This window comes from Prionailurus bengalensis, chromosome D3, assembly GCF_016509475.1.
Source record: "Prionailurus bengalensis isolate Pbe53 chromosome D3, Fcat_Pben_1.1_paternal_pri, whole genome shotgun sequence".
NCBI lineage: Eukaryota > Metazoa > Chordata > Mammalia > Carnivora > Felidae > Prionailurus > Prionailurus bengalensis.
In genome coordinates, this window is record NC_057356.1 from 79,825,568 (window position 1) to 80,402,283 (window position 576,716).

The following is a 576,716-nucleotide window of genomic DNA, read 5'->3' on the forward strand; positions in this document are numbered from 1 at the left end:
AGAAATGGGGGGATGAAGGGATGGAAGCTGTCTCTAGGTGCCAGAAGATAAAGGGGGGAAGGAAGGCCCCCAAAAGGGGTGTACGATTAGAAGAGAGTGAGTTAAGGGCAGCCCAGACAGATTTCATCTTGCTTCACAATTTTGCCAAGGGCAAAACTGAATCTGAATGCGGCAGCCTCCAGAGGACATGGCGATCTGTAACCCATGTTCAGGGCTCCTCTGCGCTTTCCCCTGGTTGGGTGAATGATATCACTGACAAGTCGTCTTCAATTACGTCAAGAGTTTCAGGGACGGGGAGAGACGTCAGCAGAATGTAGAAGAGACTAAGAGGCAATGTTCCTTGGGATCCATTCTCAGTTCTATCACTGACTCACAGGGAGACTTTATTATCTCCATTGTTATTAGGGCTATTTTTATTGAGGATTGACACAATACTCAAGATCTGGAGGTCAGCCCAGGACCTCTCCTTGCTTAATATCTAAATTAAATGTGAAACTTTCTTTGAGATACCATTAAAGTGATGTGGTTATAAAAATCTAAAAGTGGAGTTGGAAATTTTGACAAATTGCCCTCTTTTGAAAACATCTGAAGTTTAGAGGGGCGCCTGGGTGGCTCAGTCAGTTAAGCCTCAGACTTCGGCTCAGGTCATGATCTCCTGGTTTGTGAGCTCAAGGCCCACACCGGGCTCTCTGCTGTCAGCCCAGAGCCTGCTTCGGATCCTCTGTTCCCCTCTCTCTCTCTCTCTCTGTGTGTCCCTCCCCTACTCTCTTTCTCTCTCTCATAAATAAATAAAAACAGGGGTGCCAGGGTGGCTCAGTTGGTTAAGCCTCCGACTTCAGCTCAGGTCATGATCTCACAGTTTGTGGGTTTGAGCCCTACATCAGACTCTATGCTGACAGCTCAGAGCCCGAAGCCTGCTTTGGATTCTGTGTCTTCCTCTCTCTCTGCCCCTCCCCTGTTCATGCTCTGTCTCTCTTTGTCTCAAACATAAACGTTAAAAAAATTAAAAAATAAATAAATAAAAACATAAAAAAATTAAGTTTATTGGGATGAAATTTATGTAACATAAAATTAATCCTTTAAAGTGAACAATTTGGGGCCCGTGGGTGGCTCAGTCAATTAAGCGGCAACCCACTCTTAATCTCAGCTCAGGTCATGAGCTCAAGGTTGTGAGTTCAAGCTCCACACTGGGCATGGAGCTTACATACAAAAATAAATAGATAAAGTGAACAATTCACTCACACTTAGTACATTCACAGTGCTATACAACCATCACCTCTGTCTTGTCCCAAAACATTTCTAAGCCCCCAAAGTCAAACCCCTCCCCCAGTTAGTAGTTTTCTCTAGTCCCCAGCAACCACCCATCTTTGTTCTGTCCCTATGGATTTATCTATTCTAGATATTCTGCATAAATGGCATTATAAAATACATGACCTTTTGTGCCTGGCTTCTTTTACCCAGCATAAAATGTTTGAGGTTCATCTATGTTGTAGCATGCACTAGTATGTCATTCCTTTTTACGGCTGAGTAATATTCCATTGTATGTATAGACCACATTTTGGGTTTTTGCTTGTTTTTGAAAGAGAGAGAGAGAGACACAGACAGACAGACTGTGAGCAGGGGAGGGGCAGAGAGAGAGGGAGACACAGAATCTGAAACAGGCTCCAGGCTCTGAGCTGTCAGCACAGAGCCCAACGCGGGGCTTGAACTCATGATCTGTGAGATTGTGACTGGAGCCAAAGTCAAACGCTTAACCAACTGAGCTACCCAGGTGTCCTGACCACATTTTGTTAATCCATTTATCTGATGGCGGAAATTTGGGCTGTTTCCACCTTTGGGCTACTGTGTACCATCCCCCCTTTTTAAGTTCTATCCCTCACTCCCAACCCTCCCTCCCACCCTTCACTCCATACTTTCTCCTTTCCTTATTGTATATCCTTCCCTTTGGAAAACACGCATTATTGGGAGCTTATCTCCAGGGGCGTTCTGGAGGGCTCAGAGCAGAAGAGAGGGTTGTAGTCAGAAAATAAGGAAGGAGAAGAGCTTGGGAAAGGAGAATGAAGGTAGGAGGGTCGGACCAAGAACAACCAGCAGACATACCCAGGTGAAGCAGGAAGCACAGGAAACGGATTGAGGGAATAGATTTTCTGGTGAGTATCTGTCGCTGTCTAGAGGGCTCAGCAGAAGCTTCTTCAAAGACACTTGACGTCTGGTTGAAAGTTCACTTATGCTTTTTCTCCTACTGTCCTCAGGAGAGCATCATCCAAAACGATGGTGTTTTAACAGATGTCAAGAAGGCTTCCTACATACCAGCACCACCCCCCGCCCCCGCCCAAGGTTTCTCTAAGTATTATTAGTCTAGATAGGTTCATAAAATAGTATCAGTTTAAATCCTTTTAAATCCTAAGACAGTCTTTTGGAGAGAGAACTGCACATCAGAAAAGGATTTCAGTAATAACTAACTGAAGAAAATACTGGCTTCTATTTTCCTTGAGGATTCCCCATTAAAGGAAGCATTCAGTTAGCGTCAGACTAATGACTAGTTATTTTTGTCACTGAGATGATGGCTCTAGATCATCTTAAAAAATGAAAGGAAAGAAAAGGGGGAGAAACAACTTTAAAATAAGCCAAACCAGACTCCGCTCATAAAGAAGAAAGAGGTCCATCTGTGAATGTGACTATGCCCTGCATGTTTTCTTTTAAAATTAATACAGAAGGAGAGAAGTTAAAAAGTGGGGGAAGAGTATGTGTTTTTCTTCCTTTTTGCTAACATGTGTATTACTGAATCTAATCCTGTTTCTTCAAATTGTTTAAAATATTTGTAGAAATACTGTCTCAGTGGTATAATCATGCCCTACATGATTAAGCAACTCAGTCTGTCAGTCTGTCAGCCGGTCTCAAAAAGAAGATTAAAGTACAATGCTTTCTGAAGCCCGTAAAGCAGCGTTCTTCTCCAATGTCAGAGTGTGTGTATAACTTCTACCTAATTTAAAAATTACCTCTGGCATATGTCTCAACGAGAAGCCCAGATTCTCTACTGCTGATCAGAAAACAGATACAGTGGCGATCTTTGCTTTAAAAAGACATAGTGACAATCTTTGCCATAAAGACACAGTAGCAATTTTGGGTGCTAGAAAGATACAGTAGTAGGGGTGCCTGGCTGGCTCAGTCATAGAGCATGTGACTCTTGATCGTAGGGTTTAAGTTCAAGCCCCACTTTGGGTGTAGAGATTACTTATAAATAAAATCTTTTTAGAAAATTAAAAAATTAAATAAAAAGATACAGTAGCAATTTTTGACGCTTTCACCGGTAACCCTATAACTCAACAATCTGACATCAGAATCCTCTCAACTCTTCTCTCAACGTCCAGTGGGAAGGAAGCAAGTGATACAAGGATTCCATTTGGACAGTATTACACTTTTTTCATGGGACACAACCTGGGTAGCAGACAACAGAACCCATTGGTTCCGAAGCCTAAAATCAACATTTAAATTCCAAGGGGATGAAATCAAGGAGGTCATTAAAAAAAGACATCTCAACCATAGCTACAATGCCTGAAGGCCAGCAAGATCGAGATCGGAAACAGTGACTTTCGAAGGGTGGTCCCCAGACCTGCCACACCAGCAGAGTCACGTGGGAACTTGTTTAAAATGCAAATTCTTATAATAAGTCATGAGGACATAATGTACAGCATGGTGACTGTAGTTACTAATACTCTATTGCATATTTGAAAGTTGTTAAGAAAGTAGATCTTGGGGAGCCTGGGTGGCTGAGTCAGTTGAGCATCTGACTCTTGATTTCAGCTCAGGCCATGATCTCATGATTCATGGGATCAAGCCCCACGTCAGGCTCTGAGCACTGACAGTGCGGATCCTTCCTGGGATTCTCTCTCTCCTCTCTCTCTGTCTCAAAATAAAAACAAAACTTAAAAAAAAAAAAAGTAGATCTTTAAAGTTCTCATCACAAGAAAAAAAATAACTAGGTAAGGTGATGGATGTCAGCTAGAGTTATTATGGCAATTATTTTGCAATGATTGTATCAAATCATTATGTTGTACGCCTGACATTAATACAATGTGATATGCCAATTATACCTCAATTGACGATTTTAAAAATTTAGAAATTAAAACATGCAAATTCTCAGCCCCACCCCAACCGACTGAATCAGAAACTCTAGGGGTGGCCCAGTCAAAACTATGTTGTAGCAAGCCTTCCGGTGATTCTGATCCATGCTAAACTAGTTTGAGAACCACTGATACAGAAATTAGTGGCTTGCTCTTCATTTGATACCTGCGTTCTTTTTTTTTTTTTTTTTAACATTTATTTTTAATTTTGAGAGATGGAGAGAGAGACAGAGTGTGAGCATGGGAGGGTCAGAGACAGAAGGAGACAGAATCCGAAGCAGGCTCCAGGCTCTGAACTGTCAGCACAGAGCCCTCGTGGGGCTTGAACTCATCATGAACCATGAGATCATGACCTGAGCCAAAGTCAGACACTTAATCGACTGAGTCGCACAGGTGCCCCATGATACCTGGGTTCTCAGAGCAGTACCTGCTCTAAGTTTTGCTCTAATGATTTGTGTCCTTCTTCAACTGAAGGGTGCTCTTTTCATCAGGAGTATTTGAACATCAAAAGCAGGCCTAGAGAACCTGCCCAAATCATCGGTTGTGTTGACTTGTTACCTCAGATTAAGAGTGTTTTCCTAAGGGTTTTTGGAAGCATAAAAGTAATCTACACGTTGTGAGAAGGAAAGAAGCCACACAATTTAACGGAGCTAGAAAGGTTTTTCTCCTGGGACAGCTGCCACTGGAGGGGTGACCTGTAGCATTTGCATATTAATTATGACCATTTTGTCTCTGGCCCAGAAGTTGTGGGAAAAAAAGAGAAGTTCAGAGGGATGTGCCGTGGGCCAGAGATAAGGGGGTTACAGCGCCAAGTGGGAAAGTTTCTACAGCAGTATTTCTGTTTGGCTCTTGTTTGGGAGATGCACTGATTTTTAAATATATTTTTATAAGTGACATTTTGGAGAGATTTAGGGAGATCTTAAAAATAAAACAAAGCAAATAACTTATTTTTTTATAATCTCACTACCCAGACTGTTAACAACTGCTCAGCTTTCTACGAGTTTCTTTCTAGTCTTCTTCCTACGTGCTTTTATAAGATTTAGGACATTTTTTAAAAATTTACAACACATTTTTCCATCTGGATCGAGATGCCATTGACGTATGACACTGTGTAGGCTTAAGGTACGCAACGGGATAATGTAATACACACGTCTATTGTGAAATTACTACCACAAGAAGCACAGTAAAGTTAGCCAACACATTCGTCGCTTTGCATAGTTATTTGTGTGTGCATGAAAACTTCCTTAGAGGTGAATCATAGGCTGGGCTCATCCTCGGCTTTACTAATTATTCCCAAATTGCTCTCGAAAGTGGTTTTAAGAATTTACTCTCTTGGGGCACCTGGGTGGCTCAGTCGGTTAATCGTCTCCGGCTTCAGCTCAAGTCATGATCTCGCAGTCTGTGAGTTTGAGCCCCACGTCGGGCTCTGTGCTGACCGCTCGGAGCCTGGAGCCTGCTTCGGCTTCTGTGTCTCCCTCTCTCTCTGCCCCTCCCCTGCTCATGCTCTCTGTCTCAAAAATAAATAAAAAACATTAAAAAAAAAAAGAATTTACTCTCTTACCAGTAACATGGGAGGGCTCTTACTGTTTCACACCCTCACCACAGTGCTTGGCATAGTCAGACTTTTTAGATTTTGCCTTTCTGATATGTGTGATGTCCCCATGTTGCTTCCATTTCCACGTTCCTGGTAGCATGTTGGGGAAAGCATCTTTTCGTGTTTTTCAGCCATCTCAATTTCCTTTTTACTGTAGTGTCAGTCTGTAGCCTTTACCCAGATTTCTACTGAGTGGCCTTTTTCCTACTGGTTTTTAGGGTCTCTCTATAAATTCTAGTTACTAATCCTTTACAAATATCTTCCCCTAGTGACTAGGTGGCTCAGTCGGTTAAGCATCCAACTCTTGATTTTGGCTCAGGCATGCTCTCGTTGTTCTTGGGATCGAGCCCTGCATCAGGCTCTGCACTGACAGCGAGGAGCCTGCTTAGGATTCTCTCTCCCCGTCTCTGTCTGCCCCTCCCCACTCCCACTCCCACTCGCTCTCTCACCCTCACTCTCAAAAATAAACAGTTAAAAACAAACTTGAGAATAAAAAAATTAAAATAATAAAAATAAATACAAACAAACAAAAAACCAAATATCTTTATCGGGGCGCCTAGGTGGCTCTGTCGGTTGAGCGTCCAACTTCGGCTCAGGTCATGATCTCATGGTTCCTGGGTTTGAGCCCCGCGTCGGGCTCTGTGCTGACAGCTCGGAGCCTGGAGCCTGCTTCGGATTCTGTGTGTCCCTCTCTCTCTGCCCCTCCCCAGCTTGTACTCTGTCTCTCTCTTCCAAAAATAAATTTCAAAAAAAATGAAAAGAAAAAAAACCCACAAATATCTTCCCCTAATCTGGACTTGTTCTTTAACTTTGCTACAATGTGGTTTTTGTTTTGTTTTGTTTTGTTTTGTTTTGTTTTAGCAGGGGTGGGGGTGGGCAGAGGGAGAGACAGAGAGAGAATCTCAAGCAGTCTCCACACCCAGGGCAGAGCCCGAAACAGGGCTCAATCCATGAACCATGAGATCACAACCTAAGCCAAAATCAAGAGTCTGGATGCTTAAATGACTGAGCCACCCAGGCACCCAGCTATGATGTCTTTTGTTGAACATTTTTAGTTTTAACATTGTAAATCTCATTAATCTTTTAAGTTTGTGCTTTCTATGTCTTTACTAAGAAATTTCCATATTGATATCATAAAGATACTCTCCTATATTTTCTTCTGGAAATTTTATTTTCAAATATATGGCATTAATCCTCCTAGGATTTATTTTTCTGAATGGTATAGATGGGGATCTAATTTTTATACACAAGGACATTTATCACCTTTCGAAATGAGCATGAGCCTGTGCCAGGGTGCTCCCGATCTTGCACTCTCTCTCAAGACTTTATCAGGTTAAAGAATTTTCCTTCTTTTCCTAATTTGCCAAGATTTTCTGCCATGAATGGATGTTTTCTCAAGTATCATTTCTGCATCTATGTAGATGATTATATGCTTTTTCTCCTTTATTCTTTTAACAGGCAAATTACACTGTTAGTTTTGCTTGATAAATGGTGTGTTACTTTTACACATTGCCAGTTTGGTTTGCTAATAATTTATTTATGATGTTTGTATTTATGTTCATGAGTAAAATTGGTCGGTAACTTTCCTTTCTCATTAAGTGTTTGTGAAATTTTGATATCAAGGTTACATTTGCCTCATAAAATACATTGGGGGATTTCCCCCTTTTTTTCCATTCTCTAAAAGAGCTTAAGATCGTTCATTTCTCCCTTAATTGTTGGTAGAACTCACAAGTAAATCCAACTTTTCTTTCTGGCAAGATTTTAAATTACTGATTTAACTCCCTTAATATTTAGACATATTCAGGTTTTCTATATGATCTTGCCAGTTTGGGTGAGTTGTATATTTTTAGGAATTTGTCTTTGTCTAAATTTTCAAACTCAACATATATACAAAATGGCTCATGATATTCTCTTAACATTTGGATAGTTATCATTTACATATTAGATCTGTAATGATGACCCTTTTTTCATTCCATACACATCGGTTGTATGTGTCGTCTTTCTTTTTTTAATGGATTCAGATCACCAGGAGATTCCCATGTTAGGAGTCTTTTTAAAGAATCAGCTCTTGGCTTTGTTGATCTCCTTTACTATACATTTGTTTTCTATTTCATTGATTTCTATTGTTACTGCTTTTATTTTTATTAATTTCTATTTTATACTTTCTTTGGGTCTGTCATTCTTTTCGTAACTTCTTGAGATGCACAGTTAACCCTTCAATTCAGCCTTCCTTTTGTTCTCACACATCCTTTTTTTTTTTTTAAAGTTTTTATGTATTTATTTGGGGGAAGGGAAGGGGCAAATAAAGAGGGGGAGAGAGAATCCCAAGCAGGCTCCACATTGAGCAGGGCTCAATCCCACGACTGTGACATCATGACCTGAGCTGAAACCAAGAGTTGGCCACTCACCTACTGAGCCACCCAGGTGCCCACACATGCTTCTAATGTCATGAATTTCTCACTAAATATTTACATATTTAGTTACATCTTGCAAATTTTGATGTGTCATATTTAATTATCATTCTGATTGAAATATTTCTTCTTTGATCTATGGGTATTTAGAAGTGCATTACTTAATTTCTAAACATATGAGGATTTACTAGTAATTTTTTGATTTCTAAATTCCACTGTGGTTAGAAAACATACTCTATATGATTTAATCCTTTGACAGTTCTTAAGCCCTGCTTGATGGTCAAATACACATTAGTTTTTACAAATGTCCTTTGAGATTCTCTTCTCTTTTCACTTAATACCTATTTTAATAGTTATTTTCACTGAAGAATTATAGAAGGGAAATTGTCATAAACTTTTTATGTTAGAAATTTTCTTTATATAACCCTTAATCTTTTTTACTGAAGTATAGCTAGCATGCAATATTATATTAGTTTCAGGTGTACAACATAATGATTCAACATTTATGTACATTATGAAATGATCACAGTAAGTCTAGTTATCATCTGTTGCCATAGAAAGTTATTACAATATTTTTTCGAAAGATTCTTTTTTTAAGTTCATTTTATGTACTTATTTTGAGAGAAAGAGAGAGAACAAGCGGAGGAAGGGCAGAGAGAGAGGGAGAGAATCCCAAGCAAACTCCGTGCTTTTAGCATACAGCCTGATGTGAGGCTTGATCCCACAAACTGTGAGATCATGACCTGAGCCGAAATCAAGGATCAGACACTTACCTGACTGAGCCGTCCAGGCAAAGTTATTGCAGTATTAGTGAGCATATTTCCTACCTTTACTTCCCATCCCCACGACTTACTTATTTTATAACTGGAAGTTTGTACCTCTTAATCCTCTTAACCTATTTTGCCCACCTTCCTACTACCCTTCCCCTCTGGAAACTACCAGTTCTCTGTATTTATGAGTCTGTTCCTGCTTTGTTGTGTTTGTTCATTTGTTTCATTTTTCAGATTCCACATATAAGTGAAATCATATGGTATTTGTCTTTCTCTGACTGGCTTATTTCACTTAGTATTATACTCTCTAAGTCCATGTTGTCTCAAATGGCAAGATCTATAATTCTTTATGCCTGATTACACACACACACACACACACACACACCACCCCACATCGTCTTTATCCATTTATCTATTGATGGACACTTAATTTGCTTCCATATCTTGGCTATTGTAAATAATGCTGCAATGAGCAGAGAAGTGGACGTATATTTTTTAATTGGTGTTTTTGTTTTCTTTAGATGAATTTCCAGAAGTGGAATTGCCAGATCACATGGCAGTTCTATTTGTAGTTTTCTGAGGAATGTCCATACTGTTTTCCACAGTGGTGGCACCAACTTACATTCCGACCAATAGTGCACAAGGGTTCTCTTTATTCCACATCCCAGCCAACGCTTGTTATTTCTTGTCTTTTTAGTAACAGCCATTCTGACAGGTGTGAGGTGGTATCTCATTGTGGTTTTGATTTGCATTTCCCTGATGATGAGTGATGTTGAGCATCTTTTCATGTGTCTGTTGGCCATCTGTATGCTTTTGGAAAAATGTCTATCCAGTAAGTCCTCTGCCTATTTTCTAAAAAAATCTTTTAACGTTTATTTCTTTTTGAGAGAGAAAGAGAAACAGAGTGCAAGTGGGGAAGGGGCACAGAGAGAGGGACACACAAAATCTGAAGGAGACTCCAGGCTCTGAGTTGTCAGCACAGAGCCTGACACGGGGCTCAGACTCACACACTGTGAGATGGTGGCCTGAGCCGAAGTCAGATGCTTAACCAAGTGAGCCACCGAGGTGCTACTCTGCCCATTTTTTAATCAGACTGTGTGTGTGTGTGTGTGTGTGTGTGTGTGTGCGCGCGTGTGTGCGTGTTGAGTTGCAGGAGTTCCTTTGTATTTTGGATATTAACCCCTTATTGGATATACCATTTGTAAATATCTTCTCCCATTCAGTAGGTTGTCTTTTCATTTTGTTGATGGTTTCCTTCACCGTGCAAAAGCTTGTTATTTTGATGTAGTCCCATTTGTTTATTTTTGCTTTGATTCAGGCACAGATCCGAAGAAAATATTGCTGAGACCAATGATTTGACCCTCAATCTTGGAAGATAACTTAGCTGGCATAAAATTCCAGGTTAAAGCATTTTTTCTAATACTTTGTTTCTGTTCTATCTTGGCTAATGAGAAGCTGGCTGTCAGTCTGACAGTCACTTCTTAGTAACTCCACCTTCTTTCACTGAGAACTTTTAAGGCTTATCCTTGTTCTTGATCCTTTGTAGTAACACTAGGTGAAGATACATCCTTATCTTCTGGCTCAGTACTTAGAGTGCACTTTGGGTTATTCTTACTTTCGTTCAGAGTCCTCACAATTACTTGCTCCTTGTTCCCCTAGAATAAAGGGTTCTGCACACTTTTTCTGCAAAGGACTAGATAGTTAATATTTTAGGCTTTGCTGGACACATATGGCTTCTGTCACATTTTCTTCTTCTTTCTGTAACAATTTTTTCAAAGTGTAAAAACCATTTTTAGCTCATAAGTAGCACAAAAAACTTGTCAACTCCCACCTGGGAATCCCAGTCATAACTTCCCACTCCACCAGCATACATCACTCCTACTCTTCCTCTCCTTCCCAGGGACCCCAGCTTCTCATTCAAGAGCTACACACACACATCTCCTCACTGCTACAAACCATCACCTGCTTAATAGGACTTAGTTTAAGTCACTTGAAATCCAAGGTTTCTGCAGAAATGTAAGCCTGACACCCAGAACTGTGATTCTGAACAAGTCTTAAGGGAGGCATGGCTTACTGCAATGCTATTCGAATTTTCTTTGAACTTATACCATAGTAAAATATACATTTGCATTGTTATCCAGTATACATATGCATACGACACACATATTTGAAACCAGAGTTCCATGAAACAATACGATACCTAATCTTATCTCCTGCAGTGTACTCTGATATTTTCCCTTTTCATTCTATTCTATTTCATTTTTATTTTTTTAATTGGTTTAAATATTTACTTATTTTTGAGAGAGAGAGAGAGAGAGAGAGAGAGAGAGAGAGAGAGAGAGAGAAAGTGTGAGTTGGGGAGGAGCAGAGGCTGAGACACAGAATCGGAAGCAGGCTCCAGGCTCTGAGCTGTCAGCACAGAGCCTGATGTGGGGCTCAAACCCACGACTTTGAGATCATGACCTGAGCTGAAAGTGGATGCTTAACCAACTGAGACACCCAGACACCCCTCTATTTCATTATTTTTAAAAGGATGTCACCACTCACTAAATTGCTTTTATGACCACTAATAAGTTGAGGCTTCCAATTTGAAAAACGCCAGTCGATAATATTCTTTTTAGAACATTGGGAGTTAAATGGAGCTTTGTGGGCTAGCCTGGGACTCTAACTATCATGTACAACATTGTTTCACTGCAAAATGTATTCTTATTTCCTAACAACTGGGTTAGAATCCAATTTGGGGAACTCAATCCATCTGTAAGCAGGGGACTGCCAAGGTCTAACTCAGGAACATTTTTATATTAGGAGTTCATTTAGACCCAAACAAGTAGAAGCTGACAACCTTCCTAAAGTAATTCCAATACACTTGTCTGCTCGGGAATAGAGCTTATCGAGAAGTGGTCAACCTTAGCATTTTTGCAACTTCTTTTCCCTTTGAAAAATGACTTCATTTGAATTTCTGAAGACAGCACAGAAGTGATTCATTTTCCCCATAACACATGGATTGGAAGTTATTTTAATGTGTTTGCTACAAAATTTAAGTCTGCAGTCGCCCAAAGGGTTTTTGAAATCTACCAGTTTTTGTTCCTACAGTTCTAGCTGTTTCTCAGACAAGACCGTTCCTGTCCTAACTGGTCCTAATGGAAAGAAAGAGTCAGGTAATCTGGCAGTACGGAGGCTCCTCAAAAGATTAAAAATAGAACTACCGTATGACCCAGTAATTCCACTACTGGGGACTTACCCAAAAGAAATGAAAACTAATTCAAAAAGATATATGAACCCCTATGTTTATTGCAGCATTATTTACAATAACCAAGACATGGAAGTAACTCAAGTGTCCATCGACAGTTGAATGGATAAAGAAGATACGACACATCTATACAACAGAGTATTACTCAGACATAAAAATAAGAGTGAAATCTTGCCATCTGCAACAACGTGAATGGACCTAGAGGGTGTAATGCTAAGTGAAATAAGCTACCATATGATTTCGCTCATATGTGGAATTCAAGAAACAAACAAATACACAAAAAAAGAGACAGACAAAAAAAAACCCAGACTGTTAAACACGGAGGACAAACGGGTGGTTGCCAGAGGGGAGGTGGGGGGGGGGGGGCAGGTAAAATAAAGGGGATTAAGAGTACACTTACCTTGCTGAGCACTGAAAAACATACAGAATTATTGAATCATTATATTGTACACCTGAAACTAGCATAACACTGTATGTTAGTTATACTCGAACACAAAAACAAATAAATAAAAAAATTTTTTTTTTCAACGTTTATTTATTTTTGGGACAGAGAGAGGCAGAGCATGAACGGGGGAGGGGCAGAGAGAGAGGGAGACGCAGAATCGCAAACAGGCTCCAGGCTCCGAGCCATCAGCCCAGAGCCCGACGCGGGGCTCGAACTCACGGACCGCGAGATCGTGACCTGTGCTGAAGTCGGACGCTTAACTGACTGCGCCACCCAGGCGCCCCTAAAATTTTTTTTTAAAAGTCAGGCAGTTTGGGAAATATTTCCCCATGCACCCAAAATTCATCAAAGGTATATTTAGGAATTTTCAGAATATCGTTAGGAATGGTAGAGGCTGGCTTTATTTTTAGGGGTTTGCAAGTCCTTTTACTCTATTTTATATAAATTAGACAATAGTCTAATCCAATGAACTCTCAACTGTGTGCGCATCATCAGGCTTCTTTTAAAGACGTATAATCTTTTTATATAACTAGTTCAGAAAATACAGGGGTTTGGAAGTACATGGGTGTATTCTGCCAATTTTCATCACTTTTAAAATATACCCGCATTTGCTTTTTTCTACCCCTCAAAAATAAAAGCTAAATATCCCTCCCTGGTAGCAAACACAAGCCATATAGCTTCTGTCCAGGGTGACAACGCAGACAGAAGCACGAACTGCTTGCCCACGAGCCGACGGGCACTCCTGGAGGCTGTAAGCAAAAGCCTAGGTTTCTCCTCCAGGAGACCAGACGCCTGACAGTCGCCAGACTCTATTTATCCCGGGGCTTCTGATCTGAATCTCCCTTGTGAGAGGGCACTGAAGGCCCCAAACGTCACATGAGTGGCATGAAGAGAAGATTTCAAGCCTCTAAAATTCTCCTCTCATCCCATCGTAAGATCCTTTAGCCTCTCGGACTGTCATCTCGGGCCAGTTCCTTAACTTTCTAAGTAAGCTTCAGTGTCCTCATCTACAAAAAAGAAATCAAGGTAGCCATCTACTTTGGGGACAGAGACGATTCGGTTCACTGATATGAGAGAAATAACTTCTTTCAGCGTCTGGCACATGGTGAGCCATTCAATAAATTCTAGTTCTCCCCCTAACTTTTTTGTTCCAGATTCTCATTGTATTTTTCTTTATTTATATTTTTGAGAGAGAGAGAGACAGAGGGTGCAGTGAGCTAGAGGTAGAGAGGGAGGGAGAATCACATGAGGGGCAGAGAGAGAGAGAGAGAGGGAGAGGGAGAGAGGGAGAGGGAGAGAGGGAGAGGGAGAGGGAGAGGGAGAGGGGGAGGGAGAGGTAGAGGGAGAGGGAGAGGGAGAGAAAGAGAGTCAAGCCCCCTAGTGTGGGACTCGAACTCACCAACCGTGAGATCATGACCTAAACCTAGGTCAGATGCTTAACCGACTGAGCCACCCAGGCACCCCAGGTTCTCATCTTAAAATAAAATTTCAAAAGCTCTATCTGCTGGGGCTTCCAGCTCAAGGTGAGTCACTGAACACTGGCATCTGCTTTCCCTCCCTCGTTCTGCTTCTTCTGCCATGCCTTCCACTACACTTGAGATGTCAACCAAATGGAAATAAAGGAATAAATCCATAACAGCAAAGAGAATAAGAGAGGGACCACCGTTGGCCATTTCAGTGAAGGGAACACCACCTCCGACTGATGACAGCCTCACCAGCCTCCAGCATCAGAGAGGGAAATAAAGTTGGGCACAAAGGAAGGAAGTGGCTGGGAGCAGTCTCCTCCGAGTGGCAACAAAGTCATGACTCGGGAGCTGCAAAGAAGGACAACAATCCTAATATGCAGTGTAAAAACAGACTATTAGTTTTCAAACTTTAAAATCCACTCATGGAAGATTTCGATGTAAGCACAGAACAGAATGCAGTATTGTCGACCTTGACTTGAGGATGTGTGTAGTGCGTTAGGAGCAAGGGCTCTGGAGCTAGGGTCTGGATTTCAAGCCCAGCTCTGTCTTCTTGAAATGGCTCTCAAGTAAAGACCAGAGGGAGTGGGGTGTGTGCATACTGGGAAGAAATGCATTCCAGACATTAGGAACAGCAAGGACGAGGAAACTGAGGCAGAAGGAAACCTGGTGCGTTTGAGCAGCAGGCACGTCCCTCAATGCGGGAACGTAGTAAGTTATGAGATCAAACGGAATGCAGTTGCAGCCACTAGAGAAAACAGAATACTATCAAGATTCAATAGGGATGAATGAATACGCAGTCAAGAAGTAGCATATTGTCTAAGGATGTTAGCTAAGCATTATTTGAGGTGGCCACCGGAAGAACTGGAACTGAAAACTACTAACAGCGGATGTGACTCTAGGAAGTTGTCCTGGGGATGCGAGAGGAGGCAACAGCTCACTTTATTATTAGATCTTCTGCACAACATCAACAATAAAAACCCGTGTGCATATCATTTTACTTTTATAAAAGGGAAATGGAATTAAAAACTCTCCAAGTGGAAAAAAACTTATTTGTCTGCAATGAAAGTGATCGTAACAGAATTTGCATGATTTATACGCCCCTGAAGTAACTCAACAGCAAGGATGTCCCAGGTGGACTCTTTGCCTTTGAGGTTTTGCCTATTCCCGAAAAAGCTTTTCCATGCTTCTGCGATTTTCTTGGAAAACAGATTATGCAAATTACTTCACACCCTTCTGTTGGTACAGCCCCATGGCTGCCACATTGTCTGCTCTGAAACTCTTTAGTCTCTCCAGTCTTCTAGAAGCTACAGATGCGAGTTGGAGAACAGCTGAGCTACACGCCCAAGGAGAAGATGAAAAAGACATGCAACTGAAGAGTAGAACACGAAAGAAGGTCTTTGAAAGTGTCCTGGGCCCACAGTGCCTGCAGAAGACCAGAGGAAGGAAGCTGCTACATCTGGTTAATTGTGAGGCATTATCACAATCCCAGCAGCGCGCATGGTATCACCACCACTTCTAGAGGCTGCTCATCATAGAGGTGTCGCTGCCACGCTTTTGCAGGATACGCAAAATACAGATGAGTTAACACGCTAATAACCAGAAAATCGTTTTCGAGTTAACGAGGAGCCAAGCTAGATTTCCCCCCTTTTAATTAGAACCTGAAGATCTAGTTGCCTAATAGCCAAGGCCATGATAAATACAAGATTCAGAATTGTGGTTAAAGATCAGATGGAGACTATCCAGATGGAAAAGGGGAAGAAGTCTGATGCCACGATATTGTCGATGCTCCAGTTCCTAAGTTGGGGGGTGGCTTCACAGCGTATATTATTATTTCCCTGTGGAATACGTGTATTCTTTTGTGTGTGTCAGATATTAGCAATGCATTTTTAAGGAAAAAAGTATGTTGCCTGAGAAAGAGACATCTATCGCATTACTCCACAATATCATTCCGTTTCTTAATGACATTAAGTTATAGCTTCTTTGGGTTTTTGTGTTTGTTTGGTTTTGGTTTTTTATCATTTTTTAGGTTCCTGCACAGACGTTTCAGTACTTCAAGAAAATACCGTGAAGAGTGTGGTGGAAGGTACAGGGATTTAGAATCAAACCAACTCAAGTTCAATACTTGTGGTCTCTAAAACTCTCAAGTTTTCAGCTGCTGATTTTTATTCTTACAGCTACTTCTCCTTTTTCGCCTGTTCACACGCATTGCCCTGACTGTCAACATTTACAATCTTTCCCAGAAAGGCACCTTCTTCCTATAAACTCTAGTCCGGAGAGTGGCACGTATCGTGGTCACAACTGACTTCAGAAACAGTCACTTCTGCCACAGGCAATGCCACAGTATCTTTCCCATGGGCAACTGCACCCACCCCCACGCTGAATCCTAGATCCTAGAGCCTCAGCGTGGGCTGCCCGAACCCTGGACTTCTGCTTGCCCTGCTGGGAGAGGCCAACACACAGGCTTAGGTTGGCAGACATTCAAAGACACGACTTGAACATTTAGAAGACTGTCAGTCTAAGAATTCTTGTTAAGCCGGGTGCCTGGGTGGCTCAGTCAGTTGAGCATCCGAGTTCAGCTCAAGTCATAATCTTACAGTTTGTGAGTTTGAGCCCCACATGAGGCTCGCTGTTGTCAGCATAGAGCCCACTTCAGATCCTCTGTGCCCTTCTCTCTCTGCCCCTCTGGCCCTTGTGCTTTCTCTAAAATAATTTTTTTTTGAATTTTTTTTTTCAACGTTTATTTATTTTGGGGACAGAGAGAGACAGAGCATGAACGGGGGAGGGGCAGAGAGAGAGGGAGACACAGAATCGGAAACAGGCTCCAGGCTCTGAGCCATCAGCCCAGAGCCCGACGCGGGGCTCGAACTCACGGACCGCAAGATCGTGACCTGGCTGAAGTCGGATGCTTAACCGACTGTGCCACCCAGGCGCCCCTAAAATAATTTTTTTTTAACTAAAGAAAAAAGAAGTCTTGTGAAGCCTATATCATAACTTGTACTAAGAGGTCATGTCGTAAAATACTCACTCAAACTCAGGTGGACACAATCCTTGTTTGAGACTGTTTCCAAAGATGGACACCAAGTCTTTCCATGCCTTCCAGGCCTCTATCACTCCTCCATCAACACGTGGAGTCTGTTTCCTCCTCCCGAATCTGAGCAGGCTCTGCAATTTGCCTTAACCAACAGAACATGGCAGAGGTAAGCTGGTGATAGCTCTGGGCCTGATCCATAAGATGTCTAGTAGCTTCTACTTTCACTCTTGCAACATGGAGCCTCCACATAAAGGGGCCCAGCTACTGTGGTGGAGAGACCACATGGTTGGAGAGACCCTGAGAGATGGGAGGGGGAAGGGGTGGAGGGAGGCGGACTGGTCAGTCCCCAGCTGTTCCAGCCATCCCAGCCAAGGCAAGTAAATCTGTCCTTGTTTCCTAGGGCTGCTATAACAAACTATTACAAACTGGGTGGCTTAAAATAACAGAAAATTTATTCACTCACACTTCTGGAGGCTGCAAGTCCAAAATCAAGGTGTGTAGGCAGGGCTGGTTCCTTCTGCAGGTTCTGAGGGAGAGTGTGTTCCTTGCTTCTTCCAGCTTCTGGTGGTTCCCAACAATTCTCGGTGTTTCTGGGCTTGCGGTGACGTCACTCTAGTATCTGTCTCTTGTTACATGGTGTTCTTCCTTTTTTCTCCCTGTCAGGACGCCGGTCATGTTGAATTAGGGCCCCTTCTACCCCAGCATGATTTCATCTTAGCTAATTCCATCTGCAAAGACCCCTTTCCAAATAACATCACATTCTGAGGTTCTGGGTAAATGTGAAATTTGGGAGATACTTTTCAGCTTTGCACAGAAACCGTCTTGAACATTCCTGCCCCACTTAAGCCTCCAGACCACTGCAGCTGCATGACAGACTCTGAGAGAGATGAGTAGAATCACCCAAATTACTTCTTTGGCCTCCCCAAATTGCAAAATCATAAGCAAATGGACAAATGTTACAAGTCAAGTCAATTTGGGGATGGTCTATTATAGAGATAACCAAACCAGTCCTTTTGAAACCGTAGAAGAGGTGATTTTAACAACCATTGACATAATTACTAATCAAATGCTGTTAATGTGTGACTAGAACTACTAGTAAAAGGATGAGAACACGGGGGGTTTTACAAAAAGCTATTGTAACTTTCATGAGATGTCTTACATAGGATTTCATTCCATTGTTTTTCTTCACCCAAGAATTTCTCAGAGGCAATTTCCTGTTTCAAATGAGGCGGGGGGGGGGGGGGGGGCAGGGGTGGGGGTGTTTTATGCCTCCAAATGCCTGTAAAATGCTGAGTAACATGGAAGGAATGTGAAAGTCTCTGAGCCAGAGAAGAGAGTTTCTTCTTGTGAAGGACAGTGGATTTTACTATATTTGACCCCAGAAAGAAAAAGGAAGGGAATCCATTGTGTTACAGTTGATGTCCTATTCAGAAAAGATTAGAAGGTGAACAGACTTAAGGTATGAAAAGATAAATGAAGTCTTACTCTGACCAGGTGTTCAGTAATTCAACCCTCACCTCACTTACACAGATAAGTTCAAGTCTCCAATCTTCTGAAAGCCTGGGATCAAACCGGAAGAAGGAAATGATAGGCTGCCAATTTTCCATAACATCCTCCCAAAACTATGCAGGATGAAACAGCGAATGTTAGTCTCTTGTGACCCTCAAAGCGGCAAGGACTGACATAAAACTGTTGCGTAAGAAAATATAATTACTATGGGAGGAAATTCTCCAAAAAGGGGACGGATCATGACTATCGTTGCCTTATGAGAAAATAATGGAAATCTTCACATAAAGATAAGGACAAAGGAGATGCAAATTTAAGTCGCAAGGGAGTCTTTTTCACTTACTAACCATGAACATTAGGTAGGTTCCCTGTGCCATTTACCATTTTAGATTCCTCATACGGAAAAGGGGGATAATAATGCCGCACTTTCCTCAAAAGGTCATTGTGAAAAACATGGAATTGTAAATGTGAAAGCACTTTGAACACTCCACAAATACATGACGAAGATAAGGGTTAATTATTACTGTTCAGTATATATTTAAGCACATTTGTGGGGAAAAATATTTTCTGCAGTGCCAATTTCAGACATGGCTGATTAAAAGGAATTTCTAAAGAAACTTGTGGAACGGAGGTGGTGATGGCAGCCATGGTCTCATCAACAGGATGTATTCCGTCAACATTATTTCCCACTTCACTTCAACCCTGTCCAGGGATTCCAGAATTTTCTTCTGTAAAATCCTGTATCCTCTGCTCTCGTGTATTTGCACTGATAATTATTTGCAATAGGTGAGCTTCCCGTTAACGTCCTCCAAGAAAATCACCCTTCTGGAATCTCCACACCAGATTCAGCTGTCACCTCCTATTTACTGTCAAGTTAAATGCAGACCATTGCCAAGATGAAGCTGGTGTCTGGAGCATATGTTTTCTCCTTAGGGTTTTGATTACCAGCCAGTTTGGCATCTTAGGAGATGATGGGAAGAGAGAAGATTGAATTTATTGCTCTATGCCATCACCCAGTCTTTTGACATTTGGATTTCCAAGCAAGTTCTAAAAGAAACTAATTGTTAAGTCTTGCTAACTATGCATCAGACGACTGACAACAATTATGTCATTTTTACAAATAGCTTCTAATATTGATAACATCATTGTCTCCACTTATAAATAAGAAAACTGAAGGTCAAAGGTCTTCAGTAACTTACCTAAGGCCACACAGTGGAATTGGAACATGCACCTAGGTGGTTTAACTCCAGAAGTTAAACTCTTACTATTATGCAATACTCTGCTTGGAATCCTCACATCAGAAACAGAGAACTGATGGCGGAGCTTACACACTCCTACACTTAGTGGCAGCTGCCGTGCTATAGGTGAACACACAGGCTGTGGCATGTCTGTGTCCTTTTGGTAGCAATTTAGGCATCCGGGATCTACTTCTTGTGCTTATGATATAGATGAGTTCTTCTTCTTCTTCTTTTTTTGGTAACCAAATTCAAACTATACGTCCTTTCGTATTCAAGCGAATGATTTTTTTCAGTGATAGCTACAATAAAAGTCTAAATTCCTAAGGATGACGTTCAAGACTCTGCGAGCTGGACCTCTCTTGCTTCCTGTCTCACCTCTTCTACTCTCCTCTTTTGCACAAAGCACTAGGCAAACCATATTAAGGATCACAACCTGTGGGTCCCATGTCTATTTGTTTTCTTATGATGCATTTTTCACGTAGAATGGCATTCCCATCTAGGATGAATGCTTGTCAATATTTCAAAAACCCTAGTACAAACTAAAATATTAAATTTCTTGGCTTTTGGCCAAAAATGCTAACTCAGTAGGAGAGTACGGAGTATCTCATCTCATTAGAAATTCTGATTGCAGTAATGTATGGCTTTTGCTATCAAGTTGAGAAGTGAAGTGTCTCTTGATAAGTGTAAATTTATTTATAATGACAAAATCGTTGTAAAAACAACATGGGACAGGGAAAGAGACAGGCAATAAAAGTACCCCTCGGTGATAGAAAGTTTAGGAACCAATTGACCTACAGTGGTCTTTATTCTAGCACTTTTTCTTGTTGAAATCCATCTTCTATAAATGTTTCTTCCTCTATGAAGTCTCTCTCCGGGTTATCTGGGAGAAGCAATCCCTCCTTGCTTTTTGATCCTATGACATAGTATATATGCTGTTCTCATAGTAACTTACTTCTGTATTTTCGTGGCTCTAAGAGGGTTATCAAGTATAATCTGCATCATTATCCTCTATACCACAAAGAATGAAAAACCACTATCAACTAAACTATGACACGCCATCTTGATTTCCAAAGTACAAAAAAAGCGTGTTACAGAATTAATAGATACAGTATCATGAGTAATTTGCATTTCCTTTCCCTTACTGGATCATTAAGAGGGAGCTACTATGTCTTGTTCATTTCTATTTCCCTAGGACCTTACACTATGCCTCACGTGTGGTATACACTCAATATGCGTGTGTTACATTGAATTGTTAGCTCATCATATAGGTGTCCTAAAAGACTCCCAAATGTAGTGGCACACTAAGGCTCTTAGTGAAATTTCAGGCCCTGTCTCCACCTTTTGCATATACTTGTAGATCAGTCTTGTTTATAAATCAGACAATAAACAAGAGAGCATGTGATCCTAAGAGATTCCTCATCGACATACCAGTTAGAAGTAAACATTTTCACGAAAACATTATTTGTTAGATCTCTACTGAGCCTTCTATTCAGTCTATTTGGAGTGCTATGTGGAAAATCTCATATTTGCAACTCTTGAACAATGTACTTTTGAAATTAGGTAAAGAGAAGGAAAAGAAGAAAAGAGAAGGGAGAGAAGGAAAAATCTACTCAAAACTGAAGTCTCTGGTCTTTTTCCCTTGAAGATACCTTAGTCTTAGTGAACCAAAGGATGTTTAAGGAGCTGGATAGGTGGATGGTTGATGGGTGACAGATCAGCCAGTTAGGACTACAATAATGCTACACTCAAAATGACACCAAAACGTCAGGGCTACATAACAATACACATTGATTTAATTCACATGGTTCGCCTGGGTGTTCTGCCGACCTGGGCTGGACTTACCCACGTATCTGCAGGTCAGCTGGGAGTCAGCTGGTGTAGGCCGGGCTGAGCTGGGATAGCTAGACTGGAGTGGCTTTGTTCCACACGCCTCTCATCTTCTTGGGACCAGAGATGTGTTCTTCTCATGGAACTTGGCACAGCACACAAAAACAAGCAGAGACATATTTGGCTTCTTTAGACCTCGGCTCAGAGCCGCATCCTGTCACTTTTACCATATTCTGTGGGCCAAAGCAAGTGATACATCCAAACTAAAGTCAAGAGGCAGGGAGATATACCCTCCCTCTTCAGAAAGGGACTTGCAAATTCACACGTCCAAGGGCTTACTTACAGGACGGGGTGAAGAATTAGGGGTCAGTGATGCGATTCTACCATGTGTAGTAAGAATGCATCCTACACATAAATACTGAGTTTACAAAGAATAATCACAAATACTTTCTCATTTAATTTCACAACTAGACCAAAAGGGCAAAGCAGATGTAACTATCGCTACTTTACTAAAGATAAAAGGGAAACTCAGAGAATTTAAGTAACTTGTCCAAGATATATACTGTTAAATGATTGATACAGAATTAAATCAGAATTATCAAGTACATTAAACGGATACGGCAAGTGGTTCAGATAGAATTCAAACCATGCTCAATAGCTGCTTGTGGATTACCACATACAATTCCATCGTAGGCCAAGGCTGGTATGTTTCAGGAAAGGGCTAGGTCAATTTAGAAGAATAACAATATTGAGCTTTATCTTCAGGAACAATCAACCACACCCGAAGTTTCTAGCGAGTACGCTCTGGCTGATTTCCAGACTACGTTTATAAACAAGAATTGCTGCTTGTTTTCACACAAATACATTAATTTGTGAAGGGATTGGGCTAAGAGTACAAAGAATGATGAAAATCCAAATTGGGAGCAGCACTGAAATGCAAACAGCATCACACACTGATAAACTGCTTATGGATTTTCTGTCTTCGACTGATTGGAAAAAAAAAAAAACTATTTTGAGGTGATGAACTGTAACATGTTGGAAGTAATTGGTTTAGTAAGGAAAAGGGTGTTAATTTAGAAATATCAATACCACTACCCTCCTGGTGGATTATATATAGACAGAACAAAATCAGAGCTGCCCAATGATCTGATAGTTTATTGTTTCATTTACCACCGTGTATGTCCCAGAGTTGGCACTCAGAATAAATGGGCTTTTGCATTTTCCAGAAACACAAGCACTTTGCTACCTACTCCCTGCCATTTATATACAGAGGGAGAAAGCATGAAAGTCAAGGTCACCTAACGAAACAGGGATTGGGAGTAGAAGATACAAGGCGAATTGAAATTTCCAATAATCATATCAATAACACTTAGTCAACCTAACATTCAGAAGAAAACTTCCCTGAGGTTCTCCAGTTAGTTCTACCCAAGGAGAGGACCACTGTCATTTGATCTCAGAGACTCCTATGTTGTTCTTTTGTTACATTATGTAAATTGAAAGTATTTATTAATGGACTATCTTTATCTCGCATGTTGCATCCTAGACTGCAAGCCTTATGAGAGGAGATCAGTAAGTTTCTGGTTCACTTTTTTTTTTTTTTTTTACCCCTTGTACCTCCCTACAGCACATTGTCTGTGACCCAAAACGGAGGCGTATAAGAGAGAGCTCGGCTGGGGAGGGGGGCATAAGAGAAAGGTTAGGGGGAGGGCTATAGAGAGAGCTTGGGGGGGGGGGGGGGCTGTGTTCTTGATTAGCTGCCCCAACCCCCTTCCCAATGGCTTCTTGAGAATGAAATCAAAATCCTTAACATAACCCACAAGGCACTGGGTAGTCATGCCCCTTCCTACCTCTTTTTTTCTGTCTCTTGACTTCTTACTTTCAAGCTCCAGATTCATGGTCCTTCATTGTACTTGTTATAGCTCCTTGAATACATTGCAACCCCACCTGTCCCAGGGCAACTGTGCACATCTCCCTTTCTGCCCTGAATTCTGAGCACACCCCTGTCCCCTCTTAAATAACCTGTCTCTCAGCTGTAAGTCAACCATCATTATTGACTTCTCAGACCAGGTCAGGCTTCCCATCAGAGTCTCTCATAGAACCCATACTGTTGTTCTCCTTGGTAACCCAAACCACAGTTGTTATTTTTCATTTGTTTGTGCGATTATTTGATTACTATGTTCCCTCTGGACTGTAAGCTTCATGAAGGCAGGAACTGTGATGATTTTTGCTTACCGTACAATACCCAGGATCTTTGCTCTTCACCAAATATCTAGGGCTTAACCCTGTGCCTGGCTTTTGGTCCGAACTCAAAAATATTTATTAAAGTGAATCAATCAATAAAAGAAACACATACACATCTTTTACGTCTCTTTTCTCTCTTCCTTAGGGATGAGCACCTAGAGGCAACAGACCTGGTTCTCAAAATAACTTCTGTTGGTATATCGATAAATTTGAATTCAAGTGACCTTGGTTTTAGCCAAGTCCTAACCAATTGTCCATGGCTTCTCTGCTAATACATGGCAAGAATTTTAACTCACTACAGGCCACCTCTTTGCAATCTTTCAATATATAAAAAGGCACAGAAATATCTATCTCCTTAGAGAGAGAGAGAGAGAGAGAGAGAGAGACTTCTTTCAAGGTATCACTTCTTACTATCAAACCAATCATTAATGAGCTTTCTAACTCAGACACTTATCACAGTTTATCACTTGTATTTTAAAACTCAGTCTATACCCACCCTGCCACATATGGTCACAGCTTGTTTGCAAAGAATGCTGATCATGCTTTCAAACAAAACTGTTCCCATATGCTGTGATTCATCCCCCCTTCCTGCCTTTGCTTCATTTGTTTTAGAATTGGAGTTTAATTTTGAAAGGGTTGCTGTGACAGGAAGTGACTGGGGGAGGGAGAATTGGAAGAGGCGGATAGATGCGCTGAATGGTGCTTATTAAACCCACAGCCGGGATCAGACTGTTGGATTGGGAAAACCCCTTAAAGGAATACCAAATTCCCACTGAAGCCCTTCCTTCCAGTTTAAACCAGGGGAATGAGGAGGACACAGAAATGGGGGGAAGGCCTTCCTTTCTACAATGCGTGATAGTCCCATTTACATTATGACTGAATCCAACATATGGTTCAGCTGCTGACCAGAGTGACATTTGGAAAAGTGGAAGCATTACCATCTCCAGAGAATATTAATGAAACCAAGGAATGAGGTGGGTGATTGCTTATTACAACTCAGTGCAAGAACTTTTAATGAAGTAAAATGTAATGTAAAACTAACTAAGCATTCTTGGATAATTCATTCCTTCAGTAAATACTATTCGGTATCCATTATGCATCATAGCCCTTTCTAGGTATCGGGGATACAATGCTGGTTAAAAAAAAAAAAAAAATCCAGATAGATACCCCTGCCCTCACAGAGCTCACATTTTAACGGGGGAGGGTGAAGAATTAAACAACTAAACAAGAATAGGGATGTCAGACTTTGATATGGTTGTGGATGAAGTAAGAAAGGAAGAGCATTACAATGTGAGAGTGAGGTTGGATGGCTGGTATTTTTAAAAGAGTGGACAGAGAAGGTCTCATCTATCAAGTGAAGAAGTAAGCCAGGTGGCTGTGGGAGGCAGGAGGTCAATCTAAGTAGATGGAAGAGCAAGTGCAAGAGTCCTGAGGCAGGGACACACTTTGTATGCTCAAGGAACATCAAGGAAGCTAATGGTATGAAAGTGGAATGTCAGAGAGAAAGTCAGACAGGTAAAAAGGGACCAAGTTAAATAGAGCTCTGTAAGTTGATTATGAAAACAGTATATTGTACTCTGAGAAGGGAAACAATGGAAGGGTTTCGAAAGATGAGTGACGTGATGTGAATTACATTTTTTTTTTATTTTTTTTTTCAACGTTTATTTATTTTTGGGACAGAGAGAGACAGAGCATGAACGGGGGAGGGGCAGAGAGAGAGGGAGACACAGAATCGGAAACAGGCTCCAGGCTCTGAGCCATCAGCCCAGAGCCCGACGCGGGGCTCGAACTCACGGACCGCGAGATCGTGACCTGGCTGAAGTCGGACGCCTAACTGACTGCGCCACCCAGGCGCCCCGAGTGAATTACATTTTTAAAGGTACACTGTGGCTGCTGTGCGGAGACTAGACCACAGTGAGTGGGACAATGGTAGAAGCAGAGTGGTCAGTGAGACAGGAGGCTACTGGAATAATCCAGAAACACTGTGGCACTCTGCAACATGGCTGTCAGAGAGGAAGTGGTAAACTGGTTTTGGTGGCTGCTGTAACCAATTATCACACACTTGGGTGTTCGAGACAACAGAAACTTCCTCTGTCGCAGTTCTGGAGTCCAGAAGACCAAAGTCAGTATCACTGGACCACAAGCCAGGTGTTAGCAAGGCTGTGTGTTCTCTAGACTCCACTTCTTGCCTCTGAGCGCTTCTGGTAGCTGTGTCATTCCTTGACTTGTGGCCACATCTTTCCAATCTTCCAGGCTGACATCTTCTCACCTCTCTCTTCTCCATCTTCATATCCCCCTTCTCCTCTGGGGGAGATCCCAAATCTCCCTCTGTCTCCTCCTTAAGGATACATGTGATCGTATTTAGGTCTCATGTGGATGATCTCCCCATTTCAAGATCATTAATTTTATCAATGCTCCAGACCCCCTTTTTAAAGCCATTTCGGGTAATATTCACAGAGTCTAGGGGTTCGGGTATGAATCTTTTGGAAGGGGGGGCTTCTACAGTAGAAGTAGTAAGTCATGGATATTTCTTGAAGGAAGAGCCAATGGGATTTTCTGATCTATCACTTGTTGGGTGGGACAGAGAGGAGTAAAGTACAATCCTGAGATTTTTAGCCAGAGCACCTGGACACTTCCTCAGAGGAAGATTCTGGAAAGAACAGGTTCAGGAAAGCAGATTAGGAGCTAATTTTTCTTATATGTTAGGTTTGAAACATCTATTAAATATCTAAGTGGTGACTTGAGGAGGGGGTCAGACATGAATCTGGATTCCAGGGAAGGCCAGACAGGGATTAGAAATTTGTGAATCATCAGAGTACGTGTGGAATTAAAGCCACAAGACAAAGTGAGATTACCTTGCATGTGCTTTTGAACTGTGTCCACTTGGCCAAACAGAAGTATATTCCAGAATCTTTTTTCTTGTATGGTTCCATATTAAGACTGACCAAAAAAGAGATGTGCATGAATCTGGGAGGCGGGAGTGAAGCAGCCATCATGACTCTCTGACGGTGTTTGATTAGCTGCGGACAGAGACAGACACTTAGGCACTGGTGGCTCCAGCTCTTCTCTCCCCTCTCATCCAGCTCCTCTTCCCAACTGGTGGCCCTCTTGGCCAACAGTGGCCCCGAGCCCACCACCAGACTCAGAGGCAACGGCCTTCCCTAGACTTCTCCATCTCTCTGCTGTAGTCCCACAGTAGCAGGTGGATGTGCCTCTGGGAGTCCCAACTCTGTCCGTCACCCCAGTGCTTCCTACTCAGGAATTCTGCTCAGATCTCTTCCTGCCCCATGTCAGACCTTCCTTCCCAATGGTATAAGGTCTTATCCCAACAATAAATCCCAATTCCATTGTGGTTCTGCTTCTCTGGTTAAACCCTGACTACCCATATACCTGGGGAGTTAATCCAGACAAGGAAAAGTCTAAGAACTGAGCCCTGGGGCTCTCCAAAGTTTGGAAATCAGAGAGAAAAGGAGGCATCAGTGAAGGAAACTAAGCAGGACTGGCCACTGTAGCACCTGACATTTATACAATGGGGAGGGGAACGGAGGGGGTTCTTAAAGAGAAGGAATATAATATTATAAATAAAAATTAAATATAAAAATAAATATACATTTAGAATGGGAAAAGAGGTTACATCAAATTACAATTTTTAAAGGCTGGAAAATACAATAAACCACATTTTAAATTATTTCACTGTTAATATACCCCTATAATACTTCTACCTGTACATTTTTTGGCTGCTTACTTTTTGATCAGCCTTTCATATTACAATTATTTTATACTGTTACTTTCTACAGAGAAAATAGAAAAATAATCATTCTTCCTTCTAGGATGACCGATCTCAGTTTTTAAATTTTTAGCCTGTATGCATAAAATGCATAAAATCTGTGTATTCACAAACAGGCTTCTTTGTAATCCTGTTAGAAGTCTGGGCTCCACAAAAAGAGAACCTTCTAAATCTGGGCTGTAGTCATGCTGAGTTTACGTCTCCCTGCTGGTGCCACCTGGATGGCTTCCCAGAACTGAGACCCAGCCACTGCCAGTGTCGCCACCACCCACAACTTTGCTGAGCCCAGTGGGGTCACCACCCGGGGCCCCGTGGGCAAGACGCTATAGCAGGAGCTGATGACCCTCATGACGTCGGGTGACAAAGGGATTTCTGCCCTCCCTGAATCAGACAACCTTTTCAAATGGTTGGGGACCATTCATGGGGCAGTTGACACAGTACATGAAGACCTGAGGTATAAGCTCTGCCTGGAGTCTGCCGGTGGCTATCCTTACGATGCACCCATGGTCAAGTTCCTCACGCCCTGCTACCACCCAGTGCGGACACCCGGGGTAGCATCTGCCTGGACATCCTGATGGATCATCCTGCTGTCCATCGAGAGCCTGCTGGGAAAAGCCAACACTGAGAGCCCTTTGAACACCCGTGCTGCCAAGCTCTGGAAAGACCCCACAGCCTTTAAGAAATTCCTGCAAGAGTGGCACCCGGGTGGCTCAGCTGGTTAAGCAGCAGGCTCCTGACTTTGGTTCAGGTCACAATCTCATCACTCAAGTTCGAGCCCCATGTTGGGCTCTGTGCTGACAGCATGGAGTCTGCTTGGGATTCTCTCTCTCTTCCCCTCCCTTGCTCATGTGCTCTGTTTCTCTCTCTCAAAATAAATAAACTTCAAAAAAAATTTTTTTAAAGAAATACCTGCAAGAAACCTACTCAAAGCAGGTCTCTAGCCAAGAACCTGACTCTCTAGCCTCTCTCCTTGTATTGTCTTTTTATTTCTTCTGTAGATAGTCTGTCCTTTCCTTCATTTCTGTCTAGGACTCTGTGTCTTAAGCTGTGCTGTCATTTTTGAAATTAAGTCTCTGGTTGAGTCCTTGTGTTGAATATATTAAACAAATAGGTGTTTTTTTTTTTTTTAATAAAAAAACAATCTTCTAAATTTGATTTCAAACAATCCTTATGTTTAAAAAGATTTAAAATATACAGTACATGTATAATTGCGTTCTCTTATATTCCCGATAAGAGAGAACTTCCAGGGGCGCCTGGGTGGCGCAGTCGGTTAAGCGTCCGACTTCAGCCAGGTCACGATCTCGCGGTCCGTGAGTTCGAGCCCCACGTCGGGCTCTGGGCTGATGGCTCAGAGCCTGGAGCCTGTTTCCGATTCTGTGTCTCCCTCTCTCTCTGCCCCTCGCCCGTTCATGCTCTGTCTCTCTCTGTCCCAAAAAAATAAATAAACGTTGAAAAAAAAAATTTTTTTTAAAAAAAAGAGAGAACTTCCAATTTTAATAAGGTATCGAAGAATAAAATATTACAAAAAGAAAATATGATTTTACCCATCTGATGAAAAGGAGGATTTTGCACCGACTGCTTTTCAAACCTTCTCTTTGACTCTCACGTACTGGTGTTCTGTGCCAGGGGACAGACACATTAATATCATGATTTGACTTCTGAACAACACCTGTGCATCTTGATGCCCGTTAAGTCAGCACATTAGGCAGCGGGAGTATTTTTCAAAGCCATGCCTGCCCCAGAGGGATAGAGAGAACTCTACTAGACACAAAAGAAACTACAAAAGAACACAAATGTATCCCACTAAACCCCAACTAAAGCTATCTCCAACTCGACTTGCCCTAAGCCCCATCTCCAAAGGGCTTGCGGCCATTCTGCAAGGGAAAATTCGAACTTTCTAACCTGCAAACTTTCAAACATACACACAAGTAGACAGAATAGTGCAATCAATTCCCTATAGTCTCGGCAGGTCAGCCAAAGCAGACCTTCTGGGATGCCCCGTGAGCTAATTTGCTCAGTCAACTTAAATGGCACACTGTGGCGGGGCACCAAGGCCCAGCGCCTGTCAATCTTTGTTCGGTAGATCACCCATTTCGGACACGAATGCCTGACTCCGAGAGAGGGAAAATACCCAGGTTCCGAATCAGGCCATATAAATCTCAGTTTTGTCATTTATTTCCTGAAACATTGTCACCTGCAATACTGAGAAATTTCACTGTGTGTGAGTGGAGGTGAGTAAGAAAGTCATTCACTGTATGAAAAGTTCTGTAGAGAACTTCTCTCTACCAAATGCCCAGACTCTTGTCAACCACCAGCAGGTGGGCCCAGAGGCCAGACCCTGCAGCTATGGATGAACCAGTGTGTGCCCCTAAGGTGAGAACAGAAAGAAGCAAGGCCTCAGATGACCATATGGCTACCTAAGGCCCCAGCTACTCATCTAACAGAAAAACCTCCAGGTCATCTTAACTCACGTCTCTCCCCAAGTCCTGGCTTTTGCCAAATTCTGACCGTTTTTCCTTCACGTTTCTCAATCTGCCCTACTCCTCTCCCTGTTCTTTTGCAGAGGCAGGGTTGTTCGAAGAAAATGTGTAATATGGTTAAAACAAATAGCCAGACATGTTGGGATGAGCATTGGGTGTTGTATGGAAACCAATTTGACAATAAATTTCACATTAAAAAAAAAAACAACAACACAAAACAAATAGCCAGACAGGCTCAGAAAAGCCTCAGAACAGTCAGAGCCTGGAGAGGGAGGAGAGAGGAAGAGGAAGACAGTGTGAATCTTGCCTTGGATTGTGGTAGCAGCAGGTGCTAAGCATGGGGAGAACTGAGCTGGTGGATGGATGGCTATGATCTCCGTTGGCTTGTCTGCACCGGGACCATGTGACTGCCAGGGAAAGGGAATGTCTCAGAGACTCAAATTCCCTTCTCTGTCCATAACCACAGTTCACATCTGTTACAGCCAAGACAGTGTCTTCGCCTCTTCCCTGCCGGGCCTTATGCTGGGTTTCCCGGGGGTATGACCAGGAGCCTACCAAACACTTCCAGGTCCTTTATGGAGCACCCCGGATAACCTTGCTACTCTGGAGTCTACCCAGACCTGTCTCTTTCCCTCACAAACCTAGCTCCCCGCATCACTCTCCCATCTCAGAACATTTCTCCAAATTAACCTTTTATTTTTTTGAGAGAGAGAGAGAGAGAGAGAGAGAGCACGTGCATGTGCACACGTGAGCAAAGCCTACAGGCAGAGGGAGAGAGACAGAATACTAAGCAGGCTCCACACCCAGTGAGGAGGCCGACTTGGGGCTCGATCCCTTGACCCTGGGATCATGAATGGAGCCAAAACCAAGACTCTGAAGCTTATCCAGCTAAACCACCCAGGCACCCCCAAAGTTTCCCTTCCTGACCAAAACTTGACTGCCCAGCCCAACTCCCCACATCTCCTGCCATCCGTCATCAATCTCAAATTCACGCAGGAAGTCTTTTGCCCACAGATTGAACCAGGACATTCTGTTGCTCTGACATTGTCACTTGCCCAAAGAAAGTGCCTTCCCCTAGCCTTGTATGACACCTCCCACACACGGGCCATTAGCATTCTCAAAGAGCAACACAAAGAAGTGGCTTTGCCGTTTCACAGCAGAAAGTGGAAGATCAGATCCATGAAGTCTGTTCCAATATGAGATTAAATGTGGAAATAACCTTGACATTCGGAAACAGAGTTTTTGCCCAAAACTTGGCTTTGAAAGACAGCTGAGCCACTGAGGGGGTCACAAAGACTCAGCAGGACTGAAGACAGGTATTTGTTAGTTTTCAATCAGCATTTGGAAATTGTGGCACTATACAATTTTCTCTAGTATTTTTTCTTATAACAGTAATACTGCAGTAAAATTATGATAGAAAATGGAAAAATGTGAAATAGCTTATAAAAGAAAACGAAACCAGCTCTGATCCCACGAAATGGAAATAGCTGCTATTACTGTTTTAGTGTATTGCCTGCATGTGTTTTTCTACTCATACGTAATACATTATTACAGCTTATTTACATACATATAGCACGAATTCCTTATTAACACAGTTTGAATTATATCTTATGAGTATATTCTGCATCCCTGAGAATGCTAAAGAACAGCGTTACATGTCATTATGTAAATACTTAACTTTTTAAATGCGTTCATTGATACCTGACTACTCCTATAGAAAGTTTATGGCATTCTCAGACCAACAGAGCAGTGATCTACAGAGTATGGCTAAGCAGCTGTATGACCTTGGGCAAGTTTCTTAAATCTTGTGTGCCTCAGTTTCCTCCATTTAAAATGAGGATAATAGGGGCGCCTGGGTGGCTCAGTCGGCTAAGCATCCGACTCTTGATTTTGGCTCAGGCCATGATCTCACGGTTCGTGAGACTGAGCCCCGCCCTGGACTCTACGTGGACAGCACAGAGCCTGCTCAGGATTTTCTCTTACTCCCTCTCAATCTCCCTCTCTCTCTGCCCCTCCCCCACCTGCGCTCGCTCTCTCAAAATAAATAAATAAACTTAAAAAATATAAAACAAAATGAGGATAATAATAGTTTCTACTTTGAAAACCTCATGCAGCCATTAAAGGGGAAATAGTGTGTTAAGTGCTTAGACTAGTGTCTGACATGCAGTATTAAATACAGCTGAATTCTCCATCATCTCTTTATTACTCCAATACTTCTTAATGAGCGAGTACATTTATAAGAAATCACATAACTATTCAAAGTTTGGTAAGAGTTATGGTTGACCAGCGCCTTATTCAAGGTTTGAGTGACTTGGAAGCTGAACAGCAAACATTTCCCAAAGGCCAGATAGTGTAAGTGGTGAGAGATGAGTTTTGGATGAAGACAAATAAAGGTTTAATCCGTGATAATTGTGATCAGGATTGCTGCAATTAGTACAAAGGGCCAGTAATGGTTCTCAGAGCTTTGTTTATATTAGCTCATTTAAGCCTCACAACAGCCTGAAGATACGGGTATTATTATTAGCAGGACACTGAAGCACGTGAGGTTATGAAATTTACAGCCAGGCCACAGGCTAATAAAAGGCACAGGGAGGATTTGAGCTCAGATGACCTTAGTCTAGAGCCTCTGCTTTGAAACACCGCTATAGTAGTCCCTCCTTAGCCATAAGGGGTCGTTTCCAAGGTCCCCAGGATGCCTGAAACCACGGACGGTACTGAACCCTCTATGTACCACATTTTTTCCCCTAAACATAACAACCTGGGATAAAGTCTAATTTCTAAATTAGGCGCAGTAAGAGATTAACAACAGTAACTAATAATAAAATAAAACAATTATAATATACTGTAATAAAAGGTACCTGAATGTGGTCTCTCTCTCTCTCTCCCTCTCTCAAAATCTTATTGTACAGTTGACCCTTGAAAAACATAGATTTAAGGGCGCCTGGATGGCTCAGTCGGTAAAGCGATTGACTTCAGGTCATGATTTCAAGTTTGTGAGTTCAAGCCCCAGTTCCGGCTCAGTGCTGACAGCTTGGAGCCTGGAGCCTGCTTCGGATTCTTTGTTTCCCTCTGTCTCTGCCCCTGCCCTGCTCGCACTCTGTGTATATGTGTCTGTCTCAAGAAGAAATAAACAGGAGAGAGGAAGGAAGGAAGGAAAGAAGGGAGGAAGGGAGGAAGGGAGGGAGGAAGGAAAACACAGGTTTGAACTTGCAGGGTCAAACTTCTACGCGGGTTTTATTTTTTTATTATTACAGTATAATACTGTCCATGTACTCTCTCTTCCTTACGACTTAACATTTCCTTTCTCTAGCTTGCTTGCTTATACAAATACAGTATGTAATACATATACAAAACATGTGTTAACCGACTGTGTTCTCCGTAAGGCTTCCGGTCAACAGCAGTCTATTAGGAGTTATATTGGGGGAGGTCAAAAGTTACAGGTGGATTTTTTACTGCGCTGTTCGGCACCTCTGACCCCCGTGTTGCTCAAGGTCGTCTGGACTCACCTTTCTTCTTGAGACAACGCGAGATGATAAAGCGCCGGCCAGAGGGATGAGTGAGGAGAATGACGTCACAGCGTGACTTAGCGCCGGACTATCATCTACGTTATGACGCTGCGTCAGAGGCGTCAGAGGCGTCTGAGGCCGATCACCGGCTTCCGGCTGCGGTCGTCCAGGTAACCGAGACCACCGAAAGCGCGGAACTGAAGGTCAAGGGCGACTACTGTATATTGTTCCGCCTTTGAAGAAGTTATTTAGCATCAGCGAGTCTCTTGTTAACTAGCTTGTGCCCTTTTCCTCGTGGATTTGAAGAAACGGTATGTTCTTGACATAAGCCCTCGGCCAATTACATGTATTGCAAGTGTCTTTTCCGACTCTTTAAAAGCTTCCCTTTTGACTAACATAATGGAGTCTTTGTATGAACAGAAGTTCTTAATTTTTTTAAAAAAAGATTGTATGTTTTTATTCCTTTTTGAGTAAACTCTACACCCAAGGTGGGGCTCGAACTAACGACTTGGCAATCAAGAGTCACATGTTCTACCCGCTGAGCCAGACAGGTGCCCCTAGAAGTTCTTAATTTTAATGTAAATCCAAAACGTCAATATTTTCCCATATACTTAGTGACTTTTGTGCCTGTCTTTTCTTCTAGCATTGTGGCTTTCCTTTCCCTACAATGTCCTTGGAACTGCCTTTTTAAATATGGTGTGAGGTATGAATCAAGACACATTTTATTCCCATATGGATATCCAATTGATACAACACCATTTGTATTGAAAAATTGCCTTTCTTTCACTGCTCTCAGGGTCCTTATGTATGTGAGTTTACTCCTGAATATTCTATTCTTTTCTACTACTCTATTGATTCACCTTGTACCAACATTATAGTAATTGTGATTTTAGAATAAATTTGCCCGTTTCTACACTACTGCTGACCCTTTGCATTTCCATGTAAGTTTAGAATCAGCTTGACAATTTCCACAACATGGCCTGCTGGGATTTTGATTGGAATTGCACTGAACCTATAAATTAATTTGGGAAGAATTACAATTTTACAAAATTGTCTCTTTATTCTCTCTTCCCAGCCACAAACATGGTAATTCCTTCCATTTAGTTCAATATTCTTAGTTTCTTTTAATGATATTATATAGTTTTTACAAAGCAATTAAAAAAAAACACATCTAACAGGTTTGTTCCTAGGCATCTGTGGTTTTGAGTTATTATTGTAAATGGTATTATTTTAAGTTTCATTGTACCTCCAATACAATGTTGAAAAGGAGTAGAAAAATCAGTATCAGGCATTCTTGTCTCCTTCCCAACCATAGGCAGGAAGCCTATATTTCACCATTAAGTATGTTAGCTCTAGGTTGCAGGCACTAATTTTTATGTTCTTCTCCTCCACTAATTTCCCTTCTTGTCCATCCCTTCTCCATCTTCTGTAAAAACTTCTCAACTTCTCTTGCCTGCCTCTCTCACCTCTTATCCTCTTTGTCTTTGTGGGTTTCTGTATTTTTATTTCTTTAATTTTAGTGAGGTTCCAAGAAGGAATCAAGATAAACATGTGTTGAACTTGTCATGACTAATTAGAAGTCCCCTAAGAGTAGACATGAAACAATCCATCTTTTTAAGTTTATTTGTTTTGAGAAAGAGAGAGAGCAAGCACACGTGTGAGCAGGGGAGGGGCAAAGACAGAGGGGGCAAGAGAATCCCAAGCAGGCTCCATGCTGCCAGCACAGAGCCCAACGTGGGGTTCTATCCCATTAACCCTGAGATCACGACCTGAACCAAAATCAAGAGTCAGACGCTTAACTGACTGAGCCACCCAGGTGCCCTGAAACAACCCCCCCTTTTTTTTTTAAATTTTTTTTTTTAACATTTTATTTATTCTTGAGACAGGGAGAGACAGAGCATGAACAGGGGAGGGGCAGAGAGAGAGGGAGACACAGAATCTGAAACAGACTCCAGGCTCTGAGCTGTCAGACCAGAGCCCGACGCGGGGCTCAAACTCACGGACCGCGAGATCATGACCTGAGCCGAAGTCGGCCGCTTAACCGACTGAGCCACCCAGGCACCCCCGAAACAACCCCTTTTTTAATTAAGGTGTACTTAATACACTGTATGACAATTCTGTTTCCTAAATTGGCAGATTTTTTTTTAACAAGTTTCTTTTTAAATCTTCATGGATTTGAAAAAATGTGGGAAGCAGAAATGTATCACATACATCAATTGTAGCTTCCTTAAGTGATAAAATAATAAAGAAATTTTATTTCACCGTAATTAGAATCTCACTTTGAGGTGTCAGAAGCCACCTTTATCTCCAATGATTTTTTTTAGTTGTGATTTATTTTTTAAGTACTCTCTACACCCAATATGGGGCTTGAACTCACAATCCCAAGATCAAGAGTTGAATGCTCTATGAACTAAGCCAGCCAGGCACCCCTCAAATGATTTTCTTTATAGGCTAATGTGCTGCTTTTCTGACAAATTCAACTCCCCACTTCCTGGAGGACTCCCTTAGGCATCCCTGAGTAATGACCATTGAGCCTTTGCTTACGTACCTCCTATGCCAAAGAGTTTATCCATGTATAGACACAAATATTTACCTCAATTTCACACTTAAAGGAGGTTCACTTAGGCTTGCATACTGAAAATAATGGAAAAACCAACTAAACAGTGGCTTAAATAAAGCAGGGGTTTTATTATTGTCCTAGAAGAAGGAGTCCAGGAGTGGTCATCCAGGGCTGGTCTGGCAGCTCCCTGGGGCTACCAGTAACCTGCCCTATTTCTTGCTGTCTGTTCCTTCCTTTTCAGGCCAAGCATGGCCTTTAGCACCACGTTTATAAGAAGTGTCCTCCACCTCCAGAAAAGGTGAAAGGAAAGTGCAAAAGGCGTGGCCTGTTGAGTCAACCCCTTTATAAGGAGCATCCCCAAAAGCCTCCCCAGGCAGCCTGCTCTTACATCTCATTGGACAGACCGTTTGACCTTAACCACAAAGACTGAGGTCTATATTTTAGCAGGCCACCCTGAACCAAGGTGAGGTTGAGTTAGTAAAACAGGGAAGGATAATCGATACTGGGTCAGCAGCAAACAACGGAGTCTGTTACAAGACTTTACCTGTTTTCCCCTATTGATTCCTTTCCCCCATGAGAGAAGAGCAGTCAGAGCCTGTGACAATAGCTCGAAACTCCAGGGAGCAGCTCTGAGCCATCTGGGAAGTGATGGCCATTAAGACGTGAAGTCAAGAACAGAGGAATCTCTGAGAATCTACAGAGAAAGCACAGTGGGTTCCTACTTCCCTGAGGAAAAGAAGCTTAACAAAGTCCCCCTGGATGACCTCCAGCCAATCTGGTGGAGCTAGGAGGCTGGCAGAGGGAGAGAGCAAGTTGAAGACCAAAATAGAAACAGCTGTTGGCTGCGTTTTCCGGCCCTAAGGGAATCGCTTGTGTACATGTTCCGTGAAACAATTCCGTTTGATCCATACACATGTAAAAATCATTGCCTCCTTCACTTTTTAAGTGCTTGGAGTTACTCCTTTCTTATTTAAGCCTTACATTCACCAAGGCTACACACGGCCATCAGCCTGAACTTGTAGAACCACCAACCGGGTACCCACAGGCCATATAATGCTTACTTACCACTCATTACTCTAGAAGTTTCATTTTTTTGTGGCCTACCACAGACTTCGATGTCGTGCCAGGCCCCAGGCTTAAGTTCACTGCTTGCTATCATTTGTCCTCCTAATAACCTTAACGTTAATGCAGTTTTTAAGATGAGAAAACCGGGGCTCCAGAGGGAGCAGTTCCAAGGTTCAGATCCACATCTGACAGACTGATTCTAAAACCAGGTACATGGAACAAAAGCCTTCTCCTCGTTTCCTTGAAGCCAGAAAGAAGCTAGTCTAACGCCTTGGCTTATAGAGGGAAAAATACACACACAGCCCAGAGGAGTCAAGGACCTGGCCCAGAGTGGCAACTGTAGCGGGCACAGCGAATATCTGAACCCAGTCAACTCACCTCTTGACACAAAATGAGAGTCTGACTCTACCTGGTGCTGTAAATGTTTGGAGGGCTTAATTCTCCTTTTTGCCAGAGAAGGACATCGTTTTCAAAGCTGAATGTTCCTTCAAGACACTTCATTAACCACATTAGGGTTTTTACTTTATAGAGTAACAGAACACATAGTGTAAAAAAATATCACAACCTGAATGTAAACAGCTAGGGGACCCTACCGGGAACCAGCTCTAAACACATTTAACTTTATGATTTTGCTGAAAACCAAAAACAAAGCAAATTGTCTTTAAATTTATTGAAATAACCCTTTTTTCCCTTCATCTCAGAGGAACCGGTTAGGAGCTCCACAGCTTGATACCCTAGTCATCATCTGTTCCTTGGAGAGGTCCTCCCTGACCTGCCTTTCTAAAGGAAATTCCTCATTACAGCACATTTGGGATTCTGCTTCTGGCCACAGCAGATTAACTGCTACTAGACTAGCTCTCCTACAGTGAACAACTATAACACTAGACAAAAGCACATGGAATTATGGTTTCCAGAAGTTGGGCAAAAGGCAGCACAAGTCTGTGATCCCTAAGAGAGGTGTCCCATGATACCCTTTCTGCAGGCACTTTTTAGACTATGTCACAAGGAGGAAGCCAAACGGAGAACAGTGGTCTTGCTGAGCTGAGGAGAAAGAAATTGGAAGTTTGGACTAGTAAGACAGTTGGAAAGTGCAGGGCAAGGTACCTAGAGAAGGGAGTTATGCAGGGAGAGTTCCAGATATCTGTGGGCGGTGGGGTGGGGTGGGGGGATGCCCTTGAGTCTTTGGCTAAATATCAGGCTACTCATCTTAGGACAAGACACCATGAGGCGGATCCAGGACTGAGCAAGTACTGGAGCCTACATAGGACTGGGGCATGTTCAGAGACTGGCCAGTCAGAGTGGAGAAATGTCATTGGCCCTGGGTACTCAATAGAGACCCCAGAGAGGCTATTCTAGACCTACACTGATACAGCTCTAAAACAGCCCTTGAACATATCAAGATGATCTACAAATTCACCACGAGCCAGAGCAAAATTCCACACTGTATTAAAGAAGCAACAGAGTCTAAACACTCAACTATGTAGCACCCATAGCTAGCTTACGATCAGTAATTTCCAGACATGTGAAGAAGCTGTAAGATATGATCCACAACCAGGAGAAAACAGCTGATTGAAAGACCTAGAAATGACAGAGATGATGCAATTAGCAGAGAAAGACTTACATATAGATCTTTTAAACAGCTCTATTTTGTAATGGGCAAAATATTTGAATGGACACCTCACCAAAGAAGATATACTGACATTAGCATATTAACACAGTAGTCATTAGAGAAATGCAAACACAAACCACAGCGAGATTCCACTACACGCCTATTAGAATGGTTAAAATTTAAAAAGACCATGTCAAGTGCTGTCAAGGAACCGGGACTCTTACACTCTTTTGGTGGGAGTAAAGACTGGTACAAACACTTTGGAATACAGTTTGAAAACATATTGAAAAAATAAACATACACCTACCATATGATCCAGCCATTCTACTCCTAGGTAATTATCCAAGAGAAAAGGAAGTATGCGTTCACATGTTCAAAGACTTACATACAGATGTCGATAGCAGCTTTATTTATAACAATTCCAAACTGGAAACAACACAAATGTCCATTAAAAGATGGGTAAATAAGCAAAGTGTGGCATAGGTCATGTCAAGATCCCTGTAAGGTTTTAAGATGTTACTCTGATTGCAAGCTAACCAGGTATCTTCATAGACCCAGACAGAAGACTTCTGAGCCACAGGCAAAAGACAGTTGAATATGCGCGGCAATAATGTAGCTACGGTGACATAACCACCTCCTTTCTCTGAGCTGCAGTCCCACTGGGTGATATGAAGAGTGTCAGGTGTTGCCGTCACACTCAGTGTGTGTGTGTGTGTGTGTGTGGAGGGGGTGTTGTAGCAGAAGAAACATTGAGATTTGGAAGCCCTGACTTTATACAGGAGCTACAGGTAAACCAGTCCATTTTCTCCTCTGGAAAGAAGTCCTCTGCCAGAATTTCTGTGAATCAAATGAAGACAACTTTTACTGGCAACTGCCATGAAGTGTTTAAGTCTTCTTTTGCTGCATAATCACCACAAACTTAGCATCTTGTTTTAAAAAAAGCAGGGGAGCTCGGTCCCATGAACCGTGAGATCCTGACCGGAGCTGAAATCAAGAGTCGGATGCTTAACCAGCTGAGCCACCCAGGCACTTTATAACCCATTTATGTTTGATTCAGATTTCGTTTACAGTGCTGTCACTTTTGGTTTCTTTGTCACAATTTCATCTTTATTGGTCAATTCCCTCTTATGATTATCCAGTTTTGTAAGAGGTCATGTGGTTTTATCACTGGGAGACAAAGAGGCAACAGAATGACACACATTGCTGTCTGCGTACGAACTGAATAACTGACGTGCGTTGACCACCTGACCCACTGACAGACTTTGAAAGGAGTAACATGACTGGTCAGTGCTCATGATGTGCATCTTGTATTTACATAGTCACCTGGGGACTGAGGAACTACCTGTGAAGTTCGTCCTTCATGAAATTACTGTCGATTCAACAGCCTGCAAAAGATTTGTCTGAATTCAGGCTCAGTCAGTCTTTTACCTAGACGATTGCCATCCATGCGTCTCAAACCCGTCCGGGTTAATGATAACTGTCCCCAAAAGGCTTACTTCAAGTATTACGACTGTGAAATCTCCCCCAATTTCTTTCCACCTTGTCAGAAGTTGTCAGTTTCCCTCTGGGCTCCCACAGAGCTTGGGATATATATTAGTTATATCACATATATCATGAGAGCTCAGTGATCTGTCTATATCTCTGTCATTTGCTGCAATGTCGGTAGCACGTGGTAAGAACCCAGTAAATCTTTGTTAAAGGGACAAACAGAAGAATTACACAGAATACTTAGGTAATAAGAAATAGTATTCTCAGTTCCAGAAATGTGAATGTGGAGATCTAAATGACAGAATATAGTTTAATGCTATTTTATGCCTTTTCAAGAGATCACTTAAAAGTAGGAAGAAAATCAGCACCCAACTCTTGGTTTCAGCTCAGGTCATGACCTCACAGTTCGTGAGTTCGAGCCCTGCATCGGACTCTGCACTGATAAGTGTGGAGCCTGCTTGGGATTCTCTCTCTGTCTCCCCCTCTTTCTCCACCCCTCCCCCATTCACTCTATTTCTCTCAATAAATAAATAAATAAATAAATTAGAAGTAGGAAGACAATCAAAGGGTCTGGGAAGCTAAAGGATTATAAACTCTAAAGAATGGCATCCTCCTGAATTTCAAAAGCAAGTGAAAAGTCTCATTCTGTGTCTGATTAGTACAGACTCCACCGCCCCAAGAACTAACCAAAGACAAATTATCCCAATACAGGCAGAAGAGCCAAGATAAATAGCAGCCTGCAGGCCCCCTTAAAAAGCCAAACCTTTCAAACTGGAGAGTAGTCTACTTTAAAAATGTCTTGGGTAATAACCATAACATAAAGTTTGATGTCTGTTATTACTTCACAATGTATGCAATATGCTTTCCTCCGCTGCCATCCTGTCAAAAGACATTCCAGAATGGATCTGCTTTGGGGACTTGACAGACACATCACAAGTTGCCAGAGAAGGAAGGAGATGACACTTTTATCATCACAGACCAAGTGTGAAACCAGAACAACTGCCAGTGTGCAAATCAGGGTGGTTTGGGAAGGATTCTTCCCCTGAGGGACAAGCTTTTAAAAAGACACCAAGATGATAAATACTTATTTTTATTTAAATGCACTCCCCCTTGCCCCCCAACAGCACATATTAAATTCCAATATCCTTGCTTAAACTGCGCCCTCCTGCAGCCAGGCTGTTGCCAGCACTGGATTCTGTGATCCACAGATAGGTCCTGGCAAATGCACTTCCAACTCCCTCCCCCACTGCCCCTGGTGACAGTGAGGATGAGGATAAGAATGCCTGACCCTTGTGAGGTGTTTCAGGCCTTTGTATACCTGGCCCTCCTGGGGGAGTCTTTCTTGGACGCTGGTTATGGCAGAAACCTACAAGAGCAGCAACATAACAGGGGGATCCACCGACTTTATCGTGAGCCGTTTATCTATCTGTCCTTCCAAGGTGTCAGCGACCCTGAAACAATGAGTCAAACCATCTTGACAGGCTTAGGCCATTTAGACCATCTACTCTAAAAAGAAACAGAAGAAATTAAAAGCCTTTGAAAACATGTTAGTTGAAGGAAATGCCATTGTTTACGTGGCAGTAGCTGGCAAAAATAGTCTTCTTGGCAAATTTTCAGGAATTTTCTGCTTAAGCTTTTAGAAGCAAGTTTCTACTCCTTCTTATCCATACTGCGATTCTAATTATTCAAACTGAAAAGCACTGTGCGATAAAGGATGACAACTCTGAACAAAGTGCCATTTTGAAAATGATCTAAGTTTTCAGGCAGTTCAAAGTCTCTGGAGTTTTCCAAGTAAGACGTGTTACTGTTTCTTGCATAGCAACCACCCAATTCTGTTTTCTTAGTCCTTAGAATATGGATCTAACAAAGCCGAGGTTTGGGGTTTGCCTCCCAAGTAAGGAAGCTGCCATCAGAAGGAAAAAGAAAAAAGGTCTTCATAGATAGCAACCTCACCCTGATTCCCCCAAAGCAATTCAACATGTTTGTCCTTTGGATAAGTAGATGAGCACCATCATGTCTCCATGTGAAATGCAGCACAGACATGGTAAGGCTATAAAATGGCGGCCACAAGCAAAGACTATGGAAAATTCAAGCACGACACAGACTCGGGCAAGCCACTGATGGGGCGTTGTGGAGGCTGCTGGTGACTTTGGTGAGTCACTACCATGACCCTTCTACGTCATTCTCCCCAGAGCTCTCCCAAGCAGTAACATGATTCTGATTGGGACAGGAAGCAGGCAGTAAGAAGCATTGGTGCAAGATCTCTTCCATGTCTCTTCTTTCTTTCTTTCTTTCTTTCTTTCTTTCTTTCTTTTTTTTCTTTTTTTTAAGTTTATTTATTTTGAGAGACAGAGAGCACACGCATACAGATGGGGGAGGGGCAGAAAGAAGGGGAGAGAGAGAATCCCAATCAGGCTCTGAGCTGTCAGTGCAGAGCCCAACACGGGGCCCAATCTCACGAACTCTGAGATCATGACTTGAACTGAAATTAAGAGTTGGAAGCTTAACCACCCAGGCACCCCAGATTTGTTCCATGCTGATGGCTTTATACCGCTTTTCATTTTTGCTGCCTTCCTGGGTAAACCAATCCAGAGAACACCTTCGATCCTTCCCTCTTTTTTTCTTTTTTTAAAATCTTACTCCTGCTAGTTTTTCTGTCCACCTGCAAAGCCTGAGAACGGGATTGTAAAGTCAGTATTGGATTTTAACCAACTTGGGTTCCTTCACCCAACCTCAGAGCTGACACACAAGGACTCAAGGAAAGCTTTTTGTAGGGAGATCCAGGGGTGCTGGGGTGAACGGAAGAATGGTTGGGCAGACAGATGCATGAAAGGAAGAAAAACTTTTCTTTCTTGAAGGAAAGAGTTTTTGCTCTGTTGACAGGTGAACTGGCTCAATCTGAAAAAGCTGAATTTGCTGAATAAGAGGATAGGGTATTCAGTACTGGTGACTGCTACAGCCCAGGATCTATTCAGGAGCAAGGCCAGAACCTCAAATTGCCAATCCGAAAAGCAACAGTAACAGCTGGGGGCTGGGGTCACCAGGAATGAGGAGAGCAGACAGTTCTCTGCAGGAGGCACTGACTAGCCATTGACAGCACCGCATCTAACGCAGCGACAGGGGTCACGCGCACCTTCAGTTCTCATCAAAGCTTCATCTCACTAGGCCAAACTGGTAACGCCATCCAGGCCCCACCAGCTCTGTCCGCCTCGTGGAGGAGCAGGTCCCCCAGGTAAAACAAGGAAACCGGTAAAACTCTGGCCACACAAGTTCTCCAATCCAGGGGATGGCTAACAGGCCCTCACCTCATGATACTCCCATCTTAGACCCCGGTGAGTTTGGTCAGGCTCTGAGGCCCCGGAAGCATTAAGAACAGCAGCTCCAACCATCGGACTGACATGAGATAGGATCTTATAAACCTGAGTGTCAGTTAACATTACACAAAATTCGTGGCTTAACAAAGGAAACATCACTTGAAGGCTTCACTCTAAGTTTCAAGGAATGTTCTTGTGATGGTGCCAGGCCCTGTCACGGGGCCTGTGGTGGCATGTCTAGTTCACGCCAAATCTGGATCAAGACTGAGAGGATTTGTGTGCAGGGCTCCTGTGGGAAAATTCCCTCCTGCATTCTGGATTAGGTCATGGATGCCGTGGTGTTAAGGAGGGTGAAGGCTCTTCTCAAATAAGCCCAAGGGCAAGGGTTTGAAAGACAACCAGATTTATGACAAGCTTTCAACTTTCTGGTTTCAACTGAATCCAGATGCATAAACACCAAAAATATTGAAGGGAAATGGAAAGTCTAAGGAGCTCTTTACTTCCAGAAAAATATGGCTGAAATATTCCAGAAAAAAATCATCAGCAATCTTGACATTAAAGAGTGTTTAACTCCACCCCTAAGTTTACGCGCTGATATCTTTATATCCACAATTTAGGGTGAACTATGGTACTCAAACTCGTGATCCAGAAAACTTTATGAATTAGCCATGCAAGTGTTGTGATTCAGTCTGATTCTGTAAAGCTAAATTCCCCATATATATTCATTTCCTAGGGGTGCCATAACAAATTATCACCAACTGGGTGGCTTAAAACAATGAAAATTTATTCTCTCAGAGTTCTGGAGCCCAGAAGTTGTAAATCGAGGTTGCTGGGGGAAACCCTCCTTCTGAAGGCCTGAAGGGAAGATCCTTCCTGGCGTCTCCCAGCTTCTGGTGGCCCCTGGCCTTTCTTGCCTTGTGGCTGCATCACTGCCTCTGTCTTCACGTCATTTCTTCTCTCACAAGGACATTTGCTATTGGATTTATGCCCCCCCCCCCCCCCCGTCCCAGGATAATCCAGAGTGATTTCATCTCAAAACCCTTAAATTATATCTGCAATGACCATCTTCCTAAATAAGGTCACATTCACAGGGTTAGGGTGTGGACATATCTTTCCAGCGGCCACAATTTGACCCACTACACTAAGCACACTCTGGACTTTCAGGTCTTTACAAAACTTCAAGTGCTTGAAAACAGCAAATAGTCCCTTTCTTATTTTAATGCTAATGAAATAAAAGTGAGGAAACTTTGCTCCTTTTGCTTTATATACCACTTGGAAGACAGCTGGCATTTGCCTCAAATGTGAAGGATCCGGTGTCAGCGTGTCACATGCCTATTACAGACGTGTAGGCAACTTCAAAAGTATGTTTTCTTAATCGTGCTGTTTACCCTGGATTATGCACACACAACTGCAGAGTCTAGTTTTCATGTCACCTGCTTGGGTACAGTGACTGTGCTTCCGGAAGCAAAAATCTACAAATGCTCGTATGCAGATTCTGGGATATAATGTTTCGGCAGCAACCATCTGTTGAAAATGTAAAAGCAAAGCCAGCCTGCCAGTCTTATACTAGTTGTGGGATCTTTATAAATCACCCTGGGCTTCAGTTTTCCCATCTGTAAAATGGTATAATAATACCTACTTCGCAGGGTTGTTACGAGGATTAAATAGTTCAGTATTTGTAAACCATTTAAACAGGGCCTGGCACTTTGTAAGTTTTACCATAATTTTTTAAAAAGCCATAAATAGAAATTGCACTAAACATTGAAGAGATACTTGTACAAACACATTCAAGGCATGCACGTCAATTAACGCTCTTGGATGCAAGTCACAGGAGATTGAGACAAAATTGTGTTGGAAGTGAATGGGAAGGGTTCCAAGATGGTTGGAACAAAGGGAACTTGGGCAGCAGAGGGCAGAGCCACAGAGATCTGTGAAGAACATCACTGAACTATTCTGTCCCATTGATTTCCAATCTAGAAAGCATAAGGTTAAAAGAATATACAAAAATCAGCATTTTAAGTGGAGTTTTGGAATGGTTCTTATCTGCTGTCCTTAGAAATCACAGCAAAAATAAGCCTTCTTTTTGTCAGATAAGCATGTGATGGAAGGTTACCTATTAGAAGGTATCTAGAGTATCTCAATCCAACCTAACCATCAATAGCTCCTGAACTTGGCATCTTAGAAATTTTCTCTCCTTTCTAGCTTGAAAATCTTGCAAAGAACTCAGATTGGCCCAGATTGGGTCAGATGTGCACCTCTAAATTTGTCAACTATGGTGAAGGAAAAGTCATAAGAAACCACTTGGCTCCTGCCAGAGATACACGGTTAACAATGGAGGCAGACTTAGTCCCGAGGAGAGAGTGCCAAGCAGACATTGGCACAGCTGAGCACTGTGTACTCACACCATGTCTACACTGAACATCAGAACCGATGGGAACCAATTCGTGAAGAAAACCCATTATTTGTATACACACCGGGTTCGAACGTGGTTGAGAGAGAGGAGTGACATGAAAAGAGAGAAAACAGGGCAAGAGAGAAATAATAAAACAGAAAAACCAAGGAAGGCATAAAACTTTAGTAATCGCCTTCTGTAGGCAAGTCGCAAGAGAGTAGGCCAATATTTGCTGTGATTTTTATTTTTCTGGTAAAGGCTATACATTTATGGCATAAAGACTTAGTCCAGATTCTACCAGGGCTGTCTGATGATCTGTGATGGACTGGATGCCATCCATATGGTACTACTGAAGAGTCCCATGTGAAAGACTAAATCATCATAGGCATAATTTATACAGAGGCAAGTAAAGTTGCTAGTACACTTTTTAAGTGTATTTATTGAGAGAGAGAGAGAGAGAGAGAGAGCACGAGCAGAGGAGGGGAAGAAACAGAGAGAGAGAGAGAGAGAGAGAGAGAGAGAGAGAGAGAATCCTAAGCAGGCTCTGCACTGCCAGCACAGAGCCCGACACGGGGCTCAAACTCATGAACCTGTGAAATCATGACCTGAGCTGAAATCTGAGTCAGATGCTTAACCGATTGAGCCACCCAGGCACCCCAAATTGCTAGTACATTTTAAAGTTTTCCCACATTAGGGGTTAAAATATTTTCAGGAAAACAGATTCAATTAAACATGCAACACCCCAAAACAGTGTGACAAACTAAGGTTTTAAGCGTCAAAGTATATGACAACATTTCTAAAGTATGCTCGCCAGTTGGAGGGGAGACTTTAAGATAGGTCTGCAGCCAAGCAAGTAGAAGCTGCTGGTATACTGCAATCTTTCTCCCTCCATAATGCGTAAATCAAGTTAAATTCCCTAAGTACTACAATAAATACACCTATTAACTTTGTTTGACCAAGTGCTTCTCAAATATATTTTTCAGGGAACCCTTTTTATTATGACATCTGTATCCTAAGTAACCGATGTTCTAAGGGACATACTTTGAGAAATGCTACGTGGCAAATAAATACTGCAGTTCGAGTTGAAAATAGTTGTGATCTGTTTGTGTCTCTAAAGAAATTAGTAAGTGATACATTACTTCTCAAATGCCCTTGTTATAGAATGAGTTATTCTGTACTGTATTAAGTACAGAAATCTCATCTACCTTTTTTACATACTATGCTGATGCAGAAATGTGAAAATGCTACAACATGTTACCATAGTACTGAAAACACGTACCATAACAATCCCATTTCAAAGCATCTTACAGAGGATGAGAAAATGTCAATATATAAAGAACGACTCTGGAAAGGTGAGAAATTACCAGGTTCTCTCTGGTCTCTTAGAGGAGGAGTCCTTGGAACTGCCTGAAGGATGGGCGGGGGGGGGAGGGTCCTCCCCAAATGACTGAGTCAATTTAGCTCACTCTCTTCAGGCCCCTTGACCAGCCGGTGTCTAGGGTAGATATAGGAGCTCACCAGGCTCTCCCCTGCAGAGTTGATGCCCCCCACTCCGGAGACAGTCCCTCCCCCACCCAACACAGCTGCCACCTTCCTCCCCCTGGGCCAGCTCCACCAAAAATTACATTTTTCATGGCACAGGTATGTGTCAAAGGTGGAGGAGCAAAGGAGTCCCTAGTCTACTACAAGAAGTGTATAAAAGTTGGGGGTGAGGATGGTGGACATACAGGTTCCTAATATCTGAGTTGGCTGAAATTTGGAATGAGTTTTTCATGAGAAGCAATACTGTGAGTGATAAATAGGTTATCTAGGTATGCAGTCAAGCTCTATCATTGTTAGGTCATTTTGAGGGAAATACTATGAAAATATATTACCATTTATAACATTTTCCCAAAAAACAAAAAGCATTTTTTAAAAAACTTACATCCAAGTTAGCATATAGTGCACCAATGATTTCAGGAGTAGATTCCTTAATGCCCCTGACCCATTTGGCCCAGCCCCCTCCCACGACCCCTCCAGTAACCCTCTGTTTGTTCTCCATATTCGAAAGTCTCTTATGTTTTGTCCCTCTCCCTGTTTTTATATTATTTTTGCTTCCTTTCCTTCATGTTCCTCTGTTTTGTATCTTAAATTCCTCATATGAGTGAAGTCATATGATATTTGTCTTTCTCTAATTTCACTTACCATAATACCCTCTAGTTCCATCCACATAATTGCAAATGGCAAGATTTCATTCTTTTTGATTGCTAATACTCCACTGTGTGTGTGTGTGTGTGTGTGTGTATATATCTACCACATCTTCTTTATCCATTCATCCATCAATGGACATTTGGGCTCTTGCCATACTTCAGCTATTGTTGCTAGTGCTGCTATAAATATTGGGGTGCATGTGCCCCTTCGAAACAGCATGACTGTATCCCTTTTTTAACGTTTTTAATTTTTTGAGGAACCTCCATACTATTTTCTAGAGTGGCTGCCCCAGCTTGCATTCCCACCAACAATGCAAAAGAGATCCTCTTTCTCCGCATCCTCACCAACATCTGTCATTGCCTGAGTTGTTAATGTTAGCCATTCTGACAGGTGTGAGGTGGTATCTCATGGTTTTGATTTGTATTTCCCCGATGGTGAGTGATGTGGAGCATTTTTTCATGTGTCGGTTGGCCATCTGGATGTCTTCTTTGGAGAAGTGTCTCTTCATGTCTTTTGCCCATTTCTTCACTGGATTATTTGTTTTTTGGGTGTTGAGTTTGATAAGTTCTTTATAGATTTTGGATACTAACCCTTTATCTGGTATGTCGTTTGCAAATATCTTCTCCCATTCTGTTGGTTGCCTTTCAGTTTTGCTGATTGTTTCCTTCGGTGTGCAGAAGCTTTGAATATCGATGAGGTCCCAATAGTTCATTTTTGCTTTTGTTTCCCTTGCCTCCGGAGACGTGTTAAGAAGTTGCTGTGGCCAAGGCCAGAGAGGTTTTTGCCTGCTTTCTCCTCGAGGGTTTTGATGGCTTCCTGTCGTACATTGAGGTCTTTCATCCATTTTGAGTTTATTTTTGTGTGTGTTGTAAGAAGGTGGTCCAGGTTCATTTTTCTGCGTGTCGCCGTCCAGTTTTCCCAGCACCACTTGCTGAAGAGACTGTCTTGATTCCATTGGCTATTCTTTCCTGCTTTGTCAAAGATTAGTTGGCCATATGTTTGTGGGTCCATTTCTGGGTTCTCTATTCTGTTCCATTGATCTGAGTGTCTGTTTTTGTGCCAAGACATTTGTGTTCTAAATAGTGCATACTAAATATAATAATACAGAGAATTAAAACATTGGTTAATTATGAATGGACTGCAGGTAGCTTCCTAAATCCTTAGAGTATCCTCCAAGGTTTATCCACGGTCCATGTGACATACCATGGCTTTTTTGTTCAGTATTTTCTCAACCTGATATGCTGCCTTTAATTCCTATAGCAATTCCTAATTTAAGCAAATGCTAACTAGCAAATGTCTTAAGTTTGATTTGGAAATCTGGTGTTAATAGTTAGAATGAAAAAGTAAATGACTTAAACAGAAATACATTTAAATAATATTTATTTTTTCTGTTATTCAATGTAAAAATATGCATTTCAAAACGCTAAGATATTTGATAAGATGCACAACAGAAAAGGCCTGTCTAGATCTCTGTTCCCCAAAGTCTGAGGGGTCCAGGTAACAGTGCGGCAAGGCGAGCCCACGGCTGCAAGTACACATCACTCTTTTGTCAGCTCACATGGACTCAGGACAACATGAAGACGTGCTTCAAGCAAAATAAAGGCAAATCGCTGAGCACCTTTTACAATGTCATAATAAAATATTCATTAATTCCTCTGTGTGGAAATCTGGGAAAAGATGGAAGGTAAAACTAGGCATAAAAGGAGTTAAATGGTGTTTATATAAAGTCGGTTTTCGCTGACTTGTGAAAAAACCGATTAAAAATCCTGAGGCAACGTGAAAGTTCACGGGTTCCGTACCTGCCAATACCATCATCCGTTACAGCAGCTGCTTAGTTGTCCAGCAAGATTTTATATCAGACACGGATGCAGGTGGCCTTACACTGAAATCTACGTCTCTTTCTTTCCTTGTACCATAGTTCTGTCATTGGTACATGAAGTACTATCACGACTTATTACCGCACTTCATTGTAAGCAGAAAGTAAGAAAGTGCGTTTTGCCAAACTGCGTTCTGAATCTTCTAAATTGTATTTGTTCACTCACCGGCCAATTTAAAAAATATAGTATTTTGTAGGGGGCTTCCTGGTCATTAATGTGAACTAGTAATGCAGTAATTTAATTCAAAAGGAATTTTTTAAAAAGTGGGACTCAGACTAGCAAAGCTTAGCATCAGCCAAAATCTACTGGCACGCCATGGGCTAAAGGCCAAGTCTACAGTGATACATAAAGGTCACTTTGTGAAAAACCCAAATAAAAATTACTCTCAAACTATTCTGTCCGTTAGAATTAGTTTACAAATGGAAATTTAAATTTAGTGAGAGGACTCTAAGCCTTTGGGCTAGAATCTTCCAACCAGAAAGATAAGCAATTTTAACACTGATTCCTATGATATGGTCAGAAAGTTTAACCACTGACTTAAAGAATTCTGTTGAAACAATATGTGATAAAAGCTATGCGGGTAACAGATACTGAGTCTACAAGTAAAAATTAATCCTTTAAAAATTTTTCCCTGAATCAGACACAAACACCAAGTATTTTCTACCTTTCTATCTACAGAAATTCCAATGGGAATCCAGAAATGAAAAAAAAAAAAAAAAAAAAAAAGGAAAAAAAAAAGGGACGGTCAACCTGCACCTGGCTGGGACACTATGAAAACCCTGAAGAGCACTAAGAAGACAGTGTCGCTGCACTCCGAGGGAAAATGGCAAACGCCTGCCAACACTGTTTCTACTGAAGCTTCGGTAAGGAACAGATCCTGATTCTCTTTCTAGCGTTATCATTCCTTGCAAAACCAGGGCTGAGCGCTGATAAATATTTGTGGTGCAGCCGGGTGACCTGCTCCAAGCTCAGCCAGTGCTGGCTGTGGACGTGAGCAGCACCGCCCCCACGGGAGCACATTCTCGGCCGCATCTAGGGGACGCTGCGCGGTTGCTGAGCCGACTGTTCCAGGTGCTCTAAAAGCTCAGTGAGAGGGGCCGACAGCTAAAGGAAGAAACTGAAAATGGAGAAAGTCTACGATGCCCTTGCACAGACAGAACCACTATTTCACACACACAGAAACCCAAGAAAATGGAAGCTCCTTTATTGCAGATAACCTGTAAACTCAGAATTCCGCATGTCTTTTTCTCTGTAGGAGCAGAATATGCTGTACATCAATGTCCATTTTCTTACTGAATCCTCGATAAGAGTTTAGTGTAAAAGGAGAATGGGAGGCAGGATCCAGACGTTGAATGATGGCCTGGGCAACATCATATGAGGTGGCTTTTGCGTTTGCCACAGAATCTGAGTTTCTTTGTCGTGAGCAGGTGGGCCAGGCCATTGAGAAACACCAGAACGATGGTCATGGACATGACAATCACGTAGTGGCTGATGCTACAGAAAGAGAAAAAGAAACATGTTACAGGAAGACACAACACACATGGGAAAGAGCAGGAGAGCTCTCTAAATAATGTTTCTAAATGTATACATGAAATACACAGAATTACAAAAGATACCAGTGATGGTTCTTAAGTTTATCTATATATTTATTTCTAGTACTCTCTACACCCAGCTCATAACCCCGAGAGCAAGAGTCACATGCTCTTTGAACTGAGCCAGTCAGGTACCCCGATGATCTGGAAATAGGTATCAAAACGTTAAAAAACAAATTTGTCACAGAAGCAGTGATGAGCACAAATATTTTGAGGTATGTCCAATAACTGCAACGTGTTATGAAAATGTCTGATTGGTATTGGCACTGCCTGTGTCTTTGTCACCAATAGAAACTGAATTTCAAAATCCAGCTTTTAGAAACAAAGACGATTTTCCGCCTCTAATTCTTGCTCCCTCTGAATAACATCCACAGACTCCCCAAGATATCCCCAGGTTTAGTAGTTTGGCATTTTAGAGCACACCATTCTGTGCTTTGATGGAAGTTAGAAGTACTTCAACAAAACTACCAGCTACCCTCCCCCCCCCCCCCCCCAAACGTTACCCAAATTCAAATTCAGGGAAGTAAATGTTTCAGTCAAGGAATCTAAACAAAGGAAAAAGGATACATTTCTTTATGAATCTCTAAGTCAAAGCTACTATCTCCCAGATTCTGCTTTTTTTAGACCTTTTATCACTTTTAACACTTTAAATTATTTTAAATACTTTTAATATTTTAAATTTTTTAAAAAGCTTATTTATTTATTTTGAGAAAGAGGGAGAAGAGAGCACGCACGTGAGCGGGCTAAGAGCGTGGAGCCCCACTTGGGGCTCGATCCCACAAACCGTGAGATCATGACCTGAGCCAAAAGCAAGAGTTGGACCCTTAGCTGACTGAGCCACCCAGGTGCTCCTAAATTACTTTAAAACAAATACGTATTAAATATGACTTGGTTTCTTAACAAGGTAAGTTTCATGACACCAGTAGATAGGTGACTATCCCTAAATTTAATGGAAGTCTATTTATAAGAGGTATTTTATAGATCACTTATCTCCTTCGAGTGGCCTGAAATCACAAACTTTGGGCCCATTTAAGCTAACATTATTGGCAGGAAACAGTCGTGAAGCTCATCACCTTCATGCAATTGAGCCATAAGGCATTCAGCTTGTGATATTTTCCATCAATCAGGTCTTGGTATCATCTCAGCACACCAGAGTTAAAGCAGCATTCAATTTCAACTGTAAATGAGTTTGGCTGTTCCCACTCTCTCGCCTTGACTATTCTGACATCATTTAAATCAGCAATTCTCAAGGTGTACATGTGTGATTGGTAGAGGGACAGGGTGTCTGTGTGGAGGGGCATATAGAATCACCAGGAAGGCCTATTCAGCCTGTACAAGGGGTGATAGATAAAAGGTTGATTGTACTTTTCAATCAGGGTAAGGGGCAACGGAAGCAGGTCAAATCTGTCGGATGTACTGGAGAAGACAAGTTTGAGAATCACTGATTTTTAATAAAGCTTAGTATTCATTATAAGAGTAAAGATATTTTATCGCACTTATTAGTGATATTTCAGAGGATATTAAAATAGATTGAACACAATGAGAAGTTATCATTATATCTAAAGAGAAATGACACTTGAGTTGCCATCTGTATTTTTGTTCAATTTTTTAATGTTTTTATTTATTTTTGAGAGAGAGAGAGACACACACAGAGTTCAAGCTGGGGAGGGGCAGAGAGAGGGGGAGACACAGAATCAGAAGCAGCCTCCAGGCTCTGCGCTGTCAGCACAGAGCCTGATGTGGGGCTTGAACTCACGAACCGCGAGATCATGACCTGAGCTGAAGTCGGACGCTCAACCGACTGAGCCACCCAGGCGCCCGTCATCATCTGTATTTTAATAAAGTACAACAACAGTGCATGTAGGAAACAACTCCAAATGAACACCACTATCAAATCAAACCAATCAAACCGATGATCCTGCCTCTATTCACTTCACACCAAACACATTTAGAACATAAATTTAAATATGTTTTTATAGTTATGAAGATGACCTCAAAGGACTTTTTCTCCAGTTTTAAGAAATGCACTTCTTTCAGCACACCATATAAAAGGCAGTACTCTGTTCAGTTTATGACCTGCTGTGAATGCAGATACAGTATAAAAGATCAAAAGAAGAAAATGCTACATTGTAGCTCTGTCAGCCCAGCTCAGTTTTATGGCCTGGGCAGAATATTTTTCACATGGCTGTTAAAAGAACACCTGATGCCACAAGGTCCTCCAGAGAACCACAGGCTCAGCTGACTACACTGGCTAGAGTAGATTCCTGTAAGATTCTCAATTTAACTCTGATAAAATCTGCTCAGAAGATGCATTTTGAAACATATTGGCCTATACGCATAAACGCAAATACCGTCTCAGGCCCTGATAATACAATCTTTACTTTTTTTTAAGTTTATTTGAGAGACAGACAGACAGAGAATCGCAAGCAGGTTCCACACTGTAGGTACCGAGCTTAATATGGGGCTCGAACTCATGAACTGCGAGATCACAACCTGAGCCGACATCAAGAGTCAGGCACTTAAACTGAGTGAGCCACTCAGGCATCCCAACACAATCTTTATTTATTTATTTTTATTTGTTTTTAAAAGTTTTAAAAAATTTTATTTATTTTGAGAGAGAGGGAGAGAGAGAGACAGAGAAGGAGAGAGAGAATCCCAAGCAGGCTCCACACCATAGGTGCGGAGCCTGATGCAGGACTCAAACTCACGAACTAAGAGATCATGACTTGAGCCGAAATCAAGAGTTCAGACACTTAACCAACTGAGACACCCAGGCGCCCCTACAATCTTTATTTTTAAAGAAACTATTACTTATTTGTTAACCTGAAACTAATTGCTGAAGAATGTCGCAAACCTATTTTGAAAACCCACCGCAATCGCCACACTGACACTATGACCGTCGTAGCCACACGCAGGCCACATTCGCAGGGCTGGTGAGCTCCCAGTCCCCTCAAGAATCCTGGGACACAGTCTCACCTTTTCTGTGTTCATAAAGCAATCACTTAGTAAGGACAAAAGGACAACATTCCATCCCTGTGTATAACAGGCATATTAGAGCTGGAGTTATTAACTGTATTACTAATAAAAAGGAGTTTAGAAGTAAAATTAGTCACAAAGGAAAACTACAGCAGGAACATAATTCAAATAACTCGGGCCTGGTAAGGAAACACTGCCAATAAGTTTAGTAACATCTGCAACGTGATAAGAAACAACTCAGCTTTTCATATATACGTTCACACAGGAATAATGAGAAACCCAAAACTTAAAAAGCAACTTTCTCACCAACAGAATGCAGGAAAAAGTACAACAATGAGCTTTTGATATGTGAACCTGATTGTATGGTGCTTTAGCTCGGTCTCTTGAAGCCTCTTTTCCAGCCATTATCCAAGCCTCTTCCTCGCAATAAATTAGGTGCCGGGGCGCCTGGGTGGCTCAGTCGGTTAGGCGTCCGACTTCAGCTCAGCTCCTGATCTCACGGCTTGTGGGTTCGAGCCCCGCGTCAGGCTCCGTGCTGACAGCTCAGAGCCTGGAGCCTGCTTTGGATTCTGTGTCTCCCTCGCTCTCTGCCCCTCCCCACTCTCTCTCTCTCTCTCAAAAATAAATAAACATTAAAAAAAATTTAAAAAGAAATTGGATGCCGACAAAGATGCATGAAGCAACTCCTGCCCACCAGAGCCTGAACCACACGGCTCTCACTGAGGCGGTGCATGCTGTTACCGCTACATAGGACACCAAGAGAAGATGACAGAATTCTAACTTGTCAACAGGAGAAGCGGCAAAACAAAATCGTCCCACTACAGCCCCAGTCCGGGTGATTCCATTAGAAAGCCTAATTTCTCTAACTCAGATTTCAGTTTGTTTCTCCATCCCAACCCCTGCCACCCCCCACGCCCCTCTGCAACCATCTTCCTTCCTTACGAGGGCATGTTTTGGACATTATAATATGGGACAAAGAAGACGAGCAGAGCAGAGCAAGGGGTGACCAGGAGAGTGTGTGGGGACTTATGAGGCACTGCCTTCAGCCTGATGAAGAGAACCGAGCTCTGAAGTCTCCTATTTCACCCGCCTTCGAGAAGTCTCTCAGGGCAAGCACCCCATTTCACCGAAGGGAGTTAGATCTGTGAGGGCAAAGCCCTGAGACGGAGCTGAAGTGCAGTTTAACCTAACTTAACTAACTGCCTATGCTTTTATCACCTTTCCATCCCCTCTGGATTTTAACGCTCTATCGATGAGGGTGTAATGATTATACCAGGACACCAGACATAAACCAGGACCCTTCCAGATAAACCTGTACATGTGGTCACCATATGTGAAGGGCAGCTCCCATTACAAAAAAATACTATTAGCACAAAATATTTCTACAGCGTAGTTTTTAACCCTCTATAGCATTAACCAATTATATAATATTTTCATAAATATCATAAGTAAATTATAGCATGAAACATGGAGTTAACATCCTTTTCTCCCGGCTAGCCCTGCAGAGTGGGTGGGGGTCATCAAAGCGTTCCTGACCTGTGGGTGCTAATGCACCATTCTGTTTCCTTTGGTGTGAATGATGCTCAGTGCTTGTCTTATGCGTCTGTAGTCTCTCTTTCTGCAATTATCTTGTGCTCTGATGAACACTTTATTCCCATGATGGTTGTGTAAAGGAATGCGGGAAATAGGCCTGGAGGTACCATGCAAGTGCCAGGGAGAACGTCATGCTAGATGTTAAGTACAAGTTTTGCAATGGCTCAAAGACTCTGAAAAAAGATCACGCAAGCACAGGTAACAAAAATAGGCAAATTGGACTGCGTAAAAATTGAAAACTTTTGTGCCTCAAAGGGCAGACTCAACTACTTTTGGCTCCTTCCCTCCTCATCGATATTTCTTCCTCCTTTAAATCCTAAATGTACAGTGCTCAAAACTCTGCAGTGAATGGTTCCTTTGCAACAATCACAAACAGGATCAGACACAAAGCCACTTTTAAAAAAGGGCTTAGCAGAGGTACAAAACAAAGGCTTTGGGAAATTCACCGCAAGTAGAGGCAGCGACCGGCAGGGGGATACTACAGACCACGGCGGCTCGTCCAGTGCTGTCCTGCGGACCTGTGCAGCCTTCTCTACAAGTCACAGAAGCAAGTCACAGTCTCCGTAGGGCCACAGTGTCCTCATCTCTAAAATGAAGATAGTAAATACAGCTCCCGTGGAAAATAGCTACTTGACGGCATTGTGGTAAAGATCACATGAAATACCGTGTTAGCAGACACCATAAACACTGCAGCGCAGCACCAATGCAGGTTATTTGTGGCCGAGGTATGACTGGGCAATCCTCTGACTGGCATCCTGGACCTCCTACTTAAGTTCCAGCTTCTGTCCTATTTTGCCTTTTACCCACGTAAACCGATTCCCTCCGAACTGCCTTCCTCATGTCTTTCAGGACCCCGATCTCAAATAACCAACTACTGGGCGTGCGGTCACTGTGTTGCAGTCCAGGGCCATGCTCTGACCTTGTGGGTAAGTCTCGGCCTCTACTCTACTCTGTAAACAAGCTTACTCCATTTGGACCCCAATACGGGCTCCAGAACCCCAGCTTTGACAACGGGTAATTAGCATTGATGTATCTAGAGACATTCATCCCTTCCGACTATGATATTCCTCATGCTCATGAGTTAAATGAAATGACAATAAAATCTTAGAGAGAAGTGAGGGTATTCCATGTGGTTTCTGCTCCACGTTTCTCCTTTTCTTTCTTTTCAATTTTCTTGGTGTTTATTTTTGAGAGAGAGAGAGAGACAAAGTGCAAGTCGGGGCGGAGAGAGGGACAGTGAGACATAGAATCCAAAGCAGGCTCCAGGCTCCAAGCTGTCAGCACAGAGCCTGACGCAGGGCCCGGACCCCCGAACCGTGAGATCATGACCCGAGCCCAAGTCGGACGCTTATCCAATTGAGCCACCCAGGAGCCCCTCTCCTTTCCTTTCTAACTGAGCTAGAAAGAGCTCTACACTTATGACTCTATTTCCTGATCTCCCATCTCATTTATCCATTTTCCTTTCATTTTTATCAGTTATACATGCAGTGCTAAAAACACAAAATAGTGGAGAAAGATTTATAATGAAAACCAACAGCCCTCCTTCCTCCTTACCCGCTTCTCAGGGTGGCTGCTTTAGTCACTTCCCTTTTTAGGTCTTCTGGTGCTTTACCTCCTGAACATAAATGTCTTTATGGTGCTGTTAGCTGATACATCGATTTAAAACATTATATATTCAGTCCCTGCTAGGAAAGAGGAGAACTGAGCCTGCTTATACTATAACCCACTCGCTTCAATTTTAGATCTGTTTGCTATTAGCCAGTTTTTCTTCTATTTTTCCTTCTGAGTCAATTTTGACGTATAATTTATATGTAGGAAAATGGAACTAATTTTTAAGTGTCCAGTTAGATGAGCATTGACAAATGGTGCACCCAGGTGACCATCATCACTGTTAAGGTGCAGAACATTTCCATTACCCCAAAAGTGCCCGCGTTCTCTTCTACAGTCAGGCTCCCCCTAACTCTCGGTGCTAGAAATGGGTGACGGTGATAATCACATTCCTACACAGTAGGAATGAAGCTAATGCTGCTGGACTGCACACTTAAAAAACATTAAGATGGTGGGGCGCCTGGGTGGCGCAGTCGGTTAAGCGTCCGACTTCAGCCAGGTCACGATCTCGCGGTCCGTGAGTTCGAGCCCCACGTCGGGCTCTGGGCTGATGGCTCAGAGCCTGGAGCCTGTTTCCGATTCTGTGTCTCCCTCTCTCTCTGCCCCTCCCCCGTTCATGCTCTGTCTCTCTCTGTCCCAAAAATAAAAATAAACGTTGAAAAAAAAATTAAAAAAAAAAAAAACATTAAGATGGTAAACTTTATTATCTATATTTTACCACAATTAAAAATAAGATGAAAAGGGGTGCCTGGGTGGCTCAGTTGGTTGAGTGTCCGACCCTTGATTTCGACTCAGGTCATATTCCCAGGATTGTAGGATCGAGCTCTGCGTCGGGCTCTGCGCTGAGCACGGTCTGCTTAAAATGCTCTCTTTCCCTCTGCCCCTCTCTCCCTGATCACACACACACTCTCTTTATAAAAAAAACAAAAACAAAAAACCCCAGAAGTCTCACACAAAAATACTATATTTAACAAGAATATGTTCCAAACAAAATTCTGGCCTATGTCTAAGATGAAAACAAATCAAACTTTGGAGAGTAAAGGGAAGTATGTCAAACACAAGAAGCAGTGTGAAGGATAAAGACTAGAATAACATCAATACTAATAGTTGCCTTTACTGAAGCTTATTAGATGCTGGACACTGTGCTAAATACTCTACATGGAGTAATTCATTCGGACGACTACACAAGACAGGGGAGAGGTGAGAGGGATTAGATCTCTTGCAGATGGTCTCTCAGCTAAAATGTGGCAGAAACTGTTCAACCCTAGCTGCCCTGGTCTAAAGCTCATGCTCTGACCCGTTATCTTGTCTGGACACTTTGGGATCAGAGGAGGAGACACCAAAACTCTCCCTAAGCATTCAAGCTTAAGAGCAGTTAAACAAAATGGCCTAGGGAGGACCTTTACATGCCTGGCACACATTGAATGAAAGAGATTCAAATCAGATGAGGCAGGGAGGCAAACACGTCTATGAATAACGAGGCAGTACCGGGAGTGAGCTGCCTAAGAGGTAGGAAGAAAGGAGAGAAGATCTAACAGTCTCACCCAGGCCTACACAATTCCCAGCAACGCAAGTGCTGAATGAATGTTGACTGAATGAAACAATCAGTCTAGGGGTGCTTGGGTAGCTCAGTCAGTTAAGCATCTGACTCTTGATCTCAGCTCAGCTCATGATCTCACAGTTCATGGGTTTAAGCCCCATGTCAGGCTCTGTGCTGACAGTGTGGAGCCTGCTTGGGATCCTCTCTCTCCTCCCTTCTCTGTCCCTCCCCCACTCATGCTCCCACTCTCTTTCTTTCAAAGAGAAGAAATGTAACAGATTAGAGCAATCATTCACAGTCAAATCACAACAAAGAAAAAATAGACTTTTGGTTCAGATTATACTTTAAGTAACACTGGTGTATGTTTCCCACATTAAATGTTCTCATATTAAAGATTCTAAGGGGCAGATAATGATTACATGCAATTGAAACTGCCACATAAACTTCATACTGCAACTGAGTAGCATCATTTCTCTAAAGAGATTGACAGATATGGAGAACACGCAGATTCTGGAAGTGACCTTCTCTGAAAATCCCGGTTGGATTCAAGCAGTGTCTCTTGCACCTTCCCTGCTCTCCAGGGTTCCCATCGATCCCTACACCATCCCAAGAAAATGCTTGCTAACGTGCTAATGCCGAGAATTGGAGAGATGGGTCTCACTTCCAGAGGTTTAAAATAATTGCCACTTGCTATGCTTACCTCAAAACTCAAACTGGCACCTTCTACTAAGGTATCAAGTTACTTTTTTTTTTTTTTTTACTGTACTGTTAAGAATTTCTACATGAATATATACTGCACCTTGTTCCAATATCAAGCCAGCTGCCATAATCCTTGACCAAGAAGAAAAAATGCTGTAAAATAAAACAAAATAGGGCTCCATCAAAAACAAAGGTATTTGGATTCAGCTGAAAAACAATGTTTTAGGATTATGGGTTTCAGATTTCTGACCTCTTATAACCAATTATCTAACTAGACGCTAGAAGAATATGCCCTTTCCAGGAATTTTTCCTTGGACTAAAGCTAGGTATAGCATTACCATTCAAATGAACACAAAAGTGACATTTATGAATAACTAGAAATAAAGATAACTAACTTAATTCTTTTTTCAGTAAGCTCTATGCCCAATGTGGGGCTTGAACTCATGACCCCGAGATCAAGAGTCACAGGCTGTACCAACTAAGTCAGCCAGGTGCCCCAAAGATAACCAATTTTAATAAAAGATACTATGTAATACCAAAGACCTATGTGGAAAAAAGCCATAACATCCATTTATCAACAAATATTTATTGGCAGTGTACTATGTGCTAATCACTGTGTTAGGTCCTACAAATAAACTCTCTTGCAGGAGTTGTATAATCTAGTGAATAATTCAATAAAATTATTAGGTGTGTGTGTGTGTGTGTGTGTGTGTGAGAGAGAGAGAGAGAGAGAGAGAGAGAGAAGAGTGTTATCACTGGAAAACACAGGCAATTATGGGAGCATAGAAGAAGGGGTACATACCCCAGATGGAGTAGAAGGGAAGGCTGTCCCAATGAAAAGTCTACAAATCTAAGTAAAAAGTAATAGTCAGTTGAAAGAGGAGTCTGAGGACATCAGAGAAGTATGTTCCTGCGAGAGGGAATAACCTATATAAATGCCAAGAGTCCAGGCATAGCGTGGCAAGGCCAATGTGAGGCTGGTGTGGAGAAAACACGGTGAGAGGCGATGCAGGTCAAGTAAGCAGAAGTTAGGCCACAAATGGCTTTGTAAGCTAAATTAAGCAATATGACTCTTTATAAAATTAATCAGAATTTAAATTCCCTTCTGTTAACATGTCTTGTTTATTGGCCCCTTTTGAGCAAAATTGAAAGCTGATTTGTCCTGACATTATTATGTGTAATCAATTTCATAAATATACTGGATATCCAGTTCAATAGAACACAAAAATGCTCTCATCTAAATCAAGTGACTAGGAATCTGATTTGGGAAGTTACGCTAATTGGTGTCTCTAATCAGTTCTAGCATAGGATGTTGTATAGTGAAGAATTAGTTTTGCCCAAAGAGAAGTCTGGCCTTTGCCTTCAGTTACTTGGGGTGACATCTAGGCCCATGGGATGTCATGCCTGATGGGTGTATTTGCCTGGAGCCTTAGCCACTGGACAATCTTGTATTGGGGGCTTTGGGCCATGTGGTATCAGTTCCACCTCTAGAAGGGCTGGACGTTAAAGGTCAGCCAGGGGAACAAAATGTGACTGATCCCCATTAAAAGGTTGACACGGGGGCTCTGGTGAGCCTGGTTGGCAGGACTCTCTGTGTACGTCACACATGGATGCTGTCATGACTCCATAAGGACAAGAGGACCAGAGGACCCTCTGCCTTCTGAGTTTTTTCCCTTGGCTAACTTCAATCTGTATCCTTTCCTATAATAAACCATAACTGTGAATATAACAATTTTCAGTGAGTTTCGTCCTTCTAGCGAATTATCAAACCTGAGAGCAGTTTTGAGAACCCCCTGAACTTGCAGGTGTAAAGTATGTTCTTTTTGTGAATATACTCCATATGAGAGGCTCGCCTACCTGCTCTTTACTCAGAACTCACTTATTAGAGCCATCAACTTGGTAACATCTTCCAACTTAAAAAGCTCTATTTCCTCTTTCCTTCCTTCCTTTCCTCCCTTCTCTCAATCTGAGAGAAGGGTTAAAATAATCAACATTTCAAGCAGGGAAATGATGTATTACCTATATCTAAAGTTAGCTTTTCCTGTTAACTTCCTATGGAAGGTTCATTTCAGACATAATGCACCATGGAAGACTAGGTATAAAATGACAGATTGAAATAAATCAAGTAGGAAGGCTTCTGATACCTTCAGAAGAACACCCTTTCTGCACAAGTCATATAAAAAGAAAGTAATTTATATGTGTAAATTATGCCAGGACTTTTAACTTAATATCTAAGGATTTCATGTACAGAAATGCATTCAGATTTCTCTTGATTAAATTAAATCAGCACTTAACTTCTCAATCTTATTTATACTGAATATCCAATAATGCCTTACCAAAGCCATAATGTCTGATATGACGAGAACCATGAGAAAAAGGCTGGAAAAAAATAAAGATAGATTACACATAATAGAACAGGCACATTTTAAAAGCACCGCAAAATAAAAATTACAACAACCAAATAACCCAATATTCTGTTAGCACTTTTTCTTCTGAGAATACTACTTTTTTGGAAAGGAGCTCTTTTCATGTTATCATTGGCAATTGACCTGCAGTGACGGGCCGGAACCCAAAAATGTTATTTAACATTTTGAATATTTATTTCAACAGTAGGAAAGGGACACGAATTATGATTTTTTAATTAAACTTTTTACCTTGAGATAATCACAGGCAATTACAAGAAATAATATAGAGGGATCTCATGTACCCCTTGCCTAGTTCCCCCCGAGGTAATATCTTACAAAACTATCGTACAGTATCGCATCCAGGATATTGACAGTGATACTGTCAAGACACAGAACATTTCCATCATTACTAGGATCCCTCATGATGCTCTTTTAGAGCCGCATGTATCCTCCCTGCACCAACCCTCTGCCTTATCCCATGAGAACCACTAACTCTTCTCCATTTCTATAATTTCGTCATTTCAAGACTGTTGTGTAAGTCGAATCATTTATGTAATACTTTGTGACCTTTTGGGAATCTATTTTTTTTCATTCAGCCTAATGGTCTTGAATTCATCTGAGGTACTGTATGTACCAATGGTTTCATCCTTTTTATTGCTGTGTAGTAATCCACTTGTGGATGTACCACAGCCTGCTTAACCATGTTAAGCACTGAAGGACATTGCAGATAAAGCTGCTATAAACGCCTGGGTGCAGGAGATTTCTCTGGGAAAAATACTACAGCGTGCAATTGTTGGATCTCATGGCAGTTGTGTGTTTAGTTTCATACGAAACTAAAACTCTTTTCAGAGTGGTTATACCATATATGTTCTCATTTGTAATATCTGAGAGCAATTTCTTGGCATCTTCACTAGTTTTTGGTGTCGCTGCTTTTTATCTTAGCTATTTTGATTGTCGTGTAACGATACCTCACTGTGGTTTTAATACGCATTTCCTTAATCATTAACAACGCTGAACATCTTTTCTTCAGCTTCTCTGCCATCTGTATATGCTCTCAGGTCTTCTGTTCATTTTGTCATTAAATTGTCTGGTGTGTACTGTTGAGTTTTGAGAGTTCTTTACATATTCCAGATAGTAGTCCTTGGTCAGATACATAGTTTGTAACTATGCTCTGCCAGTATGGGCTTGTCTCTTCATTCTGTTAACAGGGTCTTCTCTTTCGCAGAGCAAAAGCTTTTAATTTTCATCAAGTCCTATTTATCAATTATTCCTTCTATGGACCATGGTTTTGGTGTCAAGCCTAACTCTTTTCCTAGCCCAAATCTCAAAGATTTTTCTTTGATGCTTTTCCTAAAAGTCTGAATCTGTGGTCCATTTTGAGTTAATTTTTATGTAAGATGTAAGATTTTGGTCAAGGCTTAAAAAAAAAAAATCACAGCATGCCTGCTTGATTTCCTTAACAAGGCAATGAAAAATTTAATGCTCACAGGTAATACAGAATCTTAGCTTTTTTAGTTGAAGAAATGGACAAATCTCCCTCCGCATTAAGGTATCACAGCAATTAGATAATAAAAGGGAGAAAATGCAAATCCTAAAATCAACTGGTGCTTTTCTCATAAGTCCAAATAGAAAACAACAATGGAAAGTGTTCATAGAATTTTAAATTTCTATATACACTACAGAGGTGCAAGAAAGCTGCAGATTTCTCTCATCTCATTTATGAATTTAATGTTCTAAAAAAGTCTTTCCTCCCAGGCAAACTCATGTGATCAATTATTGAATTTCATTACACAATTCCATTTCAACTAGTCTAAAATCAGTGCTCCTAGTCTAAAATAATCCTTGACTTCTTTTTAAGACATAATTGTTTTTCTAACTATAGGTCTGAAATATAGAAATGTAACTCAATAGTTCACATACATAGATATATAGCACAAGTCAGACTTATGCTAAGTGAAGTGTTGTTACCATTCAAAGCAAGTCTGATGTAACAGACATGTAAGAAGGGTGTTAAACTAAGAGTTTGTGGAGAGCGCAAAGGTCATTCAGTACAACGTTCTGTCTAAAGTATCAATTCTCAAAGTAACAATCTCGATGAAAGCATGGGCTTTAATGGTTCCAGTTACAGAATCTACCCCAATTTACACAGCCCCAATTTACACAGCCCCAATTATTTCAAACTGCTTTCCTTCTTTGAATCAAAATCTGTGAAACAAAAATTCTACCCTATGGCTGTAGTTCTTCGGGAACAAGAATTAAAAAATAAAGGCAATTTAAATGCAACAGACTTGGGGCGCCTGGGTGGCTCAGTCAGTTGAACGGTCGACTCTTGATTTTAGCTCAGGTCATGATCCCGAGGTTGAAGGATCGTGCCCCGCGTTAGGCTCCCACTCAGAGTATGGAGCCTGCTTATGATTCTCGTTCTCTTCCTCTGCCCCTCTCCCCCACTTGCACTCTCTCTCTCTAAAGTGAAAAAAATGTAAAAAAAAAATGCAACAGACTTTAAATATGTTTTTTGAAGTTTTGTTTGATATTTTTAAATGTTTTTCTAAAACCATGTTTTACTGTGGGACACAGATGATGTTCTGCAACCCTTTTAAAGTAAAACACACCTGATGGTAAGAAGAGTTACTATCTTCTTAGCCTCGGTTTCCCTATCTATAGAATGGGCAGGGTAACTGCTACTTCATAGTACTGTTGGGAAAATTAAGTCAAGTAATACATGTCAAGTATCTAATACAGTGCCTGCCTGCCTACTACTACTGCTTTCTTTCTTACTCCTTGTAACAAAACTTTAGATACAATTAAGGACACGGTGAAAGATATGACCTCTGCCCTTACAGAGTTCATAGGGTGTGCATTAGTTTGCTGAAGCTGTCATAACAAAGTACCACAGACGGGCGGCTTCAACACCAGCGATGTGTTCTCTTCTAGTTCTGGAGGCTAAGTTTGAGATCAAGGTGTCAACATGGTTGCCCTCCTTCTGAGGCCTCTTTCCTTGGCCTGGGGATGGCCATGTTCTCCCTCTGTGTTCACATAGTCTCTCCTCTGTTTGTGTCTGTGTCCTGATCTCTTCTTCTCATAAGGACGCCGGTTGTATTGGATTAGGGCCCACTCAGATGACCTCATTTTACCTTAATTATTTCTTTAAAGGTCCTTCTTCAAATATAGTCCCATTCAACGTATGTATCTGGTGGGCTGGGGGTGGTGGTGGTGTACAACTGAGCCCACAACAGGGTGTGAGACAGAAAAATAAGAAACAGTTCATCACCGTATGAGTTACCTAACTTACCTAGGAATTTGAGGGGAGGGCAGCTGACTAAGAAAAGTACATCGGACAGTATGATGTTTGGTCTAAGACTTAATTAACAACAAGGAAAAAGCTTTTCCAGGGCAAATTTTGAACTATTCTGTGGAGACTGAGGAACAGAGAAGTTGCCCAAGTCACACAGCTAGTGAGAGGGCCGACTTTCAACACAGCACGTCTGACCTCAGGGCCTCTGCTCCCCAGCCATGATGCACAATGTCTCCCCAAGGCACTATCTCCTCTCAGAAAACTTGAGCATGCTTACCATTTTCCCGTGAGTGTGTCCTTTGTTTACCTTGCTTTATTCATGTAGTGTTCAGAGAAGGAGGCATAAAAGTAACAGAGTGTTCAATACCTATGGTGATCAAATCACTGTGACAGGAGGATGGGATTATTATTTTCCTGTCCTGGACGTAACATTTCCATGATAAGCAGATGAGTTTGGGTGTTTTATCTCTAAGATGTTTTCCCACTACTCAGCACCTAGATCCTATGAGTCTGTCCCATGAACACCCCCTGATTCAGGAAATAAATACATGCTACTGGGTTTTTATACAAATGATAATGAATGTTCCCTCTTACCACCTCCACCGACACACTATGATCGCTCATCTCTAATGGTCTCTTAACTGATCTCCCTGCTGTGACTCTTGTCCTCAAGTTATTATCCACACAACAGACAAAGGAGCCTTTGAGCCCTTCCGGTGGCTTCTTGCCACAACTAGGAAAATTTTGGAAGTCCAAACTTTGGCCTAAATGGCCTCATGTGATCTGGTCCCTGCCTGCCTCTCCAGCTTTACTTCCTCCAGTTCTCCTGCTAGCACCCTCCACTTACGCCTGGCCCTGGTGCTGTCCTTCCAATACACGGTCTCACCTCAGGCCCTCTGCGTGCTCCACACCCTCTCTACCTGAAAGTGCTCTTTCTTCATACGGTTTCATGGTTCATTCTGTGTTTATTCCTGTCTCTGCTTAAATGTCTCTCCAATCTATTTTTCTTCCTGACATTTAACACAACCTGACATTTTATGGCAAACGTTTTATTTATTATTTGTCTCACTGAGTAGATGGTAAGCCCTATTCACCAGTGTATTACCAGCAGCTAGAACAGTGGCTGGAACGTAACGGAAATTGAAAACATCACGTGCTAAATGAATGGTAGAAGCAATCGGCATAAAATAAAATTGAAAATGGCTACTACTACACATTGTGACATCTCTTTTAGATACAAGACTGACTTAACTTCTTCCTTTTGGGTCCAGAGAACACTACAAAATTTGACCCAGAAAAAATCAGATGCGGTGGAAACAACACCAGATAACACTGTAGAAAGCTAAAACCACTCAGGGTAAAATCTGTAACTGACAAAGCAATGATGGAGGAAGCAAACCTTCTTGACAAAAACCAGGTCTATAATCTGACCTAGGTACATTAGACCTGCTGGAGATAATAACCATTACAAAAAAAAAAAAAAAAAAAATCACACCAGCATGAGCTAAAAATTCATAAACTTTACGATAGATAAAAATTAGATAAAGGAACCAAAATTTTAAAAATTGACCTCAATAAAATAATTTCAACAAATTAAAAATCAAAATGAAAACATTTGGAAGTAACTTAAAATTACCTCATATAAAATTAATTAAAAAATTAAGCTGGCTTAATAGAATTTCCCCTGGAAAGTGCTCTTCCAATAAAAGTGATTCGATATTGGTGTAATTCTGATTCAAATTTGGATTCCTAAATATGGGAGCATACATCCTGAAGATCAAAACATCTAACAGAACAAAACAGAATATTCAAAGTGATAGTTTCAAAACATCTTACATTCATTTCAATTAGTGCAGGGCATGAGAAACTAGCTTTTTGGCTGCTGGATCACAATTTGGCCACCCCCCCCCCCCCCCACACACACATTCTTTTTCAATCACTACTGTTTAGCCATGGCTCTCTTGTATAGTTGAGTATGTACTCAAATATAGAACTGAAAATTATCCCTTTTAGGTCTCATTATTTGGTTGGTTGTTGAATCCTTCTGTAATTCTAAAACTCTTCTCATTCTCCGCTGCTGTCCAGTACTCTCTTATGCTTTGATGCATGATGAAGGTGAGGAAGGTCTTCAAATTCCACGTCACCTCATGCTGTGAAATAGACTGGGCTGAAAATATCCTTATCAGCTGTGAAAGACACTTTGGGTTGTCTGTTTCCAACACTCACTCTAAGCCACAACTTCTTTCTCTCTAACCACCTTCCAGGTTAGAAGGAACATGTGCCCCTTAGAGTTCTGCTCATTCAGACATACTCTGAAATACGTTGGATGGGTCATTTGGGAAAGACAATGCTTCCCTGATGGGAGGGGAGAACCAGCTGACACATCTCTTTGCCTTTTCCCCTAATGGTCCTTCTTCCTACCTGGATGGTAGATATGATGCATGGAGGTATGAGGAGAAAGGCCAAACTCTAAGAATGGAAAAGCAAAAAGGCAGGGTTGCTGATGATATCACACCAGCTCTGGACTGCCAACCTCTGCACCCCATGTTATGTGAGACACATAATTCCCTATTTCAGCTACTATTGCTTAGATTTTCATTGTTTAAAACCAAAAACATCTTTTTTTGTTGTTTTCAAAAGCATCCTTAATGGATCAACCATTAAGTAATCTTCATGCCTGGATACTTCCTTTTAATGACCTCTACCCAAAATACACAAGTCTTCTGAGATGAAGCCAGTTATTAAGGCTGAGAAAATAGATAAGTTAAATTTTTTTTAATTTTTTATGTTTTATTTTTGAGAGGGGGGAGGGGCAGAGAGAGAGAGAGAGAGAGAGAGAGAGAGAGACAGAATGCGAAGCAGGCTCCAGGCTCCGAGCTGTCAGCACAGAGCCGACGCGGGGCTCGAACTGATGAACACCGAGATCATGACCTGAGTCGAAGTCGGAGGCCCAACCGACTGAGCCACCTAGGTGCCCCGATAAATTAATTTTAAAGTCATGAAAAATAAAATAATATGAACACAGCTTTTCTACTTCACCTTTGTTTAATACTAACTTAAGCAATGAGTTAAAAGAAAAGCAGTTAGAATCATCTCACGGGTTTGTTATACTGAACCCGTCCCTGGCATTATGGATCTAACAAGCCAGTCATTAGTATAAATTCTGCCTCCACCTTAACCCCTAGGCTTTCAAAAATTGTGTTGTAAGAAGATGCTTAGCCACATAAACACTGAGATTGAAAATGAGGATAAAAAGGAGAGATGCTATCAGTGATATTTATCAAGTGGCTACTTTAGCAAGTGGCAGGCAGGGAGCGATGGACTTGGGCTTGTGTGATGAATCAGATAAAGAAGACAAGGTGAGGAGCTGGTTCTCACCGGGCAGAAAAGGAATTGCCGGGCTCAGCCTGGAGCATATTAAATCTGAGGGGTCACTGTGACATTGAGGGGGAAATGCAAGTGACTTGTAAAGCTTTAGAATTCAACAGAGAAGACATTTCTGAAGTCTTGACTTTGTCTCCTTGGCCTCTGTTCTCTACCTTGACATTTAGTCTTTTGTCGTGCCAGTCTCAGGACAGTTACTACACACGTACACACCCTCCACTGCTCATTCCACACGACACCAGCTCTTCCTTGTTCCACATTAAAATCCCTGCCAACAAACATGTATCCGCTCACAGAGATGCAAGAAGTGCATGCCATTTGCCAGGTTTTTTTAATTGCATCTAACTATTTTTATGTGATATTGACAAGGTATGTTTTCAATGTTAAATTCACGTAAATATGCTGTAAAAATACTAAATTAAACCGGAAAGAAATTGCTACTATTTTTAAACGGTGGAAGAAAATCTTGTAAAATTATTACTATTACAGCAGATGCATAAGAATATGCTAAACTCAGTTCTAGCTTAAACTCATCAAAAAGAGTATGCAAATTTATGCTAATATTAGTTATTTCTTTCAGCATTGAATATGCCAGTTTGATTCAAGAATAACTGCTAAGAAGCTTCATATTTATCTCAAGTGTCTTTCAAAGAGCCTGATCAGTCCCATGCTGATGAGGCAATTTTATTGGTTAAAAAAAGCAAATAGTTGAGTTGACAGCTTCTCTTCCAGAGTCTTGATTGCGTAAGACTGACTGCTCAGAAATTTCTCAAAACTTAGAAGGAATAATTCCCATTCCACTTGTCAAATGTGTAGAAAACAAGACTAAGAAACTATGCAAATTATTGACATGCAGAACAGTTCATTTAAAGCCATGTAAAATGAAATAATGTTACACATTTGTCTCATACATATTTAAGAAATAACCCAAAAGAAGAGAATGATATCCCTTGTGTTTTGTAAGCACAGTTATATCTATGATAAACAAGTCATTAACTATAATTTAACATTTATGTTTTACTGTTTTCTTGGGAAGCTCTTTGCTAGCTTGAATAATATTCTAATAACATTTTATTGTTGAGAAAGCATATTTGTCTGCTAGAGGCTCTAATCAACTAATTTTCTCTAATGACAGCTGAACTCTGGCTACAAGGGTACAACATTTTTTCCCCATTTTTATAATAAACAACCATTTTACAGCATCTTAGTAATCACGTTTACTCTCACTGCCTCAACATGGACAAATCCAATGCTTCTTAAATATCCACCTTACCTTTTTGATGATAACTGCGTAGTTAACTGAACTGCTTCAAAAGCACACATCACAAGAACGAAGGGGATTAAAATCTGTTTAAAAGGACAACAGACCATGCCATGGGTAGTTGAAGAATTTGAAAAACTTAAAAATAAATGCTTTTTCTGCTTATAGCAGTAATTTAACCTCTCAAACCAATTTTATCTACGTTAGTAAAGAGCAAACTCTGAAAACCATGAGATCAATGATATATAGAATAGTGATGAAATGGATTTAAAAATCAACATCAATAGCATATGTAGTATAAAAAGATAACAAATATCAACACTCATTCCAAATAAAACCTAATATAAATTTTTGATTTACGTCATTATAGTAATTAATGACCTGTTCAAATGATTCCAAGAGAGTATGAGAGGCACAGAATGCCCCAAATCAAATAAATTCGAGAGCCTGATAATTTGATTCACAGATCCCTGAACCCATCTGGTCACTTGATACTTTAACTCTATATACATGATTTAGCTGTTCTGCCATTGCTTTTTATTCATTTATCTTAATACAGCTTTATTTCTGATTAAACAACTTAGACTCACTGTAAAATATTTATTAAAACATTGAGAAAGTTATAATACAATTTATACTGATTGAAAATCCATAATCCAGAGCTAACACCGTTAATATTGAGATACTGCTTTCCAGTAACCAATTAAGTATGTGTATACACACACACACACACACACACACACACACACACACACACATGTGCGCGCACTTGATACATAATAAAAAGAAAGGAGAGAGAAGCTAATGAAAAGAAATGATGTTCAAGACTGGATAAGACTGTTGCAAGTGAAATAAAACACAGTTTGGGAGGACCTTCCCTTCTGGCCACATCAGTCAAAAAAGCCATCCAGTGCATTATGTCAGTACAGCTCTGAATGTGGCTGGAGAGTAAAGATCTAGTATTTTAATTTAAACTTTTGTTTTTCTTTGTTTTTTTTTTTTTTTTAAAAAAAATTTTTTTTTCAACGTTTATTTATTTTTGGGACAGAGAGAGACAGGGCATGAACGGGGGAGGGGCAGAGAGAGAGGGAGACACAGAATCGGAAACTGGCTCCAGGCTCTGAGCCATCAGCCCAGAGCCTGACGCGGGGCTCGAACTCCCGACCGGGAGATCGTGACCTGGCTGAAGTCGCACGCTTAACCGACTGCGCCACCCAGGCGCCCCTGTTTTTTTTTTTTTTTTAAAGGAAGTTCTTTTTTTTTTTTTTTTGAGAGAGAGAGAGAGAGCGAGCACTCAGGAGATTGGGGGAGGGGTGAGGGAGGGGAGAGAGAGAGAGAGAGAGAGAGAGAGAATCTTCAGCAGGTTCCATACTCAGCATGGAGCCTGACATGGAGCTCGATCCCACGACCCTGGGATCATTACCTGGGCCGAACTCAAGAGTCAGAAGCTCAACTGACAAAGCCCCTTCTTTACTTTTTTATTTTTTAATTATTATTATTTTTTTTTGAGAGAGAGTTTCAGCAGGGGAGGGGCAGAGAGAGGGAAAGAGAGAATCCCAAACAGGCTCCACACTGTCAGCACAGAGCCTGATGCAGGGCTCCATCCCATGACGCTGGAATCATAACCTGAGCTGAGATCAATAGTCAGCCACTTAACCAACTGAGCCACCCAGGTGCCCCACTTTTTTCTTATTTTTAATGAAAGGCCAATACTCTTCAATAGACTAAGAAAAGAGCAACTACCATTAAAAAATGTAATTGAGGGTGCCTACGTGGCTCAGTCAGTTGAGCGTCCAACTTCCGCTCAAGTCATGATCTCACGGTTGGTGGGTTCGAGTCCCGTATCGGGCTCTGTGCTGACAGCTCGGAGCCTGGAGCCTGCTTCAGATTCTGTGTCTCCCTCTCTCTCTGCCCCTCCTCCATTCATACTCTGTCTCTTTCTCTCTCTCAAAAATAAATAAAAATGTTTTTAAAAAATTGAAAAAAACTAATTGAAAGTTAAAGAAATAACATGGTTTACAATAGCTCAGTAGAAAATGGGACATGAGAAAAACATCTTTTTGATATTTCTTAGGATCACATTTGTATCAATGCAATAACAAAAAAAAGGGGATATTAATCTAATTAAGAGACACATACTTTTAACAATGGTTACTTTTGTGATCTGAACAGAAGGTAATCAGATTTTAGGCAGATATATACTAACTACGTAAAATGTGCCAGGCACTGTGGTAGAGGGAATAAGACAAGCAGAGTGACCCTGCAGAAGAAAGGAAAGAACACGAATTACATTCCACGGGAGTCTGAACCTCCAGAGCTGAGGAGTCTGTCATGATCTTGGTGCCATGTCATCCAGCTGGTGCCCACTGCATTACTGCAAATGTAAGCACTCAGTGACGTACCTGGTGAGTGAATCAATCAATTCTAGATACATGGATTATGAGAACAGATTATAACATGTTGGCAGTCTTGTGGGGAACATAGAGAATCTTTGGGAGCACTGCAGCTTTGATCTGCACTGTACTTCCCCACAGGCTTTAATCATCTGTGCTGGGACTTCCCAGGATTTACACAGAATCTGTACTTTGTGGAAGTTAAATGGGCTTAAGCATAAGGCAAAAAGGTTAGCTATATTTTGGAGTAAAAGCTAAAGGGCCCTACCTCCCATACAGCATTGTCTGGGAAGGTATCTTCTTTCTATGCGATCTCACTCTGTCAGAATGACTTCATAATCTTAAGGTCATGTAATGTGTTACATAATCTATCTTAATGTCACAATGAATTGATAATCTTAATCAGTATCTTAATATAATAAGAAAATAAGAAAACTAACCTTCCACATCATCAGGGCTCCCATCATAAAAGGACTAAACACGGTCAGAAAGCAATAGACAGAGGCAAGATCAAAGCTAAGGAACCAACATAAAGAAAAAAGATTTTAGAATTCACATCGTAACTTTAAAAGAATGTTCTACTAAAAAGGATGTTTCAACTACCTTTCTGAAAGCTACTCCTACTAAAACACAAGCTTACATCGTATCAAGAATATTAGGAAGCCACTCAGATGAAGTAGATATGCATGTGCCGATGCACACCAATCTCCAAAATATATCCTTCGGGATAAAAAGTATGGTACAGAACAGAAATCTAACTTGTATTATTTTTTATTATAAATATGCTGTTTTCATTTAAAATTACCTGTTAACAGGGCGCCTGGGTGGCTCAGGCGGTTAAGTGTCTGACCTCGGCTCAGGTCATGATCTCACGGTGCGTGCGTTTGAGCCCCGCATTGGGCTCTGTGCTGATAGCTCAGGGCCAGGAGCCTGCTTCGGATTCTGTCTCTCCCTCTCTCTCTGCCCCTCCCCCGCTCACACTCTGTCTCTCTTTCAAAAATAAATAAACATCAAAAAAAATTTCTTTTTAATTACCTGTTAACAGAAGCTATGTTCCCAGTTCCAAAAAATGCTGTCACTAAGAAGAAAACCTAAACAGAGTTAAGGAAATGGCCAAAACAAGTCGGAATTCATACAAATTTCTCCTTCATTTAGAAAAGACATGCTTATTCTACCAGGAAGGTAACTTGATTTTTAACCTGTACACTTGGTCATAAATTGTCATAAGTGAATGTTCCATTACATGTCCTCGCAAATGAATTTTGAAGGAACCAGGCTGAAGAGGCAATGTGCTAAAAACACGAGGCATGTGAGGTTATCCTCACTTGTCACTAGCACCTTTGGGAGGGCATTTTCCAATTCTCTAACAGAAGCAAGTTGGAGTGTTGTATCTGTAGTTGGCCACTGATGGTTTTTTCAAAAGGAGAACATGGACCCAGTGCATGTGACAGGCATCTTTAGGTGAAATCCTGTTTTAGTTCATATACTCTCACCGTGTGCCCACCACATGTGAAACGTGCCAGGTTCTTTGGAAGGCTCAGAAGGAAATAAGATACCATGTTCTATAATAACTCAACAGAGAATGAGACATGAGAAAATGCTAGACATCTTTTTGACACTTCTTAAACGTAACATCTGTTTTAATGCAGTAATAAAAAGTATTAATCCTATTGGTATCTAAGAACTAACTGCTAGAAAAGTACTTACATACTGCCTGGTCCACTGAAAGGACTCCATAAATGTTAGCTACTATATTATTACAGACACATACACAAAAGTGGTAAAGAAACACTGAAGAGGATGTATGAATTATGACAACTTTCAGTGAAAAAGTGGCATTCGAGTTGGTGACTTGAGATTCAAATGTATTCATGGATCTATTCACTCAGCCAATCAACTGACCAACCAATATTTATTGTCTAGAATGAGTCAGAAGCAGAGCTAGGCACTAAGCATATAAATACGAATAAAATAGTCTCAAAGTGCTCACATGGTAACTAAGATTATGACAATATATAGAAGTACATGAGAAGCGTTTTAAGGTAAACGGTGGGGAAATAAAAGACATAGTCAAGAAATATTAACAGGTATGACAGAAGCTTAGAGTTTATTGAAGGATACAGTGAAAGAGAAAGTAAGATTAGTGGCATACTAATTAACTAATAGATTAGTGGCATATTAATAAAAAGCCTTCAACTTTACTGTGGAGACAATGACAAGCCCACAAACATTTTAGGTGAGCGATACAAATAAGAAACACCAGTGACAGTGAGATATTCAAATCAGGGAGACAAATAAATATAGGCAGGAAATACAATTGGGAAGTTATTTTAGTAGCTCATGTTAGGGGCAAGGAAGGTCCGAGCTGGTGCACTGGGAGTGGAAATGGAGAATGAGGACAGACAGTGGGACTTCAGAACTGGACAAGGAATAGTTAAATATGACAACAAGTTTGATGGCCCGGGTGGTTGGGAGTATGGTGATGCCATTCAGTGAGATGAGGCCCGCCAGAGAGAGACTTTGGAGAAGGGTGGGCCGTTGTTAGTTTCAGACATATATTTGATGATGCCCCGCAGAATACTGGACATATGGCTCATGAGGTCAGGAGAGGTCAAGGCCAGAGAAGTAAACCTCAGAGTTGTCTGCGTGGAGGCGTCAGTCAAAGCTATAGTAGAGGGTGACATTATCCAGGCACAGGAAGAGGAGAAAGTTAAGCGCAGAGCTTGGAGAAGAACATCACTCAAAATCAGACAAAGGAAGAGTAAGTTTTAGTGCAGGAGAAGAGAGCTGATGTAAAAGCTACGAAGAAAACCTGGATCGTGTCCTGAAAGTCAAGGAAAAAGAAAAAGAGAAGTGAACAGAGTTGAATGTTACAGAGTGGTCAAGTAAAACTCAAGACCAGACTGTGCGGTCAGGGAGCCCCTGCAGACCCAGTGAGGATACAGTCTTAGCAGGGACATCCGACAGATCTTCACACAGCTACTACGTGCCAGGCACCGCTCTAAGCGTTCTAGGCTTAAGGCTATAGTACATAAATGGGGAGGAAATGGTAGCAGCAACTATGGATTTTTCTTCCAAGAAGCTTGGGAGTAAACAGAAAAGACAAGATAAAATTATACTTTAGGGAGACGAAGCGTTCAGGGGAAGGAGTGTTCATTCATATAGGGTGAGTGGAAGGAGCCTGCAAAGACAGAGCAAAACGGAGGGCAGAAGCAAGAGGCAGAGAGAGGGAGAACACCACGGTAAGTTCAAAGGAAACACCTCCCTGCGAATTTATTGAAGCTGATCAGCCAGCCTTCCCAAAGTGAGATTTTATTCCCCCATATTGTCCTTTAGACTTCTACCACTAATAACTTTCACACAATGTTGCCTCGGATGTGATCCGAAAACTTTGGGAGGAAGATATTACATAACATGAGTATAGTACAAAATACACACATAAAAAGATACAAACCAAACTCATAATAGTGGATTCTTCCGGACGAGGGAAATTAGAGTGGAGTTGGGAATTAAAAAAAAACAAAAATAAAAACTTAAGCTTTAGCTGTAATGTTTTAGTTTTCTTTTTTTAAATGTGTGACATATGTGACAAAATATTACTTGTTGATATCTTGGATGGAGGGAATACACACATATACATTTGTTTTTAGTATCATTCTGTGTGCTTTTCTACAGTTGCACCATTTTTTAAAAACACGAACCATATGAAGAAAATTACGGTTGATGGGGCTAACCCCTCCCAGGTGATACCACTATTAAGTGAAAAGGGGAAAACACCTTCTGACCCCACTAAATGGGAGGTGGCAGCGCCTTAAAGCCAAAGCCCAAACAAAGGATACAAGGAAAAAGGCCCTCCGGACGTCATCCAGATAGAGCTGTCGGAACTGGGTTATATCAGTACTGCAGGTGAACCGGACACTGGTGACCTGGGAGACAATTGGAAATATACGAACACACAAGAACGGTTCGCTTACTTCCACCCTCAAAGGCAACCTTCCAGTCTAAGTTACAAGAGCTAGAAAGTTATCCTGTACTGACCAAAGCAAACAAAATAAAGCTGTTCCTATAGCTTAATTACACCTTAATAAAATCTGCCAAAAGGCAGACTACGTTGCTAACAATATGCTGAATGGAGCTGTAGTACTGCTGAATGTATAATAAACGGGAGCTTTTCCTTAATCCCATGTAAATGGTTTACTTTCAATCCCTATGTAATTCTTCCCTTTTTGAAGTCCTGATTCTTCAGGGTCCTGACCTTCTAAAACCCAAATATGGCATGATATGAAAAAGCATGATGAAATCAAATATTTCTCTGTTTCTTCGTTATTCTGTTAATTCTATTTGTAGAAAAATTATTTTCTCTCTATAAAATATAAAAGATTTCTACTTTTGGTAAAATAGAAAGTCACTCAAGTCCAACAATGTGGATGCACTCTTGCTTAATCCCCCTCTCTCTATAAAAATAAAAACTCATGGGGGAGTTTAAAGGGAGATCTTCCCCTTCCTCCACTTTCCATGTCATTTTCTAGTAAATTTACTAGAAATTTAATACTTTATACTTTAATACTCCTTTATATAAAAAAATCTCTTCCAATAAAAAACAGAACTTAAAAAATGACACAAAAATGTTACTTTTAAATTTAATATCCACTTAATATTAAAATATTTAATATTTACTATTAAGGACAGTCTGACCATTTATTTGAATCTGATCAAAACTGCTTTTCATGTACTGTTTTAATATTCCAGGGCTGAAAGTTAAAAAACAGTAATTATTTAATATACTTCAATAAAGTTCCTTCATTATTGAAATTCATTATTCTAAATTATCAATTACTTTCTGTAAACTCAACTGGAACCAGTTATGGATGGATCAATGGATCAACTACGAAGGTGTTTTTCTGCAATATTCTTTTTATCTGACCTCAGTGAAAGTGTAAATATTCTGTCACCAATTTCTTATAAATTACCTTCAGTTCTAAAATAAAGGCAAGAGACATCAATTTCACTGTATAGCTCAGCATGATAAATGTGTCCTTAAAATTTAGCTGGCTTTTAGCCAATTCAAAGTATACCGTGGTGAATAAACAGCTTAAGATTTGGACTGAGGCCACGATCACTAAGGCAGCAGAATAAACAATTTGGGATAGGACCACTAGAAAGAGAAAAACAACACAGAAAACACAAATGGCACCTTCTGATCAAATTCATGAACTGACTTGTGACAATGTTGAATATTCTTGTGACTAAAATAAATTGAGGGAGAGAAAAATTAGATATGAAAACAGAAGAAAATAAGATCAAGAACATTCTTTCCCCTCTACTCCTTCATCTACATTGATGTTTTTGTACATCAGTGATTCACAAATAATCCCTAAGCCCAACCTGTTTAATGCCTATAAAACAATGAAATCATGCTTTTCTGTTATAAGTGAACATTTTTCTGACAAACGAATTGTTTCATTTTTATTACTAAATTCATTATGACTGCCTTAAATGGCAGTCATTAAAATTTTTGATGGACTAACACTGCAACTTCCTTCTAAAACAGAAAATATTTATTCTCAAATAAATGCAACAATGGTTCTGCCCAGCTACCTTCTGTTTGCAGGAAATACCACGTTGCTGCAGGGTTTCTTGCTCCGCCTGTATCCAGACAAACATTAAGCATGACAATACTAATGGAAAGAGAGCTTCGTACCTAAGCAGTAAAGGCATGGGGGAAGAAGTGGGAGGGGAGGGGGGAAAAAAAAGAAAAAAAAAATTAAACAAGTAAATATGCACATTTATGCTGAGAGGTCTTTCTCAAAATTAAAACATCCTTGATAACATTTCTAAGTCAGAATATCACAAAATTTAAATTTTCTAGGCTTTCCAGAAGAAGAAAGTGGGAAGGGAAAATTTAAATATCAACTCTAGCATCATCTTTTTTAAAATTTATTAAATCTTGAGATCACTACAATTTTAAAATAGTAGGGATATTTAGAAATCAGTGTAAGGTAAAACAACAAATACACAAAAAAGGAGAGAAAACATTAAGACAAAGGTAAAAAGTCAATTCCTGAGTTAAAATCATTAATATACATAGAAGAACAAGCAAACATCCCAAATTTAAAAAAAGGGGGGGAGTGTAATACAGGCATAAATCTCTCAGAAAGGAAAAAAAAAGAGCTAATAAATACATGAAATATGTCTGACCTTACTGATAATTGATATGGAAACTAAAAGAACAGGAAGATACCATATTCGCTTATCACATTTATCCATTAAAAAATATAATAATGTCAACAAGAGTGTAATGAAAACTAACTCTCGTATACTCTATATAGAAATAAACATGTTCTGGAAGACCATTCAATGCTATGTATCTATAATTCCCCAAATAGTCATATACCATAATCCAATGATGTCACTTTTAGGAACGTACCCTGAGAAAATAACCCCACATGTGCACTACAATTCTCATATGAAGATGTTTGTTGTAATACTGTTTACAGAAGGGAAAAAACAAAAACAAAAACAGGAAGCGAGCTAGGAAGTGATTCCATAATGTACGGTACATCTCTGGGGTGGTCTAATGTGGACATTATCAGGGGGACAAGGGAAAGGCTCAGGAGATAAGACAGCGGCAGAAGTCTTTTCTCATCCTCGTCCAGCTAAGTGTGCCACCCTGGCCGTCCCCCAAATATTCTCTTACAGTTCTTCTCACACCGTTGGAATCCCATGTTCATTGACATGTCTTTCCCGCTAGTTTGTAAGACCTCTGCCTGTGCCACCACTGCAGGTCCAGCTAACAGTAAGTATTTGCTGGGTGAGTTACTTATCCAAGTGGAAGTTTCAAAACAAAATCAAACTAACCAAAACAAAACAAAAAAACCTTTATTTCTCTCAAATTTTTCACTTAGTGAACTCTATTCCAATTGGCGCTATTTCCTAAACATGAGAAAGCAAAAGAAGCAAAATGCTTTAAACTCTATTACTGATCATAAAAATAAAACACTGAAGACCAGGCAGAAGGAACTATTGATATTTAAGACAGCATACACAAATCACTTGGTATATAAGATGTAGAATGCCCAACTCCCTCTCTCTGCCCTTCCCCCACTCATGCTCGCTCGCTCGCTCACTCGCTCTCTCAAAAAATAAGTATATAAACAAACAAATAAATAAATAAAAATAAACATTAAAAAAATAAAAAAGGGGCTCCTGGGTGGCTCAGTCGGTTAAGTATCGACTTCAGCTCAGGTCATGATCTGGTGGTTCACAAGTTCAAGCCCCACATCTGACTCTGTGCTGACAGCTCTGAGCCTGGAGTCTGCCTTGGATTCTGTGTCTCCCTCTCTCTGCCCTTCCCCCACTCACACTCTGTCTCTGTCTCTCTCTGGAAAGAAAAAAATGATAAAAATGAACATTTAAAATGATGTAGAATGCCCAAGCATATGAACAGAGAATATATACACGAGAAAATATCATTAGTAAAACAGGTACAGAAAATTACACAAAGCTGTGCCATTTTTGACCTATTAAAATCACATTTGAAGTTCTTATTTAAAAATGAAAATACCAAATACTGTGGAGGATATGATGAAATAGACCTGTCATAGGTTGTTGGTGATATTATAAACTGGTACTGTTCTGAAGACAAAAGTCAAAAAAATTCACGGCCCACCTATACTACGTGTGAGAAGTGAAAAAGGGATCTAATCTAAACTATGTAGAAAGCTTGTATACAAAAACGCAAATCAAAATATTATTTATGATAATATAAAATGGAAATAAATGATCAAAAATAGAGGAACAGCTAAATAAATCAAGGTTCATTCACATCATAGAATATTAAGTATCTATTAAAATGATAGTTAGGAAGCCTATGAGCCACCAGGGAAAATGCTTCTAAAATAAAGTTAGGTAGGAAAAAAAAGATATAAAATAGTACATGGACTAGAATCAACACCATGTTAAAAGACAAATACAGAGGTTAAGACTGGAAGAAATATACCAGAATATCAGGAGGAGGAGTAGGGTTAATAGATTGATTTTCCTCTTTATCCCTATTTTTCAAACTGTGATTAATACTATTTTTACAATGATATTTTAACAAATAATTGAAAAACAAATGTTGACTTAGAATGCCTACGTCCCAGCTATTCTTTGCAATTTAGTTCAACTTCTACATGAGTCCTTGATGGCACCAATTCAGCCCCCCTCCTCAAATTCTTTCACTAGGCATTCCTTTATATATTTATTTTATTTTTTAAAATGTTTGTTTATTTTGAGAGAGAGAGAGAGAGAATGTGAAGGGGGTGGGGAGATGCAGAGAGAGGGAGGGAGGGAGAGAAGAAGAGAGACAGAGAGAGAGAGAGACAGAATACCAAGGAGGTTCTGTGCTATCAGCACATGACCCCATGAACCGTGAGATCATGACCTAAGCCGAAATCAAGAGTGGGACAGTTGACTGACCGAGCCCCCAAGGCACCCCTCTCTAGGCATTTCTTTATATCTTATAATTTTCAATCAAATTAAGTCACAATACCTTAATTGTTGCATTTTGTAATTGCCTAACACCGTAAAATAAAGTCCTTACTTTACAGCAGCTTACGACTCTATGATGCATCTGGGGTAAGCTAACTGTTGTGCCCATTTGTCTGTCTAGTGGTCAGGACACTGGAGGCAGGAAAGGAAAAACAACTGTTGTTGAATTGAATCAAGAAGGTGTATGCTCTAAATAAAAGAGGACCACGATTTCCTAAAATATTTGCAGTTATATAGGAAAGCATTCTTTCCTAATATATGGAAACATAAATCTCATAGTTCTACAAATAGCGCTACAGATTTATTTCCTTTCAGAAACTATAAACTATAATCATTTTCATTTGTAAAAGGTAGATGAGTAAATCTGATAAAGACAATCTTCCTATGGGACTTTACTTCTTTAGACAATCAATATCTTGTATAAAGTCTGCATATCTGAATTAATGAACTGAAATACCAATAAAATGTCATCACAGGCTCACAGTGTACATAATAAAACCTTACAAAATTAGGATCTGCCACTTTGGTCTCTGCAAATTCAACAGGGCAGAAAAGGCATTTAGCTTTGTTTTATAGTTAGCTAAGCAAAGGGATAATATAAATAAAATTTTAGTGGGAAATGTTTAACAAACTTAGAACTACTTTCAAGCATTACAATAGCTTCCATTTGCATAAAAATAATCAAATGCTGATTAAAATGACTCTTCTTTATTCATTAAATCAAGGATACATTGTTAGAACTTAGGATTACTATTACTGTATTTCTGTAAAGTAATAAAACTGCATTTCTTTTAAATATCCTATAATTGTGACCATTCATTTCTTTACATAGAGAATCCTCCAGATTGTCCAAAATAGTTAATGTGGAACAATGACAGGTGGACTATTAGTTTTGCAAAACTGATTTGACATTGAAAAATGAACTAACGGAAATTGTTAGACTGTGCTGTTTTAGGCTATTCCTGTTGCATTTTTCTGCAAAGGTAAATGTGCTTTCTGATGTTGAATAATATATTTCTTAATACATTCATTAACAAGGTCATACTCATTACAACTGTTCTGATTTTATGCCTGAATTTTTTTTCTTTTGAGATTTTCTTAAAATAAATCACAGTAATATGTTTTGGTATCTTTGTGACTGTGAAATTGATGATTTAAAACATCATGAAATATTTTTTTACTAAAAATTCAACTTTAATCGTCCTTTCTTCTTTCCTTCCTTTCTAAAGAGCAAACAAGATCTATTTTTAGATTTGTTTGTATTTCTTAAATCTTCTACACATTCGTTTACGTTTGTTTATTGCTTTAGAATGTGAAGTTTCAAAACAGAAGAGGGATTACTGATTATTAAGTGACTACGAAGAAGCTGGCACATATCTCTGGACCCTCTCAAACACGTACTTTCTTTTTTTTTAATTATTTTTTTAATGTTTATTTATTTTTGAGAGAGAGAGAAATATAAATGTTTATTTATATTTTGAGAGAGAGAAAAAGCATGAGTGAGGGAGGGGCAGAGAGAGAGAGGGAGACACAGATTCCGAAGCAGGCTCCAGGCTCCGAGCTGTCACTACAGAGCCTGACGTGGGGCTCGAACTCATGAACCGCGAGATCATGACTGGAGCCTAAGTCGGATGCTTAACCAATGGAGCCACCCAGATGCTCCTCAAACACATACTTTCTTAAGGCGACCTCTAGGTATGATCTCTTAATGAAACTCATGGTCACCCCAAAATGCTGGGTTAGAATAGAAATGATTTTACCTTTTGTCTTCTTATCCAGGCTAAAAACTAATTCATAGAAACTTTGATGGATTCTTATTGTAACTAAATTATTTATCCTGAAATTTCACCAATGAAGGGGAAAAGAATGAACAGTTTTAAGGTCACCTTATGTTTATCACTTTTGAGTAAGAACATGCTGACAGACTTCAAGCTTAATTTGAAAATCCAAAGTTCTAAGTCTCAAAGCAAGCCCCTCTTAAGATCTTATGAGGTAACTGGTGAAAATTTCCATGTTGCTTATATTACATCTTCACAGCTGTGCTCCAGATCTGGGTATGCAGGGAGAAAGGAAGGCAGGAGGTGTGAGGAGCTCTGGTAAGGGAAGGTTTTGCACCCTTCTGGATCATCTCTTATCCGAGGACTACAAGAACTCCCAGGGCCTAGGCCACTAATAATGTTAGGGTCTACTATGAAAAGATTTTTGAGAACATCCCTCTAATTCTGAATTAGGACAACCAAGTTTCCCAAAGAATAAACCTACGTCTTGAACCCAAAATAGCTTTACAAAAGCATCTACACTGGGAATAACCTGTTGATAGCACAGGGAATCCCTAGGTTTAGTCTACTTGAGATCAAGATCCTATATTTGGACCAAATTTAGCCCAAGTGAGTAGTGGTGATTTGAGCTGTCTGTTGTATCCAGTGTTGTTATAATGTACATATTTCTCACCCTCATCAGCATTTAAGTAAGGATGAAATAAAATTCAAAGGCAAGTAAAGAATCCTTTTCTTCAAAAGCAGGCGGGACGATTATATCACTGTTTCACGGACTTCTAGAGAACACTTCAAGCTGCTAGTTTTTGTGTTTGTTTTACAAGAAAATGTAAATCTTAAATAAAAATGGGCTCTTTAATTTCTGGGAAAATATTCTGAAAGTTTCTGAATCGAAAGAAATATTTGGACTATGGTATACATAAGACTAAAGATTACAAGAAAAGATATATTCAACTAAGAACAGACAAATCAAGGCATCATTTGAAGTGCACATAAGTAATGTCACAGAGCTACAGTTCTTCCAAGTCCTTGTTTGAGACTTTAAGTTTCTCCATAATCAACCAGAACTTTCTAACACTGTAGTAAAATGACATTTTAGCAACTCCAGGAAATAAAAAGACAACGACAACAGGCAATACTATGAAAATAAGAAAACAACAGATTTAAGATCAAGTCATATACAGTTCTTATGAAGCAGAAAATATTTCTAATTTTCTCAAGATTTACACATACTTCATTTCCAGAGGTAAAATAGTCAAAGAGAAATGTCCATATCATTTAAAACTTGCTACTAAAAATTAAGCTTTAAAACCAGTGCATACCCTGTGCTTAGCAGTATGTAGGTTGACATCAAGGAAAGAAGAATGCTAAACAACCGCTCGAAGAGACTTGTGGGACTCAGCAGTGGCAGGACGAGGGAAAAGGCTGCAATAAACAAAGGAGGGTAGTGTCAGTACAGCCAGCACAATGGACATGAGTTCAGACGCACTGATCCTAGGATCATTTATAGCAGCTATTGTTTCTGTGACCTCTCAATTGGGCTACACTTGTCCTAATCATTTTTGTAAGAAATTTGAAACTTGAACATTTTTTTGAAGTTTATTTATTTATTTCAAGAGAGAGACAGAGGGAGCAAGTGGGGAAGAGGCAGAGAGAGAGAGAGAGTGAGAGAGAGAAAGAGAGAGACAGAGAGAGAATCCCAAGCAGGCTCTGTGCTGTCAGTGTGGAACCAGACGCGGGACTTGAACTCAACAAACTGTGAGGTCATGACCTGAGTCAAAACCAAGAGTCAGATGCTTAAACAACTGAGCCACCCAGGCACCCCTGAAAATTCTCGGACAGAGAAAACAGAGCGTGAGTGGGGGAGAGGAAGAGAGAGAGGGAGACAGAATCCAAAGCAGGCTCCAGCCACAGAGCCTGACTCGGGGCTCGTGCTCACTGACCACGAGGTCATGACCTGAGCCAAAGTTGGATACTCAACCGACTGAGCCACCCAGGCACCCCAAGAAGGAGAGATTCTTAAAGGAGAATGCTGAGAACCTCTGGTAAGTGCAGTGTGAGTACTGGAGCTAGAAAATCATCAATTTTATAGCCATCGTGACAAAAACTGGATCAGGAAAGACTTATGAATGGATGCTACATCTAGGGAAAATTTTGATGAGCATATTTGATGGCCTTAGAGTGTGTCCCCACAGACAGCTTATTAGTTGCAGGGAGAGGGAGAAACAGTAAATATACAGTGAAAAAACTGGGCAACACCTTGATGGGGTGATGGAAATTGACATCAACAATGAGGGACAGATAGAGACCATGAGCCTATAAATGTGACCTAAGAAGGGCACAGCATCGCTTATGCAGCATGCTTGCCGACAATGCATAACTCCAATTTAATTACAAAGAAACATCAGACAAATTCAAACTGAGTAACAGGCCATTGTAGGGTAGGGCCTGTGGTTGGTTATATTCTTCAAAATGTCAATGTCATAAAAGACAAAGAAAGAAAAAAATGCCACGACCGTTGCTGGGTCAACTGAAAAATTACTATAAGGATGGTAGAATAGATAAAAGTACTGAATATGGTCTTCAAAAAATTGTGCACATACACACATTCATAAACACAGATGAGGGACAAGCATTTGACGTGGAGGATGGCTTTCTGTAATTCTGGTAAGTGCACTAGTTTTTAAACCTTTTTAGAAGTTTTAGAGATTTCAAAATGAGATATAATGCCATGCGCACAAATTGCGTTTTCTTTGCTTCTCTTCTGCCCTGTGGTTTACCCTTCGGTGGGTAAGAAAACCGAGGAAGTGAGCCAGGCTGCGCTGTAAAGGAATGAGGAAAAGCTGGGTTGCTACTACGTCTATCGGACCCCCAACTTGCCATATATGGTTTCCGCTGGTGTGTGCTAACTGTGTATTTGTGAAGTTATACACTATGACACAGAGACTTCCCTTTAATGTTATAGTTCTCGCTCAGAGTTTTTGTTTTTTCTGGGGATTTAAAAACTAACATGTCCTATGAGAGAGATCATCACTTATAAGTCACCACACTAGAATATTACCACTCCTTCCTTGCAGAATATAAGCTCCAGGAGGGCAGGGATTTGGTCCACCTTTATTATTCTCAGGGAAAAAAATAGTGCCAGAACATAGTACAAACTGAACACATTTTTTTTTTCTAATGAAGGAGCAGTCATTAATATTGTTTAGGCAGAATGAACATAAATAGTAACTTCATTAAATCAAGATAACTGACGGCCTGCCCTTCATCAATTTTACAGTAAGTTCCATCCAAAGATGGAACAACAAAAATCATTAAAAAAAAAAAAAAAAAAAAAAAAGGAGGTTACACTGCATGCCACATTATTCACAAGTATCACAAAGTGTCTTTTTTTTTTTTTTTTTTTTTTTTTTTTTTTTTTTTAAATGAAAAACCTGGACTTCAAGCTTGTCCTGGTCCTCTAGCTGGAAGAAAAACCCTACATCCTTAAATTACACTTGTTTTCTCCACATGCACATTTCGGGATCCTTAAGCAAAGGTACTACAGAGGAATGTGTTTTGAAAATTTTAACTGGCTTTATAAAATGTGTAATGTGTTGGGAAGTGACTAATCAATGTTATTTTCAGCAAGGGAAATACAGATAAAATTGAACTGTTTCTTAGTCCCTGTGTAAGAATGGAGAATTTATGAACTGACATGAAATTTCAGGATAAGAATCTCTTCTCTTCTGGAATCACTTAGACTTTGATCAGATGTGAATAAATGCATAGCCTTAGTATCAGGCCAATCATATTCTATCAAGTAATTCTTATTAACACATCAGTGGAGACAAACGTTCTAATTTTCTTTGTCAAATTCTACCATGAGGTAAAAATAATCACTGGTTATTATTATTTTCATTCAACAAAATTATTTCTTTCAATAACAAGAATATAGATGTAAATGGATAACTTTATGTAACGTTAACTCATTTAATTTGACCTCTTACCTAATATTAGCCAGCTAATGATCTGATTTAGAAGAGGCAGTCCTTGTTTCTTGCGTAGACTGCTGTGGGTGCTATAGGTAACACACATAGAAAGCACTATGCTCAGCATCTGAAAACAAATACAAACACACAAAGAAAAGAGAAGGTGGTGAGAGACTAATTTATATACAAAAAGAATACTTAGGAAAGTGCTTCAACAACTGGAATCTAGCCCCAAGGCTATTGACATTGGACCGGCTCACCCTCTTGCAGCAAGGCTACAAGTTAGAACTTTGTACTAGGCAGACGCCCTCCTTTACAAGCATGAAATGAGGCATTTTACACTTTCAACAACAGTTTGGTATACGTGATCACACTGTATCTATTTAGAAATATTCATTATTGGGGCGCCTGGGTGGCTCAGTTGGTTAAGCGGCCGACTTCAGCTCAGGTCATGATCTCACGCTCCGTGAGTTCGAGCCCCGCGTCGGGCTCTGTGCTGACAGCTCAGAGCCTGGAGCCCGCTTCAGATTCTGTGTCTCCCTCTCTCTCTGTCCCTCCGCTGCTCATGCTCTGTCTCTCTCTGTCTCAAAAATAAATAAAAACATTAAAAAAAACTTAAAAAAAAAAAAGGAAATATTCATTATTAACTCTGAAGATTTCCTAAATCATGGAAACGCAAATGGTGCGACGTGGTTAAGTGTCTTCCACCTCTGGCCCTTGCCCAGTCATATCCATTGATTCAACACATATTTGTGGCCTGAATGTTCACCTGGTACTGGGAACACAAGGAGGTACAGTACTCTTCAGGGAATATATACAAACTAGTGGAGAACTGGGAAACTCTGGCTTGGAGGCTGTTTTCAGAAATACTGTTTGGTGAGAACATGGTCACTCCCGTTCATTTATGTGTCGCCCACAGCTCCCTTTGCACTACAGTAGCAGGGTGGAGAATTCACAACAGACTCCATACAACCCACAAGCTTAAAATACTTAGTTATGGCTCTTTAGAAAATTGTTCGCTAATCTCTGAACTAGAAGATTAACTGCCATTTTAAGAAATGACATAAGCTACGGCTGTAAATAAACTCTTAGAGATCAGATTAGCAACCTCCTCACCAATCCTTGAGATACATTAATTTCTCTTATATTTTCAGTGAATTTAGAAAAAATGCTGTTGAGTAAGTTATGACACAATCCTAGTATCCTTTCAATTGTAAGATGCATTCTGTCAGAGATGTTAAAATGTTAAAAGATATCTGTCTTGGAACCACCAAAAATATGCTATACAATAGAGCAATTAATGCAAATTAATAAAGTTAACATAAAAAAGAAATTTCATAACAGATTTACCTTATATTCAGGGCTACTTATAAAAAGCCCGTAAGAATTTTAACATATTTGCTCCTATAGAGTGGGATCCAGAAACATTCACTTCTGTCAAAGTATTCATAATTATATGTGAATTCTGTCAAAGTTACCTATGGGCTTTAGTGTAAAGCCAGTGAGTGTACCGTTTTTTTAAAAAATTTTTTTAACATTTATTTATTATTGAGAGACAGAGAGACACAGAGCATGAGCAGGGGAGGGGTAGAGAGAGGGGGAGACACAGAATCTGAAGTAGGCTCCAGGCTCTGAGCTGTCAGCACAGAGCCCGACGCGGGGCTCGAACTCACAAACTGTGAAATCATGACCTGAGACGAAGTCGGTCGCCTAACCAACTGAGCCACCCAGGTGCCCCAATACCATTTAAAATGAAATATGTGTTCCAATGTCTCAACAGGACATTTGACAAAATACTTCTTCTCTTTTTATGTTTTCTGTTGTTCTCCAAGAATAAATTAACATCTTTTAAGTGTTGTATATTTTTATTTTGGAGTATTCTTGGCTTTATTTTCTATTATCCTAAGCTTTGTTCTGAGGAAATTTTTTGAGAAAACTCCTGTAAGTTTTCTTTTGTCAGTGGTCTGGATGTGGTTTTTAATTTTTTTTTTTTTTTTTTTTTTTTTTAGTGTTAAAAGAACAAACAAGTGGTTTCCATGCTTATGTAGAAAACAGCTATCATTTTACAGAATATGACATTATATATTCTCCAATTCTCACAACCCTATATTAGAGAGTATCTCTACAGATTGAAAACAGACTGAAGCTAAACAGACTGAAAATCACACATCTAGTATACAGTATAACTAACTGGGAATTGACTCGATTTTGAAACATCAAGTTCAAAGTTCTTTTTGTCACAGCAAAGCCAACAACCAAGGTGAAGTCAACTTTCTCCTGGCACGTCATCTGAAGTCTTAAACAGACTATTCTTCATGTAAACATACTCAGAGGTTGCTCTCACTTCAAAGATTACCTTTGTCCTGACTCAAATGAGAGCAACACAGAATCTCAGTCCAGAGGAGGCCATTTCGAGTTCAACTTTTTTGGTCAATACGGATGCTTCTCAGGTCTCCTTAATCTCTGTTCGCTTGGCATCTCTGGGCTATCTCCTGCTGAACTTTTTGCTATTTCATACCTTTTAGAGAATGTATTTCCATATGATATCTTACACAGAAAATTTTCTTCCCAACTGGCAGATACTGAGTAATGTAAACATGATGGCATCTTAAGAACATCATTAAATACAACCATAAGATATATTTTGGTATGTCATTAGCATGACATGGTGTTGAAATGTGTAACTGACCTGAAATAGATGTAACAATAGCTCTTCATTTATAAAACTGTCTTTTCTTTTTATGAGAGATGTTAAAACACACAGGGATAGCAGAAGAACCAGCAAGCCTGCGCCCATCCTGTTTTAAAACACAATTCACAATTTCAAATTTTCTTGATATATTTACTGAACACATATCATATAAAAATATTAGACATTTTACTCTAACGTAGACCCTCCGTATCAGTCATTTGGTTTTATCAAGATGAAACAGGTATAACAGGAATGAAAATCTGAGGATGAAGATACACGAGGGATGGGGTTATTTTTAACTTCTCACAATTTTTTAGGTATCTTTACCTTATTTCTTGACTTCGATTTTTTTTTTGATGTTTATGCATACCAGCCACCACAATTCTTAGGCTGACTTGGACAAGTTTACAGAAAACAATATAAAAAATAGTTAAACGTATCATCACTATCTACAATATAAACTTTCTGACTATACTATGAGCACTTACTCATACCAAAAAGGATCAACATTTCTAATCCTTAGTGTTGCCGGGAGGAAAAAATGGTTCCTTCTATTATTAACCTTTAGCCAGCGGCTCCTGGGTAAAGGAAGGGTAGGGAAGAGGTCACAAAGGCAGCAATGCAAGTGAGGCATTTGTACAGTACGGAGACCACAAATTATAGTTTTTCAAGAGCACTAGGTATAGTATGGTTCCTGAAGCTGCAGGAAACTGGTATCAAGGAAATGGTGTACTGATGTCGAGTTCTATTTCTCACCTCCCAAAAATCTGAGTAACATAGGACAACTGAAATTAGATTGAGTGCAGAATCTGGAGGCAGGCAACATGACAACAAAGAGAAAAGGAGTTGGTTAAAAAGAAGTAAGAAAGAGCAAAAAGCAGGGCTAAAAATAAATGCAAAGCAGGAATTCCTAGGAAAATGCTTATTTGTTTTTGTTTGAAGTCTTTGAGAATTCTAAGGGGACAAAGTAGTTATACATTCAGCATGGATTACCATTAAAACTTATGAAAACAGCCATCTATGGTCAAGATACTTTGCTTTTTCTTTTTCTAAAAAATAATTTGGTATTTTAATTCATTGGCAAATATGATTTTATTTTATTTTACTTATTTAAAAAAAATTTTTAATGTTTATTTATTTTTGAGAGAGAGAGACAGAGACAGGGTGTGAGTGGAGGAGGGGCAGAGAGAGAGGGAGACAAAGAATCCGAAGCAGGCTCCAGGCTCCGAGCTGCCAGCACAGAGTCTGACGTGGGACTCGAACCCACGAACTGTGAGATTATGACCCAAGCCGAAGTCAGACGCTTAACCGACTAAGCTACCCAGATGCCCCTATGATTTTACTTTAGAGAACTTAAGAGGAATATTATAGCCATGTGATTTTTTTGCTTTTTCTTTTAATTTTATCCTTAAATGTTTCACATATCTATCTTTGCAAGTGTCTAAAGAAGGGAGGTGAGGTGAGAGATCAAATGGAGGGTAGAAATTTCTCCATGAACCAGGAGTCAAAATAAAGAAGTTGCAAAAATAGCTACCAGAACACCAACACAAAGTTAAATCACTGAAGAATTTAAATTAAGATGCATAGAGGGAGAAAACATAATTTTTAAAAATACAAATTAGATTTCTCATGTTTTAACAAGTTTGCCTCCTGAATTCAACTTTAGTAAAATATGCAAGTAGCAAATTTCTATGGAGACCATTTCTATAATCTCTTATTTTAGCATATAAAAACTGCTCAACTGTGTCAACACTGCTTGAGCAGGACAGAAAGGCAGAGACTGACCAAAGCAGAGAAAGGGACTTTGTAAAGACAAGAGGAGAGCTCACAAGAAACATGAAGCAAAAAATAAATGAAAATATTGGAACTCATCTTCTCACAGGCTATTATAGTTTATGACAGATGCAAAATATTTTTACTTCGTAACACTTATTAATAAAGTATGGCTTAGAAGTATGGTCTTAGAGTTCAATGCAATTTATTTTGGGCTCTGCTAATAAATAAACTTTATGGAATAATTCCACTTATTCCATACTGGTATTTCACAGAAATGAGATAAAAATGTGTTCATTGACAAATAACACACACTCAAAAATTAACACCTACTTTTAAAAAGTATCAATCGTTTAGTTAATCTTCCTTCAGTCAAAAAAAAGATACATTCATCTATTAAAGATCATGTTAAGACGCTAAAAAGAATTGTTTATACAGAGTTCAAAAGAAAGTAACAGATGGGCGCCTGGGTGGCTCAGTCGGTTGAGCATCTGACTTCAGCTCAGATCATGATCCTGCAGTTCGTGAGTTCCAGCTCTGTGTCAGGCTCTGTGCTGGCAGCTCAGAGCCTGAAGCCTGCTTTGGATTTGTGTCTCCATCTCTCTCTGCCCCTCCCCTGCTCTCTCTTTCTCTCTCTCTCAAAAATAAACATTAAAAAAAGTAACAGAGATGATTATATGATTAGAAAATGAGAGGGACTCTTACATGAAGCAAAGATCATTTAGCCTGCCGAGCACAGACATGCGTATGTGAGAACACACTCACACACACACACACACACACACACACACAGAGCCAGTTGAAGTGACTAAACATGGTAAAGCCATCAAAGTACAGAGCTCCCTCCCCTAGAGATCATTACATGCAGATTAGGAGAGACTTTCATTTTTCTAAGACATTTAAAGCTTAGACATGCTCAAAGGCAAAGACAGAGGTTAGTCTATCAGTGGCTTTTCGATCTTTACATTTTTGGCAACCGAACATTTTTCATATGAAACCTTTTACTGATTCCTTAATATACAAAAGCCTCTAGACTTCTTTTTTTTGGAATTTTAAATTATCACTGTTTGGCCCAATTTCGCTTTTTTGAAGGCCCAGAAGTATCTCCAGGGAGCTTTAATGCTTCTCAGAGTCTGAGCCAAAATTATCACCAATGGTCTGATATTAGTATTTTAAGTTCTGGTTTATTCACTAGTTTGTTTTGAAACTCATGACCAAGATTAGGCTCATATTTCATAGTGCTTGAGAAAAACAATTATATTGAAAAGAAAAGAAAATATTGTTCATACACTAGAAAGATATCTGGCTTTCGTCCTACAACGGGCATCAGTGGGAACACTGCCAGGAGCAAAGAGAAGAAAATCCAACTCAGTGAGATGCTCTAAAATAAATAAAAAAGTTATCTTTAGACAAATATGGTAAAGAAAATAGTCTTTAGTGTTTCATAGACTGCACTCCTGTAAAGATTAGATGCGAAGCCTTATAGCTGTTTAAAAAATAATACAGTTACTACTGGTGAGAGATCTGTTAATAGTAGGTACTGCATTAAATAAAGTCTCACAATAACCTCAAGAGGTAGGGTATATTACTCACAATATTTCAGATGAGGAAACTGAGATCAGAGATGTGAAAGTACATGTACCAGGTCTATGACTAGTAAATGAAACAGCCAGGATTGAAACGTGGGTCATATTTCCTAGCAAGTACTTCCATCAATTTATGTTATACCATACACTGATAATATCTATAAGAAAGCTGGCCTGCAACCATAATCAAGGGATTGAGCTCAGGGGGGAAAGAAGTAAAAGTATGTTTGTAATTAGATCAAGACAAAAAACTATTAATAACGCCATTCGATGGAGAATCCTATAAGTTCTCTCATAGGGTGGAAAGAAGATTATTTCTATCCTCCTGCTACCTCCCTCAAAAAATATCAAAGTGGAAACATGAGGCTATTCTCAGGGCTAGGCGAAAGGTGACTCCTTTGACTTCAGTTCAGAGCACTGCCTCTGAAGCCATTGCATTGCTCTGGACGATACCATCATTTAGATATTTGGTACCAGTTCTGCATCTAGAGTGTTTCAATCACCACACGACCAATTCACTTTGATGTGAAAGTCTATGTGAATCACTGAAACATTAGAGGCAACCGCAGTCCTCCTGTCAAAAGGACCAGGCTCTTCATGTAAGGACACATTCTACTCTTTTCTTTAAAAATGAACAATTCCCTGAGTTAAACACATATCAAAACAAAGTAGCTACTAATCCGTCTAATGTCAAAACAAGTACTTATACCTTTGCTCGAGTCCATAGCTGGGTGATAAATGGCCAACCTGCAAATGCTAGAAGTCCAGCTGTAAGCATGTAGCGGTAGAAAAAACTGAGAACCTAGTAATGCATTCCAAAGAAGAAATGAAAAATGAGGTCATTTAAAAGGAGTTACATATGTATGAAAGAGATCTGAAAATGCTGTAACGTGGTAAATTACTCACTAATATTTCAATTCCCAGGATAAAGACTAACAGGTATCCAACAAAATAACTTGGAGGAACAGTCAACAGTAATGTGACGAAGTCTTGAATAACTTGAAACCTGTTTAACAAGATCATTTATAAAAATATTATTTATACTATATATTGAGCAAAAAAATGAGGTCATATATGATAAAAAATAAAAACTGCGTAAACCTAGAAATCAGGGAATTTTCAATTCATAGGCTATTCAAAAACTAATATAATCTCTAACAGATTTCTTTCAACGGCTTCACTTAACTAAATCTCTTTTTTTGAAACCTAGAAGTATTTCAGAAAAAGTATAATTTCTGAATTAATTTGATAATGATCACAAAAATCTGTTTTTAAAACATAAACATTAATGATAAATCTTTGATTTTAGCTTAAACGTGAGTACATGCAATTACGGATACATTATCAGAAATAAAATACGATGAACTCAAAATGGATTAAAACTGGGAAAAGATTTAAATCCACCAAAGTTAATTTTATATTGAAATCTCAACTGTCTTGATAAAATAAACATATGTTTTCCTAATCTAGGTAGCGAAAAATATTTATTTTTTATTTTTTTAATGTTTATTTATTTTTGAGAGAGACAGAGTCCAAGTGGGGGAGGGGCAGAGAGAGAGGGAGACACAGAATCTGAAGCAGGATCCAGGCTCTGAGCTGTCAGCACAGAGCCCAATGTGGAGCCCAAACCCATGAACCATGAGATCATGACCCGAGCTGAAGTCTGACACTTAACTGACTGAGCCACCCAGGAGCCCCAAGAAGAAAAATTTTTAATGTTTATCTATTTTTGAGAGAAAGAGAGAGAGAGAGAGACAGAGCACGAGTGGGGGAGGGAGAGAGAGAGAGGGAGACACAGAATCTGAAGCAGCCTCCAGGCCCTAAGCTGTCAGCACAGATACCCAACACAGGGCTCGAACCCAAGAACTGTAAGATCATGACCTGAGCTGAAGTCAGAGGCTTAACTGACTCGGCCACCCAGGTGCTCCAGTAGAGAAAATTTTAATTGCACTTTTTCACTGAGCTAAATAACCTTTTCCAAACCCAATTTAAAATGTCACTAATTGTACACTCATTGTAATTAAATGTGAACCCATAACCATTAAACATGTATTACATACTTGAGTACTTTCTGCATTTCATCACTAGAAAAAAAATTTTTTTAGCATTTGTAGTGATTAAGTAGGTAATTATAAAAGCTCAGTATCATTTGGTTTATGATCTTTTTCTGCTTGAAAACAATGGCTACATAATATTATCAAAACTACTAAGGTGCCATGTAGAAAAGAAATGTTAACACCAGTCAAGAGGAGAATGCTTCTTTTGTTCTCAACAGCCGAATAAGCACAGAAAAATAAGAGATGACTTTGTAAAATCATTTAGAAGATTTTACAACAAGATTTTAGAAGAAAGGTGAATTTTTATGTTTTATTTTCTATGTATTTTCAAAAAGATAAAGATAGAACACAACATACATTCAAAAATCACATTTCCTCTTAAAGTTTAAATAGATAAGTCACCTTCATAATTAGGACATTTGATAATTCAGGAGGATTCTGTAGTAGAATAGAAGTTTCTGCAGGGATAAAACTTCCCATTCTAAAAACTTTTAAACCAGAGTGAATGACATTAGAAAAAATCTGATTTAAGTATGTCTATCCAGCAATCCTATTCCTTTCAAACGGAGAAGCAACACTATGGCCTTCTGATAATGTCTTTTTGCCTTATCCTTCTAAATGTTATATTTTAATTTTAAATTTTGGTACTTTTAGTATTTCTATGTTTTTATACTTAAGGATGAAAGATGTGGTCAAATCCGGAGTTAAAAAAAATTAGAATAAAAATACTTATCGTGTCATGACAAACATACTGGCCAACCCTGAATATACCCTTAATTCTGAGCTCTCATTCCCTGGTCTGCTTTCCGGGTCTGGTTTTGCTCAGGGGATGCTTGGACGCCCAAGACTTAAGTTCAAATTCTAGATTACTGGAGCAAATATAGAACAAGATGGGCAATGTGTCCCTCGCTGTCTATGAATGTGAACCAGCCCAATGTTTGAGTGGTTTTATATTTAAGTGCTTGAAGCTCGCCTGGGAGCTCTGCCTCTGATGTTTTCTACAGCAGTAAGAACGCATTTTACTTCCAGCCTGTGAGGAGGCACTTCAAGGAGGACCTGTGGCACCCGTGAACAATATCCACCATTCTGTGTGTTCACATTACTAGTGTGGATTTAATTACCAGCTCCGTTTATCTAGGTTTACATGATAGCTAGGAAAGGAAGGGCAAAAAAATGTGTGGAAAGAAAACATGTAAATTTCCTTGTGAAACCCGAAGATACACTGGAATCTGAGATGATAAGACAAATTCAAGATATAAGTTCCTCCTGGCATAGTACTGTCAATATTAATTACTCTATGTTTAGTCCAGATGTTTCTTAGAAAAGGTACACAAAGAAGGGAACGAGGTCAATACAACCTCACGGCAGTAAGGGAAAGGTAAAACAAAAAAAGACGTTTATATGCCACTTTCCTTCTGCTATCAATGAAGTGAGAGGGCTCAGAAATTGGAGGGCATTATAACTATCTCTGATGATTTATGCTACAGAAATCTAATGCACTTTAAACATAGATTTCACTGTCAGCGAAGTGCAAAATAAGACAGCATGGGAGTGTTACTTACTCTCTTAGAACCGCATACCATATTGGCACTGGCAACAAACAATATATGTAATAAGTCCAGGGACAGCCTTGAAGCAGCAGGAAAAATGCTACAAAAACACCAATAGCTATACAACTACATGACAGGAGGTGGCTTGGTTTCTGAAAATCAAACAGAACATTGAAACACTTCTAAATTCATGCTGATTGACAGGTTTTTAAAAGAGATTTTACAAAGTGAAGACATCTATTACATGATTAATTGAAGAACTGCATTTAAAAAAAACCTGTCATTGGAGAAGCATTATTACAGGAAGAAAAAGCTGGCTATTCTGAAATTGTTGCTATTAGGCAATTCTCCATTTAAAAGTGACTATGTTCCTCAAGTTTGTCTGCGAGTAACTTGTTTGGAACTCTGAACATATTTCTCCTTAGTAACAATCTTATAAATGTTGATCGAGCTCCCTCACCAGCTCACAAAAGCTCATTTAATCCACAATAAACTGTGGGACTTAATCTTCATTTGGAACAATGCTTCTATCTATTCAAACTCCAACTTGACACGCTGCCCACGTTTCTCTCTCCACTGCCCAACCACAGTGTGTTCATTCAGTCGTATCTTCTCTTCCCAACCACCTGCCAAACAAGAAAGGAGTTCCCCAATGTGAGTCACGAGTGATGGCCTCCATGGGCTGTGCATGCCCGTGGGTGCTCTGGGCCAGGAGTAATGAAGCAAGCTTCAGGGATAGACATCCCGACGATTGGAAACAAACGCACCTATGGAAAGCTGTGATGCTAAGAACAACCACAGAGGAAAAACACAGGAATGGAGGGTAATATGGCATTCTCTTTTCTCTGTCCTTTGTTTTGTCTGTTTTCCCCTTGCTTTGCCAGCCAAAGCTAAATAAGGTGAGAATTAAGAATTACTCATTGTAGTAGAAGCCTTGTGGGGGAGAGAGACAAGAGGGTTATTTTCCTCTTTATAATTCCTCCTTACTGGCACAAAATGTCACCAGAAAGGAAGTAAAAAACAAGGATAAATTAGGACAGTTGGAAAAAGGAAGGTGAGACACAGCAATGTGATTAAGAGTGTAGAACTACACAGATCAGAATTCAAATTCTGGTTCAGTCAAAGTCCAAAACTATCCCGAGACTCAATTTCATCCCATTTATAAAATGGGAGTAATAATTCCATACCTATTTGTCAAGGTTGGTAACGCTTAAATGAGATTATGTAGAGCTTAACAAAATGCCCGGAATATTATAACAGCTTAATACGTAATGGCTGCTGCTATTACCTTCGTTTTTATTCTCTCCTCCCTACTTCTCTGCACTAGTCCCAGCAGGTGCTGTAGAAATCTGAAGGTGAATGGAACTGGAAATGGAGATGTGTGACACAGCATGGGGGACCCATAGCAAGGGGCAAATCTCAAACAGATGTGGAGATGGAGTCTCTAAAGCTGAAGGTGGCTGAGGCATGCATTCATCATTTAAGAGATGACACTGGTTTCATAGCATATTGAGAATAGGAAAATAATAACAAAAGAAGTTTAAAAGAGTACATTATGGGGCGCCTGGGCGGCTCAGTCGCTTAAGCATCCAACTCTTGCTTTCAGCTCAGGTCATGATCTCACAGTTTCATGGGTTCAAGCCCTGCGATGGGCTCTGTGCTGGCAGTGCAGAGCCTGCTTGGGATTCTCTCTCTCTCCCTCTCTCTCTGCCCCTTCCCCACTCATGCTCTCTCTCTCTCAAAATAAATAAATAAACTTAAAAAAAAAACAAAAAGAAATGAGTACCTAAAAAAACATTTTTGAGGGATTTTCTAGAGTCAGTATAATATGGTATAATAATCTAATCCTTTGATATCTAAAATATACATTATCAATGATATTCACTCATAGGAAACGAAATCATAAAGAATTCAGTTCAACTGAAGTAGAGATTGAAAGGTGTTTTTTTTTTTAAAGCTTATTTCTTTATTTTGAGAGAGAGAGAGAGATAGACAGCATGCCAGTGCATGAGATGGAAGAAGCAGAAAGAGAGGGAGAGAATCCCAACCAGACTCCACGCTTTTAGCACGGAGCCCAACATGGGGCTCAGTCCCACCAATTGTGAGATCGTGACCCGAGCTGAAATCAAGAGTCGGACACTTAACCAACTGAGCCACCCAGGTGCCCCAAAGGCTTTTAAATAGTAAGAGTGGGGGTACGTTTTCTACTTCCTCATGAATTGACTCCCCACCTTCCTTAGCTCCTCAAAACACAATTAATGATAACAAACCATGCTGGCGCACTATGATGACTCTTCCCTCCAATGAGCACTTACTAAGCTGCACACTCTGGGTCTGCTCTGTACTAGGTGCCGGCCTCCAGGGAGTTCAAACCACATGGGTTGGTATGGACTCACGAGACTTGGTTCAAGGGGTTAATATTTGGGGATTTTATTAGGTAATACGAAAATAAAGGGCAACATGTGGCAAAATAAGGGTATTTCATTCTAAAGCAAGTAACATCTGAACTGGCCAAAGCAAAGGAGAAGAGTATGTACAAGTTACATACAGAATACAATTATGAGGAGCTGTAGCAAATTATATTTAAAGAAAAGACTCACTGCCTATAATGGTGATGAATCAGAAATGCCTTTATAACTTGAGTGACACCATCACGAAGAAGTGACATAAATTTCGGAGTCAGGCATAAATTTAATTCCAAGGCTTTCTTCCATTTGCTCGCCAATTCGACTAACCCATTTTGCTTGTCTAAAGCTCTGTTTCCTCATCTGGCAATGAGGATAGTGTTTGTTTCAAGCCCACGGCTCCCTCCCCAAAGGCCTTCTCTATCCCAGCCATACCACTGACTTGCACTCTTCCAAAAGCCATGCTGCCTCTCTCCTCTTCTGGGGCCTGCTGCTCTCTCTGTGCGTCATCTTCCTTTTTTCTACGGAGCTATCCTATTCACCCTTTAAGACTTCACTTTGGCAACAGCCTCCCCGACGAAGCCTCCCTATACCCCACCCACAAGCGTCGCGTTCTAAAAAGTACACGGCTGGGGTCATCTTACCTCCTAACTGCTCTCCATGCCTCCCTCCAGTTAAGACTATTGACCACTGGCATTTTAGTTTTCCTTCAGAACCGTTCAGGTTGTGTCACTTCACTAGGTTATAATCTCTCACTGAAGATGAATCAGAATGGTTTTGCAAACAGAACCAGAGGGTTCAAAAAAAATTTCACAACCTCACCTGTAATGGTCAGTTTGTAATGGTCAAAACTGACACAATGGTCAGGTTTGTGTGTCAAAACGTGGCTAGGCTATATAGTGCCCATTATCCTCAAACACAGATGTAGGTGTTGCTGTGAAAGCATCTTGTGGATGTGATTAAAGTCTACAATCAGCTGACTTTAAGGGAGATTATCCAAGGTAACTGGGGTGGGCCTGATTCAATCAGTTGAAAAGCTTGAAGAGCACAACAGCAGGCTTCCCTACAGAACGGAAGCATAGCTACCGAGCGTGGCTTCGGGTCTTGCCTGCAGGCTCCTGTCTGCCCCTCTTCACGGCCTGACCTGTGGCTTTAGAACTTTCCTAGCTAGCTCCCACAATCACAAGCCATTTCCTTACACTAAATCTACTAATACATAGGTCCCACTGGTTCTGTTTCTCTGGTTTAACTCTAAGTGATACACCAACTCCTCACAAAATCCAATTTAAAATCTATAGTCTAGCATTTGAGGTCTTTGATTACTTCAACCTAACCTACACTGTTGGTATAATCTCTTCTTCGTCCCTTGAACAAACCTTCCACATTCTCCCCAAGTTGAACTTTTTATTCCAAAAGCAGCATGGTGTAGAAAGAGCATGAATTTAAGTATCGGCAAATATTAGTTCTGTCATTTTGTAATAGTGTGTCTTTGAAGACACCGTGTAGCTCTCTGAGCCTAAATTCCCCTCTTCATATCACGAGACTCCTAACTGCCAGATTTAAGGTTGTGTTAAGCTTAATTGAATAACACATGCAAAGCACCCAACATAGTCCTGGGATAGTGGAGCTCAATAAATATTACTTATTATACCAGCATAATAAACATTTTCCCAACTCTGCCTCTGTTTAGATCATTCAGTTTGCTTTATTCTCATCCTCTCCCTGTAGTAGTTAATTTTCTATCAAGACTTACTCTTTCCTGTTGTCATCGTCCTCGCTAAAGTGAGCTCTCCTCTATTTAATATATATCACAAACACTTAATATATATTAAAGTTGTCAAAGGTCAAAGCTGTCTTTTGCAATGTAGTATAGTATAGCAACCTACGTCTGATAAGGTGGTTATGTGTGTACATCTCTTACCTACTTTACTCTAATTCTAAGCTCCTGGAGGGCAGAATCTGGATTTTCTATTTCTCTGTATAACCTATGCAGTAGTTAGCATTATATTGTACATCCAATTAAACATTCACTGCATTATCAGGTTAATGGATAAAGGAGAATTATCGGCTATGAAATGGTGTTGACTCATCAAGCTAAAGACTTCATATCTTTTCTCAACAGCCAAAACAGCAAGATAGACGTGGAAAGATAATGTTTGGCACAAGTCTGTTCTGGATTCAAATCTCAATTCCTCCACAGCCTAGCTCAGAGTGGCCTTTTGCAAAATACTTAAACAGCTTTGGTTTCCTCTTTTGTAAAAAGAAATTATAATGCTTTTAGCACTGTTATGAGTTTAAAATGACAAAATAAACTCCAAGTAGGCAGCAGAATGCCACTACTAAAACATGGTTGGTTCTGTCTCTCTTGCTATCTTGTCAAAAATTATCCCCATTCTAGCCAATTTTAAGCACATTCAAATAATGAAAATTACTTGGGGGGAATTATTTAAGATGCATTAAAGCACTATAAAAAATTGGAATAAACACTACTGTTCTCCCTTCCATTACAGAAAAATAAAATATAAAATTAGAAAAAGTTACCACTGGGAACGTCTGCAAACTATTATTATTAAATATACCATCCTGATTATATTGCCTTTTAGAGGACTTGGACATGGTAATAATTATTAGAGAGAATAAAGAAAATGCAAGTGGCATATTCTCCCCAAAAAATGATAATTAGCAATATATGTTAAAAGAGTAAAGTGTTTTAATGTAGTAAAACCATATATGTACGGTTATTACTTACTCAGTTATATGAAGTATTATTAAAAATTTTTGAGGGTTTTTTTTTTTTGCATTGAAAGTACAGTAAACTAGAGACTGATTCTTAAAATGAAGATAAATAGAAAGTTCTGAAAATTTGCATTAGAAATTTCAGAAAGTTGTAAGAAGGTAAGAATAGTTCCAGAAAAGCACATACATTATTTAAAAAGGGACATTTTGAGTAAATGATTTTGTCACTTTCTAGCTACCAAACTTTTAATATCAGATAAAGCTAAATATACTGCTTTGAAGTAGTTTTCTGACCACCTGTACTAGAAAGATATGGGATGCTTACAACAAGCTAAATAATTATTACAAGGAACAGATAATCAACAGCTAATGCCATAGGAAAATTTAAATTATGCAGCTATCTTTATAGCCCTCTTAAGTTATGGGGCCATTATTATTAATATACCTTTTTCCCAACCAAAGAAATAAAGATAACTGAAAAAAAGAGACCCAATATGACAAAAGCAAATGAAAGTAAGAGTTAGCTTAGTACACCTTGCACATTGTATGAACTCATTACAGTTGATTTGATTCAATTTCTTTCTCCAGCCCTAGTGATTTAACACCATTATCTGAACTTCATTATATGTTCTGAACATACCTTAACTTCTTTATTAACACCTCTAGTAAGGTTAAAATGAGACTTGATGATCAACAAAGAAGCGTAAGATGTCCATCCCAAAAAACCAAGAACAACATTGATGGCCAAGAAGAATCTGTCATAAGTGTGATAATAGGACAATCCTTTCAATGCAAGATGAATCAGCTCCTCGCAAAGGGAGACCTATGGAGAAAGGAAGACATAACTTGCCACATGGGAAGAATAAGAAGTTTTAAAGGAAGGAAATATATTAAAATTAGAGTGCATAACTGTAGATGATGGATCAAGAACAGATTTTAATTATTCGAGGAGCTTCTTGCAAAGTATAAGAACAATTCCTGGATAGAATGAATTTTGAATCTTGATAAGAAAGGGCATTTAAGATGTAAATTATGATACGTATAGTGATTTAACACGATTCATTCTGTGGAAATACCTACAGATGACACATGAAGGAAAGTAACGAAGGCTCTCGAATATTGGTCCCATATAGCAAAGATACTTACATTTCTATCATTTTTCATTTTCTCATGTCAGATTACCCAAGTCAGTTATAAAGCATCATCAAAACAGGAAAACAATAGCTCACTGTTTTAAAACCATAAACAAACATTAGAAATGCATGGTATTACTTAGGCAATTTGAGAAACTGAAAACAGAATTCTTTCCTTCTTTGAAATTATGACCATTTAAGAAAAAGAAAATTAATGAAAAACATAGCAGGGTAGTTCTTGAGAAGCTTCAAAGCGGCAGTATAAACAGTAGGCTCCTGATAGTGTGTAGATAAGTCCAAATGTACAAATATGCCATGTTCTAAAATGTTATGCATTTAAGTATGGTTATAGAAATTTCGAATATACTTTCTCATTATAGAAAATGGCAACTGTTCACTTCCAACGCTGACCTTAAAAAGTCTACCCTGACAATATCTGAAATAACAGAAGTTTGCCCGTGGCTAAAGCAGCTACTGAGAAAATCGAATCCTTACTTAAGTGTTCAGGAAAGCTCCTTGGCCTGCCCACTTTGCTCTCCATTGCATATCTCGCCCCTCCCCATACTCCAAACGGTGACCAGCTATTTCTATACACCAGGCCCACATACTTACTGCTTCATCATACTTTCTCTGTTTTATGTAAGATCTTGCTTTTCTTACAAGGTTTAGCTGTTTAGATTCAGGAAGCAACCTACAAAAGAAAAGGTTAGATTTAAAATGTCTCCTCGTTTCAATGACAAGTTTTCTTTCTTGTTTTTCTTTCTTAATTGAAAATGAAAGGATGGTAAAAGCTGAGAAAATAAAAACTGAAATCAAAAAAAAAAAAAAGGAAGAAACCTAAAGCTAAGTTGTATTATTGCTAGTCATCTGAACCCTCCCAAGAAATAACTTCTAAATTTGGTTTTCTTGACTCAAAGTTTCAACTCCAAACTATACTTATGAAGTCATATGATCCATCATTTTGAAGTAATGAAGTACTCTGGCTAATAAAGAAATTCTGACTAAAACAACGCAATTGATGGAGCAGTAAATCAGTGGCGTGAGCTTCAGTACCCAGAACTTCGGGTGTTCGTCATACACAGACACAACAGACAAGGCCAATCCGCTATGGATGGCTCTTTGTACCCCTGAGCTAGACAGGGACTTAGAATTGTCATGATCAAAAACTGCAGGCAATCAAAACCAACAAAGTTAATGAACAATTTGAACCTCTTTACCATTCTTATACGACACAATATACTTGTGGTTCCCTTATCTTTTATTTCTCTGTCATTTTCCTGTCATTTTACCACAGTAGAAGCCTTATATACACAAGAGAAATACTCCTAATACTGCATAACCAGGAAATATATCTAACGGCATTAAGTTTATGGGATGTAAAAACTGAAGAAATATAACCAGAACTCAATAACCTGATTGAAATAAGTATATTTAAACACAAAATTGAATGTATACTGCTTAATTAAAACTTATAAAGTGAATACCTCCAAACTTAAAAAGTATAAAAAAGTTTTTTAAGGCTTTATTAGGGTTAGATCATTTGAAATTGATATTTTTGTATGTAAAAAGCTACTAAATTAAATATTGACGATTTCAATGATTCAACATAATATAATCACTTATCTTTCTTCTACTTGATTCCAGAAATCTCTAAAGAGATAAGATGGGAGACCTGCAGGAAGTAAATCTTTTATGTAATGTTATTAATTGGGTGGGGGTCATAGGCTTCTTTCTGAATCTGATACTCTCTAGAAAATGCATATAATATTACATACAATTTCCGAAAATTCACGAACCCCAGAAACTCATCTCTCTGAGTCCTATAAGCACACCTGATTAAGAACTGCGCAACTCCAAGGATCCCCAGATCTTTCAACTCAGAGGAACCCAATCACTATTTCAGACTGCAAGAAAAGTCTCCACCTCAGGACTCACTGGGATTTGGAGGAAAAAGATACCAGGAAGTGGGAACACATGAAAGAAACACAAGTTACTTCAAAATGTTGTCATCGTCCCATTCTTTGTCCTTCAGATACCACACATTTTGGAATGTTTTCCTAGAAGTCTTAGGACTGGAATCACTGGGCCAAAGAGCACCAGAATTCTCTGAAGGCTGTATCCGAGTCGAATTTTCCAAATTTCTATAAAATTCTTCTAATCAGTCTCTCTTCCTTGCTTTGATCCCCTCGGCTTCCTAAAACAGGAATTCCAGCTTCTAACTTAACTTGAAATTGATATGGGCATCTTATTGTCTACTTTATCAATTCTAAACTTCCTGGACTATTGATGACCATCTCCTTCCATTCTACTTAATTTCCCATTACCCCAAATGTACATCCTCAGCTATACAATGGTTACGCACTTCATTCGTCACCTATTCACATCTGAGTTTTTGTTCATAAAGATCCTTCCCTCTCTGCTTTCCAAAATCAAATCTTTATCACCCTTTATGGCCCTCTCCCAATCCCGCCTCACACCATTGGCATTTTAGTGTGGTCTACTATCAATTTATTTCTCATCAATTAAATTTTAATTTCCATGTAGACCATTAATTATTTCTATTAAAAACCATAATACTATAATAATACTTAGCAAAGTACTAAGCACATAAAATGAATCAATAAATCTTAATTGATTAAAATGCTATCAAAATATTACAAATCTAAAAACAGGGGAAAGGGGCACATGGGTGGCTCAGTTGGTTGAGCATCTGACTTCAGCTCAGGTCATGATCTCATTGTTTGTGAGTTTGAGCCCCACAGCAGGCTTTGCCCTGATAACACAGAGCCTGCTTCAGATTCTCTATCTCCCCTTTTCTGTGCCTCTCCCCTGCTAATGCTCCCTCCCTCTCTCTCAAAAATAAACATTAAAAAAAAAATTTTTTTTAAGGGGAAAAAATAAGAGAATAATATACATTGCCATTTTATTTATTTATTTTTTTTTTTTAAACGTTTTTATTTTTGGGACAGAGAGAGACAGAGCATGAACGGGGGAGGGGCAGAGAGAGAGGGAGACACAGAATCGGAAACAGGCTCCAGGCTCCGAGCCACCAGCCCAGAGCCTGACGCGGGGCTCGAACTCACGGGCCGCGAGATCGTGACCTGGCTGAAGTCGGACACTTAACCGACTGCGCCACCCAGGCGCCCCTACATTGCCATTTTAAAAGCACCTAATTATTTGCTAAACTAACTTAAAAGATGAAAAGCAGGCTTGTCTGGAGCTAAATTTCTTAGGCTAATTTAATACATGTTCTCAAGCAAACTCTTAAGAATGAAGGAAGAAATATTTTTAAAGAAAAGTATTTATGTTATATTATGTTACATTTCATTACATTATATATGAAATTTTATATATGGAGCACTTAGGTAAAAAAAAAAAAACAGCATCAGGCTAATTTATGCTTTTCCTAAAATTAATATTTATAAGTCTTGGGGTATACCAAAGGTGTTTTTTTTTTAAATATTTATTTATTTTGGGGGAGAGCACAAGCAGGGGAGGAGCAGAGAGAGGGGACAGAGGATCTGAAGCAGGCTGTGTACTGACAGGCTGACAGCAGTGAGCCCACTGTGGGGCTCAAACTCATGTACAGTGAGATCATGACCTGAGCCAAAGTTGGACACTCAACTGACTGAGCCACCCAGGTGCCCTGGGACACACCAAAGGTTTATGGTATGTCTGGAGTTCATCAAAATGTTCCATACAAATCTCACTGTAGCATTAGGACATTAAAGACTCTTACAAACTTGTCCCCAATCAAAATTTTTTAGCTTTCTGTAAGTTGAGAAAGGTACAAAATCATTCTTAGTGTCACCTATTATTTTTAATTTTTTTAATGTTTATTTATTTTCAAGAGAGAGAGAGAGAGAGAGAGAGAGAGAGAGAGAGAGAGAGAGAATGCAAGCAGGGGAGAGGCAGGGAGAGAGGGAGACACAGAATCCAAAGCAGGCTCTAGGTTCTGAGCTGTCTGCACAGAGCCTGATGTGGGGCTTGAATTCACGAACTGTGAGATCATGACCTGAGCTGAAGTTGGATGCTCAACTGACTAAGCCACCCAGGTGCCCCAAATAATTAAAAAATTTCTAAAAGTAAAAAAATAGGGATTCAATTACATGACACCATTTTATTATTTTTTTTTAAGTTTACTTATTTATTTTGAGGGTGGGAGGGGCAGAGAGAGAGAATTCCAAGCAGGCTCCATGCTGTCAGGGGGACTCAGTCTTATAAACCGAGATTATGACCTGAGCCAAGATCAAGATTTGGGTGCTCAACTGACTAAGCCACTCAGGCTCCCCTTACACCATTTTATTTATTTATTAAAAAAAAACATTTTTTTAAACATTTATTTATTTTTGAAAAAGAGAGAAAGAGAGCACGAGCAGGGTAGGGGTAGAAACAGAGGGAGACACAGAATATGAAGCAGGCTCCAGGCTCTGAGTTGTCAGTCAGCACAGGGCCGGATGCAGGGCTCTAACCCATGAACTGTGAGATCATGACGTGAGCAGAATTAACCAACTGAGCCACCCAGGCGCTCCATACATCATTTTATTTCTTAAGAAAAAGAGAAGATCTAAAGAAATATGGTAAGATGTTGACATTTCTTAAATCTGGTTGTGGGTACAAGGATTTTTGTTATATCCTTCATTCTTTTCAGCATGTTTGAAGAGGGATACATATGTACATGGACATGTATGGAAAGATGCATAAGAAACTGCCACTTTGTCTCCAAGGAAAAAGACTATAAAACTAGAACTCAGAAGAGGTAACATATTATTGCTTGTATAATTTCTATTGTGTATATGCATTACTTTTTCATTCACATTTTATCAACCAGGTTTAAAAAAAAAACAATTAAAACATTAAAATTTAACCACAGTTTCTGGCTATGATGGAGAATCTTGGACATACCAATGCTCCCACCAGGAACAACTAGAAAGCCTAATAGAATAAAATAAAAATCACTTTGACGGTGCTCGAGAGTCACTGAGACCATCAAGACTAAGAGTTATTAAGATCCTAGAGAGAAGCAAACCAGAGAAGTAGTCCAGCATTCTACAAACATTAACTCTTAGGGCATCTGCCATTCTTATTTTTGGCAAAGGTTGAGAACGTGGGCATATATCTGCTGCCAAGAGGTAGAGAATCCAATACAGCCTTTGACAATCCTATAAGGCTGCGGAGATAAAAACTAAAATATGTGGCTGCCAATGCAGCCAGGACTTGAGGATCCAAAAGAGAAGAAAAATAAGAGAATAATATACAATTTTCATCCTGGATTTTTATTTTTTAAGTTTATTTATTTATTTTGAGAGAGAGAGTGTGTGTGTGCGTGCACTCAAGCAGGGGAGGGGCAGAGAGAAAAGGGAGAGAGAGAATCCCAAGCAGGCTCCGCACTGTCAGCACGGAGCCCGATGCGGGGCTCCAAGCCACGAAGTGTGAGATCATGACCTGAGCCAAAACCAAGAGTTGGAGGCTTAACTGACTGAGCCACCCAGGTGCCCCTCATTCTGGATTTTTTAAAAAAAAAGATATGAATGAAAACCTATCTGGAATGACTTAAGCTAACTTAACAGTTTCTGAGGTGAAGTCTTAAGAAGAATGGGAGAAGGAACTTTTATAAGCAATAACTTCTATGTGGAGAATTCTGGTAAAGAAACAGAGGTCACGTGCTAGTCAAAAGGGAAGCGAGCTGGACACCCAGCGAACTCTTCAGCTGTGTGGGACACAGCAGACAAGCAGCTATGAAGAAAGCCCTGAATAGGAGGGCAGAAGTTTTGTCAGTCTCAAGATACAGAAGAGACAAAACTTGGTGTTCAGGAGCCACTGAGGAAGGATAACACTTGCCTTCCACTGAGATGCCCTGGAGGCTATACTCCAAGAGCAGACACAACCAGAGGGAAGAGATGCAATGCGGCCCTGAGTCAGCTGTCATTCTGTTAGAGGATAAGGTAAAACCTCACTGGAGAAGGAGATAATCCAGAGCTTCCAAAACTTTTAATTCACAATGATAAGCATTCATCTAAAACCCACCAGACTCCATAGTAGAACCAAATGAAGACAGGAGAAGCACACTCACAAATGATATGGTTATTGGTGGTGTTATCAGCTGCACTTTAACTGTGGCTACTATACTCAATAATAAAGGGCAAGATAGAAAATTGCACCAAAGAACTGGCATCTATTTTTTAAATGAATTGAAATGGAAATTCTACAACTGAAAAAAAAATGTAGTAACTGAGACTCAGAACTCAAAAGCAGCAAACTGGACAAAGCAGGAGAGAGATTTGGCGTATTAGAAGACAAGTCACTAGAAAATATCCTGCCTGAACTTTGAAGAGCAAAAAGAATGAAAAATACAGAGAAGACTATTAAAAAACTCCCAAATAACATACAAGCTCCTGTGAATGGCCCTAATATTTACACATGTAATGAGAATGCTAGAGAAGGAGGGAGAGAGAACTTGGTAGAATATTTGACGATCGTGGCAGCAGATTGTTTCTAATAGTAACTTGTATGAAAAAAAATTTCTTTATTGGCTAAATCTTTTATATTTAAAACATCAAGTTTTAAAAGAATCTATTACCAGCAGGTTATGTTTAAATAAAAAAAAAGAAAGAAAGAAAAGAAAAAAGTAGCTATGATAGCTACTATTTCATCTTTTTTTAGTTATATGAATATTGTAGAGGCAAGTAAACCATGCTTTAGGATTATCAAGAATTTTATCATTAATTATTCAATATCTCTAATATTTGGAGGACAAAATCTCCTTAAAATGCTATCCTTTGAAGTGTTTTATCTTTTACATCTTCTCAGATTTTTATTACAAAAATATTTCACTTGTACTTATGCATGATATTTTAGGAATACCTAGTGATATCTAGTCCATTCCTTTTTAGAATATTTATTTAGATTAAAGGAGAAATATTTCAAGAAGGTAAAGACAGAGAAAGGATGTCATTTCTAGAATAATCTGCATTCCATTACACTGACCATTGATGTAGAATCTTATTTTCATCTTTTAAGTCATAACTGAGTAAATAAAAATTTTCCATGTATGTATGTGATATGTAAAAGTTACTTTTTTTTTTTTAATTTTTTTTTCAACGTTTTTATTTATTTTTGGGACAGAGAGAGACAGAGCATGAACGGGGGAGGGGCAGAGAGAGAGGGAGACACAGAATCGGAAACAGGCTCCAGGCTCCGAGCCATCAGCCCAGAGCCCGACGCGGGGCTCGAACTCACGGACTGCAAGATCGTGACCTGGCTGAAGTCGGACGCTTAACCGACTGCGCCACCCAGGCGCCCCAAAAGTTACTTTTTTAAAAAGAGGAATTTCAATCTTGAAGGGGGAAATTGTATTTATAGTATATCAGATGGGTGACATGGTAGAAAGATTCACATGAAAAACAGTATTTAAATTTGGTCTAAGTGAGGAACTTTAATCCATACCAGCCTAACAGAAACAAATACATTAAAAAGAAACAAAGTAGTTTTTGCTGTTTTTGGCAAAAAATATATTAAAATGTTTTGTTAAAGTGTAACTGCCCTGAGTTTATATAGTAATTTTTAAGTAAAAGAGAATCGCCATTTTTGCTTCTATTGGCAAGGTACGTTTCTTCTAAAATGTCCCTTAAGAAACTTTTCTTGTTCTTTTTCCATTTCATGTAATTTTTTTCCTTTAAAGTTTTTCTGGGCCTTACTTTGGCCTCTATTGTACACAGTTTTCATATACAAAGTGTATTTCCTCCTCCTCAAGGTAAATTGACAGTCAAAACTTATGTTTCTCCTAGTCATGGAGCTCCACCTGCTGTACGTCCCTTGGCATAGCATTAGATCGGAGGGACCCAATCTTAGGTTTGAGTTTCTTTGTTGAATTCTACTTGTCAGAATAGATATTACAGGACTTTTATTCTTTTTCAGAAGTATTTAAGATATAAAAGATAAAATCTACTTATTTTTTTACAGAACAGGATAAAATAGGATATGCAAATACCATATGGATCCATTGGACTCTTTTACAAGATATGGTAAAGGACCTTAGTAATTGTATTTTTCTCACATCTTGAAACATTTGCTATTTCACCACCCTAGGAATTATTACATTATTCATGCTAGACAAGACTAAATAAGAGAACGGAAGAATGGTGGAATATCATTAAACTAAAATCTAGTGATGCTGGTGAAGTTGATCACGTAAGTAAAATTCCAAGACCATGAACCTTCTGATGTCAATATCCTAGATAAATTTTCTCAAACTTAAGAATTGAGGAGTGAATAATATATTTCTAAGAAGGAAAAGGAAATATGGCATTTATTCAAGAAGTCAGGCCTTCAATAAACAATTATTTGTAACAAGAACTTGAGCTATTTTGTAGAAAAAATCTGTGACAACTGTTATCTTTCATCTACTATGATGTTTACGTGCCAACAATCACTTGATAGAGCTTCTAAGTGGATGATGTTGACATTATCTATAAAGGTGACTGTAAGAAAACAGATGGTATAAAAATGAATAAATTCATTGGATTACAGAAAAATAAAGAGTCCATGGTACTCAGATGGTAAATGGCAACAACTGTTTTTCCCAGCATACTGAACGTATGTAATAAAAAAAGATACTACTCATAATAGAAATAAAATGTCCAGGAATAAAATAATGAAAAATGTATATTGTGGGGAAAACTACAAAATTTTACTTAAGGACATAACGGGGGATAGGAATAAGTAAATGTTGGATAGTAATATTCTATACTGTAAAAATGTCAATCCTCACCAAATTGCTTCCTAAATATAGTACAATAACCAAAGAAATTTTCACTTTCATAAAACTCAAGGTAATGATTCTAACATTTATATGGAAGAATACATTTCTTTTTTATGCCCATTATTTTTATGATTTTGTGATTTGTGCCAATGATTAAACTACCTATTTATTTTTTGTTTCTTTTTTAAGTATATGCTTTATCAAAGTAATATATGCATATAATTTTAAAAAGTAAAAAACTGTGCAGAGGGGACAAAGACAACCAATAAACACCTGCCCCACCCTTCTCATCTCTCATTCCCCAGTCCAGAGACAAAAACTTTTACAAGTGTCTATTTTTAGTTATTCTTGTAGTTACCTCCATTTTTCTTCACAATATGCTTTTATTACTATTTCTTGACTGGATGACCCGAGGCATTTTCTGTTGACTCCTCACTGATTCTGCCTGTTCCTGCTGTCTCCTTCCCCCTCAATATGGTTATATTACTATTTTTACCTCTTCTGTTGGCTACATTGGTCACTTTATTTTTAAGTAATCTCTACATGGGGCTCAAACTCATGACCCCAAGATCAAGAGTTATATGCTCTACCCACTGAGCCAGGGAGGTGCTCCTACATCAGTCACTTTAATAATGGGCCTAGCAGTGCCTTGGTGGCTCAGTCGGTTGAGTGCCCGACTTTGATCCAGGTCATGATCTCGTGGTTGATGGGTTCGAGCCCCATGTCAGGGTCTGTGCTGACAGCTCAGAGCCTGGAGCCTGCTTTGGATTCCGGGTCTCCCTCTCTCTCTGCACCTCCCCTGCTCATACTGTCTCTCTCTCCTTCAAAAATAAATAAACATTTAAAAAAATGTTCAAATAATGTAGTACCTAAACCTCTGTCTTGTTTTGTCAACTATGTCCAGAATCTCCACATTCTATTTTATGAGGACAATAGCGCCACTACTATTCCATTTATATTTCTCTTTTCCTCTGACTTCCAACATGTAACCCTGTAGGCTTGTCAAGGTTGGGAACATTTGCATTCTATTCCATAATAATAATTAAGTCTTCCTTGCTTTGTCTACGGTTTGAGTCTAAAGGCTGAAAACCAGTATTTACTTTATTATGATTATTTAAATACTGTTCACTGAGTAGTTAAGTTTTATGCTAGGATTAGATTTTCTCATCTATTTAACTGAAGCTTTGATCAATGTGCCAATGTTCAAATGAATTCTTCCTCCCACTTCCAGCAACTGTTCAAAATCAGCTTACATATTAGGTTGCTTCATATACGAAGCATGCTTTCTTGTACAGTTTGAAATGTTTCCTTTTCCCTAAAGCTTCCACTTGTCATTGTTTCAGAGGATGAAGAAATATATGCCTTCCTGTTTCCTCCAGCTTCTTACTCCATCCATATGTTAAAATTCTTACTCAATCCACATATGAAAATTCATTTCCTTTCACTATTCTAATTTGGAGTGCTCGCTTCGGCAGCACATACACTATTCTAATTTGGAGGGTTTGCCTCCCATTTGGACTATTCTTGTACAATTTATCATTCTGTAAGTTTTTAGTCCCATTTCTGGTTTTTAACATATGCATCCCATACCCTTTCTCATTTTGTGACGTGCGCTTTTTCTTATAGATACAATAGTTCCTCAGATATTTTTTTTTAAAAACTTTCAAATGTTTTTATTTTATTTTTGAGAGAAAGACACACAGAGAAAGCAAGGGAGGAGCAGAGAGAGAAAAGGAGACACAGAATCGGAAGCAGGCTCCAGGCTCTGAGCTGTCAGCACAGAGCCTGATGCAGGGCTCGAACCCATGAGCCGTGAGATCATGACCTAAGCCGAAGTCGGACGCCTAACCATCTGAGTCACCCAGGGGCCCCTGATATTTCTGAGAACTTTAACATTGTAAGTTCTTTTCTTTTCCTTAAGTTATTTCCTCAGGAGTCAATTCTCCACTTTACCTTAGACACTTTTTGGTCATATTGGAGGCTAATGAGAAATGGTGACTTTTAGCCAGATAAGTCTGCAGGCAGGGCTAAAGCTTTGCTCCAGTGTTCAGGAATCAACCATGCTGTAGGGTCCCCAGAGGACAAAAAGTTAGCAGTGGCTCTGCAGGCAGACGTTGAGCATCAAAGCAGGGCAAGTTCATGGTCAGCCAGCAGGCCTAAGTAGAAGAAGCCAGGCAGTGTGCACCTGAACTCTTCACAGAAGAGTACCTCTTCCTTGACCAGTTTTTCTAAAGCAGCCAGTCTAAAGTAACCCATAGTCTCACTTTCAATGTCCCATGTATTTTCTTCGTCCCAGGAATTGATCATATATTTCTTGTTCATTTGTTTACTTTATTACGCTCTGACTACACCACTACACTGTAAATAAACAGATGCATATGGTATGTATATGACATCATATGGGGCAAATAGTAAAAACTTGCCTTATAGTCTCTATATGCATATATGGTATCTTACAATTAGGGAAAGTCTTCAAAAATAATTCTACCTTTGATGGATATAACATAATATTTAGGGTAGGTAATTTCATATGATCGTAAGTTGCAAAATCCCAATTTTGCTTGGTTTTTGCTCTCCTATTCACACAGATACACATATACCCAAAGTCAGGCATGTAATCACATTATTCAACAGGTAGTGCAATGTTTAAGCCTTTCTAGTTTATAAATACCACACTAATGCTACAGATTTGTCAAAAAGAATTCCAGTGAAGTCATTCAAACACTTCACTAACATCCATATTTTGAAGAATTTCTATTTATCTTGGTCAAGAGCAAAATCCTCCCTAATTAAACGTGAACCCTTGCAAACTGAAAACAAACCTTGAGGAGGAGGAGTAAAGGAGGCCGAATAAACCTGCCCAAGTCAGTAGTGCAGAGCCAGGACTGTGACTCAAATCACAGGAGTGGGGACTCCAGATTCAAGGAAAAGAGATCTAGGACAGCAAAATCCTGCTGCCCTCCAAAGTCTGTTCTCCCCACCCACCCAGTAGTTGTCAGTGTCTCCCAGAATTGTATCATCAGCCTTTTCTTGTCACTTTCTACATTCTCCTAGAGCCTCCTACATGTGTAACAGTTAACATCTTACCTTATGCTGATGCCTTCAGATCTTCATAACCAACTCTCAGGTCTATGTTGCAAGCCAAGTCCCTAATTTGTTGCCCTAATTTTATGTCTAATTTCTCACTAATTCTAACTAACTAATTGGTTTCTTCAAATGTAGGCTGAACCCAGAAACATTCATCCTTGCCCCTAACCATCTATCTCTTCTTTATTTCTACAAGCCATCATGGTACCAAATGTCCCAATCAACCAAGCAAAGAGCCCCACACCTTCAATTAAGCCCTGTTGAATTTATCTCTTCAATGTCTCCCACAGCTCTCTGTGCCCCTTTATCTCCTTTACCAGCCACTCAAAGGTATCTGGTATCTGGCCCATTATTTATAAAAGCAAGAGAAGAGGCTTTCGTTTTGGAGTTTGCACTAATATAAACAAAAAAGAAAAAGTTTCTAAGTAACTCATCTATCCTGTCAGCACTCAAACTCATTAAAATATTCCTTCCTACAAGTTAATAAAAAATATGAGACTTACTTAAATGGTATAAACAAAAACGGTAAAGTAACTTCTTTTTTCTGAGTCATTTTCACCTGGGAACCAAGTATGAAAATATTTCATTACATTATAAATGAGACACAAATTAATTTCATTTTGAAATACAAACATTCATTAAAATGGCTCTTTGGGGATGGTTCACTACTTTGAAACTAAATGGAATTTTATGTTACTATATTATTTCATAAGTATTTAAACAAAAATTTCAGATTATCATACTATCATAATGAGCTGAGAATTAATCATATCAAGCTTGCAAAAGAACACACTGTAATCTCATTAAACTATTTCTTTTACTATAGAAGACAAAATAAGTCAAGCTGCCTTGACAATACTAACAGAAAGTTTCAGTGAAATGGTCACCTCTTTAACTTGTCTTAATGCATATGATAGTTGTATGTGAAATGACAAGAAATGTTGCAGTCTCTAACACTACTTCTATGGGGCAAATTCCAATCAGTAAATTATAAGCATATGCGGTGGTCTTCGAAGGTCATTCTACACACTCGAACTGATTCCTGGGATCTGCACCTCACAAATGTTAAACTTTATGCCACTAGTCAAAGACACAAAATTTAAAGAACATAAACTATAGAAAATAATTTCTTGACATTTTCACTTAATATATTTGATGTTAAAATTGTCATAGTATCTATTTTTGTGTGTCCTGTTTTACCTTGAATTGTTCGAGAATCTGTATTGCATTTGTAAACATGCTCTCTGCTTTGAAGAGATCAGTGTTGTTAAGATAATCTACAGGAAGGATGCCCTGTAAATAAAGAACACTGCTTTAGTATTGGTATTAATTTTACTAGTATAATATTATCAGTATTAACAACTCAGGCTATTTTTATAAAACAAAAAGAGTTACAAATGAAACAATAAAGACAAGGCATGTAGAGGAATAAATTACTGAAATAATTAAGCAAAATATTTTTAAAACCATAACTGAAATATTATTTTTTCTATTATTTTTTCTCACAAAGTGTATATAACAAAGTAAATAAAGCAATAGAGATGAAGTAAGTTCAATAAAACCTAATATCTATTGAAAGACTACTGTGTGCTGAGCAGTGAGCTAAGTGCTTTGCACACACGAAAAATCCCTATGGTGGGCCACAGCCGGTATCCTTAAAAAGGAAAAAATGACACAATAAGAAAATTGAGAGTATACCGTGCATAGTAAGAGTAAGGGCTGTTTTGTTAATACACATACACATATACTTATGACTAGAAGGGTCACTTACAAGTTCTGAGTTAGGGGCCATTATTTAAAAAAAGTTTTTTTAATGTTTATTCATTTTTGAGACACAGAGAGGGACAGAGTGTGAGCGGGGGAGGGGCAGAGAGAGAGAGCAGTCACAGAATCTGAAGCAGCTCCAGGCTCTGAGCTGTCAGCACAGAGCCCGGTGCAGGGCTCCAACTCAGAGTGGTGAGATCATGACCTGAGCTAAAGTCGTGCTCAACTGACTTAGCCACCCAGGCACCCCAGAGAACATTATTTTTTTAAAGTTTGCTTTGAAAAGCTAATATGAATGGCTAGTTGGAATGGATATTTTTGTTTGTTTTTTGGCTTTTCAGCACCCAGTTCCCATTTTTAACAGCATTACCATTCTATGTTGAGAAATCTCCCCCATTGGATATAACAGTGGGTTTCCTTTTCTTTTTATTTTTTTAATGTTTATTTACTTTTGAGAAAGAGAGCAAAAGTGGTGGAGGGGCAGAGAGAGAGAAAGAGTGGGGGAGAGGAGAGGAGAGGAGAGGAGAGGAGAGGAGAGGAGAGGAGAGGCGAGGCGAGGCGAGGAAAGGGAGACATAGAATCCAAAGCAGGCTCCAGGCTCCAAGCTGTCAGCACAGAGCCCGATGCAGGGCTTGAACCCACAAACTGCACGATCATGACCAGAGCTGAAGTCGGACGCTTAACTGAATGAGCCATTCTGGTACCCCAACGGTGAGATTCTAATGGAGCCCTACCTTTCTTTACTGAAGGATAAATAAATAACCCAAGCTAGCCCACTCAAGAGGTAAGCAGTGGAATCTGACTCCTGAGAGTCAAGGAACAAAAAGTACAAGTATAATACTATTCTCCCCTAGTGTTGGTGCACTGAGCACAACAGCTTGGTTCTTTCTTCCAAGTCCCTGGCGCTCCCTTAGTTCCTGTTCATTTCCAAGCCTGGATTTTGAGCACCCCTTCAAATCAACAACCCAGTAATATCATTTTAATACATTCCCTTTAAATGGATTCAGTTTCTGCTGCTTGCAATAAAATTTATATATGTTTTACCACTTATAACTGAAGTATAAAGATAAATCTATATACATTTTAGAAAATAAAAAATTTTAAAGAAAAGCTATTAGGCTTCTGCTCTATGTTGTAGATTATAATACATACACAGTTAGATACTTAGAAAAAAAAGAGAGGAAAGTAAGTTTTAAATGTAACCAAAGATTATTCAGAAAGACATAAAAAGTAAATTTTACTGTACAGTAACTTTTTTTTATTCTGAGAGCTGATAAGAAATTTTATTCCTTACCACTGAATTAAGGGGAAAGGGAACTCCAATAAGAGAAGCCATCAGTGGTGCAATATCAGCCTACAAACAGAAAATGTTCAATTCTAGTAAGTTTACAGACATCAATAAGAAAGTTATACAATTTAATGCAACTATATTTTGGACTATAATCATGATGTTCATTATAATCCATTGCCTTCAAACATTTATTCATACACAATAGATATCAATCTCTAAAAATGTCATTTGCTACAGCTGCATCAACTTACACACTAGAACAAAAAGTTACTACCCTGGTAGCTAAGAACTTGACCACTTCATGTAATGGTTTTTCAGTATTATGAATAGGATGCCTTAACTAGACAAAAAGTAAATAGCAAGAGAAGGCTTTAACTGGGTAAAGGTACATATTAAGAAAGAAAGTATATACCAGAAGGTTTGGCCAGACGGTGAAGTCCAGAAAAGACATAAACCCCCAGTTTCCCGGACACTTGTGTGTCTACCTCCATTTCCTTATCTCCCTCTGGCTTCTCAGCCACCTACAACTTCCTTTGATCCTTCACCATCCCACAGACACTCTCCCTGAGGGTAACAGAGCTAATACCCTCTATTTTTCTAAATCCGACTGTTTTTATATTAGTCCTTATAATTTTTCAGGCAGTAAAGTGCTTAGATGTCAAAATGCCCAGTTCCAAATCCTTGCCTGAAATCGGAGTCCTTGGGCAGGTTATCTGACCTCCTCAATGCCTCGGTTTCCTTATCACTTATTTATTTTCTTATCATTTAGTTATTTAAAAAAAAACCCTTACAGAGTTATGGCATAATTAAAGGAGATTAAATTTATAAAGTACGTGGCACAGAATAATCCTGCAGTGAATGGTGGCTACAAATGCTCTTCTGATTATTTTAATCACTTGACTTTTCAGCAGCACCGCATACACCATTCCCTTCTTGGCATCTGTAACACCACACACGCCACTCAATGTCTTCAGTCTCACTGGGGCTCCTTTCCAGATACCATCTCTAGTTCCCCATTTAAAGTTGGAGTTTGGTCCCAGGCTCTCAGTGCTTCTCACGTTTTACCACCTGGACTCTCTTTACTAAGTACCATCCCCCAGAAAACTGGAAAACTCCAATGGCCTCTAATTGCCTTGTGCCTTTCCCCCCAGAATCCACTGTTGGCTTCCTCCAACCTGTTCTTCCTGCTGCATCCAGAGAAATCCTTTCCCCCAAAAACAGATCATGTCACTCTCCAAGCTTCATATACTTCAAGGGCTTCCTCAAGCTTTAGGATTAAGTCCATAGGCCCATAAGGCCCTGCGGGGTCTAGTGCCCACCCAGACATCAGACCACAGTCTCAGTTTCTCTGTGCTCCTTTAATACACCATGTATCCTCTTACCAGAGCTCTGTGTACATGTTGCTGCCTCTGCGTGGAAAGGGAGAGGGAACACCATGTGCCTGGTAACCCCTACTTAATTCTGCAGTCTCAGCTCAAACCTCTATTTCTCAGGAAGACTTTGCAGACCATACAGTCTATCAGATATGTCCACTCTATACTCTCACAGCTTCACAGTCCTCTTTTGTACTAATTATCACACTGTAATTTTACATGTATTTGTATAATAATTTGCTTAATATCTGTTCTCACCCCTAAACTGTAAGCTTCCCAGGGCAGGCATTTTGTCTACTTTTCCTCACCATTATATCCCTTACACATATCTAATGTTAATGTTTGCGTAGTGTTTTACACCACTGTGGACACATAGCGATGTTGGTGAAAGAATGAATAAAGAAACTCTCATCTAATGTAGATTTGAAGTAGGAGTAGTCACAGGGCGATAGCTGAATCTATATTTAGATTTAAATCATAATCCAGTCTGGCTATATGTTTTATGATTTTCAAGTTATTCCCTATCCTTCTGATGGCGATTTTTGCGGCAAATTAATTAAACTGTTATTTTAATTTTATACATTTCCATTTATTTGGGTAATATGCAGCCATCCCTCCTAATGTACTGACAGAGAACAGGCTTCTGCACCCACAGGCCTAAAAATGAGATTCTAGACCTTGGTTTATCCACCACAATAAGCAATGCCAGTTTGTAAGGTGACCTGGTGAGGGTAAAATATTCCTGCCACCTTCGAGGTCATATACCAACAATGCCTTGCCTTCTACAAATAGTGAAGATGGCTGTTTGCAGAGCGTATCTTCAACAATGAAAATTCCCTGCTTCATATTTACACATAACGTTACCAGTCTAACTTGATTAGGTTGGCCACGCATTTCCCTGTAATCTAAAGTTTCTAGCTGAGTAATCTACGTTCTTGTTATCTTTTTTTCCATTGCATTTGTAAGCACCCTGGGTAGAATTAAGGATAAAATATGTGTTAATAAAAAAGAAACGGTAACTCACATACTACAGGAAAAAAAAAAAACATAATAGGGTTTTATTAGGTCTGTGCTTAGAGCAACTAAGCCAGGCAACCATGACAAGAAATCACAGGAATTGAACAGCCATGCAGATTTCAATTTACATAATAATTCTTTAATTAGCCAATGTTATTTGGAGGGAATCTTCTTTCAGTTTTATGTGGAGCTTTTTCTATTTTGCCAAAAGAAAGATTAGTTGGGTTAAAATATTTGCACTAGAAGGATTTCTCTTGGTAATTGAAATGTTTTGAAAAATACTTTATTATTAATACTCTTGTTCAGATTTTTTTTTTCAGCCTAAACTTCTTCTAGGAGAGAAATTTAAATGTGAAAGTGACTAAATTGAACTGAATACCTGATGGATATCTTGCCTCTTCCAGCTCTCTAATCTCCATTCTGAAACAAAACGAGACACAACAGCTGATGTTAAGATTTAAAAAAAAAAAAATAGTTTCATTATTAAGAGAGATCAATGTGTAATGTGAAACAAAAGTACTGGGAAAGTCTATTTTAAGTCAACTATGAACAAAAAAAGACACTTAAACAGGCACAGCTGTATGTTTTTAAAACCAGAATTTAAAAGAATAGCTTTAAAAGTAAATATTTGATGTTTTCTGGGATGATTTATTAAACTTTCAAAGTGCTCATTTGCAGATCATTGTTTCAAAGCATCAAAAGGGTAAGGAAGGGAAGATGGAAGTAAAAGGCACAATGACAACAGCTGTCAGCATGACTAGGACTAATGACAGTCCCGCTCCAGGGAGTAATTAAGGCAATTGATGTCTGTTAGACAACCTAAGCCCTTCTTTTTTTCTGTAATGGCAGTTGCTTGCAAAAATACTTAAAAATGTAGCTGTGATGTTCCTACTGTCCACGAATCCCAAATGTGAAAATCCTATAGTGAGTTACAATTAAAATTGCCTTCAGACATAACCTCATTCCCCTATTTTTCCACATATAAATTCAGAAATTTCAATAACCAGTAATCAAAACAAATGATTATGAGAGAGCATGCCTTCATTTAATGACTTTAAGATATATTACAAAAAGGGTTCTAAGATATTTTTATGATGAAATTTCCTTTAATAAGCTGGCAAAGTTTAAAAATACGTTCCTGGTTCTACTAGTCAGCTACTAAAAATTCACCCTAATTACCTGATAAGGAAAAGATGCACATTCCCTTTCCCTCTAACTTATGACACCTAATATTCATAGAAGAAAAAATGTATTCCTCTGTAATGATTCCTGAAGTCAAGTTATTCTAAAATATTAATTCTCTGAGAAATCAAGAGCCAAAGTTTTATATCCTCAGTACAAACATTCTATTGAACCCAGCTTCTATTAGACCCAATCTAATTCATTTACCACAGAGCATAGGAATATAAAATGCTGAAGCTGCTTTAGCAAAGTGTGGCAGTCTGCAAAAAATTAAACACAGAGTTACATATGGCCCATTTATTCCATCACTAGGTACCTATCCGAGAGAAATGAAAACATGTCTACACAAAAACTGGTACACAAATGTTCATACATTTGTGTCATTGGCACTATCAACAGTCAAATGTGGAAACAACCCAAATGTCCATAAGATGATTGGATAAATAAAATATGGTCTAGACACATAACGGAGTATCATTCAGCTGTAAAAAATAAACTATTTACACATGCTACACTACAGATGAACCTTGAAAAAAATTATGCCAAGTGGAAGAAGCCAGACACAAAGACCCTACAGTGAGTAATTCCACTTATAGGAAACGTCCAGAATAAGCAGATCCAGAGAGGGAGAAAGTATAATGGTTGCCAGGTGATGGGCGGGGGGGGGGGGGGGGGGGGGGAATAAGGTGTGACTGCTATTGGGGAAGGGGTTTCTTTGGAGGTGCTGACAAAACAGTTTGTAATTAGACAGTAGAGGTGATGATACAGTCTTGTGAGTATGCTAAAAAGAAAACCTGAAAGGTACACTTTTAAAACATGAATTAAAATGGCAAGAGAATTTTATCTCAATAAAAAAATAAATTCAAGAAAAGAGTCTAAGGAAATTTTATGATGCAAGCCAAAGAGTTTTCTATGACAGAAATATATAAACATGGCTGTGAGTGTGAATCCCTGGAGAAGATTTTAAAAAGAAAATTTCCAGGCCTCACCCAGACTCATGGAATTAAAATACCTAGTGACAAAGTCTGGAAATTTGCTTTTTGTTTGTTTTTAAGTTTATTTATTTATTTTGAGAGACACAGAGAGAGACACGTGGAGGGGCAGAGAGTGAGGGAGAGAAAGAGAATCCCAAGCAGGGTCCCCACCATCAGCACAGAGCCTGGTGTAGGACTCGAACTGACGAACCGTAAGAGCATGACCTGACACAGAACCAACAATCAGACATTTAACCGACTGAGCCACCCAGGTGCCCCAACGGAAGTTTATTTGTTTTTTAATCTGTATTTTTAACAAGTGTTTTGGATAAGTTTTATGCAAATAATCTGGAGTGAGGCATTTGAAAGGAATTTGTTTTGTCCAATTAATAAAAAGTTTGGAACTCTAAAAAAAAAAAAACCTTACCTCACAAAATAAGCAGAGCTCCAGGAAAAAGGAATTCATTTTCCTCATGGATTAGGAAGGAAGGGAGGCTTGGGTAACACAGAAAGCCTTCAAAAGTACTAGAGACAGGGCAAAATCAGTCCAGGTGTGAAATGTCAATTGTGACATATGTGTGATTTATCTGATTGATAGTCTTTGCAGGTTAAGATATGACTCAGTAGTTTAATGTAAATCCCAGCAATAAAAATAGGCTTGTGGAAAAAAAGTAATAGTATAATTTATATTTGTAACTTCATAAGGCAGATAACTAAGACTATATATTTCAATCTGAATATTATAAACCAATAATGAGAACTATACAAAAATAACACATAAAAATAGTAATGATACAAATATCAAAATGAAAACTGTAACTTGAAAGGTGATTTTTTTAAGTTAAACTTTGGTTTTATTTTATTTTAATGTTTATTTATTTATTTTGAGAGAGATAGAACGGGGAAGGGGCAGAGACAGAGAGAGAGAGGGACAGAATCCCAAGCAGCCTCCGCACTGTCAGTGCGGAGCCCAACGAAGGCCTTAAACTCATGGACAGTGAGGTCATGACCCGAGCCGAGAGCAAGAGTCAGACAATTAACTGAATGAGCCATCCAGGCGTCCCCCTAAACTTTGGTTTTATTTAAAAATTTTTTTTTTAATTTTTTAAAATTTTATTTAATATAATTTATTGTCAAATTGGCTTACATATAACACCCAGTGCTTATCCTTTAAAATGTCGTATTTATGAAAACAATAAAGGTAAATGTTTATACCTTTCAAAAATGCATCATCAAATTTCTGAGCTGATACTTTTTGGGGATACTTGATTCCAGCTCCCCAAGTGACAAAAGGAGTTAAAGTCTCTGAAGGATGACCAGCCCCATGGGAACCTACAAATAAGACACCAAGAGTATTAAGACAGGGATATAAGAAATTATACCTAAATATTTATTTATTGTTTAATCGTTTTAAAGAATTGACCCATATGTATTTCTACTTCTAGCCACCACACTCCCAAATGCGTGCAACTCTGCATAACAATTAGTTTTAAAATATTCCCAAAGCAAGTCAGAGCATCAATAGACAGGCAAAAACAAAACAAAAAGGTCTGTTGACTGGTTGAAAGAAGAACAAGAATATTAACAAGAAGACTTGGAGGAGATGCGACCAGCGTAGTGCCACATGGGACACGCAGTCGGTCAAGGCCAGGTCTGTTCTGGAGAGGACAGCAAAGTCTCTTGATGAGTTTCTTCCAGGCCACTCTGGCTGGTGTAACCAAAAGCCCTTTATAGAGTGGAACCGGCTCACTAGAATTCTGTACTGTGATGTGGGGACCCAAACTTCATCTTTGCCTTGTTTTGTTCTCTGTGCACACACTGTGTTTGCCTTGGGAATCTCACAGAAAGGACAAGGTCATGTAGGGTAGACTTCCAGGAGCCCCAGGATTCCTGGTTATACCACCTTACTCTTACATTATCATCACTTACAGTTAACGCTAGGTAGATAAATAATAGGATAGGCACTTTTTGTTTTCTTCTCCATACTTTTCTCTAATTTCTCATTTTAAATGAGAATATGTTCCTTTTATAGTTAGAAAAAAGATCCTTTATATAAGATCAGGTTTTTTACACTAACATGTTAAGCATGCAATTGCCTGTTAGACATTCTGCATATACGAAGACATTTAATCCTCTTCCACATTACAAGATGTCTGCAAGCTACATTTACAACTACTTTAATCATAAAGTACGTGTCACTTAGAGACAGACTAACCCCAGTCTGTCATTCCATGGTCAGAGGTAAAGATAAATGCCGTTTTCCCATCATTTCCATAAAAGTGTTCAAGAATGGACACCATTTCTTTTATTCCCGCATCCACTAGTTTAATATTGTCCTTATATTCCCTGTTTAAGAAGAAACAGAAGAGCACATTAAAGTTACATTAATTTGGAAAAATAAAATTTCTTCAACATGAACCTAATATGAATCATCTGAAGTTATTAACTCCTAAATACTTTTATATCTCATCCTTAATATTTTAAAATCAGAGATCTTTATATTGTTAAAGATAACAATCTCTCCTTTTAAAGAAGCATAAGAATCTGAAATCGTTTTCAGAAATAGTTTAAAAGGAGAATACTCTCCAATATTGATTAGCAAATATGTTTTAATGAATACTTTTTACATCTCAAATGCATTAATTATGATTTTCAAGTTCATGCGTCTCATAATGCACACTATATTGTTTTTGTCACATTAATAGGTATCACTGTTTCAAGTATAAAATGTTCTCATCCCTTAGAGTGTTTGTGACATAAAACATTAATATAACATTATAAGCAAATTATATTTAAGCTTCCATACAGTTGAATAGGTTGGTTTGGTATGAATTCTATCACTTGAAATAGTCCATCATGTTAAAGAAGGGGAGCATGAGATATTTATTACTGATAGCTAACCAATAGGCATTATTCACAGACTTATCTAAACCAAATTCTAAATAAAGAACAAAAGTAAAACATCGATTCTTCCTCTTTGGTCTGCAAAACTGAGAAAAATATTTGCTATTCTATATAAGGAGTTCTACTGAAATAGAACCCCTGTATACAGGGGTGCCTGGGTGGGTCAGTGGACTAAGTATCTGACCTCAGCTCAGGTCATGATCTCACTGTTCGTGAGTTTGAGCCCCGCATCAGGCTCTCTGCTGACAGCTCTGAGCCTGGAGCCTGCTTCAGATTCTATGTCTCCTTCTCTCTCTGCTCCCAACTTGCACTCAGTCTCTCTGTCTCTCTCAAACATGATTAAATGTTAAAAAAAATTTTTAAAGGGGTGGCTGGGTGGTTCAGTCAGTTAAGCATCAAACTTCAGCTCAGGTCATGAACTCATGGTCTGTGAGTTCAAGCCCTGTGTAGGGCTCTGTGCTGACAGCTCAGAGCTTTGAGCCTGCTTTGGATTCTGTGTCTCCTCTCTTTGCCCTTCCCCTGCTCATGCTCTGTCTCTGTCTCAAAAATAAATAAACATTATGGGGCGCCTGGGTGGCGCAGTCGGCTAAGCGTCCGACTTCAGCCAGGTCATGATCTCGCGGTCCGTGAGTTCGAGCCCCGCGTCGGGCTCTGGGCTAATGGCTCAGAGCCTGGAGCCTGTTTCCGATTCTGTGTCTCCCTCTCTCTCTGCCCCTCCCCCGTTCATGCTCTGTCTCTCTCTGTCCCAAAAATAAATAAACGTTGAAAAAAAAAAAATTAAAAAAAAAATAAACATTAAAAAAAAATCTTAATATTCTTTTTTCTCTGCCTTGATAAATGAAGAATATGGAAGGTAAGTAATGTGATAATTACAAAAAATATATAATACTTTAAAAGTTCAAATAGAATACCCAAGTCTCTCAAAAACATGAAATTAAACACAGCATTAAAATTACCTTGATGATGGTCGGTGAGCATGTCCGTTTGTATCTATTCCTAATAAATGTAAGAAAAAAAACTATTTTTTCTTCATTTAGTTTAGAAAACAAAGACTGGTTGTTTCTGGCAGCATGAAAGAATTCCTATAGGTAACAAATCAGTTAAAGAAATTTAGTCCATTTATTTTACATAAAAAATAATTCTGATGAAAACCTTGAATTAAATGTATACATAACTATAAAATTAAATTATTTTATTTTGTTTAAGTTTATCCTCAGAACCAACCAACACAAAGTCCTTATTGTCAGTTCAGACATCAACGCTTGAATCATGAGTGAGCTGGGCTATAATTAGGCCAAAAAAGGGTTACAGAAAGGGGACCTTGATTTCATGAAGATCTCCTAAGCACTGAATAAAATATACCAGGTTGAATTAATATGTTGACAAGAGCCAAAAATAAAACAGTACAAGTGGCGACAGTTTAGGAACATTTTATCATTTCTAAATGTTTTAGGAGCCAGACTACTTCTTGTCCTGTCTCATTGCTGCCCTCGTCCAACTGTCAGTGCTCACTTGAACGGTGTGAATAGCTTCTGAACCAGTTCCTTTTCCCCAAGACTAGAACCTGTTCTTCACGCTGTGTGATAGAAAAATGCCCACTTAATAAAATATGGGTCGAAAATTATTATATTGTTTCATAATTGCAAACTGGATTCACAAAGCCCTTCTAAGACAATGAATTAAACATCTACTTGCATACACATGAATATGTAAACAAGTTTCTGTGGGGAATACTTATAAACTACTTTCAATAAGTCAACAGGCTCTGCCAAGATACGTAATTGTCGTTCACATAACTGTCTCTTAGTAGATAGTAACTTTAACGAGGAAAATGTCATTGCCCGACAAAGTGTGAAGTATTTTTTGAAATAATCCTTCATTATTACAAATACCAAAAAATACAAATGGTGCCATTAGAGAAACCTGCTATTCAAGAATAGAGGTAAATAAAAAAAAAAAAACAAAACATAATATGTAACCTACTGCTATCCTCCTCAAAAGCATAAAACTGCCCCCTAGCTTTCATATACATTCTACTTAGCCCCTAAGAAGTTTTAAATTTAGATGGAAGTGGTGAGTTCTTCAAGAGAATGAAGTTAAATTCTAAAAGTATCATTGAAAGCTGACAAAAACCAAAAAAAAACAAAACAACAACAACAACAAAAAAAACTAGCAACTTTAGTTGAGGTACGTTTATAATTTGTTCCATGATTGGTAAAAAAAAAAATATTCAGGGGCGCCTGGGTGGCTCAGTCGGTTAAGCGTCCGACTTCAGCTCAGGTCACGATCTCACGGCCCGTGAGTTCGAGCCCCGCGTCAGGCTCTGGGCTGATGGCCCAGAGCCTGGAGCCTGCTTCCGATTCTGTGTCTCCCACTCTCTCTGCCCCTCCCCCGTTCATGCTGTGTCTCTCTCTGTCTCAAAAATAAATAAAAGTTAAAAAAAAAAAAATAAAAAAAAAAATATTCAGCCATGTAACAAGTGCTATTCATTCACATATGGACACAAGATATGAGATGCTATGAAATTCTATTCTTGTGGAGCTCAACCTGTTAGATTCCTACTGGCTTTTTAAAAGTTGGTCTTTTGGACCTAAGAGGTTTTGAAATATACCCCTGGCTACTTTCCCCTTCATATCTAGTATACTCAGGACCATCAGCCCCCGCTTTTTCTCCTCCCCTTGCAAAGGCACTCATTCATTGCTGCACTCCACAAATACTTGTTATGCATCAAGGGAGACTGCTAGATGACTACCTCAACACGCATTCTCCCTTTCTGAGTAAAAAACCTCTGGGGCGCCTGGGTGGCGCAGTCGGTTAAGCGTCCGACTTCAGCCAGGTCACAATCTCGCGGTCCGTGAGTTCGAGCCCCGCGTCAGGCTCTGGGCTGATGGCTTGGAGCCTGGAGCTTGTTTCCGATTCTGTGTCTCCCTCTCTCTCTGCCCCTCCCCCGTTCATGCTCTGTCTCTCTCTGTCCCCCCCAAAAAAAATAAATAAACGTTGAAAAAAAAAAATTAAAAAAAAAAAAAAAAAACCTGTGATTTCGTGAAACATGGCAACGCTCCAACCTTAAAACCCAATTTCCCATCCTCTCTCACAGCTAGATGTGCCTTAGCGGTTGTGGCCAACAAGATATAAGTCGAATATTTCAGTCAAAAGACTATAAGGACCCTAAGGCTCTTTGAAATAAATATAATCAGGAAAGAAGGTCCTTTCCAATTCCTTGCACTGTTGACCTAAAACATTGAAGTAATGGCTGCAACTCCAGCATCTCTTGGATCATGAAAAAACTTGGAAGATAAAACGCCTGCTCCGAGGATAGAGGAGAAATTCAAGACTGAGCCTTAATGACACCGTGGAACCATTATGGCAATCCTGGACTGCACCAATCCTGGGCTGCCTACTGCTGGCATTAACTTTATGGAGATAAAAGTAAACTTTTAAGCCATATTTCTTCCCTATTATACAGAACTGAACCTAATCTAAACTAATACTTGTATCTATGTACCAGACAATTCCTTGATAGGAATTTAGAGATAACAATGGGAAAAGTCAGTGTCTCTGCCGGTAAGATGTAAATAGGATGGAAGGGGGATCAACTGTGGTATAGCATAGAGAAGTACTTAAGGTAGTGGTATTAAGGGAATATAGAAGAGAGTTATCGAAGTCTAACTGGAAGTGAGGTGCAGCAAAGGAAAGCCATGGAAGGCCTATATGAGGAGATGATGTACAAAGTGAGTTTTGACAAGCAAAGAGATTCAACATGTATGAACCTCAAGGGCATTATGCTAAGTGAAATGAGCCATTCACAAAGGACAAGTACGGTATGATTCCAGTTATATGAGGTAGCTAGATTAAACAAATACATAGAAACAGAGTGTAGAATGGTAGTTGCCAGCGGCTGGGATTAAGAGGAAATGGGGAGTTGTTCAATGAGCACAGAGTTTTGGTTTTGCAAGATGAAAAAGTTCTGGAGATTGGATACACAACAATGTGAATGTACTTAACGCTACTGAACCTGTATACTTAAAAATGGTGAAGATGGCAAATTTTATGTTATATGTATTTTACCACAGTTAAAAAAAAAAAGTGAGTAGACACTCGCATGGATTTGTTTTGTTGGATTAAACATGAGTCTTTAGGCGGGTCCCAAGTCCAGATTCCCTCTCTAGCCTTATCTCAGACGTTGCTCCCAGTCAGTATTCCTGCCACACTCAACTCCTTCCTTCAGTTCCTCAGATCTATTATGCTGGCTCTTCCCTCAGGGCCCACGATTTATATAATGCTGTTGGCTTGAAATAGGCTTCCACACTGCAATCCAGCCCCATTTCTTTGTTTCCTACGCTTCTTCAGGGATCATCTCAAAACTCTCAGGAAAGCCTTCCCCTAACTGTCTGAATCACAATTTTCTAAAGATACATTCTTTAAATATATCATATTACTTCCCACTGCTGATGATTTCATGTTTACTGTTATTATTATACATATGTACCATATTTTATAAAGTCATGGGCAAATCTTTTTTTCTAATCACTATCATATCACCAACACTAGCAGTGTTGAAATAAAAGGAAGAAAGGCATAAAATCAGGCCAGCCACAAACTATATCTTCCCACCCACAAGGAATCAAATCCATGATTCCAGAGCATTTTTAGCTACGTATATGAAATTAGAAGCCAAGTGCCTTTCAGCATATGCTGATATAAGTAGATTCTCTTACAAAGCAATAATTAGAAAAATAATTTGCTAATTACTTTCTGAAAGAGATTTTATTTAACCTGAAAGTTTTCCCTGTTGACAAAAGCATATGTTAAAAGAAAACAGAAAATTTCAAGAAGATCCTGATGAAAGAAATAGGGTTTATCAAAGCATGCACTGAATACTTAATTCATGCTAAGTAAATACAAAGAAAAATGCCGGCATATACTGAGGAACACATTTACAAACTAACAAAAATGACCGCATTGTGAAGAAGTCCACAATGTCAGTCCGAAAGATAGTACCAGTAAAGCAAGAATCATTAAAGGTCAAGCAATGAATGCTTCTTACAACAGATAAATTATAAGTTGTAATTTGTAAATGAGAAACAATGGACAGGAAGAAAGGAGAGCCAATGTCCACAATTAAGATTTTCACACAATTTTTAAAAATGTAAATTCTATTGGGTAGCTGGTGAAACTATGATAATTGTCACTATCAAATAGTCCAAACAACTTTACTTCTTAGCAACTCATGGATAGTTTATTAGGAACTGATTTGCTAATTTATGTTTGCTTACCTTTCTGGAAAGTACAATTTTTAAAAAATCATCTTATTATAAATATATCACATTTGAACAGCATTTTCAAATGCATTTTTCATACATCTCACATGGTCCCTCTACTGTTGGGAGACTATCGTATGGCCAAAGGAAGATCAAGATTTACCTAGGATTATTCAGCAAACTGGGAATGAAACACAGGTTCCCTGAATTTCCAATCTATGGCTCATTTTACGGTCAGAAACATGGAATTTTAAAAAGTTATCTTTTCACATTATTAATTTTTTTAAATTTTCATTAACTAGGGGTGGCTGGGTGGCTCAGTTGGTTGAGCGTCCGACTTTAGCTTAGGTCACGATCTCGCAGTTCGTGAGTTCGAGCCCCGCGTCGGGCTCTGTGCTGACAGCTCAGAGCCTGGAGCCTGCTTTGGATTCTGTCTCCCTCTCTCTCTGCCCCTTCCCTGCTCATGCTCTGTCTCTCAAAAATAAATAAACGTTAAAAAGAAAAATTTTTTAAAAATTTTTCATTAACTGGTTATTACAGAATGTGCAGTTTCTTAGAATCCAGTCTTTCTAAAATAGTATGCTACAAATACAGAAAGTTCATGCAAGTAGGAAAAAATTAAGATGCATTTACTAACAAATCTCTCTAGTACTTTGGGTACAACTACGTGTGCTGAATCAACTCAATAGCACGCACCTTAACTTTATCAAAAACCCACGTATCCAGTTTTGTTACATCATGGGCACCAAAATCTTCACTGTCAGCATCATAGGTATATGTAAAAACATGGTCACCATAAGCACCTGAGGAGGAAATTTGGGGAAAAATATTTTCAACAATTTTTCAAGCCTTCATCAAATATGAAATAATCATTTAAAGATTCCTGCGAGTAACCAGAATTTTTCACAAAGCATTGTGTATTATGACAGGGAAGAGAAAGATAGGAGCAATAATTAACATTTATTTTATGTGCCTCAGACCATGATTTGTACTTTAACACATGCTATTGTTTTTTGTTGTCACAATAACATTCTAATTTACAGATACACTACATGTAAGTTAATTAACATGGCCAAAGTCACAATGCTGATACACAACAGCACAAAAATAAACACCAAAATCTGACTCCCTGTACAGATTAGCCTATTCAAAAAATTTGTGTGTCTTCAGATCTACAATTTAGAATAGATGAAGTCATTTGGTTTCCAACACTTCCTAAAGCAAGAAGAAAATTCAAACATTTCTCTTATTCATAGAATATGTGTATTTTTCTAAATATAAGAGAATAAGTATTGTCTATTGCTACATTCTCTGAAGGAGTCAACAAACATTAATCTTACACATTTGCAAGATTTTATTAAGAATCTAATCAACTTAGTGAATTTCTGAGATAGACTCTTATAGGTCACAAGGAAGAGATATAACAAAGGAATAATCTCTTATAATAGCAATTCAGCTCCAAAGATACTACCACTGCCCAGCTATTCCACTTCCCACATCCTAAGGAAAGATCTCAGTGGCTTTGTTGGTTACCATTACCATAAGAAATGGAACATTTCTATGAGATTGTTTTTGATTCAGGCGTTGTTCCTGTCCTATCAACTACAGCCGGAAGTAAGAAGGTAAACTTAGGGAGTCCTAGACACTTAATCCATCCTCACCACTGCCAATCCCCCCAAAAGCTAAACTGCTTTCCAAAGAAGGAAGTGTATATAAATGGCAAGCAGTCTGGGGTTTTTTGGCTTGCCCTACATAAGGATGTTCTATGAATATAATATGTAAAATTCTGAATGTATATTTTGCTTTCAGGACATACAATAATACTCAACAATTCCAATTACGAAGATTACACTTATGGCTAAACATAAGGTTATAAAACCTTTTCATTAGATGAAATGACCAATCATTCTATTCTCACTAAAAAGCATTTAAAAGGGGTCCCTGGGTGGCTCAGACAGTTAGGCATCTGACTTCGGCTCAGGTCATGATCTCACAACTTGAGAGTTCGAGCCCCGCATCAGGCTCTGTGCTGACAGCTCAGAGCCTGGAGCCTGCTTCAGATTCTGTGTTTCCTCCCTCTCTCTCAGTCCCTCCCCCACTCATGCCTTGTCCTTCTCTCTCTCTCTCTCTCTCAAGAATAAACATTGAAAAAATTAAAACTAACTGAATAAAAAATACAAAGCATTTAATGACACAAAATTCAAATGGAATCCAATTGATTTTTAGAAAATAATATATAAATGAATTTTCTAATCAATGCACAGAAACAAACACAACAAATCCAAATGGCATGATCTTGAATATGTAATAGAAATTGTAAGTTACAGCATTTAAATCTTTCTGTGAATATCAACAAACTTCTTATAATTTATCAAAACAAAATGAACCAGACATCAACATCATCGTCATAATGAAGAATTACGTGATAAGCACGTTGCTAAGTGTCTCACGAGAATTATCCAATTTAATCCTAAAAACAAACCTATGAGATATAGATTATTATTATCACATTTTTAAAAAGGCAAATTGAAGGTCAGGGAAGTTATCTAACTTTCCCAAGATTATAAAGCTGTTATATGTTAGAGCCATACAGCACTTCATTGAATCCAAAAACTAACAAGTATATGATGTGCCAATATTTCAAGTACAACTAAAAGAAAGAATCAAATGGACATGTCCATCCATTGTAATACACATCCCTATGTCAGAGATGTTAAATATTAAAAACAAGTAACTCAAAAATCAATAGAATACAGTAAGTAATATATAAAAATTACCATACTGATTTATTACCTATACCATGTGAGGGAATATAATCAATGACTCTTACCTTTGGCAAACATAGTCAAGATATCAGGGCTTCCCCAGCTCCATGTGTACTTGCTCTCATTAATAAGAGAATCAAATTCCACAGGATTTTCCTTCCACCCTTCAGGTCATTGAGAGAAGAAGCCAATAGTGAAAACAGTAACATATACCTGGTGAAATATTAGTATAACCCCTAACGTGGTATTCTTCAACTAATGACACTGAGGATTAATTGCAGAACAAATGCAAAACTGGTAAGCGATTTTGTTACATGTATTATACCATAAACTATTTTAAGATTTTATTTTTAAGTAATCTCACATACCATAATTTTCTTTGAAAGTTTACAATAGATAATTTCCTTCTTACTAAAATACAGAATTTTTTTTTAAGTTTTGAGATCTAACATCTAGGAAAACCATGGATCCATCCAATCAGAGATTGTTTTAGGAGCACAGGACGACAAAAACAAAGCTTAAATCTTGAATCAACACCAGTGTGTGTTTATGAGTAAGGCATGCTAAAATACTTCCCAAAAGTAGGACAAAACACACATCACTTTGTGTCATGATTCAGTGTTAAGCAGTATTTATGCAACAAATTTTTCATATACTAAAGTCATCCATACAGACAATACCTTTGGCAACTGCACTGACATCTTCATAAAACCCAGCGATCAGGGCCACATGACCTGGCCGAGACTCCGTTGGCACACGGGTATGAGATAACCCCCAGCTGCCTTCATGCATTATGATATTCCTAAAAGATATTATTGATCAATAGTTAACACAGACTATGATTAAGTCCTGTTAGAGCTTTAGAAAAATAAGATTATTCCAGAAGGAATCAAAATCAAAACGCGAGTCAAAATTTAAGAAGGAAAGGAATCTTTATGGGACACCTGGGTGGCTCAGTCGGTTAAGCGTCCGACTTCAGCTCAGGTCATGAGCTCACAGTTTGTGAGTTCTGATCCCAGAACTAACCCTCTGACTAGCTGGATTCAGCACTGTAAGTAAGCCAAAGTGAGACAAAGAACCATCTTACCACTACACATGTGTATGAAGCCATAAAGTATTCAGATGGCTTGTTACCCAAGAAATAAATGACACATACAATATTCCATCAAAGTGAGATTTCATGAGGTGTGATATGTATGGTATTACGGTCATGCAGGAGAAAGTCCTTCTTAGGTGATACACGCTGAAGCGTTTGGTGGTAAGTGTATGAGATCTTGCTTTCAAATTACGCAGGAAAAAATAATTAAAAATTTAAGCACGCGTGTGTGTAAATGTGCGGGTATATTGAGAAAGAAATGTAAATATGAAAATAATTAAAAACTGTTAAACCTACAATAAGGGTATACAGATGTTCATCATTATAATCCTTTCCATTTCTCTGTGCTGAAAAATTCTCAAAATAAAAAATTGAAGGTAGGAGAAATGGCTAGACTCCTAATTAGGAGTTAAATTACATCCCTAAATTTGAGATTAAAACAGGCATAAGTTTTCTTTTGCTAAAAGGTGGTGTCAATATTCTTTAAGTTAAAATATATATATATATTCTTTAAGTTGTATCCCAGAGAAAGCAAACCACCAGCAACACCATTGCAGGTGACGGACCAGCAGAGCAACCTGCTATATAAGACCGACTGCACTGGTAAGGGTTTTCAAAATGAACGCCTGACACCCAAAATAATAACTACTAGGACTGGTTTAGATACTCTTTTTTTTCTTAATGTTTATTCATTTTTGAGAGAGAGACAAAGCACGAGCAGGAGAGAAGCAGAGAGAGAGGAGACACAGAATCTGAAGCAGGCTCCAGGCTCCGAGCTGTCAGCACAGAGCCTGATGCAGGGCTCAAGCCCACAAACCCAGAGATCATGACCGGAGTGAAGCTGGACGCTTAATGGACTAAGCCACCCAGGCGGCCCTGGTTTAGATATTCTTAAATACTGACTTACTTCATACTAAAACCAATTTCGGTTAAATGCATGCATAATAAATAAAAAGTCTAAAAACTACTGAACCACTTATTCAGTAACCTATAAAATAGGTTATATTTTTTAACTTCTTCAGTTATTTAATGAAAACTGAACTTTAACACAAAGAGGTAGGTATAAAGAAATTTGGATCCCTCTGTTCAAAAACATTTTCATCAGTTCATGGGGCGCCTGGGTGGCTCAGTCAGTTAAGCGTCCAACTTCAGCTCAGGTCACGATCTCACGGTTTGTGAGCTCGAGCCCCACATCAGGCTCTGTGCTGATAGCCTGGACTGCTTCGGATTCTGTGTCTCCCTCTCTCTCTGTCCCTCCCCTGCTCATGCTCTGTCTCTCAAAAATAAATAAAAGTTAAAAAAAATTTTTTTGGTCAGTTATTTTTTAAAAGACAAAGGGAGGAATGAATAAAACCTTTCACAAACAGGTTTAAAAGAAACTAGAAGATTACTGAAATTGTAAACACACAATGGCATACAACACACGGCACATCAACCATGCACGCCCTTGGCCTGCCACCCACCACCCAAATGAGAAACAAGTGCTACCAGCAAAGCTCGCCTTTTCCTTCAGAACCAGCATATTTTTATCCTATTAATTTGCAATGAACTATATTTCTCTTTCTTTGACAACTAGGAAATTCATCAAAATATATCACCCAAATTTTTAATTATTTGTAGAAATTCACGTGACATATTTTTGTGAACCGAACTTAACTCTGGTTTGATTTTCTTTTCTTACTCATCTTTTCCCACTGCCCTGAGTTGCTCACTTATTTACTTTGATCCTTTAGTATATTATACATTTCTCTAAGCCACCATTAATTTATTTCAGGAAATTAACAGGAATCCAAGGTCCTTCATTCTTCTAGCAGTGAACAAACACTTACTAATCACCTACTATGTGCTAAGAACTGGAAATAAAGTGGTATGCAAAACAAACGCCCAGGCTTCATGGACCCTGCACATGCTAAGTACTATAAAGAAAACTAAAAAACATAGGAAACAGGGGCACCTGGGTGGCTCAGTCATTTAAGCGGCAGACTCTCAATTTTAGCTCAGGTCATGATCTCACGGTTCGTGAGACTGAGCCTCACTTCTGACTCCATGCTGACAGGGAGCAGAGCCTGCTTCTGACTCTCTCTCTCCCTCTCTCTCTGCCCCTCCCCTTCTCACACTCATTCTGTCTAAAAATAAAGAGACATACATACATACATACATACATACATAAATCACAGTAAAGAGATAAAAGTAATGATGGCAGGTGAGAATGGGGAAGATGGAATAATATTTTAGATAAATATCCACTTGAATCTGAGTTTCACTCTCTCTAAAACAGCATTAGAAGGGCTTTTGAGGGGCTGGCCACTAATCAGGAAAATAATAATTATTTGTAGGAGCCCTATAAGTTTAAAAACTTAAATATTTCTTTTCAAAGCCACTTCATAGAATCTAAAGTCACATTTAACAGTGACATAGACGTGGAAGGGCTTTCTATATTTTATAGGTGTATTCTGAGTTGAACTCTGTATTTTCTAGTTAAACACCATCGTAATTAGCAATTCATTAGTACTTACACTTGTCATTATTTTAGAAATGTAACCGGCTTGTTTTATAAGTATAAGATAAGCCAGGTTTGGAAAATTAGGACAAGTTGGGCCAAGCAGCTAAGGTCACACATAACTCCTGGGAAGAAAGAAACCTGTTAATCCACAGACAAAGGCAGATATATATGTGCCCTACTATCTTTCTCATCATCACTTCTATGTCCACCATGAGATCAAATAATCTCAGGATAACATTTTCTTTGTATCAGTTAACATGCTTACCTAATAAATGGTGCTCTCGAATTTCCATTTTCATCTAATTCATAAAGCGTATCTGCCCGCAGGCCATCCGCAACAAACAGTACTAATCTTTTTGCCGGAGGAGGCAATGGTGTAAACTGAGGAGTCATTCCATGAACCAAAGGAGAGGTAAAATAAATATCGAAGATGGAGCCGAAGAACACAAAATGTACGAACAATCCCAAAATAAAGAAGAGCAGCATATCCAGTGTGACCAACTAGTCTTCGAGGAAAACAGAGAGGGGACAAGATTAAATCTGGGTAAACCTTAATGCAATTGTACATATTTTTAAATATTTTGATGACTGCATGTAGAAGTGAACATATATCGTAAAATATCACATAATTTACAACTTCACTTTCATTTATGGTGGTAACAATGAACATTATTTAATAATGAGATAATACTGAAATAAAATATGTGATAAAATACACTCGCACAAAGAGAAAGTTCAAGTATGATACACAATTAGCGCCACTAAACTATTTATGTAGAATAAATGTAAGTGCATGCGAAGTTCAAAAAAACTAACACAGGATTAAAAAACAAAGAATTAAATGAGTGTTAAAATGAATCAGGGTTCAGTCAAATCAAATCCTGTATAAAACAGAAAATCATGCATGGTGCTGTTGGCTGCTCATATAACCCCACCACTGATATTCTTGGAATTTAACATTACTTAAATGTTTGCAGATTTCTTTTGACTTTTGGTTATCAGCTCAGGACACTTGTAGGTTCTCCTGATAATCACCAAGTTGAGCAGGTAACATGCATTTTTGTCTATTTAGCTGAATTACAGGAAGGAAAAAGTAGTTAAACTCCATGTGTTTCAGAAACACATGTTTCTGTGTTCATTAAGGGAACACTTTCAGTAACCTGAACCAATATAAAAAAAGCAAAGGCTATATTCATTTATTCAATGAAAATGTTTGTGCATATATTCTGTGCATAACTGTGTGTGGGGTACAACTGAGAACACCAAGAAGACATAGTCACATATCTGATAAGCTTACAAATACTTACAGAAAGAAAAGTAAGCAATATGAAATATTTAAATAATACTGTAAGACAGTATGCCATTAACTGCCAAGATCAAGTCCATGAGAGTGTTTTCCAAGTCAGTCTATAATTTACTTTTGTTGGTCAATCTCCCTGCAGATTAAAAACAACAACAAAGTACTCTTAACTTGTCTTTCTTGTAATATAACTACATCAGTTACATACAGTGACCCTTGGCTGAAAAACACCAAAGATGAAGTCATTTTAATTATAGACACGTCTTATTCTTCCTGGCCTAAAGAATTACATCATGGAAGGTGGCAAAATACCTTGTAAAAACCCTAAAACATTGGGGGGGGTGGGGAACCCTTATCAAGGTCAAGCAGATCATAAAAAGAATATGAAATACAGTAAACAGCCAAATTATGGGCCACTATTTTCCTAAGAGAATTAAGAGTCAAGTAAGTATTAACGACATTCCACAAAGTATAAAAAGTCCCTTAGTGAGAAGATGCAAGACCCTCAGAATAAATATTCTGCTTTTTCTAATATATATGAACTTCAACTACACAGCAAGCACCATCTTAACAATGGTATTCTGAACATAAAAATAAAACAATCACTGTGATACATTTGGAAAATGCAGAAAAATCACCTATGATTCTACCACCTAAAGAAAAGTCAGTTACATTTCTTATAGTTTTTATCCATTCTACATTTTTATAAAGGCTCACAATTTTATATATTTTTATATACCTTTTTCCCTTTATTATACATTAAGATTTCTTTATTACTTAAAAAAAAATCCTCTTGGTACATACCATTTACCATTACCATGCTCTATTCTTTTTTTTTTTAATATATGAGATTTATTGTCAAATTGGTTTCCATACAACACCCAGCGCTCATCCCAAAAGATGCCCTCTTCAATACCCATCACCCACCCTCCCCTCCCTCCCACCCCCCATTACCATGCTCTATTCTATGGGTACACTGAAATTTTCTTGATCACCCCCATGCTGTTAAATATCGAAGTGTTTTTTTTCCATTTTTTCACTATTAAAAGTGTCAACATGATTTTTAGTTTTTATATTAACTTTTAGACATTTCACGTGTTTAACATACTGTGTATAAATGCAATACTGGGTCAAAGGCTATGAGCCCCTTTAAGGCTTTTGATACACTGTATCCAGATGCACTTTTTTTTAGCTAAATACTGATTCTCCTAATGACAAACTAATGTAACACATGCAATATAGATTTCTCTTGTTTATCTCACAAGCCCTCCTAAAGAAAAAGCTATCCCTTCAAATAGACGCAGTGTAATTTGATGAATTGAAAAGGAGACGTTGAGAACAATAATCTCAGTGACAAGATTTCAAATAGAGAAATTGTTATTAATAACAGTGTTTCAAGAAAGGAAGGTATGGTCAACTGTGTCAGATAAAGACTGGAGTAAGAGTAGGGCTGCACAGTGACTTGGTGGCTGAAGGGTGTCATTAACCTCACTGAAGAATTGCAACAGAGTACTAAGGGCTGAGCCCTATTAAAGTGCTTGTTTGGAAAGTGAACAGGAGGTAAGGAAGGGAAAGACAGTGGAATGAATACAGCTTTTTGGGAGAGCGTTAACTCTGAAGAAGAAAAATGAAAACTGACATAGGGCCACTAGATGGTTTTCTTCTCCTAGAAATAAATTTGGGTGCTGAGGAATGATTCTGAATGCAGAAAGAGATGAAAGCTGGGGAAACTGCAGGACTTACAAACCCTTGTGAAAGCCAGAAAAGATGGGACGGAGAGCACAAGTGGAGGAGACGACCTACTCCTGGTTAGCCTGGGACCTTCCTGCTTTTGGCCTTGAAGGTCTTGCAGCACCGAGGAAACCTCTCAAGTCCACACAATCTATCTTGGGCTCTTTGGTTGGCTCCTCCCACGGCAGCCTGCCTCTCAAATTTCTCACATCTCCTCAACTGTCACCTCCTCAAGGTTTCTCTGACCACCAGAAGTAGACCCCTCCCCTTCATTTTCCTTGATTTAAATAATCACACATTCTGGGGCACCTGGGTGGCTCAGTAGGTTGAGCACCCAACTTTGGCTCAGGTCATGAGCTCACAGTTTGTGAGTTCAAACCCCGCATCGGGCTCTGTGCTGACAGCTCAGAGCCTGGAGCCTGCTTCAGATTCTGTGTCTCCCCCTCTTTCTGCCCTTCCCCTCTTGCACTCTCTGTCTCTCACTCTCTAAAATAAATACACATTAAATAAATAAATAAATAATCATATATTCTGTATTTATAATAAAAATATAATATCTAGCAGCCCATTTTTCAATGCTAACAAGGAATTCTACTATAATTCTTTCAGATCCAAAAAACTATCTACTAATGGATGTTTTTAATTTTCTTAAACATGTTATTAAATTAAAATTACCCGTTTTTCTTTTTGAGTGTAAGGGCTCTCTGTCATACCTTCCACTTATTTAAACGTTATTTTAAGATCAACAGCCTTACTAATTTTTTTCTGAAGCATTCTAAAGCATTCTAAACTTTCTGAAGCACCTACTTTTTAATTTTTCAATCAACTTTATTAAAGTATAATTTATATATAAAAATGGACCTATTTTAAGTTTTATGTTTTGGCAAGTATGTACTCACATAAACAGAATCGAGATCTAGAATAGTTTTCTCTAAGAAGTTCCCCCATGTCCCTCTGCAGACAATCCCTGCTCTATAGTCCTGACCACAAGCAATCACTAATCCGTCTTCTGTGATTCACGATTAATGTTGAGAGGCGGCTGGGTGGCTCAGTTGGTTATGCGTCCGACTTCGGTTCAGGTCATGATCTTGCGGTTTGTGGATTTGAGCAACGCATCAGGCTCTGTGCTTGACAGCTCAGAGCCTGGGGCCCGCTTTGGATTCTGTGTCTCCCTCTTTCTCTGCCCCTGCCCTGCTCATGCTCTGTCTGTCTCTCTCTCAAAAATAAATAATACATTAAAAAAAAATTCAAGCAAAAAAATGAAAGATTAATGTTGAATGTTCTAGATCATCACTGAGATGGAATCATAATACATAGTTTATTATATCTATTTTCATTTAGCATGTTTTTGAGATTCATGCAGGTGATTTAGTTGTTTTTTCCTTTTTAATATTAAGAAGTCTCCCACTGTAGGGATATACCACAAATTGTTTATGTATTAACCTCTTGAAGGATAATGTGAATTGTTTCCAGTTTCTGGCTATTATAAATAAAGCTTCTTAAAACAGCAAATGCACAGGACTTTATGTATACATGCTTTCATTTCTCTTGGGTAAATATGCAGAATGAGAACTGCTGGGTTAAATGGCAAGCAGATGTTTAAATTCATATAAAGAACTGCCAAACTTTCCAAATTACTTTACACACCTGTTATACACAGTTTTTTCAGAAAGTGCTTTAAAACTTTATTGACAATCTATAATGTTGCTATAAGTGCCATTTAAGAATTTAACCTAATTTTTATAGTAAGTGTAATGTGCTTTACATTCTTTTATATATTGTGTATCACATATCTCCATAGTAAGAGTATTCAATTATAGCACTAGCTACTTACTATTGACTGTCTACTCTGCATCAGATCCTGCATTGGGTACTTTACTTACATTCTCTCCTCTAATCCTCAGAATCTGCTTTGTCAACTAAGTATTAGAACCCCATTTTCATAGCAAAGAGTCTAATGGGGCCTAATGATCCTCCCAAGATAGTAAGGGGAAGAGCTGAGATTTGAATCCTGGGTCACATCACTGGAGAGCCTGAGCTTTTTCTAACACTTATTCAGATAACCAGTGTGTCCAGAATTGATCTCACTTTCTTTGAGGGGCTGGATGGCATTATGGGAAAGAGTGTGTACCGAAGCATTCCACTGCAGGGATTCAAATCCTGTCTTCTCTACTTACTGGCAGTGTGACTTGAAGCAAGTTATTTAACTTCTTTGTGCCTCAGTTTCCTCATCCGTTAAATGGCGATAACAATAGTACCTTCCTGAGGTGTTATTAGAATTGAGTTAATATGTGTAAAATACGCAGAAGAGTGCCGACCAGAGTCAGCACTCATTAAGTATTAGCTAATATTGTTCCCGATGTACATGAAGCTGGACTCATCATGTGAGAAAAACTTGTTTGCCGTCCTTGTTGAGTTTAAAATCTAATTGAATAGATGTAAATCTCTTAGAGAACCAAATCCCAAACTATGTTTCATACCAATGCATCAACTTTAGCTTCATTGCTCTGCTGCTACTTTCCTTATCTGTATGGGTATTTTTTTTTTTTTAATTCTGGTAAGAACACTTAACATGAGATCCACCCTCTTAAATTTTTAAGTGTACAATACAGTTGTTAACTATAGGCACAATGTTGTACAGCAGATGCCTAGAATTGATTCATCTTGCAAAACTGAGATTTTTCTAGCTATTGAACAACAACTCCCATTTCTCCTCCCCCCACCCAGTCCCTGGAGACCATCATTCCACTCTCCACTTCCATAAGTCTGACTCTCTCTCTTAGATTATCTCACGTAAGAAGGGTCATGCAGTGTCTGTCCTTCTGTGACTAGCTCATCTCAGCCAGCGTAATGTCCTCCAGGCCAGAAGTGTCTGATAGCCCCAGTTGCTCCATATATTTGCCAACATATTTGGTATTTTATCCTGCTTAATTTCACCTTTCCTAAAGTGGGAGTGTCCTTGTAACCTACTGTGGTTTTAATTTACATTTCCCCAATGACCAGTGACATTCAGCAACTTCTCATGTTTAACGGACATTTTCTTAATGCTCTTCCCCCCCCTTTTCATTTTTTTAAGTTTATTTCTTTATTTTGAGAGAGAGAGAGAGAGAGAGAGGGAGCGGGAGAAGGAGAGAGAGAGAGAGAGAGAGAATGAGAATCCCAAGCAGGCTCCCCACAGAGCTGGATGCAGGGCATGAACCCACAAACTGTGAGATCGTGACCTAAGCCGAAAACAAGAGTCAGACACTTAACCTACTAAGTCACCCAGGTGCCCCTCCCTTTTCATTTTTAAGTGTTTTTCAAAAAGCAGTCCTTTTAAATTTTGGTTAAGTTCAATTAATTTTTCTTTGAGTTATTTATTTTGTGTCCTACATACGGAATTTTTGTAAGTGACAGCACTTTTTTAAATACAGATTTTTAATCTTTTTTATTTGAAAGTAACTTCAAACTGAGAAAATAGTTGCAAGAATAACGGTACAAAAACCAGTATACCCCTTAGCCACACACATCTAATGTTCACACTTTCCACATTTCCTTTATCATTTTTTTGTCTTGCCTCTCCTCTCCCTTCCTCATCTATCTTACCCCTCGTGTACGTACATGCACACCCACGTGTGTATGCACGTGTATACAATTACGTAATATTGTTTTGGAAGCATCTGAGGATAAGTTACATACTCTGTGGCCCTTAAGCTCTAAATACTTCAGTGTTTATTTCCTGAGAACAGTGGTACTCTCTTACAACAGTTGTCAGCTTCAGTAAATTCAACATTGGCATTTCATCTCATTGACCATCTGTACTCCAATTTTTGAAGTGCCCCAATAATGTTCTTTCTAGCATTTTTATAGCTCTACTGAGGCATAACTGGTCTATAATAGATTGTACAGATTTAAAATGTACAATAAATGGGGCGCCTGGGTGGCGCAGTCGGTGAAGCGTCCGACTTCAGCCAGGTCACGATCTCGCGGTCCGTGAGTTCGAGCCCCGCGTCGGGCTCTGGGCTGATGGCTCGGAGCCTGGAGCCTGTTTCCGATTCTGTGTCTCCCTTTCTCTCTGCCCCTCCCCCGTTCATGCTCTGTCTCTCTCTGTCCCAAAAATAAACAAACGTTGGAAAAAAAATTTATAAAATGTACAATAAACACAGGCGAGATAATGAACATACCCATAACCCTCAAAACTTTCCTCATGGCTGTGTAATTCACCCCTACATACTCTGTATTTTTTGATATTATTGCAAGTGGTAGTTTTTATTTCAATTTCTCCTCGTTAGTTCTTCAATCACCAATTTTTATACACTTACCTTGTATCCTGCAACAGTGATAAGTAGCTTTTATGTAGATACCTTTCAATTTTCTAGAGATAATTATATCATCTGTGAATAAAGGACTTCTTCCTTATCAATATAAATGTCTTTCATTTTTGTCTCATGTTTAGTGTACTGTCCAGAATCTCCAGTATTCTCCGGATGAATAGAAGCGGTAACAATAAAAATCCTTGCCTTGTTTCCAATCTTAGGGTGAAAGTTGCCAGTTTTCCGGGCTCTGTAGATTTCCCTTATTAAGTTAAAGAAATTCACTTCTACTCTTCATATCACTGTCACATCCTAAAATCACGAATGGATGGTGGATGCTGTCAAATGCTTTTTACTGGACCTATTGAGATGATCGTGAGTATTTGGTGTTTCTGTTTCAGTCTCTTAATGTGGTGAATTATATTGATTGGATTACAAATGTTAAAACGAGCTTGCATTCCCACTTGGTCATTATTAAGTAATATCTTTTCTATAGACTGTTGGATTTCATTTGCTAAAATACTGTTTAGCATTTTAAAGCAATGTTTATGAAAGATATTAGGCTACGATTTTCTTTTCTTGTGATGTCTTTGGTTTTGGTATCAATGAGTTTGGAAGTATTGCTTTTATTTTTTGGAAGAGTATGTGTAGAATGTGTATTATTTCTTCTGTTATTGTGTAACAATTTGCCAGTGAAACCAATGGCTTGAAGTCTTCTTTGTGGGAAGGTTTTCAACTATAAATGCAATTTCTTCATATATATAGGGATATTCAGATTATTTACTAATTGTTGAGTTTTGGTAGTTACATCCTTTAAGAAATTTGTCCATTTCAGGGGCACCTCAGTAGCTCGGTCAGTTGAGCTTCCGACTTTGGCTCAGGTCATGATCCCATGTTCTGTGAGTTCGAGCCCTGCATCAAGCCCTGTGCTGACAGCTCAGAGCCTAGAGTCTGCTTTGGATTCTGTCTCCCTCTCTCTCTGCCCCTCCCCAACTGGCACTCTTTCTCTGTCTCTCAAAAATAAATAAACATTACAAAAATAAAAGAAATTTGTCCATTTCATACAAATTGTTAAATTTATTGGTCTAAAATTATTCATAACATTTTGTTAAATTATTCTCCTTTTTTCTATCCTCCAGTCCAGGACAGAGTCTATCAAATATCATATTGAGTTGTTTAAAGTAAGCCAATTTTCAAGCACTTAATTCATTTCAGTTAGATCTTAAACTCGTCAGAGCTAAAGTATACATGGTATATTTGAATATACAGAAACTCACACTGATTTAAATATCTCTTGTTTATCATGGAAAAGTTAGTACTCTCTTTATCATGATTACAAATAAGCAAACACCTAGATCACTTCTCACTTTCATTTGCATTTACAAATAACTCTCTGGACTTATCTTCTCTTTTTCCCATTGCTATTACACAGCTTTTCTGAATGGAGTAACAAAGTCTGTGTGTTAAAGGATCATATAAATTTTCTACTACCCAAAAGCTTATTTAAGTAGTGGAACAAAAATTTTATTTGAGAACTTTGACCTTCCTAGAGCTGTAATAGCCAAAATAAAAATTGTGCTGTTGTATAAGAACAGCAGGATCCCAGTCATATCACTCCTTGTCTTAGTCTCCTTACTCCTAAAAAAAGACACCGTCAGCCTGATTCTATGACAGGAGTCCAATGGAAAGTAACCAAGACATGTAAGGTACAAATGTAAAGTGCTAGGAATACTCTAAACAACTAAATTGTTGATTAAAGCAACTCAACTTTTATTTTTATTTTTCAAATGGAACTCAAAATAGCTGAGTTTACATTATTTTGAAAGAAAGTAATAGAAAAGAAAAAGGCATACTGTATTTTTCTATTCCAGTCAAGTCAACTTCATAACTCCTTGATTACGGACTTGGAATATTCATTATCACCAAATATTAATGACATACACACTGTATTTTTATTTAATATTTCTCAGTGTCCAGTTGGGGTCTATTTTCAAAAGAGCTTGTGTTTTTTACTTCTCCACATTCACAACCACCACAAAAGTTCATCATTTCCTTACCTGGACCACTTCAAAAACCTATAAATGGGTTTTCCCACTAAACTACATGATACAAATTTTTCCCTTCCTCAAAGTAATTATCATATATTGTACTCTACAAATCCTACTAAATTTCATTGGTGATTATATTTTATTCTAATTGGTCTTCAGGAGTTTTATACACAGGTCTTAACCCCAAACTCCTGTATTCCTAGCCTATTTTCAAGTGATCTTTATACTTAAATAATTTATTTCAATATAAGGAAAATAAGGTCAAATAAGGATATTAAAAAGAATTCCAGGAAGGAAGGCTCCTGGGTGGCTCAGTCCGTTGAGCGTCCAACTCTTGATTTCAGTTCAGGTCATGGTCCCAGGGTAAAGGGATTGAGCCCTGTACTGGGCTCCATGCTGAGCATGGAGTCTGCTTAAGTTTCTCTCTCTCTCCCCCCCTCAGGCCCTCCTCCCACTAAAATAAGAAAAATAATAAAGTAAAAAATTAAAATTAAAAAAAAAAAGAATTTCAGGGTTGCAGTTAAGTGGCCGACTTTGGCTCAGGTCATGATCTCACGGTCCATGAGTTTGAGCCCCGCACTGGGCTCTTTGCTGACAGCTCGGAGCCTGGAGCCTGCTTCCTATTCTGTGTCTCCCTCTCTCTCTCTCTCCCTCTGCCCCTCTCCCACTCACACTCTGTCTCTCCCAAAAGTAAATAGACATTAAAAAATTTAAAAAAAAAAGAATTTCAGGAAGGAAAATCAAATGAGAATATAGCTGATACTTTTTTCTTTAACATCATGTTAGAGATAACTACTTAATCAGGTAATAACTTGATTATGATCCCATATCTCCACCAGAATGCAATGATACTGAATTTAGAATCTCACACCTCCTTTCCACAGAAAATTCCAATTAATAAATGCAGAAGGATTGAGGGAAATATAAAATTACAACTAGGTAAACACCACAGTAATAGTTATGCCACCATAGATCCATTGATAAATGCTAAACTGAGTGGGCGAAAGTTTGAAGCAAAACAGGATATTTGCAGTCTTAAAAGAATCTCTCCTAAATATATATTAATTACAAAGGAAAAAGAGTAACTTACAATGGAGAAACCCCTCAGACATCACCACACCAAGGGGTCAAGGCTAACCTAACCAGTAATAAGATACATTAACATCATATAACCCTAATATGGTACACTAAGAAAGGCACGACATAGTATTTTTGGCAAAAGAATATGTGGTATACTTTCCAAAAATGCTAATAACGTCGATCTATTCAGGGGAGTGTATCAGACAGACTCAGATTGAGAAACAGTCCACAAAATAATGGACCAGTACTTTTCAAAAGTATCATGGGCATAAAACACAATGAAAGACTGAGGAACTGTCATAGAATGGAGGCTGAAGAGACATAACTAAATACAATAAGGAAACCTGGATTGGATCCTGAGCCAGAAAATACACAATAGTGGAAAACCTGGTGAATTTCAACTAAGAACGGTAGTTTAGTTGATAGTATTAGACAACTGTTAATGTCCTGGTGTTTGATAATTATACTGTAGTTCTATGTTCACATTAGGTGCAGTGGGTGAAGAGTGTATAATAACACAATCACTCTCTGTAGTATTTTTGTAACTTCTCTACAGATCTAAAAATATTTCAAAATAAAAAGTAGAAAAAAATTACTTTGGAGCCTAAGCCTGTACTCAAAAGATAACACTGGCTAGAGCCAGAGTTGTAACCACCACAAATTTTATGGATAGCTGTGATTTCATGTAACCTTTGTTCTTGTAAATAAAGGTTATTTCCTAAGCTCACAGGCTTTAAGTGATTTAATGCTCACATCAGCGTCAACCATACTAAAAAGCTCATTATTTAAAGACGGTGTTTTGCAGTTCTCTCAGGCTTTTCTTTAGTTCACTCTTCTTTCAGCTTCTCCAACTGGATAATTTCGATTGGCCCCGGTTCCACATTCTTCTTTCCACCTGTCCAAATTTCTGTTGGATTCATCTAGTGAATGTTTCATTCCAATTATTGTACTTTTCAGCTTCAGTATGTCCATTTGGTTCTTCTTCATAATTCCTATCTCTTTACTGATGCTCTCATTATTCATGCATCACTTTCTGATTTTTAGTTTTTTTTGTCCATCATTTCCCTTGCGTATTTAAGCGTATTTAAGACAGTTTACTGAAGTCTTTGTGTAATAAGTCCAAAGTCTAGACTTCCTCAAGAATCATATCTGTTGATTTTTTTTTCCTTTGAATGAGCCATATTCTCCTGATTTCTTTCTGTGCCTTGGAATTTTTTGTTGAAAACTTGCATTTTTAATATTACAGTGTGGTAATCCTGGAAATCAGATTCTCCTCCTTCACCAGGGCTTACTTATGTTGAATTTTGATGGTGTCAGTCGTCTGTTTGTTTTGCTAAGCCTGACCAGTTTCTCCTTGCATGGAGCTCACAGATCCACCAGATGTGGAAGGGACCTATTAGGTCTTTTCCCAGCAGGCATTCCATGCATTTGGGGTTATATGTGGGGGAAGGGGGAATGTGAGACAAAAGTCGGCCTCTGCATTGGTCCCTCAGGAAGCCACCAGATCACAGTATTTTAAGAACAAAGTCCAAAGTAAATACCAGTAAGTCACACCAGGAATACAGGCCGCAGTCCCCACAGGTGCTGCCCCTGCCACATCAGTGAATGGAGATGGTAATCCAGTGGGTAAAAACACCACTGCGTTCTCTTACCAAAACCCAACTGCCCTTTTCTTCATTAAGCAGTCTGCTAGTTGCCATAAATATTGGATCAGATTCTAGAGTTCCAAAAAAGCCAATTCTATCACTCTTTGACAGCTTGTTTGTTTCAGTAGAGGAACTGTTCTTTTAAGGGCCATACTCAGCCATTTTCTGTAATGTCATCTAGAGACTGTGTTAACTACTTTTGATAGCTAATAAAAATATAGAAACCTGCCATGTGAGGAGCAAATATTGCCAGTCAAAACTGTAAGAAAGTAGTTGAGACCTGCACGCAAGAGATTATCAGGTAAACTAGTAAGCTATGTAATTCACACTAGTTCATATGCTTCTTTATACTTAATATTTTGGGGTGTATATTTTTTTCAGCATGAGGTATGTCACTTCCAAGTGACAACGGTATGTGACTTTACACGTGTCCTGTAAGAACTAATTATCAAATTTCCTCATGGCCAGTAACCACCAGAGGTTGCTAGTTATGCAGATGACTCATGTTCAGCTGTACACTTGAGAAGAATTCACATTTTTTTCTTCATACCTGATGTCCTTTATCTGTTCCAAGATATCATAGTACAGTTACCTGTCATGCCTCCTTAGGCTTCTCTTGGTTGTGACAATTTCTCAGAGTTTGTTTTGAAGACTCGCAAGTTCGGAAGAGTCGTAGTCAGGTATATTGTAGGAGGCTCCTCTATTGGAATTTGATGTTTCTTTCATGGTTAATTAGAAGGGGGTTATGGATTTGGGGGAGGAAAACTCCATGTGTAAAATGCCGCTCTTATCACATATCAAGGGTGCATACCATCAACATGACTTATCACCATCGATATTAAACTTGATCATCTGCTGAGGGAGTGTTTGTCAGGTTTCTCCACAATAAAGTTAATGATTTCCCCTCCCCTTTCATATTATGCTCTTTGGAAGGAACCCACTATGTGCAACCAATACTTACGGAATGAGGAGTTACGGGGAGTTATACTCTATCTACTAAGACCATCAAGTACCTACATAAATTATTTGCAATTCTTCTACGCAGAGGATACACATTTTAAACTCAGCCAATTATGTGATTAAAAGCTGTCATTCTACAAGATTCGATTAACATTATAATCACCAATATTTCCATTCATGCTTTCCCCATTCTACTTAGAAATTAATTTTTACCAGTATATATGCAAAGTCCTTACTCCTTTTATGAGCCTATTCTAGCCAGCACTATCAAAAAATTTATAAGTTATTTAAATATTTAGGCACACATGTATTCTACTATAACTATACTACAATTCATTTGAAAATTATCCTGATAGACGTTGTCCCCGATTGTCATTACTACAAAGAATTCTGCAATTTTGCACATCTCTCCTGGTAAAATTGGGAGATTTTCAGAAGACAAACAGAATGATGATTCATTACAAAATTAATTTGGTGGATTGCAATTACCTTTTTCTCTTTTAAATAAAATGAAATAGAAGGGAATACAATAGGATAGAGAACACATCACAATAAGGTACTTCAGAAGTAGTAAAGAATTGTTTTGAAAAAGTATTGTTAATTTTTCCCTATGTATGTGCGTGTATACGAATATAGCACACTGTAGTGAAATATCTCTTTCAAACTATTTTATATACACATAAGTTTGAAAACCATCTCTGTTAAGTGGAATTGCTAGAATAAACTGTATTCTCAACTTCACAAGATAGTAGCAAAGTGTCAATCACAATTTAGATGCATATCGGCAGTATATGAGATTCCTATTTTCTCTAAATCCCCACAATTAACTGGCATTATCCTATTTACCTTAAGCCAATCTAAACAGGATGAAATGGCATCCTGTGGTTTGGGCATCTATTTGCCTTATTACTAGTGAGCACGAACATCTTTTCATGTTTTTACTGGCCAGTTGGGTTCCCTATCTTTTCAACTGTGTGTATCTATATCTTTTGATCAAATAGGATTATAGTTGTTGGCCTTATTTCTTTGACTTGTACATTATATTATATGTGTGTGTGTCTCTACATATATATAGAAACATGTATATACTTACATAAAAATTGTGGTGGTTTTTGTTAAATAGAAGTTTAATGCAACATAATTCACCAAATTTATCCTCTCTGGACTGAACTTTTCTGTGTTTTCTACGAGAAAATTTCTCTTGTCTTATGTTGCATAAAAATAGTTTTAAATTTTTTTCACACGTCATTATCTAGAACGTATTTGTATATGGTGTGAGATAGAGCTCTAATTTTATGTTTTTAACCAATGGACAGAAGCACTAGTATAGTTACCACTTTAGAATGTATTAAGATAAACTCCACATCAGATACAAATACAGGCAACACATTTTAAATTCAATTCTTGTCTTTGGCTATTCGTAATAAAAACTGGAAACAATATCTAACAAAAGGAACAGATACAGTTTTTATTCATAATGAAATACCCTACAGCATTGAAAATTAGTTAAGCCCACACCTATGCCAAGGACATACCTCACAAATATAAAAATTGATAAAGAAAAATTTTAAAGGGATTGGCTGTCCTTTTCTCCCCAACACAGCCGAATTTTTTGAAAATAATATGACCTCTTTTTCCTTGATCTTCTAAATCTCAAACAAATTGAGCCTTTGTTTCCATTACATCAGAGAAAGAGAGAGCTTTCACTAACATAATGTAGCCAATATTGCAAAATCCAGGGGCTTTCAGTCTTCCATCTTCCGTTCAGTTTGTGTCTATTGACCATGATCTCTGTCTTAAATAGCTCTCATTTCTTGGCTGTTGTGGACATTCCTCCAGTTTTCCTTCTACTTCTCTGTCCAAAGAAGAATGGTCTCTGTCTGGTCATTGCGTTTTAGGGTTACTCAAAACTTGATCTTAGGCTTTTATTCTCACTTTTATACTTCCTATTGTTTTGAAGATTTTATTTTTAAGTAATCTTGATACCCATTGTTGGGCTCAAACTCACAACCCCGAGATCAAGAGTCTCATGCTCCACCAACTGAGCCAGCCAGGCACCCCTCCGTCCGTGCAGGCTTTTTTGATCCACCCTTGGCTTCAGCTCGCACCTATATGCAAGCCTTACAAACAGCTCCAAATCCTTATATGTAACTCCAACCTTAACACAACCACTTGAGACACAAACTGAATTATGTTTAAAACCAAACTCACGATATCCCCCGTGAACCCTGTTTAGGTAGTAACCCTCCTACCTCCTTAGTGTTTACAGTCTCAGGAGATGGCACCACCTTGCACTCAGGTACACAAGAGAACCAGCAGTCATTCTTTACAACTTTTCCCTGTATAGCCACATATTACTTTTTGATTTTGCTTTTTTCAAAATGCGAATCTGAACATCTCTCCCCTTGTGTAAAACCCTTCAGGGCCTCTCTCCCATCCTAATCAAGACTAGAAGCCTTAATATGATTAACAAGGTGTTACAGGGACCGGCCTCTGCCTCCCTTTCTAGCCTTGCCTCATGACACTCCCCCTTGCTTTAAGGCATCGCGCCACATTGGTCTTTTTCATTTAAGTGGCCTATGCTTCCTACTGTTATAGACCTCTGCATAATTCACACTTCCAACCCACCCTCCACCCTCTCTCACTCCATTGTTTCATAACATCTGCTTGCATTTTCAAGCATTACTTCCTCAGGGACTATGCAGTCCAAACCAAAACCCAAAACCAGTACTTCAGTTTGTTAGTACATAGCTGTGTCCTTTATGATTTGGATTAATGTCTGTCTCTATCACTTAGCCATAATTCCATGACAGCAAGACAGGGTTTCTCCGGCACTCATTTGCTTAGTAAAGACTCAAATGTTTGCTGAATAAATTATTTAGAATTATCATTTCAAATGTACATGTAATATGCACTATAGCCACTAGAGGCTGCCTTGCTTCTCTTTTTATTCCTCCAGAAAACAGGAACTATGAAGATTCAGGATACTTAAAAAAACAAAACAAAATAAAACAAAACACCAAACTTTTATGCTTAAGTCACTTACTATACATAAAATGGCAGTGATTCCAAAATATCATCCTTTACATACTACCTATTTTATTATTGCCCAGCACATGTATATTAAATAACATTATTACTTAATATTTCTCTTTAAAGAGAATAACATTTTATTCAGATTTATTGAAAAAGAAAACTCTGTCATCGTTGAATCATTTGGAAACCTCTCAAAATAAATAACTGCAAAAAATTTTAAAACACCTACGTATCCATGTTCCAATAAAAGTGATTTAGCTTATTCCTGTGGAATATTTACCATGCATTGAAAAACCATTAAAAAATTAGCCATTTCTAAAACTTTAATCAACCCAAAATTTGCATTTAAAATGTTATTTGTGGTCATTTTAAGACTATTAAAGCCAAAAATTATTTTTTAAGCCCTAAAATATTTGAACTGCTTAAAAGAAAAAACAATATTTAACATTTCATTGCTACGATACAAGCTTAGATGACTGTCCTCATTATTCAATGAAACTTTAGCCGTAAAGACCTACACTAATGCAAATTTTGCTAAGTAGAAAATTTCCCAACCACATTCATAATAAATTATCATAAGTAGCGATCAGCAATTATTAATATTCTGGTTTGTGCCACTTCTTAAACATTTTTATTGATAATTAAACCTTTGTGTATTGCGGAAAAGAAAAGTACTTACTGAGAAGATGGCCAGTTGATGTGTTGTGGTCTTGAAAGGTCATATAAACAAGTCCATGATTACAGGTTGTGAAGAAGAATCAGGAAACTACAGATTTGCATAGGAAGTCAATCATGGAAGCAATTCTACATCCAACTTCTTACAGCTCTCTGAGAAGACATATTTTAAATCTGTTTTCAAGTTACATTTTGGAAATCCGACCCTAAATTAAAGATATTCCCTTTGCACCCTACTGACTTGTTTTTTTTCCAGCTTTAGCTACTAAATAGTTGATATTTGTTTTATTTTTAAAAACCTCTCAAATATTTTCAACATATACTAATATTGCACTAATTGAGAACTGACTATAGTAAACACATTTATGGTGTACTAGGTACCAAGCACTGTGACAAGCACATTCCTAATTGGGTACTTTTCATTACCCCCTTGACAGATAGATGTTAAGGGAGACTGAGAGAAGCTAAGTAATTTTTTTAAGGTCTCGCAGCAAATAATAGGCAGAACTGGGACGTAAACTCTGGGCTCTCCTACGTAATAAGCAAAAGCCTCTTCAGGGACCCTAAGTGCAGGAGATTCAAAAAATTCCATTACAGGGATGGAAATACTGTATGTAAATAATCCATTTCCAATCATGCCCTTTCCATGCCTATCACTAGTCCCTCCCATTCCTCCATTCCAGAAATTGATTCCCTTTCAATCTCTCTGGAAAATTCAATTACAGTAAACATCAGCAATACTTTGTGCTAATAAATAGTAACAGGATACAGCATTAGCTATTTTGATACTATTTTCCTAAGATCGGGATCTTTTTTTTCATATTTTTCTACAATGTATAGCACAGAAAAATATTTAGAATTTGAACATCAGCAGCTAACGTTCTATAAAAAATATTTTGAGGGGCGCCTGGGTGGCTCAGTCGGTTCAGCGCCTGACTTCGGCTCAGATCATGATCTCACGATCCGTGGGTTCGAGCCCCGCGACAGGCTCTGTGCTGACAGCTCTGAGCCTGGAGCCTGTTTCAGATTCTGTGTCTCCCTCTCTCTCTGCCCCTCCCCCGTTCATGCTCTGTCTCTCTCTGTCTCAAAAATAAAGGTTAAAAAAAAACTTTTTAAATAAATAAATCAATAAAAAATATTTTGAATTCCTAAGTACTAACAGTGTCAAAAAAAAAAAAAAAAACTTCTAGCAAAAACAAAAGAAAAAAACCCCAAAGCCTGATTCAAATGAAAATCTTAGTTTACTGAGTCTGGGTAAACTGAAAGCCGACACTTAACTGTTGGCATACTTTTACACGTAAACCAATAACCTGACCTATGGTTATATAAGAATGCTCTATTTTTATTTTTCCACAGAGCTAAAGGAGATACTTTACTACTTCCATGTAACGTGTAACTTGCCTGATAACACAATTACTGCCACCTATTTATTTTGGTGCTTACAGGGAGCTATACAGACAGAGAGGAAATTTAAAACCTTGCAAAAGCGGCAATCTATGGGTGAAGAAAATAGAAGCTCTTAGGAACAGCGTTCCAATGCTGTTGACTGGAAACTAACATCCCTTTACCACTCGCACGGTGATCAGGGAATGACATAGAAGATAAACGTGGAACTTCCAAACTTGGTATACTCTAGGTGCTAACATTTGATAAAGGAAATTAAAAGTGTCCAAAGCATCCAAGCTTTAAAATAATCACGTTCCACAGTCAATACCTTATTTCCAGCCTAAATGGCCAAGTCAGAAAGACTGCAAGGCATAGTGGGAGAAGAATGGCTTTGGACATAATAAGAAAACGGACTTTAAAGTTCCTCGGAATACTTCCTAGTGGAGTTGACTTGACCAAGCCATTGAACGTTTCTAGACTTCAGTTTACTTAGCTCTCTGCTGATGGGGCTGCATTTGTGCAAACGGTGTTTTAAATCCTAAGTGCTCATTGAGCCCCTCAGAGCTTGTTACACAAGCCGAGGCTTTAAGAATATTTATCCACAGATCCAAGGAAATCCAAAACCCAGAGTTCTACAGTCCAGTTACTTTCTCCACCTCCCGCACCCCTCCCTTTTTGTGGCACCAACTCGGTGGCTAGAAGGCGGTCTTCCAGAAGTTCCAGCAGCCGGTGCTGTGGCCAGGCCTCCAGAGCGGACAGTCACTTGGCTGGGAAAGGAAGAGAAAGGATGTCAAATTCTAACAACTGCCCTGGGCACCTGCTACACGTGCGAGGGCAATGTCACCGCCTGGCAGCAAACAACAGCAACAATAAAGTGAGAAGTATTACGGAAGCAGCGTGTCCGCAGGCGTGAGGCCAGTTTTGGTGCCACCACACCTCTGCGCTCTGGTCCCCGGGCTTACCTGGGGCTTAGCCGGGTTACGCGTAATCTCGGGAATGAGGCCTCTTCCGCGCAAAGCTAGCTCTCCTGCAGAGTTACCCTCTGCCCCTTGAAAAGACAGCCAAGAGAACGTTCCTAAACCACCGTCATAACTGCCCCTCAACCGCGGAACGCCCCCGAAACCTACCTGCCCAGGGGCTGCTCTCGCGATAATTCTAGGGCCCGTCCTTCGTAACTCCAGTCCCTCCCTCCTCCTCTGGCCAATCAAACAGGAGTGTGGGCGGAGTTTTGCCTTTGAGTTGGGAGCGGGCCTTTCAATCTTTGCTCTCTGGCGTTAGAACGGGCGGGGCTGGGGCGGGGCTGGGGCGGGGCTGGGGCGGGGCGAGGGGCAGGACATGCACTCTTTCTCGCGAGACTGAAGACCAGGAAGACGCCTGCAGAGCCCGGCTGCTGGTGCAGCAGTGGCTGAGGCAGCGGGTGCTGCTGCATCCGGACCTCCTGCCTCAGAGTCTCCTCCTAGTCTCCGGGTGGGGAGGTGGGACGTGGCCAGGCCAAGGTTGTGGTAGTGCGCAGTGCCCGCTGCGGCTTAGGGGGAATTGAGGCTGAGGCCTGTCAGAGCCAGTCAGGGAGGCGCCCACAGTCCTGACAGGATAAGATGGCGGCGATGGCGCCTGGAGGTGGTGGCAGTGGTGGCGGCGGTGTGAATCCATTCCTCAGCGATTCGGACGAGGACGACGACGAGGTAGCGGCGACCGAGGAGCGGCGGGCAGGACTTCGGCTGGGTTCCGGGAGCGGCCTAGATCCTGGCTCTGCGGACTCGCTGTCGCCCCAGGATCCCGTGGCCTTAGGGAGCAGTGCGCGGCCAGGGCTCCCCGGGGAGGTGTCGGCGGCTGCGGTGGCACTGGGGGGCTGTGGGGAGACCCCTGCCCGCTTGTCCATTGACGCGATCGCGGCTCAGCTGTTGCGCGATCAATACTTGCTGACCGCTCTGGAGCTGCACACCGAGCTGTTAGAGAGTGGCCGCGAACTGCCTCGGCTGCGCGACTACTTCTCCAATCCAGGCAACTTCGAGAGGCAGAGTGGGACCCCGCCGGGGATGGGGGCGCCGGGGATCCCTGGAGCAGCTGGCATTGGAGGCGCAGGAGGTCGGGAACCGAGTACGACGTCTGGCGGGGGACAGCTCAGTAAGTGAACGCAGCCTGTGTCTCTGGCGAGGTGGTTGAGATTGTCGGGCAGGTAGTGAGCATTAGAAACGTTGTAGAGAGAGAGCTGGAAAGGGTGGGGGTCTTTGCGGTGGAAGCAAAAGGATCTGGCGGCGACTCTTCTCTCTTGTGTGTCTCCAACCTTGGGCTGGTCTTGCATTTGCTCCTGGGTTCCCCTGTTGGCGTCGGTCTCTAAAATACCCAGTTTCCAGTTCACTGGCTGTTACGGGGCTACAGAAGGCTCCCTTGCAAACTGGCTTATCGCCTTAGTCATTTTTTCCCTTTTCCTCTAATCTCCTGAATCACCACTACCAGGAAACTGTGTTTCTTAAATTGCGCGCAATAAGTCTTTGACTCAAAGTCAAGCGAGAGCAAGGAATAGGAAATGTTCTCTCCGCAAAGTCAGATCCTCTGAAGACCCTTTGTGTTTGGAATGGCCTTCGCACTCAAAAATTGGATTTCCTGCCGCACAAAATGTGTTCTGTTTAACTAAGTCCATTCAATTCCATTTCGATGCCTTACATTTCAGTAGTTTCCAAAATTGCGAGAAATCTAAAGAGCAGGGCGGTGGAGTTCTGCCTGTGGTCTATCTCGTGATGCCACCACCTCGCAGGCTTTTTTTTTCTCTGCATAACGTAGGAATTTACCTTTTTACCAAGTTATAAAAATTCTTAGCACGATAAAGTAATTGTTTACCCCACCTGGCGTATATTTATAAGCGTTTCTTACGGCCTGAAAACCTACTCTCGAGGATGTATTCTGCATTACCGGTATCCTCTTCCGGCAGGCAACTTAGATTTTCCCTTACTAATGGTGTGAGAAGTTTTAGTATGTCAGGCCAACTGGAATTTACTAAGAAAGGTTAAATGTACGATTTTTAAACTGCAGCGCAATTGATTGTTTTGCCTCTCCGTCAGCATGGTGCCAGAGAATTCTGTTGCCAAATCTAGACACGGTGCAGGTGCAAAGGGTGCATTTTCCATCAAGGTAAATCCCAGGCAGATTTCTCTCTTTGATACGAAATTTTCTCAGTAGGTACAACTTCCTTACTCAGTATGTAGGATAATCTTCTTTTCAGGAAGAGCTGTTCTCGTTGCCGGCCGGCCTAAATGTCTTCTTTGTAAATGCTTCCCCCTCCTCCCCCCCCCCCCATGTTTAGTTAGTTGCTTGTGTCTTCCCCCCCCCCCCTCAGTGGCTTGTTTCATTGTACTATTTGCATATGTAAACTGTGGTCTTTAATTGTTTTGTATTTGGTTTGTTGACAGCATCATTTTTCTCCGTTAGATAGGTACTTCTTGAGGGACCTCTTTACACCCTTCATTCACACTTTGCATAGTCCCTAGCCTATTGTTGAACGTAACTTAATTACATCTGCTGTTTTTCCACTCTGTTAATATAATGAAATAGGTTATTCTTTGCTTTGTGACTTCATTCTAGTTGAAAGAATTTCTTAGCCTACCTTATTGCAGCTTGATATCACTGTTACTCGTGAAAATTTCTCTTTAAAACTTTCTGTATATAGAAATAGTTATATTTAGGGGGGCCGGAGTGGCTCAATCAGTGGAGCATCTGACTTCGGCTTAGGTCATGATCTCATGGTTCGTGGGTTCGAGCCAGACATCGGGCTCCTTGCTGTCAGAGCAGAGTCTGCTTCGGAGCCTCTGTCCCCCTCTCTCTCTGCTCCTCCCCTGCTCACGCTCGCTCTCTCTCTCTCAAAAATGAATAAACATTTTAAAAAAAAAGTTGTATTTTTGATTTAAACTCTAAGTAGTATTTTCAAGTGAATACAAAGGACATGAACAAAAAAGAAAAAAGTAAAAATTATCAGTAATCTCACCAATGATATTTGCCTTTCCTGTCTTTTCCATTCATATATATTAAAAAACTAACATTGGATTAAATTATTTTGTATAGCTTTATGTTATTTGACAGGCACTTTTTTATCATCAACTTTGATGTAAGACGGCATGCAACAAAATGCACCTATTTTAAAGTGTATAGTTTGATGAGTTTTGAAAAACTAATCACTATTGCAATTAAAATATAGAACATTTTTATCATCCTCAGAATTTCTTCATATTTCTTTGCATTATATCCCCAGTCCCACCTTTAGACCTCTACTGATCACTATATAACAGTTTTGCAGCCTGGGCACTATCAAAATTTTGGACCTGATAATTCTAGAATGTTTAACAGGATCTCTGGCCTCTCTTTTCACACTAGATGCCTGTAGCAACCATTCCTACTCCATCTCTCAAGTTGTGACAACCAAAATGTCTCCAGCATTGTCCAGGGAATGGGAGGCCAAAATTCCCCAGATTAGGAACCACTTCTATACATAAGTTTTGCCGGCTCTAAAATTTCATATAAATGGAATCATGGAGCGCATATATTCTTTCCTGTATGGTTTCTTTTTGCATAAACACATATTTTCATTTCATTTGGATAATACCTAAGAATACAATTGTTGGGTCATATAGTTACTATATACTTAAGTTTATAAGAAGCTGTCAAACTGTTTTCCAAAGTGGTTGTACCGTTTAGAATTCCCATCACCAGTGTATGAGAGTTCCACATCCCCTAAACACTATTTTCAGGCTTTTTATTTAACTTCTATGAGAGATTGGTGGTATCGCATGTGTTGTGTTGTTTTTTTTTTCTTTTTCCCCAAATGTTTATTTATTTATTTTTGAGAGAGAGAGCAGGGGAGGGGTAGAAGGAGAGAGAGAAACCCAAGCAGGCTCCTGCTGTCAGCACAGACATGGGGCTGGAGCCCAGGAACCTTGAGATCACGACCTGAGCTGAAATCAAGAGTTGATCGCTTAACCAACTGAGCCACCCAGGCGCCCCTCATTGTGGTTTTAATTTTTGTTTCCCTGACAACTAGTGATGCTGAACTCCCTTTTCCTGAGCTTTTTGCCATTAGTATATTTTCTTTTGTGGGAAATGTCTGTTCATGTCTTTAACTGAATTTTTAAATTAGGCTTTATATATTCTGGACCCAAGTCCTTTATTAATATGTGTTTTGCAAATACTTTTCCCAGTATGGTTTGCATGTCATTTTTTAAATTTCTTCCAAGTCCAGTTAATCAAGTTTTTCCTTTAATGATTCATGATTTTTGTGTCCTAATGAGAAATATTTGCCAATCCCAAAGTTGCAGAAATTTTCTCCTACATTTTCTTCTAGAAGTTTTATGGTTTTAGCTTTTGCATTTAGGTCTGTGATGGCAGGACTGCACTTCAATTAAGGTTATAAAAAAAAGAACTATTTCTTAAATATTCTTTCTATAAATGTGCAAACATAGCACAAGCTTTAGTACAGTTTAAATACAAATGCGTTGTATATATCAAAATATCAGTGCCTATAAATTTCTTAATCTAGTTAGAAAATAGATAAATGCTAAAGTAAGTCTGTAAGACTGTGCTTAGTACCATGTTTTGAAGATTTTGACTAAGCTCTGGAATGCACAGATTATATTTTAGGAATTCAGAGGATAAGTGTTCCTTTAGGATTGGACTACTGCCTGTTTTTTAAAGATCCCCTATGTTCAAGTTTAGTGTGTTGATTATTGCTAACTGGATTATGACTTTATAAAGCTCAATAAGAACATTTTGGTTGATTATACAGTGTAAAAATTGATAGTTTGGATTATCTAAAACATTAAGTTATTTTTATTTCTTTTTTGTATATATTTTGATTGATATATATCAATCTGAAAATTTATCATACTTTGGAATATTAAATATGTAACCAAAAGTAGTTTCTTTCATTGATGTCTAAAAACAGTTTAATTTTGGGGGCGCCTGGGTGGCGCAGTCGGTTAAGCGCCCGACTTCAGCCAGGTCACGATCTCGCAGTCCGTGAGTTCGAGCCCCGCGTCGGGCTCTGGGCTGATGGCTCAGAGCCTGGAGCCTGTTTCTGATTCTGTGTCTCCCTCTCTCTCTGCCCCTCCCCCGTTCATGCTCTGTCTCTCTCTGTCCCAAAAATAAAATTAAAAAAAACGTTGGAAAAGAAAAAAAAAAAAAAAAACAGTTTAATTTTGCAAGATTTACTGAATTATTTACCTAGAAGTCTGTTGACCTTAGGTAAGTATTATAGTATGATAGTGCTTTTAAAATACTTAAAGAAGTCTTCATACTGTATTTAATCTTTTTTCTTGACTGAAAGAGTAATCCATGTTTGTAAAACATTCAAATAGTAGAAGAATTTTATGGTTTGAACAGACACACACCATTTATATTTTTTCTCTGTATTTTTGCCAATTGGGCCAGAATAAACTTCCATTTAGTAATTGTTTTGCTTTTCAGTTAGATTGCAAGATAAAAATTATGGCAATGTCATTGATTAACACTGAGCAGATTGTAGTATCTTTGCCAGAGGAATGCTGGTTCCACTTTGAAGTTTTAGAGCACTGATCGAAATCGGACTGTAATTTCAGAGATGAGCCCAACTTTTTTTTTTTATTTAGTAGAGACAGTAGGTGATCAGATGGAGAAGACAAATGACTTAATGCCTGTCAGTAATGGATTTCTTTTATTCTGTATTTACCATGTCTTCAAGGTTTTTTTTAAATTTTTTTAAAATGTTCATTTTTGAGAGAGAGAGAGAGAGAGAGAGAGTGCTAGTAGGGGAGGGGCGAGAGAGGGAGCCACAGAATCCGAAGCAGGCTTCAGGCTCCCAGCGGTCAGCACAGAGCCCGACCCAGGGCTCAAACCCACAAACCACGAGATCATGACCTGACCTGAAGTTGGACTCCCAACCGACTGAGCCACCCAGCCACCCTACCATGTCTTCAAGTTTTTATAAGGTAGCTTGTCAAGAGGCAGTCATTTATGATTGTGATAATTTCACTTGTGAGTCTATAGCTCTCTTGAGTCATTTTCCTCCTTTTCAAAGTTTTCTGTTTCATGATCCTACCTGTCTTTCTCAGAATTCTCAGAGTGCATATCTCACTGTGTTCAGTATTTCTTTTTCAGTATCACCAATGCTAAGCTGTCATGATGACAGTCTTCCAACGTTCCCATCTTTTTCACTTTACAAAGTACTTCCTCCCTCGTTAGGATGAAATTGGGTTTAGTGCTTCCTCTGGCTTCTGAGAGAAAATATCAGTAAATATTGCTAAAATATTTCCAAACTGTTTCAATAAAATAATTTATTAGTTTCACTGCTTTTAGCGAATGAGACTTTCCACTATTGTCTAGACCATATACATTCCTAAATTTATCTGTTGTATAACTGGCATTTTTCTTGCCAATGCCTTTCTTGTATCAAAAGTAGTCACATAGTCTCACTGGCTAGCACGGAGACTTGAATATAGTTGCTATTCAATATCCTATGTTGATCAATGTATTTTTTAAATTGTATAATCAGTTAGGATTGTGGGAATCCAAAAGATGTTTAATGCAGGTCCTTGAGCTTATGTTCTTGGTGAAAAGGCAGCAGGACTAACACATGAAAAAGCTATAGAACAGTGACACAAAAAATAGTGTAAACATTCAGATATAGAAAAATTATTGCTGATTGTGATGATGAAATGGTATTTGTGGAGAAAGTGGAATTTTGAATAAATAGTAACTTTATTATTTGGCCATATTTAGACTCTTTATCGTGAGTGAGGAAAAGAAAAAGGAAGTGAGGGTAAAGGAAAGATAATATTTATTTTATATTTTGCCTTATTTAAAACATCTGGGACCATGTTTACCATTATCTGGCTCTCCACTAAATAAAGTGATTCCATTTGGGTACTTGTAAAAATGCAGTATGATATTTCAAGCCATTGTGGTATTTGGGCTGAAAGGAAACAAGATAGGGATTTTAATCAGAGAAAGCAGACCTTATTTCTGTCAGAAATTGAAATTATACTTTCTATTTTTCAAAAAGAAAGTTAGTGATCTTCAGAGTGTATGCGTGTTTTTTTTTTAAACTTGATTGGAAAAAAACCTAGAATTAATATAATTTTCATTTTGCTTAGTATTTTTAGGTCAAAGACTAAGTTTGGTTAATTTGTTTTTATATGGCTTTAAAAAATTTTTTCTTAAATGTTTGTTTATTTTTGAGAGAGAGCGAGAGACAGAGTGTGAGCAGGGGAGGGGCAGAGAGAGAGGGAGACACAGAATCGAAGCAGGCTCCATGCTCCGAGCTGTCAGCACAGAGCTTGATGCAGGGCTTGGATTCACAAACCACAAGATCATGACCTGAGCAGAAGTTGGCTGAGCCACCCACGTGCCCGATTTTTGTATGGCTTTTAACTATGCTTCTCTCCCCTGTGGGTTTTTTTTTTTTTTTTTAACGTTTATTCATTTTTTAGAGACAGAGAGAGACAGAGCATGACTGGGGAGGGGCAGAGAGAGAGGGAGACACAGAATCGGAAGCAGGCTCCAGGCTCTGAGCTGTCATCACAGAGCCGGACGCGGGGCTTGAACTCAAGAACCAGGAGATCATGACCTGAGCTGAAGTTGGACGCTCAACCGACTGAGCCACCCAGGCACCCCTCCCCCATGATTTTTTGATGAAAAACATTTACCTTGGTCTAAAAATTACAAATACCGAGAAAGGTCTTAAATATTAACAGCTTATTTTTACTGGCTTCTACCTATAAGTACTGAGATTTGATGATAAATTATGGTTTCTAAGTTATTTATACTAAAAATATGCTGTTGATGTTTAAGTAAATAGTGTTTTGCTGTTTGTCCGTATTTTGAACTCTGTGCCTCTTTGATTTGAGGAGATTTACATTAGTTTTATTTTGTTTTGTTTGGAGTAAGTTATTTCTTCATACATGTCTGGCACTTGTCTACTTTTTTGTTACTTTATATTGAATATCATCTATTAGTTGAAATTGCAAAATAACCGTAAAAAAATCATTTTTTGCTCACCAACTATTGGTACCTATGTACCAGTTTATCTATTCTTAATGTCCTGTTGCCATTTGTGACCTTGAGGATCAATGTTGTTTGGAAAGGAAATCTTCAGAATCGGTTTATAATTCTTATTATAGTGTTGATACAGATCTCTTTTAAGATATATTTAGCATGTGTCAAGTGAAGAAAACTATTTTATACCAAAGTTTTTTATTGCATTGCACGGGGTGTCTTGTAAATATTCTGTGCGTGTGTATGGAAGTAGAATTATCATTAGAAAAGGACCTAGCAGGGCACCTGTGTGGCTCTGTCAGTTGAGCTTCTGACTCTGGATTTTGGTTCAGGTCCTGATCTCCTGGTCGGTGGGGTCAAGCCCTGCCCTGCGTCAGTCTCTGGCTGGCAGCGTGGAGCCTTTTGGGATTCTCTCTCTGCAGCACACCCTCTTCCCCTTCCCCTGCCTCTCTCTCAAAATAAATAAACATTAAAAAAAAAAAAAAAAAGGAAAAGAAAAGGACCTAGCAACAGTCTTAAAGTTTCTAATGTTTCTTAAAGACTTTCTTTACCATCATGGTGAAAATTGAAAAAAAAAAAAATTTAAGTTTCTTTATTTATTTTTGAGAGAGAGAGAGTGTGTGTGTACAGGGAAGGGAAGAGAGAGAGAGGGAGAGAGAGAATCCCAAGCAGGCTCTGCGGACGCTGGGCTCGATCTCACGAGAACAGTGAGATCATGACGTGAGCCAAAATCAAGAGTCACATGCTTAACCAACTGAGCCACCTACGTGCCCCAAGAATTAAAACTTTTTTGTTTTTTGTTTCTTTTTTTGTCAGAGATGGATGTGTAAGGAGAGTTAACCAAAGAATGTAAGGTGGAATGATGAGAATTATGAATGTATCACCAAAATCTCTAGTCCATTTTATCAGTGTTCTTAAGGATGAATATTTGCATTTTGTGCCCTTTAGTACGTCATAATAGTAAGAATACTGATTTTTGTCTACTAAACTTTTATTTATTTTTAATGTTTATTTATTTTTGAGAGAGAGAGACAGAGTGTGAGAGGGGGAAGGACAGAGAGAGAGGGAGAAGGAAACACAGAATCTGAAGCAGGCTTCAGGCTCCGAGCTGTCAACACAGACCCCGACACAGGGCTCGAACTCACAAACTGGGAGATCATAACCTGAGTTGAAGTTGGACGCTCAACTGACTGAGCCACCCGGGTGCCCCATCTCCTAAACCTTTAAATAAGAGGTCCGTATCAAAAAGGTAGCCTGTATTGATAGGTAATTTTTGAATCTATGGTCTCACTGGACTCTTCCCAACAAGTTTTTTCTACAAGCAATATTCTCTTCTGATTGTAGTTTTGATAAAAATATGTGTGACACGAAGGCTGGAACATAAAATATGGACTCATGCACTGTTGGTTTGATACTCTGGAAAGTAACTTGGCAATATCGATCACTTTGTAAAAAAACATATTCTTTAATCTCCAGTTCTACTTCTGTAATTTATTATAGACATATATGTTTGTTTGCATTAAAACAATTGAACCGTCATTTTTTAAATATCATTTATAGGTAAAAGTATTAAAGATTTAAAAAACCCTAAATATCAACAGTAAAGATTGGTTAATTAAAACAGAATAGTCTATATGTGCTAATGTGGAATGATCACCAAGTTCTATTATAAATTGAATAAATTAATAACAAGTGTATATGTTTCCATTTATGTACAAAAAAGATATTTGCATATGCCTAGCATAATTTAAAAGGATACATACAAACAATGGAGTATTACTTGGAAATCAAAAAGAATGAAATCTTGCCATTTGCAACTACGGAGATGGAACTAGAGGGTATTATGCTAAGCAAAATTAGTCAGAGAAAGACAAAAATCATATGACTTCACTCATATGAGGAATTTAAGATACAGAACAAATGAACATAAGGGAAGGGAAGCAAAAATAATATAAAAACAGGGAGGGGGACAAAACATAAAAGACTCTTAAATAGAGATAACAAACAAGGTTGCTGGACGGGTTTGGGGAGGGGTAGTGGTCTAAATGAGTAAGGGGCATTAAGGAATCTACTCTTGAAATCATTGTTGCACCATATGCTAACTAACTTGGGTGTAAATTAAACAATACATAAATTTTAAAAAGCAACAACAAAAAACAAAAATAGAGTCTATACAAAAAAAAAAGGATACATACAAAAGAGGCTAAACAATGATTGATACTTCAGAGGAGGATTGCCGATTGGGAGATGGGCACAGGGCCTTACCTTTCCTTGTGTGCCCTGTTATATTTTCCCACAAATCATGTAGTTAGTGGCAGGACTAGGATTCCAACCCAGATCACTAACTTCAAAGCCTACGCTCCTTTCATTACAAACAACTGCTGTTTTATGTCTGCTTTAAAATAGCTCAGCAGGAGTTCTTAGGTCATTTTAGTGTATGATTGGGCAACATAGCTTAATTCATTCAGAGTATATCTTATTAACTCCATCAGAATAGCCACCCTCCTTAATGCAGAAAGCAGGTCAGATAGTATAAAATTGACCATTTAAAAAAAACGGTCAAAGTGACAAACCGTAGCACCACACACTAAGGCAAAGGTGAATACTCTGCCTAAAGCATCACTTAATTTCATCAAGAGGTCCATGTTACAGAGTGCTTCACTTAATCTATATCAGGACCTGCATACCCTACATGTGATTGTAGGATATCCGGGTTGTAGACCAGGATCGGCTGAGCCTCACATTAGAGCCCAATATGGTCACTAATGGTTCTTCTGAATGAAATAATCTTACAAGGGCGAATTCATTTATACTCTCTTTTTCAGTCTTGACGTTTTGCTGCATGGTTACATCTCAAGTTTCTGGTGTAGTCACAGAGCATGACTAAGCCTCAAAGAAGAGAAGACCACAATGGAAGTCATGGGTGTAGCTTTCTTCCCAGCAATCAGAAATGATGTGCATTTGTTTTTGTAACCAGTTGGTCCTGTTGTAGGTGGATAAGGTTGCTCACTCAAGGTAGTGTCATCATATTTTCTGTTATTTCTCACCCTCTCAGTTCTGTGCTTGTGTGCTGCCTTAGTTAAGGCCTTTAGCTCACATCTGGACCATCATTTTTAACCTTCTAACTGGTTCATGTGCCCTTAATCTCTTCTTCCATCATTATTATTACTTGATCTTAAAAGCTATTTATTTATGCCACTCCAGCTGAAACCTTTTAAAATTGCTTCCTCCTGTCTAAAGCAACTTTTTCCAAACATTTTTTTATTAGCAAAATTGTATATTACAGAAAAAAAGAATTTGCAAACCTGTTTGGGAATTTACAAACCTATCTAGGAATTTTAATATTTTCCCATTTTTTTGCATAGTATATGATAAAAGTGATTTTAAAATATTTTATTATGGATATATATAATAAAGTTCCTCCTAACATTTTGTTTCTTTCTGCCTTTTCAACCATGCTGTCCATATACAAAACTTTTATTGTACTCCCATTGTTTACTCAGTGTCCCTTAAACATAATTTTTATATATGTATGTATGTGTGTATATATATTTTTTATTTTATAGCTCAGCCTGGAGCATGTCTTTTTTTTTTAATGTTTACTTATTTATTTTGAGAGAGAGAGAGAAAGAGAGCATGCTTACATGACAGCAGGGGAGGGGCAGAGAGATAGGGAGAGAGAGAGAATCCCAAGCAGGCTCCGCGCTGTCAGTGCAGAGCCCGACCAAGGGCTTGATCTCACAACTATGAGATTGTGACCTGAGCCAAAATCAAGAGTTGAACACTTGAACTGACTGGGCCACATAGGCGCCCTCTAATAAACTCTTAATAGTGAATTTTTTGGGTGTTAGTTTTAGCTGACTAGGTTTTGGGTTTTTTTTTTTTAATTTCTTTTAATGTTTTTTTTTTTTTTTAATTTTTTTTTTTTCAACGTTTATTTATTTTTGGGACAGAGAGAGACAGAGCATGAACGGGGGAGGGGCAGAGAGAGAGGGAGACACAGAATCGGAAACAGGTTCCAGGCTCTGAGCCATCAGCCCAGAGCCCGACATGGGGCTCGAACTCACAGACCGCGAGATCGTGACCTGGCTGAAGTCGGACGCTTAACCGACTGCGCCACCCAGGCGCCCCAATGTTTATTTATTTTTGAGAGAGAGAGACAGAGTGAGAGCAGGAGAGGGAGACACAGAATCTGAAGCAGGTTCCAGACTCTGAACTGTCAGCGCAGAGGCCGACGTGGGGCTCAAACTCACAGACTGCAAAATCAGGACCTGAGCTGAAGTCAGACACTTAACCGACTGAGCCACCCAGGCGCCCCTCGCTGACTAGGTTTTTTTTCTTTTAAGATGTTAGTTGGAGTTTATGCCTCATATCTGTGTCTTCTTTCATACCTGGAACCAAAGCCTAAAGTAGGCAATTTATAAATGTTTATTTTACACGAGTATTGAAAGGAGACCGTGTTTTGTCTTTGTGTCACCAGCACCTAACACCATGCCGGGCAAAAAGCTTTGAATAAATGTTGAATATGTGCTAAAGAAATGACCTTTAGGTAGATAGTAGTATCGTCTAAATATGTGAGTTTAGGGGTGCCTGGGTGGCGCAGTCGGTTAAGCGTCCGACTTCAGCCAGGTCACGATCTCGCGGTCCGTGAGTTGGAGCCCCGCGTCAGGCTCTGGGCTGATGGCTCGGAGCCTGGAGCCTGTCTCCGATTCTGTGTCTCCCTCTCTCTCTGCCCCTCCCCCGTTCATGCTCTGTCTCTCTCTGTCCCAAAAATAAATAAAAAACGTTGAAAAAAAATTTTTTTAAATATGTGAGTTTAGCATATTCCTTGTGAGAATTGGCCTTTCCCTCTGTAGCCTATTCCCTCAGCTTTGCCTGAGCAAAGCCCAGTCAAGTGTGATCTTTCTGAGGCCATTCACATTATCAAGCCCAGCTTACCTGGAGCCTGGGAGATCTGAACCTCCGTGCCCTGAGTTATTATTCAAGAGAACTTAATGGTTTAGAGCTCAGGCCTCCACATCGGAGAGCTTGACTTGACATTTCTGCTCTGCCGCTTGCTAGCTGTGCGACTCTGCGTTGTTTGTTTCCTCTACTGTAAGAGGCAGATGGCGGTGACTCCTCTTGTGGAGGGGCTGTTTGTTATAAGGTTAAAGAAGGTTACACGCAGAAAGTGTCTGGCACAGCATCTGGCATAGAACAAGTGGTCAGAACATGTTAAAAATGCAATAATAATAATTTTTTAGTGTTTGTTTATTTTGAGAGAGAGCGCGTGCACATGTGCAAGCAGGGGAGGGATACAGAGAGAAGGAGAGAGAGATTCCTAATCAGGTTCCACGCTGTCTGCACAGAGCCCGGTGTGGGCTCTCTCATGAACTGTGAGATCGTGACCTGAGCTGAAGTTAGGAGTAGGATGCTTAACTGACTGAACCACTTAACTGCCCCCAAAATATAATAATAATTATTGATAATAGTTATTAATACCCCTCCTTTTTGCCTGACAACCGTTCATAGGGCAAAATCCTCCAGCACTATAGAAGTTTTAACTTAAATAAATAGTTTGTTATAAAGTTTCTGCATTTAAGTCTTTTCTTAAGGTTTAGTCTTGTGACTTTGAAGGCTAGCCCATTGTGGAATCTTGTGACAAAGAGAAAAAGACAGCTGACTGCAATCTGGGAGACTTGATTCTCTGCCTTACTCACAGATTAATTCATTGAATCTTTAACATACAGTGATCTGATTGTATCATTGTTATCTATATACATGACTTAATTCCAGTGACTTACAGGCTTATTTAAGGCAAGGACCAACTCTTACCAAATTTATATTCCCCACTGAGGATTATTAAATACTGAATGAATGCATAGTTCTATGTTCTTATCTGTGAAAATGTGGGGGTTGGACTATCTCTAATATTCTAGTTTTCAAATATTTTGAACGTAGGGGTCAGTGAAATGAGCCCCAGCATTGGAGAGAAATTGAGGATCAGAAAATATAAATGTAAGTTTTGTCCTTGCCAGATCTGTAAGATCCATACTTAATTTATTTTTTTATTTTTTTTTTCAACGTTTATTTATTTTTGGGACAGAGAGAGACAGAGCATGAACGGGGGAGGGGCAGAGAGAGAGGGAGACACAGAATCGGAAACAGGCTCCAGGCTCTGAGCCATCAGCCCAGAGCCCGACGCGGGGCTCGAACTCACGGATCGCGAGATCGTGACCTGGCTGAAGTCGGACGCTTAACCGACTGCGCCACCCAGGCGCCCCAAAGTGGTTAACATATTAAAATGTTTATATACAACCTCAGGTTTAAGGATAATTTATTATTTTTCTATATATTGAATTTCTATAGCTTATATTTCTTTGTTATTTACTATGACATAGATTTATTTAGGCATGGTTCAGTAAACCACCTTTACAGAAAGAATTCAAATATAAAGCTAATTGTTTGGTAATACTTTTCTCCCTATCCTTTCATTATGAATTGGGTACTTTCATGACTTTTTAATTATCAAATGCTCACATTATAAAAAGTATTAAATGCCTCTGGGGGTAAAATACCAAAATACCAACAAAACTAGATGGTACAAAGAAGAGTATATAGTGAAAATTTTTAATTCTTTTTTTTTTATGTTTATTTATTTTTAAGAGACAGAGAGACAGAGCATGAGCGAGGGAGGGGCAGAGAGAGAGGGAGACACAGAATCGGAAGCAGGCTCCAGGCTCTGAGCTGTCAGCACAGCTGACAGAGCTGTTGCTTAACCGACTGAGCCACCCAGTGCCCCTAATTACAGTTAGTTTTTAAAGTACTATGTAATTTCCATAAAAGATACCTTTTCAGTTTTTCGAACTGTTGTAAAAGTATATCCTGCCAATAGTGCTAAAATATTAAAATAAATATATGTGAGACTTTCATATGTGATTTATGAAATTAATCTGCACGCTTTATAGTCACACTGTGTATAATGAATTTAGTTCTCAGACTTAATTTGAAACCTACATACAGGTTTTACCGGTTTGCCAACTATGATGAAACTTGTGAGCCATTCAGTTTCTTGAGTTATAAAGTGAATTATTAAGAAGTTACATAACCCTAGAATTTGAAGAAATGCTTTGTGGCATACTCCATATTAGAATATGATAGCTTCTTTCTTAATAAAAGAGGTTAAAAGTGGGGCGCCTGGGTGGCGCAGTCGGTTAAGTGGCCGACTTCAGCCAGGTCACGATCTCGCGGTCTGTGAGTTCGAGCCCCGCGTTGGGCTCTGGGCTGACGGCTCGGAGCCTGGAGCCTGTTTCCGATTCTGTGTCTCCCTCTCTCTCTGCCCCTCGCCCATTCATGCTCTGTCTCTCTCTGTCCCAAAAATAAATAAACGTTGAAAAAAAAATTAAAAAAAAAAAAAAAAGAGGTTAAAAGTTTCAAACTCTTTCTCTTTTAATAGTATTTAGAAAGGCACTTACCTTGGAAAAGAATTGTGGCTGAATCTAAAGAAGCATGTTTCTCTTAAGGCTATAGTATTACCTGTTATTAGTCTGAAAATCCAAAGTACTTTTACAACATTTGTTATAGGTTATTTCAGTCAAAATTGAAATTATTTTCTTCATTAGTAGTTTTTTTTTCCTGAAATAGAACAAATTTAAGTGAATTAGGAGATTTTTACTTTTGTGACATCTTAGTTATTATTTAGACAGGTGTCAGATTTTTTTTTTTTTTGAAAACATAAAGTTGTGGTTAGCCTGGACTAAAACATTTGGAAAATATTTTTCAATGGCCATAATAATGCCAACTTGAAAACTGTGTGTATGTTTGCTTTCCCCAAGGACTTTCCCATTATACAGAGGAGTTCTTTGAAAATTTCAGAGAAATACTAACAGTATAATGGAGAAATAATGTATGGTGGTTAAACAGCTCTAACCTAGGTCTGTATGTATGATTAAACATAATATGAAGAGGAAAAGAAAGACATACTTAGAAAACTAACATTAGATGGATACTTAACATTAAAAAAATACTGATCTGAAATCAACAACCAACAACATTCTTTTTTTTTTTTTTAAGTTTATTCATTATTTTGAGAGAGAAAGAGCAGGTAAGGGGCAGAGAGAGAGAGGGAGAGAGAGAATCCCAAGCAGGCTCCATGCTATTGTCATGGAGCCTGATGCAGGGCTTGAAGCACGAACCTTAAAGTCATGACCAAAGCTGAAACCAAGAGTCAGATGCTTAAGCAACTAAGCCACCCAGGCACCCCACAACCAACATTGTCCTTAGCATTCCATGAAAATCAGGAATAAAACAGTGAGGACTGATGTCACAATACCAGAATATTGGTTGATAAAAGTTCATCCTATTGGGTATACATGCTTTATACATAATACACATGTTGGAGAGATCAGAATGAGTTGCTAAGATGTGACTAAGAGTAGAGGATATAGTGCTCAAGTGGAGTTTCTGGTTAGGGCAGTAATGGCCAGATAAACTAATATCAGAAAATCTAGATGTTAGATACATGGTCAAAGAATGTGAATAGAAAATTTGCACACGCACTTAAAGCAAATGGCTAATATATTTTTTCAAAGAGTGTTCATGTTCACCAGGAACCAGAGATGCACAATTAAGGAAGGTATACTTTTATGGTATGTTAAATTGGTGAGATTAAAAATAATAATACCAAGCATTGCCATTACTACAGATGGAATTTAGATTGCTGTATATACTTATTTTGGAAAGCAGTGTAAGGAATATGTATCACTAGCCTCCATGGTAAGGCAGATTCTCACCATATAAGCTTTAATTTCAAACAGTAGAGGGAAAACATTAAAAGAATTTTTTTTTTGTCATTTAAGACAATAATAGCTATTTTCTAGTGTTACAACTCTAATATCAAAATCTAGGAGTCAGTGGATCCTAGCAGTGTTTAATGTAACAAATTTTATTATTTTTACCTTTTTTTACTTTATCTCATATCTAGATATTTCTCAACCCTCTGTTCATCCAAAAATGCATCCTATTTTTTATGCTTTTCAAATTAAGCTGCAGATAACAGTATACTTTCCTCTAAATATTTTAATATGCATGTCATTAATAAGAGCTCAATATCTAGAATTATTTTTCTAGATATAAAGACAATAAGATATAGAAGTCTTTTTTTTTTTAATGTTTGTTTGTTTCTGAGACAGAGAGAGACAGAGCATGAGCAGGGGAGGGGCAGAGAGAGAGGGAGACAACAGAATCCGAAGCAGGCTCCAGGTTCTGAGCTGTCAGCACAGAGCCCAATGCAGGGCTCGAACTCACAAACCATGAGATCATGACCTGAGCCAAAGTCGGTCACTCAACCGACTGAGCCACCCAGGTGCCCCAAGATATAGAAGTCTTAAGTGTACCATTTGATGAGTTTCAACCAAAGAATACACCTGTTATAACCCAAACTCCTGCCTATATATACATTACTTTCACCCCCGAAAGTTCTCTCATGCTCCTTCCCAGGTAGCACCCCACTCCAAGAACCACTATTATGATTTTTTTCTGCCATAAATTACTATTGCCTGTCCTAAAACTCCACTTAAACGAAATTTTAGAGTATGTTCTCTTGTGTAAGGCTTCTTTCATTCAGCATAAAGCACTGAGGTTCATGTTGTTGTACGTATCACTAGTTGTTTTTTGGTTGCTGAGTAGTGTTCCTGAGTACAACTCATTTTTAATGTGAACTTTTTTAAGTAATCTCTCCACCCAACATGGGTCTAGAACTCATGACCCCGAGATCAAGAGTAGCATACTCTACCAACTGAGCCAGCCAGGTGCCCTTTCAAGGTGAACTTTGGACACTTCTGTGTTTACTATTGCTGTTATTTCTTGGCTCATGCATAAAATTATCCTGTAATGAGGGATACTGTAATATTTTGGGGTTTTTGTCATTTTTGTTTATGCTGTGTTGAAACTTAAATTAATAGCAAGTTATTATTTATCAGGTATAATTAAATTATAAGGAAATTAAATGCTTCTCTGGATACAAACACAGTGTTCTAAGAAGAGTGCTACATACAGAATTTTACTTAGTTCACCTTAATAGGAATTTAAAGGTAAGGCACATTGATAATGACCTAGCTCTATTTGAAGAGTGAAATCATTTCAATCATTGCCACGTACTGATTGTTTTAAAAGAAGATGATGAGGGGGTGCCTGCCTGGCTGGCTCAGTTGAAGAGCATGTGACTCTTGATATTGGGGTTGTAAGTTTGAGCCCACATAGGATACAGAGATTATTTTAACAAAAACATTTTTTTTAAATGGGGGAACCCTAGGTGGGGTCCAAATCTATGTTTCTATAATTTGCATTGAGTCGTCCATATTGTGCTTTCTCAACACAGCTGGTCTATTTCCTTACATCAGTATAAATAGTGAGTACTGCGTAAAGCGGCTCATTTTAATAAAAGACAACCTAGCCTCTAGTTTTTCCCTTTTTTGCATTAGCCAGATAGGTCACCCTTAGTAAGTATCAGCTTTGATTTCTTCACTTAAGTGAGAATGTTTATATAGTGTTCTCTGTTTAGGGATACTTACAAATCTGGTGAAAGCTAAGGACTCTCCCCCACCACTACCGTGCACTTAAAACACAGAACCTGTGAGGCTCCTCTGTTCACCTTCTGTATCTCATATTATAAATTCAATAAATGAAGTCTGTAGGAGTCATTTTGTTTTCTCTTTTTTACTTAAACCCACATCGTATTAGCAGGACATGTGGTTCTACATTAAAAACGTAAACTGAATCTGACCACTTCTCACATTTCTGCTGCCACTTTTCCAGCTTAAATCTGATTATCTCTTACCTGCATGACTGTAATAGCCTCTTTTTAAAATTTTCATTTTATTGGGGCGCCTGGGTGGCGCAGTCGGTTAAGCGTCCGACTTCAGCCAGGTCACGATCTCGCGGTCCGTGAGTTGGAGCCCCGCGTCGGGCTCTGGGCTGATGGCTCGGAGCCTGGAGCCTGTTTCCGATTCTGTGTCTCCCTCTCTCTCTGACCCTCGCCCGTTCATGCTCTGTCTCTCTCTGTCCCAAAAATAAATAAACGTTGAAAAAAAATTTTTTTTTTAAATAAATAAAAAAATAAAATTTTCATTTTATCGTTTTTTAAGTTTTCATTTAAATTCCAGTGAACATGCAGTTAATACTAGTTTCAGGTGTAGACTTTAGTGATTCGTCACTTCCATACAACACCCAGTGCCCATCACAAGTGAGCTCCGCGCCTTAATCCCCATCACCTGTGTAACCCATCCCCTCTGGTAACCATCAGTTTGTTCAACAGAAAACATCTGTTTCTTGGTTTGCTTCTCTCTCTCTCACTTTTTTTCCCTTTGCTTGTTTGTTATGTTTCTTAAATTCCACGTATGAGTGAAATCGTATGGTATTTGCCTTTCTCTGACTTACTTCACTTAGCATAATACTCTCTGGCTTAATTGCTGTGTCTACAAACCACTTTTGCATATGGCATATATAAGCCAAATATATGAGCCAAAATGATTTTCTAAGAATTGTATGCTTTGTTGTTTCTCTTTGTATTTGAAATAAAATTCAGACTGTTTACAGTGGGTTTCAGATTGTTTACACTAGCCTCTGTTGTTCCTGACTCAGGTCTGTCTGAAACTCTTCTACCTCGTTCTCACCTCCTCAGAAGGGCTTTCTCTGAGCACACTAATATTACACCCCAACCTGCAACTACCTACTCTTCTGGCCTTGTCTTCTTTTATTTTCTTTATGCCATTTTGATCCTCGGAGTTAATTGATTGATTGATTGATTTTCTTTTTTACTTAATGTTCTCGTCTCCACTGTAGACTTTTCTCTAAGAACGGGGACCTTGTCAGTCTTGCTGACTCAGAATCCCCTGCACTTAGGATGGTGCCTGACAGATAGTGATAGGGTGTGAAGGGTGTTCAAGTGTTAAGTGCAGTTCACTAAGCCTTTACCTAATTGGAATATTTGAGTCTCTCATTTCTTTTTATTGTTTCCTAAACAGGAAAACAGCAATATATTTTTATAATAAAGGCCCCAACACTTGCAAAATCCTACAGTGTCTTCGGAGTAGGAAAGCTAGGCAGTTGTGTACTATCTTGGAAACAGTAGAAAGCTGAGCTAGTGTTTACTAAGGAGGAACCGCCTTCCTTGAAAAGCTTCTATGAAAAACCAGTTCTGCATGTGTAAGTGTAAAATTTAATATAGAAAGAGATTCCTCTGCAAAATCGATTTTATTAATGTATTTTACAGACTGGTTCATTCCCGTACACTATTATAAAATGTCCTTGCTGGTCCTTTACATCCCAGCCTGCCTGACCCCTCGTAGCTTCTATACACTGAAATCTTACTACTTACACCATGCTAGGCCTCCACTTTGAAAACTCCATATACTTGTTTGTTCTTCCTCTCATTAGTTAACTTGGTGGACATTTATTCTTTAGGGCTCAGTTTAAACTGTTTTCTGATTGGGGCACCTGGGTGGCTCAGGAGGTTGAGCGTCAGACTTCGGCTCGGGTCATGATCTCACGGCTTGTGAGTTCGAACCCCGCGTCGGGCTCTGTGCTGACAGTTCAGAGCCTGGAGCCTGCTTCAGAGTCTGTCTCTTCTCTCTCTCTCTCTCTCTCTCTCTCTCTCTCTCTCTCTCTCAAAAGTAAATAAACATTAAAAAAAAAAACTTTTTAAAAATATTTTCTGATTGAAGCCTTCCATGGCTCCATTGAATCTGGGAGTCACTGATAGTCAAGTGGAATCTAAGAGACAAGACAGTTGTGTTTAAACAAACAAACAACAACAACAACAAAAACAACTACATCACAGAGATCTAATAAGAGTTGAGATATTTTTGTATAAATTAATTTTTCCTTGGGGCGCCTGGGTGGCGCAGTCGGTTAAGCGTCCGACTTCAGCCAGGTCACGATCTCGCGGTCCGTGAGTTCGAGCCCCGCGTCAGGCTCTGGGCTGATGGCTCAGAGCCTGGAGCCTGTTTCCGATTCTGTGTCTCCCTCTCTCTCTGCCCCTCCCCAGTTCGTGCTCTGTCTCTCTCTGTCCCAAAAATAAATAAACGTTGAAAAAAAAAAAAATTAAAAAAAAAATAAATAAATTAATTAATTAATTTTTCCTTTTCTATCGTTGTTCTTTTCTGCACCGTACTTGATCTTTTGGCATAGTATGTCTTTCTTCTGTCTTTTTCACTGGTTATGTACCCAGAATCGACAACAGTACCTGGCACAGATTATGGTGCTTCGTATGTGTTTGGTGAATGAATAAATGATGGAACATTAAAACCACCCTTAGTATGGGAATCATGTAAACACAGGCCTCAGGCCATATTTGGTTCAGGCCTTGGCTGGCCAACCGCTGTTCTAACACATTATTTCTTTTAACAAATGAATGCTTTTAAGTTATAGAAAATAGGGAAAGCAGTTCTTTTCAAAATGTGTTCTGAGTAACATTACCTCCTTGTGGTAATACATAGATACTCAAAAAAGGAATGTGTTGGATAAATGATTTGGGGAAATGCTATCTTATGTTGCTTTACCTCATGACTTTTAGGATTCTTTGATACACTGATGTGCTCTATAAAACCTGAGGTTACACACATACACACCTGTATATTTGTTTCTTTCTTTTTTTAAAACTCTTCTTAGGAGCATCTTGAGGCACAAGGACCTTTGGTGAAAAATATTTAGGGAACTGATTAAGTTTACTTGCCTTCATTTGAGAAGGATATTTTTGTTGAATACAGAATTTGAATTGCATTTTTTTCTTATTGCGACTCCAGAGTTGTTCCTTTTTTTAAATTAATAGTTTTATTTAGGCAGAATTTATCTTAAAATTCACCCGTTTGGAGTGTATGATTCAGTTGTTTTTAGTATAGAGTTGTGCAACCATCTCCTAATCTAAATTTAGATCATATTCATCACCCCAAAAAGAAATTTCTCACCCGTTATCACACATCCTATTCACCTCCATCCTCCAGCCCTAGGAAATTACTTAATCTACTTTCTACCTCTATAGTGTTGCCTATTTTGTACATTTCTTACATGTAATATGTGGCTATTTTGTGACTGGCTTCTTTCACTTAGCATACATTCAAGCTTCATCATGTTGTAACATGTATCAGTATTTCAGTCCTTTTTATTGCTGAGTAACAGTCAGTCCTATGGGTGTATATGCTACATTTTGTTTCTCCATTCATCAATTAATAGGCATTTTGTTTTTTCCACTTTTTTTGCCGTTATGCGTAATGCTGCTGTGAACAATCATATACAAGATTTTGTGTGGACATACGTTTGCATTTGTTTTGGATGGAAGAGGAATTGGCTTGGGTCATCTGGTACCTCCAGTGTTTAGCCTTTTGAAGAATTGCCAACTATTTTCCAAAGTGGCTGCACCATTTTACATTCCCACCAGCAATATATGAGAGTTCTAATTTCTCCACATCTTGGCAAACACTTGGATTTTTTTGTCTTTTTATTAAAGTAAGGTATAATTCATATACCCAAAATTCACCATTTAAAGGGTACAATTCAATTGTTTTAGTGTATTTACAAAATTATACGATCATTACTCTTCTGTATTCCAGAACATTTTCATCACCCCTAAAAGAAATCCTATATCCATTAGTAGTCACTATTCATTCTCCTCTATCACCACTGATCTATTTTGTGTTTTATGGATATGCCTATTCTAGACATTTCATATGAATGAAATAATACAGTATGACCTTATGTGTCTGGCTTCTTTCAGTTAGCATATTTTCAGGGTTTATCTACATTGTAACATGTGTGAGTACTTTTTCCCTAATACTCCATTTTATGGATATACCACATTTTATTTATCCATTCATCACTTGATGGACATTTGATTCATTTGTGTTTTGTTGTCATTGTGAGTAATATTGTGAGTGAACACTCATGAACAAGCTTTTGTGTCAATGTAGGTTTCCATTTCTCTTGGGTATATACCTAGGGTATATACCATATGAGAATTCTATGTTGAGGAACTACCAAACTTTTCCAAAATTGTGGAGCCATTTTACATTCCAGCCAGCAATGTATGCAGTTTCTGCTTTCTCCACATCCTCTGAAATACATGTTAGCATTGTCTGCTTGATTATAGGCATCTCGTGGGTTTGAAATGGTAATTCATTGTGGTTTGATTTTCATTTCCCTAATGACAAGTGGTGTTGAGCATCCTTCAGTGTACCCATTAGCCTTTTATATACCTTATTCTTTTACAAGATTGCTTCAGCTTTGGGGGTGCCTGGCTGGCTGAGTCGGAAGAGCATGCAGCTCTTGATCTTGGGGCCGTGAGTTCAAGCCCCACATTGGGTGTAGAGATTACTCAAATGAATAAACTTTTTTTAAAAAAAAGATTGTGGTGTGCCTGAGTGGCTCAGTCAGTTGAACATCTGACTTCTGCTCAGATCATGATCTCATAGTTCATGGGTTTCGAGCCCTGCATCCAGATTTGTGCAGGTGGCAGGGAACCTGCGTCAGAATTTTGGTCTCCCTTTCTCTCTGCCTCTTCCCACTGTTGCTCTCTCTCTCTCTCTCTCTCTCTCTCTCAAAAATAAACATTAAAAAAAAAGATTGCTTTTTCTAGGATTAATTTCTCAATATTTGCAAAAGAAGGGGGGAAAAGTCAGCAAAGATTTTTTTTTTAATTTTTTTTTAACGTTTTATTTATTTTTGAGACAGGGAGAGACAGAGCATGAACAAGGGAGGGTCAGAGAGAGAGGGAGACACAGAATCTGAAACAGGCTCCAGGCTCTGAGCTGTCAGCACAGAGCCCGACACGGGGCTCGAACTCACGGACCGTGAGATCGTGACCTGAGCCGAAGTCAGCCGCTTAACCGACGGAGCCACCCAGGCGCCCCTCAGCAAAGATTTTTTTAAAATAGGGATTGCAAGGTTTCCATTGAATCTGTGTATTAAGGATTTTTGCTGTGCTAACATGGATGGATCTTCTCATCTCTGAGCTTGGGGGGTGTCTTTCTTAAGTATTTTATTCTTTTGTATGTTATTGGAAATGGATTTTTTTAAATTTTTTTTCATGTTTATTTATTTTTGAGACAGAGAAAGACAGAGTATGAGAAGGGGAAGGGAGAAAGAGAGGGAGACACAAAATCCAAAGCAGGCTCCAGACTCTGAGCTGTCAGCACAGAGCCCAATGCAGGGCTTGAACTCATGAACAGCAAGATCATGACCTGAGCCTAAGTTGGACACTTAACCAATTAAGCCACCCAGGCATCCCGGAAATGAAATTCAAAAATAAATTTTTTTTTTTTTTTGCCTTAGGATTGTTCATTGCTAGTATCTAAAAATTTGAATTTTGTGTGTTGATCTTATGTTCTGCAACTTTTAGAAACTTACTTCTTAGGTCTAATTATCTTTTAGTGGGTTCCATAGTTTTTTTATATTTAAAATAGAAATAGTTGTATTTCTTCCTTTTCAATCTGGATATCTTTGGTTTCATGGGGTTTTTATGAGGAATCAGCAGTCATTCAAACTGCTGTTCCCCTATATGTAAAATAATATTTTTCTCTGGCTGCCTTTAATATCTTCTCTTCTTTATTTTTGGTTTTCAGCAGTTTGATTATGATGTGCCTAATTTCTGTTCTCTTTAACTTCATTAGTGTTTTTTGAGCTTTTTGAATTTGTATCTGTCCCATCTCTTGTCTTACCTATTGTTGACCCCAGTTTCACATTTATCAGATCTTTCATTATTTTCCCATAGGTCCCTGAGCTCTTAATTTTTTTTTAATCTTTTTTTTCCTCTCTGTTCTTAAGATTATATAATGTCTATTCATCTATCTTGAAGGTCATTGACTCCTTCCTCAGTTATTTCCATTTTGTTATTAAACTGTTTAGAGGATTTTAAATTTCAGATAATTTCCTATATTAGGATTTCCATAGGTATTTTTGATATTCTCTGTTTTTCTGCTAAGACTTTTCTCCTTTTTTTTCATTGTATGCACATATTCTTCTACTTCACTGAAGATAGTTTTAGTAGTTATTTTTATTTAAAAAAAATTTTTTTTAACGTTTATTTATTTTTGAGACAGAGAGAGACAGAGCATGAACAGGGGAGGGGCAGAGAGAGAGGGAGACACAGAATCTGAAACAGGCTCCAGGCTCTGAGCTGTCAGCACAGAGCCCGACGCGGGGCTCGAACTCACAGACCGTGAGATCATGACCTGAGCCGAAGTCGGATGCTTAACCGACCAAGCCACCCAGGCGCCCCTTTAGTAGTTATTTTTAAATCTTAGTCTATTAACTCCAATATCTGGATTATCTTCGGGTTGGTCCTCATTGATTGTGTTTAGTCTTGAGACTGGGTCACATTTTCCTGGTTCTTGTGCATGAAGTAGTTTTGGACTGTATGGTGACAAATGTGTGCTATGTTCTTATATTTTTTCAAAAAGTGTTGTTTTTTTCATTGGAAATTATTTTCTAGAATTCAGTCTGCAAACTCTCAGACAGTAGCTCAAATTTCATTTCAGTTTTGTTTTGTTTTGTTTTGTTTTGTTTTGATTTGTTTTTTGTCTTTAACAGGACTGGTTGCAATCTGCCTGTGTGCACATTGTTAAGGAGTTAGCCAGAGTTGGGAGCAGGGAAACTTTAGTTATTTTAAAGTAGTTTAATTGAGGGGTACCTGGGTGGCTCAGTTGGTTAAGCGCCAAACTTTTAATTTCAGCTCAGGTCATGATCTCACGTGAGATTGAGCCCTGAGCTGGGCTCCACACTGAGTGTCGAGCCTGGTTGGGATTCTGTCTCTCCCTCTCTCTGCCCCTCCCTTGCTGGTGTGCTCTCTCTCAAAATAAATAAATAAACTTAAAAAGAAAATAGTTTAATTGGTGTGAGCACTTTTACCTTAGTTTATTGTTTCAGTAAAATTTATTTATTTATTTTAGAGAGAGAGAGCAGTAGCAGGAGCAAGGGGCAGAGAGAGAGAGAGAGAGATAGAGAGAGAGAGAGAGAGAGAGAGAGAGAGAGAGAGAGAGATTGACTTTAAGCTCCACATGTGGAGCCTGACATGGGGCTCGATCCCATGGCCCTAGCAGAAATCAGGAGTTGGATGCTCCACCAACTGAGCCACCCAGGCGTCCCTGTTTTAGTAGAATTTAGAATCATAGTTTTATTAACCGGTAATAATCATAGGTAAGTGATTTCTAGTGTTTTATCTTGACAATTGAATAAAAATAAATTTCTTTTATTTTTCTCATTATTATAGATCGAGCTGGGAGCATCAGTACTCTTGATTCTTTAGACTTTGCAAGATACTCAGATGACGGGAACAGGGAAACAGATGAAAGAGTGGCAGGTGAGTAACATTGTAAAGCCAGATTTGGATTCTTTCACATTCAAGAAATAATAAAATGACTTGAGGAATTCTCTTCCTTCTGCAGTTTGGTATATGAATATAATTGTAAAAGGTAATACCAAAGTTATGTCACTGATTTATTGGCTATAGGGAACATCCTAATCCCCAGCTTCCTCTCCCAGTGTTGCTGTGCATTTCTGGTTATGCATACCTAAAATTTGCTTAGTTCTGTTTATGGGCAACAGTTGACAACCATGTACTTCTCTAACTGGTGTAAAACCGTTTCCTTTGATCTTCCAAACCAGAGCTGATATTTAGGTGTTACATATCAACACAACACTACTGACTGTGAAAATTGGTTGAAATACTTCCGTGCTGGTTGGTCAATAAAACTTTGTCTTGAGACGTGTAAATGCTCCTTAGTCTTCACAGCATCCCTCCAGAAATTTCCCTTGACCTTCCTCTGTGCCAGAAAATAAAGGGTTAATATGTGGCACAGCAGAGGCCTCCAGGACCTTGTTTATTCCAATAAGAAGACCAACACTCTTTCTAAATGCTTGGTTATTCATACCAATCTCCTTCCCATCTCCACCTTCCCATCAGTTCTGCCTTCTAGGCAGCACCATTGTATCTGTAAGAACTTCAGAAGATCAATTTGTACTCACTGTGTTCTGCCCTCATCTAATGAAGCCAGTAGGATTCTGGTCGGGGTCCATCCAGAAAATTACCAATGTAGCAGGCTTGGCTCCTTTAGCGTCCAAATAGCTGGTACCTGTCAGGTGCCTCAAAGCTGTGGCTATCTGTAATTGAAGTCATTCTTGAGTGCTTTATAGGAATTGTAGTTTTCGTAGAACATTGGTTCTTAGATGGGAAAAGCAGACAGACATCAGTTAGGTATTTTGCTCTCCACCAGAATGGTGAACCCTCCTGGTACAAGAGGGATGCCACATGGGACAGATGGAGCCCATGGGGACAGTATGGGATCAGGGAATATCCATAATGTCAGGCAATACCCATAATGAGGGTTCCTTTCTAGACCAACTCTGTTGAATTTTTCTTCCATTTACTGTGAGAAGTTTATTACGATCTACCAAATATTTACCTTTCACGGTCATTATGAATAAAAGTGAGTGCCAATTTTTATGTAGCACTTGCTCTATTCTAATCACTGTTCTAAATGTGTATTAACTCATTGACTTTACAGGGTTGTCATCATCCTCTCCTCCCCAGTAAACTGAAGACACTCAGGGGGATTATATAAGACTTAAGTGGCAGGGCTAGAATTTAAATGCAGATAGCCCAGCAACAGAGCCCACACTGACTGTCCAATACACTACCTCTTAGCAGGAAGAATGAGGTTTGACCTAATTAAAAATGACATTTCAATATATGATTTTCATTCATTGCTCAAGAATAGAAATAATGAATAATTTTAAATCTCAGATGATATTGTATGTCTTAGGAAACAAAACTGATGAAGCTGTTTTCAGTTTAGCAGAAGCTAAGAGGATTCAGCAGTGTAAATAGTAGCAATATCAATTGAATGGGGGAAGTCACTGGAAGAGTTTAACGTGGCTCCCTATGTGAAATCATGATTTAGTCATAAGCATTATTTATTGACTGTTGTATCAAAACAATAAATCACATCAGTAATATCTTAAAATTAACAGATTAAATAGAAATTATTTGAATACTTTGGGGACTAATTTATCTTACTTATTTTAGTATTTGTTAAGTATTGTGTTGTATAATTATATAGTATATGTTAGATGTTAGATATTTTCTGTTTTATATTAAATATTAAATACATGGTCATTTATTAGACTAATCAAATATATCTGGTTTTGTACATTGTGTTATTGTTCAAATGGTTATGTAATTAGAAAGTAACTCCTACCCCAAAATGGATCACATAATTATCTTATTTCCTTTAATTTCGAAAACCTAAATTTTAGATTTAGTCAGATTTAAGGGGTTCATCATTATTCTCATTATTTAGGTATTTTAGTGTTTCTGTTTAGGGGAAACACTGATGTAAAAGCAAAATGTTATATAACCAAACATAACTAAGAATGAAATGTTGTGAATACATGGTGGTTTTGACATTGTAGTTTTAATCTAAAGATTATACTCTGTGTCTAGGTTTGGGGAGATAAGGTAATTTTTTTATCATTATACAGTGCTTATATGTAAATAAATGCTATCTTTCATCTTCATTGGAAAAGGGAAGGAAAACATGTGTTACAAGAGAGTAGCATTTAGACCTAGTTTTTTTGTACCATTGCCTATTATTGGACCTAGTATGTGATATGTGGGTGACACTTTATGAAAAAGTTTCAGTTAATCACAGTTCCCATTTTCAAAAAGATTTTTGACTCTTTGCTAATCATTGGTAGTAACTAAAAAGCTTATCAAAAGACCAATAATCCAGAAAAGATTCTGTCATCTGTGACTGGATCCCATGTAAACCTCACTAAGAAAGAACAGAAATGTCTTTATTAAATTTTTCTATACTCATCGTGGGCAGAAGGAGTTTATAGGTAACACAGGTATCGATTTGAGTTCATTTTCAGCATCATTCTTACCATCCTTTTCCTAAATTTAAAAATCTGGTTATTTTTTCAAGTCTGTATAGGTTTTCTTCAAAGAGGAAGACATCTCAAAATGAACTAATGTTTCTTGAGCGTCTGCTCTGTGCCAGGCACTGTGCTGGAGTGCTTTGTGTAAAATATTTTATTTATTTAATCTTGTTAACAGTCCTGAAGAATAGGTCATGATATCCTTATTTTATAGATCAGAAAACTGAGGCTCATCACGATTAACAAATTTGCCCAGTAGCCTCTGTATGATAAGGGATCAGGACATAAGTTTTTATTCCAGAGCCCACGATATATCTTTTATTATCAGCCTGTCACTTTAACCCATCTGTACATTCATGTGGATAGCAGAATCATGTCTTTCCCATACAAGATGATTTCAACATAGCCATTTTCTTTTAAAAGAAGTAAATTTTTAAAAAGCTTTTCATTTTAAATATTTTCCATTTCTGAATTTAGAAGTGTAAATTTTCTCATAAAAATGATTTAAAAAGTAGTAGACACCAAACCAAAATGAGCTTATTAACCTTAGTGTTCTGTATGTTATTAAAGAAATATAGTGTTAGTACGTATACAGTTCACCCCTTAAATTTTCAAGTTTTCTTAAAGATAGCAAGGGACATGTCTATTTTAAATGTTGAGACTGCCATTTTAAAGTTTATTTTAGACATTCTAAGCATCTGCTATGTGTTAGGCACTAGATATAGAAGCATGAAATAGATAAAGTTTCTGCTGTCAAGGAATTGGTCCTGAAAATGTCCGTATCTGTAATATAAATAAATATTCAGTACTTTAGAGACTGTGGTAAGGACCTTGTTAATTTTGGAACCACGGATAACCCTGTCTCAGTTTCACATGATCTGTCTTTTAGCATCAGAGTCTCTGAATATCCATTCATTCAACTAATATTTGTGGAGTGCTTACTCTACCCAAGGTATTATGCTGTTCTGTTAACAATAACCAACAAAGTAGACATTTGAAGCCTTTACAAAGCTTACATAATCCAGTATACACTCTAAAATGATCTGATTTTTGCCTGGGAAATAACCTGGCCTGTTCCCTGACGAAGAAGGAGCATCAGTAGCCCTCTCATCCCTTAACTCTTGGCCTGCAGAATACATATCCAGATTTACCAGATTAAATAAGCCCATTTGTCTCTTTCTTATGTATTTCTCTCGTGGTACAGATATCTATACTTCCTATTAGTAATACATTTTGTTTTTCTTATTTTGAGCCTTACTTAAATCTTTATGATTTTGCGTGATTTGAAATGGGATAGATGCTCCAACAAGGCTTTAAAGGCAACAAGCTTTTAATATGGTTATAGGGTGTTATGATTTTTTTTTTAAGTTTATTTACTTGAGAGAGAGGGAAGAACAAGCTGGGGAGGGGCAGAGAGAGAGAATCCCGAGTATGCTATACGATGAGCACGGAGCCCGACATGGGACTTGATCTCCCAACTGTGAGATCATGACCTGAGCCGAAATCAAGAGTTAGATGCTGAACTGACCTAAGCTGCCTGGGCACCCCTAGGGTGTTGTAATTTATATGATAAGTGATAAAGGTCTGAACTAGGACAATTGCAGAGACAATTGAGGTGAATAGCTTTTTAAAGGGTTATTCAAGGGTTGGAATTAATATGGCTTGGACATTTAATAAATGTGGACTGAGTAAGCACAAGGGATAAGTGAAGAGTAATCTCCAGGTTTCCTGTTGGGGCATCTGGATAGATAGTGGTGCCATTAATGGAGAGAGGCTGCAGGAGGAAGAAGGAGAGCAGATTTGAGAGGAGGATGAAATTCATTTAGATAGAATCAAATTCAAAGCCTATGAGACATTCAGGTGGGCATGTCCTCGAGATAATTAGGTAGGACTGTATCTTTGGGAAAAGGTTTAAAGATTTTTGAATCTTCGGAGTAGTTGTCACAGTTAAAACCATAAGAGTAAATACCAATCCAGTGGGGTATGTAGGGTAAGAAAAGGACCAAAGATAGTACCCTGAAAAACATCAGCTTTGGGATGAGTGACAGAGGATTCGATGAGAGAACCTGAGCAGGTTCTCACCAGGATGAACAGAAAACTAAATGTTTATAAACTATGGAGATTGCGTCTTGCTTCCATTCATTTATTTTTCACTATCTACTAGTCTTGCCTAACAGTAAGTAGTATTCCTTTCTGACGTTTATAATAGGCAGGGAGAATTCTCTAAACCCCGGAGGGGTAGTGATGGTACTGCCTTACGATTTTTGTATCATTTTAGGAATAGATTTGTATTTTAACTCATATTCTTAAAAGAATTTTCCTATTTCTTAGAACTGTTCCTGGGATAATAAAATAAGTAATAAAAATGGGGAAATAGTTGTGGTACCTGGCTCAGTCAGTTGAGCGTCCAACTTTGGCACATGTCATGATCTCACGGTTCGTGGGTTTGAGCCCCATGTCCGGCTTTGTGTTGATACCATGGAGCCTGCTTGGGATTCTCTCTCTCTCCTTCTGCCCCCTCCCCTTGTTCATGCTCTCTCTCAAAAATAAATAAACATTAAAAAAAAATGGGGAAGTGGTATTTTATTATGAAGTCAAATCTCTTTGAAAAAAAATAAACCAGGAAATTCTGACTTGAAAGAAGACTGTTTCATGTCTACCATGGCAAGGACCTTGGCTCAGCCCTGTCGATTGGGACTCTTCAACAATGAACAGGAACAGGAATGAAGAAATACTTGACTCTGATCAGAGTTATATCAGAGTTATGGAAAAAATTTTCTAAAATAATATTTTGAGTTCTGTGCCAAAATATCCTAGACTAGCAAATATTTCAATGTATTTGTGATACATAGTGGTACATTGATTGGGCCACAAAGGATTGATTTTTTTTTTTTTTTTTCTGCTTTGAAATTTAACATTCTACCTTTAAAGTCGTGAGAACATGATCTTGCAGCACTCAGATACCTCTGGTAGAATACTGGTACTCCAACCCTCGTTGGTAAATAGCAGTTACAACCACTCTAGAGTTGTTTATACTGGCAGTCATTAATTATTTTGGTAAGATTGTAATATGTAATATTAGAATATATCTACACCTTTGCACTTACTACTTTAGTTCCAATAAAGTTGCCTTCAGTAGGGTTAGGCTACTCGTAGAGGATTTGAGATAGTGGAGTGAGCAGGTTGGTAGTTGGTTCCTGCAGTGTTTTTCTGTTGTTGTTGTTGTTTGTTTGTTTGTTTACAAACATAAACATCCTCAAACATTTTTATGAAGAATTAAAATATGTGAAAAATACTTGGAGGTTACTTGGTACAATGTATCTCTTTTGGTACAATTTATCTCTTTATAGAATAATTTTAAGCTTTAATCCAGTGTTTTTTAATAAAGAAGAGACAAATTCGTCTATGTGTAGATATCACTATTTAGACTTTCTTGTGAAACTTTCTCATGTAACTGCAATTACTTGATCATACTGTGCCTTTATAGAAATGTCCTATAGCTTCGAATATATATGCCTTTGTCTTTCAAAGTCTATATTGTATATTAAGAAACATGCAGCAGAGTGAATTCATTTTGATAAGCACTATCTTTTCAAAGCATTGGTAACTTTTAGTGACATTTGGCAATGTATTTGTAGATGTGCATAAAAATATAAATTCTTGCCGTCTGACATGGGTTTTTCTGGCTTTCTGTGCCTTGATCATTCAATGTTTTGCTCTTAGTCACCTAAACTTTTCACCAATTGAATTTGAGTTTTTCACAGTTTGTGTTTTAACCTTTTTTTTTTTTAATTTATTTTTTTCATATTTCTATCATTCTGGTGCAGGCATTTCTGATCTGCAATTATTCTGTAATATGTCTTAGTAAATTGTAAGTGATACTGAAAGCATAATACATATACTGATTTTACTTAAGGCATAGTTAAGTATTTTTAGATCCAAATCAGTTACCTAGAGCTTTGAAATTAAACCTGTTTTGTACTTACACACTGAATGTGTGCAGTCGGATTTTAAACACAAACTCTGTTTCCAGAAGTGTAAGTTTTAGGAAAAATGTTTTAACTTTGTTGCACAGAAATGTTTGCAGATCAGCATTGCTAACTACCAAAAAAGAAGTAACATACATGTCATCTGACTTTTAGTTGTGCTTTCATGTTGCTGCAGTGAAGTTCTGTGCATCAAAATAATTGGCCTTCATGTACTAGATGTGATTCAATTACATCTTAAGTTTTTAATGGAAATATGCAAACTGAGTGAATCCTAATTTTTCCATATATTTTTATAGCTGTATTGTCTCTGAGAGCATCTCATTGCCATCTTCTTTTTCTGTTTATTAGCCAATCGGGAAAAACTTGCCATCTTTAAATTTTTTAATTTGCCGGATTTTATGCAGAACTATTTAAATACTATAATTTTTAAATATCTAGTTGTGACAAAGATCACTTAATTTTCCCATAGCTTTACTTCATGGAAATGGCTTCTCCCCCCGCAGTTAAGCTTGCTTTTTCTTCAGAGCAATAGTTATGTATTTTAAAGACAGTTCCCAGTAACGACGCATATAGTTAAATCTTGCTTATGATGAAACATTTTAAAGAGCTTTTAAAAATGTTTCCTCAGATTCATGTTTATCTTATCAATAGCAAGAGAAATCTTTGAGTTTCATTAGTTAGTATCTCTTAACATGAACAGATATCTATTTGGAGAGTTATCAGAAACTTTGAAATCCTACGTAATTTTACTTAGTATCCTTAGGTACTCTGCATTTAGAATTAACACATTCACTTTAGAATGGTCTTAAATAAAAATTGAAAGACAAACTGTGTCTACCCTTTGGCTTTAAATGAAACCTAAAACCCATAGGAACATTTTTTGAGATATGTGTTTAACATATCTATGCTTGTTTGTAGAAAACAGACATTTGTTGGTAGAAAAGCTTACAGCTATGACAACATTTGTTAAATATTTAAACCGTATTTCTTCAATATCTTAATGAAGGGATATATTCACTAATGTTTCTGTATATTGATTTATAACATTATTCTATATAATGCATTTAAAAATACCCTTAACTTTTTTTTTAAGTATATTTTCTTGGACTTGATCTAAGTTTTTGTCTTTTCCCCTAAACTATGTCACCTGAAAATGTTCCATTGCATTTTCTTACCTTCAGTGAGGGAAGTACAAGCACCCAGATGACTACTATTTTTATTTGCCTAAATGAGAGTATGCCATAGATTTTATTTTTAAATAGAGCTATTCCTTGTCAGACAGCTAGAACATTTGATCAACAATCCCCCTGAATTCTAAAACTATGGAAAACATTCACCAGTTTGCTTGCAAACCAACTCTGCTGCATGCGTTCACAAATTTCATAAAGATTGCATGCTTTCTGTTTTCAATACAGATTGTATTTTTTTTTCATACCCATCCTTGCTTTTTATTTTTTTTATTTTTGTTTCCCCTTTCTTGGTTGGATGCCTGTGTGTGTTTATTCCAAATCCCTGTCCAGTCCTGGAGTTTGAACTACGGAAAGCCAAGGAGACCATTCAGGCCCTCCGAGCCAACCTGACAAAGGCTGCAGGTGGTGTACATAAAACTTTTTTGAGACTTTTTCTACTTTGACGATGTAGAAGTAGCTGAGATATTTTCAAATGTAAAGTAGTAAAGTATTATTTATATTTTCTTCCACCAGAACATGAAGTTCCTTTACAGGAACGAAAAAATTACAAATCAAGTCCTGAAATTCAGGTGGGTGAATGACAGACCTAAAAGTATCTTCCACATAAAATGGTAGCACAAGTATTGATGGAAGGACGCTTATAGTATTGTATCTTTTATTTTGCCTGTAGGAACCAATCAAACCTCTTGAAAAGAGAGCTCTAAACTTCTTAGTCAATGAATTTTTATTGAAGAATAACTACAAGCTTACATCAATAACCTTTTCAGATGAAAATGATGATCAGGTACAATTACTTTTTTTTTTTTTTTTTTTTTTTTGGACAATGATTTGTTTCCTTTTCACTTACAACGTGCTTACTTTCTTTTTTACCTAGTTTCTTTAGTTTTCTAGAAGTCATACAGTAAACTTCTATAATGCTAGTTACCAGACACTTGTGCACCCGCACAGTCGAGTATTCTTTTGGTCATCCTCCCATTGCCACACTCCACTTTGTCACTGTCTTGCTCCCACTACCTCTATTTCATCTCATTAAGATCTCCGCCTTCTACATCTCATTCAGATCTCTGCCTTCTAAACAGCTCTGTTTTCACGTCAGCCATCTCCTGCCTACTACTTTAAATCCTTCCTTATCAATTCTAAACTCCAAAGCACTCTCAACTTTTGTTTTAGCTTATCCTCCACCTGCCTCACCAAAATTAGCTTTTGCCTGTTTATTATAATCTTGCCAAACAGAAGGGCTGGCATCCCCCTCAGCATATCTGGTTCCTTCGGAGTTTTGTGCTTTTGTTCATTCTTTCCCCTTGTCGCTGAAATACAATTAGTTCCCCTGTCCCCTTGTTGCCATGTGCCTTGTAAATACCTAAACCTTTTCCATGAGAGTGCACACAGGTCATCACCTTTCCAAGATCTTTCCTTCTGCCTCAAGATAGAAACTTTCTCCTCTCTCAATTCTTGACAGTTCTTTAATTATAGTACATATGATACTTTATGTCCTCACTCTTGAATGGTGAAAGCCCCTGAATGGCAACAATATTTTATTCCTTTTTCTAAACACCTGGTAGATATCCAATAAATGTTTGTTGAATATAGATGGATGAATGGACATTTGAATCATATGTGCAATAGTCATTTAATAATTTTTTTAAAGCTTAAATCTGTTTAGTTCTTGTTGTAAGCCAAGCACTGGGTTAAGACCTTAATATACATTTTATTTTATCCTTACAAAAATCCTCAGAGGTAAGTATACCCATTTTACAGATGATATGTTTAAGTTTCCAGTTAATTTATAACAGTAATAAATGGAGACAGGAATTTCATACTTGAGTCTGATTTCTCCAAAGCCCCCACTTTTTTTTTTTTTTTTTTTTTTGGGGGGGACAGAGAGAGACAGAGCATGAATGGGGGAGGGGCAGAGAGAGAGGGAGACACAGAATCGGAAACAGGCTCCAGGCTCCGAGCCATCAGCCCAGAGCCTGACGCGGGGCTCGAACACACAGACCGCGAGATCGTGACCTGGCTGAAGTCGGACGCTTAACCGACTGCGCCACCCAGGCGCCCCATGCCCCCACTTTTAATACCTGCCTTATATCTGCTTCAGATTTAAACGTCAATAATGGCTATTGTCATTATTCAAATAAAATCTCAAAGGAATAAGAGTATCACATTTAGAACATTCAGATGAATATGGCATAGTTTCTCAAAGAAGGTTTCCCAAATAAATTATAAATAAATAAGTTACAAGATACCAAATTACTACTAAATTTTGATGTATTAGAGAAAGAATGATAGGACAATATATTTGCATGTGATTGATTACTCTGGAATTTTATAAAGCTCTTCAAAAAAATCTTTGCCCTTAGAATGCTTGAGGTGCTATGCCTTTTTGTACTTCAGTAATAAAATTGTGTTAGACTGAATTCAAGAGAATGCTTTATGTACAGCAAACCAAAGAGCAGCTATTTGGATTCTGAAAATTGTTGAAAGCATTTTTAATAATATAAATTAGATTGGGGCACCTGGGTGGCTCAGTCAATTAAGCATCCAACTCTTGATCTCTGCTTAGGTCAGGATCTCATGGTTCACGAGTTCCAGCTGCACGTCGCGCTGTGCTAATATTGCAAGGCCTGCTTGGAATTCTCTCTCCCTCTGTCTCTCTGCCCCTACCCACTTGTGCACACTCTCTCTCTCTCAAAATAAATAAATAAACTTAGAAAAAAACTTTTTAAGAAAAATAATATAAATTAGATTCAAACAGCTATAACAAGAAAGCAAGCAGATTAAATTGCTTGCTTACCCACCAGAGATTACACTAAATTTGTGTAGTTTAGAATAATAAAGGAAGAACAAAATTAATGCCATCAATGAATTTACTTGTAAATAATGGGTACAATTTATGAACTAAGATTTTCTTCATATAGACCTGTTCTATGATTTCATGCAAATATTTAAGTATATTTTATAAGTTGAAAATTAACGCAATTTGAAAGTTAAGAGTTAACGTTTTTGAGAGTTTTCATAAAAAGATTTCATAAAATGTGCAACAATTTGACATCTAAAACAGTTAAACCTGTTTACCTAGAACATGGAGAAACTTACAAGAATAATATTAGACAGTGGAACATAGATGTAAAATAAGTTAACCAACTTGGACCTCACACTTTGACCTTACAACAACATTATGATTAGTTGGGTTTTCAAGATATTAGCCTGTAAGGAATAAAATGAATCTCAAAAATGCAGGATAAAATTTCATCGTAGTTTTTTTTTAATGTTGTTATTATTTATCTTTTAGGATTTTGAACTATGGGATGATGTAGGATTAAACATTCCAAAACCTCCAGACTTACTGCAGCTCTACCGAGATTTTGGAAACCATCAGGTGACTGGGAAAGATCTTGTGGATGTGGCCAGTGGTGTAGAAGAAGATGAATTAGAGGCTCTTACACCAGTTTTAGGCAACCTTCCTCCAAGCCTTGAAACTCCTCAGACTGTAGAGGTGAGTAATACTAACTAACTAGTCAAGTCCACAAAAAGTTTTTAAACTGTGTAAAAGCATGCTATGAGATCTTGAGTTTCTGTTTTTCTCCCATTTTGATTTTAGAACTCCTTGCTAGTACAGAAATTAGAAGATAAAATTAGTTTATTAAATAGTGAGAAATGGTCTTTGATGGAGCAAATCAGAAGACTTGAAAGGTTAGTACTTAATCATCATTTCTAAAAAATCTCTTAAAGATTTAAAAGAAATTGGCACGTTATATAAATATATAAGATAACATTTCAGTTGTAAGACATAATTTTTCATATTCTAATACTTCTGAAAAAATGTCTTTGAATTGCTTTATATATTTAATATCTTCTTCCCCCCACCCCTGCAAAAGTTATTAAGTAATTGTAGTAATCATATAATTGATTAACTCTTGGAACCAAGGAATAAGATAGTGTTTATTCGTTGTGTCAGTATTAATAACTCCCTCACACTAATGTTGTAAATATTTCCCACAGATTATCTCATTAGTCCTTCTTGTAATCCTGTGGGTTGGATGCAGTTTTTTCCCAATTTTCAAATACAGAAAAGTGCCAGTTCAAAGCAGAGTTTATAAAGCCATTTTTATGCTTCATTGAGTTTGTAGCTATACTTTTAGGTATATGAAGCATTGGTGAATATGGTACAGAAAAGATTAATCAGTTGCCAACCAATTTTCTATTAATATGTTATATGTTTAATGGATTAAATCTATTGCGAGGTTTATGCTCTTGCCAAAGTTTTAAGAAATATACTTGTTCTCTGATAATTTCTCTTTCTTTCTACAGTGAAATGGACTTCCTCAAAAATGAACACTTTGCCATCCCAGTGGTTTGTGACTCTGTTCAGCCTTCTTTGGATCATAAAGACTCTGAAGACACTGGACAGAATCCAGTTATAAATAGTTCAGACAAGGAAAAAGACAAGGATATCCATCTCTCAAAATCAGATGAAGTGGATTCCGCTATTCCTAAGGAGAATTTCCCAAGTTCTCTCCCCAGGAGAGAAAGAGAAGAAATGCCCTCTTCTTCTCCATCAAGTAAAAACACAGTCCATTTTGATAAACCCAATAGGTTGGTATGCATCCTGTGTCATGAAGTGCATCTTTCATGTATTTTGTTTCTTGCCAAACTGGAGGAGCTTCATTGTTTATTTTGCAGGTCACGTGTATGAGCTTTTACATTTGTCATGAAACGAACACATAGCAAAGTACATGTCTCAAAAAAACCAAACAACAGCAAAAAAAAACCTATCACAAAGTCATTACTAAGTGAAATTATATTAAAGAGGATTAGAACATAAATGGGGTAGCTTCTGTCTTAGCCAAGTACTTAAACTCATAAAATAATATGTATGTTCTATGTGCTTTAAGCACTGGTAGTGGTTGGTTTTTAACTTTTCTCTATCCAGTCATTAACAGACTCAGTATGAGCTGTTGGTATTACAGTTACCAATGTAAATAGGGGAATTGTTTCTGCTCCTAGTCCTTTCTCCTGTGTCTGCTCCCATTACTAATATTGTATTATTAATATCCTCTTGATTCATTTAATTTTTGTTGGGTCTCAGTGATTGAACTTTGATGAGAAAATAATGGCACCTGCCCTTTTACGATCCAGGTTTTCCAGTGGAGGAGACAATATAATTAAAAATGTTTTTAGGTTGTCATATGAAAAAGTCATTTTAAGAAAAGAATATTTACTATACTCTTTTTTATATTTTAGGCACAGTTCTAAATTCTTTATGTATCCTAATTTATTTAATCCTCACAAATATGCTATGGTGTATTCTGAACCACACAGTCATGCTTCCTCTCCCTATTTTTTTTTATAGTTTATTTATTTATTTTTGAGAGAGAGAGAGCAAGCAAGCCAGGGAGGGGCAGAGAGAGATTGAGAGAGAGAGAGAGAGAGAGAGAGAGAGAGAGAGAGAATGAGAATCCCAAGCAGGCTCTGCACTGTTAGCACAGAGCCCAGTGCAGGGCTTGAACTCACGAACTGTGAGATCATGACCAGAGCTGAAACCAAGAGTCTGACGCTTAACTAACTGAGCCACCTAGGCGCCCCTCCTCTTCCTATTGAATAGATGGATATTACACCTAAAATTGGGGTATAATAGGAAAGCATGACTGATTTCTTTTAGACTTTACTCATTGTTAGTAAGAAGTATGTGATTTTTGTATTTTATTTTTTTAAGAAAATCTTTCCACTGATGAGCCACAACCTTTTGTATACCCACTAGCCATACTTTTTCTTTAGGTATAAGGGAGGTTACAGAGTTGAAGTAGCTATGGCTCAGTCCTCAAGGTACATTTTTTTTTCTAGTAGGGTAAGATAGAGTCGTAAAAATCTGTTATGATATGCAACCATAATGGCATTTGTAGTAGTTCTTTAGTATTTAGGAGTACTTCCGTTTGTTTCTTTTGATATGCCAAAGCCACTTCCTAGAGAAAGATGGTCGTTCAATTTGTTCAACTAATTTTTTTAGCCCTTAACTAACTATGTGCCAGGTGGTATCAACAAGGAATATAGTGGAAGGCAAAACATGCTGTGATCCCTTCAGTCACAAACCTTATAGTGTGAGAGACGAGCAATCAGACAATCATAATAAAGTATGAAAAATAGTAACGTAAGAGAAGTGCAGCTTGCTTTGGGAACACACAATCAGGGCACCCAAGCTAGTCATCAGAGCAGGAAAGGTTTCAGGGAAGAAGTGTCTAACCTGAGACCTAACAACCAAGTAGGAGTTAACCAGACAAAGAGGTAGGAGGAAGGGTGTTCCCTCTCAGGGAGGAGAGGAGAATACCGCACGTTTGGGGAACTAAGAAGAATCTAGTAAGGTTTAAGCAGAGACTAAGACATATAAGCCATTTTACCTCATGGGACGTGATGGTATCTAAGTTTTAGAGAGTCCTCTGAGGTAGAGGTGATTGGAAGGTAGCAAGACTGGTAGAAAGAAGACTAGCAGGGCATCCGTTGGAAGAATCCAGGTAAGAAATGAGTAAGCCTGACTTGTATTAGAAAGAAGCGGGTAGAATTTTAGATAAAAGGTAAAAGCTTGGTTGGATTTGAGGTTAAAAGAAAGGGAGAGAGAAAGGCTGATTTGTGGTTTCTCGCTTGGGCAGTTCAATGGATTATGGGAGAGTCTCCTGAAAGAATACGGGAAAAGGAACATAAATGAGCAAATAGACTCAAATTTGGTACATTACGCTAACTGTCATCATAGAAATTACTGAATGCCACTTTGTAGTGTATACTAAATAAGCTCCGTTTTGTAACTTTTAGTGTTATCCCTTTGTGGATTGAGCACGTGAAGTACAACTCAGTCATGTTTTATGAATACTACTACATAGAAACTAGTGTCTTTTTAGAAATATAAATGTTTTAACCTCATTTATTTAACATGAATAGGTTAATGTTTTTAATTACAAAAAAATACTTTCTTTACAAAATACCTTGAATGTTGACTGAACCTCTGCTTCATTTATTTTAATTTTTCCCTCTTTTATGTGGGTTTCTAACATTAAGGTTTATCACTTTATCATTAGATAGGGCTGCAAAACTTTGATTCCTGTCAGCAGCTTGTATCCACTATCTACCTTTCTGGGACCACTGAGAATTGGAGACAAAAAAGTCCTCATTTCAGATTTTGCAAATCCTTTCTATAATCATTGACCTGCTGTACACTTCAGGTTTGATTCATTGATATTTACAGGCTGCTCACTCACATAACATCAAACAACTTTAAGATCAGCAGTGACTGCTAATTTTTTCCCCTGTATAATTCTCTGCTGAAGTGTCCTTCAAGTCATTGGTGGCTGAAAAATCTAGTCAGCATTTGAGGGGCAGGATTAATGCAGGAATGGGAGTTATAATGTGCCGCTTACCTTCTAAATGCCAGTGGTAACTATTTGGTATTGTCCCCTTTTCATCCAATTTTTCTTCTAGGAAATTGTCTCCTGCTTTCCACCAAGCTCTACTTTCTTTTTGTCGAATGTCAGCAGATAGTCGTTTAGGATCAGAGGTAAATTATACCATTTTTGTCTTGGAACTTTATTAAAACACTTGGTTTTTCTTTTCAGTATCTCATCCAAAAGCAACTGTGATAAGACTATTTCAAATACCCATCTATTTTTTAAAATAATGCTCTAAGAATAGTTCCTAAAATTTTAAACTTTCAAGGAAGATAGTTGATTATTTCTCTGTTCTTTGGATTAAAGTTTATTTAGTATTAAATTGACTTTTTGTAGTCTGTTTTTAATTTGTTATGTCTACTGACATATGGTAATACGCCTCTCTTTGGTACAATTCAGAAAACCAATGTAAGGGTACACATTGTTTATATTTAGTTATTTTTAGATTACTCCATTATTTTTTACTTCATTAGTAATGGTTATCTTCAATTGCTGGGTCTGTTAGCTCTCAGATTAGGTTTCTTCAAATGCTTTGTAATTGTGGGAGGCTGGTCTTGAGAGGGTATTTCATGAAAATTTTTTTCTATCTTTATACTCACTTCTCCCTTTCTGGTTGTTTTGTGGTTGATCCCACTTGACCTCCCGCGGGCTTCTGTTTCACAATGTCATTGAGAACGTGAAAGAGCTAGAGGCTGGTTTGGATGCATTTCTGGCCTCTGGCCATCCTCCCTGCAAGACTGGGTCAACCTCCACGGGCCTCCTCTTGCATGCGGCTTCGTTCTATAAACTATCACTGTAATCATAGATTGTAGCAATGTGGGCATCTTTTCAAGAATAAAAAAAAAAAAAAAAGATCATTGAGGCTGCCTCAGTCCTATGTTATCCCTACTTGTTCCCAGAACTGCAGCCTAGTGGGGCTCTTTGGATTCACCCTTGCTTCTTACTGGTGTTTTCGATCCATTTCTGGCTTATGGAAATGTTGATCCTGTTTGGGAACACAGTTATTGTTGACGATGGTGATGTTCTTGTTATTATCATTGCCATCATAAGTTGGAATTTTGGATGTGTATTTGGAGCAGAGGTGGCAGGGTCTAAAGCATGAACTTCAGGTACCATCACACATGGAAGTTCTACACTGCCATCATAATAAATACTGTCATCATTTATTAATTCTTTGGTTTTTCTAGGTGTCTCGGATTGCAGACAGTGAGAAAAGTGTCATGTTAATGCTGGGACGCTGCCTGCCACACATTGTTCCTAATGTGCTGTTGGCAAAGAGAGAGGTGAGACACACAAAAGTGTTTTCATCCCAGTAATCTCATCGTGTTGTCCATTTTTTGTCATTTTGAAGTTTAGTGTTATATTTTTATTTTGTTAAAGTCTATTACTTGCAATCATATTCTTACTTTTGTGCATGCATCTCTGCTCCTAGAGAATGGTTTTACACCTCTGTCAGGTGAGTTCGGTAAAACTGCATGGTATTCATGTTTTCCCAATTTTGCTTAAAGCATCATTAGCTTCTGCAGCACTAACTATTACTGTAGGTCCATTTATGTGCCATGAATACTGTCCGTTTTTTAACTAATTTATTTGATCTCTGCCCTCGATACGATATGCTTAATATGTCTACAAAAATAGACCCTGTGTGTTGAAAATTAACTGGGACTAATGATGTAACTTTTTTCCTAAATGTACTCGTAGTTACCTATTGTTAGTTTTATTATATTTGTCAATAATTATACTTGTCTTATGATGATAGGATAGTTATAGCATTGACTACAGTAACTTTTGAAAGTACCTTCTTTTGTTTTTCTTGTAGCTAACTTGTTATTGACACATGCTTAAAATATCCAAACTATAGTAGCCAATATATTTTAGCACACTTAGCCTTTGTTGTGAGCCACACTGTAGAGAGTTATCTTTAGAGTTCTATTTAACCAAGAAAAGACTAATAAAAAGTTACTGTTATCTAATTTAAATGCCAGTGGATGATTTCTTTGTAATCAAGTTTAATAGTTTACTTGAATAATTCAGTTTATGAAATCGACTTCCAGTTCACAGCATTTTTTAAAATAAAAAAACGGGTTAAGAATATTTTAGAATGTATCCTATAAGTTTCTTCTATCATCTTCTTAATATTTACCACTGATTTCAATCATAATCCATGGGACCTACAGTATGATAGGTACACAATGCATTGGCAAAACCATATAAAGCTTATTCTTAATTATGTGTTTAGCACAAGAAATTTGTACTGATCCTCAAGAAGACTTACATGTAGAGACTTACATGTAAAACATATTAAAAACGTTTATTCCTATAGGTGTTTTGGATTTAAAAAAAGATTTAAAAGACTGTTTTCTTACTGTTGGTTTTATTTTACCTAATATATAAAAATAGTGGTGAGATATTAATACATGTGGAAAATTTTCTGTATCTTGAAGGATCAGTGTCCAATTTCAGATTGTTTTGCAGTTCTGCCTGGCAGAATGGTGTTTGAGCTTCTTTTCCTTTTTTAGCTTGTAACATAATCAATGCAATGCATTAATGTTTGCATCCCTTTTACTATATTTCCTTAATATAATCTTTAAAATATCACAGAAGCCTAATTGTTATGAGATGCAGTTTAAGCCTTTTTTATTTTAATTTCCCCTTTTTTTTTTTATCATAAAAGACTCTACCACTAAAATCTGATTGTACTGCATGAAGTATTTATGAATTTGCATCATCAGTAATCAGATACATTATATATAAATATATATGTTAAGCATATGTATTTATACATACATATTTTGTTTGTGGTATGATGTTTACTTTTCTGGCTGACCTTAGTTTTTGTATTTAAAAAATACATACTTATAATTTCATGAAGAAGTGATCGTTTATCTGTATAATTATTTGTACGTTATTCTATCAGAAAATTTACCATTTGTATCAAAAGTTGTATTTTCTTGAAATTAAATTGGTAAATAATGAAGTTTATTTTGGTTTGGTTTGAAACCAATCCCAGGGCATGAAAGGACAAAACTTTTATTTCATTTCATCCTTTGATATTAGATTATTTTTATTTAATATTTCATCTTAATTCCTTAAATATATATTTTTAAAAAGGTCTTGTGATTAAAAGATATTTTAATTTTTCTTATTTCTCAAGTTTTTATATAATCTCTTTCAGTATAAGCCTTTTTGTTGGTATGCAAATACAATTAAAACGTCCTTCAGTAAACTGATTGGTCATAATAATATCCTAGCTGCTTAATTAGAAAGAGGATTTAAGGTTTTGATTAAGTAATATATTCACCAGGTTTAACATCTTTTTAAATGTAAGAGGATAAACAACAAAAACTCTTCCCCTCTCCCTGAGCCACCATCTCACATGCAATAAATATTATTAGTTTCTAGTATATTTTATTAAGTCTTTTGCCCATTTTTTAATTGGGTTGTTTGTCTTTGCTTTTGAGCCATAGGAGTAAGAACAATTCTGGATATTAAACCCTTTTATATGATTTGCAGTATTTCCTTCCATTTGGTAGGTTGTCTTTTCACATTTTTGATAATGTCCTTTGATGGACAAATGTTTTTCATTTTTATTAAGTCTGATTTATTTATTTTTTCTTTTGTTGCTTGTGTTTTTGGTATCAAATTTAAGAATCTATTGACAAGTCAGAGGTCAGGAAGATTTATTTATCCCTGTGCTTCCTTCTAATAGTTTTATAGCTTTAGCTCTTAGATTTAGGTCATTAATCCATTTTATATTTATATATGGAGTGAGGCAGGGATCCAGTTTTATTCTTTTCGTGTGATTATCCAGTTGTCCCAGCACGATTTGTTGAAATGTTTCCCCACTGAATAGTTATGGCATCATTGTCAAAAATCATTTGTCTGCAGATGTTTGGATTTATTTCTAGACTCTCAGTTCTGTGAGACCAATTCTTTTGGTCTTTTATGCTTATCTCTATGCCTGTACCAGCCACACTATTTTGATTATTGTAGCTTTGTACTAAGCCCCTTGCAGTTCCATAGGAATTTGATACTCCACTTTCATTTCTGCAGTAAAGGTCATTGGAATTTTGATAGGGATTGCACTGAATTTATAGATCACTTTAGAGAGTACTGCTATTCTAACAGCAGTAATTCTTCTAATTCATGAACATAGAATTCTTTTTATTTATCTATGTCTTTAATTGCTTTCAGCAATATTTTCTCATTTTCTGTGTACAAGTCTTTCACCTCCTTGTTTAACTTGTTCCTAGATGTTTCATTGTTTTGGACGGTATTATAAATGGAATTTTTCCCTTAATTTCCTTTCAGATTATTCATTGCTCATTTATAGAAACAGAAATGATAATTTCTGTGGTGATTTCATACCTTATAACTTTCCTGAATTAGTTTATTAGTTCTAGTAGGTTTTGGTGGATTCTATGTGATTTTCTTTATCTAGAATAACGTTATCTGCAAATAGAGTTTTGCTTTGTCCTTTCCAATTTTGATGGCTTTTATTTCTTCCTCTTGCTTAATTGCTCTGGCTAGGACTTACCGTACAATGGTGAATAGAGGTGTTTTGAGAAAGCAGACATTTTTGTCTTCTTCCTGATTTTATGGGGAAAACTTTTAGTCTTTCACCATGGAGTATGATACTGGCTGTGGGTTTTTCATAAATGCCCTTTATCATATTAAGAATATTTTCTTCTGTTCCTAGTTTGCAATATTCTTATCAAAAAAGGGTATTGAATTTTGTCAATACTTTTTCTGCATTGAGATGATGATTTTTATCCCTTCGTTCTCTTGATGTAGTATAATATGTTCTTGATTTTTCATGTGTTGAACCACCCTTGCATTCCGGGGTAGATCGCACTTCGTCATAATGTATAATTCTTTTAATAATGTTGTTGGATTTAGTATTTTTTTGTACATTTTTGCACATTTTTTTTCACATTTTTGCATCTAAATTCATAAGATATATTGGTCTGCGGTTTTAACATTTATGAGAATTGTCTGGCCTAACATCTGGTCTGTCCTTGAGAATGTTCCATACTTGAGAAAAATATATATTTTGCTGTTGTCAGGTTGAGTGTTCCGTATCTGTCTGTTATGTTTAATTATTTTATAGTGTTCAGGTGCTCAATTTCCTTACTGATCTTCTATCTAGTGGTTTATCCATTATTGAAACTGAGATATTAAGGTCTCCAAATATTATTTTAGAGTTGCATTGTATTTTTTCAGATACTTTGTGTGTGTAAGCAAACTCAAATATATGATCTTTCTTCCATGACTCACACAAATGGTACTACACTCTATGCACTATTCTTTACTTTGCTTTTTTTTTTTTCCATATAACATATTTTTGTTTCTTTCTATGTCAGTACATAAAGAACTTTCTCATTCTTAAGGCTGCATAATATCTAGTTGTTTTATAGTCTCATTTATTTTTTATTTTCTTTAATTTAAAAAAAAATTATAGAGAGAGAGCACAAGTGAGAGAGAGGGACAGAGGGAGAGAGAGAATCTTAAGCAGGCTCCAGGCTCATTGCAGAGCCCAACACAGGGAATGGTTCCATGACCCTGGGATCATGACCTGAGCCAAAATCAAGAATCTGACTCTCAACTGACTGAGCCACCCAGGCATCCCTTTTTATAATAGTTTTTTAAACATGTTTTAAATTAGTGTTTTTTCAGATATTATTGGCCACACTCTCAGTAAGAGAGGCATTTTACCTGATGTGCCAGTATATAATTACAGATATAATTAAAATGAAAGTTTGGAAAAAAAATTAAAAAATTAAAAATTAAAAAAATAAAAAAATTAAAGTTTGACAAATCAAGCCTTACCTTTATGAAATATAAAACATTAAAATAGAAGATAATCAATATCAAACATGATTTTATAAATATTTTTAATTAATAAAGAGTATAGCTAAATAAATAATAAAAAAGAAAAACAATGCTCTTTATGATCCATTCAATTGATTTTATGACCCATTGTTTTAAAGGGGGGGTGACATAAAGGTTGATTAAAGCTATCTAATAAATTAAACTTTTATTTTTTTTTTAATTTTTTTTTTTTTCAACATTTATTTTTGGGACAGAGAGAGACAGAGCATGAACGGGGGAGGGGCAGAGAGAGAGGGAGACAGAATCGGAAACAGGCTCCAGGCTCTGAGCCATCAGCCCAGAGCCCGACGCGGGGCTCGAACTCACAGACTGCGAGATCGTGACCTGGCTGAAGTCGGACGCTCAACCGACTGCGCCACCCAGGCGCCCCAAACTTTTATTTTTAATAAAAGTGGAAAGTGCAGTGAATATAGATGTTAGTGTTATTTGTTTTTTAAAAGATAAGTAAACACCCTCACTCAATCTTTTGGTCACAATGATAGCATTTTTCTAAATTTAACATACCATATTTCAAGTCTAAGATGCCATTAATTGTAATAATTAAGTACCTTTAAGAAAGAATTCCAATTAAATTATGACATCTTCTCCATTGTAAGGTACATCCCAATTTCAGAAGTAATAAAAAGTAAAAAAAAAAATTTCCTCCTATATGCTGTTAAGTAATGATAATCTTTTTTTTTTTTCCACCAACTTATATATATTTTTTTAAGTTTATTTTTTTTTATCTTGAGAGAGAGAGAGTGCAAGCAGGGGAGGAGCAGAGAGAGAGGGAGAGAGAGAAATCCCAAGCAGGCTCCATGTGGAGCCCAATGTGGGGGTCAAACTCACGAACCATGAAATCATGACCTGAGCCAAGATCGAGTTAGACGATTGACTGAGCCACCCAGGTACCCCTACGAACATGTTCTATTGATTTGGGAAGGAAAAGAAATCATGAACAAATTTTCTTTTTGTAGCTTATATAGTAATTCATTTTAATGGGTTCATTGAAGAACTTCAATCTTTCAAACCAAATTATAGAATAGAATAAATATATGTATTTAGTAAATAAGCTAAAGAAGTTGATTCTTCACAAGCTCTGCTTCAAATGCATTTGAAGGGGAAATTCTGTAATTTAAAAATAAGATTTCATAAAAGATTACTTCTAACAGCATTCTTAAATAATACATCTAAATTTAACTTTTATTTTCATTCTATGCCAAGGAAATATGTGCCGTTCAGCTAGCTGACTCGGAAAAACAAAGAAGTCTGGGCCGGAATGGGGATGGGCAAGTGGAAATGGGGAATGAGTCCAAGCCTTTTTTTTGAGAGGTTGAAATTGTTCCAAAATTAGATTGGTGATGGTTGCACAACTCTGAATATACTAAAAACCACTGAATGTACAATTGAATTTTTATGATACATAAAATAAATCTCATTAAAGCTGGAAAAAAAACAGAGACAAAGGAGAGAACCAATTGCCTAAAAGTTTTAAATATAGTTAGTATCTCTAAAGTATCTCATCTTACGAGAAACCAAATTTTGCTCTTTTATATTGGCATTCATGTTTGCTCCCTGGTGAATTTTTTACCTATGTTTTTAAATAAGCCCAGGTAATTATAACTCAATGAGAGTGTTGAAGAGGAAAAGGTTTCACTTGTACCCTTCTAGTTCTTTGGCTAGTCTAGTAATCAGTTTAACATAGGTCAGATTCATAGGAGAAAAATAAATTCACAGTTGTATGCGGGTCCCATAGCAACATAAGACCCAAGGACAAGCTGGGCAATTCAGTTTCCATCTTGAGCAAAGGAATGGGGTAAGAAAGAGGTGGAGGGTGATTCACAGGACAATAAGAAAAGAACAGATGTTTGGTGATTAGATGTTTCTCCTCCATACAGATGAGTCATTCAAATAAAATAGCTATCTCTTGGTGATAGCTCTTTCTGGCCAGGCCCCCTATCTAAATTCTTTTTGGTAGTTTGAGAGGTAAAGTTTTTCTTGGGGCTGCTGGATTTTGATTGGCTTTAGCTCAAAAAAGTCAAAGTGACACATTTTGGAGAGACTTGTTTTGAACCCCTGCAAGAGTTATGCAATAGAATAGTCAGTAAGAATAGTAAAATAGTATGGTGAAGTGGTAAGCTTGGTCCATCTTCTTTACCTATTTAATGTGTATGTGTATGGATGTGTTAATTTTGGAAGTAAATCACATACTCTTTAGCAGTATCAGAGTTTTAAAGTCATTCAAATATTTTACGTAGGCTTCCTGAAGGTTGAGCCTCAGGAATTGTAATAATTCTAAGAATAGGTATTTTAGCAGCCTTTGAAGTATAGAACTTTTCCAGAGGTGAGTAATCTTGTTTTTCGTGTTTTTTTTTTCCTTGTGTAAGTCTTTGTAATATTCTCTCCTTCTTCCTTTTTATTTCTTTTTTTAAAGTAAGCTCTATGCCCAACATGGGGCTTGAACTCATGACCCCAAGACCAAGAGTCAGTCACATGCTCTACCAACTGAGCCAGCCAGGCACCCCTCTTGCTTTCTTGCTTTCTTGTTTTCTTTCTTTCTAACTCTATTACTGTCAACATCTCGACAAGTTTAAGCTGAAAATCTAAATCAAAAGGTGTACACTTATCATAACTTTAATTTAAATTGTAATTTGGTATTGCTTAAATTTCTAGGCAAAAGACTAGATGGAAAATTTTAAAATAACAACTACCCAAAAGTTTTAAATGAAGCTTGAGTTATAGGAAATAATTTTTTTTAATGTTTTTTTTTGTTTGTTTGTTTTTTAATTTTTGTTTTCAACGTTTTTTTTATTTATTTTTGGGACAGATAGAGACAGAGCATGAACGGGGGAGGGGCAGAGAGAGAGGGAGATGCAGAAACGGAAACAGGCTCCAGGCTCCGAGCCATCAGCCCAGAGCCTGACGCGGGGCTCGAACTCACGGACCGCGAGATCGTGACCTGGCTGAAGTCGGACGCTTAACTGACTGCGCCACCCAGGCGCCCCTTAATGTTTTTTATTTTTGAGAGAAAGAGCGCAAGCTGGGGAGGGGCAGAGAGAGAGGGAGACACAGAATTTGAAGCAGGCCCCAGGGTTTGAGCTGTCAGCACAGAGCCTGATGCAGGGCTCAAACCCACGGACCACGAGATCATGACCCATGACCTGAGCCAAAGTCACGCTCAACCGACTGAGCCATCCAGGCACCCCTAAGAAATAATTGTAATGAAAGAGTAAGGGCAAACAGCGAACTATAATTTACTAGATTAATGTATTACCTTTCTAGAACTGTAGAATTTTTTCTTCTTGACAGGAAGCACTCAAACATTTCCTCATTGGCATCTGATCTAAATGTAATGCTTTCTTTTCTGTTTTAGAATTCTTTCAGATCTTGAAGTCATTATCTTATCAACATTTCCATGCTTTTTTTAATGTTAAAATTTGCCTTCATTCCCCCACCCAACATCTAATCATTCACATTGTTTTAGCTCCTTTTTTACCCCATCCCCATTTTTGTAGCCTAAAGGCACTAATCTTTAAAAGACTAAGAAGGTTAAGTAAAAATATTCATAAAATCAAATGTAAAATTCTCTAAAGACATTTCTATCTCTAAAATGATTTATTACCATTAAAAGTTACTTTGTTTTACTTAAGAACTGAAAGGAGAATTAAAATGGTATAGGCCGGGGCGCCTGGGTGGCGCAGTCGGTTAAGCGTCCGACTTCAGCCAGGTCACGATCTCGGGTCCGGGAATTCGAGCCCCGCGTCGGGCTCTGGGCTGAGGGCTCAGAGCCTGGAGCCTGTTTCCGATTCTGTGTCTCCCTCTCTCTCTGCCCCTCCCCCGTTCATGCTCTGTCTCTCTCTGTCCCAAAAATAAATAAAGGTTGAAAAAAAATAAAATAAAATAAAATGGTATAGGCCTTTCTTATTTAATTCTGTACAAAAGTCTATTGGCAACCTAAGAGTTTGAGTGGTGGATGATCCTTCATATAGGGAGAACCAGCTTTGTTATTAAAATTGCAAAAGTTATTTACTTGAGTAAAATGTAAATTACTAAGCCTTTTAGATTAATGAGTTCTAAAGGCCTTAGAAATCTCTTTTCCAAAATGATAATAAAGTATTGGAATGCCTTCTGCAAAAGGATTACTGCAATGATTCCCTCTCTAGTGATCTGTAGGACATGTTTTACATTTCACTTCAATACACATTTACTGAGTACTCTCAGTTACTAAAACATGTTTTAAATAAAATATTTAAGATTTCTGTTGCCTTGAAATGTGGACACACACACACACACAAAAAAGAAATGTGGACACAGTAAATTTTTGTGTGTAGGGAGATGCATTACCTTTTGGATATGTTACCAAAACCATAGGTGTTTTCTCACCATGGTTATTATTTTTCATCAACATGCAATCTTAAGTCTAATTTGCTTAAGGATCTTTTAATGTGCAAAATTCTTAAGCTTTAGATATGATGTCTAACATTTCTCTCTTATTCTCAATACATTTTTTAATATGCAATCATTTAAAGACATTTTTGAACCACTGTCACCTTGTCCTCTGAAGGAGATTCAGCTACCAATTTTTAAATGTTTTATTCAAGAATTCGTGTTTTCAAAACACTAGACTTCTTCAACTGGAGAGATGATACCAAAGAGAGAATATTGATTCAAATCTATAAATTTATGAATAATGTTCAAATGGTAAAGCAGATTTAATAAATTCTGATGTGGATGTATCAATACTTCAGAAGCTTGAAAAAGATGAATTCGCAGTAAATAAATGTGAACATACAACAGCAAATACATACAGAATTCATTATTTCAAGAGTGGTACAAATAGAACTTGTGAGTAAATAAATGAATGATAGAGGAATTAAGATATTTGGAGCCAGTCATAACTTAACAATTAAAATCCTTGATTCTATGAGAAACAAACTCCTCTTTCCTCTTTTTTCTACCATCACTTACTGGGCCTCTTCTCAGCTCTGTATTTCTAAAAGAGGAAGAGACTGGCCTACTTTATACATAACTGTTTTAGCCATTATTGTGCCAAGATGTACCTAATTCTCCTTGGCATAGAATATCATCCAAAAATGTTAGGCAGTGACTTCCTATATGTTGTTAATTTTGTCAGCAAGAAATAAAAGCAAATAGCAATATAACATATTACTGTGATTCAGAAAAGGGAAAAGTATTTTCCTTCAGAGCCCTAAATTCATAGAATTTGAGAGTCTTGAGGGTACAAGAAATGACAAAGGTTTTCCTCCCATGTGTGAATTGGTTGGTAATAGCTCCTGTCTTGAGAAGTGCTTTGGTAAGTCCTGTATTAAGACTTTTTGAGGCCAACTTTGATCTCAGAAGGAAAACTTAACAATTCCAAAAGCAATAGATAAGGGAATTAATGTATATGAAGTATTTTCCATTTCTACCCTAATCTTAATTTTTGTATGTTTTACTTGTAGAAACTAAAAGTCAGAGAGGTTTGTGATTTTTCATTAGGTTTTCAGTTTGGCACATCTATAGCCGTATTTCAGTTAAAAGATTCTTTATAGTAGGACATAAACTTCCTCTCTGATTAAGGATCACTAAGATTCATGATGTTAAAAAAAGGGGGGAAAATGTAAGGCACAAAGAATAGTTGAACAATTATTTTGCTATGCTTGTTTTTGAGATAAAGAAGCTAAATAATTATATTTTAAACAGTATGTATGTATATAGTTGTAATTACAGCAAATATATTACCTGTGTTTCATAACTTTATCTTTAAAGAGTGGTACAATAGAAAGAGAATGGAGGAAGATTATGGAAAAGTATATATGTAGAGATAATGGAAAGCCAAGAAGAACATTGAGGAGAAAGCAAGAAAACTTGGGAAAGAAGAATCTGACATGAGGGAAAATACAAATAAAATATTTGGGGCTTTTCTTGATTTTCACACATTAAAATAATTTCTCCTTTTGTTAGTGCCTTCTAGAATAACTGCTTTTTCATCTTTAAGGTTCTTCTCTCAGTGGGATATGCTGATGATGCAGTGTCTTAGTACTCTCAGGAGGATCATTGGCTCTTAGCAGTCTAAATGGAATCCTCTAAGGATTAGGAGAGTCCTTGAGATTAATGGTCTCCAACTCTAGTATTTCATAAGATTGTTCAGTTTCTGTAAAGTCAGGACTAATCCATCAAGCATCATATTGAGTCTTTGGTGAAAACATTACTGAACAATACAGGATCCATATCTATACTTTGCCTTCCATTCCCAGTACAAAATCATTTTCCCTCATTACTTTTTGTTTCTTGTCCTTTTCATTTGCTCACTAATGCAAAACCTACAGAGGTGCCCAAATAGAAAGATGACTGAATAAACGTTTCAAATTCCTTTTTACTTCTCGGATGTATTCTTAGCTCTCCTCTCTATCTTCGTACTTTCAATTTAAGATTTATACCAGGTAATTATAATTTTAAGATAATATGTAAAGACTTTAGAAATAGTAGAAAGGAACTTCAAGTCATTCCTTTAAGTTTCAGTCTCAGCTCCTCTAAAAAATAGCATCGTCCATTTCTAAGGAAGCATCTTCAAAACAGGAAGATACTTGCCCTACAGTGTAGACTTTTCTGCAGGGTATCACGCGTTATTACATAGCAGTCAGTTCCTGTTTTAATCTACTAGCACTTTTTGGTAGGTAGGAAGATAGATGGGAAGAAGAAATGGTGGGGCTGTAATCATTCTGTTCTTATTACATCATAGTTACGTCTTTAATATCTTACTGAAAAGTAACGATAAAATATTATTTTCATAATTTAGAAAGTTTTTTCCCAAAAGTATCACTTCTGGACTTTTATTCTCATTCGATTTGAAAATCCATTCCAGAATTTAAAACATTAATATCTTTTTCATATATGTTACAATTTTGTCTTACTTTAATTAAAATGTGAAATAAATTTGGTTTAAATATTTCTTTGGCAGAGAGAAATAAACTTGTGTTATTACTTTCCTACAAAATATTGAATTTACCTCTGCACGTTGAATGTGCAACAAGTAACGATATTACTAAAAATCTCCACTTGACCATAAACCGTGTCTGCTGATACTCTGTAGCAGTGCTGAGAGCAGTGAACACTTATGGAAATGGTCTTCTTTTTAATGAGCCATAGGGTTAAGTGAGAAGGTACAGAATTACTACTTATATGTAATCTGAATAAAAACAGATGATACTGTACTTGCGGAAGTGAGATGAGTTGTCTTGATTTTCTGTTACCTTTCCAAGCTTTAAAAGATAGCTAGCTTCTGCAAGTTTTTGTTCAAAAACACCTTCAAAAATAAAATTCCTGTGTCAGCTTATAGTGTTCTATAGTCCAAAAACTAGTAGACGATTGGGAAGGACTGGATAAGAAAATAAGGTTAGTGGAATCTTCGGTAACATTATTTATTACATTGTGATTCACACCTTTCTGCAACCACCACATAAATACATGTTCCAGTGTTTTCTCTTGAATTACCAATGTTACAGAGTTAGAATTTGCTCTTTTGTATGTTGTGATTTATTTCATTTTAAATGTCCATTTAAGAATACTCTGGGGGAAGAAGAGCATATTCTGCAACGCATTTTTACTTTGACTTTTTCCGCCTTCATATTTCTTTAGGAGTTGATTCCCCTCATATTGTGTACAGCATGCCTACATCCTGAGCCTAAAGAAAGAGATCAGCTTCTCCATATACTTTTCAATTTGATCAAGAGGCCAGATGATGAGCAGAGGTAGGTGTGACTACTTCTTTGGGAAATAAATATCATGTTGATTGATTCATTTCACTAATGTGGCACCAAGATTAGCACTTTAATCTAAATGCCTTCTTTCTGTCCCGGTGTTTATTTTAACAAACAGCGGAAACACTGGCCTCATTCACAGAGTTCTGCCGTGCCTTCGTTCTTGTTATTCCAGTTACTCACGTTGAATTTGTACACTTTTATATTAGTTACCTTTAAACTTCTAATTCAAATATTTCTTTGCCTTTATCTTTCACTTGTGATTTCTAAGAACTCCTAAATATTCCCCCTTTTTCCCGCAGATGAATTACATAGATCACAGCTTCTTAACAGGCTCCACAAAAACTAAAATAGTTAATATATGAATTTCCGCATCATTGGGCTGTCTGTAAACCAATTACTATGTGGCTAGAGGGGTATAGTATTTTTTGTTTGTTTGTCGTGACTCAAGTGCTCACAACTCTTGATACCTGATTGGAGAAATTAGTTCTGTCTGAGGGTGGTAAAGGGACCCACATCAAGGTGACTTCCCAGAAGAACAGGGAATAGGTTGCGATCAAGTGATAATGATGTCTACCTCAGTAAAATCTTTAAATAAAGGTGGAGCTTTTAAGTGAAGCTCTGCAGGTGTGAACGTGAACAGACCATCCTTGTGGGTCAATAGGTTTGACTAAGCACTGGATGGTAAAATACGGGCATTTGGAATGTTTTTCTGTTATAATTTTCTGTCTTAATGAAAAAGTTTTGCCTACACTTTTGCAAAACAATAGTATTGTACTTTACGATTAGGTAGGTAACTTTACATATTCAATACTTGTTTTACTGACTGTCACTTTTTACCTCATCTGAGAATGTTGGAAAATCATAAAACAAGTAAAGCTCAAAATTTTATATATATATTTAAGTTTATTTATTTAGTTTGAGAGAGAGAGAAAGTGCGAGTGGTGAGTGGCAGAAAGAGAGAGAGAGAGAGAGAGAGAGATCAAGAGAGACTCCCAAGCAGGCTCTGTACTATCAGAGCAGAGCCTGACTTGGGACTCCAACCCATGAACCATGAGATCATGACCTGAGTCAAAGTCAGATGCATAACCAACTGAGCCACTTAAAGCTCAAAATTTTATTTTTTTATTTTATTTTAATTTTTCTTATTTTTATTGAGATATAATTAATATATAACATTGTGTAAGTTTAAGGTATACAGTAGATTGATTTGATACATTTATATATGGCAATATGATTACCATCAAAGTGTTATCTAATACCTCTATCATGTCATATAATTATTATCTCTTTGTAAGGAGAACAAGATCTAGCTTCTTATCAACTTTGAAGTTTATGATACAATATTAATGACTATAATCACTGTGCTGTGCACTATATTTCCAGCATTTATTTATCAATTAGTTCCAAGTTTGTATCCTTAAACAGCATATCCCCAATTCCTCCACACCCAAGTCCTGGTAACTACCATTTTACTCTCTTTTTACAAGGTCAGCTTTCTAAAATTCCTCATATAAATGATGTCTTACAGTATACATCTTTGTCTGATTTTCTCAGTTAGCTGAATGTCTCAAGGTCCAACCATATCCATTTATATTAGCATGAAAAAAGGGTAAGATTCCAAGGAATAAATCTTACAAATGATGTTAAATATTTTAAAACCTTACAAATATTATAAAAGACCTAAACATATTTTGGAAGACCTAGGTCTAGTCCATGTTTATAAACAGTAAAAATCTGTATAACACTTTTCCAAAAATTGGTCTGCTATTCTAGTCAAAGTCTTTATTTTTTTTTAATACAATTTATTGTCAAATTGGCTAACATACAGTGTGTACAGTGTGCTCTTGGTTTGGGGGGGGGGGTAAAAGCTCAAAATTTTAAATACAAGGTATCTCTCAACTCTGAGAATAAAAATAGTCATATAGATTTTAAAACATTATGAGTATTTATCTCTTTCCTGTTCTTACCAAAATATACCTGAGCAAGTGGAGAACATGTCCTTTCAGGATCCAGTCAAGATGAATCTACACCAGCAGTCCTCACATGCTAGTCCAATAGAAAGAAGGGAAATTTGGGGCGCCTGGGTGGCTCAGTAGGTTAAGCATCTGACTTTGGCCCAGGTCATGATCTCATGGTTCATGGGTTCAGGCCCCACATCGGGTTCTGTGCTGACAGCTCAGAGCCTGGAGCCTGCTTGGGATTCTAAGTCTTCCTCTCTCTGCTCCTCCCTCACTCGTACTCTGTCTCTCCCTCTCTCTCAGAAATAAACAAACATTAAAAATTTTTTTAAAAAAGAAAGAAAGAAAAAGAAGGGAAATTAAATCACTGTATTAGTACTATTCATTGCAAACTAAAAATTTTCTAAGGACAGTTTGATGGTGCTAAGAAAATTAATATTTTTTCTCCTTGAAAAATACTCTTCCCTATCTTGACAACTTAATAATTAAATACCATTTATTACATTGTTATTTTTAAATTTGCAAGGCAGAAACCTCGGATCTCTAGGCTGTTTTCATACTCTGCATGGAAAGCTAATAGCTGCCACCTGGTGGCCAAAAGTACCTATTGGCCTTACATCAGGTTGAGCTAGGTCAGGAATTCAGCACTCGTGCCCACGCTTAAATTTTTTACCTTACAGATATAAAAGTATTTACTGAAATAGACTAATCAGTCGACTTACCGTGTATAATGTGAGTAACAAATTAACAAAGCAGAATGTTTAAGTTAGCATAATGTATTTGTCATATAATCACTTGCTACTTTTCCTGACTTAATAAATCTCAGGCTTCTTTGTCTCCTAAGAAGAATTTCATTTTATGCTTAATAATGGTGCTTTTTGCCAGTTCTTTGCTAACAACCATAATTGCCACCATATTCCTACCTGCATCAAATACTAGTCAAATAATCCCTGTCCTGCGATTTAGTACAAGTGGGAACATTTATTTTTACCATTATGGGAGCCTGTTTCCAATGCTGTTAATAATCGATAGGCTATCTGACCTTTTCTGTTTTCAATCTGTATTTCAAAACTGTTACACTTTTTAGCATTAACTTTGCTGGCTAAGAAGTTTGCCTTCAGGGGCCTAACATTTTTTCAACAAGTTGATATATCTTTACTATGTAGATGGTGGCTCATGATTTAAAGTCATTTCGCATGATGGTTTCATGCAAGTGTTTGTAATGCCTACATTTCACCTAAGTTCGTTTACTAAAAGAGTCAAACATTTATGAAACCAATATACGTGCCTTCTCATTCTTTTAAGACACTAGTGGGGAAAAAACAATATTCAGATACTAAGAAATTTTCACTGGGGAACAGGCAGCTAAAAAGCTGTCCGTAAACCTTGGGAATTTCTTTCTCCATTTTTCTTTTATTCATGTTATTTGCCTTCCCAAAGTAGGAAATACAAAAGCAAAGGAAGGATTGAGAAATAGGCATAGGAGATGATAATATAAATATAAAGGGGAATCAGATAGATAAAAATACAAGATTGTGGTAAGTGAGAAGAAGCTGTAATATACACTGAAGATATACTGGCTCAACAGTTTCCTCGTTGTTGTCCAGATGTTCTTTGTCATTATTCTCCTCAACCTGAGAGAATAGTTATAGTTAATCTGGCTAAATTAAATTGAAATTTAAAGTTATTATTCAGTTTAAGTTGACTTATATTGCGAAATAGTGAACATTGCTTGGGCTTCAAGTGCCGTTTCTATAATTAATGTGAATAAAACATTCTAATTTGCTTTTTCTTGAAGTTGGCTACTTTAAAACATCTATTGAAGTGGCACCTGGGAGGCTCAGGCGGTTAAGTGTCAGACTTCGGCTCAGGTCATGATCTTACGGTTCATGGGTTCAAGCCCCACATAGGGCTCTCTGCTATCAGCTCAGAGGCTGCTTTGGATCCTCTACCCCCTCTCTCTGTGCCCCTCCCTTCCTCCCTCTCACTCTCACTCTCTCTCTCTCAAAAATAAATAAATCTTAAAAAAATTAAAAAGAAAACATACTTATTTTTCCATCAGGTTTTACGATTTTGAACTAGATAACCAAAAATGGAAAAACTTCCAATTCTGCATTTTATTTTATTTTATCTTATTTTATTTTATTTTGTTTTGTTTTGTTTTATTTTATTACAATTCTGCATTTTAAAGTTATTTAAAATGGAACTTCATTCTGAAGAGTGAAAAAATATATTTAAAATTCTAAACTCTTATAACTTTCAAATCTATCAATTCAAATGAAGTTATTATATTGGTTAAATATATACTGTTCTGTGACAAATTACACCAAAAGAATGTGGTTTAAAATAACACTCATTTTTTTTCACAGTCAATATGAAATTTAATCACTAGGCATAATTGAAGATACAAAAATCAAATCATGAAGCATATATAGTATTAACTTTAATTTTGAATCTTTCTAAGGCTCAAAACTTTCCAAAATAAATTTCTTATAGCAGAGGATTTGTTTGTTCATAACTATGAAGCCAAAACAAAAAAGAAAAAACTTTAATCGATTATTGATATCTTGGTGGTGTTATCTTCCTCATTACATCAGCTTTGTGGTAACAACATTGCTGGTGATTAGTTGATTTCTGAAGCCTGAGCACCCAAATTCAAAGGACATACAAAGCAAACAGGATATTCTTATTTCTAGAGACAGAAAGGTTTGCTCTAACAAAGTGATTCTCAAAGTGTGGTCCAAGTATCCTTGGGGGGGGGGGGGGAGGTCCGTAAGAGCTCTCAGGTGCACAAAGTGAAAGACTTTTTTTTTTTTTTTTTTAATTTAAATTTTAGTTCACATACAGTGCGATATTGCTTTTAGGGGTAGAATTCAGTGATTCATCACTTACATACAACACCCAATGCTCATCACAAGTGCCCTCCTTAATACCCATCACCCATCTAACCCATTTCCAGCCACCTCCCTCTGTCAACCCATAGTTTGTTCTCTTTCATTAAGAGTCTCTTGTCGTTTGTTTCCTTCTCTTTTTTTCCTCACCTTCCCATACTTTCATCTGTTTTGTTTCTTAAATTCCATATATGAGTGAAATTGTATGGTATTATCTTTCTCTAATTTAGTTATTTCACTTAGCATAATACATTTTAGCTCCATCCATATCATTGCAAATGGCAAGATTTCATTCTTTTTGATGGCTGAGTAAAATTCCATTGTGTGTGTGTGTGTGTGTGTGTGTGTGTGTGTGTGTGTGTGTGTACACCACATCTTTATCCATTCAGCAGTCAGTGGAAATTTGGGCTCTCTCCATAGTTTATCTATCGTTGATAATGCTGATACAAACATTGGAGTCCATGTGCCCCCTTCGAATCTGTATTTTTGTGTCCTTTAGGTAAACACCTAATAGTGTAATGGCTGGATCATAGGGTAGTTCTAATTTTAGTTTTTTGAGGAACCGCCATACTGTTCTCTTGAGTGGCTGCACCATTTTGCATTCCTACCAACAGTGCAAGAGGGTTCCCCTTTCTCCACATCCTTGCCAACTATTGTTTCTTATGTTGTTAATTTTAGCCATTCTTTTTTTTTTTTAAGCACAAAGATATCACTAATTTTTTTTAATGTTTATTTTTGAGAGAGAGAGAGAGAGAGAGAGAGCCCGAGCAGGGGAGGGGCAGACAGTGCTGCACTGACAGTACAGTGCCTAATGCACGGCTCGAACTCAAGAACCATGAGATCATAGCCTGAGCCAAAATCAAGAGTCAGGTGCTTAACCAGTTGAACCACCCAGGAGCCCCTAATTTTAGCCATTCTGACAAGTGTGGGGTGGTATCTCATTGTGGTTTTGATTTGTATTTCCCAGATGATGAGCGATGTTGAGCATCTTTTCACGTGTCTGTTAGCCATCTGGATGTCTTCTTTGGAAAAGTGTCTATTCATGTCTTCCGCCCATTTCTTTTCTTTTTTTTTTTTTCTTTTTTTCTTTTTAATGTTTATTTATTCTTGAGACAGAGAGAGACAGAGACAGAGCATGAATGGGGGAGGGGCACAGCAAGACAGGGACACAGAATCTGAAGCAGGTTTCAGGCTCCATGCTGTCAGCACAGAACCCGATTCGGGCTCACGAGCCCTGAGATCATGACCTGTGCCAAAGTTGGATGCTTAACCGACTGAGTCACCCAGGCGTCCCATCTTCTGCCCATTTCTCAACTGGCTTATTTGTTTTTTGGGTGTTGAGTTTGATAAGTTTCTTTATAGATTTTGGATATTGACCCTTTATCAGATATGTCATTTACAAATATCTTCTCCCATTCCATAGGTTGCCTTTCAGTTTTGTTGATTGTTTCCTTTACTGCGCAGAAGCTTTTCATCTTGATGAAGTCCCAGTAGTTCATGTTTGCTTTCATGTCCCTTGCCTTTGGTGACTTATCTAGTAAGAAGTTGCTCTGGCCAAGGTCAAAGAAGTTGCTGCCTGTGTTCTGCTCTAGGATTTTGATGGTTTCTTGTCTCACGTTTAGGTCTTCATCCATTTCGAATTTATTTTTGTGTATGGTGTAAGAAAGTGGTCCAGTTTCATTCTTCTGCATGTCGCCATTCAGTTTTCCCAGCACCATTTGTTGAAGAGACTGTCTCTTTTCCATTGGATATTCCTTCCTGCTTTGTCAAAGATGAGTTGACTATATAGTTGTGGTTCCATTTCTGGGTTCTGTATTCTGTTCCATCGATCTATATGTCTGTTTTTGTACCAGTATCATACTGTCTTAATGACTACAGCTTGTAATATAGCTTGAAATCTGGAATCATGATGCCTCCAGCTTTGTTTTCCTTTTTCAGGGTTGCTTTGGCTATTCAGAGTCTTTTGTGGTTCCATACAAATTTTAGGATTGTTTGTGCTAGCTCTGCAAAAATGCTGGTCGTGTTTTGATAGGGATTGCTTTGGGTAGTATAGACATTTTAACAATGTTTGTTCTTCCAATCCATGAGCGTGGAATGTTTTTCCATTTCTTTGTGTCCTCTTCAATTTCTTTCACAAGTGTCTATAGTTTTCAGAACATGACTCTTACCTCTTTGGTTAGGTTTATTCCTAGATATCTTACTGTTTTTGGTGCAATTGCAAATGGGGTCGATTCCTTGATTTCTTTTTCTGCTACTCCATTATTGGTGTATAGAAATGCAGCAGAATTCTGCATGTTGATTTTATATCCTGTCACTTTGCTGAATTCATGTATTCTAGCAATTTTTTGGTGGAGTCTTTCGGGTTTTCTACATAGAGTATCATGTTGTCTGCAAATTAAAATAACACTGATTTTTTATATTGTAGTTAGTGTGAGTCAGTCTGGGTCCTTGCTTCCGGGTCTCTAATAAGGCTGTAATCCACATGTTGCCTGGGCTGGTCCTGTCAAGGCTCAACTTGGAAGGATTTGCTTCTGAGTTTATTCACATAGTTGGTCATTAGCAAGATTCAGTTTCTCATGGGTTTTTGAACTGAGGGCCTCAGTTTCTCACCAACTTTTGGCCAGAATTTCCTTCAGTTCCTTGCCGCATGGGCCTCTCCAGAATGGCTACATACTTTATCAAAGCATGCCAGCTGAGAAGGCAGTAGAAAGGGTCCAATGCTGGATATCACAGACTTTTGTAACCTAATCTCAGAAAAGACATCCCATCACTTCAGCCATTATTCTGTTCACTGGAAGCAGGTCATTAGGTCCAGTCTACAACAGCATGAATATTGGGAGGTGGACATCATTGGGAACTATGTCAGAAGCTGCCTACTGCAGTCACCTTGGGTATAAAATTCTGATGTTAGAAATACCATTTTACTGGTGCAAATATCAGCTTATGGGGACTCAACTGGTTAAGCGTCTGACTCTTGATTTCAGCTCACGTCATGATCTCTTGGTTTGTGAGATCACGCCCCATGTTGGGCTGCACGCTGACAGCCCAGAGCCTGCTTGGGATTGTCTCTCCCTCTCTTTCTGCCCCTCCCCCACTCACACATGCCTTCTCTCTGTCAAAATAACTAAATTAACTTTTAAAAATGTAAGAAATAGCATTTTACTGGGAGTGCCTGGGTGTCACAGTTGGTTGAGTATCTGACTCTTGATCTTGGCCCAGGTCATGATCTCACAGTTAGTGAGTTTGAGCCCCACATCAGGCTCTGTGCTGATGGTGTAGTCTGCTGGGATTCTATCTCTCCCTCTCTCTGTCCCTCCCCTGCTTGTGCTCTCTCTCTCTCTCTCAAAATAAATAAACTTAATAAAAAATTAAAAAAAAAGAAATATCATTTTACTAATATGATACCCTAGTTTTGAATTATAAAAATACTGGGGGAATAGGAGCACTTGGGTGGCTCAGTCGGTTAAGCATCTGACATCAGCTCAGGTCATGATCTCACAGTTTGTGGGTTCGAGCCCCTCATCGGGCTCTGTGCTGAAGGCTCAGAGCCTGGAGCCTGCTTCGGATTTTGTGTCTCCTTCTCTCTCTGCCTCTTCCCCGCTTGAACTCTGTCCCTCTCTCTCAAAAATAAACATTAAAAATTAAAAAAAAAAGAAAGAAATACTGGGGGAATAATCACTGATTGTTTTAGTGGCTAGAAACTGAAGTTCTTAGATGCTGAAGCATTAGACATACTATCTTAGAATGCATGGATGGGAAGTTCATTTAGGAGGTTATGAGATTCAACTTCACACCAATAGAGGATAACTTCACAACATCTCACAAATGGTGTTACCACTGTTGGAAGAATGAGTCTTAAGGAACTCATCCTCTTGGCGGCAACCTAGTCCATTGTAAGAAAAGTCTAATTTGATTGTACAAAAGTACTGTGTGTGGTGTGAATTACAGAGCTGGCTTTTTTTTTTTTTAATATTTGTTTATTTATTTATTTTAAGTTTATTTTGAGACCGAGACAACATAAGTGGGGGAGGGGCAGAGAGAGGGAGAGAGAGAGAATCCCAAGCAGACTCCGTGCTGCCAGTGCAGAGCCCAATGTGGGGCTTGAACTCACGAAACCATGAGACCATGACCTGAGCCAAAACGAAGAGTTGGACACTTAACTGACTGAGCCACCCAGGCGTCCCATTGTTTATTTACTTTTAAGAGAGAAAGAGAGCGAGCCAGCAGGGGAGAGGGAGAGAGAGAATTCCAAGCAGGCTCCGCACCGTCAGCACAGAGCCCAACACATGGCTCAAACCCACAAACCATGAGATAATGACCCGAGCCGAAATCAAGAGTGCGTGCTTAACTGACTGAGCTACCAGAGCTGACTCTTTTGAACCCTTAGTCCTAGCTGTGCTTTCTAATGTAAGTATAAGTCTTTATTCATTTGTATTATTTTTCAGGCAAATGATACTGACAGGTTGTGTGGCATTTGCACGCCATGTTGGACCAACACGTGTAGAAGCTGAACTTTTACCGCAGTGCTGGGAACAGGTAAATAACTGTATGGCGTTTTCTCCTAGCTGTTATACTCTAGTTTATTATAAGTGTTCACATTTTCTTTTTTAAATGCCACTAGGAATTAGTGGAATTATGTGGGATCTAAATTATGCTGCTTTTTCTGTAGTCCAGCACAGTGATTTAATAGCACTTAAGAGTGCTCTGGGACGCCTTGCTTTTATTCATTCTTCCAACAGATACTTAAGGAACTAGTTCCAATGACAGGTACAGTGGTAAACAAAAGACAGAGACCTTTTCATGGGGAGATAAGAATAAACAAATAAATGATATGTCTTGTATTACTATAAACTGTGAAGAAAAATAAAGCAGGATAAGGGTTAGAGAATGATGGAGAATGCTATTTTAGAAAGAGGTCAGAGCAGGAATCCCTGAGAAAGTGATGTTTAGGCAAGGATCTGAATGAAGTGAGTTACTGCAAATACCAAAGCCCTCAGGGGTGTGCTCAGTGAATTCAAGAGAGAGCAAGAAGGCTGGGTGTGTGTGGGTGTGCGTGTGCGTGTGTGTGTGCATGTGTGTAGGTAATAGAAATAATATATGTATTATATACTTGTATATATTGCAAATCTATACAGAATATGAAATGTAAACTGTTGATGTGGGAAGTTTTTGTATTTATAATCCAACTCACTATCTACTAACAGTACTTTTGGTTTTATATTGAATTTTAATATTCCAGTCCTATGTAGAACTCAGGATCATTGACTTTCTAGACTTGATGTTTAGTCATTAAGCGGGTTATTTATCCACCTTAAAAAAGGTGAATTTCTTATAAAGGCAAATGTCATGGCCTTATTTACAATAACATAGTCACTTGTGCTTTAAAAATACTGGTCTCTGGAATATCAGTAAAGTGTATGCTCTTTTAGAATACTGTTCCTAATTTCTTTGAGTATTCATTTTCTTCTTTAAAATTTATTAGAGTTTGATCTAAATTAAATATGTAAAAGGAACATTATATATAGTCCTGCTGTCTGTGACAGTCCTTTATGTCCCCTGTAGGTTATAGTGCATGCTAATTTAGGATGAGGCTGTAATTATTGAAAGTCACATTAACTTAGAAACAACATATACAACTTTGAATTTACAATTCTGTACCATTATTTATATGTACATATAGTATTTAATAGTTTTTTTCTGTTTCCTTTTCTTCCTATTGAGCTTTATTGAGATACTCAGATACCTTACACCCATTTAAAGTGCACACTTCAGTGGTGTTTAGTGTGCCCACAGACTTGTGCAACCATCACTATGATCGATTTTAGAACAGTTTTATCACCCCAAAAAGAAACTCCAACCCTTTGAACTTATTAGTTCCCATACTTCCAAGATTATTTTGGCTATTCTGGGTCCCTTGAATTTCCATGTGAATTTTAGGATGAATTTGTTAGTTTCTGCCAGAAGCCGTCTGGAATTTTCATGAGGACTCTGTAGATCAGTATGGAGAATATTGCCATCTTAACAACGTGAGCCTTCCAAACCATGAATTTAGGATGTCTTTCCATCTATTTAGTTCCTTTAAATTTTCTTTCAGTGATGTTTTGTGGTTTTCAGAGTATAATTTTTATACTTTTCTGTTCAACTGATTCCTAAATATTTTATTCTTTCTGATACTATTGCAAACAGAATTTTCTTAGTTTAATTTAATATTGGTTGCAATACAAAGAAATACAATTGATTTTTGTATGTACATTTAATTTTAAGGCTCACTGAGCTAGACTAAAGAAGCAAAATGAAAGTTTATGTACAGCATATTTTGACATCCAAACCATTCTGCTTTCAGGATTACTATTTCTAGATTAAATTTGATTTACAGATATTAGTTATAAACATCTTTACCACCACCTCTTCTATAACCTGAATAAACATGGATATCGGGGATCTATCTAGCCGACTACCTCCAATCTGTTGCCCAGTAGATTGCTATGTAATTTCTTTTCTTAATTTTAGGCATCCAATACATTAATGAATTATGTCACCTTTTCATATGGGAATATGAGAACAGATATACTTCTTTTCCAGTCAAGGAAAGATTTATATTCTATGAAGAAGACATATGGGAACAAAACCCAGTATGTGTCATTTTTCTGTTATTTTTGTTATGGTTCAGTGTAGTCATCACAGCAAAGCCCCATCATCTTGCGTATACAAACAGGAGTGGATTGAAGTCTGCTTACTTTAAAAACAAAATCATGTCACTAGTCAAGGGGTCTGGTTAAATCATTGATTGACTTACTTCCGAATCCCTTAGTTGGAAAAGAGAACTGATGAGTTATTCCTGGCACCTATTAATAAGCCATGTCTGTCATACTCAGAAGGTGGGTTTTTCAAATTTAAATATAAACTAATGTTTCTAGGGCTGGAGAAAATTGCTCCTGACATCCTAAGGAAAGCCTAGCTGTAGGCAAGCCCACAATCTCTAGACACCTTGCCACATTTTCATCTTTGCTTTATCCTTTTTTCTTTAACAGATAACCCTTGTGACCTCATTTTTTAGGCTCTCTCTGAATCCCTTATTCCTGATCCAGTTATAGCCACACAGGGATCCCCAGAAGTGGAAAAAAAAGAAGCTTTATTGCATTCTTAACAGGATTTATTGTGAAAAGTAATTCTCTGTTGGAAGAAAGGAGGTTCTGTTGTTCATGTTTGATTTATTTATTTTTTACTCTAGATTAACCACAAATACCCGGAAAGACGTCTACTTGTAGCAGAATCCTGTGGAGCATTGGCACCTCACCTTCCTGTAAGAACTGTCAGTTTTTCTTAAAAACTTTTTTTCCTTTTAAGAGGGGCAGAGGGACAGGCAGAGAGAATCTTAAGTAGGCTCCGTGCTCATCCCACGATCCTGGCATCATAACCTGAGCTGAAATCAAAAGTTGGCCACTGAACTGTCTGAACCACTTAGGCGCCCCTACCATTGATAGTTTTTAATCAATTCTTATAGAAAATAAAAATCTAAGCGTGTAACAGTTTGCATTTTTATATTTGAATTTTTCTCACCCCAAATTAATCATACTATATACAATGTTCTTAATCCCTGACAGTAAACACTATTGAGAGGTTCTTGTGTAGGTATCTGTGTATTTTTTTAAATTTTTCATACTGTTAATACCGCCACATTTTGCCTCTTTCAGCATTTGCATTTTTGACAGTGTTAAATTGCCCTGAACCAAGATAGCACAGATTTATACTCCTGTCATCAGTACATTGGAGTTCCTATTTTACCATACCTTTACCAGGATCGGGGTATGGTGAAATCTTTTTTAATATTCTCCTATATTATAGGAGAAAACCAGTATCTTGTTGTTATGATAAATCATGTAGACAGATTACATGAGTAGGTTTGCACATCCTTTTATTTACTGTTCCAAGACAGATGAAGAACATCACAAACACAAAGGGGCTAAAAAAGCTGTTCTGCGCTGCCCCTGATACCAGAATGTTAAGCAGTATTAATAACAGACTTACTGTTTCCTCCATGGATCTCACTTGCCTTATACCTCGCTGCAGTTGATCACAGTAAAATACGCGTGGTCATGGCTTACATGGAGTAATGCCTCCTGATTTGTCCTGTGGGTTCCCTGTGGCATACTGAATCTAACTGCCACAGCTGACCTCAGTCCAGATCAATGTGAAGCAAATACCTGGCTGAAGTTTACTTAACTTCTGTCCTGTTGCCCATGCTGATACCAACCAAGAAGCCATTTGAAGATCTTCCCGGCAGTTTGGGGGCAGTTTTTATCCTAAAGGATAAGTAAACAGGGCTGTACTAAAAGACATATTCACCAACCTAAATGTGCCCAAAATGTGCTAAAATCATATATATTTTTGTTTCTAAGAAGTCAAAGCAAAAAGTAGGTCATTAAAAAATTTTTTTTAATGTTTGTTTATTTTTGAGAGAGACAGAAACAAAATGTGAGTGGGTTAGGGGCAGAGAGAGAGGGAGACACAGAATCTGAAACAGGCTCCCGGTTCCAAGCTGTCAGCACAGAGCCCGATGCAGGGCTCAAACTCACGAGCTGTGAGGTCATGACCTGAGCTGAAGTCGGACGCTCAACCAAGTGAGCCACCCAGGAGCCCCTAAAAACTAGGTCCTTTAAAAATGACTGCAGGGGCACCTGAGTGGCTCGGTCGGTTGGGCATCTGACTTAGGCTCAGGTTATGATCTCACAGTTCATGAGTTTGAGCCCCACGTCGGGCTCTGTGCTGACAGCTCGGAGCCTGGAGCCTGCTTCGAATTTTGTGTCTCCATCTGTCTCTGCCCCTTCCCTGCTCATACTCTGTCTCTTGCCTCTCTCTCAGAAATAAACATTAAAAAAATTAAAAAGAAAAAAATAACTGCAGATCTTGCCCTGAATACTAAAATCACACTGAATTTGTGAAAATGGTCATCTTCTATCGTTATTTTATTCTAACCATTATATGTAAACCAAGTTTGGGTTTGAAGAATTTTATAAATTGATCAAATTACAATGGTGCAAAGAAGGGGAGAAAGGGGAAGAATTTGCATAGCAATAGCTCTTTATTTTACTTTCAGCCATTAATTAGGCTAAAACATTCTTTAACAAAAAAGAACTGTGTGAAATTAAGACACAACAGCGGTTGCCATTATATGAAATAATTGCCTCTGAGAATAGCAGCCAGTTCCCTTTGAAGTCTTTCTAAGTTTACTCCCATATTGTATCATCCTGTTTGAAGTTTTTTTCTCAGTTCTTCAAAAAAATAGGAACACCAGGATTTCATAATGTTTGCAACACTTCTACCCCAGCAAATGTTTTGATTAACCAGAGTGGTGTTTGTAACCCTCCTGTTCTTCTAACTCTGAGAGCTCTTCTCTGAGGTAAACAGGGAGGGTAGAAGAGTCATTGTTGGTTTATAGCAGAGGGTTGACTTGGTCAATTTTCCAGAAGTGCTTGCTACTATGTTACTATGTGCTGTAGGGTTTGAAAGAGTTGCAGGTATGTATTGGGAGACAATTGATACCAAATTCAGAGTAGATGTTATCTTTAGAGAGGAAGGGTGGAGGAGAGTGAAACTTAAGCTGTATCTGTAATGTTTTATGTCTTTGGAAAATGAAGACTTAAAGGAAAGTTAGCAAAAATTAATGTATATTTCATCTGGATTTTTGAATGTGTGGGTGTCTGTTGTATTATCGTCTATACTTTTCTGCCGCTAGTATAAAATAAATAGTAAAAACATGTGTTTGTTTACTTTCAGAAAGAAATCCGTAGCTCCTTGGTTCTCTCAATGTTGCAACAAATGTTAATGGAAGATAAGGCAGATTTAGTAAGAGAAGCTGTGATCAAAAGCCTTGGCATCATTATGGGATACATTGATGATCCAGACAAATACCAACAGGTATGTTTTTTCACAATGAACCCCATTTACTTCATTATAAAATTCCAAACAATTTAATATTCCAAATCTCTGATTCAGCTACCCGATAATTTATAGTAGAGCTGCTAGGCATGCCAGTGTTCACCCATTGCAGTTAGCCGCCTGGTTTTACTTCGATTCAAAAGAAAGAGCACTGTGATTCATTGATAGTATCTCCCATGGTTTTGTGGCAAGAAATTGGCAAAAAGCGTGCCATGTTTACCACCATTTCTGTTTGATTTCCACTTCAGTGGATACATGACATTTTCTTTAAAGAAAATGGGAAGGATAGGGTTATGGATGGCTTTCTTTCTTGCTTAAAGTGTTCTCTACATGTACTACAGTGTATATACTTCAGTGCTTTTTATTAAGGTGTTTTTTTTTTTTAATTTATTCTTTGAAAAATCTAAATTTTACCTGTTTCATTTTGGCAGGGTTTTGAATTGCTGCTCTCAGCCTTGGGTGATCCCTCAGAAAGAGTAGTTAGTGCAACACATCAAGTATTTTTACCGGCCTATGCTGCCTGGACTACAGAACTTGGAAATTTACAGTCTCATCTTATACCTACATTGCTGAACAAGATAGAAAAACTTCTCAGGGTAAATGCTTTCTTTATTTATACAGTTTATAGAAATGTAAAGAGTGTGTTCTAAGTCCTCTTGAGAGAACGCTGGGGAGCAAAGACAGAAAGTACCACCGAGCTGAACATTCTAATTATTTGCCAGGTAAAGATTTTATTGGTCTGGAGCCAAGAGAGGTTTGAGGAAGTTCTGCTTTGCTAAAGCTCAATGAGGAAGGTCATGATCTGGGTTTATACGCTGAAGTAGCACCTTTGTGGAACTCATTTGTACATTATGCAGAAAGCTAGCTCTTCCTGGTATCTTCCAAAGGTTTAAAGATCTTGGGTAAAACATCAGCTCCAGTTCCTGGCATGCAGATAACTCAAATATTAGTCTCTAAAGCTTTCTTACTTACACGATGTCAAAATGCTTTACTTGTGTTCCTTTCACTGCAGTAGGTCATTTTCTCACTTCTTAAAGTGAATGTTTTCTGTTTTCCCCAAGTAAAAGAAATGAAGAAAAGTTAAAAGAAGGATAGTAACTTCCTGATCTAATTTTTGTACTAAAAGTCCCTCTTAGAGTCTAGAAGAAAAACTAACATTTCTTTAATGCCTCTTATGTGCATTAAGGGAGATACTGTATAAATAATATATATTATGTCATTCTTATAACCCTTTGAATTATATTTTGGTTTTGGTGTGGAAACTGAGCATTTTGGTCGCTTGCCCAAGGTCTTACAGCTGTCAGATGATGGAACCAGGATCTGATATTGGTCACTGACACCTAACTCTTACCCGTTCTATCCCCAAATTTTAAAGAATCTTTAAGGCTCTTGCATAGTAACTACTCTGTAGACAGTCTTATATGTATTTATTTAATTTAAAAATTGGGCTTTTTTTTCTATAAATTTCAAGTTGGGTAGTTAAGAAAAACTGTAAACAAACAACTGGACTGGAAAATACTCATTTTTATGAAACCTGGGAAATTTTTAAAGTATTCTTTAAATGTTTGTATTCTTTCTACCTGAGATTTGTCCATACCTTGTTTTTCTTAAGTTCCATTTCATAACATGGTTAATTCTATTTTGCTATTAGATGTACCTGAAGTATTCAGCGTAGCTAGTAATTCTTCCATGAAGAGATTAATTTAGAACTTGATAGTGTGTAACTCATATATCTGGTATCTCTGACATAGCTTTTATAATATTAGTAATATAATAGAATGTATTTACGAGTAAACACTTTTATCTGTAATGGTTCTGTTTTTCACTTTAACATTTGGTTTCTGCGTACCATACTAATCCTTTTACTCTTTTTTTCTTTGTTATCTCTTTTGTTTCCTTTTGAATTTTTTTTCTCCTACCTTTCATCGAAGTATTTTAAAGTCCTTTCAGTGCTGGCACATACAGATGCCACCAAATCTGTAAAAGGAGATCGGATGTAGGAGAAGGGAAATAGCCAAGGCTGTTGCTGGTTCACCAGTTGAACAGTTAAAGTGATTCCTGCAACTCACTTTAATTTCTTTATCCTGACTTACAAAATTTCAAAGGATAAGACCCTCTTGAAAGAAGAAAAGCCTGGGGGCACCTGGGTGGCTCAGTGGGTTAAGCGTCCGACTTCGGCTCAGGTCATGATCTCGCAGTCCGTGAGTTCGAGCCCCGCGTCGGGCTCTGCGCTGACGGCTCAGAGCCTGGAGCCTGATTCAGATTCTGTGTCTCCCTCTCTCCCTGCCCCTCCGCCGCTTGTGCTCTCTGTCTCAAAAATAAATAAATATTGGGGGGAAAAAAAAGAAAGCCTATAAAAGAAGTTTCATACAAATGGTAATGACCGATGTTCACCCTGAAGTTTTCCATAGAAAAGATTATATTGCTTATTGTAGTGCCTCAGTGCTTCCTCACATTTTCCTGTACTTAGAGAAATTAAGAAAAGATTCATAGATATCTCCATTAGGTGTTGTGCTATGAGTCTAACATACAGATTCTTAATTTTTTAATTAATGGCCACAGAAAGGAAGAGCATTATAAATACTTAATTTCAGCAGACTAAAACTAGCTTCCACCTCCTTATGTTTCAGGAAGGAGAGCACGGGCTGGATGAACATAAGCTCCACATGTATCTTTCCGCTTTGCAGTCCTTGATCCCCTCTCTCTTTGCGTTAGTGCTGCAGAATGCGCCTTTCTCCAGCAAAGCCAAGCTTCATGGTGAAGTGCCACAGATAGAAGGTACTGAACTGAACTTGTGGAAGGAAGATGTAGGACGTTAGCAGCTTAGCTTCCCAAGGAATTGCTTTTGGTTAAACTTCTAAAAATCACTTTATATGAAAGCATAATGACTAAAATATATGTGTGGAATTTCGTGGTCACGGAGTGTATGACAGCTAGGGTCAACTGCGGCTTCGTCGCTTATGGATAAGCCTCATGGTATTATTTTCTAATATTTGTGCTTTCTTTCCATTCCTAATCTATAGTCATTTTACCACTTTTTTTTCCCCCAGTGGCTGAAATAAGTTTTCTTTCATTCATAGAGTTGGATTAATGAAAAGATTCACCTAAAGTTACTAGTGCCAGTTTATGAAGCTTGTCATTTCCACTTTCTTTCCACTTTCTCTCCCCCACCTGTTTCATCTTATTTTCAATAGGGGAAGGTACATGTAATTACTTTCTTCTACGTCCTTGACGGGAATATAAGCATATGCACAGAATGTTTTTCTCCAAAGAAGGAATATGACTTATTTTCAAAAATAGGTGAAATTGATAGCAAAGGCCAGTATTCTCTTGTCTCGATGTCCACCTAACCAGTAAGTGACCTCTGACCCACGGCACTTAGTAACCCCACTGCACCCAACCCCCAGGATAAATGGCTGTAGAGCAGCTGTTACTCTGTATGAGATCCCTTTGCAGAGTTTTCAGATTTGTGACATTGTCCATGTCTCTTGCCGACTTCTGGTAGACAAAAGAATTCTAACATTGAGAACATCAATAGATACTTAATGTTTTGACAGTTGGCAGTTTTCGTGTAAAGGAAACTGGGAGTGGTTTACCTATAATCTTTGGGATACACGAAGCACAGCACAAATGTTTGAATGTCTGTTTCACTGGAAAAATTGAGAGTAGATGGGGTTGAGTTAATTTAATATTTTAAAATATTACTGAGGAGAAGGAAAATTCAGGCTTTTAAGCAAAGTCTTCATAAAGCATTCACAGCTGACTGCTTCAGGTTCCACCCCTGCATATGTTAAGGTTCTTTGTCTGCCTAGGGGCTTTCCTGTCTAATTCCCACTCTTTCTCTTTCTGTCTTGCCATATTGGTGTGCAAGGGCTGCCATACCAAAATACGACAAACTGAAATCTATTGTCCCACAGTTCTAGAAAGCGCAAGGTTTCAGATCACGCTGTCAGCAGGTTTGGTTCCTTCTGACAGTTCTGAGGAAAACGCTGTCCCATGCCTCCCTCCTCGTCTCTGGTGGCTTGCTAGCAATTTCTGTCATTCCTTGGCGTGTAGACGCATCACCCCAATCTCTGCCTTCATTTTCATATTCCGTTCTCCCTCTTTGTGTGTCTGTATGTCCAAATTTCCCCTTTTTATAAGATGGGTAATATTAGACTAGAGGCCCACCCTACTCCAGTATGACCTCTTCTTATCCAATTCATCTGCAATAACACTGTGTCCAAATAAGGTCACATTCTGAGGTTCTGGGGATTGGGACCTCCATGTAGGAGTTTGTAGGAGGGTACATAGATCAACCTATAATGTTTGCCTTCATTCATGTATAAAAATAACTCTTGAATGTTGATGCCAAGCATGTGCTAGGGACTAGATGAAAATTGTCAAAACAACTGCTTTACCATCCTGAATATATTTCTTCCAGGGTTTATTTGACCTTTCTTGTGATTATGTCTTCATCATACCAAAAATAACCTTTCCTTTTTAATTCTTTTAGACTGAATATGACTCTCTTGACTTTTAACAGCAACCATAAATGTTAATATTATTATGCCCACTTCTTGGTTATAAATCATTTATTTTAAATGAGAAAATATTGTATTCTTATGTAGGGTCTGTATATCCATGTCTATATGTCTATCTATATATACATCCATATATTTGGGATAGAATTTGTGATAAGTGAAGATTTATTTTCTCTTATATAATAGAAACACAAATAGTTTTACTACCAATTTATTTACAGCGGTAACTAATATTTATGTCAGGCACTATTTTAAACAGTTGAGATACATTCGTGAATAAAATAGACACAACTTTCTGCCTTCAGAGGGCTTACATTCTAGTGAGAGGGAAATACATTAAAGAGTCGTAATGGCTGTTACTTTGCTGGATAATTGTGACTGTTTTGTTGACAATAAAATGCTGGTATTTTGCTATCCTATTAAAATGACATTCTGGGGACCTTTCTATAGTTCTATATTGTTAAAAATCCTGTTAAATAGAACAATGTTTTGAGACTCCTGATCCATTCTGTTTACTTACCTGTAATAATTGAGTTATCCAAATAACTGCTTATTTTTTGACATTATTTTGCTTCTCTTGGACCTACCTTTAAGTCTTTAGACCTCACTTTCCCCTGTTGTTAATCTTGACCTATCTATTTTACTTTAAACTGTTCTATTATTTTTCAGTTGTTTATTAGTATTTATGAAGGAATGACATTCACTCTATCATAGTGCAGCAGATTGTGACAGGTGTTATATAACCGTGTTTGAAATTATATCAGCTATGCTTTGACATGATATATTCCCTATGAAGTACAAATATCCCTCGCAGTCCAAATCTGTTTATTCCTGGATTGAGATACAGTGAGAATTCAAGCAGAAACCTCAGATAGTGAGAGGTACCATGTTACCCAAACTCATTTATTTGTTGGTTGGTATATTATGATAGCAAATAGGAGAGTTCAGCTAGCAAGGGATGACCTCTGTCTTTAATATATTGTTAAAAGTCTTGGGCAGCATAAAAAGACGGTAACATCTTAATTTTGTCTTTGAACATTTTTAAAATTATGTGCATTTCATGTTTTCTTAAGTTTAATAATAATTATGAAGCCATTAATATATTTTGAGAAAATTCTATATTTTTGCATGTTTTAGGATATTAGCCTCTATGCAAGAGCTGTTGGGCAGTTAGGAGTTTCTAACAGTTAATGAGCTGTTGGCATGCGTTACCATTTAATAGCCATCAAGAAGTGTTCTCTATTTCATTGTCATAAGTAGTCTGGTGGAATTATAAGTATTTCTATTTTTTTTAAACCAAATTCAAATCCATGTTTCAGCTAACATCTTATCTTTGGGCCAATTTTAACTTAACCTAAATGCAATTTTACTCTTTATTAGCAAACTATTTCATTACAGTGTTCGTTTACTATAACTATTTTGTCTCCTAAAATCTTAATTTTTGAGACGTGTTAAATTTGTTCACATGTGACAGGAATTTGTTTCACTTCTTAAAAAAATTATATGATTAACATATTTCAGTTTTCTATTTAAAGTTTATAATAAGCAATTAAATATCGAGAGACAGAATCTTATTTTCCTTTTCACAGAATAGTTAGCTTCACACACTGCCACTTTTCACATGATTTATTTTGCTTCTATTATTTATAGTGACTAGGTTCCCTCGGCCTATGTCGCCTCTTCAAGATGTGTCTACTATAATTGGAAGTCGTGAGCAATTGGCAGTGCTCTTACAACTTTATGATTACCAGCTGGAACACGAGGGTACAACAGGCTGGGAGACTTTACTGTGGGTTGTCAATCAATTGTAAGTTACTGCCTTCATATTCATTTGGTACGCCTCCATCAGTTGATGGAAGATAGCTCCCTATGCTTAGTTTTGGCACTGAGGGACAAAATATAACAAAATATAAAAACAAAACAAAAACATAACTTGGCATTATCTATGGTAAACTTCTTTAGGAGAGGAGATTTATACCATTGGATATGTAGGTATTTATCTATGAGGATGGTGCTGCCAGACTATGTCAAAAGGACCTGTCTGCTGCCTTGTTGTTGTCTAATAGTGATGATGTATCTTAAACCACATCCAGATTGTCATTTTTGAAGCTACAGTGGATGCCTTGTTAGCCAAGCACTTAATGTGAAGCATCAAATCCAGTGATCTGTGTCTCATTAACTCCATAGGCAAAACTCTACCGTTAAGGTTCCATGTGTTTTATGGCAAGCAGTTAAAATTTAAGAAGTTTATAGAGGAGAATAGAAACTGAAAACCTTTTCAGGGTATCTCAAACCGCTCCTTTGATATGCGGTTTTACTGGCTATGAAAAGCAAAGCAGGAGGTTGTTAGATTTGCATTGTTTCAGACATTGGCAAGGAAACAGTAATTTATATGTATCCCCTGCCTATTTTTCTTTCCTTTCACATTCAGGTTGCCACAACTTATAGAAATAGTTGGCAAAATTAATGTTACTTCAACTGCCTGTGTCCATGAATTCTCCAGATTTTTCTGGCGCCTTTGCCGGACATTTGGCAAAATTTTTACAAACACTAAGGTAAAAACTTGTGTTCCATATTTTCTTATTGCAAGAGATACAGAAATGTAATGTGTTAATTAACGCTGTGACAGAGTAAACCAAAGCATGAGCTCTTCCTTTACCTTTTAATATCTTAGAAAACTATGATAGTAACAGAAAATTCTAGTGAATAATCTTCTTATCTTTATTCACATTTCGATGATTTAGCCTAAACTTGGTTTATATCCAGATTTGGATATAACATCTACACACTGGGTATCTTTCCAGCAGAGGCCGTATCAGAGGCCTTCACTGATTCTTTGATGCGCTTCTCCTGCCTTCCCATCCACCACACATTCGGGGAGCAGCTGTTTGCTCAGCACACTTTGGTCAAAACCTCAGGCGACTGTGGAACCAACGTAGCTGCTATAGAAGCCTTGCTGCAAGACCAGCTCTTAGAATAGTGTGGGCACTTGAGATTCATGCTGCATATTTCAGTCGCTGCCAAAACTAGTATTTGTCACATCTGCATATCCAGGTTACTTTACAGTTTTAGACACTACAGTTGGAATGTCCTTAGATCCCAGTTTCATCTTTAATCCATTTGTCTTGCTAGCGTATTGTTGGGGTAGTTCTTTAGAGAGCTAAGAAAAACATAAAAAGATACAGTTGTTATAATCAAATGTTAATCAAGACGTTTAAAAGGTAAGAATTTTGTGGAGCTCTTTACTATTAAGAATTTTGTGGAGCTCTTTACTATTAACTATTACTTTACTCTGTGGGTATTTAAACATTTAAAGCAAAATAGTTTGGTATAGCAGACTGGACAAAATTCAGAAAGTGAGTTATAATAAATACTATTATGTTTGTGACCTATAATAATTAAGTTATCTGGGCTTAGCTTTGGCATGCATGAAATGAATAAATTACTCTAGTGTCTTTTTGTTCCATAAGTATGGTGCTGTAGATTAATCTTCTAACAGTGGGCTTCACCTCCGTTTAAGTTGTTTGTTATGCCCGACCTGCTGCTAAGAGGGCAAAAAGTTAGACCTTGATGCTACTGTAGAAGAAACAAGATCATTTTACATTTTTGCTAACATCTAATTATTAAATAGAATTTGATTTTATAGTTATCAACATTGGCAAAAATTGTCTGACATCTCCAAAAGAAGTAGCTATTATTAAAAAAAAAAAAAAGTAAGTAGGAGTTCATTTAAATACTTAGCAGTAAGTGGTTGACTTCAGTGCCCTGAAACCTGAAATCTGTGATAATGTTAATAATAAAAAATTGAAATTAGCATTTACTAGCTTAAAAAATTGTAGGTAAATTCTATATTTGATGACTAAATTTCAGTTTTTTTGTTTTTTGTTTTTTGTTTTTTAATTTTTTTTTCAACGTTTATTTATTTTTGGGACAGAGAGAGACAGAGCATGAACGGGGGAGGGGCAGAGAGAGAGGGAGACACAGAATCGGAAACAGGCTCCAGGCTCTGAGCCATCAGCCCAGAGCCCGACGCGGGGCTCGAACTCACGGATCGCGAGATCGTGACCTGGCTGAAGTCGGACGCTTAACCGACTGCGCCACCCAGGCGCCCCTAAATTTCAGTTTTAAGGAAGTTAAAATTTAAGCAGATGGATATTACATGATGAATATGTTACTTATTGAATACCCTAAATGAATGGAATTTGCTCTTCATTCCTTTTAAATACAGCAAAGTTTTAAAAAATAATTCTAATCATTTAATAATATTCACCTAAATAATCTTTCTGTCATGAAGTTTTAAGATGTAGTAATTTCAAGCCCTTAAAGTCATCTTGGAAATTATTTTAATTTAGTGAAGGAAAACAAAAACCCTTCAGAAAATACCTACTGACTTGAATTGATTTTGAAAACATTTTTTCTCTAAAGGTGTTGCTTGGAGTAACTTGACTCTTCTTTTATTCTAAGCCTCTTACGAATTGTTACATCTCTGGGGCACATCGGGGGCTCAGTCAATTTAGTGTCTGATTCTTGATTTCGGCCCAGGTCATATTCTCACAATTCATGAGATCGAGCCCCACATCGGGCTCCATCCTGACAGCCCACACGTGCATTCGCACTCTCAAAATAAATAAACTTTAAAAAAGAATTGTTATATTTCTGATCACTTAAATTGTCCATAAAGCAAAATAAAAAAATAAGTAAATAAATCAATTAATCAGATGAATCAATGAATGTAGTAGTAGTAGCCATAGTAAACATTTTATTTATTTAATCTTTAATTGATCCATTGGACTGAAACTTTTTGGATCTTTTCTTTCGGTTGCTTAGGTCAAACCTCAGTTCCAGGAGATTTTAAGACTGTCTGAAGAAAACATTGGTAAGTTCATTTGTTATTACTTTTTTTTAACTTTAATTTTTTTTAATGTTTTTATTTATTTTTGAGAGAGAGAAAGAGAGACAGAGTGTGAGCAGGGGAGGGGCAGAGAGAGACAGAGACACAGAATCTGAAGCAGGCTTCAGGCTCTGAGCTGTCAGCACAGAGCCCGACGCGGGGCTCAAACGCACAAGCTGTATCACCAAGACCTGAGCTGAAGTCGGATGCCCAATCGACTGAGCCACCCTGGCACCCCCATTTATTATTACTTTTAAAACAATTGGATATCTTTACTCAGGAAAAAATACTATATTCATTGTGTGCCAATTGTATATAAATGAACTAGCAAGTACAAGTGAAAAGGAAAATTTATTTCTTGGTTTTATAACTGTGTCACATCTACCTCTTTCCCATGAGCTGGTAGTGAGATTCATCTTTATTAATTTGCTTATAAATACCTACCTTCCTTGCAATTAAATTGACTTAAGGCTGAGTTTCTCAAACAGAGTGCTTGTACCCTTGTAGGTCTGAAGTGGTATATTCACAATATTGAAAAATATAGAATAAAGGATCTCTACTTCCAAATTAGTTATTTAAATCTTTTAAAATAAAAACAAATATAGTGGAAGAGAATGTAAGATATGCATATATGTTTTTAAAATGAAACTACATGCTTCAGGGGGCACCCAGGTAGCTCAGTTGGTTAAGCTCTTGGTTTTAGCTCAGGTCTTGATCAGGTCGTCAGATCTAGCCCCACTGATAGCACAGAACCTGCTCAGGATTCTCTCTTCCTCTCTCTGCCCTTCCCCCACTCGCACTCATGCACACTGTTTCCTCTCTCTCTCTCTCTTTCTCAAAATAAATAAACTTAAAAAAAAAACAAAAAAACCACATACTTGAATGGGCAGTTCCAGTCCCTCTGTTGATAGTTTTCACTCATTTGTCTTAAGAAGTCTAGTTATATCACCATCAGCCTAAGAACTTGTTTCCTTGTGGATCTTAAGTTCCTGTGTATTTTTCTAGTTTCTACGAATAAATTGTAGAAAATGTTAGAAAGAAAAACGTATAGCCCTCCTTTTTTTCTTTTCTTTTTTTTTTAAACTTGGTTGGTTTTGGACATATAGGTAATTCTTATCACCGTCCTACCTTAGTGATTTGATTTGAGTGATCTACAAAACCCATCTTAGGCTGTCCTCAGAAATAGAGATAAATAAATATATCTTTTTCTTCTAAGTTCGAACATGATGAGATTTTTTTTTTTTGATAAATGCTTCCCAAAATTTATATTATCAAGTGTTAATGTTTAGAATGCCTAATAGTTGGTATTATGTGTTTAGTTGTTAATTCTGATGATAAATTAGTGAGGAATATTTACATATTTTAAAAACTGACAGCTTTTAGAATTATTAGTTAGCTCTAAGTGTTTAGTAGTTCATGTAGGAAGAGATTACTAATCCCTATATGTATAGTCTATATCTATGAATCCAACTTAAGTCTATGTTCCTAACCTCAGATTTAACTCTCAACTACCATAGTCACACTCAACCAATATCAGTAGTCCCCCAAAGAAAAAATTACTCTTACCGAGAGCATAAACAAACCTCAAGTGCTACTTGATGTGAAAATGGAACTTTCTTTTTTGCTACAGTTCTTTCAGGGCAGTCAGTCAAATTTGTTTATGTACTATTTTCTGAAAAGAATTTCAAACCATATCAAAATAGAAAGTACTTAAAAATTGGGGGATACATAAAAGCAACTATAAAGCACTTAAAATAGTGCCTAAAGAACAATAAACCAGAGCTGTTGTTTCTATAAATAATGTTATATCATCTCTGAATTTCTTTTTTGAAATAATCTACAGATGAATTTATCTTATTTTACAGTAGTCACAGGGTACTACTCTCCTGTGTTGGAATGCTTTCCCCTCTTCTGCGTCTGTACTTTGCCTGCATTTTCCCAGCGAAAATAGGGTCATCTGGCTGAAAATCCCTGTAGAGGATGCAGGAGGGGCTTTGGAACTAGACTAGTACTGGAAACTAGGTAGTATCTCATATCAGGAAGCAGATTAAATAATATATATCCAGATGCCACCTTTTAGCTGAGTGCCTTTACCTTTTACCGAATACTACAGATTGAAAGCATAAAAATTTAAGACCTGTTTATACGGACTGGCACTTGGGAGAGTTCAAGAAAGCTCCTTGGGGCGCCTGGGTGGCTCCGTCGGTTGAGCGTCTGACTTCAGCTCAGGTCACGATCTCACGGTCTGTGGATTCGAGCCCCGTGTCAGGCTCTGTGCTGACAGCTCAGAGCCTGGAAACTGCTTCAGATTCTGTCTCCCTCTCTCTCTGCCCCTCCCCGACTCATGCTCTGTCTCTCTGTCAAAAATAAATAAATATTAAAATAAAAGAAAAGAAAAGAAAAGAAAGCTCCGATTTCTGAGTATGGAAATAGAGTATAGCATCTCATTTTGGTTATTAGAGTTCTTAACATCTATCAAAAATGTTTATGCTACTGGCTTTATAAAAAGTATTAAGCTATGTTTTTACAACAACCATGGATATGTATTTTAATCAAAATTCTTTTCCAAAGTAATAATATGCATGTGTAAGCCTTGTAACCAGTTGGAATTTTAAATATAATTTGCATTGTGACTTTTTGCTTTACATTTAAAATACATGCAGATTTTTAAAATTGTTTTAATGATCTTAGATTCCTCAGCAGGAAATGGGGTCCTCACTAAAGCTACTGTCCCCATTTATGCAACAGGAGTCCTTACATGTTATATTCAGGTAAGAGAAAAATCCTTTTACTAGAAAATGTAAAAGCACTTTCTGTTTAGAAAGATACATAATATTACGCTTTATATTATATTATAAAAGTAATATATATTAACAACATAGATTAGATTAGATTATGGGTTCATGTTACCCATAAAGGAAAACAAAATTTATATATTTCTTTTGTTCAATGAGTAATTTATAGTGGAGAGCATATTTGAATAAGTCTTCATTGAACAAATCTTGAACAATAAATTTAGAGATTGTGTGCTTCTTGATATTTTGTTAGAAGTGTTAGATCGCACTTACTTATCAAAGTTTCATTGTGTTTCATGATTAATTTTTCATAAATTAAATAGCAAATAAAGCACATGTATTAGGTGGAGCAAACTACAAAATGCTGTAGAATACTGTACTCTATTACCATTTTGTGCAAAATACTTTTTAATAATACCTTATTTTTCTTAATTGTTACTACATAATAAATTACCCTAAAACATAATGGCTTATTATAACCCTTTTATTTGCTCATGGGCTTTGCTCAACTTGGCCTCTCTTTTGTGGTCTTGCTGGTGGTCAGTCACTCATGTTGTTGCATTCACCTTTTTGGTTGGAAGGGAGGTCAGCTAGGGTGACTGAGCTTCAGTCTCTGTGTTGTCTTGGGGCCTCTGGGGCGGCACAGCCAGACTTAATACGTGGTGGCTCAGGGCTGCTCAGGGCTCCTCAGAGCGCAAAAGCAGCATCTGCTAGGCGAAAGCTTAGGCTTGGAATTAGCACATCACTCTGTTGCCTTCCCTTGGTTAAAACAAGTTACAGGCCCAGCCCAGATTCCAGAAGAGGGCACGAAATAAAGGCATGAGCCAGGAGGTGTGGTTCATTGGTTGTCACCAGTATAACAAACTACCACATTCTACTTACCGTTGTTTTAAGGAAATGAACATGGTATATATTAATGTAGATCAGTCATTTTTAAGTGTGAGGCAGCCCCACCAGTCAGGTGAAAGTATGGATTCAGGATAAAGCATTTTTAGAAATTGGAATGTGAGGAGCACCTGGCTGGCTCAGTCGGTTAAGCGTCCGACTCTTGATCTCAGCTCAGGCCATGATCTCACAGTTCATGAGATTGAGCCCAGGATCAGGCTCTGTGCTGACAGTGCAGAGCCTGCTTGGGATTCTCTCTCTCCCCCCTCTTTACCCCTCCCCTGCTTTATCTCTCTCTCTCTCTCTCAAAATAAATAGATAAATAAACATTAAAAAAAATTAGAAATTAGAATGTGAGGGTCACCTGCCTGGCTCAGTAGGTAGAGCATGTAACTCTTGATCTCAGGGTCATGAGTTCGAGCCCCACACTGGGCATAGAGATAACTTTTAAAAAATAATAAAAATAAATAGAATTTAGAACGTAAGAATCAAAAAGGAAGGCCTTTTTTCCTGAGTTTTCCCCCATTAATACCTAACATTTCTTTTGCCTTTTGAATTCAAAGTATAATTCATATTTATTGTACTCTTCTAACAAAACAGATTGAGCTATCTTACAGTTTTAAAATGTAGTCCTACAGTATCACATACCTTTCAACAGAAGCTCCAATTCTGTTAAAGTAACACAGTATTCCTTTAAACCATTCTTTTCTACCCTGGTTTCGAAGACTGCCTCATAATAAGAATACACACACAATCCCTGTGTGTAGGGTATTTTAAGTCCTGTAACTTTAATAGATTGTCTCTATTGTTCTTAAACTCATGAAGATTTAAATCCTAGCATATTGCCAGACACAATACTATGCATACCATGTTCCAGTCTCTTTAATTTGAAAAGCTGTGAGTTGAAAACTGTTTTGAATCAAATACATTTTTTTGTCTTGAGATTTCAAAAATGAGAAATAGAATAGGATTGTACCAAATTTTCAGATTAGAAGAATCTATGCTCATTTGGAAGTATGTTTCATAGCTCTTATTTCACACTTCAGGTTTTTCAGATTTACAGTTTGTTTTCCAATTTTATGTATATTTTGTGTTTTGACATAGTAGGCAACTAAAATTGGGTAGAGTCTCTATTCCGACATTGCTCTGATTCTGGTTTGTCAGTGTCCTAAGCTTTACATTAAGTAGACTGTCATGTTCCAAAACTGCTCTGACATTGTTCGTGCTGATCATTACTTTTGTCAATCCTTTATTCATTCTATTGTTTTTAATCCTTTATTCATTCTAAATGAACCTGATTGTGTAGAAAAAAAAAAATGGTTGGTGGCAATCCAGTATTCTTCATAGATCTATTTATTAATATTAATGCAGAAGCTATTGTTGGCCTAATACATCCCTATGACAGAAAACTTAACTCTAATTTATTATATATTTATTTCCTGACAGAATGTCAGATTCCCTTCCTTTATAGACTCAGGTTAATTTAACATACAAAGTGATTTTTTAACCTTCCTAATTTAGCACACTTATTTTTTACAATATATTTCTTAATAAAGTACAATATAAGAAAAAAGAAAATACTGATTATTTTCTGATTATGAAAATGATGGTTTATTAAAGAAAGTTTGAAAATATAGATTATTTTTTAATCAAGGATATGACTGCAAACAGACAGGGAGGCAAACCCATAAGAGACTCATAAATACAAAGAACAAACAGGGTTAATGGGGACGCAGGGGAGAGGGGGAAATGGGTGATGGGCGTTGAGGAGGGCACTTGTTCGGATGAGCACTGGGTGCTGTATGTAAGTGATGAATCACAGGAATCTATCCCTGAAACCAAGAGCACACTGTATACAATGTATGTTAGCTAACTTGACAATAAATGATATTAAAAAATAAAAAATAAAAATTTAAGAAAGATACAGGAAAAGAAAGAAAAAGAACACAGTACTCTGTATTTCAACAAGCATGTAGCCTCTTACCACTAAGAAATTGCAAGAATAATTTCTTGGAAACAATTTTCTGTTAGGGGGATAGCTTTTACTAGTTTGTATTTAAGTGCTTAGTGCCAGAATTAGTGGGAACTAAAATTTGTAAAAATAAATTTTAATAAAAGAATATACCTTTTCATTTTCTAAAGCAGAACTGTCTAATAAAACTTCCTGCAACAGCAGACATATCTGTATCTGAACTGTCCAATGAGGAAGCCACTAGCCACCCGTGGCCATTAAGCACTTGAATTGTAACTAGTGCTACTAAAGAACTGAATCTTTTATTGTACTTTATTTTTAATTTAAATTTACATAACTGCATGTGGTGAGTGGCTACCATAATGAACAGCACAGGTCTGAGGATCTATGAATCAAGATAGTCTTTGTCCTTTTACCATTGTGATCATAGATAGATAGGCTTAATACATATTTTTAGTTAAAATGCTTCTGAGACTGGATATTTCCCCATATTTGATAAAACTTTATAATTATAGATACGAAATTAGTATTTTAGTTCTACTTGATTGCCTGGAAATTCATTATCAGTCTTTATCCTCTGTAGGAAGAAGACCGAAAACTGTTAGTGGGATTCTTAGAAGATGTAATGACCCTGCTTTCATTATCGCATGCTCCTCTTGATAGCTTGAAGGCTTCTTTTGTGGAACTGGGGTAAAAGTCTTAGCTTATGTTTGTTTTTTAATTCATGTAAAGTTTTAAAATTGTATTTATAAGATACATAGTTTGAGTCAAAAAATATTGGCATCCACACCAAATCTTTTGGTTTTGAGGCCTAGTTTTTGTCCTTTTAAAGGTGTTTGGTTTTTGGTTTTGCTTATTTGTACATTCTCAATATTTTGTAATCAATACATTGTAATAAAAGAGTAGGGGAAAGAGTATAGACATATGTTTTCTTTGAAGCAGCTGGAGAAATAAAGTTCAGATTTGAAGAAAATTTAGTTTCCCAAAACTGAAAAAGGAGCTCCAAGTGAAAGTTCACTAGCTCCTTTTTCCATCCCATTGCCTGATTCTGCTCATAATCACATCATCTAGCTGTTAATGTCATTTTATCTCTGTCTTTATTGCAAACAGGCTTGGGCACTTGGTAACAATACAGTCTTGCATTTGAATAGGCCTCACAGCCAACTTCTCCTTCCATGTCAGTGATTTGAGTTGATCTGATTTGATCCCACAATAAACATATGACATAAATAGGACAAGTATTGCTTCCCCAATTTTTATACATATAGAAATTAAGACCCACAGAGGTTGTAACTTACCCATCTGACTCAGTCCAGTGCTCTTTCTTTTTTTCCTCCTGGGTAAATTTTCTTTTATTTTTTATAATTTTAACTTGTATGCTATTAAAGAGTTGAGATTTCTATCAGAATTGTAAATGTTTACAGAACCTAAAAGTATAACTCCTGAATATGCTAAAAGTTTGTAGCTTTGTAAGGTGACTTCCTTTTTTAAAGAGTCTTGGATGTAACCTGTTAAACCATACAGAGTAATTTCATATTTTTTGCCAATATTTTTATCATTAATATTACCTACAAATGTAGTATTTTTCAATACACCAGTAAGACACTGTGGCCCTCACTTTTAACACTGAGTTTTTTCTTTCAGTGCAAATCCAGCCTACCACGAGTTATTATTAACTGTTTTATGGTATGGTGTTGTCCATACTTCGGCACTTGTGAGATGTACCGCTGCTAGAATGTTTGAGGTATGTAAACAAATGCTTCTCTCATTTCTAATTATAATGATTTCCTTTGGAAGATGGAGAAGGGAATGTTTTTTTTTTTTTATTAAAGGCTTTGCATACTATGTTATGTTGATGTATATTTTATGGCATTGAATAGTATCTAGTTGTGTACTGTGTGATGGGGCAGAAATTTAGCTTTGATATATTTAAGAATGTTTAAATATTGGTTAATTGGATGTTATTGGTCCCTTGGATGTTATTCTCAGTTCTACTTCTTAAATTTTCTTTTAAATCTTATTTTAATTTCCATCTTATATAAATCTTTCCTGACTATACTTTTCTATTTATTGAGATAAAATGGCTACTAAAATAAACTAAAACAATATAAGATATATTTAAAGTTATAAAATATAGTTGGATTCATGAATAACTTTAAAAAATCAATTATTGCAAATACGGGGATACTTACTTTGTTGATTACTCTACTTGATTATTTCCTCACAAATCATGTCTGGAATAACATCCCTATACATTAACTGTCCATAGACTTATTAGGAGAGAAGAGACTGTTCATATAATTCAACTGGATTTTCTTAAAGTTGCCACCTACCCAAATTAAGTATGAAAATTGAAATGCCTATCTTTTGAAATTCAGAATATCCATCATAGAGGAAATTATGCCATAGCCTACTTTATTTATTTATTCATTCATCCATTCATTGGTTTATATTTCTAGAACTTGTATTTGAAGACAAAAATTAATTTAGAGTATTCTTTCTGCTCTTGAGTCTTGCCATAGAGCCTAACTGCCTGGGTTCAGTGTCTGTCTCTGCCACTTAATGGCAAGTTCAAACTTCTCTGTGCCTCAGTTTCCTCATCTACAAAATGAAAATGATAATAATTATCCATCTCAAAGGATTTTTGTTAATATGAAATGAATTAATACTAGTAAAGCCCTTAAAACAGCATCTGGCACATAGGAACTTAATAAATGTTAGGTATCATTATCATTTTTTTTTTCCTTATCATGCTGTTATTTCACAGAGTAATATAATAGTTTAGAGAATGTATATGTATCCAGGCTAAAATTATCCCTAATATGCATGTGATTCTTAAAATATCTGAAAGCGTTTATTTCCATAAAAAGAATTGGATAATTCAATTCTTCCTGAATTTCAGAGTTTTTCCACAATTTAAGATAAATTGCCATTTGAAGAATAGAGCACTGGTATGTTTAAAATACGTACCTTCTAAAACTTTTAAATATATAAAATCGATGTGTGAAATCTAAAGAAAATTCCAGTCTTACCAGGAAGTTGAATATCCTCTGTCCATGTTACTGCCTCAGTTATTGTACATATTTGATTTAAAAAACTATAATCAAGTGTTCTTTGTCAAGGTGAATGCCAAATTTAAAATTCAGATTGATCTGTAGTAATAAGTTCCTGTGAGTATAAATAATTTTTGATTATTCAGTATGCTGAAAAGAGTCATCCGTGAAAGAAAAGTGCATCCTTTTATATAAAGAACTATGTCTTTAATACACTGTCATTATAGGATTTTATTCTAAGACGCTAAAAGCTACTTCTCTTAAACCATTTGTTTCTCAAATTATGTATTCACTGGTAAGCATACCATATAAATGAAAATAATTTAAATAAAATGAAACATCCTCTTTTTATTTGTTTTTGGGTTCTTTCTGCCTTATTTCTTATATGTGGCTTTTGTCTGGTTTTGGTTTCTATGTTTGCAATCAGTGCTGGTTTGGAAACTATACCTATGCTTCGGCAGTTTTCAGCGTTCTTTCAGGTTGATTATGAACTTGAGTCCAATTGAGAGAATTATTTCAATATTTTTTCCAACTCATGTGATAAAATTTTTTTCAGTGATCATGCCAGTAAAATCATCAGTAGAAAAAATTAAAGTTACTTTTGTTGTCAGTGACTCTTAAAGTGAGCAAAATTGTATTAAAAAAATAAGTATATTTCAAAAGATTTTTTTATACTAATACATTATAATTTACAGTTGTGCCTGCTTCCCCTCGCCCGCAATGAGTTAATTCAAAATAAAAAGATAAAAAGCAGGACATTTAGGGGCACTTGGGTGGCTCATTCAGTTGAGTGTCCGACTTTGGCTCAGGGCCTGATCTCACAGTTCATGAGTTCAATCCCTACATCGGGCTCGCTGCTGTCCATGCAGAGCCTGCTTTGGATCCTCTGTCTTTCTCTCTCTCCTCCCCTCCCGTATTCACACCCTCTCTCAAAAATAAAAATTTAAAAAAAAAAAAAAAAAGCAGGACATTTATAATAAAAGAAAATTTTTTATGTGAGACCGGAAACTATTGGGAAGAAAGCAAGAAGTGGATCTACCAGGAACATAACATGAGATACTTAGTGAAACTGAACACTAAATGTATCTCTAAGTTTTCAGACAGCAGGACAAAAAGGGCAAACCCAATTTTATTATTTTCATTGTTAAATAATAGGCCAATGTATTACTTTTGGAAGTGACAGGTTATTATTGAAATTGATTTATAAGGAAACTTTATCATGTGACATAATGGATTTCCCAAAAGATGCAGAAAAGAACTTCATCTAATGATTTCTCCTATCAGTCATAAGGAAGCTAAGCCTATAACAGTAGGCCAACTCAAAGAAGGCCTGAGTTTGTGAGACAGATGTGACGAGTCCATTTGCTAATTTGGCTTTTTATTGCCTCTAAAACCCTGGACAAGTTACTTAACTTGTTCTCCAAGGCTCAGTTTCTTCTTCATCTGTTAAAACATTGATAATAATTGTATTTAGCTCATCAGGTTTAAAGATCAAATGATGCATTGTACATAAAGCGCATAACAATTGATAACTCTTAAATTTTACTTTTTGATTTTCTAGCTTAATAAAGAAATTACACTTCAAACTGCAGAGCAATGAAAATTTAACTCGTCCCCTAGATTAGACCTCTTTTTTTTTTTTTTAATGCTTTTTGGCTGGCACAAGGTAGCAGACATTTTAAGACACACTTTACTGATTCAGATCTAAGCTATTTTATTTACAAAAAGGTACAGAGAAGAAAGTTTTATTTAACAGTATTTGAACTTCTCTCCCCTATTTCTTTCTGCCTGACCTCTGGAATGTTTAAGGTAGTAGCAAAAGTTCTTGTGTCATTTTATTCCAGCCTAATTATCCATGTATTTTTATAAAACTTAGTTCAGAATATTGAAGTAGATTTTAAAGGGAATCAGTTGTTGAATGGTAACAGATTATTGTCAAGTTAGGAATCTTCACATAAAGTGAGCTCTGCTGTCTCTGATACGGCGTGTGGGAAGAATGTGTTAACAGGCACACAGTGTTGGGTTTTTGTTACAAAAATTCCACAGCCCCCTCCGTCTTCCACCAGGCCTAGTTCCACTGCAAGGTGACCAGATTGACAAGCATTTAGAAGTAATTTGTTTTCAAATTCTGACATTGAGAATGTAAGATTAGGATGCTGCCCTTTTATTTTTTTTTATAATCTTGTTTAATGTGTATTTGAGAGAGAGAACATGCATGAGCAGGAGGAGGGGCAGAGAGAGAGGAGAGCCAGAATCTTTAGCAGGCTCCACACTATCATCACATGGATCCCTACACGGTTGTCAACCTCCCCAACCAAGCCAAACTCAGGAGTCAACGCTTAACTGACTGAGCCACCGGGCACCCTAGGATGTGGCCCTTTTAAAAACAAAATGTATAACGCTCCAAAATATTGTCCTCCTGTTCTAGATTTAGGGTTGGTTGCTAAATTAATTATTTTACCATTAGGTTATAGAAATAGGTCTAAATGTGCTTATCATGTTTATTTTCTTATTCATTTGAGCTTTTAGAGAAATGTAAAACAACAAACTGTAAATGCTAACTACTTGGAGCAGTCAAAACAGTTTTTTAATAATTTCTTTTTTCAAATATATCATAAATCTTACATGCTTGTAGTACTCATAATTAAACTCACATTTCTTGAATGCCTAATCTTTGCAGACACAATATTTAGGCATATTTTGTACAGTTAGTAGCACAATGATCCTTTAAGGTAGATAACAGTGTTACCATTTTCAGATGAGAAAACTGAGTTTCAGGAAGATGATGTAATGCATCTAAGGCCACATGGCTGATAAGTGGAGAGCTGGAGTCTGAACCCAGATCTAATTCCCACATGTACTACTTTCCACTCGGGCTGCATTATGTGTCTTTTACCTCAAAAGAGAAAGCTATGTGATGTAAAAGGTTGGGAGTTTCCCTGTGATTTTTAAGTTGACTTGCCGTAGAACAATCAGAAGCAGTTTAGTGGTGGCTGCTAGCCATTTGAGTTTGGTTTAAAAACAGTCCAGTTTGTACCTTGTTGGTCATAATAAAACGACACCAGATTTTCTTCAAGAATTTTAACCATAGAATCCAGTATATATCTTCTTTTTATCCAGAAAGAAAGAAAGAAAGAAAGAAAGAAAGAAAGAAAGAGACAAAGAAAGGCTTTCTTTTAAATTGCATTTTAATCGAACATGGAAATTGCATGGAGACTTTGACCAAAAGTACAAACTGCCATTGAATTGGTGATACACTCTGTTTTTGTGGACTGCTAAGCTATTTAAGCTTTGTTTTCCTCCCAAGCATTCTCTCCCTTTATTAAAGCACTCTAGTAGCAATATTTGCTTAGCTTCTAATTTTGGTTTTGCTTTTGTGTTTTCTCTCTTTCTCTTGGTCGTTCCTTTCTTCTTCCCATGGCACTGTGTTTGCTCTTTCCATGCATCACCTGTGAATACCCCCTGCGCTGACCAATCAGCTGTTGGTGAAGGGGGTGAATGAAACTCTGGTAGCTCAGAGGGTTGTTCCTGCTCTCATTACTCTCTCCAGTGACCCTGAAATGTAAGTGTCATCCCTGCCTTTTACATTCAGCATCCCTTTCAAAATGTGCCTATCAAGAAATAACCATCAGCTTTTCAATTCATTAAAGAATAGATTTATCTCTTCAAAATAATAATATTGGATTATGTTCACTTGATTTTAAACTTTATTATACTGTTCATGTATCTTTTTTTTTTTAAGTCAACCTTCACATTTGGAGGCCATGTATCGAAAAGAATACATTAATAGTATTCTCAGTAAACATTTCCTAAACTTAAAATATGCTGATGGACTATTTCTTCCAAGCCGAGAAAGGATGCTCTGCTAATCTCACTAACATGTTGTTACCAGTAAGTATAGTGGCATGAACCAAAGGCTTAACATTTTAATGTCTCGTGTGGGTGACTAAACCAAGAAAGACCAATGAGTCTGCCTGCCCATCCTCAGTCACAGCTAACCCAGTTCTCATTCCAGTTTACCAAACCATTTTTTATTGCATGTTGACTGGTTTACAGCTGACTCTTCGAGGCATGAGTGAAGCGTTAGTTGACAAGCGGGTTGCTCCGGCCCTTGTTACCTTGTCCAGTGATCCTGAATTGTGAGTTCCACAGACTGCGACCTTAAGTTATCCTGTCTGTCTTTTTGAGCATTCTTCTTGGTCTGCTTTTTTTTAATTTAATTTGTCATTGCTAGAGACTAATACAGTATATTTACCTTATACTTAACTGTGATACACATTTTAATAATCAGCTTTTCATCTCAAAGAAAGTTTCAGTTTCTTTCTTTTTTTAATTCTAACAGCTCTGTCCGGATTGCCACAATTCCGGCCTTTGGCACTATTATGGAAACGGTTATTCAAAGAGAGGTAGGAAATGATTGAAATTTATTATCTATGTACTGTTGAGGTGATGATACATTACCATCCATGCACCCAGTGGTAGGGGGAAGGGAGTATTATAACTTTTTTTATATCTCTTAGTTGGTTGTGGGCCAGAGGAATATCTCGGGATTTGAAAACATGATAGCCTTATCCAAAGTGTATTTTCATATCCTCAGGAAATCTCTAGCCTATCTTCTCAATTAGAGAATTAAGTACAAGCCAACTCCTAGATGTTCTCTTTTAAGCCTAGCTGAGTATTGCAGTCTTGGGTAATCCTTCAAACCAGATCTAGTTCCAAAGCCTTCCATTATCCAATAGACTTCTGGATAGTCTTACGTAAATTCCTGATTGCCAGTTTGCACAGGTTTGAAGGCAATTTGACTGATAGCTTTAGGACCACAAACCTATCTCAGTTTTACAAATGGAGGCTAGAGGGCACCTCTGTTCTCGTAACTGTGATCAGTGATGTGCAAGTCTAGTGGGCTGGTATCCTCTTGTTGTAGTGCATATCACTGTGACCACCCTCTGTCATGTCCACTGCAGGAGATCATCAAGGTCTTTCTGAAAGTGTATTTTGATTTAGAAACTTGTGATTTAGTTTCACGGGTGTTAGGTTCTATCTGCAACATTAACTCTAAGACACTTCTCAAAATTAGTATCAGAATTTCATTCTTTGTTATCAAATTGGACATGTTTTTATACAAACGAGAACCCCTACAGATTAGAAGATAAGTCATCTGTGGACATATTAATATATTACATAGCCACTGAAATGGAAATACACATTTTACCCCCCAAAAAAGAAACACTATTTTATGAAATTCCTTTGTCATACAGATTTTCTAATAATAAAAATTAAACAACTTTGTTACTTATGGGGTGGGAGGGGGGAAGTTTTCCATTTTTCCCTTATGTATTTCACTGGTGAAGCAACATTAAAAAATATCATTCTGCAAAGCTTGCAGTCTTGGCAGAATTTCAACATATTCTTAAATCCTAAAATAAAAATGTCTTTTAGGGAAATGTGAGTAAGATATAAGTCATTAATGACTCATTGCTTTCAGAAGGTGAATAATTGGGTAACTTACTGTGATTGGTTTTGAGAATTAAAATTTAGGTACAAAATCACTATAAATATTGTTTTTCTCTAAATACTGTGGGGGTCTTTTGTTTCTGTAGTTTTTAAGGGAATGTTTGTATTTTCAAAAAATAAAGAAAGAAGAATTAGCAAGCATAAATAAAAATCTGTTGTTTAATTCCAGGCTTCTACTGTCATGTTGATATAAATCATTTGAACCCATGCTGAAAGCCATGTTTAATATGTATCTTTCTCTTTAACAACTCTACTCAGTTTTTAAAATTCTTTGAAATAACTGTAAAATATCTAATTTTAAGTTGCTGGAAAGAGTGAAAATGCAGTTGGCTTCTTTTCTGGAAGATCCTCAGTACCAAGACCAGTATTCTTTGCATACAGAGATCATAAAAACATTTGGTAGAGTTGGGCCTAATGCAGAACCAAGGTTCCGAGATGAGTGTAAGTTGCATTTTTTTACCCTTTTTTTTTTTCCTGACTTGTAACGTAAGATCAAAACCAGAAGCTCCTCTCAGGATTTGTCCTATATTAAAACTCTCGTACACTTTATCTTCTGTATACTGAAAGGTAAAAGTGAACCAAGCTGATTATTGTGAACTGATCAGTAATACTATTTATTAATGGATGGGTTTTATACGATACACCGATTGTTGTAACACATATGAAAAGTACCTCATAAACACTTTGAAGTCATTTTTAAAACATTTTTAAATAACTGAATTTCAAAATACTGTGCTGAGTTATATTCAGAGCTTATTATTTAACTCTCATTTTTAAGGAAATTTTTATGTGTTTCTAGACATGTTCTTATGAAAAATGTGCTTTTCTTGCACTTACTATGGCATTCAGCTATGATAAATGATTTTGTTTTATTGCATAGCTTTTTGATCTACTAAATGATCTGTATGATTATCTGCTAAAGCATTTTCTCTAGTTTCTATAATACCTCTTTTACTGTGGGCCTCAGCCTTTATGACAGTAATTTCCTTTAGTGGCATCAAATCATCCAGTAATTATTACTCCAAAAGCTTGTCAGTTATCCCTGCTGTACTTTAGTCCTTTAATTTTCAGCAATTTGACATGCTCTAGAGAGGACCCCAAGTTTGGCTTCTTGAGTCATTTTGGTTTCTAGTACAAAATTGGATTTTCCCATGGTCTAGTTGTTGCATATCCAGCATGATATTTTTAATATACAAAAAACGTTGTTAGGATTTGGACGGCAGTGTCCAAAAGGTCTGTGGAGGGCATGACCCTTACTGAACTACAGAAACGCAATCACGAGATTATTTTTTAATGGGTAATAATGTTGATAACATGAGGAGAAAAGAGCAATATTTCACAATTAGTTAACAGGAAAGTGTTGGTATTTTAGTTAGCAATAGGGATAGTTCCACATACGGTAATATCAAATTTACAGGTGAGCCTAGTAAAAACTCTGTTGGTACTTTGACCGGCTTTGTTGAGGATGTCATTGCTCTGAAGTGGAGAGATTAAGTCCTGGTTCTTGGATCAAGGAATTGGCTAAATAGGCAATGAGTCTTTGGTGTGTGCCATGTTATCGAGTTAATAACTCTCTAGAACAGGATCTAACCTTTTCATGTGTGTTCAAAGGAAAGGTTTATGCATCACAGAGAAGAAAGACATTTTCTTTTCATAATGGTCCCAAAATAACAAAGGTTGGCTTGGGAAAAGATTGAGGATAGACGTTTCCACTGTTTGAATAGGTGTAATAAACCTATAATAAAATAGGTGTAATAAAGTTTACTTTAAAACTTTATCCTGAGGAATTTAATGTCCTGTATTAATAAGGCTAATGGTAAAGTAGAACCCATATTGACAAGGATGTCATACTGTTATCTATCTGTATTTATGGACAATTGCTTTTAGGAGTTTAGAGGAAGGACAGAGAACTGTTGGGTTGTAATATCTTCCTTGGAGTGGCATTTTGGATATTTGTCATTCTGTTTTTTAGAGAATAGAGGACACTGGTTGACCCAGTGGCCTTTTTCTTTCCCAACTCTTAATTATCACGGGACCTTTGGGTCTTGATTTTATTTCAGGGGCCATTGGTTTAATCTGGAACACAATGCGGTCGTTTTGTTGTTGTTTGTTTTCAGCTTTTTTACTTTATAAGGCTCTCTGAAAATGTTCAGTCATATGCTGGAGATTTTCTAATATGGCAATTTTACATTTCAAGTTAGTTTTTTTAGAAGTTCTCTATTTCAGTTTTGAGCCCATTTACAAAAATAGAGGATAAGAGTCCTTCTACTTTGGCTGTTGAAATCTACCCCAAATATTTTTTGAAAGTTCATTGAAATCTATTTTTATAAAGTCTCCTATTGATTTATCTCTATTTCGTCTGTAGTTTAGACTGTGTCCAATCTGTCCTTAAGAAAAAGGCTTCTGAAATGGCTTTAAGTTGTCCATTTCCTATTTTCCTTGCCCACTGAAGGTCATTTGTAGAATTATGCATATCTAGGTTATTAAATCTTTTAGCCACTAATTTCCTTCTGAGAGGTTATCAATTAAGTAAATTAATTGCTACAGAGGTAGTAGCTAGGATAATATGTATATAATGAACTGTTCTTATAGTAAATTTTTCTTTATCTTTTGAGATTTAGGAGTATCTTTAGTGATAGCCTTTAGTTGGCTCTAGAGTTTAAAGTAACTTCTATAAATTTGTTTTCTAGGTAAACAGTTTTAAGGGGTGATTGTGCAGTATGATTATTGAGTTCCTGAGAAAAACATTAAGGAAAGGATTGCTTATATAGGTGGTCAGAAAAGGAGCAGGAGGAATAAATAGGCCTGGTGTCAATAGATAAAGAAGTTCGAGGAACCTTCTAAAGATTTGGGTAGAAGTGAATCCAAAAATTCTCTAGAGAGACTATCTTAGAGCCATCATTTTGTTGAGGCCTCAGCATGCCAGTTAGTGAATTGGAGTTTCAGTGAATTCAGGGAAATCAATGAACATTTGGAGTTTTTGTCTCCTAATGTTTTTTCTAGAGTTCCTCTTAAGTATGCTGTTATTAATTTTAACAAGTCAAAATTCCCTAAAAATGGCCATTGGTATTCTAAGTTATTGTGGGGGGGTTTTGCCATTTACTAACGCAAGTATAAAAGTTGTGATTATATTGTTGGTTTACTGAAGAAGCAGGAGGTTTTTCTAGGAAGAGATTATGGCTTTCACATAGACAAACTCAGTGCAAACATGAAAGAAGTCACTACAATTGGTCAGAAGTCTGTGCTTATGAAGGGTGTTTTGGGATCCCTAGCCAAGCAGAGATTAGAAAGGGGCCTTATGAGCAACACTGTGGTAGTCACGGACCCTGGAACCATTTCTTCAAGGAACCCTGGTTTTCGTGGGAACTGGTATTTAGAAAACACCATCTTGGGCAGTAGACGTGCTCATTGCTACTGAATTGGATGCTGTTTCTTGGACCATCCCTTTTATTTTAGCAGTAGGTTGTCTATGTTTTTGAAATTTCACATTATTCATTGAGACAGAAGATGACTTGTGAGCCCTTTGAGTGACTTGAACTAAACCACCAGTGCTATTTGACATTTGTCTTGCTAAGAATTTGAGAAAACTAAAGTTAAGAACTGTTTTATGAAATTAGTCAGAGAGGGGCACCTGGGTGGCGCAGTCGGTTAAGCGTCCGACTTCAGCCAGGTCACCATCTCGCGGTCTGTGAGTTCGAGCCCCGCGTCAGGCTCTGGGCTGATGGCTCAGAGCCTGGAGCCTGTTTCCGATTCTGTGTCTCCCTCTCTCTCTGCCCCTCCCCCGTTCATGCTCTGTCTCTCTCTGTCCCAAAAATAAATAAACGTTGAAAAAAAAAATTAAAAAAAAAAAAAAAAAAGAAATTAGTCAGAGAAAGACAAAAATTATATGACTTCACTCATATGAGGACTCTAAGAAACAAAACAGATGAACATAAGGGAAGGGAAACAAAAATAATATAAAAACAGGGAGGGGGACAAAACAAAAGAGACTCATAAATATGGAGAACAAACTGAGGGTTGCTGGAGGGGTTGTGGGAGGGGGGATGGGCTAAATGGGGAAGGGGCATTAAGGAATCTACTGAAATCATTGCTTCACTATATACTTACTAATTTGGATGTAAATTTTAAAAAATAAAAAATAAAGTTAAAAAAAAGAATTGTTTCATGAAGAAGTGAAATAATTTGATGTTGAAGAAGAATAAGTATACTGTATTTATCTTTTGTTTAATAACAATGGTAGTACCTGATTTTTATTTGTAAAGATAAAACTTATTTGTAAAGATAATAGTAACACAAAGAGGTAGGTTGTTTACATTTGTTTATTTGGTTTTCATCCTTCAAATTAGGAAATTTAATTTCAGTGAGGCCAAGTGACCTGTATACATCCTCATAATTAGGTTATAGTGCCAGTGCTATGGTCTCTTCCTCCCAAATGTTCTTATTCCGGAAAACATGCTTTCCTCTCTAGTATGAAAAAGCAAGTAAAGGATTTGGGTAACCTTTTGAAATCATCTAGAAATTAAAATGAAATTTTATAAATTTTAAAATGAAAAAAAATTTGTTCAACAGATGAGTGTGGTGTGTGCAACATTTTAGAGAAAAATCTAAATTTCTTTTTCTTTTTTCAGTTGTTATACCACACTTGCATAAGTTAGCCTTGGTGAACAACTTACAAATTGTGGATTCTAAAAGACTGGATATTGCCACCCATCTTTTTGAAGCTTACAGTGCACTTTCCTGTTGTTGTATCCTTGCTTTATTAATGTGTATCTATATTTATATGACCAATCTTGCGGTGGAATCTCCGTTGTTGAAGTGTGGAAACTAATATTTTTTTCTCTTCGACTTACTTATATAATGATTATAGAAAATTAAAATTTTGATTTGACTCGCCCCACTCCTTATTCTAGCTCTCATAAGTTTAAAAGATCATTTTAAGTCCTCTGTGCTTTTATGTTTTATAGTTTTGAAAACATTGACTAAAGTTTTGTCTATGTTAATTGGCTATGTAACTGAGCAAGAAATGATCATAGCTGAGGCTTCTGTTAATCAAAAGGAAGCCTTGTATGTGTTCTGGCATTTGGGTCTTTCAGTGAAGGTTTAACCATCCATGTCCGGTGGAATACTGGGGCGAGATATCACTCATTGAAAAATACAGTGCCAACATGGCTGATCATCTCCAGTGATGGTAGAACCGAAGGAAAACTCAGGGCACCTGGGTGGCTCAGTCAGTTGAGCGTCTGGCTCTTGATTTCGGCTCCGGTCATGACCCTAGGGTTCTCTCCCCTTCTGCCCCTCTCCCCACTCACACTCTCTCTTTCTCAAAAAAAAAAAAAAAAAAAAATGGGGCACCTGGGTGGCTCAGTCCTGTAAGCGTCCGACTTTGGCTCAGGTCATGATCTCGAGGTTTGTGAGTTTGAGACCCACATCAGGCTCTGTGCCGACAGCTCAAAGCCTGGAGCCTGCTTCAGATTCTGTGTCTCCTCTTTGTCCCTCCCCTGCTCATGCTCTGTCTCTCTCTGTCTCTCAATAATAAATAAATGTTTTTTTTTAAAAAATGTTTTTTTAAACTGAAGGAAAGCTCTAAGATCATCTAACTCATGTCAACTACTACATTTTATAAACGATTAAACTAAAGCTTAAAGACATTAGTGACTTCTATTTTTTTTATAGTTAAAAGCAAAACTGTGACTAGAAAAAGAACTTTAGCTGTCCTGTTACGTGCTCTCTTTACTGTCCCAGGACTAGTAAAATAAAACCAAGAAGGAAGCAGAGATCAAGATGAGCAGAGTGAGCTCCAGCTTCTGTGTTCTCCCATGAAAAGGCAGGCGAGGTCAAAAAAGAGGAAATAAGAGATTGAAAAAGGATTGAAAGGCTGACTACTCAAACAGAACTATAGAAGCTAATGCTAGACAACATAATCAGAGAATTCTAACAGGAAAAATGACAGTAGAGAGAGGTTCCTGGAGGACACAGAAAGAGTTGCATTGATATTTATGGTTCCATATTGTTATATACCAGTTTGAAGTAGGAAGTAAAGTGAACAGGTAATTTTAAATAAGGTAGACATGTTCCAAAATACCACTGATGGCTATTTTGGTATATACCAGTTCATTGGCACTGGATTCTTGACTGGAATGTTCCCAATGGGAGATTTTGTTTTGAATAAATCAAGCAGGGAAAGTAGAAACATAGAGCTATCTGTTAAGGAGCTATTTGTCCTTTTGGAAATGTTAAAACTTTAAGTTCAGTGCATAGTTGAGAGCATTTTATTTTTAGGAATCAATTAATATAAATTACCTCTTCCTGTGGATGACATAAGCCATGTTTTTTATAATGCAAATTATAAAGTGGCAGAGACACTGTATTTTGGTAATTTTGTACTTCAACTATCCATGTATCTTCTATAAGTTTATTTCCACTAAAAGGAGAACTTGCTATTATTCTTGATTTATCTCGTTGGCATTTTCTACTTAGAGAAAATAGAGGAAGCAAAAAGAGGAAGTGATATTCTGAATTAGTAAGGAACCAGTCTTTACTAATGGAGAAGTGACAAGACCCTTTCAAGAAAGTAATAATGGCATGTCAAAGAAAGAAAATATCGCCATGTTTGTACCTTCCCTAGACTTTGTGAAAGTAGATGTTTAAAAACTTAAGCAAAAAGTGACGTATAATCTATGGCAGAGAGTTCCTTAAGGAGTATGCCTCAAGGGAAACTGAAAAGTCAAAAGATCAAAAATTCTAGCTGTATAAAACCACTTATTCCAAGTGGGCAAGGCAGTGGTTTCTAAAGAGAATAGAATCTGTATAGAAAGAATATTATTGTGTGTTTAGGTATGTACACAATATAGAATAATATAATAAAGTCTTTACACCAATATAGTAAGGGGAAGAACATCTTAACAATAGAGCCTGTTCGAATACTAAATGTGTTAGTTCTGAATGAGTCATAACTTGTGTCAACAGAGTGGCGTGGCCACAATAAAATCACATTGTCCTGTGATCCAAATCTGTTCTGCTGTTCCACTGCATTCTAACCTGATAGAACACAAGAGTATTCCTCTCAACATCATCTTTTAATAAGGACATGGAAAAACTATAGTGTTTAACATTAGGTATAGTAATAAGTGAAGAAATTATGTTTAAAAAAAATCAAAGGAATTTAGAAATGTTTAAGCTGGAGAAGAGATGGCTTGGGGATGAAAAGGTGATTCAAAAATTATTTTTTTAAATATTATTTTAAAGGTTATATAGAAGAAGGGTTAAGCACACTGTGTAACTCAGGTGTAGAGCTAACACAAGAAGGTTACAGAGAGTCTGATTTTATTTATAAGAAAAACTTTGTAATTTAGCTATTAAAAATGTATTGAACCTCTTACGAAACTATGAATGTCCTATCAGTGTTAGCACTTACAGACTTTGTGGCCATCACTCACAGATGAGGTAGAGTTGATTCCTAATATCAGATAGGATGAAATGACCTCTAACGAAGATTGTGTGATTCTACAGGGAAAGGGTAGAACCAAACAGTAAGTAGAAAGAGAGGGGGGAGACTTAACCCTTTACCAACAAATAAGGCCATCTTCAGCTTCTCAATCAGTATCCATATTTCTCTAGATCAGACTCTTGACTGCCAGTTGAAAGGTCACTCACAGTTACATTTTGGTGGCATTTTCCCCATATCTAGAAAACAAAACTGTGTAGCCATTATGTTGTAGCCCTCTCTATGACTACGGGAATTGGTTCAACCAAATGTCATCTATATTTTTAGTACTTATAAATATAAGTCACTTGTTATAGGAGGCTTGTTTACAAACAGCTATTCATAACTTTTTTTTAAGTTTATTTAGATCATAACTGTATTTTTAAGGTAAAAGTTATACATTATACTTAATAAAATTCATTATTTTTTTTTCCAAAAAAGACTGGTAAACTTTTTTTTTTTCTCTTTTAGAAAGAGAGTGTGAGCTGGGGAGAGGGGTAGGGGGAGATAGAGGGAGGGAGGAAGGGAGGGAGGGAGAATCTTAAGCAGGCTCCATGCAGAGCACGGAGCCCAATGTGGGGCTTGATCCCACAACCCTGAGATCATGACCTGAGCCAGAATCAAGAGTCAGACACTCCACCAATCCAGGCGCCCCTAATTAACCCATCTTTATAAGGGAACTCATTTATTGGCATTTTTCACCTTAATATGGTATAACATTAAATAACTATTTTTAAATGGCCAACAACTATGATGAGGTGAGAATGTGATGTTAATAAACAGTGAGTTGTTTTCATGAGAAATGCACCCTTTTTCTTGATCCCTTTGAATGTCAGAATAATCAATAAAACTCAAAAGTGACCAGGAACCCTAACTAATACTAAATTTATGTTATTACAACAAAAGTTCTCTTACCCAATTCAATTAGGACCAATAGCAGGTCCGTTTAATAGGATGGTTAAAGCAGGACATCAAGGGAATAGTGTATATAACTTATTTTAACTTAATATACATATTTTCTTTACCAATCTTTTGATGTAGGACTGAGGCATTTCTTTTGTGTAAGTCTGCTGAGTAAAGTATCTTTCTTAAATAAACCACATCCATAATGTAATTGTGATTTTCAGTTTATGTTTCTTTAAAGAGGATCTGGAAACATTTCTGATACTGGATGTAGACCTTTTTCAGATTTTTATATTTTTCCTAACCTTTTACACTTGTTTCATACATCCATAATTAAACAGCCACATTTTAAGCAATTGGCCTTTACCGTTTTTTTTCTAAACTTTTCGACTTAGTTGTCATGGAAACATTAATTTTCATTTCACACTCATTTAAATATCCAATTAAATTACATGATTTACTGTTTACACTCATTTCATGTGTTTACGTAACATGTAATTAAATTATGTAATGTTCCAGTAATCCATACCACTGACGTAAAGGATTTGTGGGAATTAACACAGTTGACTCTTGATAAGTAACTAACTCAACAAATGAGAATCATGCTTGAGGGAAGCCTCTTTGCTCCAAGTGATCTGCATGCCTGAGGCGTCATTGTTGTTATTCTCTTGTTCTGTTGGACATACCAGTTTGTTTGTTTTTAATTCCCTTAACTCCCTGGTCTCAAGTCATTTCAGAGGATTTAATGGTTAATCACTTTTTACCTGGTCTCAGATGTTTACGGACTGACATGGAGCATCTTTCTCCGGAGCACGAGGTGAGCTCCCATGATGATGAAGCCACTGATTATCCGAGCCATGTTCCTATGTTTTACTGTCTCCTCTTCAGACTTGCATTCTTCTTTGTGTGAGGCATGAGGATGATATGCTGTGCTTTTAAATTTTAATATTTTATATTTTAACATTTGAAATATAGTATAGTGTCATCTTATGGATTTTTATTTACTGGTCGGGAGATCTGGAGAAACCCCTTTATCATCTTTGATCCTCTGTTTAATTCTGTATAGTAGGGATAACATACTTTCCTTCACTGAATATAGTTAGAATCTAATGAGCTAAGGTACACGGAATGCTTTCTGATCTGTAAAATGCTATACAATTTTTATTTCTGACCATTAACTTTCTTAGAAGGAAAGTTTCTGTTTTCTGTCTCAATTTCCTCAAAACTCTTTTATTCTGCTTTTCTTCTTGTTTCCTCCAAAACCCTGTTTATCATTTATTTCCTATTCTGCATTTTCAGCTTGTTTATCTACCCATTACCATGGTAGGTTTGATTTTTTTTCTATTTTTTCCAGATTTTTACAGAGGAAGCTTAGATTATTTATTTTTAAACTTTTCTTTTCTGATACCTGAACTTAAGACTAAGTGTATCCCTTGAGATACCACCTGTGCATTTGCTACATTGTGTCTTCATTATCGTTCAAAGTAAATTCTCATTTCTATTACTTATTGATCCCTGAGTTTTGTTTAATAAGGTCAATTAACATTTAATTCTCCTGTGTTTTTATCAGGTTTTTTGTGATCTTCTTCTGTTAGCAGTTGAAACACATATTAAAGTTACGATTGGGAATTATCTATTTCTCCTTTGCTTGGTGTGTTTTATAGATACCATTTATCAAGTTGAGGAGGTATCAGTCTCCCAGATTCCCTTTCCAACCTTGGTAGAAGACTAGAGCTTTATTTTCTAAACTTGGGCTATCCCACATAGCTGAGAGCAGGAATGAGTGAGGGCTATGATGAGAAGAGGGAAATTAAGTGAAGGCATAGTGATTGAAACCTCATTACCTTTCACCTTCTTGGATCCAAGAATGCTGGCAGCTAGGTTTATACCCACAGGGGGAAAAAGATAGAAGTTTGGTTTTTGCCCAATTCACCTTAAAGTGAAGTTACTCATGCATGAAGAGATTCTAGTCAGCATTTTAGTGCCCTAGTCTTTAGTGGACATCCCAAGATCACCAGCCATTTGAGAAACCTCTCACATGAAAGATGTAGATGAAAACATACATGCAAGAAAGAGAATACTGGAGGAAACAGACAATGCAGGGAGCAGAAGAAAAAGTACAAAAAACTCCCCCTTTTTAGGGGGATGATAATAATAATAATAAAGGAAAAGCCAGCTAAACAAACAAAATCTAAAGGGCACCTCTGTAGCTCAGTCAGTTAACCGTCCAACTCTGGATTTCAGCTCAAGTCATGATCTCACAGTTCGTGAGATCAAGCCCCACATCCGGCTCTGCACTAACAGCACGGAAACTGCTTGGAATTCTCTCTCCCTCTCTCTCCCTCTCCCTCTCTCCCTCCCTCTCTCTCTCGCTGGCCCTCTCCCACTCACATGTGCACATACTCCCTCTCAAAATAAATAAACATTTAAAACAAACAAGCAAAATCTATAATCTGTGAGATCAGAGTGGAAAACCAGAAAAGATTCAAAAAAGGATGAATCTAGATCTAACATGCATGTTAGATCTGTTATTCTGTTTTTAAACAGAAGCCTCATTTAATAACCAAAGTCCTCACTATAATCTGCAAAGCACTGTAAGATCTCCTCCCCCCCCCCCCCGCCCACTTCACTTCTCATCTTCTACCCTCTCGCCTGCTCATTCTGCACCCACCACTCTGGTCTCCTTGCTTAGAACATGATGGACATACTCTCCCTTAGATGGAGCCTTTGCTCAGCCTCTTCCCAGTGTATAAAACACTTGCTCCTTCATCTCCCCCAGGCTTTTCCTTACATGTCATCTCCATGAAGCCTGCTGGGGACACCTCCGTGTAAATTGGAACACTCTGTGTCTTGACCCCTGGCTCCCCATATTTTAACTCAATACTCTTTTCAAAGCCCTATCACCTTCTAATGTATTATATAACTTACCAATTTTTTGTATTTATTGTCAAGAACATAAGCTCTCCGTAAGGAGGGAATGTTGTCTGTCTTATTTGTGCATTCTGTGCATATCTAAAAAAGTTCCTGGCACATAGTAGGTGACAGTAAATACTGGTTGTTTAGTGACCTCCATACCCAAACGCGGGCCAAGAATATTCAAGACCATTCAGTTTCTGGTGAGGTTGCCAGCGATTGGAGGAGCAGCTTAGATCCCGCCACCCTTTGCATCATTCATTCAGTCTCCGTGCAAACATGATGTTAACTCTTAGATGCCCGTTATATTCCCATCTATATTTTAGTAGCCACAGACCTATACCTGGTCTCTGCTTTAGACATTAAAACAGAGCATCTTGCTGTTTGCAACCTGGAGAAAACAAGGGGGCATGTTGTTTCCCAGCTTTTCCTGGGAAAATAATGTGTAACCATGGTATGTGTATATGTTAAATGTCTAGACATATACAAATTTTACTTTTAACATTAGATGGTAGGGAAAGCTAAGGGAGAATTGATACCAGATTCAGAAGGAAGGTTAGTGAAGATTATATGATTGAGGTCTTTGAAAGCTATTTCTGTACCTACCATAGCAATCTAATGTGAATTCCTTTAACGGAGTAACTGCCAAAACCTTACATTTTTAAATAGTCATAGTTTATGGGACTATTAAAAATTAAATTAAAGAACTCTAGATTAAACAATAGCATTTCACTATTGTAAATTGTATTTTACTAAAGTCCTTTTTTTTGAAATCAGGTTATTTTAAGTTCCATGATAAAGGAATGTGAACAAAAAGTAGAGAACAAGACCGTCCAAGAGCCTCAAGGGTAAGACATGAATTCTTTTTTTAAGGCTTCATATTAACCTTAATTTCTCTATCTAAATTTTCTACAAATGGGTATGGTATTTTATTTTGTGTTACTTTGTAGTCATTTATTTGGAAGGTAAGAAAAGTATTTACATCAGCAGTTATCAAATGCTGATTTATAAACCACCTGCATCAAAATTATCTGGGGAATTTCAATTTTAGGTCTCTACTCCATGCTCTGTGCCGTCCTCTCAACAGTCTGATACAGCCTAGGGATCTGTATATTTAAAAGCTTCCAAAGACATTGTGGTAGGTAGCTGGATTTGGGAATCACTGGTCAAAATAGTTTTGTGGAAATTTGTGACTGGAGTTGTAAGGCATAACTTGATTGACTGCATAAAGGACTATAAACTTGTGAATGTTCTATTCACGTGCTCCCAACCAAACTAACCAGAATTCAGATTCACTGAAGCTAAACTACAAGCATGGATGTGAAAGAGTAAAGTTGGGCATTCAGGAGAGGAAGTAATTTACAAATAGACCGTGTGTACTCTTACCTTTTGACATAACCTTGAGCAGTTAATCTTAAATAGACTCTGTTAGGCATAAAAAGCTCAAAGGCTTTTCCTTTATAAAACTAACTAGCAAGAATAAGGAATACCTATCAGGCTAGGTACCCATACACACACTTACCCCTCCCCACCCCCAACCTCCTCCCCACATATGTATGCTTAGAGCTTTTTACCTCTTACTGCATGTAAGAACCCTTTCTGTAGCCTCCTGGGATGGTAGCAACTGTTCTACAACTGTAACCTTGGAAAGTTAAAACAGTAAAAATAGGTTTCAATTCTGAACACAAAATCCATAAAACTAACTACCTAAGCAAGCACTTCTGTTCAATTGTCATACATTAAGTATTAAGATTATTTGGTGCCTTGTTTAAAATGTAAAGTTTGGGGACAAAATTAGAAATTATGTGTGAAAATATATTCTAAATGAAATTTCATTAATTAGCATACAGGAATTAAGAAAGAGAAAAAAATAGGGGCACCTGGGTGGCTCAGTCGGTTAAGCGTCTGACCTCGGCTCAGGTCATGATTTCACAGTTCGTGGTTCAAGCCCCATGTCGGGCTCTGTGCTGACAGCTCAGAGCCTGGAGTCTGCTTCCGATTCTGTGTCTCCCTCTCTCTCTGCCCCTCCCCTGGTCATGCTCTGTCTCTCTGTCTCAAAAATAAATTTTAAAAAAACATTAAAAAAAAAATTAAGAAAGAGAAAAACACGTCTTTGTAACTTCCCAAGATTGTTTCAGTTATATGACTCCTAAAAAGAAAAAGTTTATTTTTATAATCATATTTTTCCCTGTTATTCAAATCTTCCCTATTATTTTTTTAGAGTTCTATTTTAGGTAATTTTGAATAAATACAAAATAAATAACAGAGTGAATTCCCATGTACTCAGCACTCAGCTTCAATAATTGTCAACTCATATTTTATTTCATCCATGCCCCTCCTATATTCTGGTATGTAGCTCTTAAAGATAAATGCTATTTTTTTAAAACATAATGTCATTTTCACACCAAAATAACAACTTCTTAATATTATTATCAGCTATGTAGCCTGTGTTCAAATTTCTAATTGTTTTGTACATGTCGTTAGTGATTTGTTGTTTGTTTTTTTCCTTACAGTCTGTTTCTTTGAGTCAGAATCCAGAGTTCCATACGTTGCAATTAGTTGACATGTCTTTTAAGTCTCTTTTAATCCATAGGTTCCCCTTCTATCTCATTTTTTTCCTCATATAACTTACTTATTAAAGAAACTGAGTCTTTGTTCTGTACAGGTCCCACAGTCTGAATTTGGTTGATTGCATTTCCCTCGTGTTGTTTTAACATGTTCCTCTGTATTTCCTGTAAATTTGGTTGTTGGTTCTGGATCCAGAGACTTCATCAGATTCAGGGCATGTTTCTTTGTTTTGCATGACTGCTTCATAGGAGGAGGTGTGTTTTCTTCACGAGAGAGACAATGTCTACTTCTCTCTTTTTTTGGTGATAGTAGCATCTGTTAACGATCAATGCCTGGCTCCACTAATTCATTAACCATTACTAAATACATTAGAATAAGATGTTTTAGTAATTCACTGTTACTAAATACTAATGTACATTAGTATGTAAATGTAATACTAAAGTAGATACATTACTATTTAGTAATAGTGAATTACTAAAATATCTAATTCTATCATTCACTCTTCATTGGTGAGTTAGAATACTTCAGGAAAGAAAACCTTCCCCTATATGTACTACAGTTACCCAGTGATAGAGTTTTTTATAGTAAAGTCAAGGTAAATGTTCAATTCTTTCTCTTTACTCACCAGTTTTCTAAGATAATGAATTGATTCACCCTCTAATGGTGACTGTTTTGTTCAAGTATCATAAACACATGTATTTTCAAATATTTGATGTAATTAAATGCATTGTACTTACTATCTTTTGATGCCCATCAAAATTATCCCATCTTTGACCATTGCAAGCCTTTTCAAGATGACTTCCCAAGTCCTTTTGACATTAATTTACCAGATGGAATGGTATGGAGAGAGAGAAAAAAAAATTCTAGGATATAGTTTTGAAGAAGATAAGCCAGGAGGCACCTAGCTGGCTCAGTTGGTGGAGACTCTTGATCTCGGGGTCGTGAGTTCAAGCCCCACGTTGGATGTAGAGATTACTTAAAAATTTTTTTAAAGTGAAAAAAAAAGAAGCCAGGCATTTAAGGGGTTGGGTTCTACAGATTCAAAATCAACAAAAATGGCAACTGGTTTGATTTGAGTTGCAAAGGAAAGATCTGAGATTTCACAGAAAAAAGACAATATTACCTTACAAGGCAGCCTGTTTCATTTTTAACAACTCTATTCTTTTACAAAAAAATACCCTGAGTTAAAGTCTCTCTAAAACATTTACTCTCTAAAATATGTTTCATCATCTGGTAGAGGGGTGGGGAAGCATTACAGACCCCTTTGTAAAAAGGATAAAAATGTAAACTTTCTCTTCAGGAAAAAATGCTGCAATGCAATTGTTCTTTGTTGGAAAGCTTTGTGTAAAATAGATACCTGGGTCCTTTATACCATATGGAAAGAATCAGAATAACTGGGGTTAGGCCAAGGCATCTGGGTTTTCAAATAGTTCTCCAGGTGATTGTGATGTATATCAGTAAAGCTATGCAAATATATATTTATATCTAATTTGGCACACATAACGTTAGTGTCTGTCTTCTAAATTTTCTCTTCTCCATAGTGAACATCTCAGACTCTTTAACATCATTGTTGCCCTCCTCTTAGAATATCACTAAAACTCGATAGTACTTCAAGTACTATCTGACCTGTGTATCCTGTTTTTCTCAATGCAAACTAAAATCATACTTACCTTTCGGCTTACAGTATTGTTCTACAGAGAGAAAACAGCACTGTAAACATTAAAGAAAGGCATCAGAGAAAAGATAAGACTTGAACTGGGACCTTAAGGATGTCTAGACACCAGATAGAAAGAAAGAGATAAGTTAAGAATGTTCTGAACACTAAACTCATTAAACTTGACTCAAGGGGGTCTAGAAATTGAACAGTAATGGTTGGTAAAAACACATACACACAAGATTTAGATTGCTATGTTTCTTGAATGCCAAGCATACTTGATCTTGTTAGGTAGTAATTAGCCATTGAAGATGTTTGAGAATGGGTAGGATATGATGAACTGATTATTTCAGAAGTTAATCTGATCATGCAAGGAGACCAGATCTAAGACTATTGTAATAATTCATTTGGAAGGTATCGTCAGTGGGAATAAAAATAAATGATAGATGTTTCATTGAGTAAAATCAGAGTATTTGATGATTGGTTTTAAATAGAAGAGAGGGAGCCATTATATTCACTGTTGGGAGGAGAGGAAAATGGTAAAACCACTAACAAGGAAATAAAAATGGCGGGTCATTTCTAAAGTTAGGGGGTGAAAAAAAGCTTGATGTTAGCTTCTCTAACAAACAATAGTGTTATGGGACTTTTCCCAAACTCCTAATGGAGATGATGTTTGAAGCTTCAGGAGTAAGTTTTGTAACTGAAGAAACAGGAACCAAATGTTGAGCCTGACGGAGGTTTACTTTGTGGGAAGAGAAAAGGCAGCAGGCGAGAAGTAGAGACAAGGAAGAGGCCAGGTTGACGTAATAGCAGAAGAGGTGTGGGAACTAGAGATTTTCAGGATGGGAGTCGTGGACTGGCATTTAACTTACTAACGCACAGTGCACACCTTTAAGGACTATAGAAAACCAGCAATTCTTGCTGGCAGCCCGTAACTTCGTCTGTAGTTTCAGTGGACATCCGTTGAGCCTCTGCACCTCGCACCCACTGCCCTTGACATGTACAAACATACTCTCTTCTTCAGTCCTCAGGATATTTTGCAATAGTAATTGCAGTCTGCATTTTTCAGTTGAGGAAATTGAATCAGAGTGATCTAAAGCATCTTGGCCAAAGCCACAGGCCAGTAAAGTGGGTTTATTGTTGATCACTGAAAATTGTACTTGATCAGTATTCTGTTTGGTCGTATGGTAAATTAGCAATCTTTAGTAGTTTTTTAGATTGTTTAACCTATACAGGAGGTTGGTCAAAAAGAAAGAAGAGATGGAGTTGAAATTGTTGATTGAAACTAATGCAACTAATGCAATTGAGGACATTCTCCCCCCTCTCAACGCCCAAATAAGTAATAACGTCAGAGTTGTTACCAGCACAGTATAAAACCTTACTGTGATTTAATTTACTCTTTTGTGAAAATAGGGATAATATCTATCTTCCAGGGTTGCTATAATTAAATGCAGTGATGCTGATAAGAAGAAGAATAACTACTAACACTTACAGCATGCTATTACATTCCTGACACTGCTAATAAGCACTGTACGCTTATATAATTCTTAATAGACCTATGAGGTAGGTAATAGAATTATCTCCATTTTACAGATGAGGATTACATTACAGATGAGATTAAATAACTTGCCTAGGGTCACACAGCTGGTAAATGACAGAGCCAGGATTCAGTCTTACTCCATACTTGCTCCTAACCTCTCCACCGTTACTGCTTCCTTCATCAACCATGAACATGAAAGCTCCTGACCTAGTAGGATGCATAAAAACGCCTGTCGATATTAGTTTCCCTTTCGTGCTACCAGTTCAGAATGTATTGACTACTATTATACTGCTGAAGAACTGAAAAAAATGGATATTCTAGTTTTTTAATTGCTTTACTTGAATTTTAAAATTTCTTTCCTAGCTCAATGTCAATTGCTGCAAGCTTAGTGAGTGAAGATACAAAGACCAAGTTTTTGAACAAAATGGGCCAGTTGACAACATCAGGTGCCATGTTGGCCAATGTGTTTCAGAGAAAGAAGTAAAAGCAGGAAGGAAGCCCCCAGTAAACACTAAGATGGACCTCAAGCAGACTGGTTCCTTGTACTTGAAGTACTTGCCTTTTTTATTTCCTTGTTTTATGTTCTTGCATTATAATTTTATCCTAACCTCCAAAGATATTTGCACTGCTTTTGATTATTGCTGTATATCTGTTAATTTTGGAGTTATAACTATGGTGATAGAAAATTGAGTTTATAGTCTGTACCAAGTCCCTCTTCTGTGTTCTCGTCTTTCAGAATAATTTATATATATGTATATATATATATATATATATATATATATATATATATATATATAGTGAAGAGGTTTTTTTTTTAATTTTTGGATGGGATATTAGCAAATATCTGTATTATACACTAAGCTATTACAATGGTACTTAAAATAATGTAAATTTGAAGTCACTGTTATAAAGTAATAAAAGTGGAGATTACTTAAGTATTTAAATTATGAAAGAATAATACAGACTTTTTATTGTTTCGTAACTGACTAGAAAGAGCCACCAGCATTACTCTGTGCCTTTTGGACTTCAGTTTGTGTGTCCGTAGGAATTGTATGCATTCCATTCACACGGTGTTTTATAATGCTGTGATGAATTTGAGTTACAAATCCTACAGTAAGTAGATAATAATGAAACTTTCCACATTTCAGAGCTCTCATGAATATTCTTTAAGTGCTATTCAAACCTCCCCAGCATTTACATGCATATAATGGACTTACCTGAGGAAAGAACGCACAGTAACATGGGGAGTGATAACCAAGGTGAATTTTACAAACTGATGTGTAATAGATTTAAATATTCAAAAATAAATGTAAGTAAGAAGAGCTAATAATTGTGAAATTCTTTCCCAAATTTAAATACACAGGAAAACATGGTTTGAATTTGAAATTTAACACTTATTTATGTAAAATATTTTATTTAAGATATTTTCTAACGATTTTAATTTCAGAGATTATCTTTTCATTCTGTGTGTTACAAAGAAGTACCGAAAAGTTAAGGACATTTGGGGGCTGCTTTTTTTCCCTCTAAACTAAAAACGACATTAGCTAAATTATTATTGGTTAGTTAACACCTTGTCCCTTAAAGTCAGTGACTATTCTTGTGTTTGATATGTATTACACAGAGTCTTAAGTCAGTGTACAATTCCACTGGAATTTGAGAGTTGTCTATAAAGCAATGCAACTTGAAGTAGAGAAGAGTGGTACTGGCCATAGAAGGGGGATGATTGGTTTGAGGGGTTAATGTGAGGCCTTTTTGAAAAAATGAATATTTTGATAAAGAGAATTCTTGTTTGAGCACAGTTGATGCACATAGGTGATTCCCATGTTTGTTGTATAAACTGGTTTAATACATTTGGAACATAGTTGGATTACATTCTCTTCCTGGGAAAGTTAGCTTACCACACATTCAGGCTTATAAAATAAGTTGCCCTAGACAAAGCCATTTAAAAAGTTCATTCTGAAATTATTTCTTTTACCTATAGTGAAATAATTGTTAAAATTAGTCTTTCAGAAACTGTTGGATTCTAGGCATTCCTGAGAAATTGAAAGTGGCTACCTTTCATGTCAAAAATGTTGATCTATTATAAATAAACTGTTTTTGCATACTTGTTTTTGTTTTGTTTTTGGCTATGTGTATTGTATTTTCATTTTGAAACACTATATATCCTATATCCAAGCAGAAGGAAATGAGAAAGCATATATTCACTAAAACATACTAATATGTTATTTTAGGAATATAGTCTATATAAATTATTTATTTAGTTTACTTTTACTAAAAACAGATTGCTGCTATAAAATTAACATATTGCGGAGATAGTTTAAAGGAAGTGTTAAGGCTCTCATTTACTTTGAAATACAGTAGAATAAATATGTCCATTACCAGATGAATGACTATAATTATTTTTATTAATTCATGAATCTACTTATCTAAACGCTAATGGTTTCCTTAAAAAACAACAGCTAGTAAGATACACAGTGTGTTTTTCAAGGGAGTCCCCCTTATGCTGTTCAATATCTTAATGTCAGTAAGAGTTCACATTTATTCTCACAGTTATTTTTGAAGCAAACTGTAGATTCTTTAAAGACAAGACAGACTAACCACACTGATCACGGAGACTGTGTGTTCTTCCAAAACAGACCATAAAACTCCCGTACCCACTCTTTTTTTAAACAAATAAAAATGGTACAAGTTTAAGTATTCAACTTAACAAAAAAACGAAGTTTGCAAAGTAACGAAAAGCTACTTTGAAATTATGCCTGTGTTTCTAAAGCAAGCCAGAGATTAAAATTTTTCCGAAATTCAGAAATGCCATCGCTAGCAATTTTGCTGAATTATTTCAAGAACGATGCTTGAATGGTAGCAACATCTAACTTTATAGATCAATGTCCTTGACCTTTATTTGTTTGCATCAGTCACCCCTTTTGAAAGATTACTTTGCTAAACATGAAGTGGACTTACAACCTGAATGAAATTGTAAGTAATTTTAATGAAATTTCAATTCAAGTTGCTGTCAAATTTCTTAACAGAAAAAAACAAAACAAAACTGGTTGAAATAAATAGTCTCTGATAAAGTTTGGGGAGGTGAAATCACTGTATTGAATTGCCTTTTCATGACCCCCAATTTTTAAGATAACCTATTTTCAACCATTACTGGAACTTTAAGAACAGAACTTTCTCTAGACACCATCTTGTTGATCTTTGAACTGTGAGAGCTAACTGCGGTGAATATCTTGTGTTGGTCACCAATTTCTTAACTATTTTTTGTAGAAAGAATGTATGTTTAAAGAGCTTTATAATTAGCAATTTTAATTCATAAAGTTCTCTAGATTGGCTGGGTAACAACATTCCAACTTTGTGTTGGATGTTAACTCTTTCATAAGCAAACCATGAAATAATTTTAGTTTTTCATATTAATAGATATGTGTTTGAAAGTCCTAATGTAACTTCACAGTGTGCTTGTTTTGTTACCATTTTATTTCAGTGCATTTTTAAAATAATAGATTAAAGATATTTGTTCCTAATAAAATATAATGTATCTGGTAGATTTCTACACCTTGGCAAATAACTGGATTTCAGGCTATTTTCATACTACATATGGATGTTTTGCATGAATTTCATCTGTGGAATTAGCACTCTAGTCATAATGTCTTGAATGACACATCAGTCTTTTCATATTTTCCCTTCAAAACTACAAGAAACTGTGCTTTGATTGCCTTCTTTATGGTTTACTTTGTTTGCATGTTAAAGAAAACTCTTCAAATAAACATTTCTATTCACTATACGACCACACCAGTCATAACATGACAGTTAATGCAAACTTAACACAATAGAAGTTTTATTATGCCTTTTTGATAATACATAAATAATTCTTTCAGTTTAATGTGGTGAAAATGTAAATTATTTGCTTTCCTTAAAAGAGTCTTCAGAAATAGCTGGAAAATTCTACCCAAAGCGTGTCTATATGGAAGAGTATATACTATTTTAATTTCCTTTTATTTCATTAAAGATCAACTGCATGAATAGAACTTCTTGAGGGACTTTAATGTAGTAAAATTTATGTTGTCTGTAAATTGGCATTTTGTGTTATATGTTATAGATATTAACTTTTTTATTATCATTTGTTGATAGTCTGCTTTATAAATTTTTTTTAAACTACCCGTACTTTTGAATTGTTGGCCTTTGCAACCTTAGATATTTTTAGGATATTCATTTTCAATGAAGCTGAAAATGTTATAAATGCCTTTTGTAATGTATACATTCCTAAGTAATATAAATCTAATAATTTCTCATTGACTCTACAGTTTTATAGATTACATTTTTAACTTCCTCTGTTCATAAATCTCCCTGTCCTGTATCAAGTATTGAACCTAAGGTGAATGCTTTTCATAACATAAATCATTTTTTAATTTCTTTTTTGTAAGAATTTCATAAATATAATCCCCTTTCTAACAAATTCTTTTTTGTCTTACCGTTAAAGAGCATGGAAATGATAACATGCTCTCTGTTCCTCACAGAACTTTATGAAAATTACATAATAGTAAACCTGAAAGTGCTTTAGCATTTAGTATCATGAAAGTTCAAAGTAGAATTAACACTTGTAAACCACTGAATAACTAAAGCATGGGTAATTGTGGCTAACCCCCTCCCCCATACTTTTGTTTTCTAGTAAGCGTATAGGTTACCATGACATGCATGATTTATCTAAAATTGCAGTAGAAGGCAGAAACCACTTTTGATTGTTACTTTTGCCTACTTTTAACTACTCCCAGAGTTTCCAGCCTAGTGAAGACTGGTAAGGTAATTTTACTTTTTGTTTACCAAATCTTGTCATTGAAATTTTTTTCAAAAGCCTAAGTAAATTAGTTCAATAAGCTAATTTTTCATTACATAATCTATTTAGATTTTGTAAAAGATTTTACCCTTTGCCACATCACTCATGTCTCTTAGTATATAATTTGATTCTTATAGTAACTAGCTTTCTTTGGTATTTAGTTTGAACTTGCAGGTTCCTTGTAACTAAACTTGTCATACTAATGGGAGAAGAGCAAGAACTGCCATTTCTTGAAAATAGTCGGTTCCTAGTGTTACCTAAGAGAAGGGAACTCTTCAGTTAACCACTGACCAGTGATTTCAAAAGTTAGAATCCTGGTTTCTTGCAGACACTACAACTAAAGTTTTCAGATCTTAGGAGGTCAATACTACGTATCAAATTCGGAGACTATTTTCTTTTAGTTGTCATACTACTGAAACACTTAGTGTTGTAATGTAATCATCCTCAAGAAAGTCATGGAGAGATGACAGCCTAGAGATGGAAAATGTCCTGATTTTCAAAACTGAGGAGGCAGTAGATTTTACAACATGTGGATTACCATTCTGAATCTATATAAAGCCTCTTCTGTCCTTTTCTGACCACTTAATCCAAAGTAACCCCTTTAATTCCCTGAGATCATCCTGGTTTTCTTCTTCATAATTACTCTTCTCAATACTCATTTTCTTGTTTTTTATTGTCTGTCTCTTTCACTAGACTCAGCTCCATGAGAGAGAATGTTGTCTATCCTTTTCAACCAATGTGTCTCCAGTATTTGAAGAATGCCTGGTGTATGATAAGTACTCAACATTAATTGAATGAATTAATGAATAAGAGCTTGATACCAATTCCGTGAAAGTTTGCCAATTAGATTAAAAGGATGATTTATGAATCCCTCAAAACAGCATGAATTTACTGAGACTACGTGCCAGACTAACCTAAAGTCCTTTTTTCATAGAGCTATTATTATATGTTGTTGATCAGGAGAATTGTGTGATCTTGTGCATCTTGCCCTCAGCAAAGTATTGGGTTTGTTTCTTATAGTGAGCTTATTTATATCCAAGGTAGAAAATATGGAATAAATAAAAGTCCCTAAAAGAGTCGTGCCACGTGTGTATGGCCTTAAAAGGTTTACAGAACTTGTATTCATATCTGACTCTCTGAGCAACCCCTCTTATCAACAACCTCATCAAGTCTTCCAAGTGATCTGTAAGTGTGGAGAAGCCATCCCTTTCTAAAGATTGTAAAGTCATTCACCATTCGATGTGCATTTATGGAGTACCTATTCTGTGCTAGGTGTAGGGATGCGATGAATAAGACTGACCTAGAGCAGAGCTTACAGCCAGGCGGGGAAACAAGTGGAGAGAGAAGGACTGAGGAGGACGTACTTTAGTTAGATGATTATTTTTATGGTTTACTTTGGAAGACACCTCTGAGGTGACACCTGAAAACTAGGAAGAATAATAGGCTTTAACCGTGTGAAGATAGGAAGAGAAAAAAGAACAGTATGTGCATAGGCAATGAGATGAAAAATAGTGCTATGTTCAAGGAACTGGAAAAAAAAAAAATGGCCCATAGAGCTGAGACACTATCAAAAGATCAAATTGGAGAGGAGTATGGCCAGATCATATAGGGCTTTGTACACTAGACTAGAAGTTAGAAAGGGAAGCCTTTGAATAGTTGTAGTGGAATGATTTAACCCAATTTGTGTTAGATATACTTGTGCTTTATAAGAATGCTTTTGAAAAGGAGAGGAGTAGAGGCTGACAGCAGAAGCTAACAAATGCAGTAGTCCAAGCAGGAGATGGTGGCAGCCTGGACAAAAAGGGAGGGAAAGGAGCAGATCTGCAACATGATTGGAAGTAGAATTGGCATGACAGATTGGGTATGAAGAGTGAGGGAAAGGGAAAAACCAAAGATGCTTAGACCTCTGTCTGCAATAACTGAATAAAATAATGGGTGCTGACAATAGTGAAGAAGTAAAGAATAAGTTTGGAGAGTTAATCTACAATTTTGTTTTAGATGTCTAAGAGTTAATGTGTGGAATTCAAAATGTCTAAGAGTTAATCTGTGAAAACCTCAAGGAAGAAGTTAGTTCTCTGAGTCCCGATCTCGGGCTAGATTATGGAGTCCTGAGTATTTTCCGTAGAGCGATGGGACTAAATGAGATGGCCTGGGAGAGAGGAACCATGGAGAAGAGGATCCAAATGTGAACCCTAGGACACTCCTCCTACTTCAAAATCCAACAGAGCAAGAGGAACTACTAAAAGGATCGGGAGTATACAGTGAGTTGGAGGGAAACCAGGAGAGTGTGGGTTCATGGAAGCAAAGAGAAGAGCATTCTGAGGAGGGTCAGTTGCTACTCCTACGTCAAGACGAGAATGGATCTGAAACCCATTGAAAGATGAAAGTCATTGATGACCTCAATATAGTTTCAGCGTTTAATGGAAATGCAAAGAGAGACAATGACTAGAGGTGACAGCTCTTTCAAAACAGTTGGCCATAAAGGGGAGCAGAGGTGCTGGTAGCTAGAAAGGAACATGAGGTCAAAGGAGGGTGCTGTTTAGCCTTGGTTTGTAATGGGAGAAATTAGGTCAGGTTCATATGCCACTGAGAATAAGCCAGTAAAACGGAAGATGATGATGATGCAGCAGCAGTAACAAGCAAAGACTGTGAGAGTGAAATCCTTGAAGAGGCAAGAGGGGTTGAGATTCAGAGCACAAATGGAGGGACTGGCCTCATTATAATAGGGGAGAAGCAGAGGTGCTCTTGGAGGCGATTCGGTAGATTTAGTGGTGGGAAGGTTAGGGGGTTTCCATTTAATTCCTTCTATTTTCTCAGTGAAGTATGAAGCAAAGAAATTGATTTGGCTGGCATATGGAAAGTGTTAGAGGTTTGAAGAGAAAGAAGGTAGAAATGTTTGTCTTCGAGAATGGCAGAGGGAATTACTAAGGGAATTGCAGGATTTGTTTTGAAAGCCCATTTGAGAATAGTTATTGTGAATTTAAAGAGGGCTAGTTTACTATATGTACGTTAACTAATTGGAATTTGAAATAAAGAATTTAAATAAAGACAGCTAGTTAACACAAGTGATTTTTTTTTTCTCCAGCCAAGAACAACTATTCAGGAACAGGTATGAAGTATACAGAGAATAAACAGGGCTGAGTTCTAGATGCTTCAGAGAAGGAGAAAGGACAAGGACATGAAAGCTACTTGTGTAGGAATGATTATAATGATGGGCCATAGAATCCAAACTGGAGAGGGGGAAAAAGGAAATATTGGAGTGAGGGGGGAAATAAATAATCTGAGAAATGGGTCCCAATAAAATTTTTAAAATATGTTTTAGTGAGAATATTCAAATAGGTGAACTGGATAGAAACTTCCTTTGGGAGTAAAAAATGAAAAGCAAATAAGACACCTGATCTACCTCCAGGCTGTAAGGTACAGGAGTTTGTGAGAACGAAAATAAAAAGCCTCCACTTAAAAGCTTAGCAGGAAAGGTGGTGTCTTAGGGGTAGCCAGGATTCAATTACAGTTGGCCCACTTATACATGGATTTTTTTTTTACAGTACAATACTGTAAATGTATTTTTTCTTCCATATGATTTTCTTAACATTGTCTTTTCTCTAGCTTACTTTATTGTAAGAATATGGTATGTAATGCATAAACATACAAAATATATATTAGTCAACTGTTTATGTTATTGGTAAGGCTTTCAGTAAATAGTAGGCTGTTAGTAAAGCTTGGGGAAGTCAAAAGTTATATGCAGATTTTTCACCGTGTGGGAGTCTGTTCATGAAACATACTGCTCTGTTGTTTTCTTGTAATGTCTGTGTCTGGTTTTGGTATTAGGGTAATGCTGGCCTCATTGAATGAATTAAGTATTCCTTCCGTTTCTATCTCCCAAAAGAGACTGCAGAGAAGTGGTGTAATATCTTCCTTTAATTTTGATAAGAATTCATCAGTAAACACATCTGGACCTAGTGCTTTCTGTTTTGAAAGATTCTTAATATTTTGATTCTATTTCTTTAATATAAGCCTATTGTGATTGTGAGTTTTGACAAGATTGTATCTTTCAAGGAATTGGTCCATTTCTTTTTCTTTTTCTTTTTTTTTTTAAATAATCTCAATGTGGGCCCCAAACACACCACCCAAGATCAAGAGTCACATGCTCCACCAACTGAGCCAGGCAGGCATCCCAGAAATGGTCCCTTTCATCTAAGTTATCTAATTCGTGTGCATAGAGTTGTTCACAGTATTCCTTTATTATTATCCTTTTAATGTCCATGGTATCTGTATCTTAAGGTAGAAGCTTAGATGACTGATTTTAGATCTTTCTTCTTTTCTGAAATATGTATTCAATGCTATAAGTTTCCCACTAAGTACTGTTTTTTGCTGTTTCCCACAAATTTTAATAAGTTGTGTTTTCCTTTTCATTTAGTTTAAAATATTTTTTAATTTCTCTTGAGATTTCTTCTTTGACCCATGTGTTAGATACAAATTGTTTAATCTTCATATATTTCGGGATTTTCCATCTATCTTTGTTTTTGATTTCTAGCTTAATTCCATCATAATCTGAAAGCAGACATTTTCTGATTTCTATTCTTTTGAATTTGTTAAGATGTATTTTATGCCCCAGAATGCAGTCTGTCTTGGTGAACGTTCCATGTGAGCTTGTGAAGAATGTGTTTTCTGCTGTCATTGGATGAAGTAGTCTACAGATGTCAGTTATATCCAGTTGATTAATGTTGTTGAGTCAACTATATCCTTACTGATTTTATGTCCATTTCTGGGAGAGTTGAAGTCTCCAACTGTAATAGTGGATTCATCTATTTCTCCTTGCAACTATATCAGTTTTTGCCTCATGTATTTTGACACTCAGTTGTTAGGCATATACCATTTTAGGATTGTTATGTCTTCTTGAAGAATTTACCCCTTTATCATTACTAATGCCCCTCTTTATCCCTGATAACTTTCCTTTGTCTAAAGTCTGCTCTGTCTGAAATTAATACAGCTACGCTTGCTTTCTTTTTTTTTTTTTTTAAGTTTATTTATTTATTTTGAGAGAGAGAGAGGAGAGAAAATCCTAAGAAGGTTCCACACTATCAGCGCAGAGCCCATCGTGGGGCTCGATCTTACAAAGTGTAAGATCATGACCTGAGCCAAAATCAAGAGTCAGACACTTAACCTACTGACCCATCCAGGCACCCTGACTCTTGCTTTCTTTTGATTAGGATTATCATGGTATATCTTTCTCCATCCCATTCACTTTTAATCTATCTGTGTTCTTTTTATTTAGAGTGGGTTTCTGGCAGATAACATATAGTTGGGTCTTGTTTTTTTGATCTACTTTCGCAGTCTCTTTTGACTGGTGCATTGAGACCATTGAGGTGCACAGTATTAATATAGTTGGATTAATATCTACCCTATCTGGTACCACTTTCTACTTGTTGCTTTTGTTCTTTGTTCGTATTTTTGTCTTCTGCTCTTTTCCTTTTGTGATTTTAATTAAGAATTGTATATGATTCCACTTTCTTTCTTATTAGCATATCCATTTTACTTCTGTTTTGTTTAAATATTTTAGAGAGAGAAAGAGCACGTGTGCATGTGTGAGGGAGGGGCAGAGGAGAGAGAAAGACAGGGAATCCCAAGCAGGTTCTGTGCCCTCAGCACCGAGCCCAGTGTGGGGCTTGAACTAATGAACTATGAGATCATGACCTGAGCCAAAATCAAGAGTCAGATGCCTAACCAACTGAGACATCCAGGTCCCCCATGAATTCTTTTTTTTTTTACTAGAATTTCCAATATATATTTATAATTAATCCGAGTCCACTATCACAGAACACTGTAATATTTCAAAGGTAGTGTAGATAACTTATAACAAAATAATCCTAATAATCCTAATTCCTTTCATTCCTTGTATTAGTATTGTCATTCATTTGACTTATGTGTAAGCATATTTATATAATACACATAAGCATACATACACATTGTTGATATTACTATTTTTAAAAAACGTTTGTTAGAGTAAGAAAAATATTTATTTTACCTTCACTTATTTTTTCTTGCAGTGCTCTTTCTTTCTTTATATAAACCTGAATTTCTGACCAATATTATTTTCCTTCTGTTAACATTTCTTGTACAGCAGATCTACAGGCAACAAATACATTCAATTTCTGTTTACCTGAGAAAGTCTTTATTTCTCCTTCACATTTGAAGGGTAATTTCACAGGTTACAGAATTCTAAGTTGGTGAATTATTCCTCTCAATACTTTCCATGTCCCCACTCTTCTCTTACTTGCATGGTTTCTGAGAAGTTGGAGGTCGTTCTTATCTCTGCAGGTTAGGTGTTTTTTCCTTCCTCTTTCAGGATTTTCTCCTTATCTTTGATTTTCTATAGTTTGAAAGTAATGCGCTTATATGTACTTTTCTGGCTTTTATCCTGATTGGTATTCTCTGGACTTCTTAGATCTGTGGTTTGGCATCTGATATTAATTTGGGGAAATCCTCACTCATTAATGTTTCAAATATTCCTTTTTTTTCTTTCTCCCTTTCTTCTCCTGGTATGCAATTTTGTAGTTGTCCCACAGTTTTGGATGTTCTGTTCTGTGTTGGTTTTTTGGTTTTTTTGTTTGTTTGTTTTCCAGTGTTTTCTGTTTCCTTTTCATTTCTGCAAGTTTCTTTTTTTTTTTAATTTTTATTTTAAGTAGGCTCCACGCCCAAGGTGGGGCTTGAATTCATGACCCTGAGATGAAGAGTCACATGCTCTACCAACTGAGCCAGCCAGATTCTATTGAGATGTCCTCAAGTTCAGAGATTCTTTCCTCATCCATGTCCAATCTGTTAATAAGCCTATCAAAGGCACTCTTCCTTTCTGTACATTGTATTCTATCTCTAGCATTCCTTTTTGGTTCTTTTGTGGGATTTTCACCTCTCTGCTTACATTGCCCATCTGTTCTTGCATGCTGTCTACGTTGTCCGTTAGAGGCCTTAGCATATTCGTCATGGTTGTTTCAAATTCCCAGTCTGATTCTTCCAGTATCCCCGCCATGTCTGGTGTTCTGCTGCTTGTTCTGTTTCTGCAAATTCTAATTTTTGCCGTTTGGTACGCCTTGCAACTTTTTCTTGATAGCCAGATATTAGGTACTGGGTAAAAGGAACTATTGTAAATAGGAGTTTAAGTTTGTAGTATTAGTAGTCATAGTTAGTAAGTTGTGCAGGAGTGGGAAAAATATTCTCTAATCCTATGATTAGGTCTTGGTGTTTTGTGAGCCTGTGCCTCTGGACTGTGAATTTAAAAATCATGCCTCAGTTTTTCTCTCCCCCTGAGGTGGGACAGGATGGTGAGAATGGGCCAGAATCAGAGAATTCCCTTCTCCAAGTTAGGCTCTGGTTAACTAGTTTCCCCTGAGCACAGTCCTTCTTAAGAAAAACAAAGTACTCTGGTTTATTTCAGAATGGATCCTTTTCCTTTCCCTCTACCAAGGAGATTTTTCTCTGGTATTTACCGTGAGAACCTGGTTGAGCTCCTGGAGGCAAAACTTACAAAAGTTGGGGGGGGGGCGTGTTCTACAACTGGGTCCCCCTACAGTTTTTAACTCAGACTTGTCCACACTGAGCCTCCAGCAAGTCATTAATTACAGTTCTGGTCTTCCTGCCCCAGCACTGATTCCCATGGAGATTTTAGCTCGAGAGTTCCTAACCTGGTCACTTGTGACTCTCTGTATTTGCCTATCAATCTCTCCAATTTGGGGGGGGGGGGGGCAGTGGTGTGCCCTGTGACCTCGCTTCTTTTATGGATTTAAGAAGATTTGTTCATTTTCCAGTTTATTCAGCTTTTCACTTGTTGTTAGGACTCGGTGGTAACTTCTAAACTCCCTTCGTGCAGAACCAGAAACAGGAAGCAGCACAAATTTTTTTAAATGCAAAACACAGAAAAGAGGGTAAAAGTCATAAGATGTTGAAGGAGAAAAGCGAGAATGGGTAGAAATATTATTTGACAAGCAAATGGCCAAGAATTCTCTCAAACTGACAAAACCCATCAAGGTCAATGAGAACCACAAACCAGGATAGATTCTAAGATATGTAGAAAACTAAGCCTACATATGTTATAATAAACCTGCTGGAAAACAAGTACAAAGAGAAAATCTGAAAAGCAGCAACTATAAGACTGATAGTTTACTCGCCAACAGAAAACAAAGGAATAATGTCTTAATGCCGAAAGAAAAATTGCTGCTGCCCTAGAATTCTACAGTCAGCAAAAATATCTTTTAAAATGAAATTGCTGGGGTGCCTGGGTGGCCCAGTTGGTTAAGCGGCCAACTCTTGATTTCGGCTCAGGTCATGATCTCACGGGTTCATGAGATTGAGCCCCATGTCAGGCTCTGTGCTAACAGTGCAGAGCCTGCTTGGGATTTTCTCTCTCTCTCTCTCTGTGCCCCTTCCCCCCCCCAAATAAATAAATAAACATTTAAAATGAAGATGATTTGGGGCGCCTGGGTGGCGCAGTCGGTTAAGCGTCCGACTTCAGCCAGGTCACGATCTCGCGGTCCGTGAGTTCGAGCCCCGCGTCAGGCTCTGGGCTGATGGCTCAGAGCCTGGAGCCTGTTTCCGATTCTGTGTCTCCCTCTCTCTCTGCCCCTCCCCCGTTCATGCTCTGTCTCTCTCTGTCCCAAAAATAAATAAACGTTGAAAAAAAAATTTTTTTTAATGAAGATGATTTAAGATATTTGTAGACAACCCTCACCCACCCCACCAAAAGACAGAAATTGTTACCAGCAGATCCACGCCAAATGAAAAATCATAAGAAATTATTCAAGCAAAAGGGAAATAATCCTATGTAGTACCAATAAAGTTAAGATGGAAAGACATATTCCTATTTAAACAAAAGAAACTTCTTACCAAAATCAACACAGCAGAGCACCTGTCTGGCTCAGTCAGTAGAGCGTGCAACTCTTGATCTTGGAGTTGTGAGTTCGAGCCCCATGTTGGACATAGAACCTACTTTAAAAAAACAAACAAAAAAAAAAACTTTAAAAAACCAACACCGGAAGAAACAAAATCTCGGTAGTTCTAAATCTGTTAAAGAAGTTGAACTTGTAATTTCAAACTATGCCACAAAGAAACCTCAGTGGCCATATGGCTTCATCAGTGAATTCTACCAAATACTTAAGACAAAAATAATGACATTCTTACACACCCTTTCAAAGTTCTTCCATATATTTCAGTCTCGCCCAGCAACATCCCGACACCAAAACTTGACCCAATTCAGGAAGAATAAGGCCCATCTCTTAGATGTGTAAACTCTCAGACTAAATATTAGCACTCTGAATCCGCCATGTGGCATAAAGCACCTATCCTTCATCAGTGAAACAATGAACAAGGGGTAATCTACTCATACAACAGAGGACTGGACGGTAATGACCTGGCTGACTCTCACAATGGTGAGCAAAAGCCATACACAAGGTAATACTACAGTGCAGGGTCCATTTATATAAAGTCCAGAAGCAGACAAAGTGAATCGCTGGTATTCTCATGAAATCTATCAAGAAGGATGAAGGGTAATGATTAAAGGGGCTTGGGGGTTTCTGGTAATGTTCTACTTCATGGTTTGGGTGCAGGCTCTATATATGTCTTCATTTTTTGACAATTAGCCAAACTGTATTCTTTATGTATGTTCTACTTCAATAAAAGTACTCTTAAAAAGAAACCGTTCTGTGTCAATCTGGGTGGCAGCATCGGTTGTCTTTTATGGCCAGTCTGAACCTGACCGATTCGAAAGTAGAACTTTGCCATCAGCATGTAGGATGATACCTGTCCTTGTGTTCATATGTAAGGGACACAGAGCTACTTTCTCCATCATCTCATTAGGGCTGAGAAGAAGGGAAGTAGGGGACACATAAATTATCTCTGTTTCCACTTGAAACCGTTTTATCTGTAACAAAATATCCAAAAAGTAGCGATCACTACTAGTTTAATGGTTCAGAAATTCATTTATTTTGAATACCAAATCGGTAGCACTGAAAAAATTCTTGTCCCCCAAAGCAAGCAAGATAGGTTTCCATGGACACAGTTCAAAATGTGTCACAAATTTTCATATTATGTTTGGGTATCATTACCGGATAGTATTGCACCCTAATTTATCTCGGAACGGACACTGATCTATCAATGCCTTACTTCTGTTTAAAAAGTGTTGTATAGGCAAGATAAGAAGAAGAACAGAACAGAACAGCGTAGGTAATAAAAACGTTTGTATTTATTAGTAGGTTTTCACTGAAAGAAAGATTTGTGAAGTCCTATGTTTACTTCATAGCTTTGCTTTTTTTATGTATTCTCTTTACGTGACCACAGTCACAGTAACTATTTTTACATCACCATGTCAAAAAATAAACATTTCATTAACAAGATTATGCCTGTTTTCTGCTGCCTAAATAAAGATTACATTGTTATATTAAGATTAAAATATTACATTAGGATGTAATGTAAGACTTAAAAGCCATCCTCTAGAAATAAAAATGAGAGCTATACTTTTATGTTACCTTTTTGAATCTGAAAATTAAACAGTTCATGCAGAAGTGGGAAACAGTGGGGATTTCCAGGGTGAGATGCACACTATCCCTATAAAAAAGCCTATGATTCCTGTATTTGCACAATATACTTGGTTTTGCCTTAGTACAAGTAAGCACAATTCATTTTCAGCTCATTAGTTTTTAAAAATCAGAAACATTTAACTTTACTAAATATTAAAATATCTATTGTTTAAAATGCATTTTTACATTTATTACAGATAACCAAAATTTAGTTATACATGTGGGATTTGTTAAATCGTAAAGAACATTTAAAATAGTTTCTGTAAATGTTGAGCAACCTCTTTAGCTATAATTGTGCATCCTTCACCTAAGAGAAAAATAGTATTGGAAATAATTTCCACGTTCCTCCTAAGAATGCTATAGGAAAGAGGACATCCTCAGGCCCATTGTGATGGATTTTGTTGTTAACAAATGGCATTCTACATTAATATTTATAAAATATTTGAATTATGTGAGTGGTAGTTCTGTAAATATAGAAACAGTCCTCAAAAAGTAATTTATAGTGTTTTTTTTTTTAATTAAGCTTTTTTCCCCCTAGTTGATTTAATGTGTTAACATGGGCATTCTATTGTTCAAAGTGCTTCCAAAACCAGCACACTCACCTCTGGGGCTTTCCAAGCAGAAGTTTAAGTCCTTTCATCTTTTTTGAGAAAAGAAGGGGCTAACATTGGACATGTGCCAGGAGCAAGCTGGTATTTCTCATGAAGTGCCACACTGAAAGCACCCTCTCCCACATGTCCGCTCCTTGAGGCCAAAACCAGCCCTCATCTGCTTTTCACACCACTACTTTTTCTAGAAAGCCTGTCTCCACATTCCAGACAATAGGCCACATACCTAAATAAAGCTGTCACCTTGCCCTTCTGCAACTCACTTGATATTAAAAATCTGGTGCTTAGTGAGGCAGGAGAACACTCCAGAGCCAGAACAGGCAAGGTTTGAATCCCAACTCTGCCCCTATTGGCAAGTGACCCTACGGCAACTTATTAACCACTCTGTGCCTCAGTTTCCTCATCTGTAAAATGGGACTAATCATATTCCTTACAAGGCTGTTGCAGGAATTAAATGAATTTGCATGTTTAAGGATGCTATTGGTGTTTGCTATCATTATTGTCTTTCTAAAAACTCCTTTTGCATATATCAATAAAATCACGTTTATGATTGTTTACAAACATGGGATGATATTACTCTGTAACTTGCTTCTTTTACTTAGAGGGCAGTAGACGTCTTTCCAAAAACCACTTGATTTTCTTAAACAACTGCATTATAGTCTATACTATGGTAAACTCAATTTTTTTTTTTTTTTGCCATTTCTCCATGAAACTCACATTTTTCTCTCTGTGGTTTTACAAAAATGCTAAGGTAAATAAACATCCTTGCATGTCTCTCTTTATGTATTGATGGATTAGATTCTCAGACACGGAATTGACTTGTCAAACGATATTCACATTTTTAATTTTTTTGTTTGTTTAATCAACACCACTGGAGTGCTTTCCAAAAGCACAAAGTAAGCAGGCAGGCTGCACAGTAGGGAGCTACGGAGCAAAACAAGTAGGAGGACTACATGTAGCTGCACAAAGCCGGGAGGGGGAAATGGAAGTATGCTCTTTGACCTCAAGTGGCAGAATTGTAGTTGAAGGTAGACTGCGGTTAAGTTACAGGTGCATGTTGCAAACCCAGAGCTAAAAAAAATAAAACAAGGACGCATATAAAATAAGCTAACAGTGGGGGCGCCTGGGTGGCGCAGTCGGTTAAGCGTCCGACTTCAGCCAGGTCACGATCTCGCGGTCCGTGAGTTCGAGCCCCGCGTCAGGCTCTGGGCTGATGGCTCGAGCCTGGAGCCTGTTTCCGATTCTGTGTCTCCCTCTCTCTCTCTCTGCCCCTCCCCCGTTCATGCTCTGTCTCTCTCTGTCCCAAAGATAGATAAACGTTGAAAATAAAAATTTTAAAATAAGCTAACAGTGGAGAGAAATGGCACCCTAAAAAATAATCCAAAAGAAGATGGGAAAAGAGGAACAAAGAAGGAACAAACAGAAAACAAATAGCAAGACAGTAGACTCACATGTCACCATATCTATAATCACATTAAATGCGAGTGGTCTGAAAACTCCAAAGGATAGAGACTGTCAAATGGATTAAATGAAAAGGCAAGAGCGAATCATACGCTGTCACTTTAAATAGATCTAAACCTAAAGGGAGGGTCCAGGCCCCAGAGACGGCGGACGGCGGGAGGTCTGCGCCCGGGAGGCTCTGGCCACGCTTCCTTTACCGGGTGCCTTTCCGCGCCTGGGCTCTGCCGGCCCGACGCGCCCCCGAAACCCACTGAGGACCGGACGGGGCCGATGCTTCTCCTTTCTCCTTCCCATAGCCCTCTCCGTCCTCCTCCCCGCCCCACTAGCCCGTTTGTGGCCCCAGGACATTTCCTCCCCTTCCCTGATCTGGCTCCTACAGAGAAGTTTGCTTTGAACCTTTGAACCCACCAGGCAGCGTCACGCCCCCTCTGGCCGGGGCGACCAACCTCGCAGGGCCTGTGTTGCAGCGAGGGGGCGGCAGGAGGGGGGGAGCAGGGGGCCTGGAGGCGGGGTCGCGGGGGCCTGGGACAGGGTCCAAGATCCGCCCTGTCGCGCTGTTGCGGAGAGGGAGGGAGGGTGCGGTACGTTGGGTCCTCCGGGCTGGCCTTCCTCTCACCGCTTCTCCCCCCACCCCGCGAATTCTTGTCTGTCACTGGGGGATCCTTGTCACCGTCCTCTCGCCTTCTCCAGCCCTGCAGAGCCCTGTAAGTCTCAGGCATCTCCAACCATGTTGGCCAGGCTGGTGTCCAAATGGGCAATGACTGCTGGTAGCTCTATTGCCTGGAACAGACTTCCAGCCTGATGACCAGATGCCAAGTGACAAGACCATTGGGGGAGGAGATGACTCCTTCAACACCTTCAATGAGACAGGTGAAATTTGCACAGGCACCTGCCTCTAGCTCTTCTACCCAGAGCAGCTGATCAACAGGCAAGAAAGATGCCACCAATAACTATGATCGTGGGCACTATACCATTGGCAAGAGCATTGCCCTCCTTGGTCAGTGGACCGAAAGTAGCCCCCCCGGGGCACAGGTTTTCAGGGCTTCTTGGTTTTCCAGTTTTGTGGGGGTACTTGTTCTGGGTTCCCCTCCCTGCTGATGGAACCTGTCAATTATGGCAAGAAATCCAAGCTGGAGTTCTCCATTTACCAGGCCCCCAGGTTCCCACAGCTGTAGCTGAGCCCTTCAACTCCATCCTCACGACCCACACCATCCTGGAACACTGTGATTGTGCCTTCATGGTAGATAATGAGGCCATCTATGACATCAACATTGAACACCCAACCTACACTCCCCTTAACCACCGGATTAGCGCAGTCGTGTCCTCCATTGCTGCTTACTCAGATTTAATGCAGCCCTGAACGTTCACCCGACAGAATGCCAGACGAGCCTGGTGCCCTAATCCCACATGAACTTCTCTCTGGCCACACGTTCCCCCATTGCTTCTACTGAGAAAGCCTACCATGAACAGCTTCCTGTAGCACAGATCACCGAGGCACGCCCTGAGTGAGCCAACCAGATGGAGAAATGGGCCGCTTGCCGTGGGAAACACGTGGCTTGATGCCTGTTGTACCAGAGGGATTTTTCTGTGGCCCACGAGGACGTGGCTGCCCTCGAGAAGGATCACGAGGAGGTTAGAGTGGAGAGTGCCGAGGGAGATGATGAGGGTGGGGAGCATTCACCGCTCTGGTGCAATTTGACATCCTGTCGTCTGGGGCTCCTGTTTCCATTGTTCTGCGGAGCTGTCCCTAGTGAGCCTAACTTGTCAACAAAAGCGAAGTTTCTTTTTTATTGTTATTATCAAGAGGATATTAAGTCATTTATTGATGACACATGATAATGGATGACACACAAGCTTTCATCCCACCTATAATTTTATCTGATACCATAATTCAGTTTAGATATTGCATCGGATGTGCCAGCAATCTAGCCCAATAAACTCCATGACTTTGCTCGGGTGACCCTTTTAATGGTGAGCTCCAGGGCACAACGCATTAACTGTCGGTTCAACGACGCCAAGGTTTGTGGAGACAATGGCTTCTGTGCCCAAGCAGTTTGCCAATAAATTTCAAACGGAACCTGGTAGCTTCCTGAAGGAATTCCAACACACATTGCCGAGGTAGTTGACCAAGATGGCTTCAGAGTAGACTCACTTTACACAGCACAGTTTTATAAAGACACATTTATTCAGCATCATGATCAGACTATTACATTTAGCAGTCAATAGCATGGATGCAAAAAAAAAACAAAAAAAAAAAACACCAAAAACTACACTAAAACCCTTTCTTGGAATGCTTTACACTTCCCACAGAACAGAAACTAAAATAACATGTCATACAATTAGTCACAAAAAAAACACAGTCCTCGAGTTTTTGGACCATACGCATGAGTCTTGTCTAAAACACGTCCTCTTGGGGCGCCTGGGTGGCTCAGGCGGTTAAGCGGCCGACTTCGGCTCAGGTCACGATCTCGTGGTCCGTGAGTTCGAGCCCCGCGTCGGGCTCTGGGCTGATGGCTCCGAGCCTGGAGCCTGTTTCCGATTCTGTGTTTCCCTCTCTCTCTGCCCCTCCCCCGTTCATGCTCTGTCTCTCTCTGTCTCAAAAATAAAAAATAAAATAAAAAAAAAATAAAAAGTTAAAACACGTCCTCTTTGTAGCAGCCAGGCCCTGCCACCACTGTGCTTGGCTGAGTTCACCTTGTAACCTTCCCGTCACATCTCTGGCTCTCCTTTCCTGCGAAGCTTTGTTTCCTGACAGTGATTAAAACCTTCTGCCACCACCATCGCTACTGCTGCTGCTGGAACCGCCACAGCCACCTTGGTTCTGTGGTTTGGCAAAACGCTGGCCTCCACCACCATAGGGGCCAGACTTCTGCCTCCAAAATTCCCTCCTTTCATGGGACCAACATGTGAAGACTGTTGTCATTGCCGAAACCAGTATAGCCTCTGCCACCTCCAAAGTTTCTTCCTTCGTTACCAAATCCAGGGTGGCCATCCGCACTGTCACCATATCCACAACCATCTCCACGGCCACCAAAGCCACCTCACCCACTGAAGTTTCCTCCACAACCGAAGTTGTCATGCCCACCAAAACCACCGCCGAAGTTTCCAGAACCACTTAGACCTCGTTGGCTGGATGAAGCACTAGCCATCTCCTGCTGAGATAGAGCTCTCCTTACTTCACAGCTGAGGTAGTTTGGAATGACAATCTTGTCTGCGGAGTCACGGTCATCAAATGTTACAAGAGCAAAGCGTCTCCTCTTGCCACCGCCTCAGTCAGTCATGATTGCAATCACTTCCATTTTCCCATACTGTTCGAGATAATCTCTTAGATGATGGCTCCTTTAAGGCCACCGACAACAATCTTTTTCACAGTCAAGCGGGGACCAGGTCTTTGAGAGTCTTGAAACAGCCCTGTTTGGTTCTACAACTCTTCCATCCACCTTGGGCGGCCCTGCATTCATGGCTGTGTCCACCTCTTCCCCAGTGGCATCTGTGACAAACCCAAAGCCTCTGGAGTGCATGGTGTTTTCTCCCCTCATCACCACACAGTCTGTGAGTGTTCCCCGTTGCTCAAAATGGCTCCTCAGACTCTCATGGGTTGTTGCAAAGCACAAACCTCGGATGAAGAGCTTCCGCAGCTGTTCAGGCTCTTTGGGACCCTCTGACTTCGACGTGCAGCAGTGGGAGGGGAGACTTTAAAGATACTTGCCAGTGTCCATAGACAGAAAGGCTGATGTCTCTAATTTTTTTTTTAACGTTTATTTTTGAGATAGAGACAGAGCATGAACAGGGGAGGGTCAGAGAGAGGGAGACACAGAATCCAAAACAGGCTCCAGGCTCTGAGCTGTCAGCACAGAGCCCGATGTGGAGCTCGAACTCACGGACCGCGAGATCATGACCTGAGCTGAAGTCGGCCGCCCAACCGACTGAGCCACCCAGGCGCCCCTGATGTCTCTATTTTAAAGGTAAAAACAAGAAAAAAGATAGAATGAGATATCCCATGTAAATGCTATTCATAGGAAAGGTGAAGTCGCTATATAACTAACGCCAAAGTAGACTTTAGAACCCAAAGTTTTATCATGGATCAAGGAGGCCCTACCATAATGAAGAAAAGTCAATTCATCAAGAAGACATAATAATCTGGAATGTTTATGCTTCTAATCTAAGCGTCAAAAAATTGGCGGGCGGGGGGGGGGGGGTGAGACCTGAAAGGCAAAAATAAACAAACTCACAGTTTTCGTTGCAAATTTCCAGTTTCCTCAGAACAACTAGGCAGAAAATGACATGATATTTCAAACGATTTGACCTAATTGACCTTTAAAACCCACTTGGCCCAACAACCGTAGAAGATCCTATGGAATATTCACTAGGATACCCCATGCACTGGGCTGAAAGTAAGGAAGCAGATATAGTTCTAGCACTCAAGAAATTGCCTGTTGACATCAGGCAAGTATGTTCACTCAAAAAGTTATCCATACAAAGGAGCAGGTGTATGTGTGCGTGCAGCATCGACCTGGAATGGGAGAGAAGATACACTCCTAAGCAAGGAATAGCAAGTGACCAGAACAACAGGTGCAGCGCGCCCGACAGCTGGCGGGTTCTACGGCAGCAAAAGGACTCATCAAGGATAGTGCCTTGGATGGGGTGGGGGGTGTGGGCAGGGGGCGGAGACAGGATGGTGTCTCTCACCCCAGAGAGAGATACTAGAGGAGAGGCAAGAGGAAGTGGCTGCTGGCCAGAAAACTTTGAGGGAGGATTGTATGAAGCGTGCTGGATGGCATACTGTGGTGACCTTTGCATTGTACTCCACGAAATCCCCAGCGAAGATCCTCTTCTGGTTAATTCCCGGTGGTGGGGTATCCACCCTTGCTTGGGAGGCCCCGCCTGTTAGGGCCGAGCGCGTGGGATCCAGGCGGGCGTGGGCCCGCGGGCTAGGCCGCCGCCGCCCCGTCCCCTCCCCTGGACGCCGGCCCGGGATGTCTGGGTGCAGACCGGTCCGTGCCCGCGAACGTGAAAGACACAGCAGGTCGGGTCGCAGGCAAACCTGTCCGCGTGCAACCTGCAGAGCCCAGGGTTAGAAGCTCCGGGCTAACTCACGCCCGCGGCTGCAGAAGATGCGGGAGGCGGGGCGGCGAACCCCCGCCCCCCCCACCCCCCACCCCGTCGCCTTCTCAGTCCTCACCTCGCTGTGCCCCCCGGTGTGCCCGCTCGCCCAATAGAAGGCGCGCGCCCCGCGCTCGGGCACCACCTGGCGGGCGCCGCCGGCCCGGCCGGAGGGGGCGCAGCGCGGGCGGGCGGGGACAGGTGGCGGGGCGGGGCGGGGCGGGGCGCGGCGGCGGGGCGGGCCGGCCCGAGGTCCCAGACAGCCGCGCAGCCCCGGCCGCAGAGGCCGCAGAGCGCGGCGCCCGCCCGCCCACCGCGCCATGGCCCCGCGCGCCCGGCGGCGCCGCCCGCTGCCCGCGCTGCTCACGATCTGCGCGCTGCTCGGCCGTCTGCAGGTAAGCGAGCCGCCCGGCCGCTCCCGCGCCCCGCGCACCCGGTTCCCGCGCGCGACGCCTCCGCGGGAGCCCGGGGAGGGACCCGGACGCGCGGGCTGGGAGACGTCCTGGGACCTGGACGGAGAAGCGGGAGACGGCGGAAAGGCGAGGCGCTTCCGCGGGTGGGACGGCGGAGGGAGGGGAAGGGCGAGTGCAGAGATCTTGGGGCGCAGAACGCGGACTTGCGGGACCCCGCCACCCGCGCACGGGCTCCCAGAACTCCAGTTAGGGGCAGCCTTTGAGGTCAGTGATTGTCCAGACGTTTCCGGAGCGCCAAGTTGGCGCGCAGGGTAGCTGCTGTGCAGACGCGGCCCCTGTCCCCCTGCGAACGGAGTGGGCGAGGGGAGAACTCAGAGCCGCACGCATGCCCACGCCGGGTACCCGCTCCTGAATGCGAGTTCTCCTCCCAGGCCACTTTGAGTCCCTCGGGACGCTAGGCCATCCCCTCTGCCTGGCTTCGCACCCTCTCCCCACCTCGGTTTCCTTGGTCATCCGAAGACCAGTGCTCGTCGCCTCACGGGGACGTCTAGAGCGCGCAGTGAAACCGAATTTGGCAGTTTCTGCAGAAAAGCCGACATAAGATTTCCTTTTTATGCTCCCTTGTTTTTTACGTCTCGTGCTCCCCTCCGACCCTCCCCGCGGACAGCTTAAGGGCCACCAGGTCGGGTTCTGGCTCCGAATGACCGGAGAATCACTTGTCCTCCGAAGCACTTTGATGATGTTAGGACAGAATACTGTTTGCATTTGGAGGAACCGAGGCACACGGGGTGCCGCAAGCCTGCCGGGGAGCCCCAGGCTGAGGCCTGTTGCGCAGGAGTTGGGATGGCGGTGGTCATCCCCTCTGGTGCCGGCCCTCCTGGGGCTCCCCAGCCCGGGATGCACCTGGGGCTCCCCACGGGGGCCTTGGGCCCTTGCCCTGGGAGGGCCTCCCGGCTTCAGCGTGAAGAGTGCGCGGTGCCGGGTCCTCGCCGCCTGGTTTGGTCAGAGATTTCTCCCCCACCCCACCCAGGACGGTTTCGGATAAAGCTGGTTACTGATTTTCTGTCCTCCTGGTGGAGAGCTATCTGGTGCGGCAAACCCAGCACCACAAATTCTGTAAAAACCTTGCGTACTTGGAAGTGCCTCGGAGGGGAGGGTAAATGGCAGTGGTTTTCTTGGTTTGGGCAGTTTCAGATTTCCCTTCTCTGTTACAGTTGGCCGAGGCTGTTCTGTTAACATGGGTCTGCAGAATGGCCCAGAACCCTGCGAAGACAGGCCAGCCGCTTGTAGAGCCCTGTTCGGGGCCAGAGAAGGTGGGGCAGGGGAGCCAGCCTAGGGGGAAAGCCTTGACAAAAATAACAGGAGTGTGCTGTAGGCTGGAGCAGATGACGCTCATGAAGGTTCGTTCCATTTCATTCCGACGGGTATGGGTCTCAGGATAGTTGAGGGAAAAGAAGGCGGAAAAACCTAATGGAATTTTTTCATTTAAGCACGTCAGGCGTTGCTTAATGAAGTGCTCAACAGGTTGGACAGGGTGCTACCTTACTTGAACTAAAGGACCAGGGCTCCAGTGAACAATTAGCCACCTGAGAAAAACCTGTGCAGTTTCAAAAAAGCATCTCACGGGGCGCCTGGGTGGCTCAGTTGGTTAAGCATCTGATATTGGCCTGGATCATGATCTCCCGGTTCCTGAGTTCGAGCCCTGAGTCTGGGCCACTGTGCTGACAGCTCAGAGCCTGGAGCCTGTTTCTGATTCTGTGTGTCTCTCTGTCTGCCCCTCCCCTGCTCGCACTCTGTCTCTGTTTCTCTCTCTCTCTCTCTCCCCTAAAACTAAATAAACACTTAAAAATTAAAAAAGCATCTCACACTACTATTGCAAAATCTGTATATGTACGTATATTTGTAAAACGCAGTAGGTTTCAATATGAACAACAAATGCTGTCAAAACAAAATTATTTTTCAGAGATAGCTTTCGACAGGTGCTATTTCCCCTCCCTTTCCCTTTTGGCCACTTGAATCCTGTGCAGTTTTTAATCACGTCTAAACAGGAAACAAATGACACTGAGACAGTTGTAATCAAATGAGAGAGGTCTGTGCCAGTCTCGCCAGTGGAGATCCATGAACTCTGACAGCCGAAGGTAGCTTCCGTGCTGCTGTGTCCTCCCCAGGCGAGAATGTGGTATGTTCACTTGTGGTGTGTGGTATTTTGTGTAGTGAGTGCTTCTTTGGCCAACCTATTCTATTCGTTCAAAGCCAGGAATTGTATTGGCGATCCGTGGAGGTTGGTTATCACATCCTGGGCGAGGCTTGAAGAACTCCTTAGTGAGAGGCAAGGGGTATTGGCTTTGTAAATCGCTGGCAAGACCAGCTTCTAGGGAGCGCTTTTTGTACAAGTATTTATTTTCATTTACATTATGCTAAAGAGATGTATTTATTTAAAAAAAATTTTTTAATGTTTATTTATTTTTGAGACAGAGAGAGACAGAGCATGAACAGGGGAGGGGCAGAGAGAGAGGGAGACACTGAATCTGAAGCAGGATCCAGGCTCTGAGCGGTCAGCACAGAGCCCGACACGGGGCTCGAACCCATGAACCACGAGATCATGAACTAAGCCGAAGTCAGACGCTTAACCGACTGAGCCACCCAGGCGCCCCTGCTAAACAGCTTTAAATGTACCTGGAAGGCTGACAGTTTTGCCCTTGAAAACATTTCTGTGATTATCTCTCTGTCTGCCTATATTTGTGAGGGAATTTGTTTTCAGACATAAGAAGAGTATTTGCCCACAGATAAATCCTTTTGTGTTTTTATGTTGATAGTTCCACTGTTTATTCCAAGTAAGGAAATACAGAAACTCCCTGTTTTGGGTGCCTGGGTGGCTCAGTGGGTGTAAGTGTCCAACTTCCGCTCAGGTCCTGATCTCGCTGTTCGTGGGTTCAAGCCCCGCATGGGGCTCTGTGCTGACAGCTCAGAGCCTGGAGCCTGCTTCGGAGGTGGAGGGAAGAACTGAACAAGTAGAACTCGAGCAATCAGGGTGGGCTTTGGAGGAAGGGGTTTCTGCCATGGTCATTGCAGCATGGGTAGGAAACGAAGGATCAGATTCCAAGAGGCAGCTGGGGAAGGAGAACTTTCTAGTCGAGAGAATGGCATGGCTGATTCAGGCCTAAAGGAATCTTAGGGAAAAACAAACAGACAAACAAACAAACAAAACGTACCACTTTTTTTTTTTTTAATGACTTTACAGATGGTACGAAGCACTTAATTCAGGAAAGCCAACAACAGACAGGACGTGAAACATTTATTATAGTTTTTGAGATAACTCTTGTATGGCTCCTGGTGAGGTGGTAAGGCAGACTGATCAGAAGCAAATAAGCCACAGGGCCCTGGGAAAGCCTGTGGGGAGACCCCACGGAGGAAATCCCCTCGAGTGGAGCTCTGTGTTGTAGGATAGACACCTGCCCGGCTGTCTTCCTGGCCCCCTCCCGTCCTGGAGGGAGGCCTCAGCTCTATTGCAATACTTTGTTTGGAGAAGCACACCCTTGTGGATCCGTGGTCTTTAGTTCATTTTGTTGATAGCAAGGGTTTCAAATGTCTCCCCTGCTGTTTCCTTCCCGCTGTTTCCCCCAAAGTGACACATTTGTAATATAAACACATTCTCTGGGTTGATAAGGAAATATGAGCTTGCTTTTTCAGTTATCTACCAGCAATTCTTACACCAGGAAAACTGAAACAATAAAGGTGTATCTTTGAAGGTCAATAAATCAGTGTTTTATGAGGCCATGGAAAGGGGACTTCCAAACCCAGGCCTCCTTTGCGGAGAGGGTTGTGTGTAAGAAGGCGCCGTGTGAACTTCATCTGTCATGTCAGTGTTAAAATTTCCCTCACTGTATTTTCCTATTTTTGAAGTACATGGGAAAAAAATATCAGTGTTTTTTCCCCGCACGACGTGTGCAACGGACTAGGAATTTTGTCTAGGCCGTTCTTGTTTTGGTTTGTTTTTGGCTTGGTGTGTTTTTTGTTTTTGTTTCGCTGAGATGGGTCTGCACCCTGGTCATCAGCTTTACAGGTGATTCGCCCACAAGGGCACCTACCGTCCCGGCCAGGTGGCCGCCCTGTGTCCCTGCAGCATCCTGAGCCCCACCCACAAGGGGAGCACCCCCACCTGAGCACACAGCAGCCTGACCTCACCTCGGAGCACCCCGAGCTGGCCTGGGTAGCATTCTGCCCGGCAGGTGATTTTCCTTCCCAGCACTCCTCCTGGTTGGTCGGAAGTCATCCACTTTCTCTTTGTGTTTCCCTCTGCTTGCGGGAGTGGGCTTCCTATAGGATCCCCTGCTAGACACTCATTTCATCCTTTCTGCCCCAAAACCCTGAGCCCAAAGAAACCCAGACTGAGACGGCCGGCTTCAGCAAAGCAGAAGACCTGGTCCGTCTGAACTTCTTAGTGAGCTTTTGAGGTTGAGCCCCGAGTGGGCGGTGAGTGAGATTGCACACAGCCCCATGTCTCTGTCCTCATTCTGAGAGACGCTGTCAGCCTGTTTCCTGCCAGAGAGACCGACGTGCCCAGGCGCCCCTGGCAGGCTTCCCCTCTGTCTCCGAAGTCAAGGGCAGGCACCCCCGTCCGCAGTTCGAAGCACATTCTTTGTGGATGTGTGCTGATGACTTGATACCTGTATTTGTTTTGTGGGCCCCTCCTCTTCCAGCCTTTGATGTCTGTGGGCTCCCACATTCAGGACAGGGAACTCACTCGTGAGCAAGAAAACAACCTGTACTCGTTTATTTCAACAAAGTGAGCCCGTGCTTACCGCGTGTGGGACACCCCACAGCAGGCTGAGGGGACAGAGACCCCCCCCCCCCCAGCCCCTGTCTTCGGGAGGCACACTGACGTTTAGGATACCATACAGGAGGAGACCGGTTTCCTGGGAGCATTTTCCACGTGTGGTGGGCGCCCAGGACGAGGAGTGCTTTAACCTGCTTGAAAGAGTCTCTCCTTCCTTTCCTCCCAGTTTGTCCAAAGCCCAGAAGGAGGGACAAGAGGGCAGCGTCTGGGCTGGGGACCCACGGGTGGCTGGGGCCAGGAGGCATGACTGCAGTGCTTTCAGGGAACTCCTAAAAGGATGGCATTCCTGGATTTCCAAGGGCACTTGGGGGGGGGGGGGTGGGCAGCACCAGCACTCAGGGGCCTTGAGGCCTGCAAAATAGTTTAGATGCTATCTTGCTGTATTGTGGGCTGGGAGGGTCATGATCAGATGTGTGCCTTATGGGGAAGGGTGTGTGTTGGGTGGGTGGGGGGGCGGTAAGGAGGCCACTGCCCTGGTTTCGGGAAGAGCTAGCAAAGGCTTGAATCAGGTCGGTGTAGTGGCGAGAAAAAGGAGAAGCCAAGTGCAGGAGTGATTTCGGAGCCAGCGGAGTTGTGCTAGGTGCCCACAATACAGGGGCAAAGGATGTGGTCGGACCTATTACTTAAAAAAACCAAAACCAAAACAAAACAAAACCCAAGGTGATAGATGTCAGAATAGAATAGCTGACCATTTGGATGGTGTTTCTCACGGCTTATGAAGGAAACTTCTGTCTCAGGTTCAAGTAAAGGATTTTTTTTTCCCCCTAAACAAGCAATAAAAGAGGGTGAATTTTAGGCTATTGAATCCCAGCTGCTCTGGATTATTTTATCGTGAGGAGGAGCCAAAGTTCTTCACACCCCCATACAGGTAAACAAGCCAAGAGCGCCCAAGGCACCAGGATCCACAGGAAATCTGTGTGCTCTGGAATTTAGAACCATATCCTGTCCTAAAGGTGTCTTTGAACCAGAAGTTCAGGATGTAGGCAAATCTAAAACTCAGGACTAAAGAGAGATAAGCAGCCAGGGATCCCAGAGGGTCCATCATTAAAGCAGGTGCGACCTGACCCGCGGTCTCCCCACACTGGCCTCAAATATGTCACCTGCCCCCAGACAGAAGCAGTGTTTACCTTGGACCTATGGCTTAGCAAACACTTCTCGATTGCACAAAACACAGTTTCCTGGTGGCTTGCTAGTGCCTAAGAGGAATGTTTCCCTTTCTCTCCGCTCAGCTCCCTCCTGCCCACCCCCCACCTCCAAAATCTAGCAGAGCAGGTGACGCAGAGGCCCGTCTGGCACAAGCAGAGTCCAAAAGCTGCCAGGTTTCCAAGTGGAAGGAAGAACCGACGGCAAAAACTAGCCTTCCAGTTTATCAGAGTAATAATAACTTATTACATTTCCTGTGCGCTGTTGAGAGTACAAGAGCCACTTCCTCCAGCTACCAGAAATTTGAAGACTTTCCATTAAAAATGAGGAAGAAAAACCCTCTAACTTTTCGTGAATGCGATTAAACCTGGCAAGTGGGGAGAGAGGACTGCGGTATTGCATAAATCCCAGGAAACACCACAGTGTTTGCACGTGTGGGTTCTCATGACATCCCCAAATGCAAAAACGAACCGCTTCCCTAAGGTACTGATTTAAAAAAAAAAAATGTTACTCTTTGTCACGTGTATCCTTACAAAAGCAAAAGTGTATCCTTAAGTAGCACAGACAGCTGCCAGACCCATATCCAGTTAAAGGAAATCTGTAAAGAGCCCTTCCCTCCTGTCAACTTTGTACCCAAGATACAAAGGCAGGATCCGTATGAAATTTTTTATGGTCATGGAGAACCTCTTCCATTGGAAAGCACAGTAGAGATTCACGTAGGCCTCTGCTACCCCAGTTAATAATTCCCAATATCAGGAACTTCCCTGTAGCAGACCTAAATCTAATATGTCACAATTTGACCCCATTTCCTCAAATTTGTTCTTTCATAGGGGTAAAGATCAGTTGGTCAGTGTTCTTTATTTTAATGTTTCCATTGTTGAAGATTGTTACCCGCAACTTCCCTCTGCCCAGAATTATTCATGCTGGTTCCTTTAACCTCTCTGTCAGCCTTTTTTCCTTTCAATTCAGTGGATCCTGATTTTGTACTTACTGGCAAAAACCACAAACGAACAAGAGGCCAGAAGACCCCGTCAGACTTCTGCCACACCGCCTGTGACCAGGAAGGCTCCCCGTCTAGTAGGGAAGATAAGACAGTCTGGCACCCCTTGGAGCCACGAGGGTCTAAAGGTCTACCAAAGAGGAAGGGCGAGATAGATGTCCAGGGGCACAGGGCGGGGCGGAGGGAGCCGAGTGGAGAGCCGAGCAGGTGCTGCATGACCTGGTCCTGGAAAGGCAGAGATGACTCCGAGGGCAGACAGCAGGGGAAGGGGCAGCGGTGGGGACAAGCAGAGCAAACCTGGAAAAATTGAATCCAGTCCTGACGTCTGGAGTCCAGGGCTGGCCGGAGACACCAGGAAAGGATAAGACCACCTTGAGGGGGGGAGGGGGTGTGTGCTTTGGTTAGTCCTGAAGGGCTGTGTGAACAAACGTCAGGAGCTGGGATGCTGCCCTGTGGAGAGTGTGGCCCCTGGACCCAGCATCCGCACTACCTGGGAACTTGATTAGAAATGCACATCCTTGGGGCGCCTGGGTGGCTCAGTCGGTTGAGCGTCCGACTTCGGCTCAGGTCATGATCTCACGGTCCGTGAGTTCGAGCCCCGCGTCAGGCTCTGTGCTGATAGCTCGGAGCCTGGAGCCTGTTTCGGATTCTGTGTCTCCCTCTCTCTCTGACCCTCCCCCGTTCATGCTCTGTCTCTCTCTGTCTCAAAAGTAAATACACATTAAAAAAAAAAAAAAAAAAGAAATGCACATCCTCAGGCCCTACCCAGTGTCTACGGAGTCGGAAATTCTGGAGGTAGGGCCCAGCAATCCAGTTTAACAACTTCCCCCAGGGCATTCCGATGGCAGCGTCAGGTTGAGAACCGCTGTTAACAGACCAGGGGATCCAGTAAAAAGGTTTTGAGCTCGGCTCTAAATTCATAGTTTGTGACCGAGTACGTTAAAAACACCTGCCATTTGTTGAATCCCTCTTGTGAGCTGGGGATGGGATGCCTCTTGTGAGACAGGTGCTGGGTGCTTTACATAGATTATCTCTCTTGCTTTTTTTTTTTTTTAACGTTTATTTATTTATTTTTGAGAGAGTGAGAGAGAGCAGGGGAGGGACAGAGAGAGAAAGAGAGGATAGAATCCCAAATAGACTCCACGCTCAGCCAAGAGCCTGACACGGGGATCGAGCCTACTACGAACCGTGAGATCATGACCTGAGCCAAAATCAAGAGTGGACGCTTCACCGACTGAGCCACCCAGGCGCCCTTAGATTATCTCTAATCCTCAGTCCACTTTGGCCAGGACGGTGGGGAAAATGAGGCCCAGAGAGGCCCAAGTGGCACAGTTCATTAGTGTTGGTGCTGGAGCTCCTCCTAAGAGTCCTCTCCAAGGGCATGGCCTTACCCCCTCCGGGGAGCTGCTCATACAGTCTGCATGGCAGGATGGGGACCAGAGCAAGGCGGTTTAGGAGTGGGGGCGGGGGATGGGGAGAGAAGCAAGCTTTTTATTTTATTTTATTTATTTATTTATTTATTATTATTATTTTTTTTAACGATCTCCCTTTTACAACGTTTATTTATTTTTGGGACAGAGAGAGACAGAGCATGAACGGGGGTGGGGCAGAGAGAGAGGGAGACACAGAATCAGAAACAGGCTCCAGGCTCCGAGCCATCAGCCCAGAGCCTGACGCGGGGCTCGAACTCACGGAGCGCGAGATCGTGACCTGGCTGAAGTCGGACGCTTAACCGACTGCGCCACCCAGGCGCCCCAGAAGCAAGCTTTTTAGGGTATCAGAAATCCTGTAACCAGTCTGCAGTTGTGATCAAGGGTGCACGCTCATGTGGGCTTTCTCTTACTGTTTTTCTGCAAAAAGAAAAATGCTGTGACTTTAAGGCCAGTAAAGTTTAAACAGGCACCCGGAGCACATAGCACAGGGTCTGTGGGCCAGTGATCCCTGACTCAGGAGGAGAAGAAATGTGATGTATTGAATCACCTCTGTTATTTCCTGAGGCAAAGGCATCTCTGCCTCCTCCGTGCTCCCCCAGCAGAAATAAGCTGTGCGATAGCCCTGCTCCTGCTCCTGCTAGGACACCCCACGGTCCTGTGTGTGTCCCCCACCCCCCACCTCCCTGCCACCTGCTCGGCTCTATCCTGGTTGGGGTGGGGGTGGAGACAAGATGGGCTAAAGGTAGGTTAAATGTAGTTCTGTTATATTTTTTCAAAAATTTTTAATGTCTATTTATTTTTGAGGGAGACAGTGTGAGTGAGGGAGGGAGAGAGAGAGAGGGAGACACAGAATCGGAAGCAGGCTCCAGGCTCTGAGCTGTCAGCACACAGCCGGACGCGGGGCTCGAACTCCTGGACTGGACCGTGAGATCATGACCTGAGCCGAAGTCGGACACTTAACCGATTAAACCACGCAGGCGCCCCAGTTCTGTTATATTTTTAAAGGCTCTGTATGTCTTAGTATTACTATGATCACAGTGGATTTGGGGACTCCTCTCTTGCCCCAAATTTGGATGTGTCTACCATGGCACAAGTCTAAATCCTTCCTATTCCCAACAATTGCTTTTCTTTCTTTTTTTTTTTTTTAATTTTTTTTCAACGTTTATTTATTTTTGGGACAGAGAGAGACAGAGCATGAACGGGCGAGGGGCAGAGAGAGAGGGAGACACAGAATTGGAAACAGGCTCCAGGCTCTGAGCCATCAGCCCAGAGCCTGACGCGGGGCTCGAACTCACAGACCGCGAGATCGTGACCTGGCTGAAGTCGGACGCTTAACCGACTGCGCCACCCAGGCGCCCCAACAATTGCTTTTCAATGCCTTACAACTCACTGCACTAAGTAGCGGGAGAAAAGTTCCAAAAAGAAAGAGGGTCAGACGCACATAGCCTCTGGTCATTGTCAGGGCTTGAGATTTCCCCTGGAGTGAGAGAGGGAGCCTCCAGTGGGGTTTGGGTGGGTAGTAACACATATTACTAATGCACAATAGCAAGAAACCTAGAAACAGACCCCAAGCCTGTGACAATGGAGCGTAAGACACAGGGGCAATTAAATTCAGTGGGAACACAACCGGAATCGGTCTTAAATGTTAACCCATTCATTTCTAATAGTTACAAGGTTTAGAAACGTCTTTAATGAAATCATAAAAAAAATTGCCCCCTTCCGATGAGCTCAGGTTTTCTATGGCCCACTTGGGGTCCCTGTGATCGGGCCGTTAAGGTCATACTTATGGGTAAGACTACAAATGAGCAAACCATCAGAATGTACAACTGATCGGTTGTCGCCTGAACTGTGCAGAGCAGTCCTCGCGGGGCTGGGAATGCAGAGGTGATGAGGTCCAGCTGCTCCGCCTGGGGAGCAAATCTCCAGTGACCTCACGGAGGGCTCTTCCGGGGTGAGAGGCACTCTGTTCCCGGGCGTTGGTGACGGGCAGGAGGCAGGAGCAGCTGTATGTGTGCGGGTTGGGCAGATCTGTGTTCTGTCCCTATTAGAAAAGAGAATTTGAGGGGCACCTGGGTGGTTCAGCTCGTTAAACGTCCGACTTCGGCTCAGGTCATGACCTCATGGTTCGTGGGTTCAAGCCCCACATTGGGCTCTGTGCTGACAGCTCACAGCCCGGAGCCTGCTTTGGGTTCTGTGCGTCCCTTTTTCTCTGCCCTCCCCTGCTCCCTCTCTCAAAAATAAATAAACATTAAAAACAAATTTAAAAAAAAAAAAGAAAAGAATTTGAGCCTGAGGTTTTGGGGTTTTGTTGGCTGTGTGTGTGTGTGTGTGTGTGTGAGAGAGAGAGAGAGAGAGAGAGAGAGAGAGAGAGAGAGAGAGTCAGTGGGAGGCGGGGCACGAGTGAGTACAGGGCAGAGAGAGAGAGAAGCTGGGCTCACCCAAAGTAGGGCTCTTGTTTTATGCAAGGCAGGACTCCCGCTCAGCCGATGTGGGACTCAAACTCATAAACCATGAGATCATAACCTAAGCTGAAGTCCGACGCTTAACGGACTGAGCCACCCAGGCGCCCTGGAGAAGAGATTTCTAATCTCATTTGCAACGCCTCCCCCGCCCCCATATCTCTAATTTTTGCCAAATTGGTGGAACCCTTCCAAGCCCAAGCTTGGGAGTTCAAATTTGATCCAGAACTAGTAGAAAACTGTATCTTCTGTAAAGGGAAGTTATGAGATCACAATGGTCCTTCAGGTAAAAAGTATTCATCGATTGAACAAGAATTTGAGCATTTGCTACACGCCTAGCGCTGGTCCAGCCTGCTCACCACTAACCGTCCAGCGGGCTACTGCATAGACCTTGAGGATGCAGGACGTTAAGGAAAGTAAAGCCTCTCGCATAATACCTGGCACACACTAGGTGTTTTATAATGGCCAATTCTTCCTTCACTCCCATTCAGGATAAATGGCGTGTGTATCCAGCAATGGGAGAAGTGGTTCTCAACATCCATTATACAGACAGAAGGATCATGCAGTGCTTGGGGAAGTGACAGTGTTCTGGCTCTGGGTCTGTAACGTAACCTCTGACCTCGCTACCCCAAGACCAGCAGCGATCACCTGGAAGCCTGTTAGAAATGCAGACTCTTGGGGCCTGCCCCAGACCTACTGAATCAGAAGCTGCGTTTTCATAAGACCTCCAGGTGATTCTGTGCACATTCAAGAAAAGGTGGACTTCACTCCGAGGGCCAGGGGCAGTTTCTCTGGCCATTGTGGGGGCTAGTGACCTTATAAGCTTGGTGCATTCCCAGAGTGAAGGCAGGGCCCAGAAAGAGCCTTGGCCTCCAGCAGACCTGCAAATGCTCTTGGATTTGCAGGGATTACTGCCTTTTAGTACAGAAAAGAAGAAAAAGTAGTTCTCATCTCATATGAATACAAGTTAAAAAAAAAAAAAGATTCAGGGAGGGCAAAAGGAAGGGAGGGAGGAAGGGAAGAAAGGAAAGAAAGAAGACAGAGAAAAGGAAAGGAAAAGAAACAAAAAGAAAAGGAAAGAAGGAAGGAAAGAAAGACCTTAACTGGGAGAATAAAGGAGCATTCACTGGGGCCTGTTGGGTGATACCATAAGGAGTCAAAGCCATCCTAATCACTGTGTTTAGGAAACAAACCGTCCTGGCACTTTCCTTTCAAGTAGCCCACAGCTGCAAACTTGTCTCCCTCTTTATCTGTCTGGAAGACAAAGACACTTGCAATTAAGGTTTTGAAATGCAAGGTTATTTCTTCATTTTCCCCAGGGCCACATGTTTTCTTTTCAAGGAGCAGAGATAATGAATGTATTGTGAGGAAAGTAAGAAAGAGGGTGGAGCAAAAATCAATGCACCTTTGATAGGCCCCTTGTGAGTAAGTGCGGCCCCCTGGTTTTCCTTAAGGAGCACACCTGGAGCCCAGGTGGTCAGGGGAAGGTGCTGCGGGGTCCACACAAAGCAACTGCCAAGATCGCCCATCAGGTCAGTTCAAGGCTTGCTAAGTCAAAATGGCGTCAAGAGAGAAGTTACTTTTATTTATTTATTTTTGAGAGACAGAGAGAGAGAGAGAGAGAGAGAGAGAGAGAGAGAGAGAGAGAGAGAGAGAGAGAGAGAGAGAGAATCCCAAGCAGACTCCTCGCTGTCAGCGCAGAGCCTGCTTCGGGGCTCAAACTCAGGACCCTTGAAGTCATGACCTGAACCGAAATCAAGAGTTGGACGCTTAGCTGACTGTGCCACCCAGGCGCCCGAGTCTATGTTTTTAAGGTGTTTTTTAATCAAACCTGACCTCAGTCAGATTTTTTTTCTGTGCGTAATATCTATTCCTAAAAAAATCTTACGGCAAAATGTTTAAGATTGTAAATTTGATGTTATTTTATCACAATTAAAAATAAAAAAAAAATTTTTAACTCTTAGGGCAGATGATGGGGCGTCTGGGTGGCTCAGTCGGTTGAGCGTTCGACTCTTGGTTTCCGCTCAGGTCATGATCTCACAGTTCGTGGGTTCGAGCCGCACTTCGGGCTCTGCACTGACAGCTCCGAGTCTGGAGCCTGCTTGGGATTCTCTCTCTCTGCCCCTCCCCTGCTTGCTTGCTCTCAAAATAAATAAACTTAAAAAAATAAAAAATATCTAAACAGGGGCGCCTGGTGGCCCAGTGGGTTAAGTGTCCGACTTAAGCTTGGGTCATGATCTCATTGTTTATGGGTTCGAGCCCCACGTCAGGCTGTGTGCTGACCACTCAGAGCCTGGAGCCTGCTTCCAATTTTGTGTCTCCCTCTCTCTCTTTCTCTCTCTTTACCCCTCCCCGGCTCACTTGCTTTCTCTCAAATATAAACATTAAAAAAAATTTTTTTTAATAAAATAAGTAAAATAAAACTATGGCAGATGTTGTAAGGCCTGCCTAGTAATGAAAATAGCATGAAGTGCTAATTATTTAACCTTTGATGGTGTTAAGTCAACGTCCCAGGTGAACCTAAAGTCAGCACCACACAGTCTGGGTGCTGCAGGGATGTACTAACTCACGATCCGGATGATTCTGGAATCAGTTGTTGACTTGCTGTGCTATCCTCCCTCACTGCATTAGTCACATGGACCTTCCTGCTCTTCCTGATCAAGCCTTGCACACTCACGGACTTTTGCAAATGCTCCCTGCTCCTTACGTCCACGTGGGAATACTCCTCCTCCTGATACTTGCTGTGAACTTGGCTTGTTCCTTCACTTTATCCAGGTCTCCACTGAATGTCGTCTTACCAGAGGGTCCCCTTCTGAGCCCGTTATAGCTTACCCTGTTTTATTTCTTCCATCACACCCATTACAACCAGATTTCACTTTATGTTAATTTATTGTCTTGTGTGGACTATAAGCAAGGACGCATTCTTTCGCCCCAGGACCTCCCTGCTCCCTCTTCTCTCTCCCTCCACCTGTCCAAGCACCTGCCTTCTTGTCACCCTGCTCTGTCTCTGCCCCTCACCTCTCCCTGCACGGCTTTGTGCGCCTCCCTCTGTGATCGCTTCCCAGTCCAAGAGCTGGGCCCACGTTCTCGCTCTTTCCCTGCCAGTGAGGGCCATATCCAGGAGCTTAATGGGACTTGGCTTTTTCCAACACATGCACCAGTTCCTGAACCGCTGTGGGGGTCTCTGTTACAGTCGTCTTTCCTCTCTGTCTGTGCCTGTATCCAGTGCTAAACGCTTTGAGAGGCCAGGGATGGGCTAATTTCTTTAGTCTGGCCCCAAGCCAACCCCTTGCCCAAGTACGTGAGGGCTCAGTAGAGACAGCTTTGAAAGTGTGATGATAGAGCTTTTAAAGAGATAGATGCTGCCTGTCATTAAACCCTAGACTGGAGCAGAATGTGTCTGCTGGTCATGAGCTTGATGAATGACAGGCAAAGGAGGGAGTGGCCTTAGTTTTTATTTGCACAGTGAGTAAAGGAATCACAACCCCTTTATGGAAGGTAGTCTGCACGTGGGGAAGGGGTTGATTTCATATTTGTGATTTTCCGTGAGCCGGTAGGAGTTGACCAGCTGTGATGAATGTCTTTCGAGTTGGCGTTTTCCCTCCTCTTTGTCACTGGAAGCATATTCATAAAATGCATTTTAGAATGCCCCAGACCCTTCAGCAGCAGGTCAGTTAGCAGAGTATTTGTGACCGTCGTGACTTCCTTCACAATCTCTGAAACGAACTAGACACATTTTTTTCATATTAATCAGAGACTACTTGAGCCTCGTTTATAGCAGGTGTTTTTTTTCCTTTTTAAAAATGTTTTAAAGTTTATTTGTGGAGGAATAGGTTCTACTTACATAAGTGGGTTCGAAAAAAGCTTAGGGTGGAAAGCCGCCACCGTGGGGCAATAGCACCCAAGGTGAGCCAGCGAGGTAGTGTAATGGGATCACGAGTAACTCGTTTTATCACCTGCAGAAAATTACTTAACATCTGACGCCAATCTGTTGCACTTTGATCACAAACTCCACTTGCCCCCAGACCCTTTGCTTCTTACACGCACAAGTTGATGATTCTTGTCTGATTGTTTTCTCCACGTTCACGTGTGTAAGATCTTGTTTTCTTCACGTTCACCACGTGGGTAATGTCTTGTGAGCTCGATAAATACGGAGACGAAAGCGTCGTCTGGGGTTCTGGTCTCGTCCTGGACATTAGTCTTTTGTATTCAATTCTGCGTCCACTCTCTTGCTGGACAGAACCCAAACTCGTAGTCTGTGGCATTTATTTATTTATTTATTTTGAGAAAGAGAGAGTATATGCAAGCGGGGGAGGGGCAGAGAGAGAAGGAGGGAGAGAAATCATTTATTGAGGGCGGAGGGAGAGAATTGATTGATTGATTGATTGATTGATTGCAGAGAGAGAAGGAAAGAGAGAATCCCAAGCAGGTTCTGTGCTAAGAGTATAGAACCTGCTGCGGGGCTCAAACCCACGAACCTAGACGTAGTGACCTGAGCCGAGGTCAAAAGTCAGATGCTTAGCCGACTGAGCCACCCAGGCACCGTAACAGATCTTTTTTTCTTCAAGAGCTGTGTGTAAGATATACATCTGTGAAATGAATTATATATATATATTTTTTAAGCTTGTTTATTTTGAGAGCAAGATCAGGGAGGGGCAGGGGCAGAGGGAGAATCCCAGGCAGCTTCTGTGCTGTCAGTGCAGAACCCAACGTAGGGATCAAACCCACGAAGCATGAGATCACGACCGGAGCCGAAACCAAGAGTCGGATGCTTAACCAACTGAGCCACCCAGGTGCCCCAGTGGATTATATTTTAAACACTCAGGGTGTTTTCTGTTTAAACCCTCTGATTCTCTGAATCTACTTGCATTATGACTTGGGCCACATACCTGGCTGATTTAACGGTGTCTCCAAGTCCTTGGTGTGTGCCATAGCTCGGGGTCTCCCCAGCGAGGGGAGTATGCTAGGTGATCTCTTGGGTGCGTGGGGGATTCTCCAAAAGCCGCCCCTTTGTTCTCTGTGTGCTTTTACAACATGCGATCTTTATAGGTGCCTGTGTCCTGTTCTGAAGTATGAAACGTGAAGCTTTGGTTTGAACAAAAGAAAAAGGAGTCTATGACTCTGCACACCTGTAGGCTTGAATTTCTATCAAGTTTATTTACAATGAAAACGTCTAGAAGGGCATTTGGTCAGAACTCAGTTATGTCCTAGTTAACAACAGTCACTGGCAGATACGATCTAGCAGCCGCTTTATCAGCAGACGCCCTGAGTAAACTGTCTCTGCCCTCACCCAAGAGTGGCTTATGTCACGGACTGAACCCCCAGACAGAAAACCACTGAAATGACTCTGACCGTTTGTCACGATTTCAATCCCATGAGAAAAGCACTTCTTTATGTGAAATCACACACGCTTTAAAAAAAATAAACCTCTTTGATGAAAAACACTCCTCCCCCCACCCCGCCCCCGATCCCCAGAGCTAGGTTGGCCCCTAGCTGGCCAGAGCTAGGGTACAAGTGAACAGGGAAGGTGCACTCAGGGAAACTGTCAGGACCCCAGAACTTTACTGCAGGTCCCCACTCTTTCTTTGCCATCCTTTTTCCCCTTTCCAGTGACCGTGTTTCCTTTACCCCCTCGGGGAATGATCTGATGTAAGTCATGTACGCTCACTAATCCTCAGGTGTGCGCATGAGCATTTGCCCCCCACCATTGACCGCTGGCCAGGGGTCCACCACTGTGCTGAGTGAATAATGCAGTTCCCTCACTTCATTCCCCCACAGCTTGCTAGAGAGGTCTTCTAGCTTCAAAGTGAGGAAGCAGAGGCTCAGTTTTTATGAGTATTGCTGCTTGCCAGGACTACCTGATTTACGTGAATGGTCACATCCGATCCTCACTGCAGGGGGAGGAGCGCAGTTATTAGCCCCATTTTACAGGTGAGAAGACTGAGGCCTTAGAACTGCCCTCTCCCTTGTCCTCCAATTGTAGAAACGGAGACGGTTTTACTAAGGCGACGTCAGGCATTCGTCTATCCCAGCCAAACTGGAAGCTGAATTTGGAGGACTGGGGAGAAAAATCCTGCCCTGAAGTCCACTGCCCTAACCAGTGTGCCGCCTGGCCAGGCCCTTCCTCCTGTTTCACCTCTTTCCGAGTTCTCCTGGCCCCTCCCTCTGTCCTGCTAAATTCCTGCATGGTGGCATGTCAGGCTTTATTTGAGTTGGGCGTTCATTTTTCTTTTTTACTGTAGGGACCTATCTTATCAGACTTCTGAGCTACCAATGAGTCCTATGACATTTCCACTTCTAGTTATGAACTTGCAACCAAGAAGCGTGAGGGCAGGATGCTTTCTTTTTGTCACTAGACATGACTCAAGACTAAAGTAGAGACCGCATCTGGAAGCTCCTGGAGGAGAGGAGCTAAGAAAGGAGCAAAGCTGAAAAGGTCCCCCAGAACATCTCGATTTGAAGGGGTTTTGACACACTAACTGGGGTGTCCGTGAGGGGAGACACTTGAGATCTCTCCGGCCTGCGGTTCTCAGCCAGCCCAGAAAAAAAGACCCTCAGCAGAATTTGCTGGGTCGCCCTGATCCCTGATCCATTGAGCCTCATCTTTTGTTTGTTGTTCATTTGTTTCTCAAAACAAAGGCTTCAGAGAGTTTCCTGGAGTGAGACAGTCCTAGTTCTGGGGGACACAGGTGACTAGTAATCTCTTTGTATTCTATTCTGAGTAGGAGCAATTTCAACAGTGACTTTCTTTTAGGATATTGTTTCTCAAGGACAGCAGGACTATTAAGTGAGGTGTGATTTTCACATTTCATAGTTTCTCTCTTAACACAAACCACGTCTTTCAATTCGACTGTAACAGTCAGAAATTTGATACTATCTTGACTTAAATTATAACCAAATTTCTCAAATATAGTCACGGATGATATTTTATAAAATAAAATCTATGGAAAATCCCTCGTTTGTTTTTCTGGGTTGGGTTCTTTTCCTCTTGATTTGACAGAAGGGGCCAAGCTTCTTTCTGCTTTGTTATATGTCAGTATGAATTTTCAGCAGAGCCAGCAAGTAATTTTAGTATCCATAATGACTTTCACTACAATTGGGTTGCTTAACAGCACAAAAAATAAATATTTAAGTCAACCTTCCCTACGGGATCTAAATATAGACCCACCGGTCTCTGTAGCTCCACTGGCAAAGATGTTATCTTTCCTCGGCTTAGGGTTTTTCAGAATTAGATCCAACGTGGCTTTGCATTGGGAGATAAATCCATGCAGCTTTATAAAGAGAAACTTGACGTCCAATTTATTATCTTCCTCGTGCCTCACAAAGCCTTGCTCCGGCTGTGGACTCGCTCATTCCGGGCAAGTTCGTCATCTGTTAAAATAAACAGCCTGTGTGCCCTGAGAAAAAAATATACACACGACACAAAACATACAAGAGAGTAAAGCAACAGAAGGCCAGCAAGTTAAATGTATCGTCTCGCCATTTCAACTCCTCTTTCTAGGGCTTTCCAAGGAATCTATGTGGGCGGGGGGGGGGGGGGGTTGGCAAAGCATATTTGCTATAAACAGACTCCAGTGTTCCTTATCAATCTGGGGAAAGTCTTTTAGAAAACAAAGGCTAGTTGATATAAACCTGTGGGTCAAACATCATTTTTGTAGTTTATTAAGAGCTACAGTAGAGGGGCGCCTGGCTGGCTCAGCGGGTTAAGCGTCCGACTTCGGCTCAGCTCATGGTGTCATGGTTCCTGGTGCTTCGGCTCCTGTGTCTGCTTCTCTCTGCTCCTCCCCTGCTCACGCTCTGTCTCTCAAAAATAAATAAACATTTAAAAATATATATTTTAAAAAAGAACTGTAGCAGAACCCTGTTGATACATGGCTTTTTTTTTTTTTTTTTAAATAAGACTTGTAAGTACCATCGTATTCCCCAAAACACAAATGCTGCTGACAGGCCTGACCCCAAGCTGGCCTCCAGGGCACCTGTTCTGTGGATGAGTGTCCCCAGTGGATCACAGGTCAGGTCTCCCTTCACACCTGCAAGGGAGATGCAGCAGGGGATGGGCGGTGCTGGCACCTGCCGGGAGAAGTGACAGGGAGACTTCCCCCAAAGCCTGTGGTTACTTTTGAGTTTTGTATCATGTCACTGTATTCTTTATTTAATAACTGGAAAGTCAAAAAGTGGTGCTGCTTTGTTTCATGAAAACAACTATGGCTCAAAAGCTCTATTGTTTCAGCAGGAAACAAGCCAATCATAAAGGAGTTCTGGAACAAAAAGATCTAGATAACTAACAGGCCGTGCGTGTCTCGATGCAGTTGCCAACGGCCTTTTGCTGTTGCATCTTGAGCAAAGAAAGGAGACTGCAGGGTTAACACATCACCCCTTCTGCTAACTTCCCCTACTCCCCAAGTGAGTGTGCTTTTGTAACATTTGAGCGGGAATGGCTTTTTATCAAATTCCTGCCTTACTAGGATCGCTACCAATAATAATAGCCACCTCACAACCACCGAGAGCTTGGCCTTGGAGGATGGAGTTAGGCCCAAATTCTGAGCAGCTGGAAGGGAAGGCCTGAGGACCAGCAGGGGCTCCAGGAGCCTGGGCGCTCACCCCAGCCTGGGTGCTGGTGAGACGGTAGACCTGAGAGCTATGATCTGTAGGAAGGGGGTGCCTGGGTGGCTTTGTTGGTTGGGCATCTGATCTTGATTTCAGCTCAGGTCATGATCTCCTGGTTTGTGGGATCGAGCCCCGTGTCAGCACAGAGCCTGCGTGGGGATTCTCTCTCTCTCTCTCTCTCTCTCTCTCTCTCTCTCTCTCTCTCTCTCCCTCTCAAAAATAGATTAAAAAAAAAACACACCTACAATCCTTAGGCAAAAGGAGGGATCGGACTAAGAGAGACTGGGGGGCATCCATGCATTCACACCAAAAAATGGCTTTCAAAGGATGTACTTGGCAAGACATGCAGGCAGGAGGAGACTGGCATAAGAGAGCTCCGGGCATAAAGGAGAGAGGGCGCAGGCTAACTGGAGACCAAGCTAGGCAGGCAGGACTCAGGGACTTGGAAGCTGGGGGCACAGGCAGGTGGAGCGAGCCTGGCCTGCAGCATCGTGAGACAGGTCCCCAGGGGACCAGCAGAAGCAAGACAGGCCGGTGGATTTCCTAATAGTTACCAACCCAGGTACTGCAGCCGGGAGAACAGCCCTGGAGCCCGTCCTGGGAGTGGAGCACGGGATCCGAGCGAGGCCAACACACGGCCGGCTCCGCATGCTGCGTGTGAGGTCAGGGAGCCACTCAGGCCTGTAGCAAGAGGGTTCGTCCTACAGCTGCATCTCTGCAAGTGGAGGCAAAGAAGGTTGGCAGAGAGAGCCAGGATGGAGGAGCAAAAAGGACAAAGGCATGGCTTGCCTTCTCCTGAGTGTGCAGGCACCCTAAAGAAAATTTTCCAGATTCTTTTTATTTGCCTGCAAGCCATATTTCCTTACGTGTACGTATAGGTAGCCTTTTAGGTTGTATATATATTCCATTTTGAAGGTTTGAAGGCATCCTGCAGAGCATATAACGTGCCTAAAGAACCAAATAGCGTTGTAAGCTGTGCCTCGAATTAGATTAATGCCCTAATTGTCTGCCTCACCGTGGCAAATCTTCCAGTAGCAAAATTGTTGCCGCTGCTGCTTAAAAGATCTGTAATGCTATAGCTCTGTCAAGTAGATATGTCGGTTTGGGGGTGATGAAAATGTTCTAGAATTATATGGCCACGGTGGTTGCACCGCTTTGTGAATATACTAAAACCCACTGAACTGTACCCTCTCAAGGGGTGAGTTTTATATGAGTTATATATTGATTTTTAAAAAAGAAGACACGTTCGGGTGTAAAGTCACAGTCAGCTTAGGAGAGAGAAATGAATTCGAAGGAATTGTCTGTTGAGGAGCTGGGACATCTGGTCACCTCTGGAATCAGTGACTTGGCCCTTTTTGCCAGAAGGTGTGAAATCCCTGGGCTCGAAAATGGATGGGCGGAGTGAGTCACAGCCACACTCCTGGATGGGCAAACGAATTGTCCACATGTTCACGTCACCTGGTGCTCAACAGGAACCAGGCTTTTGAACCCAGGACACAGCCTGGCAGTGTGCTAAGCAGCTGCTTCAGGGGTAGACCTTTTACCAAATTCCCCTAAAAAGAACCTCTCTGTGGGTAACATAAAGCCTATGCTTATCTTCCAGAGACTGCTGCAGCTTTCGTCTGGGTCAGAAGCAATTGATAACCTTTACTATCTGAAATGAGGCCTGACCACATGTTTCTCTTGTTTGCCTTTGTCATCAGTAAGGCAGGAGTGTTCGCATATCATCAGGCTCAGATGAGTCCTAGTTGGGAGAAGTTGCATTGACCACATTCAGCTTTGCCGGTTCTCTCCTGTTCGTCTTCCACGTGCATCTGTTGCCTTGCCAGTCGCAGACCAGGGCTGCCTCCGGGGGAACGGATTCCTATTACAACAAAAAGAGAGAACGGAATGGAGGGATGGTTTCTGTTATGTCACCCTTCCTGGTTTCCACTGGGCTCGCTGCTCGGCCCTTAAGCCCTATCCCGCACCAGCTCGCGGGGAGCATCCAGCTTGCAGGGTCCCAAGTCCCCGGGAAGGGTTGTCTGGGCTTAGTCCAGATACAGCCTCCCTGGCACACGTGACCCCAGGAACACATTCAGCATTCTCACCGACCTCAAAGTAGCCCTCCCTGCCCCCTCCCTCCCGGAAGCCCTCTGCCTGGCCCGCGGGCGGCCGGAGAGGGCCACATTGGCTGCGTCCCCCCCCACCCCCACTCAGCTAGCCTCAGGTTTTCTGGCTGTGTTGCTTTCTTCATAAAACTTCCTTCCATAACTGAGGTATTTTGAGAATGCTGGGCTTCTTCTAAGCTGTTATTTCCACACCTTCTAACCAGGCTCTTTAATATGCAGATGAAACCCTCTGCGGGGGGGCTCAGTCATTGCTGTCCCCCACCACTCTGCTGATGGCCTCCCTCGCCACCCTGACCCCATGCGCCATTTTAGGCCTCGGAACTGTTCTAAGTTCTCTCCCTTCCTCCCTCTCCCTACCTCCCTCTCCCTACCTCCCCCTGCCAGTTCCTTTTCTCTCATCTGGCCCATCTCTACATATCCTGTAAGACTGAGCTCACTTATCAGAGTCCTTAGGACACCCTCCCTGGCCTTCTCAGGCTGAGGCAGGATCTGCCTCTGCGGGGGACGCACGCCGGTGTGTATAAGCCCCTTGGGGGTAGGGTTTGTAACTTCGGATGCCTGAGCCCCAGCAGGCGTGCAGCCTTTGGTGACTTTTGAGCCAAATCCAGCTGCTGTGCCACACCGTTCAGTGTCTGACCTGCCTGCCTGTCGACAGGACTGTGGTGGTGTTTCTGGCACACTGAGAAAGCTGATGCAGAAGGAGCTTTCCTGTGGCAAAGTGATAAGAATCTCTGAGTGATTGCAGGGGACTTGGCTTTTTGTTTTGTTTTACGTAGATGGGCAGATCTGGAAATTGTATCTAGAATTGTACGGAAAGGAAACAGAGGCTCAGAAAGCTTAAGCGGCCAGTTGCAGGGGGGCGGGGGGGGGATCCTCTCAGCCAGCAGGCCGCAGGACCCAGAGCTCCACCCCTGCAGTGTTCTTGTAACACGTTATTGTCCCACTTTAAAAAATTCTCCGTGTGTTTCGATTCTAAGAGGTAAGCAGTATTAAACATCTTTTTTTTTTTAATTTTTTTTACATTTTATTTACTTTTGAGAGAGAGAGACAGAGACAGAGAAGAGCACACATGGGGGAGGGGCAGAGAGAGGGAGACACAGAATCCGAAGCAGGCTCCAGGCTCTGAGCTGTCAGCACAGAGCCCGACGCGGGGCTCGAACCCACGAACTGTGAGATCATGACCTGAGCCGAAGTCAGTTGCTTAACCAACTGAGCCACCCAGGTGCCCCTAAACATCTTTTAAAGCTCAGAGAATGTCTGGGCTGCCTGGGTGGCTCAGTTGGTTAGGCATCCGACTCTTGATTTTCGCTCAGGCCATGATCTCATGGTTCATGAGTTCAAGCCCCGCATCGGGCTCTATGCTGATGGTATGGAGCCTGCTTGGGATTCTCTCTCTCTTCCTCTCTCTCTGCCCCACATGCGCGTGCTCTCTCTCTCTCTCTCTCTCAAAATAAATAAGCTTAAAAAAAACTCAGAGAAAGTCTGTAAGACCAAATTTGACATCCCTTGTGGACAATATGTATATTAAGGGGCCTCCTTATGTTCTACGGTTTTATGACCAAAGTTGCTGAGCGTGTATCTGTCCACCATGTGACCGTAATCCATCATATTACCATGAGCAGAACTGGAATATTTTTAAATGCTTAAATGGGTTTTATCGCCAGTACCGACTGGTTTCGTACATTCGTAGTGGGGAATGTGCTAGTATAGGGAAGTGGCATTGCAGGGAGGCGGTATCACAAAGAGCAGTTTCAGGACTGTTGATGGTGTTTTCCTAGGCTTGTCAGAAATGGAATTTGGTGATTCACTTTTTGCTGTATCCAGAAAGGACTTGTGCAAAATCTCTACCTGGTGTCAATTTCCTTTGCAGGTGACTTTTCAGATCACCCCTCCGTGTACCCATGAGAGGCATTATGAGCGTTTTGGACGATGCTGTCATAAATGTGAACCAGGTTTGTGTGTCTGAGTCACCTTTCCTTGCCCCTCAAAAGCGGGTGGAGCTCTCATTTATTTCTTAATCCAAGGAATAACTTCTATCCTGCCGGATTAAGAAAAAAAAAAACGAAATTGGATTGACTTTTTATGGCAGTGGCAGGTAGCACTGCGTGTCACCCTGAAGACAAAAACCTTTCTCTCAATAGATAAAATCACTTAAAAATCAAAAGCAATTGCAGAAACTGGTACTTAATTTATGCTGGGACCCAGTTTTCTAAAACGCTATTTCTTGAGAAACCATGGTTTTAAAAACCATATTTTAGCACTTTGCAATTCAAACTTACAACATACAAAATGTAACTCTTCTTTAAAAGTATTTTACAGAAAATTCGGGGGGGGGGGAATACCATACTGGAATTGTTGCTGCTGAAAATTGCCTACACCCTATTAAACCTTCTCCCCACGCACCTGCCGAGGGGCAGAAGGCGGACCGGTTACCTCTCCGCCATAGTTGCTCTGCCAGATTGTGGCCAAGTGTTTCTACAGCCTCAGTAAAGCCCCAAGTCCGTGGGGTCCTCACTCATTCATTGTTCTAGAAACCGAGGTTACATTACAAGAGGATCCTTTAGATATTCAAGATGTAAATATTTTTCAGATGTGCAGAGCAAGAGCTGGTGGTTTTCGTGAGCATGCATGCATGTGTGTGCGTGTGCGTGCGTGTGTGCGTGTGCGTGTGCATGCATGTGTGTGCATGTGTGTGTGTGTGTGTGTGTGTGTGTAGTACTGTTTAGTCAAACTGAGTTTCCTGTGAGCCCCCAGTATATGTAGAACAAAAGAAGTTAAGTCTCCAGATTGACAGCAGAGGGGATTTTGGAGATGGGAGGGCAGGGGTAAGGTGAAATTCTTGTTTAGCCCCCAGGGAACCCCTCAAGTTCTACAGTTACCTGTTAGAAAACCATCCTCCTTTTCCCTGGTCAGCAGAGATGTAGGGTGGAAAGGATGATGTTTTACTTAGATGAGCTAAAAGGCTGCTCACCTTGAGCACAGCAAACCTAGGAGAGGCTGTTTTAGCCAGCTGGGATGCCTGAGAGCCCATCACTGATATGTGGCCTCATCCCTTGTATCCTACTGTGTTAGGGGACTTCCTGGGATGACAGTCCTTTAAATGGTCCAATAGATTGGTGTATTTTTGTTGTTATTTTTCTTGGGGGGGTATTTTCAATTGGTGCATTTTTTTCTCTCCTAAATTAAGGAAAGTACATGTCTTCTAAATGCACTACTACCTCAGAGAGTGTATGCCTGCCGTGTGGCCCGGACGAGTACTTAGACACCTGGAATGAAGAAGATAAATGCTTACTGCATAAAGTCTGCGACTCAGGTAAGTCAGGCATATCAGCAGCAAGTGTGAATAAGTGATATTTTTGATACGGTGGTGCTATCTTTTTGGGGGGGCATAGAGAGAAGCTTTGACCTTGGACCCTGAGAAGCAAGTGCTTCAGATCCCGAAGCATTGTGTGAACATTCTTCATTTAGAACATTTTTTTTTTTAAGAGAGAGGGAGAGAACCCCCAGCAGGCTCCACGCTCAGCACGGAGCCCAACGCGGGGCCCAATCCCACAAACCGTAGGATCGTGACCTGAGTTAAAATCAAGAGTTGGACACTTAACCAACTGAGCCACCCAGGCATCCCTTCATGTCAAACTTTTGTTCGAATATAATTGAGACCAGGAGAGGTTGGGTGACTTTTCTAAGGTTAACAAATGAGAAGCAAGACTCAAAGCCAGATCTGACTCTCAAGTCTTCTTCCTGAACCGTAAGTGTCTTACTATACAGTTTGATCTCCCTATCAGACTGCTAATTTTTTTTATTTTGACTCAAAAAAAAATTTAATTATAGTTTAATTGTAGGAATCAGGATCAAAATATGTCCCTTTAGTCTTGACCTAGAGGTTCCTTTGCCTTTTTTTTTTTCTTTCCCATTTAGTTTCTCTGTTGCAGAAACCATCTTTGTAATCCTGTGAAGTTTCCACAGTCTGATTTCTGCTGGTTGCATTCCCTTTGTGTCATTTAACAGATTTTTCTGTCTCTTCTATTTCCTGCAAAGCGATTGTTAGGTCTAGAAGGCTCATGAAAAGCTGGGTATTTTTGTTTGTTTGTTTGTTTGTTTGTTTTGCAAAACTGTTTCATAGTTGGCATGATGCAGGGATCATATAGTAGCTAGCTGCTTACCTCTCTTCTTGTGATATGAGCGGCAGTCGACCATCATGGCCTCGATCCATTTTCATTAGGAGCTGTAGAAAGGTGACCTTCTGTCACTCCTTCTTCATTATAGTTGGGGAAGCTTCCCTCCTCAACTAATTGTTACCCTGAATTACAGTATATACAGGAAAGGCAGAATGAATGCTTGTAACTTCATTTACCACTTTTCAAAATAATGCCTAGATCACCAAGCTTCTCCAAAGGATTTGTATGAATATTACGAACGCAGCCATTTAGACATATTTGAGGTACTTTAATCTATTGCAGTTACTAGTTGTATGGGTGCTCAGATTATCTTACCTCCTCCAGCTGGCCCCTCAGTCTTTGCTATGACCCCAGGTGACTTTAAGAGCTCCCCTTGCCTCCAGGCTCATCTTGGACATTTCCTGCTTCGAACCCCAAACCAGCCATTTCTTTAAGAATTCCTGACTGCATCCAGAGGGACATCTTATTTAGCGACCTCACTCTGGGTGCCAGTGAGGCTCCCTGTTACCAGACTGATCCTTGTTTATAGGTTCTTTTCAGTGGACAGAATTAGGAGAGAAGTATTTTTTTTAAACGTCGTAATTTTCTAATGTGTTAGAGACAGCTGGCAGATTTTGGCCGCAAAAGGTAACATGGAAACTCCACTGAGCAGAAGCATCTGATCAAGTCTTTTTTTCTTTCCCCCTGCTTAGTAATGACCTTGACTCACTGCTGTCTCTTGGAAATAAAGAGTCATTCCGTCTCCTGCCAAAGTCAATTAAAGCCCCAAACCTGGTACGTTAAGATACTTAAAAATAACGTCAAAATTTTTCATCACCACATCGGCTTACATGCACTCACATTTGAGTGCATCGTGGAATTAGAATTTTCCAAGGAAGTGATCCTTGTCCATGTATGTTGCGGCATTAGGCACATGTTTATGCAGATTGGCCTTGGTGCTATACAACTGACCTGGGCACCGGGGAGCAGAGCGGACACAGGAGGGAGGCAGGAAGATTTCTCAGGTTCTCCATGCTCGGGTCTAAAAAGAATGGGAATAGGAAACATCCCCTCCCTGAGGGCTGTAACTTGGGCTTCTCTAACAGAATAGCACAGACTGAGTGGCTCAAACAACAGACCTTTATTTCTCCCAGTTCTGGAGGCTAGAAGTGGGAGTGCCCTCTTCAGGATTTCAAGATTTTCTTGCCGTGTCTCCATATGGTGGAGAACAGAGGAAGGAAGCTGTCTGCTTTTGTACAGAGGCACTAATCCACTCACATGTCTCCAACCTCATGGCCTAACCACCTCCCGAAGGCTGCACTTCTTAGTACCATCACCCTGGGGGTTAGGATTACAACATGAATTCTGAGAGGACCCACAATCTGTCCAAAACAAACTTCTATAAGTACTCAGTATAAGTAAGGCTATTTGGACAGGCCAGGTGAGATGGGGTCCTATAGGGTCCTAAAGTCTGTTTCAAATAATATTGTATTACATCGTGTGTGTGTGTGTGTGTGTGTGTGTGTGTATGCAGGTTGATTCCTGTTATTCACAGAATAACATCAATGTTCTATAAAGTCATCACAAAAAAATGAACTAGCAAATACTGAACCACTGCTCCTAGGGGGAAATACAGGGTTAGGTTCCTGGGAGCCTCTGGTCACAACATCTTTGTTAACTGCTCCGTGTTTAACCTTGTTTTATGTGTGTTTCTGTTTAAAGACACCTTAATAAATATTCTGATTCGTTAACATTGAACTTACAACCAACAGTGCTGAAATTCATGCCTGGACAAAGTTTACCTTAGCATATATCTTCTCCATGAGACACATCACAGCCTTCTTGAGGGGCCTGGAAATACCAAATGGCACTTCTGCACAATGACTGTGGGCCATTTTCAGCAATGGCATCACTAACAAAAAGCACAGAAATGCCAAAAATGGGACACTAAATAGACCACAAAAAGGACACTTGATTCCAGTAGGCACAAGAAGGCAGAGTGGGACTTTGCCTGACCTCAGCTGACAGCATGCATGTCTGGCCAGTGGCTTGAAATTTCCACTGTTCTGCATGTGTCCAAGAATGACCGCAAAAGTGCCAGGAGTACTGAGGTGGGGTTACAATGAAATTTTAGCGAGTGGGTGAAATGGCAACTATGAATCACCAAATGGAGACGGCCTTGTATAGGCATGACTTCTCTTCCACAAAAAGTGGAAGGGGCAGCTTTGGGTTAAGAAGAGGAGCACATTGCAGTGTGTTGTGAGAAAAGAGGCAGGTACCAAACAGATTGCCCTGAGTATTTGGGGAGATTAACTTCCAAGTATGTCATCAGGCGCAACTTCTGTAATGCATTCTCTAATTACGCATCACACTTCTCTGATTACACTGTGACCCCTGTTTTCACAGCTCTGAATAATCTTGTGGTCCTGCAGGATCCCAAGATGAATCCCCGGTGTCCAGATCCCTGTTCTCTTAGGTTCAATCTAGCATTAGTGGTAAGACTATTGATCACATTTGAATGCACTAAAAACTAAGCAGCTGTGAAAGCTATTTTGCATGAGCCAAAATAGACAATAATCATATTTCCCCGGTTCTTAGTCCTCTCACTACCATGAAAATTGCCTTTAAAAAAAAATTACAAGACTCGGAGTGCCTGGGTGGCTCAATCAGTTAAGTAAGCATCGGACTTTGGGTCCTGTCATGGTCTCAGAGAGGGAAGCCTGCTTGGGATCCTGTCTCCCTCTCTCTCTGCCCTTCCCCCACTCATGCCCTCTCTCTCTCTCTGTCTCAAAAATAAATGAACATTTAAAAAAAACCTCACAAGACTTAATTATTGAGAGAGAGAGAGAGAGAGAGAGAGAGAGAGAGAGAGAGAGAGAACGAACCCTGCTGGGCTGTTTTAGTGAAAGCACTGGAAGGGGGAGCTTGGTAGTTCCGGAAAACCCAGGCCCCAGTGATGCATTTGCGGGGAGCCAGGCAGGTGCCACGTCCCCGTGTTGCAGGGTTGCCCTAAGGTGGAAGGTGAGCAGCTGTGTCTCTGTCTCCCGCAGGCAAGGCCCTGGTGGCCGTGGAGCCCGGCAACCGGACGGCCCCGCGGCGCTGCGCCTGCACGGCCGGCTACCACTGGAGCGCGGACTGTGACTGCTGTCGCCGCAACGCCGAGTGCGCCCCGGGCTTTGGCGCGCAGCACCCGGGTAGGGGTTTGGTTCCTGCGTCAGGCGGGCTCTCCCGCGGGGGCCGGAGCAGGCTCTGAGAGGCGTCTCTGCATCATTCCCGCTCCGGGGAAGCAGGTGGCACGGGAGTAGCTTGGGGGCCCCCTTGAGCAGGGCCAGGTTAACCTCGTCCAGGGAAATGTGGGCGCGGGGCGCTCCACCGAAGGCTCCATCCGGGACACCTTGGGATCCCCATTTAAGCGGGCAGGGGTCCTCAGTCCCTTTTTAAAAATCTGGTGCAACCCCTTAGAAGGCTTTTGAAAAACCATGCGCCCCTGGCATATTTTTAGGTTGGCAGCTAACATTTTTTTATTGCCAATGTAAAGAGTTGCTAAGGAATTAGTTTCCAAGGAATTATAACAGCAGTAACACTTTTAAAAATGGAATTCAGTGGCATCTAAACAGCATAGCAATTTGATAGCATCATCATCCTTTTAAAAATGCACTAATGGTCCTTCACTCTTGGAAGTTTTATACAGTTCTTTTCCCTCCTTTGATTTGTATCCATTTCACTTTGCCCCTAGAATTTTATCCTAATGTATTTTTATGCTTGGAGGGCTTTTACGAATCACCTTTTCATAGAGTTTCACATCGCAAATGTACACAGATTAGAGATTGTAATTTTTAAAAATTTCCCGTGACTCAAGGTTCTAAGGGTTAAAAACACTTCTGGACTAAATTTTATTACAGTTATTACCTGATTGTCAAAAAATATATTTTGATATAATTGTAAAAACTTTATGAACTTAATGAGTGGAGTTTTTCTTATTCATATATTCATGGTTGGCTATTATTTATTGCTAAAATGCAACAGAATTCAACATTAATTCTATTTCCACCAAGTGCTGAGAAACTTGGTCCCATAAATCACTAAATGGCTAAGGAAACCTTCTGTTAGACAAGTATCCGTTCTTTCAAGACTTTCTTAGTTATATGTCCAGGCCTCAGAATGGTGTGACATGAAAAGATGTCTGAGGTTTTTGAATGTTTATTTATTTTTAAGAGAGAGTGTGTGTGCACGCAAGCAAGGTAGGGGCAGAGAGAGAGGGAGACAGAAGATCTGAAGCAGGCTCTGTGCTGACAGCACTGAGCCCCTTGTAGGGCTTGAACTCGCCAACAGCAAGATCATGACCTGAGCCAAAGTCAGACGCTCAACTGGCTGAGCCACCAGGGTGCTCCTCAAAGGTGTTTTTAATGATATCTCAGTTAAGAACTCAGTTGTGTTTTCAATTTTGTTAAAAATAAAGAAATAGATATCTCCTTTAAAAAAATTTGTTTAATGTCTATTTATTTTAGAGAGAGAGGGAGGGAGGGGCAGAGAGAGAGAGAGAGAGAGAGAGACGCAGAATCCGAAGCAGGCCCCAGGCTCCGAGCTGTCAGCACAGAGCCTGACGCAGGGCTCAAACTCACAAACTGTGAGATCATGACCTGAGGTGAAGGCCCACGCTTAACCGACTGAGCCACCCAGGTGCCCGAGAAATAGATATCTTCTTGACAGAAAAGTATTTCTTAGAGTTATTTACTGCCCTGACTTCTGGAAAGCACCCAAAGCAGTTTTTTCAAGATGTAACAAATGATTCTTCCTATCTGTTGATCTTTCATTTAGAGGCAACTTGTTTTAACCCAGAAGACTTGGACAGGATTAGAAGAATTAAGATGCTATTCATTTCAATTTTTATGGAAGAAAATGTCCATCAGTCACACTGGTCCAGTCCGCCCTTTTTACCAAATGTATCAACTGAACCAGATGGGCTTTCTCTTGGAAAAAGTCTGACTTGATTTTTTTTTTAGTTATTAAAATAAATCTGGGGAACCTGGGTGGCTCAGTAGGTTAAGCATCTGACTTCGGCTTAGGTCAGGATCTCACGGTTTGTGAGTTCGAGCCCCGCGTCAGGTTCTGTGCTGACAGCTAGGAGCCTGGAGCCTACTTTGGATTCTGTGTCTCCTTCTCTCTCTGTCCCTTCCCCACTTGTGCTCTCTCTCTCTCTGTCCTTCAAAAACAAATAAATGTAAAAAAAAAATTTTTTTTAATCTCTTTAAACAAATTGAAAAAAAAAAAATCTCCCTATGACAACCAACTCCCTTTTGAATTTGATTCTAAGACAAGGCCCAGAGCCTTCCCACAAGTTTGCCACCCGCATGAGAAAAGGTGCCTTTTCTTTGATGGGTGTTGTCTCCACCGTATTCCTTTGGAAATGGTGCGTTCTCTGAAAATAGGATGGAGGAGGATGGAGGGGGTGAAGCGGGTGAATGAAAATCTCCCTCGTGCCCTACCTTGCAGTGTATTTGAATTCTGAACAACTCACCCTGGTCCCAGATACCCCATTCTGTTGTCACACTCACATTTTGCCCTCGACAGACAAGAAAAGGCAGACACTGTATGGAGGTGCTCTGAATGCAGGAGTTTTGCCATTACCGATATTTCGATTTGTTATGTTGTTTCGTTTTGTTTTGGCATCTCAGAGGTTTAGCACCAGAGCAGAATTTGGAGCGGGCAAGCAGCCTGCCTTCTTTTGTAAAGTGGGGAAAGTGTGATTGTGTCCAGGGAAAGAGGAAAGGAGAACCTATAAGGATGCCTCTGGCAGGTCAGTTGTTTCAATAGTAGATGTGAGAGTCCAGTGCTTGGATTTAATGCCTTTAAATTTTTTTTTTCAACGTTTTTTATTTATTTTTGGGACAGAGAGAGACAGAGCATGAACAGGGGAGGGGCAAAGAGAGAGGGAGACACAGAATCGGAAACAGGCTCCAGGCTCCGAGCCATCAGCCCAGAGCCTGATGCGGGGCTCGAACTCACAGACCGTGAGATCGTGACCTGGCTGAAGTCGGACGCTTAACCAACTGCGCCACCCAGGCGCCCCGGATTTAATGCCTTTAAAGCCATGTGTGACTTGTGGCTCCTTAGGAAGTCTCTTTGTTTCTAAGGGTTACTCTTCTAGAGTGTGTTAATATTTTTCAAAGCTGTCTAAATCGATGTGAGCAACTAGATGTTAACTGGGCTTCTGTTAATATCGTTTCAAAGTGAATCAAACTACTAGATTGGGGATTATTAGATTAATTATTCTTACATTTTCCACCTAGTGCTCATTCCAATAAGTGCCCTCGTTAATGGCCGTCACCCATCCTCCCCCCTCCCCCCACCCCATCAGCCCTCAGTTTGTTCTCTGGATTTAAGAGTCTCTTATGTTTGCCTCCCTCTCTGTTTTTATCTTATTTTTCCTTCCCTTCTCCTATGTTCATCTGTTGTGTTTCTTAAATTCCACATTTGAGTGAAATCATATGATACTTGTCTTTCCCTGACTGACTTATTTCACTTAGCATAATACACTCTAGTTCCAACAACGCTGTTGCAAATGGCAGGATTTCATTCTTTTTGATTGCCCAGTGATATTCCACTGTATATATAAACCACATCTTCTTTATTCATTCATCAGTTGATGGACATTCAGGCTCTTTCTTAGTGTGGCTATTGTTGACAGTGTTGCTATGAACATTGGGATGCATGTGCCCCTTCAAATCAGCATTTTTGTATCTGCAATTACAGAAGTCAAGAATGTACTTCCCATTTGACTTTGGACAAAGAAAGTGCAATTTATTATTTTAATGCTTTATTTATGAAAATGAATCACAGAAGTGCTTTCAAGCGTAAATTAACTGCTTTAAGAGTAAATTGTGATTTTGGCACTGATTGCCTGATTATGATATCACATAGTAGCCAATGTTCATTGATTGGTTGATTGGGGGAGGGGAGGGGAGCGGGGGGAGGAGCAGAGAGAGAGGGAGAAAGAATCCCAAGTAGGCTCCAGGCTGAGTGTGGCTTGAACCTACGACCCTGAGATCATGATCTGAGCCAAAATCAAAAGTCGATGCTGAACGAACTGAGCCACCCAGGCGCTCCACCAATGTTCTTCTTTATTGGAATTACCAAAGCGGCATCACGTGTCGGTTACAGTAAGGATAATAGACCTGGGAAATTGGAGATATTTCCTATTTTGATAACATAGTTGATGAGGAATGTTAGAGATCTGAAGAAGGCTTCCTAACCACAACCAATTTCTGCTTGCACTGCCGTGGATTAAGGCAGGGGTCCAAACTCCATCCCACCACTGTGTTTGTGTAAATAGAGTTTTATTGGAACACAGCCATATCGTTGTTGTTTGTTTGTTTTTTTAACATATTGTCTATGGTATTTTCATGCTACAAGTAATTACAGAGATCAGAAGGCCTGCGAAGCCTAATACATTTACTATATGGCCCTTTTTAGAAAACATTTGCTACCAACTCTTGGTTTAAGAGAAGGAGATCCGTAGGGTTTTTTGGGGAAGGGTTGCTTTTGTTTCTGTTTTTCTTAGAGAAAACTTTGTTACAAACATTCTAGTGTCCGGACTGGTAAGATTTAGCTGGTCAGGAGTCATGACAGGAAGTTTGCCTTAAAAGCTGTGAAAAGGCTGCCATCCTTTGTAGACAAAAACTGCTATGAACCCAAAAGGCTGAAAGGGGAGATCGGACAGGTGCCTGGTTAAAAACAAGGCAGACAGCAGGCTTCCCACGTGACCAGGACAGAGGCTCTGAACAGCAAAGCATGAGTCCCTAACTCAGACGCTGATGTCAGTAGCCTGACAGTGAGCCAGTTACCTTTCTAAGGGCGGTTCTGGGACGCTGGGCCCTCTACAGCCAGGATGAACCAAAGCAATCGGCCGTAGGCGGTGACAGTGGGAGTGGGGAGGCTGGAGGCACTGGCGGGGCTCCTGATCTCGGGTCCTCGGGGCCATCAGCCTGGCCGATCTCTAAGTGTGCCTGTTTGTTTTGTTTGTTCTTTTGTCCATTTTGTTGACAGTGCAGCTCAACAAGGACACAGTGTGCGAGCCCTGCCTTGTGGGCTCCTTCTCAGATGCCTTCTCTTCCACAGAAAAATGCAAACCTTGGACCAAGTAAGTGACAACAGAGGAGCCAAGAGAGTTTGTTGATTTTATTTTATTTAAAAAAAAATTTTTTTTTAACATTTATTCATTTTTGAGAGAGAGAGCATGAGTGGGGAAAGGGCAGAGAGAGAAGGAGACACAATCCGAAGCAGGCCCCAGGCTCCGAGCTGTCGGCACAGAGCCCGACACAGGGCTCGAACTCACGGACTGTGAGATCACGACCTGAGCCGAAGTGTGAGGCTTAGCCAACTGAGCCACGCAGGTGCCCTGAGTTTGGTTTTAAACTCCACCTGCACTGTCTTCAACTTGATGTGTCACAGGAGCTCTGTACTACTTTTTAGATTCAGTTGGATCAAATCTTTGACTTCCAGTTGCAGCTTCTTTTTTCGTTTTTCTAACCTTATTTACTTGAGAATGACTTATGATGTTTATTATCATTCCCTCGCCGCTCCCACGCTTCCCAGCTTCCCCACACCACCGGTGTATTTGCCCAGAGATTTGTGTGTGTGTGTGTGTGTGTGTGTGTGCATATGGAAGCCTCCTGTTCATGTAAATGTTTGCATACTCTACACATCTTGGGCTTCTTCACATAATATATGCTAACGGGAGCTTATTCCATGTTTGTTGACTTAGATCTTTGTGGCTTTTGGTCGCTAGTGTTTCACCATAGAGCTATACCATCATTTTATTTAATAATTTCCCTTTTGATAGTCATATAAGTAGTTTCCAGCCTGTCACAGTAATAAATAATTCTCAGTGCATCATCTCGTGTATATATACTGTTTCGCACTTAATGTGTGCGTGTGTGTGTGTGTGTGTGTGCAGTGAAATTATATGTATATATAGTGGAATCCCTGGGTCCTTCCATTGTGTGCTTTTTATTGAATACTAATATAAATACATGTATTGAATCCTAAAAAATTCCCAATATAGTAATTCTCATTAGATATTTATTTTCTAATCCACTTACTCACGTTTTATGTTGAAAAAGATGTTTTGTGTTTCCAGCTTCAAAACAGCATTCAGCAAAAGTTTATCACTCAGCCAAGGCCACTGAACCATTTGGCATCTTTACTGAAGACACCAATGCTCTTTTCCAGAACACGGTCTCAGACTAGTTCTTAGAGAACCCCGGCAGTGGTTACTTTTGCTCGTTCATTTGTCCACCCTTACAGTGTGTGACAGGCACTGGGGATTCCCGTGTGCAGGAAGACCTCAGTTTTTCTCCCGAAGGAGCTAGCAATCCAGTGGAGTAGAGCCTTGTGTAGCGTTGTTTTTTAAAACACAAGAATATGAAACCGAGTACTTAACCAATTCTACCTCCACAGCTGTAGCGTTCTCGGAGAGACGGAAGTACGTCATGGGACCGATAAATCAGATGTGGTTTGCAGTTCTTCTCTGCCGTCTACAAAGCCACCAAATGGTATGTTTAAACAGAGCGGGTCGGTTGTAGATATGCCCAGTCTCGTCCGCTCTTCTAGATGTCTTCCATAGTACATGCTGTGCCTGAAGGGGTTCACCTCAGTTTCATCCCATCTGATCCGTGGTCTTCCACGGATCCCTTCACTTCCATCGGTGTTCTAACTCGACATATGTTGTTTCCTTGAAACTTTCCTGCTGGAATGGATGACTAATAAAATATTCATATATGCAAAAACAGAAAGAAAGAAACAAAGAAAGAAAAGAAAAAAGAAATGGAGCTATAAACATGAATTAAAATGCCCCAATATGGCAGGATAGTGGAGATCACAGTAAGGGTGTCTGTGGGAGATTTCGGTCACCAGCTAGAGTTAGAGTATCGCTATTGTTATATACGGCACGTTTTGTAGATCAAGTTAATTTTAAGTAGCTTAAGTGATCAACGCTTGACAGAAAAGTTGACAGCTTTTGTCAACTGGATGCTGGTTACCAAGGGGAGTGACATGGGGCAGAGGTGGGTCCAGATATGGCAGCACTGGAGATGGCACACACAGCAGGAAGACCCTCGTAACGAGGCAAGAGAACCCAGGCCACAGATTAACGGGGCTAATTAAGGGTTTAGGTTTGACATTTTGGGAAACAGGAGGACCCCTAAGCGTTCCGCACATGGAGTTAACACAGAGCAGCATAAAAAAAAAAAAAACCATTTTAAAGATAACATTGGAAACAACTGAGGGAATGAAAAGCTACAATTTTTTTTAAATGTTTGGGTTGTTTTTTTTTTTTTTTTTTTTTGAGAGAGAAGGACAGAGCACGAATGGGGGAGGGTCAGAGAGAGAGGGAGACACAGAATCCGAAGCAGGCTCCAGGCTCCGAGCTGTCAGCACAGAGCCTGACCCGGGGCTTGAACTCGTGAACCGTGAGATCATGACCTGAGCCGAAGTCGGACGCTCAACCGACTGAGCCACCCAGGCAACCCAAAAGCTACTCTTTTTTTTTTTTTTAATTTTTTTTTTTTAACGTTTTTTTATTTATTTTTGAGACAGGGAGAGACAGAGCATGAACAGGGGAGGGTCAGAGAGAGGGAGACACAGAATCTGAAACAGGCTCCAGGCTCTGAGCTGTCAGCACAGAGCCCGACGCGGGGCTCGAACTCATGGACCGGACCGCGAGATGGTGACCTGAGCTGAAGTCGGCCGCTTAACCGACTGAGCCACCCAGGCACCCCCCCAAAAGCTACTCTTAACAAGAGAGAAGGAAAGGAGAGGCGGGAGTCCTGGGAACCAGGGCATGTAAACCAAGAACCCATCATATAAAGGTTCTAGTAATGAAGTGATCAAGAGGGATGGGAGAAATGGTTGTGTCACATTGTGTTGTAGATGACCTACCTGAAACACTTCGCAGGACGGCCATGGTTCTGTTCTCACGACCGGCAGAACCCCGGTGCCACGTTGTTCTTTGGAAAGAGATAGGATAAGGGGCTTCCTTTGGCCTTGGAGGCCGTCCAGCTGGAGGGAATGAGGTGTCGTTCTTGGTAAGCAAAGATGGATCTAGATGGCACGGTCAGCATGATTAGAGTTGTGCTAAAATAGCAATGTTTAAAGACAGCCCTGGGCTGGCTTGCGGAGGGACGCCAGGCGCGAGGCTGGCAGCAAAGTCACTTTCCCCCTTCCAGAGGTCAGCGTCCTCTGCACACCTGCCATCAGAGTTGGGGACCGTCCTTCTTCTCTGCTGTCAGACCAGCATCCTCCACTCTGGGGTTTGATTCAAAGGGTTTTGTTTTTAAACAACAATGAAAATAACTAGAGAATGATATGAAACCATCTTTAACACCTTTTTCTTATTTTCTTCCAATACAGAATCCAAGATATACTTGCCCGGTTTAATTATTCTGCTTCTCTTCATATCTGTGGCATTAGTTGCTGCTGTCATCTTTGGTGTTTACTATAGGAAAAAAGGGAAAGCAGTAACAGGTATTGTATCTACACTGGTTTTTGAAAAGTAATCTTAAAGAAAGCAGATACCTTTCTAGGTTCAGGAACTGATGACTCTTAGGCTGTGTGTTCACGCAGGATAGATCATCAGGTGTGAATGAGTTGCCTTTTTCCAAGAATACCAACGTTTTTAAAAAATATTGAAAAAATAGTTTTACTACTTATTTATTGTTGAGAGAGAGAGGTAAGTTGAGAGTGGGGGAGGGGCAGAGAAAGGGGGGCACAGAATCTGAAGCAGGTTCCAGGCTTCGAGCTGTCAGCACAGAGGCCTACACAGGGCTCGAACCCTGGAACCGTGAGATCATGACCTAAACTGAAGTCAGACACTTAACCAACTGAATCACCCAAAATATTTATTTTGAGAGAGAGGGTGAGAGAGACAGAGTGAGCAGGAAAGGGGCAGAGAGAGAGGGAGAGAGGGAGAGAGTGAGAATCCCAAGCAGGTTCTGTGCTATCGGCGCAAGAGCCCGATGTGGAGCTCAGTCTCGTGAACCGTGAGATCATGACCTGAGCCAAAATCGAGAGTTGGATGCTCAACCAACTGAGCCACCAGGCACCTCAAGAATACCAACATTTTTTATGCACCCACTTAAAATAGAGACAAATGTTCCAGTAAATGGCAGACAAAAAGTTTTGACTGGGGTCTTACCTTGCAATACGAAAATGAAATTATGAAAATAAATTATCTTCTATTCAGTAAAATTTAGGTGCTTGTTCTTAGAATGAATAATCGGGTGTTACCTTGTAGCAAGAGCAACTGATGGTGCCTTTTAGCCTCACATCACATTTGGCTTCTACACGACAAAGCTGAAAGAGTGTCGTTTTTAAGAAAGGATTCCTTGAGCGATTTCTTCATGCTTTCGAGGTCAGATCTTCCTCTCTTGGAGCACCTGTTGTCCCGCCATCCTTTTTCCATTTTCAGTTGCTCGGGTGTTTGTCATATCCACCTCGGCTTGGCTGTGGTTCGATCAGTTCTCCTATATCACATGCATGGACTTCATGAAACCTCACATATCTTGCTGTTTCCATTAACGTCACGTTACCTAATGTAACACGGTGCAATCAAAAATTTTTAAACAGGGAAGATGATGTTTGAAGATGCTTATGTTAAGCAGAGAGCAGTGTTCTGTTCTCTTTGAGTCTACTCATTATTGAATATTTTTATTTAGTGATGCTCCACTTCCCTAGCGACCCAGTAACTAGGGATTTGAATAATGCGTGTTCAGATGGTGAGGGTCACTTGTGGAGTTTATGTGAGATAAACAGGTTCCTGATCTTTTGTTTTTTTTAGTTTTTGTCTCTGTAATAATCTCTTACTGCCATATCTTCTCAGTGAGAAAGACGATGGGTCTACCAATTACCGAGTGAAGGTTTAGAGCTGTTGGCTTTCCCTTCATCTGTTCATGGGGCACACGTTTTTTGGCTACCAGGGATGGGACTGGCACTGGGGGCTCGTTGCCGAGTACCACAGTGAGACTGAGTGCTAAAAAGGGAAATTACGGAGCTCTAGGTGAGCAGAAAACAGGGGGTCCTCTGACCTTGGGGCCAGCAAGGGTCTCCCAGAAGACATACGGAGCTGAGATCTGAAGGCCAGTTGGCACTAGTTAAGGTTAGTGCCGCTGGAGCAGAAAGTCAGGACCAGCGTGAGATGGAACTGGACGGGGAGGGGTGGCCAGATGATGGAGCGCTGCAGGCTTGGGTTCGGAGTTTGCTCCTTATCCTTAGCAAAGAGCAGTGGAAACAGCCCTCTGGTTGTAGATGGAAAACAACTTTGGGGGTGCAGTAAGGGTGGATGCAGACATACAGTTAGGAGGGCTTTTGCAGTCATCTGGGAGAGAGATCATCTTAGTAATTATGAGTATCCCCTCTGCGTACAAATATCCTTTCTTAGTACCATTTGGGATTATCTAGTACTGATCCCTCCAAGGGAAGAGCTATAGGTTTCCTTTTATTTGGGGTAACTTTATTTTTGTGTAATTTCAAAAATACAGAAAAGACGCGAAACTAATAACAAAAGTCATTGCAGTAACTGACACATACTGAATATTTATCCTGTGCCAGCACGCTTACGCATTTTACGCGCAGTCGTGAAATCACAACGGCACCATAAGGCGGGTGCTGATATTTCTCCCGTTTCATGATGAGGAAACTGAGGCTCAGAGAAGTGAAATGGACCGGACAAGGTCATGTAATAGGGAGCATTAGCTATTATCATGACCTGATTATCTTCTAATGGAGAATGGACAGCACCCCCCCCCCCATCAAAGTCAGCGGAGGTGGGCTAAAATTTTATCTTTGTAGAACATAAATTCATAGGTTTTATGGACTTGGGGTCCGCTGGAGCTCAGGGGGGCCTGCCACAGCCTTCCGGTGTGCAATTTCCCTGTGTTGTACAGACATTGGAGTTAGGGTACTGGAAAGTCAGTGTCCCAGACCAGTGTCTTCTTTACTCCCCCTGCAGCGCCCAGCCCCACCCGCCTGTCCCTCTTCCCTCGTATCAAAGAAAACTTGCAAAGGGAAGGAGAACCACTGAAGTCCTAACAGCCGCTCCGAGTGTGGCCAGAGGAATTTGGAAGAACATTAGTGCGTGATACTTGGGCTTTGCAGAGATCAGAAAGTTCTGGTTTCGGTAGGAAGAGTCTTTGAATTGGTTGATTTTTTTTTTTTTTTTTTTTAATGTTTTCACTCTCAGGAACTCTCACTGAAAAGACTTGCAGAGGACTGTGTTTAGAGATACACGCAGCTGACAGAGTGGTCAAGAATACTGAATTAGAGGAAATAATAATATGAAGTTCTTATCCTTACTTTGTTTTTCTAGCTAATTTGTGGCACTGGGTCAATGAGGCTTGCGGCCGCCTAAGTGGAAATAAGGTAAATTTAAAAGTCTTAAGTGTCTCCTTAACGTACTTTTAACCGTAGGCTGTTGACTACTAACATGTAGTCATGTTAGTACATCTAACTGTAGCGGTTAGTAGTTAAATGCCGAGCCCCGCTGGGAAAGGGGTACAGCCTGGAGGGACGGAGCCTCCAATCCCAGGATTGGTCGCTACAGGATAAGCCAAAGCCCACACAGCTGCTCATCTAAATGCTGTTTTCTTTGCATTTCATGCCACGCATCATCTCTGTGCACATACATCAGTTATGTTGTTTTCCGGTGCCAGTCTTGATCGCCTAGGACAGATTCTGAGTAGGAAAGAGCTGCCATTTTCCTTTACTCCAGAGTGATTGAAAAGAGTTATTTTGGTAACTTTTAATTTTGATATATTCAAAATTATAGAAAAGCAGCGAGAATAGCACACAAAAAACTGCCACATGCCCTAAATTCAGACCCAGCAATTGCTTATACTGTATCATTGGCCTTCTATCTGTGTGTATATGTCTATGTGTGCTTTTATTCGTGGTGCATTTTAGAGTGAAAGGCAGACATCATGCTCCTATACCTTTAAATGCTTCAGGGTGGGTTTCCTAAGAGCAAGCACATTAGTTAACCTTACATAACCTTAGGACCTTTATCAAAATCAAGAAATGTAATAGTATTACGAACTATTATCCACATGTGCTATTAATTATTAATATGTCTTCAATTACCTGATTCTGTCCCTTAAATCTATTGTCTTTAAGGCATGAAGAATATAAACTTTAAACTGGGAGCTCATCCTGATTCTCCCAATTCCAATCCCAATCCCAACACCACAGGATTCATTCGGTCTTTCCCTTACCTGGATTTGAATCTCCCCTCTCCCATTCCCAACAGGATGAAATGTGGCTCCCGTTACTGTCAGTATATTTGCTCATTGGCTCAATGACGGAACACAGAGACAGTAGTTTCACAATTACTAAACTGTACCACAGCAAAAAAACAAAGCTACTAGCTAGAATTCATTATTTGTTTACAGTTTTTTTTTTTTAATTTAGATTGAACGTATATGGGCAAAACACTGTGTTCTAAAGTTGAGTTAGCCCTTTGCCTTATTTGGGTGTGAACGTGCTGTTCGTGGGAAATGCAGTTTGATTCATTCGTTTCTGGTTGGATTCCATTTTAGGGTTCTCCCCCACTCTGTAATTTTAAATAACACAGGCAAAGTACCATAGTGAGTGGTCCATCTGTACTTGTCACGGTGGAAATAATTACTATAAACCATTTTCAGCTGTGTTTAGCAGGAACACGTTCTAGTAAGTGTGGGCATTAATACCTGTGCCTTCTGAATTGAAATCTGCAGGAGTCCTCAGGCAACAATTTTAGCAGCACTCATATGGAAGCCTCTAGTCAGCGTGAAATTTGTGAAGGTGTCTTACTGCTGACTCTGGAAGAGAAGATGTTTCCCGAAGATATGTGCTGTCCAGACGGCGTTGGCCTCTGCGGCGGTGTGTGCGCAGGGGGTGGTCCCTGTGCACAGGGAGAAGATGCTGGAGTGCTCACCTTGGTCAGCGAGATTGAGGGGGACCCCTTCAGGCAGATGCCCACGGAAGACGAATATGTAGACAGGCCCTCCCAGACCCCAGACTCTTCACTGTCCCTCCCTCGGCCTGGCAGCAAATCCACACCCCCTTTCCCTGAGCCCCTGGAGGTGGGGGAGAATGACAGCTTAAGCCAGTGCTTCACTGGGACAGAGGGCTTGGTGGATTCTGAAAGCTGCAATTTCACGGAGCCCCCGTGCAGGACCGACTGGATTCCCCTAGCCCCCGAAAAGTACTTGCAAAAAGAAGTGGAGGGTGGCAATTGCCCCCACTGGGCCGCCAGCCCCAGCTCTGCAGAGGGCTGCGCAGGCTGCAGAAACCCTCCCGGGGAGGACCGGGAACCCCTCACGCCTACCGCGAAAAGTGGACCTTTGCCCCAGTGCGCCTATGGCATGGGCCCCCCGCCTGAAGAAGCAGCCGAGGGGACAGGCCAGCCCACGGACGGGGCCGACGTAAGGCTTCCCGGCTCGGTGAGGGGAGGCCCGGGGTCTGGAAGCCCCTCCAGTGACCAGCCACCTGCATCCGGTGAGTGATTTTCCTGGTCCCTTCCTTCTGAGCTTTAAAAAAGGCCTGTTCTTTATGCAGTGTTTGAAGGCAAGTGTCACAGACCATTTGGGGAGGAAGGATGCTAACGTGGGGAAAATTTTGCTCGCACGTTTCCTCCTGATAGACCTCTCTGCAGGGTGGGTTTTGACCCCGTCCGCACGTTGGGTTTGTGACGGGTGTGTGACTGTATCCTCCAGCCCCCGGGACTGTCTTCATTTACACATGCCTCACCGCCCGCCGCCGGCAGTGAGCCTCCCAAGGCAATGGCAGCATTGACCTCGGGACTGGCTGAAGTCAAGGCGTTCCCTCAGATTTCTGGGTTCTGTTTGTGTTTTTAAAGCAACCTACTCCTCAAAGCTCCCGAGAAAGCTTTTATAATTTTCAGGGGACAAACATTGTTTAGTTAATTCTTAATTAATATTTATGGAGAGTATCTCGGTTCGATACCAAATTCATGATGCAGTATAAATGTCCTTTGATGCTTTATATGAGAAGCCCCTTTTACAGCCACAGCATATAATGTATTTATGGAACCAGGAGGATAATTTTACAGTTTAAAATCATGATAGAGATTTATCGTTGCATCACCGCTTGAGCACGAATGGCCCACCAATTATAATAACTTTTTCCCCAAGGCTAAGACGCCGTCTGTTTCATCGTAGTTACAAGGAACTTTGCCGCTGGTAGTGTGAGCTCTGGGTTTTATCTACCACATGGGGGGTCAGGGATCTCTCTGAGAGTCTTCCGACAGCTATAGATGCTCTCTCCAGAAAAATGAATACGTGCACGTATACCATTTAAAGGGCTTCACAGGGGGTGCCTGGATGGCTTGGTCAGTTGAGCATCCGACTTTGGCTCAGGTCACAATCTCACGGTGCGTGTGTTCGAGCCCCGCGTTGGGCTCTATGCTGTCAGCACAGAGCCTGCTTGGGATCCTCGGTCCCCTTCTCTCTCTGCCCCTCCCCCGCTGGTTCTCTAAATAAACAAACAAACAGACTTAAAAAAAAAAACATAAAGGGCTTCACAGACTCCTCCCACCCTCAAAAAGGAAAAGGAAAAAAGCCCATTCGTGGACCACCTGTATCCTAGGATGCCTTTTTCTTTTTCTTTCCTGCCTCTTTATTTAGACCACAAGCAGTACCAGCAGCTGGTCTTTGAATGATTTTATGACCCTGAGGTAGCTAGGTCCTACCCGAAACACAGAGTCTCTTCTGCCTCATGCTGGCGATGGCCCCTGGCTCATTTGATAGAAGAGTGTGCTTTAATCTGTCTTCTAAGCTTTGTGGTTTTGCTGTAACTACACAAATTCCCTGACGTGTAAATTCTATCGTATCAACTCTCAGACTGAAAGGAGGAGATGAGTTTGGGGATATTTTCAAAGAACCGATGTGTTCTTCCTTCAGAAGACCTCAATGTTAAGATTTTAAGGAATTTCCATAACTGAAAGTTGGGCTCTACTCTTCGTTTCTATGATTCTACTTCTTTTTTTAGTGGTTAATTTTCTTCCGATCGGTCATAGAGACATACGAAACACTAGCGTTTTGGACTGTGGGGAGCTGGGAAACCAAAGCTGAGTGTGGCCGTGGCCATGTCTTAGTAAGACTGCCACTGTGTGAACAACTTCGGCAACTGTTGGAAGAAGAGCTGGCCGAATTTGTTTATTTTTTTTTAAAGTTTATTTATTTGGGGGGGGGGGGCGTGCAAGTGGAGGCGGGGCAAAGGGGAGAGAGAGAGAATCCCAAGCCTTCCCAGGCTCTGTCAGTGCAGAGCCTGACGCGGGGCTCGAACTCCCGAACCGTGAGATCATGACCTGAGCCAAAGTCGGATGTTTAACTGACTGAGCCACCCAGGCGCCCCATGTTGGCCAAACTTAAAGAGAGATTTTTTTTCTTAGTGTCACAAAGCCAAAAGCTAGATCTGTGGTCTCCTGTAAAGAGTTAAAACAATGCCCTAGTCTATTTTTTATTATCATTTCTTTTCTCCAACACTAAACAGCTAAGCATGGAGGAAAGAAAAAAAAAAAAGTGTGTCATCAACTAAGTGGTGTTAATTTGCAGAAAGTTTACACTGCTTTCTCTCTGTTCATCTGGTGCTTAGCCATGCAAAACATCCTTGAGAGCCCGCGTGTGGATGCCAGCAAGAGGGCCAAGTTCATCCTAGCCCGAGGAGAAGCAGCAGCCAGACTGATTTTTGAGGCTGTGCTGTTCTCTCCATAATTGCTTCTGCATGAACAAGCCTTCTGGTTTCTGGTCAAAATAGCACTTCCTCATTATTGCTTTTTTTTTTTTTTTTTTAAGATTGTCATAATGTACGTTCTATATAATGTGTGAAAGAATGGAGCTTGAGTGAAAAGTCAGAGGGAGGTCTATTCGTATTTGATCTCCTGAAAGCCACTGTGCTCTCGAGGACTTGAAGGAGGTGGCTTTTTTTTATTGGGTTTTAGATTTTTAGGTGTGGGTTTTTATGTTTTACACTTCCGGAGGTGCCTGGGTGGGTCAGTTGGTTGAGCGTCCTACTGTTGGTTTTGGCTCAGGTCAGATCTCACGGTCATGAGGTTGAGACCTGCATGGGGCTCTGTGCCGAGCACGGAGCCTGCTTCAGATTCTCTCTCTTCCTCTGCCCCTTTCCCCATTTGCACGCTGTCTCTTTCTCGCTCTCTCAAAAATAATAATGTAAAAAAACTTGCAACCAAACCAAGTGGTTTCTGGAAACAATGACATGACTGGGTACTTCCTCAGTAGGGGCGGGGGGAGTATCTCCTTCACACCCAGCATCCCTTGGAAGCGAATGATGGTTCTCCAAACAGTTCTACAAGCATAACTTTTAAAAATAATATCCAACGTTAAGGCGGTTTTCTCAATGTTATAATTCTTTCTTTTTAATGTTTATTATTTTGAGAGACAGAGGCACAGCACGATGGGGGAGGGGCAGAGAGAGAGGGAGACACAGAACCCGAAGCAGGCTCCAGGCTCCGAGCCGGCAGCACAGAGCCCGATGTGGGGCTCGAACCCACAAACCATGAGGTCATGACCTGAGCCAAAGTCGGACGCTCAACCGACTGAGCCACCCAGGCGCCCCTCAGTGTTGTAACTCTTAAAGAACGGTGAGAATTGTTAGCAAAGACCCATAAGGGGAACACATACATTTGGTTATGTCTTCTATAACCACTTCTTAATTTACATCTTAAATTACTATCCTGATGACGTAATGGTGGTTACCTTGGTTACAAATCCTTTCACCTGGAGTTTGGAGAATTCTCACTGTGTCTAGAAAATTATTTCCTGTGGAAGAAAGAATAATGTGTCTGTAGTGACTGGTGACTTGTTTTTGGCCCCTGAAATCACTTACTTGGTTCGGCCACTTTCGAGCTGAAAACCGCTGTTTATTTACAGGGCCCACAGTGATTATTAACGAACACCAGCTACATATTGATTTTTCTGCCATATCTGTATTGACAGTCTACTGAGCCACAGAGACTTGGGAAAGCTTGCCAAGCAAGTAGGGATTGAGGTGAAGGAGTGGACAACTGAAGAAATCAGTAGCTTGAGATCACAGCCTGCTCTCTCCTTCCCCTGCTCACCCACCTCGGTTCTGGCCAAAGCCAGCCCCTTTTAGTACGAACACCCCTCACTCTCCTCTTCTGTGCTTCTATTCGTGCCAGCTACCCCGCCCGTGCACTGGCCCTCTTTCCAGACCGCCCACTCCTCGTGTCCTTCCAGGTCCCAGCTCAGATGCCACTTCTGGACAGAGAGGGCAGGCATGCTGCCTGCACGGCCCCTTCTGTGCGCTTTCTGTCCTTCTCACTGAGCCCGGCACCCCCACACCTTTATCAACGAGCCGTCTCTAGACAGCCGCGCCATTCAGTGGGAATTTCCATGAGCTTTGCCACACCTGACCTTTCCAGTCTCTCCCAAGGTGACTTAGTCACGGCGTGTCCGTCTCATTCATTCATTCAGCCAGTCATGAGTAACTAGAGAACAAGAGACCATGTTTGTTTGTTCCCTAAACTCACTCTCCACCTCCTACTTCTTCAGTCCGTTCTGGGGAGCGGGAGGCCAGGCAGGGGACGGAAGGACTGACATTAACTATCCTGGACAGACCTCAGTGTCCTGGGTAGAGGAGGCAAAGGTGAGCTGGTTCATGCAAATGGCACAGACACACCAAGGCCAATTCCTGGGAGCCAAGGGCACTGGAAGATGAAGGGCACTTGCCCGTTTCTCCCATCCCTGGGTCCCCCTCTCTTGACATGACTATTCTTGACCATCCATTTCCACCCGGAAAGGACAAATAAAGGCTTTCCTACCTCAATTTTCTTCCCTTTCCCTCCACTCCCCCCAGGCAATGGATAATGCTCTATCTCTTTTATTTATTTATTTATTTATTTATTTATTTATTTATTTATTTATTTGAGAGAGAGAGAGAGAATAAGTGAGGAAGGGGCAGAGAGAGAGGGAGACACAGAATCGGAAGCAGGCTCCAGGCTCTGGGTGGTCAGCACAGAGCCAGGCACTGGGCTCAAACCCAAGAACTGCAAAATCATGACCTGAGCCAAAGTTGAACGCTTAACTGACTGAGCCACCCAGGGGCCCCCAGCGGACAATGCTCTGTTTCTAACTTTCTTTTCTCTCCTGTTGGAATGCCGTCCACTAGCTTGGGTTTCACTTTTAGCTAAGTACTATAAGGGCAAGTATTAGGTCAGTGAGTCTGTAAGTTAAAAATGACATTTTATGATTTGGTTATTGGGCAATATTCATTGGTACTAGAAGTCAATGCGTTATTTGAAAATAGATGAAAAATTTGTTCCCTGTTTACTTTAATTCACTCCTGCTTGCTGTCTCTCTGTTCTGATGGGGCTCGCTCTGGAAGAGTTTCATTCGTAAGCCATTCTAACTAACTTTCGAGCGTGATTCAGAATGGAACTATTAAATACTGGTTCCCTGCCCTTATCATCATATACTCCATTCCTTCCAAATGCCTAAAACAGAGCTTACATTTCCATAAAAAGGAAAATCACATGAGAAGCATATGGGTTAAGTATAAAATAAGATTTTAAAAAATTCCAAAAGAACTCCGTGTAGCCTGGGTAGTTTGAGTGTATTTGTGTATATTTTTAGTTCTGTTCCTTGGAAGAAAATCTACATGACAATTGGGTGGTATTATTTGCTATAGTTCTTCTGATTCAGTATTCATACGTTATGCATTTTAAACAACATAATAAGCTCTTGAGAAGAGTATGTATTACCTTGCTTAAAAATGTGAATTCTGCCAGAGATTGAGTTCTTAAAATGAAGCTTGTTTTCTCTGCCCAAGAAATAGAAATTCCATGGAGTTGGCCATTGTGATGCATGGACTTATTAAAGTGTAGGCATCTTTCTGATCATGGTGGGACACTTCATTTGGCCATTGTTTCTGTTGACTTCAGTGCTATTTTTAGCTCTCAGGTTACCTGGAAAATCTGCTAGTTAAGTCACATGAAATATTAACCTTAACTGAACCAATGCATTTTTAATGTTAGAAATTCTTTGAAATTTCTAATTTAATAAAAATCATCATGTCATTCTGGCTCCCAAATCCCACTTTTAGGTAGCTTGAAATACAATTCCCAGTCTCCCTGTGTTGAGAGACGAGTAGACTATTAAAAAAATTTTTTTTAATGTTTATTTATTTTTGAGAGAGAGAGCATATGTGAGGGAGGGTCAGAGAGAGAGGGAGACACAGAATCCGAAGCAGGCTCCAGGCTCTGAGCTGTCAGCACAGAACCCAACGTGGGACTGGAACTCATGACCCACGAGATCATGACCCGAGCCAAAGTAGGACACTTAGCCGACTGAGCCAGCCAGGTGTGGTGAGTAGACTATTGTGACATCCTGATTATCTGTTATGAAGCCTAGACCTTAAACCGCTGCACTGCTGCTTTACGTGGGGTCTGCGCAGCGAGTGATGCCTATCATGGCCTAGGAGTCCTCTCCCTTCTGCCAGTTGTCTCAGGAGCTGCTGTTTTCACAATCGTCGGTTCTTTTGTGAGGGAAGCTCTTTCTTTCCCATGCCTCCAACCCCATCTTTGTCCTCAAGTGACATGAAGTTACAGTCACTGCCGGGGGCAGCCTAGCAGGGGAAAGCTGTCGGAAAGGCAGCCGAGGAAAGTTAAGGAAGGTGGGGAGGGACCCTTGCTTTGCTTGTTTTCCTGGAGGCTCAGTAGAGACAAAAAGCCTCAGGCCTTTGTGAGGCATCTTGGATAAGCCTCATCTACGCCATGCTTTCTTTTACATTTTCTTTTTTTTAATGTTTATTTATTTTGAGGGGGAGAGAGAGAGAGTGCGAGAGTACAAGCGGGGAAGGGGCAGAGAGAGAGAGAAGGAGAGAGAGAGAGAGAGAGAGAGAGAGAGAGAGAGAGAGAGAGAATCCTAAGCAGACTCCCGCTAACTGCACACTATGCCGTCAGCACAGAGCCTGTCGAGGGGCTCTGTGAGATCATGACCTGAGCTGAAATCAAGAGTCAAACTCTGAGCCACACAGGCGCCCTCCCTTTTCATATTCCCCTTAGCTACCAACAAGGGCTGCGTCCCCCTCTAAGAGCAGAACAATCTGGGGCTTTCCTTGGCACTCGCTGGAAAGAGCTACCCCTTCAGGGGCCGCTATCAACTGCAGAAGCCACGGCAACCATGCTGAAAAGGAAGCCGCTCGGCACCCAACCACGTGATCAGGCAGCTTGCTGCCATGGCGACCTGCTAACTCGCCATCCCAGGGCCTTGCCCTCTCTGGTCAGCTTGCATAACCCTATACAACCTTTGGGACCTGAAAGGAAGAAAACGCATTTTAAGGAATGATTGCTATTAAGAAGAACAGTTCAGGACTGAGGTGTATTACAGGATAAGGATATTACCAGCTCTTTCTAAATTGACCTTGATCGACTCTCGTGCTGCAGGCAGGTCATAGCGGACTTGGGTGAGGAGAAACGAGACCATGGGGGTTTAGTGTAGAACTATACAGATGAGTCTTCAAACCAGTGACAGCCGTCATGATGAATTATTTCAGCGAAGAAAACAGAAGTTGGTTAGATTTCTAGAGGGAAGTTCCCTCTCCGTCTTCAGGACATGTTGAGATCCTCCAACAAGACAGGGATGGAAAATAACATTACCGCCTGGCACATTGCACCAATCCGTTTCCCTGCGAGTTGCACACGCACAGACACTACGTTCCAGGGGTAGTGATGCCATCCGCGCACCTGAGCCTGGTTCTCTCTTTCCCAGGGATTTTCAGACCCATCATCTCATTGGACCCTTGTGCCGTCCTGCGGGTATTCATGCGTTCATTCTTTCGTTTAACAGGTATTGTGTGCTGCTCCGTGCGGCCGCACCCTGCCAGGCTGGCGGGGCTTGAAACTTGATTCTCATTTCACAAACTGAGCAGGCCGACATCTGGAGAGGTGTTAGGTGGCTTGTCCCGAATCCCACAGGTAGGGAGGGCTGAGCGGAACAAGACCGGAAGCTTCCAGACCCCTGCTCTCTCCTCTGTCCCTCCCCACTGCTCACTCTCTTGTACTCAGGCAGCCACTGACAGCTCATCACTTTAGTCACCAGTTGGCCCCTTCTGCTCTTCAGGGACCACGACACCGGGATGACACTGACATAATTAGATGCCAGGCTGGTGAGTCTGTATCAGGAGGAGCCATGAGGAAAGAAGGCCGTTTGGCAGTTGCCATCCTGGAGGCAGTGTTAGCAGAGGGGGAAAGCAAACCTGGAATGCTCACACACAGGGCAGCTGCGGGCTGGTGGGCACAGAGCAGCCCGCCCGGCATGGAGGGAGCACTCAGAAATTCTGGATTTGGGGTGTTGTTCCCATTACTGTGGTTACCATGGAAACATATCATGGGATCCATATTTTAGTGGCACCAGAAGATAGCCTCTGCAGCTTAGTGTCTTACTAAACATTTAGTTCTTTATCGGTACAGAAAATTAGATTCACAAACACTTCAGCAATATTGAAAGATGGCCAACCTACGGGATGTCACCTCCAAAAAGAGTGAAGCTAAACGAAAGCATCTGTGTAGGGGAAAAACCCAGGGTAATACTTTTTTTAAGTGTATTTATTTTTTGAGAGAGAGAGAGAGAGAGAGCACACGCACGCGCATGGGGGAGGGGCAGAGAGAGAGGGAGGGGAGAATCCCAAGCAGGTTCAGCACCGTCAGCGCAGAGCCGGATGTGGGGCTCAAACTCATGAACCATGAGATTGTTACCTGAGCCGAAATCAAGAGTCAGATGCTTAACCGACTGAGCCGCACAGGTGCTCACCACCACTCCCCAGAGCAATACTTTCAAGGGCTGCCTGCCAGGTCAGGACCCACTCCATAATTTCCAGAACCCACTGGAAAATGAAAACACAAGGTGTCCATGTGCAGAAATTGACAAGAAATTCAAGATGATGACCATAGAGCAGTAAACCCGGCGTGGCCTTCTGAGTGCGGGGCCCCACGTAGCTGCACAGGTCACATGCCCGTGAAGACGGCTGTGATGCCACTTACTGTCATTGAGAAATCAGTAAAGCTTTTTAAGGAAGTTGAGTCTGTACCAGTTTACTACTCTCAAAAAAGTCAGCGTGGATGAAACGGGCTTGGACTTAACTGAAGGTAGTTTTTGTCATTAATTATACCTTGGGTAAAGGAAAAAAAAAACACATGTGAAGAATAAAATTGTTTGAGAATCTCATACTCATTCTAGATAACTTTTCTTTACATCCTAATTGTTAGGAATTTACAGGTCTTGTCCACCTCCCCCACTCTGTCCCCACCTCCCCTCAAAGAATAATATTCTTGATCCAGCCTATGAATCAAAGAATTCTGAAATGTGTAAATGTATCTTGGGCAAAAGGATTTGAGTTCCATTTTGGAAAAAGAGAGGGGAAGGGAAGGAGGAAGGGAAAGAAAAAAGAATACAGCTTCTATATCAGAGATATTGTTTGCCACGAGGCAATTGGCATGGGATAAAATTCTTGGTGTGAACAATTAAACAGGATCTTGATGTACAAGACGATAAAACACGGGCTTTTACTAGAGCTCTGACAAGATGAAGATTCTGACAAGGAAGAAGGTAAACAACAGTGGATTCATGATGATGATTTGTTGGAAAATAAAATTTAAAATGAGGGAGAAATTGTATATACCCTGACCTAAGTAGATAAATCTCAGTATGAAGACGGCGAAGAAGATGGGAGATTAAATTCAAAACCATAAATCAATCACACAGCGGTTAGCGATGCCCTCTGTGTAGTTTTATGTTATAAGGACGAACAAGAGCATCACCAAGTCACTGACATTGTCACAACAGACTAGAGGAGCTGTACTGAGAAAATCATACTTTTTAAAAACTTAATTTTTTTTTGAAGGAGAGCACAAACTGAGGAGAGGGACAGAGGGAGAGAGAGAATCTCAAGCAGGCTCCACACTCAGCAGAGAGCCTGATGCAACACTCGATCCCATGACCCTGGGATCTTGACCTGAGCCGAAATCCAGAGTCAAACACCCAACTGACTGAGCCATCCCGGGCACCCCTCTTGAATATCTTTTTAAATTTAAAACATAGAACTTAACGTTCACGCTATTTTTAGTAAAGGCCATATGTATTGGGTGTTGATAGTTTCCTGAGACTTTTTTTACATGAACCTTACAATCTTAATTTCTACTCTCTCTGTCTTTAGTGTGGAATGAGAAATTACAGCCATTTGGAGAGCAAATGTGAGTGCGAGATCCTTTTGCACGTTTCGTGTGTTTCATTTTGTTTCTTTTCTCCACAGTTCTCTTTCCCACACCACCGCACCAATTCAGCAGTTTGTTGAAGCTGTCTCTTGTCTCGAGTCCTCTTATTTGGGTCCTTGCAAAGCAGTCACTTGGGTTTTTACAGAAACATTTCCCCCTTTTTTTTTATTAAAAATTTTTAATGTTTATTTTTGAGAGACACAGAGTGCGAGTAGGGGAGGGCCAGAGGGAGGGAGAGACACAGAATCCAAAGCAGGCTCCAGGCTCTGAGCTGTCAGCACAGCGCCTGACGTGGGGCTCGAACCTGTGAACCACAAGATCATGACCTGAGCCGAAGTCGGACGCTTCACCAGCTGAGTCATCCAGGCGCCCCAAACTTTCCCCTTTTTATCACACTTAGATTTTACCACTTCACAAAATAGTTAATAACATTTACTAATGAGTTCAGCTGGTAAAAACAGAACTGAGAACCACCTTGGTAGCTGGTGGGAGCAGAAAGGCATAGACGTACTGGAAAGTAGACTGCTAGTTTAGAGTACAATGTATGTTCTGAGCACCTGTTGGGATATTTCAGAGGAAATGGAGAACGTGGAGCCATCCAGCTAGCTGGTGAACGGGAATACTAGCTGGCTGCCCCCCGTGTTGCTTGGGGGGTTATCAGGCAAATAAATCCCCACCACTACCTGTCTTGAAATATATACTGCATACAACTGCCGGTGGGAGAAATAGCATGAGTCATAGATCTTCAGATTTGTTGCTCACATTTTATTTTTTTTAAGTTTTTACTTATTTTTGAGAGAGAGAGAGAGAGAGAGAGCACAAGCAGGGGAGGGGCAGAGAGAGAGAGAGAGAGAGAGAGAGAGAGAATCCCAAGCAGGCCCTGTGCTTCAAGTATAGAGCCCAATGCAGGACTTGAACTCCAGAACCGTGAGATCATGACCTAAACAGAAATCAAGAGCTGGTCACTCAACTGACTGAGCCACCCAGGCGTCCTAAGTTGCTCACATTTTAAATCTTATAGCTTCATGGGTCACTGGGCCTCCATTTCAGCTTCCCTGGAGGTATCTTGTGGGTAGAGGGAAGGCTCCCCAAAGGGATTCCCTGTAAGCTGTTGGTATTTTAGACCCTCCAAAACATGCCTTCCAAATTTGAGGAAAATCTCTTCTTGTGGAGTGGTGATAGGTTAATGTGTATAAATTGTTATAAAGCTGGGTCACAGTAGAGGAGAAAAAAAAAAAGAGGAAGTTAACAGTGAGGAGCTATTTTGCTGTTCACCTCTCTGTCAGAATGAAAGATTTTGTTTTTGATACTGAGTGTTGGGACATTTCTGCATCTACTTGGTTTATGGCACTTTTCACCTGGGACATTTCTAGCTATCAGTCTTTAAATAGAAGAATAATAGGAGTAGCAAGTTTCCTAGCATTTGTTGAACTTTCTATTTTCCAAAAGGCCCCTGAATTAAAGACTGGCCAAATCCAGTCACTCACAAAGAAGTGATATAGAGGCCCCCCCCCCCCCCCACCCGGGACAAGACACTCCTCAGGCTTCCGAGGAAAGAATGATTTACAGGATTTATTTTTTTTTCCATTTTCGTCTTCTGAATCTCTTTTGTTCCAGGAGGTAAAAACGAAGTGTTAAGGAAACCGATGTAACCTAAATCAGTTAAATACTAAATCATGCTAAATACTGAGCCTGGGTGGCCCCCTGGCCCTCCAAGGCTGAACTGTCAGGGACCTGCGTGGAAGGTACAAAAAGCTAGGACAAGTGTTCAGAGGGGAGGCTGGGCTGAAGTGGGCTCGGGGTCCTAGCTGGCAATGACCTTTCCTCCTGCCCTGCGTTCCCCTCCTGATGCACTGGACATGACGAGGCCACTGGCTGTTGGCTGCATGTAGATCTCGCGCATGCACACGCATTCGTAGGTAGCAGCTGCACCTGTGAGTCTTCCTCCCAGGTGTGCTCTCAGCAAGCTGAGTCCCACGTGGCAAACGACGACTGGAGCGTGGCCTGTGGTCTCGCTGCTCTCCTCTCTGCCCCTCCTTCTTCTGCCGCAGTCAGGCCTGCTGAGATGAAAAATGATGGAGCCCCTCGGAGGGTCAGATGCACTTTAGAGACGGTGTCGGTGAGGAGAGGCCGCCGCTAGAACAGCCTGCTTTCTTGGGAAACTTCCCTATCACAAGACCAAGTTCTCACCAAGGGCCGATGACTCATCCTCTGCGTGTTCTCTCTTCCTCTCCCCTTGTAGGAAATGTGACTGGAAACAGTAACTCCACGTTTATTTCCAGCGGGCAGGTGATGAACTTCAAGGGCGACATCATCGTGGTCTACGTCAGCCAGAACTCCCAGGAGGGCCCGGCGGGGCCCGGCGGCGGCGGCGGCGGCGGCGGCGCGGGGGAGCCGGTGGGCCGCCCGGTGCAGGAGGAGAGCCCGCCGCGCTGCGACTCGTTCGCGGGCCTCGGGCCGCGCTTCCCCGACCCATGCGCTGACCTGGAGGCGCGCCCGGGCGGGGGGCTGCAGGAGTGCGGCTCCCCGGGGCCCGACAAGGCCTCGCGGCCGGTGCAGGAGCAGGGGGAGGCCGACAAGGGCGCGGCAAGGGCGCGGCGCTGAGCGGCGGGTGACTCGCGGCGGACCTCGGGGCCATCCAGCCCGGGCTCGGCGGACACCACAGGGGCCGCGCGTTCCTACTTGGAGGCGGGGAGCCGCACGCACCTGCGCCTGGGCGGGACCGGGGCCAGGGGCGGGCCGGGAGGAGGCTCGCGCGCCTGTGCCCGGGCGGGGCCTGGGGACGGAGCGCACCTGCTCCCGGGCGGGGCCTGGGGGCCGCGCGCACCTGCTCCTGGGCGGGGTCTGGGGAACCGCGCGCACCTGCTCCTGGGCGGGGCCTGGGGACTGCGCGCACCTGCTCCTGGGCGGGTCAGGGCGGCAGCCCGGATCTGCGCCCAGACGCCCCTCTCTTCGGTACATCGTCAAATTACCTGACATTCTCCACCTATCTTGCTCTTTATACAATCGGGCACTTTTTAAAAACCTGCATTTGTGGTCACCATTCACTGTTACCCACAGTCACGTATCAACTGATGACACGGGTAGGCGTCGCTCCACTTTTTACCTCCTTTTAGGGTTTTCCTCCATCCCCTCCCATTCCCCATTATCATTTCATCAGTAGTTTGTCTCTTTATGGCATCTGTTTCAGTGATTGTTCTGTTCTTTTTGGGTCTCCCCCCCCCCCGCCATATTTGTATTTCACTTCCATAACATTTTTCTTGATACAACCCCCCCCCCCTTTTGTTTTTACTCTGTAACGATTTTCTTGAAAATTATCCTTAGGGTGCTGGTCTTCTTTACATATATTTGCACCCCTTCTTGCAAGTAGGCTCCCTGTGTTTTGGTGACGGCTTTTTTGGGGGGTAGGGAGGTCTGTACTAAGCACTTTTGGGAAAAGGCTAGGACTGTGAAGCTTGGAGGGAGGCTCAGGGAGCAAATGGAGTGACTTTTTGTTTTTGAAATTTTTTCTGTGTTCTCGTTTTTTTAGAGGAAGGAAAAAGGGAAACCCTACTTCCCCCTGAATGTTTTTAAGACTCTGTCAATCCTCAGGCAGAACTAAGTGGTAGTGTGTCCTTCTTTCCCCCACTCCCAAAATGGTTCACCCCTGAGGTGAATGTATTTATTCATTCCAGTAGAGGCGGTCAGGTCCTAGCTGAATCTCTAAAGATCCAAGTTGCTGCAGCTTGGTGTTCTTACTTTAAACAGAATCCTCATATTATGCATTTAAGAAAACTTACCACAGAGACACTTTTCTCTTAGACCAGCCCTCTCGTGAGGAAACACACAGCATGAGTCAGATTGAAAGGAATTACCTGGGTTGGTCCATCCGTTGTGGCGAGTATTTAACCTCCTCAGATGCCAGGGGCCACAGGTGCCCAGCTGAAGGAGTGGCCATCATTGATTTCTCCCTACTGGTTGCAGATCTCTTGGAAATGCTGGAAAACTATCAGCCAGTTATGAATTTTAATGGAGAAGCAGAGGGTGGCTCTATAATTTATGGGATTCCTTTGCTGGCAAAAAACAAAAACAAAAACAAACAAAAACCCTGCAGGAAGTAATTGCATTGCCAGGATGATTAGTTTATGGGAATTTATTATCTGTTCTGCCCATTTTGTTAACATCCATCCAAAAAAAGATGTTATGGGGCACCTGGGTGGTTCAGTCGGTTAAGCATCTGACTTCAGCTCAGGTCATGATCTCATAGTTTGTGGGTTCAAGCCCCACGTCGGGCTCTGTGCTGACAGCTCAGAACCTGGAGCCTGCTTAGGATTCTGTGTCTCCTTCTCTCTCTGCCCCTCCCCTGCTCATGCTCTGTCTCTCTCTCTCTCTCAAAAGTCAATATTAAAAATTAAAAAAGATATTATAAAAGTGGAAGAAACCATTATACCTTTTGATATAGAATGTATTAAACAGACAAAATATGGTTCACAGAGTAGAATGCTGAGCTAAAGACCCAAGTTTCTGCTATGACTGTTATCATCTCACTGATGCTACTTTTAGCATTCTGCGCTTTCATTTTTCTTTCTGTAAAAAAGCACTAGTGATCATTTTTGACACTTTCCTCACCCAGAGATAACAAAAGGATGCTACAGTGAATGTTAAAGTATCTTGAGCTCCTTAAATAAAAGGTGCTAAATAAATACATAAGAATCTACTTTCAGAAAAAGGTAGTATTCTTTCCTACCCTGATCCCTACATTCTATATTGATCCAAACACAATTAAATGGTAGAAATGTATAGCAAAACAGGTCCGTATCTGTGTGTTACAGAGATGTTTGTGACAAATGTAAACGGAATATAATGAAGACAATAATGAAAAATTGGGGAATGTGACAAAGAGATTATTAAACTTATATTTGACCATAAAAAAATTTTTTTTTCATGGCTTGTTTAAACAGGGCTCTTTGTAAGGTAATGGTGTGACTTACTCCTGATCTCTAAGTTGTGCTGTGGTGTTGGTTATATTGTGTCTTATTGGTCGAACCCTCAACAACAGAGTTGGGACAGAAATTGCTTCGCTTTGATGGTATATCTGCTGTTGATCTCATAATAAGAAAATTCTTTAAAATACAGGCTGGCTGTGCAGTGAAAGAGTTGAAATGGATTCTAGGGTCTCCTACCCACATTTAACCCAGCTACCAGAAGAAGGAAGAATTCACTTCTCTCTCTACCTGTAAGTGCAAAGAGCAGTTTGAATGTGATGTACTGGAACCTTCCTCTGGTGGGGGAGGGGGATGCATCCCTGCGGTGAAATAAACCACTAACTTTTGGGGTCCCAGATCCATGAGCTGGCTTAGCTTGGTTGGGTCTTCAGGCCTGGGTGAGCCCGGGTAGGCTGACTTACCCACGTGCGGTCTGCAGGCTGGCTGGCTGGGGTTGGCTGGGCCAGACTGAGCCTGCCCACATGCCCCCTCATCCTTCCAGCAAGCCAGCCAGACCTTCTCTGGTGGTGGCAGAGTTCTGAGAGAGCAAGCACACACGTGCCAGGCTCTTCGAGGCCTAGACTTAAACTAGCATGCTGTTACTTCTGCCACAGTCTTTTGGCCAAAGCGAGACATGGGCAGCCCAGACTTAAGAGTTGGGGAAAACAGACCCCCGGCCTTTAATGGAAAGAGTTGCAGAGCAATATAGGGAAAGGGAGGGATGCAAGGAGGGGGAGAGTGAGTCCCTTTTCCCATCTGTCTACCTCACATCCCTCCAGTGGAGAGGACTGTGGATGCCCATGGAGAGACACCCACATCCACGGTTCAGTAGTGAAGTTCCTTCCAAAGCCAAGTGCACTTTCTTGGGGAGCTGGGTCTACTGTACTGCATTCCGCTGGCACAGATCATGGCAATGGCACAGTTTGGAAAGTCGGGAAAACTGGTGAAACACCTGGGCAGAGGAGCCTGTTATATTGACAGATAAGAGATGTCCTGTTCACTCTTCATGCTGAGTCAGCAAACAACTCTTTATAGTTAGGTACTGGGCAAAAGATGAGCCTGACCGAAGGTTCTGTCTCTGGTTTCAAAATGTCTGCCCGTTGTCTGAGGGGCTGTGACTCCCCTTGGCCATCTGCTTTGGGGAGACTTTGGACATTGCTGTGCTCACCAGAGGAGCTTCTAGGAAGAGGTTATCTGTGGAATTCCTGCCGGCCGCCAAGGGAGGGCCCTGCTGGTTGGTGAACAGACTGCCTTAATGCAACCGTAGCCTTGCCAGAAAGAGGTGGGGACCTAAAATCGGGCAGTGGTGGGGCCAGCAGCAGGCACAGAATGTCTGGTGCAAGCACTGAAGCCGAGCCCAGCAGTGAAGGGGGGCACAGACGCTGGGAATCCTGGACGGGCATTTCCACGGCAGCCCCACTCAGGAACCGCCTCCCTTGGTGAAACAACCCAGTGTCCCCTAAGGTTTGAACAAGGGGAGCACAGAATACATTTCCAAGTGGAGAGGAACACAAGTGGATTGTGACCCTCTAAGATCCTCTTTGCCCTGATTTCTCATGCTCTTCTGAGCCTGACACTCAGTCTCTGTCTCTGTCTCTGTCTCTGTCTCTGTCTCTCTCTGTCTCTCTCCCTCCCTCCCTCTCCCTCATTACTACCCAGTTATCTTGACCCCAGGGTAAAGTTGAACCTCCTTCTTAGTTAACAACTCTTTCTTCCACTCCCCTTCGTAAAGCTGACTATGCAGGAACACTTTCCAAACAACAACAACAACAACAACAAACTCTTCATTTAAGAATAAGGTAACTGGGGAGCTGGGGTGGGGGGCGCCTGGGTGGCTCAGTCGGTTAAGTGTCCGACTCTTTATCTCAGCTCAGGGCATGATCTCATGGTTCACGAGTTCAAGCCCCACACCCACTCAGGCTATACGCCGACATCACAGAGACTGCTTGGAACTCTCTCTCTCTCTCTCTCTCTCTCTCTTTCTTCCTCCCCCTTCCCTGCTAGCATGCACTCTCTCTCTCTCAAAATAAATAAATACACCTAAAAAAAGAATAAGATTAGGAATAGCATAGAAGTTAAAATGACAAATTGCAGGACTTTGATAGTAACTTCATTCTACTGCAAGGCACCGGTGAGGTTCCCCTGTTCCCCTATGTAACGGGACGAGCAGAAGAGCAGCAGTCAGACCTGAGGTCAAAACTCAGCCCTGCCGCTCGCTTATGGACTTTCCTCCTGCGGCTTGACTTCTTAGCCTTATCTCCCACGTATGTTAATTGAAGATGGCAATATTAGCGTATATACGGTTGTGCGAGAATGAAGTGGGATGAGTCCCTGTGCACCGGCAGAGCTCCTAGAAGATGGTGGCTGCAGAGCCCCATCTGTCACACGCCACTCTCCCTCTGTCTCCAGCTCTCCATCCCTGGACTCAGCGGCGGTCTCAGACCTCATGCTCACTTCCTGTAAACTCCCCCCGCTGTCCACCTTGGACGCCTTCCCACTCTTTTTAAAAAAATTTTTAATGCTTATTTATTGGGGGGGGGGAGGGGCAGCAAGAGAGGGAGACACAGAATGGAAGCAGGTTCCAGGCTTGAGCTGTCAGCACAGAGTCTGATGCGGGGCTCGAACTCACAAACCATGAGATCATGACCTGAGCCGAAGTCGGCCACTTAACCGACTGAGCCACCCAGGTGCCCTTCCCACTGTTTGAAACTAGGTCTGAGGGCTGTGCCTTTTCCGTAGCGAATTCACAAGACTGTGATGGCTGACCCAAACTTGTCATCTTCTGCCATCACCCTTGGAGAGAAGGGGCCTTATGTCCCATGTAGCCCATAATATACTGCCTTAACTGGCCAGTACAGTTAGAATGGACGCTGGTGGGCCTTTCTCTCCTGGCCTCAGACATTTGGGGAAACCGAGGGATAGCAGGTTGAAAGGCTGTGTTTCTTTTTCTCCCAGCGTCCCTGATGTCTCTCCCAGTTTGGGAAGGATAGGATAATAAATTGGCCACCAGCTTGGAAGAGGTGGCTTATAGGCCCAAGCCCCTTCAGGGGGGCGGGGGGTAACTGGAGTGTTTCACTGTGACCCAGGCTCTTGATTTCTTATGGGCAGGTGTAGCCCTGGAAATAAGCTACGTGGACTATAAAGTCATGAGAAAAACTACATTCTTTTTTTTTTTTTTTTAACATATTTCTAATCCCTTCTAGATGGTATTTCTTTTTTTTTTTAATTTTTTAACATTTTATTATTTATTTTTGAGACAGAGAGAGAGAGAGAGAGAGAGAGAGAGAGAGAGAGCATGAACAGGGGAGGGTCAGAGAAAGAGGGAGACACAGAATCTGAAACAGGCTTCAGGCTCTGAGCGGTCAGCACAGAGCCTGACGCGGGGCTCGAACCCACAGACCGTGAGATCATGACCTGAGCCGAAGTCGGACGCTTAACCGACTGAGCCACCCAGGCGCCCCAGAAAAACTACATTCTTAAGATGAGACTCTTATGAGTTGTCTTAATTTAGGCAGAGGCGGCAAAACATCTTACCCTAAAGTAGAAAAGCAAATTCAATTTATTGACTTTTGCGACCTATTACAATGGCAAAGAAACCATGGGAAAATGCATATTTAAAGTGCTTAAAAGAGGGGTGCCTGGGTGGCTCAGTTGGTCGGGCATCCAGCTCTTGGTGTCAGCTCGGTCTTGATCTCGGGGTTGTGAGTTCGGGCCCTGCGTTAGGCTCTGTGCTAGCTGTGGAGCCTGCTTCAAAAAACAAAAAACAAAAAACCACAACAGATAAGTAAAGTTCTTAAAGGAGCTTTTTTTTTTTAGATATTTACTCTATCAGTGGAAAAGCAAACATAATTTTTGACATCAGGTTTATTGAGTTTGTGATTTACCTCCAGTCAGATTCGCCCTTTTTAGGTATACATTTTTATTATAAATTGTGACAAAAATGTATAGTTGTACAGCCACCACAATCAAGACATAGACTATTTTCAGCACCCTAAAACTTGCCGTTTCTTTTTCTAATCAGTCCTCTTTGTGCTACCCCTGCACCCTGGCAACCACGATCTATTCTCTGTCCCTATAGTTTTGCCTTTTCCAGTATGTCGTGTAAATGGGATTATATAGTAAAGTAACCATTCGAGTTTGGCTTCTTGCCCTGAGGCTCCATCCAAGTTGTTGGAGGCGTCAGTAATTTGTTCCTTTTTGTTGCTGAGTAGTGTTCCGCGGTATGGATGCTCCACAGTTTATCCATTCACCCACAGTTGGATTCTCTCCAGTTTGGGACTGTATATATAATTGCAAAATTGTTTTTCAATCAAAACTGTTTTTCAAAGTGGCTGTGCCATTTTGCATTCACATCAGCCGTGAATGAGAGTCCCGGTTGACCCACATCCTCGTCAGGACTTGGTATTGTCACTTGTTTGTTTTGTTTAATTTTTTAAAGTTTGTTGAGAGAGAGAGAGAGAGAGAGAGAGAGAGAGAGAGAGAGAATCCCAAGCAGGCTCTGCCCTGTCAGCTCAGAGCCTGAAGTGGGGCTCAGATTCACGAACCATGAGATCGTGATCTGAGCTGAGATCAAGAGTCAGACGCTTAACCAACTGAGCCACCCGGGCACCCCAGTTGTTTGTTTTAATCTGAGCCATTCTGCTAGATGTATAGTATCTCATCGTGGCTTTAATCTGCAGTCCACAGCTGAGCATCTTCTCATATGCTTATTTGGTTATCTTTATCTCTTACTTGGTGAGGCATGTGTTCCAATCTTTTGCCCACTTTTTTTTTTTTTTTAAGTAAACTCTATGCCCAACGTGGGGCTCGAACTCAAAACACTGAGACCAAGAATCACACGCTCTACCAACTGAGCCAGCCAGGGGCCCCTTTTGCCCACTTTTTAATTGGGTTGTTTGTTACTGAGTTTTGAAAGTTCTTTAGATATTCTGGATACAAGAATATATAGGTTTTTAAGGCCTTTCTACTTCAATGGCAAAGAAACCATGGAAGAATACATACTTAAGGCTTTTGGAACATTCTGGAAGTATTTACTATTAGAAAAAATAAAGATATTAAAGTTTTTTTATTTTCTAAGGAAGTTAAGTCTCAGGAGATGTATACCAGTAATGTTTATTCAAAGTAAATATGTCCACAATGAAACCTCATTTCACAAGAGGACTCTCAGTGTCAGGGCTAAGAGTCACCATGTGCTCAGGGGACTGTCATGTCCTGTAAGGCTTCATGGAATGCACAGCAGTCACATTTCTAGGGAGCACGCTCACCCACGGAAACTGTGTTTTGTGAGTAACATGCTGTTAGAAATGTCTTTTATCGGCCGAAGAAACATGGAATGTTTTTCTATTGATATTTTCTGATTTTTTTAACTTATTTATTTGCATTCAAGGTATTTAGCATACAGTGTAGTGTTGGTTCAGGAGGAATCCCAGTGATGCATCCCTTACCTATGACACCCAGTGCTCATCCCAACACGTGCCCTCCTTAATGGCCGTCACCAATTTGATTATTTTTTTTAACGTCTATTTATTTATTTTGAGAGAGAGTGAGAGTGCATGCATGCCAGCTGGGGAGGGGCAGAGAGAGAGGGGGAGAGAGAGAATCCCAAGCAGGCTCTGCACTGTTAGCACAGAGCCTGACGTGGGGCTCAGTCTCACGAACCGTGAGATCACGACCTGAGCGGAAACCAAGAGTCTGACTCTTGGGGCGCCTGGCTGGCTCAGTGGGTTAAGCATCCAACTTCAGGTCAGGTCACAATCTTGCGGTCTGTGAGTTCAAGCCCTGCATCTGGCTCTGTGCTGACAGCTCAGAGCCTGGAGCCTGCTTCGGATTCTGTGTCTCCCTCTCTCTCTCTGCCTCTCCCCTGCTCACGCTGCCTCTGTCTCTCAAAAATGAATAAACGTTAAAAAAAAAAGAGTTGGACACTTAACCGACTGAGCCACCCAGGTGCCCCCCATTTCATTCTTTTTATATTAATAATATTATATTAATGAGCTACTGGGTGAGGAGAAAAAAATAAAGACAAACTCCATTATCCTCTGTGTGTGGAAATGAAGAGAGCAGGTGGCCTTGGGAATAGATAGATTTTGTTATCAGGAGAAAGACTGTTGGTCACATGAATGGAGGGCTACGTCATGTCTGTTGGCCGGAGGGTGACAGGGGCTCTTGTGCCCTGATGAATGCCTCCGCAGTTGGCCCATGTCTGCAGCGAGGAAGTCCAGCACGTCCCAAGAGGGTCGATGCTAGGGAGCTTCTCGAAGGATCAGGATCATCCTAAGTGAGGTCCCCCAGCAGGAAGGACACCAAAGGCTCCAGAGGGACTCTTGTGCTGGTGATGGGGTTGGAGCTGGACAGGCGGGGGCTCCTGCAGGCCCAGCCTCCTCCGACCCAGCTCTGGAGACAACGGCCAGCGGTGCGCGAGCAAGGTAAGTCTGCCTTTAACCCTGGGGCCGCGCCTCCCCTCAGCAGTACACAAGTGTCTGTATGACTGGGACAGTGCTAGACAGTGACCAGAGGCTGTGACAAGGCACAACTGAGCTCGCTAACCTTTCTCCTCCTCTCTGGGGTGTTTGGAATGATAATCTGTTCCCTTAGACTGAGTAAGAGCTTCGGTTTCTTGGAGGACTAGAGGGGGGGGGCTTCACGTGTGAGCGATTGGACATATGGGGTTCCAGCAATTAATAGGAAATAGGAAAAATAAAAGAGATGTGGCTGTATTTACACATGCAGGTGGTAAAGAGGAACATGCCAGAGGGGGACAGATGATGGGAAAAGAGGAATCAGGATATTGTGAAGTTGACCACTACTACCCCTCCCTATCCAAAGGACCAAACATAGACCAAACAAAGTCTATCACGTGGATTCCATGGCCCCACGCCTTCCTGGTTCATTTCACACTATTCTCTTCTACTCCAGTGGCCCTGGTCTTCTCTCTAGTGCACACACCGCCTGCCTCAGGGCCTTTGCATATGCTGTTCTCACAGACTTCAGCTTTTTCCCCACAGTTCTTCCCCTGGACCTGACTTCTTTCCTGTGAGATAGACAAGGAAGGTATTAGTGACTCTTTTTAAAAGGAAAAAAAATCAGAAGACAAGGACAATCTAGATGAGGAGAGGCCATGACTTGGAGTAGGGGTCACTGATGAGAAGAAAGTATCAGAACCAGAGAGTCTCTCTGGCTGCCCCTCCCATCCTCTTCCACGACTCCTCTCCAACTTCCCTGCCCTCTTTTCTGTGTTTCCTCTTTCCGTGTCCCTTTCTCCTTTCCTCTATCCGTCTCTGTTCTTGTCCCCTTCCTCCTGAGCCTCCCTCACCCCAGGGCCCCTGACTGCAGAGGGTGCCATGGTGAGATCTTCTTGCTAGAGCTTAACCTTCTAGCAATTGCTCTCTTAGAACGTGGCCTCTTCCTAGAAATTACCCTGTTTGTTCCTCTTGCACCCGTGGGCGTATTGCTTCTATTCACGGTGAAGTCCAGACCCCATGTTCCCCAGGAAGGACCCCCTCAGACACAAAGGGCCGGGTTTGGACGCTGCCTCACCCTTTCAGCCAGTGGCAGCGTGTATGGGTCCGTAGCACTGTCTTTAAAAAATGGGTTTTTACACCATTAAGCCCTGCCTGGTGGTAGTTGAAACCCATGGCAATGCCTCTGACCGCTTCGGTGGTTTGTACAAGGGTTTCGGGGACTAGGAACCCAGTCAGGTGAAGTCACATCAATTCAGAGAAGAATCTCAGGAAAGCAGGGAAAAATGAACCCCAGAATGTCGGAAGGGTAGGAATGACATAGCTCCAGACGCTGCCCCTCTGTGCTTCCTCCTTCCTGTTCCTCCCCGTCTCCCTTCATAATTTTGCTCTGCACGGTGCGTGTAACGGCTGCTCTCTTACCCAATCTTCGGGTCCCAAAGGCTTCCATTCCCAGTGTCCACAACCTACTGGCCAGATATGGGTGTTTGTGTGTGAATGTAATATATAAACTTTGCGTAGGTATATTTAGAGTATATGAGCCACCCGGTTTCTACACATGACAGTTCCAAATTCTGAGAGATGGACTCTGGTCAGCCCAACATAACGTAATCAGAGTATCGTTCGTAGGCTGTGTGGGTCACCCCAACCAGCTGTGGCCAAGGAGGGTCACTAACCTAAAACAAGGCCACCTGGGACAGTCAGACCTGTGGCAGGAATGTGTCCAGCAGAGGACGGAGGAGGGTGGACCATGTGTGCGCCCTAAACTACGCGTAGCCCCGAACTGCTTAGGTCGGATGACAAGCGCAAACAGGATGAGGTCACTGTAGGACCTTTTTCTCTTCCTAATTCTGCTATTGTTTATGAGTCAAGAAGAGATGTATTTTTCTAGTTGGAAGCCATAAGAAGAAGCAGCAACAGTTTAAGGTTCTGCTCTGGAGAAGATGGAGGGAAAGTGGGGCTATTTAGATAGGCATTCCTCGTGAGTCTTCCTTTTTAAAACAGGCATTTTTATTAAGCCGGAACTGGCTATGATTCAGAGAGTAAAGGAAGGATAGAGCAACAATTCCTGATGTATGAAGCAGCCGTGGAAGAGAAGGAAGTCCCGCCATTTGCAACAAGGATGGACCTTGAGGACATCACGCTAAGTCAAATAAGTCAGACAGACAAAGACAAATACTGTACAATGTCACTTAGATGCAGAATCTAAAAAACCAAACTCACAGAGACAGGGACTATAATGGTGTTTTCCAGGGGCATGGGGGTGGGGGAAACGGGGAGATGTTGGTCAAAGGGTACAAACACCCAGTTATAAGATGTGTAGGGTCTGGGGGGTTTAATACACAGCTTGGTGACTATAGTTAGCAATACTGTATTAAATATTTGCAAGTTGCTAAGGGAGTTGATCTTGCATGTTTTTACCACACACACACACACACACACACACACACACACACATGCAAAATAGTAACTTATGAGGTGATGGAAGTGCTAACCTTATTGTGGTAATAATTTCACAGTATATACATGTATCAAATCAGCCATTGTGTGCCTTAAACTTACACGATGTTGTATAGCAATTATATCCCAACAAATCTGGGAGGAAAATAATTCCTGACCATAAACGATACAGACCTTAAGCCCTGCAAGAGTTTAAATGTCAGGCCTGTCAGCACAGCCGGGGCCCTGAGCTCTGACTAGGATCCTTTCCCGGTGCCGAGCTGTCATTTGAGGCTGAGTCTCTGTTCTTGACCTTAAATTCCCATTGTAAATAAATCCACTTGTGGCTGCCAGCAGGGAAGGGGCAACAGCCGCAATCACTGACAATTCTGTTGCAGGAAGAAGAAGAGAATGTGAGTAAAGAGCAAGTCTCCCCTCACATCCGTTAGCACTTGGGCACAAGACCACCATTTGCCTGAAGCAACCTGCTGAGTAATGTACACACAGGTTATGTCACTACAGCAAACCTATGAGGGGACTATTGTTAACTTTACAGAACAGGAAATAGGGTCAGAGAGGTTAATGAACTTCCACAAGCTCGCAAAGCTAGTATGTGGATTTTGCACCCACGCTCCAGAGTTTGTGTTCCTGCCCGCTATTGTAATGATTTTGCAGATAGCGGGGCATGTTCATATCCGGTATGTTTTCCTTCCTCTAAACTCTTCCGTTTTTAGCTGCAGCGAAATGATGTACATAGGGTTGAACTGCTGTGAACGAAAGAAGTCAGTAATGAAAATAATTTTAAAAGACTGCAAAGCTTTTCATTATAATCTTAGTTCCTCAAATTCAATAGCGAGCCCTCACACTCTGCATTAGATACTTTATATCCTAAACCTACAGTCTGTGGGCCCGCGTCCCAAAAAAGATCCCATTCTGTGAGTAGGATGATACTGCTTATCCTCTTTTAGCACGTAGAGCAGATGTAGATTCATGTACGGTGTTAGAAGGATGAGCAACCCCCCGTGGTGGCTGATGGGCATTTGCCCGTGACGGCACCCCACCACGTGTGTGCTGTGGACCCTCTAGATCTGTGTCGATGACTGCATATTTGTTACAGCATTTGGTATAAATAAGGAAACAGCCACCATGACATGGCTAAGACAGCTTTAAAGCCAAGCAAACAAATATAAAGCCAGCAGTTACTTGACACGCCCACATCCCAGCATCCATGGATGGTGTGGTCGATGAGTAGACAACGTCCATGGGACAGAGAACCTTTTCCAAAAGGGACAGATGGTGACCAGTGTTCTCCAAGAGCACTGCAGTTCAGCCACGGGCCCTGTCAACTGAGTGCATTGCCTCCTGCTCGGACAGAAGAGAGCAGGTGTAATGCAGCACCTGCTAGACCTCGGACGAGCAAAGGACCCGCCCACCCTGCCCACAGGGCATCAAGGCTGTTGACAAAGGCTTATTCAACATCAGTATGATACCTCGGAAGTCACAAAAGGCCCGGTTCTTCAATCAGTTTTATTGAGCCTATATTATTTACATGCAGTAAAATTTACCTTTCAAAAAGACCTACAGTTCTATAAATTCCAACAAATGCATGTGGTCCTATAACCACGCCACAATCAAGACATAGAATGCTTCTGTTATTCGCAAAGTTCCCTCCTGATCCTTTGTTGTCAGTCATTTCCTCCCCACACCAGCCCCTGGCAACCACTCATCAATTCTCTGTCCCTGCAGCTTTGCCTTTTCCGCAATAAATGGAATCATATGGTGTGTAGCCATTTGAGGCTGGCGTCTTTCTCTGGGTACAATGCTGGTTTCTGCGTGTATAAGGAGTTTGTTCCTTTTTACGACTGAGCAGTATTACTATGTAGTAGTTAATTTGTTCGCCGGTTGAGCCACATTTGGGTTATTTCCAGTTCGGGGTAATTATGAATAACATTGCTATAAACCTTCACATACAGGTTTTCATGTGGACGTGGTTTGCAGGCTGGACGGTCTGGTAAGCACATGTTTCCACTCCAGCCGTGCCTGAGAGACCCCCTTGCTCCGATCCTCACTAGCGTATGGTCTTGCCCACGAATTGACTCTAAAAGCAGTTAAAAATAGTTGCTAATGACGGGCAGAGTTTGTTTTGTTACCTAAAAGCAAGGATTCTATACACTTTAGATCAAGCCGAAGAAGTTAATGATGAAATAAAGTGTTGTTCTGGGTAACTGCACCCTTAAATTATGGCTTTTTCCCAGTCACTATTTAATTAAAACTCTTGCAAACATCCTAGATACCCAGGTAGCAGGTAGAATAGCAATTGATCTCATGCTCCACGGATATTTTTAAACATTCAAATGAGGTTGTATTTTCATTAAAAGGAAGCTTTCGACTTCCTTAACGTTGTTTTGAGAAGATTGCGAAGATTCCTGTGCTCTGGGGAAAACCAAAACCAGAATTAGAACAATGGCAACCTTGGACTGTTCTCATTTCTCTTGCAGGAAATGGCTTTTTTTTTTTTTTTTAAGTTAGCTGTCTATGTGCTCCATATGGATCATCTACTTCCAGAATTATACACAAGCAGTTTAGAACATTGAGTTGCTCCAAATTTGCCTTGAATTCACCTCCCTTCCCAAGACAACCGATTTTTTTCCAGTTAACCCAGGCATACGTACTCCAAATGAATGCTAAATAATGAGCATCAGCCCAAATGGAATATAATTGGAGTATTAACTCTGTGATCAAAATAATTATATAAACCAGCGTCAGGACAAATCCAACTTGAAGTCGTCACCATCTTTGGGGCACTGATTCTGCAGCTGTCCTTCAGTAGCCTGGGAAGTTGAGAATAAAACGGAGCTATGTCGGCCACAGAGTGACGGGGAAAGACACGGAGGAGAACCACGTGAGCAGAACTTTTCTTTCCTCCCGGGCCTGTTTTTCCAGCAGTAGTTCACAAGCCAACTGAACATTATGTGTGAAATCCACACGTGGAGGCTTCTGTGAAGATTTTAGCTACTTGTCCCTGGTAGAATTGTTGAATGTTTCAATTACTAGGTAGACAAGGGGCTACCGATTTAGTCTCACAATGGCTTCTAGATGGTTCTGAGGTTGGTTGAGACTTACAGGGCTATCCTGGGAATAATGAGAAGGCACCTGTCAGTCAGGTCCTGACCCTGAACTGCCAAAGCCCCAAAGAAGCTGAAAGGTAGGCAGGGAAAGTCTCACAAAGTGGCTCTGTGACTCATGATAACCTTCAGGAGTCCAGCAAAATTATGTGTTTCCTCAGCAATTAACCCCAATAAAAGAGAACAGTGTGAGGATAGAGTGGAACTAACAGTGGTTGAGCAACGACGATGTGCTAATAGTTCATGCTGGAGCCCATTTATGAACTTTCAAATCCTACCCACCGACCTGTGAAAGAAATATTGTCTCTCATAATTACTCATCACCGGGAAACTGAGGGTCAAAGAGGTTGCTAACCTTGCTCATGTTACCAATCAGGTGGCCAAACTCACAGTCCCACCAGATCTGACCCCCAAAACCCCGCCCTCACTTGTGGTCCCAGGAAAATACGGGATGCCCACTTAAATGTTCAGGGAAACAACAAATATGTTGTTAGCATTTGTACGTCCCCAATACTGCACGGAACATGCAGATATTAAAAAGTATTCCTTGCTTAGCTGAAATGTAAATTTAACTGAGCTATACTTAAAAAAATATATAACTATATTTTTGTTTGCTAAATTTCACCACCCTGGCCCTCACTGAAGTTTTCTGGCCGCCCAACGGGATTGCCAGTATTCTGCTGTTTGTTCTTCCGTGTTAGATCATTGCACGAAGATTCCTTCCCGTTGCATACATTGGGGGATAGAGTGAGGAGGAAGGGGTCTGAGGGCGGACTCCTCCTGAGCATAATCATGAGTGGGAAAATAATAAGCATTTCCTTTTTTCGGGATCACTGAGCTATGCTGGGGTTGGAAAACGCCTGGCTGGCCGGGTCGTTTTCCATGATGTCCACGTGGCTGGTTTTGAGCTTTCCAAAGTTTGTCTTTGTGGAGCCCTGGCCTCTGAGATACTTTGTGCACAGCTAACTTTGGGAAATGCTACAAATGGCACCCCTTGGAGAGTCGTGGGCACAGGAGATCACTGTAGGTCCTGAGAAAGCCTATAGGAAAGACTGCAGTTGGCCTTCTGCAACTGAGAAGCTGTCACGCTCCCTGAAAACAACAGTGGGAGCCCCTGCCTGTGGCATGAGGGGAAACTCGGCCCTTTCTCGTGTTCCCTTCTGAAACTGTTTCTGAGAAGCCATGAGCCATGTTGATATGTTCTTTTTAATTTGGGGGCCTCGGAAGGGAGCTGGGCCAGCAGTGCTCAGTTGCTAGCACTGAGCTTATGTGGCGCACAAGTCCTTAGAGGTGCCGTTGTCTGGATTGAGCTGCACCCCGTTTACACGTCCCCTCCTGCCACCTTGTCACCTGCTTGCCCAGGCTGCTGGGCTCCTCCAGGTTGGTTTGCCCTGGGCTTTGGCACTAGCCTGCTCCTTAATTCCATTTTTCCAGCACGGAAGAGGCAAGCAGTGTTGGAAACCGGATGACTCCCAGAGCCTCCACGCTGTCCCCTGCACGAAGCGTGTCGGTAAGTGCTTAGCAACCGGCTAGATGAGTTTGATTCCTAGTGTGTGTACTTCCAGTGGTGTAAATACCCCGCCGCCGCTGCCGCTGTGGCTGATTTCATCGAGGGGAGTTGGGAAGAGATGCGCAGTGGTGCGACGTCCAAAGAATTTCCACCAACTGACACGATAGCCCTCAACAGTACAGGTAATAGAAAATGTCGTAAAATACTTAAGAAGCAATGAGCTTGAGTATTTGTTAACTCTATTTTTAATATCATTTGTTAAATGTCAGTTGACATAATTTAATTTTTAAAGTTTATTTATTTATTTTGAGAGAGAGAGAGAGCAGGAGCAGGGGAGGGGCAGAGAGAGAGAGGAAGAGAGAGAGGAAGAGAGAGAGAATCCCAAGCGCAGAGCCTCATGCGGGGCTCAAACTCACAAACCATGAGATCGTGACCTGAGCAAAATCCAGAGTTGGACGCCTAACTGACCGAGCCACCCAAGTGGCCTCGTAATTTAATTTTTAACGGCCATGCCTACCAACCAGCTTGCAAAATTCATGACAATTTTACCATTTGTCGAAAGTCCACACAGCTAGCTCCTGCACACCACTGCGGCTTCAGGGTAACTTGCTCCTCAGCCTCCAGCCTGGCTCCAGATTGCACAGCCTACAACTCCCACCCGCCACCCGCCTCTCCCGTCCCCACCCCAAGCAAAGGAAGGCCCTTGAAGCCGTTTTTGCCCTACCCAGCATCCAGGCCTGACTTTCCCCCAGAAAGAGTTTCCCCCAGAAACACTCTGCAAATTAATGAAGACAGACTTTTCTATTACAAGAAACGCCTTTACCTTGAGTCATCCTATTTCAGAACAGGATACTCGCCTTAGTTTGCATATATATAATGGGCATCAGTGTGTTTTTCCCAAAGCAAATGAATTAACTGCACCCCCAAAGGTGACTTCTAGGCTCTAGTTGGAAGTCAGCACAATGGAGAACCACTAAAGCTTTAGAATTGGGGGCCAGTTTTTTTCCCCCAAGATTTCAGAGACTTCTGGGCCAAATCTTAGATGGGGCTCCGAGCCTCTCAGCGTCCCTCTTCCCAATTGCTACAGAAGAAAGGATTTTCCCAGACACGTGGCCTATGGGGGAGGCTGGTGTTGTTGGTTGTATTGCCTTTCCCCAAAATATGTTGGGAGTCCTACAAATGTGGCACCTGTAAATTACTTTGAGGGATTGCGTTGGGTGGGGGGGTGGGGGTGTCTCCTGCCTCTTTTCTTCCTCCTGTGGACCACACTGCTTCAAAGAACCTGAAAACCTGCACAGGAATAAACAGATCTCTGCATAACTAACCCCGGGTCATTCTGTCCTGATCCTAAATCATCCTTAACTTGTGACCCATGCAAACATGCATTCACCTCTACCCCAAAGGTTTATCACTAGCCACAGACATTTCTCTCCCCATGCCTCCTAAATAAATCACTTCCCAGCTAGGGTCTGAGAGTTCTGGAAGTCTCAGGAATTGAAATAGTTCACCTTGGAAAATCTTAATTCAGTTGGTTTTTGTCTCACAGCAGATGTTATATAGATACTTGATTATTGATAACATTCCCACTTCGCATAAATGTTTCTGCCATGTTGAAGGCGATGAGAAGAGAAATGATATAATTATGGCAAACTAATTTTACTAATTACTCAGAGCATGACAGTCAGGGGTTCCAAAAGATGAGTGGAGAGAGGACCTGGGTGCCGAGCTCTGAGGTTCCAGGGTACACGGTGGGCCAAGCACTGGGGTATATGGGGGTTGGAGAGCAGCCAGTGTCCTCGGCTGACCAATTCGGCAGCCAAGGGTATGGCTGAGACCTTTCTGGTTCCAGCTCCCAGACCTGTCCCCGCACCTCTTCTTCTGATCCCTTCATTCACGGCTTCCTGCCCCCAGGCCTAGTTGTTGGCATAGTTGCCCCCAGCCGCCAATCTAGGTGGCCAGGCCCGCTACCCCTAGAGGTTCAGGAGGGGATGGAACTCCTGAGCTAAGTTCAGAGGAGGAGGTTGTCCAGGCCACCATTGTGGCAACTCCCACCCCAGGCCATCTGTACCTGCTGCCACTGTGGGCGTGTGCACGTAGATCCTCTGCAGGGTTTTGCCCGACTATTCCCGAATTGTTATGTTGTTGTTTTACTGCTTCTGAAATACCTAAATCCAAGATCCAGTCACCTGGAAACCCCTGGAAGAATAATCCTTCCAGAATTCTGGCCCCAAGTGGCTAAACCTGGGATGATGTGCCCATGGTAGGTCATGAGAGGTGACGTGATTCGTGGCCTCTAATAAATCTCTCCTCCCTGCATCTAGGACCTGGGTCATCTCCTCCCAGTGGCTCACACTGGCCTATGTGCACCGGCACAGGTGACCCAGGCAGAGGCTTCAGAAGCACAGCTACATGGGCGTCTATCCTTGTCTGCCAGAGACGTCATATGGAAGAGAACTGAGGCTCCCTGGCTGGAAGCCCCAGACATTTGCATGAGGCCTTCTCAGACCCTATAGCTTCATGAGTAACCCCCCCAGAGGACTGCCCAGCTGAGCCCAGAATGGTGAGCAGGTAATGGTGGCCATTGGAGCTGCTAAGATTTGATGTTGGTTGTTACCCAGCAATAGGTGATTACACACTACCCTTGATCTGCAGAACTTTCTTTCATTCACTCAAGTCATACCTTCCGGAGCACCTACTGTGTACCAGACTCATTGACAGGGAGCAGAGAGACAAAGAGGAACATAGAATAGCTTCCAGCAAAGAGCTCAAGGTTCCAGGTTAGAATATACGACATCCTGGTCAGGGCGCCAATAAGAGGTTCATGGCAAAGATGGGATCTCTCCTTCTTTCTCTCTTGAATTAAGTGAATCCTTCATAAGGCACTCCTATCGAGTGCCAGGTTCTGTGCCAGGCACAGCGGTGAACACAAGAAGCAAGACCCGTGGAGCCAGTGGCATTTAAGACAGACACTTCTGGTCCCGTGCTCGTCTTTGTCCTGGGAGGAGACGCCTGCTCGTCTCGCCCCAGTACGTATGTGGTCTACATGGGGGGGGGGGGGGGGTAGCAGAAGGAATAACATTATTTCCATAATAAATACTTTTGAGAAAGGCAACCATTTAATATTCTTTGCATCCAAGTGATTTAGGCCAAAAAGTAATTTCAGCGAAGATGTTGTTAATTGGGATGTTGGCAACAATGGCATCTCCAACGCCTTTCTGTGAGACGCGTGGTGGTCGTTCCTGGGCAGTGAGTATCAGTGACTTGATTTCTCCTTCCCTTCTCTCAGCCACCTATTTATGAGTGGCCTGAGAAGGCAGAACGAGGCAGGAGTTAGACGTGGCTTCACATCTCCTAACAATAGCTGGGGACAGCAGGATGGCTCCTTTGAGGGCATCTGTCTAACTCTTCTGGAGAGTGGTGTCATTGGAGGTGTCCCAGGTTGGGTTCTCTGGGAAGCACACTCTGAGATGGAGATCAGCCGCTGAAGTTTGGTAGGGAGTATTCTCAGGATCAGCACTTGGGGAAGAGGAAGGAAGGAAGTGGGACTAGACCGGAGAAGGCAGGCTTCAGCCAACCCCATGGGGAGCTCAGAAGCTGGCCTGGCTTTTCAGATTTGTCTTACACTGAGGGGCCAAGGCCTTTATACTCCCGAGTCAACCACTCATTGGCTTCCCAGGAAGTGGGGTTCTCTGGGGCACAATAACTGTTTTCAGGCAAGGTAATTCCTCAAGGGGGATGACAGCTGAGGGCCACCTGCTGGCAATATTTCCGGCAGCTGACAATCTAGTTCTTTACTTCTAAATGGGATCTGGGTACATTCCAACATCTACCACGGAGGATGAACAGGATCTGTCCTCAAGATAACAGGAACGTTTTGTCGGTGGTGAACTCTGCCTATCATTCTTTTTGGGCACCTGTTCTTCCTATATAGTAGGTAACTGGCTCTGTCTCCTACAATGTTCTCCCATTTGACCATTTCAGAATAAGCATGATTGTGATGATAATGGAGGTGAGGAGGAGGAGGAGATCTGAGTTAGGAGATAAGCTATTCGTTTAAAGACTTGCACTCTTAAAATACACACAAGCAATCCTCTGTTATATTTGCTGACCAAGAGGGGTGCCTGGGTGGCTCAGTCGGTTAAGAGTCCGACTTCGGCTCAGGTCATGATCTCATGGCTTGTGAGTTCTAGCCCCGCGTCAGGCTCTGTGCTGATGGCTCGGAGCCTGGAGCCTGCTTTGGATTCTGTGTCTCCCTCTCTGCCCCTCCCTCTCTCGTGCTCTTGTCTCTCTCTGTCTCTCAAAAATGAATAAACGTAAAAAACAATTTTGCTGACCAAGAGACTAAATAGATGAACACATTTTTTAGTCGGCTCGTCAGTATCCGGCGGGAACCTTTTAACAGACCGGGTTTCAGCCTGAGGAATCCACGCTGGCATATGGGGCTTGTTGCTGTGTGTGGTTCAGGCCTTTTGGGTTATGCTGTCAATCAGATGAGCTGGGGAGAGGAGCCAGTCTTCCCTTGGCTCACGGAGGGTACTATGGCCTTGATGCTTACAAGGATGTGCGCAGTGGAAGCCAGGAGATAATTTAGTTCAAAAATGTTTTTCTTTCTCAGAGTCACGAAAGGTATTTATCTCTGATCTCCACAAACCGTAAGTACAGAAAAGTGCCATTTTATAGTAGGTAAAATAATGTACTTAGTCCCTTCATCATCTCTGTCCGAATTCACATACCATATGTGAAAACGACCCTTTTCTCTCATCAATTACAAAACAGATATAGAAAGGTTTTTCAAACTAGTCACTATAAGGAGTCTGTTAAAATAAGCATCTCTGTAAGACAGAAATTTTCTAACATGCACAGAAGTAAAAAGATGAATATATGAACGCCCCATGTACTCACCACCCAGCTTCAATAGTTATCAATATCTTACAAATCTTACTTCACCTATCCCCTTGATTTTTTTTTTGGAGTGTTTTGAAGTAAATCCCAAACATCATGTGATTTCACCGGTAGGTGAATATTTCAGTGTGCCTCCCTACCTGATAAGGATGTTTTGTTTGTTTTTTTTTAAGACAACCAGCATGGCGCTATCCTAAAAATTTTGCCATAATTCCTTGACTTCACATACTCTTCAAACTTCTTTATCTTAAAAATGTCGTTTCAAGGTTGGTTTATTCGGGTTGAGACCCAAAGAAGATCCATACATTGCATTCGATTTGAATGTTTCTTAACCCCTTTTATTCGATTCTGTTGCACACTTTTTTAAATAATGCCATTGATCTGTTTGAAAATGGGTTATTTGTCCTGTAGAATTTGCACATTTTAGATTTGGCTGGTCGCTGCCTCAGGGTGTCATTTAACCAGTTTCTCCTCCAACTGTTTCTCCTGTAAAATGATATTTACGTCTTGAGTTGTGATTAGATTCAGGTTCAATTATTTTAGGCAAGCATTCTTCCTAGGTGGTGGTGCACCCTACCTATTGTTTCTTGTCACGAGGTATGTTATTTCTGCCAATCCCATGTTTCCCAATGCCTGTCTGTCCTAGATCAGCCAGCGGGTCAGACTGATCACTCCATTAGGAAGCCTTTCATCTTTAGATGTTCTTTCTCTTGGGGACATGCTACCCTTTCCTGCCCTCAAAGGCTTGCCTGATATTTGCAGCATTCACCAATGAGTGTAGCCTAGATCCACTATTTCAAAGTGGCAAAATGGTAATTATTAAACTTTCCGAAGTTATTGGCTGGAATTCTTCTGTTGAAACAAATCAGAAACAAAAGACCTTCCCTCATGAATTATCAGGCAAGAGTCCATTTCAATGCCATGGTTAAGTGTGTGATATTGTTTGATTTATGTTGACCAAGGGACTCCTAAAGAAAAGAATGACTTAAACATCCATAGCAGCAGAATTTGGGAGAGAGCCTGGCCGCTGGCCTGTAGGCTCGATGCCACTCTCTTCTTCCGTGTTCTTTCCAGGCCCTCCGTAGGGGCTTGTAGTCCCATTTCAAAGCCACATCAGCTGGGACCTTGCCGTGGCAGTCCTGTTCTTTTTCTTTGGTCTTTATACTTTGTCTTGATAGTATCTGTGCTCTGCCTGAAATATATACAATAGTTTCCCTTATTTTGGGGAAAAAAAAATCCTTCTCTTATGCTGTAATGCCTAATGTGTGAGTTCCTACAGAGTTTCTACCGAGATGGTGTAGCCATCTTTCAGTTCGGTTTCCATTCATCTCTTATACCTCATGCCTTGACCAAAGCAAATCCTACCATTTCCCAAATATGGGCTTCCTTCTTCCTTCTTCCTTCCTTCTTCTTCCTTCCTTCCTTCCGTCACTTCTTTACTCACACTCTTTCTTCTGCTAGAATTTGTCAGAGCTTCCTATCCCCAAAGATTTGGTTCAAGTGCCGTGTCTTCATGAAACCATTTCTAATTATCCTGCCAGAAGAAAGAGATCAAGTTCCCAGTTGCCCAAAGAAATGTGTACCCGTGTGGGATACAATCTATTAAACTTTTGAAGAGATCTGCTAAATAATGCAGAGAGACAATAACAGACGCACACAAAATTTAGAAATGGAAAACAAAGGAGAACACAAGCGCATCATTCTGGGTAACAGAGCTGCCGTGATTGAGCCATGGATCCAAGCTTCCCAAGAGCTTGAGAAAATGAGAGAAATGCTTAAATTATGTGATTTTCAGTACTGGAAGAAATCTTTTCAGTTCCATAGCGGTATAGGAAAATTTTCTGGGCTCCAATTTCCGAAATAAAGTTTTCAGATGGGGTTATATGGGTGGTATCGTGAACATCATTTTATAGCAAGAGCAGAAATAAATTTCGTGTGGCCGTTTCTTGTAGCAGCATTAGATAATCTTATGTGGAGCCTATCAGATTTAGTTCAAGTATCAAGGCTTCTGGTGTTCTAATCTGATCAAAGGAAATTCCAAATACTTACAGGAATAAATGGAACGCACATGCTACATAGGCAATCATCTGGGTTGACCACCTTTCCCATCCAGTGCGATGAGCTGGGTAAACAATAGTTTAAGTTGAACCTATTGGTGAGAGTATACATAGCTTGATCCTATATTTTGCTGCGCAAGGGTTGGTGCATATAATTTGGAAACCAAGTAAGCAGATGGTAGGGTCAATAACCTTCTGTGGGAATTGAGAAGTTAATCTGTGTTCTCACTCAGATGGAAGGTCATTGTGTCCATAGTGAACTCTAGACAAAGCTAGGGGTTCCCTAAAAAGGCTGTCTTTGATGGGCTCCTGAAATTGAACACCAGGATCTCTAGAAAACATTTTAGGGCCTAGACATTTTTCAAAATAGTTTTTAAAAATTATCCTACAATCGTACTATGACCTCAGTAGCTTTCTTCTAGAATAACTGGTTCTCTACGATATGGCTCCTGTCTGCCTCCATGGGAATGTCCCTATGTAGCTTGACAGGGAAGCTTTCTTCAAGGCATTATTCCACGCCATCCAAATATTCAACACTGGATTTTGCAGAATGTCTGATGAAGATACTTGTTGCTTTAATTTATTTAAGAAGTTTTTTACTCTGGAAAATTTGAAACATACATAAAAGTAGAAATACTGTAACTAACCTCCAGCTAAAACAATTATCTACATTTTAATCTGCTTGTTTTTAATTATAACAGTAAAACACATGATAAAAGAAAAAAAAATCAAAGAGTACCAAAAGACATTAAATAAGGTCCCTTTTGTCTTCTACTCCAAGAAAACCTCTCTTAACAGTTCTACAGTATCCTTTCAGAAATGTTCAGCACATATATGTATGCACATTAGTTCTTTTTAAAATATGATCACACTGTTTTTCTTACAGGTATTTTATTTTTCTCTTATACATACTGGTTTTCACCTTGCTGCTTTTTTAAACTTAATAAAATACCTTGGAGAGATTGCCATTCTTCTGGGTATAAATCCACTTCATTCTTTTATTAGTAACAAAAAAATCTCTCTCCTTTTTTTTTTTAAACAATAATCACCTTTATGTACTTCTGACTATATACCTACAGTTGTTCATCTTTCTTTACATATATTAACTCTTAATCCTCACAACATCTCTACATACAATTATCCCATTTTACAGATGGGAAAACTGAGGGATGGAGAGGTACACAGCTGGTGAGTGTCAGAGTGTTATGCCCTTAACTACCTCACTGGCCTGCTTCTATGTAACACAATGTTGTCCACGGTACATGCTATTCCATTGCATGGACCTACCACACTTTATTTCTGTGGGTGGATGTTTAGATTGTTTCCAATTTTGCCTGCTTTATTAGCAATGCTGCTGTGACTTCTGATTAAACGTGGAAATTTGAACACTTGCCTTTATTGCCTATCTCTCCTGAGACCCCACTAATGTGACAGGAAAATTGTATGCATGCACAAACACCCAGAAAAAAAACCATAGGGACGAAGATAACAGGGAAAGAAGGTGAAAGTACCAACATTTTGGAAGCTGAAAAGTAGATAGATGACCAGTAACTAAGAACAGATCAGAGAAAGTTGAAACCTTCATGGTATTGGGCGAAACCAAGAAGCAGATCTGTTGGTGTTTCAGAATCTCAGAAAGGTCAGGCACCTGGAGCTTCTGAAAGAAGGAAGGTGTGGCTGAAAACAAGATAACTGGTTAAAAATGTTTGAGATGATAACGCTTTTAAACAATAATAAAGCAGAATATTCTCATGACCTTGGAATCGGGAAGGATTTCATACAGAAGAAACAACAGGCACTAACCATAAGGAAAAGACTGGTAGATTCAATGACTTCTCTTCATCCAAAGACACCATAAACAGAGGACAAAAGAAAACCACAGAGTGAGCAACAATGTTTGAAATACATGTAAATATAACATAGTATTCAAAATACGTGAAGGACTTTTGGCAGTAAGAAGATAAGAAAAAGAGCAAATTTTAAATATAAGCAAGACACTCCAACAAGCTCTTCACAAAAGAGAAAATCCAAATAGTTGATAAACAGGGGGAAAGCTACCCAATGTCATTTTTCATCAAGAACCTGCAAAGGAAAGCCATAATGATATATGGTTACGTACCCGGCATATTGGTAAAATTTGAGCAGTTCTAATAATACCAATTGTCGACAAAGAAACAAAGGCACAGACACTGCTGGTGGGAAAGAACCAGGGGTAGGGACCTTGGAGAACAGTTTGGCATTCTATGACCAAGTGTGAGGTATGCGTCCCCTATGACCTAGATATCTTACTACCAGGCCTACAACTGTGATTCTGACACCAGTTCTGATGTGCGTTGTTTTTTTTTTTTACCCCCCCACCAAGCAAATCTCCCACACCAGATCCCACAGGCTAAAGGCTCAGTCCCACAAGACTGCCCCCCTCCCTTCCAACACCAACCACAAGTCCAAGATGTTACCTGGTTCTTCTGACCAATGGGCTGTAAATCAGAGGTTTCCATGACCCCCTCCTTGGAGTCATTAATTTGCTACAACAGCCCACAGAACTCAGGGAAACATTTTACTCACTAGATTGCCAGTTTATTATAAAAGGATATCACTCAGGAACAGCCAGCTGGAAGGAAGAAATTCATAGGGCAAGGTATGGAGAAGAGGTGTGGAACTTCCATGCCCTCTCCAGGAGCACCTTCACGTGTTCACCAACCCAGAAGCTCTCAGAACCCTCTCCTTTTGGTTTTTTATGGAGGCCTCATTACATAGGCACGATTGATGAAATCATTGGTCATTGGTGATTGAATCAACTTCCACCCCCTCCCCCTCCCCAGAGGGGAGCAGGTGGTGAGGGTGGGATTGAAAGTGCCAACCCTCTTAGCATTTGGTTGGTTCCCTTGGGAACCAGCCCTCCCTCCCATCCTTAGGTGACCTAGGGACTTCTCAAGTCACCTCATTAACATACCAAAAGACACCTTTATTACTCTTACCACTTAGGAAATCCCAAGGGTTTCCTGAGCTCTGTGCTGGTCACAGGATAAAGACTAAACATATATTTCTTATTATAAATCACAATATCCCAACACCCTACAGAGATCTGTGCAGACAGGCACCAGGACGTATGACCGAACAGGCTCAGGTCGTTGCTTCACAAAATAGCCTCAAAGTAGAAACGACCCAAGTGTCCATTAACAATAGAATAGATAAGTAACTTCTGACATAGGCATTGGTTCTGTGGGATCCTGTGAACAGTGAAAACAAATATAGACTTCATGCAATAATACAGATGAATCGCAAAAAAAGGTTGAAAAGCAAGATGCAAAAAATGCAATATGTCATTTGTAGTAGACTCTTTAAAAACATCTAAGAGCTGAAAAATGTTAATTCTAATAATGTTATTTGTCTAGTCAGGCACGACACAAAATCCCAAAGTCCATCGAGGAAACTCACGTGGCCCAAGCTGCCTCCTGGGGACCTTTCCAGGGTCTCTGTGCATCCCAGCCTCAGGAGATCTGGCCCCGCTTCAAGGCCAACTCCTGCTTACCTGGCTTGCCTATCCCCTAGGCCTGCCCCTCAGAGCCCTTCTTATCTCTCTGCTGAGCTACCCCAGCCAGATGCCCAGTCAGCCTCCCTTGCCCAAACCCCCTGCCCCCCAAAGCGTGTGTACACAGTAGCCTAACTGCAGGCCTGGGCAATGAATGCGGCTCTGTGGTCAAGACGGTGGGCCCCTGGGCTCAGACTTGGGGTTCACATCACTTAAAGGCTTTGTGATCTTGAGCAAGTTACTTAACCCCTTTGTGCTTCCCTCTCTCACCCCCAAAACGAGCATATTAATAGAACCCACTTCATAATGGTCATTCTGAGAAATAAACCAATTAGTGTACCGGGCCCGGCCTAAGTACCTCAGAAATATTCATTATCATTACCTGGAGAAGGTACAAATGACATCAGTGATGTGAATCCCCCATGTTGGAAACGTCTCACCGGGCAGTTTTCTCCACGGCATCTGTATCTTGTCCATCGTGGCCACCCCCACCCCCCGCCAGTTCTTGCCCAAGGCCGTACTTCTCCATTTCTGAACTTCCTTTGCCCCTACCCTTTGACTCCGTTCTGTAATTTCTCAGACAATGTAGCTGCCCCCTGGGCCCCCACTCAGTTCCAGGCCTGCTCCTGCCCTCTGCTCAGCCAGAAGCTCCCACACGCCCCCTAAGCACAAGGCCACCCACCTCAGGTGACCACAAATGCCAGGGACAGCAAATCTTCTGTCCCCCCAGCTCCACTGAGCAGGAGGGAATTCGTTTTCCCGTGGAAATGAGTGATGCCAGTGCCCTTCAAATGGAGAAGCCACTACAGTCACCTCCGGTCTTCAATAGCAAAATGTTCCTTGTCCCTTATGAGCAAATGCAGCCGTTTTTCCTGTTTGATTTGCCTCGGCCGTCTTCCCAGCGGAACGGAGGGTGGGGACACCGTGTTCCCCGCTGGTTCTGCGTCTGGGCTGTCATCCTGACCAGCCGCTGGATGGACACCGTCTATGGAGTCCAAGGTTGATCAGGTTGGAGAACCAACTATCCGCATAATCCTCATACCTGACCCCGAAGGCACACTGTGATCTTTTCTCTGAAGGGACATTCAAGTTGGGGGGAAGGGCAAAGAGTTCTTATTACAGGTGCCTGGGAGCCCTGATCTGGCCCTCTTGAGAGCCACTGGAGGCTTGGCTGCATGTTGTTTTGGGGGGCTCCCCCCCTCCAGTAAAGTAGAAGAGAAAGACACCTAAAGCCTTGGAGATAAGAAATTCAGTTTGTAAAAAGCAGGACTCTTGGAGCAGATAGTCACAACGTGATGGGAAAGGTGACACAACAGCGTATTTACTTTAGAAGCCAATTATGCCAGGCGCCTAGGTGGCTCAGTCGGTGAAGCATCCGACTTCGGCTCAGGTCGTGATCTCACAGTTTGTGGGTTCGAGCCCCACGTTGGGCTCTGTGCTGACAGCTCAGAGCCTGGAACCTGCTTTGGATTCTGTGTCTCCCTCTCGCTCTCTGCTCCCTCTGTCTCCCTCCCCCACGTGCTCTGTCTCTGTCTCTCTCTCAAGAATAAATATATTTTTTTAATTGAAAAAACATAAGCCAATTATGCCTCATCTCCAAACAGGTGTGGTGTGGGATCCACAACATTCAGAAGCAAAATATGTCCCTTTCCCATATTTTTTATCCAAATCCAATTAAACATAGTCGGTGCCTCCACTTGACAAGAATACCAAGAAATGCGCTATCAGTCAGGTTGTGGGGTGCCCCCTGCTTGCCTCGGATGCTATGGGTCTGTCCAGAAAATGTGGGGAAAGGCCTTTGGTTTTTAGGCCATCCTGAATGATCCGGTGGTCCGGCCCCAGCTAGCTGTGCCAGCTGCTGGGGCCTGTCGGAAGGTGGACAGCCATGTTCTTCCTGAGCAAAACTTGGACACAGAGATCTTTAGCCTCACAGCTTTGGGTCTGGTTGTCTGGTCACCCTATCCGAAGTCCTGCCACCAGCGGGGTGCTGCAAAGGAAGTCGGGGGCGGAGAAACCCACCCAGTCAGGCCTGCAAGATCTAACCCTTGTCTCAGGGGCCAGACCACTCCTCACTTTCTCAGCCCCCTTGGCCTCTTGGTAGGCTGGGCAAATGGAGATTGGACCACAGAAGAGAAGGCGATTGATGGAAACAGATTCAGGAGTGGTATTCCAACTCATTGTTCAAGGGCACTCGGGCAGCCTCCGGACCAGGAAAAGGGGAGGAAACATTCTCCTGGAGGCTGCAAAAGAAACACTGCCGGGTCGACACCTTGATTTTAGCCCAGTGAGACCCATCTCAGATTTCTGACCCCCAGAACTGTGAAATCAGTTTGTGTCATTTTTCTTTTCTTTTCTTTTCTTTTCTTTTCTTTTCTTTTCTTTTCCTTTTCTTTTCTTTTCTTTTCTTTTTTCTTTTCTTTTCTTTTCTTCATTTGCCTATAGCTGGCATACAATGTTACATTAGTTCCGGGTATACAACATAGTGACTTCTCTGGTCACCGGCCCACTTGTCATTGTCCACCACTACCTCAATACCATTGACTAGATTCCTTTTTTTTTAATGTTTATTTATTTTTGAGAGAGAGAGGCAGAGCGTGAGTGGGGGAGGGGCAGAGAGAGAGGGAGGCACAGGAATTGACAAGGAATTGACTATATTCCTTATTGCTGTGCCTTTCATTCCCATGACTTATTCATTCCATAACTGGAAGGAAGCCTGTAACTTTCCCCTCCACTCGTGCCCCCCTCTCCTTTTCCCTGGTAACCATCAGCTTGTTCCCTGTATTTATAAGTATCATTCTGCTTTTTGTTTGTTTATTCATTGGGGTTTCTTCTGTTTTGGGGTTCCACATATAATGAGATCATATGGTATTTGTCTTTCTCAGTCTGACTTATTTCACTTACCATAAAACCTTCCAGGTCCATCCATGTGGTCGCAAATGGCAAGATCTCATTTTTTTTTTTTTTTCAACGTTTATTTATTTTTGGGACAGAGAGAGACAGAGCATGAACGGGGGAGGGGCAGAGAGAGAGGGAGACACAGAATCAGAAACAGGCTCCAGGCTCTGAGCCATCAGCCCAGAGCCCGACGCGGGGCTTGAACTCACGGACCGCGAGATCGTGACCTGGCTGAAGTCGGACGCTTAACCGACTGTGCCACCCAGGCGCCCCTCATTTTTTTTTTTTTTTTTTTTGATGGCTGAGTAAGATTCCATTGTGTGTGTGTGTGTGTGTGTGTGTGTGTATACACACACATCTTCCTTATCTATCTGTCTGTTGGGAAACACTGGGCTGCTTCCATATCTTGGCTGTTGTAAATACTGCTGCACTAAACATGGGGGTGCAGGTATCTCTTCAAATTAGTGTTTTGTTTTCTTTGGGGAAATGTGTGTCATTTGAAGCCTCAAGTGCGTGGTCATTTGTGACAAATGCAGACCCTTTCGTCAGGGGACAATTGAGCTCTGTGGCCCAGACTTCTGAAAATTAAAGTTTTAGCAAGGTTAGAGAAACCCAGCCCCCCCCCCCCCCCCCCCGCCAGGTCCCTGAGGCGAGGCTGCGGGCCTGCCTTGAAGGGGGGTGGGAAAATATCTTCATCTCCTTCACACGAGCTCGCAGCGGGATGTAAGACACAGCTGATTTCTCAATCACATGATCCTGTCACTCGGGAACATTTGAAGCCCTAGTCATGGGGCTCTCCTCCAGGACCCCTGGACCTGGCAGGTTTCTGCAGTGCCTCCATAAAGCTTGGGGCCTCGCAGGTCTAAAACCAATGCTTAGGGGCGCCTGGGTGACTCGGTCGGTTAAGCGTCTGACTCTTGATCTCAGCTCAGGTCATGATCTCCTGGTTCGTGGGATGGAGCCCCACGTCGGGCCCTGTGCTGACAGCCTGGAGCCTGCTTGGGAATCTCTTTCTCTCTCTCTCTCTCTCTCTCTCTCTCTGCCTCTCCCCTGCGTGTGCACAGGCTTTCTCTCTCTCAAAATAAATAACCTTTAAAAAAATGTTTAAAAAAGATAAGTGAAACCAATGCTTAAATAACTCATCCTTGGCTGGGTGCGCCTCTGTCATCTGGACTACCGAAAGTCTGCCGACCAGTTCTCAGTTTCTAGAGGCTGTCCAGGTTCCCTGGCTCGTGGCCTTTCCTCCTACCTCTGCTTTTGTTGCCCCATCTCCCCTAACTCTGAGTCTCCTGCTTCCCTCTCTCACTTCTAAGGACCTTTGTGATCACGCTGAGCCCACTTGGATGATCTAGGATGATCTCCCCATCTCCAGATCTTTAACTTAATTACATCTGCACAGTCAGTTTTGCCACGAGAAGGATCATATTCATAGGTTGCAGGACTTAGGACATGGGCATCTTTGGGGGCCATTATTCTGCCTACCTTAGCAAGCCAATTACGAAGATATTTTAGAACCTAGCTGTAAAACACCTGTTCATGGAATCTTCTTGAGGGAGCCTAGTGTTGTCCACAGATGCCTGGCATATACTAGTGACTATTTGCTTCTTTCTCTCCTAGCTGTCTGTGTCCATTTGTTCACTCATGAGTCCTTCCTTTCCAATAGGCAGTCCTTAGAAGCAGCTGTTGGAGATGATCCCATTGTGAAATTTCTAAGGCTCTTCACAAAGGGGCTCCAAGGACCTATGGATGAACAAGTTCTTGATTAGCCTCTAGCTTCCCTCCCCCAGGGTCTGAGGGCCAGCTGATTGGTCCATTACCAGAAAGAAAACATTCTTATTTCTAGCTGATCAGAAACACACATGCTTCCAGAAGATGGGGCCAGACATTGCCTTATTTCTCCCTCAGTGTTTCCCCCCACCCCATTCAGAGCTTTCTTCCATGTGCTCCTAAGAGGATCTCTGCTTTCTCTCCCTTCCTCCCTCCCTTCCTTCCTTCCTTCCTTCCTTCCTTCCTTCCTTCCTTCCTTCCTTCTTCTCCTTCCTTCCCCACCCCTTCCCCAGGATCCTGTCTCCATCCTGGCAGCAATCTACAGGATCATGAGGAACATTCATCCTGCACCATCCAGGAAGGCAGAGCTAGGTCCCCCCTCCTGCCCTCCTCAGCACAAGTCACAAAACTTACGGGTTCCTCAGAGCAGGACGTGAACAAGACAAGCCCTTCTCACCAGGGCTCTCACATTGACCACTAATGTGTATTATCACATTGAATATGTCTGCCTAGCTCATCTGTCTTGCCAAGACTCTCTCTCCACAGGGGTAGGACAGAGGAAGGAAGGCTTTAAGGGGGGGGCAGTTTCATTCTCCCACAAACAAACAATTGAATAAATAATTGAATGAATGAATGCATGAATGAGTGATTGATCCCATGTCTTTAACCCCCTCCTATCTTTTTTTTTTGTTAACGTTTATTCATTTTTAATATAGAGAGACAAGAGTACAAGCTGGGGAGGGGCAGAGAGAGAGAGGGAGACACAGAATCCAAAGCAGGCTCCAGGCCCCCTTGGTTGGGGGTTTTGAACAAACCAACCACGAGATCATGACCTGAGTTGAAGTGGACACTTAACCAACTGAGCCACTCAGGAGCCCCACCCCCCAACTCCTATCTCATACCTCATAAAACATCGGAAACTTTGGTCTGACAAATTTGCCTTTACTGCAGAGATCAACCAGCACCCACATCTGCTTGCTTATGTCTCCTGCATCCGGTACATACCAACTTTCTGCCATGACTTTGGCCTCTCAATATAGTGAGAGACGAGCTTGACTACGAGAGCAGTCTGTCTTCCCTTTTGGTATGCTGGCAACTATGAAATTCCAAAAATGTCAAGTTAGAAGGTTACTTCATAATTTATGCTCCAGCCATCTCAGTATTATTTTCTCAACTGTAATTGTCAAGGGCCCCACAACTGCTTCCACCAAAATCTGTTCATTACCACACCCGTCACGTTTTTGGATATTAATTTAAATGCATAAAGCATGCTAGCACCTTCCTGCCAAAATGATGTGTTGTGACACGTTACTCTCAGCCCAGGCTAGCACGTGCTGTGATGTCAAACCTGTGCCAGGAATATTCTCCTGTGATCTTTCAGGGTGATTCTAAGTGTCTGAGCAAAACAGAGTCCCCTCTTTGAGGAAAAAATCTCCCAGAAACAGCCTCAGTGAGGCTCCTCTGGGAATTGCCTGAGCAGTAACAGCGCCTCTGTTTGACTAACCAAAACAGTCAAAAGTTCTGTCTTAGGAGGGGCGCCTGGGTGGCTCAGTCGGTTAAGCGTCCAACTCTTGATTTCAGTTCAGGTCACGATCTCACAGTCATGGGATCCAGTCCCGCATCGGGCTGAGTGTGGAGCCTGGTTAGGATGCTCTCTGTCCCTCTCTCTCAGCTCCTCCCTCTCCCACTCTCTCTCAAAATAAATAAAATGTTAAAAAAAAAAAGTCCTGAGACTTTTAGGAGAGCAGGGTTCACTCTCCTGAAAATCACTTGGGAAAGGTGATTTCTAGTCTGTGATGTTTTACACATCTATATCCTCGGGCATAGGTGGAAACAGGAAAAAAATCTCTGCTAGGACCGTGGATTTTCCAGTCTAGACTGAGACCATAAGTGGGTGTGGCTCCATAAAGTCCCAATTTATTTGAATATCAAGCTATGAAGACTTTGAAATCAGTCATATCGGCTGTGGCGATTAAGGCGTGTCAAGTCAGCTCTGGTGTAATGACTACTGGTAACGCTTGCTGTCACCACCTCTTGATCACGAATGACACCCTCATTAGTAACCAAACCCAGATCCAGGTCTGCTAATGGCCAGCCTGCTGAAGTCAGCCCAGTCAGCACCCGCTCCTCCAGCTAATGCGTCTCTCTTACTGTTCTCTTTAGTTTTCCTACATTTGTCTCCAAACTCTGACAGTTTTCCATTCATCACTACGACTTAGGAAAGGAAATGTGATGCATAAAACATAAAATTGGCAAAAACGTCAGAGAAGTCACCACTTAAGAAATGAAGCCTGAGGGGCGCCTGGGTGGCGCAGTCGGTTAAGCCTCCGACTTCAGCCAGGTCACGATCTCGCGGTGCGTGAGTTCGAGCCCCGCGTCAGGCTCTGGGCTGATGGCTCGGAGCCTGGAGCCTGTTTCTCGGATTCTGTGTCTCCCTCTCTCTCTGCCCCTCCCCCGTTCATGCTGTCTCTCTCTGTCTTAAAAATAAATAAACGTTGAAAAAAAATTAAAAAAAAAATGAAGCATGAGGTTCTGCTTTGTGCTGACAAATGTTAACAGAGGCTCCCACTTCTGACGGGGCCAAGAGGCAGAGACGGTCTGTAGGACGTCCACAGGATTTCAGTTCTAAAGGATCAAGCAGGAGGTAAACGTAGCTAGGGTACCTGTGAAAAATCAGCAGTGCTTTCAAAGGTGGAGGCACAACCTTCTAGATTAGAACTGTCCCTACGGAACTTTCTGAGATGATGGACAATGTTCTGAATCTGTGCTGTCCAATATGGTAGCCCCCAGCCCCCTATGGCTATGGAGCACTTGAAATGTGGCTAGTTCCACCGAGCAAACAATTTTTAAGTTTTCTTTAGTTGTAAATAATTTGAATATTTATGTTTTAAATACACATTTATTCATTTTTGAGAGAGAGTGTGAGCAGAGGGGGGACAGAGAGGGAAGCGGACAGTCGCAAGCCTGATCTGGGACTCGAACTCACGAACCTGATCGTGACCTGAGCTGAAGTTGGACGGTCGGCCAACTGAGCCACTCTGGTGCCCCTAACAATTTCAGTTTTTAAGTTGACATGTAATGAACATACAGTGCTATCTTAGTTTCAGGTGTACAACATAACGATTCAACGATCCTATTCATCACTCAGTGTAGTCACCATCTGTCACCAAATAATTTAAATGTAAGCAGCCACAGCCCAGAGTTAATTCATAAAGTCCTCATAGGAGAGAGGTGTGCACGTTTGGTCTGAGAGAATTGAGCTACGTCACACCTTGTGCGAACCTAACGATTTCTGTATGGCTGAAGCAGGCTCACATGGAGCCTAACCAGCATAAATGCTGGAGGCTGTCTTACCTGTACCAGGTGAACCTTCTTTCCACGTTTTGGAAGTTTTTGAGTGAAAACTTAGTGGAATGACTGGCTTGCATTTTTTGAGACACGAGCTCACTCAAGGAAGGAACACATCTTTGTATTCCCGGTATCAAACGCCGTAGTAGCAATGTAGTAAGTTAGCAACTTCTCGCTCAAAAAAAGCCGGCATCCCACCACTTTTCCTGCATTTTGAAATTGGGTGGGAGCTTTGTCACTGGCCGGCCTGTGCCCTTGATCAGCTGAACTTCCAGGCTATGGTCGTTGTGATGTGATGATTTCCAATTCACGCTTCGCCAGCCTCTCTCCAGCCATGAGAGCCTTTGCCAAAATCCACATACGTGAGCTCTCCGGATTGCCCGTGATTGGCTAGTATAATAGTGATCCTATAAAACGGGGAAATATGGTGAGTTTGTCACCCCCGATTGTTAGCGTTCACGTTCAGGGCTGAAACGGTAACGGCAGATTGCAATCTTAAGCCAGGAAGTAATATTCAGCTGTCTCCATCTCACATTCCACTTTCCTCCTTTCTCTTAAGTCATGACATCAGGTTTGTCACTGAGAGCTGCCACTTCTCTCTCGTGGATCTGGCTCTTCAGTCCACCCCTGCAAAGGCCCCCAGTCCCCTGGAACTTGTTCTTCTGAGCTCGGAGGCCTGCTGGCTGTTGCTCGCGTGCTCTCAGGACAGCGAGGTTGTCGGCTCCTTCCTCTCTGGGTTGCGCGTCTCTGGGCTTATTTTTATTTTCCACTTCCCAGCAGCAAGATCATTTTCTGTGATACGGAAACAAAAGCGTTATTGACTAGTTCTGAGTAGCGCTGTAGTCCTTCCAGCAGGCATTGACACTACCTGCTCCCTCAGGCCGTGAGTCGTCTTCCTGGTTCCGTGGCTCAGATAGATCAACAAAGCCCTCTGAGTTGACCACGCATTTTTCACAAGCCCCAATCGCCGTAGTCTCTGAAACTTCCCGACATGGTTCTTGAAAGGGCCAGGTTCCTCTTGGATGGATGGCCATAGGGAGGTCACCCAAGGACCATTTGCCCGTAGGCACTGTCTTAGAACAATTTCTCTGTGCTGGGGACAACCCCTTGTTTCTATTTTCAACGGGTCCCCGTATTGACTGGCTGCTCTTCTAGCCGCCCCATCTGCTCTGTGCCAGGCTTCCTTCTCTCACTCAGGCATTGCAGGGAGGGCCCCTCTGGACATCTTTCTTGCTCCCCTCCAACTCTAAATAAGGTGAGGAATATTTTTGAAATCATCCAAGGCAATTTAGTGCTGACAAGGGCAGGAAAAGTCAGGGGAGAGGATTAAAAATAACAGAAAAATGATAAGAAATTTTGACATCTGTGATTGTCATCCCTGGAGGCTATCATGACGTGATTAGTCTCGCTCCTTCTCAGTCCCTCAGGGGATCAGACGTTGGCCCTTCCCATCCCTTCTATCCCCTCGTTCATGTGTGGGACACTCCTGGGTTTCCCTCCCTTCCCTTTTCTTCTCTCTACCTTCCTGCCTTAAATGAAAGATGCAAAGGTTAGACTATTTGATCCGTAAATCGGAAGTCCTCTCTAAATCTAATAACTTTTAATCTAATAACTTTTCTTTTCACGTAGTGTAGTTACCTGAATCCACGTTCCTCCTCCCATCTCTGTGCATGGGACGCATCTGAAAGCTTGCTGGGCAGCTGTACTGATTTTTAGAGACACCACCCCTCATCGGGATCATGTGGAATTCTCTTAATACTCAATATAACTCTCAGTGTGTGTATAAAATATACGGCCAACCCTTATTCACAGTGGTTATGATCCATAAGGGCACCACGAGCACTGAATCGGTGAATTAGGAACCACTGCTCCAAGGGACAATACACGGTTAGTTTTCTTCCAGTTTTGATCACATTTCTTTCATCAACTGGTCAGTACATAAATTGGCTTTATGTGTGTTGCTTTCTTTTTTTAAAGTCAGTTTATTTTGAGGGAGAGAGAGCAAGCACGAGCAGGGGGAGGAGCAGAGAGAGAATCCCAAGCGGGCTCCATGCTGTCAGCACAGATCCTGATGCGGGGCTCGATCCCACAAACTGCAAGCTCACGACCTGAGCCAAAACCAAGAGTCGGATGTTTAACCGACTGAGCCACCCAAGCGCCCCTGTGTGTGTTTCTTTTTAAAGACACCTTATTTAATATAGATCGTTAATTAATTACATTCAAGTCCCAACAGTAGCATTATAACTCAGGCCCAAAGGAGGCTTTTCCAGCACAAGTATTTTCCCCGGGAGGCACACCCCAGCCTTCCTGCCTCACCAGGCAGCGCTTTAGCCCTGTACGTAGGGGCATTTTAAATGGTGAAATCAACAAAAAGCACAAAATGCAAGAAACACGACACTAAATGGATGGTGAAAAGGACACATGTTTGCAGCGTGGTGGCTAAAACAAGGAGACACAGCATTGCCTCATTCACCCTCAGCTGGGAACGCGTCACATCAAGTGGTTCAAAGTTTTGACCGCTCTGCACATCTCGGCAACTGACCACAAAAGCACAAGTGTCGATTTGGGGGTTATAAGTAAATTTTAGCGAGTAGGTGAGTTCACAAATATGAAATCTATGAGTGATGAAGATCAGCTATATACACACAAGCACAGACATCCACTCACACACACACACACACACACACACACACATCCACATACATGACTCCCAGGCAGATCTCATCTGTCTCTGTTGTAACTACCAGGGCAAGGCGTGATGGGAGCCAGCGATCACGTCCGGCTCAGCGCTGTGCACACCATACTTTACGCAGCGCCTGGCACATTGTCCAGTAAGGTCAAGCCCACACTCACAGAGACTCTACGCTCCCTCCACCATCTACTCCAGAAACATAGCCCACAACGATTAGATGTGATTTTATAAAAGCTGCCAAGGCCATTTTAAAGTTGCTCATCGCGTCTTCACCTACTTTAGATACATAACTTTTATTATGATTGGCCCACTGAGGCAGCTCTTTATGGATCAAAAGCACACATTCATGTAGTTTCCAAGCCGAGAGTGTCTATTGTATATAAGTAGCTTGTTGATTCGACCACCATCTGGAATCACTGTGGGACTTTTATCCCCCACTTTTAATAAAGTAATGAACAGGGTAGCCCATTGGCCCAGTTCTGTGTGTGTTAACTCACTATTAATGTGGTTCTGGCTCCTATAGGCATTTGGACCTGGGGGGCCCAAAGAGGGGAAATGAATTCGAAAATGTGTTTGTTAAAAAGCTCAAGATCTTTTGGAGGAGAGAAAATAGGCGTATTTCCACCTAGTGGCCAAAAACAACATGTGGTAACGTTGAAACGGGTCTGGACCATTAGGTATTTGTCTCTATACCTAAGCCTGAGCTGGTCTTCTTGTGAGGCAAAGGTTGGGGTGAGGAAAAGGAACTAGATGGGTCAAGGGAAATCTGTCAGGATGGCTGTGGAAGATATATGAAGGCAGTCCAACAGAAGCTTTCAGAAACTCGAAACTGAATTCCAGCTTCACCACTAAAGAGCGAGGTGATTTGGGACAAGACACTCCGCTGTCCAGTCTCAGCTTTCTCACCTGTAAAGTGGAAATGATACAGCATAAGCCTATTTTAAGAATTAAATAAAATGATGCATAGAAATCAATTAGCACGGGGGCGCCTGGGTGGGTGGCTCCGTCGGTTAAGCGCCGACTTCGGCTCAGGGCATGATCTCGCGGTTTGTGAGTTCGAGCCCCGCGTCGGGCTCTGTGCTGACAGCTCAGAGCCTGGAGCCTGCTTTGGAGTCTGTGTCTCCCTCTCTCTCTGCTCCTTCCCCACTCATGCTCTGTCTCTCAAAAATAAATAAACATTTAAAAAAAAATTAAAAAAAAAAAAAGAAATCAATTAGCACAGTGCCTGGCACATAGAAGCAGTCAGTAAGTGACAGGCATTGTTGTTATGTCTGTTTGAAAGGAGGGATGACAGCACTTATGTGTTGCAAACACGCATGCATTACCAGTAACAAGCCAACAGGATTGTAAAAATTGTAAGGAATAGGAATGTTCTATGCTTTGGTGCAGTAGGATCTATTGAATTATCTATCAAATAGATAACATAGGGGGCACCTGGGTGGCTCAGGGGTTAAGCATCCGACTTCGGCTCGGGTCATGACTCATGATCTCACGGTCCGTGAGTTCCAGGCCCACGTCAGGCTCTGTGCTGACAGCTCAGAGCCTGGAGCCTGTTTGGGATTCTGTGTTTCCTTTCCTCTCTGCCCCTCCCCCACTCGTTGTCTCTCAAAAATAAACATTAAAAAAAATTTTTTTTAAATGCATAATGTAAATAAGAGAGAATCCTAGATAAAATAACTGAAACTTTCTGTATATTTCTGCTTGACTCCATTTCAGTGGAAATGCACAAATAATGTTAAATGGGTCATATTTCTTTCCTATCCATCCACCAAAAATAAAGGGCAGTAAGTTAATGACAAATGTAAATAGAAGATGTTCCAAATAAATAATGGGCCCTTACTGCCTTTTCAAGGAAATGGCACATGTTTAAAATATATTTCCAGGGTGACTGGGTGTCTCGATCGGTTAAGCATCCGACTTCGGCTCAGGTCATGATCTCCCGGCTCGTGAGTTGGAGCCCCACATCGGACTCTCTGCTGTCGGCACAGAGCCCGCTTCAGATCCTCTGTCTCCCTCTCTCTCTGCCCTTCCCCTGCCTGTACACACACACTCTCTCTCTCTCTCTCTCCCTCTCTCAAAAATGACTAAACATGAAAACTTTTTATGAAATAGATTTCTAATCTTATCAAATTAACAGTATGTGATGTCAGGGTCTTGTCTGGTGTTGCATTCATAGCCTCCGGTAACAGGTCTGGATGCGTGGGAACGTGGGAACTCGAGAAAACAACCCCCAGCCGCTCTGAGGACTCCCTGCCTCCGTGCTCCCTCCCCACCCTTGAAGCCAGTGTTGGTCTTGTGGTTTCCGCCTGCTGTTGTCCCTTCCTATTTCTCATGGGTTGAATGTGTCCCCAGAAAGATATGTCAAAGTCCTAACCGCCAGTACCTGTGAATGTGACCTTCTCAGGAAATAGCATCTTTGCAAGATAGAATCAAGATGGGAGTTGACTCCGAAGGAGGCTGAGCCCCTAATCCAATTGACTGGTGTCTTTATAAGAAGAGAGAAGAAACACACACAGAGTAGCAGGTGAGGACCCCGGCACACTCAGGGAGGACAGGGTGGGAGGACACCATGTAATGCTGGAGGGAGAGGCTCACGTGTCCTGCCTACAAGCTAAGGAAGGCCAGGGATGGCCGGAAACACCAGAAGCTGGAAGGGAGGCTCAGAGCCTTCCCTCGCACCTTCAGAGAGAGGATCGCCGTGCTGACACCTGGATCCTGGACTTTCAGCCTCCAGGACCGGGAGAGGATACATTTCTGTTGCTTTAAGTTATCGGTTTGTGGTACTTCATTAAGGCAGCCCCAGGACACGAATAGACTATTCCTCCCAGAAGGTCTAGGGTGGCTGGGTGGTGGGAGTTTATCTGAGCAGTTTTTAATTCCCTGAAATTCTAACCCTATAAAATTATAGCAGGCTGCCTTTAAAGGAGAGGGGCAAGAGGGGACTAAAATCGTTTGTGTTCAGAACACATTGGGCAACAGGTGATGTAGAAAGAAATTGAACATGCAGAACCTCGTACAATGTCAGCCACTGGAGGGGTGGGGGACAGACGGGGATCTTCCACTCTCCAGGGCTGGGAGCCAGCTTCTGAAGCCTGGGATGCCAGCTGGTCTGCCTGTTTTCGTGAGGACAACATTGATTTAATCTGCCCGTGCCTGATCTTACACGGAAATTTCCAGGACATTTGCGTTGTCCTCTCTTCTCCTTCCCCACCACTTTCCAGCAGCCAGGGACTCCATCCCAGTGTAAGAGATCCTCTCTGCCCCCCCCCTAGTCAAGAGGAAATGGAACTCAAGTTGGTAGGCTTTGAACTAGCCCTGCTCGATTAACATACACCCTGCTTACCTCCACGATATGTGAACTCGGCTTATTTGGACTGAGGAAATGCCCAATCATCCCATTGACACAGAGCCTAAAATAAGAAGCAAATGCCAGACTCCTTACGCAAAAGGGACTCCCCTGGCACCATAAAGCTTGTAATGGAAAACAATTCCGCTAGATGGAGCTCTACTGAAGGTTGAGCCTTGACCTCGTGTTCAGTATCGGCGGTTATGGGAGCAATTCCAGAATGAATGAGAGGATCTCAAGCAGGCTACCTGCGACCTGGGACAAACTTAGAAGAGGATTTTACTCATCCTTAACGTTTGACGTAACCTTCAGATTAGGCAGAATTCTGGCTGCTTCCCTCATTCATAGTCTCACCCGTGAGCAGTTTCCTTCTACCTCCCGGCCCTGGAAGGGCTCAGGATCCACACACAAGCAAACCACAAGGTCAGATGGAAATAAGTCAAAGGAGGTTCTCGGGGCCCAGGGGCTTAATACAGGAGGCAACTCCCAGCCAGGTTAGCCTGGTGCCTGGCATGGAGGGGTGGGGTGGACAGAGAAGGCTTCGCCAGCATCTCATCAGTGGATGCCATCTGGCCCTTGCTGGACTGAAGGGACGCTCTGGGCCTGTTAACAACCTTCTAGGACACTCTAAGTGATGGGATGGATTGACAGGACAGGGTTGAGTGCATTTCTAGTTGGACAAGATAAAGGACCTGAACGGGCTTCTCCCATAAAGATCATTGTAAGTATTTTAACATTGGCAGTTCTGCTGGGCATCAGGTAAAAACAAAGGGGACTAAATAAAGAGTAGTAAAGCTCTGAGAAGAGCTCTCTGGATGCCACCACCATGTACCTTGAAAGGGGCCTCCCCTTTGCATTAGCCATGGAAGACTTTTCTTCCATATATATATATATATATATATATATATATATATATAATGAATCAGTGATTCATCACTTACCTTCAACACCCAGGGCTCATCCCAACAAGTGCCCTCCTTAATGCCCGTCACCCATTTAACCCATTCCCCCCACCCACCTCCTCCTATAGCAACCCTCAGTTTGTTCTCTGGATTTAAGAGTCTCTTATGGTTTGCCTCCCTCTCTGTTTTTTATCTTATTTTTCCTCCCCTTCCCTTATGTTCATTTGTTCTTTTTCTTAAAATTCCACATGTGAGCGAAATCGTATGTTTATCTTTCTCTGACTGACTTATTTCACTTAGCATAATACCTTCTACTTCCATCCACACTGTTGCAAATGGCAAGATTTCATTCTTTTTCATCACCAAGTAATATTTCATTACACACACACACACACACACACACCCCACATCTTCTTTATCCACTCATCAGTCAATGGGTATTTGGGCTCTTTTCATAATTTGACTATTGTTGATAGCACTGCTATGAACATTGGGGTACATGTGCCCCTTTGAATCAGCATTTTTTTATCCTTTGGATTAGTGCCTAGTAGTACAATTGCTGGGTCCTAGGGTAGTTCTATTTTTAGTTTTTCGAGGAACCTCCATACCGTCTTCCAGAGTGGCTGAACCAGCTTGCATTCCCACCAACAATGCAAAAGAGACCCTCTTTCTCCGCATCCTCACCAACATCTGTTGTTGCCTGAGTTGTTCATGTCAGCCCTTCTGACAGGTGGGAGGTGGTACCTCATTGTGGTTTTGATTTGCATTTCCCTGATGATGAGAGATGTTGAGTATCTTTCCATGTAAGACTTTGCTTTTTCGAAGTGACAAAGCGTCCTTTGAATACCAGCTTCATGACATCCTCCTCATCCTCAATTTCCCCCACTGTGAGTTGGCAAGAATAGTTCTTTCCTTGTGGTATCGTGATAAGGTTTGGAAATAACACCTGGAACTTTCTAGCAAAGGGGCTGGCATATAGCGCGTCCTTAATAAATAACTTTCTCCTTCTCTTCCTGCTGCTCTTCTCAGAACTTAGGAGCAGAGGGGCCCTAGAAACACAAGAGGTTGATGTAATGATTACGGATGAATCACCAAAGCAAAGCTGCGGAATACCTTGGCACAGATTTTTACCATAGGCGTAGCTACAGCAAGTTCCACTCTACCTCGCCAGCGTCGGTGCTGATTATTGGGTTATGACAGTGGGGAGGCGAGGGCGGGGCTCCCTGCTGTCTCCCAGTTTGCCAGCTGAACGGATCTAAGGACGGACCCAAAAAGTCAAAGCCAGGTGTGCTGACCTCCCCCAGATAATCGGCACAGGTGCCTCAGCAGCAGCTGCACATTCTGAGCTGTCCCCGGGACATTGTGCAACAGACGAATCGGATTTAGGGTGCCTTCCCTTTCTTCTCCCATATGCCTTTCTTTCCTCGCCCATCAGAATTACAGTCCCCCGTCTTTCTGCCTTTTTGTCCTCCGTCAAAACTTCACCTCAGGGAAAAAGTTGATTACCAGCAACTTTAAGTCAACAGACATTCGTGAACTGCTCTCTCTCTCTCCCTAGACAGGAGTTTTCCTCATTTATTCACCACCAAGAAGGTGGTGCAAATGTTTTGGAAGGCAGGGATCTTCTGGGGTCCCTGAGATCACCCCCCAGGGCACCTCTGCTCTTCCCTCTCTCCAGGCTGCTGGAGGCACGGTGCATTTGCAAAGGCGTCCTCGGTAGCAGGTGGAGGTTTGTAATCATTGGGTAGCAGCTACTGGAGTTCCTGAAAAATGGCAGCAAACATCCATAAACAAACATCAGAGATGAGATACAAAACGCTTGGCATTTGGCAATATTTTTTAAACAGCGTTTACCAATGTCTTGCCTCTTTGCCAATTGTCAGAGTTGCCAAGTATCTCTGTAAAATTTGGCCTGGCCCCCACCTCTCAAATTGTGACCTTGGCTCAAGGAAAACATGATGTGAATTCAAGCAAGCCAAATGTATACTTGCATTTGCCAAAATATCCTGATTTTATTCTACTCCTTTGTCAAACGCGTAAGGAAAGGGTGGCCTTAGGATGTGGGATAGATGCCTGGCTTTGACAGCCGGGAGGCCAAAACAGGGGTGGCCAGCGTGGAACTCCCTTAGCCAGCATTCTGGGCTCCCTCTTCCGCAGAAGGAGCTGTTAATCAATCTCAGCCTTTGTTCTCATGGGGCAGGGACAAAGCCTCACAATCCTTCCCAATGCGACTGCTTGAGAGTGGGCGCTGAGCTGAAAAGTCTCATTAGAGTTTAACGTGGGCGCCCCGTGGGAAGGTCAGAGCCATCTACCAGTTGTGAAGTCCTTTAAGCCACCTACCAACTGCAGGGTAGGTGTTTCAAAAGAGGCAACGGGTTGCCCCTAAAATTCCTCCCAACTCCACTGTTGGCTGATGCCTAAAATTCTGTCACTAGACCATCCATCCCTAGAGTCCTTAACCCTAATGCCTACAGGGCAGACCCTGTGCTAAGTGCTATGTTTACAGGAAGCAAGACCTTTGCTTTCTGCACGTATCACACAGCCTCAGGTGGGTAGGGTTTGAGAAGGAGCCAGGGGGAGCATGGGAGGCAGAGGACTTAATCCCTGAGGGAGAAGAGAACAGAAGGAAGGCTGCAGGGCTAAAGATTTCCCTCCCTGTCCTACCTCGGGCTGGCCTTCGGTTAACACAAGAGAACGTGAGTAGAAGCTGACATTTCCCCCCAGAATCATCCAATGCCCATATCCAACAGGATTCGGGCAACTCTCCCTTTGGGCAGAAGAGAAGCAGGTGCAAATATCTGCTGTGTGATCAAGTCACTGGAAAAATGTTAAGTATCTGTGCTGGTGCTGTTGTTACAAAATTACATATTGTTGTTTTCTCCTTGTTATTACAAAACTATATATTATTACTCCCTCTGAAAGAGTGAGTGTTACCTTTACAGGACAGAAACTCCCAGAATGCTATGCCTGCTCCGGCACCGGGCCTCCCGTATTTCAAACCTAGAGTGGATTCTTTTTAACAACTCCCATACCATTCACACAGTAAGTTGAATAATATCACGAATTTAAAGAGATCAGCAGGCAATGAAATTTTTCTTTTATCACACTTCACATACATAATCATGGAAGTTAAATAAATTAATGAATAATCAGTAAATAAATAATAGTACATTACCAAAAAAGGGGAGGGGAGTAAAGACGTCTTTTTTTTTTTTTTTTAAGGAAAGGGAGATCTTTTGCCTACATGTCGGTAACAAATAGAACATTACAGTTTTTGTCTTTGAGACGTGTCTACACATTTGACAATGATTTCATCAAAATCGATCCTGAATTGTCCCCTTCAATAGGCACATAGCCAGATTTGCCAATGTGTCACATAGTTCATCGGGGAATATGTTTTGCTCCTTTTAATTGCTAAAGTTTTCTCTCCTTTTAAAAATTGAAGTGTAGCTGACATACGCTGAAGTTTTCCCTATAACAAGAGGCATCTAAGTCGAGAAGGAAAGCCTTAAACATAAAGATAAATTTGGCAGATACCCATCCCATGTCACAGCAAATTCCAGAAAGGGCAATACAGTTCACATCTTTGTTTCTTTGTTTCTTCAGGACCAGTTCTAGCAGCTCTCAAGTGTCTTCACCGTGGACAAACTTTCACCAAACACCCATCGCCGGCAAATGTATCACAAATTTCTATTGTATTTGGGTCTCAAGTTTTACACGTGCAAAAACCAGAGAAAGTATCCAAAAGACAGCAAATAGGGACTTGCCTGAGCCGTTGTGTTCTTGTCTAGTTCCTAGAGAAAGTGATTCGGGCTTCAAACACTGCCCTTTGAATTTTATCAGGCAATCTAAGACTGGCACCTTTGGTCATTTCTCCTAACGTTTCTTCCCTAAATTTGATTCTTTTATCTATTTCCTCACTTTGTTGTTGTTGTTGCTTTGCAGAAGTAACTGTCCTCTCCACAGTTTGTTTGCACTGATCTCAAGGAATCATTTTAAAGTGTTGTGTGCCTTGTTCAAGGTGGATTCTGCCAGTTTGCAAATATTTTTGTATCAACTTCTTGTCTGGGTCTTCAAGGCTCCCATTGTTTCCTTCTCAAAAGCTATTTGGCAACAAAGGCGTGGCAAGTGAACTTCCAAGTGGAATACAGCGTTTTTTAAAAGGAAAAAGAATAAGAATGTGCTAATTTAGGCTTAAGGACATAGTGCTAAACTCAACAGTAAGCACAGTTGTCTAGAACTTGGACCAACGAAAGATTATTCAGGGCAGAATGTTGGATCGGCAACGTTACTTAAGATTTGCCAGTGCAAGGTTATAGCGAAAAACAGACCAACTTTCAGATGGCTTTGCTAACGGTTTTAAATTCTCTGCAGACAATGACCCCTTCGTCTTATTCCTGCACCAGGCAGAGCCCTCCCACTGCCCACCTTTTAACCCACAACCTTTATGGAGAAGAGTCACTGCCTCCACGCTGGGGTTCGGATCTCAGGCACATCCCCTTCTGCTGTCAGAACCCCACAACTTCTTGCTGTCATGCTGGTTTCCTTATAGAGGATTAAACAGATGTATTTATTTTTTTAAATACAGTTTATTTATTTTGAGAGACAGAGAGTGTGGGAGGGGCAGAGAAGGAGGGAGAGAAGGGATCCCAAGCAGGTGCTCCACAGTCAACGTGGAGCCCGATGCGGGGCTTGAATTCACGAACCTGAGCTGAAATCAAGAGCTGGATGCTTGACTGACTGAGCCACCCAGGCGCCCCTAAACAGATGTAAAAACCGAAATCCCACAGGTTGATTTTTCTCCCGTTCAAGCTGCAACCCCTTGCCTGGGAAGGGACCCAAGGATATCAGAGTCCAGCCCCCACTCCTCTAGGGTCAAGGCCAGCTCTTCGCAGGGAATACGGGGTTCCTTCTGGGCCTTCCCTCCCGCTCCCTGTACATCCTCTTCTTCCTGGCATCTGCAAAGTGGGGTTCTTGTCTCTTTCCAACCACTAATTACCTTTGGGATCCTGGAACAATGACTTTTCTTCCTGCTTCCTCACAAGCAGACTTTCAACTGAGTCATTTGTAAGCCTCCTTCTAATGTCCCCAGGCGCTGGCTGTGAGGTCAGATGACTTTGGCCGCCCATCCAGGGCTCCTGTACATGATGCCAGTGCAGTGAAAGGTCAGCTCCTGGCGCCCCCTCTCTCACACTGTTCCCTGTGCCCCATCCCCGGGGCACCGTGGACCCTTCAGACTGTCACGTTTCCTTGTTTGGCATTTTCTGAACCGTTGGGCTCTGGAGACTTCCAGATGTCTTTCTGTAACGGTCAGAGCGGGATTTCCTGGGCAAAATGTTTCCTCTGCAAACATTCTTGTTTGTCGTGGCACTGCCCTCAGAATGTGCAGGAAGGATTTCTTTTTTTTTTTTTTTTTAATTTTTTTTCAACGTTTTTTATTTATTTTTGGGACAGAGCGAGACAGAGCATGAACGGGGGAGGGGCAGAGAGAGAGGGAGACACAGAATCGGAAACAGGCTCCAGGCTCTGAGCCATCAGCCCAGAGCCTGACGCGGGGCTCGAACTCCCGGACCGCGAGATCGTGACCTGAGCTGAGGTCGGCCGCTTAACCGACTGAGCCACCCAGGCGCCCCTGTGCAGGAAGGATTTCTAAAGGACAACTCCAGGGACGCCTGGGTGGCTCAGTCAGTTAACCATCTGACTCTTGGCTTTGGCTCAGCTCATGATCTCGTGATCGGTGAGTTCAAGCCTCACATCTAGTTCTGTGCCGACAATGGAGAGTCTGCTTGGGATTCATTCTCTCCTCTTCTTCCTCCTCCCCTCCTCCTCCTCCTCCCCCTCCTCCCCCTCCTCTTCCTCTTCTTCCTCCTCCCCCTCCTCCTCCTCCCCCTCCCCCTCCTTCCCCTTCTCCTCCCCCTCTTCCCCCTCCCTCTCCCCCGTCCTCCTCCCCTCCCCCTCCCCCTCTTCCCCCTCCCTCTCCCCGTCCTCCTCCCCTCCCCCTCGTCCTCCTCCCCCTCTCCCCTCGTCCTCCTCCCCCTCTCTCTCCCCCTCCTCCTCCCCTCCCCCTCCTCCTCCTCCCCTCCCTCTCCCCCTCCTCCCCCTCTCTCTCCCCCTCCTCCTCCCCTCCCCCTCCTCCTCCTCCTCCCCTACTCCTCCCCCTCTCTCTCCCCCTCCTCCTCCCCTCCCCCTCCTCCTCCTCCTCCCCTCCCCCTCCTCCTCCTCCCCCTCTCTCTCCCCCATCCTCCTCCCCTCCCCCTCCCCCTCTTCCCCCTCCCTCTCCCCGTCCTCCTCCCCTCCCCCTCTTCCTCCTCCCCCTCTCTCTCCCCCTCCTCCTCCCCTCCCCCTCCTCCTCCTCCCCCTCTCTCTCCCCCTCCTCCTCCCCTCCCCCCTCCTCCTCCCCCTCTCTCTCCCCCTCCTCCTCCCCTCCCCCTCCTCCCCTTCCTCCCCCTGCCTCTCCCCCTCCTCCTCTTCCTCCTCCCCCTCCTCCCCCTCCTCTTCCTCTTCCTCCTCCTCTCTCTCTCCCTCTCAAAATAAATAAAATTAAAAACAATAAAAAATAAAAGACAACCCAGCCTGTACATGCCACGCACCAACCAGCGGCGGAAGATAGGGATGGAATGGTTATTCACATTTTACAGATGGGGCCCTGGAGTTCTTGAGGGTTGAAATGCACTGCCATGGCGGCGCACGCAGCAGAACTGGGACTAAAACACTCCCATCCCCGATGTCTTCGTTACTCCTCCAAACCCACTCCAAAGAGCTGAGCTCAGGCTTGGCCCGCGCCCAGTCCTCCCAGCGATACAACCGCTACCCAGCATGCACTTGGCTGCAGAGTACGAACAGATCCCGCGCCTTGCCTCTAAGAATTTATGTTTCGAAAATCACAAGATTTGCTCAGTGAGCATGAAGATGTCTGTAGAAATAGAAAAAAGGAGTGAGAATATAGCAATCGCTTATTTTTATGCCTTCATATGTTTTTCTATCAGGGCATAAAAATCTCTTCTTACCTCTATCCGGCAACAACATATTTAGGAAACGGTCCCCCCGAAAGCTGTAGACCAGGGATGACAAATGTGTGACATGTGCCCTTGTAGTCCCTGGGGACCTTTGTGGTAGATGGTTCCCCCCCCCCCCCCCCCATCATGGCTCTCTTCCCACTTAGCACAGATGCGGCCTCAGAATCCTTCCTAACACAGCCCGCTGCTTAGGTACATAATTGACACACGATTTCGAACAGTGGGCCAACCTGGGATTTGTTGTCCTGTTACACATCTGAGGCTCATTATTCTAGAAAACGTAAAAAGAGTGAAATTTGGGTGGTCTGCCCTTCCAGTGGGCTGCTGCTTGGTATGTTTTCTCTTTTCTACCCCTCCCCCCACCCCTTTCCCCAGCCCCCAGACAAAGTGCTCAGGGCAGCCGATGGCCAGGCGCTGGGTAACCATGGTTCGAAACAGAAGAAGTTCCACACCTGAGACACGTAAAACGTTTGTAGAGTGACAGCGGTTTACAACGTAAATGATTCCTTTGCAAGGCACACCTTCCCACCCACCCCTTGCAGACTTCCTGGAACAGGTGTTCTTTGTAAAAGACCCCACCCCCCACCCACCCACCCACCCACCCACCAGCCAGATGATTCTAATGTTCCCCACCCCCCTAAGAATTGGAGCTTGAGAAATTGTCCTTCAGAGATATTTGCCATGTCTCAGAGGATTGAGTCTCATTGAAGAGTGAGTCAAATTGCCTGGAAATTGTTTGCCGGGAAACTCAGCCGTAGGAATCCGTGGTGAGGGAGGTATGTTGAGCACCAGCTGTGTTCTTTATCCCCTTGCATGGCATCCACTCCTCCACTGTCAGCATTAGTGACTTCCAGGACGAGGAACATATAAGGAGCCTCAACCCCTGTGCTGGGTTGCATAACGTTTCCCCCAAATTTCACGTCCACTCGGAACTTCAGGATGTCATGAAGGGTAGGGTTGAGGTGAGAACATACAGGATTCGGATGGACCCTGAATTCAATGAGCGTGTCCTTAAAAGAGAGACACGCAGAAGAAGACCATGTGATTACAGAAGGCGATTGCAGAAATGCGTTACAAGCCGGGAAAAGGCACGGATAGTGAGCAACCACCAGCAGCCAGGCACAGGCACGGAAGGATTCTCCCCTAGAACGTTCAGAGGGAGTGTGGACCTGCCAGCGGCTTGATTTGGACTTCTGGCCTCTAAAACTGTGAGAAAATGCATTTCTGTTACTTCTTTTTAAAAAATGTTTATTTATTTAGAGAGACAGAGACAGGGGATCTGAAGCAGGCTCTGTGCTGACAGCAGCGAGCCCGATGCGGGGCTCGAACTCACAAACCGTGAGATCACAACCTGAGCCAAAGTTGGACGCTTAACTGACTGAGCCACCCGGGTGCCCCCGCCATTTCTGTTATTTTAAGGCGCCAGTGTGGTAATTTGTTACGGCAGCCCTAGGAAATGAATACACCTTCCAAATGATAAATCTGCTCCCAATTCTTTAAAAACATTTTTTAATGTTTATTTATTTTTGAGAGCGAGAGCAAGCAGGGGAGGGGCGGGAGAGGCACAGAATCCGAAGCAGGCTCCAGGCTCTGAGCTGTCAGCACAGAGCCCGACGTGGGGCTCGAACTCAGGAATTGCGTGACGGTGACCCGAGGCAAAGTCAGCTGCTTAACCGATGGAGCCACCCACGCGCCCGGCTCCCAATTCTTTACTCAGGCTCTGCTCTGAGGAGAAAGGAAACACCAGCCAAGATATCACACCTTCCTGGGTGTAAATCTCCCTGTACCGCAGATGGGGAACCCGAGGCACAGTCTTGCCCACAAAGCAGCGATGGGCTTCGTGGCTGGCAGGAGGTCAGTGGTTGTGCGAGAGCCGAGAGGCCACAGCGGCCCCGTGGGCTCAGCGGCCCAGCAAACGGAGGTAACCCTGTGGACTACTGGGTGTCAGAAACAGGGTCTTAAAAATGCAAAGCGTGAGACCCTCTGTGAGCGATGGTTGTAGACCGTGGGAAGAGCGGGGGTGGGGACCTCGGCCGGACAGGTCTGTAACGGGTTCTATCACCAGACACCTGACCTCCTCGAGTGATCCCTGGTTGTGAAGATACCGTCCATTGGGCCGCCCCGCCTGAGAAAACGGCTTTAACAATCAGCTGCTCGGAAGAGAATACGAAAGTATTTCTCTTTCTCTTGTTTGATGGTTTTCAATTCACTGTTTTTTGAGAGCTCCTAGATGCAGCTCTTTTTTTTTTTATTACATTTCTGTATTTTTGAGAGGCAGAGAGAGACAGAGCATGAGTGGGGGGAGGGGCAGAGAGAGAGAGGAAGATAGAGAATCCGAAGCAGGCTCCAGGCTCTGAGCTGTCAGCACAGAGCCCGACGCGGGGCTCGAACCCACGAACCGTGAGATCATGACCTGAGCTGAGGTCGGACACTTAACCGACTGAGCCCCCCAGGCTCCCCCGAGAACCGCTCGATTCTAAGCTCGGGCTCCCAGCTGGCGGGGGCTGACCCCTGAAAACTTGAGGAAGGGAGGGATCAACAGAAGCAAATGAAAAGGAGGACAGAGCATCTGCCAGCAGTGTCTTTGCATCCCTTGGGCCTTCGGTGTGTTGCCCTTTCCCTCTACCTTCTTCCCCGGGACAAAGCTCACTTGTGCCCTGCTCATCTGCCTCTTTACTCCTCTTATCTTGCTAAGGATGACTCAGAGGCACTGCTGGGCCAGGGAAGTTCTGCAGACTGGCGTGGTAGCCATTGGATGTCTGTAGCAATACCATGCAGCTAGAGGAAGACCTTTGTGCGCCAGGAGAAAAGGCAGTGAGACCTTTGGCTGTGGGTTTCCAAGAGAGGCAGCGGCTATTTCATGCCGCACAAAGGGCTGGCTGGCCCAGATAGATAGAAACCTTGGGACTGCTCACATCTCCTTCCTGGTAGCCTCCCCTGCCTAGCCCCGTGACAGAAGGAGCTACCCAGAAGCACAGAACACGGCTGAAACATTACTGCCTTCAGACGGGTTCTAGGGCAGTATTCTGTACTATTTGTATTCTGTAGATGTGCACCAAACCTATGCTTTGTTTTCACCATTCCTGAACCATATTTTGATAAATTAGAGTGATCTTGGGGGATGTATTCCAAATAGAGGTTAGTTCCTCCCCACCCCCACACCCCGTCCCGGGCATCACGTTTCCCAGGATGCTGTAGAAATTCAGTGATGCAGAAGCATGGTACCTTTTAAAAGTCGGAAGAGGCCCAGGAAAACTGCCATACTGCGGGGTGGGGAAGAGGGGTCAGTAGCCTCTGGGGTGTATGGGCGGAGCGATCCTGACCTGCTCTTGACCTACACCCAGATCTTCTACAAACTATTAATTCCTAAGTAGCTCTCAGCTGCAAAGTCATCTCTCCCTGGGGCTCTAGTTAGCTCACCGGCAGGATGGGCAGGGAGTCCTCTGTGATCACCCAGGTCCCATCTATTCCTAATATTTCCTAATCTTGAAACCCATTTAGCACTCAGGTTACCCTCAGATGCCCAGTGGTCCTCTTGGATGGCTCAGACTCCTCCCAGCCCTGAAAAGCTTGCAAATGAAAAAGCGGAGAACTTGTAGCTCGCTGGTCTCCCCTTCCGAGCTCGCAAGCTTTCAAAACAGCCCCCCTTCCTGAGGAGTGGGGAAAATGAATCCGTTAGAAATAAGAGGGCGACAGCTCAGGTCAGGGAACAATTGACAAGGGGCACCTTCAGGAGGGCTGTTAGAGAAGATGAGGCCTGTGGATTTCCTCCCCATAAATTGTCACAAAGTTGTAGACGCAGACTAATAATCGTGTTGTCTACTACGTTGACTGCATCAACTGCAGCTGGGAAGGGGCGGGGAGAGAAAACTACTACAGTCAGCTTCCAATTATGCTACGGTAACTGTTTAAACTTTATTGAGTAAATAATTATCTCCGGGAATTTAACAAGAAACAAAACACAGCATAACACCCATTAGTCATCTGTTAGAGGTCAAGGCTTAACTATATATTTAACACGGGTTTTTTTGGTTTGTTTTTTGGGTTTTGGTGGTTGTTGTTGTTGTTGTTGTTGTTTTAATTCAGCACCCTGGTTCAGCATAAGACATGAGCTAATCAAACCTCCAGGGGGTAAATGACTAGTTCTTTGGATAAATTGGGTTTTTGTTTTCATCTCTTCTTAGAATCTTTAGGGTTTGTAATTTATTTTGAACCAAAGGCAAGAAGGGAATAGAATATGCAGGTGTCTCGAGGTGACCCATGTGAGAACCAGGTGTGGGGGGTGGGGAAGCAAGTCAGGTGGGTTCTCCACGGGTCCAGTGCACAAGGACCCAGAGAGGTGAGTGAATGTCGCTTCGAACAAGAAGGGAGGTATACAGCAGAGGTTTGGACACACTGAATGGTCTTTTAAAAAGAGTAGTTAGTGAGCCCTCTTATAATATCTGTGCTGGGCTCGAAACAAAGGCTCTGTGGACAATAATGGCAGATTCAATGTTGTGATAAAATGGAGAGATGGGAATCTTTTTCCTTTTGATCGTAAGAAGTCAAATCAAAGCCTATGTGCGTGGCTGGTGTTGACTCTGCCGTCGATTCAGAGGACGGCTCTCTCTGACTGAGAAATTAAGGAATGGGTCATCATCTGGGGCCCTGGCCTCTGAGGTAAGGTTTCCTACTCTTGGTCACGGTTACATCTGGATTCTCTTCCCACCCGGGGCACATTTAGGGAGTTGAAATTGCCATGGCCAGAAATGCGGGCGGTTATGGTGACTTGGGGCTAAACAGTAGAGCTCTGTCCTGACCCAGTGCGGGGTGGGGGCTGTGGAGACTCTGGAGGGAGGTGCCAGAGAATTCAGAGGTAGGACCCCCTGGCGAGATGGAACACTATGTATGCTCGTGCTTCGAACAGGTTCAGATACAGCTGAGCCATTTGCTAGTGACGGGACAAGAACTTTCATGAAAAGGTTGGGCCACCTGTGGATTTCCTCATCTTAAGGACACCACTCCCTGAAGAACCCTTTTGGTTTGCAACTAAGCCTAATTCCTTGCGGGGAAAGAAGAAAAAGTGTACAGAGTTTGTGCTTCCCTTCATCTTTGTTGGCTAAGCCATCTGGTTCTAGTTTGAATCTCCAGGGAGTGTGCGCTGATTGGCCTGGGTGCTACTCTAGGTGCCCCTTCCCTGGCCAGCGCACCTGTCCCCCAACTGCCTGGAGCTGTTTCTCTGGAGAGCTGGCCTGGCACACAGAGCCTGCCTTGCTTGGGGGGGGATCCCCTCTGCCCGCAAGCACCCTGCCCCATGCAGGAAGCACCCTGTGACTGACCAGCCCCTAGGGGCCAATGACAGGAGGACATCAACATGGGACAACTCTGCCTTGCAGTTCGTGTTCCAGAGCTTTCTTCAGGTCGAGTGACCTTAGGTCTCAATAATTCCCCAGAGAGTTTTGTGCTCTTAGGGGTCATGGGGGCCTTCTAGCCACAATCCTGCATTTAGGAGCAGAGGCCCGCTCCTCTTGCTGGCGAGTGTGGTGCTTAAGATTTACTCCAGCTGTGTCCAGAGACTAGTTTCTGTCCCCCTTGACCAGCTAACCCCGGCGTGCAGCTTTGTAGGGGAACGGCATGGGAGCCAGCTGAGGCCGCCGACTCCGGGAAAACAGCCCGGTCTCCCAGAAAAGAGACCAAGGCCAAAGCTTAAGGCAGTAATAACAACTTTGATTTATAACGAGAACTAGTTGTACGTAATTACTGAAATATTGATTGCACGTTCAGCAGGGTGCTTCAATTAAAGACAAACCAAATCTGGCGAGAGCACCGAAAGAATCTTCTTGCAAACGGTTGCCATTTAGCCCTTTCCTACCATGATCTGGTGGGATTGTATAGGGTGCAGTTCAATTTATTGAGCATTGCCTTCAATGACGACGGCTCCTCGTTGTGCTTGAGGGGTTCCCGGTTGAAGGCAGAAAACAGTTACCATGATGCAATGCCAGTTCTATGTAGGGCAGAGTGAGGTGGGAACAAGGATGGGGGTACAAATAAATCTGGCGGAAGGGATCAGGGAAAAGATCAAAGATGGGCTAAAGGGAGGAACAGACTCCGGACACAAGAGAAGACCCGTCAGATAAGCCAGCACGGAAGGAGCTTTAGGGATTGCTCTCAAGCCACATTTTACAGCTAAATTCAAATATAAATTCAGAACCATTAACTTCATATGGGCCTTTGAAGTGTGATTGCTGACTGGTATATGCGCTCTTATTCTGCAAACTTCCCAGGACCTGCCTCCCATTACCTCTTAGACGCCCCCCCGCCGGCCCCCCACTTTTCCACCCACACTGACCTCTGCTAAGGAAGTCAAATACAGCCGGTGCACCCTACCTCTGAGCCGCGGTATTTGCTGTTCTCTTTGTCCGCAGTGGTCTTCCCCTTCAATATTCTCATGGGTTGCTCCTCCCTCCTTTTCGAATCTTTACCCGCATGTCTCGGCGAGGTGTTTTTCTGTCCTTCCTGTCTAAAATACGGCTCTGCTCACACCCAGTATTCTCTATTCTCCTTCCCTGAGTTATGTTCTCAAAATATCATGCTCTGTATTTTACCGACTTGTTATAATCTATTCTGTAACCTATGTGTGCGCAGCGACTTTCGTCTGTTTTGTCCGCTGCTGTGGCCCCCCAGCCTCGAATGGTAGCTGACTTGTGGCAGATATTAAATACGTATTTGTTCGAGGAATAAAGTGACCTCCTCAGCTATATTTTAATTTGCTGTTTCACCCACTCAACACGGTGCATTTTTTTTAACTTTCACATTTCTATTTTTCATTTTTTCACATTGACTTAAAAAAAAATTTCTCCCCCCCCCAAATCCTCCTGGTCATTTTTTTTTTAATTTTTTTTTTTAACGTTTATTTATTTTTGAGACAGAGAGAGACAGAGCATGAACAGGGGAGGGGCAGAGAGAGAGGGAGACACAGAATCCAAAACGGGCTCCAGGCTCTGAGCTGTCAGCACAGAGCCTGACGCGGGGCTCGAACTCACGGACCGTGAGATCATGACCTGAGCCGAAGTCGGACGCTTAACCGACTGAGCCACCCAGGTGCCCCGGTCATTTTTTTTTTTTTTTTTATAGTTTCTTATAGCTTGCCTATCTTTATGATTTTTCTTTCTTTCAGTCTTTACATACTGGACACATTGTCACTTTATATATTTTTGCATCTGCTCATTTCATTACCTAAAGGAAGGAGGCTGTATTCCGTGACTCATAATTTCTACTGATTCTCACTCATGGTGGCCTGTTTGCTTGTAGGTTTCAGGATCTTTGATTGGTTGATCCTAATGTGGGGGAAATCCTGAGGGCCTAAGATGGGGCTGCTTTGATCCTGAGAGGATGTGAGTCTGCTTCTACTGAGGGCGGGGACCCCGTCTGAGTGTAATGCAGGAGTCTCCATTTCTCCTCCCCATCACCTTTGGCTGCTGGCCTGTTCCTACCCTCGTCATTGCGTCATTACCATCATGACCGCGCCACCCCTGGCCTTGGAGCTCAAGGCAATCCCTCCTCCCGCATTCCCTTGTTCCCCAATGTTCCTACTCTAGATCCCTCTCACTTCCCCTCCCCCCTCACTTAACAGGATCCCAACAATGCCATAAAGAGCCCGTTTTACACAGGATTCGTTGTGCAGCATACGATACTGCTAGACGCAATCCAGGATTTCCTTCTGCTCCCATGCACGTCTGCATAATTATAGACTCTTGTTTGCCAAAGGCGGGCCGGAGCGGTCTCATGACTCTTGCTGTCTCTCAAGCAGGGCACCTGGGAAACAGTGTCCCCTCTGTAAGTCCTGATTTGCCGGTTAATAGGTAAGCACCCAATCAGGCAAATTAACATGCTTCACAGCTACCCCCCTTTAAGCGCATGCTCTAGTTCCGCGCAGTAAGGCCGTTCCTAATGATCCACACTCACGTTCTGGAGAGAGCTTCCCTGCGTTCGCTCCCGAGGATTACTGCAGTGTTGCTGGTACGATTTTCGCCCACTGCCACCTCCAAACCTGTTGCCAACTGTGGTTTGGAGCGGCTGGGCCGGCATCCCGGAGGCCTGTTTGTTTGTCCTAGTATTCATTACTACTTGGCTCGCGCCCCATCTGCCAGTGCAGAGTTATTTATATCGAATCGGAGAAGTCCTGGTGAGCTTCCCCGTGTAAGTCACATCCTCAGAATGTCTTGCATCCCCGAGGACTTGGCACGTGGGATCCTCGCAGGAAACCCCTCCCTGCTGACCCAGGGGGAAACTCCTGGTCTCCCTGGGAAGTGGCAGCTGGTCAGCTGGTCCAGCCATCTGCTTGGCTGATAAGGCCTTTGCATCTCGGTCAAGAGCGCTGGCCCACAAAACCTGCAGTGGAACTTGTCCAAAGAGGTGGTGACAGCTGAGTCACAGAGGATAGCATTGAAACTGCAGTCCTGGGGGATGGAGAGAGCCTCCCAGGAGTGGAGCCAGGGTGCTGAGTCATGCCCCTCAGCCCCGCATTACGTGCTGTGTGTCAAGGCTTCCAGAAGAAGGGGACGCTGGCTGCAGGTCACCAATGCTCCCAAGCCCCCGGGGGCCTGTTCTGTGAGCTCTGCAGGTCTGAGAGTGAGCAGTGCCTCCCCCTTTGATGACTAACTGTGGTCAATGTCACATTCTAGCTGTAATTCATCAGCTCTCATGTTTTCAACCAGCACAAACCTCACTGCAGCCAGCGTTTCACTGTGAGACACAGGATAGAGCCAAGTGAAGGTCTAACTCAATTAACAGATTAACATGAGTCCACAGGCGCAGATCTCTACAGACATCTGATCAGCCCTGAAAGAAATCAGGCTGGGGGTGGAAACGGTCCAATGATCATTTTAAATGAAACAGAACAAAGCACCGGTCCGCCAAATCCACACTTCCATGGGCGTTTGTAGCAAGCAGTATCAGAGGCATGATGTGGGGGGAAGGAGCCCGTGAGAAAACGTATGGCCTGGCAAAATGTTGTGCTGAAAGTAAATTTTCGAATGGAATGTATTTATTTACAAGTGTGCCACGCGCTATCAAATCACGGTGTGGGGAATCTGCGCCTAAGAAGCCTGCCCCATCCTATAGCTTCTGGAAAGGAGTTTCTGCCAGGGGAATATCAACATTGCACCACCAGGCCTCTGTTGAAATTGACTGGGCGCAGGGAGGTGGCCTAGTGTGGGTGGTAAGTTTCAAAACAGTTTTGAAACACCCACGGTGCTTGGCATCCTGGGTTCTGTGGTAGGCAGAGTCACACTGGTGCTGTTTCCACATCCACGGAAGGTTATTCTGATTCTACTAGGATAAAAAGACCATTTCTAGTTCCAGAAGAGCAAAACCAGCTGTTTCTGGATTCATCTCTTTTTCTCTTAAATGTAGCCTGTTGTCACAGACTGTCATTGGTTAAATTTTTCCCTTTGCGCTGAAAGATTCCTTTGTCATTCTCTGAAGGTTAGTCAGAATAAATATTACAATTTGGACTTTAAGCTTAGGACAAGCAGCTATTAACTGTTCTGTCACTTTTGTTTCTGGAGAAAGGTAAACAGATTGTGGTTTGTAGAAATTCTGCAAAGTTTGACGGTGTTTGATAGAGAAGCTGTTCTTAGGGGTTAGCAGTCGATTCCAAAGAGAAAACGATATATGTAATTAACATTACCCCCTTTTGTTCATTTGTGAACATTTAAAAATATTTTTTAATGTTTGTTCATTTTTGAGAGAGCGAGTGTGAGCAGGGGAGGGGCAGAGAGAGAGGGAGACACAGAATCCAAAGCAGGCTCCGGGCTCTGAGCTGTCAGCACAGAGCCCGACGCGGGGCTCGAACTCACGCACTGCAAGATCGTGACCTGAGCCGAAGTCAGGTGCTTAACCAACTGAGCAACCCAGGCGCCCCATTTGTGAACATTTTAAGAGATTTTTTTTTTCATTTGATTTTTATCATGGGATATAAAAATATCAGGAATAAAAACAAAAACCTTTGAAATTTGATTGCTGTATCTGTTTCTCTCCTGTTCCCAAACCTTCAACACCCTGCCCCCCTCTTAATTAATGACAATTGATCTCATTTCACCCAAAAAATAGAAGACTTCAGCAAAGAACTCCTAAGGTACCACATCCCTCCATCTCTCGTCTCCCTACATCTGTCCCATTTACTTCATCTTCTCTGGATTCTGTCCTTCATCCCAATACAAAGTATCCCCTCCCCTCCCACTATTCAAAACTGCTCCTATGACTATTTGCTCTCTTTTTGGCCCTGGGTCCCTCCTGTGAGCACACGGATTTGCTGTCATATTCCCCATCTTTAAAAACAAAAAACAAAAAACCATGGACCCCACATGCCCTGTAGCTATATCCTCATTACTCTGCCTTCCTTTACAGGAGCTTCTCTATATGGGGCTCTTTCCACCACCTTTCCTTCCATTTTCTCCAGAATGCACTCAGGTTGGCCTTTTGTTCTCACTACAACAGTGAAACGTCTTTGGACAAGTCACAAGTCACCACCATGGTTTCCAGTGTCAGAGTCAGTGGTGCTGTCCAGTGCCTGGGTTGGGGAAGGTGTCCCCGTCAGCCCAGTTCTGTGTGGAATGCTTGGGGATAGCCTCCCTGCTTCCGAAACCCGTGTCCAAGCCTGGTTCTCTGACTCTTTCAGCATTGACGGCACTCTTTCAATAAATTCCGCTTCAATTTAAATTAGCTAAGAGCTGGATTTTGATGCCTGTAGTAAAGAGCGCTGAACCAGTTCGTCAGAGGAGCTAGACTGATTCGGTTCTCCAGAGTCATTCCTAAAGTACAGCAATCTGGGAGATTTGCCTGGGCTCCTCACCCAGGGGAGAAGGCCGGGGGTGCGGGGGCGGGCAGAGTTGTGATTCCACCTGCTGATGGCTAAACAATGGCCTATCACCACCACCCAGATGCATCGGCCACTTCTCCCAATGCTGCCCCTGGGTCATGGCTTTCCCTCTTTCAGGGTTCATCGTGATAGTCATTCTGTTCAAATTCGTCCATTCAAAAATGAGGTGAACAACCTAAAAAGCAAAATAAGCAAACAATATGAACATGCAGGGCTTCACAGAGGCAGCACCAACAGCCAATAAACACAACCGACAATGCTAAAAGTAGTAATTGAGGACATGCGAGTTACAGTCTATCAGAATAACAAGACTTTAAACCAGTACTGCTGAACTGATGAGATTGTAGACAGCGGGCGCTTGAAGACACAGCTGTCTTGAAGAGCAAATGAACAATATCTACAAAAGTGAATGCTGTACAGACCTTTTGGCCACAGCTATAGAGAAAGCCAGAGGAAGATGCCCAAGGTTGTGTACAAGATTATATGCGGCAACGTCGTTTTTAATAATGGAAAACCAGAAACCGCCTAAATCTTCACCATTAGAGATCGGATGAATAAGTAGCGTTTACATACGAAGGAGTATTAAACAGCAAAAATGAATGAACCCGAACTCATGTTCAACATGAGTAAGTTTCATGGACAGTTTGTGGAACAAAAGCAAATTGCAGCAAGAAGCATTCAGTATCCTTATAAAAGTTCACAGCAATGTGAGAAGGGAGGCTGTATTTTGCTTAGGGATACATGCCTGTGTAGCAAAGTTTAAGGCAATGCATGGGAATGATAAACACTAACTCATGAATCATTGCTATTTCTGGGTGTAGGGGTGCAAAGGTGGAAAGAGGAGAATGTAATGAGCAAAAGTCTCACTCTGTTCATTATGTTTTAGGTAATAAGCTGGGTTGTGGTTGTACCTTCTTAAAGTAGCTAAACTCTTTCATAGTAAACGCTTCGTGAAACAGAGGGATTAGGAAAGAGGGTTTGCCAGAGAGGTTTTCCCAGGTCCCTTGAGGACAGCTGTGGGTCCTGCAAACACTGGTTTTTTTCTAGAAGTGGCGTCGGGATCAATCTAAGCACTGATTTGGCCAGCATTTCCTCCAGCATCACCCGGTTTCCTGGTTCATGAAATAATGGTTCTGTTGATGTTAAATATCTGCCTCTTGCAGCATTTGTCACGTGATCTGTTGAGGGGAAATGTGAGCCACTAACAATCATTTTGGTTCACTTCATCTCCTCCTTTCCCATCTCCTTGTTATGAATGGGTTTATTTAGGAAAAAAACCAACAGGTAACTGATTTCTGCCAATGTTTTCTTCTCTCTGACCTCTTGGTCTTGTGCTCACTAGCCTTCTACAGAAGCAGTGGGGAAAAAAAAAATAACCAAAGCATTTGAGTAAAAGAGGAGGGTGCTGCCACTGTGGGCTTATCAACATCCTTGTGTCATAACAAAAATGATAGGAATGTCCTCTCCATATCCCCTCCACAGCAGGACAACGGCCTTTTACTCCACGAAGAACTGTCCACCAATACGTTGGGCAGTTGTAATATCATGGAAAACAACACTAGGATGTGCAAGGGACACGGGTACAAATTCCCTGGAAATAAATTGGCAGTGTTTATCAAGTTCCTTTCAAATGCTCATGCCCTTTAACTCAGAAATCCCATTTTTGGGGGGGGCGCCTGGGTGGCTCAGTCAGTTAAGTGTCTGACTCTTGGTTTCAGCTCAGGTCATGATCTCACAATTCATGAGTTCCAGCCCCCTGTCAGGCTCCAGGCTCACAGCATGCAACACGGAGCTTGCTTGGGGTTCTCTCTCTACCCCTCCCCTGTATGCACATGCGCTCTCTCTCTCTCTCTCTCTCTCTCTAAACAAACAAACAAACTTAAAAAAAAGAGCAGATTGACCCTCTCTCAAATGCCAAAGATTTTTTAAAAATCCCATTTTTTGAATACTACACAAAGGAAATCATCAAATGTTATCAAATATTTATGCCCCCAAATTACCAAACCTAAAGTTCCCGAACAAGGGACAGTTAACAAAATTGTAGAAAATCCTAACAACGTACAATTAAGAAGCCGCTGAATGTGATGTGTATAAGAGACAATCATAATAGCACTTTAATTGGAAGAAGTAGTATATGAAAATGTAATCTACAATATCAACTCTATTCTATGAACTGACCACCATCTATCTGTCTAATCAGAAATAAAATATATAGGAATATTAGCAGTAATGCTCTCTGGGTTAAAAAAAAAGGGGGGGATTATATATATAGCAATTAAAAAACAGACTTTTCTGAGTTTTCCAAAGTTTTCTACAATGACTATGTATTCCTTTAAGCATGAGGGGAAAGGTTATTAAAAGAAAATCACACAGCGTTGAGAAATAGGTACACTACATAGAACAGAGAATGTTCTTCCACAATCCTCCCCTGGGTCTCCTTGTCGCTTGGCTGTGAGCAGAGACGTTAATGGCCCCTCCTTGGGGTTGGGAAAACCCGAGATGTAATTGAGCAATTGTTGTAGGCTGATTGTGGACAACATAGATTTACCTCCACCGGGTTCCCACCTTAAATACCGGAGAAAATGCCCTCCTGCTTTAGGCAGGCGGGGGAAGTGAGGAACCATTTTGAAATACAGCAGAGCAATCTGGTCTTAACAAGGCCTGCCCCGGGGGAAGACTGGTTAACCAGAGCCTCACCTGCTGGGGTCTCATCAGGGGCTGTCTGACCTGGGGAAGGGAATACCCGGCTCTGGCTTGTTCACACCAGCCTGATCCACCTAAGGGGAGAGAAAAGCTGGGAAACACTTGTGTAGTTCACAGTCCAGAGGCACAGGCTCCCTGGAAGACTGACACCTGTCCCCGAGCTGCGGGATACCTCCCTTTCCCCGCCACCCCGCCACATTGCTAAAGGCCTGTTTATATCTGTTCCTCTTACCCAGGACACCATGCATACCTGCTACCTAGAAAAAATTATAAGGCATATCAGAAGGTGAGAAGAGACAGAACAAGAATCCGAACCAGACATGGCAGGGATGTTGGAATTCTCAGACTGAGAATTAAAAAAATTTGTTAATGTTTATTTATTTTTAAGAGACAGAAGCAGATCGCAAGCGGGGGAGGGACAGAGAGAGAAGGAGACACAGAATCCTAAGTAGGCTCCAGGCTCTGAGCGGTCAGCACAGAGCCCGCTGCAGGGCTTGAACTCACAAAGCACAAGATCATGACCTGAGCCGAAGTCGGACGCTTAACCGACTGAGCCACCTAGGTGCCCCTCAGACTGAGAATTTTAAATAACTATGGTGAATGTGCTAAGTGTCCTAATGGATAAAGTTAACAGAATGTAAGACAAAATGGGCAGTGTTCACAGAAAGACAGACATCCTAAGAAAGAACCAAAAGAAATGCTAGAAATAAAAAACATTGTTAACCGGGGGGGGCGCCTGGGTGGCTCAGTCAGGTAAGCATCTGACTCTTGATCTCAGCTCAGGTCATGATCTCACAGTTCATGAGTTGGAGCCCCGCGTCGGGCTCTGTGCTGACAGTGCGGAGCCTGCTTGGGACTGGGTCTACATAAAGAAAGAACATCGAAGAAGGAACAAGCAAAGATAACATACTTTTTTTTTTTAAGATTAAAAAAAAAATGTTTATTTATTTTGAGAGGGTGAGCGAGCGGGGGAGGGGCAGAGAGAGAGGGAGACACCGAATCGGAAGCAGGCTCCAGGCTCCGAGCCATCAGCCCAGAGCCCGACGCGGGGCTCGAACTCCCGGACCGCGAGATCGTGACCTGGCTGAAGTCGGACGCTTAAGCGACTGCGCCACCCAGGCGCCCCTTATTTTTGAGACAGAGAGAGACACAGCATGAACGGGGGAGGGGCAGAGAGAGAGGGAGACGCAGAATCGGAAGCAGGCTCCAGGCTCTGCGCTGTCAGCACAGAGCCCAATGCAGGGCTGGAACTCACAAACCGTGAGATCATGACCTGAGCAGAAGTCAAATGCTTAAATGACTGGGCCACCCAGGTGCCCCTATTTTTTTATTTTTAACCATCAAACAGATAACATTTTGTCCAAGATAATGATGGCAACAATGTATTCAACTATATATACTTACATATAAGTGAAAGAATGAAGGCAAGGGACAGGCAGAAGGAATTAGGATTATTTGGTTATTACAAGGCACTCACACTGCCTGTGAATTGGTATAGTATTATTTGAAAATGAACTTGGATTCGTGGAAAAATATATTGCAAATTCTGGGGCAACCACTACAAAGCTCAAAAAAGAAACAGAACTGATTTGCCAAAGAGAAAATGAAATCATGTGAAATGTTCAATTAAAACCACAAAAGGAAGAAAAAAAGTGGGAGACAAAAATTGGAGCAAAGAACAAGGGGTAACCAATGGGAAACAGTCACAGATACGGCAGATATGAATTTAAGTATATCAGTGATCACTTTGAATAGCTTTTCCTGATCGAGGCGGAGGAGGGGCTAAACATCAAAGCATCGTGAGCTCCCGGAGCCGGATTTCAACGTACGCCCCCCTCCAACGGGACTGAGGGCTCAAACATACTTGTGACCTCTAAGGCAGAGCGTATCAGAGTGTGACGGCGGTACGGGGGTCATCCTCTGTCAGCCTTCAGGTAATTCCGGGATTCTCACCCATTCCCCACCTACCCACCGCCCTTTTTCAGAATCTCGGCCTCCAACGAAGATGCTGTTTGAATGTCAGGCATGAAAACCCACATGGTTTTGGCCTCGTGGGTGTAACATCAGAAATCTCATAATCAGCCCTTCCTGCCCCTGCACAAAGCCTGTCCTTCTTGGTCACCAGGGTCCAGAATTCCACAGTGAACATCATTCACTGGGCTTGAGGCTCTGGTAGCAGAAATGTCAAGGTCATTTGTGGGAGGGGATTTGGGCCAGGTGAGCTGTGAGATCTAACACTAAGATTCCACAATCCTGTGCTTCGTTCCTTCAGGGTGAATACATCCCAGCTTGGTACTTGAAAGGGGATTTGGATAGACAGTTGTAATCTGAGGAGGTAGGAATAACAGGGAGGACACAGATGAAGTTTGGGGTTCCTCAGCTATACCTGGGCTTTCCTCCAAGCTAACTCTTCTCCTCTTCAAAGGGCGTGGGGCCAGGGGAGGGGAATCGATCTCAGGAGGTGAATTGAAAAGCCTGACTGAAATGCCGATTGACCTGCAGCTTTGGGGGGGAGAATCTGAAGCTACAAGAGAAGTGTCAGGGAAGAGCCCACGTGGGAGAGGGCCATGGATCGAATTTCGTCTCTCCCAACTCCTATGTTAAAGTCCTCGCCCCTGGAACCTCACAACGGTACCCTTATTTGGAAATAGAGTCATTGAGGATACAACTAGTTATGATAGGGTCCTGCATTCGGGTGCACCCCTAATCTAATCTGATTAATGTCCTTATAGAAAGGGGACATTGGGAGACAGATACAGAGGGAGAACACCGCGTGAAGATAGGAGCCATGCTACCATAAACCATGTAACTACCAGAAACGAGAAGAGAGAGCTGAGTAGTTCCTTCCCTAGAACCTTCCGAGGAAGCATGACCCTGCAGACATCTTGATTTCAGACTTCTGGCCCCCAGAACTGTGAGGAAATACATTCTGTTGTTCTGAACCTCCTCGTTTATGGGATTTCTTAAGGCAGCCCTAAGGAACCAGTACAGTGAGCTTGTAGGACAGAGGAAGGTATATTAAGCCCTACGCCCTAGGGGGGTGTAGAATTGCTTCTCCAGCTGCCTGAGGCCCCAGAGGCACTGGCTTCTGATCCCATCATCGCTCTGGGGGCCCCTGTTTCAGAATAAAACCTCCCTCCCCGCCCCCCACCCCCACCCCGTGCCACCAACCCCCCACCCCCACCAGTGAACAGGAAGGGTGAAAAGAAATGCCCATCACACAGAAGCCTTCTGCTGGTGCAGTTTATTTAACTGTCTGGTCCATTTTTATTACAATACACCACCATGCAAGTCAGTCATAAAATTGGATATAAAAGGGGGGTAGTATCATTTTTAATCCCTTTAATGTAATATAATGGGGAAATAAATCATTTATTACAGCAGACGATGAAAACCACTCAGAAAAGAGTGTTCTCTCCTGCCTGAAACTTGGCAGTGGAGGGTTCATTTCCCACAGTTTTCTGAAATCTTGGCATCTTTTAAGTCTTTGGCAAAGGAGACCTCAGGTAATTTAAATAAAGGGTTTTGTTGTTGTTGTTGCTGTTGCTGGTTTTGAAAGCTTCTTTGTTAAAGAAGATTCTAAGAGGCAAAGCGAAACCTGGGCATGCAGGTGAAGCTGTCATTCTGAAGACGTCAGCACTCGGGGATGTCACCGCAGAGTGACAAGGGAAGAAACTTCCTGCTGGCCACCCAAAGGGAAAGGCCGAGTCTAACTCATTACTCATATGTACTAATTGCTTGCTCATCTCTATTGAGGACTTCAAGATATTTTGCAAAGGGAGTTGAAACTGTATAATCACCCAAGGGATAGACATATTTCAGCTCAATTTGCAACAAACTGGGGTAAAAAAACACATGGAGACAAGGCCAGTGGAGACAGCTGGGCCACCCAGATTGGCCAGGTTCCTGATCCAGAGCCTTCTCGAGCCCGCTCGACCCGAGCAATCACACAGCAGTCGCTCAAGGCATGTACATCAAGTCTTCCTGGCCTGAGAACATGCTAATTGTCTCTGTAAGGCTCATCCAGGTCCCTGACAAACCCACGCTGGTCCTTTCGCTGTTCCGGCTCAGCCCAGAGAAGCAGACGACCAGATGCCGCCATCGACAGCCATCGCCCTGCCTGCAGGAGCACAGCCAGGGTGACATCGTGACATGCGGCCACTGGCTGCCCAGACCGAAGCCATCAGTATTATTTAGAAGGCTCCAGTTGCCATGATGTGCCGGCTGTCCAGCCTACTGAGCGAGGACATTGGATCTGCTCCAGGCAAGCCGAAAACACCAAAAATGAACAAACCACCAACAAAAGGAGGAGTTGTTAAAACAACTCAAAAAAAAAAAAAAAAAAAAGTCTCTGGCCTTGTTGGCGGATCATGGATTCAAATGGCAAAGCACAGGAACGTTTCCAAAGAGTTTTTGACGCGAGGATAAATAGTGGTTCCAAGAGTCTGTGCCTTCGGCAGCGGGGCCGGAGAGAGCTTCCAATTAAGAATGTGATACACTGACATGAGTTGCGTGAGTCCAGCGGCCGGTGGCCTTTGTGAGCCACCTCCTGCCATCTTTCGTCAACAGGGCTGTGAAAATCGGCAGGAAGACCCCAGAGCAGAGCTCTTGGCCTCCATCCACGCTGGGGCCGCCCTTGCTCAAGGATCCTGAAGATCTCCCCGGGGATGGCCGCGATGAGGTATGCTCTCTGCAGGGGCTCCTGCCTCTGGTCCCCTTGTCCTTCCTGCCCCCCTCTGCGTGACGCCTGTGGCTCCAGAGGACACAGCCCCTCCCTCCCTCGGGTTTCCGGTGAGCAATATATGATTTCTTCTCCTTTGCAGTTTGTCGGCAATGTATTGGGTGTCTGTTCTGTGCCCAGTCCGTAGCCAAATGCAAGATGGGTGCAGTCCGTTCTGGAAAATGTCTTGTGTTACGTAGACGCACATCTTTTGTATAGAAGCGGGCCTCGGTATTCGAATCCATTCACGTCCTAAGTTTTGCCAAGTGGCAACCAGAGATCAGATGGTAAGGGGTGCTCTTTCTCCAGACTGCCCTTTTTCAAAACATTTTATCTAAATAATTCAGTTCCTGAGTAACGGAGACTAAGAACAGAGCAGACAAAGGAGGAATTGATGCTTCCAAGAGAGCTAACGAGCTGGCTTCTCAGGACAGTATTCGTTATCTACCTGAGGCTTTATTTCCAACTTTAAAAAACATGCGTTTGACATAGAGTCCCTCTCAGGAATGGGTTTTATTGTACTTTTAAAAAATGGTTTATTGTTTCAAATATTAAAACAAAAAGAACAGGTATTAAATCTTTAAAACTAGTGCAGAATTCCCATGCATTCACAAATCACCATTTCATTTGCTGCATTTCCTGCTGGTGTTTTTTTTTTTAAGTATATTCACATTTTATACTTAGTTGCACAACATAGATGGAAACTTACTGTCCCTCCCCCCCATTTTTACCTTAAGTCATAAGCAGAAACCATAAATGCCCCACTTTGACCTTAAATTCTCATCAGCATCTATGAAACTTTCACACTAAGGTTTACTCCTTCACGATATTCAGTCTCATAAATATCCTACAATTTGCCTACCATTTGCTGTTACAAATATCTACACTAAAGATCTGCATGTGTCTATCATTTTTTCCTTAGGTGGAATATTTCCTTAGGAAAATTCCTAGCATTAGGATGACTTGTCGAAAGGGCATTTTTGTTTTATTTTATTGTTTTTGGTAAATTGAAATGTGTTTTGTTTGGAAAATTTCACAACAGCTTTTGAGGTCATAGGAGCACAAGGGTGTTGCAAAACCAAGGCTGGTGATCCCAGTGCCCGGCACTGAGTCTGCCCGGGCAGTATCCCTGGCACAGAGACGTGCCAGGCTGACCTTTATACACGAAGGAGGGTTTTTAAGAGCAGACAGGGAAAAGAGACTTACAAGTAAAACAACACAGACATGGCATACAAATGACCAGACTAGAAAAATGATCTTTTGCCCTCATTGATTTTTTTTTTCCTGCCGCTTGTACAGTGTGTTATGAAAAGTAGCTCCCAGTTTTCATTTGTCTGTGACTCATCAGAAAATCTTTTCAACACATTCAGGGCTAGCCATGAGCCTTATAACACGCACTCAACAACTATGTCTTGAACCGAATGGAGGGGAACTTAAGTTTTGTAAGGCTTCATTCCGATTCTCCATTTCTGTAGTGGACATCCAGCGTGAGCAATAAATAAGCCGTTGTTGTTGAAAGCACAGAGATTTGGGAGTTACCTGTTACTGTAGCATAACCTAGGCTCTCTGAGCTGATATATCACTTGTCAAGTGCTTTCTTTCAAAAATGGCCAGGGGCGCCTGGGTGGCGCAGTCGGTTAAGCGTCCGACTTCAGCCAGGTCACGATCTCGCGCTCCGTGAGTTCGAGCCCCGCGTCAGGCTCTGGGCTGATGGCTCAGAGCCTGGAGCCTGTTTCCGATTCTGTGTCTCCCTCTCTCTCTGCCCCTCCCCCGTTCATGCTCTGTCTCTCTCTGTCCCAAAAATAAATAAACGTTGAAAAAAAAATTTAAAAAAAAAATGGCCAAATGCACAAAAATTTATTGCAGCATTATTTATAATTGCAAAGGAAGAGAAACCGGGAATTACTGAGAAAGCAATGCAATTCCATCACTGTATCATATAATCGTTACAATTAGTGTCGCTAAAGACTTTGAAATTACGTGGAAGATCCTCACACGGTAAGATTCACCTTAAAAGGAAGACAACTGTGTATACACACGGTGAGCATGCCATTGAAAACTGATGTACGTGGAAACAAGGAGGAAACAATGCAACCAAATAACCATGACAGCTTTCAGGTCAAGCGGAGTTTTTTTCTCCTTCTTTCTCCTTTTCTTAGTTTTCTAAGTGTTTTTAAAAGCGTGCGTTCATCTTATGTTTTGCAAAAGGCCACTCTGCCCAGGAACCAGTGTTTTCGTACCTATTTCTCTTATACTCATGGATTCAACAAATATTTATTATCAGGCATCTCCTGTGTGCATCTTATGGTTCTATGTGCCAACAAGCAGTCACGAATGATGCGGACGATGTTCTTGTTCTCAGAGCTTTCATTCTAATGGAAAATTAGAAGCAGAAAATTTCTGTAATAATTATCTATTTAAATCACTTTGAGACTTTTTGGAAGGAAAGGAAGGAGAGGGGTGTCTAAATGGGAAAGTTGAGGGGCTCCTGGGTGGCTCAGTTGGTTAAACGTCCAATTCTTGATTTCAGCTCATGTCATGACCTCATGGTTCCTGAGATCGAGCCCCGCATCCGGCTCTGAGCTGACAGTGCTGGCCTGCTTGGGATTCTCTCTCCTCTCTCTCTGCCCCTCCCCGGCTCGGGTGTGTGCACATGCGTGTGCTTTCTCTCTCTCTCTCTCTCTCTCTCTCTCTCTCTTTCTCCAAAAAAAAAGAAAACATAAATAGGTAGATAAATAAATAAATGGGAAATTTGACCTTGTTTTTCTTTACGAGATGTTTAAAGATCTGGGCTATACATTTTCTGTTTAAAAAAAATTTTTTTTTCAATGTTTATTTATTTTTGGGACAGAGAGAGACAGAGCATGAACGGGGGAGGGGCAGAGAGAGAGGGAGACACAGAATCGGAAACAGGCTCCAGGCTCTGAGCCATCAGCCCAGAGCCCGACGCGGGGCTCGAACTCATGGACCGCGAGATCGTGACCTGGCTGAAGTCGGACGCTTAACCGACTGCGCCACCCAGGCGCCCCTAAAAAAATTTTTTTAATGTTTGTTTATTTTTGAGAAAAAGAGCGAAAGAGCGGGGGAGGGGCAGAGAGAAAAGAGGACAGAGGATCCGAAGCAGGATCTGCACTGATAGCCCAGAGCCGGATGTGAGGCTCAAACTCACAACCCGTGAGATCATGACCTGAGCCGAAGCTGGATGCTTACCTGACTGAGCCACCCAGGCGCCCTCCTTTTCTGTTTTAATTAAAGTCATCTGCTAAGACTTTAAAGTAAGTCTTCAATCAGAGTTGTGTCTATATCTTACAGTTTTCATTAATATTAATAATTGTTATTAATATAGAAAACGTTTCTCAATCAGAATACTGTTAGCTCTTAACTGGTACCCTCATAAAGATGCTGAGCAGAGACATGTGAAGCGTGTGACAGGTGCATGTTTGTTGGAAAAGCCAAGTTTTGTGCAAACGTTCAGCTTGATCCTCTGAATCAAAGGCCAGACTCCATGGGGCGCCTGGGTGGCGCAGTCGGTTAAGCGTCCGACTTCAGCCAGGTCACGATCTCGCGGTCCGTGAGTTCGAGCCCCGCGTCGGGCTCTGGGCTGATGGCTCGGAGCCTGGAGCCTGTTTCTCGGATTCTGTGTCTCCCTCTCTCTCTGCCCCTCCCCCGTTCATGCTCTGTCTCTCTCTGTCCCAAAAATAAATAAACGTTGAAAAAAAAAAAAAAAGGCCAGACTCCTAGAAGAGCAGAAAGGCATAGTCCCGGTGGTGTAGGAAATGGGGGGAACAGGAATTTCCTCTAGCTCTTAGGGCTGTCTGACTATGTCCTCCCAAGGCTAGCAAAGCAAATTGCTCTGATGAACAGATTTTTTTCCTGAAAAGAAAAAAAAAAAGTATAAAACACTTACAAATAAAAAACCAAAAAGAATGAGCAGGGCACTCTGATTTTTAATAACCTTTATTGTTTCTCTGATTATAAAAATATATGTTCTTTGTAGAAAGTATAAATAATGCGGGATATTAAGAAGAATATAAAACTCATCTTTAATCCTGCCACGTAACGGTAACCACTGTTGTTAATACGGCGAAGCTCTGTGCAGTCTTCCAGGGCGGAGGCTGGCAAACTTTGTTGGCATAGGGCCAGGCGGTAAATATTTTCAGCTTTGTAGGCTTTATCTGTTGCAAGTACCCACCTCTGGCACAACGAGGGAGCAGCCACACACAACACCTACACGAATGAGCGTAAAACCGATTTATGAAAATAGGCAGCAGGCCTGATTGGGTCTCATCCGTAGTCTACTGACCGCCTATTCTAGAGCATTCAATTTGGAGAGGGACAGGCAAGGACTTACAAATTCTTATTTCCTCTCTCCTCTCCATCATGTCCATTGCCATCATCCTAGTGGAAGGATCTCATTACTGTTCACTGTGTTCGGCAGTCAACAAGTAGTTGCTGAAAGTCTATTGCTATGCATTTGAACCTGGTGAGTGGTTTGTGAGCCCACCGCGTCCCTGCCCTCCGTCCCTGCCCTCCTAAGGTTAGGCGCAGTCAGATTATAAATATGTAAATGGGGGCGCCTGGGTGGCTCAGTCGGTTGGGCGTCCGACTTTGGCTCAGGTCATGATCTCGCGGTCCGTGAGTTTGAGCCCCGCGTCGGGCTCTGTGCTGACAGCTCAGAGCCTGGAGCCTCTTTCAGATTCTGTGTCTCCCTCTCTCTCTGACCTTCCCCCATTCATGCTCTGTCTCTCTCTGTCTCAAAAGTGAATAAACGTAAAAAAAAAAATAAAATAAAATAAATATGTAAATGATGACAGGTGTGCCCAGGAGAACTGTAGGTGCTCGGGGAACATGTACCTGGTGGGCCTAACTGGACTGGAGGCTCAGGGACAGCTTTGGCGGGAGGGCCAGCCAAACTGAGGTCTGAGTGCCGAGCGGGGGATGCCTGGGCCACGTGCTGGGAGAAGAGTGTCAGGAAGAGGGAACGGCCAACGTGATGGCTGAAACAGGGTAGCCCGGACACCCGGTGGAGCTGTGGGGGGACCCACGTGGCCCGAGCACAGAGATACCACAAAACCAGCAAGAGGCGTAGGCAGAGGGCAGAAAGTTCAGGGCTTTTGCACTACCCAAGGCACCCCCTAAAACTCCACCTGAAGCATTTTGGACTTGTTCCTGCATGAGGAGCCACTAAAGGGTTTTAAACAGGGGAATCATGAAATTAGCGTTATTTCAATAGCTCCTGAACTCAGCACCCTTTCCCCCAGCAGCTAGGAAGTCTCCCTTTCAATCCTTTCTATGCACTGTTGCAGAATGATCTTTTGAGTGTCTTCTCCTGTCTCTGCCAAGGCACCTCTACCAGCACCGTCGTGGATGTGTAATGAAGATCCGACCCCTGGGTCCTGTTTTAGAGCCACCAGACCTCTTGACATTTTTCCTTCCTCTTCCTTCTCTTCAAACTAAGTCATTTGCTATTCCCTGTATACATCCTCTATCCAATCCTCATGCTTTGGTTCAATCCGATTTCCCCATCTAGAATGGCCTTCCTGTGAATTCTGTAATCCAGGCCCACTCCGTCTGTAGCCCCCCCACATCCTGGTGCGTGTTCAGGTGTTGGGTGAGCTCCTGATGTCAAGAACAGAGGTAGCCCTCTCTCCTCCAACTGCCGTAACACCGTGCCTTCCCTCTTTCTACCCACATCACATACGTCTTGTATTGGAGCCCTTGTGCACTTGTCTTCTGTCCTTTCCTTGATGGTACAAAGGAAAGAAACATTGTCTCTTTAAAAATTAACAAGAACTGGGGCGCCTGGGTGGCTCCGTCAGTGAAGCGTCCGACTTCGACTCAGGTCATGATCTTGAGGTTCGAGCCCCGCGTCGGGCTCTGCGCTGACCGCTCAGAGCCTGGAGCCTGCTTCGGATTCTGTGTCTCCCTCTCTCTCTCTGCTCCTTCCCCACCCATGCTCTGTCTCTCTCTCAAAGATTAAACATAAAAAAAAAAATTTTTTTTTTAATTAACAAAAACTGTTCGTGGAGAACTTGATGGCAGGCACTGTGCTAAGTAATTCGCATATATTATTTTCTTTCGTGTTTACAATAACATGGAAGGCTTGTGATAATCACATTACTATTTTACACACGAACACTGAGTTGCTTGCCCAATGTTATCCAGCAAATAAAAGATGACGCTATGATTTGAACGCAAGTGTACCTGACTCCCAAGACCTCTCCTCTCTGTAGATGTTTCCATCACTGCTTAGCGCTTACAGTAAGTTCTGGTTGGTGAACAACACGATAAGACAAAGAATCATTAGAAACACCTAAAGAACGAGGGCCGCCAGGGTGGCTCGGTTGGTTAAGCATCCGACTTCAGCTCAGGTCATGATCTCATGGTTCGTGAGTTCCAGCCCCGCATCGGGCTCTGTGCTGACAGCTCGGGACCCGGAGCCTGCTTCGGATTCTGTGTCTCCCTCTTTCTGCCTCTCCCCCGCTCACACTCTGTCTCCCTCTGTCTCTCAAAAATAAATAAATGTAAAAAAAAAAAAAAACCTAAAGAACAATTCTGCCTAAAGCTTGACATGACTTCACACTGCCTACCTACCAATTTCCTACTTAGCAGGGGTAGTGAATCTCTTTTTCTAGTGAGGATGGGGACTCACAGGAAGAGATCCATCAATGTTAAGGAGGCTAGGTTTAGCAAATAAAAATACAAAACATGCATATTTTTTTCATGGATGCCCCAAACTTATTGCTTATCTGAACTTCAAGTATACCTGGGCCTCCTGTATTTCACCTGGCAACCCCGATCAACAACTCAAGAAAAAGTCAAAAGAACACGATTATGTTCCATAACACCAGAGGAGAAATAGAATGGGCTCAAGTTTCTGTTGTTTCTACAACATTTAATCTCCAAAATCCGCGAAATGTGAAGCCTGACAGAGTTGATGTGGCAATTTGTTACTAACGTTTTGGTAACAGAATATAGAAATATATTTAAATATAAATATTTTTTAAAATATACATATTTAAAAAACGAAAATAGAGGCACCTGGGTGGCTCAGTCGGTTAAGTGTACAATTCTTAATTTGGGCTCAGGTCATGATCTCACGGTCGATGCTGACCGTGCGGGGCCTGCTTGGGATTCTCTCTCTCCCTTTCTCTCTCTCTCTCTCTCTCTCTCTCTCTCTCTCTCTCTCCCCCCCTCTCTCTCTCTCTCTCTCTCTCTCTCTCTCTGTCCTTCCCCTGCTTGCTTTCTCTCTCTTTCTCAAAATAAATAAACATGAAAAAAATTAAAAAAGACTACTTATAAAAAAAAACCATGAAAATAAAAATCACCTATTATCTTGCCACACCCAGAGGCAATCATTTATTGGAAAATGGAATATTTTCCAATTATTTGTATTTTAGCAGCCTTCCCCTTGGAACGCTAAAATGGGAAAAACCTGAACATGACAATGCTTCTTATGGAAAGTAAGTATTTTCAATTTACCTGCGCTTCAACAGGAAAACGAAGAATGTAAAATCTTATGCAATGAAAGCAACACACTTCCCGCCCCTGCCCCGTACATACTTCCTTCAGGAAGGGAGTAAAAATAAGAAATGGGAAGCAATGACAGAGGAGAAGAGGAGGAAGGGGGACACGGGTGGAGAGGGAGAGAAAAAGGAAGGGGGACCAAAAGACTGAGACACAGAAGGGAGGCGCAAGTACATCAAGAGTTTGGACAAGGGCACCTGGGGTGGCTCAGTCAGTTAGGAGTCTCACTTGGGCTCAGGTCATGATCTCGCAGTTTGTGAGTTCGAGCCCCGCCTGGGGCTCTGTGCTGACCGCTCAGAGCCTGCAGCCCGCTTTGCATTCTGTGTCTCCCTCGCTCTCTGCCCCTCCCCCACTCATACTCCGTCTCTCTCTCAAAAATAAACATCCAAATTTTTTTTCAAAAAAGGGATTGGAGAAAATATAAGCAGGGGAGAAACACGATGAAGGAGAAGCTTCGAATACATTCTCAAGGGAGGGCTTGATTATTTGTCTGTAATCTGCCTTGGGGCAAAAGGAAAGCAACACGGCCACAGACGAAGAGAGACTCACATTTGCTAACAGCAACTTTGCCAAACTCAAGTCCTGGGAGCCAAGGTACAGAGGGCCAAAAGGAAGTTTTGTTTGTGTGTTTGTTTGTTTGTATTTAAGTATTTGAAAAAAAATTTTTAACATTTATATATTTTTTGAGAGAGAGACACGGTGTGAGCAGGGGAGGGGCAGACAGAGAGGGAGACACAGAATCGCAAGCAGGTTTCTGGCTCCGAGCCGTCAGCAGAGTTACGTGGGGCTTGAACCCACAAACCGTGAGATCCTGACCTGAGCCGAAGTAGGACACTCGACCAGTTGAGCTACCCACGTGCCCCATAAATATTTTTTAATTTAAATTTTAGTTAGCAACATACAGGGCAGTATTGGTTTCTGGAGTAGAATTCAGTGATTCATCACTTACATACAATACCCAGTGTTCATCACAAGTGTCCTCCTTAGTACCCATCACCCACCTCTCTCCATCAACCCTCAGTTTGTTCTCTATCATTACAAGTCTCTTCCAGTCCTTATCCCCCTCTCTCCTCTTCCTATCCCCCTTCCCATATTTCGTCTGTTTTGTTTCTTAAATTCCTTATATGAGTGAAATCATACAGTATTTGTCTTTCTCTGATTGACTTATTTCGCTTAGCATAATACATTCTAGCTCCATCCATATAGTGGCAAATGGCAAGATTTCATTCTTTTTGATGGCTGAGTAATATTCCTGTGTGTGTGTGTGTGTGTGTGTGTGTGTATTACATCTTCTTTGCCCATTCATCAGTTGATGGACATTTGGACTCTTTCCATAGTTTGGCTATTGTTGATAATGGTGCTTATATAAACATCGGGCTACCATAAATACCCTTCAAGTCGGTATTTTTGTATCCTTTCAGTAAATACCCGATAGTGCAATTGCTGGATCATGGGGTAGTTCTATTTTTATGTTTTTAAATATTTTTAATGGAAACACAATATATGGAAGAGTGTAGAACTTACAAATGCACAACTTGTTGAATCCCCAAAGTAAACACACTAAGGGAACCACTACCCAGAGCAGGAAGTAAGACATTCTGAGCACCCCAAAGTCTTCCAGTGCATTCCCTGTCCTCCCAGGAACGACTTCGCCACAGGTAACAAGTATCCTGACTTCTACATCACGGATTAGTTTTGCCCATGTGTTCTGACCTTTATATATATATATATTTGTGTGCAAATTAAATGAGATTTTACCATATATACTCTTGGTGATCTGGCTTCTTTTGCTCAGTATTATGCTTGTGACATTCGTCAACAATAGTTCATTTTCATTGCTATCACAATTTTCCTTTGCATGAGTATGTCACTCTTACTGTTGGTGGATATTTAGGGTTGTTTCCAATTTATGGCAATCATGAGGAACGCTGCTATGACCATTCTGAAACATGTCTTTTTTCGTACACACACTTATGCATTTCTGTTGGGAACGTACCTAGGCGTGAAAATGGTGCATTGTGGGGTGTGCATATTTTCTTAATTAAAAAAAAATTTTTTTTTAGTGTTTATTTTTTGAGAGAGAGAGAGATACAGTGTGAGCGGGGGAGGTGCAGAGAGAGAGGAAGACACAGAATCTGAAGCAGGCTGTAGGCCCTAAGCACAGAGCCTGATGCAGGGCTCAAACCCACAAGCTGTGAGATCATGACCCGAGCCGAAGTCGGCAGCTTAACCGACTGAGTCACCCAGGAGCCCCTTTTCTTAATTTTTTAAAATGTTTATTTTTGAGAGAGAGAAAGACAGAGTGCAAGTGGGGGAGGGGCAGAGAGAGAGGGAGACACAGAATCCCAAGCAGGCTCCAGGCTCTGAGCTGTGAGCGCTGGGCCCCACGTGCGGCTTGAACTCCCGAATGGTGAGATCATGACCTGAGCTGAAGTTGGACGCTTAACCGACCAAGCCACCCAGGTGCCCTGCATATTTTCAATTTTAGCAGAAATTACCAAATGGTTTTCCAAAGTAGTTTTACTGATTTGTACTCTTAGAGCATATGAGAGTTCCAGTTGCTTGACATCTTTACCAATCTGTAGTCTCATCAGTTATTCAGTTTTGTTTCTATTTAGCCATTCTGATAGGTACGATGAGGTATCACGTCGTGGCTTTGATAGTGTTACCATGATGACTAATGAAGTTAATCATTTATTCATATACTTATCAATCCTTTGCTCATTTAAAAAAATTTTTTTCAACGTTTTTTATTTATTTTTGGGACAGAGAGAGACAGAGCATGAACGGGGGAGGGGCAGAGAGACAGGGAGACACAGAATCGGAAACAGGCTCCAGGCTCCGAGCCATCAGCCCAGAGCCTGACGCGGGGCTCGAACTCACGGACCGCGAGATCGTGACCTGGCTGAAGTCGGACGTTTAACCGACTGCGCCACCCAGGCGCCCCCCTTTGCTCATTTTTAAATTGTTTTCTGTACTTTAAAAAAATCGATCTGTAGTTCTTTATATATTCTGGGAAAGAGTATGTACTTTGTAAAATGTATGTATTGCAAATATCGTTTCTTGCCACGAAGCTTGCCTTTTCATTCTTTCCATGGTTTCTTGTCTGATGAACAAGCTCTTAACTATGATATGGTCTTTTCTTTAGTATTAGTGCCTTTTGTTTCCTACTTAAGAAATCTTTGTCTACTCTTGGGGTGCCTGGCTGGCTCGGTTGGTAGGGCATACGACTTTTGACCTCAGCGTTGTGAGTTCAAACCCCGTGTGGGGGTGTGTAAAATTAAAAAAAAATTTTTTTTAAAGAAATTTTTGTCTACTCCAAGGTCATCAGGTTTTCTACTATATTATCCTCTAGAAATTTTATTATTTTACCTTTTATATTCATTCACTCCTTACTGTCCTTTTTCAATTAGGTGTATTTAATTACTTCTTTCTTAAATATATGAAAGACTTCACCAGTGACGCCAGGTAACCCTAGATTTTTCTTTGAACCAAAGTTTAAATTCAGTTTCCTGGGTAGATATTAGATTTAGATTTCCTCTTTCATCTTGTATCAGTTTGGGTAAGGTATATTTGCCTAGAAATTTATCCACTTGATCTAAATTTTCTTAGTTATTGTTATAAAGGTATTCATGATCTTTTATGTTACCTTTTCCAAGTCTGTAAGATCTTTAGCAACGTCCCCTTTTCAGTCCTAATATAAATAATTTGTGCCTATTCTTTTTTTCTTTTTCAGTTTTGGTAGAGATCTATCCCATTTATTAGTCTTGCCAAAGAGCCAACTTTTGGCTTTGTTGGTTTTCTGTATTGTCCATTTGTTTTGCATTTTGTTAATTCATACTCTTTATTTTTTTCTTCTCTTCTACTTTCCTAGGGTTTAATTTGCTGTTCTTTTTGAACTTCTTGAGATAGTTATGTCGTTGGATTTTCAGCTTTTTTTTTTTCTAATTCATGCATTTAAGTCTATCAGTTTCTTTCTAAGTACATCTTTGACTACATCTTATACTTTTGTTTCCATTCAATTCCAACCTTTTTTTTTTTTTCAATTTCATTAAGATTCCTTTTTCTGTAATTCTGAAAAAATGTTAACTGTGTTGGAGCAGAAGGTGAAACAAGACAGACCACCAGTCGATAATTTTTAAAAAACTTTTTTAATGTTTATTCATTTTTGAGACACAGAGAGAGAGAGAGAGAGAGAGAGAGAGAGAGAGAGAGAGAAACAGAGGGGGAGGGGCAGAGAGAGAGAGAGGCAGACACAGAATCTGAACTAGGCTCCAGGCTCTGAGCGGTCAGCACCAAGCCCAACACGGGGCTTGAACCCATGAACCTCAAGATCATGACCTGAGCCAAGGTCGGACACTCAACCAACTGAGCCACCCAGGTGCCCCCAAGAACTCTACAATTTAACAACTAAAAGACAAACTACCCAACTTAAAAATGGGCTGTGGACTTGAATAGACATCTCTCCAAAGAACATATACAGATGGTCAAAACGTACTTGAAAAGATGCTAAACGTCATTAGTTATAATGGAAATGCCAATCAAAACCACAGTGAGATACCTCTTTATACCAACTAGGATGACTATTATAAAACAAAAGAAAACAGAAAACAAGTGTTGGTGCGGATGTGGAGAAATTGGAACACTCATCCTTGTTGGTGGAAATGTAAAAATAGGGCAGCCACTCTGGAAAACAGTTTGGCAGTTCCTCAAAAAGCTAAACATAGAATTACTGCATGACCCCGCAATTCCACTCCTGATACATACTCAAAAGAATTGAAAACAAGTATTCAAACAAATTCTGGTACGTGAATGTTCATGGCAACAGTAGTCACAGCGGGTAGAAACAATGCAAATGTCTGCCAACGCACGAATGGGTAAACAAATGTGATATCTCTGTACAATGGAATATGACTCAGCCATAAAAAGAGCTAGAGTTGCACAAAATCTGTGAATGTATTAAAAACATTGAACTTAACAAACTTATGCTCAGGACCTACTGAAGTGCGTTCGCTGATCTCTAAGTGATTGGTCTACAGCTTATCTTGACTGTAATATCTGCGAGAGTGGGAATGACAAAGTGGTGTTTAGGGAGGGTGTGTTTTGACGCAGAGAGGAGCCTTCAGTCCAAGTACTGAAGCTCCGGGTGAATTTTCAGCCTTGGCCCATGGGCCTGAAGTGAGGTTTGGGGTCTCCCAGAACAGCATCTGGCTGTCGCTGATGCAAAGGCACATCAGCTTTGCTTGAAGCCATTATGATTTCTTTCTAAAGCTGTTCAACTTCAAATCTGCAAGGAAAGTCTTGCAGTTAACAAGCCTGATTGTGAAATATTTATAAGCCCTAATATAGCATTTACTCTGCTGTTAAGATATGTTGATAGTGTTAAGATTAGCTCAGGGCAACACTGCGTCACCAGGATCCTGGCAGACTTAATACATATAAGGTTTTTCTCACATCACCCTCAAATGTTCCTTCTGCCTTTTAAAGTAAATATTCCTTCCTTGGCATTCTTTGACACTCTTCCCTTCCTTCCATTCCACAGCTTCGGTACTTAACACTGCTTCCCCTCCACCAGCTCAAGATCATTCCAGCGCATCTGACGAGATCTCAGACTTTGAGAAAAGCGAGTCTCAGGATGCCATCTGGCTAACCATTAGATGTGTCCAGACAGACACTTTGCGGATTATCTCCAGGAAGGAGAAAAATAGAAGAGAGTCTCAGAACTATTTATACAATGATACTGCAGGGTTTGGCCTGGAAAATAAGAAACTAGGACTTTAAGGTTTTTCACTGCGTTTCTTCTTTCTTGTGTTTCCTGAAGTTTAAGTTATAACCATCTGTTCCAGAAGATATAAAAATCCTGAATTCCATCTTCTTCCACGTTAACAGAACACTAACCCTTTAGGGAATCTTCTATTAATGGAGGTGCTCAATAATGGCTGTACTAAAACCACAGCGTAAAACCAGCACCGAGCTCCGTCTCATTACCTATTTACCTCATTTGCCTCTTGAAGCTAATGATGAAAAAGGGGCATCTATCTCCAAAATGCGTCTTCTAATGTGGATGTGTGCCCGTGTGCTGACACCGACGTGTTTTGCTGTCTGGTGACGGTGTGGAGGAGGAGGAGGATGGTAATGATTGTAGGCAGACCCTGTCTTGCCTCCAGTTCTTATTAGAGGCCGGTAAATTACCCGTTGGGGCTTATTCTTTTACTCATCTTTAATGCTCAAAATATCTCCACATCATTCCGAGTCGATTCAGAGGCAATTCACGCGTGGTGATTGATTTCATTTGCTTTCATTTTTACAGGCTATCAGACACTATCTGTGTGAAAAACACCTCTCTAAAATTCGCCATCTGCCATGAATCTCACTCCCCACTCTGTCGCCCCCAGCCCAATTCCGTGGGTCATTCCCGGTACCTTTCCAATCAGCCAGAGGGAAAACGTGACATGACGGCTGCATAAAATAACCTTTTCTATGGCACAGAGACCCATTGTTTCCTTTTAGTTAATGTGCTAGATAGATTCCAATTTTCTCTCTCAATAGGCTCTCTCTCTTCTCAGAAACACTTTCCCTTCCCCTTCCCATTAATAAACCTTTACGGAACATCCACCAGGTTCTAAACACCATACGGGGGGCTGGAGATGCAGAGACAAACGAAGTCGAGGTTTTCTCCCGGAGTAACCGAAATCCAATGTAACAGGCCATGTGAACAAACACCTACAGCACAAGGAAGCGAGGGCTTTAGGAGAAAAGAGGGGAATGGCCCGGAGGAGGAAGGGCTCGCAGAGAAGGAAATAATCCACCATGGGGGATTTTCTCGTATTTGATGATGAATTTTGTATTTTACCGTTTCGCATACCTTTCAAACCTCTGTGTTTTCAACGCTTATCTCTTTCATCTTCTCTTACCGTGACCCTACCTTTTGTGGGCCTCACGGATAAACAGAACCCCTTATTGCATCAGCTGGATCTTTGGGATCTGGATGAAGCAAAGAGAAAGATCTGGGGCATGCCGCCATGGAGCGGCTCATTGGTAAAAACTCTCACAGGCATTCTGAGAGCTGAGGGAGATATGCCGTGTGTCACACACTCTCGCAACAAATATGTCTCAATGAGTCAGAAGGCACGAGGAGAGGGAAATCTTCCCCTCTAGCTACAAAGAGAGAAGAGGAAGAGAAGGTTTGGAAGGCTAGAGAGGTTAAATTCATGCGTCTTTCCAGAGAACAGAACACACTCTGATATAATTGAATGCCTGTGTCACTGCCAGCGTAGGGCATTTTAAGAACTAAAACTAAAAGCAAGTGACAGCTACTCAGAACGTTGTCCCTTTCTATCAGGACCCCAAGGCCATGGTGAGGCCGGAACAGGTGTCTTAGAACTAGAAGTAAACAAATGTTTTAAAGTGGGTGTTTGGAGGCCGGGAGATGGACAAAAGAGAGAAACGTATTACCTGAGAAAGATCAGAGAACGTGAAATCTCCTTCTCTCGAGGAGGTAATCATGTTCTCCCATAAGAGGAGTAGTCAACAGCTCATTTTGAGGGAAACCGAATGCACGGAATAAGACAAAGAATTTTCTGGGAAGTGTTCAAGGCTTGGCTGACCTAACAGGAAGATCCGCCCTTGGGGTCAAATGTGGTTGCTCTACAGTACCCCCGGGTACCTGAGGGGTTTTGGCTTAGGAAGGATTCTTTGCACTAACTGGGTGTTTTAGGCAATCTGGTGACACGCCTCTGGGAAAGGGCCAGCAAGCAGAACTAATTTAAAAAAAGTTTTTTTAATGTTTATTATTTTTGAGAGAGAGACAGAGAGCGAGCAGGGAAGGGGCAGAGAGAGAGAGGGAGACACAGAATCGGAAGCAGGCTCCAGGCTCTGAGCTGTCAGCACGGAGCCCGACGCGGGGCTCGAACTCACGGACCGCGAGATCATGCCCTGAGCTGTAGTCGGCCACCCAACCGACGGAGCCACCCAGACGCCCCAGAACTGATTTTTTAAAGTTAGTGTCAGAGGTGATGGGTGTGTCTGGACACAGCAAGCTGTGTGTCCCTCGGGGCAACCACAAGAGTGCTCTTGTACCTCAAGTGAGAAGCCAGAAGGGGTGTTTCACTACAACTGGGGGCACGCACAGCTGGCTGGGGATGCTCCCTGGAGACTGAAAAGGGCAGAGATGCTTTGCCTCTGCTCCGTGGGGGCCGGCAGCCCGTGGACTTCAGCTGTGGGGCTGGCCCAGCCTGGGGTGCTCTGTAGTCACCCCCACCCTGGCCCCCGCCAACCCCCAGGGGCACTCGCCCAGGCACAGACAGGAGGACACAAGAGCCAGCAGGCTTTGGGAAGTACCAGGAAGTCCTTGAATGCAACAGGCCATGCGACCGGATAGTGGAGCTCCTGGCGGGGGACCTTCCATAGCTCTATCCACGAGAGCACCGGCCCCTAAGGACAGTCAGCCGCATTTTCCCACCACACTGTTCGACCCCATACTCTTCCAAGATAGGGAAGGCACAGTGGTCTGCTGCTCATGTTCTGGCATCCCTAGGATTTTGTTCGCCCTGTTTTATTGAGATATTTGCATCCTGGCTGTTCAGAACGGTGTCTTCGAACCTTTCTGATCGCAGGCTCCATCGATAAGACATTTGAGCCTGCATCGTCGAATGCATTTCTTTACTTAAAAATTACAGACAGAAACTCCTATATGGTACGTATGTTATGAAGCAGACACAAAAATAGAAATCACAAAAGAATGAGCTAAAAATTAAGGGATAAGCAGAAGTTCTATTATTTCCTTCCTGGGGAGTTCTTTATGCCTCCTACAGGATACACGGACCCGCTTTGAAGGTCCCGGGAGATGGTAGGAATCTTCTGGTAGTGACTGGATGGACAGTCCATTACCAAACCACTGTCTGTCATCAGCGTATGTCTCAGAAGCAGCTTAGTGAGCATATTGGCTCTATTCTCACTCAAAAGCATCATAGGAAAGTCACCAATCACCAAGGGAGTGAAATGGCCTTGTCACAGTGGTATATGATTTAAGTTCACCCCTGTGTCTGGGGATTAGCTGTTGTTTTCACATAAGTAATCTGAATTCGGGCCAACATGCAAAGGAAGGATTGGGAAAGTTAGGGTGATAGCTGTGAACTCGTTGGAAAAAATAAGGAGGGGAGAGTCATTACATGTAATTTGTCAGACTGTTCTTTCTCTTTCCATTACTACTGAAAGGCACTTTAATGACACTAATTATGTCTGTCTATTAAGTGTCTTATCTGATCCTCTATAATTAAATTGTGATGAGTAGGGACAGATAGAAGAAGGCTCATTTTCCTCTGGTAGTTATTTCTGTAAGATTTGCTCAGTTTAAAAATCACTCCCTTTAAAATTACTATGTCGAGTTCTGGAGTGTCCCATTCAATAGAAACAGTGACATCTTTTGGGACGATCCCAAATCATCACAAAATCATTCTCGGTTATTGGAATTGAGTTCTGGAGAATCGTGTGCAATTGCACATGAACTTTGCCCATACTGCCCAGTCCCTTCTTTCTCAAGGTAGTAGTGGGATTTTAGAACGATTAAATTACTGTGAAGGTGTGGCCTCATATTTTTCTAATGGACACAATGTGTAACAATGACATCCTTGGCATCTACATAAGATAGCCCCGGAAAACTACCTTTGCCGATAACATACTTACTGCTAAAGATTCAGGGAGAAGTTTTGTGTTTTTTTTTTTTAATTTTTTTTTAACGTTTATTTATTTTTGAGACAGAGAGAGACAGAGCATGAACGGGGGAGGGTCACAGAGAGAGGGAGACACAGAATCTGAAACAGGCTCCAGGCTCTGAGCTGTCAGCACAGAGCCCGACGCGGGGCTCGAACCCACGGACCATGAGATCATGACCTGAGCCGAAGTCAGGCGCTTAACCGACCGAGCCACCCAGGCGCCCCCAGGGAGAAGTTTTTAAAACGTATACTCAGGAGACAAAAGACATACCCTTGAATTTTACACCAAAGTAGTTGGATAAATCACATTTTATTCACTAGATCATAAGCTTCCTGATGGTACAGATTTGGTTTAGTTCATTGTTACATTCCTCTCACCTAACACTGTTCCTGGCATAGAGAAGGCACTTAGCGAGTAGTTCTGGACCAAATGAATGAATTTATGGAAAACACAAAGCCAACATATTATCATCGATACAGAACTATACATTTGCCTAAGGGACAAAGAAGAACTATCTTTGGGGGGGAAATATAAGTGAGATCATTGTAATTATTAAAAAAGGAGTGAATGAAATGGGAGTGTTAATGAGAAATGAAACTAAAATTTCCTTTCAAACTGTGCCCGAGGAAAGCTTGATTGTGTCCCAATGTTTAATGTAGACGTGAGGAAGAGTAGCATGTTCTTACGATACGATGATTTTTAAAAATTTGCTCAAAATGCACCCAAAGTAATGTTGCACAAGTGGTGGCTACGGGGTCAGGAGATCCTGGAGTAACGATCTGTCGGAGGAGAGGGAGAATTGCCTCTGAGAGCTGCTGAATTCACACAAGGAAAGGATGAATGGCGACCACTCACGAGTAGATACGGGTAGAGCACTGCTCTGGGTCCCCAGGCTACAGAGAAGACATGGAAGTCATAAGCAAAGAAGCAGGTGTGTGCATGGAAAAACGCCCAGGCCAGGGCGAAAATGTGGACCAGTGCGGTATCAGCACACAGGAGAGCTGGCGGGCTCGGGCGCAGGGGCCGGGGACACGTTCGCACGCGCATCTGAGCGGACCCGCCAGATTAGGAAGGAGGGGAGGGGCGCCTGGGTGGCTCGGTCGGTTAAGCGACCGACGGTTCGTGAGTTCGAGCCCCGCGTCGGGCTCTGTGCGGACGGCTCGGAGCCTGGAGCCTGCTTCGGATTCTGTGTCTCCCTCTCTCTCTGCCCCTCCCCCGCTCGTGCTCGCACTCTGACTCCGGCAAAAATAAATAAACTTAAAAAAAAGAGGGGGGGCGGGGAATGGCTTTCAGACATCTGACACCCAGGACGGACACGAGAAGGACCCCGTTAGCCTGCTGGGGCCCCAGAACGGAAGAGCACGCTGAGCAGCTGAGACAGCGGAAGTCGACTTTCGCAGAAAGTCCAAGGTCAAAACTCTGAGGTTTCCTCCGAGGCCTCTCTCGTTGGCTGCCACGTGGCCACCCTCTCGCTTCCTCTTCACGTGGTCGTCCCTCCGTGCGTGCACCTCCCCCGTGGGTCTTGATTTCTTCTCATAAGGACGCCGGTCAGATTGGATTAGCGCCACCCGCAGGGTCTCGTTTCAATTTAATCACCTCTTAAATCACCTCTTATCTCCAAACACGGTCACAGTCCGAGGTATTGGGACCAGGGTTTCAGCCTATGAATTTTATGGGGAGCACAATCCCATCCCGTAACAGAATGTAAAGCAGCTGTTCTCAAAGTGTGAGGACATGGTCCCCTGGGGGTCTCCGAGGCCCTCTCAGGAGGTCTGCGCCGTCAAAATTATTACCACGATAATGTTAAACGTTATCTGCCGTTTTCGCGGTGTTGCCACTTGCACGGATGCTACAAAAGCAAGGGGGTGAAACTGCTACCGCCTTCGTGTGAGGTGTGGCCGTGGCACCAGCCTGCACCAGCAGTCATGGATTCTTCTGTCCACGATGGGTTTAAAAAAAAAAAAAAGGCCAGTTTTTCCAGGAGAATGTCCTTGATAAAGATTAAATCTTGACCTTTCACTATGTCTCTTGACTATTCTGTGTGATGAAACAGGAAGTGCACCCAAAGCACTTCGGCTGCAATTCAATCACCATGGTGATCTCAAGGGAAAGCACTTGTACAGTTGTTAGAGTTGTGGACTGAACTAACTGCTCTCTTCATGGAACACTCTTTTTACTTGAAAGGACAACTGCCCCCATGGGCAGGACTATGGTTGTTCAGACCTGACCGCTTGGCAGGTGTTTTCTTCAGAATGAACCAGGCGAGCTGGTCACACCAAAGCAACTGGCGTGTTTGTTCCTTTGAGCTTTTATAAGCAAAAATTCGACTTTAAAAAATCTTGTGTCAGACATCATAAGTCTGACAGCTTCCTAGCACGTAAAGACCTTTCAGAGGAGAGCAGCGCTACAATTATGTAATGAAATCGGCCAGGATTTAGAAGACCTCCACAACTTAATGAACCAATACTTTCCAAATAATCAATGCATGATCGTTATGAAATTATGCCTGGACACGAACGCAAGATCCATTCAAAGTGCAAGATGGAACAAACTGAGGGTAGATGGAGGGTGGGAGGGAGGGGAGGGTGGGTGGTGGGCACTGAGGAGGGCACCTTTTGGGATGAGCACCGGGTGTTTTATGGAAACCAATTTGACAGTAAATTTGATATGAAAAAAAAAAAAAAGTGCAAGACGGACCGAAGAAAGGATTAATGCAACGGACTGGAGAAATTTCACTGATACAATTTCAGATTCCCCATTGCAGCTAACCTCAGGAAACTGTTCTTGTCTGCTTTTGGTGAGGTTTCATAGGAAAATATCCACAACCGTATGAAAAAGCTATGAGAATTCTCTTGTCTCTTCAAACACACATCCGTATGAGGCCAGATTTTTTTCCCCACATACTTAAACTAAAACAACATATTACGACACAGTGAATGCAGGAGATGTGAGAATCCAGCTGTTTGATATCAGAGAGCTATTAAGCCCGATATCGAAGAGATTTGCAAAAATGTAAAACAACGCTACTTTTCTCAAACTGTTTTAGGTTTTGGAAAACACAGCTATTCTTTGTAAACATATATCATTTATGTTGACAAATGACAGATTTATTACTGCTTTTAAATGCTGTAATACTTTTCAAAATTATAAAACAGTACAGAAGTACAAAGCTATAACTCATATAAACCAAAGCCTTTGGAGTTCCAACAAATTTTAAGAGTATAAAGAGCCCTTACGGCCAAAAAGCCTGAGAACCACTGTTGTAAAGGCACAACTTCTGCCAAAAAAACACAACTCTGCAAAGTGTGGCAATGAACTGAAATGACAAGAAATTTCATTGAGCAAAGGCATCAACCAGGCTGCTTGCAGGGCACAGCTGTCTGCCGCGAGGAGCTTCAACAACTCTGTACCTTGATGCATGGGCCTGTTCAGATGTGTTTGCAACAGATTTATGTACTGATTTCTCAATCAAGTGGGGGAGGGGCAGAGAGAGAGGGAGACACAGAATCCGAAGCAGGCTCCAGGCTCCGAGCCGTCAGCACAGAGCCCGACGCGGGGCTCGAACCCACAAACGGTGAGATCACGACCTGAGCCGAAGTCGGACGCTCAACCGACTGAGCCACCCAGGTGGCCCAAGAAGATACTTTTGATTAGAGAGAATAGGATGAAACTGTGACAGACCTGGAAACTTAGGTGACTGAACCGGCAATAATCTTAAAATTTGAGCTAGAAGAGAATTTAAACATTATCCAGTCTCGTCGTGTTATTTTAGAGATGAGGAATCTCAGGCCCAGGGATAAGGTAACTCACCCAAGGACACATGTCAGTTTGTGGTAGATGGGACTCTTGATTCCCAGCAAAGACAATCTTTCATTCATTCTTACATCACCCTGCCGAGATTAAACTGGGACCTGTCGCAAGAGGTAACACAAGCCATTATAGCCCCTGGGTGAGAAGAGAACATTCATTCCATTCTTTTGCTTGGCAAATGATGAAAGCACGGTTTCGGCGACATTCACCTGGGTTCAGAATGCAGGAAGACCTTTGAACTAGGTGCCTCAGTCCATTCAGGCTGCAGTAACTGAGCACCATAGACTGGGTGACTTATAAACAGCAGATGTTTATCTCTCACAGTTCTGGCGGCTGGAAGTCCATGATCGAGACCCCGCTGAGGGTGGGCTTCTTGGATCATAGAAGGGCCGTCTCCTCACTGTGTCCTTACGTGGCAGAAGGAGGGAGGGAGTTCTCTGGGTCTCACAAGAGAACACTGGTCCAGTTCATGAGGCCCCATCCTCAGGACCTAATCACCTCCCAGAGGCCCTGCCTCATAATACCATCCCACTGGGGATTAAGATTTCAACACAAGAATTTGGGGGGAGACAAACGTTCGGTCTAAGGCAGTAGGGTTAGATAGAGTGTCTCTAATCCAGGGTTGAAGTTCTCGACCCTGACGGTGGCCAGGGGAGGGGAAGAGTTAACTCTGAGATACAGGAATTAGTGACAGGTCAGAAACTGAGATAAAGCTTTGGAAGGACTCAGAGAAGACCTCCAAGCTTCTTGTTTCCTGGAAAGGAGACCAGACAACGCGTGTTTGAAGCTTAGCTGGTTTCTGATTGTACCCCATTCAACGACTGGTTATCATTCTTCAGAAAGCTCACAACAATTTAAAACATTTTTTTAACGTTTATTTTTTGAGAAAGAGTGTAAGTGAGCGGGGGAGGGGCAGAGAGAGAGGGAAACAGAATCTGAATCAGGCTCCGGGCTCTGAGCTGTCAGCACAGGGCCCAACACGGGGCTGGAACTCACAGACCTCGGGATCATGACCTGAGATGAAGTCAGATGTTTAACCGACTGAGCCACGCAGGCGCCCCTCACAATTTGTTTGTTTGTTTGTTTGTTAAACTCCACAAACTACATTCTCCCTCCATTTTTGCTTTTCTCCTAAATTGCTTCCTGTTCTTTGACCTACAGTAACATCCATATCACTGAGAATGGCCACAGGACAGTTACACGTCAATAAGATGAAGCATTAAGATAAATAGTTGGTTAATTTAAAGAAGAACACTTTGCATGAATGTTTCATGAAGGCTTCTGAGGAAGGGAGTGGGCTGGCTCTTCTCAGCAATTGCTTCATTCACTCAGTTCCCCCGTGCCCGGATCTGCTCTGCAGATAATATCACAGGGATCTTTAAACGAAAACAAAATGAACAAAAACCAGTGTTTATATCTAACATCACCAAAGCACTATTGTATAGTAGTCAGCAAGTGAAAAGGACAGTCTAGAATAAAAGAAGGTTATGCATGCAAATTGCACTTTTTATTCTAATAAAAACCGCACACCTTGGGGCGCCTGGGTGGCTCAGTCGGTTGAGCGTCCGACTTCAGCTCAGGTCACCATCTCATGGTCCGTGAGTTCGAGCCCCGCGTCGGGCTCTGGGCTGATGGCTCAGAGCCTGGAGCCTGCTTTTTAAACGTTAAAAAAAATAATAATTTAAAAAAAACGCACACCTCACTGCTTTGGATTTTGTAACTTTTATAAACCTGATTTTGGAAACAACCTTGCGGTATGTCCGGAATGTAGGGGTACTTCTGGAGATTAGGAAGGCTATGGGGCAAAGAACTTTTTAAAATCTATGAAAGATGCTTTATTGTCATGCATGCTGGTTACCTGGGTTGATTTCTCAGCATAAGATTCAATGTAAACTACAGTAATGGTTTCTTGCTTTTATACAGTCTCTTGGTCAAAACAAGGTATTTTCCAAAACAAAACAAAACAAAACAAAACAAAAAAAACAAGGTATTTTCCTTGTCACATGCACTAAGATTAGAAGTTTGTCCTTGAACTCCGCTGTCCAATACAGTAGCCACCAGCTATATGTGGCTATTCACAGTTAAATTTGTGTGACTTAGGGGCACCTGGGTGGCTCAGTCAGCGAAGCGCCTGACTTCAGGTCATGATCTCAGTTTGTGAGTTCGAGCCCCGCATCAGGCTCTCCGCTGACAGCTCAGAGCCCGGAGCCTGCCTCGGATTCTGTGCGTTCCTCTTTCTCTGCCCCTCCCCTGCTCATGCTCTGTCTGTCTGTCTCTCGCAAAAATAATCATCAAAAAAATTTTTAACAAAATTTGTGTGAATTAGCATTAAATAAGATTTAAAATTCAGCTCCTCCTTCCCAACTAGCGACTTTTCAAGTGCTCAATACTTCATATGGCTAATGACTACCATATTGGCGTGTGCAAATACAGAATATTTCTCGTTGCAGAAAGTTCTATCGAACAGTATTTATCTAGAACATATTCTGTAGTTTTCATTTTTTTTTTTTAAATTTTTTTTTCAACATTTATTTATTTTTGGGACAGAGAGAGACAGAGCATGAATGGGGGAGGGGCAGAGAGAGAGGGAGACACAGAATCGGAAACAGGCTCCAGGCTCTGAGCCATCAGCCCAGAGCCTGACGCGGGGCTCGAACTCACAGACCGCGAGATCGTGACCTGGCTGAAGTCGGACGCTTAACCGACTGCGCCACCCAGGCGCCCCTGTAGTTTTCATTTTTTAAATATATGGCTGTATAAAGATCATACCTGCTTTTTAAAAATGTTTATTTATTTATTTTGAGAGAGAGAGAGGCAGAGAGAGAGAGGAAGAGAAAGAATCCCAAGCCGGCTCTATGCTGTCAGCAAGGAGCCTGGTGGGGACTCCATCCCACGAACCATGAGATCATCACCTGAGCCGAAAGCAAGAGTGGGAAGCTTAACCGACTGAGCCACCAGGTGCCCCATACCTGGTTTTCAAAGAATGTTAGTAATTTGAAAAATTGATTACATAAAATAAGTTTGCTTTGGAATTCTGTTTATAAATTCATGGGTTTTTAAATGTTTATTATTTATTTTTGAGAGAGAGAGAGAGAGAGAGACAGAGCACGAGCAGGGGAGAGGCAGAGAGAGAGGGAGACACAGAATCCGAAGCAGGCTCCAGGCTCCATGTTGTCAGCACAGAGCCCGACACGGGGCTCGAACTCACGAACCATGAGATCATGACCTGAGCCGAAGTCAGATGCTTAACTGACTGAGCTACCCAGGCGCCCCTTTGGGTTTAAGTAATTAACATGAATACAGCCAAAAGCATGTGTTTGCAGAGCAGTTTTCTTCCAAGTTGCTTATTCTACCGTGCCAACGCTCATTTATTCATTCACAAAATATTTACTGAGTGCTTTCTGTGTGCCAGGCACTCTTCTGGGCTCTGGAACAAAACAAATAAAATCCCTGGCCTCATGGAGCTTACATTGTGCCCAGTGGGACGAGAGGCACATATTATTTCTGTTTTCACAGCCAGACACAAAGGTATTATGTGCCAAACCAGTGAACAAAATGAGAATATCCCAGTTCTTATGGTGTTGCTCATTAAGAAGTTGTAGAAAGAGGCAAATAAATATTAAGAACATAACTTCTGATTTTTAAAAAGATTTTATTTATCTTTGAGAAAGAGAGAGAGAGAGAGAGAGAAAGCACAAACAAGCAGGGGAATGGCAGAGAGAGAGGGAGACAGAGGGTCCAATGTGGGCTCCGTGCCGACAGCAGAGAGCCCGATGCGAGGCTCGAACCTGCGCACTGCGAGATCATGACCTGAGCCGCAGTCAGATGCTGAACCAATGAGCCACTCAGGTGCCCCATAACTTCTGATTTTGAATGATATTCTCATCATCAAAAACAAAAAAGCCTTGCAAAAAATTTTAAAATATGATTTCTGCAAAACCATGTTTGCCTGACGAAATGCGTGAAGCACTTAAACATATTTTCCAACGTCACCGTCTTCCTTCATGGAGTCAGAGTATCTACAGTTGGAAGTGGCTTTAGCCTCTTCTGTTCCAGCTTTCCTATTACTACACCCAACCATGAAACCATTTCATCTCTAGCTGAGCTCTTCGGGTAGCAGAAAGCTTACTGACTTAGTGAACAGCAGGGGTGTGTTTTTATCCGTCCCAACTTTCTTTGGTATTAGGGTTTGTATTACAGTATCACATATCCATAGTTAAAGGTTTAGAAATAACAGATAAAAACAAAAATGTTACAGGTGCCTGATCGGCTCAGTCCATTAAGCATCCAACTCTTGGTTTTGGCTCAGGTCATGATCTCACAGTTTCACGAGTCCAAGCCCCAGGTTGGGCTCTGTGATGGCAGGGTAGAGCTTGCTTGGGATTCTTTCTCTCTCTCTCTCTCTCTCTCTCTCTCTCTGCTCCTCCCTCACCCGTGCTGACCCTGTCTCTCTCAAATAAAAAACAAAAACAAAGATGTTAAACTAGTTGTATTCTTGCAATCCAAATAACCACTGTCAGCATGTTGATATATATTCTTCATGAATTTCTCTGCCTCTGTCCCTATATCTCTCTACACACATACAAATGTATTTCTATTAAATTAAAATTGTACCACTTGTATCCTGCTTTTTCTATTTGACCATATAGCACAAACGTATTTTCATTCAAATAAGTATAACTCTACATCACCATTTTAACAGCTGCGTGATATTCCGTTCAATGAAACACACACATATATATATATCATGATTTATGTCAAAAGTTCACGTTGTTCTAAATGTTCATGATCATAACCAATATTGTGTTGAACGTCCTTGTACACATATCTTTGTGACACTGATAACTCTCAGCGGACAAAATCTAGATATGAAATTCCCGAGTCAACGTTTTGGCACATATTTAAGACTTTCATACCTATTACCAAATTCTGTCCCAGAAAAAATTGTACATTTGCCCTTATTCCAGCAGCAATGGGACCACCCATTTCCCGAAGCCCTAACCCATGATACTGTTCTTGGGAGAACATCACCTTTGCTCTACTTTTCACTCGCGGGATCCCAGCTTGCTCCTGGCACAAACTTTCTAGTGTTTGAATAAAACTGTTGTGTCCTGCAAAGTCTCCTCCTTTTTAGACTTAATATCCCTCCGATATGGAGTGATAAATTATTGTCAGCCTGGCACCTGGAGGATCAATAGTTCTGTCCTTGATCTTTCCCGGCCCCACATTCTAATAGATGACTTGGAGGAATCTATAAAAAAGCATGCTTGCAACTTCCGCTCTACATTTATTTAGTGCCTACCAGATGCCAGGCACGATGCCTTGTTCTTAGGGCATAAATACAAATGAGCTCTTGTCCCCGCCCTGAAGTGGTCCCTGGAGCCATCGAGCTGGAGAGGTGTATGATGGGGCTGTGTATGATTTCCAACATGGCGCACGTGGTAAATAATCTTTGTGACAGAGGGCACCAGATGCTCTGTCCCTTTCACAGGCCCACAGCACGCTGGCTGGGAGACTTTGCTCTGCTCAACAGTGTATCAGGCCCTGTTCTCTAGGACAGTCCTGTAGAAATGATCTTTTGAAGTGTCACGCCCTTCCCCCCAGTATGGTCACAAGCAGAAACACGTTTCCAATACACCTGGACACAAATGTCCGCTGGCTTAACCATGCCTCTCCCTCCCCGATTATTTATTTGCTCTGACAGTTTCCCAAGAGAAATTTTGGTTGGCTAATACAAGACTCGATGCATTTGGGGGAATTTTAGGACCCAAACACATTAACCTTAAGGAGATAAGCTGTTTCAGATTCTTCTGGGAGGGCAACTAATACCCAAGTGCGTAAATACCCCAGATGGTAATTCCAAAAGTCTGCTGTGAAACTAGGCTGGGATAGAAAAAGAAATCCAGCACTTGGTGACTGACGGATGATTCTGTTCCTAATCTTAAACATCCAGAACTTTCTTCTACCCCTGTCAGCTGTCTCCTGTGCCCTGCTTCCTCCTGTACCGCAACAGCCAGGTCTTAGTTCACTTTATTCTCAGAGAACGGGATTGTTGCACACACCAGGAAGCCCTCGTGTCTGACAGGATTTGACCCAAGGAGCAGCCCCTCCCTGCTCTGGGCCTCCTGGTCCGGTGTCCTGGTGGAGCCAGAAGGACCTAGAACATCTTACCGTACTTCGAACCGTTGGGTGTTGGATGCCAGAATCGACGGCCCTTCTTTCCAGAGAAGTACAATCAACCTGTGGTTTGAAGAGGGAAGTAATGAAGCGTGTCTTGTTCTGTTTCAGATTTATACGCTTTAATCTTCGGATCGGTGCCTGACATTTCTCTTGATGGCTCCCGGTTGGCTGGAGCAGAACAGTGGATCCTGCTTCTTGTGTGTTTTATGAACCATGCCCCCACTCATAGGAGCTTAGGGAGTGGACTGGAGCTGCCTCTGACTTCTCCTCATTCTCCTTTCCAGAATTCTATGGCTAAAGGGGAGAGAAACAATGTGCCTGCCCTCCATCCCCTACTGGGTCACTACCCTGCGGGGTTAATGGCATTCTAGGTCTTCACTTGCCAAGTCAAATTCTATGCGTAGTCTCCACAAACAGCCATCCCTAGTCCTAGAGGTGCACACACTGGCAGTGCGCCAAGACCCCCGCAAGGTGACAGCAATAGGAAGGGGCCGTGCAGGCCCCAGAAATGGGCTGGAGGCTGTTTCAGCTGGGAATCCCAAGGCCTTGGCCACCTGGAGCATAGTTTGGAAGGGGGAGCGCCAAGAAAATAGCGGGCAAGGCCTCTTAGCCCGTGGGCCCTTGTCCTGTGAGGAGGGCAAGCTGAATGTGGCGAAGCAGAGAGGCCCAGCACAGGAGGGCACCTGGTTTGTGCCTCTGGGCCATACTGTACACATAACCACACACACACGCGCACACACACACACACTCTCTCTCTCTTCATTCCTTCCTCCTCTTTTTAAAAAAGATTTTAATTTGGGGCGCCTGGGTGGCGCCGTCGGTTGAGCGTCCGACTTCAGCCAGGTCACGATCTCGCGGTCCGGGAGTTCGAGCCCCGCGTCCGGCTCTGGGCTGATGGCTCGGAGCCTGGAGCCTGTTTCCGATTCTGTGTCTCCCTCTCTCTCTGCCCCTCCCCCGTTCATGCTCTATCTCTCTCTGTCCCAAAAATAAATAAACGTTGAAAAAAAAATTAAAAAAAATAAAATAAAATAAAATAAAAGATTTTAATTTTTACTGAGATAATTGTAGATTATTACAGTGAAACAATTACAGTCACGATGATAACAGAGGTAATAAGAAATAATACAGGGGCGCCTGGGTGGCTCAGTCGGTTAAGCGTCCAACTTCAGCTCAGGTCATGGTCTGGCAGTTGTAGGTTCAAGCCCCGTGTCAGGCTCTGTGCTGACAGCTCGGAGCCTGGAGCCTGCTTCGGATTCAGTGTCTCCCTCTCTCTCTGCCCCTCCCCTGCTCACGCGCCACCCCCCGCCCCCCGCTTCTCTCTCTCAAAAATACTCAAAAAATTTAAAGAAATAATACAGAACATGGACATGTTGACTGGGGTGTCTACATAGAGATATGAAACATCCTTTATGGAGCAAAACAAGAAAAAAATAGGGGTAGGCCAGAGGCAGGGGAAGGAAATTCTAAGTAGGAACCTGCTGTCCGTGTCCTTATGAAGTTATATCTGTCAAGGAAGGAGGACATGTCATTGGACAGTTTGTTAGCTTGACTTATAGCTTTTAAATATTTAGACAAACGGCATGTGACCTCCCTTTGCACCCCTGCCTCACAGCCCTGCAAAGGTTAGAGGTGGGCCTAGGGCTGGGGACAGGTTTATTCCTAAGTTAATTACCCCTAGAGATAGTCTGAAGATTTTGTAACCTAACCAGAACCATCTATGAGGCCCGGGGAAAGGTCCTATCCCTCCCCCGGAGCGCCTCCAAAATTGTGGCAGCCAAGGCAAGGAGTAGGGTGGGAGTACTGGGGGTGGCGTGTGGAAACCGGGGTTTGGGAAAAGATCCTTTTAGTAAGACTGGAATCAAGAACTCTTGTTCCCTTGGGATAAATGATCCATGTTCAGTAAATTTGTCTCCTTCTCTGCTTTGTCTCCTTTGCTCTACAGGACCCGCAAAAGACAGAGTAGCTACAGGAAAGGCAGGGCCTACTCCTGTCCCACCCTAGTGCCCAGAGTGTGTGTGTGTGTGTGTGCTCAGATAGTGTTCGTTGAATGAATAAACAAAGGTCCTCATCCACCATAGTACACAAGGTGTACTCGATAAATTGTTAAGGTAAAGACTTACCTTGGGGGTGCCTGGATGGTTCAGTCGATTGAGCGTCCAACTCTTGATTTCGTCTCGGGTCATGATCTCACGGTTCATGAGTTCGAGCCTCACATGGGACTCTGTACTGACGGTACAGAACGTGCTTGGGACTCTCTCTCTCTCTCCCTCTCTCTCTGCCCCTCCCCTGCTCGTGCTCTCTCTCTCTCTCTCTCAAAGTTATTAAATAAACTTAAAAACATTTTTTAAAAAGGGACTTATTTTTAAGCATTTTCATCAATGAGGGATTACTAACAATTGACAAGAAAATATAGACAATATATAATTAAGTACGTATATAAACATACTGATCATAAGATTAAAATATAATTATTTTAATTAAAATTTAAATAGTAAATAATAAATTATTTGGACTGTTTGATTGAATATATTTGAACTAAATTTACCCCTAGAAAATTTGATCATTTTGTCTAAAGAGAGAGAAAAACAATTTGTTGTGTTACCAAACGGAAAACAGGGGGTTGATTTAAAATAGCTTCAAGTACATGCATCATAATTTCTTCCTGGTTTCAGCCTATGGAGCGTCATGTTCTGAATTGTTTGTAGTGTCCTTGATGGATCTGCCCTTCCTTAAGATGTTTATTTGTATCTGTAGAATGAGTTCATCCACCAAGACAAGAACCATTGCTTCTAGGACAGGTCTGCCAAGTAAGCCTACTCAGGTTGTCTCCAGATATTTATTCCAAATTTAGGAACAGGTCCCTAGATTGTTGTCTCAGCAGATGTGTTTGTAGTATTTATGCTTAATGTTAAAAGCTCTACTCTTTTTTTCCAAGTTTACCAAGCACTATGTAACTTACCTTTGGCCAGGATGTATTGACATGTTACCATGATTCCGTACAAGGCCCATTCTGTCGCGTTCTTATTCACATCAGTGAACACTAAGACATACAGATCAATGGAATAGAATCAAGGGTCTAGAAATAAATGCGTACATCTATAGCTACCTGACAAGGGCTCTAAGCCAGAAAAATGGGGGTTCAGTAAATGGTGCTGGGACAACTGGGGATCTCCACAAGCAAAAGTATGAATTTGGACCTCTAGTTTACAGTATATATAAAAATCAAATCAAAATGGATCAAAAACCTAACTTGAGAAACTAGACCTATAGAGTTCTTAGAAGAAAACCTAGGAGTAGATCTTCCTGACCTCAGATCTAGCAATGGATTCTTAAAAATGACATACAAGCAACAAAAGAAAAAAAAAACGAATTGTATTTCATAAAAATTGAAAGCTTTTGGGCATCAACGGACTATTCATCAAAGTGAAAAGACAATCTACACAGTGGGGGGAAATAGTTGCAAATTACGTATTCAGTAAGGGACTTGTATCAAACACATAAGAAACTCTTAGAATTCAATGATAAGAAAAGACAAACAACCCAATTCAAAAATTGGCAAAGGACTGGCACAGACATTTCTTCAAAGAAGATATGTAAGTGACCAACCAGCACATGAAAAGATGCTCCCCGTTATTAGTCATTAGGAAAATGCAAACGAAAACCACAGCGAAATACCACTTCACATCCATGAGGATGGCTTCGATCAGGAAGAAAGTTAACAGAAAATAACAGGTGTTGGCAAGGACGTGTAGAAATTGGAGCCCTCCTACATTGCTGGTGGGAATGTAAAATGGTGCAGCCACTGTGGAAAACAGTTTGGTGGTTCCTGGAAAAGTTAAACAGAACTACCATATGATCCAGCATCCTAGGTATATACCCAAAATACCTGAAAACAGGTATTCAAACAGAAATCTGCACACAAATGTTCATTACAGTACTATTCAAAATATCCAAACAGTGGAAACAACCCACATGTCTGTGGATGGCTGTATGAACAAAATGTGGCATATTGATACGATGGAACATAATTAGTCCATAATTCTCCAATGCTACCTGCTACGTTCTGCAATGTGGATGAACCTCAAAAACAGTATGCTAAGTGAAAGGAGCCAGACACAAAAGGGCACATGATATATGCTTTCATTTAAAAAATTGTTTTTTTAACGTTTATTTATTTTTGAGACAGAGAGAGACAGAGCATGAACGGGGGAGGGGCAGAGAGAGAGGGAGACACGGAATCCGAAGCAGGCTCCAGGCTCTGAGCGGTCCGCACAGAGCCCTATGCGGGGCTCGAACTCACGGACCACGAGACCATGACCTGAGCCGAAGTCGGACGCTTAACCGACTGAGCCACCCAGGTGCCCCTATGTTTTCATTTATATGATATGTCCAGGGTAGGTAAGTCCAAGATAGGTAAATCGATAGACATAGGAAGCAGATGGGGATGGGGGGGCAGGAAATAGGGAGTGACTGGTTAATGGATACAGGGCTTCCTTTTGAGGTGATGGAAGTGTTTTGGAACTAGACAGAAATGATGGCTGCACAACGTGGTGAGTGTACCAAATGCCTTTGAACTCTATACTTTAAAATGATTGTTTTTATGTTATGTGAATTTTACCTCAACAAAATACAGGGGGGGAAATGACAACAACCAGGCCCTTGCCCCTTTCCCAGATACCTCCATGGAGCTGCCTCTGTGGGAATGAAGTCCAGTCCCCAGAAACCTTCAGATTTATCTTTCAGGTGCTGAGCCAATCCTCAGGGGGCGGGAAACACAATGCAGCCTTGTCTTAACATTCCCTGGGGCACAGGAAAAAGTCACACATGCCCGGACAGTTCCTGATCTTCCTGTATTTCCCTCTTCTTCTTCCCCCAGCCCTCTGCCGAGCAAGTCTTGGATATTGTACCAGGACTGGCTACATAATTTGTGGACTCCAAGGCAAAGTGAAATTGTTAAGATTATTAAGAATTTCAAGATGGCAATAGAGCATTTAGACAAGCATAGGGCTCTTCTCTTCTGAACACTGTCCTGTCGGCACAGCTCGCCTACCCTGGTGGTCCCCATCCCTGTCAACTGTGCCTGGCTCCATTGTCACTTTCTAGCACCATGGACTCTCTCTCTCTCTGGCAACGATGATTGCTTGTATGCTGTCTGAGCTGCCGCGACCACTCAGCTGTCCCCACAGAGCTGTCTTCTGAAGCCAGATGTGTTTAATGTCCTTTCCACCTTTCTTCTCTCACCCCACCCCTCACAATGCTTGGGACCCAGTTTGCTTGAGCCCTCAGGGAGCCATGCAGAAACTCTGGCTGCCATGAGAGCTCACTGTCCTGACAGGAGGGATGTGGCCCTGAATGTCAGGTAATGGGAGGAGGCGTGGCCAGACTGAGGCCCTGTACTGGTGGAGGGGGTCAGGCCTGAGGATCCCAGAGGCTCCCTCCAGCCCTGAGATTCTATTTAATCTAGGCTGATGTGTGCTGTTACACCTATTTTCACAGATGAGTAAACTGAGACTCAGAGAGGTTAAGCAACTTCTGCACGTTCACATAGCTGGTTACCTGCTTCATTTTGTGTTCAAGTGTAACCTAGGATGATTTGAGACATTTGTTTCTTTTACTTTTGGTGATACTGACTGATATCTGGTTACCTGCTACGACTCTGTTAAGATCAGGACTTTTTTTTTTTAATAGCTTTGCTGGCCAGGTTTCAGTTTCGTTTCATTTTCTATCACTTCAGTTTCAGTTCTGTTTCTCAGGGTACTCTCTTTCCCTTTTCAGTGGTAGTATCTGATCCTGTTATGACTATTTCTTTGTGATTCCTTTCTGATTAAAATACACCAATTATTCTAAGGCAGATATTCCTAAACAGGAAGTTTAAACAGATTTAAAACTTAGTAACAGGCAGATTTCGTGTAGCGTTAAGCAAAATGTACCTGCTTTGTTAGTATCATAATTTTGCCCAATAGCTATCTCAGCGTGTATGTACCCATGGCCGGCCTTGCCTTGTGTGTGCAGTCCTTGATGTGAAAAGACCACCGACCAGTCTCTGACACACCGATCAGCCAAATGTAATGAGCCATATCTGGTACTTCTGCCTTTCAGGAGAAAGGACTGCAAACTCTCTGGCTGAGCTGGTATCCCAGGCATAAAGGGGAGGAAAGTACGCTGAATCTCTTCTTCACAGCTTATTCTCAACTCTAGGGAGATCTGAACAGTCCAGGGACTCCGTGGGCAGTATGACCGGAAAGTTTGAGGAAGGGAGTCAAAATAATGACCGAGGGGTTAGATCACTCTCCAGTCTTGACAACACTGAGAAAGAGAGAGAAAAGACTGAACTTCTATTTAGATAATCACGTATTCTTTGGACACTGAATCACCAAGATAATTTGAATTCTAAAAAATGTCTGCTTGCAACTTAAGTCCTTGATGCCCCCATATTTGAAATTATATTGTTTTCCATTCCAAAATGAATATTTGCTCGATTTTGACAATTTGGAAAAAGAAAAGTACAAAGAGAAAGAAAACATTCTAAATGCAATTTTGCCATAAAAATGTAACTCCTGTTAGCATTTTAGTACACTCTCCTCCATTTCTGTTTTCTACTCATATTTTTGCATATTTTTTGCTGTATGTAAACTTTTATTTCTTTTTTTAAAAATTTTTTTTAACGTTTTTTTATTTTTGAGACAGAGAGAGACAGAGCATGAACAGGGGAGGGGCAGAGAGAGAGGGAGACACAGAACCTGAAACAGGCTCCAGGCTCTGAGCGGTCAGCCCAGAGCCCAATGCGGGGCTCGAACTCACGGACTGTGAGATCATGACCTGAGCCGAAGTCGGACGCTTAACCGACCGAGCCACCCAGGCGCCCCTGTAAACTTTTATTTCTGATGTTTTTTACTCAACAGTATATTAAAGCATTTCCTCGTGTTGATGCACATTTTACCAACTACATTGTTAATGATTACACAATATTGTCTCATGTGTATATGATGTATTTGCCCATTCACTTACTTTGGGATATTAATGTTGAAGATTATCCTATTATGCAGATGTTTGCATATAAAGTCTTTTTCTTTCTTTTTCTGATTTACGATTATTTCCTTAGGATACATTCCCAGAAATAAGTATATTAAAAGGTACAAAAAATTGTAAAGATTATTGATACATGTTAAGTTGCTTTACAGAATGGTTGTAGCCCTCTACAGTAGCCTATTTAATGTAAGTATTATTGGTAAAATCATCTCTTTAAACTTATGTGAAGCAAATATTCCATTAACGCAGCTTGCTACACATTGAATTTATATAAAAATGCCCTTTATTTTGCCTATGCCTCTGAAAGGGTTTTAGCAGTTTACTAATGTGACTATATTTGAATTTAAGAATCAGGCTTTAATCAGTTTACTTATTCGACACAGAGTCATAAAAAGAAGTGTAACATATGGTCCGTGTCCCATCAGATAGACAAGAATTATACATAGACATACTCGGGGAGAAAAGAGGGTCGCTGAGCTGGTGGGGGGGGGGGTGGGGGTGGGCGGCAGTTCAGAGGGAAATGAAGCTCAGGGAGCAAGATGGGTGGAGAAGACAGGTTAGTTCCTCTCCTCTGAGAGTGCTAGAACCTGACTCTGCAGCATGGTAAGACTTACAGACAGACAGACAGACAGACAGGGGGACAAGGGCCTTCTTGACTAGGAAAACAGGATTCACAAAAGACGGTTCATCATAAACATTAGAAAATGAGGAGACCGTAGGCTAAAATTTGCAAGTGATGTAGACTATATTTGAACACTAAATTCTGATGTTCCACTTCCTGATTTTTATTCAAAGAAGTCAGCCTGCAGAAGCTCATATAATTTTAGAGCTCAAAGAGATTGTAGCAATCACTCAGCCCAATACCTCCCAGATCCTATATTTTTGCAAAGGAGGAAGGGAACATTGGTGAGGGATTACAAGCTTTATGTCCTAATTTCCAGGACAGTGCTTTTTTTATGGGGCCCTATACTCTCAGGCACACCATGTGGGAATCTGACACAGGCCAGGATTATTTAATGCTATACATGGTGTTATATGGTTACACACACACACACACACACACACACCCCACCATTCTTACAGAGCCTGGGAAAATAATGCAGAAGTGGGGAGTCAGGTACGAGTCATTATGTAGATGTGACAGAGTGACTGACTTTTGAATAGCTTCAAAATTTCTTTCCATACCTGTAATGGGATATTTTGAATTGAATGATTAAATGAATGATATAACTATTGGAACTATTTGTGTCTCGCATACTTAAATATTTGTAAAGAAAGTCTACAAATGTAATCATCATATAAATTAAACTTCTTCTGTATCCCTTACTAAATAGAAGCCACCCTACTAAATTTTATAAGGAATGCTATAAACAATAAGGTGGAGGATGTAGTCTAAGGAACTCACAATTTAACTGAGGAAATAAGACACAGAAATATATATATACAAGTGTAAAATTATTTGATACACCTTTTATATAACTTCTATTACCTAATCAATGTCTCACAAAGAGTGAACACTCAATACATATTTGCTAAATGGAAGGAAGGAAGGAAGGAAGGAAGGAAGGAGAAAAAGACCATTTCCAGGCAGGATTTTCCATAGAAGAGTTCCTGAAAGATGAGATGTGAGCCCAGTCCTCGAGGATGGTTGAGATTTGGAAGAATGAGGAGAAGATAAGGAATATTCCAGACAAGAAATAAAGCATGAGCCTAACGTGCCTATTCATGGCAAATTAGATAAACATGTTCTCTGATTGCTAAAAATTGACTTTCCAAAATAGATAAATGCAGTATAACCAGACATGTGAGCATACACATAGCTGAAAATTAACAGTATACCTCTCCAAGAGGTAATTTGGGGGCAAGAGAAAAAATCATTCTAGGAGATAGCATTGAAAAATAAATAAACTATTTGTTCTCCAAAAAAATAAACACACCTAAAACAAAAACCACACCCTAAAAACTTGTCCTCAATTAGATTGCTATAAACTAGAACAAGTAGGAGTGGAAAATATACCATCTCCTGAAATGTCAAAGAGATATTGATGATTAGTGATCACACAGTTGTAAGATACTTTTGGACGCTGATTTTCTCCTGATATAAAAGGTATATAAGTTCAGTTCTGTGTCATTGCATGGGGACAAAGGTGTTACAAGTACACATGGATCACTCACTCTGCATATGATACCTTTGCCCCGTGCCTTTTATACAGTGAAAGAATTACAGCTATTATTCTAGGCTCTAGTCCCTAACATGTAAAGGCTTTCTTTCCTCCTTCAAGAATTTTAAACTTAAGAAAAGGCATGTGCTATTCACAGATGCATAACATACGTAAAGACTTTTTGTTATAATTTTCTTTCTTCATTAACAGAATTTGTGTTTTTTAAATGAAAAGGGGCTTAATGGTTATTTAATCTAAACCCTGAACATTGCTTGTAGATACATACAGTTATACAGTAATACACAAGGATGGGAGATGGGGGTGTGTTTACATACACGCCTTAGAAATGGTAAATGAACCTATATCTTATGAGGTAAATGAACTTATATATAAATCTAAACAGCAGTAAATGAACCTATACATAACAAGGTTTCTATATTTTGCATGAAGCGGAAACAACATGAACTAGAGCAGACTGGGGAAAGTTAAGAATGTATACTGCGTCCCTATAGAAACCACTAGGGAGGAGGATTACCAGAATGACTGAGGGAGAAGCATGCCAAATCCTTTTCTCCAAAGCAGTGATAAAGTTGGACAAAACTATCACAAACAACCATTTTGGTACTCTGTAAATTGACCAAAGTCACACAACAAATTGAGAAGAATTTATTGGTGATAAATTCCTAAACTTCAGTAAGATCGGTGGAAGTCTGCGGCATTTTAGCCTGGGGCTTTTCCTTTCCATCCCTTCCACCAGCTCCATAGTGACATGGTTCTACTCAGGCAGAGTAGGTGATGAGAGGGAGCTGTCAGAAGGGACCGAGATCAGCAACATAAAATAAAAAACCATGATACATTATGACCAAGTGGGACTTATCCCAGGAATGCAAGGTTGGCTCAACAGCTAAATATCATTTAAGATAATACACGATATAGTAGAATAGAATATAAAAACCACATGATCACCTTAATCAATCTAGAAAAATCATAGGACAAAATCTAATACCTATTTATGATAAAAACCTTCAGCAAACTAAGAACAGAAAGGAACTTCCACAATCTAATAAAGGGCATTGACGAAAAATGTACAACTAACATTATGCTCAGAAGTGAAAGATTGAAATTTTTTCCCCCACTAAGATGGGGACTCAGGTAAGGATATCCACTCTTAGTTCTTCCATTTCAACATCGCACTAGAAATTCTAGCCAGTGCAGAGAATTTAAAAAAGCACACTAATCAGAAAGGAAAAAGGGAAACGTCTTTATTCATAGACTCATGATCCTATTTATAGAACATCTTAAAGAATGCACACACTACTAAAATGAACAAGTCAGCAAGGTGTGGAGGACAAGATCAACATACAAAAATGAGTTGTATTTCTATATACAAGCAATGAACAATCCCAAAATTAGGAGATCAATATAATCTTAAGATAAAAATGTAGTACTCCCAAACCACAGCTTATAATACATATACTCCGTACAAATATACACACACATATATATGTGCACACACACATATAATCACAGGAAAATATTGGAAATGAAATGTGTAGTAGTTACCTGTAGGCAGCTGAGTTTGGGCTAATTTAAAAATGTTAATACTAATTGAATTTTTTAATCATATTTTTAATAGTGAACATCTGTGGCTTCTATAGTGAGGAAATAAGTGGCAAATGTTATTTTAAATTGGTCCTTGAATTGAAAGGATGGTATAGTATTTGGAAATGTAGCTTTGGGTGGCCACCTACAGTTTGAATCATGCCTCAGTCATTTTCTAGCATGAAACCTTGGAAAATGGCTTAACTCTCAGTCTCGGTGTCCTCATCTATAAAATGACATTTATCAGAAGAATGTTATGAAGATTAACAGCAACTATGTGTAAAGTGATCAGTTCGACAGCACACAACTCAATACTCAATAAATGGTCTTTATTACTGTTGCTGTTGCTTAGAAAGACTTATGCTTTGCTGTGGAAAAATGATTCTTTTCTCCTGGCTGTTATTTCTTTGCTCTTTTTCCAACCATTAGAATCATTAGAATAGGGAACACGCTGGCCAATAAGGATGAGGTGGAGTTGGAGATAATCACGGCAACTCTGCATTATTAGAGTAGCTCTGCGTTTGAGTCATTCGGTTGCTACGTGACATCGGCTCTTGAGGTCACTGCTTAAGTCTATAGGCAGGATGTCTAGAAAAAGGGGAGTCGTAAGGTGAGGTGGTGCCATTGCCAGAGCTGTCCCAAATGGGAGCAGAAGCCACGAGGAATCCCCAGCATGGCTTCTCTCCTTGCCATTGGATATTTAATGCTTGTGAGACCTGGCAGTTAGAGGGCGAGGTGTGGGAGGAGAAAGGGAGAGGGATTTTGAGAACTCATAGTGTGTATTTGAGTTTTAGTTTAGCACCAGGCCATCGTCTCCTCCATATGGCTGACTGCTTGAGTCACCAGTTGAAGCCCAAGACTCCTCAGAGGTTAGAAGTCAGGAAATGACAAGTTAGTCGAATTTCTTTGATCATTTCCACCTCTTCTGGCATGGCAGCCAAAGCCTTCTGATAGAATGGAAATGGTTCTGTAGGTCATCCAAATTTCAACAGCCAACGATGACATATGCCGTGAGTTTGCCAATCTTACCCAGGCACAGCTAAATCTGGAAAACAGTAGACCTGTGTGGATAAAATCTTTATGCAGATAAAATCTTCATGTCTGGACTTAGCTTACATTTCTGTGAAATAAAACTCTTCTCGTGTCTTTTTAAAAAGTGACATGTTTAAGAATTATGAAGAAAAAAACCTTTAAAACCTTAAAGTTGTAAATGTTGATGGAACATTTTAAATACAAATATTGAATGCAAGAAAAAAAAAACCTTTTTTTGAGAGAGACACAGAGCGCGAGTTGGGGAGGGGCAGAGAGAGAGGGAGACACAAAATCTGAAACAGGCTCCAGGCTCTGAGCTGTCAGCACAGAGCCCGACACGGGGCTTGAACCCATGAACCGCGAGATCGTGATCTGGGCTGAAGTCAGATGCTCAACCGACTGAGCCACCCAGGTGCCCCATGAAAAATAAATTTTGACTTGATGTTGAAGAGGAATGTAAGGATTTTTAAAAAATATTTCAAGTACAGTCAGTCTACAAAACTAGTGTTCTGATGCGTAGATGTGCTCTGGGATAAATGTGGCAAGAGTGTTGTTTAATTTAGGTTATATTTGCTTAACTTGTATCCACATAGTTCCATCAAACTTAGTTGAAAAGGTGAAAAATAAAACAAATACTTTTTCCTACATCACAAACAAATTGGGCGTTTTTTAACTGAATATTTATTTTGAGAGGGAGAGAGTATACACGTGCTTGTGGGGGAGAGGCAGAGGGAGAGAGAATTCCAAGCAGGCTCTACACTGTCAGTGCGGGGCCCCACATGCGGGATCTCAGACTGTGAGATCATGACCTGAGCCAAAATCAACAGTCAGACGCTTAACCGACTGAGCCACCCCGGTGCCCTCCCATTTTTTTAAGTTTATTCATTTTGAGAGAGTAGTTTTTTAATGAACTAAAAAAAAATTCACCACTTATTTATATATATGTTAGATGTATGACTTAAACATATTTTTAAATTAATTAAATCTTAGCATCAGTTTACAGGGTTTAAGTAAGTCTTTAGTATTTAGTATTTCCCTCTCTACATAAACATTTGTAACCAGTCCTCTAAAGTTGCTAAGTAACATTTAAAGTTTTATAGTTTTTAAAAATTCTTCCAAATAATTTTTTTCCAAGAAAAAAATAGTACTCTTTAAATGGTAGTATTTGGATCTAAATATGTATAAATTAAAATTATACCAAACAAGAACAGCAGACCATTCAAGGTACCACATATAAGCCACGATCTAAGAAAGTGATCGCATTTACACAGAATTGACAAGATTCAGGGGGAGTGACACCTCTAAAGAAATTTAAAAGGGACGAGTAAGCCGGATGTTAATGTGTTTATTTCAATGTGGAATATCCCTTTCTTTGAGAGTAGATTATATATTTCCATTCACTAGGATTTCTTCTTTCCCAGCATTAAGTCAATGGGAAACTGAATCGCTAATCAAAAGGTTGTTGGGTTCTGCATCAGAATCCAGGGTGAAAATTGCATGGTCTTAGATACTTTTCATGAGAGTGAGGGAAAAGCCCAAAGCACTAGTCTGTCATTCTGGGTACGGAAAAGCATCCACCAGATGCAATGACCGTTTACATTGAGAAGTCCTGCATTAACCTTGACAAACGCATTGACTCTCCATTTTCCCTATTTAGATTACAAGCAATCTCCTTAAATCGCTTTTGATAGAAAGCAGATAATACAAAATTAAGGTAATTTCCTTATGCTCCGCATGGAACACCATCCTCCTGGTACTTCACCGTGCCTTTTGTAGTTTGGTTCCAGAGGATTATTTTGTACCCTTCTTTAGAAATGTTTCTGTCTGAGGATGACCTTGCTTGCCTTTGGCTGGGCCCCAGGTTTCCTTCAGAACACATTGACAAACTGACTCTTGGGACACCTTCTGACTCTGCAAGCCATTACAGGTTGATCCTAACCAGCTTCACTCTTTAATTTTTTGGAAGGCCAATATATTGAAGTAACAAGTGCAGAAAACCAGTTCTCCACTAGGCTTCTATGTTTCTTGCACAAGTCTTATTATTCTATTTTATATACAGTTTTAAAGATGACTCTGGTTAGCATTTTGTCCCATTTATAAAATCAATTAATGAAAGTTTTGTGTTAAACTGCACTCATAAATGTAATATATTGTCTTTTACCTTTCACTCGTCCTGTGGATGAGGATTTGTAATCTCCCTGTTTCCCACTTTATTTTGAAAAGAAAATCACGCCTGCAGAAAGGTGAAGTTCAATATTCACCCATATACCCTTTAGATTTGGCTGTTGTCACTGCTTTGCCACATTTGCTTTGTTTCTCTATAATTTTTAAATAAAAAATAAGTTGTAGATATCATAACATTTAAACCTTCAGTGCTTGAGCAAATATCAGCCGAAAACAAGGGCAATTTTTTATACAACCACAAGGTCATTATGTCACCCAAGAAAGTTAGCATTGATAAAGTAACCATGTCTAATTAGAAGTCCCTATTCAAACTTACCGAATTATCCCCAATATGTCTTTTTAGAGTCTTTTTTTTTAAAGTCCAGGATCCAATCACAGATCATTCACTGCATTTGCCTCCTTAGTTTTCTTTAGAACAATTTGCTTTCTTTCTGTATTTGCTTTCATGACATTGATATTTTTTTAAAGATTTTTGAAGATTTTAAGTTGTCTTATACGGTATCCCATAATCCAGATTTGCCTTATTTTGTCATGATTAGATTCAGTGTAAACATTTTGGCAAGAATACCACAAACAGTATGTTCTTCCAATGATGTCCATGACATGAGAAGGAATATTAGATCGTCCCACTACTGGTAATGCTCATTGTGACATGTTAAGGTGGTGTCCATCAGATTTATCCACAAATAAGTACCTTTCCCCCTTTTAACTGAGGCATTATTTTGAGAGCACGTGAATGTTCCTTTTGCCAGCAACTTTGCACCCAGTGGTGAATCGACTATTACACATGTTGGTTGCAAAATGAGAGTTTCCTCACACTTTCCTTCTAAATTTTTTGGCTGGCATGCTTCTGTAGAGAAGAGCTTTCCCTGGACCTTCGTCCACCGTTTTTCCTCTGAGAATCTCTATGGACTTGGATTCTTTTTTGATTCACTGGTACGTTATTCTTTGTGATACTCAAATTCTGCTGGATTTGCAGAGTAGGAACCCCTTCATGTGCCAATCTGACAGAGTTTATTGGCTTGGGTGTCCTTTCGACAATAGGTCAGGATTTCTAAACCAACTGGCAAGAAGTGTGGGCTACTCTGATTCGGTTACTGATCAAGATCTATCTATGCAGCTGCAAAGATATCACTCAAACCACATAGGATCTTTGGAAGAAGGCTGGATGCTTGAAAAAAATTAGGCTTCTTTTCTGAATGCAAAAAGATAAGATACAGTGGGTTTAAGCTGGGTTCACAAAGAGCCCACCAATAATTTGATGTAACCATATTTAAAGAAGTATACGAATTCAGCAAATCCCATTCCAGAGAACACTACTGGGGCAGTATGTTATTTGGCTATCTAGCAAGCCAAACTTCCGAAACTTCAAATCTAGCGTCCATGGGTCCTGGAAGGCAGTATTATCAGGGCGCCTGGGTGGCTCAGTCAGTTAAGTGGCTGACTTCACCTCAGCCACTTGAATCATCTTATGATTCATGAGTTTGAGCCCCACGTCGGGCTCTGTCCTGACAGCTCAGAGCCTGGAGCCTGCTTCAGATTCTGTGCCTCCTTCTCTCTCTACCCCTCCCCAGCTCACACGCTCTCTCTCAAAACTGAATGTTTAAAAAAAAATTTAAAAAAAAAAAAAAAAGGCAGCAGTGTTGTCTTTTTTGGGTAGACAGGCTTTACAGTTGGGCAAAAAGTCTATTTGCAGACATCTCATAGAACCAGGCAAGTACCAGTTCCTGAATTTTTCTTTTTTTTAAATGTTTATTTATTTTTGATATATATAGAGAGACAGAGTGTGAGAGGGGAGGGGCAGAGAGAGAGATGAGGAATCTGAAGCAAGTTCCAGGCTCTGAGCTGTCAGCACAGGAACCAAAAGATCATGACCTGAGCCCAAGTCGGACACTCAACCAACTTAGCCACCCAGGCACCCCTGGTTCCTGAATTTCTAGCATGAGCCAGTAGCCTGAAGATTTTCCAAATCAATCCACTTTAATTTTTTATGTTTATGATTTTTTAAAAAAATTTTTTTAATGTTTATTTATTTTTGAGACAGAGAGAGACAGAGTATGAATGGGGGAGGGTCAGAGAGAGGGAGACACAGAATCCGAAGCAGGCTCCAGGCTCTGAGCTGTCAGCACAGAGCCCAACGCGGGGCTTGAACTCACAGACCTCGAGATCATGACCTGAGCCGAAGTCGGACGCTTAACCGACTGAGCCACCCAGGCGCCCCTATGTTTATTATTTTTTAAGAGAGACAGAGAGAGAGAGAGAGAGAGACAGAGTGTGAGTGGGGGAGGGGCAAAGAGAGAGAGAGAGAGAGAGAGACAGACAGACAGACAGAATCTGAATGAAACAGGCTCCAGGCTCTGAGCTGTCAGCACAGAGCCCAATGCAGGGCTTGAGCAAGATCATGACCTCAGCCAAAGTCAGACACTTAGCCGACCGAGCCACCCAGGTGCCCCCTAATCAATCTACTTTAGAATCAAGTTTATTTCCAGACAGGCTTCAAAGATTGGTGGATTCTCAGGGCGTCTGGGTGGCTCAGTCGGTTAAGCATCTGACTTCTGCTCAGGTCATGATCTCACAATGTGTGAGTTCGAGCCCCACATTGGGCTCTGTGCTGGCCGCTCGGAGCCTGCAGCCTGCTTCGGATTCTGTGTCTCCCTCTCTCTCTGCCATCCCCCGCTCGTGCTGTCTCTCAAAAAAAATAGATAAACATAACAAAAAATAAAAAACAAAGGTTGGTGGATTCCAGGGCTCCTCCAAAAGTTTCAATGTACAAGTGGGAGAACTTGGGCCACCTGGTAAATCTAAGTTCCTAAGAATCTTCCTGACAAATGAAGCCACAACTCTAGGGAGACTCTGAATTTATCCAAACACTAATCTTCCAGAAAAGGTGCCATACACCCATGTTGGGCATGGATTCCTAGCTTACCAATGAGAATACTGTCATAGCATCAATACTGATGATTTCTATGTCAAACATGTCTTATAGCATGCTTTTGTAAACCTTACCAAGACATATCTTTTTAATTTTAAACATACAATTTTTTCCTTAAGTTATAGACCAATGAATAATTCATCTGTGTTGTTCCCAAGAACTTAACAGCTTTTTTTTTTTTTTAATTTTTTTTTCAACGTTTATTTATTTTTGGGACAGAGAGAGACAGAGCATGAACGGGGGAGGGGCAGAGAGAGAGGGAGACACAGAATCGGAAACAGGCTCCAGGCTCTGAGCCATCAGCCCAGAGCCTGACGCGGGGCTCGAACTCGCAGACCGCGAGATCGTAACCTGGCTGAAGTCGGACGCTTAACCGACTGCGCCACCCAGGCGCCCCAACAGCTTTTTAACTGTAATCTTTAAAGATATTATTTAATAACTCTTAAATGTATGATATAACTAAACAAAAATATGAACTAAACAAAAATTTATTTTTGAGATACCTTAAATCCTTGACAATTTAAGTGATCGAAGGTATAGACTGTAAGAACAATGGCTTTGGGCATACATATTGCTTCCTTAGAATCTATGTTTTCCTTGCTTCTTTCCAACAGACCTGGATTTTTTCGGGGGTGGGGGACCGACATTGTTCTGACAAAGCTGATTCCACTTCTGTGGCTCCATTGAATAATCAGTAATGGGCATGTAACCTAAGCCAATTCATGTAGAATGAGTTTTAGTACTAGTCTGGCAATGTTGGAACACAAATGTTTTCTTTTCCCTTCTAGATATGAACAAAGAAAGATTCAGGTAACCCCAGAAGTAGTTGGCAGTTACTTTTGGTTCCTGGTGCATTATTGTTTGTTTACTCGGCAAACATTCATTAACAGCAACTGTGTTCCAGATGGCAAAATATAAAATTGAATAAGACTGATGTTAAGATACTTCTGTTCTAATGGAGGAAACAGATGTAGTGGGAGAGGGAGCAAGTAAGTCAACACTCACAAACACTGAAAGAACAAATCCTTGGTATGGATGAGATTACTAGTTTCGTCTGAGCTAGAAGTAGCTGTCTTTGGGCATCCTTCTTACAGAGTAGGTATCATTATTAGTGTGCTCTGAACCATTCAATTAACTGTGCTTTTACTGAAATTTCTTACAGTAACCCGATTGCAAAAGGGAGGGTTGCAAAGCCTCTGCTCAATCCTCTATCACTGGCTAGTATCTTAATCCAAAGTAGAATCATAACTTGAAACCAGTTTTCTGGTTACATATAAGTGTTTAGGCAGTAATGTCAATAATATGATCTTTCATTGCTAAGAAGCAAATAAACACAGTGAATGTGCATTAAATAGTACATTGAATATGCCTTAAATATCATCTAGAGACAAGAGACAATAGCACTACTTTGTGTCCTTAAAGATGTCTTTTATGGCGCATATTCCTCTGTGAACAACTTCGATACAAACATACTCCCACCGTTACCACAGTACCAATATCTGTCCTATCTGAATAATTATCCAGGAATTATGTAAAATACGAGAGAATCTAGATCAGGAGTTCTCAGTAGGTAGGCCTGGTGGGAGGAATACCTTCCTAGGGCGTCTTATTAGAATCATCTGGGTAGTTTTCCCAATGAAACATGCCTACATCTCATCCCGGGATTTCCATCTGGGCTGCTCCCAGAAAAGCATGCAGTACATTCTTCTTACCCAGAGAACGTGTTCTCTCTTTCACATACAAAAGTTGGAAAAAAGTTGAGGCCTGGTCTAGTGAGTTACAGTATGGAAAGAGGGCTCTGAAACAACGCACTGGGGGGTAAATGGCAAATTGTGCACCTGATGGATGATGATAACCAGAATATTAAATCATTTTATACATGTCATATATATTCAAAAGCTGGGATCACTGAATTTTCTAATATTGGCCAAAGATAGAAGGACAAAGGTCAACATTAGTATTTTTACAAATCTCAATTCTAATATAAAATTTATGGGTCAAGTATTGTTGAGAGTTCCTACCAAATGGCTTCCTGTTGCCAAGGAAAATGTAAAGACCTTTTGCCTGAGTTACTTGGAAAAATGCCTCCCAAGGTTAAGTATTACCTTACTACACACATATCCCAATCTGGACAGGTGACTCAATACAGACCTGTATCCAGCCAGACTAAGACGATTATTGGTTGCCTAAGGTATTTCACCCTGAGCTTTAGAAATGTGGGAGTAGATGAGATAGAGTAGAAGATTCCAGGGAAGTTGAAGCTGACAGACAGCAATAGGGAGCAAGGATTGTTAATTAACAGTCCTTAACAAAGTTTTCTCCTGCTTGTAATGATTTCTACGTAACATGCAAAGAATGTAAAGAATTAGTAAATTACCTGGAAGAAGGGCTCTCATATGCTTTGTCAATCTTAAATGTGTTGAAAATAATTCCTTCTCCCTGCTTTATTGCTGAAACTGATTTTAGGCTTCAGTTCAACCTTTTACTGAATTATAAATTAGCTTCCTAGGGCATAAACGTGAGAAAAAGGGCTCAGCGAATGCTCTCCCACAGATGCCCCAATATGTCAGAGTTACAGTGTCATTTCTGTTTTTTACATACTCCTACTATACAGCTGTAGTAAGACTTAAAACAAAAAGGATTTAAAAGTAATCCCACCTTTTCAAATTAACCTTCAAAAAATCCAGATAGGTACTAAAAATTGGGGCTATATTAAAAAAAAAAAAAGCCATAATGTGAGAAAGACATTTTGAAGGTACTCAAACCTTTAAAATATAAAAAAACTAAACAAAAATAAATAAAGTTGAGAGCCTGTCAAGGTGGTATCTTATTAAGTTCGAATCACAGGGAATTTACACGGGCACAAGGATCCAAAATGTTGGCGTCAGGCACAGAAACGTTATTTAGCAAGTAAACCGATCCCCAGAAGATGGAGGCGCGGGCGGAGAGGGACTTTTGCTAAACTGTCGTGGAAATTATTTCCCCAAAGCGTTACAGATCAGAGGTAACCGTTAGGCCAGGGGCGTCCACATCAGCACGCCCCCCACTCCGCCCAGAGGCCGCGGAACTCCTCGGGTCGCGTCGCCTCCGCGCCCCCAGGGCCGCGCGTCCCCATCTCCGCACCTTGCAGCCGGCACACGCCGTGGGCGCTCGCTCAGCTTTGAGGCGTCCGGGCCCCCTAACCACAGCCACAATCCTGCCTCCCGAGCCAGTTCCCCGATCTGCAACTCAGAGAGTCAACACAACCGATCCTTGTGAAGTTGTGGTGGGAATTATGCCACTGCTGACTACCCGAAAGTCGGCCAGGCTGTGGAGACTGAAAGAGCTCGCCTTGGGTCAGCGCGCTCACTTCAGAAGAACCTCCACTCCTAGGACACGTTCAGTGCGGCGAACGGCGCTGGCCGAGGTGGGGCGGTGGCCCAGGCGAGGAGACAGAGCAGGGGAGTCAGTAGTCAAAAACAGGGCTAGGGCCCTTGGAAAACGTGAAATGACCCCCGTTAGTCCTCTCACGTGGACCTCGCAAGATACTCGCCGCGCTCGGCGCACCTAGCGATCCAGCCACCGCCCCACCGTCCCACCAACGTCCTACCCTAAGCTGGCAAAGACCAGATATTAGGACCGCGCGGAAGCCGCCGAGAGAGAGGGGCGGTCGCGTAGCAGTTGGGCGTGGCTTCTCGAAGAGGCAGCCCTTGGGGGCGGGGAGAACTACGCAACCGTCAACTCTGGCCTCTGATTGGCTGAGGTGCCTGCGCGGAGTCCGCAAGCGTCTCCGCCCGGCCCGGCCGCTCCTCCTCCTCCTCTCCCAGCCGCTGGGTCCACACCGGCTCGCGAGGGAACCGCTCAGGCGCCGCCGCCCCAGCCCAGTGCGGACGACGGGAGAGAGGGAGGAGGAAGGAGAATACACTCGCTTGCTTGCTCCCACCCGCACTCGGGCTCCTAGAGCCGGCGCGGAGCCCAGGGGGAGGAGCCGCCGCGGGCACGCCCCGCCTCCGGCCCGGGAAGACGACGCCAGCGACCCCGCCGGCCGGCCACCGCCCCCCTAGCCGGCCGAGACCCGCCCCCGGCCCCGGCCCCGGCCCCGGCCCTCCCCCGGCGGCATGGAGGGGCCCAGCTCTTGACGGCAGCGCCGCCGCCTCGGCCCCCGCCCCCCCTCCCGGCCCCGCCCGCCTGCCCGCCCCCGCTCGCATGTCCGCGCCGCCTTAGCCGAGGATGCTGAGGATGAAGCTGCCGCTGAAGCCGACGCACCCCGTGGAGCCGCCGCCCGAGGCGGAGGAGCCCGAGGCAGACGCACGGCCGGGCGCTAAGGCGCCGCCGCGCCGCCGCCGGGACTGCCGACCCCCGCCGCCGCCTCCCGCGGGCCCGCCGCGGGGCCCCCCGCCGCCGCCGCCGCCGCCGCCGCCGCCTCCCCGGGGGCTCGGGCCGCCTGTTGCTGGCGGAGCAGCGGCGGGGGCGGGCATGCCGGGCGGCGGCGGCGGGCCCGCGGCGGCGCTGCGCGAGCAGGAGCGGGTGTACGAGTGGTTTGGGCTGGTGCTGGGCTCGGCGCAGCGCTTGGAGTTCATGTGCGGGCTGCTGGACCTGTGTAACCCGCTGGAGCTGCGCTTCCTCGGTTCGTGCCTGGAGGACCTGGCGCGCAAGGACTACCATTACCTGCGCGACTCGGAGGCGAAGGCCAACGGCCTCTCGGACCCCGGGCCGCTGGCCGACTTCCGAGAGCCCGCCGTGCGCTCGCGCCTCATCGTCTACCTGGCGCTGCTGGGCTCGGAGAACCGTGAGGCCGCCGGTCGCCTGCACCGCCTCCTGCCCCAGGTGGACTCGGTGCTCAAGAGTCTGCGCGCGGTTCGGGGCGAGGGTTCGCGGGGCGGCGCGGAGGACGAGCCCGGCGAGCGCGGGGAGGACGGCGAAGGCGAGGAGGACGCAGAGAAGGACGGTTCCGGCCCGGAAGGCAGCGGCGCCGAGCCCCGGCCCGGCGGCGGGCTGGGCTTCAGGGCCCAGGAGGAACTGCTGCTGCTTTTCACCATGGCTTCGCTGCACCCGGCGTTCTCCTTCCACCAGCGGGTCACCCTGAGGGAGCACCTGGAGAGGCTCCGCACCGCGCTCCGCGGGGGGCCCGAGGACGCAGAGGTGGAGGTGGAGCCGTGCAACTTTGCCGGCCCCCGGGCCCAGGTAAGGCGCGCGAGCCTCCGTGCACCCGCGTTGCGGTCACCGCCCCGGCGGCCTCCCCGGCCTGGCTTTCGGATACCTCTTGGCCGAGCCTCAACCCGGCGCAGGTGGCTCGGAATACCCACCCCACGGCTCCCAGCCCGTAACACTAACTAATCTTCGTTCTGCTGGGCGGTTCAGTTCCACTCTCCCACCCTTCTCCCCCCCCCCCCCCCCCCCCCCCCCCCCCCCCCCCCCCCCCCCCCCCCCCCCCCCCCCCCCCCCCCCCCCCCGCCATGCACACTCAGGCACCCGCCATAACAGAATGCTCTAGAAGTCTCTTCCGTGCCGGAGTTGCCACGGGAAACATGGGGCTCTCAGCCCGGTCCCCCTCTCCGAGGCAAGGTCTCGGGACATTTTTGACTTGGAGCATCTCTCGCCCCAGGTGCTGGGAAAGGCAAAGCGCAAAGGAGACTATTAGCTGCAGTCTGGCCCCGGGCAGCGCCTTCTCTTTCTCGCCATCTGGCGCTCTGGTTACAGTTTAAAGCTCTGCCTTATCCCCTCGCAGAGGTGTTCTAAAGGTGCGCTCCCGGCGTGCTGCCCGTGTCTTCAGCACAAAGGGGCTCTTTTCGCTCCGGCAATGCTGAGTTTAAAGGGGTCGTAGGGTCTTTTGGCTCCTGATTCTAACTTGATGTTCCCAGAAAAAACCCTGAGGTGGAGAGCAGCGAATCGACTCAAACTGGATGGGTATTAGCGCAGGTTGTCTGGCTAAAAAAAACCAAACAACAACAACAACAAAAACTGTCTTAGAGCTGGCTGCTCACGCCCTTTACCTCTGGCATAATTTATTTTCTATCAGGCTTCAGTCTTGCCTACATATTTGAAGCAGGGGTATTTGTCGGGCCTTTAATGTAGGCATAAATGTTGTTTTCTAAAAGTTGTTAAACACCAAAATGTAGTCGACAAGAACCCAGGTGAATCACTTGTCTCAAACATAAACGAAGATGGAATTATGTAGAGCTGTAAAAGCATCTAATAATAATCTAGGCCCAATATGAAACCCTTGATCCTAACAACTTAATGGAGGGGAGGAGAGTAGGTTTCAGAGTAAAAACTGTGTGTGCAATAGAGTAAAAACTATGTACACTAACTTTATTTTCGTGGCGCACAGTTATTTAAAAGGTAGTAGTTTGGTTGCCATCCTTTTCAACTTAGGTGATCTCTAGGATGATCTACTGGAAAAGGGGATTTTTCCCTTTCCCTTCTTGAAAGTTAATTCAATTTATGTGTCTTATGTATCTTTCAGTACTCTGGAACTAAAACCGGACTTTGTAATTTTTCTAAGGGCTGTGTGGGCTCCATATCCATCGAATCGAGGAATTCAGGAGCTAGAAGGGATTTGGCAATAATCTAGGCTGAGACCCTCCTTTTTAAAATGAGGCTTCTATGAAGTGACTCACATTGTAGGATATATTTTATCCAACTCCAATGTAGTAATGCTACTACTCTATTTTCTTGGCGAACTTGAAATTTGGTCATGTAGTGTGTATTTACTAGTAATATGCAACTGTGTATACTGTTGGTAAAAGTCCTTTTCCACTCCTAGCCTACTCGCTAAAATAATTCCAAAAAGTCGTATAAGTCACTGTTAAAATTGGAGAAGAAAGCCTGAAATCAGAAGCAATACTTATGTCTTATTTTTTAAAATTTCTTATATATTGCCGAGATAATCTTAGATCGTAGATATAGTAAAAATGTCTCACAGTGGAACAGTTATATCATTCCATTCATATCATTCCCGCAAGGATAACCGATTTCTGATTTTAACTGCCAGGAGTCTGTTTTTCCTTTAAATTTTGCTTGTAATGAGAGGGTCTGAAGGCGACTAGAGAAGGGGAGAGATACGTGCAACCTAGAATAATGAGATTTTTATCTTGACTGCAGTGTGTGGCCTTTTCTGGCATCCAGTGAGTGCTGGGAGGAGTGGGCAAAGTGAGGTCGGGCACTCTGCCATTAATTTCAGGACATTATTTCTCAGGCAGTGCCCTGTGCTGGGGCCATCAGTTGAAATGAGTGAATAAATCATAGGGGATACACGTACTACAGGTGACGCTGAAGGCTATTTTTAGACATCGGTGGCGTGATGAACTTTTTTCTCGGTTAGCATAGGGTTACCGTAGCAAATCATTCGCGTCTCATTAAATTGTTCTGAGCCCGCACTTTCCGCTTGTTAGCGTGGACTCCGTGGCCCTCATCTGTGGCTTGTTCTGGCCTTGAAGACATTTCCGCGGATTTTGTTGCTCCCAAGCTGTCACTCTAAAGGCAGTTGATGGGGGTGGGTAGATTTGCATTTTCATTCGCTGCAGTCCAGACCAGCTGGTCCTCGGCCTTCCGCCGGCTGTGCGCGGCCGGCGGGAGAGGGCCCACCTCGGAGTCTGCAGCGAGGCGCCCGAGTGTGGCACGTCCCTCTCGAGGAGGCGCCGCTGCGCGTCCGAGGGCCCCCGGGTCACGCGCCGCCGCGGACAGGCGGACCCGTTTGGGGACCCATCCCTCGGGGCGCCTCCCCTCCCCCTCCCTGCAAGATGGCGGCTGCGGCCGCCCACGTGACTGGCGCGCCGGCCCCGCCCCTGGGGGGGCGGGCTGAGGCCGGGCCGCGCCTCCCGGGGGGCTCCCTTAGGCCTCCGAGGGCTAGGCCCGGGCGCGGGGCTGAGTGGAGAACCACGTGGACGCTGTGCTCCGAGCAAGGCAAGGGGAAATTCGTGTGGCAGCCTTTCATTGCCCCGGAAGTAACCTTTCAGACACGTGTGTAACTTTCCGCCAGGAATCATTCCGTTTCTTATTACTTTGATCCATACAAAACGCACATAAAGTGGAATTAATTTCCTTTTCCATTAGAATAAGTGTACTGGCCCGGAATAGCGTTTCTGGCTCTTTCAAGACTTGTATTCGATACCTAATATGCAACAGCTTCTTTTTGAAAGTTTTGTGTAAAAAAAACTAGTAGAATCTGTGCTTTAATACGAATTTTATGTTAATTATATGCCTTTCAGGTTGACCAGTGCCAGCAAGTGTGTGGTGACATACCGTCGTTAGGATGCAAATAGTCGAGGTGACAGTCCACAAACTTACCACTAGAATATGCTAATTAGTTCATTTTAGACAAATGAAAGATTTAAGTAGATATATTTAAAAGTAACATGTCTTGAGTTTTGTTATGTGATTTAGAGTAAATGTTACATTGGATTATAGCTTAAGTATTGCCTTTAGGAGACTTGTGCGTGAAGTTCATGTTCTTCAAGTGCTGTGGACTGCCAGTCACTTACATAAAATTCAACATACAGTATTAAGTGTTTTAGGAAGTTTGTGCGATTGACGTAGTTCTGTGTTAATAAAGTTACACACTGCATATGTAGCATACCTGGAAAAAATCAGTTTTAAAAATGGGTCCCTTATTAGTGGGGACCCAAACTTAGTGGTTTGTTAACAGTAGCAACAAAAAACTATTTTAAAAGATACTAGTTTTGTTGCTGTTTCATTGAAAAGAGGAAAGACCGCCAAGCTTCCTATCTTTGCATGCATAAGGACGCTCTGTTCATCAAAATGGATATTCTGCATTTGGAGATTTAGCCCCCAATGAACAGCACAAAGGCAGAAAAACATAAAATACATAAGCTATCATAGTAGTGGTTAGTGGTTAATATTGTTGGTATGGCTGTGTTCTCTGCAGGTCGTGTTTTCAGTATCCTCAAAACATAGTTGCTTGGCAGATAGCTTGAATAAAGCTTAGAAACTGAAATTTTCAGATAGTATTTAGTGCAGTAGATATTATTTAATGTTATTTGGACTCACAGAAAACATACTTGAATTCAAAAAAGTATTAAGTGGCCGTGGGTCCTTTCCTTAGAAAAATCAATCAAGATACTAAAAAAAAAAGGAAATTTTGCAAAATTGTGGCTTCCTCATGGCACAGGTGAATTAGCCACGTGGTACCTGACAGAGCAGTAATCTCAACTCATTTGAATAGAACACGTAGTGTACTGGTAGTGTTGGGACCTGGAAAAGAAGACTTCAAAAAGAGTTTTGGCATAAAGGCTCCTACTCTGAGATAACCAGCATGTGTATGTGGCAGCTATCCTATGAGAGCACTGTCTAAAAATAAGAGAAAAGTCAGCGGTCAGGATTTCTGCTGTTATTATATTAGGCACTAATAAGATGCTTTCTTTCTGAAAGTGATTTTTAAGAATGGCTCTAATCTCCCAGGTAGTAAATACTTTTATTTAGTTGTTGGCCACTGCTGGGGGATTTTTAAATGAACAGTGTCGCTGGAGCAGTGGGCGCTAAGAAGGCTTTCCTCACTCCTACTGTGGGGATAATAACAGTACTTAGGTGAGATTGTGAGGATTAAACGAACGAGTGCTTGAAGAATAACGTCTGACGCATGATCTTCAATAAATGTTGGCAATTATCGGTAAAAGTGAAGTCTTGTCTGGAGGGTGATGGGAGAAGAGTGGGTAGACCGTCTCACAGACTGGGAGTGGGGAGCAGAAGCAGCCGTGCCTTTTATAGGAAATTTTAGGTTGGTTTGGCTGCAGCGAAGTATACAAGCAGCTCAGCTAATAAATGCCATTTGAAAGAGGCTTTGAGAATATCAGAGTTAGTGATTATTTTAGTAGAAAAATGGGAGTGACTGAGATCCTCCACTGTGTAGGGAAAGTCTTTCTTAGACCACAGTAGGAGGAGAGGGTGGTGGAGATGGGAAGGAAGCAACTTCTTTTCCTCAAATTAACTAGTATGGTATATCTACACCTTTTATGATATTTTTGTGGGGCAGGGCACGGGAAGTGTGCCTTAGAGGCTACCAAAGGCCTTGAAGGGTGATAGCCCGTTTAGCACTAGACTTGGCTTAAATTCCTACTCTGCCGCTCTGTGACATTAACCAGGCTACTTAAGTCCCTGAGCTTCAGTTTTATCTTCGAAATGGGGATAGTAACTTTCATTTCAGGTTGTGGTGATTGCATTAATGAGATAAGATGCAAAATAATTCGCATCCTGTCTTGAGCATGAACGTTCTCTTGAGAATGATGCTCAATGCATTTTTCTTTTCCACTGAGATGCCACCATCCAGATGGTTAAATCAGTGGTTTTCAGGAACGGACGTGTTTTTTTTTCTCTTCACCACTTAATAAAAGTCCATATGATGCAATATTTTTCATATTCTCTATTATCATACCTCTAAATTGATTGGTGTTCAGGAAGGATGGGTAATTGGAAAGGTAGTGTTTGAGCCATGTATTTGGGGCTGTTATTTATTTGTTATTTTTATTTTTTTAATTAAGTAGGCTCCCTGCCCATTGTGGGGCCGGAACTCATGACCCTGAGATCAAGAATCATGTGCTCTGCTAACTAAGCCAGCCAGGTGCCCCTGGGGCAGTTATTTTTAATATTTACATTATAAAGATCCAGTGTGTTACAAATAAACCCAAAGGAAGCATTTCTCTGGGTCACAAATTATTGAAATACATATTTTCTCCATATTGGGTTTGGGGATAGGAATAGGGGAATATATGTATTCCATATTTGGATTATCATTAACTCCCAGGCAACCATACTTAAATCTTTATCCGGTTTTCACATTTAGCTAGGAAACTGGCCTATAATTTAAAGCTATTTTGCAGGTTTTTTTTTAAGTTATATGATTGTTTGTTACTTCAGAGCACAGCTTGGAATCCATGCACTTAAAGGAACGTTTTATACTTTTTCTATAGAAGCTATTAAATTGGCTAATTTTTAAGCTGATTATTTTTGTCTTTGAGGTATTAATTTTTTTTTTTTTCTTTTTGGTAAGAGCAAAAAAAGACCTGCACTACCCCGGAAGCAGACTGAGCTTCACTTTTATCAACTTTTTTTCATCATGGAGGACTTGTAACAGAGGATGCCTTGTCACAAAAGCCTCCTTCATGCAGTCTATGTAAACAGTCACTCTGGAAGCGTGTTTGTGTTTTAGGTGGCAGAGCTGCTGGGTGCCCCATAGTCCATTTCCCTTCTGTTCTTCCTATGCTCCAGGGAACATTTGGCCCCTCATTTTCCCCTCTAAATGTCTTGGCTCGTTCGGAGTGTTTCATGCTTATTCAAGAAGTAATTTATTTGAGGTCAGATTTAGGTTTTAAAAAGGTCACTTTGGCAAGTTGTTTGGTCTTCACAAGTTTCAGGCTGCTCCGAATAAAGTAGGGGTATCGTCGCCGTTTCTTGCATGTAATTGCTGTGAAGATAAACCTGATCACGTGTGTGAAAATGCTTGGCAGACAAGGGTGAGTTGTATATATCATTTGATCTGTCCATCGTTCAAAGAGGGAATAGCACAATTTGCAGTGGATGAACAGAAATGCAAAAGTTGGAAGAGCTGATAGGGTTTGGATTACAGGGGACCTTGACAGTCTGGTGAGAGGAGTAGGTTGTCAACACGCTGCTGTGAAAGCCATTGAGGAGACGTGTGCGCGCGCCAGTGGTGTGTCTTCCTAGAACAGCCACTGACGCTTTCTTTAAATGCGATGTGTGTGAAAAGCGTGAATCGTTGATTCAGGAAAAAAAAAAAATCTTCCAGGCTAATCTGGTTCTCTCAGGGAGCGATTTTACTTCTTACCACTCTGATTTGCTTGATGACCCTAATTCTCTTTTCCCCTCCTACCCTGAATCTACTCTTCCCTCATCCTTGCTGTCACCGTTCTCTCTTGGGACTTTATTGCTAACGGATTCCACTTCTGTCAGCCTTCCTACCTCTTACCTGTTGGAGGATACTCTTGCCAGTATGTCTTCCTAAAGTAGTATTTAATCATCTCACCTGCCTCACAGTGACGGATGGAGCCTGGCCTCCAGTAGGTCTTGGGACTCAAAATCCCTTTTTCCCACTTTTTTCGTACATCATGCCTCCCAGTCAGAGCTGGCCTATGGCATCACCTCTTGCATGGTGTTTTCTGGAATTGCGCCTGTGATTCTTTGCTGCTTCTGAATTCCAGTAACATGTATATTCTGTGCTGTAAATTTGGTACTTCTATGATTTTTTTCTGTTTTTTTTCAAAAGTATTACTTTGAAATATTTTTAACTTATAAAATTGACCTTTCCGCCTAGATTTTAAGTTCCCCAAAGGTTTAGACATCGTGTCCCTTTTTTTTTTTTTTTTTTTTTTTTTGGTCAGCATTGCATATATCATACAAAATCACTTAAAATTTCCTATGCTTAGGCTTTTTAGACATGGCTCTGAAAAATACCAATATGATAAATTACTTTAAAACAAAGTACATTAGGAAGTTGTTTTTTGTTTTTGTTTTTGTTTTTTTTTTGTCTTGTAGGACTTCTATTTTTCAGCTACTTTAACAGTATTTGTAGCTATATAGTCTAGGCACAACTTTTTTGGAAATCATAAAAGGAATTGCTTCTTTTGAAAAGCATAGAACAGTATATATTTGAATTGAATCTTCAATGAGGAAATGCTGAGTAGGTGTATTTATTATTCTTTTAAAATCAGACCGTTTATAGTCCAGATTAACTAAGTTATGTGTGTGTGTGTGTGGGGTATAAATTGGTGCAAACGTATGGATGATGTTTGATAGAATGGAAAAAGTCGTAAATTAGAAACCATTTTCTTATTTGAGTAGTTGTTCGTAGTTGAGTTCCAATTTATGATTTGTTTGAGGACCAGCAGGAGTCGGATACGGAGTTGAGATAGTACCTTGCTTAGGATCAGAAAATTGAAAACTTAACTTTGGTCACTGAAGTGAGCCATCTACAGTCTAAGAGTTGGGGAAGTTTTTGTTTCGTATTAGGAATATCTTGTTGGGATAGTAAAGAGACATGACGTTACCCCGATATAATTGTCTTTTGGGGAGGGGAGTATCAAATTATTGAAATGCACTGCTGGTCCTCGAAGCGACAACATGATCCCATAGTGTTTGGAGAGTACTTCTTGTGGAAGAGGCCATCATGCGTACAGAGAGGGTGCCTCATGGCAGCCGTGGTGTGTGGCTTTGTTAGTTAGGGAAGGTGCCTCCTCTAACAGGTGGCGCTAAACACAGTCCTCCTAATGCAGTGTTTCTCAATCTGTCATATTTACCAACCGATAAGTCACTGTCAGGGATCCTTTCTGAACTCTGTAAGCTTCCATTTCTGCATGCTTCCAGGAATGTTTCCCCACCGGAGCTGAAGGCTGTCCATACCTTTGTCCGGCCTTCCATACCTTTGTAGTTTGTGGTCCAATATAGTTCCCACCTGTCCACGTGTCGGCTGCACATGCCACCTACACATGGCGCTATTCACGTTGAAAGCAGCAACCTGAAGGCAGTTTTACAAGGAAAACCTCAAGGCCAGTGACGTTTTCCTGGAGTGAAAACTGCTGCCCTCGCTTGTCTTCCATTCTCCACTGCTCTCCTCCTCAGTAGCCTTCTTTATCAGCCTTCTTTTTTTCTTTTAATGTTTATTTATTTTTGAAGGAGAGAGCGAGGGAGACACAGAATCTGAAGCAGGCTCCAGGCTCTAAGCTGACAGCACAGAGCCCGATACGGGACTCGAACTCACAAGCTGTGAGATCATGACCTGAGCCGAAGTTGGACGCTTAACTGACTGAGCCACCCAGGCGTCCGCCCTTAGCATTCTTTTGCCAACTTCCCTAATTGCACATCCTACGAGTTCAGTTCTCTGGAAAAGACAACTTCAACAATTTTAATGGTTTTTACATTTGTAATGAATTCACAGAGTTCCGCAAAATGCACGGAAAGATACAGTGGTGTTCCCATCTGTCATCGTGCTCCACCCACCCAGTTGTAGTCCACCCCTACTCTGCACCGGTCACTGCCGTTAGTGCACAAGTGTCATGGTGAGGAGAACTTGCGTAGCTGCAGTCGCTGTGGCCAAGTCCGGTCTGGGGGCCGTGGTGGTAGAGAATACACGCGGGCTCAGTGAACTGTCTGCCCTCTCTCCCCGCCCCCATTCAGTAGCTAGAGTGCACTTACCCTGGTTTTAAGATGGTTCTTTCGGCCACATTCACCTTGATGAATCACCTTATCCCCACACTTGTAGCCACACTAAGTTCGGAAGGAAGTGAGGCTGCGATCCTAGCAGAAATGCACCTGGGCGGTCTCGGAGCGGCTGAGTGTCGCTGTCCCTCCTCTGAATGGTGCTGCAGTCACGGACGGTACAGCTTTCACACGCTGCTAACAGTCTCGTCTCTTCTCACACGGCCTCTACCTTTCCTCATGTGCTGGAAGGTGGTGCAGACAGAACTTTGGGTTGGGGTGCACTCTTTCATGGAGTAGACATGAGGCAGGCGCCTGCCTGGTCCTCCACAGCCTCTTCAAGAGGAGTGAGTAACTCTCACATCCTTCCCAGCTTCTTCCCTCTTTTTCCACCGAAATGGATAAAATTTGCCATCTCAGTATTGTTGCTAGTAACGAATCATTTTCTAGCATTCAAGGCTTTCTATGAATCTTGCATAAATAATAGCTGCTTTAGTTGCAGCCTTGGTTATTGAAAGAAGAGAGTTTAAAATCTGTAACTGTATAACAAGTTATCCCCAAACTTACTGGCTTAAATCAACACGATTTTGTTATGGTTTCTCACGGTTCTGTGGGCCAGGGATTTAGACAGGCCGCTAAGAGCAAGGACGGCTCGTCTGTTGTGGGGTGTCCGGAGATGCAGCTGGGGACTGGAGGTCATCTCTCAGTGTGGTCTCTCTAGCGTGGCATCCTCAGGGCAGTGGCACTTCTTACACGGTGTCTCGGTAGGCCCAGGCTTGCGAGGCTTCTTGCCCTGCCCTCTCCCATCCCGGAAAGTTCCTTCCCTCATTCTGTTGTTCACACAAGCCTCGAGAGCCAGCCCAGACCCGCTGGCTGTGGAATTAGATCCACCTTTCAGTGGAAGGGGTATCAAAGTATTTCTAGCTATATTTAATCTACTACAAAACCTTAACAGGAGGTTGTTGTGTAGTAATGTTAGCATCCTCTGTCTCATTGGATGAATGTGCAGACATCTGAAGAAGTTTGTACATTTTTTTAAATTTTTTTAAGTTTATTTATTTTTGAGAGAGAGAGAGACAGAGCACAAGCAGGGGAGAGGCAGAGGGAGGGGGAGACACAGAATCCGAAGCAGGCTCCAGGCTCTGAGCTGTCAGCACAGAGCCCGATGAGGGGCTTGAACTCACGAACTGTGAGATCGTGACCTGAGCTGAAGTCAGACACTTAACCGACAGAGCCACCCAGGCGCCCCAGTTTGTACATTTTTAAAAAGCTGGGACAGTCTTAATTTCTGCTTTTTTAAAAAATACAGATTGCCTTGGTTTCTTTTTTGTTCTTTTAACGTTTATTTATTTTTGAGACAGAGAGAGAAAGAGCATGAATGGGGGGAGGGTCAGAGAGAGAGGGAGACACAGAATCGGAAGCAGGCTCCAGGCTCTGAGCCATCAGCCCAGAGCCCGATGCGGGGCTCGAACTCACTGACGGCGAGATTGTGACCTGAGCTGAAGTCGGACACTTAACCGACTGAGCCACCCAGGTGCCCCTCCTTGTTTTTTTTTTTAATTAAAGTTTTATTTACTTTGAGATAGCATGAATGGGGGAGGGGCAGAGAGAGAGAGAGAGAGGGAAAGAGAGGGAAAATCCCAAGCAGGCCTTTCACTGTCAGTGCAGAGCCTGATGTAGGGCTTGAACTCCCAAATCGTGAGATCGTGACCTGAGCTGAAGTCACAAACTTAACCAACAGAGCCACTCAGGAGCCCCATCTTGGTATTTTTAAATTTATTCTACATCAGGGGACTAAAGGAAACATGTAGAAGATTGTTAGATGAGCCAAAATAAACTCCCATCTACAAAGAACAGAACAACGGTCACATTGGCCTCCTTTTATTTGTAGATGGAGTTTATTACCAGAGAAGAGTGTCTGTCCAGCCACTTGACTGTTTCACAGACTTTCCCTACATTTGAGACATCCCACGTCAATAGTTGGGATGGATATGCACGTATAAAACTGAGATCTGAGTAATCTCTGGAATGAACGACCTGTCCAGCCTGCCTGTGTTACGTGACATGTGGATTTGAGCTAACCAGGAGCTCTTAGTGCAGACATGCCATAGACAGAAAAGGCTTTGCTCAGAAGAGTTACAGAAAGAAGAACACACACATTCTAATGTATTTTGTGTTCCTGTGCATATTTTGCAGGCTTAGAATTTTTAAGCTTCATCTTCTTAATCCAAGCAGAGAAAAATTCTCCACTTTTCACTTGGTCCTAACACTTTCATCTAACTAGTCTTTGTAGAATGCCAATTCTGCCATGTCATCTATCGTGTGTTTTCCCAGGAATCTGAACTTGATAGAACAGTGGGTGTAATTCTGTCTATAAGATTCCATTAAACCAGTACCCATATTTTATGGCTCCCTTCCCCCTACTCAGAGTTAAGAAAGCATATGTGACACGTGGCAATGGGAGACGGAAGAATGGAGAGTTATTCACCGTTGAGATCAGTAAACTTGATTGTGACCTCTGTGGCTCATGAGGCATTAGATTATAAAATTTACAATTTTATTAGTTTAATAAAAATTTAGATAGTTTCTAAACTTAGTCTAACTGCTATAAATGGTTTTATAGCATTGATGCATGCTGACATTTGTGAGGGGTGGGACTTAATTAGTAGGTATTTTGTGGGTTGATGAACTTATGTCCTTAGAAACTCCAACTCCATTTTTCTCTCTAGGTTATTAAATAAGAGGCCTTTTCTTGGCTATTAAAGTGTGTAACTTGAGACTTCAAAAATGTGATCTTGATTGTGAAGCAAACTACTTTCTCATCGTTGTTTCAATATATTTGTGGAGGCAGCGTAATAAAATCATTTTAAACATAAAAAAAAAAAAAAGAGGTTAGAGTGGGAGAGAGCCAAAGCATAAGAGACTCTTAAAAACTGAGAACAAACTGAGGGCTGATGGGGGGTGGGAGGGAGGGGAGGGTGGGTGATGCGTATTGAAGAGGGCATCTTTTGGGATGAGCACTGGGTGTTGTATGGAAACCAATTTGACAATAAATTTCATATACTAAAAAAAATAATAAACATTTTTTATGTTCTATTGTGGTAAAATACATGGACATAAAGTCTGCCATTTTAACACCTTTTTGAGTGTAGCATTAAGTCCATTCACATTATCGTGCAGACATCACCACTATCCATTCCCAGAACTTCTCTTTTATCCCAAACTGAACCTCTATATCCATTAAGCAACTATTCCTCTTCCCCTTTTTTTTACTCTAGGCCCTGGTAACCACTATTGCTTTTTTTTTTTTTTTAATGTTTATTTTGGAGGGGAGAGAGAGAGAGAGCCAGAGCCGGACCTGGGGAGGGGCAGACAGGGGGAGACAGAGAATCTGAAATAGGCTCTAGGCTCTGAGCTGTCAGCATAGAGCCTGATGCAGGGCTCAAACTCATGAACTGTGAGATCATGACCTGAGCTGAAGTTGGATTAACCGATTGAGCCACCCAGGCATCCCTGCTGATAACCACTATTTCTACTTTGTCTCTGATTGTGACTATCCTAGGTACCTCATTTAAATGGCATTACACAATATTTGTCCTTTTGTGCCTGGCTTATTTCACTTAGCATAATGTCCTCAAGATTCATCCATGTTGTAACATGTGTTCTTTAGGCTGAATAATACTCAGTTGTGTACATATGCCACATTTTGTTCGTCTGTTCACCCGTCATTGGGGCATTTGAGTTTCGACCTTTTGGCTATTGGGAGTGATGCCACTAGGAAAAAATCATTTGCTCAGGTTGTTGCTTTCAGTTCTTTTGAGTATACACCTAGGAGTGGAATTGCTGGATCATATGGTAACTCTGTTTAAGTTTTTGAGGGACTGCTGTGCTGTCTTCCACCACGGCCTCACTGTTTTTTACATCCTTGCCAATAGCTGCTGTTTTCTGTGTTTTTGGATTATAGGCATCTTAATAGGTGTGAAGTGGTATCTCATTGTGGTTTTGATTGCATTTCCCACATGAAGATTGTTTTTTTGCATATTTTGCTTTTGTATTTGAAGGTGTTATTTTTAACTTATGAACCACATATGCGCAGTATAGAAAAATATTGTATAAAAGATGGTCAGTGTATTCAACTAAACTTCTTCCAGCTAACACAGGTATTTGAGAGGATTACAGTGCTTTATTCATATCAATTTGTGAAGTCCTTAGAGCAGTGTTAGGCCAATGTGGTTTTAGTCCTTTGCAGTAAATGATTATATGGTCTGGAATAGGATATAGGTAAGTTTGTTGTTAGAAGAATTCCTGTGTCTGCCTTTTACTGTAATTTTGAAAATTGGTGAATGCCATCATGTTAAATGTTTTGGAAATTGGATGTTGACAAAGAGATCTTTGCTTTCCTTCTCATTAAGTGGTTCTGTAGAGACAAATACTTATTTCTTTGAGTTTCTACAGGAAGACAAACTATAAGGCTGAAGCTTAGCTCCCAGGAGTATCTGATGCGATGCTTTATTCCCAGAAATAGAGCTATAACCTGGCAGCCCAGACCCAGGGTCAGGCTAGCATGCAGGATTAGACAGCAGAACAAAATATTTTCAATTAGGATTCTTGGGAAGCGAAGGGTCTTCTCTTTACTTCATTTCTAAATTTACACAATTTTTATTTACAAATTTTTTTAATGTTTTTATTTATTTTTGAGAGAGAGAGAAAGAGAGCGAGCGAGCATGAATGGGGGAGAGGCAGAGAGAGAAGGAGTCACAGAATCTGAAGCAGGCTCCAGGTTCCAAGCTGTCAGCACAGAGCCGACGCGGGGCTTGAACTCATGAGCTGCGAAATCATGACCTGAGCTGAAGTTGGAGGCTCAACCGACTGAGCCACCCACGCGCCCCTACACAATTTTTAAAAATTAACATATATTATTTATTGCAGATTTATAGAATTGTAATTGTCTCTTGAAACTGAGGTGGTTTTGGTCTGAGTAGTACTTTGAGATTCCAAACGTGAAAGGGGTAAGATGTGAGTTGTGATAAAGAACCGTTAGTAAGGCTGTTTTATTTTTTGGCTTAATCAGTGTGTTGTGATAACAGTATATACGTGCCAGTGCTTTGGTTCTGGAGAGCTGTAAGATTAGGAGGCCTCTCTGACTCCCAAGCAGCCGTTCTCCTTGGAGTAAAACTTCTTCCAGTTCACGGATGACCGTGATGGGCTGAGCAAACTCTGAGCACCCAGTCGCCGTTAGGTGGTTTAAACATTACTAATTTACTACAGTAAACTCACTGTCTGTACACATTCTTATTCAGAAAGATTTGGCAGATCTTGATAATAACCTTTTGTAAAACTTTTCCCTACCAGAGCATCTTGTTAGATTATCACTAAAATCAAGCAGTGAATAAAAATTGCTTAGTAATTAATGTAAAAAATACAATTCCTGTATATGTGGAGGGTCAGCATAGAGGAGAGCATCTTTTATATGTGTTCCTTTGATTCTGGTCACTTTGGTTAGAATTGACATCGTTGGGAATTTTGAGTAACAACGTGCAATGTGTCCCAAGAAAACTGGGACAGTAAATAATTGATAGAATATTACTATTAAGTGAAAATAAGTGTTGATGCTTCTCTTTTTCCTTGCCGGTGAATACCTTTTACAATTTGTGCCTTTCTGCCTTGACTGTGTAATCACCTACCTGGTCTCTAAAATTGCCGTTAAGATAGTTTCTGTTAAAAGCATGAGGCTTGACTCTGGTATTTGGACGGAGTTGTCTGTTCTCAGTCTGTGGAGTGGATGAACACGTGCCCCTCTTTCTTCTCTAGAGTGACTCCGCTCACGGTGACTACCCGCAGAGTCATGAGGCCAGCGTGCTGGCACGAGCCCTGATACCTCACGACGGACTTCCTGCGGCGCCGCACAGAGCCCAGCGAGAAGGTAGGTTCTCTGTCCCCTTACCGGGGACAGCTGCAGAGCACTGTTTACGTTGGTTGACCCAACTCTTCTCCCTCTTTTTTTGGAGTAGAGAAATCTACAGGTCCTAGGTTTGGCTCAGACGCCCGGCCCCCACTTTTCTGAGTCTGCATCTGGGCTCCTGCTTTACAGCACTTGGCCCAGCCTGGCTTGTGCCGACCTGGTTCTCCCTTGTGGTCGGTTGCCTTAAGTCTAGTTGCACACTTCTGGAGGGCGGAATCCTTAACGTATTCCTAAAGTGTTTGGGAAAGCGCTTTATCTGGAGAATGTGCTCAGCATCTGCTGAAAAAAGAAATTTTACAGAAGTTCTCTGTTAGAAAGTGAAGCCATGTGTTGCAAGTCTATGCTTCCTGCAGAAATGCGGTTTTCAGGAGGACCGGGATGGTGGCACTGGAAGGACGTTGTCATCTGTAGGGAAACGAGTTCAGATGCTCACTTCTCTCCGTTTTGGGGAGTCCATTACCCTGGGCGGATAATTGTTGAGGGGAAAACAGAAATGGAAAGTGTATGTGCCACCTGGGCGGCCTCAGATGTGTACCTCACGCTCAGTGATAGCAGCTTAGAACGACATCATTTTGTCTTCTTTCGGTCCCATCAGTCATCTTTCTTGTGTTATGCATTTTTCCTCATTCAGGAAAAACAGGTATGAATGTTTAATGTTTAAAAAAAGTTTATATAATTACCTATTCAGGGCCATTCAAGACCCTTAAACTACTTGACTCATAGATTCCTTCAACCAGCCCCGCTGCATCTGTGAGTAACCTAAAGCAGAGTTTGCTTTTACGACGAAGGTCTTTTTCTTCTCTTTTTAATAAAAATGTTTTAGAAAAACAAAAGACTACATCCAAATGCTGACAACCGTAAGGCGGTACTATAGGTGACTTTTCTTATGTTCTTTATTTTTAAACAAATGTGTGTACTCTGTGCTTCCTAGTTTTAATTTATGAGGGTTGGAGGGTCTCCTGTTACCAGCCAGTCCTCACCGTACTTCATCTCCCTCCTCTTGATTCCGATCGGTCATGACAGGGCCGAAGACCCAGCCACGTTCCCTTACACATAATGCCCTAGTGGTCCCCTGCCCCTGACTTATTAGCCCGCCAGTTTGCAGAAGTGGAGCTGCTTTGTATTTCTGAATGTACATTAGTTCAGACGGTTTTTCTTAAATAGCATCGTCCCTCATGGAAGGTAGCAGGAAAGCTGTTGAAAGTGGCAGACCCTCCCCTCCCCCACTTAGCCACTCCTGCCGCTGGTCAGGAGTTGTGGGCTTCTCACCTGGCTTTTGAGATTTTCTTGCGTTTCCATCCTCAACATTTCTCGCCCACGGCGGCGGGGGTTGGGAATTATCCCAGAAGCGGCCATCAGACACTATATATTTGGAAGGTTGGCACAAAATACTGGTAATGGTATCTCCTCGGTCTGTTATGAATGCTTAGCAGCGAATTTCTGTATCTTATGTTTCAGTGCCCGCAGTCCCTGATCTAGAACAATCTTCATTCTTCCTGTATACTTCTGTTACTTTCTGTCTTCTGCTTCATCTATTTTAGCTTCTTCCTCTCCAAGTAAATCCCTTCCTTTCCTTCTCCATCTCCCGACCCCTGAATTTAACAGGACCCCAGTCTGTGGAGTCACTCTCCTGACTTCTTCCCTGTGACCTTTATCTTGTTCATTACTGCCAGTCTCATTATTGCTTAAGTGCTGTTTCTTCTATTTATACCCTGAGCAACAGGTTTTTTTTTTTTTTTCCCTCCCTCAAGTCCTTATATTATGGTTAGTAGACTGGCTGTCTTCAATTTGTAAAGAGATTTACTTCCTGAAAGATGATGTTTTCGTTATTTATTTATTTTTTTAATTAAAAAAATTTTTTTTAGTGTTTATTTTTGAGAGAGAGAGAAAGAGAGAGAGCACGTGAATGGGAGAGGGGCAGAGAGAGAGGGAGACAGCAGGCTCCAGGCTCTGAGCTGTCAGCACAGAGCCTGACGTGGGGCTCGAATCCATGAACCGTGAGGTCATGACCTGAGACGAAGTCAGAGGCTTAACTGACTGAGCCACCCAGGTGCCCCAAGATGATACTTTTATTAAAGGATGTGTAACATGAGTAATTCGGGGGATTGCACATTTGCCTGCTTCTTCATTAACAAGCTGATCATCTTACCTAGTTCAATTCAGAGTTCCTAATGTAACTTATGACCACGATTTTATTTGTGTAATACATCGTGAAAAATTTTGCTATAGTGAACCTTCATAGTTCATTTTAACGTTTGTAATGCCATTATATGATATTAAGGGTCATGTTGAACAATTTTTAAATTCCCAATTGGAAAGAACTTTTTATCAGTTTAATACATTACTTTTGAAAGTTTTTTTTTTTCAATGTAAACAAAAACTATACCTCTTTTGGTTTATACCTACCAAGCATAAATAATTGAATAAAGTGCTATGTTTGTGATAATTTGAATAACAAGCAGTTTTGAAGATTGTCCTCTAGAAAACGAATCTTTATTGTAGGTGCATTTCATTTTATTTTATTTTTTTGGTGCTCAGCGGAATGCTTGAAACTCTTTAGGCACTCAGCATGCTGAATGGATATAGAAAAAAAATTGTGGTTGAACGGCACGTTGCTATGCTTCTGCATTTTTTTGGTTTTCTTCATGGTTTAAGACCAGTAGTAAAGATGAAGATAAATAGCTTAATTGTTCAACATTTGTCAATGGGTAACTGAAACACGCGTCTAGTCTCTGTAGAACACGTCAGCATGTTTTCTTTCTTTCAGCTGTGCACATCGAGAAGATAATGTTGAAAGGAGTCCAGAGAAAAAGGGCTGACAAATATTGGGAGTACACCTTCAAAGTAAGCCCCTCTCGCCCCCAACAGATGTCCCATGCACTGTTAAATGACCTTGTGGGGAAAAATGAAAAATTGATCTTTGGAAAAATTTACAGTGTGTTTGCTAATTTAAGAAGAAGCTGTACGTATACGTAAGTTTGTCCTTACTAAGGGAATGTACTGTTTTCAGTATGTACTGCATGGTTTGCTGAGTTTTTAATTGTGTCACATTGAAATTACCCTGATGATTTTATTCAAAATAAATAAGAGCCTTCAATTTAAGGTGGAAGTTGTGTCTTTAAAAGTAAAAGTAAGCATTTTCACTAGTATTTTTTAAATCAAGATCACGGGCATTGTCTTTTCCTGGAATGGTTTTTCCCTGATACTTTTCTCTTCCTCTTCTTTCTCCATGAAGGTTTTATTCCCTGGCCTTTGTTGCCTTGTCCTCTCATCTCTAATTGCTTTCCTGTCATGCTGTCCTTCAGACAGCTGTCTAATTAACCATAGAGTCCGGCTCTGTTACTCCCCATGTCTCCTTTTTGCCTGTTGACTGTAATGTGGATTCCTCGTCCACGTCTTCCTTATTCCTCCCTGCTTGGGCTTCACTGTCTGGCCCTTTCTCCTGAGGTTGGACTGAACGCCTTGAAGCTAAACGGACCGACGCCACGTTTCTGTGCTCCCTCACTTCAGTTCCTCCCCAAAGGTATTGCTTGCCACACTTTAGCTGTACCTTTGTCACCAAGTCATTTCTGATCCTCCAGCAGAATGTGTTTCCATTCATTCAAGGCATGCCACCATCATAAATTTTCCAGACTCTTCTATTTGGGTTACATGTTTTTCCTCTCTAGTTGGTTAGTATCTAATGGAGAGCAGGAATCTTCATCCTCCGTCATCCCACCATATCTGACTTGCTTAGTATGTTTGGTGAATGAATTTCAGAACTCTGGCTTCTGCTTTGTGGGAGACGTATCCTCAGTTTACAAATTTTAAATCCTTATCTCCGAATGTTTTACTTAACCTTTTCGTAACGCATGGCATAAGCCGCCGTGCTCTCTTCATTCAGTTACACTAGCTCTCCTTTTGTTGCTGGAGCTCTTAGCTTGTTCCTTCCCGAAAGCCTTTTTCATCCCCAGCTTAGCTCTGGAACAGTCTTCCCCAGACCATGGCACAGCTCATGTCCCTTCAAGTCCTAGCCTGGCTTAAACGCTCCCTCCCGTGAGGTCTTGCTTGGCACCCTTCTGACGTGCTGTCCTGCTCCTGTGCCACGCCGTGTTCATTGTCTCTGGAGCCCTGCTCACTGATGGGAATTCTTAAATATTCATTTGTTGTAATGGGTCTCCACGAATTAGACCCTGACCTCAGCCAGCAGAGACTTTGGCCGTCTTGTCCCCTCCTGTGTCCCTTTCACTGAGAACAGTGTCTCACATAAGTTGCTGCTCAACGAACGTTGAATAATTAAAAAACATCTAAAAGATGTGCCAGTTAATAAGGATATTTGCTTTAAGGGTTGGTAGATACAATTTTGCATCTGTTCTTAAATATCTGATTAATAATGGTATGATTACTTGGTGAGCCTTAGGCATTTGCACAGTTTGAGTGTCTACTTGGCTCAGATAATTGTAATGTAGACGTTATCAGTGGACCGTCCTCAAGTCCATGAAATTCAAAGTGTCTGAGAGGTAAAATGGCATAATAGATTCCAGTCTGGCTCTTCTGCTCACTTAGGGTCACGTCTAAGTACATTAACCATTTTGAATTTTAGTTCCTCCATCTGAAAATGGAGGTAGTCAGACCTGCCCTCCACACTTTAATAGGATTTTAAAGAATTGAGGTAAAGATGAAATCTCTTCATAAGCCATAAACCCCCATAAAAATAATACTATAGTACTTACCACAGAGGAGCAGTAAACTCTAGTTATTTCTCTGAAGAATTTATATGTAATAAGTTCCAGGAGGTACAATTTTTACCTTTCTTGGTATATAGTTTTATACCGTCAAGTTTCATCTTAGAGTCCTTCAACTTTCCCTTTTGAAAAATTACTAAAATACAGTCACATTTTTAAAGGCAACTTTTTAAAAGAACCATGCGATTTCAAAGGAATTATTAAAGTTTTTTGAGTAGAGTATGTCAATGTACAGTTAACTTTAACAATTTTGAAGAAATTCTGACAATGCCAGATTAACTTTATATTTCTAATTGTTAATCTTAAGATTTAAGTAAGGCCCTTTGTTTTACACATGGCTTTTTTTCATCTGGTTCCCGCCTAAGAAATAACCATATAATATGTGTGTTTTTTTTAAATCAGGTAAATTGGTCTGATCTTTCAGTCACAACAGTAACAAAAACCCACCAAGAACTACAAGAATTTCTACTGAAGGTAAAATTATAGATTTTGTTGTTAAAATGGTTTTTACATAATATGTAGAACCAAAAACCTCAATATCAAAACAGACACCAAGAAGATTTAACCATGTTATATAAAGGTTGACTTAGAACTCTCCACTGTCTGTACAAAATGTCCTGTTATTCTAAACGTAAATTTTCTTACATTACCAATACAAGGAAACGAAGGATTTTCCACGTTAAAAAAAAAAAAAGGAACCTGATTCCTGGTTCTTGCCGAGATAACTATTAATGGTGGCAGCTTGCAAGGGTACTTCTTGTGGAAGAGTGCGTCTGCAAAATGAGTTGAGGCTTGTTAGGATTTGTTGTGGTTCTTAGAGGTGACAGCTCTTCGGCTCCGTCTGCGGATTTCCTTAAACACGTGTCCATCGATTCCTTCTTTGAGTTCCGGCTTCCCCTTGTGATAGAGACACAGAGTATTGAGAATAAGGGATCGTGGAAACATACAGATTTGAAGAAGTAAAAGGTTTCTTAAGTCATTTTGTTCAAATTCGTGCCTGTTCCTTTGACGCTAATTTCATTTTATTGAAGTGTGTATGGATAGAGCTCAGTTTTAAAAGGAGGAAACAGGTTTACATGGTTAACCAGTACCTTCGCTATTTTACAATAAGCAAATATATTTTAAAGTTTCTTGTTAATAAGGAGATAAAACAAAGTCCAGAAACAGGAAACTTTCCCAACTCAGTTACTGACTTTTGGGTCAAGGTGTGATGTGGTTATTGAACTTACAACATCTGAAATTTTCAGGACGGTGCTGGTTTTTAAATTGTGGGTCTCCATTCTTAAAGCTGAAAGAGGCTCTTCGTCCCCAGCTTGCGGAACTTGGGGCAGCGTGGTAGTGCTGGCTCTAAGGAGGACATTGTTGGATGGACTGTCAGTGTTTGTTCCGCTGGAAATACCCAGGGACAGCTTGAATATTTTCCTGCAGCTTACTCTGAGCCGGGCCCTCTTGGTTCAGGGACGAGAATGCTTCCTGTTACTTCAGGGTAGTGACCTAACTGCGTGTAAAGATGGGAGGGCCGTGCATTTCCACTCGTCGAAGGTCATAAGCTTGTGAGCCGTCAGCTGTAGACAGCGTGGTGAGGAAGGAGAGCGAGCCGTGGGAGGACCGGGTGTGTGTGCACTGTCTTCCAGAGAAAGGAGACGATAGCTCCCCGCTGGCGGTCTGCCTGTTGAAGGCATCTGGGAGGGCCGCCCTGGACCACGGCTGCACGTGCACTTACAACATCTCTTCTGTTTATGTCCGACTCTTCCATCTCAACAGAGTAAATCTATCAAGGTTTAAGGGCAGGTCGTCATGAGCAGGTGTCATTTGGGTCAGAGAGCAACGTGCTTTGTTTCTTTTTCTTGTGTTGCCCTTCCCGTGACAGACTTCTAATGCTCGATGGTAAGTTGCGGGGATATAGAGGCTAAGGCTGAAATACCTTGCGGTGCCACCCGTCAAGGCCGGTTACCTAACGTGTTAGGGCGGGGGTGCTACCAGCCTATCCCGAGTGGTGCTGAGAGACTTAATGAGAGAGCACATGACCGGCTGCCAGCCTGGGGCCTGGCACCCGGCAGAGTCTCTCCTCTTGGGTTTCCCTAAGCTTTGGCTGGTTCTTTGTCTTGACAGATTTCATTTTTTCAGTCCTGCAATTTTTCTGAAAGCTCAAGTGCTCTAAAAAAAGACAGCCCCCAATAACTGATTCAGTCTTCAGAATCATGGTTATGATCCTCCCAGTTAGCCAACATTTGAACATAGAATTTTTCTAAAGTAGGACAGATGCCATATCAAGTTACGTTAAAAGATTGGCAACATTGTATGCTTCGAGGCTAATTGCCTATTATAAAATATCCCCTCAAGTCAACCACATATCTTTTCACCTTTTTACCTTCCTTTTAAAATCATCTACAAAAGTTAAGAGCAAAACCTGTCCTTTTGATAGCCTGTACATACTAACAACCTTTAACTTTTGTAGATGCTGTTTAACTGCACTTACTGTTTGCTATAATGTGGAAGAGTGAGTTTGAGGTCAGTGCTTTCCAGTCCTTTTTTTCTCCGTGTATATGGCAGCCTCTGTCCTCGCATCCAAGCCCCCTTCCCCTGCTGTTGCTGCTTAGAAACTGCATCTGACACCTGTCTGTTTCTCATTGCGAGAATGGCAGCTCCGTGGAGGCAGGGTTTTTGTTGCATCTTTCACTGCTATATCCACAGTGCCTAAAACAGTACCTGGGACAGGGTTCGATTTGAATATTTGTTGACTGAATGGATGAGTGTTGAATGAGAAGAGTTACAAAAAGTAAATTGTAATGGGGTTTTGTAGATGGTTCTCCATTAGGCCTCAGTGTTTTTAAAGAGAAGCTTGTAATAGTGAGGAGAAAGATCTTTCAGTAGTCTGAGCTGGTTCAAGGCTGAGCTGGGGCCCAGCTCTGGGAGTCTGGGTACTGGAAGGAAGGCCGAGAGGTGAGGAAATTCAGAAGGGACTAGAATAGAAGAGACATGATTTAAAGATGTATTTTTAGCAAATGTGCCTTCCTCTAGGACTGGAAATAGTCCTTGGAAATTGAAGATAAAAACCACTTGAAAATAAAGCATTTTGCAAATACTGATGACTGCATATCCGCACTCTGCCCAATCACATGAACAGTCATTGACTAGGTGAAAATTTATATACTCTTGCCTTCCTGCACTTAGAAGAACCATCAGTGATTCGATAGTGGAAACATAGTTCCCCACTGAAGCAGGTTTTCTTTGGCTGTGTACAGAAATTCAGGAGATATGTTTAAAATGGGCAATATGAAATATGCCTAGTGTCCTTAATCTGTATTAAAATAGTATTTAAGTGTAAATGTTGAAATAGCCATTTTTGGGGAAATGTGTAGATGCAGAACTTGTTTCTTCCTGTTAGTGATCAGAGGACATGCCCTCCACAGTGGTGCGTGGCCAGCAGGGCCCTCAGCCTTACCGGGTTATAAAAGAACCAGGAAGAGCTTCATTCTGACAAAACATCTTGATGCCATAGTCTCACTGCCTAAAATTAGTAATACTTTATGCTGTTGTTGTTAAATTTTCCATTTCGGAATCGTTGACTCAAAATGCTTGTTTGTCAAAAGAATTCTTGCTTTGGGTTCTCCAGTTCAACACGTAAACTGACAATTTGTGTAGATTGTTCTGTTCCTGCAGCGCTTTCGATACTGCGTGAATGGCTCTACTCTTAATGTTAGTGAAAGCACCGGTAATCCAGGAGTTCATTGTGTAAAGACCATCAGAAGTCAAGTTTCAAACATCAGAAAGCTAATTTTATAAATCAATTTATTAGGAATTTTAAGAAGCTAGTTAATAAACAGAATGACTTAAATTTTGTTTTTTAAATAAAAACTTTCTTGGCCCAGTGATTATTGTGTGTGTGTGTGTGTGTGTGTCTGTCTGTGGTTTCTGGTCCATTGCTGTGAGGGCACCTTCATCATGTTGAGGGAAAGGTTCCCAACCCTTCAATTAGTGCTTTTTATGTAAGCAGGATGGAGAATTTTCACCCCATGTTTCTTTTTATTTGGTGCATAGCACTGGTGGTCTGACATTGCCTGGGATTCAGATGTGAAACAGGAGGTACTAAGGTGATCACTATAAATGCAGAGATAACACTTCACAGAGTACTGTTTGAGGATTAAAATAATTGTAGCTATGCTATGCAGAATGTTCCGTTTAACTAAAGAACCTTGGCGTGGGTGTCCTTTTCGTGTGGCATGTGGAACTTAGAATGTGAGGGATATGCAGGCATGTCCCAGAAGCACACTGAATCCTGCCGGGGTTATTCTGCACCTTTGCAGAGCCCCGATGTGTGCCCAGAAGGCAGAAGACTTTCCTAGTAGAAAGATCTACGCTGCTTCAGTACGGGGCCTGTGTCTTGAAGATGTAGAGAGGAACTGCTTTGGGATGATTACTGAGCAAGAGACATTTGTCTCCCTTTATGCCTCTGATTTGTAACATACTTAGCAGTAAGTGAGAAACTTAACATTGGCCTTGCGGTTTTTCTTTTCTAGCTCCCAAAGGAAGTGTCTTCCGAGACTTTTGACAAGACCATCTTAAGAGCCCTGAATCAGGGTTCGTTGAAAAGGGAAGAACGGCGACATCCTGACCTAGAGCCCATCCTAAGGTAACAGTTTGCCTGATGCTGTCACCACAGCATCACAGACAGGTTCGTTGGCAGTGGAGGACTTAGAACGGAGTTTGAGGGAGATGACAAGAGATTTTTTCTGTGGAGTACTTTTTAAAATGGACTTTTAATCTACATGTTATTTTAGGTCTAGGCTCACAGCAGGAAACATCAAACTAATTATTTTTATCGTTGGACTTTTGGCTCTCTGATATCATGAATAATTGCTTCTAAAATCTGCAGACATTCAGTGAACCTCCTATTTTCTCCATAAAATATTTATTGAAAGGGTTCCTTGTCCAAGAACTCAACTTGGGAAAGGTTTTTTGTTCTAAGTTGTCAAGTAAGACGGAAGATCAGGCTAACAGGTTGGAAGGTGAAGGGAGATGAACACTTCCTCGCACGCCTGCTCTTCTGTCCGGTGGCGAGCTTGCAGCGGTGATGGCTCGGCCCGGTGATGGTGTGTCCACGCTGGCTGAGGCCCGGGCGTGGGTCGGCCCCCGGAGCACCCTGCGTGCCCCGGGCCGTGACGAAGAGGCGAACACACCGGCGAGCTCAGCAACGGTGGCACAAGGTCCTGTGTGGGCAGGACGGGTGTGGATGTGGGTAAATGTACTTGTTTCGTGATGGGAAGTTGAAGGATCTCTTGCCTGATGGCTTGTATTTTTTTTCCTAAAGTAAGAGTTTGCTTAAGAGTGGATATAAGGGGGGGGCGGGGGCGGGGATCAAGTGTTTGAGAGCAAAAGGGACTTAAACAGTAGTTGCGGGGGAGGATGATGAACAACCCGATAAAGGAAACCCCATAAGCTGGCCAGGTTTGGAGCCCATTGAGTATCAGTAAATGACAGTGGTATCAGTCTGTCGTGCTGTGTGGATTTTGAAAACATCTTGCGAGCATTTCAGGTTCAAGCGTTAGGATAGCAGGTCGTGGGATAAGGACGTTCTTGGATGTGATGAAGGGACAGGTGGGGCAAGGGAATTTAGGGAAGAGTGTGAGGTTTTTGGACACATTCACAGAGCGAAGATGGAGTCTGACCGTAGAGTGCACCGCAGCTGGAGAAGAGGTGTCAGGGAGTAAGCAAGTAAGTAGGCAGACAGAATCAAGTTGAAATGAGCCTGAAATGTGTGGGTTAGGGCGTTCTGAGGTGAGAGAGTTCCCGGTGATTGTTAGAGGTTTGGGGTGTGGTCTCCGTAGTGGGTGGTAATTGTTTTGCTCGCCCCTCTCTGAGGGCTTCCCTTTAGGGGAGAGAAATTAAGGAGTAATGGCCGAGGAAACAAATGCTGTTTTATTGGAAACTTCCAGTTATTAGTAAGTAAAATACGGAAAAGCAACATTGGAACATCTGTGACTTTGAGTCAGGGCTTGAGTGGGACTTCCTTTCTGCCCTCTGAGCGGAGTCTGAGACGGCCCAGTGAAGTAGCCTTGCTGAGGCAGAGGTGAGCAGAGATGGGCGTCGTTTAGTATAGCGGCCCTCTGCCTCTGACGGGGGAGGGGGGCACCCGGTGAGCCTTTTCAGGTTGGGTGGGGCTGGGAAGAAGGGGTGAGTGTTTACTCCTCGATGGAGAGAAGCCGAAATCTGGGAAGGAGAGTGTATCCATTTGTTCATCGTGTGACAAGGTCCAGGATGTGCGTGTGGAAGTGAATGACTGGAGTAAGAGAGGAGATGGAAGACAGAGGTCACTGGTGGAAAGGCAGCCAAGCAAAGAGCTCGAAGGGTTTGCCGCTCACCCACGTGGAGTTTGAAGTCCCCCAGGACTATGGAACGCTGGGGGTGGAGGAGACAGGCGGGGGCCAAGCTGAGTACGAATGTGGGAACACGACCAGAAGGTAGGTGTGTGACCACCTTGGCAGGTGGAGTGGCTGAAAGGTGGCTTTGAGGGGGTGCCCCCACCCTTGCAGCCCTTGTGAGTGGGGAATGGGCACCCCACCCGAACGGGCCGTGAGGACAGCCAGACCCCAGGGGCTAGTGGGATTTTGGTCTGAATAAGGAGGTGCAGATCCGTTCCTTGAAGAGCCCGGATACGTGGGGCCTCGCAGAGGGCACGGCAGGAAGGTTCAGAGAAAGAACAGGAGCGCTAGGGCGTGGTCACAGCTTTCCAGGGTTGAGACCGGTGAGGGTGGGTGGTGATGGTGAGGAAGAGTTGGTTGAATTCCTGGGTCTCCTGCGCTACTCAGAAGCCATGGGCTTATGCATCCCTGGGGATGTCGTTGAGGTGCAGATTCAGACTCCACGGTCCCGCCGTGGGCACTGTCCTGGGATTCCGGTAGGCTGCAGAGATGCTCGTGGTCCGTGGAGTGCTCGTCGAGCAGGCTCTCAGACCACTGCCTCTGAAGTGGCTCAGGAGGGAGCTTCTCCAGCTGTGACACTTGGGGGGGTGGGGGTGGAGGGGCATCTGGCAGCATGGACCGGGGCGGGGAATCTGCGCTGGAGGAGGGAGTGAGGATGCCGAATGGCAGCCTGTGGGGTGTGGGGAGCCACAGAGTGTGCATCTTTACGTCTTCGGGAGCAGATCGCTGTGTGCCGCTACCTTGGCTGTGCTGGCTTCAGGGTGCGCTTTGTTCCAGCCTGACGCTGCGTGCTGCTAGGCCTCGGGTTCAAACCGAGCTCCTTACCTTGCCCGAGATCCCGCGGCTGACCAGTAGTAGCCTCAGAGTTCTGTTGCATACTGCTCCAATTCAGAGTGATAAAATATAATACAATCTTGGTGTGTTACAGTGTTCCATATAGTCATTCAGTGTATTTAGGTAGTTTGGGGCTTTCTTGGTAAATCTGACAACTGCTCGACATAGAACATTTGGAAGACACAGAAAAGTAATGAAAAGATGACAGTTATTCAAATAACTTAATATTGGCCTTTTTCATTTTTCCTTTTTTTTTTTGTTTTGCCTGTAATATTAGATGTGCAGTTTTCTATCCTATGTTCTCAAATTCTAAGCATTTTTTATTTAATTCTTCAAGATCATTTCGAGTGGCTACAGAATATCTTCCCCATCTGGCCGTACATCATTCCTCTGACTCTTTCTCTGTTTTGAGGAAGAAAGACCATTTTCTGGGGTATTTTCCAGAGTTTTGACCATTTTTGTGCCTAAAACATTTTCCAGATTTATGAGTAATTACTGAAGAGAGATTCTTTGAAATTGATTTACTGATGTAAAGAGTAGGATCCTCTTTTAGGATCCCTAATAACACATATATTATTATTTTTTTTTTAATGAAAAAGTTATGTAAGTAGGAGTACATGTGCTTAGTGTTTGAACTTCCTTGTTTATCACAGCTTGACTAGCTTTGAGTATCACTTAAAAAATATTTGCTAATTTGACAGGTGAATGATGATCTCATTGGCTTAATTTTCATTTTCTTTATTAGTGAAATTCAGTATCTTTTTTGTAAGTTTAGCCATTTTTATATTTTGTAAGATCAGCTGTCCTTTATCAATTTATATTTTTGAATCTTAGTGGTTTTTACAACGTATCTTTAGTAATACAGTATTTTTCAGTTAGTGATGATTTTTTTTTTTTAAGTTTATTTATTTGGAGAGAGAGAGAGCAAGCAGGGGAGGGGCAGAGAGAGGAGGAGACAGAATCCCAAGCAGGCTCTGCTCTGGCAGTGCAGGCCTAATGCGGGGCTCAAACTCAACGAACTGTGGGATCATGACCTGAGCTGAAGTCAAGAGTCAGACGCTTAACTGAGCCATTCAGTCATCCAGTTAGTGATGATTTTTGAAATGAAGTTTAGAATATTCTGTTAGGTTTGTCAGTCTTTGTTTCTATGTTTCTGTTTTATCTCTTCACTAAAGAAAGTCATTCGTAGGTTGTTTATTAAATGTTAGGTACATCACTGTAGATATATGGGGGGAAAGTTAGGCTGGAACTATGTGTCATTCATTACATCAAAGTTAAATCTAGATGGCTCAGAGATTTAAATGCAAGAAAGAAAACGTGAAATTTCTAGTATGTGTATGAAAAAAATTTTTACTAAGTATCATGATACCTAGAAACCATTAAAAATGGAAATTTAAGCATTCAGAAATCCAACTTCTACATAATTTAAAGAACAAAATATACTACAAACAAAGTGAAGACAAACTTCAAATTCAGGGAAAAAATACTTATAATAACTTCTTTCTTATTAAAAAAAAACCTCCTAAAAATCAATAATGTAATGAAAACTAATAGTCCAAAGCAAGGGAGAAAATGGGAGCATATATGAACAAATAGCACAGAGAAACTGGACTTTTAGGCATCATTTGAACATATGAAAAGCTCATAATCAGAAATACAAATTAAAACCTTGAGTTTTGATTTTTTAGGTGGCTACTACATTTAAAACATTTTTAATTTAAAAACTTTCTGAATTTAGGGGCACCTGGGTAGCTCAGCTGGTTGAGCGTCTGACTTCGGCTCAGGTCATGATCTTGTGGTCAGTGGGTTCGAGCCCTGTGGTGGGCTCTGTGCTGATAGCTCAGAGCCTGGAGCCTGCTTGGGATTCTGTGTCCCCTCCCCTGCTTGTACTCTGTCTCACTCAATAATAAATAAATATTAAAATTTTAAAAATTTTCCAAATTTAGTTTTAGTTGAAATATGTAGTTGACATCCAATATTGTGTTAGTTTCAGGTATGTAACAGTGATTTGACAATTATGTATAATACAGTACACTTAGCACAAACTGTGTAGCTACCATCTGTCACCATACGGAGTTATTACAATATTAGTGGCGATAGTCTGTGCTCTGTTTTTCATCCCATGACTTATTTATTTTATAACTGGAAGTTTGTACCTGTTAGTCCCCTTTGCCTGTTTCACCCATCCCTCTACCCCCTCCCCTTGGTAACCACCAGTTTGTTCTCTGTATGTGAGCCTGTTTCTGTTGGTTTGTTCATTTGTTTTTTAGATTCCACATATAAGTGAAATCGTATGGTATTTGTCTTTTTCAGGCTTACTTCACTTAATATAATACCCTCTAGGTGCATCCATGTTGTCCCAAATGGCAAGATGGCATTCTCTTTCAATGGCTGAGTAATATTTCATTCTGTACACCACATCTTCTTTATTCATCTATTGACAGGCACTTAGGTTGCCTCCGTGTCTTGGCTATTTTGAATAAGGCTGCAGTAAATACAGGGCTGCATGTATCTCTTCAAATTAGTGTTTTCATTTTCTTTGGCTAAATATCCAGAAGTGGTATTACTGGATTGTATGATATTTCTATTTTTAATATTTTAAGACACTTTCATACTGTTTTCCATTACTCTTTTCCATAATGGCTGCACCAGTGTACATTCCCACCAACAGTGCATAAGGGTTCCGTTTTTTCCACATTCTCACTAACACTTGTTATTCTTGTCTTTGTGATACTAGCCGTTCTGACTGGCATAGGATGATATCATTGGGTTTTGATTTGCATTTCCCTGGTGATTAGTGATATTGAACATCTTTTCATGTGTCTGTTGGCCATCAGTGTGTTTTCTTTGGCAAACATATGCTCAGGTCCTCTGCCCATTTTTAAGCAGATTATTTGTGGGTTTTTTGGTGTTGAGTTCTAGAAGTTCTTTATATATTTTGGTTACTAGCCCCTTATTGGATATATCATTTGCAAATTTCTTCACCCATTCATAGGGTTGCCTTTTCATTTTGTTAATGATTGCTTTTGCTGTGTATAAGCTTTATTTTTTAAGTTTATTTTGAGAAAGAGAGAGAGAGAGTGTGCGCACGCACGTGCGGGGAAGGGGCAGAGAGAGAATCTCAAGCAGGCTCCACACCAGCAGTGCTGAGCCTGATGAGATCATTACCTCAGCTGAAACCAAGAATCAGATGCTTAACCAACTGAGCCATCCAGGTGCCCCTGTGCAAAAGCTTTTTGTTTTGATGTAGTACCAATAGTTTATTCTTGCTTTTGTTTCCCTTGCCTGAGGAGACCGATCCAGAGAAATATTGCTAAGGCCAGTGTCCAAGAGTTTACTGTCTATGTTTCCTTTTAGAAGTTTTATGGTTTCCTATCTCACGTTTAGATCTTTAATCTGTTTTGAGTTTATTACACCAAATTTTTGTGTATGGCTTAGGAAAATGGTACAGTTTCATTCTTTTGCACAAAGCTGTGCAGTTTCCCAGTACCATTTATTGAAGAGACTGTCTTTTTCCTGTTGTGTGTTCTTGTGTCCCTTGTCATAAATTAATTGCCCTTAAAAGTGTGAGTTTATTTCTGGGCTCTGTATTCTGTTCCATTGAACTGTGCGTCTGTGTTACCATACTGTTTTGATTACTGTAGCTTTGTAATATAGTTTGAAATCTGGGATTGTGATACTTCTAGGTTTATTCATCTTTCTCAAGTTTGCCTAGGCTGTTTGGGGTTTTTGTTGGTTCCATATGTTTTAGTGGGATTTGTTTTAGTTCTATGAAAAATACTATTGGATATAGGATTACATTGAATCTGTAGATTGCTTTGGGAAGTATAGACATTTTAACAATATTCTTCTAATCAATAAGCATGGACTATCTATCTTCCCATTTATTTGTGTCGTCTCAGTGTCTTACAGTTTTCAGCGCACAGGTTTTTCACCTTACGTGAGTTTCTGTTCAACCTGTTGAATATGCAAAGATCCAGAAGTTTGGTAGGTACTCATGGCCAGTTACATAAACTGGTAAAATTTCTATGGAAAGCCGTTTGGCGATATCACAACTTAAGTGCAGGTAACCTTTGACGACTTCCACTTCTTGTAATTTATCATACAAGTGTATTCCCACTGTATGCAAAGATGAGTGTTTCAGATGTTTACTGTTGTAATATTTGACTACAAAAGACTAGAAACAGCTAGATGTTGATGGAGACTTGGTTAACTCATGGGACATTCATTCACAGGAATACCGTGTGGCCTTATTGAAAAAGAACAATAGAGAGCAAGAGCAAGGTGAGAACAGCTAGTAGAATGTCACCGTTTTAAAGGATATGTACATGTTTGTGTGCAAAGATTATCTCTGAAAAATAAGCAATAAAATAGCAGAGAGGCTTGTGTCTAGGGAAGAAGAGGGGCTCTGACAATAGGAATGAGACTGGCTGGTCACTTGGTAACCTTTGAGTTTGGGCCACATATAGTCACTTATTTAAAAAAACTTGAGGCTATCCATCTTTCGAAACACGATCGGTGTACTTTTTGTGTGTGTGATAGTTTCTCTTATTGTTCCTTTCATCAGTTTGGATTTATATTGTTGTACCAAGTGAAGTCAGGATCTAAATCTATTTTTCTTTCCAAACAGTGAATTGATTCTTTCCTATATTACTGATTTCCTTCATTCATAGGTATGTAACCTGTTCATGGATTTTTCCTTGCGACAATCTCATTCTTGTTCAAGGATCACTTTTTAATTATTAGAATTTTATAGTTTGTTCATAGCTGATAGATCTGGTTTTCCTCCCCCTGGTACTATTTCTGAAATACTCTTCCATGTTCTCAGATATTTATTATTCAGCTTAATCTGTTACTTTAAAACTTCATGCATGTGTGCTCTGGGAGCTATGCTAAACTATGGTTCAAGTCTCAGGAATATCAGTGTCTAGGTTTTTTGTAGGACTTGACTTTTAAAGAGTGATCATCAGTTCCTGTCCTCTTTTCCCCCCGCCCCTCCTGAACAAGAAAGTCATAAAGCCACTCAGTGGAACAGAGCAAGGCAGTCAGCAGCAATGGTTTTAGGGGGTGTGCCCTAATGGACTAGCAAAGGGACCCCAAGTGGAAGGAGGAGTCATTCAGTCACGGGGATGGTGCTGGGAGGCTGGCACAGTGTGTCAGAGGGCGTGCACCTGAGAGGCGGCTGGCAGGGCATTCGAGCTCTGCTGGTGTCAGGAGGGCACGTACACAGGAGGTGGGTAGGGCAACAGTGGGAAAGCATTACCACGGGGAGTTGACCTAATTAGTATGTTAAGAATAGTGAGGACCAAGTGTCTCTCTGTTGGAGAAGGGAGTTACACTATAGAAAAGAAGAAAACTAGAATGAACCCTGAAGTGTCTGATTGGAATTGAAGATATTGGGTGTATCATGATTTGGGGTATATATAGGAAGATACAGAAATATGGTTGTGTGTGTACACATATATTCCCTGGCTCTGTTTATTGAAAGGGTCTGGGGGCACCTGGGTGGCTCGACAGTTAAGCATCTGGCTCAGGTCATGATCTCCCTGTTTGTAGGTTCAAGTCCCACCCACGTCGGTCTCTATGCTGACAGTGTGGAGCCTGCTTGGTTTTCTCTCTCTCCCTATCTCTGCCGCTCCCCAACTCGTGACTCCTTTGTGCTCCTCTCACAGTAAATGAATCAACATATAAAAAGAAGAAAGGAAAGAAAGACAGGGTCTGGAAGCAGCCATAGCCTGTAGCAATGGGAATACCTGGTGTCCAGAGCTTGACTTATGATACCATTCTCCACCAAGGAGCACAACTAGGGCTCCTTGGAGGAAAAAGCCGATTGCAGGGCCAGGGCAGGAAAAGTACAAGATGAGCCTCTTGTACCCAAAAGCAAGGAAGTGCTCAAAGAATTAAGTGGTTTGGTCAAAAGGACACAGAAGCCAGTTTGAAGGGACTCCTAGTGGTCAGATCTGGAGCAAATCGAACATCTAAATAAATAAAACAGTAATATTGAATAAAATAGGAAACCATGAGTCTGTGTTAGTGTAAATAATAAATGAATAGATTGAACATTTGAGGATATTTACAGTATCAAAGTCCTTTCCCACAAAATAATGCTTATTATTCATAAAGGGAGGAGAAGAGGGCTTTAGAGTGGAGAAACCTGACAGATACCACTTTAATCCCTAACTTGAACTTGATGAGTGAGGGGGTCAGTCAGAATTAGCACACAATAGGCTGTAGCAAAAGAACACAGCCTAGCCCTGTTACGTTCCTGCTGTGAGGAAACATCAGACAGACCCACATCGGGACCATTCCACAAACTACAGGGCCTGACCTCTTAACACCATGAGGAGCTGTGGTGGCAGCTGGGCCTTTGTGGTGAAAAGGACACTTAGGAATTAGCTGGGAGAACTTAAATGGGGTCTGAGGATTAGGTATTAACTTTTCAGTGTTAGTGTCCTGATATGATTGCAGTAGGGATGTCTTTGTAGGAAATGCTAATGTCTTGCCAGGTGTTGGGCTGTCAGAGATGAGTTATTTATGGTTCAGAAATAGATTTTTTTTTACCATATTTGCAACTTTTCTATAAGGTGGAGATTTTCAGAGGAGAAAAACTACGAAGGAGCCACTTTTAGAAATTTGGCTCCTGGCCAAGATGACAATTAAGAAGTGTATGTCTGACTCCTTATTACAGTTTTTAGGGTTCTCCTCAGTGATAATCACAGAGGCGTGTGTGTGTGTGTGTGTGTGTGTGTGTGTGTGTGTGTAAGTCCTTTATAAAGGTGCTATTGAAGCTGTTCGTGAAGAATGTAAAGGAAGGTGTGATGCCAAAAGTCTCAAATTGCCCTTTCTCCAAATTTGGTCACTGGAAATAACCTTCATTAAAAATCTTACATAACTTTTCAGAAATTTTCTGTGCACGTACATGACTTTGATTTTATGCATTTGTGTATATTTCCTACACTGTGCACATTGAATTATCCTATACAGACTTTTCTGCCACTTAATCTTTTCATTAAATATACATACATGTACACATTGGTACATGTAAAAAGACTGCTGCTTTTTTATTTGCTACATAATCTATTTTTAGTTGTATCATAACTAATCATTATGTTTTATGGCCATTTGGAGTCTGAATATTTTTAAACTGCTACAACCAGTATTACAGGGAATGTCCACATATGTTTCTTAACACATATGATACATTTATCTGTAAGAGAAATTTCTAGAATTGAAATTGGTCATAAGTTATACATTTTTTAATAAGTGATGTTTCTAAATTCTAAGGAGGTAGCAACGCTCTACACCCCAGAAGCCTTCCTTATGTTTGTATCTCTGCAACCACACAGCAGACATATACTCTCAATCTCTCATCTTTGCTAGTCTCAGAGAGGAAGACTTTCTCATTTTAGTCTGTAGTTGAGTCTGTATTTAGTCTGTATGTGCACTTTCTTGTGGATGGTTTTTTCAGTCCTCCCCACTTTTTATTGGTCTTGCTGATTTGTAAGAGTTATTTGTTAAAGGACCCGTTTGTTGCTACTTCTTGGCCGTGTAGACAGTTTAATTTTTTTTAGATAGTCAGATTTATCAATCTTTTCTCTAATGGTTTCAGAGTTTTATATCCTGCTTGGAAAGATTTTCCTCTTCAAAAATTTTATTTTTAAAAATGGCTTATTGTCTAATATTTCCCTTAAAAATGTTTTGATTTCTGTGGCTAGCTTGTGGTCTCAACAGCATTATTGATAGGCTGTCAGGGCACCTCATTCTCAGTTTGTGAATTTGTGAATTTTAGATTAGGATGATTATCATTCATGTGATTTAAGAAAGGTAGCGATGATAAAGGAAGGGGGAATTGTAAGTGAGAAATAGGAAATGAGTTTATAAGAGAAGTAGAGACTGGGTTGGCACAGGACACTGCATAAATACCATTCCAGATACACTGTATGTTAGGAAAATGAAAATATGCCACTGAAATGTACATTGGGATTGGGTAATTTCTGTCGTGTCCGTATATAATCTTGTTTTTCTAATTTAATATGTTAGCTTCTAGCCAGTTAGATTTGGAAACAAACATAGGCGTAATTGCTGTCTTGTGGTTATACGTTGCTGAACCTTGACTTTAGTCTGTATTCTGACTTCAAGCCTGTGCCTTTCTCTCTGGTTTGGCTTAAATGTACAGCACCGTGTTCCCACAGCAGACATGCGGTTGATTTTTGGACTGGTAGTCGGTGTCCAAGCTGTCTCTCGGGACTCAAGTCTTGAATTAAAGGTGTGTCTGTCTGTCTTTGGACCATTTGGTTTGTGAAAGTAAATGGGTCATAGGTTCTACCACTGCCCTCAGGTCTCGGTCCCCAGTCTCAAGTAATGTGTGCAGACTTGGGGATTTAGATCAGCTCCTCACTTCATTTGTCTTCCATCTCGTCGTTTCTCGTTTGTCTTCCTATCGAATATTTATTTCCACGTCTGCATACCAAGAAGCAGTTTTGCCTAATGTACAAGGTGACTTTGGTCTGTAAGGGTCATCTCTTGATAAGGTATTTAATGACTTGACAGTTAATCTGAATGACAGGTTAGGAACCTTGGGGAGAAATTTAAGAATTTTAAATGAGTATTTAAAGTGTTCAAAAGTAATGGAAGTAGATTTGTATGTTGAGTAGGGTGACGGCTTTATGTACTGCGTGAGTGTCATAACCTTGATGAACTAGTAGTATTCCCTATGAGGAAAATGACGCTCGAAGGCTAAGTAACTTATTTAGAGTACATCAGCTTTTATGTGGTGGAGCTGGTATCCAGATCCTTGAGGAAACTTTCCATTCGTTTCTGTGATGTAACTATATCCCTTATTGCAAGGTCCGTTTTGTAGAGAAGACTTGAGTTTGAGTCTTTTGATTACACTAGTAAAAGGTGAGGAAAGCTGATTTTCAAAGATAACAGCTTAGAATCATGGGAAGGATACACAGTGGAGTGAATCATCAGCTAGTCAGGCCTTGGGATGTAGTAATACTTGTCTGACCAGACACTGCATTCCATAGTTTCCAGGACTCCTAGCACGCCAGCTCTTAGGTTCAGAGTGTGGGAAGGCTCCTCCATGTACAGCCATGTGATGAAAAGGAACACCTGTGAAGAAGAGTAAAGGAATTGCAGTTCTTACCTGGCAGAAAGATAGCTATTGGGCCACTTGGACAAAAGGCTGAAATAACTTTTTTTTTTTTTTTTTTTATTGCCAGAAGTGAAACCATGCCACTAGATTATAGAAAATTAGAAATAAGCCCATTTACCAGATTTTTGCAAATAAGTTTAACTTTTATTCACTTCTTCCTGTGGGAAATACATTAGAAAATAATATTCTTTTCCTCAGAAAAAAGTATTTTTTTTGTTTGTTTATTTTGAGAGAGCGCATGCACACATGCAAGCAAGGGAGGGGCAGAGAGGGGGAGAGAGAATCCCAAGCAGGCCCTGTGCTGTCAGCTTAGAGTGCTTGGGGCTCGAACTCACGAACCGTGAGATCATAACCTGAGCCAAAACCAAGAGTCGGACGCTTAACAGAGTGAGCTACCCAAGCGCCCCCAATATACTTATAATACTGAATTAAACTGCCACATAAATTTGCCTTACAGTCTAAACTGAGACTCTTGTGGGTTTATATTACGTGAAATTAACACCTCTCTTTTCTTTTATGTGCAGGCAGCTATTTTCAACTTCATCCCAAGCTTTTCTACAGAGTCAGAAAGTGCACAGCTTCTTTCAGTCCATATCACCAGACCCTCTGCACAGCCTCAGTAAGCGTCTTCTCCTCTCTAGAAATCGGATGTGTTCTTGCTTAGCGTTCCTGTTTCACTGTGCTGCCTTGTATGGGGCTGGCAGTTGAGGAATAGCGGCCTACGATTAAGAAACGTGTAGTTTTCAGTGAAATTGACACTGCAGTTCTACAGAAAATAGTGTGTCAAAGCTAAAGTCACAAAACAGACTGATTGCAAGGGAAAGGCCAGCTGTCTCCCATCTCGTGGACATACTGGGTCCTCCAGGGCCTTGTCACCTGGTGTACAGGCTTCGGAGGTGCTGCCCTGCCGGGCACGGGGGGTGTCACCTCTTAGAATCTGCCTTTCCTCCCGGGTCCCGTGTTCCCGTGTTCCCGTAGTGACCTCCGCAGCCTCCCTGGCTGGAAACCGGGCGTTACTCTTTCCACTTTTCCTCTTCACATTCAGTCATTTACAGGCCAAGCCATGCCGGACAGGGGGTGCCTTCCTTTCTGCCCCTCCTTACCAGTCCGTTGTGGGCTGTTAAGCCTTTCTTCCATGCACACCTCGCACAAAGCCTCCTCACTCATGTCTCCGGTTCTGGTTTCTCACTTGACTTTAACCTACGCCAGGATTACCTCAGGGATCAGTTGGTTAATCCCCTCTTCAAAACCTTAAAAGTTTGATTTGAAATTCAAGCCCTGCCGTGAGCCTCCTTGTGCCTCATTGCTAGTCTCTCAGGCTCTGGCTGCTTGAAGGCTTGGCATCTACTCAGTATACCTGCCATTTCCTGTCCCAGTGTCTTGGCTCATTCTGCACCTGAACTTTTAAATGTCCTTCCTTTTGGCACAGCCTGTTAAAGTCACACCTGTTTTAAGACCCAACTGAAATATTACCTCCTGAAGATTTCCCCCATTTTTTTCCTTCTGTTCCTGTAAGTTGCTTTTGCCCTCATGTTTCATCCTTCCTCACAGTCAGCCTTATGTGTGCTTCTATGCACATCTATCTCAGCTGCCTTCTTAAACAAATATTTTGCCAGGAACATTGATGTGGGCTTTAGGAGAATGTGCTAACTTAAAGCACAGCCATTATGGCAAGTGGCTGTGTTTATTTTTTTAACCTTTCCTTCTGCTATCAACAAAGTCCTATTTTCTTGTACCTAAAGAGGAAAGAAAATGCATGTTTGCTCGTTTTGAGGTGGAAGAAAGAGAATTTAGAAAAAGTAATATGAGTGGATATGATAACGGGTTAACTTTTAAAGTTTCTCTCTCTCTCGTGTGTATGTGTGTGTGGGGGGGTGAGGGTGGGAGATTCTTGATGACTCGATGAGATGAGTGACTCCACGGTTAAATTTCTGTCTGAACAGTGACAGTAGCTGGTTGTTTTTTTAAAGAGAATCCTAATCACCCTGGAGCTGTATAGATCTAACAGTCAGTGCTTTCTTCTGCTTGAACCGAGTGGAAGTACTTTTTAAGGAATATCTATAAATAGCGTTTGTTTAACACATGCCGAAAACACAAAGTTAAACTTTTAATTCCGATTTTAACAGGCGACCCAGGAAAACTGGCCCAAGTGAGTAGCGCATATATAAATAAGAGAAAACTCATCACGAGAGCTTTACAGTATTTAAATTACACGCGTGGTGCTAAAGGGAGTAGTACATTGGAAGACCTCAAATTGTTGCAAAATTAAAATGTATTAAAGGACATGTTTTGGGAGTGTGGAAAATGTGGTCAGGATGTCCACATTGTTTCACCAGGGAACACACTGTTGTCAAAGTTCATTTGCACTTTTTTGAAAAAAATGACAGCTCTACCTTTTGTCCCCAGGGATAGACAGTAGTACTTAGTCTGTGTCCTGACACTTGAGAAAACAAATGTTAACTCCTAGATGACTTCAGCATAGCGCGGTCTGGAACCCCACCAGTCTGCACCTTACCTGAGGACTAGTCCGGGGCTTTCAGAATGTGCCCCGTGGGCCACTGCTCTGTAATAGAATAGAAACTCACGGTGGACACTTGAGAGGCTTTGTAGCAGTTGGACATTGCCACACCTGCTTATATTTTATAAAAGGAATGCTTCACAACACATTAGAAATTTGAAAAGCCTTCCCACACCACCGATGTCTGAGAAGCACTAATCTAGTGCATCCCCTCCTATTGCGCGTGAGCCCCTGGGGCTGGCGGAGGTGAAGCCCCTTGCTCCAGACCTGTGGTTTTCATGGGGAGAGCAGGCTCCCTGATTCAGGGTCCCCACTCCCAGTCCAGTGTTCCATGCTGTGTCACCTTGGTGTTGTAAAGGTCCTAACCTAGTAGAAATGTTCTCTTTACCACTGACTCACCACTCTCCTCTTCTTGGGACAGAAGGAATCATTCTGTGTGTTTTCTTTATTACCTTTTTCCTAAAAAGTTAATTGGTATTGAATACTTCCTGCAGATAACTTACAGTCCTCTCTGAAGACTTCTAAAATATTAGAACACTTAAAGGAAGACAGCTCAGAAGCTTCGAGTCAAGAAGAAGGTAAGTGTGGATTCACCGGAATAAGTCATTTTGCCTGATATAGGCACAAGGATAGGCAGACCATTAGAACAGATTAAGGAGCCAAGAAACAGACATATGGAAACTTGGAATGTGACAGGTGGCATTATAAATAAGTGAGGAAAAAATAGACTATTCAATAAATGATGTTGGCTGGCTTTCCAGTTGAAAAAATATTATATAATTAGATCCCTACTTACATCATGCACAAAAATTTCAAGTAAGTAACAAAAGATAAGTACATATAAACTTAATGTAGTATATAAAATGTAAAACTGAACTTTTAAATGTTAATAACCTGGGAAAGAAGGCTTTCTTGACAAAGCAGAACGTGACCGTGGTGGAGATCTTTTTTCTAAAATAAAACTGAACTTGTAACCAAAAAACAGGCAGTTAGAAGATATTTACAGGCTATTCACAGTTGAAGAAAGACTATACCCAGACAATAGAAATATTCGTCCCAAAACTCAGAGCATCAGTCTAATTGACAGTAAGGACAAAAGATAAAGATAATTCATGGAAGAGGAAATGTGAATGGCAATTAAGCAGTGTTTAGCCTCACGAGTAGTCTGAAAAATGCACACTGTAAAAACAACGAGATGTCATTTCACGCTCCCCGAATTGGTAAAACATTTTCAAGTCTGACATTACCAGGGGTATGAAGTAATGGGAGCTCTGATCCGCTGCGGATGGGAACATAAATTGGTACAACTCATTTGGACAGAAATTTGACACTGTGTAGTGAGGTTGGAAGTAATTAATTTCATGCCACCACCCAGCACTTCTGCTGCTATGAAAATTGTTGTCCGTGTGTTCAGGGGATGGAGACTGAAGTCCTCACAGCAGCCTTGTGTGTAATAGCAAATGCCTGGGTATCACCCGGGTGCGGTAAATCTTAATAAAAACACGCAGTAGGATACTTCAGCTAGTTTATCTCTGTAGAGGGAGGAAGTCAAGTGGAATGGAGAAAGGCCTTCAGATGTTTCTGTGATATATTTTGTTTCTTAATGAAAAGAGGCAAATATAGTTGACCCTTGAACAGCAGAGCGGTAAGGGGCGCTGCCCCCCTTGCGGTCGAAGATCCATGTGTAACTTCTGACTCCCCCAAAACGTAACTATTACTAGCCTGCTGTTTGATCAGAAGCCTTACCAAAAATGTAAACAGTTAACACATAGTTTGTATTTTAGATGTATTATGATACTGTATTCTTAAAGTAAGCGAGACAAAAGAAAACGTTAAGAAAATCGTTGACATTACAGTAGGACTGTAGTGTGTTTTTGAAAAGTTGCCCCTTTAAAGAGTTTTCTGTGAAAAGTGCTTAGAAGCGTTCTGCATGGTCTGGTGATCCTGTCACCGTCACATAAATTAGTTGCGTCATCCTCTTGGATTTTTGGCAGCAGCATTTGGTATAATAATCGTTTCTTCCTCTACCGTAGATGTGTTACAGCACACCATAATCCACAAGAAACACACCGGCAAGAGTCCCCTTGTGAAGTACGTATCTAATTCCTAAAACAATGTCTTTGTACGTTTGTAATTCACTGTGTCACATTTACTTTAATCACTGAGACGTTTGCCTAGAAGTCTGCTGTTTTACTGTTTGCTTGTTACTTGTCCAGCCTTTTCTGTGTCATCTTCCTTTTCTTTCCTTTCTTGCTGTAAGGTGGTTTTATTCTGTTTCTCCGTTCTGTTAACTTTGAGAGTTAGGTAATGTTTTCGATTCTTCTAGTGGTAACGAGGGGTCATGAGATTGTATTCTACGTCTTGGACTCTCTAAGGTCTGGTACTAACGGTGCTTGCAGCACTTCCCCTGTGAGGACCTTTATTCGCTGTTATTTCACTTACCCCTCCCACCTTACAAATTGTGGTTGTCCTGTACGTTATTCTCCCTGTGGTTTAGACCTTGTGAAACCTACCTTCACCTGTCACTTGGATTCTGCCGTTCCACTGCCTTCATTCTTTACCATGTGTCTTAGCGTCCGTCCATGATTGTTTCCTTCCGGCTGAAGGACTGCCGTAGTTCCTGTAGCTCTGTCTGCCATTGATGCATTTACTTTGTTTTTACCTGGGGGAAAAAAAATGTTTATTTTGCCTGCACTTTTCCTGAATGTAGGATTCTAGGTTGGCAGTGACTTTCTGCAAGTGCTTTGAAAGTCAGTTTTTACTGTCTTCCTGTTTAATGCCTTTGGTCCCTCGCATGATAGCCTCAGCCCGGCTCTAGGACCCTCTTCAAGTTTCCGCTGTCCCACCCAAGCTGTAAGACTTTCCACCTTCTGCCTCGGGGCCCTGGCTGATTCTGGGGACCTGGTTGGCACTCAGACCAGCATAGTCCAGAAATGCAAGTTAATTTGCCCAGGGGGTCAGCACTCAACTGATGGGGGGGCTCCAGCTTCCGGTCCTTTGGATAGATAATTCTGGGAGGTCCCAGCTGGTTTGCGCCTCTGTTGTTATGTTGGCAACCTTACAAGTAACGGACCCTTACAAGTTGGTTTTTCCTCTTTTCCTCTTTCATTCTGCACACTTTTTGTTTTGCTTCCTGAGCTCACCTCCCCTATCAACCATGCCACCCCAGATTCTCCTTCTGGGGAGAACTAACAAAGACAGCTGGCATTCATTGTTTCAGCCTTGTTGCTCTTTGGAAGTGGATGTGCTTTTCACAACCTGATTGCTTTTTAAGATTTTCGCATCTGGTTTTGAGCACTTTTCCAAGATACTGTTTGTGGCTGTCTTTGAATGAATTTCACTTCTTAAGCCTGAAGCCTGATACCTTTTGATTTTAGAGAAGACCAGGCCACTACCTTTTCAGATACTGCTTCCACCTGATTCTCTTGTTTTCTCTTCTGAGACTTGGGGTACTTCGTGTGTTAGACTTTCCACCAGGCCCTGTGTGTCTCCTAAGCTTTTCTGTGTTCTCTGTATTTTCTTCTTCTCCAGCTTCAGTCTAGTTTCTTCTGGCCAAGTTCCTCCTTCCTGACTTTGTGTGTCTGCTTCTATCCATTGAGTTCTTTAATTTTTTTTTTTTAATGTTTATTCCTTTTTGAAAAAACAGAGCGTAAGCAGGGGAGGGTCAGAGAGAGAGGGAGACACAGAATCGGAAGCAGGCTCCAGGCTCTGAGCTGTCAGCACAGAGCCTGATGCGGGGCTCGAACTCAAGAACCGTGAAATCATGACCTGAGCTGAAGTCGGACGCTCAACCGACTGAGCCACCCAGGCCACCCCACTATCCGTTGAGTTCTTAATTTCAGTTTCTTTTACAGTTCCAGAATTTAAGTGTGGTTCTTGTTTGTATTTCTCGGGACATTCCCCAAATTTCCCATCTTCTTGTAGTCACTGACCTATTAAACACTGTTATTTTAAAGGCCATGTCCAGTAACTTCTGTCACTGGATTCTTTTGGAGTCTGTGTCCGATGTCTGTTTCTTCTGTTTTTCAGTCACATTGCCCTGTCCTTTGACATGCCTTAGATATACACAGTACTTAGCTATCCTCTCAAGATCGGGGTTACACTCCAGCTGTGAGTGGCACAGGATGACCATATATAGTGTCTGAAGACAACTTACACTTGTTACTAATTTCCTTAGAGACAGGTGTTATTTATTAGATAAGATAGCTGTGTGATAATTTATTCTCATAGCATCCTTTTTTTTCTTAGAGATATCACTAGGCATTCTTTAAAAAACATACACACACATACATACACTGAACAAAGGGTTACTATAGCTTCTTCATTATATGAGACAGTATCGGTTTGAGTACTGAGGACAGATTTTCACACCTTGCAAACTTCTTCTGATAGCACCATTGGTACAAGTTGTTCTCCGTTGGATGGGCTCACCGTGCAGTATTCTGAACAGAACGGAATTGTGGATTGGAGAAAGCAGAGCTGCCCCGCCGTTCAGCACCCGGAGCACTGTGTGGCCTTAGCTGACCAGGTATTGGAGGGTTTTGTTCTTGTCTCCATGCATTGCTGCTCTACAAGAGTTGAGTTCTCTTAAGTATTATTATGTCAGATAGTATAGCTGTTAGACTTTCAACTTAATTGGAATATATGGTCTAAACTCTTCTGACACCTGAAAAAATATCTTGAGATTGCCTTTATTGCTCAGAAAAGGAGTACATTTTAATGCGAATCTTATAATGTTTATTCTAACTAGGGATACATCAAATGGTTCTGCCACATTTTTTGCTTTTGGAAGAATTATTCACATTTCAGTCACTATCTTGCTGTTGGTGTTGTGAATTTTGAGCCTGACCGTCCCTCATGAGAAGTTGGATGTAATGTAATGTCATTAGGAAATTACATTGTAATTTAGGAATGTAATTAGGAAATACTTGCTTTCTCCAGAGTTGGTGTAATCAGAGCGCAGAATGCTCGCAAGCACCGTAGATGCAGGGGAAGGCTTACTGGTGAGGCTATGGAGAGAGCCACCTTCTTTTCAGAAAATATATTTGTTAACTGATGTTTATTTCTGGTCAGCACTCAGCTCCAAATGTCAACCTTTACTGGAATGTGGTTTTACAAACGAAATGTTCTGAGAAGTTGTATGTTACCTTAGTCATACTTAATGGCCTGTTTTCAGAGTCCATTCAATTATACCTTTACTCTCTCTACTTCAGCGCCTACACCTTTTCTTCTTAAAGTTGATAAAACTGTGTTGTACTTCAGAAGAACACTGTTGAACGTGTAAGCAAATGCCAGTTATTTGTATGTTTTATTTTGTGCTCAGAAGGAAGAATACGGGGCCATTTTAAAAGCAAAATTCAAAAATAGGTATTTTTCTTAGATTAATATTGAGTATCAGAGAATGTGCACATTTTAGTGGTTCAGGTAGGTATCTTCAAGAAATAGGTTAGAAATCAGAATTTGTTCACAATATATAACTGGGAGTGTGTCATTTTACTGTTTGATAGGAGAATAGAAGGATATCTACATGAGTGTGGGTTAGTTTTAGTCTGATGTCTTTTTATTCTTTCCATTAGCATTCAACTGAAAAACGAAGCTTATCTTCAATAAATAAGAAGAAAGGAAAGCCACAAATAGAAAAGTAGGTTCAATTTAATGTTTCCAGTAATAGGAATTGGTAAGAAAGGCAACATGTAGGCTTTGACTATGGGCATGTTTTGTTTATGTAGAATAAATAGTATTTTCATTACATTTTTATTTCTAGGCCTAATTTTTTTAATTCAAAATAGTCAGCAAATGCAGATGATCAAAATAAAGCTATTGTCAAAATATATTCAGTTTGGAGGGACAAAACTCTCCGAACCGTACACTAAAGGGCGAATCTTAGTGCATTTAGATTATACCTTACTAAAAATTGTTTTACTATAAAAAACAGAATTTTAGTAATACTATTTATTGTGTTCTCTAGAGAGCCTTATAAAAAAATGTCAGTAACATGTATATTTTGGGTTTAGGGAGAAAATTAAGAAAACTGACAACAGATTGAATAGTAGAATAAATGGTATCAGACTCTCAACTTCCCAGCATGCCCATGGTGGTTCTGTGAAAGGTAAGAAAGTTTGTTTTTCTTTCAAATACCCATCACCTACATGTATTTGGCATGATACCTGTTTTAGTAGCTGTCGAGCTGTGGTGTCAGATCCTGAAATTACACTGTTAACCTTGCGCGGATGGGAATAGCAGGTTCTGAATTAAACCATTCTGAAGTATTAATGGAACTGATTTAGGAAGTCGGAAGCAGCCGTAGAGGTGAACCTTTCCTTCGCCACAGTTGTGCTTCCCCACCGTTTCCTTCCTCTGCAGGCCACGGGCTCCTCACTTGTCCACTTCTCGAGCCTGTCCCTGCTCCAGAGCACAGGTCCGAGCACCTGGGGGATCCTTTCAGCCCTCATGGAAGCCTGTCCCTGTCCTTGTGTAAAGTCATTTTTAGAATCTTGTTGACGTTTTCATGTTTTAGTGACTGTCCTTTGTGGGCTTTTACGGAGTTCTCGGGGAATGCAGACACTCAGATTTTTATTGTACTGGATTTGTATAGTTTCCATTTACCTGCTTTTAAGTTTTCTTTATTTTCAGGTTTTGTATTTATTTGAGAAGTGTCCTTTTTGCTGGTTCATTAATAACTTTTCTGTGTTATGTGTACCATTAATAGCAAAGACAAAAGAGAATAAAAGGCTCCTAGACCCCTAGGAGTATGTTTTGTTCATGTGTGTACCTCCCACATTTGTTGATTGGACTGATTTCACAAATTAAGGATTTTTTTTGATTTAAATTTTATGCAAGTATTGGTACAGTCAGTTGTGATGCTACAACATAAATAACCAGAATATATATATTTTTTAATGGAGTGTGTTTTTAAACCAGGTACTTATTCACAGAGATTGAATATTGATACAGGAAATATGATTACATTTTTCCTTTAAAATCAGCTGGCCAACTTACTGAGTTAACTAACTGAACTGTCCTTGGGGAAAAAATGACATGGGGGGAAAAACACGTCGTTTATGAGTATATTGTAACACTTAACTATCTTTGAGGTTTCCTGTGGTGGTGGTGGCAGCTAAAAGGAGGAGGAAAAAAGCTAAAATAAGAATGGCAAAAGGTCTCTGTCGGCGGATGGTTGAAAATTACTTGTGGCAGATCTCCCTGTCTCTGTTCTTCCTCCTTCCAGCTCACTTCCTACACTGCCCGCATATTTGTCTCCTAGGTCACATCCTAACTCGGATCATTCCCCAGTTGAAATTCCTGTCAAACGTATCCCACCCTCAGAAGATCGCTCTCTCGTCCCTCATGTGATTTGGGAACTACTGCTCACTGAAGAAGCACACGAGTCTTCTATCCTCTTTAGCCTCATACTTGCAGAGAAGTTCTGTGGACTTTGATCTTAGACAAATGTGGGTTTGAGTCTTGTCCTCCAGTTTCATAAATGTGTGGCCTCTCTGCAGCCTAATTTCTCTCATTTCAGAGACAGGACTAATAACCTCCCGCCCTGGATTGTAAGGATTAAATATGGCAACATCTGAAAAGCACTCAACTAGTGCTGAGCACATAGATGTTCAATAATACAGTTCTTTTCCCTATTCTAAGTTAGAAGAAAACATACACTTGTAGGTTATTAAGAGCTTATAAATAGCATCCCAAACTCCAATTCCTTTTTCTCTTTATTTTCCAATACTCTGAAAATACAACCTCAGGATTTCTTATTAAGATAAACCTTATTCTTTGTCATGAAGTGCGACTATAAATAAAATACACTTTGTACAGCTTTGCATTGATACCAGATGTAACTCAGATGTTTGCTGACTCCAATTTAAAACAACAACAACAACAACAACAAAAACCTCTGTTGATTAATTTCCTTTGGAAATATTAGGTTATAAAGAAGGAATTACCTTTAAGCATTCAGTAAACGTAAGATATATTTAAGGTTTTGTTTCTTTGTGGAACAAATCCTACATGTCATAAAGTAGTAGATAGTGTATTGGAGTTAAAAATGTCAGATCCTTCTGACTGGTAGGTTGTCTGGGTCTTACTTAGTTTTAACTTTAAAATTTAACTTCTATTTTGAGTAATAAGACATTTATATTGTTGAAAATTCTAAAAACACAGAAGGGACCAATAGTCCCTTACTGCCTCCCTTCATGTTGTGTCCCCGAAAAACAGTGGCAGTGCTTGCTATTTGTCATCTGTTTTCTTTGCATTGTGTTTGTTTTTAAAACCTCAAGCTTTAAGTTTCTCTGCTAGAAGGATGTGTGCTTTACTTCATCTGCATTATTAAGAACTTTTCCCCACTGCATCACCTGTGTTTCTTCCACCCCATTCGTCTGTTGCTGATTGTGGCACCAAGAAGTTTGGGGGCAGTGAGATGGTTGACCTCTCAGTAATTCTTATGACAGATTTCAGTGACTTCAGAGTCTCCAGCTTCCTATAATAACCCACTGTGTTTCTGTCATCTCATGTATCTAAATGGTTCTTAAGTCTACCCGACTTCTCTTTGTTCATAAATACTAATAACCAGGATTTTTATTGTTAGAATAGTGTTTAATATTGTAAGGTTTTGCTTTTTGTCTTCTTAATAACATGCACAACCTTTTACTCTTTGAGACGTGATAATAAACAAAAAGGTTTATGCTTCTATTTAAAAGGAGAGTGTGGGGGGGCGCCTGGGTGGCTCAGTCAGTTAAGTGCCCGGCTCTTGACTTCAGCTCAGGTTACGATCTTGTGGTTCATGAGTTCGAGCCCCACGCCGGGCTCTGTGCTGACAGCACAGAGCCTGATTGAGGTTCACCCTCTCCCTCTCTGTCTGCCCCTTCCCTGCTCATGTGCTCTGTTTCTCTTTCTCTCAAAATAAATAAACTTAGAAAAAGAAAAGGACGGTGCATGAAACATCCTTTGGCATAATTGTTTCATGCTCCCCTTCCACACTCTGACTCCATAGGGTCACATAATAATGATTTCTGATGATAAAAATTCCAAAGACTCTGCACCTTCCAGGTGATCAAAAAGAAAATTCTGTTTAGTATAGATTTAGATTTATGTATGTAGTTCTTTGAAAACTACAAATTATTGTATTGGCAGTTTGGTGATGAGAATATTTACTGGCTAATATAATCGAGAGTAAATCATTCTGTAAACTGTGATTTTGAGAAATAGCTGCTTTTTTTTTTAAACCTAGTCTGAAACTTAGCTCTTTGAAGTTTCAACAACTCCACTGTAGTTTCACTGTCTGAGTTGTAGTGAGCAGATAGATCTCAGCTCACCCTCCCCCCAGGGGCTCCCTGTCAGCCCATCATTTCTGGCTTGAGATTGTCATTGAATCTTTGATTCTCTTCACTGAATTGTTCATTTTGTTCATTATGCTGGTTGAAATACTTACATGCACAGTTTGCATGTATGCCACAGTTTGAGAGGTTTCATTTTTAGTAGTCCAGTTAATGCCGGGCTTTTTGGCCACCGTGGCACATTAGATTGTCCTCAGGTGCCGTTGACGTTCACTTGCGTCCCTTTCCTTAGTCATGTTGTGACTGGAAACTCAGAACCTATTACCGTGTGTAAGTGTACTCCAGATGACTTTTCTGTAAAATTATTTCTTGTCCAAGTCGCTCCTCTGCCACTTTTCTTACAGCCTCATGAGATCTTGTGCAGTTTTCCCTTGGCAGTTTGGCATTTTATTACCCAAAGGGATTCCGCATCATCTGCATTCTTAATGACTTTATTCTTTAATATTGATTTACCATTTGAGTGGTGGGTCATCTTTAACAGTACTAACCTCCTTATAATTTAATGCCTTTAAGAGACACAGATTAGTCAACTAATTTGCGTATTACACAAACCATATCTTTTTTCTAACACCTGTTTTGTCCAAGCGATTACCTTTTATTGATTCTGCCAGGTTGCTGAAGAAGTGGTTCACTCATCTATAGTCCTGAAATCTCTCCAGAATTCCTTCTATGGGGATTTCTGTCCTAAACGTGTGTTGGGTGCTCGCTGCGAGGCAGAATCTCTGCTGGCTCAGCTGGGTTTACAGGAATGAATAGAACAGTGACCTAAGGCTGGGCCAGTGCGGGAGTGTCCAGTACTAGTTGTGCCAGTAATCTTTTCTCTGGGCCCCGAACAGAAACAGCTGATTGGTCGGGGCAGATCTGCACCACAGCCCCCGCCCCACCCTATGTTGGCGTCTGGGCGGAACTCGGGGGACTAATCAGTCTACTAGATGGGGAGCATCGTCCTCTGTTTCAAATACTCAGGCATAGTGATTCGACCAAATAAACATTCCGGCAGTCAGTTCTATTCCTGAGTTCTGATAAAGAATGAATTTTCCAACAAGCTCTGAGGAGTTAAAATGTCTAGACTCAGAAAATGGCTCAGTGTGCTCCTACTGAGCAGACCCTGTGATGAACTTTAACTCTGATTTTTTTTAAAGTCAGTAAGATTGACTTGTCCCTGTGCCTTTGTCTTAAGAATATACTTGTTATTCAATTATTTTCAATTAAAATTGTGTTGTAATAATGAATTTTTACCTCAAGGCCCAGCTTTTTAGGTGATTATAGAAAAACTAAAAGCAAAAACTTTTTACAGCTATAACTAATTCTTTTTTTTTTTTCTTGTTTTTAATGTTTATTTTTGAGAGAGACACAGAGACAGAGCATGAGTCGGGGAGGGGCAGAGAGAGGGAGACACAGAATCCCAAGCAGGCTCTAGGCTCCGAGCTGTCAGCACAGAGCCCGATGCGGGGCTCGAACTCAACGAGCTGTGAGTTCATGACCTGAGCCAAAGCTGGACGCTTAACCGACGGAGCCACCCAGGCGCCCCGGCTATAGCTGATTCTAATGGTTCAATTCAGAAATTAATATACTTAACATGATTTTTTAAGAATAGAATTGTTATTTTTAGATGTGAATTTGGACATTGGATCTGGACATGACACATGTGGAGAAACCTCTTCAGAGAGTTACAGTTCTCCCTCTAGCCCACGACATGATGGAAGAGAAAGCTTTGAAAGCGAAGAAGAAAAAGACAGAGGTTTGCTCTTTGGAAGGGATATGGGGATGGTGGAGGGAAATGTGTGTTGTCTCTTAAAATCTGTCAAACATAAGTAATTTTATGCTCCTATAACTGTCATTATTAATTTTAAATTTAATTGGTATAAAGGGTGCCTTAATGACCACTGACTTGGAAGTTCCTAGCAGTGTTGATTTTTTTTAAGCTTATTTCACTGCATATGAAATTAAGTAGAAAGAAAAGAGTCATAATAAAGTAGTTTACTAGTATGGAAAGATTGAAAACGTGTATGTTGCTAGAGGTACATATTTATAAGTTTCCTATCTTCTGATGGATTGATTCTTTTGTCATTATAAAATACTCTTTTTTTTGTCTCTAGTAACTGTTTTTGGCCGAACGTCTATTTTATCTGACAATAATAGAGCCACTCCTGCACTCTTTTGGGTATTGTTTGTAGGGCACTACTTTTTCCATCCTTTCACGTGTGTTTTAAAATTTTTTATGTTTGTTTGTTTGTTTATTTATTGAGAGGGAGAGAGAAATCCCAAGCAGGCTCCCGGCTATTGGCTCAGAGCCCAGCGTGGGGCTCCAACTCATGAACTGTGAGATCCTGAGCTGAAACCCAAGAATCAGACGCTTAACCAACTGAGCCACCCAGGCGCCCCTTTCTGTCCTTTCACTTTAAGGCTGTTTGTGTCTTTGAATCTAAAGTGTGTCTCTCTTAGGATACAACAGCATAGAGTTGGATTATGGCTTTTGAGCCATGCTGCCCATCTCTGCCATTTGATTGGAGTGTTTAATCCTTTTAATTTTACTGTAATTACTGATAACGTAGAATTCACATCTGCCGTTTTGCTATTTGTTTTCTGTAGGTCTTAGGTCTTCACTTCTTCCTCAAATAGAAGATCAGAGTCGGCCAAAAGTGAGACTGTAGTGCTTTCTCAGTGCTTTCCTGGGTTTACATACAGCCCTCGACATTAATGGCTGTATGTAAACAGCCCTGACATTAAGCCATTAAACATGGCCTTCTAGATTTTCAAGAATATGTGCAAGCTTTTCTTTTTTTTTTTTTTTTTTTTTTTTAATGTTTTATTTATTTTTTTGAGACAGGGAGAGACAGAGCATGAACAGGGGAGGGTCAGAGAGAGAGGGAGACACAGCATCCGAAACAGGCTCTAGGCTCTGAGCTGTCAGCACAGAGCCCGACGCGGGGCTCGAACTCACGGACCGCGAGATCATGACCTGAGCCGAAGTTGGTCGCTTAACCGACTGAGCCACCCACGCGCCCCTATGTGCAAGCTTTTCAAAGCTCCTTGCGGACATCTCATTCTTCAGTTTTTCCTTTTAAGGTTTTTGGTCAGTCTCTTGTTAGTCCCAACTGGTAGTGCTGCCTCGGGCAGCCAGGTTGTTAAACATTTGCTGCTGATTGATTGTGACAAATGCCCTGTGGGTAAGCAGCTGTTAACACAGAGTGACCTGTAACTGCTAGATAGACAATGACAGTTTTGGGGGGATGGGGCTTTAAATAGCTCCACCCATGTTTCTTCTGGTGGCTGCTAGGCAGCTAGTTTTTATAGCTACTGTAGTTGCAAAACTATTCCTTTATAAGGCTACTTCTGAGCTAGAGAAAGTACGCTGGAATTAGGGCAAGTTAAAATGCCATAGTGCTCACTTTTCTTAAGAGATTCAGTAGTTTTTCTTGAATAAACACTCCTCAGATTGCTGTAAGCCTTTAGTTAATTTCCAGAGTTCTAAAAAAGTTGATTTTGACAGTTTTTGCTAGAATTCTTGTTCCTTTTATGCAGGAGTGGAGTGTCAGAGATCCTTACCTTACTATTCTGGAAATGACATTTCAAAAATGTGTATATTAAATGGGGATGTCATTCTTCACACATGGTAAAGACATCTGATTGGTAACATCTTGGTTATGAACATCTGCTTAGTAACATTTTGGTTCTAAGGTGTACCCATGGTAGTAGGAGGTATTGAATGATTTCTCTTGGGCCACCTGAAGATCTGTAGACATCCTTCTACCGTAGCTTTCTGAGACCTGAGCTTCTGTGTCAGAGCGTCCGGTCGGGTCTTCGGGAGCTATGGCCCTAAGTGCTCCTGCATCACATACAAATAAAAACCGATCTTTACTGTGCAGCGGTTGTGAAGTCCTATCAGACATAGTGTGCAGTGACTCTACGGACCCCAGTTCTGCTAATCTGAGGCAACAGTGTACTTCTGGTCTGCAGTTTTCTTGTGAAAGAAAAAAAAAAAAAAAAGAAAAGAAATAACCACCTAGAGCTATTATGAAGGTTAAATGAGAGAATTTTTATGCCTTCTCCAGAATAGACCAGCGTTCAGTGTGTTTCATTTCACATGCCATGCCCAATTCTGGAGGACGTACCAGTAATCCTGGGGTTCTTACGCCAGTAGTGCAATTTGGCCTCTCTGAGAACTGTGAGGAGTGCATCTGTACTTGGGTTACTTTGCAGCCTCCCTTTCGTGTTGTCAGATTTGGCAAGTTGGTGGCTTAGATGGCGGAACTTGCCCTTTTTAGGATAGGCTCAGTTATCAAGTGGCTAAATGAGCCTTCCCTAAATGAAGAATCATTTGGAATATCTAAAACCAGCAGGGGGGGAGATGTCCACTGTGATAAAAAACTCTAATCATTTTTAGAATTTTGAGTACACAAAAAGGTTGCTTTAAAAAGCATGTGACTGGGGCACCTGGGTGGCGCAGTCGGTTAAGCGTCCGACTTCAGCCAGGTCACGATCTCGCGGTCCGTGAGTTCGAGCCCCGCGTCAGGCTCTGGGCTGATGGCTCAGAGCCTGGAGCCTGTTTCCGATTCTGTGTCTCCCTCTCTCTCTGCCCCTCCCCTGTTCATGCTCTGTCTCTCTCTGTCCCAAAAGTAAATAAACGTTGAAAAAATTAAAAAATAAAAAAAAAAATAAAAAGCCTGTGACTTTGTTGTTCTGTTGGTGATTATGGGGTTTTGTTTCAAGACTTTTATACTTTTCAAAGCCAGTGCAAAAAAGGGAGAGACCATCCCTGATTTGCTACATGAGTCCTTACAGTACTCAGAAAACCGCTTGGTATCATTTAAACTCATGGGGCCAGTTACTATGACTTAAGATTTAAAGAAAGCCCAATTCAAATGGAAATTTAGTTGACCACCTGAAAAATATTGTATCTTCTTTGGACTTAAATGTTTACCTTTTGGGCACCTGGGTGGCTCAATCAGTTGAGCGTCCAGCTTCAGCTCAGGTCATGATATCACAGCTTGCCACTTGAGACCCACGTCGGGCTCTGTGCTGACAGCTCAGAGCCTGGAGCCTGCTTCAGATTCTGTGTCTCCCTCACTCTGCCCCTCCCCTGCTAGCACGTGCACATGTGTGCGTGCTCTCTTTCTCTCTCTCTCTCTCTCTCTCTCTCTCTCTCTCTCGCAAAAATAAACTTAAAAAAATGTTTGTTTATTTATTTTTTTAAATTTACATCCCAAATTAGTTAGCATATAGTGCAATAATGACTTCAGGAGTAGAATCCACTGGTTCATCCCCTACATATAACATCCAGTGCTCATCCCAACAAGTGTCCTCCTTACTGCCCCTTGCCCTTTTAGCCCATCCCTCCGCAACCCCTCCAGGGCCCTCAGTTCTCTATATTTAAGAGTCTCTTATGTTTTGTCTCCTCCCTGTTTTTATATTTTTGCTTCTTTTCCCTTATGTTCATCTGTTTTGTATCTTAAATTCCACATAGGAATGAAGTCTTACAATATTTGTCTTTCTCTGGCTAATTTCACTCAGCATAATACACTCTAGTTCCATCCATATTGTTGCAAATGGCAAGATTCCATTCTTTTGATTGCTGAGTAATACTCCATTGTGTGTGTGTGTGTGTATGTGTATACATATGTACATATATACACACACCACATCTTAATCCATTCATCTGTCAATGGACATCTGGGCTCTTTCCATACTTGGCTGTTGTTGATAGCGCTGCTATAAACATTGGGGTGCATGTGCCCCTTCAAAACAGCACACCTGCATCCTTTGGATAAATACCTAGTAGTGTGGTTACTGGGTCGTAGGGTAGTTCTATTTTTAACTTGTTGAGGAACCTCCATACTGTTTTCCAGAGCAGCTGCACCAGTTTGCATTACCACCAACAGTGCCAAAGAGACCCTTTTCTTCCACATCCTCGCCAACATCTGTTGTTGCCTGAGTTCATTTTAGCCATTCTGACAGGTGTGAGGTGGTACCTCCTTGTGGTTTTGATTTGTATTTCCCTGATGGTGAGTGATGTTGAACATTTTTTCATGTGTCTGTTTGCCATCTGGATGTCTTCTTTGGAAAAGTGTCTATTCATGTCTTTTGCCCATTTCTTCACTGGATTATTTGTTTCTTGGGTGTTGAGTTTGATAAGTTCCTCATAGATTTTGGATACTAACCCTTTATCTGAGATGTCATTTGTAAATATCTTCTCCCATTCCATCGGTTGCCTTTTAGTTTTGCTGATTGTTTCCTTCACCATGCAGAAGCTTTTTATCTTGATGAGGTCTCAATAGTTCATTTTTGCTTTTGCTTCCCTTGCCTCTGGAGATATTGAGTAAGAATTTGCTACAGCAGAGGTCAGAGAGGTTTTTTTGCCTGCTTTCTCCTCTAGGGTTTTGATGGCTTCCTATCTTGCATTTAGGTCTTTATCCATTTTGAGTTTATTTTTGTGTATGGTGTAAGAAAATGGTCCAGGTTCATTCTTCTATATGTCTCCATCCCATTTTCCCATCACCATTTGCTGAAGAGACTGTCTTTATTCCATTGGATATTCTTTCCTGCTTTGTCAAAGATTAGTTGGCCATGTGTTTGTGGGTCCATGAAATGTTTATCTTTTACTGTGTATTCCTCTGATGGTACAGCTACAGATAAAATGCCTTGGATAAGTTATTAATTTTTGGATACTTTTTTGAAAAAAATTTAGCAAGAAGCACCTCAGTTATTAAGGGAAGTTTATACTAGAACTACTTACTGATAAATTGAATTTCTTCTTTCTAGTAATTGAGCTAATAACACTGTTGACATTCTGTGTCAGTAGGCAGGTTCTGTTTAACCTTTCTTGAGAAAGACTGCTGTTAATGATTTGTTTTTAGTATTGTTTCAAAAATTTTTAACAGCTGACTATAGCTACTGTTACCTTAATAAATGTAAACATTTTAAGTAACGTCCAGTTCTGCCTGTATTTATGAGCAAAAAGACATTGAAATAGGCACAATATTTAATTGCATGGTTTCCATACATATTATCGCAATATCTGGGTTTATGATGTTTACGTGCTGTGAACTGGACTTTCTCTTTTGCCCTTTTTATACCAAAAGTCAGGAAATCCAGGGGAAGTTTAGATTGCAGTTATTTCTGTATACAAGTGTAAGAGTGATTGCAGTAATAACACCGTATGAAGTATAATTTTGTATTTGCCACTTCACTGGTTCTGCTGTTGGAGAAATGGCAGCACTCTTACATTTGTCTTGCTTCTTGTGTTCTAACACCATTTGTTTTATGACTATAGTCGTGGCTTTATTTCCCCGCTGAAATATTTAAGAGTAAGAGCATTTATTCCATTGTTTTCCATTCCCTTCCTCTAGATATTTGGGTTAAATGCAATCTTGTGATTGAGCTCCTTTAAATTGTGTCATGTACGGGAGACATCTGTGAAGACCTTGGGTTCGGAGTACAGAATATAAATTAAGTGAATTGCCTAAAATCGATGAAGGTTAAAAAATATCCAGTCCTTTTCTCAGTAATCAGGTGATACCAAATAAATCTCAGTCTTTGTATTGTGCTTCATTCAGCCTCCAGTTAACCTTTTTGTTGCTGATCTCTCCATGGATTTTTTTTTTAATTAAAAACTTCATTGTTTTAGAGCGGTTTCAGGTTTACAGTAAAATAAAGAGGGAGGTACCGAGATTTCCCATATGCTTCTGCCACATGAATAGCTTACGCCATTATCAGCACCACTCACTAAAGTGATACGTCTTTTGTCAAGGATGAACCTCCACTGACGCACTGTTCTCACCCAAAGCCCATTGTTTACCTAGGGATTCATTCTTGGTTGTTACACGTTCGGCGGCTTTGGACGAATGTATAATGACTTACATTTACCATTATGATACCCTACAGATCGTTCTCACTGCCCTAAAAATCCCCTGTGCTTCACCTCTCCCCCCAACTCCCCACCCCTGGCAACCACTGGTCTTTTTATTATCTCCGTGGTTTTGCCTTGTCCCGATTCTCTTTTAAACGAAGTCCATAGACAGCCAAAAATTCTTGGCTGTCAGGTAACCGAGGGACACATTTCCTCCACTTCCAAACTTCAGGGTTCATTTTAGATACATAGTTCAAGTTTATTTCTAGCAGGAGATCGGAGTTCCGCTTTGACAGCTGTTTGTGTTTGTCTTCCTTAGACACAGACAGCAATTCTGAGGATTCTGGGAATCCGTCAACAACCAGGTTTACAGGCTGTGGTTCTGTCAACCAGACCGCCAGTGTCAAGCCACCTGTTCAGATTGCTTCTTTAGGAAGCGACAACGGAGGCCTTCTAGGAGACCCCCTACATGCGCCCAAGTATCAGCATATTTCTTTTATGCCAACTTTACACTGTGTCATGCACAATGGTGCCCAGAAGTCTGACGTTGTCGTCCCTCCACCCAAATCCGCTGATGGCAAGACAATAGGGATGCTTGTTCCCAGTCCCGTTGCAATTTCTGCAATAAGGGAGTCCACGAATTCTACCCCTGTTGGAATACTGGGGCCAACAGCTTCTACCGGAGAATCCGAAAAACACCTCGAATTACTGGCTTCCCCTTTACCTCTTCCGTCGGCGTTCCTCCCGCACAGCAGCGCCCCTGCTCTGCACCTGACAATTCAGAGGCTAAAGTTGCCGCCGCCACAGGGGTCCTCCGAGAGTTGCCCGGTTAACATCCCGCAGCAGCCACCCGCGAGTCTGAGCATCGGATCACCAAACACTGCCTTTATCCCTGTCCATAGCCCAGGTAGTTTTCCGGGATCTCCTGTGGCTACCACGGACCCCATCGCAAAATCTGCATCCCAGGTGGTAGGACTCAATCAAATGGTGCCTCAAATCGAGGGAAACACTGGGACAGTCCCTCAGCCTACCAATGTGAAGGTAGTTCTCCCAGCAGCCGGCCTTTCGGCCGCACAGCCACCAGCTTCCTACACCTTGCCGGGCTCCCCGCTTGCTGCCGGCGTGCTGCCCAGCCAGAATTCCAGCGTGCTCAGCACGGCGGCGGCGTCGGCCCAGTCCGCGGGTGCGGGCATCAGTCAGGCCCAGTCGGTTCCTCCCGCGGTTCCCACCCACACCCCAGGCCCCGCCCCCAGCCCGAGCCCCGCTTTGACACACAGCACCGCGCAGAGCGACAGCACGTCTTACATCAGCGCTGTGGGAAACACGAACGCTAACGGGACAGTATTGCCGCCGCAGCAGATGGGCTCGGGTCCTTGCGGTTCTTGCGGGCGGAGGTGCAGCTGCGGGACCAACGGCAGCCTTCAGCTGAACAGTTACTATTATCCCAACCCGATGCCCGGACCAATGTACCGAGTCCCGTCGTTCTTTACTCTGCCATCCATCTGCAACGGCAGCTACCTCAACCAAGCACATCAGAGCAATGGAAACCAACTTCCTTTTTTTCTGCCTCAGACTCCGTATGCGAACGGCCTGGTGCACGACCCGGTCATGGGGAGCCAAGCCAACTACGGCATGCAACAAATGGCGGGGTTTGGGAGATTCTACCCTGTGTATCCAGCACCTAACGTAGTTGCCAACACGAGCGGTTCGGGGCCCAAGAAGAACGGGAACGTTTCATGTTACAACTGCGGTGTAAGCGGGCACTACGCACAGGAGTGCAAGCAGTCGTCCATGGAGGCCAGTCAACAAGGTAATCATGAGAGCTCCCAGAGGACTTGTTTTTGAGTGTGCCCGCTTCTCCCCACCTCACTGAGCGCGGGGAGCCTGTTGTGGCAGAAGGAGCTGGTGTGTGCTCACTTACGGATGGTGTGCTTTCAGTGACAGATCGTTCAGAGGCAAATGGGAAAACATAGCGTAGACCCGGGCCACCCAGCGCGAGGGAGTTGAGGAATTCAGTTTCCAGTGAGAGCCTAAGAACCGTTGAGGCACTTTTGAAGGAACATAATGGGAATTTGTGTCACATGATAGCAGATCTCTTGTTTGCAGCACTTTTTTTTTTTAAGCTACAGTCCTGTTTTGTAGAGTAAGCGAAATTTTTAAATAGGAAGAAGTGGGAAGTAATTCTAGTCACCCGACAGGTATGATTGTTAGTTATAGTGTGGTACACGTATGCACAGCCGGCTGGCCCCATGCACACTCCCCCCCCCCCGCCCCCCACCACGCTGCCCCTTCCCTTCCCAGCAGATGCTTAAAAAAAGATGCTTAATGCATTTTAAGGAACAAAATATTTAAGCACTGGTTTGGGAGCAAGGGAGTTAGCTTGAACTCCGTTTAATGTTCTCGCCACCAGGAACAAGAAAGATGTTCTTAAATAAGTAGGAGTAAGATCACAAACTCAGCATAGACGTCAGACTGTTCTCTCTCACTTGGATTTGGCTTTTGTCAGTTTTGCCAAGTCTCATCCAGAAAAGAAGTCTTGAAGTGCGAATGTGTATTTGGCATTTTTAAAGGAAGATTGGGTTTGCTAGCTTTAGGTTGGACTTAAAGCACAAACTTCCTCTTACTTTGGAAGGTAATCCCGTGTGCCATTTGGGACCATAGTAGTGCGGAGGAAGCTGCCTTCTGGCGAGCATGCCCTTTTGTTATCTTGTAGTGGTTTGTGATGCATTGCGTTGTAAGCAGTGACTTAGCAGTTCTGTCTTTCCCGTTTTAGGCACTTACAGACTGAGATACGCACCTCCCCTCCCCCCTTCTAATGATACGTTGGATTCTGCAGACTGAAACGCGTAAAGCTTGACTGCTTAATACCCTGACGTGTTGGGGAGTCATGGTGGGGTGTGGAGGGGAGGAAAGGAAAGGTATTTTGTTTGTGTTTCTTTGTCTATACATTTCCTAGATTTCTATGCACTTGGGGTTTTTCATTTCTGTTGTACTGATGTCCAAAACAAAAAGAATGCGTTGCTTTTGAGCCTCTGGTCTCCTGGTTCAACAACAGGCTTATCTGTATGATACATGTAATTTAAACCTCCAAACTATCAAAAGGAAAATGTTTGCTGTGCTTTTTTTTTTTTACACTGAATACTTGCTGTGTGCAATGTTTACTGAATCTTTAAAACTGTGTATTTGACCTTTTTTCTTTTTTTTTTTTTTTTTTTTACAACACTGGTGACAGTCATATGGTTTTGAAAAAGAGAAACTTTGCTTCTTCCCAGCTTTTCTCACTTTCACCGCAAAGGACACACGTCTCCCCGCCACCCCCTTTCCTGTGGCCTGTAAATCCAGGGTGAAGTGCTTCACCTTCATCTGAGAGGAGAAATCAAGTTCCCCAAATCGTGTGTATATATGTAATAAACAGCATCACGTAAATACATATATGCAGTGCTTGTTGTCCAAATCAAAATTCAAGTTAAGTGGAAGAGAGCGGAAGAAGTAAAACCATATGAAACTGAAAAAATATGATGTATGAAGCGGACAAAGAGCTTTTTCTTAAAAAAAAAAACAAAACAACAAAAAAAGTTTTTACTTCGTCATACTTTTTTAGCCTGTTGCTTCAGAGAGACATAAAGTGAACAAACGTGTGAGTGTCGTGTGTGTGTGTGTGTGTGTGTGTGTCTGTGTCTGTGATGAAAGTCGACGGCTGATCTCTCTTGTAGTCTGTCACCGTGTCGTGCTAAAGAGACACTACCGGAGTAAAGATTGCTTCTTTTCTCACGCCGACTGTAGCAGTGATACGTTGTGTTCGAGATGTGTGTGGTCTGTTGCAGTCCGAGCGGAAGCTCTGGTTTCTGCGAAAGTCAGGTTCGTTCCCTAACCCGTCTCTCTCGTCGCAAAGTCACTTTGATAAGTTTCCCACTCTGCGTGATCATAATGTGAAAGACTGGCTTCCGAGTGTGTTCAGACAGTAGTAAGCATGTCTGTGTCCTGTCACTAAGTTTAATGCTGCTGTTTTCAAAAAAAAAAAAAAAAAAAAAGTTTTTTTTAAAGCCAATCTATGTACTAAATTGCTTCCAGGTAATTTTTGATTTCCTAAAGTGCACTGAGATTATCTGGAAGCCTTGGGTGTATTTTTGGAACTGCTGCATTCAACAGCGATGAGCATCTGCCCCCGTACGGTCAGGGGTTCAGGGTCGGGCTGGTTTTGTTTTCCCATTCCTCAGTACAGAGCAGAAGGGATAGATTCGTGTCGTGTGGGGCAGTGTCAGTGCCCAGCAGAGGAACTTAAATACTTGGCCTGGGTTCAGAAGCCCAACAGATTGCTAGATAAAAGGAAAAACTTGAAGAAAAGAGAAGCTTCATTTAATGCTTCATGGGTAGCATTTATATTTATAACAGCAATGTACATTTTGAAACTAACTTTCAGGGTGGGAGTTCGGGGGAAGGGAAAGGGGTGGGTGTCAAGGGGTAGATGAAAGCTTTAATTTAAAGAAGAAAGTTCGCATAAAGGAAATTATTTTGATTAAATATATTTTATTTGATCTGGGTATTTTTGGACCACATTATTAAATTAATTGCTAAGCTGCCGTTGAGTTGTTCCAAGTGAGAGTTTTGATGAGCCGCGTATGGGCCGTGTTGGGAACCACTTGCCAGTTGTACTTTATGGAGCTTATTTTATGATTTAAAATACTGTACTGTATATAGGAGGTATGTTACCTTCTCCTTATTTGTATGTTTACCATATACTTTGATATTTGAAATGTTATGTACTGGAAAGGCCACTTATATTTCTAGAACAGATTGGATTTTATGCAACCCTTTTTCCTTGAATTAACAGCAATAAAAAAAATGAAAAACAGCTTAAGAATTGTGGTTTATTGCAGATTTTGTAAAAATGAAAACGAGGAGGGCCTCACACACGGTGATTTGTTTTTTTCTTTTTCACGAATCGAGCCGTTTTCCCCTGGGACGTGGGGCGGCGAATCCCGAAGTTTCTTTACCACCTGGATGTTCTTCAGTTTCTTCTCCAGCAGCCTTGCTTCGGAGGTCACCTGTGTGACCACGAAGAGGAGAGACTGTGTTTCCGGGCCCCCCGAGCGCACGCCGCGTGCCCAGAGCTGTGTTTCTGGTTGAGGCTTCCCTCCCCCAAAGTGTAGAGAACACGATTTGCTTTCGCAGATTCATTACGATGGTGTTTTTCCGGGTGACTCTCCGTGCGTTATTGACTAGCTTCTGTTTCACCGGTTCTGTTGGCCGTGACCCAGTCTCCAGTCCGTTTTTACGCAGTCAGTAATTTACGGGGAGACCCTTTCCTCGTGTGCACCATACAGTCACGTCTGGTGGCGGTCCCTGAGGTCTCGTCGCGTGGCCCAGGCCCTGTCTGTCCTATGGTTGTCCCCCAGTATTCACGCAATAGCGGGCACTCAAGGGCCCCAGCTGACCAGGCAGCAGATGATTGTCCAGAGGCATCTAATGAATGTCCCCTCTGGCCCCATTCGGACGGTGGGTTCCAAATGATCACAGCATTCCCGAGGCCCCAGCCCTCCCCTTCTCCCCTTCGGCTGGCACCCATGCACCTACACGTGGGACACGCAAGCCGTAAGCCACCTTCACGTTAATGCGCAGGCTGCCCGTGTCCTTACCTGTGTCCCCTCCTCCCTCCTTTTCTGCCGCTGCACCAAGGAGCCCACGACTGTAAACTTTATCGTCCCCATGCCCTTCCCCTCACATGTCACATTCTCCTCCCTCACACACCGTGTACTACTTTTCTTGAGCTTTATGGAAAAGGTGTCTCGTACGTAGTCTTGCATGACTGTCTCTACTGGTTTGGCGTCCTGATGTTACGTTCCTGCAGTGTATTCATTGTCTCCAACTTTCCACTGTTCTGTTGTGTCTCATGGGGGAAAAACACAAACACACAATTTCCATTCTGTCCACAAACATGTGGGTGCTTTTCTTTTTTTTTTTTTTTTTTTTTTTTTGCTCTCACTGGAGCGTGTTTGTACCATCTCCTGGTTCGTGCGTGCGAAGGTTCTTTAGGATATAAATCCAGGAGTGCCAAGTGCTGGGTTGTAAGACACACAAAAATGCTCAGTTTTCCAGGATTTGCCAAATTGTTTCCCAAGTGGTTTACACTCGGGCCGACAGCATCCGGTCCCTCAGTCCGTATCCTGACACCCTCCTGCATGGAGGTGACGGTGCCGTGGAAGGCTTGGCATGGGAGGGCCAGGCATACCCTGGAAGAGCCCATGTCAGGCTCTGTGGAGGAGGGGAATGTGGAGAGGGGCAGGGTCCGGATGGTCCCAGTGTAGAAGAGGGGACGCAAGGCAAGGCTCAGGAATGGAGGCGACTGTGTTTTGTGGCCGGGGATGTGGGAGGAGGAGACGAAGGCCGGTGTAGGAGATGGAACATATGGAAAGAGTTGTGAGGTGTGTGGTTCAACAGGTAAAATAGAGTCAAGCTGGAGACTTTGAGGTCAGTTGAAAAATTAGAAATTATTGGGGCGCCTGGGTGGCGCAGTCGGTTAAGCGTCCGACTTCAGCCAGGTCACGATCTCGCGGTCCGTGAGTTCGAGCCCCGCGTCTGGCTCGGGGCTGATGGCTCGGAGCCTGGAGCCTGTTTCCGATTCTGTGTCTCCCTCTCTCTCTGCCCCTCCCCTGTTCATGCTCTGTCTCTCTCTGTCCCAAAAATAAATAAACGTTGAAAAAAAAAATTTTAAAAAAGAAAAATTAGAAATTACCAAGTTTCAAGTAGAGGAAGAACACGTTAATGATGGTACAGTAAAAACTCGGCTCGCGAGCATAATTCCGGAAACATGCCTGTAATCCAAAGCACTTGTATATATCAAAGTGTATTTCAGGAACCATTGACTCGGTTGCGATCATGTGGTGTTTGGCCGAATGTACGACTCGTGTGGCAAGACATCACTCATTTACCAAGTTAAAATTTATTAGAAATGTTTGCTGGCCTTGTGGCACGCTCGCAGAACAAGTTCCTCGCAATCCAGGGTTTTACGTATTTAAAGAAACGTGGATGGTTGAGGAAAGAAAGTCTGGCCGTTCGAAGGCTGGTTAGGGCACCGGTGAGGCAGCGGGAAAAGTGGGGACAGAAGGAGGCGAGGGGAAGGAGCCTGGGCCTCTGAGCTTTATTTTCCCCAGAGAGGAAATGAGACTTTATTTTAAATTATAGCCACGAGGGTCAAATGAAATCACACGTGCAAAAGTTCGAACGTAATGAAATAGCACCAAGGAGGCACGCCGATGTCTATTGAATTCTTTTTTGATGAACAGGAGAATTGCACCGGTTGAGAGACCTGGAAACGCGGAGGGGAACTGAATCTAGGAGGAAGGGGTGGTGAGGAACCTAGCAAAACACAGTTCTGCATTACATTGGACTCAGTTATTTCAGCTCTGTCCACTGATAAAAGACCCCAAATGTTCCCTGTCCTCAAAAATTAACTCTAGTCGGAGAGCCTACCAACTAATGGCGGCTATGGGCTGAGTCGTGCGGTTCTGATTATTCGATACTGGAGTAGAATAAGTTCGCCCACAAGGCAGATCCACATTTAACTTTTCACGTAAGTGCTAAAAATCCAATTTTTCTGACAAGGTTCCAGAAAGATGAAAGCACGGTGTAAAATATTTTTTTTTTTTTTGACAGGTAGCATCTAGTACTTAAAAGCATCATCCATTTGAGCTTGGAAGACGTCTTTTTTCAATTCTACATACTGGTTACAAAAGCACTCTAAGGTTGTTAAGGCGGTGAAGCCGAATGGAGGCAAGCGGTGACAATAGTTCGACCCCATAACCCTTCCATCGCTTCATCTCCAAAGAATAAAGAAAAATGCTGACTTCCCCCACCCCGGCCACCCCACAGAAAGGGCCATTGATTTTCAGAGAAATGAGGTGTGGGGGAGTGAGTGAGGAAGAGGGGTGCTCTGACTTTAAGCGTGGTCGCCGTATCTCCGGACCTTCCTTTTGGGGGGCGGGTGGTGAGGGGGCAGAGGGGCCGGCTCTTATGAGCATGAAGGGCTCTGGGGTCCCAGGTGTCAACTCAGGTGTACCCATCACAAGGACCGTGCACAGGGGGGCAGCGCTGTCCCCCAGAGAACGCCCATTAGCACATTGGTTTAAGCCGTTTGGATTCCAAAGGTCCATCTAACGTCAGCATTTGTTCACTGCTTACAACACAGCATTTGTGCCTGTTAACATGCAAGTATCTTGAGACACTGACCTAATTCTTAAATGCATTCCTCCTTTGAAAAATGTGAGCCCTCTGGATTGGAGCGTGGGTACATGTTGCCTGACCTCTGTGTGTGTTTGCAAATGTCTGTTGTCCATCTTGGGAACACAGAGGCTGTAGGCTTCGAAATTTTCTGCTCTGGAGACTGGGGCACATCACAGACGGCATCAAAGACCCTTCTTCCCGCAATCTACCTCTTGTGCAGTGACAGCAGTTCTCGGTCACCAGAGCTGTTAATCCTCAGATCCCGTTTTGCTACTTGAAATTTGGGGGGTGGGGTGGGGTGAGGTGAGGTGGGGGGCCGGGTGGCTCTTCATGTTTTTTTTTCTTCGTCTTGCAGCTCCAACTTAATCCGCTGTAAAAGGTCTCAGCCAGCCTCCCTCACCAAAAGAAATTGCTAACTGGGAAGCAGCGCCACCTGGTGGGGGACAAGGACAATGCAAGCAAACGGATGTTCTTTCCCACTGACCTAACATAGAGAAAATTGAACGTAAGACAGAAAACATTTGAGACTGTAAGCCTGTGCCCAAAACCGTAAAGAATGCAGGCAGCTGGCCATAAATGTAACTTGAGCAGTCTCCTCTTTCAGCGACCGCATTCTCAGTTGATCACAAACATCTTAATCCAGTACTGCTGGAACTTCTCAGTTTCCTCTGCACTTTCCCCTGTGCTCGTTGGGCAGCACAATGTGAGGGGTATGGGATCTTCCTCCTTCCAGTCTTACAGGTCAGGAACTCGGGGTTCAGAAGCGGTGAGTGCCACAGACACGCCGATGTCCTCGTTGGCGACCGGCCCCAGCCGCACATTGGTGCTTTATCTCACGTGCTGCTTCCTGCCCCCCACCGGTGCTTCTCCGCTCAGCCAGGGGCAGTGACTTGTTCACCCTTGTAAAATGAGAGAGACCACCCTGGGGCCCCTGGATTGCTGAGAGAGGACGGGGCCCAGGCCCGGTCAGTCCAAACGTGTCTTTTCTGTGTCTCGCTGAGGGACTTGAAGACGTGGGATGAGGGAAGGTTTTCGGAGATGGGAAACCCTGGGATTTTTCAGAGCTGGGCTTTAAGCATCCGCCTGTCTCAGATAAATTTGGGGAGCAGCAGCTCTCACCTACGTGCACTAAACATGCAAATACCTCTCTTGAAAAACTGAGCTTTAAATTATCCCCAGGTGTCTCGATAAGTTGAGCATTATGCAAATATTCCATTCGTTGCAAGCCTACAGAACTGCAGAAATGGAGCAGCAGGGCAAGCGGGAAAGGCAGGCCTGCCGCTGTAACCTGGCACGTCCCTTGCATGCTGGGTGCCTTCCTCACGCACACTTGTGTAAGAGGCGGCGTCCGTCGCGATTTTGTTCCAGCGCCCGCCCACGGCACACGTGACCTTTCTCGGGTTTACTTACAGAGCGGAGATAATGTTCACTCTGTAAAATAGTTGCCAAGGTTAAATCCGGCAACATCCATAAAGCTAAATGTGACACACAGTAGGTGCTCGAGGAATTCATGATTGCTAATGCCTTAATGCCCATCAGAGGCCAAGACACCATTAGCCCACGTAAGCATCCAACAAGCCTGGGAGGCAGGTGTTCTGCCCCGCTTTGCAGCTGGGGAGATGGCACGGAGGCCAAGTACCCGAGGGCACAGAGCAGTTGCGTGACACAGTGGGATTGGAACCCGCGGCGCTCCCTCCTGGGCGTCTCCGCTGCTTTGTGCCCACGTCACCGGATTTTTGTAGGCCCGTCAGTGTGATTCTGCGGGGCTTCCGGCGACAGGATCGGACAAGGGGGACTCGCAGGCAGGCTCCGTCTTAGTCTCTGTCACCTCAGAGCAACCAGCCCTCCTAGACCTTTCTTTTTCTTATCTGAACGCTGAGTGCTTGGTTGGGAAAGGGTGGTAGAAATTGAACTAAGTGATCTCAAGATTCTGTGACTTGAAGCTTGCTTTTTTCACTTTAAAAGGTCTGTCAAAGTTTTCTAATTCTTTGCCTTTACACTTACTTTTGGCTTAATCGATTTGAAGGCCTTGTTGCGGGTGGTCAGGAACACAAACCCCAACCCCAGCCGTCTCCGTGTGCTGATGGGAGGGGAGACTGTTTTCTGGGCCCTTGCGGGGTAAGAGTTCCGAGAGAAGACCTCAGGCGAGGCTACCCAGTCTCTAGATGGCAGCACGAACAGTTCTGGCTGTATGCCATCTACCTGAAGAGTAGTTTCTGTTCCTCCTTACCCTCTAGCGTGACGTTTCTGGGTTCTTCTCTACTCGTAAAGTTTTCATTTGCGGGGCCTTTGAGTCGAAAAATAAAGCTCATATATACCGAGTCTTGTGCCAAAGGACACGGGGTTGAACGTAGCTCTCAGACTGGCAACCCGTAAGGTCCACAGATAAGGTCCCTGACACGTGCAAAGTATGTGAAATTCAAATTTCAGCGTCTACAAACTAAGTTTATTGGAACACAGCCACTCACGTACGGGTCATGACGGCTGCTTTCGTCCTACATTGGCAAAGTTCAACAGTTACACCAGAGCCTGAAATCCTTACAATCCGTCTGAAAAAAAGAGGTCAGGTATACCCCTGACCTCTATCGACCTCCTCTAAATAAAGATGCACTTCCCAAGGTCTTTAAGGTTCCAACGTGGGAGTGTAGGAATTTGCACTCTGTCCTTTTGGTGCTGTGTCTTCTTAGCGCAATAAAAGCATCTGGTGCTTGAGGAGGCCTGCACACATTTAGGCAGACGTTTAGCAAACACCTCTTGGCTGGGACCTCAGAGGGTCCTAAGGGGCGCAACTAGCTGTGACGGGGTGACAAGCGTGGGATCACAGGGACTGGAGAGGTGAACTCCGCCTGCCGAGAACTGGGGGAGGATTTTCAAAGGCACAACGTCTTCATTGGGCCGAGAAGGACGAAGTCCGATGTTCCCTGGCAAAGAGGGGAGACTTGGCAAGGCAAAGAGAACCTCATGACCACACATGGGTCTCGGAAGACACACTGCCACGGAGGGTGTGTGTCGGGCCAGGAGCTGAGACGGCAGGCGGAGCTAGCGGGAGCCCGCGGGGGGGGGGGGGGGGGGGGGGATGTCGGTGGGCCGTGTGTGGAATGGTTGGCACGACGGAGGAGCGGGCCTATCCCGCACCTGGGAGGGAGGCGGGAGAAGCAGGTCGCCAAGAAAATCAGGAGTTGTTTTGCTCACTGGTAAACTTGTGGCGCTTAGTGACAGACACGTGCTAGACCCGCGCTGGTCTCAAAGATCACCTGCAGCAGTCACCTGAAGGGTTTAAATAAAAACACAGGTCCCCTGGACTCGCCCTTCCTTACCCAAACTCAGATCTACAGAACGGAAGTTCCTGTTTGGGAAGAGTTTGGGGAGTGGGAGCAAAGCAGAGCCGTCAAAGAAGGTTGAGAATGAGAACCCCGAAGTACCCGAAGATGGAGAGAGCGAGGGTGTGCCCTTAATGAGCTCCCCCCCCCCCGAAAGAATTGGCCATCACTGGCAGGTGCAGCAGGGATCAGGAATCGCGGTCAGTGGGGGGGGGGGGGGGGGGGGGTCGCCCGGGCTGGGCCGATGTTTCCTAGAGGAGCGGCGCGGGGTGGCAGGGGGAAAGGGACCGGCGACCCGGGGGCGCCGGGCTTGAGCGGGCCCGGCTTGGAACGGGAGCCAACGGGCGCCGGGGAAGCCGCGTCGCCGGGCTCGGCTGGGGGTGCGCAGCGCAGCGGCGGGACCCTCTCTACCGCCGTCGGGAGCGGGGGGCGGAGAGCGGGGCTTCGCCGCGGAGACCGTGCGTTGGCTCCACCGCCGCGGCCTTTCCTTCCTCCCGTCCCTCCGCCGCCTCCCGCTCGGGCCTGAGCGCGGGTCCGCGGCCGGCAGGGGGCGCTGCCGCGCCTGCGGGCCTGGTTCCCGGCGGCCGCGGCCTCTGGTCCCCGCTAGGTCCCCGGAGGCCCCCACCCGGTCCACAAGCCACCCCTGAGCCTCACGCCACCGGGGGACGGAAGAGAGTCCCCGGGCCACCGGAGGGGCTGTCTTTTTACGGGCTGGGCTCGATGCAGGAGCAGCGAGGCCTACAGGGAAGCCACATCTGACTCGACTCCGGGGGATTTATGGTAATAGGAAAAGGTGAGTGGCTGAACTTTGCCGTCGGGACAGTAGGGGTGAGGGGAGGGAGGGCAGCTTGCCTGACAGAGGAGCACGAACTCCGTTTCTGGGGCAACGTTGACACCGCTAGGCAAGCACTTTGCAAGCATTTCGGGAGGATCTAATTAACCAACAAATGATACCATACGTCTGTTTTTAGGGAGGTCCCTGGACAGTCTTTTAAACTCCGTCTAATTGCTCATTTTCTTTGAAGGCAATGTGACATAGTGATCGTCAAAGTCTAGTTTGAATCCTAAAACGGCCACTTGAGCTGGAGCCTCGTCCGAGTAAGCGCCCTTACCCGAACGTACAGGTTGCAGGCGTGTCCACGGGGCACTGTGAGGGTTAATACACTCAAGCGATAATGCACTCCCTAGCCTACAGGGAGCTCTAACACATCGGTACATTCCCTTCAGAAATGTTTTCCTATTCCAAACCCGCCTTCCTATTTTAGGGCCTTTCAGAGTTAGGAATGCCTCTTTTCTGTGGACCAGACTGCACTTTGTTTTATTTATGTTAACCGTTTTTATTCCATACAATCATTCTCTACATGCATTTTATAGCTTTCCTTTTTATGATGGATGAGCCAATATTGAAACTTGGCTACTAAGGCCCCTAGTTTACGTTCGGTTCACTGCTGTGTCGTGCATTCTGTGGGTTTTGGCAAATGTATGACATTTTGGCCCCATTGTATCTTACAGAGTAGTTTCCCTGCCCCCTCCCCCATGCTCTGCCTACTCATCCTTCCCTCCCATCCCCAGCAACCAGTGATCATTCTCTTGTCTCCATGGTTTTGCCTTTTCCAGAATGTCACCTAGTTGGATTCATACAGCACGTAGCCTTTTCAGATCGCCTTGTGAAGTAATTCTCATTTAAGGTCCCTCCGTGTCTGTTCGTGAAATGATAGTTCATTTCCTTTTTTGCTGAAGAATCCATTGCCTGGATGGACCACAGTTTATTCATCCATCCACCTACTGAAGGATATCTTGGTTGCTCCCAGGAGTTGGCGATTATGAGTGAAACTGCTCTAAACATCCGTGTGCAGGGTGTATATGGATGTACATTTTCAACTTACGAGTAGATACCAAAGAGTGCAGTCGCTAAGCCGCATGGTAGGATATGTCTAGTTTTCTAAGAAACTGTCCAACTGTCTTCCATTTTGTATGACTTCCATTTTGCTTCCCCGCCAGCAGTGAATGGGAGTTCCTGCTGTCCTCACCAGCATCTCATGTTGTCAGTGCTTTGGATTTTAGCCATTCTAGTAAGTATGTAGTGGTAATTATTGTATGAATTTGCAGTTGCCTAATGACATACAACGTGGAGCGTCTTTTCATATGTTTGTCATCTTTTTTGGTGAGGTGTCTGTTCAGATCTTTCGCTGATTCTTTTTTTTTTTAATTTTTTTTTTCAACGTTTTATTTATTTTTGGGACAGAGAGAGACAGAGCATGAACGGGGGAGGGGCAGAGAGAGAGGGAGACACAGAATCGGAAACTGGCTCCAGGCTCCGAGCCATCAGCCCAGAGCCTGACGTGGGGCTCGAACTCCCGGACCGCGAGATCGTGACCTGGCTGAAGTCGGACGCTTAACCGACTGCGCCACCCAGGCGCCCCTCTTTCGCTGATTCTTAAAAGCTGGGTTGTTTGTTTTCTTATGCTGACTTTTAAGAGTTCTCTGTATATTTTGGATGTTAATGTTTTGTCCAGTACGAGTTTTGAAAACCTTTGTCTTTTCATTCTGTTTCTGCTTTGTTCTTTCCACTGCAATGAAATGGAAATGTGGGAATGTTAAGGGACAGAAACCAGTCAGAGGGCTTCACTCTGTCTTTACATTTGTCCGATGCCACACCGAGCAGTCCCCAGTGGCACTTCCTGGTGCATTCATCGATGTGCCAGAAACGGATTCCTCAGTGTTTGCCGAGCCCTTGACCCAGAGCTGGCACAGGTCACCTGGCAGTGGGTGTAGACCCTGGGGGCATCCAAGTCACTTCCATGTAGGGACAGCCAGGCACTTTCAGGGGGCTTGGCCACTGCTGACCCCTTTTATTCTTTGCCCGGAAGACAGAAATCGTGGGCCTCCAGTGACGTGCCCCCCCATAACTTCTTCAACCTTATTTGGGACACAAAGGCTGAGTTCCTCCGTGATTTATTTATAGAGACATGCGTAGTAAAAGAAGAAGTAAGCCAGTTTTTAAATGCAGGCTTCAAGCGGGGGCTGCAGGTGTGGCCTGTGGCTCCTCAGTGCATCTGTGACTCCTTTCTGGAACACAGCCCCCCCCCCCCCCCCGCCCCACACAGACCTTCGTAGGGCCTTGGCAGAACAAAAGACAATAAGCTAGACCATTAATCCTGTCTGCTTCCCACAGGATGGAAAATCAGTGCGTGGACAGTGAAAGGGAAGTCCAGCCTCACGGAGGGGCTTTTCCTGTGGGTCTCCAGAACATTCCTCCCACCCCACCCATCTCATGACAAACTGAGGCAATGTCCTAATGCTTCCGGATAACAAAGCGTCTGAGGCTCTGAAGTTCAGTGTGAAAATACGCACGTGTTCGGCTGTATTGGAAAGCACGGCAAAGAGAAAGTGAGATTCTCCGCAGTGTGTCTGGCCCCAGGGAAAACAAATCATTGTGCAAAGCTGGTTCTGAATCCCAGCTCCCTCCGAAATCGGACTTTCCGCCTAATGGAAAGTGGAGGTGTGTTTGCTGTGGCAATTCATTCTTGATTGAACACAGTTGGAAAAGTCCACTGAAAGTGGCAGAATGCAGTGGGCCAGGGGCTTATCCCAGGGCCCTCCGCGCGCCGTCTGGGGGGGGCTGGGAAACGTGGACCCTGCCCCACTGTGTAGCATACCTGGGAGGGGTGGGGGTGCTGAGGGGGGGCATCTCACAGGCTTCCGGGCTGCTCAGATGTGCACTGATTTTGAAAATCATGAAGTTAAAAGCACAGAGTTTAGAAACTTAAAACCTGGATTTAGATGCAATGTCCCGAGGCTTCAGAATAGCTAAGCATCTTCTCTGAAGTTCAGTATTCATTGAATATGAATTAATTCAATCTTAATTGTGGGCCTACAGTGTTGCCTCATAATTCCTTGAACCTTATGTGGGACACGGAAGACTGAGTTCCTCCTTGTTGTATTTACAGAGACACGTGGAGTAAGGATAAGTGAGCCAGTTTTTAAGCTGAGGCTTCCTGTAGGAGTTGCAGCAGCCGTGTGACTTTGGACAAATATGTAAGTACCTTAATTAAGCTACCGAAAGTACGGAGGCTAAAGTGTTTGCGACACGCGCTAAAACATACGAGAGCTTCTCTGAAGATAAGGAAAAGGGGTCTCGGAAAGTATAGACCGTCCTCTTCTGCTACTGTGTTTTATTCCATAGGAGGTAATGGTAATGACGAGGTTTTGATCCTTATCAGGCACTGGGCATTATCCTAAGCACTCCATGCCTTATTTAATCCTCAAACAATCCTTTGAAATAGGTGATGATTATGATACCCATTTTATAGATGAAGAAGCTGAGGCAGAGAAAGGCTAAGCAGCTGGCTTATAGTCACACAGCCAGTAAGGTGCCGAGTCAGGGTTTGAACGTGGGACCCCGGAGCCTGGAGCCCTCCCGTCTCCTTGGGTCTGCAGCCCGATAGTAAACCGAAGGAGGAAAATTGCAGTCCACTTCCTGGGCAACAGGGGGAGTCTAGTTCCCCTTTAGCAACCATATGGTAAGAATGTTCAAATAATTATTATTCCGGAGCCTACAGCAGAGCTTTCTCTGATGAGAATTACAAATTGTATCCTTCTTGAGATGCTTACAGTCTAAACCTGAGACGCCCAGCTTGGTAGCCACTAGCCACAGGCGGCTGTTTAGGTTTAAATGAACTGATCAGTGGAATATGAGAGTCCAGCTATAGACCCCACACAGACACCAAACACTGATCTTCAATAAAGGGACAAAGGTGATTCAGTGGACAAAGGGTGATCTTTTCAACAAATGGTACTGAAACAGTTGTATATTCGTATTGAAAAAACTGAACAATCCCCGCCTTGCCCCATATGCAAAGTAGTGCATTTAACGGTCCATTTAACTCAAAATGGACCATACATCGAAAGGAAAAAAGATCTATAAAATTTATAGATGAAAACGTAGTGAAAAAAACCTTTGCGACTTTGGGCTAGGCAAAGATTTCTTAGGTGCTCCACTGAAAACATCACCCATAAGAGACTAAATTAAACTGGGCTTCCTCAGAATTAAAACTCCCCTCTTTGAAAAACATTCAGAAATTAAAAAGACAAGTAATCACCTGGGAGAAAATATTTGCACATCACGTATTTGATAAGGGACTTGCATCTAGAATATGTAAAGAACCTTCAAAACTCTGTGGTAAGAAAACAATATAATACAAAATGCACACTTCACCGAAGAAGATATACCAATGCCAAATAATCCCATGAAAAGATACTCAACATCACGAGACAGCAGGGAAATAAAAATTAAAACCGCAACGAGAGGGGTGCCTGGGTGGCTCAGTCGGTTAAGCGTCCGACTTTGGCTCAGGTTATGATGGTGCAGTCTGTGAGTTCAGGCCCTCGTCAGGCTCTGTGCTGACAGCTCGGAGCCTGGAGCCTGCTTCCGAGTCTGTGTCTCTCTCTCTCTCTCTCTCTCTCTCTCTCTCTCTGAACCTCTCCCACTCGCACTCTGTCTGTCTCTCTCTGTTTCTCAAAAATAAACATAAAAAAAAAAAAGCAATGAGATACCCCTATAGACCCGTCAGAATGGCTACAATTAGAGACTGATCATACCCGTTGTTGGCTGGTTCGTGGAGGAACAGGCAGGAATGGTACCACCACTTTGGAGAAGTTTGCCTGTTTCTTTTTTTTTTTTTTTTTTTTTATTAAATTTTTTTTTTCAACGTTTATTTATTTTTGGGACAGAGAGAGACAGAGCATGAACGGGGGAGGGGCAGAGAGAGAGGGAGACACAGAATCGGAAACAGGCTCCAGGCTCCGAGCCATCAGCCCAGAGCCCGACGCGGGGCTCGAACTCATGGACCGCAAGATCGTGACCTGGCTGAGGTCGGACGCTTAACCGACTGCGCCACCCAGGCGCCCCTAAGTTTGCCTGTTTCTTAACAAGGTAAACAAAACACCCACCATGATCCAGCCATTCTACTTTTAGGAATTTACCCAAGAGAAATGAAAGCCTATGTCTCTGCAAAGATTTGTGCAAAAATGCTCATAGCAGCTTTACGCGTTCATTGCCAAAAAGTGGAAACCACCGAAAAATCCATCAACAGGTGACCTTGTGGCATCTCCACATAATTAAATATTATTCAGCAATAAAATGAAACCAACAGAGACCACGTGGGTGAATCTCAAAATAATTTTGCTGAATGAAAGAAGCCAGACCCCTCCCCCCAAATATATATATATATATATATATACAGAAGGCATGATTCCATTTACGTTATATCCTAAGGAATGCAAACTAATCTCTAATGACAGAAAGCGGAACAGTGCTTACCTGAGTGTGTGCATGGGGGGTGGGGGTGGGGGCAACGACAGAGGGATATAAAGGGGTGGCGTGAGGAAACTTCTGGACATGCTCTGCATATTCACTATTGTGATTGTGGTAATGCTTTCACAGGCACATGTGTCAAAACATCAATTTTTACACTTCACGTGCAGTTCATTGATGCCTTTTATACCTCAAAATGGCTGTTGAAACTTTTAAATGTTTAAATAAAATTTAAAATTCAGTTGCCCTAGCCGTATATCCAGTGCTCAATAGCCTCATGTAGCTAGTGGCCACCGTATTGGATGAGAACATTCCCGTTATAGCAGAAAGTTCTATCCCACAGTGCTGGTACAAACACAGCATCTCCTGCCCCAGGCTGGCAGGAAGTTCTACTAAAAAGGAACGTTTCTTCTGGCCAAAGAGCCCACTGCCCCTTTTGTCTACAGAGCAAAATGGATGGTGGAGGGGAGGGACATTTGTCACAAGCAATCGTCTGCCATCAGGACAGGCCATTAGAAAGGGGCCAGGTGGCAGGTGCTGCTGGAGGGTAGGGAAAGGGGGTAGGGAAACCTCAGGCTGAGCTCTGAGGCTGGGGAGACCTCCTGCTAAGTGACTTGGGAGGAGGAGAGGGAGGTAGGGGAGGAGGAGGGAGGGGCGCAGAGGTAGCACTGACAAGTGGCAGAATCGTAGAAAGCTCGTCTCCTCTAGTGATGGATCTTTTGGTTCAAACTGGACGAGGGAGACAGGACCCTGGACGGGAAGGGATGGGGCCGGATCTCAACAGGATTAAAGACAAAAAGCCGCAGCCGGGAGAATCCAGGTCTCCTGACGCTGGGAATCTAAGGTGTTGGTGATTAGGGAACTAAGTAGACGTTGTGATTGTGTGAGGACTGTCGAGCACACCCCTTTCTTCAGTCGTACCATTTGGGAGCACAGGTATCTTGCTCTCTACCTGTGTTCCTCAGACTCCACGCACCCTTAGGTGACCTACCTGTCCAGTGTGGCCGGGGGTGGGGGGAGCCACAGCCCCTCCTGACAATAAGTGTTTAAGTGCGTGAAATCAGGCACACAGAATTACAAAGAAACCCCCGGGGGTGTTAAAAGGCAGTTCTGTGCCCAGAGCCTCTCTGTGCTGGACCGGGAACCTCACTGCAGGGCCAACGAGGCCCCGCAGTGAATCTGTTCTGGCAATTTGGCAGTTCTCACCCCGATTCCGGAATGCAACGGAGTGAGGTGTGGCTGCCCTGGAAATCGGGCCTTTTGGGGATGTAGGGAAGGAGCCGACAGGACAGAGGACTCCTGCCCTCCCCAAGGGCGGCCGCAGGGTCGTCTCAGCCTGTCCTGCGACCAAGTTCAGGCTCCAACTCCTCCTCCTCCAGTATCTATGTTTGAAAATATCCATTTGACAAAAATATGTTGGGGCGGAGGCCTCAGTGCAGCGCTGGGATGAGACCCTCACGTGGAACCGCAGGAGACCCAGGGTCCCGCTGGGTTTGGGGGCGCAGGGGCTGGAGGAGGGGGCGGGTGGCCCGGGGCGGGGGGGGCGGGTCGCGACCCCACAGCTTCCCAGCGGGTGGGTGCCATGGGGTGGGGAGGTGGGGGAGGTCGCATGCGCCCCGAGGGCAGCCTGGGGCCGTGGGGTCCCCAGCTCGCTGGGCGGCTTCCCAACGGCGAGGTGGGCACACCGGGCGGGGGGGGGGGGTGAGACTCCCCGCGGCTCGATCCCCAGGTGGGCGGAGACACCCCTGCTCGCCTCTCCTGCCCCTTGCGGCACCGAGAGAGAGGCGCCCAGAGGACCTCCCCGCTCCAGAGGAGGCTGCCCCGAGGGCTGCTGTAATGCCAGGACGGAGGATGCTGACTGTCCAGAAAGATGCTGGCGACAGCCCGGTCCCACCTGCGGTGGCCCCTGCTGAAGGCCGACGGGGCCCCCGGGAGGACGAGACAGCCCGGCCGCCTGCACGCTCGGAGCCGACGGGGGCCTGGAGGCCGGGCGGGGAGGTGGGCGCCGACCAGTGCTCGTCTGCAAGGAGGCGAGAGAGGACACTTTCCAAGAGGCGCGAGACACAGCTTTCCCCAGGGCTGGTGGTCTTGAAAACGCTCCTCTGCTCCCATCAGCCCATCCCCAGGGCCTCAGCCGGATTGCGCCCTGGAGCCCAGACTGGCAGGCAGGCCCACGAGGTCGGGAAATTTTTCCTTTGGGGTATCTTCTCCCCTTCTCCATCGCCCCGGGATCCTACCCAGCTGTCTCAGGTTTGCGGTCTCTGCATTTGGCTCCATCGTGAAAGGAGAAGGGAGAGATTGGACCTGGGAATATCTGCGGAACAAGAAATGTCTTGCGCATGTGAGCACTCGGTCGGTGCTGGGTGAGTGAAGTGTCCTTCCCAGAAGCAAGAAATGATGATTCTCTGAGTGGACGGTTTAGGACCGCAGGCCTGATTAGAAGAAATCATGAGGGCTTCCCACCCCTGGATCTTTTCCGGATGGAGACAAGAAAAGGCCCTTCTGAGCCGTCAGCCTCCTTAGAACAAGCAGATGGAAAGGCAGGGAAAAAACAAAGCAAAAACAAATGGCCTCATTTATCTATTTTTAAAATGATACATGTGAGACATGAAGACTTGTTCAAAAACATTTTTGTGTTGAGAGTTAACAGTTAAAAACCCTGGTCTCGGAGCCCCGATCTTAATTGTCTCCCCAGGGATGACTGCTGTTAATGTGAAGCGTGATCACTCATCCCACTGTCCTCTGGCCCCTGGCCCCTGGGCCTCTGCCTTCCTCCTGGGACCACCTGCTGTCCCACCCAAGCCAGCCGCACCTGTAGGCCTTTGTGCTTAAGTTTCCTTCCACCTGGAACCTCCCCCCACCTCCGCCCTTTCTTTTCTCTTTTGGGAAGGGGTATTTTATTTTATTTTTATTACTGTATAACCTTCATGTAGTAAAGTGCACAAACTTTAAAGTGTGCAGCACAGTGAGCTTTTACATAATTCTGTACATAGATATTCACCAGAGTAGAGATATAGATGCCAGCAGGCTAGAAGGCTCCCCCCGCCCCCTGCTTTGAGTCAGTACCCTTCCAGAGGCAACCACTGCTCTGACCCCATCGCCACAGATTCCTTTGGTCTGTTCACATGTCCTCTTGTGTCTCCAGCGCTTTCTGTGGGAGCTCATTCCCATCTTCTAGGTCTCAGCTCAAATGTCAACTCCCCCCTTCCTTTCCATATCTCTACCCTGTGCATTTTTTTTTTTCAGAGCCCGTCACAGTTTGCAATTTCTGTTGGTTTACGTGTACGCAGTTCTTCTCCCCAACTAGAAGGTAAACATCCTCTTCTAGTCACTGCTGTCTCCTGAGCCTGAAGCACAGTGTCTAGTGTGTGTAGACGATCAACAAGTATTTATTCAATGAATGAATGTGTGTGTAGATGAAAGGAGGAAATGCCCCAGGTATCAATTTGTACAGTCCTGAATCTAGAATTGATTCTAGGTTGCCCAAACGCTGGCCTCTGTCTCGGGCCGCTGAGCTTCTTGTTACAAGGACAATATTCACCAAATTCAAATGTGAAGACGGAGAAATCCTAGAGCTGTTCCAGCCTGCCTGCGAGCGGAAAGTGGGCTCCTTCTCACCCTATATAACAGGATTTCTTTCTCCACCAGAACGGGCTTTCGCTGGGTGCTGCGGAATCAGTGTTTTATGAAACAACTCCGCTTTGGCTCCATAAAAAGCCTCTCAAACAGTGGCAATCTCTACTGGAGTGAGAGAGGATGCCGTTTTTTGAAACTTCCTTTCTATGTTGTTATGTTTTAAAAGCCAGCACATAATAACCTCTTAAAGAGTTTTAATCGTGGTGAAATACACTTAACATGAAATTTACCACTTAACCAATTTTTAAGGATACATACAGTCCGGCAGTGTTAAGTACATTCACACTGTGCAACCAATCTCTGAGCTGTTTGCATTTGCAAAACTAGAACTCTGTAGCCATTAAACGGCTCCCCATTCCCTCTCCCCGCCCCCCGCACCCCGTGAACCTGCAGCAACCACCATTGTACTTTCTGTCTCTGTGAATTTGACTACTCTAGGAACCTCACGTTGAGTGGAATCTGTGATATTCAGTATTTGTCTTAGCGCCCGGCGTATTCACTTAGCAAACTGTCTCCAAGAGGCAACCATGTTGTCGCGTGGGTCAGAATTTCCTTCCTTATTAAGGCTGAATAATAATTCCAGCGTATGTGTGTGACACATTTCATTTATCCTTTCATCTCTTGATGGAGACTTGGGTTGCTTCTGCCTTTGGCTATTGTGAATAATCCTGCTGTAAATAAAGCAGAGCATCTCTTCGAGGCCCTGCCTTCAGTTGTTGGGGGCATTTGTCCACAAATGGAATTGCCGGGTCATATGGGTGGTTCTGCTTTTAATTTTTTGAGGCACTGCTGTGCTTTTTTCCGGAGCATGGCATCATTTCGTATTCCCGCCAGCAGTGGCTAAGTATTCTGATTTCTCCACATCCTCGCTGACCCTTGGTATTTTCTGGTTTCTGGAGAGTGGCCATCATAATCGGGGTGAGGTGATAGCTCATGGTGGTTTTGATTTGAATTTCCCTGATAGGCTGTGATGTTGGGAGCATCTTTTCAACTGCTTGTTGGCCATTTGCACATCTTCTTTGGAGAAACGTCTGTTCAAGTCCTGTGCCCATTTTTTAATCAGTTTGGTTTTGTTGGTGGTGGTGGTGTTGGTTTCTGAGCACATAATATTTTTAAACTCAGAAAGGAATGTTATAAAGAAAGGGGGAGAGAGCATCCAGAAGGCCAGTCAAGAGAGTGTAGCGGTTAAAAGCTTGGGCTCTGAAATTAGAACGTTCAGTCACCATAATTATTGAGTGCCTTCTATATAAGTCAGGATCGGCTAACTAACACACGACCCTAAAAGCTCAGTGACCTAATGCAATAAAAGTCTTGCTCGCTTCCCTCAAGTCCAATGGGATCTGAGATGGAAAAAGAATGGAAGCTAGGGAGGGTCAGTAGGTCATCCAGGGACTCTGTGTCATGTAGTCATTTAGGGACCTGGGCTGCATCCATCCTGTGACACTGACGTCCACAACATATGCCTCCAAGGTCACCTTGGGAGGGGATAAAAGGGAAAATTACATAAGGGTAACTTTTTATGGACCAGTCTTTGCCTGTCTTACATCAGTCTAATCTTGTAACGCCGCCCCACCCACTACAAAGGAGACTGGGAAACATCCTTTTCCTGTGTGCCCAAGAGGAAGGGAAATTGCACTGTCTCTGCAACAGTACGTCGCTTTGGTCACCAGACCATCTCATTCTTCTTCCCACACACAGAAATACTCATCCCCTTCTCTAGGGAGACAACCCAAGGTCACATCCAGGATCTCCAGGTCACGTACGTTCTTTTCCCTTGAGACCACATGATCCGGTGACCAGTGCACTAAGGGGGATAAGTTGTCTGCCCCACACCCCACAGCCGACACGCAGTCATGAAGTAGAAATAACGAAACTCCCATTGAGAAAAGGGAGAGTGCTGTAGCCCCTGGTCCCGGGAAGTGATAGACTCCTTCCTGTGAGACAGGCTTTGTGAGGGTTCCCTGCTCTGGGAAGGGCGAAGTTCCCGGATTAGGTTCTGGTCTGACCTCTGAAGGGCAGGCCCTGCCCATTTTCCTCCATGATCTCATCCTCACCTCACAGGAGTCTTTCCTTTCTCCTGATCTCCCCAGACTCTACCTGAAGCCTTCTTTGGGGAGGAAGTCCTTCTCCTTGACAACATCCAGCTCTTGGAGTTGTTCTTGCTTACGTGTCTGCCAGAGTCAAGGACGTTTTTAAGGGTGACTTCATGACTTCTCAGGCACTAATTCTCTCAGAAGGTCATGGGCTTGGCGAGGTGGGGAGAACTCTGCAAAGGGCAGGCCTACTGGAAACCCGCACAGAGGTGTGGACTGACTGGTTGGACACAGGAGTCTGGCCCGTGGGGAGTAGTCCGGGCTGGAGAGGGACACTGGGGAGCCATCACCATATTGCTGGCATTTATCAGCAGGCTGGTGCGCGTAGACAGGCCAGAGAGGAGGTCCAAAGACCGAGCCCTGGCTCACTCCAGTGGCCAGAGAGGTGAGGAGGCGCCCACCAACAGAGGAAGGGAAGGACCTGGGAGTAGGTGAAAATCCAGAAGAGTGTGGTGTCTGGGAAGACAAGTGACGCACGTGTCTCAAGGCAGGGGTGCTGACAGGTCGCTAAGGTGAGGACTGAGGCTTGACAACGGAGGAGGCGACCGGTGACTCTGGCAAGGGCGGTTTCCACGGAGCAGCGGAGTTAAGAGGCTGAGTGGCGTGGCTCCAGCCAACAAGGGGAGGGGAAAAGCGAGTGACCGTGACTGTGAACAGAAGAGTCTCGCTGCAAAGGTGAGCAGGGACAGTTGGCCCCCGCACCCCGAGGGAGGGAGGGCACAGGGTGTGACACAGATGCTGGGGGGAGTGGCGGGGCGGTGGGAAATGAAGTCTGAGGAAATGACACTCGTAGTGTGAAGTTAGGACCCGGTGAGCAGCTGGGGGGTGGGGGGGGGGGTGGACGAAGAGGCGTTTGAGGGGGTCTGACGAGGGGAAAGCAGGCAGGAGTGGACCGGGGAGATGGGCGAGTGTGGGGCAGCAGGAAGGGCCCTGAGTGGTCGGTCGTGTGCGTGTGTGCGTAAAGAGAGGCGGCCCCGTGGGGCTGGTGACTCTCTTCAGCAGACGCAGCCACGTGAGCACGGACATGGAGCCGGCAGGGGTGTGATTTAACTGAGGCGCCCATGTTCTCAGGTGTTTAGACAAGACTAGGCCTCCAGCTGTCCTGGGCCCAGCTATCCTGGGTCTCTGGTTGTCCTGGGCCCAGGTATCCTGGGCCTCCCGCTGTCCTGGGCCTCCAGCTTGCAGATGGCAGGCCTCCATAGTTGCATGAGCCAGTCCCTCGTAATAAATCTTTCTGTAGATCTGCATATATCCTATTGGTTCTGTCTTTCTGGAGACCCCTATTACAAGGCATACTGGGGAAGTGAGGAGGGAAGGGTGAGGTGTGGCGGGCTTAGGGAGGAGGGAGGGGTAAGTCCTGGAAGAGCAATGGGAAAACCTGGCCCTCGCTGGCCGGGAGGGGAGGACGGGCATCACCTGAGGGGCTCCCAGCCGCAGTGCCCTCAGGACCGAGCCCGGTGTGGTCTGAGCGTGAAGGGGAAGAGAACATTCAGGGAAGAGGTTGTAAATGCAGGAAGCCTGGGGAATCGGAGAGGGTAGGAGACGGGATCCCAGGAGGGATGCACGACACCGTGAAAGGCTTCATGCATCAAGGGAAAGGCTTTGGGTCTCAGATCTGTAGTGGACACACCAGGCTCACAAGACAGGGGTGCAATCCTGATGCCAGAGCCCAGACTCTCCCCTGTGTCCCAGGCTTCTTAGTGGGAAACACGGGAGTCTCTTGTCTACCTCCTATTCCTGAAAACCCTAGGACTCCAATCATCTTTCCTTTCCTACAAGAAGACCCCTAGGTCAGTGGTTTAAACCCTTCTGGGCTCACAGATGCCTCCAAGATGCTGGACAAACTCTATGGAATTTTCCCAGAAAAATGCACAGGCCCACAAGGTGTCACCCGCTGCTCCCAGGGGGTCACGAGGTGTCACCCGCTGCTTCCAGGGGTCATGGGTTTTCTGAGACCCATCCGGAGCCCTCAGGATGATACGCCCTGCCCTCTGGCCTCCACCTCTCAAGGAGGTAGAGCTGAGGTGAACGGCAGGTTGGTCCTGGAACAAAACGGCCCAGTGGCCCTGATGTGACCTCCATCGGTAGAGCCGGTTTTAAGGGCCAGGTGACCACGCCACTGTTTCCGCAGCTCGCCGCCTTGTCGGAAATCTCCCTGGCTGCTGCCTGGACACCAGCGCAGAGGAGGAGGCGTTTAGACAGAAAAGTGAGGAAGGGCCTCCTCAGCCGGGAGTCCGGGGGGTGGGCGTGGTGCGGCTCTGTGCCACCCAGGGCCCGTGAAGATCATCCTGCAACCCCCGCACGGCACTAAGTAGGTCACCTGGCCTGCACAGGAGCCCTTTGGAAGTGTCCTCCTCAGTCAGCAAGGCAGCCCTGTCTGGGAAGCTTCCGGGCACTCCTGTCTTGTGAGCATCCAACACCACCCCAAAAAGCCGGTTGGGGCATGGCTAGGACTTATGGGCACCCTACCCCCAGAGCCCCACAGGGAGTCCCTCTGATGGATACTTCGTGCTCTTTTCCAGTCTCCAAATTAACAACCACCTCCAACTGGAAATCACACTTCCGCGTGGGAGCAGAAAAGGCAGCTGTGCAGACGGACCAGGGCTTGGAAGTAAGTAACCCCACGGAGGCAGCGGGCTTTAGCCAGAAAGAACCTGCTCGGGAGGCCTGAAGAGGTTTGCACAGATGCCCCTGGGGAATTCGCAGGACCTTGGCTTAGCTTGCTGGCCAGACATGTCTCATTCTCTGGGTCCCCAGGAGTCCCTGGCTTTTTCTGTCTTTTCCTGTCTTTTCATCTGACGCTAAAGAAACCCAGCCATTGTTTCACACTGGAAAGGGAACGATGCATTTGCCTTCTCCTTCTCCCCGCCTGGCCTCCCGTTTACTGGAGAAGATGAAGACTGTAAACAGTAATCACGATAAAAGCAGCCCTTAGCCTTACTAACGATAGCAAGAATAAGGAACATCAAAGTAAGCAGCTATCTTAGTCATTAGGGCATTAAAATGTACTCAGGGTGGATATGCTGAGAAACCAAGGCTCCTGTGTGTTTTAAAAGTTTTTTTTTTTTTCAACGTTTATTTATTTTTGGGACAGAGAGAGACAGAGCATGAACGGGGGAGGGGCAGAGAGAGAGGGAGACACAGAATCGGAAACAGGCTCCAGGCTCCGAGCCATCAGCCCAGAGCCTGACGCGGGGCTCGAACTCACGGACTGCGAGATCGTGACCTGGCTGAAGTCGGACGCTTAACCGACTGCGCCACCCAGGCGCCCCCTGTGTGTTTTGATGACAATGCTGAGGCCTAATTTCTAGGCAATTGCTAGATCACCAGATCCCTATCACCCACATAGAATATTATCATTTCCTAGACCAGTAGGGCCCATGCTATCTGCTCAAGTTAGGCCCTTTTCATAGTAAGAGTCTTAAGTTACTTAAAAAAAAAAAAAAAAAGTTCACTTTCAGGATACCCGTGACAGGTGACAACTGACATGGGACACTATCAGGGGTTGGGGACTCTGCACGCTGGCCAGCAGGACCCTAGTCCCCGAGCGTCTCTGCTTCTCCCTAGACGCCCTCCCCTGGGTGTTCCCCGGCCCTCCACTGGCTTCCTCTACCTACTCACGGATCCTGTTCTCTCCAGACCTCTCCAGATCTCTGAGTCCCCTTCCATCACCGACTGCCTCTTAGCTCTGATTTCTGAGAGAGGAGTGGACTGGCCCTTGAATTACTTTGCTAAGGCTGTCCTCAGAATCGGGCCACATCTGTTCTGATCAGCTATGGAGAGTGTGTCTTAGGCCGCACGACATTGGCTACAAGTGGGGACAGCTTGCTTCTCCTAGAAAGGGCATGCATCTATCTAAGAGACCCCATAACATGCCGTCCAGTACATAGTTTCAAATACACTGGCATCTCATCTGAAGCCACTGCCGATTACTGTCCCAGACAGAGTAGGGCAGGGCCGTTTCAGAAACTGCTTGCTCATCACAGAGTCACTTTCATCCCTGGTTATGTTGGTGTCCCTTCCAGATATTTCTCTCCATTCTGCAGTCCATTTACTAAATGGTTCATGTAAGCACAGCCACTATAGTTTCCATATGACACTGAAGTAGAAAGGACAAATTGCATGGGCACAAAGAGCCACCTTCTCACTTACCTCCTGGACCCAGAAACTCCAGTGATGGCAGGGGTGGCGACATCATCGTGACTTGTCCGCAGTCAGTCGCGAGTCTGCAGATGCCATCCTAGCCTCACGGTGTTGGACCTCCACTATCAGATTAACCACCGGTGGACAGTGGGAGAATTTGGGGTCCCCACGTGGCCTCACTCCTTTGCCCCTCAGTGACTTTTGGTTACTCGATGTGACTTCTGGAGACTCTGCCTGCTGGAAGATTTATTCCACACTGCAGCCGGTGTCTACACCACAGGAAGAGCCACCTGGCTTTCCAGCTCTGTTCTGAGGTCTCCGGATTAACTGAGGGACCAAGAATCCTTGCAACACTCCTTTGAGGGAGACACGCCCCTTTTTATTAGGCTGGGATTTGTATGATGCTCTAGCCCCTGCAGAACCTGTGGGAGCTGCCCCTCAGTTTCTTGCTCTGGGGTATTTGGGCTTGTAGATGGATGATTTTACAGCTGCATGGGTTTGGATCACCACGGCCAGCTCTCAGTAGCTACCACTGGGCCTAAAAGACCATAGTCCCACAGCCTTCTTTGCTTACTAATGACCCGGGCTGGCCTCCCCACGCTAGAGGCCGGCATGGAGTTCAAGGGCATGAGAGCCTAGCGTTTTCCTCCTGGATCTGATTTTGACCTTATTGCATGATGGCAGGTGGAGAGCTTTGACACACAAGTTGTGGGTGGGGCAGGCACAGAGAAACACCCGCTGCAGGCTATCATGATGTTGTATGAAGTTCAACGACATTAAAAATAAACTCAGTCACTTTGGCAGGTGGTCAGTGGGTTGGCATTTCCATACACAGTGTCACTCACCCCACGGAGGGCCCCAGGTGGCCCACACTCGGCTTCCCCGATTGGGATCCCATGTGAGCCTCCAAATAATCCTGGTTTTAGGATTCCCCGTCTTGTAACGGGGGAAAGTGAGGCAGAGAACATTTAAGTGATTTGTTCAGGGTGACAGGGCAAGAGTAAGGACCTTAATTTCTTCACTTTTCGCCCTATTCTGGGCCTTTCGTTTGATGTGAGAAAGTCTATATAATTTTAGCAAGGAGGTGTGTCCACGAGGGGTGTTTCTCAAGAAAGGAAGGGCAGCCTCACTAAATGCTTAAGAAGGTCAACGTCCTTTATGCCTCCAGGCTTCCTCGTTGCCTGTCTCGGTGCCCTTGTTATCTCTGTTAGAAATTCACTTTGCTTTCTGCGGTGCTCATTAAACATTGTTCTGCTGGGGCAGAACGAATAATTAACTCGAGGGCTTGGCCATCCCTTTGTCCTGAGCACTTAGCGCGCTCCCTCTTTCTCCTCTGGAGATCAAAACCTTCATCCCTTTTTCTGGTTTCCTTTGATGCAAGCCTTTATGGCTGGGAGGATGTGCTTGTCAGTTGCTGTTCTAAGGACTCACGAAGGTCATCATTTCGGTCCCTGCTTCTGTGAGAAGGATGAATTTGGAGGAAGGCAAGCCACCAGCCCCCCCCTTCCTCCACTTCGTTTGTTTGTGTGTTTACATCATCTCTTTTCAGCAGTCATTGTCCTGTGTATGAAAATACGAACCCTTATTTTGACAGCTGGGCAGTGTCTTTGATTTTGGAAGATGTCACTTGGGAAAGGTGGGGGTGACAGCAGATGGGCAGCAGCCAGTCCGCGCTGCAGTTGCCCTGCGCACAGCTGTGGGTGGCTGCAGTGGGATTTGGGATGAGGGGTGCCTTTCTGTCTGTTCCGTGTTTTGCCAAGTTCCCGGGGCTGGATATCATTAGGCTGCAAGCCGCGCGCTCTGAGCTGTTAGAACCAGGAGTTCCCGGCATCAGGGAAGAGGGAAGGAGGTGGACGGAGGAGACAGGAGAGGAAAAGTAGGAAGAGAGCTGAGAGCCCCCCAACAGGTGCAGTCCCAGTGCCGGGAGTGGGCCATGATGCGGGGGGAGAAATCCCAGGAAGAGAAAGGAGGATCTAAGGAGGTGGTAACAGAGTGCCGGGTGCATGGATGGGCCAGTCGCCCAAGTTGGGCTCTGTCCTCGTCTGTTCAGGCTGTTATGACAAAATCCCACCGACTGGGTGGCTGGGAAACGGCAGAAACTTCTTTCTCGCATTTCTGGAGGCTGGGTGTCTGAGAGCGGATGCCGGCGTGGCCTGGTTCTGGTGAGGGCCCTTGTGCTGGTTGCAGACGGCTGACTTCTGGAAGGGTTGGCGTCTCTCACAAGAGCACTGACCCCGCTCACCGGGCCCCACCCTCCTGACCTAGGCACCCCCCCCAAAGGCCCCACCTCCTAACACCATCACGCGGTGGGGTGGAGGATGCCAACATGGGAATCTGCAAGGGGACGCGCTCGGTCCAGAGCAGGCTCTTCCCTGAGATCTGGAAACTCTCCAGCCATTTTTGCTGATTAACGTCACAGAGGCTGCTGCCTCCGTAGCACAGGCAGCAGGAAGCTTCTAGGGCCGACGGCCCCCTCCGGAGCTCTCATCCGCCAGGGAGGGTGAGAGGTAGAAAGCCATTTGCCAGCTGGCCTGCTCTGCAGGCTGCCTGTCCAGGAAACTAAATGTGTGAGACTTTCTAGCTCTTTCTCAGGGTCCCAAGGCAGACAATGGATGTCCATGGAGGCCACGGTATTGCCGTTCCCTTAGGGTCATGGGGCCCACCACCACCCAGCTCACATGTCAGCCCAGCTGCAGGACCAGCTCAGCAGCTCCCCACCAACCCCTCTGATGCCAACACACACACACTCACACACACACACACACACACACACACACACTTCTCCCCTGCTCCCTCCTGTTCGCAGTTTTCTGTTCCGGGTGCCCCTTGTCATCACCACCAGCAGCAAGTCCTACCCGAAGGCCCACAGAGACCAGGGCTTTGTGGGGAATTCTGGCCCAGCACCATTACCGAGGTTCAAGGGTCAAGCCAGGAATCCCAGAGACAAGTCTCTGCTTTATTACTCTCAGAGATGAGCCTTTGAGTAGAGCTGGATGCAGGCACGGGGGTGGGCACCTCTCTGAGGTGTGTGACAAGGGCATCAGCCATTGGACCTCAGGGAGGACAGCCAGGCCTCTCCCTGGGCCCCTGCCCTTCGAACTCAGATCATCCCACTAAACCAGGACTAGCCTTGACCATGCGGCAGAACCACAACCCCAGGGGTGTTGCTGGGGAGGCCCGGAACCTGCTTGGGGTCCGCTGCTTTCCCCCTTCCAGTCTGCAAACTGTGAGCTGAGAACCTGCTGTCCCCCAGGGGTGCCCTGGAGACCTCCGTGGAGCCAGGGAGGCCACCCCTCATCCCCACCACTGTTCTGGTGGGAGCCTTGCTGGCAGCCATTTTTGCCTCTGCAGTCATGGGGAGCTTTCTAGGAAGCCAAGGGGAACCCTTTCCATGTACAGCACACTCAACTGATAGGAGCTGAGGACTCCAGGGAGGAATTCCAGCACTTTCTGAAGAAGGGCCTGGCCACACAGTGGCCCAGCTTTCAACTGGAAGGAAGAGGGGGCAGGGAGGTGGGGTGGCTGAGTCCCCCTGGCTTCCACAGGTTTCTCGTGGCCGTGTCCTTCCCGTGTCGGAAGTCTCCCAAACTGCTGCCCCCTGCCTGTGGCCCAGCAAGGGTGGGGGTGGGGTCCCAGGGTGGGGCCGGCAGGGGACCAGTCCCATAGGGGATCCACTCCCTCCCCTGTTCTCAGCTGGCGGTGGGGGCGGCTGTGTGGCCCCGGGAAGGCAGAAGCGATAGCACACCTTGTTGGGGAAGCCGCTCTGTTGGGTCCTTATCTTGCTGGTCTCTACGCCAGCTTCTCCTGGCTGTCGGCAAGGCGGCCATGGGCCTGAGCTGGGGAAAGTGCTGAGGAGACAGGTGGTCCCCCCGCCCCCAGCACTCAGTGTTGCAGACAGCTCGAGGAAAACATTTGCCGAGTCTTACAACTGGGAAGTCCCCGAGATGGAGAAGCTGCCGAGAGCGGCTGGCTCCCGTGGGGACTTTGGCCGACAGAGCAGAACGTAGGCAAGAGGAGGATGAGACGGACCCCAGTGAAGGCCTTTACAAAAAGGTCTGAGGAAATGGAATGATTGTTTAAGACTGAAGAGATCAGGTAGCATGGTATTAATACTTCGGGAACAGTGCCGGTATGAATATCACAACAGCTTGTCAGTTCTGACCTCTGTCACACAGCAACTGGCATTCACATGGAAGTGACACACACTTCCAGGACCGTGAGCCTGCATACACCCGGGGCTGAGGTGGGACCGTCCTGCCTCTGCTGAAGAAAGCATCCTAGGGGCGTCTGGGTGGCTCAGTCGGTTGAGCCTCCAACTTCGGCTCAGGTCAGGACCTCACAGTTTGTGAGTTCGAGCCCCACATCAGGCTCTGCACTGTGCGCAGAGCTCACTTGCGATCCTCTGTCTCCGCCTCTCTCTGCCCCTCCTCTGCTCACACACTCTCTCTCAAAAGACTAAATAAACATAAAAGAAAAGAAAAGAAAAGAAAAGAAAAGAAAAGAAAAGAAAAGAAAAAACATCCTAAAACACATGCCCGTGGTGGTGACTTTGTTTTAGAGACAAGACTGAATTGCCTGTCATCTGTCAAAATACTGTAATAAACCAAAAGGCCATTACTTTAACTAATAATGACAAATGACTGGCATCGTGCCTTTTAGTAACATAAACCAAAAAGAAACTCAGTGAGGTTGTGGGGTGCCTGGGTGGCTCAGTTGGTTAAGTGTCCAGCTCTTTTTTTTTTTAGAAAGTTCTTTTTTTAAATGCTTATTTATTTGAGGGGGGAGGGAGGGGCAGAGACAGAGGGAGACATGAAATCTGAAGCAGGTTCTGGGCTCTGGGCTCTGAGCTGTCAGCACAGAGTCCGACCCGGGGCTCGAACCCACAAGCTATGAGATCGTGACCTGAGCTGAAGTCAGATGCTTAACCAACTGAGCCACCCAGGCGCCCCTAAGCATCTGGCTCTTGATTTAGGCTCAGGTCGTAATCTCATGGTTCGTGGGTTCGAGGCCCATGTCAGGCTCCGTGCTGACAGCTCAGAGCCTGCTTGGGATTCTCTCTCCCTCTCTCTCTGCCCCTCCCCCACACACTTGCTCTTTCCTTCCCCCCCCCAAACAAAACAAAACAAACAAAAAACAATACCAGTGCAAGTAACTTACAGAAAAAGCTAATAGACACTGAAAACAGCTATTTGTTTCACAAAAATTCTCTTTGGGTATGTGTTGATAATATATATCAGTTTACAAAGCTGTAGTCAATATGTACATACAATCTCACATTCTACGTTTCTTCACTAAGTGTTTCATTTGCACATTTCCATTTACTTGCACATTATCCCAATATCTGGTAGCTAACAATATTTCACGGATTCACGTTTCCTTATTGAGTACTCATGGCTTTCATTGTTTATTTTATAAATAGTGGTGCTATGTATTTTGTATGAAATTGTTTCCATTTTGAGGTATAGCCTTTCAAAGTGAAACTATGGGGTCAAAAGGTATAAAGCGTTTAATATCTCATTACATATTCCCAGATCTCTTTTCTGCAAGAATAAACTTATTTTTAGTTCCACTGGCAATGTATAAATAACCAATTTCCCTTAGGCCTAACAGACTTTTTTTTCTTTCTTTTCTTCCTCCTTTTCTCCTTCTCCTTATTCCTTTTCTTCTCCTCTTCCTCCTCCTCCTTCAATAGTATGAAATATTACGTAAAGAATTATTTTAGGGGCGCCTGGGTGGCGCAGTCGGTTAAGCGTCCGACTTCAGCCAGGTCACGATCTCGCGGTCCTTGAGTTCGAGCCCCGCGTCAGGCTCTGGGCTGATGGCTCAGAGCCTGGAGCCTGTTTCCGATTCTGTGTCTCCCTCTCTCTCTGCCCCTCCCCCGTTCATGCTCTGTCTCTCTCTGTCCCAAAAATAAATAAACGTTGAAAAAAAAATTAAAAAAAAAAAAAAGAATTATTTTAATTTTTTAAAGTTTATTTATGATTTATTTTGAGAGAGAGCCAGCGGGAGAGGGGCAGAGAGAGAGAGAGAGAGAGAGAGGGAGAGAGAACCCCGAGCAGGCTCTGAGCTCTCAGTGCGGAGACCCACGTGGGGCTCGATGCGGGACTCGAACCCCTGAACCGTGAGAGCGTGACCTGAGGAATTTGGACGCTTAGCCGACTGAGCCACCCAGGCGCCCCAGAATTAGTTAAAATTTTTATTGGGGAAGTGGCGATGAGCAGCTGGAGCTCGTGTTGGAGCGCATGTGACCGGGCAGAGGGAAGTGTGCAGCTGGCCCAGAGCACATCCGCCCCAGCCCCTACCCCGGCCCCTGGCAGACAAAGCTGCACTGTCGGCATCTAGGGGGCACTGAGGAGAGTGTGGCCTGGTGAAGCCACGGAACACTACAGGTCACTGCTAAAGAGTCTCCTGGCTGTCTTCTGTTCCAAGTATGGCAACCACGTGTCCTCAACCTGCCACCATTTCAAACAGTGGCTGCGGTTGTCCCCTTAGAGGGCTCCCGTTCTTTTCAAGCCATGCGTCCCAGATTTGAATTTGGAAAATATGGCCACTACTATTTCCGAACATTGGTCGCACCCACGCCGCTAGATGCCAGCCTCAGAGTAAAGACTGTGTCTGATTCATCATCCCAAACCGTGCGGCCCCTCCCCTCCTACTCCCCTCCCCTTTCATTCTGAAAGCGGTTCTGTTTGCTCTCTTGTCCCTTGGAGAGTGACTCTTCTTTGAAAATACAGGTTTTAAAATAGCCCTCAGCTCTTGTCTCCCTTCCAAGCCGCGTGTGTGCGTGTGTGAAAAGACACACGCAAATTCTGCAACTATAGCTTTCCTTAATGTTTCATATGTAGCAATATAGAAGGTAAAGGCTACGATATTGCCTATCAGGTGAATTCCTCTGGATACGTCACCGTGCTGATGGCAGCGGAGGGGTATTCGAAGTCACGAATGTCACTGCTTTCACTTAGTATCCAATTTAAAGTTGGCACGGCCAGTGCAAGGTATGAGCTCTACGTGTCCATCATAACCGGAGCTCTCAGCCATGAATCCCTAGCTTGTAATAATTATAAAGATGGAGATAACAAACGCTTTTAGGAATTACCTACTGGTCCAGCAGACCCATACAGCAAAGCGTCTAGGGTATCAGGAGAAGAATTCTGGCAAATGCTTTGACTCTAAATTCTTCACACTCCTCTGACTTTACGGCAGACCCCAGCACTTAACATTTTCTCCCAGATTCCCCCCCTGGTGTAACTGTCCAGGAGCCAGAATGCTTGAACTGGCACAGTGTTCAACATGCGAGGAGACCGTGGCCATCCTCAACCTATAACAGCTCAGAATCAGGCTTGTGCTGCAGATGGGGTGGGTGAGTGTGGAGTGGAGGTGATAGCTTAGCATTTATGAAACGGTAAATTTGATCTGGCAGGGACCGTCTGTCTTTCGTTGTCCATCAGATTTTAAGATTCTCCACAAAAAAACTTGAACCGCCAATTCAAGGCAAATGAAAAAGTGTCCTTTGGAAAGTGAATATCGTCTCCCTCATTTATGGCCTCCCAGGACAGTGGCTTAAGTGGCTGATGTGGGCCAAGGGTGGTACAACGTATCTTCCGCACCTCCCGACTCTGTCTCACCTGGCCCCAACCTCAAGCTTCTAAGTCCAGGGGACTTTACGCTTCACAACTGTCTGTTGCCCAGAAGTCGTACTAGACCTGCTGTGGCTTGCCTGCGCTAAGGCCGTAGGGCTTCAGGTCACCCAGCGAGTATCTGTTTTATCCTTCTCCTTTCTGCAAGACATCAGCGGGACCTGATGCACAGCAGAACGGAGCAGGCCGGGAGCTCATCCATGTTACCTCTGAGACATCGCTCCCAGGGGCCAAAGACGAAGCAAGGCAGGAGCTCCACTAGCCTTGGAGGATGGAGGTGGGACTCCGGACTCGCGAGTCCGGAGTGTCCACTAGGGGGCTGTCCATGTAGAACTCCAATGGCCATCGGGACCAGGGAAGAGGTCTGCCATGAACAAGAAAAGGCTGGGCCTGGGGACAACAGGAAGGGCGCTGAGTTGAGAGAACTGGCTTCTAGACAGGCTGGATTGCCTATCAGGGCAGGTGGGAAGGGCTGAGATGAAACCTTGGTTCAGGACCCCTCGGTAAAGGTGAGAGATTCTGTGACCCAGCAATCTCTACGGGGGACCTTGGCGCTAAGGATCGTTCACTCATTCAGCATATATGCTGAGCTCCTCTCACAGCCGGATAGTGACCTGGGAGCTGGGGACGTAGCAGCAGTAGAAAGCATGGCTCCTGCTTCTATGAAGAAAACAAAAAACAAAAAGCAAAACGAAAACAGAACCATTCTGGGGGGAGAGCTGGGATGGATAGCAGGAGTTAGGATTAATAACTAGGTCCCAGAGCGCACCCCTGAGCTAGGACTTCATTGTAAGCCCTGCCAGATTACCAGTCAAGTTCCTGCCTTCACTATGGGTGGCTCAGGAGCAAGATGGGACTCTGTGGACAGAAGAGCTGTCAGTGGGTCAGCGGAGAGCACCGGAAGCAGCCTCAGACGGTTATCTGCACACTGTTCCCAGCAGCACTCTCACAGCAGCCAAAAGGTGGAAACAGCCCGAAGGCCCGTCCGTGGACGAGTGGCTAAAACAAAATGTGGGGCGCCCGGGTGGCTCCGTCGGCTAAGCGTCCAGCTTCGGCTCAGGTCACGATCTTGTGGTCCGTGAGTTCAAGCCCCGCATCGGACTCTGCGCTGACAGCTCAGAGCCTGGAACCTGTTTCGGATTCTGTGTCTCCCTGTCTCTCTCTCCCTCCCCCACCCACGCTCTGTCTCTCTCCCTCTCAAAAATAAATACACGTTAAAAAACATTTCAAATGTGGCCTGTACACACAATGGAATCTTATTCAACCTTACAAAGGAAGAATATCCTGCCATGTTACAACCCGGATGAACCTTGGGGACATCACGCTAACAGAAAGGAGCCAGCCACAAAAAGACAAATGCTCTATGATCCTACTCACAGACAGTTCCTAGAGCAGTCACATTCATAGAAACAGAAAGTAGACTGGTGAGTGCCAGGGGCTTCCGGCGGGGGGGAAAAGGGGAGGGGATTGTTGAATGGATAAAGTTTCCAGTTTTCGTGACGAAAAAGTTCTGGAGATCTGTTTTACACCGATGTGAAGATACGTAACACTACTGAGTTGTACACTTAATGGTTAAGATGGTAAATTTTACGTGTTTTCTAACCACCATAAAACATAAGGGGAAAAAAGGAAGGAAAACTCTGACCCATACTACAATGTGGCTGAATTTCCGAAATAGTATGCTGAGTGAAATAAGCCAGACACAAAAGGACAAGTGCTGTTTGATTCCATTCATATAAAGTGCCTGCAATGGTTAAAATTCACAGAGACAGGAAGGAAAATGGCGGCTGCCAGGGGCTGAGTGGGGAGGAATGGGAAATCCGTGTTTAATGGGAACCAAGTTTCAGTGTAGGGGGTGTAGAAACAGTTCTGGTGATGGATGAGGGCGATGGGTGCACGACAATGTGAATGTCCCACTGAACTCTACGCATAAAAATGGTTACGGGGCGCCTGGGTGGCGCAGTTGGTTAAGCGTCCGACTTCAGCCAGGTCACGATCTCACGGTCCGTGAGTTCGAGCCCCGCGTCGGGCTCTGGGCTGATGGCTCAGAGCCTGGAGCCTGTTTCCGATTCTGTGTCTCCCTCTCTCTCTGCCCCTCCCCCGTTCATGCTCTGTCTCTCTCTGTCCCAAAAATAAATAAACGTTGAAAAAAAAAATTAAAAAAAAAAAAATGGTTACGACGGTTAAGTTTTATATTATGTATATCTTACCACAACACGTTTTTTAGATGCTTATTTTTGACAGGGAGAGAGCATGGGTGGGGGAGGGGCAGAGAGAGAGGGAGACAGAGGATCCGAAGCGGGCTCCAGGCTCTGTGCACAGAGCCTGATGCAGGGCTCAAACTCACAAACCGTGAGATCATGACCTGGGCCAAAGCCGGACACTCAACCAACTGAGCCACCCAGACACCCATAAATTTTTTTTTTTAAGTCCATAATACAGTAGATAAGCTTCCTTCGAACTCAGAATTCGTTTCCAGGTCATCTTCCCCACTTGGTATGTCAACCCCATGAGATTTAGCAAGCTCCAAAAGAATAAACTAACATGTTCTCTGGTGGAAAAATAAATAAAGCAGCGCACAACTGGGAAGAAGCAGGAGCAGGGGGAATGGTGGGGGATGTTGGCCCTTTCTATGAGCTTAGCCTCAAATGTTACGTGCATCTCTAACAAGTTCTCAGGTGACGCTGAGGGGGGACCACACTTTGAGAACCGTAGGCCTATCCAAATCTCTTTAAGAGTGTCAAAACCACAGTGAGGGGTTCCCGAATCATAGCAAGAAGGTTTACGTGGAAATTTTATTGCAATGCTAGAATCCTGAGTCCTTTAGATGTTTGTACTTTTTTTTTAATTAGTTTATTTATTTGGGGGGGGTGGGCAGAGAGAGAGGGAGAGAGAGAGAGCAGGTAGGGTGGGGAGAGAGAGAGAGAGAGAGAGAGAGAGAAAATCCCAAGCAGGCTTCATGCTGTCAGTGCAGAGCCCACGTGGGGCTCGATCTCACGAAGATCTCACAAACCGAACTGTGGGATCATCACACGAGCTGGAATCAAGAATCGGACGCTTAACCCACTGAGCCACCCAGGCGCCCCAAGACATTTATATGTTCTAAGGCTTCCCCAGCTGATTCTGATGTAGTAGATTCTCGTTCCCCAGGGAAAGAAATGATGCCCTCGCCCACTGGTTCTCAAAGTGTGGTCTAGGAATCAGCAGCAGCAGCACCAACTGGGTACTAGTTAGAGAACCACGTTCTCAGGCCCCACCCCAAACCTACTGAAGCGGACGCTCTACGGGTGGGGGGCCCAGGAATGTGCTTTGACAAGTCCTTTGGGTGGTTCCGAGTCACGCCGAAGTCTGAGAACTGTGAGCTCTGTCTTCTGACACCTCCCTTTTTCACTGATGTGCTGGTGACTGAACCAGGGCTTTTGGACAAGTGGGTACGTAGTTTCCCCACGTCTGTGACTGGTTACTGAAGAAAAGGACAGTTTCTTCTTTTTTTTTTTTTTAATGTTGGCCTGGAAATGTGATTTGGGCGTGACTGGGTTGGGAAAGTTAATGAAGAGAATTACGAATACTCTGACACCAGAGACCGCACCTAGTGTAATTCAGAGAGACTTCAAAGAGGCAAATTTTCACTTAGTAAAAGGAAAAGACTTTAATGACTGGAGGGCCCTGGTCATGGGGAGGGTTTTCTTGGGGTGTAGTGACTGTACCCTCGTTGGGTGGGTTCCACGTGATGGCCATGAGGAAATCTTAGAAGGAAGTGGACTCAGTCAAGGGTCCCAGATGACTGCCTGAACAAGGTCAGTTTCAGAGTCACCCGGCGTTGTTAAAAATAAATTCTGGAGTCCCACTCATGACAGTTCGGATTTGGCACCACTGGGGAGGGACCCTGGCATTGCACTGACCCACAGGGGGCTTTAAAGTGTTAGGTCGGAGAATGTCTAAACGGGATGTATCTGCCATTCCTTCCCAGTCCTACGACTGTCTGAAAGAGGCTAGAAAGGTTAGCTTCTAAAGGTTGGAAAATGCAGAAAGATCAAATAATTTTCTCCTTCAGATAAGACGTCTACACTAAAAATTAAAATGGATGGTAGTATTTTTGGCTTTACTAAGGGCCCTCGTAAGAAACAAGTTTAAACTACAGCAGAAAGGATTTGCATTAAAACAAGGAAAATCTCCTAGCAATGGGGGATTATTAAACATTGGGATGGGCTAAAAGAGTTGATTGTGGAAGAGTCTTCTCTAGACACTTTTAGAGCTGGGAACCTTTCTCATCTGTCTGGAAGGATGTTGGGGGGCTGGTGGGGAGGGTGGTGATTTTAGGCTCCCTTCCCTCTTGGATGCTGATGTTCCATCCACAGCAGCATAGTGAACTAAGGCAGACCGCTTCCCTCAAGGGTATGGAAGAGCCACAATGAAAGCTTCCCTCGTTAGCAGATTGCTAATAAAACCAAGTCAACAAATGGTGGACAGATAACGTGCTCACGCACTGACAAGACCTGTGTCTGAATAGGACAACCCAGTTCTTTCAATCCAGTCACCAACCCCCCTGCGGATGATCTCACAGGCATCAGCTGTTGTCTTTCGCATGTATTTGACCACGAGTACCAAGTCTCCAGTACGAAAACAATGACGAAAGGGACCCCTCCTGACAACATCTTTCTGAAGTTCTAGTGTTGAGGTTCGGTTTGAGTTAGACATCAAGGCCGAGCACTGAGAAGGGAGGACCTTACGAGCGAGAGGAGGCAGGAAGGAAGCCTCTGAACAAATACAGATAGGAATAGCAACCGGAGAGAACAGGCCCCGCCCTGGATGTAAAGTGACGGGCTGACAGGGAGCCAGGGCAGGGAGATGGGGCCCAGAGGTGAAGCCAGCTGGGGCTGGGCCAAGGAGACACGGGCATCACTGCACTTCAAGCCCGTATTTCTGCCTCAGGAAAGACAGTTCTGGGGAGACCCTTGTATTTCTTCAGTTGGAAGCGTGACCAGAATGGACGCAGAGCTTGTGAAAACCCTTCCAGGTGGTCCAGAAAGTCGTCCTCTGTCAAGGAGCAGGTTTGCAAAATGCAGCATCGTGGTCTAGGAATCAAATGCTGGCCCTGGAGTCAGGTGACCTGAACCAAGACTTTCCTCTATCACTTGACCACAGACAAGTTGTTCTGTTTTTTGAAATACTTCCGGGCCTCCGTTTCCTTACTTGGAATACGAGGACAGTAAACAGGCCCGGGATGACAACTGAGGGCAGGGGCTGGCCGGGGGTACGTGCTCGCTGTTAGCTTTTCCCATTTTTCTAAAGCATGTTACGGCTGGACTCTCCGATCCACCGAAACGGGGCCTCCCGGACGCCAGGCTGACACCCGGCACCTGTCTGTGACGGGTTTTCAGCATAACTTGGCAAAACGGAAGAAATAAGAACAAAGTCGTACGTGTGCGTGTTAGCATTTGGTAGCTAACGACAGCTTTCTTCCTCGGAGAATGCACAGCGTCCTTTGCTTTTGGAAATAATGAGCACAGTAGAAGGTACTTTTAGCTTTATGTTCTTGAGAGCTTTAAGTCAGCCCTTGTTTTTTTTCGTTTCTGGTCCGTGAACTCCAAGAATCTGGGAACCATTCTTCTAAAAGGTGTGAGGGAAGGGGGCGCCTGGGTGGCTCAGTCGGTTGAGTGACTCTCGCCTTCTGCTCAGGTGATGATCTCGCGGTTCGTGGATTCAAGCCCCGTGTTGGGCTCAGGGCTGATGGTGCGGAGCCTGCTTGGGATCCTCTCTCTCTCTCTGCCCCTCCCACTTCTCTCTCAAAATAACTAAATACACTTTAAAGTAAATAAATAAAAGGTGTGAGGGAGATCCAAAGAGGGTGGGCAGGGCTCTCTGGAAGATTCTGCCTGATGCCCCACGGGCATGAGCTCACAGCATACAGGTGTCTCTACCTCTCACACCAACACGAGCCTCTCTCTTCATGCTTCTCATGCTCTTCCTTTGTCCCCTCCTCCCTCTCTCTGAGTAGATTCTAACCTTATTCTCTCTCTCCTGCTTTTGCTCTGGCCCTTGCAGGGCAGCAGAATATGTGCCTCCCCCAAAACATGCCGCTTTGGCCTCAGGATTATTTTGAGCTGAGAGCAACTGAGAAGAAGCAGATACAAGAACAGCTCTCTGCCGTCGCCTCTTCACCCAAACGCAGGACAAGACTCTGTAAAGGCGCCCAGCTTCCCTCTCTGCCAGGAAGGACAGAAGTGAACCGCCGGAGAGAACTCTCCACCCTTACCTAGACCACAGCAGACACACCTACCTAACGCCTCTATCACCCGTGTCTTCCCTTAGTCCCCCGACGTGATAACCTTCTCAGTTCGCCACCCTACAAACTCCCAGTCCTTTTCTTGGTCTCGCTACTTCTCTAAACATTTATTGTTCTTTTGTTAGGATGCTGTGTAAGCCCAAGTTCCAACTACCCCGTGAATTACTCCTCACTGAGCACTTCTGTGCACACATGTTGCACCTGTTAATATAGGTGTTCCTCTTGTTAATCTTGAAGTTTTTCCTCCCCTACACCCCTTTGGGCTATTCCTGCCACCTCTCCCCTCCCCCCGCCTTTATTTTTGACTTTCTTCCCTGCCCTGTTTCTCCTCCCCTCCACCCACTTTCGTATCTGTTCCTGGTTTTGCTCCGGATTGTTTTCCCTAGCCACAGGTGCTGTATCTCCGGGTGTGCCCGGCTCACCCAGGTGGCCACACGCAGATGCCGTGCGCGGTGTGGCCGACGCCCTGCCGCGTCCCCTCCTGACGGAGGCCTGTGCTAAGAACAGAACAACAAGCGAGGCACTCAAGATTGATCTTCCTGTGTCCGCACAGTGACATGTCATTAATTGAGATGCTTCCTTTTAGCACCAGAGGATGGCTCATTGCCCATATCCCTTCCAACAACAGGGACACATTTTGGGCACTGAATTTGAGGGAGAGGAGTCAGGAGGATTACAGCCGAGGCACAGCCACGAATGTATTATTTTGGCAGTTTCCTTGAAACGTGGGGGGAGGCATTTCTCCTCTTTGGAGAGCCAGCCTGGCCAGTCTGTTGCGATTTGCCTGGGGCTTTCCTGGTTTCAGCATTAGAAGTCCCGTGTCTTGGGAAGCTCGTGGCACACTAGGACAGTTGGTCACCCTAGAGCCGGCAGTAATCAAGCCTCTACTGGGCTATTTGTCAAAGATTAAGCACAAGTAGGTTCAGTTCAGACAGTGAAAACAATGAGAAGAGAGTAAAGAACCATTTAACTCAGAGAAGAGAAACCTGAGGGTGGGGGTGGGGCAGGGGAGGCTGTTTTGGTGACAAGTCTCACGTGTGTTCGCTGAGTGGGCTAGGACGTGTGTCCAGCTGCTGTCCATTTCTCCCAGAGCTCAGAGGCAGAGGAAATGGGTGTGAGTGGAGCCCGAACTTCCAACGCCAAATTTCCTGACAGTAAGTATTCTTAGACTCCAGAATGAGTTTCTAAAACAGATTAGGTATTGTCTTTAGAGGTAAATTCCTAAGGGCTTTAAAAGTTTAGGTGTGGCCCGAGAGCTGGAGGGATGGACAAAAGACATTTCCAAGATTCCTTCCAACCCTGGAATTCTGTTTCCATCTCCCCATCTTTTATGGCTCTGATTATTTTTTGTGTCCTCTTTTGCCTGTAGTTAAATCGTGTAGAATGACCAGGAAAAAGTGCTTTGATTCTAGTCTCCCGGGGCGTGAGTCCAGCTTTTCCAGAACATGATGGAAAGGAAAGATTAGCATGTTTGTTTGTTTGTCCCTAAGGATGCTTAAATTTAGAAAAGGTTATTTATTGGTCAATTTCATGACAGCAATATTAGAGGTTTAAAACAGGGAGAAACATTCCCTGTGGTCCTATTATCCCAACAGCCTGAGTGACCCACTTTCTCTTCCCACTCACTGCCCTGAGATTTTCCTGGGATTTCATTAACGTTTCACCTGGGATCCAACCTTACCCACACAGGATTCTTATATTCTGGCAAGTGGGCCTTTCCGAGAGATTAAAGCAAAAGGCAAACAACCTTAAGAAAACTTAAAAAAGCATTCTGTGTAATTGAGTTATTTCCAATGTTTAAAATCGGCTTAGTTTTCCTCCACAGAATTGTCTCACATCCTGGGAAATCAAGCTGAGCCATCTGGTGAATTGTTGTGGTTAAAACTGAGAGAGCTTTGGGGTTGGTGGTGGGTCCTTGTTGCTTTAGGGATGTGTCTCCTTCAGACAAACACTTCTGTTTGTTGGAAACTGGGCACTGCCTCCATGAAATCTGAGCATCTCTTTCCACTCTGTTCTTCTGAAGTTGCTACTTCTCGCTGATCCCAGCCCACCAACCCTGAAGTCAAAAGCTGATGGCAGAAACCCTTTGGCTGATCTCCTTCTGATCAGCCCCTTACGGGAGTTGCTTGGTGTATTCGTCAGGGTTCTCCAGACAAACAGAACCAATGGGATGTGTATATATGGAAAGGAGATTTGTTTTAAGGAACTGATTGGCTGGCAAGTCCAGACTCTGCAGCTTGGGCTGTCAGGTTGAAGAGCCGATGTTGTGGTACCAATCCAAAGGCCATCAAGCTGGAGAATTCCTTCTTGCTCTTGGAGATCAGTCTTCGTTCTGTTCAGGCCCACCCACAAGACGGAAGACAGTCTGCCTTTCTACTTAAAGTCCACCAATCTAAATGTTAATCTCATCTAAAAATACTCATGCAAAAAAAAAAAAAATCCAGAATAATGTTTGACCAAATATCTGGGCACCGTGGCCCGGACAAGTTGACGCATAAAATTAACCATCACGCTTAGATTCACTCTGCCTGGGTGCTCAGGGCACTCCCCCGTCCTCACCCTGACTCTGCCCCCACCCAGGGTGCCCCCACACTCATACCTGTAATCTTGTCATGGGTTACCCGATGGGGGAGAAGGCAGGGGAGGATCTATGGTCCACACACTTAAATGGCTATGAGAAAGTCAACCAGATGTAACCCAAGTGATAAGACCAGGGCTGGGAAAAACTCTTAACTCAAAGAACATCTTGATTCTTACATAAATGGCTGTTTTTAGGTAAGAATACAAAATAGCTTTGGTTTGACCTTTGGATGCAAACTAGATGAAATAAATTATGCTCAAGGGTGGTATGAAGTAGGAGGCCCTGGTTTCATATTTGGGGCAGTGGTTGTTACAAAGCCACAAGGCCGCCATCGAGCACGATACACTGTGAGCAGAGGCCAGCTCTTGGGTATGAGGGAAGGGGACCACTGGCCTTTTCATATATGATTTCAGCAGCGAGCCTGGGGGGGCTCCCTACGTGGGTTCTTCCTTTAAGAAGAGGAAAGATGACTTCTGTCGTGTTTTGCACTGGGCATCGATTTAGCGATTAATGATGATGCTTTGTGGTACCAGTAGAATGTTCTCGATGTTGGGGGGATCGCTCTGCATTTTGTACTGTTTACATAAAAGAGGCTCTTTCTTGTGTGCGCGCGTGTGTGTGTGTGTGTGTTTTGTTGGCTTTCCGAGTCATATCTTCATCAGTAAAACTCATGTTGTCATAAGCAATAGGTACAAGTATAAAATTAATTTTCTGATTTCATGTTAGTTTCGTCCCTCAACTGCCCATATGATTCTCCTCTCAGAAACACACATTCCGGGTCTCAACCTTCACACATCTCACTGTATTCACTTTGTCACTCACTGTGGTGTGTCTGAGATGTAGCCTTGCTGATATGAGCAAAGCTTACTGCTTCTGACTGCTGTGTAGTTTTTCCATCGATGCACGTGCCACGGTTTACTTATCCTCTCTCCCTCGGAAGGACAGATTGTTTACAGCTGCTGACATGGAAATGTTTATGCGAACGTGCTGATGTGCGTCTCTTGGGGCACCCTCGGTTTCTCTTTGGTGTCCCCCAGGAACAGTATTTCTGGGTCACACAAAGCATACACGCGTGCATGTTCTCACCAAATACCGCCCAACTGACCTCCCAAAATGGTGGCAGCAGGTGACTCCTGCCCATCTGTGGTGCCGCAAGGGCTTCCATTTCCCCACATCCCTAGCAGCACCTGCCGTTCGACAGCTTTTCAGTTCTTGCTAGTCTAATGGTTGGAAGGTAGGGTCTTGTTTTCAACACAAGTCTGCCTTTCTCTGACTACTGAGGAGTTTGAGGGGCTCCTCACGTATTTGTTGGCCATTCCAGTTTCACTTCTGTGAATTTCTTTTTCATAGTTTTGCCCACTTTTCTATTTGCTTCTTGCTGACTTGCAAGAGTTTCTTAGATATTCTGGATTTTAAGCTTTTGCCCCAGTTTTGCAAACTCTCCTTCTTTCCAGCACATCTCCTGTGTGCTACCTTTGTCTAGGGTCTTGGTTTAAAGGGTGAGCTTTACTTTTGATGTCCTTAAATCCCTCTATTTTGTTCCTTTGAAGATTGTACTTTTTGTGCCCCTGCTCAAACCAGCTAGTTTTTGCTCTCAAACGAACCGCTCCAAAGCATAGTGGCTTAAATCAACGATGATTAATTGCTGTGGGTTGGGGAAGGGGTGGGTCTTCTGGACCAGGCCTGCTTCCTGGGGCTGGATAGTCAAGGGTGGTGGCCTTCCATGATGGGGACATCGCTGGGGTGGCTGGGCTTCTCGCTCCACATGCCTCTCGGGCTCCTGGCAGCTAGCCCAGGCTTCTTCACATGGTGGCCTCAGGGTCTCCAGAAGCAGGGGAAGGTAGGCCCCAGCGCACACACTCATCGCGTGCTGTTCCAGCCTCTGCTTCTTCATATTGCTCACACCCCGTGGGCCAAAGCAAGTCATATGGCCAAGTCCAGATTCAAGGAGTGGGGAAAAAAGACTCCACCCACCTCCTGATGGGAGTAGCTGCAAAATAGGTGTGTTCGTACGTTTTAAGAAGCAGCTTTAGGGGCGCCTGGGGGGCTCAGTCGGTTGAGCGACCGACTTCGGCTCAGGTCATGATCTCACGGTTCAAGAGTTTAAGCCCCATGTCGGGCTCTGTGCTGATAGCCTGGACTGCTTAGGATTCTGTGTCTCCCTCTCTCTCTGCCTCTCCCCGACTCATGCTCTGAAATAAAGAAATAAATAAACCTTAAATAAATAAATAAATAAATAAATAAATAAATAAATAAACCTTAAAAAATAATTTAAAAAATAAGCAGTTTTGGTTCACAGAAAAATTGAGCAGAAGGTACAGAGATTTCCCACCTAGCCCCCCACCCCCAGCATGCATAGCCTCCCTCACTCTCAACATCCCCCTTGTTATAATCAGTAAACTTTCATTGTCACATCATTGTCACCCAGAGCCCATAGTTCACCTGAGGGTTCACTCTTGGCGTTGTATATTCTGTGAGTTTGGACAAATGTATCATGACATGTGACCACCTTATAGTATCATACAGAGTAGTGTCACTGCCCTAGAAATCCTCTGTGCTCTGTCTTTTGTTTCATTATTCCCAATCTACCTTGTTACTCTCAGCTTATAAAGATATCCTCCTCTATTTCCTCTTAGTAGCTTTATAGGCTTAAAACTGTTTGGTGTTTCTTTCTTTAGATTGTGATTTTTAATGTAGTTGAATAAGTTGTCTAAATTTTTAAATATTTCACTTGTAATTACATACTTGGACTTATCACACATTAATATAAGTGCATATTATATAATTATTAAAAATACGTTTAAATTAAAACATTTTTCATTTAAATCTATTTTTTTCCAGAATGAACCACATTTTCCAAGATCCGTTATTATATCATCTGTCTTCTTCCCTCCGATCTGTGATGGAAGCCCTGTCATACACTGATTCCCCACATATATGTAGTTCTGTCCCCAAACTTCCTGTTCTATTTGCCTTTCCTATGTTGATGCTTGTAATATGGGTTACTATCCGATTGACCTAGTACTTTTTTGCTTTTCTTTCTCGGAATTCCCTTGGCTCTTTGTGGATTTCTATCCTTTATAAATTAAAAAAAAAAATCCCAATTAAGAAAATCATCTTGAATTCGTCCGGTTCTGGGGATCGAAGGTACGGCATGGTGACTATAGCTAACAGTACCGTATTGTATACTCACAAGTTACTAAGAGAATGGACTATTAATGTCCTCACCGTAACAAGAACAAGATGGTAATCATCTGAGGCGAAGGATGTGTTGGCCCAGCTTATTGTGGTAAACATCTCACAATGTATACGTACGTGTATCAAATCATCACATCGTACCCCTTAAGCTTACTTAATGTTATGTACCAGTTCTATCTCAATAAAGCAATCATCTTGAGATTTTGATTAAAATTTCATGGATTTGGAGATCAATTTAGGGGAAATTAACATCTGTTCTGTGCTAAGCTGTCCCATTGGCACGTATCTCTGTTTATTTAGGTAGTCTTTTACATCCTTCATTACTGTCATTATCCATAATTTCATGTGATTTTTTTTTTTTTGGTTAGGCTAATTCATAGATATTTTTACAGTTTTTGATGCTTTTTCAATAATACCAAACAATGTTGGTTTTCCTCCCCCCTGTTTTTTTTTTTTTACCAGAGTTCAAGTGTTAGAGGCGTGGCCTAATGGAATTAGTGAAATGTAGTAAAGCCCTGGACCTGAGGAAAAAGCATAATATCCAGAGTTATAACAATATTAATATCTGAGGCAACACCACTTACCATACCTTCTAAAATGCACTGACCGGTTAGTTTCAGAGTGAAATTATCTGGTTGAAGTGTTCACCCAAGAGATTTTTGGTAGATTTTCTCTCCCGGTAACCCAAGATGTCCGCCTCAGCAAAACTCACACAGGCATGAGGTCACGAATGACTCTCTTCGGAGTCTCCTTTATTTCGACAGTTCCCGAGTGTTCAGGAGAATTAACTGCTCAACTGTAGAAACTGGGTCCCAGAGAAGTTTCAAAACCCAGCCAGATGGGAGCGAGTTTTATGGCACACGTGGTCTTATACCCCAGCAACAGATAACCGGGGTGGGGGGGGGGAAGCTTGCATTTCCATTATCAGCACAACACCTGTACTTTTCCTTTGTTCTGGGGGATAAACACAGAAACATGAAGCTCAAAACTTATATACCTGCATTTCCATAATGCTGGGTGCTGGGGGTTGTCATTCCTAGCTCATCGCTTGTCATTTTTTGCGTAGAAAAAGAGAATATAGGGGCGCCTGGGTGGCTCAGTCGGTTGAGCGTCGGACTTCGGCTCAGGTCATGATCTCACAGTCCGTGAGTTCGAGCCCCGTGTCCGGCTCTGTGCTGACAGCTCAGAGCCTGGAGCCTGCTTCAGATTCTGTGTCTCCCTCTCTGTCTGCCCCTCCCCTGCTCATGCTCTGTCTCTCTCTGTCTCAAAAATAAATAAAAACATTAAAAAAATTTTTTTAAAGAAAAAGAGAATATAACAAACCTTTTGAGAAATACATCTTTAGACAGCTTGAGAGTGCTTCGTCTTGTTGCTGCCTGTGTGCATTTAGCAGAATGATTACCTGGTCTGGGGAGCAAATACCGTAAGGCTAATTTTTTTTGTTAAAGACGATTCCCCCTGATTTTTGCATTTTTTTGGTTGGATTGCTTTTTTGCTATATTTTTAATCCTTTCCTTTTTTGCATTTATTTTTTAATATCCGGATCCAGGGCAAGTATTGCAGCTAATAAAGAGGTGGGACACAGTAGGACCTGGGGAGCTCAGTTCAAAGTGCCAGCATTCCACTGGGGTGGGCCTTAGGCAAGACTCACTTTTCTGAGCTTTCGTTTACCCAAGTGACACACGAAGGGTTGAGATGACCTCATATGTCCTCTCAAACAAATTCTGGGTATCTTCTTGGACTCTGAGCATTTGGAGATAATTCTTGAGGTTTCTATAAATAAAAGTGAAAATCGGTCACTTCTTCAGAGCAGTGGGAAGCTTAGGAAATACAGTAATCACCATGTGTCTGTAATCCCTATGGAACCGAATCAGAAACTGCTGAGACGGTGGGGCATTCATAGGATAGCGAGGAGCAGAGTGCTGGCTTTACCTATCTTCCCTAAGTCCACGGTTCTTCTTCTAGAAATTTCTTGAATTGCCATGAAAATTGGAAGGGATGAGAATTTCAGTTTTCCGACAAGATAGAAGGCTCACAGATAACGTGAGTCATCTGTATTTTCCGACCGAAAGGTGACTTTACCAGAAATTATGCTGAACATCTAAGGAATTAATCTGGATGAGTGAGCTCAGCCTGACATAAAGATGCTCTGATGCCCTTCTTAGCAATGATGCTGAAATAGCAACAGCTTCAGTTTGCTGAGGCAGTAACAGCTGCCAGGGGAAAAAGAGAGAGAAACTAGGAAATCAACGCCATTCCGAAGCTATAAGGTAGCAATTTAGAGGCTAGACTCTTGAAAAGCTTATTTAAGCAATCGCTCAACCAATATCTATTGATTGCCTACTGACCAAGATGTCACATGTGCCTTCTCTGCCTTTCAGGGGCTTCTGATTCAGTTAACAGCCACCGTCTCTGCTCCAGGCCAGTGAGCCCCAGCGTCCACTTGGCTGTCTCAGACAGCAGCCCCTCAGCCGTGCGTGACTGTGTCATTGGATCTTTGACTTTTCAGTCCCTTTCGCTTCTCAGGTCCCCAAACTAGGAAATCCACCCACTGCTGGGATCTGACCCATTTCTGGCCATTCCTCGTTCTTAGAATCCACCTCGGTTACTCTTGTGTTTGCCTTTCCAACTCCATCCTATCTTTAGCCCCAGTTCTGCTGAATTCTGAAGCTAAAGACCTTCTCCCCACCCATCCTTGTCGATGTGGCGCGTTGACGGTCCTAGGTTCCACTTCTGCATCTGCCCCAGCAGATCCTTATCCATCGACTGGAGCCACCCTACAGCCTGTCCTCTACTGGAACTTGACTTTCCCTTGGACACACAAATGTGTCTATTCACAGCCAATGTGAGTTATGTCCCCTCATCCCCATGTCAGGTCATGAACCACCGGACATGCCTACTGTCGTGTCCAGATGTGGCTTGCTAGGCATTGAGCAGAGCAGACCAGAGCAAGAACAGTATCTCCTGTGTTCTAGCAACCGTGCTTCTTCAGAACTCCACTGAAGACCCAAACTGAGACTCTTCTTGAGTTAGAGCTGTAGAGATAAATTCATTACAGATCCAAGGTTCTGGATGGGAGAGGTATGGGCTTCCTCCAGAAGTGAATGATTTTCTCAGGTAGAAGGAGCAGGGTGGCAACAGAAAACATTCATTCCTTGGTGCCTCACCAGCAGGAGGACACAATTCCCAAGGGTCGACATCTGTGTAAGCTTTGGGATTACCAAGCCTACCTTTGGTAGTTTATCAGGGCAGACACAGTAGTTCAAAATTAACTTCATCTTTCCTACCCCATCATTCTCTTCCTCCTCCTGTTGCCGACACCATTGTATAGCCAGCTGCCAGGTCTGAAAACCTCTACACCCTAATAGAATACTTTTGAGTGTATCTGTAAAAATTTCCCCTCTATGACCCCTCCTCTCTATCACCTAGTTTGGTCCTCATTATCTCTCAGCTAAGCCAATGCAATAAGTTCTTACCCCCGAGATTTCCAACACGACTCTTTCCAATCCCCATCTCCACTCCAACATAGCAGCTTCCCTTTGCCTTAAGAAGGGAAGTTCATGTTGCTTAGTACAACAGTCAGAATCCTCCATGAGTTGACCTTTGCCCATCTCTCATCAGCACATACCCTGCAAAATAAGGTGGAGAGAGGCCAGATGTTATCCCTGGTCTGACCCGATATAGTAGCTCTCAGATTATTTCTGGCCTGCCACAACAAATGTCTCCTTGTTAAACAGGCCCTCTATTTCCACCTTTGACCTGAGTTCCTGCCACGCCTTTGCCTGGAATGCCCTTTTGGCATCTCCCATCTTCTCTCAAGCTGTGCTCAAATATCCCCACCATCCCACATGTCAGAATGACTCTCCTCTTCTTTGAGCTGTTATGGCATTTAGCATCTTTGATCTCGTGCTGAGTATGGTTGCTTATGTGTCTATCTTTTCTACCAGCTTATAATCTTTTTTGCATCTAGAGACACGTAATACTCCTCTTCTTGGTTGTCAAGGGCATTGGTCATTGTAGGTACTCAAGGAACGTTTGTTGAAGCGAGTCTGTCTAAATATGCACCTGAGTGTCTGGCCCCAGAGCTTGATACAGACATACACGCACACCTGTGCTATAGGCACACCTGTGTAAATGCACGTTCAGGCACACACACGTACACCCATGCATGCACACGTTAACGCATATGCGTAGGATGCACACCTACATTTGCACACACGTTCGCTCATGGGTGTACATTCACATGCACTGCTCACATGCAAGCTCACAGTGAATAATATGTACATGGGCACACACTTGCACCTCAGGCAGACCCACACACACACATGTCCACACACACATGCACACATACAAACCCACACATGGAGACACATGGACACTCACACCTTATTATTACCTGCTAAAGAGGTGTTTTGCCAAAAGCATTTGGATGTGGACTGGTGAGGGACCCCAAGTGCAGCCAATAAGGGAGGTGAGGCACCAGAGTTATATTTTCGAGGTACCCTTATTCCCTATATTCTTTCAGGAGGAGGGGGCTCTTTTTATGTAACACCCCTCAGCTCAGAGAAGATGGAGTGACTTGGTTGATAGGAAATCGGCGAAGAACAAACCAATGTGACTGGCTCAGACCCTCTCTGTTTTCCTCTTTGGGAGCCAGCCTGCTGTCCAGACACGGATTAGGGGGTGAGCTGGGGCAGGGCAAGGCCAGTGTGGGAGGCTAGCGTGGTCTGGGCTGCTGTTCAGTATTGGAAGTTCAGTATTGGAAAGCCTATTTGCTCACAGATAGAAGCTACGTCTTCAGTATCAGATTAATAAAGGTGATATTAGAGCCCACCCCTGCCATCTCTCTTGCTTTCTTTCTCAACTGGTTCATCAATCAGACAGGGAAGAAGAATGTCATCTCTTGGGAGCCCTTGAAGACCCTAACAGGACCTGAATAATTTACCACCTCTCTACTCTGAGCACGTGACTTCAGATTCACGTAAGGCAAGGAAGCCAAGGAAATGGTTGCTTGTTATCAGCTGATACGTTTCCTTACTGCTTGTGAAGCGGAAGCATCACAAGGTGTAAGACACCACTGCACGTATTTACTGTATATGCCTTGCTCTATGGTAGTTCCGTGATGCATGACATATATATGATGCTTCTCAGCTCTCCCAGGGTTATAATCTCCTCGAACAAAAGGCCTCACTCATGTTTGCCTCAATTGGTTGACAGCTTTTTGCTGGCAAGTGCCCTCCTGGTCTGTTGGCTTCATCTCCCTGGGGAGTTGGTCTCAAACCCTGGGATGTTTGTCTTCCTCCCCTGGGAATGACATCATTGTGTCAGCTGCGCCTTGTCAGGGATCTTATCCAGTAGGATCTGTATCTTCTTCACTGTGATACGTCACTTCTGAAGACACAGAACAGTAGCCCTATCTGTCACAGCGTGTGTAATTCCGGGGTGAGACACTCCCTTCCTCTGTTGTCCTGTGACATTCAGAACTGATTTCGCTTCTTTTTTTTAATGGATTTTAAAACAGGTTTTGAAAATTGAAGTATAGTTGACACACAGTGTTACCTTAGTTTCGTGTATAACAGTGATTCAACAACTCTGTCCATTAGGCTACACTCACCACAAGCATAGCTACTACCTGTCACCACACGACGCCATTAAGATGCCATTGACCACATTCCCTATGCTGTGCCTTTCATCCCTGTGACTCATTCATTCCATAACTGGAAGCCTGCGCTGCCAATTCCCCTTTACCCATTTTGTCCATCCCCCACCCGCCTCCCCTCTGGCAACCCTCACTTTGTTCTCTGCTTTTATGGGTCTGTTTCTACTTTTTGTTTGTTCGCTTGTTTTGTTTTTTAGATTCCACATATAAGTGAAATCATATGGTGTTTGTCTTTCTCTGTCTGACTTATTTCACTTAGCATGATACCCTCTAGGTCCATCCATGTTGTCACAAATGGCAAGACCTCATTCTTTTCTATGGCGGAGTAATATTCCATTGTGCATGCACGTATGTGTGTGTGTGTGTGTGTGTGTGTGTGTATTACATTTTTATGTGTTCGTCTATTAGCTATTGTAAATAATGCTGCTATAAACATAGGGGTGCATGTATCTCTTCAAATGAATGTTTTCATTTTGTTTGCATAAACACCCAGTAGTGGAATTACTGGATCGTATGGTTCTATTTTTAATATTTTGAGGAAGCTCCATACTGTTTCCCACCGTGAAGGCACCAATTTACATTCCAACCAACAGTTCTTCCTCCACATCCTCATTAACACTTGTTATCTTTTTGATTCTAGCCACTCTGACAGGTATCTCGTTGAGGTTCTGATTTGCTTCCTTTGATGATTAGTGCTGAGCATCGTTTCATAGTCTGTTGGCCATCTGTATGTTTTCTGTGTAAAAATGTCTATTGAGGTGCTCTGCCCTTTTTTAAATCAGATTATTTGCTTTTTTAGTGTTGAGTCATATAAGTTCTTTATGTTTTTTGGATGTTAACCCCTTATAGAATATGTTATTTATAAACTCCTCCCATTTACTAGATTGCATTTTCATTTTGCTGGTGATTTCCTCTGCTGTGCATGAGCTTTTTATTTTGATGTAGTCCCAATAGTTTGTTTTTACTTTTGTTTCCCGTGCCTGAGGAGACAGATCCAGAAGAATATTGCTAAAGCTGATGCCAAAGAGATGACTGCCTATGTTTTCTTCTAGGAATTTAATAGTTTCAGATCTCACATTTAGGTCTTTAATGCATTTTGAGTTTATTTTGTGTATGGTTTAAGAAAGTGGTCTCGTTTCATTCTTTTGCACGTGTCTGTCCAGTTTTCCAAACACCATTTATTAAAGAGACTGGTTTTCCCCATTATATGTCATTGCCTACTTCATCATAGATTGATGATATAAGTGTGAGACCATTTTCTGAGTTCTTTATTCTGTCCTATGAATCTATATGTCTATCTTTGTACAGGCACCATATTGTTTTGATATTATAGCTTTGTAGTATATCGTGAAATCCGAGATTATGATACTTGCAGCTGTGTTCTTGTTTCTCAAGATTGCTTTGGCTCTTCAGGGTCTTTTGTGGTTCCATACAAATTTTAGGACTCTTTGTTCTAGTTCTGGGAAAAAATGCTGTTGATATTTTGCTAGGGATTGCATTGAATCTGTATGCTCGGGATAATATGGGACATCGGAACAGTACGCGTTCTTCCGATCCATGAGTATGAACTATCTTTCCACTTGTTTTATGTCATCTGCCATTTCTTTCATTAGTGTTTGATAGTTTTTCAGAGTATAGGCCTTCCACCCTGTTGGTTAAGTTTATTCCTAATACTTTATATCCTTTTTGGTGCCACTGTAAATGGAATTGGTTTCTTAATTTCTCTTCCTGCTACTTCGTTGAGTTGATAGAAACACAACAGATTTCTGTATATTATTGTATCCTGCAACTTTACTGAATTCGTTTGGTACCGGTAGTAGTTTTCTGGTGGAGTCTTTAGGGTTTTCTATGTATACGTATCCTGTCATCTGCACCCTTCTGTTGTCTTTAGGGTGAGACAGATTCAGAGAAGAGTCAGAGAGGGTAGGGTTAGAGTCCAGGTCATTTAGGGCCATGAGGAAAGGCTAAAATGACAGTGATTATTGGAGGGAGGGGCTGAGGAACAGGTTAATAATTGTGGTGCCTAGAACCTCGGGGGTTATTTTATAGACGTGGTGACCACCTAATCCACCTCCAGTAAGGAACGAAGAGGAAATAGCCTCAGACCACAGCAGAGGGATCAAGTCCTAGAATGGGAGTGGCAAGGGCTTGGCGGAGTGGCCTTCTCCTCATGGCTTGACAACTCAACGAGATGTTAGTCTGCCTGGCATGGTCAGCGTTACCCTGCACAACAGTCTCCGAAAGAAAGAACAAACCTGTCATGCCGAAACCACTTCACCAACTCCTCTTCCCCAAAGAGGAGAGTTCCGTTGTGATTTTGTCGTGTGTTTGCTTTGCCTTCTGGTCTGGGGAATGCAGCGATTGCTGTCGGCTGCCCGCGACCCAGGTTGCACTCAGATATCTGCCCGACTGCGGAGCCCATGGATACGAATAGTACGGTTATTTCTGTCTCCAGCTAAGGGCGCTCCCCATCGTGGAGGGCGGTCTGCAATTGCCAGCTTTGGAGGAGGGCTGTAGAGAGTACTTTCAATTTAAAACTTATAATTAAATAAAACAAATGCTTCTAGAACCGTGTGCTATTTCCAAGAGTTTGAAATGGGAATGAGAAACTCAAAATGTAAAGTATTGTATGTACCATGCCGTGTGATGCTGTTAGACATATAATTCCTTTTGATGACATCCCCACGGGTCGCTATGAACCCTCTGACCTGCCCCCACCACCCTCCAGGTGAGGTGAAGCCCCTGGCTTGCACACCAGCTCACAATTCCCACGAATGTGGCCTGTGCCACTGCTGGTGTTCGAGACAATGTCAGTGACACAGAGATGACCTTCCTTTTTACTTTAAGACTTACGTATCTATTTTCTTACATGTAGGACAAAAATAATTAAAGGACAGACATTTCAAAGAAATGTGAAGAGAGGCCAAGAATAACGTAACAAAGGAACATTATAGGGAGTGCAGCATTTGGTATTTGCCATCCGGAGGGAGAAGAGTATCAAAAGAGTGTGGTGGGGGGGCGCCTGGGTGGCGCAGTCGGTTAAGCGTCCGACTTCAGCCAGGTCACAATCTCGCGGTCTGTGAGTTCGAGCCCCGCGTCAGGCTCTGGGCTGATGGCTCAGAGCCTGGAGCCTGTTTCCGATTCTGAGTCTCCCTCTCTCTCTGCCCCTCCCCCGTTCATGCTCTGTCTCTCTCTGTCCCAAAAATAAATAAAACGTTGAAAAAAAAAATTAAAAAAAAAAAAAGAGTGTGGTGGGGGGACCACGGTAAGATACAGGAGAGGGGCGCCTGCGTGGCTCAGTCGGTTAAGCATCGGACTCTTCCTTTTGGCTCAGATCATGATCTCACGGTTGTGGGATCGAGTCCTGCGTCAGGCTCTGCAGCGACAGCACAGAGCCTGCTTGGGATTCTCTCTCTCCTTCTGCCTCCCCCCACCTCTCAAAATAAATCAATAAAAGAAAGATATAGGAGAAATAATATCAGATAGAAAATGTGGCGTCTGTCAGGGGTGACTTTAAGAGCAGTGATAAGTGGCATGACATGGGCTTTGGAGAAGATAAGATGGAATTCTGAGATTGAGATACTTAACTCGACCACATATGCAGTGATGGCTATTTATTTCCTTCCTTCCTGCCTTCCTTCCTTCCTTCCTTCCTTCCTTCCTGGTGATCTCTGGGTGTGGTGGCACCATAATTAACTAATGAATCACTGGTGGTAATCATGCTTCTGGAAATAGCAGAATAGGTTATTTTGTATCACGTTTATTTCTGAAAACAGCTAGAAAAGCTGGACTAAATACAGGAACATTTTTTGAGGCATTGGGGAACCACCAAGATATTGAGAATTTGCAGTGCCAGTGTTAGGGTGTTTTCCCTGACCACAGTGAAAGCAGGCCAAATATAAGGAATAGGAGTTGAAGAGAAAATCCCCATATGTTTGGAAATTCGGCACTGACAATACCCATGGGTCAAAAAAGAAATCACAATGGAAACTATAAAATATTTTTATTAAGCCATAATTAAATTTCCACATTTCAAAACTTGAGGGATGCAGTTAAAGCCAAGTGTAGAAGATATTTGTAGCTTTAATTTTTTTTTATGTTTATTCCTTTTTTGAGAGACAGAGCATGACTGGGGGAAGGGCAGAGAGAGAGAGAGAAACACAGAATCTGAAGCAGGCTCCAGGCTCTGAGCTGTCAGCACACAGCCTAATGCAGAGCTCCAACCCACAAACCGTGAGATAATAACCTGAGCTAAAGTCAGATGCTTAACCAACAGAGCCACCCAGGCACCCCAGATATTTGTAACTTTAAATGCCTATATTAGAAAAAATTTTAGAAGCTGAAAAACCAATGACCAATGATTTAAGAACCTATCTAAATAATTTATAAAAGCAATCAGAAAGTCAAATCTAACAGTAAAAAGAAGGAAAAAAAATAAAAAAGCAGAAATTAGTAGGATAGAAAATAAATCTACGAGTGATAAAATGAATAGTGCCCCAAGTTAGTACTATAAGTTTTCCTCTAAGCATTGATTTGGCTTCTCTTCATATATTTTGATATGTTGTGTTTTTGTTTTCATTTTTTTCAAAATATTTAATAGCATTTCTTGAGATTTCCTTGAGGATATCGGACTACCTGAAAATCAGGAATGTCTATGCATTTAAAGGATACCATTAAAGCAAACCACACAGGGGGAAGAAGTCATTTATCACAAATATAAGTGACAAAGGGCTTGGATACAGAACATATAAAGACTTCCTACAAATCAATAAGGAAAAGACAACCCAATAGAAAAATGGGCCAAAAACTCCAAAAAGAAAGAAATGAAGAAAGAAAGAAAGAAAGAAAGAAAGAAAGAAGCCCTAGGCATTTCACAAGACAGAATATCCAAATGGCCAATAAATATATGAAAAGCTGTTCAGCCTCAGTGGTCATTAAAGATATGCAAATTAAAACCACAATGAGATACCTTTATATAGTAATGGTTAAATATCATTATTAAGTGTTGGAGAAGATGTTGGAGAAGATGTGGGTCACCCCAAACTCTCATATGCTACTGCTGGGCTGGTAGAAATGTAACTTAGTACCACTTTGGAAAACTGTCTTCACGGAATCTAAAACTGAATGTTTTTATACCCTATCACTCAGCAATCCCATTAGGCATACAGCCAAGAGAAATGCAGAATTGTGCACACCAAAGACGTATAGACGCAATCTAATCTCTGGAAACTAAATATGTCACCTTGCATGGCAAAGGGGACTTTGCAGATGTGATAACGGTGTTGAGATGGGAGATTATTCTGCATTATTTAGGTGGGCCCAATGCAATCACAAAGATCCTTCTCAGAAGGACTCAGGAGAGTCAAAGTCAGAGAGAAGAGGCAGGGATGGAAGCAGATGTCAGAGAGGCGAAAAGATGCTGTTACTGGCTTTGAAGATGGAGAAAGGGACCGTGAGCCAAAGAACACAAGTGGCCTGGAGAAGCTGTAAAAGACAGAAATGGATTCTTTCCAAAAGGGTCCAAAAGGAACACAGCCCTGTGGACCCATTTTAGACTTCTGACCTCCAGAACAATAAGATAACAATTTTGTTACTTTAAGCCACTAAATCTGTGCTAATTTGTTACAGTGGCAATAAGAAACTAACATGTGGTCCAAACTGCCAACAGCCCAAATGTCCACCCCGAGCCCAATGTACAAATAAATGGTGGTATATTCCCCCTAATGGAAGGCTAGCCAGACATTTAAATGATCAATTACGGCTTCGAACAACAACATGATAAATTCTCACAGATGTGATCTTGAGTAAAGAAGCCAGACATAAAAGAAGACACATCATATGATTCCATTTATATGACATTGAAAGCTGGTGCCCTCATGGCCTTCTTGGGTGTCCCACGGATCATTGTGGAGCTGTTGAAGTGAATCGAGTTACATGGAGGCTCCAGTCGCAATGGCCCCCTACCCTTCAGGAACTCGGCAGAGCTAACCACGGGGATAAGATAATGTGAACAAGTACTATTTGGAAATTTTTGTTTATCTTAGGTTCTTGGCTTCTTCGACAACATCTGTATTCAGAGGCAGTCCTCCATAAAATTGAACAATAGGATAATAGGAGGAAAGGCATTCCCTTTGATTACCTTTCAGAGGTGAATAATGGGCTCGGAAAGCTCACTGTTCTGCTTTCTTTCTGAACTGCCAAGCAGGAAGCCGTCTCCAGGGTGGAGCTGGCATTTCCCCACATAATAGGGGGCCTCTCAAGAAAGAATGTAAGGGAGTTTTTGGCTGTTTTACAAGACTTCAGTCCTACGAAGAATCCTTAGGCTGCTGTAACAGAGGGCTTTGCAGATTAAGGGTCTTGGAACAGATCCTCCGCAGAGTAAAGCCGGGCACCGCTCCTTGACTGGCGGTGGGCAGAGCCATGGTTTACGTGGCTGGGAACGTTCCACCTGAGTCACCACATCTGAGGCGGACAGGGTGATTAAGAATCTGCATGTTCAGTCCCAAACTATGTTGTACAAAAGCAAGTTTGGAGAATGAAAGCCACTGGGCAATCTGTACTTTCTTGTCTCTTTAAGATCACGCAGTGGAAGTGGCAGGTGCTGAAAAAGGCCATACGCTCAAGTAACATGGCAGCTGGCTTCCCACAAAGCAGTCCCATCTATTTAATACTGCCCATTGGCAGCTGGGATGGCACTTAAGTACTTCAGGGGGCTCCCTCTTGTGCCCATCGATCTCTTCCAGGCCTGATTTATTCTAGATTGTCAAAGTTCCACCTTAGTGCAACGTACTCTCAGGATGGGTCCAAATGTTTCTCTTGGAGACCCGTTCACAGACCTGTTGTGGTTTTTTTCATCTATTTGACAGAGCGAGAACGTGGGGGAGAGGGATAGAAAGAGATAGAGAGAGGATCTCAAGCAGGCTCCATGCTCAGAGCAGAGTATACCGGAGGCTCGATCCCATGACCCTGAGATCATGCCCCAAACCAAAAGCAAGAGTTGGACACCCAACCAACTGAACCACCCAGGCGCTCCATGTTGTGTGTGTGTGTGTGTGTGTGTGTGTGTGCGTGCTTAATATTTGTTGTTGATGTTTTGTACAATGCTGATCCTAGACCAAATTTGTGGTGCGAGCCAGAGCCTTCCCTGGAGTTCCCCAACCTGTCAGAAGTCTCACCTCCCTATTTTGGGTCTTAAGCTCTTTGCCTAAACAAACCCCTCGCGAGACAAAATCTGAAACCAAGTCATACCAACAGGTGTGACTGTCAACAACTACCGGCTCAACTAGTTGCCTCCATCATTTTCAAGGAGGTCAGGGTCCGAAAGCAAAGGAGTCAT

At 42.0% G+C, this 576,716-nt stretch overlaps 4 protein-coding genes, 2 long non-coding RNA genes and 3 pseudogenes across 16 annotated transcripts; 6 read left to right on the plus strand and 3 right to left on the minus strand.

Annotated features, from left to right (window-relative positions):
- The first annotated feature begins 27,911 nt into the window (after positions 1–27,911).
- LOC122470021 lies at positions 27,912–30,763 on the plus strand (annotated as a pseudogene).
- Positions 30,764–51,355: 20,592 nt separating this feature from the next.
- On the minus strand, positions 51,356–156,392 carry PIGN (phosphatidylinositol glycan anchor biosynthesis class N). Its single transcript, XM_043559018.1, is given in 33 exon segments — positions 51,356–51,665; positions 60,280–60,332; positions 62,516–62,558; positions 70,537–70,610; positions 73,358–73,433; positions 73,953–74,008; positions 76,757–76,843; positions 78,516–78,618; positions 84,547–84,649; positions 87,214–87,322; positions 89,885–89,993; positions 92,950–93,041; positions 93,956–94,048; positions 94,153–94,252; positions 96,866–97,005; positions 102,635–102,817; positions 103,740–103,818; positions 115,479–115,534; positions 116,176–116,268; positions 118,034–118,093; positions 120,800–120,840; positions 123,792–123,908; positions 124,792–124,922; positions 126,437–126,495; positions 126,497–126,562; positions 131,438–131,544; positions 133,572–133,670; positions 134,187–134,308; positions 137,371–137,623; positions 138,413–138,541; positions 153,878–154,026; positions 155,948–156,026; positions 156,222–156,392. Coding segments are annotated over 29 exon segments (2,796 nt in total). The 5' UTR covers positions 137,592–137,623; positions 138,413–138,541; positions 153,878–154,026; positions 155,948–156,026; positions 156,222–156,392; the 3' UTR covers positions 51,356–51,541.
- A 227-nt stretch (positions 156,393–156,619) lies between these two features.
- RELCH (RAB11 binding and LisH domain, coiled-coil and HEAT repeat containing) lies at positions 156,620–273,358 on the plus strand. 6 transcript variants are annotated; one of them, XM_043559022.1, is made up of 29 exons: positions 156,620–157,383; positions 182,513–182,602; positions 190,691–190,762; positions 190,874–190,929; positions 191,031–191,144; positions 193,653–193,856; positions 193,962–194,053; positions 194,672–194,956; positions 197,828–197,903; positions 198,981–199,076; positions 211,303–211,415; positions 220,722–220,812; positions 223,508–223,579; positions 226,054–226,194; positions 226,647–226,811; positions 228,846–228,993; positions 232,389–232,545; positions 233,170–233,293; positions 235,566–235,614; positions 238,321–238,400; positions 241,865–241,971; positions 242,926–243,025; positions 247,814–247,896; positions 248,677–248,740; positions 250,151–250,289; positions 254,477–254,593; positions 258,963–259,051; positions 261,925–261,995; positions 272,434–273,358. In XM_043559022.1, exons 1-29 carry the CDS (start codon positions 156,855–156,857, stop codon positions 272,528–272,530), a joined length of 3,621 nt encoding a protein of 1,206 aa, XP_043414957.1. In that variant the 5' UTR covers positions 156,620–156,854; the 3' UTR covers positions 272,531–273,358. The 6 variants fall into 6 exon arrangements, with proteins under 6 accessions (XP_043414957.1, XP_043414959.1, XP_043414954.1 ...); XM_043559019.1 differs by lacking the exon at positions 272,434–273,358 and adding an exon at positions 267,273–269,013 and having other exon boundaries at positions 156,621–157,383; XM_043559020.1 differs by lacking the exons at positions 247,814–247,896; positions 272,434–273,358 and adding exons at positions 248,391–248,473; positions 267,273–269,013 and having other exon boundaries at positions 156,621–157,383.
- An 11,547-nt stretch (positions 273,359–284,905) lies between these two features.
- On the plus strand, positions 284,906–286,665 carry LOC122470824 (annotated as a pseudogene).
- A 357-nt stretch (positions 286,666–287,022) lies between these two features.
- LOC122470022 lies at positions 287,023–289,799 on the minus strand (annotated as a pseudogene).
- Positions 289,800–313,185: 23,386 nt separating this feature from the next.
- TNFRSF11A (TNF receptor superfamily member 11a) lies at positions 313,186–346,104 on the plus strand. 3 transcript variants are annotated; one of them, XM_043559027.1, is made up of 9 exons: positions 313,186–313,432; positions 314,668–314,793; positions 318,688–318,831; positions 323,684–323,777; positions 325,097–325,191; positions 327,047–327,160; positions 330,000–330,052; positions 331,402–332,164; positions 344,179–346,104. In XM_043559027.1, the coding sequence occupies exons 1-9, from the start codon at positions 313,270–313,272 to the stop codon at positions 344,538–344,540; spliced, it is 1,914 nt and encodes a 637-aa protein (XP_043414962.1). In that variant the 5' UTR covers positions 313,186–313,269; the 3' UTR covers positions 344,541–346,104. The 3 variants fall into 3 exon arrangements, with proteins under 3 accessions (XP_043414962.1, XP_043414963.1, XP_043414964.1); XM_043559029.1 differs by having other exon boundaries at positions 313,342–313,432; positions 323,689–323,777; XM_043559028.1 differs by lacking the exon at positions 318,688–318,831.
- Positions 346,105–394,566: 48,462 nt separating this feature from the next.
- On the minus strand, positions 394,567–402,580 carry LOC122470826. The gene is made up of 4 exons (XR_006294002.1): positions 400,831–402,580; positions 400,532–400,680; positions 399,253–399,385; positions 394,567–394,611 (listed from the first exon to the last, which is right to left on the minus strand). It is a non-coding gene; the product is annotated as an uncharacterized LOC122470826 (long non-coding RNA).
- A 56,447-nt stretch (positions 402,581–459,027) lies between these two features.
- Positions 459,028–521,143, plus strand: ZCCHC2 (zinc finger CCHC-type containing 2). Its single transcript, XM_043559030.1, has 14 exons — positions 459,028–460,505; positions 475,299–475,410; positions 478,217–478,293; positions 480,576–480,647; positions 484,694–484,806; positions 497,111–497,205; positions 499,599–499,682; positions 501,138–501,195; positions 503,497–503,632; positions 504,681–504,745; positions 505,119–505,213; positions 510,055–510,183; positions 516,611–518,101; positions 519,065–521,143. The coding sequence occupies exons 1-14, from the start codon at positions 459,552–459,554 to the stop codon at positions 519,130–519,132; spliced, it is 3,549 nt and encodes a 1,182-aa protein (XP_043414965.1). The 5' UTR covers positions 459,028–459,551; the 3' UTR covers positions 519,133–521,143.
- Positions 521,144–527,074: 5,931 nt separating this feature from the next.
- Positions 527,075–545,612, plus strand: LOC122470828. Of its 4 annotated transcripts, XR_006294005.1 has the most exons (8): positions 527,077–528,624; positions 528,857–528,929; positions 529,833–529,903; positions 531,007–531,221; positions 531,782–531,869; positions 537,394–537,457; positions 537,796–542,487; positions 543,902–545,612. It is a non-coding gene; the product is annotated as an uncharacterized LOC122470828 (long non-coding RNA). The 4 variants fall into 4 exon arrangements; XR_006294004.1 differs by having other exon boundaries at positions 527,075–528,624; positions 531,007–531,236; positions 537,394–542,487; XR_006294003.1 differs by having other exon boundaries at positions 527,076–528,624; positions 537,394–542,487.
- Positions 545,613–576,716: the final 31,104 nt, after the last annotated feature.

Excerpts from the sequence above, each read along its gene's own strand:
- ZCCHC2 (XM_043559030.1), top strand. The coding sequence starts at position 459,552 with ATGCTGAGGATGAAGCTGCCGCTGAAGCCGACGCACCCCGTGGAGCCG. Across the intron at positions 475,411-478,216 it reads GCACAGAGCCCAGCGAGAAG|CTGTGCACATCGAGAAGATA; the intron begins GTAGGTTCTCTG and ends TCTTTCTTTCAG. Across the intron at positions 478,294-480,575 it reads ATTGGGAGTACACCTTCAAA|GTAAATTGGTCTGATCTTTC; the intron begins GTAAGCCCCTCT and ends TTTTTAAATCAG.
- TNFRSF11A (XM_043559027.1), top strand. The coding sequence starts at position 313,270 with ATGGAATTTGGTGATTCACTTTTTGCTGTATCCAGAAAGGACTTGTGC. Across the intron at positions 318,832-323,683 it reads CTTTGGCGCGCAGCACCCGG|TGCAGCTCAACAAGGACACA; the intron begins GTAGGGGTTTGG and ends TTTTGTTGACAG. Across the intron at positions 323,778-325,096 it reads AAATGCAAACCTTGGACCAA|CTGTAGCGTTCTCGGAGAGA; the intron begins GTAAGTGACAAC and ends CTACCTCCACAG.
- RELCH (XM_043559019.1), top strand. The coding sequence starts at position 156,855 with ATGGCGGCGATGGCGCCTGGAGGTGGTGGCAGTGGTGGCGGCGGTGTG. Across the intron at positions 226,812-228,845 it reads AGATAGAAAAACTTCTCAGG|GAAGGAGAGCACGGGCTGGA; the intron begins GTAAATGCTTTC and ends CTTATGTTTCAG. Across the intron at positions 243,026-247,813 it reads CCGCTGCTAGAATGTTTGAG|CTGTTGGTGAAGGGGGTGAA; the intron begins GTATGTAAACAA and ends CTGACCAATCAG.